General features: G+C 36.5%; 3 protein-coding genes across 10 annotated transcripts; 2 read left to right on the forward strand and 1 right to left on the reverse strand.

Moving 5' to 3' along the window:
* The first annotated feature begins 10,832 nt into the window (after window positions 1–10,832).
* Window positions 10,833–122,017, forward strand: ERICH3 (glutamate rich 3). Its single transcript, XM_015142624.3, has 15 exons — window positions 10,833–11,093; window positions 33,504–33,597; window positions 36,067–36,192; window positions 39,768–39,839; window positions 41,414–41,542; window positions 46,423–46,581; window positions 51,269–51,484; window positions 62,406–62,586; window positions 71,414–71,600; window positions 77,276–77,577; window positions 84,280–84,516; window positions 100,166–100,615; window positions 113,164–113,205; window positions 116,612–118,980; window positions 119,693–122,017. The coding sequence occupies exons 1-14, from the start codon at window positions 11,071–11,073 to the stop codon at window positions 118,960–118,962; spliced, it is 4,569 nt and encodes a 1,522-aa protein (XP_014998110.3). The 5' UTR covers window positions 10,833–11,070; the 3' UTR covers window positions 118,963–118,980; window positions 119,693–122,017.
* Window positions 122,018–142,250: 20,233 nt separating this feature from the next.
* TNNI3K (TNNI3 interacting kinase) lies at window positions 142,251–447,167 on the reverse strand. 8 transcript variants are annotated; one of them, NM_001204800.3, is given in 25 exon segments: window positions 142,251–142,777; window positions 146,372–146,451; window positions 194,595–194,764; window positions 197,691–197,750; window positions 222,288–222,397; window positions 240,916–241,048; window positions 244,007–244,059; window positions 244,379–244,431; window positions 315,690–315,794; window positions 316,509–316,703; window positions 316,830–316,887; window positions 316,974–317,066; window positions 318,025–318,081; window positions 318,636–318,722; window positions 331,850–331,999; window positions 332,623–332,717; window positions 336,667–336,771; window positions 336,860–337,004; window positions 342,522–342,660; window positions 347,481–347,579; window positions 411,574–411,684; window positions 434,141–434,238; window positions 435,374–435,459; window positions 446,265–446,373; window positions 446,983–447,087. In NM_001204800.3, coding segments are annotated over 25 exon segments (2,508 nt in total). In that variant the 5' UTR covers window positions 447,023–447,087; the 3' UTR covers window positions 142,251–142,700.
* Window positions 174,601–217,391, forward strand: LRRC53 (leucine rich repeat containing 53). The gene is made up of 5 exons (XM_002801608.4): window positions 174,601–174,686; window positions 203,631–203,744; window positions 206,048–206,863; window positions 211,204–211,719; window positions 214,752–217,391. The coding sequence occupies exons 2-5, from the start codon at window positions 203,657–203,659 to the stop codon at window positions 217,076–217,078; spliced, it is 3,747 nt and encodes a 1,248-aa protein (XP_002801654.3). The 5' UTR covers window positions 174,601–174,686; window positions 203,631–203,656; the 3' UTR covers window positions 217,079–217,391.
* Window positions 447,168–467,330: the final 20,163 nt, after the last annotated feature.

Raw genomic sequence — 467,330 nt, forward strand, 5'->3', positions numbered from 1 at the left:
CCCACTCGCTGTTTTCTGAAGGTCAGGCCTTCCTTTCCTGAGTAGGAAGCTTATATTCCTACTCTGTTGTCATAAACTGGAAGCCAGTGGGCAGAATTCTAACCATAGATATTATTTGTTTGGCTTCCATAATGTTGTAAAAAATTTTTTTAAATTCACTCAATCTATCTAGCTTTTCAGTTTCTTTGGAAAAATCAGAATCTGTGGCAACCTTAGAAGGCACTTCTAGAAGGCGACATAGCTTCGGAGCTCAGAAGCAGCCAACTTTTAGACAGACCATGCTATAGGACTGTCTGCCATTCCCCAGTGTCATAATGTTTTTCTTTCTCCTTCGGGTTTTGAATTCCTGGTTTAAGACCATAAGGAAGAAGAAAAACTTTTCAGATCAGACACTGCTCTCACAGTGGATTTGGCAGAACTTATTGATATACAGAGCAGTATTAGGTTCTTTATTTCTACTCTCACTCCTCTCTGAAATTGTGATTCTTAGGCCTTCCAGGAATAAAAAATAAAACCAGCCCTTTAATAAAACATAGAATTTCTGTGGCTGTTTGCTTAACTACATGAGACCTGACAGAAACTTTGAAACACTCACATGTAAGGGCCGGATCAAGCACTCTCTATAAGGCCTCAACCTCCTTCCAGGAGGAAGGTAATGGGAGTTCCTTCTTCCAGGACTGGTCGAGGTTAATAGGTTTTCATACCATCATGTAAACACAGAGTTAGTTTCCTAGAAGATGCCTTATAATCCATTTAGTTCAATATAACTCTATGCAAGGAGATCCTATAGAGTATTTGATTCCTCTTCTTGATCAATTCCAGAGATAAAGTGTTTCACTATCATAAATATTATCCATTTTTGGACTTGTGCCCTATAAAATGGGTCTAAAGTGTTAAACTATGCCCTTTATCATAGGGTTTTTGTGACAAGATTTCTATTTGTTGTTTGATTCTGGAAAGTTATTTCTTTTGCTGAGCCAAAATTCATCTCATACCTTCTCCTGATTATCTCCCATAGATCTCAGTCTCTTCCCTCTTCTGCATAAAATCCTTTCTAATGTTTTATGACATTGATACTTTCCATGGTCCCAATATCATTTACTTTAGACATCACCAGTTATTTCAATGCTTTCTCCTATGAAATAGTTTCTAGAGTGATCATCATTTTAATAAATTTATATTTTATATTGTGTTTTAAAAGGAAGTTCTTTAGTTTTGGAGTGTTGAATGTCATACTTAGCAGTAAATTAAACATGCATTTTTCTATTTAATTTCAGGAGAGCTTGCACAGACAGAGAATAAAGCAATATGTGCCAGTAGGGCTGCTGAATTGCACAATCAACCATGGGGGGCATCATTCCCATTATGGTCCATGTAAACAGTATACTCTGTAGTTATGCAGGCAGTATGCAGCCTAAGTGACCCTACATGGAAGTCCCTGACACATCTCAGAGAGAAGTACCAGACACGTATGCAGAATAAGCATTAGCATATTACCCATTTCCAGGGTGTAAGAAAGAAGGCAAGTAGTTCATTGTAAGAAGGAAGAAGTTGGTGGTATGGATTTCATTGGAGAGAGCTATAAATGTTTTGAGTTCTCCCTGTTCCTACACCTACCTGCCATGCATGAGAGGGAATGCTTCCCCCTCACTTTAAACCAAATGAAGAGGGTTTTCAGAGCACAACTCAGAGAAAGCGGTCCTTGCCTCTGAATTTGGAGAATGCAGTGAAAAATATGTACTTTGAGATATAAGTCTGTCATATAAGCACAGTATTCCAAACATGATCGGTTTGATGCAAAACCCAAAGCAACTTTTATATCTCAGAGCATAAACCAGTATCACATTCATGGTTTTAGTTGCCATGTCACAAAGTTACCTTATATTGAGTTTCCAAGCAACTAAGATATCCAGATAGTTCCAGATGAACTGAAATTTGGTCACATATATAGATACTTTATATGGGCAAATAATTTTTCGAGAGTAAATCTGAAGCAACTTGCTACAGAAGCAGTGTCATGAATGTGGGGATTTACAATGCCTTGGTTTGTCTCTTACCTTGTTTACTTAGTTGACCAATCGTTGATCTCTCTGAGCCTCAATATCCTCATCTGTACCATGAGAATAATACCTCCCCCAAGGAATTGTGGAAGTTAAATGAGATGATTTGTGTAGGTGGTTAGCACATTGGAAGCACTAGATAAGTACAAATTCCCTTCTGCCTTCTTTGATGACACCCACAGTTTGTGATCTTGCTCATCTCCAACCACCCTCCATGGGACAATGTGACACAGGGACTGAGAATGGTTGCTAAGGAGGAGGAACCACTTACAAGCATGTGACTTCAGGCAAGTTTCTTCAGTTCCCTGCTTCTCAGAACCTTTCTTTGTAAAAAGGGGGAAACAATAGCATTTGAGCATAAGTTGAGATATGGCACTTGAAGCATTTGGGCACAGAGCCTGGCACACATCATATGTTCAGTATTTTTTTAATTGTCATTACTCCCACCCCAGCGACCATGACTATAGTGGGGTTTATTTACTTTGATGGCAGGGCCAAAAACTGTCCTCCAGAAATCTGACCAAAGGGTGACTTTGAAATACTATCTTTGTTTTGTTACAACTGAAGAGCCTTTAATTTAGTCTGGAAATCAACAGTCGATTTCTAGCAGGGGAACGTAGAAGGAAGGATGGCCACAGAACTCCATTTTGAGAGTCATTCATTCTGACCCACATCGTCTACAAAGTCTTTTGTCAATTTCTCTGAGAGACATCCTCCCCCAAATTCTAGGTGTTCTGTTCTGTTCCCCATAAATGACAAGGTAAATTTGAGTCTGTCACTTTCATTTCACCTGTCAGCTCTTCCTTTTAGGGAATTGACTTGAAAAGAAGTGGCTTTCCTCCTCTTTTCCCTGAATTCATTCTCTGGCTGGTTCCTCTACTAACACTGAGTTTTTTGCCATCCTCCCTTGGTCATCACATATGATGTTTCCTGTTGTGTTGCTTCCCTGTACCTATTGGGACTAGAGGGGCAACCGGGGTTGTTAGGAGCTAAGCTGCAAATAGATGGAGAAATGAAAATTTACACTTGTACTGGCCAAAATTTAAGACTTGGGATATAGTAGTGTTTAACAACCTTTTTATAACTAATGGGCCCTTGTATAATTTTTTTGAATTACTATGAATGTAGTGTTTTGATACAGATTATTTTTATGCAAGAAAAATAACAAATAATGTCCTCCTATGAGAAAGCCAAATGTACCACAATGAGATGACCTACTATAATTATTATAAAAAAAGAAAAAAGCAATTTTTATTTGGCTTGGGCCATGTTGCCCTATGTAACTCTCATTTCTTCTAGGCTTGTGGAAATCCTGAGAACAGGTTGCAAACCCATATTATTACCTTAATAAACCCTTAGGTGTTGGTCATCCTAGGTTGGGAATGACTGAGCATGGCTTTACTGGAATTATTAAAACAAAATCATTTAGTGATAAAAGTGATTTGTCTGAAGAATGTAATAATTTAAAATTCTAATTTATTTTCTTTTTATTTGTTTTTAATGTTATGATGCTTGTCTTAATATTGTAAGTTCTCACTTATTAAATGATGGATTAGCTGCATTTTCTTAAGAGAAGCAGCATGGTGAATAAAGCAAGAGCTTTGAATCAGAAAGATCTGATTCTTCCACCTACGAGCTGGTACCTTCATCAATCTGTAAACCTCTCTGAGGCGTGGTTTCATCATCTATAAAAAAGATCAAGAACACCGACTTTGTAAGATTGGTGTGAGGATGAGAGATGATGTATGTACAGGGAAGATAGTGACTGGCACAGTGTAGGTGTCTAATAAAGTGTAGTTATTATCATGAAGATGGGTAAATTACCATTTTTGAATGCTTGCTATATACCAGATCCTCCTCATTTTCTGATTAGAAAATAGAGGCTTTGAGAAAGTAGCTTTCTCCAGATCACATAGCTAATTTATGACTGTGTTCATCACCATAGGCCAGCTTTGCTGTGATAACCAGCAGCCCCCAGCTCTGAATAGCTTTAATCAGCAAAGATTAATTTCTCATACATGTCATGTCCATCATGGGTTTGTGTGTGGCTCTGTGCCACATCATCCTCAGTGAGGAGGACAAGCTGAGGAAAGCACCACCATCTGGAATGTTGCTGGTCACTGGGGCTAGTAAAAGAGAGATGAAGAATTCTGCTGGAGCTCTTAAAAGATTATACCCAGAAGTGACACACATCACTTTTCATATTTCATTGGCCAGAACAAGTCAAATGGCCATCCGTGCCTAACATCAAAGAAGTAGAAACATACAAGCCTTTCCTATAACCCAAAGTGATAACATCTTTACAGTGACTGAATTGTAATTCAAACCTGGATCTCTGATTTGCATATGGACAAAATAGGGCAACTGGAACCTCTTGCTTCTTCTTAAATCCATTCTTCATAATATGGCCTTTTTGGTACATCTGAAAAAAATTCTCAGAATTTACAATATCACAAGCATAACTACTCAAGTCTTAAGTGCAAAGGTATAATGCCAAGCAAACTAGAGGGGATTTGTGGATTTTCTCCTTTTTGTGATTATGCATAATGAAACTATGCACCTTCCTTGTCAACTTCGCCTCCTTCTTTTTCATTTATTTGCCTTTTAAGTGAGTAAAGTTATATATTCCCCTCTCGACTTCCTTTCACTGCTTACAAAATATTTCTCCACATCATAGCACACTCCAGTGTTAACCACGTTGCTTTTTCCCCTTTGGCTTATAGCTTAAGAAATAGCCTTGGTTGCTGTGTCTCAGTACAGAACACATCAGAACAATGAGCACCATAAAATTTTGTGCTTCTCTTTCCAATGTTGCAGAACCTTGGCTCATCAGAGCATTTTTCTCACGTCCTGTCTGACTGACCATTTAGCTCAGGGATAAAAGCTCCCTGTGGTGACAGGCTCGCACAGGTGCAGAGAATAAACCCTGTAGTCATGATTCTTCCTCCTGAACCAAAAGGTGGATTTTGATATGGCCTTTAAGTGAGAGAAAAACTTATTGAAAAAGAAGCCCAGAGGAACGAAGAAACCCCACAATTCTGATCTTGGGTCAGCTATGGGGATCATATTACAAACTGTCAATTTATCAAGAAATCCCCAGATTATTCTTCTCAAGTGATTCTGCGGAGCTTAGGACCATGGTTGTGCCGTTTTAATCTGCCTATTTATTAATTTATTTTTACTGCTTTGGGTTTTCCTGCAATTCACCAATGAATAATCTCTCTCTCCAAACTCTCACTCTAGAAATGTGTTTTTCTCTTTGTATTTTCTTTGATGTTTGTTCCACAACTTCCATTGAGTTATTGTCTTTTATCATAACAAGAAATTCTCATTAGTTCAGAATTTGTGATCATTCCAACAGCAACAAAACTTTTTTTAACCTATGTGCCCTCAAGGAGGAAATGTTGGCTAAGCAATTTACTAGTGAAAGCATGCTTGTCTGGAGAGTATTTAAGCCCTATGAGAAAAATCCATGAACTCCTTTAAGGGTGTTTATTTCCATGAAACTAATATGGTCATTACCAAGAAGAATCTTTACCTAATCAATAACTATGTCTTAAAGTCCCATCAGGTGGCATTTCCTTAATCAAGTCTCAGTTACAACATGAATGTGTAAGTAATAAAGTTATGTGTTTTTTTTTAAAGAAAAAAAAAGATAGTATAGGTCACATGGTTTGTTCTATGAGCTTAACTACCATTTACCTCCCAAATGAATAATCCTAGTCTTCTGTTCAAGACCATGAATCTACTTATAACCTAAGTTTAAGAAGCATAAGTTTCTTGTCTATACAATTTAATTCAAAGGTTGTGGAGATGAAGAGAATAAGGCAATTCAGCCAGCAGTTTATGATGCAGGAATGCTTGAAGACCAGTGCTGCTATGCTTTCATGGAAGGGCCAACTCCAATGTCATATAAACCAAATGAAGCTATAACAATGTTTTGGAGATGGTTGCTCTTAAGGGTGAGAGGGCATGGAGTACACTATTTACTCTGTCAGAAAACAGATGTGTGGTAATGAATGAAATTCCTGCCCTTCAGTTTTGTTTTTCTCCAGCCACATTATTGAGTCACTGTGAGTGATGAGGGTTGGGAGAAGAACAGTTGGCACATTGAGAACAGCTTTTATTTGAGATCAGCGACCTTGCATTTATTACCTTCCCTTTGTGAGGTTATGTCTTTTTACCTCTTGGATGTGGGAAGCAATACAGCAAAGTGTTTAAGAGTGTGGGTTCTAGAAACATAGACAACGGGATTTGAATCTCAGCTGTGCCATTTACTAGCTGATATTTAATTTATCTGAACCTCAGCTTTCTCATTTGTAAAATAGTGATAAAAATAAAACCTACTTCAAGGTGCGAAGATTCAATGAGTACCTGATATATAGTAAATGGTCAATGGATATTTTCTGATCTTAGGCCAAGTGGAGTCTTAGTTCTGTGAATGCCAAGTATAATGTCTATTTCTAATGGCAAACAGTAGTGTCAGCCATCTGTAGCTGTTTCAGAAACATTGGATCAAGTAAGCTAACCTAATCTATTGTGTCAGGCCATTGTGATGGCTCTACTCAGTTCCTCTCCCAAAATTCAATGCCTGTTGTTTAGAATGCCTTTTGGCTAGCAGTGGACAATCACAGACATGCTGAGCTTCTTAATATCGCTCAAGTTCACTCATACATGGGTGGCGCCAGAGTCAAAGACATATCCATTTATTACTCTTTTTATGTCACATTTTTCATGTCCTCTCCTCCAACTGGAGTGTCAAGGAAAACATGGATTATACTCTTTCTATCATTGTTCATGAAATACTTGTTAAATACTTTCTAAATCATGATAATTTGATTGATACTGAAGGAAAGAGCAGAAATTTATGCTAGGGTTGGAAGAGAGTAGGCGTGCACACCAACAACACAGTGTGTGGATAGGAGGCAGGAGTGACACAGACAATCCACAGTAGAAGAGGCGGCGACCTCGAAGCAGCAGCTTGACACACCTGAGCCCTGCTTGAATCCCATCTCAGTCCACGAGTGTCAGGGCCTTAAGGCATGATGATTTGATGTGATCCAGGGCTACTTTCTTTATCATCATTATATAAAAGCTCAGTGGGAGGCCAGTAAGGTAAGCATTTCATCAGGACATGCTCCATTGTGCAGAAGGTTAAATTTACAAGTGAGCTTTGAAGATCTCCGAAATGCCTTTGGGATTACATCTGGGAAGAAAGTCTTGGTAACCTGAACTCTGTCTTTCAGGAGAATAATAAACACATGGAAAAACTTATTTCTTCAATCTATTCATTAATTCCTTCATTTGCCTATTTATTCAGCACCCCTCTGTGAGAGGCACAGAGCATTTGGTACTGGGAATACAAGGGTGTGGTCCTTGTTCTCAAAGTCTGTGAGGGTAAGTTAGGTCTCCAATTGTGGTGATAAGTTAGTCCAGAAGTCAGCACACTTCATCTGTAATGGGAAAGATATCAAGCATTTTAGGTTTCATGGGCCGTAAAGTCACTGTTACAACTACTCAACTCTGCCATTGTTACCTGAAAGCATAGGTCATTTGTTAAAAAAATAAAAAATAAAAATAAAAACAAAAAAAAACCGGGTGTGAGCATATTCTAATAAATCTTTATTTGTGGACATAAAAAACAATGTGAATTTCATATACTTTTCATGTATCATATGATATTATTCTTCTTTTGATTTTTTCCCCAAGCATTTAAAACTGTAGCAGCCATTCTTAGTTTATAGACTGCACAAAAACAGGCAGTGGATCAGATGTTGTCGGCAAACCATACATTGCCTACCTGTGATCCAAGACATGGTCACTGCTATGTTTTGAATGCATCCTCCAAACTTCCTTTGTTGGAGACTTAATCTCCAAATTCATATGTTGATAGTATTTGGAGGTGGTGCCTTTGGGAGGTAATTAGGACTAGATAAGGTTATTAAAGTGGAGCCCCCATTGATGACTTTGGTGGCTTTGTAAGAAGAGGAGAGACCTGAGCTGACATGTTCTTGCCCTCTCACCGTGTGATGCTCTCCTCGATGTTATCACTGCAGCAAGAAAGCCCCCACCAGATGTGGCCTCTTAACGTCGGACTTCACAGCCTCCAGAATTGTAAGAAATAAATTTCTTTATAAATTACCTCATCTGTGGTATTCTATTATAGCAACAGAAAACGAATAAGACCGTCACTGATAGTTTAGATCTGTGATTCCTAAGTCCAGCTGCTGTTCACCCTAAATGAAGATCCAATCAACACTGTAGGTGTAATCCTTATCTCCCCGCTGCCATTCTACTTCTCTCAATCTCCTGACCTCGACTTTCACTCCACAGGTCTTTCTATAAAACCAAAATCATTTTATACATTTATGATACTTCTGGAGACATCTGGGGACTTTTTTTTTCCCGTGAGAAAATGAAAAGGACTCCAGTGACTATTTGGTCTTGAAACAGTTTAATTTAGTTTTTTTCTTTATTCCCTTTCCCTATCTCCATTCTAGAAATTAACATAAAAATTCATTCTGGCTAAATTCCCAATACATTTTCACAGTGAGCATTTTCTGAAGTGAAAATTAGTAGCTTCCTTGCAGTTTCATCAGGAATGTGAAATTTTGGAGCTCACAGGGGTGGAAAACTCAAACCCATTTATGAATTAATACATGCTGTTAAGGGTACCTCACTGTCTGCAGAGTGCTGGAAAATCTTTTCTGCAGAATACTGAGTATCTAAATAGTATATTTTAATTTCCTTTCTCATTGTGCAGTGAGAAAATACCATGTTTTATTTGCAAAAATGAATTTTGGAACAACTAGTACCTATATAAGATTATATTATTTACACCTTAGGGATTGGCAGCACCTGGAGTAAGTTACAATGTATCTTTCTAGTTCCTCCTCCTTCCCACTCCCGATTTTTATCCAGGTGAAATCTAGTTACAGTGAACTTTAAGGGCAACCTCAAATAGGAACCAGTGTTAGTGAGGATAGACATATGGTAGAAGGGTGTGGGGAGATGACCTCTGCCTTGGTCTAGCTCTAGTCATTTGGGCCCTGAAGCAGCCTTGAATCCTTCAGTCTCAGGACCTAAGCTAGCATCCTATTTCTTTTTTCTTGGAATGGTTCTGGTCACTCAGGTCCAAAACCTGTAATGGTATAGAATATCTGGCTTCTCTGGCAATTTATAGGGGCCACGGAAAAGTAAATCAACTTGTAATTGTTAAAGACATTTGTAGGCTCAAATCAGATAGATCTGGACTGGAATCCTAGTTTTTCCTGTTGGAAGCCATTGAAGATGTCAGAAAAAATAATTAATTTCTTTATGTATTAGTTTTGATAGCTATGAAATGGAGAAAAAAAAATCCTGTCTCATAAGATGAAGATGAGGATTAAATGAGATAGTAAATGTTCAATAAAAGGCTGAGGAGAGCATTTATTAACAATACATTACAAATGCTACCACTCTTTTTTTCCCTTCACTCATGCTGCAAATATTATTAAATTGTTGCTTCCTTCTGAGAATATAGAAAAATGGAATAGATGTACAAAATGAAATGGAGAAGCTTGCATTTGAGTAGAAAAGGCAGCCATCTACTTCAGCAAATGTAATACGAGGGTAAGCATAAAACAGAGGCATAGCCTGGCCAAGTGGCCCCCAGAGGCCAGAGTCATTAGCACACCTGAGGATGTCAAAGAGGCAGTGTTCAAGCTAAGTGTTCCAGGATGAATAGGAGTTTTCCAAGTAGTCAAGGGTGAAAGTATGTTTCCACTAGAGGGATAGTGCAAGAGTTTGGTTTTGCTAGAGTTTAAGGTAGTGGAGAAAGTGGTCCCAGAGGCTCGGGAAAGACGCTGGGGCCAGGTGATGAGGGCTCCTGAATGTCACACTGACGAGTTTAAATTCTGTCATACTCAGTGGGCCTTTACCACGTAAGGAAAAGCAGAATGACATTAATGAGGTGATGCTCTTCCCACCTCTAAGTGTGACTGACCCAGAATAGAGACCCTAGAAAGCTCAGTCACCACTGATACGTCCAACCCTTCACTTATACATGAGAAACCTGAGGCCAGAGATCAACTCATTCTGCAAAACACCTGATCAAGCATGAACAAAACAAAAATAGGCTATCTGAGTCTAGTGCTTAAACTTCCTCCATATTAAGATCCTCATTTAAATCCAGGCTGCTTCATCTAAGCCCTGCATTCCATGTACTGGATTCCAATACAAGTACTGTTCCTGGGTGCTTTACTGAATAACTGCGTCTCCCCCACCTACTGAAAGCCAGCACTGTCAGCCCTGCACGCTGGAAGTGGGAACCTCAGCTAGGAACAAGGATAGGAGTTTTCCAAGGAGGAAATGAGTCGATTGTAATGCATTACAGATGCAGAAACAAATTCAAAACCCAAAACAGATTGAGAGACTTCCTTCTTTCCCTTGAATTTGCAATCGCTGTTTTAGCACTGGAAACCACCGCATCACGCAGTAGCTGCTCCCTGCTCTTATTACCCCCAGCTGCCACCCAGTCCTTCCTTCCCCAGGGCGTAGCAGGAAGCACGCCAGCCAAAATGTGTGTGTGTACCTGTGTGTGTGTGCGAGCGTGTTTGTGTTTTCATATTACAGGTGCCTGGGGGAACTCTCGCCCCAGAGCAACAGAGCAGGGGCTTGCCTGGGTCTCCTCCCACATCAGGGCCCAGAAAAAGGGGTAGAAGCTGGCTTCACCCCCAGCTTCCGCAGGCTGGGTTCCAGCAGCGCCTCCACTTCTCCAGACCCTGGGCGCTTGCCTCTCTCCTCCCTTAGCAACCGGGAAGCTGTGGATACCAACGGAGAGTGGGAGCCCGGTAGGCTGCGGGTAGCCCGGGCGCCCAGGGGCGGCGGCGGCCCAGCCCAGGTGCCCGCGCACAGGGGACCTCAGTGCGGAGCCACCCCGCGAGCGCGACTGTCGCAGCGCCAGCGCGCACGGGGCCCCACGCACCCACCCTCCGCACCTGCCGCGGGGTCCAAAAGGGATCCTGCAAAAATGAGCTATTCTCACCCCTCTGGGTAAGTGACAACTGGAGCTTTTCCACGCTGTGGCAGGTGGCGGCTTCAGCCAGCGGCCCCTCCTCCTCCCTCCTGCTGCGGAGGGAAGGGGCGAGAGGGGAACGAGGGGGAGGGCTGGGGAGAGGAAAAAATATACGAATTCTGGGTTGCAGCGAGGATGGCAGAAATCCCAGGCATCATGTCTCCTCCCTCCCCTTCTTCGTTTCTTTCACCCACGTTCACCCCTTTTGAAATGTTCACCCTGAAAGGATTAAAAAATAGATGTGAAAAACGCATACATTAAGTAAGGACCTTCGCTGGGATCAAGAAGATCCTGTGGTGTGGAACATGTATGTTTAGATACAAAAGAAGAGGTTATCAAAATATGCATTCATTTGGAGATTTGAGACTAGGAGATGCATTCTCGCCGCAGCTTACATATAAGCGAGGTGTGAGTTCATTCAGTATCGAAAGAGGTTTCATTGGGAAGAGGGGATATTATTTCAGGGATTTTTTTCCGCCCAACTCAAAAGAATCACAAGAGTCTTTAAAAAGTATTTTAATAAAGGAAGCTTATATGGCACAAGAAAGAGAGGAAGAAGTTGTGTGCCTGTGTATTTACTCATGATCTTCAGTTGCTTTAGGTAGGTGAACCCCTTAGAGGACCTATTTTGGCATTACTCATTGTATTCTAGAAAGAACGCCGTCATCACTGGCTGTTGAAAAAAAAAAGGTTTCTTTTTTTTATTGCAAGGGAGACTATCCAATTTCCTCCTGAATTAAACAATGTAATGCATATTAGACAGCTTTTTTATTATGATACATCTAGTAAGATAAATATCATAGTCAATCTTGCAATTAAATTAAGATACTTTCCTTTTTAATTGCATTTATTGCACATTTTTAGGAGCAGCAAATTAGCAGAGGACAACATATTTGAGATCATTTGGAGTTTGTGATGTTTGAAATACCACATTAGTCGTTGTGTTGGAACTTACACCGAAACTTCAAGATTTTACTTTTTAATGAATTCTCTGAGTGTAATGACATAAATGAAAATGTTTGAAAAAACTAAAGCCATATAAGGTGCCATGTTGGAAATCATTTTGAGAACTTTTAGAAAAGTGATATAGCTATGATTAAATGAACTTTTTGTTTTGTCTCAAGTTGAATTTAATTTAGGTACTTTTAAACATTTTGATGCTGAGCTCCTGTGCAATTTTAGTTTTCTGTGGGTCATGTAAGATGTAAATAGCACTATTTTTCAGCAGCTGATGTTTGCAATATGTTTGCATTTGGGAAAATAAACGTGTCAGTCATGGTTGTCTTCCTATGTTTTTCAAGTTTTTGGCTAGTTAGAATCTGATTATACCATTTAATCATCTTTTATAAAATGTGAAAAAAAAAACCTGTAGCTATTTATTAAACTGTGCACAATTAAGATTTCAGAAACTGAAGTCAAATTTTTCTGAAGTTCCATTAGTTCCAAGCCTATGGGGAAAAGGGAAAATTTGTGATTTAATGAAAGAGTATGTTTCATGGTTCTCTTCAGGAAAGATATTAAGATGGCAACAAATACTTTGCGCTTAAATGGTAAGCTCCTGAAAAGTAGGCACCATATTATATTAATTTCTCTGCACCCTTTACTTAGGACAGTGTTCAGAACAAAATAAAACTCAACAAATATGTGCTGAATAAATGGTATCGCCGGATGGTGCATCCAATCTAGAGGTGCATGTATTCAGAAATGAAAACTTTGTTAGAACTAAATATTTATTAAGTGCCTACCATGTGCCAGGCTCCACTCCAGTGTTTTACATGAACTACCTTATTAAATCTTCCCACTCATGCCGGTTTTTAGTCACCCTCATTTTTAAAGATAAGGATTTTGAGGACTGAGAAGTTTCTAGAAGTAGCATTGCTAGGAAGGGTAAGGGCTGGAATACAAAGCCAGACAATATAGCATCAGAGTCATTGCTCTTCACCATCACAATATGTTGCCTCACATGGTCAGCAACTGAGATGTGTAGGAGCCTAAATAAATAAAATTTTGTGTCTGGATCAAACCAACATCTGACAGAGGATGGCTGTATGTAAGTATCTAGTATTTTGATAGATGATTAGAGGCTAATTTTGTAATAGTGTGTGTCTGTACATTTTTTTGGTTTTAATTTATCAAAAGTAAATGAAGACAATAAGCATAAATACAACAAATCTAAATGTCTTAAAATTCACCCAAGAACAAAATTATTTGAATTGCTAAAGTTTTTCCTCAAATGAAAGTAGTGACTTTTTCTTGCTTATGTTACCATTTGGAAATAATAAAAGTTTCAGTAGCAAATAAAAGGTTTCATTAAAGCTGAGAAGGCTTTTCTATCATTACTGAAGCAGTTTGTACTTATTACATTTTAAGGATAAAATGGTAATAAAGTGCAGTTATACACTAAAACAAAAATTTTAAATCCCTCAAATGCCACCAATCAATAAATGATGTCCTGATTCCTTCTCTTAGTGCTTCCTTTGATTTCCATTGCTTACTTAATTATAGCATGAAGCACTTGATGTAAACATTGCAAAGGGCCTGTGCTGGCTTTGTTCAGATAGAGTTTGGAGTAAATAAAAACGGTTTTTAAAACTTCTGCCAAAGATAATAGAGATTTTGAATCTGAGCTGCATCATAATTTGGTGGAAGTCAACTATAAAATACCATTTCCAGCACTGCGATCTCGAATGAAATTGTTTTAGAGTGCGAAATTACAATTGATTGTCCCTCTAGTTTGCTAAATCTCACTCATGTTGCTATTTGTGTGTGTGTTTGTGGATTGTGCATGAGTTCTAGAGGTGGAATGGGGATTTTATGTCCCTCAGTCATGCATGAGGATAAAATGATATGGCTCTTCTGGCTCCTTCAAAGGATCATTGAATTCATGTGAAGTTGGCTTTCTGTGTGAAAGATACACTTGGCTCTAAATAGAGATAGTCACACTCATCTGTAAATTTTCTTTGAGGAAGGACGAATGAGAAGCATTATAGATCATGACAAGAAAAAAAGCAGAAGACATATGTTTTGAAAGACTGTTGAAAGGTTTAGAAGCATTTTTTGTTAGTTTAGACTTATTAGTTTATACCTTTTTAATGTAAAGAAGTGTTTCTGTAATGACAGAGTACACTGAAGACTGGTAAAGAAAGAATTAATACATCCTTAGTACTACCTGATAACTTAGTCGTTTTTTCATCAAAGGCAGATTAAAAACCACTGTTAGGTCAAGTTGTCAATTTTACATAGTATGTGTATCCAGGAGGGACAACAATGATAAACCCACCACGTTATTTACTACAGAAATGTCCATTGCATTCTTAAGTAACATACGTTTCTTGCCTTCTGAGTTAGCAAACTAGGATGTACTTTGGATAGCTACAGTAACATCCTAGTCTGTTTGTTACCCACTTGCACCACCAAAATCATCTCTTTTACACAGAATTTCAGACTTTAAGTCATTAAATATTTAAATTCAACTTTGGTAGTTTCTATTCACCCTCCTGTTAAATATTAACAAATTAAGGAGTAAATTGATTGTGCTTAAATGAGGTGAATTGAATAGGCTCATTTGTTGTGGCTTCCTCTGTAAAGCATTTCATGTTATAGATTCTGCTCTTTTAAAAATATATATCGATATCTTTTATTCTCTTACTCCTTTAACAAACATGTTTATGTAAGTAGACGGGAATGGAAAGGGGTCTATTATGGCAATGTCACTTAATTCTTTGAATTCCTTCAGAGTTATAAGCCAAATATCACATAGTGATCACACACAAAAAATGTTTTTGATGGTCTTCAAATGACAGCTCAATTAGGTCCTTCTTCAACTGAACTGAAAGCTAAGGATTGGAAACTACAGTGTTTGAATTGCAATTAGATTTGTTGCCCAGTCATGAAAGTCATTTGTTGTATTAATACCTGTGCAATACTTCAAATTGTCTGTTTCTCAGGTGTTTTTCTAAGCTCAAAGCACTACCTAATAAGACCACCAGATGAAGAGAGATGTGTCTTTCTGCTGGAAAATACAAAGATAATTACAACAAAGTAGGTGGAAATCAACATGACTGGAAGTGCATTTTTCAGGAAGATCAATTTTAGAGGAGTACAAAGTAAACTTGAGCAATAGAAACTGGTTCCCTTAAAACAATTGTATTGGCCCGTTTTTACACTGCTATAAACATACTACCTGACACTGGGTAATTTATAAAGAAAAAAGGTTTAATTGACTCATAGTTCTGTACAGCTGGAGAGGTCTCAGGAAACTTACAATCATGGTGAAAGGCGAAGGGGAAGCAAGGAACGTCTTACATTGCGGCAGGAGAGAAAGCAAGTGAAGGGGAAGTGCCATACTTTTAAACCATCAGATCTCATGAGAACTCCCTCACTATCACAAGAACAGCATGGGGGAAAGCGCTTCCATAATCCAATCACCTCCTACCAGGTCCCTCCCTCAACATGTGGGGATTAAAATTCGAGAAGAGATTTGGGTGGGGACACAGAGCCAAAGTATATCAACTATCCTTACCCAAGTTCCCCCAGGAAAATCTTTGGGTTTCACTCAGTCTCTGCTGAGAAAAACCATCTCTAACTAGGAGGATAGGTGGAGATTTGCCCAACTTATTTTGATTATTCATAAATCCATATAAGGTTTTCAGAGAGATGGGAAAACAAAATTTCTGATTCAATTCTGAATTAAAAAATCAGCCCCAAATATTCTGAATCTGAGGTAAAGTTTAATCATTTTTGAGGTTTTTAATTTCCAGTGCTATCACTTTCAATTTAAACTTTAGCCACTGAAGGTAGTACTGAAATAATTTAACCTGTAGTTATTCATTTTGGTATAGACCAAGAGAAGTGGTGTGCAGACTGAATTACTGGACTTTTCCCTGCTATGGCTTACTCATTTCCCCACACAAATAGTTGAGAATAGTGTTATGTTATGGAATGACTCCATACATGTCAATCAGTTTAAATAAATCTATCAAATTAGGTGGGGATAAAATTTACAAACAAAGAAAATCTAAGATTAAACATTCACATTAGTTTGTAAGTGTCTTTGTCAGCTTTTTCTAAACTGGAAATCCTAAATGATATATTATGTTTATGATTCATATAAAAAAAAGGATAGAGGAAAATCAACTGAGTCATAGACAAAATAAAGACCTTGGCATCACAAAAAATAGTTAATAGATATATATTTATGCTTTTATTTAAAAAAATTAAGGTAAACGTATTCATATACAGTTATTTCATTAATTTTACTTTTTGTTTAACTGACCAGCTACTAGTCCTGATTATATTGAATAGGAAGACTTGCGCAGTGCCCTACTTCTACAATGTCTACATATTCAAGAGAGAATTATTTGAGTATGTAGACACTGCATTTTGATGTTTCCTTTGTTTATTTCTTTGGCTTAGATCCATGGTTCTAAAACTTAAGCATACAAAAATTGCTGAATAGTACATTGAACACACAATCATGTGTATTGTACTTCATGGGTTAAATAAGTGATTTTCAAGGATAGATTTTTTTTTTTTTTTAAACTAGGTAGTAAATTTGCATATTGTGCTAACTAAAAGGTTGACCCAAACACAAGATAGGATTCACCATACCTCTGGGTTCCAGCAGAGTAGAAGTCATTTTGTTCTTTCACTGGCCATAAGCTCTAAATCACTCTCTTCTTGCACAAGTCCCAGTAAGGAAACACATTCTTCATTGACAACATCATTGCTGCAAATTGTTGTATTAGGAAATATACTCAGATTAAAGTAATTCACCTGAGAGCTTGCCTTTTTGGATTAATGTTTTTCTGGAGGAAGGAGAAAAAGATGTGACAAGTTGAATAGCACAGCTTGAAAAATCATACCTTACTGAGGCTCTTTCAGTATTAGGATTAAAAATTTTTTGACAATTGTAAAATCATCGCTTTCATAGTGAGCCACAAGAAGCATACTTTAAAAGTGAAGAACATTGAAGAGTGTAGATATATAGATTTCATATAGATCTGGATTCTTTAATAATTTCTTATTCTCTTGTGGGTCTACTCACTCTTGCTGTCTTTGTCCCCTTGTCTCTTTTGTATGGTTAACTTTTTTGGTCAATGAGCAAGTTACTGTGAAGTGCAGTTTTTTTCTGACAGTGAAAGCATGGTTTCCCCATGCTCTGGGGACTCTCTTAGAGATCCTCATTATCCTCTTCTCTTTCTTCTGAGCTATCTACATGAATGTTCTGGGATGTAGAAGGTATCTATGCCCTTTTTTTGATGGTCATCAGTGATCTTTTTCTGTTTGCCAGCACGGATAATTCAGAATCAAGGTATGGTATTTTGGGTTTTCATGTACTCAGAAAAGATGTCCCTTATTTCTTCTCTCTAAATCCATGATACATAATTAAGTTGGTCACCTTTCTGGTTATTTCTGTGTCATGGACTCAATTGTGCCACCCTCCCCTCTGTCTGCCACCCCTCCCCTTGTAATGTAAATGTTGAAGTCCTAACCCTCAGTTCCTCAGAATGTGACTGTATTGGAGACAGAGTTTTAAAGAGATAATTAAGGTTAAATCAGGCCAATGTGTGGACCCTAATCCAATGTAACTGTTGTCTTCAAAAGAGGAGATTAGGACAAAGATATGCTCACAAACACAGCCATCTGCAAACCAAAAAGAGAGACCTGAAACAGACTCTTCTCTCATGGCCCTCAGAAGAAACCAACTCTGCTCACAACTTGATATCAGATTTCTAGCCTCCAGAACTATGAGAAAATAATTTTTTCTTGTTTGAGCTACCTGATGCCTTGTTACGGCAGCCCTACCAAACTTATGCAACCTGTTTGCAGCTGCTGATGCTCCTCATTACTTGGCTCTGCAAAGGCTGAAAGTGTTTTTTATGAGAAATGCAAAATCATTTAAAATAAATGATTGGTTGATTGACTGATTGATAACATATGGGGGTCATAGTCAATTTGGGCCCTTAAAATAGAATACCATAGACTGAGTGGTTTATAAACAATAGAAATTTATTTCTCATAGCTTTGGAGGTTGGGGAGCCCAAGAGACATTTGCAGGGTCCGGTGAGGGCCTGCTCTCTGGTTCACAGAGGGCCATCTTCTTGCTGGGCCTTCACCACATGGCAGAAGGGGTGAGAGACTTTCTGAGGTCTTTTTTTTTTTTTTTTTTTTTTTTTTTGAGACGGAGTCTCGCTCTATCGCCCAGGCTGGAGTGCAGTAGCGTGATCTCTGCTCACTGCAAGCTCCGCCTCCTGGATTCACGCCATTCTCTTGCCTTAGCCTCCGAGCAGCTGGGACTACAGGCGCCCGCCACCTCGCCCGGCTAGTTTTTTGTATGTTTAGCAGAGATGGGGTTTCACCATGTTAGCCAGGATGACTGAGGGCTGAGGTCTCTTTTTTTAATGCACTAATTCTGTTCATGAGGGTCCTACCTTCACTTAATTGACTCCTAAAGGCCCCATCTCCTAATAGCATCACATTGTGAGTTAGGATTTCAACATATGAATTTTGGGGTGATACAGACATTAAGTCTATAACATAGAGAATAGAGATCTGAAGCCAAAAGTTCAAAAGGGAGATAAAAGTCAAAGCTAACAAAAAATATGAGTAAAAGCTTAGTGAGGAGAAATAATTAAGATAATAAATCAATGATCTCTACAGGTAAGTGTTGAACTGTTAAGTCTGATTAGTAATCAAATTACTCCCTACCTCTCAGTGCCTGATGCTGGTTGAGATAGAAAATTGAACATTTTAAGCTGGTGATCCATTTTTATGTGACTGTTATTATTTTTCTATAATAGTCATAAACATTTACAAATTAATGAAAATTCTTAGGGCAAAATATTGAAGCAAGGAAAGAAACAGCAGGAAACTAAGACAATATAAATTGCACATAGTAGTTATGAAACAGCATTAAAAACTAAGGATTTTAAATTGAATTGAATCATAGTGTTTTATAGTAGCAGTTAATTTGGCATTCTCTATATGCCACGGATTGTAATATTTTATATTTGTGAATATTATTTGGCTGTCATACAAAGAAGCTGTTTCTCTTCATAGCTTGCTCCAAGATATTTACAATAATATTGTTTCTGTTGTTTAGATTGAAATAAAATAATCTGCTGTAAATTATAGTAATAGAGTTAGAAGGAACTTCAACTCTCTGGGTACTAGGGATACAAGTGTGTGTGTGTTTTTTTTAATCTTCCTCTTTGTATTTATTGTATTTTGAAAATTTTTTACTTTGAGTAAAGTACCATGAGGAAAATCAAAATCATTTGAACTTCTACATCCATAAATAATTATAGTTTGCATTTTTGTTATATTCCTGTGGATTATTTAAGTTGATTATTCTGTTTATAAAACTATACTGATAAAGCTGTACTACTTAAAGAGCTGCTTCTAAGACTATTTTGTCTTTGAAGTTATACCAACAAGTACCACACAGATACTTTCCTTGTAGCATTTGAGTAGTTTTTATATCTCCCATGTAAATTGCAAACTCCATGGGGTGGAGACCATACCTCTCTACATCTTTGGGTTCTCACTGTACCCCAGGACTATGCTCCAAACTTAGCTCAATAATTCCTACCATATGTCTCTGACTTTAGTGACCTTAGGAATACTTACAGCTGCAAGTAACAGAAAGCCAAACTACTAGTGGCTTAAATCATAATAAAAGTTATTATTTATTTTACAAGTAGTCCTACAGGTAGGTGATTATATTTTTTAGTAATATCGGGACTTGGGGTCTTATCTCTGCAACATTTTTTTTTTTTCTGTGTTAGCAAGATGACGACCCTAGATTCAGTCATTATATTCTTATCAAACCACTCCAAACCAAAAGGAAAAAGATGGGTAAAAAGATTTCTTTTAACAAAAATCAGGAAGGATACCATTTTTAGAACCCTTCCAGTAGACTTTTCCTTATATCTCATGGACCATAACTGCAACAATGGACATGCTTTGCTATAACAGAGAGTAGGAAAGGGTGTATTTGACTTCTCTAACTTCTACTATGGGAGATAGGCAAGGAAGACAAGTTTGGGAATGGCTTTTTATAGCCAGTCAACCATGTCCACTACAAAGCTTTAGTGACTGGCTGTCTGCTACTGGACTTCAGTTGAGTATTAGATTGTCATATTTGCCAGGTAGTTGTTGTGTGACCCTAAGCAAATTTTGTAATCTCTCTGATTCTTGTTTTTTTTTTTTCCATCCTTGTGGGATTTATATCTGCTTTGTAGTTGTTGTTAGGGTTAAATTAGATGCTGTAGTACATTTACCACAGGGCCTGACACATAGTATATGTCAATATGTTTCCTTGGTGTCTGGTAGCTTATAATACTGATGGTACGTAAGTAGGCACAGACTTCTATAGAACAACTTCCACCTAAGTCCTGAGCTAGATGCAGAGTTGGGTTAATTGGAGAAGGCATCCTGGGGAGATTAATTTGGGGAAAGAATGTTGAAGGACGGGAAAGACATAAAATGATCTATCTGGAAACATTTTTAACTTTTTTAGAGATGTGATCTCACCATGTTTCCTAGGCTGGTCTCAAACTCCTGAGCTCAAGCAATTATCCCACCTTAGCCTCCCAAATAGCTGGGATTACAGGCATGAGCCACTATGCCTGGTTGGGAAACATTTTTAAATAGTAAAAAGCACTCTTTAAAAACTTGGTGTAATTTCAGTCATCACTGCAGTAGTCTATTGTGACTTTGAATAAGTGAGAAGAGACAGCAGCATTACTTGTTTATTCAGGTGACATGTTCTTAGAAGCAGGCAAGGATGCTATAAAACCATGTGAAAGCTGGCCTGTAAGGAGAAGTTAATACCTCTAATTAACTTTTGTTTTTAAGTTCTACTTGTGTCTTGCTTAGTTTTTGGAACCTTGAGTAGAACATTAACTGTACATAACAGATTAGGATTTTTCTTTTTTTAACAAAATGATATTTGCCTTCAATTTTAAGTCATAAATTAATTTCAGATTTATTTCTGATCATCTCCTAAGCCTTTATAAAAATGGGTTTGAACATTTTTTTTCTGTTGAAGTCAACAGTTGGCAATATCTCTGCAACTGTAACAAATGAATATTTCACCACAATTCATAGGGATTTATGTAAGATTATGACTTTTAAAATCTTCTTTCCCATAGTTCTTCTTTCCTTTCAGTCAAGCTGGAGATATGGAACTTCAACTCATGCTGGAATCTTCCAGAACAAAACCTTAGGGAGTGGGTGAGGCTGGCCTCAGGCTACAGTGTGTGAAGAGGAATATTGAGATTTCAGTCCTTGGTGAGGAGATTGGCTCAGAAAAATTAATGGAAAGTCTGATGTTTCAGGGCCACATGCAAGAGCATGGAGCAGAAATCAAACTTGAGAATGCTGTGACAGGGAGAAGGAGAGCCCAGGCACAGTGGTTAAAAGACAGAGATATTCAGAAACTGTAGTCAGGAGTGTGGGCAAAAAATGGGAACACTTCAAAGAAGGAATGAATACAATTCCAACTGTCTGAAACTCATCTTTCCTATTTTTTTTCTCTTCCTCTAAATTAAAAGGACTGATATTCCAAAGAGAAAACATCAATGTCCAATGCAAAAAACTATGAAATAAACATGCTATTTCAGAAGAGGATTTATTTTTGGAGTCAGAAGGATGTAGCTTTAAATTCCAGTTATGCCTTATGTAAACTCAGGAGAGTTAATTTCTGCATCTCATTATCCTCCTTCAAAAATATGGAGCTAATAAATATCGACACATAATGGGAACTCAGTGAATGGCAGCTATTGTGTATTTATTTTGATCTTTGTGTAAAGCATAACTTGCTTAAGTCTTTAGGATTTAATTCTTAATGGACATAAACCCCAAATAAATAAAATACACAGTTCAAAATAAGCAGACATGTCCCAAGCTAATTGGAAGGGAGCATAGAGAAGATGTTCCCAGTCAATAATTCACTTTCTTGTTCAATTAAACTAATTTCTTTTAAATGACAACCTGTTCTTAGATTCATGAATCTTTACAAAGAAAATTAATATTGACCTACCAATTCATGACCCCTCAAAATGAGGTTGCTCCTTTAAGGAAATCATGCTCTGAACAACTGAGAATTTTAATAAAAATGGAAGCAATGACTCAGAGTATTTGTACCTCTCGAGTACACTTGCTCTTTTTATCAAATTTGAGAATTCAAGACAAACTCATGAAACTGCATCATTGCTTTGACATTGACAAATGGTAGAAAGACTGGTGAAAATCTTAGGGGTATTATTTTTAAATGGTTGAGTATTTAAAAGTTAGTCAACCTCTTTAACCTTTGCCCACATGTCATTACCATTTTAAATCTTACTACTGCGCATAAGAATTACATTTTAGGGCACTTAAGAAGCTTTTAACATGGTTGATTATGTTTTCCTTCTCAACACACATAGTAAATTTATTGATTTGTTCTCTTTGGTGTCTGGCTTTTCTGTTTTGGTTTTTCTTCCTTTTTCATTTCCTTCTTCTTCTTCTTCTTTTATTCTTTCTCATAGTACCTCACTCTGTGGGATCATTTCTAAACATTTTCCCATTGTACATTAAAATTGTACTATTAACATTGAAAAGCATATGTGAGAGTTTTCTTTATATTTGCCAAGTTTGCTTCAGATAAGCAGACCCTATGACTTGCATCACAGAAAACTAGTTGAAATCATTGACAGACACTAGGTACCATTCATAAGCATTTGTGGAAATACCCAAAGACTAGAAAGTAACTGAAAATGATACATACATGTGTAAAAGTGTGTGTGTGTGTATATATATATATACACACACTTCTGTGTCTGAATGTGTGCACACATATATATTGAGCCATCTTATAATCAATGGATGGTAAAGAGTTTAAGTAGGCTATTCGTATCTATAAGAGACTGTGTTCCAAGATCAAATATAAATAAAGAGTGATCACATTTCCTAGCCAACATAGCCCTCTAAAGTATATTTGACACACAATGGTAACTGCCTTAATCAACAATTTTTTTTTTTTTTTTTTTTTTTTTTTTTTTTTTTTGAGACGGCGTCTCGCGCTGTCACCCAGGCTGGAGTGCAGTGGCCGGATCTCAGCTCACTGCAAGCTCCGCCTCCCGGGTTCACGCCATTCTCCTGCCTCCGCCTCCCGGTAGCTGGGACTACAGGCGTCCGCCACCTCGGCCGGCTAGTTTTTTGTATTTTTTAGTAGAGACGGGGTTTCACCGTGTTAACCAGGATGGTCTCGATCTCCTGACCTCGTGATCCGCCCGTCTCGGCCTCCCAAAGTGCTGGGATTACAGGCTTGAGCCATAATCAACAATTTATAATTTAATAATAATGTAAACTAAATTCCCTTTTATTATACTAATTTTATGTTAAATTGTATTAGTCTGTTCTCACACTACTATAAAGAACTACCTTAGACTGGGTAATTTACAAAGGAAAGAAGTTTAAAGAGGTTCCTGGTAAGGTCTCAGGAAACTTGCAATCATGGTGGAAGGGGAAGCAAACATGTCCTTCCTCACATGGTGGCAGGAAAGAGAAGTGCCGAGCAAAAGGGGAAGCCCCTTATAAAGCCATCAGATCTCATGAGAATTCACTCACTATCACAAGAATAGCACGAGTAGCATGAGGGTAACCCCATGATTAAATTATCTCCCACCAGGTCCCTCCCATGACACATGGGGATTATGGGAACTACAATTCAAGATGAGATTTGGGTGGGGACATAGCCAAACCATAGCATAAATAATCAACCAATTCCTATTTGGGTGACAGAAACTTGTGATCTCTCTCTCTCTCTCTGGGACTTTGTGTATGATTTCCCTACTTCTTAGAATGAATCCAGTTAGTACTTCTGTCCCCGTAATTACCCACCCAGGTTTTACTTCTTCCCTCAAAACTTGACTTGTCATTTAGGACCCAGTTCAGATTTCAGTTCTTCTTGGATACCCTTCTTGTATGAGTATAATTTACTTATTTGTGAAATGGGATAATAATCTGATATATAGGATGTTTTACAGATTAAATGAGATTGTGCATGCTGAACACAATAAACAGTTGCTGTTGTGATTGTAGCACATCATACTGCACTGCCATTCTTTCATTGGTTGGATTGTCCCTTCAGGGCAGGGACTGTGCTTATGCAGCTTTGCAGCTTTGTAACCTTGGGATAGTGCGAGGCCAGGCACGTAATAAGCACTTTGGGTTTGTTGCACAAAATAACTCTTCTAATCTCCTTTGTGTCTGGCAGCAGGCATGCTGACTGACTACCCTCCTCTCAGTTTTACCCTCTGGGCTTTAAAAGACGGTGGGTGTCTTCTGTTTTTCCAAGGGGGGTTTTGGAACTGTGCATGTGTGTGCACAGGCGCACACACACACACACACACACACACACATGCACCTGTGCAACAGGGGTGGAGACAGTAGCAGGAGGTGCTTCTAGCAGGAGGACAGTATAAAGATAGGCACCATAGCGCTGTCTTATCCCTGGACCTTTGCATATGGTAATCCCTCTTCCTGGAGCAATCCTCTTGTAAGTTCCCGCACCTGCCCCTCAAATTGCAAGGCACTTATTCAGTTCCCTTCTACTGGCTCAGACTTCATTTTCTTCCTGATTGTTTAAATCATCCCCCTTCTCCCAAGTCGTCTTACTGCACTTCTTCTATGATTCTAAACCATGGTTTAGAATCCTGGTTTGAATCCTGGATCTGCTTTTAACTAGTTATGGACTAGTTATCTACCCACTCTACATCTGTTTACTCATCTATGAAGAGGGAAGATAATACTAATTCACAAGATTGTGTATGTTATATAGTTTATGCACTACAAAAATTTAAGAAAGTACCAAATAAATGCTAGTGATAAAAATTCTTAGTTTGCAGAACTTTCCATCCTGGTCACCTTTCCTCTGAACAGCCTCATTATCTCCCTTAGTTTAGATACTATTTTTCTATTAATGCATATTTTTCAAGCTGCTGCAATTTTTTTCTGTTCAAAGATGTAACATTATAAAGAGAAGAATTCATGGTATCTGAAAGCATATACCATGTCTCATATGCAACTGGTCAAACTTAATGTGTCTCAGGCCTACTGACTCCCATTCACTGCTTCCCTATTGCCTCGTCTGTGAACACTGCAAAATTATCTTACCAGCAGTCAGCACAGTTGGAGACCAGTCTTGTTTTACTAGTCACTTCAAACCATCATATTAAGGCTATAAATAAAATAATATTATGGTTCTCATCTGGCTTCATTGTTAGAATAAGCTGAGAAAAATTGTAAATCAATATTTAGCATAATTACTGAGATCTGGCAGGTTTGGATGCAAATAAAAAAGAATGAAGAATGTAATATAAAATCATTTATATGATATCAGTTTAATCACCCCCTATAAAGTGACAGGCTATAGAGACTCTTGGTGTAATTGTAGCTGGCAAAGAGTTTTCTTATATAGGAATATAAAATAATTGACCCTCATGTCAATTGTTCTATATTTGTCCTTCATCAAGTTTCTTCAAAAGGATATATTTTTTTCTGCCTCCCTGGGAACTATATTTTATTCTAATGAAATATGCAGCATGCCACAAAGGCACCATTTTGTCAAACACAAGAACAAAAACAAATGACAAAAACAAATTGTTAGTATGATCACTCACGTGGACAATGCTGCATTTAAAAAAGCCAAAATACATAAAACATGCTTTTCCCATAGACTACTTCCATTTATTGTCCAGTAGCAGAAAAGAAAGGTGATTATCCTCACATGTGGATTTTATAAAAGGATATATGTCAAGAAATTGGACCAATATGCTTTGTTTCCATTAACTTATTTGTACATTTACTCAACAAATCTTGGCTGAGTTTGTGACAGTTTACTGTGTGCATGGCTCCATGCAACCCCTTGTAGGAGGGTGTACAGGAAGAGAATCTTACATGAGTCTGAAGAAAGTGATTAAACATGGGTGAAAGAAATTCTGGTGGAATGTGGTAAGACAAGAACCCTAGGAAAGAGATAGGTACAATTTTAAGGGAACTCCTGTGACATTTTGGCATGTTCTTTATTGATTTATTGAGGAACCATACCTACTTTTAGAACCTCAGCTTCCTGAATGTAAAATGAGGCAGTTTGCCAGATTCTATGTGGGTATTTCCATATGTGAATTTCTATATTCCAAAAATGATGAAGCTTTAAGCAAATATATTTCTAGACAAGTAAACTGAGATGTTCCCTACAGGGAGTAGTGCGAGCATTTTACTTGATGGATAGTGGCTAGGTCAAGAAGATTGAACTATCAAGGGTCATGTATCTTATAAGGGGTAGAATTAGAATTGGACCTCAAGTGAAGGGCAAATCATGGGAATCAAAATCAAATCATGGGAATGGGTGTGCTCTCTTGCCCTTCCACCTTCTGCCATGTGATGACTATTTTGTGATGGGGTTGTTTCAAAAGTGGTGGTAGGGGAATTCCCACAAGGGAGGGCCTCAAACCATCCTGTGATGGGGCCAGTTGGGATTCCAAAGAAAGAAACACTAAAGGCCAAGGTGATCAGTCCAAAGCATTTATTAAGGGAACCTAGATGGAGAGTGCAGCAGCATATTATCACAATGAATAGTGAGAGAAAAGGGATGTGCTATCTAGGCATGCCCATGGTGAGGGGGCCAGGGTATGGAGATTATATGAAATTTGAGGAAATTTGGTTCACAGTCCAGGCCAGTTTCTTTCCAGCAAACCCAGATAACTTTTTCAGTGCCTGAGAATGTTCAAGGCCTCAGTTTGGGTTCAGGTCTGCTGGGCAAAACCTACAGCTGGCTGGTTCATAAAGCAGTCAACGCACTCTGACTTTTAGTCATGATACAGAAAAAAACTGAAGGAACTGGGGAACCTTACAATGACACAGCGAGAAGGGAGAAGACCCTCACCAGATGATGGCACCTTGATCTTGAACTTCTCAGCCTCCAGTACTGTGAGAAATAAATTTCTATTTTTTAATAAATTACCCAGTCTGTGGTATTCCATTACAGCAGCATGAAATGGGCTAAGACACAGTCCAATCACCATCACATTCAGTGTCCAGTGTTTCTGCTCCTGGCATCAGGCTTATGGGAGAGACCTTGCAGAACACAGAAGAATGGCCCTCAAAGATATTCATATTTTTGTCTTCAGAGCATGTGGATCTGTTACTTTACATGAAAAGGAGGAATAAAAGTTGCAGATGGAATTAATATTGTAAATCATCTGATGTAAAATAAGGAAATTATCCTTGATTAATGTGGGTGGGCCCCATGTAATCACAAAGGTGTGTACATGGGGAAGAGGGAGGCAGAAGAGCCAGAACCTGAGAGATGTCATTGTGAGAAAGAGTTGACCAGCTATGGCTGCATTTAGCAATGCATGTAGGCAGGCATGTAGACAGCCTGCAGAAGATTGAAAGGAAAAATAACTGAATTCTCCTTTAGAGCCTGCAGAAGGAATGCCACCTTAATTTGAGTCGTTTCTGTCTTCTGACCTCCAGAGCTATAAGATAATAGATTTGTATTGTTTTAAGCTACTAGTATGTGGTAATTTGTTATAGCAGCAATAGGAAACTAATGAACACTTTATTAGTTAGATGGAATAAGTCACAATTTGGGTTAAATAAAATGAACCTGGTTGAACCAAAATTATTTTTAATATCTCCTCAAACAAGTATACTTTTGAGGAAATTTTTAGTGCAAAGCATGATGCAGGAATATATATTTAAGAGATTAGCTGATTTTAAGACTTCAGCACATTGCTTTTATGCTAAAATTATAAAGGAAAGTTATGTATTTGTTAATATAAGTCTATAATAATTTTCACTTAAATGGTTTCTATCTCTGTAGCGGAGAATTGGGTGGATTATATTTCTCTGTGAATATTTCACTATTCACATTTTTCCATCATTATACTTAGCATACTGCAGTCCTCACATTAGCAAGACAAGATGAGCGGTGTTCACTATGATTTGTTACATATTAGCAGGAATAAGTCTTAGGTTATATGATCTTTGCCAAGTGATTTAAACTAAGGCTTGTTTTTCTCATCTACACAATGTGGATGATCATATCTTCTGGTATGGACTGCATGTCTGTGTCTCCCTAAAATTCATATGTTGAAACCCTAATCCCCAATGTGATAGTATTTGGAGATGAGGCCTTTGGGAGATAATTAGATCATGAGGGATTGGTGCCCTTATAAGAAGAGACATAAGAGAGCTTGCTTCTCTCTCCATTCTCTGCCATATGAGGACACGATGAGAAGACAGTCTTCTGTAAACCAGGGAGAGGGTCTTCTTTAAGAACCCAAACATGTTGGTACCCTGATCTTAGACTTCCAGCCTCCAAAAATAGTGTTTGTTTAAGCCACCTAGGCTATGGTATTCTGTTGGAGCAGCCCCAAAGAGACTATGAGAAATTGGTACTAACAGTAGGATACACATATCTAAAAATGTGGAAGTGGCTTTAGAACTAAGTAGTGGGTGGAGGCTGGAAGAGCTCTGAGGTGCATGCTAGAAAAAGCCTAGATTGCCATGAGGCGATTTTTAAAGGTGATTCTTGTGTGGACTCAGAAACAAGAGAAAACCTCCATCTTCTTAGAAAATACATAAACAATAATAAAGAGAGTGTTGGTGGAAATACGGATGGTAAAGGTCATTTTAATGAGGTTTCAAATGGAAATGAGGAACATGTTATTTGAAATTGGAGAAAAGGCAATCTTACAATAAATTGACAAAGAATTGGCTGAACTGTGTTCATATACTAGTGTTTTTGAAAGGTAGAAAAATTGATGCAGAGAATCACTTGCTCCCAGTTATGGAGCCAGTAATGGTGGAGCCAGAATTGAACTGAAGCTAGAGTTGGAATTTCTCTATCTCTTTTCATCCCCAAAGGTAGTGTAGACAGTGTGCAGATGGGTAGTATAGGAAGAGATGAGGGTAGAGTTGCAGGGTGCTTCAGGCCAGAAGAAATGACTTTATCAATGTGATTCATAAAGAAATCTTGCCTTAGGTTTTCCTAAAACTGACTCATGTTAAGCAGTAATCTTGTTTTGGAGCTTTTCCACTTTAGCAAGATAAAAGAGCTGTAATAGTTAGATATTGTTCATATTACATGAGTCTAAAAGCAACTAGATGAGACTATGTATGTGAGAGTGCTTTGTAATCTGCAAAATGGAATATGGGTATTACACTCCTTCCCCAGCTCAGGATTCAGGGCCTGACATGAAGATACTTGGTAATGAATTAGCTTATGATGCAGGAAGAAATCTCTCTCTCTCTCTCTCTCTCTCTCTCTCTCACACACACACAGACACACACACACATGTACACACAGTATGTATATGTGTATCTCCCCACTAGATTGGGAGCTCCACGAGTGCAGTGTCTGTGCCATCTCTGTGTCCCCAATGCCTTACAGAATAACCTAAAATTAGTCATTAAACAATAAGCGTTTGTGATTTAAAAAAACTATGATAGTGCCTTTCCTTTTAGCTGGGATTTTTATATGGTAGACTATCTCAGTTTGGGATCAGGAGAAAGGATTGTCAGGAATCACTGACTTTACTACAGAGCCACATTTGTATATTACATGGTGGGAGGCAAGGGTCCGAGGGTTAAGTGCTGAAAGGCCTTAGCTGGGAAGGTAGCACCCCAGTAACTCAGCTTTGACTCCTCTAAACTTCAGGCCCTGAAGGATGTGGCATGTGCACTGAAGTGAGGGAAACAGGAACCACCATGGAGACAAGGTTGCTGTGTTTCCTGGGAGACTGTTTTCCCCAGTGCATTGAGCCAGGAAGTGGGTTTTTCCCCACCTAGTGACCAGGGGATGGGTAGATAATCTTGTTCATCACATAAAGAAACAAACATGTTAGACTGGTCTGGCCAGTGAGTTGTGGGTCTTGACATGACAACATGGCCTGCGAGTAATATGGTCACAATGACCTGGTGCTTTCTGTGACCAATGGAATCGATGAACAGGGTGCAGTGGAGGGTCACAGGCCTGAGGCAGCATGACCAGGAAGTCTAGTGTTGACACTGGATGCAGAGCGTAACATACAAAAGGAATGGAGTGTTCAGCTGCAACACAATCACCAAGCCCAGAGCAAGGTGACCTTATTCAGCCCAGGGTTATGCCATGAGCAAGGAAAAAAAAAAAAAAAAAAAAAAAAAAAAGAAAGAAAAGTGAAGGGAATAAGTGGCAATGAATGCAGAGGAAAGGGTGGAATTTCAGAAAAGCTCCACCAACCTGAGTTTGTGTTGGTCAGTGAAGCTCTTGTAGTTGGGTAAGTGCAATGGTGGACTACAAGTCCATGTCAAGTACAGATGAAAAGGACCAGAACAGAGAGGATCAGCCAGACCACAGTGTGGCTGACACTGACCCACACAGCATTTGACCATCTCCCTGGAAAGGAGTCTTGATGGTCAGAAAGATGGTGACATGTATATGTATGCAGTGGAAATGTTTGCATTGACCATTTTACCAAATCTGTATATAATTAACTTTAGTGCAATTTCTTGATATCAAACAATTTAGTAATCTAAAGTTTCAGTTAAAAAATTCCAGCATTGTCTGAAAAGGAAATAACTGAGCCTGGGTGGACCCTGCTGGTTATTATTCAGCTGTTCTACCAAACTAGTCATATGATGATAGTTGTGGAAGGAGTTGCTTACAAATGGTATCCGAAGCAAGAACCCACATTTATTCCTAAATAGGAAAAGGTGATGTGTAAAAAGTTTCAACCTAATTGGACCTGCTCGATGATTTGTAAGCCTGGACAGGCATCATGCACACATTTGTTAGTAGAAGCCTGAGAGAGCAGAATTAAAATTAGGTGCTACCACAGCTGGCCAAGCAATTGTTATTAGGATCTAATTTATCAGTCAATAAGGAAGTTGAGGCTTATGTGATCCCAACTTTTTGACCCCCATTTCATTTAATCAGGGTTTTAGCACTCCCAGCTATTCCCAAGCTATTGATATTTTTAAGAAAAAACTTGAGCCTGAAAAACAGACAAAAGACTATATATTATATAACTCTAATGATTTATCTTAAGAATCTGTGAACTGTGGAATCATGATTGTTAGGACTGAGAGACACCTGCTCACCTTTCTGAAATGAGGAGCTGAAAAGATATTCTGAGATTTAGAAAGGGTAAGGTATACAATGTTGACCTTTTGGAGACAGGAAACCTTTGATGAACTATAGGACACCAAGACAGTTCATTTAAAAGATGGTTTCAAAGCATTATCTGGAGCTGGTTTTCTTTGTGCCTTACTGAAGCTCTTGGGTTGTCTTTTTACATAAACCTAGTGAAATAATGGCTTTTGCAGTTGTTCATATGTCTGCAACCCTCATGTGGCACCTTGGCTTCTAAGCTTTGTAACTGCTTTCAGTCTCTTTTGAGGATGAAATTAAACTTTTCTTACCGTTTGGCAGCATGGAACTTTCCTGCGATGTGCTGTTAAGGAGAAAAGAGGCATCAAGAAGTCACCCATATCATCTCCATGTAATTAAGGAGTACAAACTGCTCAATAAAATTGTTGCTAATGATATTTACTTGACTACAGTATGAGTCCCTGCTCTTATCTCAGAATAAATTAAGGATTAGCGGCTCATAAAATGTATAGATTGTAAAACTTTGTTGCCTGTAATAGGGTATGCATTTTTTTAAAGACAGCTTTGTGTTTGGACTATCTTTAGGCTTTCTTGTTCTCTTTCTCTGCCTCTCCCTGACTCTGCCTCTGTCTATCTCTGTCTGTCTCTCTCTCTCCCTCTCTCTCTCTCTCTATATATATATGTATATAAGTGTATATGTACACACACACATACACACACACACACACAGAGTAGCCCCCTCTTATCTGTGATTTCACTTCCAGTGGTTTCAATTACCCGTGGTCAGCCACAGTCCAAAAATATTAAATGGAAAAATTCCAGAAATAAACAATTTATGTTTTAAATTGCACGCTGTTCTGAGTAGTGTTGTCAGATCCTATGCTGTCCTGCTCCGTCCTGCCCAGGATGTGAATCATCCGTTTTTCCTGGGTATACACATAGTATATGCCACCCACCCTTTAGTCACTTAGCAGCCATATTGGATATCAGATTGAAAAAACCTAGTATACATAGGATTTGGTGCTATCCACGGTTTCAGGCATCCACTGGGGGTCTTGGAATGTATTCCCTGTGGATAAGGGAGAACTACTGTATATACTAACATCTATGTGTATGTCTGTGTATGAATGTGTATGTGCATGCACCATGTACACATACATATATGTGTACATGTTTTTTAAGTTACTGAATAATTAATGAAGGATAGGTTGAAACAGAAAATAGTGCTCAACTTTGACATACAGACTTAGATTGACAATTTACTAAGGTATAGCATATAATCAACAAACCAATTTATCCTCTTTTAAAATACCATAAAAATCAAAAGTGATCTATGAATTATTATTTTGATGCTGGATGTGAAATTAATGGAAATGTCTAGATATATATGAGGAAGTTAACACTTCAAAATACTGAGCTTAAATTTAGTTAGGAACTTATAACAAGAAAAATAAGTCCCAAACAAAATCGTATCTTTATTTACTGAGCACATTATTATTTTGATACATGACAAATAACATCAGTAGGGATACCAAGAATAATGCTCTATCCTGGCCTAGCCTTCAAATCTAGCAGAGGATACCAAGAAATAAACAATTACATATTATGTGATGAGATAGTAACTCAGGGTCTTATGGGGTAGGAGGTGGGGAGCGGGATTGGAAGGCAACACAGCACACCAGGACATATCAGAGAATGTTTCCTAAGAGAAGAGATGCTTATACACCACAGATATTATCTGCTGGCTGGCAGGTGAAGGAAGGGCCTTCACAGTTGGGGCACCACGTTGTATTCTGAACATGAGAGACAGCAGGTAAGTTTGAGTTACCAGAGTTTAGGGTATGTCATGAGAGGCTAAAGACTCTGCTGAAGGAGCCCTTACTTTCCCATCAGGCGTCTTCTGTGAAGCCCTTTGTGACAACTGGAGCTGGTGGCCTCCTTCTCTGTGCGGCCATGACTTTTTGCATATTTCTCTTGTTGACTTTCCCCATTCACTTTACTTGTTGATGTGTGATTTCCATACTTGTCTGTGGAATAATTAAAATCAGGATGATTTTCTAGGTCTTATCATGAGACTTACAAAAGAGTAGGGACTCAATACATGTTTATTAAATACATACATGAATGACTGGCAGGTTGCATGAGTGAATGATTATGCACTGTTTGGGGAGAAAGTAAAGAATTGCCTTGGTTATCAAACAACCCCTTGTAAAACCTTATTGGTTTTATTTTTGCATTTTAGGTTACTTGCAGCATATAATAGCCTTATGGATAAACACCTGGCTGGGTATTTTAACAATACAAGGATAAGGCGTCATCTCTTAAGATCAGGACTGGTAAGTTTTGGTTTACTTTCCAACAACCTTCTTGCTTCATGAAGTCCAATAATTCCCTACCTTTTCAGGCTTTCTCTTTGAGTGACATCTTCCACTTCCCTTCATTTTAGAAAAATTTCTTTCTTTCCAAAGTTTTGATTTATGTATTTGAGGTTGTTTGAGAAGATAGGAAGGCAGGTCACAATGACTGCTAAGAAAACTTATAAATCATTGAGGAAAAGGCCCTGAGAGTTTCCAACAGCCTATTTCAATTGTTTGTTTATTCATTCATTCAACACATATTTACTGAACACATTGTATGAGCTAGAAACTGTTAGGAATTGAAGATAGAGAAGATTTTACTGTCATCTTCGGAAAAAATATTGCTTTTGATATTCACGGAATATGGTGTGGAAGACATGTACATTTCAACATTTCCCCCACATTTAAAAGCAAATTATTTCCTGTGATGGTTTATTGATAATATTAGTGTATTTCATTAGCTTCACAACTGTTCTTTCCACAAAATTTCTATTCCTCTAAATGTATACAATGTCAAACCTTTTTAAAATGTTACAGTATTCCATGGAAAGAAAGAGATGTGGTTATAGAAAGTGTTAGCTGTTTACCTTCTTAAAACACAATGGGTTTCCTTAACTATTGTTGCCATGGTGTTGAAAGAGCACGTATTGCATTTCTAATCGTTGTTTCTGTGCTTGGCACTCTAGCTGATAGATCTCAGAGAGCTTGCTTTTCTCCTCCTGAGGCTTTGTTATCAGACAGACCTGGCTGAAACCGAGCTTGCCATTTATAAGCCATAGAATCTTGAGTAAATCACTTTCTTAACTTTTTCAGCCCCAGCTTCCTCAGTTGTAAAATGAGAGTGATGGCACGCAGCGCTCAGAATTGTTGTGGCAGTTAGAGATGTGCAATAAATGGGTGTTGTAATTATTGTTACTATTAACATCACTTCTTTGGATAACAGTCTGTGAGTTTTGCGTACAAATGAGAAGGACTTTGTATTTACTTATCAGCATCATTAACAAGCACTTATTGAACACTGGTTGTATGCATGGCAATTCAAATAAGAAAGATGCAGCCCTTTCTCTAGAGGTTCAAATATAGCCTCTCAGCTAGCAGTGTTCAGGGACACCCGGAATCCTGATAGAATATGCAAATATGAGAGCCCTGCCGCAGACTTAATTGAATCAGAAGCTCTGGTAAGGGGCCTATCAGTTTTTCAACAAGCTCTGCAGGTGGTTCTGATGCAGGGTCAAGTTTAAGCACCTTTGCCCTATAAGAGCTTCCACTCTAGTTGGGGAGCTCAGACATAGTCGCACAAAGACTGTAAGTGGATTATCTGTAATTCCAAGCACACTTTCTATAGGTATATCTCTTTCTTCCATTGGAAAATGTATTTGCAAAAAAAGATTACCAGTAACCCATCACTTGTAGCACAACTCTGGTTGATCTCAATACTCCAGTGTGTTGCAACAGTAGTGGTAAAAAAATATAGTTAGCAGAATTAAGAAAAATATGTGTCTTGCATGAAAGAGGGGAGAGAGCTTAAATAAGTGGAAAAGAAGAAGGTGAACAATCCATATGGGTAACGCTCTTTGTTTACAGGGGATAGAGAACAATACAACACATCAACAAATATGCCCACAGGAAGAATTAAAGAAAAGGAAAATAAGTAAATCCACAACAAAAATGGTCACTCCTGGGACTTGCAATGATGCCAGTTGAGACCAATATTGAATATCTTCTATGTATGCTACCGCATAATGTGTAAAATTCTGAATCAAAACAACAAATTAAATTACATTTTGGGCTGGAGAGTGGAAGAAAAAAAAGCAGTAGGAAAACAAAGTAATGAAACCAATTATTTTTAAAACAAACTGATGAGCTCCTCTGTAGCTACCATGTTTCCCATCAAAGTATTTCCTGCGAGATCATCAGTCCTATGATCACTGCTCCTGGTCATTGTTTCAAGGTAATACCCCACCCTGTTCCTCCAGGAAAGTGTTCAAAAGAGAAATGAAAAGAACACCTGGGTTCCATCAAGGGAAAATTGTTACTGTGATGAAAATCTTGTTTTAAACGTCAAGTGTACCACCTGTGTGTGTTTTCACAATGAAGGGTATATGAGACTTCCTTTCTCCTTTTTGCCTCATGAAATATGCATTAAAAGTGAAAGTTTATCAACCATAGTGATATATTCTTTTAGGCTTAAAAGCTACTGCTGCTTTCTCTCCCTCTTTCTCCCCTCTCCTTTTTTTTCTCTCTCCCTCCCTCCCCGCCTCCCCAAGGCCTCTCTCTCTCTCTCTCTCTCTCTCTCTCTGTGTGTATGTGTGTGTGTGTGTGTGTGTGTGTGTGTGTGTGTGTGTGTGTGCTTGTCTGTCTTCTCCACCCTCCAGCCTCTCTTTTTTGGAAACTAACATCACATTTTCTATTTTATATTTCTATGTATGTTTTATTTATTCATGACAGATCACAAGAAGTGGAAGAATACTTTCTGAAAAAGAATATAAACTAAATATTATGAAGCGGGATCATCAAAAATATATCCGGGAGTGCTTAGCCCAGGCAATTTTTCATAAAGTTCTTGATATGGAGGTATAAATATATACTTATTTTTTATTTTATTTTTTTCTACTTCCACATCAATGAAGATGGAGGTATAAATCTTTACTATTTTCTTTGTAATTGATATTGTCTAATGTGGTAATTAATAATGCTTTTGTACCTAGAAAAAGAGATATTCTTTCTGCGTTTCATTAAAAAAGAAAATGAAACAAAGAAATACTCAATATCTCTCTGGGCATCCAGGAGCCAGAAGTCTAGCGTAAGCTTTTCTCCATTTCAGTTGGAGAAAAATATGGACATCATTATATATTTTGTGATATTTAATTTTCCAAATGTAGATTTTTTCATTCACAATGGCTACTCTAAAACATACCAGCCCTCACCATCTGTACCTCAATTTCCATTTGCTGAAAAAAGTGACATCTGTTTAAATATCAGTAATTCCATTGCCATGAATTATTTCAGATCTGTTATTCTTTTAAGGCTCTGAAGCTCAGCCGTATGTTACATTTCAAGGAATAGGCATTTTAACATCTGCTGTCCCTTCTACCGTACGCCACGCTGGTCAACATAGATGCACAAACCAAGCATCAACAATATATTTTTTTAATCTGACAGGGCATCTTAGTGGGATATCTAGCTAATTTGATAAATTATTTCAGCCTTGCTCCATGGAACTTGAAGTTTCAAGCATCAACACCATTTTAATCTCTGTGAAAAAGCATGTCGCTTCTTGGCTTGACCATACAAGCAGTAAATCAGAAAGCTTGGCTCGTAAAACCATTGACCTGTGAGTGCAGTAAACATTTATGAACAACTGTAGAATCATCAGTAAACCAATATTAAGTCTAGTGCCACTGAAAATATTTATTATTATGCTGCATTAGGTAGATGAAGTGTTCACTTAAGATGTGTATGATCTGTTCATTTAGGAATTTACTTTGTGCTTCATATCATGACCGTGAATTACATAGAATTGTTGTTTGTGGCCCTAAATTCTTGCTTATAAAAGTATTAGCTGTAATTTTTCTGTGAAAACAATAAATAGTACAGCATAAAATTAACACCTTGTTTCAAATTTACCCCACAGGCACTGAGTTCTCTGTTAGCCTTAATCCTTGAAGTCTAGTTTTCCAAAATCTCACTTAACACATTCTGACACATCATAACTGTAGAATATGCTATTATTTAAATCTTTGTGGATTCCTAGTTCTGAATAAATATTTTAGATAAATGTTAATATGTAATATATTAAATAATTGTTACATAACAGAATAAATCATATATAAATATAATAGAGCAAACTATCTTTAAATTGTCACATTTGTCTCACATTTAGTTTATGCTGATGCTCCTTGCTAATACTGCAGTATTCACATTCATGCATTCACTCATGCAACAAGCCATAATTGCAGGCTACCATGTGCCAGTATGAGGCTTTGTGTTGAAGCTGCAAGGTAGGATTAAAAAAAATACTGTAGAATGTGACTAAGTGCTAGAGGAGAGGAACAAATAGAGTGAGCTCAGAAAAGAAGAGAAGGATGACTTTTCTCTGTGGGAGTCAGAGGAAGCTGAACAGAGGCCTTGCTGTTTGAAGACTGAGTGAGGGTTCCTGTGAAAACGTGGAAAAGGTGTTCTAGACCTCAGAAGTTACAGAGGTGTGAAAGGACATAGTAGATGGAAAGGAACCCTCACTGAGGCCAGACTGCACAGTGGGTTAGTTGGCAGGAGTGGCAAGAAGTGACACTCTCCCACAAGTTGGTACCCAGTCTCTGGAGAGCCTTAAATTCTCAAGTAAGTTTGGGGTGTAGGTGATGAGGCGATAAAATGTTTTTCAGCAGGGGAGTAAAAGAAATGAGCAGAGCTGTTTTAGAAAGATTATGTTGCTAAAAATGTGGAAGATGGATTAATGAGCTGGAAAAGATTGGAGGTGGGAGGTCAATTAGGAAGCTATTGCCGAAGGGTGTAGGCTAATAGCAGTAGTGGTAGTGCTGGGAGATGCAGCTGTCTACAGAGGAGCTGAAGTGGGAGAAAGATTTAAGCGGACTGAATGTGAAGGAGTGAGGGAGAAGAAAGAGCTCAGAAGAAAGAGTTTCTCACCTGGTTGGAGGTATGTGCACTGCAGGAGATCAAGAACAACAGCATGAGCTGAAAAGGAACCTTCAAGTGGTCACAAACATGCCTGTTAGAATGGTGTCCTGGAAGCGGGAAGATTTTCACAAGCTGCAGAATGGTTAAAAATGATGAGCACTGGGGAAACAAAGGGAAATTAGGTTTGACCCAGAAGACAAAAACATTGGTGGACTTGGCAAAAGTAGTTTCAGCAGTAGGGAAGTGGCAAGTCAGTCGATGTGGATGACTACAGTGAGTTGGGGATAAATGGAAGGTGGAAAAAGGTTGATAGTGAGTTGAACAGTTTGATAATAAGTGGGTAGGAGATCAGAGGAAGAGAGAGAGGAAAGAGAAGTGTTAAGAAGAGGATTGATGATAGGAAATTATTGAGTCTGCAGGGCTCCTAAGGCAGTAGGAGGGAACCAAAAACAGAGGGGAAACATTTTTTCAAAGGGCCAATGAATAAAACACTCTCAAATATGTCTAATTAATTTCAATTTGCCTTTTAAACGGATTATTTTTATGTGAGGCTTATTTTTAAATTATAGAATAATATATTACAAAACTTGGGGGGAAAAGCATAAAAAAGGAAAATAATTACATACAATTCCTCCTTCAGAGACAACTGCTGTTAACATCCATTTCTTTCTAGTCTCTTTTCTATTCATATTTTTACCTTAGTAAACTCATACTATGTTGTGACAGGGACAACAAGGTTTTGTGAAAAAACAAGCAAAAAACAGGAAGTTAGTGTCAGATAGGCCAAGGCTGAAATTACAGCTCCTCCACTGGCTGGGTGTATGACCTGGGGCAAGTTCATTATCCTCTGCCTCAGTGTCTTTGTTTGTAAAATAGGGTGGCTTGGCAATTAGAGTTGTTCAAGAAGAAATAATGTATGTGAAGCATCTTCCTAGCACAGGAACAGACACACAATAAGAGCTTGATAAATTAAATTGTATTTCTGTGAAATTCTGTATCCTGCTTTTATCCTGCATTAGGTGCATTGTCCATCTTTTTAAACAGAATCTGTATGAACCTTATTTAATGATCTGTATGAACCATTATTTAAATGATCAATTATATTTTATTCCATCATATGGATGTGCCAGAAATATAACCATTCTTTTTATAGTTTATATTGTTTCTGCATTTTCTTTTACCTTAAAGAAAAAGGAAAAAAAAATTTTCAGATAGCATCTTTGTGCATAAGACATTTTAAAAAATTACTTAGATTTCCCACAGGTTCAGAAGCGAAATTTAAGGGTTAAAGGTTATGAACACTTTTAACTGCCTAATATATGTTGAAAATTGAATTTCCAAATAGTTGCACCAATTTATATTCCCACTTGTGCACTGATGCAGATGATTCTTCTCCATTTCAATGACAAGAGGGGTAATTGAGAATATAGTTAGCTGTTGGAATTATTTTTCTCTAAACTGGTCGTTGCTATAACCGATATGATTCTCTCCTTTATTCTTTCCTGTATGCTTAGCGTTACCATCAGCTTGAAATAAAAAAGAAATTGGAGACCTTAGCTAGGAAGGAGCGAATCCAGATGTTTAAGGTAAGGAGTTATATAACTGTCTTTTACTTCATAGTATTATTTTATGATTTAAAAAAACAAAAAAATACAGTGAAACTATGATTCCAGTTCCCTGGGACACTTTACTTTTGGGTAAAACATAGTTGAAGTCAATGATGGTTCAACCAAGCCTAAACCTTAGCCATCACTATTACAGAAGATTGTGACAAAAATAGGAGCTGTTTGTACAAAATAAATTGTAATGAGGCACAAACCTTTCAAAGACAAACTTGAAAATATTCCTGAAATTTCGCTTTTATATATTCTTGTGATAGAGGGCAAGGGATTTTTGTTTGTGTCTTAAGAAGGTAAAAATGGATGGTAATGTTTCCAACCTGATGGTAAAAAGGGCTTTTTAAGAATGATACTATGACACATTTTCATTTGAATGTGACGTTGGAAATATATGGTGGAAAGGATCCTCATTAGCAAAAGAAAGCATGATAAAATGTAGATTTTGTAAAAGGCATTTTAAAATTCCTTGTTTTCTATTTTTAAATATATCTTCTTTGCAGTGAACTCAGGAAATATAAACTTGAATCAAGAGATGAGATATTCAGTTAAATTCAAGATTTCCATTTAGGTTGGCAGTTTTACTCAATTTCTGAAGTCATTCGTAATCACATGTTGTTCTTAATTTTCTGTGTACTGTGGTATTACAAATATGCAGCCTCAGATACGTTTCACGAACTGACGAATATTTGTAAAGCTTCTGTAGAATAACTTGTCATAAAAGACAGTAATTTTTCACCCTTGCCTGATGGACTCAGGTCTATTTTATTAGGGTGAGAAGATAATTTTGTTACAAAAATGTTTTCAAATGACAGAGGATGGGTCAGTTTTTCAAGATCAAAGAGTTCGTGTGTAGAGATTTGTGGTTAATCCAGCTTTGCCAATATTGCCCGACATCAAGGACTAAGTCATAGATTCTATAATTTATCTGCTGAAATGTTGATGGAGAAAATGTGGTTACTGGAAAAAAGAGTCACTCACACTGCATGAAGCAGGAAAAGTTGCTATGTGTTATTCACCCTTGTCCAGGTAGCCAGACCCGCTAAAGGAAGTACATGGGCATATTGTAGCATTGTCAGAGATTTGCTACCCTTGTGCCTCTTCATATGATTTTTATTTGAACAATTTTCACTTTATTACTGAATTTGGCACAAGATATATTTTAGCTCTCATTTTTTAAAACATGGGACACTTTTTGCCTAATGGAATTATTCATTTTCTAAGATAGAAAAGTACTATTTTCTGGTAGTCTACTGATCACAGTAGTAAAGTTCATTATGCCTTTTGTAGTGATCTGCTTAAAATTAACAAATATTATTACTAAAATGGAGGATACACTGCTTTTGCAGTTATTTCTTTGAGCACAACTAAAGTCGACTCAATTTCTTGCCTTTTACCACCACACCTAACTCCTTAACAAAAGTAACTCTTGGAAGAAACGAGAAAGAATTTCTTTAGTCATATAGTATTTCGTACATGTCATTCATAATCTAACCTAGATTACTAATTGTGTATCTATTTGCTAAATTGCTTTCTTATTCTAGGGAGAGCACACAAGAAGGTCTGTTGAAAATAACATGCCAATCCTATCTCCCCACCCACCAGCCGGCCCAAAGACTAATCGTGGCCATAGTGTTCTGATTGATGAAGGACATTCCAGTCCATTAGCACTGGTGAGTAATATTAAACACTTTGTCATGCAGTATCCCAGCTAATTAATTTATTATTTCTTATTCTCAGAAAGGATACTCTCTGGGAGCATGTCTGCATAATCCCTGCCAGTCCTACTGAATGAAAATATAGTCTTGTATCTATTCAACTGTGTCTCTTCTGAATGTCTCACTTCCAGTAAATATCACTACTGCCAAATCAATTTTGCTCATGAATGCTAGATTAGTTTTCTGGAAGTCCTGATTACTTATGTTACTTATATACCCAAATACTTTCCCTGGCCTGAGAAAAGCTCAGACTCTCAGGTGACATTTAAGACCTTAAACCATATGACCTCAAATTAGCTATTCCAAATTTTTTTCTGCATGATTACTCTTCAGCATCCTTCAATGCAGCAAAATGGGACCACTATACATATTCTATATTTTCTCACCTCTGGATTTTGTTCTTGCTGTTCCCTCTACTTCCACCTTATCTGTATATATTCAATGGTTCCATATAGCATATTGGGCTAAATACTAACATTTGAGCTTCTTTTATTAAAAGTCTGCACACATACTCTAAGATAAAAATAATTAAATGTACAGAAATTCTATCCAAAGAAACTAAACAGTGATATTTTATTCCAGTTTGATTCTTTTCTAGTCTAAAGGTGGTGTTTGCCTGAGGGAAGGTAAAGTACCTTGAAATAATATAGATACAGGAAAAGATTTGTAAAACATTTGCTGGGGGTTGGTGGTTTAAGTTGTAAATGAATTGCTTGATTATATCTTTATTCTTGCTTCGTGTAGCCTAATATATTTCCTTGTTAGCATGTACTTTTTCTGAATTGCAAAATATTTATGGAGAAATTGCGATGCTTTCACAGATTGTTGAAGTAGGTTCATCACATATAGTGTTAAGCTTTGACATTTTTCAAAGGGTAAATATGTTTTGACATTTCTTGATGAACAGCTCAAATGATGAAAAGCAACCGTCTTTCCTTTGTTGTCACCCTATTTCCAGGTTTGATTTGAATATATATGTATACAAATTCTTTTATTGGATGGCAAATTCACTAGACTCTCAAAAGCTTAACCTGAGTGAAACAAAAGAAACAATCACGTGCTGTTTCCTGTCTTCCCACCTGTTTCAGACAGGAAAAATCCTTGAAAGGCTTTCTTTTCAATTTTCCAGCTGAACACCCTCAATAAATAGTTTATGATACATCCAGCAGATCTTAATGTGGTAGGAGTGAAAAAGTAATTTTAAAATTACAGGAAACACTGACACCAGCTTCAAAAACCTTTCTCTCTGGTAAGCCAGGATTCTTCACGTGGCCCGCCCTGATGGTGCTTTTGCACCGTGATACCTATTGTGATCTTGGAATTAAATAGTTCCCATTTTACAGAAATCCAAATCTCCCTCCCTTTTTTTTTCCAATCTGGATACATATTCTTTAAATTTGACTTATGATCTCCAAGTGTCCCTGAGATAAAGATAATAATCCTTTTGAGATATTGCCATTGATTTTTTTTTCTTTTTTTAACTTTTTTAAGTCAATAAGAAAATCATCCAACACAATGTTTGTGCCCTTGGTAACCTAAACTTTCAAAATAGTATACAGATTTTTAGCTGTACCACTCCCATTAAAACTATGGAAAATCATTTCAGCTAATTCTGCATATGCTTGAAACATTCACCCCTACTGATCTACTAAGAATTAGAAATGCTCAGCTAAGCTGAGTAATCACCAGGTAGTTAATTTCAATTCCTATTCTGGTATGGTTTTCAGAATGTTAAGCTACAATGCCATATTTATTCCAAGAAAATATATTACACACAATTTAAAATATAACGAATTTAAGGTGGCTTCTGATGTGAACTACAACAATTTGTAGCTCACAGCTGTTAGTTAATGGTGCAGATTTGTTTTTAGAGATAAATGTAATCAGTTAAACATTTGACTACCACATTCATCTAACTGAATGATATCTATATGCAAATGTAGGGAAGTAAAATTTAGAGCACAGCAGCCAATAGATCATGTTCTAGTTTGCAGTAAACTGTTCTCTTAAATTTCTACAATAGATTTTTCAAGTTTTTGTGTTCAGTTGGATTATTTGACAGGAGAGATCCTTGAGGCATGTTTGTTTTACAAAGTTCAAAAGAATTCTTTTAGGTGATCTGATTCCTTTGTTCAGAAACCTCTATTCTAATTTCTCTTTTTGGGTTTTAAGACCTTTTACCTTTTGGACCATATAGGCTTATTTTTTTGTTTCTTTAAACCAAATGCTGCTTTAGTCAATTCACTTGGCTTCTCATATTGGTTGTGATGTAGGTTTGTGTATGGAAACCATAAATATAATAACATTGGCATAAACGAAAGGGTCTCCTCCCCATCTCAGCATATACATGAGTCTCAGCTGGCATGCTATCTTAACTCTATGAAGTCATCAAAAGTCCAGACTCCTTTTGTGTTGCTGATCTGCCAGACTTAGGGTATCGCTTTTATCCATAAAAGCCAAGATGGCATATCACCATTTGGATATTTCAGCCAGAGGGAAGGGTAAAGTGAGAGCACATATCTTCTCTCTAACCACATGACCTGAAAGTCTCATGTGTCACTTCTGCTCACATCTTATTAGCCAAAACTGAGGCATACATCTACACAGAATAGCAAGGGATGCTGGGAAATATCATCTTTATTCATAGTAACCATGTTCCCAGTGGAAAAAAGAAAACAGATATTGGGGAATATTATCTTTGCTACTCTTTTCAGGTCTTGCTCACAACCAGCTCTCTTCCTGGTTGGATGTTCAAATTTATCCTTCTTCTCTGCTTATCCACTTTCTTCTCTTGTTTACCATTTGGATAAAATCCAACTGCTTTTGTGGAACTTTAAGTTGTATTAGCCTCCTTGGCTTACCCTAAACGTTCTAAGAACTTTTACTTCTAAGTTATGGTCTCAGGTATTTTATTGTCTGTTTGGCAGTATTTGTGTGGTTCATTTGACACTAGTTGTTTTGTGTTGCCATTAGATGTTAAAAAATACTTTTTATGTTCTCACGGTTTCTATGGTGGAAATCCAATAAATGCTGACTTAACAAAATCAGAGATTTAGCAACATATGGCATGCTTCTTAAGCCTAATTTCTAAGGCTGGTTTTTGGTAGTAGGAGCTGCCTTATCATCGTTTTTTAAAGTATTTACATACACTTTTCCAGAGCTGAATATTTGTTGTTCACCATTCTTTAAAGTCAATGTATTAAATGCTTTTCATTAGTCACTTATATACCATCCTTCTCATCCTCCTACCTAAATATGTATGTACTGTTCTTGATAGGCTTTCTACTATTTTACTGCATTAGAACAACTGGGTCAAAAGTCATGTATTCTACTTTTGACACATTGCTAATCTTTTTTTTTTTCTTTTTTTTCTAAGACAGCATCCCACTCTGTGGCCCAGGCTGAAGTGTAGTGGCACAGTCCCAGCTCACTGCTGCCTCGACCTGCCTGGGCTCAGGTGACTTCCCACCTCAGACTCCAAGTAGCTGGTGCACAGCACCACACCCAGCTAATTTTTGGATTTTTTGTAGAGACAAGGTTTCACTGTGTTGCCCAGGCCAATCTCCAACTCCTGGGCTCAAGTGTTGTACCCACCAAAAGTGTTGGGATTATAGGTGTGAGCCGCTGCACCCAGCCACATTGCTAGTCTTTATACTAAACTAACAATATTCTTTCAATGCCCCCAGAGGCACTTCTAATGCATTATACTAGCACTTCTGGCATTTGCTGCAGTACATTCTTGATTAGAAAATGCATCAATCAGTGGCTCAGCAGGAGACAGATGGCTCAAACAAACAGTGTAATTAGAAAGTGTTTAATAAACTATTTGCAAAGAAGTAGGCAGGGCTAAGGAAATCCAACTACGGATGCTAAGCATGCTAGGGTCAGCATGTCAGAAGCCACAGCACCCAGGCGTAATGGGGGAACAGAGGAATTGGATACCAGAACCAGCTGCTAGTACCTGTAACTGAGAGAGGGCTTCCCAGAAGGAGCTGTGGACTTTGGTAGAGGGACCTACCTGGCCCATTATGACCCTGCAGGGTGAGTCAAGGAGAAGAAAGACCCTAATCTCATCTCCTGCTAGTGCCTCTCACTGGTGGACTCCAGCTGCAATCCTGAGGTTAGTGAGTGTAGTCCCGAAAGGAGTGACCCCCAAAGTCTAGGTCAGGCCAGAGAAGGTGAACGGTAGATCTAGAGAGACAAATGGAAAATATGTAGCATAGAAAACATATCCAATTCTATATACATTTTCCAAAGTTGCCAGTTACATTTTTTTTATTTTTGTTTTCCTAGTATTTCAAGGATGCCGTTGAATAAATTGTAATGCATTTCCTTTCCTCTTTTGTTTGAATTATACTGTCGCTTTTACTTCAGCACCAGTCATAAGGCTGAAAAGATTCAGAGTAGAGTTTATATAGAATACATTTAGACAGAAATGAGTCCATTCCAATAATATCCTTTTAGACCCCTAAAATAGGAACATTATTCAACGTAACATTCAATTGAGCAAAGCCATTGTATGAAGAGCATAAATTAGTTATTGTCAGCAAGTTTGCAGTATGAATAAAAATACAGGAATGTAACGGAGGACATCTCCTTTGTCTAGAATACTCTATAATTGTGGCATATAGTTATGTAGAGGACTTCAACACCATATGTTTTAACAAATACTTTGGGTCATAAGGGTATGTATAATGGAAGGACATAATTAAAGTTTAATCTGTTCAGTAAAAAGGCACCATTAATTACACTAGGCAATTTATTGGGTTATTAATTGGTTCTGGAAACATGTCAAGATACTAATTTAAATGGAATTTTTTCCCTTAATTGTCTAGACAGCCCCTCGACCATATACTGCTCCAGGAAATATGCAGCCTCCAATTCGATTACAGCCTCTTCCCAGTCACCCTGCAGTAGAAACTGTTCCAAAGGTAACTTCGAGGTCCAGATCAAAAACCTCATTGCTGGAAAATGAAGCTCTGTTTCCCATTGGGGTAAATGTTCTTTTTGTCAACAAATATATTTTCATTTTTGAGTAGATTATTATAGGTAATTACAGTGGTCAAGGTATTATATTAGATTAGAATCTACACAGTGAAAATTATATTGTATATGTATAAAACACTTACTACATACTTGTGATTAATTATGTCTTACTCAAATGGGAAGGCCTATAATTTGTGTCATTGAGCAAAAAAGTAAAGAACAGATTGGTAATAATGTATGGTGATTTCTCATTAGTTTACAAGGCTGATTGAAAAACAAAGGGGAAAACTTTTCCGAACCAGATATGACTTCTATCAGAAAAGGCCCAGTGTTGACTTCCTCCAAATTTTAAATGCATGAAACCTAGAAAATGAAACTTTCCAAGAATAGGTTTGCATTTGCATGCTGACTTACTTTCCCATCAATGTATGAAATTGCTTCAAGTTTGACTTTTAGAAGGTTGAATATAGAAAGAAAAGAAGGTCCATCTTTAAAAAATGCTGAGTTAATCACACATAGGAGCTTGCTTCTGCTACCCTCTTAAGGTTATATCTCAGATAATTTTCCCTTATTTAATAGAGCACAGGAAGGAGGTATGGTAACCATGGAATATGAGTTACTTAAATAGGGAGGAAGAATTAGTACATTCACTAATTTGGAAGGTATTGTTAATTTTTCTAACATGAAGAAAATTTTGCCAGCTTAAGAAAAAAACCTGCGACATGAGTACAATTGTCACTATGTTCAAAGGAATGATTATGTTTCATTTCTTAAGAAACATAAGATATATGAAATTAAGTTATTTTTATTTTTAATTGACAGATAACCTTGACACTAAGAAATTAATTCAGACAAATGATTGTGTTTCACAGTAAAAGTATAAATACAACACTAAAAATAATAATATATTAATCCACTTAATGTGCTTTTCAGTTTCTGAAGCACTTTTCATAAATCTTATTTCAGTTAATTTAATAATATTTTTCTAGAAACCAAGAGAAATTAATCCAAAAGTGGTGGTGCTTTTATCTAGGGAAGACTACTTACAGTTGGGCAGGAACTTGTTGAGTCATATGTCAATTAGTTTGACACTTTCTAGGCTCTGGTCTCCACTTTGAAGGCCCAGAGAGTTCCTGTGTTAGCCAGTGTCCGGGAATAGTCACATCTTGTGAGACTGTCCAGGCTAACTAAACGAACTCAAAACAAGCTCATTTTTCTCTAGATAATAAACAAAAATAGGAAACTCAATGGTATTCAGGAGCTATTTATTCACCAAGAGATGTCATAGTCAAAGCTTATAGAAGTGCATTATCCCCTAGTAGGCAGACATATATGAGAAGCCAAATCACAATGAGAAAGTTGCCTAGTGAGCATGGAATCAGAATGAGGGGATACAGTGTAATAGAATGTTAATCATATAAGGCCTAGATGGCCTGATACACCCGTCTCATCTTGGGAATGGGCTAGCCAAAGGTACCAGAAAACTCAAAAGTCTTTGGCTAAAACCCTCTTTATCCTCCAGCGGTAACTTTGACATTAGGACTAGAAATATTCAAAGTCCAATGGGTAGGATTTCCTCTCCCCTAGATAGTACTCGGATGGGTACTTTCCATGCTTGCCAAGGTGATTATATTCGGTTGTAAGTTCCATAATTATTAATTCTACTTTGATCAATACTTTGTCCCATTAGATACGTGAACACCATCAATCAGGTATTACTTAAGCTCTGCTGGCTGGGGAGCAATTTTTTTTTCCTTTAATGTGACTCTTCAAATCTGTTCTGAGCCACTGGATAGATTTACTAATTGAATCTTTACAGGGCCTTTTCCTGTGTCAAGTTTTTGGGGTATGTTATTGAGAGCAGGCAGCTAATGGTAGCTCTCATGTGCTGACAAGATTGAGATAAATTCCACAATAATGTCAACTAGATAAACTCACTTTTCATTTAGTAAATATTTATTGAGCATTTACGATGGCCTAGGTACTGCTTTAGGCATCAAGATAGCCAAAAGTAACTTATTGGAGCTTACAGTGTAATGTTCACAGACAAAGTATACTGTGATTATGTCTTATCTGTAATTTTTTTCAATGGCACTGATGATGACAATGATTTAATATAAAATCGGACAAGAAGCTCCTAAAGAAGAATAATACTCTGTACAGCGCTGAGCATGTAGTGAGCACTCAGAAAACTCTTACTGCTTTTTAAAAGAGTAAAATATATACATGTTGAAAGTACTTGAAGGTACAACAGATAGAAGTAGGTTGAACTTTGCTAAGTAGCAGCAGTGAGAGTCTTTAATTTAGGCAAAAGTGATTTGGTCAAAAACAGACTGGATGAGATGCAAATGAGTAAAAATAATGACTTGATTGAAAATGAATGTCCTTAGAATGAGAGTTTCTCATATATCATTGGTAGAAGTAGAAGTTAGTATAAGTATTTGTGAAGGCAATATGCAAATATCTATCACCATTTTAAATGAACATGCTCAAGCATTTTAACAAGTAGGAATTTATCCTAGGAATACACACATATGTGTAAAGAAACAGATTCAAGAATATTTTGTACTGTTGTATTTGCAATAGAGAACAACTGGAAGATACCTAAGTAATAGTGTATTGTTTTACCTTGTTGTGTTATATTAAAGTACATTTAAAAAGTATAAAGCAGGGGCCGGGAGCGGTGGCTCACGCCTGTAATCCCAACACTTTGAGAGGCCGAGGCGGGCGGATCACAAGGTCAGAAGATTGAGACCATCCTGGCTAACATGGTGAAACCCCGTCTGTACTAAAAATACAAAAAAATTAGCCGGGTGGGGTGGCAGGCACCTATAGTCCCAGTTGCTCGGGAGGCTGAGGCAGGAGAATGGTTGAACCCGGGAGGCGGAGCTTGCAGTGAGCCGAGATCGTGCCACTGTACTCCAGCCTGGGTGACAGAGCGAGACTCCGTCTCAAAAAAAAAAAAAAAAAAAAAAAATGTATAAAGCAGAATTATTGCACTGGCATGAAAAGATGTCCACAATGCTGTTGAACTAAAACAAGCAAGGTAAAGAACAACATGTTAATGTTTTTGAAAAACTGATAAACCTTTTCCAAACAAGGCATGCAATTGATACCTACACAGAAATCATTTTGTTTTAAATGCTTTAATTCAAAAAGTTCTAGATTCATTGATTTTCTTGTCCTTATTATTTTTTTACTTATTTTTATTTTTTATTACAATATAAATGTGCTCCCTTACAGAAAAAATGGAAAATATAAGAAAAGCAAAGTTAGAATGTGACACAATGCAATATCAACCATTCTAACAATTGTGAACTCCTTGGTGAATATCTACTTAAATCTCTTTCTGTTCGTATGCTTTTTTCAATCAAAATATGGGCTATCCATGCCCTTTGCTTATAAGTTCCTTTTGCTCATTTAGCAATGAGAGATATTTAGAGAATGACTTCTCTTTCTACAAAATAATATTTCACCAATAAGCATATTAAAATACAAGCTAAGTTGGTCAAAAATTAATTAGAAATTTCAAAATAAACATAAGTACAATATAAATTGGTATTTTAGAAATATAAGTAAATTTTTGCAAAATACATAAATCACTTAAATATTCCTTAAAATTTGGAAAACTACCTCAGGTACACAAAAATTACCAATTTGTGAAAATTCAGTGACTCACTTATACCTGACAAATGTAATTATTGACTATACCTTTGGTGTTTTTTAATGATTAAAATAATACATGCTGATTAAACTCTAAAACAGTATGAAGGTATATCCCTAAAGGCAGCCCCACATTCAAATTTTTTCAGTCATTGCTGTTTTTAATCAGAATTCACACATAAATTATTTAAAAGAAATTTATGGTCATACCATATGAACCTTTTCATTTCAGGATAAATAGATTCATGTTATTTTTGTTTAAGCCTAGTGAGATCTATCATATGAACAAAGCAAGATTTAAACACCCTCCTATTGATGGACTTATATGATGTTACATTTTGTGTGACTAACTTCCTTATATATATATGTGTGTGTGTGTGTGCATGTGTGTATATGTATCCTTACACACATTTATATTAGTAAACTTGTATGGTTATCGGTGTAGGATTTATTCCTACCACTAGAATTTCTAGGTCAAAAGGTATGTACCTTAAAATTTTGATAAATATTTTAATGCTCCCTCTGTAAATGTGGTAATAATTTACTCTAAATAGTACATGAGTTATTTATGCTAAAGAGTACATGCCAGTTTGTTTACAGCTTTGCAAACCCTGCATATTCTAATAGCTAGATGCTTGAAATCAGAATATGAGAAAAGTACTAATTTCCTATTGCGAAGTGGGCTAAAGCTCTGCTTTAAAGCACAACACTTCAAACTTCTTGATTTTAAATTGTTTACTTGTGTTGGGTTTAATGGATTGTTGAAGAAAAACCCCAAAAGTACTATAAAAAGTCATCACTTTATGTTATTTAAAAAATATAACACATAAGGTTAGAATTTTATGAATATTTAATTTGCTGCAGATGCTACAAAGTGTCATTTTTCAGCGGACTGGAGTGTTTTGAGTTTGTCTATTGATATCAGTTGTGTTTGCATGCAAAGTCAATCATTTAGGCTTGTCTTTAAATTTGGGTTACATTGAGTCACTGATTCTGTTTCATTGCTTCTTATGTGATGAAATATGATTACAGGGCAAGAAGGCAGTGATGAAGTTCAGGAACTCCATAGGCAATTCACAGAGAATGAATTCGTATCAACTTCCAAACATTAACAGTTACATGATGCCTATTCCTCCTCCACCACCCCCAAATGGGAAAATCACAAGAGAAAATAGATCTGAAACATGGAGAAGGAGAAGATTTCGTCCAACCACTGCTCCAAATGGCTTAGAACCTCTTTTGACCAGGGTAATTATGGAACACATTTTTCTTTTATTAATTCATCACAGATTACATTGCACTATTAGATTTCTAGGTTTACAGTAAAAGAATTTGGAGGAAATTGCATGCAAAATATTCTGTGTAAAGAAATACAATTTTATAAGTAAGCTTGAATGAATCTGAAACCAAAGACTTGAGTAGTTCAGTTGCATAATGAGTTTAGCAAAATTAATAATAAAAGATTTAACAACTCTTGTGGTCAAATTTAATTTGAACAATACGTATTTCCAAATAATTTATTTCCTTAAATGCACCGATTCAATCACATGTTGTTAGAAGTATCTTAACATCTAATTTGTAAAAATTGAGAAACCTTGATATACCTAAAAAACATAATATAGTTTATTTTTAACAATTTATGGCAAATTACTATATCATACCTAGAAAAAATTATTTCAGTGTTCTTTGAAGAGATTACAGTTTGTTGTACTCATTTCCTCAAAATACTAGTAGAAGAAACAGTTTTAAGGCCTGTTGGACTTCATAAACATACAAGCTAGTAAGAAAGCAAAATAGCTCTTCATTTTTATTACGTTAAATATACAACCAATAGCAATTAAATGAAAGTTTTGTGATTGGCAAATGAGCTGGGTTAACATTTCACTGGCTGACCATCAAGAAGTGAAGTGTCAGCATGCACATAGATTCTTAAAAATCAACCTCACTTTCAGGACCCTTATTCACCCCATGTCCACATCTCACTCCCAGCAGCTGTCCTTACCTCTAACCTTCTCAAAAGAAGGGGACCATCTTCTTCCTACTTGCTTGAATTTCCTTCTTTCAACTCTACTTTTACCAATTCTCTCCCTTTGTTGCTGTCTTTGACAGATTGTTTTCTCTCTCACCCCCAAGGCCCACCCTTGCCCTGTGTCTTTGATCAGATACTCTTTCACTGTTGGTGGTACTTCGTATTATCTGTCATTCTCTCTAATTTGGATTTGCCACCTTCCTCTAATATTCATCTCTGTCTCTCAACATATCCAGGCCTTAGATAAAGGAGCAAATTCTTTCCTCACATGATGTAACCTTAGACTTCTGTTTTATCCTGTTCTTCATTAGTAAGTTCTCTATAGAGCCGTTTACTGGAGCTTAGTCTAACAACCTGAGGCAACTCAACTTACAACAATATTCTCGCTCACAATCTTATCTACTGTTGGTCTTATCTACTTGCTCACAATCTTATCTACTGTTGTTCAGCTGTAATTCTGGGACCCAGACTGAAGGAACAGCTCAGAATGGAAGAGTCTGGAGTATGTTGGCCTCATGGGCAACAGAACCACAGAATGCTTTTAAGGTTCCACTTAGGAGTGGCACATGTCACTTACACTGGAATGCCATTTGGCAAGCCCTTGAGCAAGACTGACCTCAATGGAGTAGGAAGTATCAGTCTCCAACAGAAAAGGGCGGTAAATATTTACAATAATAGAATCTACCACATCCACTCACTTAATTTTTCACTCTGCATGCTGGCATTGGTTTCCACCTGGCCAATGAACATACTCTCCAAAGGTGTGGCTCACACTTAGCAAAAACAGTGACTTACTCCTCATTCTTAAACACTTGGGTGGCAGGATTTGATTTTCTGATGTTAAAATGTAACACTGGGGTATATTCTACCTGTTCATGCTCTTTAAAAAAACAAGTTTAAATGTCTCACAAGCCACAAGAATATATAAAGTCTTATCTATATATACAAGTTCAACAACAATAACCAAGCAAGCACCATGCACTTACTACATCTTCACAATGAACTCTACTATCATATTATGCAGGAGCCCCCTTTTTCCTGCCCCATCATTCTTTTTTCCAGAGCAACCGCCACACTGACTTCTCTGTGAACTATGTCCCTGCTTTTCTTTAGAGTTCTATCGCTTATATGCACAAAACTTCAGAAATAAGCTCAAACCTAGCATTGTAATGAAAGGACACGATTTCTAGAAGAAAATAAGCTGAATAGAATCTTTGGGTCACAGTCTGGGTTTGGTTTTTAAACAATTTTAAAAGCCCCTTCTGGGGAAGTCAGAGTGGTCAGGTCACGAATGTGTCAAGGTTTCTGGTGAGGTCCTAGTGTGAGTCAGACACTGGATGTCCAGCAGGAAAATGACCAGGGGAATGGGCTTCTGTAGCTGGGCATGGAGGAGGGAGCAGCAGCTTCTTCATCCCAGGGTCATGACAAGTGAAGCACAAATAAGCAGCTGAGCCAGGTTCCCCTGGGATTCTGCATTCAGGTTAGAAGCACAGCATGGTGTCAGCAGGCATGCTGGGTTTGACAGACCTTACCATGTCTGTCTCCTGAGTCACAGGGCTTCAGTCTGACTTACTCTTTTTTTTTTCCCCCAAGAAAGAAAACCATTTTTCTCTCTTTTTGGAATCTCTATTTTGGGAATGTTAGAACTACTAGACTGATGCTCTAAGATTCTTAGCTTTTCTCTCCTACTTTCTACCTCTTTGTCTTTTTGTTCTACTTGCTGAGAGGTTTTTTCAATTTTATCTTCCACACATTCTACTGAGTTTTTTCTCCTGCCATGTTTCAGTTCTAAGAACTCCTTTTGTGTTCACTGAATGCTACTTTTAAAATGCATCTTATTCTTGATCTGTATGATTTTAACTCCTTGGTATTTGTGGAGACTTGCTTTGTGAGCTAATATATGTTCAGTTTTGGGAAAGAATCATATTCTTTAAATGTTGGAATTAGGGTTCTATAAATGTCCAATAGATAAATGTTAAGTATGTTACTCATATTTTTATATTTGTAGACTTTTTATGTGTTTCATCTCTTAGTTCTTGAGTTATAATGAAAATTCATTCTCTATAATTATGGATTTGTCAATTTGTCTTTGTAATTATGCCAAGTTCTGTTTTGTATATGTTTAGAAAATCTTCTTATATGCTCTCAGACTTAAGATTATTTTAATCTTACCGGTGAGGAGATCCTTTTTGTCATGTTACTTTTTGTCTTAAAATCTATTTTGTCTAATAATACTTCTTATTTTCTTTAGATTAGTGTGTGTGTGTCTGTGTATGTGTGAGTGTGTGTGTGTGTGTACTGTATATGGAGAGTTGACATTTGAATAACATGGGGGTTAGGGATGTCATTACTCTGCACAGTTGAAAATTTGTGTATAAATGTTGACTCCCCCAAAACTTAACTACTTATAACCTACTGTTGACTGGAAGCCTTACCAATAACATAAATATTCAATTAACACATATTTTGTACGCTATTTGTATTATATATGGTATTCTTACAAAGTTAAGTTAGGGAAAAGAAAATGTTATTAGGAAAACTATAAATAAGAGAGATTACCTTTATAGTACTGTACTGTATTTATCAATACCATAAGTTATGTCTTCTTTTATAAAATGAATCATCACCTATAAGCAATCTCAGCTAGAGAATTCAATTCAATCTTTTCTTGTAATGTCATGACTTTGCTTCTTGGAATGCTTCTAGCTTCACCAGTAAAACTTTGTTGAGTCCCATGATGTTATTCAGTGTTTACAGTATTATGCTAAACACAATGAAAAATATGTAAGAACTTTGAGAGACTACTTTTTACTCTGATGGATGATTTAGTAAAGAGATGAATTGCTCATGTGGACATGACTAGTGTCACATGGCATTTTAAGTGGATACTTGCAACACTTGAGCTCACTACAATAGCAACAGAAGGTGCCTATGAAATTATTACAGCAGTACAGTATGTACTGAAGTTAATTTTATGCAGTTATGATTTAATACTGCGTCTTTATATTTGTTTACCTTTATCTTAATTGTAAATGGCACCATGCATGGTCTGTTAAGTGTATGTGTAAGTTTTGATAAATCTTAACTTTTTATAATAGATTTGTGTGTATTTTATGGTAGTAAATGATAAAACAGACTAGCATCTACATATATTTTATGCATTCGTAACATACCTTTGTCTTATTTTTCAAAATATTTCTTGCTGTACAGTTTGTCTTCAAGTCTTTCAAATTGTTGTAAATCTCCAAATAATTTTCCAATATGTTTATTGAAAAAAATATGCATATATGTGGACCCACATGGTTCAAATCTGTGTTATTCAAGGGTCAGCTGTGTATATGCACATATGTATGTGTGTGTATATGCATATGTGTGTATATATTCCTTTCACTCTTAGTCTTTTGGTGTCTTTAGTTTTAAACTTTAGGCTTTAAATACGTTTATGTAGCATAGGGGTGGATTGTGTTTGATTCAATCTGAGAATCTCTGTTCTATTAATACATGAGTTTAGTCCAAGTATATTTATTTTCTTTAGTGATATATTTAGCCTTATTTCTACCATCTTAGTTTTTTTTTTTTTTTTAAATTTACCATGACATTTCTTTGTAGAATTTTATGCTATTAATTGCCTCTTCCTAAAACCTCTCCTCTCTTGCCTTCCACGGCATTTTGTTTTCATGCTTCCTCGCTGTCTCCTTTTACGTCTTGTCCTACTCCTTTGTGATTCCTTTTCATCTTCACCCATAAATCTACCCATCCCTATAGGCTTCAGCCTTTACACTTGTTTTTCTATTCAAGATGTAGTCATCTTCACAGATGATTTCATGCTAGATGTCTGTTGGAGTTGACTCTAGCCCTGATTCTTAGGCATAGAGTAAAATTGACTCACTGGGGAGAGTCACACACTTTTACATTAATACTTGAGTTTAGTTTATTTAGATATAGAAAAGATTCATTTAAGGGGGAGATGGCTGTTGTGACTAATTTACACATAAATTCATCTTTCATTTTATGGCTACCATCCACCAAAGAATCTTTTAAAGGCTCTTAAAAAAAGGAAAGAAAGAGTAAAAAGCGATGAAATGTGGCTTGCTGGTAGCCACCACCTGCTTCTCTATGAATGTGTAGAACAACATGGTTTCTGGCTTCTGTAATTCATGTCTCTGGGGATGATCAGTAGAGCCAAATGACAAGGTGTGTTAAGACTCACAGTCCAGCAAGTTGTCTCTGGACTCTGTTGCTTTGTCCTGTTTTGTTCTAGCACCTTCAGAGCTTTGTACTACATTTACAGAATCCATGAGACTAGTTACATTTTGCATTAAGGTTTATGTCACTACCTCCAGACTTTTGTGTTCCCATTCAGATCGAGGTAGTCTAACCTTACCAGTCACCTACTCTACACAGAAGCCTGCTAAAATGTGGATAGTTTCATATATAGCTTTCATATATAGCTTCATATATAGCTCACTTTTATAAAAGTGAAAGTACAGGCTTCCAAATAAGAGCCTACTTAATGGTTATGTTTATCTATTTTAAAAACCAATAACAAAGTTTGCTTTTATTTTTTGTACATTTTTTGAAAGAGAGGGCAAAAAGGTTATGATACTAGTTTGGGACTTTTCCATGAAAGCCCCCTATCTACCTCCTAGGTTCCAAATGAGCCCTGTGCAATTACAGATGCCCAATTGATAGGTCCTACTGCTCCTCAAATTCAACATGGTTACAACTTAAGTCAGTTTCTCCATTCAGTCGCCTTATTTCTCTTAAAGCACAAACTTTTGTCCTGTAATTTGGCCTCAAAATCTGTAATTTCTTCTTCCTTGTGCATTGCACATCCAGCTAGTTGCTAAGTTCTCTAGATCAGAGATGTCCAATAGAAATAGAAGGCAAGCCACGTATGCAATTCTAAAATTTTCTAATAGTCAATTTAAAAAGATAAAGAGAAACAAGAAATAAATTTTAAGATTTTAATTATTTTATTTAATCAAGTATATCTAAAATATCATTTCCACGTGTAATCAATATGAAAAATTTTAATTAAGTATGGTATGTTTTCTTATACTATGTGTTTGATATTCAATGAATATTTTATACTTACAGCAAATGAGCTACCTTTCAAATGCCCAGCATCCAAATGGGGGAAATGACTGCTGTCCTGGATGGCACAACTCTAGATGCCACCTGAACAGTGGCTCATGTCTCTGACAATCCTTTTTCATACTTACTGCTACATCTCTAGTTCAGGGGCTTGCTAACTAATCTCTTAATGGAACTATGGAACTATTGCAGTCATCTATATACTTGTCCTGCCTCTAAATGAGAACATAGCTCAGTCCAGTTTTTATTGATATACTAGGCAAGTGATATACTAGGTCCTGAGGTTACCAAGATGAGTAAGACTAAACTCTTTCTCTCATAAAGATTGCAGTCTAGCAAGAGAGACAGATATATAAACCATGATATATTGTGTTGAGTACTATAATTATGATATAAATAAAACACAGTAGAAACACAGAGGAAAGAAATATTAGTTCTGACTGAGGAGATTAGAGAATGCCTCATAGAGAAGGTGGCATTTGAAATGGGCTTTGAATGATCAGTAGGAAGTTAACAGATAGAACCAGGGAACTGAGATTGAAAGGCAGGAAGGGAAAAAAAGAATGAGCAAAATTCACCTCGTTTTTATTAGATTCTACATAATGGTGCTAAATTAAACTTTATGGAAAAACTCTCAACATGCTCCTCTGCTGCTTGAAACCTTCACTAGTTGACCCTTTCTTAATGAAAGTAGGTATATCGTTCTGTATGGCTATTTTAAAATGTGGGTTTTTAAAAATTATTCAGGTTTGGTGAGACTTACAGATTAAGAGACAATTGCCATCAGAAAAATAGATTGTTACTCACATGTCCCAAGAGGAGGGGACACACCACGTGCATTGGCCAGGGATCCATCTGGAATAATGTTTGCCAATCTGGGCATTGAAATCCAGCTAAATTAATAGGTAAAATTAACCATCACAAGGCTAGGTGCAGTGGCTCACATCTGTAACCCTAGTGACTTGAAAGGCTGAGGCAAGAGGATTGCTTGAGGTCAGAAGTTTGATACCAGACTGGCCAACATAACAAGACCCCATCTCTAACACCTGTAATCTTAGCTACTCAGGAGGCTGAGGCAGGAGGTTGGCTTGGGCCCAGGAGTTTAATACTGTAGTGACTGCACCACTATGATTGCACCACTGCACTCCAGCCCAGGCAACATAGCGAGACCCCATCTTCAATAATATTAATAATAACCCTTACACTACACCATGCAGAGCCACACAAGGAAGCACCAGAGTAGATTAGGAAACAGAGGGAGTGGGGAAGGAAATGTGAGCAGGAACCCTTATTATGATATCTGTGGGAAGGAATAGGTGAGGTAGATCCTGAAAAATCTAGAGCTCTGATGCCTCTGTAAGGATTGAGGTGTTTCTGGGCATGTTAGGAATAAGCATGAGGTAAGGTTTACACAGTAGTAAGAAAAATGGCCCAGAAGAAAGTGAAAAGAGAAACCACACTAAAAGCAAAGTGGGAGGCAAAACCAGCGAGAAAGAGAAGAGAAAGAGAAGAACATATGTAATGCAGTGCTGTGAGGTTTTCATACAACCAGCTGCTCCCTAAGTCTTTGGGATATGAACACTCTTCCCCTGGCTTGTGTCAGATTTTCTCTGTCTAGGGCCACCAGCATCAACATGGGGATTGCTACTCTTTATGTCCAGGCTGGTTTTGTATCAATCTTTATCAAGGAATACTCACCAAAGTTGGTGTTTGGTTTAACAAGACACTGTGAGTCAGTTTTCTTGTTCTGGTAACTATTGAGTTCCTATAAATGTACCAAGCTTCCTATTTAGGGTGGAACCCACCTACTGTAGCTTTATCAGAATATGGAAAGGACAGAATATGGAATGCCTAATTGTTCCATGTCTGTGTCCAGCTGGATCAACGTTAATTCGTTCCTTACTAAGCGTCAGCACTGGCAAGTTACTGGGGGCATGAAATCAGTAGGATGTCATCCTTATCTACTGAGAGAGAGATAATACAAGGAAATAGTTCCAATATCATGTGACTCATACAATTATAGAGGCCTGGAGATTAAAAGTAGTTGATAGTCTTTGGGCCACTACAATCTGTTCAGTTGCCAGACATTTAAATGTAGCATGAGAAATTGCAATCACTGGGAGATAGTAGGTGTTAGAAAATATAACACATTTTATGTTGTCTGGGGAATGTTGGAACTTATCCCATGGATAATGGGAATCACTGGAGGGCTTTAAGCAGGAGAGTCACATGATCTATTTAATAACAATAGATCCTTCTGATTTCCAACAGGAGGGAGATTTTGAGGGATATCAGACTAGAAGTGGGGAGACTAATTCGTAGGGTGACCATACTTCTCAGTTTTCCTGGAAGAGTTCAAAATTCTGCCCTTTTCTCCCCATTTCCTAATTATTAATAACACTTCTTTCACTGTGTGTCTAAGTTTGGATGATAAATTTCATGGTCACCCTACTTGGTGTCCAGAATTCACCACGGCTTTGTGAAGCAGATGGAGAGGAGTTACTGCCCAACACTATGAACAAGAACAGGCCGTTTGACCCCTGTACTGTTTGCGTGGGTGTGGATAAAAGAGATTTCAGTGAAAACTTAGTATATCAATTGAATGCTAAGTGTTGCAAATATATAATGGCTAGTGGGTTAACCACTCAATGGACTTGCTGTTTATTTATCAGCTCAGTTGTACTTGCCTGAGAAATCTGAAAAGAAATGAGAAGGAAAGTCATAAGCAACTGGTGAAGGAAGTCAGAAAGATGAGCTTTAGTTATGCAGGGGCATGAGGCCTTGCTCCTGTTCTTCAAACGAAACTGAATTTTTGTGAAAGGTTTTGATACTTACTTGAGGATAGCAGAAAGGGCCAAGAAACCTTTTAAAGTTTCATCTGTCTCTGGTCATTACATCTTTGCAAGATGGTAAGTATAGAGGCAATTCAGTCAATTGAAAGAAACTACTGTTTGTTTCCTAGTGCATATATTGAATCACAAGCTGTCACTTGGGCCTTCTGTTAGAACTCAGAAAAATTTATTTGGTGGCAGTAATTAGGGGATTTTTAAAAAAGAGAATGAAATAATGAGACCCAAGAGAAAAGAGATGTTACCATCAGAAATAAGCTTTAGTGGAAAGAAATATGAATAAGAGGAAATGAAAAGGATAAGGGTCTGCCTTTTCCTGTATTTTTCTCTTTAAAAGTTTTTCCTTCCAGTTTCTCATTTCATACATAGGACACAGGTCTTTCCCTGACTCTAATCCCACTATTACCTTGTATTTATATAGTGCTTACCTCCTACAAACTCACAGGGCTACCTCTAAATCCATGCTGCTTCAGAAAGTATTACTTAACAAAAGGGGGATGCTTTTATTTAATCAGTCACTTCATTAAGGTGCTAGGAGCAGCTTGGAGCTGGATTTGCCTGAGGTCTGCTGATTGTCCAGTGGGCTGCACCCAGGTTTGTCACAGCTCCACAGTTGCCCAGGCAAGAGGAAACATGGGATTATGATTGACCAAGTAGGAGCCAGACCTGCCATCATCCCTTTGCTTCAACTGTGATTCAGGGAGATGTTTCTAATCTGCAAGAAATTATCCAGTTTGCTGATTTACTTTCATGGCTCTTGATGCCCCTGTAATATGTCTGTTGATTATCTCTTTATTTGAGAGCTCTTCCTTCCAACAGGCAAGAAAATTTGCTTGAATTTTTAAATCTTGGACTTTCTCCCTCATTTATACTTTCAGACCGTTGCTAGCAGAATTTCATTCCATCAGATTTCTTTCCTCTGGTTTTTGCTTCAGAGAAATAGAATGAAATGGAAAAAAAAATATCTGAAGTGGAAGAGGATGAGTTTAGGGATAGAAATATTTTAGTAGCTCCTTCAAAAATGTTTGTTGCAACTTTGTTATTCTTTAGAAAATTTATGCTTCTCATGCATCTATAATTTGATGGAATCAACTCAAATTACTGCCTTGGATCCACTTAAAGTTGGTCTCTGCACATTTTTTGTCTAGCTTAAAACTGATTTTTAGAAAAGTGAAGTAGATGAGAAGGAAAGGCTGGCCTGTGTACAATTCTAGAGGGCTACGATTTTCTTACTAGGCCCCCTTAAAGTCTTTCAACCCTCTCAGCCTTTCTTATTTCTCTGCCTCTTCCTCCTTTCCTTTTTTCTGCCTCTCCTTCTTCCTCTTCCTCATAGAGGTTAGGCAAACAATGTGCCCATTCACTATTATGAAAATACTTCAAACAATTAATTAGGAGTCAATGCCTAGGACATTGATTTTCTGGCATACACATTTGCTACATATTTTATAAATAATTTAAATTGGGCAATGCCACAGGGTATCAAATAAGTTTATGTAGTAATTTTAGAGACTTTGTTGGGTAGATTGTTTTGATACTATAAACAATATTGATATTGGGTTTTCAATCAACTGAATGCCCCTGTGAAACTGGATAGTCCCAAGCACAAATGATTGATGTCCTCTGATCTTCTGAATGACCGTAGACGAAATCACACATGTGCCTCTCCCTCTCAGATGGACTAAGCCCAGGGAAGGATATGTTGTCAGTGCTCAGTTGTAAAGATAAAGCAGCCAATTACAAAAACTATTGCTAAATCTCTAAGTCAGTACAAATTGGAACAAAATAATGTTACTAATATTTATTTAGTTCATTTGTTTGGATTTTTATTGGAGAACCAGCTAAAAGAACCAAAAGTTTCTTCTTGGTGTCTTTGAAATTTTTACTATATATAACAAACACAGCCCCACACACCTCCCCACATACTTGCACTTAAAGTAAAAAATGACAAACTCTATCCAAATCCCCAGTATTTACATTAAAAATACAAAGCCAAAACGTATATGTTATAGTTATTTAGGAGGATTTATTTTGCAATGGGTTTGACTTTTTGTGCATTTGTAAATTGACACTTTATTTAGATTTTGTTGGTAGGTACTTAAAAATAACCTTCTTTATTCTTCATATTACAATGTCAGGTAAGAACTCTGATTAGAAAGTAATTTGTTAATAAGCCTCACTTTTTTGTTTATTTCAGGATTCAAGAAGGATTCATAAAACATCCTTGCATAGTAATGCAGCTATTACAATGATCTATTTGGGGAAAAATGTGCACCTATCTTCTGATAATCCTGACTTCCGGGATGAAATTAAAGTTTATCAACAGCACTGTGGTGGGGAAAACCTTTGTGTCTACAAAGGCAAACTACTTGAAAAAGGTACACATAAAATGTGAATGTTTTTTAATTGCTTGGAGTTGGTGCTATAGATAAGCTGCTGTTGATATAATATCAAAATGACTTCAATCACTTTATGAAATTATGCATATCCAGGGACTTATAAACCAGCTGCCTAAAAGTAAATCTAGATTTACTGCTCTATGATTGAAACTGAAGCAGCAATTACTCTCGCAGATTGTGGAAGAAAGGATTTGGAGTGATTTAACCTGGTAACAGATTAATTTTGGGATGGAGATATATGATCATTAAAATGTTGCACGAATAAGCTGTCCCCCAAATTACAAGTTAACTATTTGGCTTGCCATAGTGAATTATACCATACATTATTCTAAGAGAAAAATACCAGATTGGCAATTTGTTCTTTAGAAGTATGTTGAGATAAAATCACAAATCCAATAAACTGCAGGGTGAGTCACACCTAAATAACTTGGTGGAGAAGTTGGCTAAATAGCTTTTCAGTACATTTTTGCTTTCATTTGATCATAAATCCACATTTGTCAGCATAGGATAATTTTTATATGCAACATAGGTTTTCACAAATTATACTGTAATGGTTTTTCTTCAATATTTAGTTCAAGGGAGCAGCAGTGAAAAGAAATAGTGTTTACAGGGTTATATTGTTACTTCTTTGCTTAAGAAACTGGGTCCAAAAAGTAATAGCATTTTTACCAATTAAAAGAAATATTTATATTTGGATAATCTTGGTAGGAGTTAAGGGGAAAATTGGGGGCAAACAAGGAATTTTTACTTTTAGTCTTTCTGATCTCCCTCATTAATTGAAGACAGTGACTATCACTTAACATATAATTCATGTCCTTAAAGAGAGACTATAAATTCATATTGAGGAATTACATATGGAAAACTTTCCATCACAAAAATGGTAAACACTTAAATGGTAGTTTTAACTTCAAGTGAAACATAATATGATGCTCAATGATGTTAGAAACAGGTTTTTTTCCATTTTAATTTTATATATTTGCAATTTACCTTGTTTATTTTGCTGTAGCATTCCCGAGTTCATTCCTTTCATTTTGTAGATGAGGAAAATGAGATGATTCCAGAGGTGGAGTGGCTCCCCAAGGTAACACTCTGACCAGAGTTGAGAGAAAATCCCGAGCCCCTGGCTAGGTGCAAGGCCCTTGATCAGTTCCAGGCAGCCCCAGTGAGCTATTCTGAGTAGCATGGAGTTTCCTACATTTTCATGATATGAGTGGTATGAAATCCCTAATGATAGTAGCATAGATACATACACTTTTTTTTTTTAAAGTATAACTTTCAGCTGTTAATTTAGGAGAATGCTGAAATTAGCTGTAAAGTCGGAATTAACATGATGAAAAACTGTCCTGGACTTTATATCATACTTTATTCAACAAAATGCATATATAACATCTATTTGCTGGAAAATGTGGTAGATACAAATTAAAAAAGAATGCGGCTTAGCTAAATGATTCTCTGGTAGATGATGTACACTCTGTGATGAGAGTGAAAAACCAAAGGTTATGGGAGAAAGGGTGTTACTTGGCTCAGTGTTATTTTGCATACATATTGATGCTGGGACGTTTTGTTATGGCATTGGACAGTCTTGAATAATAGGATGGAATGGGGACTTAAATAATTGAATCTTGTCCATGCAATAATTTTGTCTCAGCTTGCCCTTGATTGCCAGGAAAGTAATTGTTCAAAATTGAAAAGTTGGGTGGCTCAGAGTTGACTTGTGGTTCAGCAATCTTAGCAATTTAGCTGGACTGAAAAGAATCTGCCCTTTCTACAAATCAAAGCTGTGCATGATTCAGTAAAATGTGAATAGGGTTTTAAAAGATGGAGAGGGAGCATTTAACATTGTGCTTGGAACAGTAAACTCATTAAAATTTGACTTTTGTTAATTCATCTTGCCTTTTTATTTGAAGTATCAATAAAATCAATTATTTAGAAATGTGGCAAGTGCATCCTTTATTCCCAAGTAATTCATGATGTCTTGAGATTTGATTTCAGACTTCAATCCACAAGCTGATTGTTTATTATATACACCTATGAAGTTACTGAGTATTTTCTGCTACTTGTAGAGTACAGTTTCTTCACAGGCATCTTTATTTGCCATGTTTATCTTTTCAGACAACACAAACCATGGCTTCTTGGGTTCATTTGAAGTGGGAAAAAAACTAACATTTTTTTTTTCTGTCTTTCTTAGAATCCCTTCCTTTTCTGCCCCATTTTCTTGTATTTCCATAAACGGATCCTGTTGCATCTATCTGTGCATTCCTCATTATGCTCTGGCAAATACAGCTGCTTCACTATCCCATCCACACTTTTATTTTGCCTTTGCTTGTGCTATTTCCTTTGTCTATAATACTTTCTCTTTTCTCCTTTTCAAATTCAAATCTTACCCATCTTTTAGGACTCAGATTAAGGCTATGCAGCTTTCTCACTGACTTCTCTGTTTTATCCCAATAGCTTTCAGTCAACACTCAAAACTGAAGCAGTTCATTGTGCTTTGACTTACATTAACTGTTTTTAATTTTTTCTTTTTTGAGAGACAGTCTCTCTCTCTCTCTCACCCAGACTAGAGTGCAGTGGCGCAATCATAGCTCACTATAGCCTTGAACTCCTGGGGTAAAGTGATCTTCCTATATCAGCCATGCCCAGCTAATTTTTAAAATTTTTTAATAGAGATAGGGTCTTGCTATGTTGCCCAGTCTGGTCTCAAACTCCAGGACTCCAGCAATGCCCCTGCCTTGCCCTCACAAAGCATTGGGATTACAGGCTTTGGCCACCACACTCAGCTCTGTTTCTCATTTTTCTTCTATTCATTGACTTTTTCTTTCAGTTTTAAAGAATAGCTTTATTGAGGTGTAAATTAAATACCATAAAAGGTATTCATTATAAGTGTATAATTCAATTTCTTTTTGGAATTATACACAGTTGTGCAGCCATTATCACAAACCAGGTGTGGGACATCTCCAGCACTTCAGGACGTTCCCTTGTTCTCTTTGACAGTTGGTCCCTGTCTCAGAGCCAGCCCCAGGAAGACACTGATCTGCTTTCTGACTGCACAGATTTTCTTTTCTGGACATTTCCTATAAACACAATCATACCATGGGTAGTATTTTGTCTTTTTGCTCTCACTTAGCATAATGCTTTTGAGAGTCATGCATATTTATAGTATCAATAGTGGCTCTCTCTTTGTATTGCTAAATATATTCCATTACATGGATATACCATATTTTTAAAAATTTATTCCCCAATTAGAGGACATTTGTACTGATACTAGTTTGGGACTATGAACATAAACACACAAGTTTTTGTGTAGATACATGTTGGTCTTGATTAGATTCCTGGCTGTGGTTTTGATTGCTTTTATTTCTAAGTATAGGTCACATTTTCCCATTTTCAAAAACATGTCTTTGGATTGCTTGTTAAAAACTCCATATTTAGGTGGTATATATATTTTTTAATCTTTGTGTTATTTTTATTTTATTTATTTATTTTCTTAATTTTTTATTATACTTTAAGTTCTAGGGTACATGTGCACAACGTGCAGGTTTGTTACATATGTATACATGTGCCATGCTGGTGTGCTGCACCCATTAACTCATCATTTACATTAGGTATATCTCCTAATGCTATTCCTCCTTCCTCCCCGCTCCCCACAATAGGCCCCGGTGTGTGATGTTCCCCTTTCTGTGTCCAAGTGATCTCATTGTTCAGTTCCCACCTATGAGTGAGAACATGCGGTGTTTGGTTTTCTGTTCTTGCAATAGTTTGCTGAGAATGATGGTTTCCAGTTGCCTCCAGGTCCCTACAAAGGACACAAACTCATCGTTTTTTATGGCTGCATAGTATTCCATGGTGTATATATGCCACATTTTCTTAATCCAGTCTGTCACTGATGGACATTTGGGTTGATTCCAAGTCTTTGCTATTGTGAATAGTGCTGCAATAAACATACGTGTGCATGTGTCTTTATAGTAGCATGATTTATAATCCTTTGGGTATATCCCCAGTAATGGGATGGCTGGGTCAAATGGTATTTCTAGTTCTAGATCCTTGAGGAATTGCCACACTGTTTTCCACAATGGTTGAACTAGTTTACAGTCCCACCAACGGTGTAAAAGTGTTCCTATTTCTCCACATCCTCTCCAGCACCTGTTGTTTCCTGAATTTTTAGTGATTGCAATTCTAACTGGTGTGAGATGGTATCTCATTGTGGTTTTGATTTGCATTTCTCTGATGGCCAGTGATGATGAGCATGATTTCATGTGTCTGTTGGCTGCATAGATGTCTTCTTTTGAGAAGTGTCTGTTCCTATTCTTTGCCCACTTTTTGATGGGGTGGATTTTTTCTTATAAATTTGTTTAAGTTCTTTGTAGGTTCTGGATGTTAGCCCTTTGTCAGATGGGTAGATTGCAAAAATTTTCTCCCATTCTGTAGGTTGCCTGTTCACTCTGATGGCAGTTTCTTTTGCTGTGCAGAAGCTCTTTCGTTTAATTAGATCCCATTTGTCAATTCTGGCTTTTGTTGCCATTGCTTTTGGTGTTTAGACATGAAGTCCTTGCCCATACCTATGTCCTGAATGGTATTGCCTAGGTTTTCTTCTAGGGTTTTTATGGTTTTAGGTCTAACATTTTAGGCAGTATATTAAAGCTGCTGTGAATTCTGGATTCTGACTTTTCCCCTCAGAGGTTATTGTTGTTTCTGTTTTTTTCTTCTTTTTTTGTTTAATTTTTGTTTTTATTTTTATTTTTTTGGTTTTGTTGTTGTTTTTTTTTAGTAAGTTACCAAAATTAAATCTGTGAAATTTTGCCTTTGTCATTCTGGTGCAGAGCCAGCCATGTTTTGCTCAGATTAAAAAATATTATATTGCTATTTTTTAGTCTGGACTCTTGGGGTAGTCTCTGTGTTTTATAGCTCAGGGCTAACGTCTCCAAAAGTATATCTGAAAACATCAAGAATTCATTCTCTCATAGTTTTCGAGGCCAAAAGTCCAAAATGAAGGTGTTGGCAAGGATACACTCCTTGAAAAACCCCAAGGAAGCATTCTTCTTAACTCTGTCAACTGGCTTTCCTCACCCTGTGGTTCCATCACTTCAATCTCTGCCTCTGTGTTCATATGGTATTCTTGTATGTCTGTGTGTGTCCTCACCTCTTTTTATAAGGACATCAATCATTGAATTAAGGGCCAAAGTTAAATCCAGGATGATCTCATCTAGATCCTTCACTAATTATATCTTTAAAGACCCTATGTCCAAACAAGATCACATTCTGAGGTTCTGGGTGGTCATGAATTTTTGGAGCACACAATTCAGCTGACTATAGTGGGTTCAGGGGTACATCTAAACTTTGGGCAATTTTCAAGTCTGTTCCAACTTTTATTTTCCACCAGATTCTCTTGTGTTTCTTCTATGCCTAAGGGAAAGCTACTGGTAGACTAGAGATGTATGAAAAGGTTGAGCCCTCTCTGATCCATGCCACTTCCAGTTAGCCAGGGATATATAGGGAGCTTATCAAATGCTTCTGTGACTGCCGTATTGCTTCTGTCTTCCTTTTAAATTTTGACTTGTCCACTGGCCTGTTGCTTGCCCTTAGTAGAACTATAGTCGTGGCTGGGTTTAAGTGGCTCATGCCTGTAACCCCAGCACTTTGGGAGGCCAAGGTGGGCAGACCACCTAAGGTTAGACATTTGAGACCAGTCTGGCCAGCATGGCGAAACCCTGTCTCTACTAAGAAATACAAATATATATATAGAGCTGGGCGTGGTGGTGTGCGCCTGTAATCCCAGCTACTCAGGAGGCTGAGGCACGAGAATAGCTTGAACCCAGGAGGCAGAGGTTGCAGTGAGCTGAGATTGTGTCACTGCACTCCAGCCTGGGCAACAGAACAAGAATTCTTCTCAAAAAAACAAAAACCAAACCAAACCAACCAACAAATCAAAGAAACAAACAAAAAAACCCAAAACTACAGTCACAGGCCCATGAGACCTCTGAGCTTCCCTGTTAGCTTGCCTCTGAGATTCCTGCTTATTCCTGGTCATGCCATGGGCCAAGGGCTTTTCTTGCTCTCCAATCAAGTCAGCCCCCACTGACAGTGAAGTGGCTGGTTATTTGTGGCCTGGCCTACCCTACTAGAACTGCTGTGATAAGGTAGTAGTTAGATGTTGGGGATGAGAGTAGCCCAGGAAAAAATGCATGGATTCCCATTACCTAAAGTTCAGTAATTTTTCATAAATGCATGCTTCTCACTTTGTTTTAAGCCTTTGGTTCATCTCCAGAGATAAAATTTTAAAGAAGAGAGGATTTGGTGACTGCAATCCAGATTTAATTGTTTATTGATATCTTTTTCAGTGAGGAGACCACAGTTGATATTTTTCTCTATTTTCATTTCTCTTTAGTACCTAAAACAGTGCTACCAATTGTCAGTGAACAATAAATAATTAACTGTACAAATATTGTAATTATAATCATATATAATGCTTTCTAATATTTTGCATTCTAAAATCTTTAAGATTGTGTGGTGGATAGACGAGTGCATTCTACTCACCCCCATCTCTATTTTATGGGTGAGAATTCTGAAAGGCAACAAAGTTAAATGACTCACCAAGATACGCTAACCTGTGCCATGGACCAAAACCTTCTAATTTCTAGACTATATTCTTTCCACTGCTCCATGAAGAAATCATCAAGTCAGGATAGGGAGGTGTCACTGTATTTAAAATACAAAAATAAGTAACAAAGGAGTAAAGGCAAAGGGTGTCAATTCTTGTTCTAGAAGTCTGAAAAACAATGAAAAAACAAAATGGAGTAGTATCTGGGTATGCTCTCCAGCTACATGAGCATCAGATGGAAGGGCAGTCACTTTTAGGGCCTGATTTCCTGAGCCCATTCTCAACATTTCCTTAACTGCCCTCTCTTCCTGAACTGGGAACGCAGGACGTTGTGGGGTATGACACTGCAGCAGAATGCTTTATATTACATGAGTGTAGAATCAAGCTTTTATAACAAAAACAATCAAACTCGCTTTCAACACCTGAGGAATCCATTCATCATTAAGACAGAAGGATTTTTAAAGATATTGTATCCTAGTTTTCCCAGACTCTAAACTTTGTCAACTTTCTCTTTCCAAATTTGTTTAATTTTACATCAGAAATACTAAGGTATAAATGACTGAATTACCTTTTTAATATGTCTGTTCTTTAGAATGAGTTGCATCTAATGTAAAGTTTTTTAGTTTTTTTTTTTTTTTAAGGGAACAATGTGGTATACACAGTGGTTCTAAATAACTTAAAAATAGATTAAAATAATAATTCACTCATTATTTTGGGGGAGCCTTCTATGCCATTGTCCTGGGACTTGGAGAAAAAAGATGCATCAATTTCAGCTCTTATGGATTTCACAAACATGTAAAGCAGCAAACATCTAGATTAGGGAGGGTTCTTAGAAGCCAGTCCCTAGACCAATAGCATCAGCATCACCTGGAAACTTGTTAGAAAAGCAAATTCTTGGTTCTTACCACAGACCTGATGTATCAGAAACAGAGATAAAGCCCAGCAATCTGTATTTCAATAAGCCCTCTAGGTGATGCTGATACACCATTAACATTTGAAAACCACTGGTATAGCTACATCTTAATCTATTGTAGTAAGTGCAACTATAGAAAATGTGTACATAGTAGAGAGGTGAAAATTGTCAACTTTATTATTGGCAGATGTGGAAGGGTCCAGAGAGGCTCTTTTTTCTTTTTCTTTTTTAGGAAGTGACATAAGAAATATTCGTGAGGCACAGGATTTTGAGTCACTCTGTAGAGAATAAAGTTTCCCAGACTTAGGGTTTAGGATGTCTGTGGGGATAGCGGGGCAGGGTGGGGGCTTTGCAAAGAGCATTATAAAGACTTGGAATTATTAAAAACTATTAATTGTAGGCAGTGGTTCTAAATTTATTGGTGGAACTTTTGGGTGGGTGGGGAAAACAAAGTCTTCTCAAATCCAAACAGAATTCAGTATAGCTTGGAGATGAAATAACTGCTTCATTCATGTTGGTATTCAAATATTTAAAGTCACAACTAAAAATAAAAGCATTTTAAAAGGCATTAATGAGTTCACAGTAGGCTTCTCTTATTAACTGCTTTGTTAATAAATGGCATAGCAAGATAGAGGCATGGAATCTACAGAGACGTTTGGATTCAAACTCTAACTCGCCAACTCGCTGTAAGATCTTGAGTAAGTTATTGAACTCTTCTAAGCCTTAATTTCTTGACCTAGAATCTAGTGATAGAAAAATTCCCACTTCACGTGATTGAAAAATAACAAGATAATAAGGCATAATGCCTGGCCATAGTATGTGCTCATATAACTTTAGGTATTATTACTTTATTAAAAATCAAAGAGTTTTTATAAAAACTTGGAGTATTTATTACAAATAAAAGTAATCAAATGCAATTTTATCATTAAAAATTGTCCTCAAATTAAAAGATGATCTAGATCAAGCTTGTCCAATCCATGGCCCACGGGCCACAGAATGGCTTTGAATGTGGCCCTACACAAATTTGAAAACTTTCTTAAAACTTTATGAGATTTATGCAAGAACATTTTGTTTTGTTTTGTTTTGTTTTGCTCATCAGCTATTGTTTGTGTTAGTGTATTTTATATGTGACCCAAGACAATTCTTCTTCTTCCAGTGTGGACCAGGGAAGCCAAAAGATTGGACACCCCGATCTAGATCATAATATTGTTATTTATCTAATAGAAAAACATGATTTAACAGATGTTAGTCCAAAGTCAGCTGCTTTCACTAATGTATTTCTATTTTAATTCCAGAGACTTTTCAGTTTATTTCCAAAAGGCATCATGGTTTCCCCTTCAGTCTCACCTTTTTCCTGAATGGGATGCAGGTGAACAGGTTAAGCTCCTGTTGTGAATACAAGCATCGAAAAGGTTCCAGGCTCGGAGGCAAACGAGGCTACTTTGGGTTTGTGTGTGTTGAGAGATCATCTCCTTGCTACAAGTATGGAAACAAATGTCCTTTGGTAGAGCGCAAGTTTTGCTACATTTTTCTTTGAATGCTTTTACGAATGCATTTCTCTTCACAATTGTTAAAAAAATTCAGTATAGATGAGCCTGAAATATCTAAGTTCAGGGTTATTTATTGTAACATGGTGTGCTGAATTTGAAATTTTAAGATGGAAATCAGACTTACAGAGGTGTTATATGATGAAGATAAAAGCTAGTACATTTTAAATTATTTCACTTTCTATCTCTTCTTTCTTCTCACTTTAAGAACTGTTTCTGAAGGGAAGGAGAGAGATTTTTTGTTTGTTTGTCTGTTTTTCCTCATTCATCTTAGTAACTGGTTTTAGGCTGAGCCTTAAAGTGTGTGCCAAGCATCTGACTTACTTGACTGGACATTTTCAGTTATGCCTATTAGAGGTTAGGTTTGCCTGCGTTACTGTCTGACCCAGTTTTCATCATCTCCCTTAGTTTCAATCTTGGGCATAACAAAATGCATGATAAAAGGTCAGTTTTGACTGTTACCAGCTTTCATATTGAACATTCTGTTTGAAATCAGGAGTCTTGCTTATGGGCTTTCATATTTTCTAAAAGTATTGGCTAGATGCCAAGCTAGAACACAAGAGTGAATCAACTAAAGTACTTGTCTCCATGGAACTTATTCTAATGGAGGAAAAGCTGATAACATACCAATGAAGAAATTAATATATGTGAGATGGTCAGCATGATGAACACAAAACAGGGTAAGGGAGATACATGGAGTGAAGGGAGACAAGAGTCATGAGGATTGTGTTATTTTATGTAGGAAGGTGAGGAAGGGCCTCTCTGATGAGATGTCTTTTGAGCAGAAACCAGGAAAAAAAAAAGTTGCTTTCTTGAAATAGCTTTTGAGATAGAGGAAAAGCATATACAGAAGGCATGAAGCAGGTACACGTTTGGTGTGTCTAAGGTAGCTTGACCAAAGCAAAAGGAATAGAACCATGAAATTGGAGACGAGGTCAGAGAAACCATGAGGGCAAGCCACGTAGAGTCCTAGAGTCATTGCAAGGACTTTAACTTTTATCTGAGAAGGATGAGAATCTTCTAAGGTGGGTTTTGAGCAATGACTTATCATGATCTAATAGTAACTCTTGTGGGAAAAATAAACAAGGGAGTGTGGGGAAGATAGCAGAAACTGCTTTAATCCAGAGAAGAGATAATGGTGGAATGAGTTAGAAGTAATTTTAAAGGTAGAGCTTACTGATGAATTGAATGCAGGAAATGAGATAAAGAGCAGAGTCAAAGATGTTTCAATTTTTTTTGTCTTGAATAACTAGAAAGAAGTCCAGTTAACATGTATGTAAGATGAGACTGTGGAAGAAGCAGGTTTTTGGGGTGGAATGAAGCAGTTTTGGTTGAGGACACATTGAGTCTGAGACATGTATAAGATAAGCAAGTAGAGATGCTGAGTAGGCAGTTGAATATACGAATCCGGGGTGAGGTGAGAGGTCCAGGCTGGAGACGCAAATCTGAGACTAGTTTTTATACAGATGACATTTATAAGATTGCTTAAGAATTGAACATAGAGAAGATGTCTGAGTAATGAGTGTCACTCTATTTAAAAGATGAGGGAGGTAAAGAGGAACCGGCCTAAGAAGGAAAGGCAGTGAGTAGAAAGAGAACCTAGAGAGAGTAGTATCTTGGAAATAAAGAAAATGGTTAAAGAATAAGGGCATGATTAATGGAGTTGAATGTGTGGATAGGTGAAGTAAAATGAAGACTCAGGATTGGACATTGATTTGGTAGTGTGTTGGCTACTGGTGATCATGGCACAAGTTACAGTGCAGCAATTGGGGTGTAAGCTTTCTTGGAGTGGATTTAAAAAATAGTTGGAGAAGAACTAAGGCCAGAGACTATAGAGAAGGTTTAAAAATAATTTTGCTATAAAGAATGGTAATTAGGAGGTAGCCAGGAGGAAGAACGTAGGGGTTCAAGGAAGGCTCTTTATTTTTTAAGATGGGAGATACTATAATATGTTTATATGCTGATACAAAGGATTATTGAATACCTTAGAGAAGAAGAAACGTGAAGTATGACATAAAGGTGGAAATTTCTGGAGCTAAATACTTGGGTAGACTGGAGAAGATGAGATGTAGGGCTCAAGTAGGGGTATAAGCCTTAAGAAGAGGAGAAACATTCTTGTATGGTAACAGGAAGAAAGAAAGAAGGCATACAAGATAGAGATGTAAGTTGCTATTAATAGATGTGCTGGGAACAACTGGAAGCTCTCTGCTGATTGTTTCTATTTCTTAAACAATACATACATTTATCAGCTGAGGATAAGGCTGAGAGAAGAGGGGTTGGGTGTTTCCAGAGAGATAAGAGCGTAAAAGAATCATCCAGAGAATGGAAGATTGAATGGCCTAGGGCAAGATAGTATCAGTGCCCACCTGTACTTAGGGACCACATGAGCTGCCTTCCTATTCCAACTCAGATATGCTATCTCCTTATTTGGGGGCAGGTCATTTAACACAGTTCTGTTTAATTCCCAGGAAAGCTAATAAATATCTGCAATCATCTATGTGCAAATATATTACATTCTTTTGGGGTTGTGGTATAAATCCAAGCTGTAAATTATTAACCCTGAGCACTTTCTATGGAAGTTCAGTACCAAAATCTGACTGACAGCGTTTACTCTCGTTCCACACTCACTAGCCTCTGTATAATTCTTTCTATGATTTCAACACTTGGTCCCCTCTAGATTCTTTCTTCAACCTTTTCAAATAATAACATCAAAATGGTTGCAATATTAAAGAATAAGGCCTATGACTCTCAACCGAAATGCATGGTTCTTACAGAAGAATGGTTTTCAATTGTTTTGTTAACTTCATAACCATTTTTCCAATGAAATCTGTGAATGCCCAAAATAGAACAGTACATTGCCATTGGCTGTCTCCCTGTTGCAGGTCAGGTGAAAGTTGAGTCAGTGGTTTAAATGGGACAAGGTTAGGTGAGTGAGCGTTAGAGCCTTGCTTGTTTGTCCTCTTCCTCACTTGAGACTTTTCTGGTTATTCTAGAGACCATGACACTGCAGAACTCCATGGAGAGTTGAGAACTACCCCAAAGGAGACTGATAGCACTTACTATCTTCTGTAACTTTGGTTTTTTGGTCACACCCATAATGATACTTTTAGTTACATTAAGCAATGCACACTAATTCCTCCAATATATTCAAAATGAAATTAATTTTAATTTATTTTTAAAATGCCAGTCCCTGAAACATTTATGATGAGAAAAAGGAGGACATGGTACAATAAAATAACAGAAAATTATATTTCTAAAATGATTAGGAATTACCTGTTTAAGGTCCTCAGAAAACAAGAAAAGCTGAGCAGTGGTCACTTCTAAAGTGTAAGGTTCCACAACTGTCCTCATCTCTCAATTATAGGAACTGTTTGAAGAGGCATAGTAATTTTCAATTGCTAGCATGAAACATGGGAAGAAATGCCTAACTATGTAGAATGCAGACGGCTTTGAGCTTTCGTAATCATAATCAACACCTCAAATTATATTCAGAAGTCAAATAGGTAGTCAGTGACGAGGAGAGCAGATGTTGCTCACTTTGTTTGTCCAATTCCCTTCAGCAGATGGGCAATAAAAAGTCTGTGCATGCAGTAGGGAGGCATCAAAGCCTTTACGCAGCCACAACATAAACTAAAAGTAACAGCATATCAGAGGCTCCAAATCAATGGATTTGGTGTTGCAATTGATAAGGGAAGAACAGCTTGAACAGAAGGCAATGCTAGTAATCATATACTGTGAAGATTCATGACACCTTTATTCCAAGGAAAGCAATGTGCTAAGCACATCATCATTATAGTCAAGAAATATTTATCGTGCTTAATATGGGTGAGATAAGTATAATCTCGTTATCTCATTTTTTACAGCCTGATAGTTACTTTGAGTGCAAATCCTTTTAGCTTTATTTTATGGGGACATATTGAAAAGTTAAGTGATATAACTCAGTTCTCATATTTGCTTGTTGGAAAAATGTATTAAGATCAATTCCTTTGCTATTTCTATACTGCAGATGGCTGAAATTTTGTGAAATCTTCAGTTTTAGAAATTACCATTGGATTTGTTCAGGTTGAGGCATTTTTCAGATTTTATATATTATTCCTATTCTTCTGGGACTGGCAGGTCTTGACTGCTTGCTGATCCCCTTCATCTACCCACTATAAATTCAGTTCTCTGATAGTTGTGTCACATGGAGAGAGGGCCATGTGAGTAGTTCTAGAGAAAGAAAATGAAGAGACTGATAACTACCAGATACCTTTTTCAGATCATGAATTTTATCCAGGTCTTGCCAGAAACTTCTCCAGATTGTATTAGTGTCAGCTGAGAGAGTGTGACATTTGTCTGTGTAACTAGTCATCTCTCCTAGTTATATCATAACTAGGAACTGGAGGCCTACACCTGTAATAGACCAATATGGTTGTGCTTCAGTATGACGTGATGGAGCCTAGCAGTCTTGAGCTAGAATCCAGCTCCATCACCCACGTACTGGGTGACCTTGAACTGCTAGAGCCTTTTAAGCCTCAGTTTTCTCATTTGTAAAGTGGTGATGATAGTTCTTATTTTATTCGTCTATGAGATAATGAATTCCTTAAGATAATGGATACAGAGTACCCAGAAAAGAGCTTGGCACAGCGAGTGCTCAATAATCTTATCATTATCATAATCATCATTTTTATTAATGTATATATTATTATCATTGGAATTCTTATTTTAATATCAACTTAGATATAAAAAAGCTTTAGAAGACAATTTATTCACATTACTTTTGTTATAATGGATTTAAAAGTTTGAATGTCATAATGCATTCAGATTATCTGCATGGTTCACCAGATTTGACTTGGAATGACTTCATAACCTCTATAAATTATTGCCATTTTTGAGGAATAAGAACTTATTACTAGTAAAAATCACCAGAAGACTGTCGTACAGACTTCAAAAGGCCATTCTAAAAGCAATAATGACAGTTCTATGAAAATGAGTGTACAAACTCCTGAGTTACTTACCTAAAAGATGCAACAATATTTGACTGTATATATTACTTTAAAAAATCAATCATATTTATTTAGAGCCAGTCTTGTAAGTCTTTTGTTACTGTTGTTGTGTTGTTAAAATACAAGTTATCAGACTGAATGGCATCTTGCTTCTTCTGACCATTTTTATATCAGCTTCTCTATGTTTATAAATCTGCATGTTCTATTATCACATAATTCTCATTTAAAGACTTGAAATATATTTTTATGTATGTAAAATTATATACCCATCTATATTTCTGTATCTATGATACATGTTACTGTTTAGGACCAAAAATATTCTTGAAGGCACAGATTTTAGTTTGAAACTGTAGTTCTTGGTTGATGTTTTATTTTATTTTGTTTATTATTGTGGATAACATTATTAAGAATTTGTTGTGTTTGTTTACAAGATTTTAGTATCAAAAAAGAATAGTTTATTTTTAATTAGCTTTTTAATTGTTTATTTTTATTAGTGTATACTGTAATCAAAATATTTTCGTATCTTTTTTTACTAGTATAAGAGATAAGTGCTTTCAAAAGCTTTGAGGTTCCATTGTGCTGTCTATAAGGGTTAACACACACTTCCTGTTAATATTTTTCATAGGTGCATTATTGCAATGGGCCTTGACAAAAAAACATCTTTGCCAAAATCTAGGAAAGAAAAGAGCACTGAGAAAGGAGAGGACCTGAAGAAGGATGAGGGGAAAATGAGGCAAGAGAGGGAGTATGTGATACCAAAAAGAAATGAGATCAAGGAGAACCAATCCTCTGTCTCAGCCAAATTTTCAGCTCAAGAAATAAAAACAGGGCTCAAAGAAGTTATAACTGCTGTGGAGGAAATGACAAGTAAAGGAAAACCAGGACATGATGTCTGGGAAGACGACCAGGAAAATACTTTAAAATATGGTAATCAACAACACAAGTTTCTTTTCTTGTTGCTGCGGCTGTTTCATTTGTCTTTGAAGTGTGATTATCAAAATTTTCAAAAATACCCATTAAATGTTACCCAGCTGTGGACTTCAGGCAGCTCTGTTACTGTGGGGTATCCCTGACCTCCTTCCTCTGCTGTTTTGTGTGGCGTCCTTTGTCACCTACCTTAGAGGAGGGCAGACCTAACCCCCGAAAGGTTAAAGGTTCTTCCTGCAGAGATGAGGAGGTAGAATAGAGTATATGTCAATATGAATTAGAGACTCTATTGACTTCTGCAGAGACCATTTTGGCCAAATAAAATTTTACCTATTTTAAAAGTTTTTGAATGTACTGTTTTTCATGAAATTGATGAATTTGCTTTGACACCAGGTAGGTACAACCTATATAATTATGTGGTGATAGAGTATTCCATAACTAAAAACAGTTGGCTATAGGCTTAGGGTTGTAGAACCTATCTGTCTGCTGTTTTTCGCTTTCTTCTTTATTCTCTGTTCTCTCCTTCTTCCTCTCTCCTGCCTTCCCCTGCTTCTCTGTCTCCCTCTCTCCATACACATACACCCACCACCCCACCACACACACACACACACACATGCACATTCATATATATACATACACACATACGTATGCAAGCATGTCTCATTTTATTGTGCTCGCTTTATTGCACAAGCTTTGCAAATATAGCACTTTTTATAAATTAAAAGTTTGTGGCAACCCTGCATCAAAGTCTATCAGCATCATTTGTCCAACAGCATGTGCTCACCTCATCCCTGTGTCACATTTTGTCAATATTTCTAACTTTTTCATTATTATGATATCTGTCATGGTGATCTGTGATCGGTGATCTGTGTTGTTACCATTGCAATTGTTTTGGGATGCCATAAGCTATACCCTGTAAGAAAGTGAACTTAATCAATGTTCTGACTGCTCCACTGACCAGTTGTTCTCCAGTGTCTCCCCTCTCCTTGGTCTTCTCTGTTCCCTAACACACAACAGTGTTGAAATTAGGTTAATTAATAATGCTATACAATATACTTTAGATGTTCAAGTGAAAGGAAGAGTCTCATGTCTTTCACGTTAAATCAAAAGAATCGATTAAGCTTAGTGAGGAAGGCATATCAAAAGCCAAGATATGCTAAAAGCTAGGCTACTTGTGTCAAACAGTTAGCCAAGTTGCGAACACAAAAGTAAAGTTCCTGAAGGAAGTTAAGAGTGCTACTTCAAGTGAACATGTGCATGATAAAAAAGAAATCCTTATTGCTGATATATAGAGAATTTTAGTGGTCTTGATAGAAGATCTAACTAGCTACAACATTCTCATAAGCCAAAGACTAAGTCAGAGCAAGGCCCTAACTCTCTGCAATTCTATGAAGGCTGACAGAGGTGAAAAAGCTACAGAAGAGAAGTATGAAGCTAGCAGAGTTTGGTTCATGAGGGTTAAAGAAAGAAGCCATCTCCATAGCATAAAAGTGTGAGGTGAAGTAGCAAGTGCTGATGTAGGAGCTGCTGCAATTTTATCCAGAAGACTAGCTAAGATCATTTATAAATGTAGCTACATTAAACAGTAGGTCTTCAGTGTAGATGAAACAGCCTTACATTGAAAAATATGCCATCTAGGACTTTCATAGCTAGAGAGGAGAAGTCAACACCTGACTTCAAAGCTTCAAAGGATAGGCTGACTCTTCTTTTAGCAGCCAGTGCAGCTGGTGAGTTCATGATGAAGCCAATGCTCATTTAGCATTCAAAAAGTCCTAGGGCCCTTAAATGGTATGCTAAATTTTATCTGCTTCTGCTCTATAAATGAAACAAACAAAGCCTGGATGACAGCACATCTACTTACAGCATGATTTGTGGAGTATTTTCAGCCCACTGTTGAGACCTACTGCTCAGGGAAAAAGATTTCTTTCAACATATTACCACTCGTTGACAATGTACCTGGTCACTCAAGAACTTTGATGAAGATGTGTAGTGCGATAATGTTGTTTTCATGCCTGCTAGCACAACATCCATTCTGTTATTATCCTTATGGATCAAGGAGTAATTTCAGATCTTATTCTTTAAATAATATATTTTATAAGGCTATAACTGCCATAGATAGTGATTCCTCTGATGGATCAGAGCAAATTCAGTTGGAACCTTTCTGGAAAGAATTCACAATTCTAGATGCCATTAAGAACATTCATGATTCATGGAAGGAGGTAAAAATATCAACATGAACAGGAGTTTGAAAGAAGGTGATTTTAGCCCTCATGGGTGATTTTGAGGAGCTCAAGACTTTGGTGGAGGGAGTAATTGCAGATGTGGTAGAAATAGCAAGAGAATTAGAAGTGGAGCCTAAGATGAGATTGAATTGTTGCAATCTCATGATAAAACTTGAATAGATAAGGAGTTGCTTCTTAGGGATGAACAGAGAAAGAAGTTTCCTGAGATGGAATTTACTCTTGTTGAAGATGCTGTGAACATTGTTGAAATGACAACAAAGAATTTAGAATATGTATAAAATGTATTAGTTGATAAAGGAGTGGCAGGATGGAGCCCAATTTTGAAAGAGGGTTTACTGTGAGTAAATGCTGTTAAACAACATTGCATGCTACAGATAAATCTTCATGAAAGCAAGAGTCAATAGATGTGGCAAACTTTATTGTTGTCTTATTTTAAGAAATTTCCACAGCCACCCCAGCCTTCAGCAACGACCACCCCGATCTGTCAGGAACCATTAACATCAAGGGAATAACCTCCACCAGCAAAAAGACAATGACCAGCTAAGGCTCAGATGATTGTTAGCATCTTTTATCAATAAAGTTATTTTAGTTAAGGTGTATACATTTTTTTAGATATAATGCTGTTGTATACCCAATAGACTGTAGCATAGTAGGAACATAATTTTGGATGCACTGGGAAACCAAAAAGTTTATGTGACTGTCTTTTTTGCAATGACCTGGAACTCAACCTGCAATAGCCCTGAGGTATACCTGTATATTGAATATATATAGGTATACATTCAGGGGTATAGGTATGCTTGTATATACTTATACATAAAGCAGTAATAACAACAATAATAAAAGTGCCAAGCACTGAGCACTGAACTAGGCACTGTGCACACACAATCTCATTTTATCCTCACCATTCAATATGGTAGGTATTATTATTACTTCAATTTTACAGGCTGGGAAATTGAGGCTTAGATACACAAAAAGAAAGTAGCAGAACAAGAATTTGCACCCAGGTTTGTCTAATTCCAAAGCTCAGTCTTTCAAACACTGTACAACCTTCTATTACAAGTTAGCCTACCCACTACATGGTTGTGGATAGTGTGTCCAAAGTATCAGAAAGGGAGAACTGCCTGTGTGTCCCTCATTCTCAGGAGACAAAGCCTGGTTAGGGGGCACAATAACCATGGGTTGGGGTGACCTGTGGAAGGGCTGGCTTCGGGAAAGGGACAACTTCTAGGTATCTTCCTCCCCACGTCATATTTTTGCTGCCCAAGTGTTTCAGGAATCCAAGACAATAATTACAGGGCTGTTATAGCGCTAGACTTCATGTTGGATTACTACCGAATATAGTGTATCTTTTACAAAAGATTTCACTTAGAACAGTTTTACCAGCTCACCATTCTTCACAATCTCTTCTAGTCTTTGTCCTATCTTGGCATGAGAATTTTAATATATCTGTAGCAATAGTAATCACAGAGGTATTAACAAATAGGATGTGTTTTCATGTGTTTTAACTTTGAAGACATGGTGGTTTATGGAAGTCATGTTCGGTGGAAGCTTTTCATTTTCTTTTTTTTTTCTTAAACCAACCTAACTAGTGCTATGAGTGATGTACTTTATACTTATGATACCTATGATAAAGTTTTTCCTGGGGTCTTTCTTCCGGGTTGGCTAGTTAATGGACTTTAAATGTCCATTTCCGTTTTTAAAAACGCAGCGGACTCTGTCTCAAAAAATAAAATAAAAATAAATAAATAAATAAATAAATAAAACGCAGCCACAGCAGCAACGGTTCAGCTCTCTGCATAATAGTCACTGATGAAAGGGCAGCAAGAAGTTTGAATCGAGGCCAGCAAGATTAGGTTGTGGCTAGATTGATGTTGACCTGGTGTTGACTCACGTCCTCATTAGTGGGGATGGTAAACAACAAGCTAATTAAATTCTCTAGAAGAAGGCAAGTGGGATAGGGAGAACAGAAGAAATTATGTAAAAGGTTTTAGAAAGCATGCCACTGTTTTATTCATATCAAAAACGTGAGTAGATGGCACAAAAGTGATGTGCTTTGAGCTATAATGCCAATGGAAGGCTTGTGGTTAATAGAAAGCTAATATTTAAATGTGATGATAGCAGGGATAGAATAAAACCAGGGCAGCCTTGACTTTATATTTGAGAGAAAACACAAAATATGATGCCGGGACTGTTCTTGTGGTTCACTTCATGTTCCTTCACTTATGTGCTGTGCTTCAATTATATAACTGTAATTGTGTCCTAATTGCGGGCACTTGTACTGCCTGATTTTAATCAGGTGCCTCGAATAAAGTGTGTTGCTGTCAAAGGAGTACATATAATTTGTGATTTCTCCTGTTCTAAAATCTACTCCCTTCGCTACGCAATCACAAGGACTATTAGTACTAATCCATAATATTTATTATGCACCTGCTATTCATGGCACTGTGCTAAGCACGTTCCAGGGATTATTGCTCTCAATCCTCACCACAGCGTTGTATTACCCATGTTACAGATGGAGAAACTGAAGCTTAAAGACAAATTGCCCAAGGTCACATAGTTAGTAGGTGTTTTAACTGGGTCTTGGGCACATGAATGCCTGATTCCCAAACCCTCACATTTCACTACTATGTAACACTATGGATGGAATTACAGCAATCCACTCATATTCTCTCTGGCCCTCTGCTTATCTTATGATCAGTAGCAAACACCTGTAGTGTGATATATGTATGTGTATTCTGCAGCTAATCTCACCTTTCTCTTTTGGGAAGTCTTCCTTGAGACCCTAAAATGACTTTCCACTCTCTTTTCATTCCATTCTGCTTACTTGACACTACTTCACACAATTAATTATATGTCCTATATAAAAATCCATAGCAATCCAGCCCAGTTGTGTTGAAAAACACATTACTGAGGATCACATATTAAAAACTACGATAAAGTGAGTTCAGTGTTTCTTGTGTACCTACATCTTATTCCCTCAATAAAAATTGGAGAGTCCTTCATGGCAGGGAATGTCTTATTGTAGTGTCTTCTATCTTGCAGTTTTATCCTCTTAAACATAGAAAATTCTCAAAAAATAGGCTTATTGATTGATAGTTATCAGGGTTATCCTATAACTTGGGAATTATCCTATAACTTGGCCGGTAATACTTGTATCAAAATATTTGCTCGTTTTTATTAGTATTTTCTGTTTGCATCTAGCAATATAAAGCAAATTCTTTATCTTCTTGCTTATTTTACAGTTTTGGTTTACTGATATTCATATTTTGTATTTAAATGTATTAAATCTCTTTTGTGGAAACATTTTTGTGATTATCTAATTTTCTTTGTTACAGGTTTTGATTTCACTTTTCCCCTTCTATCTCCCTCATTCTCTGTATTTACAGAGCTTTCTGCATATGCACAGGGCATACATTTCTAGATTAAGTTTGTTTCACTGGGTGGACAGCTCTCAAGTAAATTACCCGAGAGACCCACCCCTGCACTGACAGAGAAGCCAGAAAAGCTAATAACTAAAACACACAACATTGAGAAACCTTTATTTTAATGGTAATTTTTATTTTAAGGATAATTGTTTATTTGCTTAATTGGTTCTGCATGAGATCCTTTTGCTCTCTATCCTTGGCATGTTGTCACTTCAAGATTTTTAGTTTTTTGTGGAAGAAAAGGGGGAACAATTAAATATGAAAGGTGAAAAATTATAACCACGAGGGACAGCTGGAGTTTATCTGATGTGACAATTTCCTTTTCCTGCTACAGATTTTTTGCACCTCTGCAGGGAATAAAGCAAATACGTGACTGTGACAGGAATATTCTATTTTGTATAAATTTTTATCATTGAAATGTAATTATTTCATTTATTGTAGGAATGAAGAATGCATATGATTTCAGTTCTGGCCTACATATAGAATCCTTCATAATGCCTTTTCTTGATGTCCATTTGTTTCTTAAAGAATGTGCTATTCACAGTGTTACTTCTCAGGGCCTTTGGACTTGATTAATTGAATTTTTCCACTTCACTATTCATTAAGTTGATATCCAAATATTTTGAACACTTCTCGTATGAAATATGACCTCACTGGATCTCCAAATTAACTTTCATTATTATAATCCTGTTCTCTTCATTTTTAATTTATTTCTAATTTATTGTTTTATATCAAGTTCTTCTCTTTCCATTTTGGTTATTTTAGATGATGATGTTCATTTGTAAATGAACTTTTATTAGGTTTCAGCCTTGTCATTTGGAGCTTCATTTCTTTTGTGCTCTTGTGTATGTAACTGATTGGAATCTTTGATCATTTGCTGTTAGTTTTCCATATTCACTAATTGAACGAAAAAGAAGAAGCAAAGAAAGGCTCAGAGAAGAGAGGATAATGGAGTCAAAGTTCTCATTAGAGAGAAATAGGTTAAGATAAGGGGTTCTATTTTCATTCTTATAGTGGAGATTTTCTTTTTTCAGAGTACGAAGAAGATTTTGAAATAGATGAGGAGAAACAAGGTGAAAAAGCTAATGAAGAAGGACAGGCCGATGTTCAAATGAATGGAATACCACAGTCACCTTTGGATGATAAAAGAGATAATTTAGACCCTGAAAAAGAGAATGAAACCTCATCACAGAAGGCACCAGATGCCCATGACAATGTGAAAGATGAGAATGATGGATGCTCTGAGAGTGAACTGGAAGAGGATAAACAAGGCGAGTTGTTGAGCTTATCATGTAACATAGGCTGTTTACTGAGTGTGTTTACTACTTTTCTTTGTTTTCTATTTAATGAAATAATCCTCTTTTTTTCTCTTGAATATATATATATATATATATATATTTAACTTTTAAATAAGGGGTACATGAGAAGGTTTGTTACACAAATAAACTTATGTCATGGGGGTTCGTCGTACATATAATTTATCACCTAGGTATTAAACCTAGCACACATTAGTTATTTTTCCTGATCCTCTTTCTCCTCCCATGCTCCACCCTTCAATAGGCCCCCGTGTTTGTTGTTCCCCACTATGTGTTCATGTGTTCTCATCATTTAGCTCCCACTTTTGAGAGCATGAGGTAATTTGTTACCTTCGTATTTTATTAATGCAGCTTCAAAAATCTAATGAAAGAGACGTAAAACAAATGTGTCTGTAACTATTTTAGAACGTAAAGGAATCTTAAAAAGGACATTTATGACTATAGCCATATCTTATCAGTGTTCCAGTTACATCGCAAATGTAACAAATTGTTTGGAAGGAAAAAGTTAAAAATTTCCTATTTCCACAGTTCAGTGTATCTTTCCAGAACATAAACTTACATACCAATATTTATGTAATTTTTTACAAATATGTGAACATATAATTCATGTTACTCTTGAAATTGTTTTTTTCAGTTTAACTATGCACATATATTAAGTATCCCAAGAAGTCAATACATGTATGGATAACTTATTATTGCTAATAGCAATATGAATGTTTATGGTATGCCAATTTATTGTTTTGTATACTGATATTTCTGTATCTTTAGGCCATATTTCCTTAAGTATTTGCTTATGTTTAATTTTAGTAAATCCTGGCAGACTGCTTTCTGAAAGGGTCATATAATTCACATTCCTAACAAGAATATAAGAGAAAGCCTGTTTTGTGATTACACCCACTCACTGGATTTTATTAATCTTATTTATGTTAATCTTATGGGCAAAAAAATACTAGCTTCTTGTTTTAGTTTTTATTACCCTAACTTCTGGTGGGTTGAGCATCTTTCCTAATATTCATTGTCCATTTATATTTCCTTTTCTGTGAATATATTGCTTGCTTTACCCATTTTTCTATTGGATATTATGGTTATTGGGGGGCTCTTTATTAGGCATAGTTTATCACATGCTATCATGCTTTCATTTAATTTTTTTTTTACTTCATTAATATTTGGTCATTCAGAACTTTTTGATTTTTATTACTCTAATCTATTAATCTTGTTTGTTATTGTTTATCAGTTTCTTTTCTAATTAAAAAGCCTTCTCCTAATCCAAAGGTTAGGGACACATTCCCAAATTTTCATCCATTTTCATTATTTAATTTTGATTCAGATACGTAATCCCTATGAAATTTATGAGTTTTTTAAAACAACTTGAGGTAAAGATTCTTTTCAATGCAAGACCATAAAATCCATGTAATAAATAGTACTAAATTTCACTTTTAGCATAAGTTGAATCAATGATTTTCACACATACCTCAGCATTTCAGAAATATAAAAAAGTATAATTTTAATAATAGGTATGATGGGAGAAAGAGAGAAAGCTATATATAAGAAAATATGTGGAAAACAGCAATCAGTAGACTTTCATGGTAAAATAAAGAGAAATAAAAAAATCCTAAGTTAGAAAAGAAAATGCAAGAGGAGTAGAGAATGTTGGAGAGGATCGAAACACCAGTGGCAGACTACAGCATAATAAGCAATGTTCTCACTAAATGTTAGGAGTTTGGAAACTCAACAGATGTTCAGAAGATAGATACAGGAGATGAGGCAAAATGTCTGACTCTTTTTTGGTTCCATATGAATTTTAAAATAGGTTTTTCTAGTTCTGTGAAAAATCTCAATGTTAGTTTGATAGCAACAGCATTGAATGTATAAAAAACTGTTTTGGGAAGTATGGCCATTTAAATAATATTGATTCTTCGTATCCATGAGCATGGAATGTTTTTCCATTTGTTTTTGTCATCTTTGATTTCCTTGAGCAGAGTTTTGTGGTTCTCCTTGTAAATATCTTTCACCTCCCTGGTTGACTGTATTCCTAGGTATTTTATTCTATTTTATTTTTGTGGCAATTGTGAATGGGACTGCATTTTTGATCTGACTCTTGGCTTGAGTGTTGTTGTATAGGAATGTTAGTGATTTTTGCACATTGATTTTGTATCGTAAGACTTTGCTGAAGTTATTTATCAGCCTAAGGGGCTCTTGGTCCAAGACTGTGGGGTTTTCTGGATATAGGGTCATGTTGTCTGCCAAACACGGATAGTTTGACTTCCTCTCTTCCTATTTGGATGCCTTTATTTCTTTCTCTTGCCTGATTGCCCTGGGTAGGGCTTCCAATACTATGTTGAATAGGAATGGTGAGATAAGGCATCCTTGTCTTGTGCTGGTTTTCAAGGGGAATGCTTCTAGCTTGTGCCCAATCAGTATGATGTTGGCTGTGGGTTTGTCATAAATGGCTCTTTTTATTTTGAGTTATGTTCCTTCAATACTTAGCTTATTGACAGTTTCTAACATGAAGGGGTATTGAATTTTATCAAAAACCTTTTCTGCATCTATTAGGATAATCATGTGGGTTTTGTCTTTAATTCCACTTATGTGATGAATCATATTTATTGATTTGCATATGTCAAACCAACATTGCATCCCAGGTATACAGCCTACTTGATCATGGTGAATAAGCTTTTTGGTGTGCTGCTGGATTTGATCTGCCAGTATTTGGTTGAGGATCTTTGCACTGATGTTCATCAAGGATATTGGCCTGAAGTTTCCTTTTTTGATGTTGTGTCTGTGTCAGGTTTTGGTATCAAGATGATGCTGGCCTCAGAGAATGAGTTAGGGAGGAGTCCCTCGTCCTTGAATTTTTTGGAATAGTTTCAGTAGGAATAGTACCAGCTGTTCTTTATACATCTAGTCGAAATCAGTTATAAATCCATCTGGTCCTTGGCTTTTTTGATTGATATGCTATTACTAACTCAATTTCAGAGCTTATTATTGGTCTTTTCAGGGATTCATTTTCTTTCTGGTTCATTCTTCAGAGGGTGTGTGTCCAGGAATTTATCCATTTCTTCTAGATTTTCTAGTTTATGTGCATAGAGGTGTTCATATTATTCTCTGATAGTTGTTTGTATTTCTGTGGGGTCAGTGGTAATATCCCCCTCGTAGTTTCTGATTGTGTTTATTTGAATCTTCTTTGTCTTCTTTTTTATTGGTCTAACTAGTGGTCTGTTTTATTAACTAAAAGAAACTAGCTCCAGAATTTGTTGATCTTTTGAATTATCTTTCATGTCTCAATCTCTTTCAATTCAGGCCTGATTTTGATTATCTGTTGTTTTCTGCTAGCTTAGAGATTTGTTTGCTGATGGTTCTCCAGTTCTTTTAGTTATGATGTTAGGTTATTAAACTTGAGATCTTTCTAACTTCTTGATGTGGGCATTTAGTGCTATCAATTTCCCTCTCAATACTCTCCTTAGCTGTATTCCAGAGATTCTACTATGTTGTGTCTTTATTCTCTACTCAAATGTCATTCTGGGGCAAATTATTCAATTTCCATGTAATTATATGGTTTAGAGTACATTTCTTAGTTTGATTTCTAATTTGATGTGCTGTGGTCTGAGAGATGTTTTTTATGATTTCAGTTCTTTTGTATTTGCTGAGGAATGTTTTTCTTCTGATAATGTGATTGATTTTAGAGTATGTGCCATATGGCAGTAAGAAGAATGTATATTCTGTTGTTTTGAGGTGGAGAATTCTGTAGTAGTCTACAAGATCCATTTCAAACAGTGCTGAGTTCAGGTCCTGAATATCTTTGTTAATGTTCTATCTCAATGATCCGTGTAATATTGCCAGTGTGGTGTTAAAGTATAAGTGAGAGACTTTAACACCACACTGGCAACATTGCACAGTTACCTCCACATTATTGTTATGTGGGAGTCTAGGTCTCTTTAAAGGTCTCTAAGAACTTGCTTTACTTTATTAATCTGGGTGCTCCTGTGTTGGGGGCATACATATTTAGGATAGTTAGATCTTGTTGAATTGAATCCTTTACCATTATGTCATGTCCCTCTTTGTCTTTTTTTTTTTTTTTTTTTTATCTGTGTTGGTTTAAAGTCTGTTTTGTTTGGAACTAGAATTGGAGCCACTGCTTTTTCTGTTTTCTATTTGCTTGGTAGATTTTTCTCCATCCCTTTATTTTGAGCCTATGTGTGTCACTGCATGTGAGATGGGTCTCTTGAAAACAGCATAGCAATAGGTCTTGGTTCGTTATCTAGCTTGCCATTCTGTGTCTTTTAATTGGGGCATTTAGCCCATTTGCATTCAAGGTTAGTTGACATGTGTGGATTTGATACTGTCATCAGGATGTTAACTGGTTATTATTTTCGCATTGTTTTTACCTCTGAAATTTTTTTGGTATAAAATCGCAAAATTATGAATTTGAGAAGTATATTAGGATAATATAAAATAAAAGTAAATTAAGTAATCACAAGAGCAAATATTTAGTTTACAGTTCTACTCTTTTCAAAAAAGAATTCAAGCAATCCTATTCTAAAATTTTATGTACACACATACAAGGCAATAAAATAAAGAACATAAGTTATTAGACAAAAAGAGAAGATAGTTTTGCAAGTGCCAGAGATGGGACTGTGACTAGGCTTGAACTAAAAATTTAATCCCAGGCTTCCTGACAGTCAAGGTAAAGAATAAAGTACAATGGGCAAAATAAGAATGATGTTAATTATCAGTAAATTTTAAAAAAACATTTGCCATTATTTTTATTATGTTGAAAGAACTACTCAAGACCAATGGTCAGGCAATGAAATTTTCTTTTTAAGGTTTTAAACCAGGTCTTTTCTGTAATTTATCTTAATACATATATTTTATGTTTCTTAGATTAAATGTGACTAGTACATAAGCTCTCTTGTCAATTTGAATATTAATATTGGAGTTAGGCTTATAATCCTATATGATCTAGAGAAAGTGAAATATATTTTTGGAAAAGTGATATAATCTAAGTCAATAATTTTGAAGAAACTATCCAAGTGTCTCGAACCTGGAAAAACAGTGAAAATATGTTTGCATATTCATATAACTAGTTCAAAACACAAAGGACTCTTAATTATTTATTTCTTTAGTACTGGTGGGAAATTATCAAGTTGTTGATTTCATAAAGATTCAGTACACTCTTTGGATATCTTGTAATTGGGGGTACATTTTGTCCTGTATAATCATCTTGCTTTCTAGGAATCAAATAGATTTTTCTGAAACAGAATAATTTTTTATGTTCAAACAGAGAAAAAATTAGGCAGTTCTGGGTTCTTCCATGGAAGGAAAGCTTTAATCATTTAGACTTGTAATTATTGAATAACTGACAGCAATAGATAAGCTTTAACATTGAACACTGTTTGCACATAACTAATTGGAATCGTATGTTTGGAAAGGTATCTTATAATTGATAATGCAATAGGTCACATACTAGGCACTCTTTATTAAGACTATTTAAAGTGTTAAACCCTATGCTAAATATTTTATGAGAATTATCTCAGTTACCTCAAACAACCTTAAAATGCAGACAATTTTCTTTTATCACCATTTTACAAATAAATAAACTTGGAAATGGTGATATTAGGTAATTCCCAAAGTCACACAGTCAGAAAGCAGTGGAATCAAGATGCAAATGCTACCCAACTTTGGAACCTGCATTTTGGAGAAAAAATAATCAAAATCAGAGAATATCCACTTAGCTGAAGTTAAAGCAAATCTCCCCGATAAAAGAGTTGTGTTTCCTTAAAAATATGCATTTTAGATAAATTTATCTTGAGCTCTTCACTTTACCCTAGTCTCTAGCCTTTGTTGTGTTTTTTAAATTTTGTTTTTAAAATGAAGAAAATGGACAGTTTCTGTGATCAACTTTTAGCTTTTTCCTCCCTGGATGGACTTCCCTATCTACTTTAAGATGGTTTGCTTAGTTCTAGCACATCTCTCTCTTCTCCCATGACTGTCATCTACATCACCAGTCTTTATTGAGGTCTATAATTTATAAAAACCCATCATTCAATAGTTTAGTTTTCACTCATTGTTTAGGTATGTTAAATTTTGCCCTCTAATTTATTACACAAGTTAGTAACACAAATTAATTATACTGTAAAAGCTAGGACTGTGTGTACTTCTTATTTCTCACATAGCTGATTTCTTTTTATTTAACTTTCATGTTCAGGCATTCATGTGCAGTTTTGTCATATACATAAATTGCATGTCATGGGGGTTTGATGTACAGATTATTTTGTCACTGAGGTAATAAGCATAGTAGCCAATGGGTAGTTTTTTGATCCTCTCCTCTCACTCTCTACCCTCAAGTAGGCCCCAGCATCTATTGTTCCCTTCTTTGTATCCATATGTATGCAAAGTTTAGCTCCTACTTTAAGTGAGAATATGTAGTATTTGGTTTTCTGTTCCTGTGTTAGCTAACTCAGAATAATGGCCTCCAGCTCCATCCATGTTGCTGCAAAAGGCATGATCTCATGGCTACATAGTATTCTATGCAATGGAATAGTATGGCTGCATAGTATTTTTTATGGGTCTATAGTATTCCATAGTGTATATGTAACACATTTTTTAAAATCCAGTCTACTGTTGATAGCATTTAGATTTATTCCATGTCTTTGTTCTTATAAATAGTGCTTCAATGGACATGTGTATGTATTTGTCTTTATGGTAGAATAATTTATATTTGTTTGGGCATATACTCAATAATGGCATTTGCTGGATCAAATGGTAACTGTGTTTTAAATTCTTTGCAAAAACACCAGCTGCTTTCCAAAATGGCTGAACTAATTTACATTCCCATCAGCAGTGTATAAGCATCCCTTTTCTCCACGACCTTGCCAGCATCTGTTATTTTTTAATTTTTTAATAATAGTCATTCTGACAGTGTGAGATGGTATCTCATTGTGGTTTTGATTGGCATTTATCTAATGATTAGTGAAGTTAAAAATTTTTTCATATGCTTATTGGTCATGTGCATTTCTCCTTTTTTAAAAAGGAATGTCCTTTGGCCACTTTTTAATGGGGTTATCTTTTTCTTTTAAACTTAAGTTCCTTATTGATTCTCAATATTAGACCTTTGTCAGATGCGTAGTTCACAAATATTGCCTCCTGTTCTGTAGGTTGTCTGTTTAGTCTGTTGATAGTTTCTTTTGATGTGCAGAAACTCTTTAGTTTAATTAGGTTCCATTTGTCATTTTAGTTTATTATTTTTATTTTTATTTTTTTTGAGATGGAGTCTCGCTCTGTGGCCCAGGCTGCAGTGCAGTGATGGGATCTCGGCTCACTGCAAGCTCTGCCTCCCGGGTTCACCCCATTCTCTTGCCTCAGCCTCCCGAGTAGCTGGGACTACAGACACACACCACCACACCCGGCTAATTTTTCTGTATTTTTAGTAGAGATGGGGTTTCACTGTGTTAGCCAGGATAGTCTCCATCTCCTGACCTCATGATCCACCTGCCTTGGCCTCCCAAAGTGCTGGGATTACGGGTGCGAGCCACCATGCCCGGCAATTTTTATTTCAATTGCTTTTGGTGTCTTCATCATGAAATCTTTGTCAGGTTTTATGTCCAGAATGGTATTTTCTAGGTTATCTTGTACAGTTTTTAATAGTTTTGGGTTTTACTTTTAAGTCTTTAATACATCTTGAGTTGATTTTTATATATGATGTAAGGAAGGGGTTTAGTTTCAATCTTCTGCATATTTCTGACATAGGTGATTTCTTGAAGTATATTTTTAAAATATTAAGCAAGTACTTGAATGCTAACACCAATAATAGTAAGATGCTTTGTTTTGTGCCATGATATCTAGCTACATTTATGCTTTATGGTTATTGGAATTTTCAATGGAAAAATTATATAATTTGCAACATTGTATAGATACAGAATATATAATATTTTAAATAGATATGCAATGAAAACTATAAGAACATATAGCTGGTTCAAGAATATTGGGAAATTTAAGAGCTAAAATTAAATTGGCTAGCTATTTTCTTTTGTTGTTTCATTAATGATATTATTAAGCTACGCTTTTAAAGGGCTCTTTTGCATACTTAGTGTTTCAAAACAGTGTCATTCTGAAATCAAATCTCATTGCTGATTATGTTTTTTTTTACTCCATTGTCAGACTTTCTTATTTTCCATTCCTTTATTGTGATAACTTGCCTTTGTGTTATTCAAGGCATAAACATGCCTTTTAGTATGTGGAATATCAGCATTAGAGATTTTATCCAGCGAACGAGTAGCATGTATTAAAAATGATAATGACATGATGGATTCCTTGGAATACTCTGTTGAAAAGCCAGACTGCATTTCATTTTCAAAAGTGTGAGAGGCATATGTGACCACTGAATCCCAGACACCAGTACATCCTTTTTATTGACATGATTAAGAATCTTGCTGTTAGTATTTGGATGTATTTCATTTGAACCTGCCTGCACCTGTTCCCAGAGGGCAAACAATTGCCCAGGCTGTCACTCTTGTGACAAGTCAGCCCCATTTGAACTGCCAGCTAACAATTGCGTCGACCCGCCTTGATGAATACACTGTGCTGAGCAGCCCATGAGTGATAGAGTGCTACTGGCTGCAAGCTGACTAAGAGAGGACCCTGGTTTAGGAATGATGTGTGAGACTTCCTATCATTTAAAAAGAACGACAGCTTCCTTTTCTCTGCATTTGTGTTGACAACCCCAGGCACTAATTCACCAGTTGAAAATATATTGTCATAGATGAATGTTATAAGGTTGAGGGGAAAAGTATCATATCGCTGAGAATATACTTTTATGGACAGTTTGGATGATAGTGTCCATGAGTAAGAGGTCAACGGCTACAAAGTTACAGTTAGACAGGAAGAATAAGTTCTAGTATTTTACTACACAGTAGGGTGACTATAGCGAATAACAATGTAATATATATTTCAAGATAGCTGGAAGATTTTGAATGTTATCGCCACAAAGAAACGATGAACACTGAAAGTGATGCATATGTAATTACCCCAATTTGATCATTATACTATGTGTACATGCGTTGAAACATCACACTGTATCTCATAAATATATAAAAGAATTATTTGTCAATGATAAATTTAAAAATTCGTAATGAAAAAAAGCCTAGCTCCTTTTGAGAAAGATTACACAGATGGAGATAAAAGTAGAGATAAAGAGACAGAGAAGAGACTTCTCCCAGAATATGGAAAAAAGAAAGACTTGAAGTAATTTTTTTCTAGGAAGAAAGATAATTTCATTTGTGCTATTTTTCAATCTGTTGAAGAAGTAAACCTTATAAACTTTTGAAGGCTCGGAATCACAATAATATTCTACTTAATTGATTTATGATTTTAATGATCTCACCCTTAATCTTTTGGCTTCAATATGGGTTTGAACAGAAGTATAGGGGTGGAGGCTTCTCCTGTGTTGAAATTCTATGTGCTGTGAGACGCACCCTTGGACTTCAGTGTAATGTGTCTGCTTCTTGGATCGGAGAGGATTATGGGAATATTATAGTTGGCTTCTGATTAAAGACTATAATATGTGTGATTTTTTGTTTGGTCAATCAAACTTAAGTGTTTCTTAATGGTAATAATTCCTAAATCCATAGTCACTTTTCAATTGTCGAAGTAGGAAGGCATAACTTCAGGTGAATACTTAAATGTAGAACCATCCTTTAATTCACACAGAAGTACTTTACTATGAAGTGTTTCTCTACAATTTGAATCTGCCTTGTAGAAAACAAAGGCATTACGTAGACACTCAGTGAACTCTTGTGAATGAAGGGCTGATTGACTAGATCAATAGATGAATGAAAATAATGTATGAAGCATAATGTGACACATGATTTGCTTGTATTATAAATATTTTAATAATTTATTTTAGTGTTTAGAAAGTGAAATTTAAGATAAATATGGAGAACATTTTATTTTGTTTTATTCTCCTCCTACTATACCTGCATTTACCTGTGAATATGTATTCTTACATATACTTATCTCACTGATGATTTGAGACATTTCAACTGATAATAAGAACTATCAGTATGAGGGCATATGTTCCCTCTTAAGGCTAAAAATCAGTTACTGTTCATGGCTGGAATCTGATAATTTATACTTTTAGTTTCATTAAGCACAGATTCATCCTACAATATTTATTGAGTATAAAGCACTTATCTAATTATCTATTACTGTACATGAAGATATTGATTGAACTGACATATAATATAAACAGATTTTCATGAACTTGTATCATTAAGACAGAACTATTTATACAACTAATAGTGGGATATATAAATTCATGTGTCATGGCTAGTTTGAAGAAAATAAGAGCAGCACATATGCAGATTTTGCTGTGAACTCTTGGGCTAAAGAATAGGAAGGAGAGAATTGGTTGGTATTAGAGTTGAAAAGCTTATTGGATCCACTGGGTTGGGATCCATGGTTATGCCACTGAGATCATTTAAATTTTTAATTTAATTTACTCATTTTAGTTTGTGAACTTAAACTGCAGTTTCTGTATGTGCTTTCAGCTAATAAACCAAAAACAAAGTAGTTAAAATCAGGACACTAATTAAGGAAATGGTGAATTTAAACTGTGGTAAAAGCATGCTGCTTGCTAGCAGGTGAGAAAGTGATTGAAAACTGAGGTCAGGTCTTGTCATTGGTTTAAAACAATTTGGCTACTGATTGCAATAAGAGTGTGGCAATAGTTTCTGAGAGAGTTATCCGCAGTCACTGTTAGAGGGAACCAATATCTTTATGAACATGTGCAGTGGATCTATTGCCCTCATGCGAAAGGAGGTGGATAATTAGTCTCTGTTTTGAGTGTATATTATAGGTAGAAGCAAGGACCAAGGCTTCTGTTTTCTTGTAGAACATTGTCTGGCACATAGGAAGTTCTCAATATATATTTAGTGGACAAATGAATCTATGTAAGTTGGAAGGAAAGTGAAGGACAACTCAGAACCTCAGTTATGAGGAGGGAGAGCAGACTTTATCCTGGATTTGCTGGACTGGTGTTGACTTCGGATGTGTGTGTGGCTGGTGCCCTTGGTCAGGTGTATCAAGCTAGCAATCAGACAGTATAAACAGTGAGGATTGCTGGCATATAAAGCATACACATGCGGGCGCACACACACACACACCCCATTTTTGTGAGTGTCCCCACAGTGTTCCATAGTTATTTGTAAACAACTGAATAACATGTATAGTTTCATAAAATAGCATCATGATCAATGTTATAAATAAACTAGGGAAGACTTTGATTGCTACCTTTTGCTTTTGCTTTGTATTCATATTCTGTGCCTCGGAATATTTTAAATGGAGTTTGTGCTCTAGAGTGGTGGACAAAATTAATAATGACCAATAGAGATAAAATGCGAGGACAGACTACACATTTCATGAGTTCTGATTTTTGAAAGAGAACAATTTCCTGTCTGTCAGTCTTGAGTGGTAACAGAGGAGAAAGTTAGCTAAGAGGAGCAATGGCGGGTCCGTGGCTGTGAGTACTTCCTGTCCCAAAGCCTTTTAGCAAATAGAAGGGTCTTGGTTTTATTGCAGTGTATCGTTACAAAATAAGCATTTACAAAAACTTTCTACTTACTAGCTAATGGACATTGGGTACTATTGAACCTCTTTGGACCCCTCTTTCTGGATCTCAAAATAGAAGATAATTATTATTCCATAGGATTAAGTGAGATGTTTGTAAAGTGCTATTTCATGGTTTGGTTTACAGTAGGTGCATAATCATGATTAGTTTTATCTTTATCATGGTAGCTGTGATATCACTCAATATCACAAAAACGAAACTACAAGAGAGAAATTTATTAGAATATACTACATGTATGACATCACAGAGGAAAAAAGACTATAAAGATAATTATTTCATTTGATTAGATTAAATATTTTTCTCGTGTAATTTCTACAATTTTGTAAGGAGAACAAGTAGAATTATCCCCATTTTACAGTTAAGAAAACAGAGGCATCACGAGGTCAGGAGATCGAGACCATCCTGACCAACACGGTGAAACCCCGTCTCTACTAAAAAATACAAAAAACTAGCCGGGCGAGGTGGCGGGCGCCTGTAGTCCCAGCTACTCGGGAGGCTGAGGCAGGAGAATGACGTGAACCCGGGAGGTGGAGCTTGCAGTGAGCGGAGATCCGGCCACTGCATTCCAGCCTGGGCGACAGAGCGAGACTCCGTCTCAAAAAAAAAAAAAAAAAAGAAAGAAAACAGAGGCTTAGATAAGTTAAATAGCATAACCAAAGTAGAAATTATTAAGTAGCTGAGCTGTGACTGGGACACCAGGATTTGTCGTACAGAAGAATATGTCATTTTCTCTCAACCTCGTGCTGTGTCAAACAAGATTTTAATTATAGTGATGCCAAAAAAGAAAGAAAGAAACAATTATCAATGACATGAAAAGGGAAGAAGGGTCTGGAGAGCTCCTGACTGCGGAAAGAGAAAAGTCAAAGATCTTGCTTAGGACATGGAACATGGCACCAAACTTGCTGGCTTCGGCCAAGACCTCAGGCAATGAGTGCAGATCTTTCCTTTGCCAAAACAAGCAAAAGCAGGTTCTTACAGCATCACTACCAGAAGGGAATACACGAACAAATGGAATTGGGTAGGAGGCATAGCTGTTTATCAACATGCTTGCAAGATAATTTTTCCCTCCTAATGACAAAGCGAATTTACATATGTGTTCTGAAAGTTTTTTTTTAATATAAGCATTTGCTTTATCTAAGAGAATAAATAAAATTAGTTTTGAAAATCCTATTCCATAACCCTGAAGCTTTTTTAACTTTTTTATAGGCAAAGTCTTACCCCAGTGTCTGTGTATGTAAATGACAGAAAGAAATGAGAGTGAAACTAAATTATAGCATGAGGTTAGGGAGAAATTTGAAAACTGAAATGAGTTTGTATGGGAGGTCAGGTGCCCTGGCCACTTGGAGGCCATTCATTCTCCTGATCTTTCTTCTCTGAAGGACTGACTCAAACTTGAACCAGAGTATATTTCAGCCCTTTGAAATGAAATAATACAATTAATGGAAGCTACTAAAGAAAGTCAGAGGAGCGCTCATTTAAAAAATTATATGACCAACTCTCAGAGCCAAAAGTAGGAGTCATCATTTCCATATTCAGATGGTAGATATATTTTTGGAGTTCCAAACGAGTATAACATTGAGTCCTAGCTAACTATGTAATTAATGAAAGCCATTGGTTAAACTGCTAATAAACCAGAATTGAGGTTCTTTTTGAAAGAAGAAACATAAGACTCCGAAGGGAAAGGGGAGTTCAGAGAACCTAAAGTTTCTGAACAGATACAAATAAGATGGGGAAGAACTCTCCTTGATCTGCTACATTTTCTACCAGGGACACGGCATAGCCAGATTTTATAAAATGGAGAATAAAGAATGAGTAGCTAGAGTGTATGATTTATTTGAAAAATAGTGGTCATCTGGTGTTTGTCAAGGTATCAGGAGATAAAAGCAAATGGAATTAGACTTAGGGGCTCTGTTGCTTAAAGGCTTTTTGAGTTTGTTTTTTACTGCTGTGTAGCATCTCTCAAATCTTTGTGGAAACTCTGATATGTCTCTGAGACTATATTTAAAATGCTAAGACCTGTCATGGAGAGCCGGCAGGACTGGAGGCTTGGAGAGAAGAGGATAAGGGCAAAGACAGTTATTTCTTCTCTTAAACTCTGCACTAGCTGCTACAGCTATTGGTGCAGCTGCCACATGGAACTGAAAGAAATAAAGAAACAGAAAAAACAGTGAGGAGTACAGAGAAGACAAAAAAATAGGCAGCATTTAAATGTAGGATATTTTATTTGAAAGTATATTTATGAAAAAAACAATTACAAACATAGACCTATTGGTTAGAAAAGCAAGATTGTATTTCTCTGGCGTATAGCAATGTATGCAGTGATTTGTTATGCTGTTCAGCTTCCTTATTGAGATTCAGTGTGTATGCTACTTTATTGGAAATTGTTAAAACCTTTCTAGGTATTACATAAACCAGTTGTGGCTACCGTAAGTTTCTAGACTGCATATCTGCAGCACTCTGTCGTCGAACTGCCTAGATGTCCGAGAATCTCTTACCAACTTTGTTCACCCATTGCCCATCTTCTGCTCCCTTCACCTTTTTCAGAGGACTGCCCTGACTACTGGAGGTGCTTCACCCTCAGACTCAAAGAGCCTGGAAATGCCAGAGAGTTTACATCCCCCTAGGGAGGCCCATAGCCAATGTCTGACTTTTCCAAAGTATGAAAGCCCAGCTCCTGCCTAATATAAATTACATCCTAATATAGCTTACACTTCAGAAGTGCCCATGGGATCAGGTTGAGGTTGAGATGGGGCTTGAAATAGCTCCCTTGATTGATTTCTGCCCTTCCTTCCTTTGCTTCCCCCACTCCCTTAAGAGTTCTCCTGGAGCACATCTTTAATACATTTCTCGCACATGAATCTTCATCTCAGCTTCTGCTTCTGCATAGCTCAAAATAAGATAAAATCTCCATCTATGCACACACACACATGCAAGTGTAACCTACATATATTTGTCTACTTACTAGGCAAATACACAGATCTTACTGTGTCCAGATACCAAGATATACTAGGATGATGAATGGTATGGTAGATAAAAATTTAAGTTTCATGCACACGGAACACTGTGGTGATAGAAGGAAATAAATAAATAAAGCTTTTGTTGAAGAGACAAAGGATTATTATTTTTTCTTTAACGAAGTGGATATTTACAAAGGTTTGTCAATAAAATGGCTTTCTAAAAACAACAACAACAAAAAAAACAGGAATGGTTGATAGTTAATGTGATCTTTTGAAAATTTCTATATACTCATATGTTCCATCGATTCGGTAAGTTTTCTGTATCCTAACAATGATTTAGACCAGGGATCTAATCCCCGGGCCATGGACTGCTACAAGGTCCATGGCCTATTAGGAACCAGACTGCACAGCAGGAGGTGAGTGGTGGGGAAGCCAGCGAAGCTTCATCTGTATTTACAGCCACTGCCCATTCCCCATTGCTGGCATTACTGCCCGAGGTCCATCTCCTGTTAGATCAGTGGAAGCATTCGATCCTCATAGGAGCAGAAACCCTATTGCGAACTGTGCATACCAGGGTTCTAGGTTGTGAGCTCCTTATGAGAATCTAATGCCTGATGGTCTGCCACTGTCTCGCATTATCTCCAAATCAGACTGTCTAGATGCAGGAAAACAAGCTCAGGGCTCCCACTAATTCTACATTATTGTCAGTTGTATAATTACTTAATTATATATTACAATGTAATAATAATAGAAATAAAGTGCACAATAAATGCAATGCACTTGAATCATCCCAAAACCATCCCCGCTCAACCCCAGTCCGTGGAAAAATTGTCTTCCATGAAACCAATCCCCGGTATAAAAAAAGTTGTGGATCGCTAAGTAGACTATATGGGAAAAGGATATCAAGTCTGTACTAAACTATATTTTAAAATTTTTAGTATGATTAATTGCTAACATAATTTTCACAATTAAACCAGTTGCTTTATGGAAGAACAACAATGTCATCACTTGCATTTTTTTGTAGATATGAAAACTGCTTCATCAACCTCATCCAGAAGTCACCCTTATTCTAGTGACAGTGAGGATGAATCTGCAGTGGGGGACAGGGAAGCCCATGCTGACAGCAGCACAGAGGAAAGTGCCAGAAGTTCATCTTCTCAGGAGCTGAGTGAAAATGATGAGCCAAGAAAGTCCCACCTTCCAATTGAGGAATCCTTAGACATTGAAATTGAAGACCAAGAAATAACAAAAGCAGATGTGGAGGCCAAGCCAATGCCAATAGAGGAAAGCTTTGAGAATGTTCTTAAAGAAGGAACGGAGAAAGGAACCCAGGGGATTGCAGAGGGTTTATCTGAGAAGTCCGGGAAACATGTTTCTGCAGAAGAAAAGGAAAAGGATAAGAGTAAGCTTTGGGAAGAAAGCACTGCTCAGGTGAAGGACAAAAAGGCAGGTCTCCCTGGAGTGGAGGAAGGTGGTAAGTATGGCCGTTAAGTTGAGCTGCCATCGTGCTCATGCATGGAAGCTGATTTTGGTCATTGCATTACGCCAAAGCTTGGGAAATACTATTGTGATAATGCTTCAGGGATTCAAGATTTTTCCTGTGTCTCTCTTTGTCACATAATCATACATGTATTTTCAGTTTGCTGTTTGCCTTCTCTTGCACTTAAAAAATTACTTGATAATTTCTATCCAGCCTGTTTCTTATTTTCAGTAAATTCCCTCCTATGGGAATTTCACTTCAAGAATGAAATAAAGCACAATATGTGTTTGAAGGCAAGGATGTGTGTGGCTTTTAGAGGTTATTTATTAGTAGAAATACTATTTGCTTTTAGCTATATATGGATTTTGAGATATATAGCTAATGTTAATAGGTGCTTACTATGTTCCAGGCAAGGTTCTAAACACTTAGATATGTTAACTCATCACATCCTCACAAAAACCCAATCGCCCTCTAAGTTACATTCTATTATCATCATCTCTTTTTTACAGATGAAAAATAAAATGTGGCTTCAAAAGGTTAAATAAGTTACCAAGGATTACACAGCTAAAAGAGGCATTCCTAGGATATGAATTCAGGCAGAGTTGTTCCAGAACTTCTAAATATTGCCTATCGCGTCTGTGTAATATGAATTTAGATTTAGATAATAGTGTAAAATTTTCTTACAAGATTCCAAACTTGCCCTTGAGTTCTTCTCTGAAACTGAGTTACTTTCTGATCCCTGGGGATCCTGAGTGTGTAAGATTGTTCATTTGACATGGAAAGAGTAAGGAGTGTCTGGATAATAAGGCCCCAGACCTTAGACACATGGAAGGTCTGATGCTTTTCTCACCTTGAGGAGCAGAGTGAAAGGGCTGAGGGGTATCCTGTGGACAGCTGGATTGTACCTGCCTGATGCTTGCCTCTCACATAACCTTCTGTGCCCTGGAACTGGTTCACAGTCCTTTTGTTACTCCCTCTCATCTGTCTCCCCTGTCAATGCAGGAGCCATTCTTCTTGATTTTAAGACAAAATTTGTTTTCACATTTTAATATTACTAAAATTCAGCTGCATTTTAAAAACATATGAATATTTTTGGTGTCTATGTTACTTTTAGGCCCTTAAAAACTACTATTAAACCACTGAAGTCTCCTTCTAGGAACTGAAGATGTCGAATAGTTATCTATCACTTCAACCAATATTATTAATCTTCTACTATGCACAAGGCACCATAGTCAATAAAAAATGTGTAAGAGAGGGTTTCTCCCATAACATGCCGAGTGGAAGCCTTGGCACACCACCGGACAAAGGTTAGTAGTCCTATGTAAAATAGAGGAGTTACAAAATGCTATGTGGCTTCAAAGGAAGAGAAGTCCTGTTTGTTAAAGGACACCTTGAAAGTTTTCATGAAGAACATATTTGAGAGACTGTAAAGGTTAAATACAATTTTGAAGGTGGGATACAGGAGGGTAAAGGTGTTTTAGATAGTGGAGTATAGCAATGCATATGACCTTTGAATAAGTTACCAAAAATAACTTTAGAACAGAGTTTGACAAACTTTGGCCCTGGGGCCAAATCTGAACCATTACTGTTTTGTCTTGTTTTCTAAATAGCCTGAAAGCCAAGAATGATTTTTGTATTGTTAAATAACCCACAAAATCCTAAGAATTTACAAACTGGGACTTTAGAGATAAAATTCATCAACCCCTGCCTTAGAATTATAATTCAAAGACCCTGAACATCTTCAAAAGAATTTTTGTCATATATAAATCAAGATTCTAGCTCCAATATATTTGAAACTCTTTAATAAAATAATTCAAATGTTTGATCTTGAATTTCATTATGAAATTTTCATACATATAAGGTGTCATCTAGAAAATGTGTACAAGATGACAAGCTACTAATCAAAAAGATAGAGGTGTTAAAGGTCAATAGAAACACTAACATTATTTTCATTTTTTAAATTTTCACTTCAGAAAACTAGGTTGTTTACCTGAATTTGTGCAAGTAGACATCTTTTTGTAAAGTAGAATATACATAATGAGGGTCATAATTAGGCTGTAGAATATCAGAAATGTGGCACTATGATCATGTCACCTGGAAAACAGTAGTTTTTGTTTTTCTCTGAGTTTGTGAAATGAAAAGTGTATTGGCTTATTACTTTTCTCAAATATATTGGGAAACCATGTTCTTAACTTGATAACATCTATAATTTTAAAACATTTTGTTATCTTTTTATTAAGGTGGATTCAATACAAGATGGCAAGGTTTGAGACTGTTTATCTTTGTTAAGCTGTAATATATGTGCTATTATTAATTTTTTATTAACAATACACGTGGAATGACATTTAGACAGTAGAGAAAAGTAATTTTGAAAAATTACTCATAGGTTTATTACACACAAAAAGATCCCTTTTAACATTTGGTCAGGATTTTTATTTGTAAACTTAGGATTTACAAAGTTTTGTTTTCATATTTTGTAAAATATATCCTGCTTTATATCTTAACATTAGACCATGATCATTTTCACATCTTTAATCTTTATGAACATATTTAACCTCTGTATGTTATGCCATTCTGTGATTTTCTTATAATTTAGCCGTTTCCTTATAGTTGGACATTTATATTTTTTCTTACTTTCACTCTTGCTATTAGTACTTTAGTGAGTGTCTTATTGCTAAAATTATTTCAAATTTATAAACATTTTCTTAATATACATTTCAGTAAGCCTAATTTTTGTTCAAAAGTTATAGATATTTTAAGGTTTTTAATAAACTTTTTTCTCACAAAAGTTTGGTTTAAAAGTTTAAACATTACAGAACAGACAAGAATAAAGTGAAAGTGAAAGTCTTTCTTGCCCAACTTCTACTCTTTTTCTCCAGGGATAATGGTGGATAGCAATTTTTCTGTGTGCGCATGATTACAGAAATTATAGGTAGGTAGATAGATATAGATATATTAATATGTATTGATATATTACAAAGATACATACACGTATGTTATTTTTATATAGAGATGGAAACATACTATACATTTTGTTCTGAGACTTGCTTTTTTTCACTTAACCGTATATCTTGAATGTCTTGTCACATAAGCACACTTCTCTTTTCTTCATATTAATCTAATCTGTTATTCTTATGTTGCCACAGTATTGTATAACTGCACATTTTTTAAAAATAGTTCTTTAAAACCTATTTTAAAGAACTCATAGTTTCGTTCTATTGTTCATCTTCCACAAAAGAACAAAATTTGAGGGTTGTGAAAGCTAGGAAATACAGAGTCAGGGAATATAAAGCACAAGACATTAACAGGTAAAACAGAACAAAGACCATGTATAACATTCAGAATGATGTAGAAGGATTAATGCTATCAAAAATCTGAGGCTAAGTAAATTATAACAGTTGGGTGGCTAATGTTTTCTAAATACGGATACTCAGGGAAATGATTCAATAAATTTGTTAATATTTTAAATAATAGATTTAAAAGTCAAAAATATTCTTTAAATTTTTGTATGAATAACAATTTCTAAGAAAATTCCACATAAAATCACAAAATATGCACACGTATATATTTTACTTAGATCCCTGACTAGAACTGTAGGTAGAAATGAAAGAGGGCTGAGAGAATGTGTAAATGACCATGTCTCACATTTGCATGATACTTAATCTTTTTAAGTTAGGATAAAAGCTGTGATTATGTTAAAGAATAACCTATGTTATGAATAAATCTGTGGGCTAAAAATCATATACAATTAATAACATTTTATAGACTCTAAGGTAACACAATTTAATTTGAATTGTTTTTACTTGAGATCATAGTAGCGGTGGATAAATGAGTAAAGTAAAGCCATTGCCTTCATACCTTTTAGGCTGATTGCATAAAATATTTTCCTTCTCACTGTTTTATAGTATGTCATATTTAATTGGACTTTGTCCAGTCCATCAACAAATCAGATGAATTGAATAAAAGATATACTGTACACAGTGAAGCAGAAAGTAAAAGATTATAATTGCTAGCTACAATGAGACAGTGTTCTTGGGTGTTAATCCAGTATTACAGGGCATGGTCTTATTTTAATATGTTTATTTTCTGTTATTTTCAGCTTAAGCTGTCATGCATTGTGACATAATCTTGGCAATATGTTCTAATAGTGGAATAACTCAAGTGCATTTATTTGTAAAGTTAATTTAATTTATATATCATAAATATAAATGAAATAAAGAGTAGTATATTTAATGCAAATTATAATGTAAAATGCATATGGGAGTAAGCATTTTTTATTTTTGTATGTGAGTCGGGAAAAGTCATAGTGCTTGACCAGGCAATTTGAACTTAAATAATAGTATAACTAAAATGAATTGCAATTTTGTTATCAGGCAGGCAGGATAAAATGGTCCTGATGAAAGAACAAGAAAGTCAAGTGTTATGAGTTGAGGTCTAAATACAATTTCTGAATGACCTGTGGAAGCATGTATTTGTTCTAATAGACCTCTTCAGTCAATAAATATTTGCTGAGGATCTGCTTTATGCCACACACTGTTCTCACTGTGAACACGACAGTCGCTTTCCACATGAATTTTATATTCTAGGAGGGAGGTATGCCTGCCAAGTGGAAAATAAGCATGTGATGGGGTATCTGGGCTAAGTGATAGAAAGAAAATAAAAGCAGGGTAAGGGGATAATAGAGTGATGGTTTGAGGAAGGGGTGGTATTTTCGGGATGGCCTCTCTAATGATCGGACATCTGAACAGAGATGAATGAAGTACAGAGGGAGGCCACTCTGTCATCTACAGAAAGACCACAGGGAACAGGGAGTCCCGCAAGTGCAACAGTCCCAAGTTGGGAGCATAGTTGCTGAATGAAGGATTTGGAAAGGAGGCCAGTGTGACAGAGTCTAGTAAACAAGTGAGAGAGTAGCACAAGATGAGGTCAGAGGAAGAAGCTCATAGGTCATGGGAAGGAATTTATTCTGAGTTAGGATATCTTTCCTCTAGAAAGATGTGAGCCCAAAATGGCATGATCTGAACGTTTTGAAAAGATTATTCTGGCTACTATATGGAGGCTAGACTTTAGCATTCTCTGCAACTGTCTTTGAACATCTGTGGTCTTCGGTTTGTAATTAATCCTGGTATTTTGTGGGCCATGTGTCAATGTCAAAGATGACACAAGAACATCTTCACTGTGTAGGTAGATGATGTTAGTCATGAATTTTGTCATGGTGAGTTGTTGGGAAGATAATCGACTGGCTACACAAAAATGATGAAAGCACAGGGATGCTTTTCAAGGTCACCAGGTACTTGGAATAAGTTTGGGCATATCTTTATGGTGTTTTTATGGGCTTCTTACATTCTTAAAATACAGATTAAAATTCTTGATAAAACAGTCTTCTGATATTCAGTTGCTCAGGATTCTTAACATGTTTTAAGATGGGATCAATTCATTTTGTTTAAAACAGCATAGGAGAGAGAATGAATTAGATGTCATTGAGAATACACGATAGGGAATGTAAAAGATGTAATGTATACCAAATTAGAGCATTTATGTTTGACATTTGGGAACCTGGAAGAAAGAACCGATAATGAAGATTCAAGTAAGTATGAAATAGAATAACTAGTATTTTTGTTTCATGACTTAAGCCATTTATTAAAGTTATATGTATTAGTTGTCCTACTTCTCCTTACCTTTCTATTGCCCAAACACCTCAGACACTATTGGCTAGAAAATATGTAGCACAGTTGACCTGCTTATCTGCAGTTTCAATTACTCATGGTTTACCTCAGTCTGAAGATAGGTGAGTACAGTACAATAAGACAGACAGAGAGAGAGAGGAGGAGGAGAGAGAGAGAGAGAGAAAGTGAGAAAGAGAGAGAGACCACATCAACATACCTTTTATTATAGTATATTGTTATAATTTTCTATTTTATTATTAGTTATTGTTGTTAATCTCTTATGTGCTTAATTTATAAATTAAACTTTATTATAAGGATGTATGTATAGAAAAAAGCATAGTATATATAGAGTTTGATACTATCTACTGTTTCAAGCATCTGCTGGGGTTGTGAATTGTGTACCCTGTAGATAAGCGGACTCCTGTACTGTAAAAACAAACAAACAAAACCCCTGAAGCCCCAAGATATACAGTACATTGAAGTTCTTGTATGATTTCTTGAACTTTCCTTCTTATTCCTCTGCATATTTTTCTTTTCATCTGCTCTGGCCGACAGTGACATCTAAAGCTTTACCATGGAGAACAGGCAATTACAGGACAGAAATACTGTGGCTTTGTTCTGCCCCTTTTACATTGTTTTAAAGGAGAAAAATGGCCTAGAGGATGTGTAAAATTGTGGGAAGGTCAGGGGAGAAACGAGAAAGAAATGAACAAAATAAGCACAGAATTACCAAAAAAAAAAAAAAAAAAAAAAAAAAAATTAGAAAAGAGAAAATGCTAACCTGCAACTATGTTAGACCTGAAAAATTATAACCTTCATCATCATCATTCTAAATATTTTTTGTTAAATCAAAGTTTATGGTAAAGAATACCTGAAAAATTCCAAATTATTCATTTAAACTACATAAATAATGCTTCAAAGTGATCATAAGAATGTTTTTTATTTAGTAAATATTTAATAATTCAATTTGCATCTTGACTAGTAGATATTAAAGTGTCAACTTTTATATCCCACCTGTAATGGCCCGAATTTTAATATGTGATCTGATTTGTTTCCACAAAAGCAGCTGAATTATTGCAGTGAGTTTCTAAGTTTCTACATTAACATAGCAGCAAGTGATATGAAGGCTATAAATCGACTTTTAAGGAGAATGTTAATTAGAAACACTGTGAAATTTACTTCATTTGGTAATATGAATTCAAGTACCTGATTTCTTTCTCCCTGTTCTATTTTCGATGAGGAAGAAAGTATAAAAATAGCAGTTGAAATGTTTCACAAAGTTTAAAAAGTGTTTTTGTATCTGAGGAAGGTACCATCCAAATGTCACAAAATCCAAGGAATTTGCTACATGAGGGCAAATTAGAGAAAGACATCAGGAGCTATCTTGTGTTTGTTTCCCACGAGAAAGAGGAGCGTCCTCATAGAAGTTTAAAAAAAAAAAATCATCCTAGACTTAAAGGATTAGAAGAGGCTGGAAGCAGGGGTGAGCTGTGAGGACGCAGAAAGCTGGTATGCTGGCCTCTAACAGTTCAGTGTTCTTCACTGTTGCCACCCTCCCAGGAAAGTTTGTGAGGCAACACCAACAAAAAGTCAGCTGCACTGATGGGTAGAGGGTCTTCTCCCCTGAATTCATAGAGGCACTTCCCTAACAAAGAAGATGGCAATGTCAAGAGTAGCTGTCTAACCAAGCCTGGAAGCTCTTGCAACCATAGAAAAGTAACGCAGTGAATTACATTTCTGCTAAGAAGGTTCAAAGCCCCACTTTCCTTTCCTTTCTCCTTTAGCTCTTGGGTCACTGAATTGAAATTGGAAACTACTTCAGTTTAACATTTGTGAGGAAGATCTGCATCCCAGTGGGATTTAAGAGCATTCAAGAAGCTAACCACTCTCTTAATGGAAAATACAAAATGAGTAACTCTCATTTGTATTTAAACATAAACATCAGTCCTTTTTGTAATACATAAGGACATAGAAAAAATGATTAATGTGATTTAGAAGGTTGGTCTATCATGTAACTATTATTCTCCATGTGCCTTTTTTCATAGCAGCACAGAGCAGAATTTGTTGAATCCACATTACATGATAACAGTGCAATAAAACTATAAATTATTTATAAAATATAATTAACTCTCACCAGAAAAATTGAAAATTTAAAAGCAGTACTCTAAATAATTCTTGGATCTAAGAGAAAAAAACAATTCACTGGATAATTAATTAATTGCAATTATTAGTGCCAATAAGTGGTATTTGTAAGGTGACCAATTTCTAACTATAGCCTCAAACTACCGCCCCACTGAAACTATAACAACAACAACAAAAGTAATAAACCACAATGGAGAAGTATTCATAAACAGACTTTAAGAAACTTATAAGAAGGAAGAACTTAACATATGGACAATAAGAAAAACATGCTATTCCACACAAAGAGGATGAAAGAGAAATATGATAAATGGGAAATCACTCCCACTATTTGAATAGAAGACTAAATATAAAGATGATGATAATTTTTGCCAGATTAAATCCAAAATTTGATGTAGAATGTCTGTAAATCCTAACAATAATAGTTTGGGATTTGAAAACAATTCATTAATTTGGAAGAAATAGTACTGAGTAATGTGAGATTCTTTGCAATAGCAGCAGCAATAACAGCAATAACACACGACTATACAGGAAAACAAACTCTGGAGGAAATATTTGCAAGATGGATATGCAAAAAATTTATGTTCGTATGCACATAAAAATGGCAACAATAAATATTGGGGACTACCAGGTGGGGGAAAGTGAAAGGGGGCCGTGGGTTGAAAAACTACTTATTGGGTATTATGTTCACTGCATGGTGATGGGATCATTTGCACACCAAATCTCAGTGACATGTAATTTACTCATGTAAGAAACCTGCATATGTACTTCCTGAATCTAAAATAAAAGCTGGAAAAAATGATTGATGTTTGTAATACATAAAGAGTTCTTACAAATCAATAAAAAGACAAACATCATAACAGAAGAATGTACATTGTATAGCAGGAAATTCACAAAAGGAAAGTTTGCTGCTAATCTTGAAAGCTCTATCCTTGCCACTACTTTTCAATTACTAAAATATCAAATAAAGAAAGAATTGGTGGAAATTGTGAAAATAGTGCAGGCACATAGGCCTTTCAGTCATTATTGATGACATTGTTCGTCCCACCTCCTTTTTAAAAGAACATTTAGAAATATGTATAAAAAGCTTCTAAAAATTCATAGCAATTCCTATTCCAGGAATGTGTCCTAAGGAAATAGTCAAAAATATGTGTAAAAATGATTATAAGTAGTGTTTAAAGTAGCTTTATAATCACAAAATAATAGAAATAGCTCAATATTTAACAATAGACGTTGATGAACTGAAATTTAGTAAGACTATTAGAATGTTTTATGTGTTACTGAAGAGTCTTTTAAATTTAATGATATGGGAAAATAGTCACAATACATTTCTAAATTAATAAAGTTGGATATTAAGTGCTACCTTTAGTAAGAATTTAGTAAAAAATACTTGGAAATCTATTAAAATGTTAACTAGTAGCCTTCTCTGAGTAGTGAAACTATGATAATTATTTTCTTCTTTGTATCCTTTAATTTTTTCAAGCTTTGGATAATCTATCTAAATACTATCTCCATATTTAGGGAAAATACAATACATATTAAAATATATTTGTTTTTATACTAAAAAGCTGACATTGTAATATAAGAATATTTTGATATTTTAAAAAATACCTTAAAGTATCATTATATCATTTGAGTGAAAAGAAAAAGCTTATTCTCTAAGAAATTTTATATGTGTGACAATTCCATTTTGCAACTAATGCTGTGAGAACTGACAATCACCTTTGCCTCTAGTGGTCACCTTTATCCATTGGTAAAAGACAGGAGCCTTAGGGGATGAAGGGCTAAATAGAGAGAAGCAACAAAGTGATGTGTCACATTGCTGAAATGGGAGTCTCAGCATGCACAGTCCTCTTTTACTATGGGTGGAAAACAGTTGGGGTTAGACACCAGCCAAGTTCTTGCTTTTAAGTTTCAGTTTCAGAAGAACATCTGAGAAAAAATGACCAAGTGAAGCCTTTTCTGGTTTCACATGTAGTAAGTCCTTGATACTTAGGCTAGCATTCCACTCATGCTGAACCCGAAATAGGCAACACCTAACTATACAGGCTCTCATCTACTTCCAAAGGCTAATCCTCCAGGGGCAAGCCAGCAGACGTGGGAAAATGGTGATAACATCCCTGAGACAGAGGGACTACAAGCTTCACTATCATTTCTGAGTGAGTTTTAATTTTCAGAAGATGTTAGTGTCGTTTGGCTTCTTATAGTAGTCTTTTGGTTCAGTAGCTGCTAATTGCGTAATTATTGTTTATTATTAATATTGTAGACTCTATTTTTATAGCCTGTGGACTACCTGGACACAATTTTGATGTCTTAGCACTGATGGAATAAAGCTTCATGTAATTGCCAAATAAATTCATATGCAAAACCTAAAACATTGCTTATTTGAACTCTCTAGATATACAGCATTCACATTATACTGGAAGGAAGAAAAGGAAGGAAGGAAAGAAGGAAGGAAAAAGGGAGAAAAGGAAAGAAAGGAAGAAAGGAAAGGATGATATTTGACTCATATGTATTATGTTTATCAAGTTTCTAAAATGAATAATTGATAGCAAATCCAACTATTACATCATTGTCATGAGTCAATATCGTCTCTAAACTCTTATTGTAAAAACCTTTTGTTGTATTGGATAAATGAGGAAAACTGATGTTCAAATATTTTTAAAAGAGAATATATTTGAACCATATTATTCCCCTTTTTCATTTCTGTTTGTCCTCTTAATATTGTTAAGTCAAAATTTTCCCTCCAAAACCGATTTGAGGCAGGTATTCCACTATTTGTTTCCAAATACAGAGGAGTCAGTAAGTAATTACCCCTTAGTAGTTCACCTTAAAAGAAGCAAGAAACCGCATTCTAGTTCTGTTTTCTCAAAGTAAAGTCGTTTTATCTGCTGTAACAGAATATCGGGGGAGGATGAAGGAAGGAAGGAAAGGAAAGAAGGAAGGAAGGAAGGAAAGAAGGAAGGAAGGAAAGAAGGAAGGAAGGAAGGAAGGAAGGAAGGAAGGAAGGAAGGAAGGAAAGAAGGAAGGAAGGAAGGAAGGAAAGGAAGAAAGGATAAAAGGGAGGGAAAAGGGAGAAAAGGAAAGAAAGGAAGAAAGGAAAGGAAAGAAATTAGTTAGTTTCAGAAATACCATGTTCTTATCCCAGAAGACAGATCTAAGTCTAGTGTTATTTGAAATAACTTGTTAACAAGGAGGTGATATAATGGTAATGTCAGGGATTTATGGGATTTATGATATGGGTCATCAGATGATAAGCAAGGGTTGTAGAAAGGGAATTGTCAGAAACTAAAGACAAACTTAATTGACTTTACACTTTGGCCTAGAATCCTACCACATTGGGTGATGACACTTAGAAATGCCCATTATCATCATCATCATCATCATCATCGCTGGTATTTATTAAGTGCCTAGACACTTGCTAGTAAGTGGAAGATGAAGATGCTCTCTCTCCATATTATTTCATTTAATCATCTCAAGAACTATTGAGTAGATAACTCTTTTTGACAGATGGGTAAACCAAGGCATTGGCTTAGGCCAAAGCAATTGCTCAATGTGATATGGTTAGTATGTAATATGAGAATTGAATTTAGGTCTCTGTGATCCTGAAGTCTATGCTAATAACCAAATACAGATAACAGAAATTTCTACAATAGCTTTTACTGTCAAATTTATAGGAATTGTGTAATAGCTTTTTTGCTTCTGTCCACATGGAGTGAATATTGGGGTCAAATCACTAAAATCTACTAATGGATGAAATGCTCATAGTGTAGTCAGCTCTAGTAGTTTTAGTAATTTAAAAAAGCAGTGATGATTGGTGTCATAAAAGCCATAGCACACATTCCTAGAAGGGAAAATGCAACTAAACTGCTTTTTTCAATCATTTCATTGCATGTTCATTTGGCAAATCTGTCACTGCTCCTGGCTACTCGCTCTCTCCTTTTTTAATGCAAGTATTTCTCTGCATGGATTTCTTTACTTCATGATCTTCTCTTGTGTATTGTGTTTTCTCTTTGAAATCATAGCTCGGGAGTTGTTTATGCTTCAGAGATTTTTAAAACAAGGTTACATTTTAATGTAAATGCATTTAAATTGAACCACTTGTTTAAATGATGTGAAATGGCTCAACAATGTTCCCATGACCTGTTTTTATACCTTTTGATATTCTATGTGACATCCAATAAGCTGGACAGATAATAGCAGAAGTCTTGGCATCGGACTACCACTGCCACTGTGATGCTGAGTCTGGTGTCAGCAGTGAAGATGAGGGTGGGAAGCCACCGAGGAAGCTGGAGGTTGACACAAGTGGCGGTGAGGGCACATCATTACCTAGGAACGACCTTCAGAAATCCTCTGCAAAAAATGGCCTGTTTCTACCCTTCTTATTCTTGTTTCTCCCTTCTGCCACCTTTTTTTTTTTCTTTTCAACTAATGAATAGCATGGCCAGAAGTAGTTGAAAGGCCCTAAGGGGAGCTTTACAACTAACATCAGGTAAAAATTTATTGTTCTTTTTTGAATATATTGATGTCTAGGATTAAATAAAAGAATGTTAGATTATACAATACCGGTAGGAATTTTCACATCATTCTTATTTCAATAGCCTGCCTCCCAGACAGTTGAACAGCTAGGTGAATTTGCCTTAACTGATCCAACTGGAGAGATGGAGAACGATGGTACATTTCACAGTGATTCATTTGAACTTTTCTTTCCCTTTTTTTTTTTTTTTTTTTAACTAGGAAAGGATTCATTTCCATTAGCCTATGACCTGGCTCTTGGTGGTAAGTATTCCGTCTGCAAGAGTTCCAATTAGAGTGATTCAACAGACCATGACTCACATAAATCTGGTCAAACTTCCCATGTTCTTGAAATCACTAGGCTTTCTGGTATTTATTGAATGACTTTTAAAAAATGCCCTGATTTGAATATATTTTTGTGTATGGGGGCAGGGAAATATATTCATTTATTCATCATATGGTCACTTTATCCCACCTTCAATTTTAGTAATTGTCATCAAGCATTGTGAGGCATTTGAGATTTTACCCTTCTTTCAAGCAATAACTTAGCCAGCCACAGTTTTATGGATCATGGCAGAAGACATAAGACACCTGAGTCAGAGAAAAAGGACTTTATTGCTCATAGCAAATAGCAGTAGCCAGAGTACCTGTATTTATGCTGGTTCCCTGAGCTCCAATTCTCCCTTGGCAACATGAAGAGGAGCAGGTAACACTTGATTGTGCAGTGGGCTGAGTTACAGCAGAGGGACCCTGAGCTTAGAGAACCCACATCTTTTATAGTGGGCATTCAACTAGAAGAATTCAGGTGCACCTTCCCAAATATTTATTCTTCAATGCAGAGATACTGGTTATTATTGGTCAAATGGAATTCAAGCAAGAAAATCTAATTATTTGTAAGCAATGAAAGGTGTGCACAAGGAAGATTATTAGGGCTTTCTTTATGCCACGAACTGTGCTAAGCATAAATTATCTCATTTACTGTCAAAGGATTCTGTGAGCACAGCATTGCTATTCCCATTTCATGGATAAGAAAATGAAAGATTAGAGAGGTGTTATTTCCCAAGTTTGTATAATTAGTAAATGGCAGAGCTGGCGTTTTTTACCCACGTTAGTCTGACTTCCAAGTACACATTCATTCCACTAAATCAAATTGCCACTGTTTGTGAATATTACTTGTTCTCTCATATTAAATATTTTTTTCAAAGCCCATGGGGTTACCATCAAAAAACATGTAATGTTTTTATACTAATATTTCTTAGAAAAGCTTCAGTTACTCTTTCTCCCTTGCTTGAGGAACGCCATATCTGGCTCCTGTATTGTGTGTGTGTGTGTGTGTGTGTGTGTGTGTGTGTGTGTGTTCATATATCTCAGCTGGATGCCATTAGCACTTTCTCTCCTAGAATTTAGACATAGTATATTACTACATGGTGGGTAGGCAATTTTATTTCCCTGTTTCCCTGAATGTTCCTTAATTAATCCATAAATTTAGAAACCAGATTAGAAAAACAGAGGACTTTTTTAAATATACTTTCATGCAGGAATTTAAATAGCAGCAGATACACTATTAAAGAAACTTGACACACATTATTGTTTCCTATTGTTTCAATTTAATTTTGTTTCAAATCCGGTAATAATCTGTAATGAAATAAAATGGACCATATTCTCTCAGGTGAATTGGCTACATGTTCTGTGAACCAATATTTGATTCTATATTTCACTTTGGAAGCTTTTAGGTAAAAATTAGGAAATAACTGCTGTGATAAGCAGAGGATGACCTGTAAAGTCAACCTCAGCCCTATTGATAGACCTGAAATTTTTATTTTACCCCTTTGAAAGGAGACATCACAAATTACCTTCCAAACACATTTTAAGGGAAATGTAATATCAGCTATTATTGCTTTACCTCAAAATGGTTTATCATAATAGCTGGCAAGAGACCGAGGAAACGAAACAAACGATAAGCATCTTTTGTGTTAGAAGAGGTAATGAGATGGTAAGACAGTCTTGGACGGGGTATAAAGTAGAGAAGTGAGTAAGATAAGGACTTCAGGCTTCTGGTAGATTGTTGGTGATGATGTTGGGGGTAAGATGGCTAGCCAAGAAGGCAAGCAAGTGAAAAACAAATGAGGAACATCATACTTGCCTACTTTACAAGTTTTTTTTTTTAAGTTAGAGTTTGACATCTTGGTATGTTAACTAATTTTATAAAATCTAGTCTAGGGTTTTTTTTTTTAATAAATGAAAAAGAAGATTAAATTGATATAAATTATTAAGATGGCCCTTTTCAAAGCTTCCAGCTCCCTAAGGCCTATTCTGCAGTTGGGAAATCGAAATGATTTAGGTGTTTGGCATAACATGCCTTTTTTTACTTATTTTGCTTGCAACATATATATAACTTTATTTAATAATAAAAAAATCTACTTGTTGCTATTAAAAAATATCAAACCTATATTTATTGAACTATGAACTATGATAGCTTGTGCACCCAGGTTTGCCAGGAAATTATGGGTGAAAACTTGTACTTCAAGAAGAGTATTTAGGCTGAAAAGTGTCCCAGTCTACAAAGTCCTGTCTTGCTTTGTGATACTGTTTTGCCAAAGGCAAATTAGCTTCTGAACACAGGTGAGAGGTAATGCAAATTTGTGTCTTTAGTAAAAAGTCTTACCTTGAGCTACAAAGGTAAGACTTTTTACTAAAGACACCGATTTGTGATGACTAAATCTAGATATAGTAGCTTATCATGTGGGAGTGAGAATCATCAGTTCACACTGTATACTGATTGTGTTGCTAAAGGCCCATGTGAGTTCCAGAAAACATAGGCAGAAGAGAAACATATTATGCTGCTGCAGAAAATAATGGTTTCAGGGCCAGGTGCAGTGGCTCACACCTGTAATCCCAGCACTTTGGGAGTTTGAGACCCAAGAGTTGAAACCAGCCAGGGCAACATAGACAGACCCTGACTCTACTAACAAAACAAAACAAAACAAAACAAATCAAAACAAAAAAATTAGCCTGGCCTAGTGGCATGCACCCATGGTCCCAGCTACTCAAGGGGCTGAGGCAGGAGGATTTTTGAGACCAGGAAATCGAGACTGAAGTGGGTCATGTTCACACCGCTGCCATCCAGCCTGGGTGACACAGAGAGACCCTGCCTGAAAAAAAAAAGAAAAAGAAAAAGAGACAAATAAAATAATAATTTATTTGAAGATTAAATACTCACTATTTTTCTTATTGCATAATTTTTTCCATTCCACTTACTATTATTTCTAAGACAGGAATCGTGTATGTATGTGAGAGAGAGAAAGAGGAAGCCAAGAGAAAGAGTGAGGTGGAGATTTTATTGATTCCAAGACATGGGGACATGATAATTTTTTTGCTTATTGCTGCTTATGTTAAACATCTCTGATGTTCAGCTTTTCTTTAATATCAATGTGTTCCTTAAATTGGAAGACATTTCTTTTCATAGTGAAAAACCATTATTAAGTCATGGTGCATGTTACAGTCAGCATCCTAGAATCAATGGAAAAAGTGTTTTATATATAATTCAATGGCCTTGTGATATCACATATAAATATCTCACACTGTAAATAAGTGTTATATAAGATTATAGTGTCTCCTCCCTTGTTCACTTGGATTAAAGTAACCTTGATTTCTAACCTCATTTTTATAGCGCCAAGAATGAATTTAGTGGTGGATGAAACAGCAGCAATTAACTCAAACAAGGAATCCCAGCAATTGGCCCAAGAAACATATACACTGGAGAAGAAAGGAGCAAAGGAGGAAGATGAAGGGCCCCAGCACAGAGATGCTGACATAGTACAGGGAAAAGGGGAGGCAGCCCTGTGGGGAGAAGCAGGAGTTGTTCACAAGGCTCCCTTGAGGGCATGGAAGCCAACAGCAGAGCAGTCAGAGTTGGCAGAAGAGTTTACAGAAAAAGGGGAGATCCCTCCAGGCATAGAAAGGAGGGCAGAGGCAGCAGCAGAAGCAGAAGGGGCCAGAAGGCTGGGTGAAGCATGCTCAGATCCCGTAGGACAAGCAGCAGCAAAAGATGCTATGGGTCTGAGTAAAGATAAGGCTCCCGAAAAGCAGGCTTTGATGCTCACAGTGCTTGAGACAGACAAGGCAGCTTTTGAAGGGGAACAGGGTTTGAAGAAGGCAGTGCTTGCAAATAAAGCAGCAACTCTGAACTCGGAGGATCTTCAGGAGGCAGCAGCCCTAAGAGAGGCAGCGACATCGGAGGAGGGAGAGGCTGAGGGTGGGGTGGCTGTGAATGATGTCAGGGAAAGTGAAGAGGAAGCATCCATAGACCTAGAGGACACGGGACCCATGGAGGACACAGCACCAAAGAGAGAGGATGGTTCTGAAGAGGCAATTCTTGGGGGAGAGGAACCAGCCAAAGAGAGAAAGGAGGTTATGAGAACAGAAACAGCCTTGAGCCCCTTCACAGGAGAGGCAGAGGCAAGCCGGATGCAGGTTTCAGAGGGCAGTCCTGAAGACCTTTGCCAGGAAGATGTGGAAGGGGAACAGATGGTGACTGAGGCAGAAGCTAATAGGGAAGATGATAGGAAAGAAATTTTACCCAAGGAATTAGATGTAGCAGGAGAGCGAAAGAAAGCTGAGAGGCCAAAAACACCTCTGAGGAAAACTGACTCTGAGAGAGAAGAGGTGACAAGGGTAAATGCACTCAAGGATGAAGACGCTTTTAAAGAAGAGCAAAAACTTAAAGCAGAAGAGGGGAAAACAGAGACGGAAGTAAGATCTGAGGAAGAGACAAAAGCCCCCCCAAATGAAATGAGATCTGATGCTGAGAACGAAGCACCTGTGGAGGCATCTGAGTTGTCTGACAAGCCAGGGATTCTAGGAGAAGATTCACTAAAAGACACAGTGGTTCCCATATTTGAAGCAACGCCTGGATTTGAAAAGTCGCTGGAAAACATAACAGCTTTGAGGAAAGAAGGAGGAGGAGAAAGACTGAGCGAAGCCAGAGACACAAAGCACAAAGACAGAGAAGAGCTGTCGAGCAGGGAGAATAGGGCTCTGGAAGAGAGGCCCCGCCAGGATGCAGAGGGGCCCTTGGCAGCTCCTGAAGGTGAACCAGCAGAAAAGGTGCAGGCCCCTGAGGGGTTGATCCCAGCCACAGGCCAGGCAGAGGAGCTGGCCGCCAAAGATCATGACTCCTGCGCAGGACTGGAGGGGAGGGCTGAAGGACAAGGAGGAGCAGATGTCATGCTAAGGACCCAGGAAGCTGTTCCTGAGGAAGATCCCATGACGGCAGAAAAGTTCAGGCAGGAAGCGATGGGTGAGGACCCAGAGAAGGTAGAGGACAACGAGTGTACTCTGGGGACAGACGCGATGCGGGACAGGAACTCGGAAGGGGACGGGGCCATGGAAGGCGGAGGAAACACAGAAAAGAATGAGGGCATGAGAGGAGGAAGGGTTGTGGCTGAGGAAGATCTACATGGAGGTAGGGAAACGGCAGAAACAGCTGCAGAGGAGAGGGAGGTGTTGGCAGGTTCGGAGACAGCTGAGGAGAAAACAATAACAAATAAAGCCTCCTCCTTTTCAGATGTTGCTGAGGAAGAAACCTGGCACCAAAAGGATGAGTTAGTAGGAAAAACAGCAGCTGCAGGGAGGGTGGTGGTAGAGGAATTAGCACGGAATGAGGAGGAAGTGCCTGCAGTAGAGGAGATGACAGTGACATGTACAACAGAGACTGGGGTGGGCACTCCCCGAGTCCTAGAAGGGAAGACCTCAGGGCTAGGACAGGAGCAAGAAGGAGGGTCAGAGGGCCAGCAGGCAGCCACTGGGAGTGGCGATGGGAGGCAGGAGTCGGTAGCAGCTGAAAAATTCCGATTAGGATTATCACGGGAGGGAGAGAGGGAAGTGAGTCCAGAGAGTCTACAGACGATGGCAGTACTTCCTGTGAAGCCTGATTTCACTGCAACCCAAGAGAAGCAACAGCATATGGTGCAAGGAGAAAGCGAGACTGCAGATGTTTCTCCCCAAAACATGCAGGCCTAAGAGACTTGCTGGCAGACGGTGAGTTTAAGCCTGATGTGTTTGTAGAATTAAATAGCAGCCCTGCGGTGGGTCTCCTCCCCTTGGGGCTGGCTTGTCCCTTTATTGGTGTTTGTGCACATATAAACACACAGGCTTCAATTCTGTGTCACTTAGCCCTGAGCCTGTCAGGAAAGGGGCTGGAAAAGATGAAGGAGGGGCCAAAGCACACACAGGAGCCACTGCTCTTCCCGGTGTGACAAGTCATACTCAGTCTTTGCAAGGCAGCTCCCTCGAGTAGTGAGATCTGTGTCTCCCGGATAGGACCCCAAAGACAAAATGCAGAGGACAATGTGCCACAAAAGACAGACCATAAAAGTAAAGAATCAAACTCTATCTCACAATTCATTTCCACCTTAGTGTTTTAAAGGATGAGATGAAGGTTGTTTGTAATCATTTGCCTTTAAGTGGGCCCTATGCTTTCATTACTGCAGTTTTGCAAAGTTTAATACATTTCATTTCTACATATATAAAATATAAGCATTCTATATTTAATATTTTAAGTATATAAAATATTTTACATTCTGTATGTAAAATATTTAAATATATCAATCTTGAAGAGTGGAACTAAAGACTAAAATTATTTTTTTGCATATTCTGCTATTTCCTTAATGCCCTCACATTCTTAGTGTCCAGTTTCTACTATTGTGAGTGATTTTATCCTGTTACTACTATCCTTTTTATTGTTTTTCAGAATAATTTAAAGATGTCTTCTGGAAGATGTAAAGAGTGGAGAAAGATTCACCCAAGCATCTCACCAGGATTCTTGATTTTTTCTCTCTCTTCTTTTTAGTTGCTGGTTGCGCTTGTCTGAGATGATTCCCAATCTGTCAGCCCTGGACAGTAGCTCAGTAAGCACCCTGAGAATAGCTCAAGTAGATCTGTAGGACCCTTATTAGGAGCAGTGGTTCCTCAGAGAGAAACTTGTGAGGCTGTTACACATTCTACACACCTAACATTTTCAAATGAAAATGATAATTTTCAAATGTTTGACTTTTACCAAAGATCACTGGAAGGCCCAGTTTGTAATGTTAGGGGTTTGTTTAAAGTCGTTTTTATTTTACAATACAGAGCCCCAATCAATTCCACAATCTCAATTTCATACATGGGACTTTTACTTAAAATCTGTGGTTTGGGGCTTTAATGAATTGGCCTGTGAAAATGAGCTCTAAAGGTCCTCCCACGCACACTCAAAACTAAAATTGCTCTAAATCTCTAAGTTCTTCCAGCAAAAGATTTCTTGGCATGTATATTCACTTATACTTAGAAATGGTTGTTCTTTTAATTTATGCCAGAATAACAAAGTGAAAATCTTATTTCAAAATGTTCTTTGTTTTTTTTTGTGTGTGTGTGTTTCTGTAGTTCTGCTTTCTGGGATAGACTAGTAAAGGGGTAGCTTCCAGCATTTTGTCCCTGGGGCCTTATTTATAGGGCCACTCAGATTTAAATAAAAGTAGTAAATAATTTAGCTAAGTGGAATAAGTATAATAATTATAGCGGTAGGCATAGCATATCAGCATTATGCCAACATTCTAGACTCTTTAGTTGATGTCATTAAATGGAAAAGAAACTTGGATTAAATGGGTGTACTGTTCACCTTCCCAAGTTCTGTTATTTCAAACCTGTGAACTAACCTTGCAATTCATTATAAATCAACAGTCGCAATTGCATTCTGAATTACTCCCTGATATTATTTTCTAGTTGTGTATCAGCCTGCCTCCTAGGGGTTTTCAGTTCCTTGAAGACATAACCAGTGCCCCAGAGGGCATGTATTTATCTACCATTTCTCTATGTAAGAAGGTAAAAAAAATTTCCTTAAGCAGTGATTTTCCAGCCAGAATATACATTAGATTTTCATAGGACACTTTTATAAATGACTCAACCCTTTTCCCCATCCCAGAGATTCAGATTTAATTCATTTTAGATGGATCTATGCATCAGTATATCTATTTTTAACTTTTCACTTGATTCGTCTATGTAGCCAAGGTTGAGAACCACTGCTCTAAATCATCATATAATCCATGCTGGCCACACTACACTCAAGGTCCCTAGGGACCAGTCATATTATCATAATAAGTATTTTCCATTTTAATGTGTAATGGAGTCATTCAATGATCAAAAATACACTGGGCCAGATAGTAGACTGGTCCCTTGATCAGAAGGATCAGCACACCAGCATTACCTGGAAATTGTTCCCAGCCTCTGTCTCCTACCTACTAAATTAGAAACACTTGGTTGGGTCCAGTAACCCATAGCTTAGCAAGTCCTCCAGGTAATACTGATGTACACTGATGTCTGAAAACAGCTGTCATGGACTATTGATTGTATTGAGGATTAGTCTCAGTTGGAAAGCCAACTACAGAGGCATTTTGAACTTTCTTTCTTGGCCTCTCTATGTCTATCTTTTCCTGTCTTTTCATTTATCTGTCTCTTTCTCTAGTAAATGGCACTCAATATAAAAGTGGTGAAGTCAATCTTAAACTTATTTTTATTATGATTTTATGGATACATGCACGAAGTCCCTCTGCCCTACTCCCTATTAAAGGATATTACTCATTGCACATCATAAATCTCCATCATCTGTCTTAAAGTTTTACGAGTAGATTTCAACTACATTATATTCAAGTTCATTTATTACTGAGCTGTATTACTGTGGAGCTCTAACAGTATTTGTTTCCTGATTTCAACCTCAATGCTACAGAGCACTTTGAATACATTGCACCTTATAGGAAAGATAGTAAACTTATTAATCCCTTTGAAAAATTAGTTTTGTACAATGTGCTAAGTGGTAATTGCTTTGGATTACTTTTATATTTAACATACTCCATCAAAACATCCCATAACATAATTCTACAATCTGCATGTGAATTTGACTGTGAAATTCAGTATTGTGATATTTTGAATAAGTTAATTCTTTCTCTGCAAATGCTATGTTGATAAAATTACTTGTATGTTCACCTGAAATGATTTGTTTCCTGTTTCTTCATTATTAAAACATAAATCAATGCGTTTACAGATACATGTGAATGGTTCTTTGTAAATAAGACTCAACTTTTAAAATCTCTGTGTTCTTGCCTTACAATATTTGAACTCCACAGAGCAGAGAAGAAAGAATTAGTTTCACTGGGCTGTATTTTTGCGTACAGTATATGATGTATTTATACTGACTGTCTACACTCACATGAGATAATGTCAGGGAGAAAAATTATTATCGCCTATCACCATTTTATAGGTAACTGAACAAAAGCTCAATAAAGTTAAATGGCTTGTCTAAAAATCAGTCACCTCAGGTCATCTGACAGAAAATTTGGACTTTTTCTTATCATATACACGACTTCTAAGAAGAGGTATCTTAAATAGATACTAAGATACTATATGTAAACATCTACATGTTTTTGTTTACTTGTAAAAGGGAAAAATTTAAACTTCCTCAATATATCCTCTATCAGTGAGAAGGCAGTTATATTTCCAGCTAATGTCAATCAAAGAACAAAGGAGATTATTAAAATAGTTCAAAAGAAAAATAGGCAATCAAAGGAAATGTAGGTAGAATTAGGTTTTCTGCTTGAACTTCTTGAGTTAAGTCTTTTCTAAGAGTGTTGTAAATTTAAAGTACAGTTGAGTTCCTTAATCCTTCTAAGATCAGTAATTTTGCCAGAATTATTGCCTTTGGAAAAATGATTGTTTGAGAAAAGAAAAGAAAGCCTTAAGGAAGATTCATCTAGTAAGTGAAATATTCCAACAGACTCAAGGACAGCCCAGAAGAGGCCGCTTCTGACCTTGGGTAATATTTCCTCTCTGTTTTCTGTACCATTTGATTATGTCATTTAAAAAATAAGTTCCTGACACCATGGCCAGCAGCAAGAGGTACAAAAGAACAAAGAATAAATACAGCTGGAATTCTTTAAAAGTTGCTCTCAAATTCACCCCTCTTTTTTTTCCTTTGCTTTTTTGTTCTTTATGCTAATAGCATACCCTGTGACAGGGAAACTAAGCTCTTCAAAATAACTGGAAACTAAATCTGTAAGATAAAATGCTGAAATTTGAGAATGCACATGCCTTTTGTAATTTTTTCCAGAAGGCTCAAGCTATTTAATAATCTGTGGGACTCAACAGTATTTTGGAAAGTTGAAATACCCTCATTTTTAATTAGGGAAAATGCAGTACACAGAAGATTCTTGGGACAGAGAAGCTGGTGTCTAAGTCTTGCTGCTTTGTCATATGTTTCCTGGTCTTTATTAAATACCTATTTATAATTAAATATTATATTAGGGAACCATAAATTATGCGAGAAATCTCACAGTTGTTCAGGAGATTGGTGCTAATGAGACACAGAGACTTTCAAACTGGTGTAAATGTACCTCCCAGGGAAGATGAAGCTTTTCATGGGATTCACTGGCAAGGCTAGTTTGCAGATGCTTAACCTCCATATGCACTTTATCTTAAAATGGACTTGAGAACTAGCCTGCAGTCAAAGTTTTTGTCAGACCCCCACGTCTTTTCACAATAGAGACCAACTCTTCATTCACTTACCAAGTTTACTGTGATGCAATGACTCCTAGAAAGACACAAATCAGACAAAGGAACAATGTGTAATATGGCATAGGGGAAGGACTTTCCTTCCTGGAAATGACTGGGTAACAAATCTTTCTGCAAATCGGGTGGTTTTCAACTCTTTGTTTACAACAAAATTAAATGAGGATGTGATTGAATTGCCAACTGATAAATCACTGAAATATTTTTGGTATATTATCAGCCCGTAAATTTTGCCAAATCAGAAGGAGTTCAAATCGGAGCATTGTTGTACAATATAACAAAGTGACTTCCATTCCCATCCACTTATTTATGTGACATGCATAATTACTATATTTTTATATCTATGAAAATGAAACCAAAAGTGGAATAGAACTGATGTTGAACACTGTTATTTCAGCAGTAAATAATATTTGTTCACAGACATACAAACAAATTAAAAATAGAAATCACTATCTTAGATGCATTTTTACTTTTACTTTTTGTGTGTAATATTTGCCAAAATTTATGGTATGAATGTTGTTTTGATCAAATGTGTATTACTAATAATTGCAATGATAGCTCAGTCCAGGCGAGATTTAGCACATAGAGTCTTATGGTCACAAGAAATTTTTTAAATTAAAATTTAATTTACGTAATAATTTAATGGCAGATAATTATGACAGGCTGAGAAGTAAAAGACTTTTAAGTATAAAAATATACTGAAGTAGCATACAAATCTGTGGCAAAGTGGAATGGAAATGTAAGTTTAAGAAAATAAAAAACATGAGACTTTCTAACACTAAAGAAGAGCTTAGCCACGTACTTTTGAAAATGGATGTCTTAGGTCAGGTTCCCCCAAAACACTCTGGGTTAGAGGTTCGTGTGCAGAAGGTTTATTGGGGCATGCCCTGGAAACAACACTGTGGAGAACTGAAAAAGCAGAAATGGGCCAAGATACAAGATAGATAGAGATGTAGTTGCCACAGAGGCGCAACTCCTCAAAGGGGAGCTCTCAAGGTGGGATGGTCAAATGCAGATGAGAGACCAGGCCTCTAAGTCCCCACAATAGGACAGTCGCTTGATGTTGGCTTCCTACTCAGGAGCAAGCATAATCTTGGACTGGGTGGTCCCTTCAGTCAAAAGCAATTCCTGTGGAGAAACTCAGATAGCATACCCTACCCCAGGCTGCTGGAGGCCGATCGTGTCCACTGTGAAGAGACTATCAGGGTGGCACCCCACTGCATCCACGACATGGATAAAGGTGATATGGAATTGCTATGGCATTTTCATTTCTTTGGATACATGTAGAAAAGAGATACAACCATTTCATCTTAAAATGTCTTGTTTTATAAAATGATAGAAGTCACATCTGTAACTACTTAAATATATAAAAACGTTTACATGTCAATATAAAAATATATGAAGGGATATTGTTTTTCAAAACCCTTTCAGAGGTATGTGAACAGAAATATTGGCAGTCCACTAGCGTAAAGGACAAGATGAATAGCTGAGGGCCATGTTTCTCGTGGCCTGGCAGTCATCCAGAGTTAGTAGCCAAAATTTTGATTAATGTACAAAATTTGTTTTGTCTATATACTATTAAAGTGATGTCTGCCAGTAAAATAAATGAGTGGGTCATCCAGCTTGGTGTTGCTACAAGGAAGAAGAATCCTAGCATAACGTCTAGCTGTTTCTAGGAAAGGAAATGTGCCCCTCTAGTGTGTCTGAGTACACCATCAGGGCATGATATGGTTTGGTTCTATGTCCCCACCCAAATCTCCTCTCTAATTGTAATCCCCACATGTTGAAGGTGGGGCCTGGTGGGAGGTTATTGGATCATGGGCGTGGTTTCTAATGGTTTAGCACCATTGCCCTAATGCTGTTTAGTAAGGAGTTCTCATGAGATCTGATAGTTTAAAAGTGTGTGGCAGCTTTCCCCTTGCTTTCTCTCTCTCCTGCCACCATGTAAGATGTACCTTGCTTCCTCTTCACCTTCTGCCATGATTGTACACTTCCTGAGGCTTCCCCAGTCACGCAGAACTGTGAGTCAATTAAACCTCATTTCCTTATAAATTACCCAGTCTCAGGTAGTTGTTTATAGCAGTGTGTAAAAGGACTAATACAAGGCAGTTAACAGTTGTATTCAAACAAAATCTCACTGCTAATGAACAGGGATTAGCTAACTTTTCCTGTAAAGAACCAGGTGGTAAATATTAAATCTTTTAGGCTTTGTGGGATATAAAGTTGCAAATATTAGGATGAAAGTTGCCATAGACAATACTTACAAGAATTGGAATTGGTATGGGTATGGGTGTGTTCCAACAAAACTTTATTTACAAAGAGAGGCAAAGTGTCAGATTTGGCCTGAGGATTGTGCCCTGCAGACCTCTTCTAAAGTGCTTTCAACTTAATAAATAGTTCTGTAACTATGAAGAATAATCTTCACTCTGCCACAGAAATTTTAATTTTCAAAATGTGCCTTAAACACAAATATTTGGAAACAACTAGAGTAAGGAACTAATGACCTTTAATCATTCAGGGGAATGGATGATTTATTAGAATTTGCCTCTCCTTTTAAGATTATTATTTTAAAAACTTCATTTTAGTCAGGTTTTCAATCCTTCCTTTCCATTCCCATCTTCTCTGTTGTATCTGTTAGAATGCAAATGTGAGATGTTGTGAAGAAGGGAAAAATAACTTCAGAATTCTGACAATTACATTTCATGTTAACACCGGTATATTTGTTCTTCAATAGAGCAGTATTTGCCCCATGAGAGAAGAGATGTGATCTGTTCTGGTCCACGTGCAATCCCCTGTGTGAAGAACAGTGTCTGGCAACAGTGTATGCTCAATAAATATATGGAAATGAATGAATACCTGAAATAACATCCAGACTGGGGGAACATTGTTACATGCTGTTCTAAACATTTTTAAGGCCAGATTTGAGTGATGCTGATAGGATGCATGGAGTATCTGAGTTTGTTGATTGAAGAGAAAAACTAGTAATTTTCATAATACATTACAGTTGGTAGGGACATTAGATATCACACACTCTACCTGTTCCCCTTTATGTATCAGATTGAGAAAGCAGAGGCCCAGAGGGTCTGAGGAGTGGGTTACACATTGATTAGGGACAAAAACAGAACTGGAACTTCTATCTTTAGTCTAGAGCTTGTTTCACTTCAAAATGCTGTTTCTCATTAGTCAGATTTTCTTTTTCAGAGACGCAGAATCCTAATTTCTAATCAAATTTACTCTCTAAAACTCAGTGGGTTTTTTTTTGTTTGTTTGCTTTTTTTTTTTTTTTTTTAGAACAGCTAATTTAGTTCTTGCTTTGCAAACATGGAAATCCAAGTTTTCAAATGCAGCATAAGGCAAAACATTTTGGTTGTCTGGATCTTAGAGGTCACTGAAATTAGTCATTGCCCTTTTATAATCCCCACTGAGACTGTCAAGGTCAGTTAGAGAGAGACAGTGGTTATTTACCACACATACATACACACACCCGTGCTCGCACGCGCACACACACACACACCCCCGTCATTAACTTAAAGAAAAGAAAATCTCTGAGAATGAATGGAAACTCTTCCCACTGAACTGATCATAATGTTAATGACTCCCTACTTAGCACTGAACTCTCCAGTAAAATTCAACAAATTACAAACCTATCTAAGCATACACAAATTGGCTTAACAAACTCAAATCTAAATTCCTGCATATTAACGATATTGGTTGTATATCAGAATTTTCCTGACAGATTTTTTTAAATTTCTGGGGGTAGAAGTTGGGCATAAGAACAACAACAACAAAAATCTTCCCAGGTGATTGATACGTGCAGCTAAGCTTCCCGACCACTAATCTCAAGTTTGAATAGCTACTGTGATTAAAAAGTAGACCTAAATGTTATTTCACAAGCCAATTTAAATCGTTATAACATACCTTAACCCATTATGCTTTTACTATTGTACTCTTTTACTCTTTAGTTTTCCTCTTTTTCTCCTTTACTCTTTAAACCTCAGAATGCCATGAGGAAGATACTATTATCCCATTTTACAGATGATAAAATTGAGGCACAGAAAAGTGAAGTAACATATTCAAGACACAGAGCAAGGAAGTATCACAGCTGGTATTCAGATCAGGCAAAGTGTCTCCATCCGCAACAGGAGTTCTCAAAGTTTGGTCTGTGTAAGACTGAAGGGTTTAGTAGGATAGAATTTACCGGGCCTTATCCCTAGAATTTCTGATTCAATAGGGCTGCAAACCACCTGTAATTCTGTATTTCTAACAAGTTTCCATGTGATGTTGATGCTGCTACGACAGAGACCAGATTTTGAGAACCTAGAATTCAAATTGTGTTGGTAATATGGATGTAAGGTAGAGTTTGAGAACGACTAGTCAGTGGTTCTCAGCCTAGGCTGCACATGGAGTCCCGTGGGAAGCTTTAAAAATCCTGATCCCCATTCACCCTAGACAATTTGAATCTCTGGGGTAAGACCAGGCCATCAATACTTTTTAAAGCTCTCTGTGCAGCCATGATAAAGAACCACTGCTTTAGAGTACACTGTATTAGCCACAACATTCTATCCCGCCCTCCACACCACTGAAATTCATCTCTAATACATAATACTGCTACAATTACAACGTTTCCAATGCACAGTCCTACTGCAATTACAAGAGCCATGGTGGGATCATTGTTCTGTCATCCAAGACACAGTTTTTGAGTTGTACACTATTACTCTGTAAGATGCCAATATCCTTCCATTCACCACTGAGGCCTCTTCTGGAGTAGAATATTTCTCCCATAATAGATTCTATTGGTTTTCAGGGCTTCATCACCTTTCACAAACCATAAGATCCATGAAGCCGAGTCCTGGTGGACGTGGGGCTGATGTTGCCTCTGGACAGCCATGGGGTGTTAAGTGCTGTGTCTAAGTAGAGAGCCCATGTTTGTGGCAATCACTAGCCCATGTGACCCCTGACGCTTAATGTAAGATAATTGTGCACCCCCATCCACCAAGTCAAGGCGCCTTCTCTAAACTGAGTGCCTCTAACCTCCACGCTTGTCCAGTCCACCCCTCAAAAACATCTGCCTCAGCTGATCCAAAAGTGGTTGGGAAGGGTCAAATCACAGTGTGTATTTATCTTATCTCCCAAAATTCATCTCCAAGGGAAATCATGGTATAATAAACAAGAATGGTTTTGAGAAAAATAAGTTAGACAAGAGTAGCCCAAGGAGAAAAGTTGGAAAGGGACCAAGGCAGTCTCATGGATTATACCTGTTGGCATGTAATAGTGGTTTCCATTTACAGGTTATTATCACACATACCTTGCATTCTCATGAAGTAGGCTCTAGTGGCAAAGGAAAGAAGATAGGGCAGGTGTTTTAGTTCCTCACAGGTGAGGCAAAAAAGCTCTGAGATTTTTCCTACCCTTTTGTTCTTAAATGTTGCATTCTATATAATTTTTTCAGAGTCATCTGCCAATTTGATTTTTATTTCTCTGTTTCCAATTTTCTGTTTAATGTATCCACTGAGCTTGTGCTTTCAACAATTTTCTGTTTTTTCTTTTTCTTTTTTTTTTTTTTTTTGAGATGGAGTCCCACTCTGTTGCCTAGGCTGGAGTGCAGTGGCGCAATCTCCGCTCACTGCAACCTCCGACTCCTGGATTCTAGCGATTCTCTTGCCTCAGCCTCTGGAGCAGTTGGGATTGCAGGCACCAGCCACCACACCTGACTAACTTTTTTGTCTTTATAGTAGAGACAGGGTTTCACCATGTTGCCCAGGCTCATCTCGAACTCCTGACCTTAGGTAATCCGCCTTCCTAGGCCTCCCAAAGTGCTGGGATTACAGGCGTGAGCCACCACACCTGGTCTATTTTTTTTTCTTTCTTAAGGTTTTATGCAGTCACTAATCCAAATCTACCTGATCATTTTTGATAGTCACAGGCTGCTTGTTAAGTTTTCACACTTCACATCATTTCTTTTAAAAATTTCTTTAAATATTTTACACTTAGCTATTTCCTGTTCTGAAATGGATTCTTCCACTATCTGGAATTCTTAGTGATCTGTTACTGCAGTTTGTTATTTCCACTGACTTTTATTCATGATGGTTTGTTTCTTAATTATGCATGTGTATTCAGTTAATCTTAATTCGTGAATGATTTTTTGGGGTCCAGTTTAATGTGCCAGTCTTTAGTAAATCTTCTCCTTATTGTTGAATTTTAGTACTATTATTTCATTGTGCTCAGGGAAACCTTGATTTTCTGTTGTGATTACCAAGATCACTGCTGGTAGCTCACTTTTTTAAAAAAAGAGTTTCCTTATTTCCTACAAGTTCAGCAATAAAAAAAATATATATATATATGTTTTAAGTAGGCTCTACTAGTGTTATAATGGAAAGGCCCTTCAAAGTATAGAGTCCCTATATTATAAAAGGCAGACTTTTGACACACTCTTTAAAATAACTGTATCATTTAATTGAAAAGAAAGAGAATATATATATGTTTTCCAAATATTCATAGGTACCAATATATAAATAGGTACGAGGTCCCAAGAAAAAGGTTTGAATTTGATTATAAAGATACTAGCAATTGAGACAATTTTTTTCACAACCGAAGCTTCTTGCGTGATGGTTTAACACAATTGTCTTTAAATGGTTGTGAAGAGATTTTAAAATCGCAGTGCTCTTGTTATTGGCATTTAACATTGTAATATTCTTTTTAGTGGCATTCAAAATTGCAATGCTCTTGTTAGTAGTATTTCTTCTCTTATTTCGACTCTAAGGCAGGGTTCATACATGGGTCAAGGAAACAGCTAGATTGTACGAAACTTTAGAGAAGTAAAGGACTTAAGTATTTTGAGAACCCTATTTTTTGATTTTTTTTTTAACTCTTTTGTAACTTGTCTGCTGCAGCTGATAAAATAAGATGGACTCAGAGCCTCTTTCTACTTAGCAGCAAATAATAGGACCATTTAATAGGGGAAGTGGGTTGTCTTAGTCTGTTTATGCTGCTATAACAAAACACTCTCACACACTGCTTAATGACAGGGATACATTCTGAGAAACATGTCAAGCAAGTTTGTTATGGGAATGTTGAAGTGTACTAACACAAACTTAAACCTTATAGCCTGGGCTATATCTATAGTGTAGCCTATTGCTCCTAGACTACAAAGCTGTGCAGCATGTTACTGTACAGAATACTGTAGGCAACACAGTGATGAGTATTTGTGTATCTAAACATAGCAAAGATGCAGTAAAAATGTGGCATGAAAGATTGAAAAAAATGGTACATGTGTATAGAGCACTTACCATGAATAGAGCTTGGAAGACTGGAAGTTGCTTTGGGTGAGTCAGTCAGAAAGTGAATGTGAAGACCTAGAACATTACTATATCCTACTTCAAACTTTATAAACACTGTAAAGTTAGACTACACTAAATTTATTTTAAAAACTTTTTCTTCAATAAATTAACCTTATCTTACTATAATTTTTTACTTTATACATTTTTAATGTGTTATTGACTCTTGTAATAACACTTTTCTTAAAACATAAACACATTGTATATGGTACATAAATATTTTACTTCTTTATATACTTGTTCTATAAGCTTTCTGCATTTAAAAAATTTTCTATTTTTGTACTTTTTAAACATTTTCATTAAAAACTAAGACACACACACACATATTAGCCTAGGTCTATGTAGAGTCAAGATCATCAGCACATTACTAGGCAATAGAAATTTTTCAGCTCCATTATAATCTGACGGGATCACCATCCTATATGCAGTTAGTCTTTGACCAAAACATTGCTATGCAGCACATGACTGTATCTGGGACTTGGTCATGTATAAACAACAGAGATTTTTTTTTTCACAGTTCTCAAGTCTGGTGAGTCCAAGGTCAAACTGCTGGCAGATGCTGTGTCAGGTGAGGGCTCATTTCTCATAGATGGCACTGTCTTAGTGTCCTCACATGGCAGAAGGGACAGAAGGGAGAAGGAAACTCTCTTTTTAAAATTTTTAAAAAATTATTATTATACTTTAAGTTTGGGGTTACATGTACAGAATGTGCAGTTATGTTACATAGGTATACACATGTCATGGTGGATTGCTGCACCCATCAACCTGTCACCTACATTAGGTATTTCTCCTAATGCTGTCCCTTCCCGCAAGTCCCCCACCCCACCACAGGCCCTGGTGTGTGATGATCGCCTCCCTGTGTCCATGTGTTCTCATTGTTCAACTCTCACTTATGAGTGAGAACATGCAGTGCCTTCTTTTGAGAAGCATTTGTAAATATCCTTCACTCACTTTGTTGGGGGTTGTTTGTGTTTTTCTTGTAAATTTAAGTTCTTATAGATTCTAGATATTAGCCCTTTGTCAGATGGATAGATTGCAAAAATTTTCTCTCATTCTGTAGGTTGCCTGTTCACTCTGATGATAGTTTCTTTTGCTGTGCAGAAGCTCTTTAGTTTAATTAGATCCCACTTGTCAATTTTGGATTTTGTTGCTGTTGCTTTTGGTGTTTTAGACATGAAGTCTTTGCCCATGCCTATGGCCTGAATGGTATTGCCTAGGTGTTCTTCTAGGAGTTTTATGGTTTTAAGTCTCCTTGTAGGTCTCTAAGAACTTGGTTTGTGAATCTGGGTGCTCCTGTATTGGACGCATATATGTGTAAGACAGTTAGCTCTTCTTGTTGAATTGATCCCTTTACCATTACGTAATGGCCTTCTTTGTCTCTTTTGATCTTTGTTGGTTTCAAATCTGTTCTATCAGACACCAGGATTGCAACCCCTGCTTTTTTTGTTGTTTTCCATTTGCTTGGTAGATCTTCCTCCATCCCTTTATTTTGAGCCAATGTGTGTCTCTGCACATGAGATGGGTCTCCTGAATACAGCACACCAGTGGGTCTTGACTCTTTATCCAATTTTCCAGTCTGTGTCTTTTAATTGAGCCATTTAGCCCATTTACATTTAAGGTTAATATTGTCATGTGTGAATTTGATCCTGTCATTATGATGCTAGTTGGTTATTTCGCCCATTAATTGATGCAGCTTCTTCATAACATCAATGGCCTTTACAATTTGGCATGTATTTGCAGTAGCTGGTACCGGTTGTTCCTATCCATGTTTACTGCTTCCTTCAGGAGCTCTTGTAAGGCAGGCATGGTGGTGACAAAATCTCTCAGTGTTTGCTTGTCTGTAAAGGATTTTATTTCTCCTTGACTGATGAAGCTTAGTTTGGCTGCATATGATATTCTTGGTTGAAATTTTTTTCTTTAAGAATGTTGAATTTTGGCCCCCACTCTCTTCTTGCTTGTAGGGTTTCTGCTGAGAGATCTGCTGTTAGCCTGATGAACTTCTGTTTGTTGGTAACCTGACCTTTCTCTCAGGCTGCCCTTAACATTTTTTCCCTTCATTTCAACCTTGATGAATCTGACAACTGTGTGTCTTGGGGTTGCTTTTCTCAAGGAGTATCTTTGTGGTGGTCTCTGTATTTCCTGAATTTGAATGTTGGCCTGCCTTGCTAGGTTGGGGAAGTTCTCCTGGATAACATCCTGAAGAGTGTTTTCTAATTTGGTTCTGTTCTCGCCATTACTTCTGTGAAGCTTCTTTTAAAAGGGCATTAATCACATCATCTTCCAAGGTGCCCAGTTCTTAATACCATCAACTTAGGGGTTAAGTTGCAGCTTATGAAGTTTGGAGGGACACACACATTTAAACCATAGCCTGGACCAAAGTTAGTTTCCTGGTTTTGGAACTGCACTATACTAACACAAAATATTCCATTTGGGGAAAATGAGTGATGAATATCAATACCTCTCTGCACAGTGTCTTGCAAATTCCTGTGAATTGATTGTTACATAAAATAAAAAATGTTTTCTAAAAAACCAAAGTGGGGGCCTAGCACAGTGGCTGTAATCCCAGCTATTTGGGAGGCTGAGGTAGGAAGATCCCTTAAGTCCAGGAGTTCAAGATTGACCTACACCAGATAGTGAGATTCCAGTCTCAAAACTGAAAAATAAGTAATAATGTAAAAATGTTTTAAAAATCAAAGTGGAAACTAGGGTAAGGCCTAGAGGATGGGAGACAATAAAGGAGAATGTTGTACCTGTCTCTGACTAGACCTGAAAAGAATGGAGAAAAAGGAGTCTTTGTGATACAGACAGTTTGCTCTAGTTCTCCAAAGGCCTTGTGAGCCAAAGCTCTAATTAGTGATAACAAGCATTCATTTGCCTGTTGTGTACTCTGTTATGAAATCCCTGAGTGACCCGGCAGGGTGACACGCAGCTATATGAGGGTACAGAAAACCAGTCATCTTCTCCTTGGAGACACGACTAATAGCCCCTTTTAAATGAATAGTGTTATTTGGATAGTTATTAATGCCATGCTTTACAAACATACCCCATAAATTAGCACCACAGGAAAAATAAACTCTATGGAATATATAAAAATCAGTGAAAACATGACTTTTAAGGCAGGTTATTTAAAATTATAAGGGGATGAAAGGCAATCTTTTAACCAGAGTAAGAACATTTGTAAACACTCCTATTTGTTGTGCAATGTGGTTCTGATTAATTACAATGAAGGCTTATGTTATGAATAATCATTTTTTGATATGGCAGTAATATTTGATGGAAAAATTGCAAACAGGAGGTATCTTTCTGTGATTCTTGAGCTTTATTAATACAAATCAATTAACAGCTTAATGGACAGGGTGGGGAAAGGAACATACTAATTTAGCTTAAGCAAGCAACTTGGACAGTTTCCACTACTCACTATTCTACATTATGCAGAATTTCCATTCGTATTAATAACTTATTACTTCTATTAAACATGCATTTTCCCTAAAGCTTAATGTTTCTTCAGTGGACGCCAATTAACTGAGACAGTCTTCTCTTAGCTAGCCAGTTATTTTAATTACTAAAAATTTTAAAAACGTGCCTGCTTTGCATAGATTTGACCAGTTGAACTTGCCCAAAGAATTCATTGACTTAGTGTAACAAGAGGTGAAAGATTTTTCGTGAATAATTCTAAAAAAAACATTTCAGACAGTTGGGTTCCACTGAGCATAACAATCCTGTGTTGCTATTACTTTGCATTTTAGTATTTATCTAGAACTTTAATGTGGTACCTTTCCAATCCAGCAGTTTTTTTTTTTTGTTTTTGTTTTTTTGTTTTTTGAGACAGAGTTTCACTCTGTCACCTAGGCTGGAGTGCAGTAGCAGCGAGATCTCGGCTCACTGCAACCTCTGCCTCCCGGGTTCAAGCGAGTCCCCTACCTAGGCCTCCCGAGTAGCTGGGATTATAGGCACAAGCCACCATGCCTGGCTAATTTTTTTGTATTTTTAGTAGAGATGGGATTTCACTGTGTTGGCAAGGCTGGTCTAGAATTCCTGACCTCAGGCAATCCACCCACCTCAGCCTGCCAAAGTGCTGGGATTACAGGTGTGAGCCACTGTGCCCAGTCTAATCCAGCAGTGTTTTGTTCTGTTTTTTATTTAGTTTCTTTGTTCTCTTTGTGCAGAACTATGGCTTGAAGGATGGGCAGGCAATTATAACTAAGGAGGAACTATAATGTGGTGGGTAGGTGCAGCTCTCCTATAGAAAAACTTGAGTTTTTGCTTCCTGATTCTTCCTGGACTAGTGGTGAAAAACCATGCGTGAGGCCCAGGTTAATGAGTATTGAAGAGTTACAAGTACAAGTAATAAAAGATCATTTTACTCATTAGTCCTCTAGGGTGGTGAGGAATGCTTAAAAGGAAGGAACGAGAAGCACAGGAAGACAGAGTTTGTTTGGGGGGTTGGTATCCTCCAGACCACACCAGGAATCCAATTATTTTCATGCAAATAACAGAAGATCCTGAAAAGCAGGTAAAAACTCCTTGCCACCTTGTGGAGACACTGATCAAGCAAATCAAGAATACTATTAATAATGTGAAATTTAAATATTAATATTCTAATAAAGTAGGAAAGTGAGTAAGCAGATTAATAGAATAAGAGCTACAACAAAGAGAGAGAGAGAGGAAACAAATAACTTCATGGAAATAGATAGAGCAAAGGCAGCAAATTCCTAGTAACACTCCCTAATTTTGCTGATGATAGCTGGACTGCAAAGGGGTTGATGAAGCACAGCAGTGCTGAGTACCACATGCCATATGTAAGTGACTGCGAAATAGTGAAAACAGAGACAACAGGAGACATCACAGGGACTGAAAGAAACAAGACTAAAAATATAATCTCATCTTAACATCCAACTAAACCCATTCATTCATTTACTGATTCATTCTTACTCTCATTTGAGCATTAATTCACTTATTCCTTCATTCCACACACCACTCCTTACTAAGGAGGAGCTGATGGTGAAAATTTATTTGTATACTGTCTATCCTAGTTTGGTCCCACCTGAAAGCACAGCCTAAGGCAAAAGTTCAGAAACTGCTACTTTTTAAAGGCATGCAATCCTATAAAAGTAGGTTTGAATGGAGGAAAGTCAGAGTGAGAAGGGAGAGGAGGGAGAGCACATCTTACAGTTTGTTATTGAGCTAGATGCTGTTTGGAACCCAGGGCAACTGATTGTCAGTCTCAAGGAATTGTCTTCTGAGGCTCCAAACATGACTGTGCCTCAGGACAATGGGGTGCTGTGCAGAAGGGAAAGAATTTATTTCCTGGCTTTGGTCTCCACAGGGCTGGGAAGACCTGGAATATTTCTCCTCAAGGAAACAGGAGAGCTCAGGGGAACAGAGCAAGAGGCAGTAGGCACCTGCCTTGCCCTTAGGTGAATGTGGTGAGGTTGTGTCCACATGAAGTTAGTTACGGTAATGGTGGGTGGCTTAATTGTGTTTATTTTCATATTCTTTTTGTTATAGAGCCTCAATTGCAGCATGCTACTCTAGGGCTTATCTTACAAACACTCAAATTTTCTCAAACCATAATGCTTTCTTAGCATCCAGGAAATAAATAATTAGCCCTGGGTGCTTGGTTGATTCATCTCTCAGTCATGTGATTTCAAGCATGGCCAATTGTTATGGAACATTTATCATGTGCCTGGCCCTGTAATAAGTGATTTTCATGCATTATTTCACTTAATCCTGTCTCTGAGGTAAGAATCATTATCTTCATTTTACAGATGAGGAATCTGAGGTGAGAGAAATAAAGTAACTTGCCCATGTTTGCACAGGTCACACAGTGATGGGGGGAGCCAGACATTCACTCAAGCCTAACTATAAAGTTCATGCCCTTGACAACTATGCGCATGCTTTGCAAGTATGGTTCCAGGACAAGCAGCATCAGCGTCTTCTGGGAACTTGTTAGAAATACAATTTCTTGGGTCCAATTCCAGAGCTTCTGATTCCACAATGCTGGCGGTGGGCCCAGCAACCTGTGTTTTAATGAGCCCTCTACAAATTCTGCTGCAGGCTAAAGTTTAAGAACTGCTCTATGCTATTCCACCTTTTATAGTTCCATAACTGTATAAGGCAAACATGTGTCATCTGTTATTCTGATCACCTCAAGGTACCCTCAATATTGGCATTAATTCTTATTCCTCAGATGATTTTGAGTTTCAGGAAAGAAAAAAAAAATAGTCTTAAAGACGAGCCTGATATTCTTCACTGTGGACTAATTTTTGAAGTGGTGTTAAGCAGACCATGGATTATTATAAGTAAAACACTGAAGGGCAAACCTACATTCAAATTATTTTTATTGCATATCATGGTCCTGCTTCAATCTTACCCTTCCCTGATTAGTTGAGAAAAAAGAAGAGATGGAGGTCAGTGAAATTAGTGCGCTTCAAAACCTTCTTTAAAGATAGTAAAGATACCTTTCTTCTGCATATGAGCCCATTGGTTAAAAGACAGATACTTGAGATAATATTCTTTTTATCTCACTAATTAAACATAAAGCTAGGATGGGAGTGCTTTGGAGACATGTCCTCATCAGCAGGGCCTGGCCCCCATGGCAGTGTTTTAATTCAAGAAGCCTAATTTAATTAGCACCCTGCCACTGGGTCGGCTGCTCTGCCGCCTTGGATCTCTGGCCCAAGGAGATATGTGCAACCCCTGCTCTTTTTATTTCTAGTTAGCCTCATAAAAGGTAGGATGTCCAAGGAGAGAGAGGAACTTTGCTTCTCCATCATGTTTTGCATATGGTGCTAATTGAGCTGACAGTCTTGGACCACAGTCTGTTATTGCTGCAGCTGAGTCTTGAGCTGATACCCAGTGAAGGGATTGCACATGTCAAATGGCTCATCTTTGCCCTTGTGGCTCTTGAAATATGGAAGCAAATTGATCGGGGGAGCTCTTCAGTCTGCATGCTTGAGTAACTGCAAGCAAAACAAAACTAGGAAAAAATAAGGTATTCAAATCCTACTGGTAATGGCTACACCCTCTCTCCTCACTTTCCCTACCCAGTGTGCTAATGAGGAAAGGAAAATGTGAAACTCCTTGGCTTCCCTAATTGCTGTGCTTTGCCCTTATAACTTTTTTGTTCTTGCTTATCATGGTGAGAGTCCTGTTTCTGTCAATCATTTTTGGTTCTTTCTGCCTAGAAAATAACAATGCATTTTTTTTTTGAGCCTTGAGATTATTCCAGCCCCTTTTCTTCCATAATTACAACAGGGAAAATAATGATTATTATTTTTTTTTTGTTTTACTTTGCAATAATAAGCTGTAGCAATCAGGAAAGGGTTTATTTGTCTGGCCGCTGAAACTTCTCCTGTGATAGTTTCCAAATTTTCCTCAGGACTGTAGAACTGCAGAGTTGTTCACTTTTACCACAATTCTGGATTGAGAGTATGTGCTGTTTTTCTATCTTTTCCTCCCTCACAGTGGAGGCTGTATTGTGTAGTGAACGAATCATGGACATGAGTGCAAGACAAAAGTTGTTTGAAACCTGCCTCTATTCTATACGAGTTTGGATTCATTACTTTGCTTCTCTGATTCCCCACTTTAATAATAATAATAATAATAATAATCCCCTCTTCCCAGGGCTATGCAGAAAATTAGGCCAAATACTATATTTTAAGTAGTTTTAAGCCATTTTCCCACATAATAGTGCTCAATAAGTGTATACTCTTTCTATTTTCACTTAGCATCCCCCTTGCTTGGGGAATCCTTTCTGGTTCTTGTATTTGGCTGAAAGGATTTGATTTGTCTTCTAATTTAATTTTAGGATAAACAAGGCATTGCTATCTAAGGTCTGCTGGATCTTGGCTCAAACTGCCTCAGAAGTGTAGGCTCCCCAACTTGCTGTTTGCAAAGATGAAGTTTTTAGGGACATTGATAGTTATTTTTACAATGGAGAAAAAAATCTTCACTGTTTTCATGCTCTTCTTTTATAATATAGTTCTTTGGATGCATAGTCATGTAACAATAACACAAACAACAACATATGCTGGCCAGGTCTGGTGGCTCAGGCCTGTAGTCCCAGCACTTTGGGAGACTAAGGCAGGCAGATTTCTTGAGCCCAGGAATTCAAGACCAGTCTGGGCAACATGGCAAAATCCTGTCTCTATAAAAAACATAAAAATTTGCTGGGTATGGTGGTGTATGCCTCTAGTCCCAGCTACTTGGGAGGCTGAGGCGAGAGGATTGATTGAGTCTGGGAGGCGGAGGTTGCGGTGAGCTGAGATCACGCCACTGCACTCCAGCCCAGGTGACAGAGCAAGACTTCATCTAAAGAAAAAAAAAAAAAGAGGGAGAATTGTTATGGTGGTTCGTGAACTATAGTACATACTTTATATCATTTGAAACCCTTATAGCAAATCTACAGGATAAATTTTTGTTTGTTTGTTTGTTTTTGAGACAGGGTCTCACTCTGTCATCCAGGTTGTACAGCAGTTGTACAATCACAGTCTTGATCTCCCAGGCTCAGGTGATTCTCCCACCTCAGCCTCCTGAGTAGCTGGTACCACAGGTGTGCACCACCACATCCAGCTAATTTTTTTTTTTTTTTTTGTAATTTTAGTAGAGACAGGGTTTTACCATGTTGCTCTGGCTGATCTTGAACTCCTGAGCTCCGATAATCTGCCTGCCTTGGCCTCCCAAAGTGCTGAGATTGCCACCACACCCGGTCAAAAAGATAAATTTTATTATTATCACCTTACAGATAATAAACTGGAGCTCAGACTGGTTGAGTGACTTGCCCAAGGTCACACAACTACTATGACAGGTCTGAATGACTTCAAAGCCACTGCTTATTGTTTAAGAAAGAGAAAACAAATAAATGAAATAGGAAAGGAAGGACAAAGGGAAAGGAAAAATAAAAGAGAGAGAGACAAAGAGAAAGAAAAAGAGAGAAATCAAACACTTCATTTTAGATGGATTGTCTAGCATTAGCCTTTTCTCCTACCACAAGCACCCATTTTTTTTCTCTTTCCTAGGGAAATGTCAGCTTTGGAAATAATTTAACCCAAATAATCACTCTGTTGGAATAACTCTCTCCTGGTGCTGCTATAATTTGGCTTACAATTACAGTTAATTGAACATCTTCAGAGTGAGCTCAATGCTGCATGCACGTAGAAAGAAATTTAATGTGCTAAGCATGCAAAAACATGATCTTAGAAGTTCATTTTTTCTGGGAGAAAAAGAAAGCAATTAGTGAGACATTTTTCAGCAAGGAAGAAAAAAACCTTATAAAACCCATGGTCTTGAGACAAGCTCTAAGATGATCCCTGGGCCCCATTAAGGGTGCAGTAATGAAAAGGGTTTGTGAGCTACAGGTTGTAATCTGCGAAAAGGTTCTCCTTCTCAGGAATCAAGACACATTAGTCTCATTATTTGCAGACACTTGACAAGACAAGAGCCAGAGGGAAGCAGCCACATCAGGAAATGCAGTGTGAAGAGAGGAGGTGGCTAATCAGAGGAAACAAAGAAAGAGATCTTGATGAATCTGTTCTAGAAAATCTCTTTCTAAAAGAGGGGCATTTCAGAAGCAAACAATCCTCTCTCTGAATATGACCTGGGAGGACACCTGGCTGGGGTTACCTAAGCAGATATGCCTAAATACAGCCAGCGAGAGTTACCCCAGCACTGTCCACTGCCCTGACTATACACACATTTGGCACTATGTATACTGTGACTCTTTTGGTTAAAACTATCTTTTGAAAAAAACTCTCTAAGGTATTTCTTTCAACTCGACTCATAAAAGGATTAAGCCCCCAAAGTATCCCAGGCTAAGTGCTGGTTCGTTTCCCAGAGTAGCTAGAGCAAAGGAATACAGGGAAAGCTATGGAGACAGGTGTTCTTTAATCAGCTCCTTTTTCTCCTTCTCTGTCTTTGCCAGAGGGTTTATGCCTGAGCGGTCACTTCAGGTTCCTCCGTCCTGCTTATTACACAGTCCTTTGGGAACCTGATTGGTGGGATAGAGTACCTGTGACTCCAGAATAATTGCGTAAGGACATTAAAAGGCTGGAGGCTAAAAGAAGATAAATCTAGTTGGAAGTACCAAGTTGCTTTTAATTTCTGTCTCTGAACCTACACTGGGCTCTCCACAAGCTAATCAGAGCATGCCAGGATTTGTGACTTTGCAACCATAAGTCATAACAAGAGGCTCAAAGGGATTTGAAAGGTGGGTTTGCTGTTCTTCTGATAGAAAATTCCCTCTAGAAACGTAATTTCTCACTGGCAAGGGAGAAGTGGAGGAGAGCGGAGCTTGCCACAGATATCTAAGGAGCAATCAGCACTTCTACTATCCAATTCCATTTATATATGAACCCACATTACTTCAGGAGGAGGAGAAAGCAGGTATGCCTAAATTCAGCCAGCTAGAGTCAGGCTCTAAATTTCTTGTTTGCTCTTTAGGCCTGTGGTTATCCTCTTTGAATTTAGAGAAATGGGTCTCACTTGGGGCAATTTTGTCCCCCATGGCATATGTAGAAATGTCTGAAGACACTTTTGATTGTCATAACTTGGGAGTGTGTGTATTAGGGCTCCCTGTTAGAAAGAGAACCAATCAGATATATATGTGTGTGTTTGTGTGTGTGTATGTGTGTGTGTATATGTATGTATGTGTGTGTATATATATATATATATGAAATTCTGGAGGCTGGGAAGTCCCATGATCTGCTGTCTATAAACGGGAGACCCAGAATAGCCAGTGGTAGAGTTCAAAGGCCTGAGAGCTGGAGAGCCGATAGTGTACATTCCAACCTGAGTCTGAAATCCTGAGAACCAGGAGCACCAAGGGCAGGAGAAGATGGATGCTCCAGCTCAAGCAGTCAGGCAGAGAGCAAATCTTCCCTTCCTCCACCTTTTTGCTCTATTCAGGCCTTCAATGGATAAGATGATGCTACTCACACTGGGAAGGGCTATCTGCCTTTCTCAGTCTACTGGTTCAGATGGTAATCTCTTAAGGAAACACCTTCACAGACACACCTAGAAAGAATGTTTAACCACATATCTGGGTATCCCATGGTCCAGTCAAGTTGACACATAAAATTAACTATCATAGGGGGTGTTACTGGCACCTGGGGTAGAGACCAGAAAGCTGCTAAACATCCTACAATGCATGGCACAAATCCCCACCCTCTCAACAAATATCAACAGTGCCAAGGTTGAGAAACCTTGATTTAGAGGATGTCCAAGATTCCTTTGCTAACCTTATTTCTCTTGCCAAAACCAAAATACATGATTATCCTTCAATTTGCAGCCTTCTTGACCTAAAACTTGTTACTGTTTTTACCAATATGGCTGGGAAAAAATATACTCAGTGGATGTCTTGTTGAAATAAAATACACTCCTAAATCAATTTTCTATTTCACCAAAGAATCTTTAATCACAGAGGTGAACACTAGAAGTAACATAATGAGAAAAGAAAATGAACAATGTTCTAAGAAATCAAACCCATAGCTGTCAAACACAAGTCTACATAATTCAGTCCTGGAAAACATAATTATTATCTGTCCACCACAGACTTAGGCTCCATCTCCAAGTAATGATCTAATTTTTTTTTAATTTACAAAATTAAAAACAATTCTTCATCTACATTCTGTCTTGGTTCTTTTGCGTATTATTCCTTAGGCACAAATCCAAAGCCTGCTAATAGTGGGGAATTAAATAGGACCAGTAAATACCATTCCAATATAAGGAGACCTTTGAGAATAAAATGTTATAGTTGGAAGCCAGCTTGCCGTGGTTGGAATCGTTGCTGTCAGTTCGGGAAAAAAACTCTCCTTAGGTATATGCCGAATGCTGTCAGCTGCTGTCCTCAAAGCTGCTACTATTTCGGCAAAAATGAAAATGCATAGGGCTCATGGGATCGGATACATAGCCTGCATGAGAAAAGAAGTTCAGTTGTTACTTACTAGTCTTTCAGTACATCCCCCAATTTTTTATTACCAGCCTGAACCAGGCAGGTCTTCCAGATGATCATGTGAACAGAGAATCTGGACAATGGTTGCTGGTGAGTGGCTGCAAAGCAGAAGCAACATTTACAATGAAAACAGAGAGCTGAGACCAGGCAAATATGAATGATGAATGTCTAATTCGGACCCAAGCTGGCTAGGTGGCATTTTGGGTTTGGAGTAAAGAAGGGTACAGCTCAGGCAGATGGCATGCCAGGCTGGCTAAAAGCACAGGCCTTCACGTCAGGCAAATCTGGGTTTAAGCACGGATTCCACTACTTGCTGGCTCTGTGACTTTTGTCAACTTAAACTTTCTATGCCTCAGTGTCTTCATCTGTAAATGGGAGAAATAATAGCACTTATTCATAAGGTCGGCAATGCACCTAAGACAATTAGCACTGTCTGATACCCAGTGAATGCTAAACAAACAATGGCTATAGAAAGGAAGGTGGAGAGAGAGCAGTAAAGAAAAAGGAAAGAGGCCAGGCGCAGTGGCTCATGCCTGAAATCGAGCACTTTGGGAGGCCCAGGCAAGCGAATCACGAGGTCAGGAGATCGAGGCCATCCTGGTCAATATGGTGAAACCCCATCTCTACTAAAATACCAAAAATAGCCAGCTGTGGTGGCACATGCCAGTAGTCTCAGCTACTCGGGAGGCTGAGGCAGGAGAGTCACTTGAACCCAGGAAGCAGAGGTTGCAGTGAGCCGAGATTGCGCCACTGCACTCCAGCCTGGTGACAGAGCAAGACTGTCTCAAAAAAAAAAAAAAAAAAAAAAAAGAAAAAAAGAAAAGAAAGGGAAAGGAAAGAGCCTTTGTTTCTCAAACCAGATGGCTTTGTTTGTTTTCTTCTCCCAGGTAGCCCAAATTTTAAAGGTAGATAACATTCTCAGGTCTAAATACCAGTGGCATTTGATGCCCTTTGAAGCAATAGCCTTGGATGTGTCCAGAGAATGAACCTAGTGGCTCAGGATCAGGCCACTGTCCAAGAGAACCACAGGGCTATGTATAGGGAAGCAGTTTTCTTTCCACTCTGAAGCAAGAAAGCCATTCATTGCTTCTGTGAAAGTGAGTAATTTGTCAATAGCTATTGCTGCTTTTGCTTCCCTTTGATAGCTGAGTTTTCATAACCAACCCAGTCATCTACATTTTCATTAAGACCCCTAGCAATATGCAGTTGGATAGACATATTTATTTTCATAAGAAAGGTCTCTGTCAAAATATCTTAGGTAGCACATAAACTCTCTTGAGAAAAAATGCCACTGATAGTGATACTCCTGTCAACTGGTATCTCCCACTCACTTCTTTTGGAACTGGCTCTGGTCAGATGTGAGGAAGGTTATGATGGGGCAGGATGAGATGATGGGCAGTGGGATATGTATCAGCGAATCTAAATTCTGTGTAGACTAAAACAAAATCTACCTCCTACAGCAAAATATTTTCTATATCCAGGCTAAAAATGAGACTTCATTTCAGGCACAGATAGATGCTTTCATAAACCTGTAATACTTTTATGACCATAATCAGCCTTCTAACATACTACATGCAATTTTACTGGCCTGTGATATTCCAGTGCCTCTTGCCCCATAGGACTCCAGTGGAAATTTGATTGTGGACATATATCCCACAAGGGTGGGTGGGCTCTCCCCTCAGGAATGAGCAGCAAAATCAGTAAAGCATTGAGGCTAGCATTTATTGTTGATGCCATTATTGCCAGAATGTAAGAACAGATGTGTTGGATTGTGGACCCAGTCGGTTTAAGAGGAACTCAACTGAAATTTGACCATAGGCTTTAGGAAAGGACTGAACCAAGTCTGCATGTTTTGTTACTTTAAGGTAAAAGATCTCAGGTATAGAGAAAACAGCTATGTGTTTCATTTCATCTCCATTTTTGAGCTCTGCTCTTTGGCAGCAAAGCAGAGGGAGAAGCAGCCCATAAAATTGCTGTTATATTGCAATCAGTTTGGAAATAGAATAAAGGGCAATTAAAGGGTTCTTTCCTGTGTGATGTGATGCTCCTAATGGGAGATATCAAATGTATCTTCTTTTATGTTTATAGGTACTCTCACTGCATCCAAACACTCTCATGTTTTCTTCCATCCCTGAGACAGATATGCATAGGAAAACCCAAATTTTGCATTATTACACCACATTTGTCTTACTTCTCCATCTTGGGGGGATTCTTCTTTAAGAAACAAATTAAGTTAAAGAAATGCTTCATCTTGAAACCTCACCACTAAAGGAAAGACTTCTGGTCAAAGCACATGTTTCAAAGGATGCTCTATATTTTGTGGTTGTGAAGTTACATCTGTAAAGGTTTGAAGAAACAATATTATATCTATTAAAAAATGTGAGGATGTGACACTTGGAGTGCATTTTCCCCTCAAAACGATCTGTTACTGGACTGGCCAATTATGTTGTAAAGCTGATGATAAAAAGCACTCATCTGCATTCTAGACACGTATTGGGAGTCAGAAGCACAAAGTTTCCCTTTTTTTAATGTGCCCAAGTAGTTTGTCTGCATCCATTCAGAACATATATTTTTCTTTGTTTCTGAAAAGGTTTCTAATACCTTAGGTAATGAGTCTTTGCAGATGAGGTGAATTGGTGAGGATCCCAAAGCTGAAGGTCTCCTGGGTCTCTTGCCCCCTATCCAGGATCACATCATCCAGTTTATTCTTTCCCAAACCCAACTCTTATAATAAATCTGATCTCTTTAACTGACAGACACTTTTTCAGTTCTCCATATAGTCAAAGGAAGTAGCAGTGGATAAATGGGCCCATTGTGCTAAAATTCCAATTAGACATAGTGCCTCTCAGGCTTAAAGGTTGGTAAAAGGACATCCCAGCCCTAACACATTGATATGGCAGCTGATGATAAAGGCAATTGTCCACCCTCTGGCTTCCAGAGGCCTGAAAAAACTTTGCTAATTATTTCCAAGAGCTTTATTAATTCTTTCTGAAGAAGCCCTGTGTAAAATGGATCCCATCAACTGTCCTCACCGCCTCTCCAGCTGTTTGAAGGAATGGCCGGATTTGCACTTTACCCTTGAGTGCTTGGCTAAAGGGGAAGAGCTCTCCCAACACATTATGTCATTGTGAAAATTCATCTCTTGTTTTTCCTCTCCCTGCCTACACACACTTAATGTGGGGCTTAGAAGCAATGGACTTAATAAAATGTTGACAAAGTATTTGGAATATCATGAGAAGAAGGAGTTTTTTTTTTTTTTTTTTTAAGAGTTGTACTTTTTTCTATGTACACAAACACAAACAGGCATTCACAAATAATCACACATATACTTACACACTCATGCACACTCCACACATGCTCACACACACGTTATTAACCTTAAAGGTAAATGAGTCATAAAAGACATATAAAATCAAATTTTATACTTTTACATTTTTAAAGCATCTGCCATTTTGGATATTACAATATGCAATGTTTTCTCCCTTTTCGTTAAATAGATACCACCTTCCTAAGGGTAGTTTTCTTAACAAACCTAACGAATCTGTCTACTTACCATATTTGTCAATGGGTGAGTATTGAAGACTTCTTTTCATCTCCTCCAAAGACAGACCTTGAGAGGAATGTTGTCCAGCACTGGAAAATTAATAAAACACATAGTTTCACAGTGTGGTGATCTGATAATAACACTTTTATAAACACAGAATTTTTCCACTCAATATAGATCGTAGAGAAATGGCAAAGTGATACAAAGAAGCTTTTATCTTAAAAGTGATTAGTTGGGAAAGAGTTCAGAATTATTTGGTTTAAGTCATATCTAAGTGCGAATCCTGGCTCTTATGCATAGGTTACAATTTCTAGCAGTATAACCTCAGGTATGCCACCCTTTCTGAGCCTCAGTTTATTTATCTGTAAAATAGGAAAAGAACATAAATAATTTCCAGTTTGTGCTTGTAATCCTTACTAAAAAGAACTAGAACAAGAACATTATTATCTTAGTAATAATATAAATAAAACACATCCCAAGAAGCATTATTATATTATTTTTATGATAATGATAATATATAGTGATAATATTCATTACATGATTCTTTTGTGTTTATATATATTACTTTACATATAATATCATTTCCTTATTTGATAGATAACAAAACTGACACTGGAACAATTAAGTAACTTGTCACACAGGTTGGCTAATAGTTCATCCAGGATTCAAATCCAAGTCTTTTAGATTCCAAAGATGATGTATTTATCTACCATCAAATATGAAGCTCTTCCTGATTCCTACCTTCCTGACCCTTCTCCTTTCTCAAACTCCTCCTGCTCTTTTGCCCATTTGGCAAATGGGGTCACTTTCTTTCCAGTTCATTTGACTCAAAACCTGAATTTATCAAAACCCTCATCCTAAAGTCTACATCCATCAGTTAATTATATATCTATTATCTCTCTTGAAGCCATTCATCATTTGTCATTCTCAAAGCAACTACTCTAGTTCCCCCTAGAACTTCACCATGACTGTAGAAGAACTTTTTTTTTTTTTAATTATACTTTAAATTCTAGGGCACACGTGCACAACGTGCAGATTTGTTACATATGTATACATGTGCCATGTTGGTGTGCTGCACCCATCAACTTGTCAGCACCCATCAACTCGTCATTTACATCAGTTATAACTCCCAGTGCCATCCCTCCCCCCTCCCCCCTTCCCCCTCCCCATAATAGGCCCCAGTGTGTGATGTTCCCCTTCCCATGTCCAAGTGTTCTCATTGTTCAATTCCACCTATGAGTGAGAACATGCGGTATTTGGTTTTCTGTTCTTGCGAAAGTTTGCTGTGAATGATGGTTTCCAGCTGCACCCATGTCCCTACAAAGGACATGAGCTCATCCTTTTTTATGGCTGCATAGTATTCCATGGTGTATATGTGCCACATTTTCTTAATCCAGTCTGTCACTGATGGACATTTGGGTTGATTCCAAGTCTTTGCTATTGCAAGTAGTGCTGCAATAAACATACGTGTGCATGTGTCTTTATAGCAGCATGATTTATAATCCTTTGGGTATACACCCAGTAATGCTATGGCTGGGTCATATGGTATTTCTAGTTCTAGATCCTTGAGGAATCGCCATACTGTTTTCCACAATGGTTGAACTAGTTTACAGTCCCACCAACAGTGTAAAAGTGTTCCTATTTCTCCACATCCTCTCCAGCACCTGTTGTTTCCTGACTTTTTAATGATCGCCATTCTAACCGGTGTGAGATGGTATCTCATTGTGGTTTTGATTTGCATTTCTCTGATGGCTGGTGATGATGAGCATTTTTTCATGTGTCTGTTGGCTGTATGAATGTCTTCTTTTGAGAACTGTCTGTTCATATGCTTTGCCCACTTTTTGATGGGGTTGTTTGTTTTTTTCTTGTAAATTTGTTTGAGTTCTTTGTAGGTTCTGGATATTAGCCCTTTGTCAGATGAGTAGATTGCAAAAATTTTCTCCCATTCTGTAGGTTGCCTGTTCACTCTGATGGTAGTGTCTTTTGCTGTGCAGAAGCTCTTTAGTTTAATTAGATCCCATTTGTCAATTTTGGCTTTTGTTGCCATTGATTTGGTGTTTTAGACATGAAGTCCTTACCCATGCCTATGTCCTGAATGGTGTAGAAGAACTCTTAATTCTCCCAGCCCTCAAGCCAGTTCTTTCCATTTCAGTTACTAGTATTACATCATTCAGTTACCTTGAGCCAAAATTCTTGGAGTCATCCTTTGTAATAGCGTCTTTCTCTCACGTTTCTCCCTCAATTCAAGTTTTTTAGCTCAGCCTACAAAACATAATCCTAATCTATCCACCTCTCTCCAGCCTCAAGGCCTAGACTAATCTTTTTCTTCTTTGGGCTTTTCCAGTTTGCCACCTAATTGATCTTCCTGCTTTCACTTCTGTCTCTATATTGTCCATTCTTCATATATTATCCAGGGTGATCTTTTCAAAATATAAAACAGATTACGTCATTCACCTACTGAAAACTTTTCAATGGCTTCCAAGTTCATTTAGAATAAAATACAAATGTTCTACCTACAAGGTCCTGGTCCTGCCTATTTCTCAAACTTCAACCCATTCCCCTCTCCATCATCTTTTGCTAAATACTTCTTTTTGGCATTCTTTCTGCCTCTTGAACCCTCCAAGCTCTTTCCCAGTTCAGAGCTTCTGCATTTGTTAACTCTTCTTGTAATGCTCTTCTTAATAAATGCAAATCCCCTTTTGCGGAACACTTGCCCTGCCTTCATCTATCACTGCCTCCTCTGCCATTTAGGCCTCAGTTCAGGCCTGGGACAGTCACAGATCCTGACCACCACTCTGAGTGAATACTCCTCTGCCCATGGCCACTCTCTATCACATCACATCACTTTATTTCCTTCTTTCAGAACTATAGAAAATTATCTTGTTTATTTATCTGTTTACTTATATACCCTCCATATTCTTTCCACACAATGAGGGTGGGGACTTGTCTCTCTTGTTCTCTGCTATATCCTCAACACTCAGAACAGTTCCTGGTACATAAGAGAAGCTTAACAAAGAGTTTTTGGAGCATTTAATAGAATTAATAGATCCTTAAATGACATTCTCTCCCCAGTCATTCAGTACTCCCCCTAAAGGGTCCTATTATAATAAAAACCTTACCACAGCATTCCCCTGCAATTCCCCAAGCCGATATACCAAGTTCTCTATAGCCCTAATTGTGTCTCTGTGTCTTGTATTCTACAATTCCTCAACACATTTTTTGCCCAAGTTCAAGCCAGACTAATAAACTGAATTTTTCAAACATTCCTCAGTTTTCTCTTCTCTATGACTGTGGCTGAGCTGCTCTCAACTGCTTGAATATGCTTATTTATCCCTGACAGGAAGCAGTATAGTACTATGGTTAAGAATGAGCATTGTAGTGCCAGACCCCTTGAATTTGAATCCTGACACCATCACTTACTATCTTGGCAAGTTATTTAACCATTCTATGCCTCAGTGATGCAACTATAAAATGGGAATTATAGCAAGACTTAGCTTATAAAGTTAATCATGAGACTTAAAAGAGTTAATAAGTTTAAAGCACTTTGAACATTGCTGAAATTTAGTAAGTACTCAATAAATGTTACCTACTTTTATTATTCTTCAAGGTCCAACTCAAAGTTGGCATCTTCCTTGAGGCCCTCTTGAAAACTCCCAGTCAGAATTAACCTCTTCCTCTTCCATATCCCTCTAGAACCTGATAATTCTACACAGTACTCATCAGAGTCTGCCTTAGTGTAGAATTATCTGTATTTGTATGCTAGTGAACCTTCTTAGACAGATAGTTCCTGGAGGTCAGAGATTATGTCTGACATCTTTGGATTTCCCACAGGGGTTAGCCAATACTTTGCAAATACTTAAAATAAAAGTATGTTAAATTAAATAAAATTAGATTATTACAAAATGTTCATTTAAAGACATCAGATTTTCCTGAAAGCTAACATCAGTTCACACTGATTAATTTTTTCTACCTGCCTTAAAAATGACTGCGTCTTTGGCCTCACTTCCTTAAGCTATAGAGTAGACACGCTTTTTTTTTTTTTTTTTTTTTTTTTGAGAGGGAGTCTCGCTCTGTCGCCCAGGCTGGAGTGCAGTGGCCGGATCTCAGCTCACTGTAAGCTCCGCCTCCCGGGTTTACGCCATTCTCCTGCCTCAGCCTCCCGAGTAGCTGGGACTACAGGCGCCTGCCACCTCGCCTGGCTAGTTTTTTGTATTTTTTAGTAGAGACGGGGTTTCACTGTGTTAGCCAGGATGGTCTCGATCTCCTGACCTCGTGATCCGCCCGTCTCGGCCTCCCAAAGTGCTGGGATTACAGGCTTGAGCCACCACACCCGGCGACACGCTGTTTTTTTAGAAGAAAGCAATGCTTAAAAAAAAAGAGAAAGGATTGACTTAAATGGGACATGATGTGTTCTCAATCAACATTAAACATGGCAATAGAATATCACTCAAGACATTTTTCAAAATGTAATTTCCCTTATTAATAAGACCTAACTTCTTTAAAACTCTATCTCCTTTTAAGAAATGTGCTATACACAGTAGTCTTGGCAACACAAGATAATAGGAAATCAATATTTTATCACCAAAATGGCTATCTGGTTTCCTCTAAATAAAAGCTCATATCCAAGCTGCTCTGTTTGTTCAGTTGCTAAATGCAATCCATGTCAGGGGACTTAACCTTTTTGCCCAAGAGATAGATACCACATAGTCTGGCTCCAGATGCTGTTCTAGGATGACAGACAGATGGAAGCTACCCATGGCCAGGTCAAACAAAACAGAAGAACCCAGACCCTGATCAATGGAACTAGCTGTTTCAACCCATGCGCATCCCAGACTTCAGCAAGTGTTTCACAGATGCCCGGGTTTAGAAGATACATCAGGACCTCTATTTGCTGAAGTTGTGGTCAGTGAAAATAAGGAACTTACAGCGATGCAGCTGCCTCAAGAATTCAACAAAAGTAAATGCGAACTAATGACAGGTAAGGAAAGCACTCAATTTTGCAAGTATTTCAACATTGCTGGTCAACTAGGTAGTCTTCCTTATGCTAAAATGATGATCTATATCACAGATGGCCATATATATGAATTACTAGTTACTATATGGGTAATTTTGTGCATGTAAAATAAAACTTTATTTTATAAAAAGAGAGTAACAGTCTTTAGGTTAGTTTTTGCATACTACCATGTTATATTAGTATGTATTATTTTAGTGCTAATTCAAATTAGCTCCATGATGTATACATAAATATAAACATTATCATCAGTCACTGTTTTTATAAAGGTACATTAGGATATGAATAATTTATTAAAATGAAGAATAGAACCAAATTTTTAAAAAAATATTTTTACTAATTAATTCATGCTTTAGGGGTATAGATGTCCTAGTGAACATCTGCCAATTAGACCAGTTCACACTCAAATCCACAATATGTAAACTGTATTTTGGAGTGTGCATGCCATTTAGGCCATAGCTTGTCAGAACAAACTAGCCTGTTTGCAAATGGTCACATTGTCTGTGAATGAATTAATGCACCCTGGGTAAAGACAGGAACCAGGGCATTTAAAACTAATGGCAGAAGAGTGAAGAATAATAGGAAAAGTGCTAGAAAATAATATATCCAAATATAGCCTCAACTCCCCAAAGCAGGAGTAAGACAGAGCCTACAAACTAGGCTAGTGAGTTAATGTACATTATAGGCAAAGCTTCAGAAAGGAATGATTTAAACAGAAGTTTTCCGCACTCTTGGAAAAATACTGATTCCTAGGAGCTACCATGGATACATTAAGAAAAGAAAATCATTCTAGATTTACTTTATTATATTTTTGGTGAAGAGAAATATAAAGGGGAAATCAATAGGCTAGAACATACAACTGGATTCTAGCAGAGTGTTGGACAGAATTACTCCTGACTGCTTTGTAAGTAAGAAGGGGAGATCGGTGCCAGATGACAAGTGGTTAGACTGAATTGTGACTGACTGAATATCCACAATTGACACAGTCTTCAAATGGTGAAGGCATTTCATATAGATGACATTCCCACAGAGTTAAGTTGAGCCTTAGACATCGACAACAATTAAAACAAAACACAGCACTTCCTAAGATTAGAACTGTCCAAAAATAGATTGAATTGTTCTAGTAGGGGATACTGCTCCATCCCTAGAAGTCTGTAAGCTAAGGACTGAAGTACCTCTTGGCTGTAGAGGGATCCAGGCACCTATCTGTAGAGGGATCCAGGTGCTGTAGAGGGATCCAGGCACCTACCTGGAGGTCACAAGATGTGACGAGTGACGTTCCAGATTCCTCCATTTCTTACATTCTGTGATTCTTTTTTTGTTTGTTTGATTTGAGATGGAGTCTCTCTTGGTCATCCAGGCTGGATTGCAGTGGTGCAATCTCGGCTCATTGCAATCTCCGCCTCCCAGACTCAAACAATTCTTGTGTGTCAGCAGAAAAGTAGTTGGGATTACAGGAATGTGCCACCATGCCCGGCTAATTTTTTGTATTTTTAGTAGAGATGGGGTTTCATCATGTTGGTCAGGCTGGTGTCGAACTCCTGTTGATCCACCCACCTCGACCTCCGAAAGTGCTGGGATTACAGGTGTGAGCCACAGCGCCTGGTCACACGTGATTCTTTAGAAGGCATTCGTGAATCATGTGGACTTTGAGAAGCTAGCTTTGGCATGTTGGAAAGGCAGAGTGAGATTACACAGTCCCCATTTAGGCAGGAGACTTTTATCTTCCTTATCTGACATGTCCAACATTTGGCCAGGGCTGAATGCCTGATTTGTACATACATGCCACAGTGCATCTGGCTATACGTTACCACTGCTACTCATCGTGCTGTTAGTAGCTTTTGTCTAAATACATTTCATTTGAAATGGTAACTGAAACATGCTATATGCCTGAAGGAACCATTGCATTTAGTGCTCCATTTCAAAGGAGGAACTACATTGGCATTTAAAATGAAGCAAAGGAAACTGTAGAGAAACCACTTTCACATAAACCCATCGTTAAGGATTTGAATGACAGGTTGTGTAAGGCTGGCACTAGGAAATCCAGAGTTGCTTAACAAGAATTCTTATATAAAAGAAATTTGTAGAATATTCATGTTGCAATGCTTACAGGATAGAGGAGATACTCCTAAAACTCTATGCAATTTAATCCAAAGAGATATATTGTTAAGCAAGTCCCAAGAAGAAATACAAAAAATAATGTCTGAAGAGACGGGGGAATTCTGGTGCCATCTCTTTAGTGTGGTGGGACCCGGCAGTGTTACAATGAATCCAAATGGCCCCATTTAGAGCCTTGAAAATAGACAGTGTTGTGGCTTCCAAACTATAGCCTGCCAAATGTTTTTGGTATTGGAGCAATGAATCATGGTTTTGGCTGTGGGATTTCATGAATTCTCAGAATATTTGCTAGTGCCACAACTGCTTCTGACTGAATTGCATTCCAAAGAAGACTTCAGATGGATATGCAGTCCAAAAGGAATCATTTTTTAAAATCACGTTCTTCTGAGTGTGGCTTTTGCAAACTTGGGAACTTTGATTTGATGAATTATAACAGATGTATACTATTTTACATGGCTTGAAAGTAAGAGTGAAATTAAAACAATTAAATAAAAATAAAGAGACCTAGAACATTAAGTTTGACTATGATATAATAATAATTTTTTATACTTGTAGAAGGCTTTATAGCTTGCATACACTTTTCTATCGACTAGCTTGTAACATTTTTACAAAACCCCTGTGGGGTGTCTGGGAAGGAATTAATTTCACCTGCGTTTTGGGGATGCACAGTCAGGCTCAGAAAGTTTGAATGACTTGCAGAAACTCACAATGCTAGCCAGAGGCAAAAACCTAACTTGAACAGAAGTTTTTCAGACTTTCATTCCATACTCTTTCTACTAAAACACACTCCATTTAATAATAGCACATGTCAAACTATTGTTCAGTTACCATTTGGAGAGCTCATTGAATTACAGAGCTGATAATAAGTTACAGATTTTTGGATTATGTGCATATGAAGATGAACACCAAATTCTTCTTAGAGAAACATTCCTTATAATCATAGCAAAATCAGAATCAGCTTTCTCATGTTTGCTTGATCTTTAAAAAATGATACTTTCCTTTATTCAACAATTGCTTGCTGTTACCTTGCTATGATGCGAAAACATGAGATACACATGCACTAAACTTTCTAAATGAGAGATTTATTATTCCTCTCAACCCTCTGATCTTTCGTAAAATTTTCTAAGCTGCATGCATGGATTCATCTTCCTAAACACAGCCTGGGCTATGTTGAACAGAAAACCGTTAGGTTATTAGTGTGATTAAAGACTTCAGGCAAAATTTTCTTCCATTCAAATTGGTCCAATTAGTTTTTATGCAGCCAATAATGCCCTCAGGCTACCTGTACCCCAGAAGATTTAGCCATTTGGATTTTTAATAAGGCAACACCACTTAAGGCCTCACAAGTTTGCAAACATGTTTTGTGGTTTATTGCCATGTGTCATAACAGTGTTACCTATGTGATAATATTAGCACCAGGATCAATGGCCATATGCACACTTCTCCCCTTCTTCATGAGGAATATCTCCAAGTCAGAAGTTATCTCTTATACTCAAAAGGAAACACATACAATAATACCTGAACATAATTTCAGTTCTTTGCCCCAATCTAAGGAACTAATACAAAGAAAAGGTGGAGAACCAGCTTGCTGAGATGCCTAATAAAGGTGTTTACACAAGGATAATAAATGTCTTGCCATAGAAAAGGCTACTAGAGTCATCTGGCTCATCCTTTTGGCATTTAGCTGAAAACAAATAGATCTATTTAAAACAGATCTGTCAGACGAGGTAAATGCCTTTCTATGCTTTGCAGTGTCTTTCTATGCAGTCCACCTTTCCTCTGGCCTAAAGAGTAAGATGATATTTCTATTAGAGACAGGAATTTATTTGGCCTAACTTTGAAATGGTCCAGTCAGACTCTTATGAATGACCATTTGCTAATTTATCAGTTAAGTTCAACATGTTTATTTATTCATGATTTCATCCTGGCTGTTTTCAAAGCATTATTTTGTTTTTGTCAATATTTCCTACTTGACAATGTCCTAAATTGAAACAAATTTATTGCTCCCATTACAGTGAATGGGCAAGGGCAAAAGCATTTAATGGGGCCAGAGGTCAGTGCAAAATATCTCTTTCAGGAATATCAAACCCATCAGTTTTCTTTCAATGGCAAATGTCCCCAGGCTATAAAAGAACTGAAAGACTTGGCAACCAGGTCATGGTTCTGCTTGAGTCATTAGGCAAATATCCAAGGTCTCAGCTTCCCCCATTTTTAAAGGAAAAAGCAATTAGGCAAAGAATTATGAATAAGGAAAAATGCAGTGAGAACTTAAAGTGTGTATTAATTTCTAGATGGCTCATAAATTATTAAAAGGCTCAACAGTAACCTAACAACACTACCACCTATCAATTTACCTACTAATTTAAGCAGGTATAAATGAGTCAGCAGTACAAACCATTAGGAGGCACGCTTTGCACGCCTTGACTGCTAAAACTGAGGAACATCCTCTATAGCAAAATCTTTCATAGCCCTCCGCTTCTATACTATCATTCAGAAAGAAAAAAAAAAAAAAAAACGTTTTGAGTTCTTGGGTTCTTGGTAGCATGACAGTCATAAGGCCTACTCCTTAATTCCTCATTTTCTCACCTACCATTTTACCAGGAAGGAAACTGAGGTCTTGAGAATTGAAGTAACCTATTCCAGTTCATATAGTAAGGCTGTAGTGAAATAGAGAATATAACCTAGAATTCTGATCTTCTAGTTTTATTTGATGATTTTTATTTTTATTTTTAAGGAGAGTAGGAAAACAAAATTGTTTCATACCTGCTAAGTGCCAGGGACTCTACTCAATGCTTTACAAAACTTACAAAATTTGCCCCACCTAACAACCCATTTTATATATGAGGAAACCAAGGCTCAGAGAGTCTATGTCTTATCCAAGATAACTCAGTTGTAATTCAAACCTAGGCCAGGCAATTATTAAATCTTTTCCAACTTAAACCTGTTGGCTCTAGAAGTGATTCTCAAAGTGATGTCTATATCCTTATCTCTCTCCCTTTTTCCGTGACTTTTTATCAAGCACAATGCCAGGAGCTGTGCTCTGTATTAGGAATGCAGACATGAGTGTGATGGACATAGACCCTACCCTCTGGGGTAAATAGAAATGTAGACACATAATGGCTGGGCACAGTGGTTCATGCTTGTAATCCCAGCACGTTGGGAAGCCAAGGCAGTAAGATCTCTTGAGGCCAGGAGGTAGAGGTTGCAGTGAGCTGTGATCATGCCACTGTTCTCTAGCCTGGGTGACAGAGTGAGACCCTGCCTCAAAACAAGAAAAAACCCCATAGACATGTACAGGTAAACTTCAACACAGGAGAAGAAGGGACATGCTCTAAAGACACTCTCCTTATGCAGAGAAAATGAAGAACAACCCTGGTTCACAAGGGGTGGGGTCATCCAGGGATAGAGCAAGGTAGGGGCATGTGCAAAGACTTTGGAATCAAATGTCTGAAGTGAATATATGAACTTTCTTTAAAAAACCTTTTCATTTAAAAACTCTTAAACATAAAGAAAAGTTGCCACAAGTATACAGTGTTTATTTTTCTGAACCACTCGAGAGTAAGTTGCCAATCTAATGCCCATCATCTCCCAAATACTTTAGTGTATTTCTACAATAAAGACATTCTCCTACATAACCACAATACAATCATTTGATTCTTCCATCTACCCTCAGACGCCATTCAAGTTTTGCCAATTATCTCAATAATGCTTTTTACAGCAAAAGAATCTAATTCAGAATCACATGCAGCATTGAGTTGTCATGTTTCTTTATTTTCTTTCCGTCTGAAATGGTCTCAGTCTCTACTTGAATTTCATAATCATGACATTTTTGAGGATGACAAACCAGTAATTTTGCAGAATGTCTTTCAATTTGGTTTTATCAGAGGTTTCCTAATGATTAGATTGAAATTATGCATCTTCGGAGGGAAGTATCACAGAAGTGACGTTGTTTCTTTCGTTGTGTCCCATCACATTTTGATTTGTCTCATTATTGTGTTGTTAATTTTGATTACTTGATTGAGTGATATCTGATAGGCTTCCACAGTATAAAATTACTCTTTTTCTCTTTGTAATTAATAAGTATTTTGTGAGGAAGTACTTTCAGACTATATAAATATTCTGCATCTCAGACAAATTTTATTTACTTCTATCATTTATTTATATCTATATGAACTTACAGTTATAATTTTATTGATGTCCTGTCATTATTTATTTTGATAGTCAAATTAACTCATAGTTGTCCACCTGGGGTGCCTTTGCTATATCCCTTTGATATATCACCATCTTTCTTTGTATCTCTCTACTTTCTAGTGCAAGATGTTTCAGGCTTATTTTCTTGTTTTGTACTTGTCTGAGCCTTAAAGCCTGTCATTTCTTCAAGTGCCTTGTTTCCTTTTGGTAAATAATAGTATTTGGAAATGAGGATCAAGGTACCAGGTGTGTTCCTGCGGATGAAGTGCCGCTCCTCCCAGGCCCTCTCATTTAGCAAGCACAGCTAGAGCATATGTATGAGAATACATAGGTGTGTAAACACATTTAGACTTCACTCTGTCAAAGCATAAGTTTCCAGCAACATCTCCAATTCCAAACTAACAAGCTGAGTGGATTCTAGTTTTCATTCTCTCCATATTTACAACACCATTCTCTGACAGTGAGAAACCCAACTCCCATTATCCTAAATATATTTACTTATTTGATCATTGTCCCTGAATGTACAAATCTCCCATTGCTGTTGCACCCTTTCCCCACTCCAACACACACACAGATATCCTCCTTTACCCACAAGGGCTCCAATATCCCACACCCATGCGGAAGGCTTCCTCACTCTCATGTGTTCTGACACCCACACGCCTATTCCCCACCTGCCTGCCCCAAGTGGGTCCGCTCCTCACTTACCTGGGGATCCAGCACTCAGCACTGTACTATGTCCCTATGCCATGCCTTCCTTACCCTGCTCAGGCTCCAGTCCCTTGCTTGCACTGGGCAGCCTGCCCACACATACACCTTCTTCACTACCCTTATGCTCCAACTTCCTTCCACCAGGCACTTTCCTGTGCCCATGTCCTTCTTAGCCTGCATGGAAGCACAGTGGCACTACTCTGTAGGATGTCCTGCTTACCATGCTTGGGCTCTGGCCTTACTTGAGCCACTGTTCTCTCCACCCTTCTCATAGATACCCTTCTTCCTGGGCTTGGATTCTGATCTCCTATGCCAGGGTGCTTTCCCATGTGGCTACCTTCTTTACCATACTTAAGCACTACCACCTTGGCTGGGCAGCCCCAACCTCCTGTGGAAACTCTTTCCTTCTCCCACTTTTGTTCTGACACCCTATGCCAGGCAGTGCCACCCATCACTCCCATCCACCACATAGACATTCTCCACACCTTACTTGGATTCTGACATTCTGCTCCATATCCATTGGGGAAGTCCACCTTACTCAGCCCTGTCTAATGACTTTGGACTAAATCATTCATGAAGGGAAGGGAAGGGAAGGGAAGGGAAGGGAAGGGAAGGGAAGGGAAGGGAAGGGAAGGGAAGGGAAGGGAAGGGAACGGAAGGGAAGGGAAGGGAAGGGAAGGGAAGGGAAGGGAAGGGAAAGGAAAGGAAAGGAAGGGAAAAACAGTAACAACGGTGAAAGTTTTAAAATGCTAATCAGATCATGTCACCTTCCTGATTACAATCCCTCAATGGCTGACCAACACATGTAGATCAATAACCTAACACCCTGTCTGATAAAGCCCTCATGACCTGGACTCTATCTAGTTCTGGAACTTCATCTTGTGCCACTCTGCCCTGTCTCCCCTCCCTATCCACCATGGTGGCCTTCTGGTTCTCCTTTTTGCTCATGCCTTAGAAACCCCACATTTGCTTTTCAGCTCTGCTGAATGCATTTCTCAGAGTCTTCTTATAGCAGACTTGTTTTTGTCATTTACCACCTCATCTAACCTTGTGTTTCCTATTTTCTCCTGTGCCTTGTTTCTCAGTAAATATGGATTAAACAAATGATGGAATGAATGAATGATGTTTCCTCTTCAGCAATTTTATTCATGTTTATCTTTGTCTGTTTACTCTGATTCTTTTTAACAAAGTTTGTGGTCATTGCTGAACCTCCTTTCATTTCTTTAGCCACTGCTCAAGAATGAGCCGTATGAGTCTCCGTGTTCCTGGCACTTCCCACAGCACCTGGCACGGACTAGTAAAAGTGTTTATAGTGACCTGAAGGTAGCCTTCGTATTTTTCCACAGGGAGATGGATTTCCAATGTATACAGTTTTGGGGCTATGTGACTTGAACAAATATAGATTTTTATGCTTTTAGAGCAGGCAGGGATCAGCAAACTTTTCCTGTAAAGGACCAGACAGTAAATATTTTAGGCTTTGTGGACCATATGGTCTCTTGCAACTACTCAACTCTGCTGTTTCAGTGCAAACACAGACATAGATAATATGTAAACAAATGAGTGTGGCTGTATTCCAATAAAACTTTAGGAAACAAGCAGAGAGTTGAATTTACCCATGAGTTGTAGTTTACCAATCTCTTTTTTAGAGTGTCAGAGAAGTCCTATATGTGTTGCTCTCCTAAGCTGCCTTTTACCTTTGGGCCAAACAATGATATCTCAGTGAATGTAAGATCTCCATTCTTCTTAGATTTTCATAGCTTCTCCTAGGAGAGGAATGTTAAAGACTAAAATGCATGAGCTAATGGAAAACAGAAAAAATACCCAATTTATATTGATTTAGTGTTTACCATATATTAGACATGTAGAAATTGCATTCTCATGTCATCTTCATTGCAACCTAATGAAGAAGATGATATTATTATTTTCATCCTATAGCTGAGAAATTTGAGACTTGAAGAGCTCAACCAACATGGCCAAGGTCACAGGTTATAAGTCGTAGAACTTGAATTTGAACTCAGGTCCATCTGAGCCCAAGCTTTTAACCACTACTTTATACTCATGGCCACTGGGTAGTTACATAAATAAAAATCACAAAACCAATTTTATTGATGGAAGATAAAAGCAGCAACTAGATTGGAGCCTACAGAGCAATACATATTCTTTTCCCCTATTGGATTGAGGAAAGTTCAAAGGCCATCTTTGTTGATTTTAGATCTCTGGGCTCCTTTGTGTGAATTCAGATCCCTGCAAGAAATTCCATGTTCCTTTGTTCTTTATGACAAGCCAGTCTGAATGGGAAGGTTTTAAAACTCCCTAAACTCTTTGAACATGTAGAACATTGATCTTCACAAACCATTTGAAATACCCTAAGGAGGTTGCAAAATTACAAGCAATGTTTTTTTGTTTTGTTTTGTTTTAAGTGAATGTATACCAAACCTCTGGGACCCTTTGCTTCATCACACAACACCAAAGCTTTCCTCTCCTCCTCTGTGTATTCTTTGCTGTCAGACCCTGAATAAAAATGATATTATGTAGTGGGGGTGCCTTGTTCTCATTGAAAACCTCTTCTCTTGCCAGTAATGTGGGGGCTCTTACCCCACTTTAGTGTGAAGTGCTGTGATGCTTCTTTGAATCCTGGGGCAATCCAAGGTTTGACACTTCCTGCTGGGCCAGCTGCTGCTCTTGGCTTTTGTATTGACAGGAACATGACTGTGGATGCTGTAAGAAGTACTCTGTGGCCTTCTGCACAGCCAGGCCTCCATGATCATATTTATATTGGTATTTATTAAGCTTTAATATGTGGCACACCAGAAGCACATTCCTTCAGAATAGGAGTCATGCTTTGTTACTTATCTCGTAGCCCTGGCATTTGGACACAGAGTTTACTTGCAACACTTATTTTAAAAATAAATTTGGTTGAACTGAGCTCCTGGTCATTTCTTCAGCCTCATCTCTCAGACTCAATGTTCTATGCAGGTTGGCCAAGTGGTCAGGAACTTGGGGTGTGAAGCTGACTGAGCCAGTTTTCAGTCTGGGCATCTCTACTTCCTAGCTGCTGGCCTTGAGCAGATTATTTTACCTTCCTGTGCCTCACATTCCTTTTTTGTTGCATGAGGACAATAACAATACTTATCACATATGTAGTTATTTGTGAGAATTATATGAGATGGTATACATGCAAAGTGCTTAGAAGAATCCCTAACACACAGGAGGTGCTCAGTATTAGCTATCTTATTATTGTTGTTATTATTCTCATTCTCATGTATGCCTGCAGCATTTTTTCCTTCCCCTCTTCCACTGGATAATGCTACTGATTTTTCAGCCCTCTGCTTCCCCAACACTTGGTTAGGTGTCCTCTGTAGCATGTTTTATATCACACTGAAGAATCTCATCTTTCATTCTTTGTCTCTTTCCCCAGTATCCAGCTCATAGCCCATGCTAAGTAAAATACTTACTATATAATTGAATGCATAGAAAGTAGGTATAAAAGAGCAAATTAATTGGCAACCTCTCCTTCCAGCCCCAAAGTACCTCAGCCAGAGCAATCCTTTTAGAAACAACCCTAATGATGTTACCTCTCTGCCCAAACCCCTGCAGTGGCATGCATCTCAATCATAGTAAATCTCCAAGTCTTGCCAGTGGCCAGTCCCCTTTCATGATGTGGTCCCCTTAGTTCCTTTTTTTTTCTGTTTCTTTTTTTCCTTTTTCTCTTTTCCTTTCTTTCTTTTTTTTTTTTTTTTTTTTTTTTTTTTTTTGAGACAGAGTCTCGCTCTGTCGCCAGGCTGGAGTGCAGTGGTACGATCTTGGCTCACTGCAGCATCCGCCTCCTGGGTTCCACAGATTCTCCTGCCTCAGCCTCCTGAGTAGCTAGTATTACAGGTGCCCGCCACCATGCCCAGCTAATTTATGTATTTTTAGTAGAGACAGGGGTTTCACCATGTTGACTAGGATGGTCTTGATCTCCTGACCTTGTGATCCGCCTGCCTTGGCCTCCCAAAATGCTGGGATTACAGGTGTGAGCCACCACACCCGGCCGTGGCCCCCTTACTTCCCTACTTCATCTCCTACTACACTTACCCATGATTATTTTCCTTCATCTGGCCTCCTGGCTATATTCTCTAAATCTGCAGACATAATCCCACCTCAGAAAATTTGCACTTGCTGTTCCTAGAACTTGCAAAGCTGTTCCCCAGGGACTTGTGGTTCACTTGTTCACTTAATTCACGTCTTTGCTCAAATGCTATCTTCTGGGTGAGGCTTTCCTTCACCATTCTGTTTGAAATTGCAAACTACATTGCTTTCTTCACTCCCTATCCTCCATACCTACTGTAATACTATATAATTTACTTTTTATAAAGTTGCCTGTCACTCTCCTCCCACATTAGAATAAAACCTCCATGAGGGAAGAGATTATTTTGTGTGTTTTATTTGCTGCTGTATCTCCAGAGCCTAAAAGTAAAAGCTTTAGATATTTGCTAAATGAACGAATACATTAGATTAAAGTATGCCCATTGCCCATAGAACCAAGAAAAATGACAAATCTTTTATGAGCATCATTCCAGAAGAGATTTATGTGACCTTTTCCTAATGCATTTTCCTGTACAATTTTTTAATAGGGAGAAGCTGTGTGGAGATTCCATAGCGAGTCACCAGTTGGCCCTATATACCCCAGCTGTGACCACAGCCAGTGAAACTCCACAGCAGCCCGGGATTCCACACAGTGTCAGGTGCAGAATACTTGCACTGTGCTATCTAATAGGCCAAGCCCCCTCTATTTCTGGCAGGCCCACAGAGCTATTCACTTTGCATGTTTCCATAACCATCTGAATAGGGCAGAGATCAGGCTGTTAAAATTCCCAATGCACTCTTCAGAATGCCTCTAAATACTTCTGATGGTAATTGCCACACAGTTACTCTGTGTTTTGAAGACTTTTCACATAAAAGAATTCACTGAAGCTTTTGTGGACACTGCCACCAAAATTACTGGATTGTGTTTGCGGCTGGCCACAGTTAGGCTCTTGACAAATACCAATGCTTTGCAAAAACAATTTTTGGTGAAAGCAACAACTCCACATTCACTCACGCCTTTGGAATTGTGGCTTGATAGAATTGCCTTGTTCTCCATATGGGCACAGGGAGTGGAACATCCCACACTGGGGCCTGTCAGAGGTTGGGGGAGAAAGGGGAGGGATAAAATTAGGAGAAATGGCTAATGTAGATGACGGATTAATGGGTGCAACAAACCACCATGGCACATGTATACCTATGTAACAAACCTGCACGTTCTGCACATGTATCCCAGAACTTAAGCATAATTAAAAAAAAAAAAAGAGAGAGAGAGAGCAAACCACATGCCACAGGGCACTGGTTCCTCAAGACCAAAGAAAACCTCAAAAGTTGTATTAGCAATTACCAACAACTATGTATTGATCACCTACTGTATGCCAGACCAGACACTGCCAACTGTCAGGGCCTGGCATACAGTAGGAGCTCAACCTCTGCAAAGCTAGACTCACAAAGAGGGCAGAGCTGAAGTCTAAATTTTCACTGAAATTACTATAAGCAGCTAATGGTCAGGCAGAGTCTACAACTTTGAGGCCCCCCCCCCTTTTTTTTAAGTCAATCTCTTTCTCTCTTTCTCTTTCTTGTTATTGCTTTGGACATTTCAAAAAAAAAAAAAAGAAAGAAAGAAAGAAAGAAAAATCTTACACAACAGCCAACTATATTTGAATACACACACAAAAGAAAGGAAAAAAAAGAATTGCTTGTTCTCCTAGATACGTGTATAGAAAAACACAAATATCATGCTCAAAATTTGATGATACATGTCTTTACAAATCCATATGAAGTATCAAGTGAGTTAATGTCTATAGATGTGCTTTCTGAAATAATAGGTGTTAGAAAATTTATTTCACATACAATTCCTTATTTAATCTTCCCAGCTCCTCTGTGGTATCAGTATTATTATATATTTTTTTCTTGAAGAAACTGAAGGGCAAATTGGTCAGGTAACTTGCCTCAGGTCACCTGGCCAGTAAGAGGGAAGAGAAGAATCAGACAGAACCCACACTGAGGCGCATTGTTTTTCTGTTCCACAACGCGGCTGTGTTACAGAAACCTTGTGATCTGCTGTAGTGAATGCTTGGGGTGTCCCCCCTCATTAGTAATTTGGATTCTTCAATTTCCAGTGGACAGTTGGGCTTGGAGTTAGAAGTGTAGGCTTCTGATCATGAACCTACTGAAGCTTTGGATCATGCAGCGCTGGATTGTAAGTGTTCACAGTTTAATCTCGAATTCCTTCTACAGGCAAAGTTTCCACTAAAGCCAGGGGCTAAGGTAGAAAGACTACAGATTTTCAACCTAACAAATACACCAGTTTTAATCCAGATTTGAATCAAATGATCGATATTCCAATCAGAAAATGAATCATGTTATTCTGGGATTGCTTCCTGGGGTATTTCTCTCTCTCTCTCTCTCTCTCTCTCTCTCTCTCTCACACACACACACACACACACACACACTTTAGGGACCAGAAAAACAGCTACTTACATTTTGGGAATATGCGGTAAAAAGACAGATTCTCTCTTTTTCATGCTACTTTTTAAATGTATAATATCCTCAGGAGTAGGTCTTCTATACCGTGTGGGGAGAATTAGTCATGCAACTCCTACTACAAATATTCCCCAAGCACCATTCTGGAAGTGTACACCTTGGTCTACCTTTTAATATGAGACACCAAGCTGAAAGGAAATCCTGTCTAGGGAACGGGTAATCTGAGCTGCTGCAGGTTCCCATAGGAACGCTAGGAACTCACTGCCTTTATTTATGCTCATTTGCGGCAGCTGTCTCCTTTGGATTCTGGCTCTTAGCAAGTACAAGCAGCAGCTCCAAGAGCAGATCTGTACTAAATGTCTCTCTTTGAAGCCCTTGAGTCCATAGCCTTCTATTTGCGTCTGGCCCCGATTCATCAAGGGCCTGAATGCTTCACCTGCTATATTAAGTTTCCAATAGCACCTGAACCAGATTTTTTTTTAAAAAGAACAATCCCTGGCCAGCGAATCAGCATGAGAGCATTGGAAAAGTGATAAGGCAGATAGTAATTACTGCCCGTCATCTATTATTGGAGGGATGTTGATATATCTCCCTCATCTGAATTGTTTTGACTCTACCTGGATCTCAGTTACCTGTTTAGAAGATTAACAACAGTTGGATGCAGCCCCAGAATCACTCTGGGTTTTTGAGTAGTTATAATTCATAGCAGAAATGGCATTATGAATAGACCTGCACAGGCTTTAAAGAAATTCTGACTTATTCTCAGGGATCAAAACACTTAACATTTCAGTAGAAATAGCAAGAAACATTCACTCACACATTTATTCATTCATGTATTCATTTATTAGACCCTGTGCCCCTCTTATCATAAATGTATCACGCTTTGCTGCAATGGCTTGTTCACCAGCTCTGTGAGAATAGAGACTGGGGCTGTCTTGCTGACACTGTGACCTCCGTGCTAGGAATATAGTGTCTCTTTACCAATCGTTTGCTTAATAAAGGAAGGCAGAAAGGTAATGAAAAAGGCTTTATGGAAATAGTAGCATTTAATTTTGACTGCATACATATATATATATATATATATGTGTGTATATATATATGGATATTATCTAAAAATATTCTGAAGTTGAAGCTGTTGCCCAAAGGAGAAGATATATATATATGTGTATATATATATACACACACACATACATACATACACACACATACATAAAGCATTTACATGTATGTGTGTGTGAGAGAGAGATAAGGTAAGGATTTATTGTACTAGAATACATATTTCATAAAATAGTTAACATTTATTGAACAGTAACTATGTGCCAGGCATTGTTTTAAGTGACTTACATAGATTGTTTCATTTAATCTTCACAATAACCATGAAGTAAGTATCATTATTATGCCTGTTTTATAGATTAGGAAGCAAAGGCAACTGGAAAGAAGTGAATGAGCTTGGGTAAGATCTCACAGAGAAAATGGCAGTGCCACAATGTGAACCCAGCCAGTCTTCCTGGGAGCACATGTTCCTCATCACTATGATATACAACCTCCAAATATATCCTAAGTTCAGCTCTACAAACTTCTATGGTGATGGAGAGAGGACATTATCTAAAACTATTCTGAAGTTGAAGCTGTTGCCCAAAGGAGAAACAGCTGTAAGAACACTCTGTCCGGTCAGGGCATCCAGAGCAGAGAAGGTGGATCTGTGCTCCCAGAGATAGGACCCCCACACTGCCACAGGGACCCTGCAGACTATTCAATCTTCCCTTCACCTCTGCTCCCATGTCACCACTATTCACAACTGTGCAAATTAAAGCTCCAAGCAATCCTCCCCAAGATGAGTCAGCTCCACATATAACTACCAGGTCTAAATTTCATAAGGGGCCTCTTAGCCCTGTTACACCCACCCCAGCTGCTTAAACATGTTGCAACTCAAAGGGGACTGTTTTCTTTATCACGGCCACATAGACCAAGTCCCAAATACCACATAGTATGCCCCAGATCTCCCTTCCTTCTTCCTTCTCATTTGTTCTCAGTGTCTTAAAAATGGAGGCAGACCATACAGTTACCATTTAAAGAAGGATTGATTTTTCCCATTTTTTTGAAGTTGGGAGACAAAAATGTTGGTGTTTTTCCAAAAATTTTGGAAAGGGAGGAAGGAAAAGGTGAAAAGAGACAAGCAAGGACTGAGGGAAAAAGAGCCAGAGGCAGAAGAGATAACAGGGAAATAGACGGATGGATGGGCCTCAGAAATGAGAAGGTTGATTTCTCCATCCAAGGTAAAGAGAGGAGAATCCATGGAGTCACAGAGAGACTGGAGGGGCTGAGGAAGAAAGGTGGTGGAACTCATGCGAGGTAGTCTCAAATTCTTCAGAAAAGTCAGAGGCGAGGCCACTTCGATTCTGTACATGTATTTAAATACCATATCTTAAAATTTCACACTCAAGATCCCAGTTCAGTCTATTCTTTTGAAAAATTGAATTATCATTTATAATCAAGGTATTTGAGGATGCAGATGCATAAGAATGACACTATGGACTTTGTGGACTCAGGGGGAAAGGGTGGGAAGGGGGTAAGAGATAAAAGACCACAAATTGGGTTCAGCGTATACTGCTCGGGTGATGGGTGCCCCAAAATCTCACAAATCACTGTTAAAGAACTTACTCATGTAACCAAATGCCACCTGTTTCCCAAAAACCTATGGAAATCAAAAATTAAATATATAAATGAGCTTGGGCAAGATCACACAGAGAAAATGGCAGTGCCCAAAGGAGAAATAGCTGTAAGAACACTCTGTCCAGTCAGGGCATCCAGAGCAGAGAAGGTGGATCTGTGCTCCCACAGATAGGACCTCCACACTGCCACAGGGACCCTGCGGACTATTCAATCTTCCCTTCACCTCTGCTGCCGTGTGTGTGTGTGTGTGTGTGTGTGTGTGTGTGTGTGTGTGTATGTGTGTGTATATATATACACACATATATATATGTATATATTCTAGGCATAGATAATGAACTTTTCACAACAGAATGACACACATTATAAACTTAAAGCTTTGGCTTAACTATAACATATCTTCATTACAGTTACTTGTCCTTACATTAGAAAAATTTCATGTATAAAATTTAATTTTCTTTTAAAGATATATTCTGTGGGGTTATTTTATAAGACTATTTACTTTATAAAAAAAGATTCTTAGAAGTTTTTATCTCCATTATTCTGGCTTTCCTATGATTTTAGTTTAAAAATCAATTCAAAAAATTATACTTTTAAAATAAGGTAATTTGTTTTAAATTGAAGACTAAATACTCCTTAAATAATCCATATTTGTAAATGTTGTCTTAAAAACACATCCTTTACTTATGGAAATAAATTATATAAAAGCAAAATATGTGTTCAAAACACTAATATAATAATTTTGAGCTTAAAAAACAGATACTGTTTTGAAAACACTATTAGCGATGGATTATGAAGCCTCTGCACTGACAGTGTGCTCTCCAGCTAGGTATCAGGTAAAACATGGGAACCATAAGCTTCGTCACGATTAGTAGAATCCACTAAGATCTGTAAGCAGTGGGAGCCATAGAGCCACCCTAAAAAGGAGGTATATTGGGGTGGGAGAATCAGAGATCCTTGAGGTAAGAATAGCATCTCAGAAGTGACCAAGAGTCTGTAACTGCCCTTTAGATACATTGATCCCTTTAGGTAAAGAAGAAGAATGAAAATGCTGTGGAAATCTCATAAATAAAAACAATGAAATGAGTGAACAGTAAGAGGCTATGTGGAAACAGGAGATGAAAATAAATATAAAAGTAGAACTCCTTTCAATTTCTATTAATGACCTAATAATTCTTCTAGCCATCCAACTGAAAAGCAGACTGTCACATCTGACAACTCTTTTTTCCTTCATCAATCAGCCAACCCTCTCCTTCTACTCCACTGGGCCAATATTTCTCAACATCTATTATCATTTATCTGCTTCTTCTTGACTTACCTGGGAACCTCCTGGTCCACCATCTGTCTTCTAGTAACCTGCACACAGCTGCCATATTCATCTCCTAAAAGTGCTATTCTGGTGAGGTCACCACTTCCTCAAAAACTTTGAATGACTTCCCACCGTATGCCGACCACAGTCAAAGAGTTACTTTAAGTACTAGCTAGGGCAGTGTTTCTCAAAGTGTGATGCCTGGGACATCAGCCTCCCCTGGGAACTTGTTAGAAATTCAAATGTTTCACTCTACATCACACCTGCTGAATCAGAAACTCTGGTAGTGGGCCCAGCAATTTGTGTCTTAAAAAATTTCCCAGGTGATTCTGGTGCATTTTCAATTTTGAGAGCCACTGGCTTTGTGATTGAGACAATGAACTAAGACGTCTTAGTTTTAAATCCTTTTTCTGTTTACCAGTTGTACTCCTTACACAAGACACTTTCTAAGCCTCAGTTTCCTCATTGATGAAACAGAACCTAATTGAGGTTGCCACTGTGAGTTGGACATAGCAGATTATATATAATGCTTAGCACACAGCCCACACATATGGAGCTCTCCATAAATACCGTTATTACTAACTATTATTATTAAAGGCGACTCCTGCTCTGATTCTAAACGCTTTCTACGGGCTGGCTCAGTTGACCCATTTACCATTTCCCATCCAGCCTGGTACCACCAGCACAGTATCTTGCTCAAATAAGTGCTTGAGTGTTTGACATATGAATCAGTGAGGAGCTAATGCCAGAAAATTTTTGATACTAATTCAGTTCCTTAGGGAAGAAGAAGCTTAGTTTGAAATTGGATGGAGTGAAAATTCTAATGAATGTTAATGGGGCATTGATTTACTATCTGACCTAACATAATATAATAAACCAGTTGTCTTTTATTCCCATCTGTAAAATGGGATTAATGCTATTAACCTTTTTTTTTTTAAGAGTTACCCCTACAAGATATATTGCATATAGAAAGTGCCCAGAGGTGTTGAGAATGATTTGTGCAATACATAATAATGAACAGCATCTACCGAAATAGGGGTGGGGGAAAAGCTAAATTAAATAATCCCCATCAACGGAGCTGGGGACAAGAATATTTCTGTTTTTATTTTTTTGAATCACTACCAGCATTTTCTCATAATGATGCTCATGGGAGCATGCATTGTAAATATTTCTTTTAGACTTCTGTAGAGAGGTTGCTGGAGAAAATACTGTCTATCATGTGGTTAACAATTGTTGATATCATTTTTGTGAACCGGCAATAAGGGCATCTCATCTATGTAGAATATTCTAACACTGAAAAATCCCAGAAGTAAGCTGCCTTAACTTGTTATAATAAGGGTTGGGGAAACATGTGGTTGTATGAGGGTACATTCATTATTACTACTAGAGAAATAATGCTGGAATTAGTGATGGGGAATATACAGTGATTTCTACATATATGAAGTGGATACCATATTATCATTTGTAACATATAATACTTGCCATGACTTGTCATTCCTCTTTTAAAAATAGCAAGACTAACTAAAGCTGGATTCTGACAATACTAAACTGATTTCCTCTACCACTGAGCATTCTTTTTCTCTCTCTAGGCCATCCTCAACCAAGCTGTGGAAATGTCCTTCTTTTTAAACGTGGCTGACCACGCCACTTACTGCCGAGGTCCCATGTCCCATAGTAGTAAGGTCCCACAGCCCAGGTCTCAAGCAGCAGGTCTCGGTCTATTTCTCCAGCTTCAACCTTTATCGCTCCCTGCCTCATATAGGCAGGCTCTGCACACAATGAACTTCTTTCTCACAGTTTTTCTCGCATACTAAGCCCCACAGTAAAATGACTTGATCTCTTTACTCTGACACCTCATGCCTTGTGTTGTACAGATTTGATATTGCCTTCCCGACTCAACCATTCTCATCTTAAGTCAGAAACCATGTCTTATTTTTTGTTTATTTTCATCATTTAGCAACATATCTAGAAATTAGGAATCCCTTCCCCATCCAAGTAGATAGTGATTGAGCAGATGAGTGAACAAACAAATGGATAGCAACATTCACTGAGTAGTCTTCAACATTAGTCAATTTTTTTTTCCTGGCTAATGGGAAATTTCAGAACAGAAATAAATGACCATATTTTTAAAAACTTTGAAATACCAAAGTTGTTATCAATAAAAACACGGATGATTTACACTTCATACCTACAATCTCAGCCTAGTTCCAGCTCAAAGATCCGCAGAGGATGGCTTCACCGGTAAGTTGATTGTCCTTTCCTTCCCCTCTAGTGAGGCTCCTAAAAACATCAGCACTACTCTCTCCATTTACATTTTCTGCAAAGGCAAGTCCCTTCTTTTCAACTGAGTCAGACATCAGAATCTAGAAGGCAGCCAGGAGGTAAACTGGCTCTATGGGGCATTAGGCTGGCAGGTGTAAGTATAGTCCTTTTAATAACTAATGATCTCCAGTCTAAAGAAATAGCCAATTTAGGAAGACTAGGCTTCTGAAGAGAAAAACCTCAGAATTCCCTTAGCTTTTATCACACTTATTTTTTAACCTACTCAAATGTCATTGCCAGATTCAGCTTTTAGCTATTTCCATCAGTGTTCAGTCTCCATTCCTCACCTGTTGTGTCTGCCCACCTCAAACCATGATCTCCTTAGTTTGACTACATCGGATGTCAGCCACCTGCCCACCCTGAGTTATGTCTGACCTCAATTACTTGCAATATCTTCCTGACTTCTGCCCTAATTAGACTTGTGCCTCTTGTAGAACTGGTTGCCAACAGCAACCATCAGAGAAACTTCAGTCAAACAGCACACCCTTTCCTAGTATCATTTTGATATGTATGGGCATGATAAAATGTTAGAATTTCACCTTAATTTTGGTTAACTGTATATTTATTTTCTGAGACAGCACCAAAAAAAAAGTCTTTCAAGTCTCATACTGGGTTAGGTGTGGGTTTTCTGCATAGTCCCAAATGATGAAGGAAAAATAACAGGACTACGACCCTCAGGAAGGGCACTGACCTAACATTCAGTCTGGAGCTTGTTTTCTTCCTAAGCTCTATGAAGTTATGTCATCCCCTGTATTTGTTTCCTAGGGCTGCCATAAGAAAGTTCCAAGCATGTGAAGGCTTCAAACAACAGAAATGTATTCTTTCACTGTTTTGAAGGTTAAAAGTCCAGAATCAAGGTGTTGGCAAGGTTGGTTCTTTCTGAAGGAATATTCTGAGGAAAATTCTGTGCCTGTGTCCTAGTTTCTGGTGAGGGCTGCAATCCTTATATTCCTTGGCTTCGAGATGCAGCACTTCAGTCCCTGCCTCCATCATCTTCACATGCCATTCTCCTACACGTCTCTGTACTCTTCTTATAAAGACACAAGTCACCTTGAATTAAGGGCCCACCCTCCTCCAGTATAAACTCCTATAAACTTCTTGCATCTGCAACAACGCTGTTTCCAAATAGGGTCACATTTTGAGGTACTGGGGTCTGAAACTTTAACATATCTTTTTGAGGGATACAATTCAATCCATAATATCCCTTCACATTTTTACCACAATATTGATCTTGTTTTTTATCATGAGTTCCAAACAGAATTTCTTATGCTGTCCTGAAAAGAGCACACATGGCTTTGGGTTTAGATAGACGAGTCAACTCCAGCTTCCTCACTTAGTATCTCAGGAGATGTTTCCTGTTTTGACCAGTTTTCCCATCTTCAAAACAGAGATAATATCTACCTTGCAAATAATTGTGGATATCATATTAATGTGTCCTAGTACATAGTATATTCTCAATAAATTCTATCAAGACTTCTCTTCTTAAGTGAGTAATTGTTACATAATAGAGAACAACAGAGCAATTTTTATTAAAATGAACCTTTTCATCAATGCTCCCCTTTCACTTAAATGCTTCCTCTTGATAAGGAACTTCTCTGTAAGTGTATATACAATCACACAAATTGCCAAAAGCATTACAAAGCCCTTTCAGCTTGTCAGCTTGTAAGCCTCTGACAAATACAGAGAATTATGGGAAAATGCTTTAAAACAATTGCTCCTAGCATTTTGGTCAGAATGTATTTATTAGACCGTACCTTATACTTGATTGTGAAAATAAACAAGGACATAAATGATCTGGCTTTAAATGCTCTATAAAATCTGCATTACAAGACTCTATGATTCATACAGGAAGCTTCTATTTTGGTGTGCCTGGGTAAATTTGGCTATGCAAACTTTGAATAGCCTTTGAATTGAAAAACGCAGTTATCGTTTACTGGCTGACAACCTTTTCAAGGGGGAGAGAGGCAGGCACTGTACAACCAAAGATAACTTTACTTAATTAGTTTTTGGAAGATTATTTTCTCCCCTTAGTCTATAGAGAAACAAAGGTCTGTCAGCACCAGATGCATCTGAGCTTTGCAGATGTGGTTGTGGCTTCTTGAAATCTTTAAAGATTCATCTAAAATATGCTTTCAGGTCTCCTTTTTGTGAAACTTTGACAGGATAATAGAATTAGATTTGCTGAATTTCACTAAACTGTAAAGTAATGTGTCATCAGCTTCACTTACTTTCCAAAAAATATTTCTCTCTGGTAATACTCATCAATCTAGCTTTTCAACCCCTAAACATGAAACTCTGAAACAAAAAGGATGACTCCATCAGTTACGCAAGTGACAAGATGTTAAACATTTAACACTCCCACATAGTAGCACCAGCTGCCTCTGGATGAAGCAGATTTGCTTAGATTTGGCATAGAGGAAAAAAAGGAAGACAAGGAGAAGAAAAATGAAAGGAAGAGGAACTCCTCTTGCAGTGAGAATGCAAAGTTCTCTGCAGATGTGCAGGAGTCTGAAGTGGGATGTGCCTACTGCATAGAACTTTTCTCCTGAGGGAACATTGCAAAGACAGTCATCATCAGGTTCTCAACTCCCACTGCCAGTGCCCCTGCATCCCCACCATTTCATGGGCTCACTCTGATAAGAGTCCCTAGTACACTGGATTAAAATAATGAAGGGATGGGGACTCAGTACATTTCCACATCCCAGTATAATTGCTTAATAAATATCAGCTGAACAAACGAACTAGAAAAGCACACATGGGCCTCTGGGTCATTCGGACTCTCTCCACAACCATTTCCTTACCTTAGGGACCTAACTCTGCTGTAATCATAGGCCAGTGAAACAGTGTTGACTGAGCAAGCTGTGTGCTAGGTTGATTCTAACAACAGAATACCTTGACTTTGTTAACAGCCCCAAACTGGCATCAACTTTAAAGAGTCAAGACTATTTTCCTCTTTAAGTGTCTTATCAAGAGGAATGTTAGTGAAAGGGCAAAAGTCACCTACAGTTTTCCACGGTGAGCCATTTACCTGGATGAGGGACAGGAAAGGCCAGCTTTAGGTGATCACACAGGGACCCCATCATAAGGCTTGTTAACAGAGAAGTTTTCCTTGTAGAGTGAGGCATGCTGCAGGGGGTGCCCATTTTGAAGAACACAGTATGAAGCTCCCAACAGTGAAGACAGAACAGTATAAATAGCAACCCGTCAGTGGTAGGTGTTTGTTCTTTCACTCAGTGGACTTCTGATGAGTAACTACCATGTGCCAGGCGTTATTCCAGGCACTAAAGGATGAAGCCAGGAGGGGGTGGTGTGGGAGTGGAGATGCATATAAAGAGGAATAAGGCATATGGCTGAGATGCTGGACAGTTAACTCAGTAGGTCTCAGATTCATCATCCACCTTTTAATGTAGAGATTCACAAACTACAAGCTGTGAGACCTTTGGGTAAGTTAATTTCTTTCTTTTGGTGTTTTTGTTATGATGGCTGGATTTTTACACCTTTATTTCTCTTTCCTCACCATCTAAAGAGATAGACTTATAAACAGATGATCTCGTGTGTGATGTCATCAGTACAGGAATAGTTGAGTGCCATGAGCCACCCTGCAGTGCTGCCTGTTTTGCACAGTTCGAGGGGCCAATCTTGGGTTCAAGGTGGAGCTCTACTGTGTCTATGTCACTCATGTCTCATCTAGATGACCATATTATCCCTAGCTCCAGGTCTGAGTCTGTACAATGACTCATAGTAAACACAGCTGCAGAAATCATGCTCCTTTAGGGTGCCTCACAGTTTCGAGTCATGCCCCAGGGCAATTTCAATAAAGATTGCTGGCTGCTCTACCCAGTCCCATCCAGATCTTTTTATGCTCACTGCCTGAACGAAGAGAAGAGTCTGAGGTCTCAGTGGTCTCAGTGACTGGAAGGGAAACCGCATGAAGGACAGCTACCCTCTTCCTTCCAACTTTCCTTGGGTACTGAACTTACTTGTCTCCGTGTTCTTTTCTGTCTACTTCTATTGACTTTAAATCCTCATCTATAGCTTCTGCTCTACCCACATTCAATCCTTTGCTATTCCCAAATGTACTGCACAGTTTCCCACTTTCCTGCCTTTGTTCCTGTTGCTTCCCTTTCCTAGTATACTCTTTCTTCCTTTCTCTGCTTGGTTAGCTCTGCCAAACTCAAGTGAAACGGGATGGCTTTTGGGAAGTCTACCCTGACTCTTCCCAGGCTCGTAGGGCTTCCTACACAAGGCTTAGTATTTATCTTCCTGTTTGTTTCTCTGACCTCCTCCCTTAGACTGTGAATTCCCCCAGGACTGAAGAGATGTCTAATCCATCATTGGGTGTCCAATATTTACCATATGATTCAATACATAAGAGATGCTTAATAAATGATAGATAAATGCATATCCAATGGAATTAGATCAGTGAGGAGGCTAGTGTAATAGGGAAAATGACACATACCTTTGTGTTTTCCACCTGTAAGTAATATATTGTTAATTCTTTAAATAAAGAAAGTAAGGGTGGATTACATGAGGTCAGGAGTTCGATACCAGTAGTTCGAGGCCAACATGGCAAAACCCTATCTCTACTAAAAATACAAAAATTAGCAGGGTGTAGTGGTGCGTGCCTGTAGTCCCAGCTACTTGGGAGGCTGAGGCACGAGAATTGCTTAAACTTGGGAGGCAGAGGTTGCTCTGAGCCCATTGTACCACTCCACTTCAGTCTGAGCAACAGAGTGAGAGACTGTGACTCAAAAAAAAAAAAAAAAAGAAAGAAAGAAAGAAAGAAAAAGGTCAGGTGCAGTGGCTCACGCCTGTAATCCCAGCACTTTGGGAGGCCAAGGAGGGCGGATCACCTGAGGTTGGGAGTTTGAGACCAGCCTGACCAACATGGAGAATCCCCGTCTCTACTGAAAATACAAAATTAGCTGGGTATGGTGGTGCATGCCTCTAATCCCAGATACTCAGGAGGCTGAGGCAGGAGAATCACTTGAACCTGGGAGGCAGAGGTTGCAGTGAGCCAAGATCTCACCATTGCACTCCAGCCTGGGGGACAAGAGTGAGACTTTGTCTCAAAAAAAAAAAAAAAAAAAGCATATTCAGTTTGCTAAAAGTCTTTATACAAGAATACAAGACTAGCTATCAAAATATTGGGCCTCTCTGGATAGGGGCAGACACAGTACTGTATACCTAGAAGGAAATCAACACACATTTGTGAGTTAGTTGATTAATTCCATGAACTTTTCAATGCTAGCTATATTTAATTAAACTTTGTATACTGTTCAAGATCCTATATATGTCTCTCCCAAAGAGAAAGAGAAGTTTATTTAACAAAGTATAACACATAGATCTTGGTAGTTGGTAGTTTTGAACAAATTACAGACAAGGTGCTGTCTAATTTAATGAGCAGTAATTTTCTAAAAATTCAAGAGATTTGACCATCTCTCAATAATTTTTTTCTCATTTTATTCTTTTTTTTTTTTTTTTGAGATGGAATCTCACTCTGTCATCCAGCCTGAAGTGCAGTGGCATGATGTTGGCTCACTGCAAGCTCTGCCTCCCGGGTTCACGCCATTCTCCTGCCTCAGCCTCCCGAGTAGCTGGGACTACAGGCGCCCGCCACCATGCCTTGCTAATTTTTTTTGATACTTTTAGTAGAGACAGGGCTTCACCCCGTTAGCCAGGATGGTCTCGATCTCCTGACATGGTGATCTTCCCGCTTCAGCCTCCGAAAGTCCTGGGATTACAGGTGTGAACCACCATGCCTGGCCTCAGATCTTTTTAAAAGGTGAGAACTGATTGCCCTCTGTACTACTGATCTCAGGAAGTAAAAATCAAGGGGCAAAAAAAGTAGTTAAACATCTCTAAGTCATGTTTAAACTCAGAATTGTCTACCTTTTACAAAAGAAATAAAATACCCAAAGAATATACAAGCAATAGAAAATTTGTTTGTAATATTGAAATTCAAGCCGGGCGCATAGGCTCACACCTTGGAAAGCAAGCAGATCGCTTGAGTTTAGGAATTCAAGACCAGCCTGGGCAACTTGGTGAAACCCTGTCTCTACAAAAAATACAAAAATTAGCCAAGTGTGGTGGCGTACGCCTGTAGTTCCAGTTACTTGTGGAGCTGAGGAGGAAGAATCACCTGAGCCTGGGGAAGTTGAGGCTGCACTGAGCCATGATCGCACAACTGTACCGGGTAACAAAGTGAGACCCTGTCTCAAAAAAAAAAAAAAAAAAAGAAATTCAGATCACTCAATACCAGAAAGTAGTTCATAGGTACCTTCTAAGTCAAACACAATACTCTATTCCTTAACATATATGATATGACAAAATCAACAATCAACATTTTAATATGGTGCTTTGTCCTCAATTTTATTTATTTCATAATTTCATAATTCATTTTCCTCTATGTTAATCTGATAAAAGATTATTGAAGAAAAGAGTATATGATTTTTCTTGCCCTAAACAATAAAGGACAATTTTTTAAAATAAAATGAAAATCATTCATTTGTGTAAAACCAATAAATTTAGATTCGTTAGTTCTCACGCATTTTAAATCTTTTCTATTTTTATGTAGTACTCTAGCATTCAGCAGCCACATTCACAATTGACTATCACTTTATTTTCAGGGATTATAGAGAAAAATTGAAATCCTCAAAAGTCATTTTCCTGATTTCTGTCATTGTCATAAATAGCTGCTGGGTAGAAAACATCCAGAAACCTTTAAGTTATTCCAAATGGCAACTTGACTGAGGAATGGTCAACATTGTCGAATTTGACAATCAGGTAGTGTAAATAAGTAAGGAAAAGCTATGAGAAATTTATGGGTAAAGCTGCTATTTAATGAGGAAAAAGGAGTGCTCTACTATCTCAAAGAGAATAAGTGATAAAAAGAAGTAGAAAGTGTCTGAAAAAGGATCCTGAATTTCAGATAGACACAGGCTTTCATTTCTCAACCTCAGAAAGGGGTTTATCCATCTGTGGGTAGAACTGTGAAACAGGGACATTTATCTTTAGTTTAAAACAAAACAACACAAGTTTCTCAGGGATGATATTAAGTGTTTTATATGAATTTTATGCAGACCCTGTAAAAACCAGACAAGGTAATATTATGGTCCCTATTTTAGTTACCGAGGAACAAGTTTATACCGTTCTTAAAGGCAGAGGTGGGATTAGAACATATACCTCTGGCTTCAAGAAGCAAGTTCTTTCCCAGTATAGCACAGTAACTCCCACTTCTGTTATCAGCAAAGCATCCTTCCTCCTGAGCCTCTCTTCTACAGTGCTGGGTTGGGCTCTGACCCATAGCTTGCTGTTGGTTTTCTCAGTTTGTGTGCAATGTCTCATGCTACTGGTCTGGCAGACTGATTCGCTACTTACCCTCTGAATGCAGTCTGTCTCCTGGCCTGTGGGCTATTTTTTTAATGCTTTTCTCTCTGCCTTTTGTAGAGTTTGGTGTCCAGATTCACCAGTTCTAGAACTACTCTGGCCAGGTTTAAGTCCCACATCAGGCATTTGCCACTTGTATTTTGGGGACTTTATTTTTTCTCATCTGTGAAATTGAAAAAATCATAATGCCTTCATTTTTATGAAGATTAAATGATATAACACATTTAAAGTACCATGGCCTGTTATCTGGTACAAAATAAGAACCCAATATGGTTACACTTATGATGGTTATTATTATTATCACTATTTTTATTATACCTTCAGTTCTAGGGTACATGTGCACAAGGTGCAGGTTTGTTACATATGTATACATGTGCCATGTTGCTGTGCTGCACCCATTAACTCATCGTTTACATTAGGTATTTCTGATCTCTTTGCCAAGGCCACCTTTTGCAAGAAGCTACCCACATGCCCTTTAACCTGATGGAATCATTGTCTGCCTCTCCTTTTTCTTAGTAACACCTCCGTCTGTGTTAGAATACACTAGAGTCATGTACCCATTCTTGTATACAATCACATTGCATTATAATACATTTGGGGTCTATTTTCCATACAAACTACTTAAAGGTAGAAATATTATACTATGTTTGCTTTTTGGCATCTTTGGTTCCTGGCAAACTCCTGGCACAAAATAAGGACTCTGCAAATGTTTGTCGAATGAACACCTGACCAATCAGAGAGGAAGAAATACAAACGCTGCCTCAATTTTCAGCTTTTGTGATTTCAAAGGGACTTGAGTTGCTAAGTCTCAGAGCCCATGTTCCTAGATGACTAGCTCATGCCATAGTACACTAAAGTACCATATTAGTAGGGAATACCAACACGGCTAAAACAAGTTCTTTGAAATTCTCACCATAGATCTGTGCATCTCCATGTTGTTGGTGTCAGTGAACCATGCTAATGTGAAGGAGAACAAGAAGTACATTAAAGCAAAAAAGAGACTTTGGGGCCAGAAAGATTTGTATTGATTGAGCCATTCATTCATTCGTTCATTCATTCATTCATTCAAAACACATATATCCATCACACTATATGCCAAGCATTGTGATAAATATTAAGAATGCAAAAATGAAAGACACAGTTCCTGGCTTCAGGAAGCTTACTTTGTGTAACTGCATGTGCATGTGTGTGTGTGTGTATGTGTGTGTGTGGCAACTGACATTCAAAGACATCAATAATTACAATAATGTTTCCATTCTCTGATGGGATATATACAGAATATAGTAACAACAAACATGATGGGTAACGAGTTGAGGGTATTTAGGACAACTTCCTAGAGGAGGAGACGTTGGGATTGAACTTGGTCTTAATTGAATCCTTTAGGTATTTTTGTGTTAAAAAGATGGGGGTGGGGGTGAAGAAATTTAAAAACTGCTCATCATGTGTGCTATTTGCAAATTTTCCTGGACCTATATTTAAAGAACTTGGATTGTGCTTGCCTTGAAATATTTGTAATGAATAATACAGGGATCTTGCGATCAGCACACTATTTACTATTTGTAACTAAATTAAGATAATGATTTGTTCAACATTCCTTTCAATATATTTTCTTTAGTTTAATGAACCTTGTCAATTGATATTACAGATATAAAATTATTTAATATGAATGGCTCTCCCCCTCAAGAAACTTATTCAACAGAGACATGATACCAAGTAGAAAGTGGTAAATGAATTAGAATAGACTAAATCTTTTCTGAGAAGACAGTGAATCTTTCTATCAAGTAAAAGAATGAGATTAGGAATGCTCACAGGGAGGGGCAAAACAACCTTGGAGAAGGAACAGAATCTAGAAAGAGATAAGAGCAAGGTGACTTTCTAAATACAGTACACTAAAGCTAAAAGGGTCCACAGAGATTGGTTACTGTATATTTGCAAATCGCCTGTTAAAATCTTGTTAAAATGCAGATTCAGCAGGTCCAGTGTGGGGCCTGAGATTCTACATTTCTAACAAGCTCCTAGGTGATGCCAAAGCTGCTGGTCTGTGAGTCACACCTTGAATAGCAAGCATCCAATTCAAATGCCTCATTATAGATGATAATCCTAAAACCCAGGGCAGGAAGGGATTTGCTCATGTCACACAACTGATTAGTATGAGAGCAGCTCTCTTGTCTCACACTGTAGCAGCTCAGCAAGTAGTAAAAAGATCATGGGCTTTGGAGTCAGGCTGATCTTGGCTCAAATCTTGGCCCTGCTGTTTACTAGTTACAAAGCCTTGGGCAGGCCATTTATACTTTCTGTGCTTCAGTTTCTCATTTGTAGAATAAATAACTCTTAGCTGTAGAAGAGTTGTGGTAAGTCTGTGCTACCACAGGCATACAAAAAATGCACAATAGCGTCTAGAACATAGCAAGTGTCTATGTTCGAATACACATTTCTGTTCTATGCTACCGATCAAAACATGTAATGTGTTTTCTCTTTTTATCCTTTGGCCAGGTCTGTATTGCCATCAGTGCACACGGCAATATTATCTACATCATATCCCCCTGGGGCCCGGGCTGTGTTAGCATCTGGTGACACTTAGTGGCACAGTTAACACTGGATGGGCTGGCAAATAAGAGACTGATGAAGGCCAAAAAAACAAAAAGTGATTTCATTTTTCTCACTGTCTCTTTGAAAGAGAAGTCAGGGTGGCAAACATATATCCACTAGTAAATTTTCTGTCCTCGTTTGCAGATGAGGCCTTTAAAACATCTGCTCATTAATAAAAAATGTCCAGCATATATCACAAATATTAATGGTGATGATTTTCATTCCACTTTGGTTAATCCAGCAGTTATTTTCTTCCTGGGCCCCTTATTTTTTCAGATTTCCTTAGTTGCCATTACCTAAATATCAAGAAAACTCCATCTCATGGGTTCCAAGGAGATAATAAGAAATGACAACTGGTTAAATGTGTTTTTTTTTTTTTTTTACAAGAAAATTCCTGCTTCAAATACTAGTAAGCAAAAGAAAGAATGATGGCATTTTTGCATTATATGAGGTTTAGATTTAGTCCACATGGAAGATGTTAAAGGTGAAAAAAAAGAAAAAAAAAATCCATGAGGAATTAAACCTGTTAAACTGTTCAGAGCCATTGTGAGAGCCGCTTCAGAAATCTATTTAGAAATCATTGCTCTTGTATCTGAATCATTACAGAGACACCAGCATCGCCCACTTCTTATTGCTGCGAACATAGCAACAGTTGCCATGCTAGCAAGAGATTCAGATTCGCAACACAAACACTGGAGTCAGGAGGGAGCAGGGTGAGGCCAGAGCTGGAGTCAGGGCGGACGAACAGAACACAGTGCTGCCTGTATAGATTTAATTAGGCTGGTTGTTCTCTTTGGTCCCTGTGCTTGTCCTGTCAGATATTTCAGGAGAGCAGAAGCAGTCTCAAAAGCAGCATTTTTGGATCAAGTCTTACTTTCAGTTGTACACACAAGCAACTGCCAAAGGCAGGATCTGTGTGCTTTGATGTGCTTAAGAGTGGGTCTGGACCCTCCTTTGTGTATGAATGGAGAGGGTTTCTCTTCATTTCCAGGAATGAAAACCTCATAAAACTCTCATCATTAGAAAGTCAGGCCATTCGTTGTCCCAATATGTCATTTCATCTAATTGAAAACTGAGAAATCTGTCACCATTTATTTAGCAGTTTGCCTCCGGCGAATCTTCGCAGGTTCTCTTCATGTGACTGGGAATTAGTTAATTAGTATTACAAAACGCTTGAAGACGGAAATGCACTCTGGCTCGCCCTTTGGTTTAGGAGGGAGGGCATTTTAGCTCGCTAACAAGCGCTGCTGACGGATAGAAAAGAACACGAAATTACAGCATGAGAATGGCCACGGTGAGAGCTGCATCTCATTCTCTCTCTCAAGTGGATATGTTGTAACCTAAATATGTCACTCACTCACTCTTTTCATGCAAATCTTTTATGTGTGACAATAAATCCAGGTCCTTAAAGCTTATTTTAAAAAAAAGGTGCCAGTTTTACACACGTAGGGCTCTTCTCATATCTTCACTTTTATTAATTTCCCATTTTCATCACCTCGTCTTTTGAACAGAATATTTTGTTTGATGTTCTTTTACATTTTTCATGGAGAAAGGCTGTTTCAAACTAAGGGTGGTTTTAAAAGTCAAGGAAAGATTGACATTTTTCACATGCTCCTCAACTTGAGGCTGCACACCTTTGTTCGGAGTGAAGTCTCCAAGCCTCTCTCCTTAGTACAGCAGTCGGGAGGTCTGGAGGAGGCCTCACTCGTAGTTTGTCAACTGACTGCTAGATGGCGCTAGAGAGCAAGGCAGCCAAAAACAAGCCGCTAACCTGGTTGCTTTAGTCCACATCAGCCGAAAAGGAGTTCTTAACATAGAGCCCTATCACCTTTCAGCACAGACTATGTCCAGTTCTGGTGATTTGTAAGATACCAGAAGCATGAAATGCAGAGGGCACTAGCAATCAATTTATAGCCCTCCTTTCACTTTTCGTGTATATGTGTGTGTAAGGGAATTGCTTGGTCTGGGTATGCATCTACGGATACGGTGAAGATGTGTTATGTAAATATAATAAATGGCTGTGTTTATTGTTTGGACCTTCATGGAGATGGTTTTAACTTCGTGAAAGACCCCTCCCCACTTTCTTTAATTTCCCCACCTATATAAGATGGCATTCAGGGACATAATGAGTTATACCAAATACTTTCACACTGTCACATCAAGATGCATAGTTACATATTTCCCTTTTCAGCCCCATACCACCAAGATATTAGGAGATTTTCTGATTTTGTTAATTAGTAAAAAAGTATGGGCATCTCAAGAAGATATGAGCTTAAAAAGAAAGAGATAAAAGGCAACTGATAGGCATCGTGGCACTTGCTTAGATTCTAGCTTCTCTCCTTTGGCTTTTATATTTTGCCACTGCAAGCCCTTAATGAGCTTGATAACTGACGTTCAGGAAGTGCATGTCATAAAAATTTTGCGTCTCAGAGATGATAGCTACCCTAAAAAAAAAAAAAAAAGGTTTGTCCCTAGATTTAGGCAAGGAACATCTTGTTCTCCTCATTATACGTACAAGATCCATAGAACTTAAGTCACCAGTGTCACTGAGTAAGAAAGGCAACTCTTCCTATAAGCTCAGAAGACACTGCTGAAGTGAGGGTTAGATACTAATATAATGTTCCAATAAGCACTGCAGTCTTTTGTAAATTCTATAGATGTCATATTTCAAATCAGCATTCTTTGAATAAGTAAAATATAGGTTACAAAGCCAAATACCCTTTTTGGTTTTATTAAATTTATAAATCTTAAAATTATTTCTATGTAGAATTAGCTAAAAGATGCTGATTCTCTATTGTATTTATGTATGAGAAACAGTGGTCTTTTTCTTCATTTCTGGCCCTGAAAAACTCTTGGACTCTCATCACCAGAAAGTCAATTGTTGCCCCCAAATGTCAGCTAAAAGTTTGTTGTTGTTTTTTTCATTCAGTGAGTGCAATTGACTACTACAGTGGAGAGTATGAGAAAATGAAAAGAAGAGCCTAATTTTACAGTATACTCAGTTCCATAAAGAAATCATGCTAAAATAGAGCTATCCTCAAAGCTAGTTCACAAATGTCACTTCAGTTAAGTTCCTAGAAAGAAGTCTGTCATTTTATGTGCTCTGACTGGTTGTCGCTACTTTTACAAATGTGGTCAGAGAGTGAGCCTGTTTTGGAGAAGCGTGATTGAAGAAGACACAGAGGGTAGGGCTAGGCATGGCTGTGAACGAGGCAGCAGCTGTGGAGTTGTGTTCAGTTTGGGTCTGTATCAGCACAGGCAGGTGATTATAGTGTTTCATCAGGAGGCATAAGCTTAGGCAAAGTGACTATTATCAGAGTTAGAGTGAGAAGGGAAATTTCCTTGCAATCAAAGGCTATTGGCCATAGACAGAGGGCAGTATGTTCCAGTATATCTGCAGAGTTTTAAGTGTGAGGTGGTTCAGTACTCTGGATAGCTCCCTGCTGATCTTCCTCAAAGCCTTAACTTGACATTAGAACTTTCTGGTGTTGGCAAACATGTCGGCAAAGTTTAGTCTCCAAAGATAGCATGATGTGATGAAAACACTACCGGACAGTCCCAGATTAAATTATGAACTACCATTTTTTCTACTAGTTATTTGCATTACTTACATTATTGAGTTTCTGAGTTTTAGCTAAAAAAATGGAAACCATGAGGCACACTTCACAAAATTGTTGAATTCAATGGCATCATGTTTGTGGGAAGTCATTATGTTCACGTACTTCACAAATAGGTGTTTGGCACCTACCATGTACCAGGCACTGTTCTAAGTACTGGAGAAACAGCAGCAAAAGGAGAGACACTTTATGCCTGCATGATGTTTACAATCTACTGTGGGTATGAATATAAAAGTAAAAGATTTTCTAACATTATCACTCCAAGCAAATATAAGTGCTATGAATTTCTCATACAGACTCTTGTTGGCCTGTAGCATGAATTTTAATAGATTATGTGGTGGAGACACCATGGGTTCAAGCAAGGTGGAGGGTCAGATAATAAACACCTATATGAAGCCAAAATCCTCAAAGGGCAACATCCAGATTAGGTAACAGAAAAAATAAAATTCACTTTACATAAAGATATGCAGAGGATAAATATCCTACATTGTTCCTGGCTCCAGGTAAAGTGAGAAAAAGAATATATACAAATATACACACACACACACACACACACACACACACACACATATATATATATATATAAACTCGCAGAAGTCTCATCTGCCAACCCACATACAAGCTAGTTTAAAGCAGAATTATTACTACATGGGTTTTATGAAAAACTCCAAGTTGGCCGGGTGTGGTGGCTCACTCCTGTATTCCCAGAACTTTTAGGAGGCCAAGGTGGACAGATCATGAGATCAGGAGTACACGACCAGCCTGACCAACATGGTGAAACCCCGTCTCTACTAAAAAAATACAAAAATTAGCTGGGCATGGTGGTGCGTGCCTGTAATCCCAGCTACTTGGGAAGCTGAGGTGGGAGAATCGCTTGAACCTGGGAGGTGGAGCTTGCAGTGAGCCGAGATTGTGCCATTGCACTCCAGCCTGGGCAACAGAGCAAGACTCCGTCCCCCCAACCCCCCCCCACAAAAAAAAAAATAAAAACTACAAGTTGAAGTTTTAGGGTGGTCTTGAGGTATTAATATCTCTAGGTAAAATATGTTTGAAGAAATAAAAAGTATGGAGAGGGTCTACAGCTTTTTAAAACTCTCCTGTAAAACTGTAAGTGGCATGCAATTTCTAGAACTGAAATATAAATAAGAAATACATTGAATTAGAAATGCAATGAACAAAATAAGCAACACATTAAACCCACTTCTGAGAGAATAAGTGAACTGGAAGACAGATCTGAAAAAGCAGGATAGAGAAAGTAAAGGGTGGGAAATATTTTTTAAAAAGAGATTGAGCAATGTGGAAAACAGTGAGAAACTTTAAAAAATATCCAACTAGAATTCCAGAAGGAGATACTAAAGAAGATGTAATAAAGCTATGTTAGAAGAGACTGGCTGAGGATTACCCAGAATTTATGAAAGATGTCAATTTTCAAATTCTGGAAACGTAATATATCACAAGTTAAATAAATAAACATAAATTTATATCTATACACAACATAGTTAATCTATAGGATACCAAAGATAAAGAGGACTTCTAAAAGCAGTTTTAAAAGGCAGGTTAAAAACAAAAGATATAACAACTAGATTCATAGATGAAATTTTAACAGCAGCAAAGAAAGTAAAACATGGAATAGCATTTTCCCCCTGAAGGTGCAGGGAAAAAAAGTAACTAAACAACGAAAATCCTATATCTACTAATATCTTAAAAAAGAGGGAAAATAAGTTTTTTTCATTTCTTTACTTCCAACAGAGTGAGGTTTAAAGAAGTTTTAAAGCTGCATTTATGGAAAAGAAAAACGATACTAGGAAAAAGATTTGAAATGTAACCATAACAAACAATGAAACATTAAACATGGGGTAAACCTAAATAAAACATAGTTGTATAAAACAATGAAATCACTATGGAATTATAAAATCTTGATGAAGATAAAATACCGGAAATTAAAATAAAGAGGTATTATCGAGGCCAGGAGAGAATAATCTTTAATTAAAATGGTCTAAGATCTTTCACTTGAGAATAAGACAAACATATTAAAAATATAATTTGTTGTTTTAAATAATGTATTAAAGTTTCTAGGGTGCTCACCAAAGAATAGAAATATAGCTCATATTCAAATAATCAAAGGAAATAAAAAAAGATAGGGTGAGAAAAAATACTAGACAGAATAAAATAATGTGGTAGCAATTAGTCCAAATGATTTCAGCAATCACAATGAATGTAACTATTTATCACACAAAAGTTATATAAGAACCCCATAGAGAAAATTATAAACTCTTACTAAAAGATATTAAAGGACATTTAAATAAATGCAAAAATGTGCTATGTTCATGGTAAGGGGGACTCAATATTATAAATATGTCAGACCTTTTCACATTGACCTATAGGCTTAAATATCTATAATCAAAATCGCATTCTTTTTTTGGTGGAAAATACAAGCTGATTATAAAAAGTTTAGTAGCCTCCTCCCCTCTTATCTACCAGAGATATATTCCAAGATCCCCAGTGGATGCCTGAAACTAGAGCTATTACTGAATCCAATATACAATACATTTTTTTCTTATACCTACATACCTATGATAAAATTTAACTTATAAATTGGGCACAGTGAGAGATTGACAATAATTAATAATAAAATAGAACAATTATAATAATATACTTTAATACAAGTTATGTGGGACATGGTGCAGTGGCTCATATTTATAATCTCAGCACTTTAGGAGGCTGAATCACTTAACCTTAGGAGTTCGAGACCAGCCTAGGCAACATAGTAAAACTCTGTCTCTACAAAAATAAAAATTAAAAATTAACTGGGCATGATGGTGCATGCCTGTAGTCCCAGCTACTCAGGAGGCTCAGGCAGGAAGATTGCTTGAGTCAAGGAAAAAATTCTAGGTAAAGTATTCATTCATAATAAATAATTAGACATGGTCCCATTTGCAGAAAAAGTACAGACCCTGAGTTCAAGGGAAATGCATGCTGGATGTCCCTTGTAACTCAGTGTGACACACCTGCACTGCTGGGATGTTTCTGTCCATTTGCTTGTTTGTTTATTCATTTCTCTAATGAAGATTTACATTAATAGAATATAAAATAAATGGGTCAATAATTGGTGTATTTATCAGAATATTATGTTTTGCTTTTATCTCATGCTAAACTGTCATATTAATGCTCTGCACGTGAAATCCACTGTTGAAAGAACAGTATCTTTTGTTATAGAACTTTTAAACATTAAAATATTTTTTTAAAAAAACATGCATGGAATGAATGTGGTAGTCACTTTTTCCCTCACACATCTTAGTCACCTACATTCTATCCTTTTAGTAATTAAAAAGAAATACATTGACATTTCGTGCCCTAATAGTGAGGGCAGGAGAGTGGAAAAGAGGTGGAATATCTAGTAGTTCATTATTTTTGGACGAGAATGTATTCGAACTTGACAGGAATGTAGGAGTCAAAAAAATCTGAATGCCAGAGTTTTACTCAAATTGCAGAAATACAAAGCCTGGTGTTTACAGCCTAACTAATAATTTTCCTAGTTTATTATAAATCAAATATTTAACATTCACCACATGCAGTTAAATAATAAATGAGATATAAATTATAACATGGCACAGAGTACTGTGGTCTTTAGTGAGGCATGAATGCAGATGGGGTAGCCCCCAGAAAATACTTCTTCATGACATTGTGATTACGCTGATTGAGATAATTACTGAAGACTGGTTAATATTTTGATAAGATAAGGGGGGTGTCAAGGTTAAGATACAGTGTTAAGATACAGTGATAGGTTGATGGTAGGTTAAACATGAGGTGTTTATGGGAACTAGTGGAACTTCTAGTTTGTCTGTAGTTTTCCTCTCCAAGAATGTTATTGATATTTTGTGTAAGATAATTTTTTGTTTTTTGAGATTGTCCAAAACATTGGAGAAACTTCAACATTCTGGTCACAGCTCACTAAATAGTAATGGCATCTCTTTAGTCCTTGGGAATACAAAAACAAACAAACAAACAAAAAAGAAGACTCTTGCAGTTCCAAAAAGCCTAGCATGTACCTGAGAAGAGAGAGCGACAGTATCACTCTCTGTTTAGAACCACTGGAACATATGATTGAAACGTGTATCACTGAGGATTTTGGACTCCTGAATCAACTGGACTCCCGAATTAACTTAATTTTAGAGGCAATGGAGAATTATTGAAGGTTTTAATGCAAATAATATAATTAGAATTGGAGTTTTACATAATAAAGATTATGATGGTAGTAGGTGGGTTAGAGCATGAGGAAGCTGGAACAGGAGAGAAGTTAAAGATGTTGCAAAAGCTAGGAAGCAGAGCGGTCAAGGCTGAATAATGAACTGGGGTTCACCTGTGTGTGGGGGGGAATGTGTGTGTGTGTAGATGTGTGCGTGTGCATGTGTGTGTGTGTGCGCGTGTGTGCATTTATGTGCTGTGAGTTGGAGCCATGGGATTGTAGAAATGACAAGAAGACCCACGGAAAGAAGAAGCAATGTGTGAGAGCATTTATGGTGGTCATGAGCAAGGTGTTGATTGTGGTGAGTTGACAAGAAGTTAGGGATGGAGAGAGGATTGAAAGATTGGAAGAAAAGGGAATATTTGAAAGTTTTAGTATAAAAAAGAGTGTAAGAGAGGCGGTAGATGAAAGAGGGGAGTATTTGACCTGGGGTGATGAGGAGGAGACATGGCCACTGCCATCTGGTAAATACCTGCTCCACTGCAGCAAATGGACACGGTCCCCTTGCTGCTCTCCCTTCTTTATTCCTCCTAGGAACATCAGTGTCATGGTGCTATCATCTTCCACAATTGTTGTAACCCAGAAAAACTATGAGTAAATTAAAATTGTATAAGTTATATTCAACTTTTATAAAATGAATTCCATTCTAAGTGCACTAGGCAAGCTTTCTATTTAAAGAAACCTTTGATGGACCCTTTTGTAGTGTGAAAAATTAATCCCAAATGTATCTGTTTTACAGTTCCAAACTCTGGATTCCTGGTTTTCTTCTCTCGGACAGCTAACTAGGTCAAATCATTCTATTTTCAGAGGCCAGCCCCACACAAACACTAATTGGTTTTCACATCTGAAAGGTTGTGTATCAGTTTGTCATTTCTAAATTTACATGATGTAATCCATGTACAAGTTGGGATTTCATACCCTGTGGGAGGAGCAACTGCCACATGCTTAGTTTTCCAAATATATCTAGAGGCACAAAATATTTTAAAAGAGGCAGAACTTCAAGAGCGCCTTTCTCAAGCTCAGATTTTATCAATTTACGGTTTTGGTAGGAATTAGGGAATTCCTATTATCTGTGGAGAACATCTCTGACACAATTTTTCACCTCTAAATGTATTTATAAAGAAAAATAATAATTAGAAATAAATACACACACAACCAAAGACCCCATCAAATCAAGCATTACAAAACTCAAACCTATCATCTGTGAACCTCATGACAAAAAATGGAAAAGTAGATGCATCATTTTTCAAGACATTGTTGAGGTGTCCCCGCATCCATACCTTAGTAGGAACTATAGCAAAAACCTTGTACAGATTTTTCAAAACCATAATGCTATACTAAAAAATTACATTTTAACTCTGTCACTTGAATTGATTAGGAAATCCAAAGATCAGGAATTAGTGGTATATTGCAAGGAATTTTGGCAGGAACGATGCATGTAATAAGTCATCAAAATGGTCCCCTTTGGTCACAGATGCTATTTTACCTTGGCTTTGTCTTTCCTCTTTCATTAGCTGCATCCCCTTCTTACAGAATGACTGGCAGGTTAGCATTGTATCATTCTCTTTCAGCATGTTTCTTATACTTGGATGTATATTGGAATCACCTGGGAAACTTTAAAGCATTTTGATGCCTGGGTGTCAACCCCATGGATTTTCGTTTAATTGGTCCTGGGCAATGGTACTTGTAAAAGCTTCCCAGATGATTCTAATGTGCAGTCAAAGTTGAGAACCGCTGTCTCACAAGCTGTTAAACTCATGGCCCTCCTGTACTTAGTCCATCAATTCTTATATCGTTGGGCTCTTTCACTTTAAGCACCTATTGATCGCTGGTCTCACTTCCTCTGCCTTCATATCCACAAGCTGAAAAGTCAGACTTGGGAGAAATAGCCGAAGTTATTCACAGACTGACTTCCAGGAGAAACTGGAAGTCTAGCAAATACAAGTATTGGCAAAATATTTCAAGCTTCTGGAACATGCCACCTCCTATTCCAGAGAAACTCAGAAAGCACAGGAGAGTCCTGAGTGAGAATTCCAGCTTCGCTTACTTATTCTCCATTAACTTGGGAAAGTTGCTTACCTTTTCTATGAGCCTCAGTTTCCTCATTTATACAAATTGGAATACCTACTTCCTAAGGCTGAATTAGATGACTATTTAAAACATTTAAAATAGTGCCCCGGATGTTCAATAGCGACAGCTATTTAAATGGAAAGAAAAGAGAAAATAGTTAAGGCTCGTTTACTGATTACACACCAAGTGAAAAATAGCTACCGTTTATTGATCCAATTTATCTAATTTTTTATTCTTTATCTGCCCAACAAACATTTCTTACTGACTTTATGTCAATCATACTGCTACATACTAAGGATACAGTAATGAATGGAACATATGTAATTTCTATGTTGACACATTTTAAAACTTAGCTAAACGCTTTGCCTATTCCTAGAGTTGATTTCAACTAGTGCAAAGATTGAGCTTACTTGGGGGAATGGTACTAACAAACTGACCTTGAATGCACCCTCACAGCAAATCCTTAGGGAATGCCACGTTGTTAAGAGAAACTTGCACCTAGCAGACAGACAAACCCTTATCAGAGTTCCATAACAGTCAGGAAGGGCCAGAAGACTATAAAACACTTTATAAGAATATCAAAGGGAGCACATCAAAAAAGCTGATGGGTTTTTTCACCCAGCATGTAGTTTTTTTTGTTGTTGTTTTTGTTTTTTTTAAATTAGTAGTGGTATACATCTCTAGATTCTTGAAGGCTAGAGAAGCTCTGTTCCCTCCACCCTTCATTTGCCTACCTGGGACTGCTGCTGTGCCTCCTATTCTGTGTAGCTCTCCATGTATTGTACATTCTGTGACTTACCTACATTTTTGGAACTATATTCTTTGCTTGGTTCTGCTGGCATCTTTAGATCAAGTACTGTCACTACTATGACAATAGTACCTCTCCTTATAACAACTCTAAGATCTGGTATTATTATCAGTATTTTCATGTGAGATTTAAATAACTTGACAAGGTCATTGAGCTAGCACATGGCAAAGCCAAGATTTAACCTCACATCTGTCTGATTCCACAGCTTATCCTCTTAACCTCTGTCTCAAGTGGACAAACCTCAGGTGATTGTGCTTTAGAAATATCAAAATCTGGCTGTTCATAGAAATAGTTTTAAAAGCCACAAGTAGAGAATAAGAACAGCAGATAGAACTGGAAGATGATGATGTGACCAAATCCAACGTAGTCTTGGCTTATGGGCGCTTTTGAAATTATGTGAGAAATTATATCCAATAAAAATGGTGTCCAGTTTATGTGGTTATCAATCAAACCTACTGATACTTAATTTCATGACAACCTATAGATTAAAGACTTCATGAATAAGAGTCCCATCTCTTCATAGCTGCAGCTGTAACTCTTTTGTCAGATCGGGAATATAATAACTACAGCTAAAAAAGCAACAATTGCAATTTGTAGATTGTATAGAAACCCTTGCTAACTCCAGATAATCTTTTCCCACTTAAGAACTTTTACTCTGATAATGGAGTGTATGAGTGTGTCTGTATATGTAGGTGTCGGTGTGAGTGTGCAAGTGTAACTGGGCCATGTGCAAATGCTTTGGTTCTCATGTGGATGGAGACAGATTTTAAACTAGTCTTTTCTGGTCTTCCATGGGTTGGAAAGTATGCGCTCTATAGGGTATCTATGAAGCTCACAGCGACTGCCTTCTTTGCTCCCCACCTAGAACGGGGGCCCCTGACAGCCATGTTTATATTAATGAAATATGATCCCATTCCCACTCCAGCTACCCATGCCTTTTGCCATATGGCTTTGCAGTTCTTCCCACTAAAAACCAAGTATATTTTTCTTCCTGCTGATGTTGAAGTCAGCTGTGAAACTTGCCAGTGGAATGTTGTCAGAGGATATAACTTGAGCAAAGGCTTTAAATATGCATGTAAACTTGGGCTTGTCTTCTTGAGTTACTAGCCTTTGTCTACGAGAAGAATATACCACAGGTAGTACATTTTTCTATGTAGGTGTCCAAGGAGGGTGAGAGACACAAGGAACAGACCTGAACACAACCTGTAGTTCAGAGTCAAGCTCATCCAAAATGAGCCCACAAACAAGTGAGCAAGAAATTAATGCTTATGATTGCACACCCCTGAATTCTGGGATGGGTTATTATACGGAATTATTATAGCATTATATGACAGATACTTTTCGCCTTGAAACTTAACATTTAAGCTGAGAGACAAAGAGACTATCTATTGGGCACTGGGCCATGTAAATGGCAGAACTAGCTATGAAAGAATGTTGATTTCTTTTTCTCTTTTTCTGACTTACCTTTTTGCTTAATCTTTTTGTTTTTGCTTCCTTTTTCATTGAGGTAAAGTTCACACAGCATAGAAATAACCATTTTAAAACTAGCAATTCAGTGGTATTTAGTACATTCACAGTTTTAAGACCATCACTTCTAATTCCAAAATCTTTTCATCAGCCCCAGATAAAACTGGATGACAATTAAGCAGTTACTCCCAATTTCTCCCTCCTACCTATCCCCTGGAAGCAGCCATCTGCTTTTTGTTTTTATACATTTGCCTATTGCTATGGACTGGGGTGTGACCCTCCTCAAATTCATATGTTGAAATCTTAACCTCCCATGTGACTGCATTGGAGAGAAGGCCTTTAAGGAGATAATAAAGGTTAAATGAAGTCATAAATGTAAAGCAAGCCCTGATCCAGTAGAGTTGGTGCCCTTATAAGAAGATGAAGAGACACTAGAGCTCTGCCTGCCGTGTAAGGACAGAGAAAAAAGATGGATTTCTAGAAAACAGGAAGAGAACCCCCACTGGAACCATGCTGAACCTGATCTTGGACTTCCAGCTTTCAGACTGTGGAAGTAAATTTCTGTTGTTTTATGTACCTAGTATATGGTATTTTGTTGTGACAACCTGTTTTATCAACGTGTTCATTGGTTGATGGACATTTGGGTTATTTCCACCTTTTGGTTTTTATAAATATTGCTCTATAAACATTTGAATACAAGTATTTTTTAAGTACCCATTTTCAATTTCAGGGTATATTCCTAGGAATGGAATTTCCTGGGAAATGGATCATAAGGTAATATGGGTCATATGGTAATTCTTAGAACACTGAACTTGTGTTGCTCAGATCCTCAAAGCTGTTTCCTGGTTTCTACACAGGAATTCTTGCTTGGATGCCATAAAATAGCCTCAGAATACTTTTAATAAATCCCTTTTGTTGCTCTAAAATAGACGTGTCTTACTTCAGCTAGGTTAATACTTGATACTTGAAACTAGAGGACCTAGGCTAACAGATAATAAAATTTCTAATTTTTAGTCAAAATGTAAGAGAAATGGGCTGAAAACTCCTCTTTCAAAGTTTTTCAGAGGGGTGATCAAACCCTGTGATAGTAATCAAATCAGTAGACTATCTTGATAAGATTCTGAGATAAGACTTTACTGTGAGATTTGCTTATATTACCACTCACCTTTGGGACAAAGCAGCATAGGACCTTGCATTTAGAGCATATTCCAATTCGAAACGACTTCTTAAAGCTGCCACATGACTCCGGCCAGGTCCTCCCCGGCTCACCAGGCAATCAGAAGAAGAAGAAGGTGAGAGAGAGCCACTGCTGTTACTTGATGCAGGAGACATCAGCTGAGTGGAGGAGGGGTAATTTTAATTGTTTAATACTTCCAACAGGTGTGAAGACATAACATAAAATACGGATTTAACTTTCTATTCCAAGGTTTCCCATATTTTAATTTCTATTCACTCAGCTTGCTTCTGGCTTTTCCTTTCAGGAAAAAAATCTAATGGCAACATCTGGCTAGCTTAATTTACTTTTTTGACTCAGTTCTGTGCTGAGAGCTGGCCTGTTAAATTTATGCTCATCTTTCTAAAAACAGTAGGCCCAAGTCAGATTCATAAAATATATTTAGAAGGTTATTATTCAATGATCAAAAGATTCTTCACATTTTTCACTATGGCAATAAGATTTATGGCAGAGTTCCTTTAAATCATAGCTAAAATTTTTCACTTTACATGAAATTATTCCCTTCACATAAAATGAATTTACACACTTTTCTAAGAATACATCAATTTTATAAGATGAAAAACGCTTGAATGTGTGGCAAGTATTTTCCCAGATTGAACAGACCACTCTCTTTGCCACATGATAGTTCTTCAGATGTTTAAAAACACCTGTTGGACTCGGCTGGGTGCGGTGGCTCATGCCTGTAATCCCAGCACTTTGGGAGGCTGAGGCGAGCGGATCACAAGGTCAAGAGATAGAGACCATCCTGGCCAACATGGTGAAACCCAGTTTCTAATAAAAATACAAAAATTAGCTGGGCGTGGTGGTGCACGCCTGTAGCCCCAGCTACTCAGGAGGCTGAGGCAGGAAAATTGCTTGAACCTGGGAGTTGGAGTTTGTGGTGATCTGAGATTGCGCCACTGCACTCCAGCCTGGTGACAGAGCGAGATTCCATCTAAGAAAAAAAAAAAAAGAAAGAAAGAAAGAAAGAAAGAAAGAAAGAAAGAAAGAAAGAAAGAAAGAAAGAAAGAAAGAAAGAAAGAAAGAAAGAAGAAAGGAAGGAAGGAAGAAAGAAAAAACAAACAAAAAAACCTGTTGGACTCATCCTAATTTCCTCTTTTCTGTGATAAGCGTCACTAGTTCCTTCAACTGGTTTTCATGTTACATGATTCTCAACTTATTCAGCACTCAAATCTCTCTCTCCTAAAATGTGTATCCCTGTTTAAATAGTTGAAATTATTCTTTTAAAAGGTTCAGGGTCACAACTGGGTACCACTTGGCCATTTCAGAACAAGAATAATCATATCTTTTATTTTACTACAAGGTAGTCACTTTGTATTCTAACTCCCAATGAGCTTATTCTCCTCTAGCATTCATGATGCTCCTAAGCCATGTCTCTACCATTTGATACTTTTATTATTTTTTCTTTAGCTCTGCTGCAGGACATTGTATTTATATGTATTCCTGTTAAAATTATTCTTGTTAGACATGTCCTGTTACTTCATCCTCCAAGATCTAGAGTCTTGCTTTCAAATATTTTCTGTCCTTCTTAACTTGATTATATCTGCACATGGGATGAGTAGCTCCCTCTTGGCCTTGATCTAAACCATTGACTGAAAAGTTGAAGAATAGAGAGGATAAATTCTTATGAAACTGCACAAGTCAAGCCTCTTTAGGCTGACTCTGGTCCATTAATTAGTGCAACTCAGTCCAGCAAACTGTCTTAGCATATAGCTCATTCATCTTCTCCCTTGGGGAGAGACTATAAATAAGAGGCTTGATCAATATATTACAATAAGACAAACTAGTTTAGTAGATCCTATCATGGTTCTTGTTTCTGGAATCCACCTCCAGATGTGTCTATCCCATTAGGCTCAAAGCAAACTTGCTCAAACTCTAAGTTTCAAAATGAGAGGATATTTTAAATTCAAGTCTTGAAGGTGTCTCTTAATATCCAAGGCTTCTGGCAGATGCTTTTGTCCACAGGGGCTGCTGAAACCCCACCAAATATGTGACTACTTCTCCCCACTTTGTGTAAGTCTCAGGACTGAAGAACAGAAGGGAAAGAGGACCTTAGGTCTAAACACTGAAGCTTCTTTCTACACAAAAGTTTTCTTTGGAAATTCCAGCAAAGAATCATGAGACAGAGACACTCACTGCAGGCTGTAACTGCGAATCCTTTTCCAATAGACTAGGTCCAATGACTCTTAGTTGAGTTTTGTTTTGTTTTTTGCTTTTTGTTTTTTGTTTTTTTAGAAAAAACCCTACTTTTCTTGATGGTTCCACTTTGAGACTTAGTGGTGCAATCTCAGGTTGATGCTATTTCTCTCTATTCTTGCCCCTTCCCTGCATATGCAGATGCATATGTCATCCTCTATGTGTGATGTATGTCTTCCTCCACCAGTAGCACTTATTTGCATTTGAGAATATATTATTTTTGAATTAGTGTGAATGTTTCAGCTCCCTCACCTATTTTGAAATGCATCTCTTGACCAGGTGTATAGAAAATTAAGGCAATTATAGAGAAAATTAAAGCAAACAGCTTTAATAAGGAAAGAAAATTCCATTAGCCTGATTACCAACATATATCACATTAAGCAACATATATGTGGTGTGAAAGCAATGCCCCTAATTAATGAACATATTTTATTGATAATTCTTCTTTTCGCATTGAATGTAAATGAACAATGTCTTACACATCTCTGTATGAAGAAACTTTTGCATAAAATTGATTAAATAATTACCTTCTAATGTATTTGTTATACTTTCCAATTTTCACTCATCAATTTTTTAAGCTGAGCATGACTGTGTCCATTTGCCTGCCCTATTATTTGTTGGAAGGGCTTCAATTCACTCTGATTTTGCCTTTATCCCTGTAGGCACAGCTAATTCTGCTCCACCCTAGGAATTTAATGAATAGGGTAAACATGGATGGAGTTATGGGTCCTCATACTAACTTTCCATAAGTACCATCTCACCTACATTCCCTGACAGCCTTGGATATTCAGGGCTTTTTTATGGACATATTTCAGAAGCTAAAGTTTTTACCTCAATGTTGCAGAGACACTCTTCTAACTTCGTGACAACTTCAGAAAACTCGGGTCTTCCCTGTAAATAGAAAAAAGAACTTTTTTTTTCCCTTAAGAATAAAAGGAAGGAGACTCTCTTTGGATTTTAAAGTTGGGTATTAGCATTTGTAAAGAATGAGATTAACAATAAAGTATATTTTTATTTAAAATACACTTTTATTGAAGTGTTAATTGAATGTTCATTTGCTGTTCATGGAGGGATGTTGAGTCTCCCTCTGATAAGAGTTTTAAGTCAGAATTTGCAACTACATTCAGATAATGAAATAGGGGAAAAGCTTTAATTAGCTTTGCATGTTTTTAAATGGCAGGTTTCCTCTTCAAAATGAAAGAATAATAGTGAATACCAAAAACTATTAACTATGTCAGTGCCTTGTAATATACTGCACACTATGTATAAAAAGAACTGCTAAAGTAGATTTATAATGAACTTCACTTTTGAAAAGATCATCTCAGATTCAAAACTAAGATGATGATAGAAACCTCAGGACTATGCCTTACTTTAGGGTTTAAGATTAGCTTTTTATCTTCAGACAGTGCCATTAAAGATATTGCCCATTATTAACCTCTGTGTCAGATGAGTTTGGTTAAAAAAAGTTTATTCCAAATATATTTCAAGCTTTGTTCCAGTTGCAAGAGATAAAAATGTTTATTGGAAAAATTTTTGGAATTTTAGAAAATGTTGACCTCTTTTGAGAAAATTATTTGTCTTCTTTCGTCAGATCCTAAAACCATACATCCTATCATTTCTCCCTTTATGAAACTTTCACTGCCAGGAGGGGGAGAGCCCAATTTAACATTCAGGAGTAGTAACCAACTAATTTAGATTCTTAGTAGAACAATTTCTCCCTTACTATCTAGCCTACCCCTGAGAACATTGCTTCCCTTATAAGCTGTTTCCTCTCACATACTCCTTGTATCTCTAGGTTGGTGGGGGCAGTGGGAGCAGTGGGAGCAGTGGGAGCAGTAGGGTGAACAAAATCCTGTGTCTTCCTTGCTGTCACTGCTACTTCCTAATGGTTTCTCTTCTAAACACCACCAGCTTGTCAGGCTACATGACCAGCTTGTCAGGCTATACCACCAGAGTCTAGCTACACCCCCTCATTCTTTGGGGATTTAAAAAACTGGCTGACTTCATATTCTCTATCACTACTCTTTGTACTTTTATTATCCATGCAAATGATCATTAAAATAGCCTGATCTCTGGGTTCCTTTGCCTACTCTTCTCCAATGAGCTTGTCCTCCAAACTCCTTTAGTCACTCAGCCCCTTAGTTATACCCTAGACCCTGTCATGACCAATGCCTGCACCCCTCCATGCTCTTTAACCTCTCAATCTTTATCAGACAACTCTCTGAGCTGTCTCCTTTCTTTCTAGCTCACTTTTTCTAGAAACCCGACTCCAACAATCTTGGATCACACTGGTAATTGGAAGCCATTTTACCACTTAAAACAAAACAAAACAAAACAAGAGCTTTATATTACGAGCATTTCCAAATATGTCCTAAAGTAGATACCCTTCTATCTACCTACCTACCCATCTGTCGATCTTTTTCCTTACTTGTTGTTTTGCTCATTTCATCATCTTTTCACTGTCACTCACTTTCCCTTTACCTATCTTACATTTCATCAACATTTATCATTAGATTCACTTCCAACTATCACTCCCTTGCACACATCCTCAACTCTCTGGCTTCATCTTGCATTTTGTACACTACTGAAAGAATCCTAACCTTTATTGAATCAATTCTGCCTGTCTCATTTCAAAATCTTGACCCTCTAACCTCCCATAGACTGTCAGTACTGCTCAGAGAGCCTATTACATATTTCTAGCCCATTAACTTTCTCATTCTCCAGATGACTATTTTGTACCTTCTCTCTCCTCAAACCTCTAGCTCCCACTACTACATTGACCTACTCGCCTATGACCTACATAATTTGCCCTCACTTTTTTTTCTATGGATGAACTTCGCCTAATTCTGAGGCCAACTCCTTCACTTGTGTGCTCCAGCAATAATTCTCTCATCTGGTTTTTTTTTTTTTTTTGCATCGTTCATGTTCCTTCTTTATTGTTTAATCTCCACCAGCATACAGACATACTATACATTCTCCTATCTTAAAAGCAAACAGCAAAATAAAACCCTTAACCTCTCTTCTTCAAGCTACTGTTTCATTGCTGTTTACCTTTACAGCAAAAATGTTCTAGAGTTATCTAAATTTGTGGTCCTAATTCCCCTTCTTCCATTTGCAATCCATCCTAATCAAGCTTTCTCCTACAACACTGCTGAAACTGCCCTTGCCAAGGTTACAAAGATCTCCTCGTTGCTAAATTCAATGGTTACATCTCAGTGGTCATCTCACTTGGCATAGCATTGAATACAAGCAACAATTCCTTTGTCCCTGAAACACGTTTTTCAATTGGCTTTGAGGACACCATTTTCTTATTTTTTTTCTGTGCTCATTGGCTTCTTCTTAGCCTCCCTTTTTGGTTTCATCTCTCTTTCTTATCTTTAAGCTTTTCATCACCCCAAGACTCAGTCTTTGAGTCTCTTTACTCTTTAGAATTAATTTGTTGAGGAGCTAATTCAGCCTCATGCCTTTTAAAAAACAACTCCCAGCTGGCCGGTTAGCTCAGTTGGTTAGAGCGTGGTGCTGATAAAAAACAACTCCCAGATTTCTATCTCTAGCCCAGTACTTTCTCCTGAACTCTAAACTCATACATGCAATTAATTATATCTATAGCTTTTCCCATTTCAGTAAATGGAAACTCCATCCTTCTACTTGCAGAGGCAACAACAACAAAAAAAAGTGATGATCTTTGACTACTCTCTTTATCATTCTTGCCTCTAATATACCAGCAAATTATATTGATCTTACCAGTCAGAATCTGAATGATCAAGTAACTTATATTAGATCAACCCTCCTACAGAAAACAACTAGAAACTCTGGACAAAATGTAAACGACAGCTACCTGAAGGCACTGGAAAGTTAATAAAAGCAAGTAGATCCTGGAGGAGAGTAAGTCACTTAGAAGAAAGGAACTAGTATGTTTCCCACCTCTCTCTCTCTCTCTCTCTCTCTCTCTCTCTCTCTCTCTCTCGCATTTAGCCTGAGGGTAAACCACTTCTGCATTTTAGGAAACAGTTAAAATTCTGATGGTTTGCTTGTTTGAAGGACCAGAGGACAGAATTCAGGGCAACTGGAGTGTATTATTTATTGTTTTGTAACAAATTACAATAAACCTAGTGATTTAAAACAATGTTCATTTATTATCTGTTTCCATCGGTAAGGAGTACAGTATAGATTAGCCGGGTTCTTTGCTCAGAGATTCACTAGGCTGAAATCAGGGAGTCAGCAGGAACTGTGATTCTCATCTGAGGCTCAAGGCCTCTTTTAAGCTCATCGGTTGTTGGCAGAACTCATTTCTTTGTGGTTGTATGACACATGTCTGTTTTCTTGCCATCTGTTGCCCAGAAATGACTCTCAAATTCTAGAGGATACCTACAGCTGCTTGCCACATAGGCAGTTCACAACATGGCTGTTTGCTTTTTTCCTGACTGGCAAGGGCACATGCTTGACTTCCTACTCTGTGACCAGCTGTAAAACGTATTCTGCTTTTGAAGGGCTCACCCAATTAGGTCAGACCCACTTGGGATAATCTTCCTTTGGTTATATGATGAAACATAATCATGGGAGTAATAGCTCATCATATTCACAGGTTCTGCCCACACTGAAGGGGAGGGTATTCTACATGGCATGTACACCAGGGGAAAGGAATCTTACAGGCCATCTTAGAATCCTGCTTATTACAAATAGGCAGTAGAAAATGAGAGGGGATCCTGGTAAAAGCCCTGGAATCTATGTGTAAATTATACCTAAATCTCTGGTTGGCCCCTGAACCACACATGCATGAGGCACACTAACCAGTCAGGTAGGGCTAAAATAAATGAACTGAGATTAGATCTGCTGCCCCATGCAGGGCATTGTTCTTACTGTTTTCTCAGACTGGAATTATCTAATGCTTATTCTCTGCCCATGGAAATTCACTGCACTCTGCAAAGCCCAGCTCACAAGCTACATCCTTCTTAAAGCATCCACATTATTCCACAACATAATTATTCACTTGCATCTAGATTTACTTCATTTCTCCTTGTGTTATAGATAAGTATTTACATGTCTATCACTAGCTAGAAAGTGCTTTGACGCAATGGTTTATTTACTCTTAGACACCTAGCACATTCCATCAGAGAGGTTAAATGAGCTCAAATTTGTTAAATTAAATTGCATCATTATGATTAAAAAAATCATCTGGAATATGCTTATCTCTCTCATCCTGGTCTACACCACATCATCTCTTGCTTATATTACTACAATTGTCTCCTATTTTTGCTACTTCTGTTCTTTGCTTATCTAATAGTATGTTCCCAACCCAGTAGTTAAAATGATCATTTAAAAATGTACATCGGACCAAGTAATGCCACTCACTATAGCCTCCAATTATTTCCCATGTTATCTGGGTTAAAATCCTACATCTTTGCATTCATCTCTAAGGTATACAACAACCTGCTCCTATGATTCTGTGCCCTATTCTTCCTCTTACACACTCCACTCTGGCCACACCAACTTCCTCATGCCCTCAGAACTTTGCATTGGGTTCTCTCCACCCTGACACACTAATGCCTTCACCTTCTCCAGCTTATTGTTCAAATGTTGTTTTATCAGAGAGATTTTCCTTGTTCGCCATATTTAGAGCCCTCAAGCCAATGTGATCTTCTCCTTTTCTTGTTTTATTTATTCTATAGCACTTATCACCACATGACTGAATACATATTTTATATTATTTGTTTATTATTTATGTCCTTTTATAGGAAGTACACTTCCCAAAGGCAGGGTCTTGTCAGCCCCTGCTCTATGCCCAGTACTCTGAGAGTGCCTAGCATGCAGAAGGTGATCTACAAATGCTTGTTGAATAAATAATAGAATTAATCACTTTATGTCTTTTTCAACATTTTATTTTGTTCTCAAACTATCTTATAGGTAGAGGGTTTTATTATAATTTGCTCCTTTTTTTTTTTTAATCAACCAGTGAAGGCATTATAAATGAATTGTCTTTTTTGAACATAAAATTCAAGTGATGTTAAATATTTCTCTGGGGAGTTGAAAAAGCTTAAAAATAATGGTAAAATTTAACATTTAGTAAACACTTAGAGTACCCATTTAACTCTTATAACACTCTGTACTGTAGGAATTTATTATTATTTCTATTTTACGCAAAAAACAAAAAGAGACATTTTTTTCTAAGATAATATAGTCACTAAAAACAGAGCTGAATTCAAAGCTAAGTAGAGCTTGTGAGTTTAATCTTGACTTCATACTCACTCCCTAGGTGTGGCATTTAAATCTATAAGGAGTAAGAATTTAGTTATACTCATGTAAAACTCAGTGCCTGAGATGAGCTTTGCATACTAGAAGAAACACTGGATTGAAAGTTAAGACTTGGTTAAAAAACTACCAGCTATGTGATTTACGATGGTTTACTAACAATCCTGAGCTGTTTCTTTAGTCTCTAATTGGGCTGCAGAATTAAGAGAACTAAGTAAGATAATGTTTGGTGAAAGCACTACAAACTATATATTGTTTTGCAAAGTAACTTAATTTTTTCAAAATACTAATAAATATGCCGTGGATGTGAGCTCTCTGAATTTATAGTCAAATGCTTTAACATTTTGGTTTAAATTCTATGCAAATTAAGGAATGTAGTTGTTTACCTGGCATCTTAAGAGAACACCAAGATGCTTATTGAACAGCAGAAATTACCAAAATGCCTCATGAGCTGTATGTACTAAAATAATGCATAGTAAATGCCAACATTATGATATACATTGCCGTCTACTTTCCTTTCAGGTGGATGGCTGGTACTCTTCGCCATCATGTTGCAGTTGGTGGCAGCTTGCCCTGAGTCATGTGTGGTGTGCACCAAAGATGTAACCCTCTGTCACCAGCTAACCTATATAGTAGGTAATAAAACTAATAACTCTACAAAGCAGTGCTCAGTGTACCTGGAAAATTGGTTGCCGTACCTTTCATTGTACTGACTCTTCTCTGGGCTCAGCTTAAAAGAGGTAACCCTTTAATGAGTAAGCTTCAAACAATGACTAAAGAGACTGGTAATATTTTGTTTTCCTATTCCTGATGGTCTCAATCAAAACTATTTAAAGACCTTCAGAAGTAATTGAGATATTTTGCTATTGCAAAAGAATATCACCATTTTATCCAGCTACACACTTAACAAATATATCACTTTAATTATATTTTTGTACATACTTTGTGCAGATTTGAACCCTACCACCAGCTGGAAGAAATATAAATGAATCAGAAACCTGAACTGCAATCGTTCAGCATTAGTAAGATTAAGTGATGTACCAGTGAAACAGATTATTATCAAAGTGCGTCTCATTTTGAAAGTCTGGTCTTTTTTTATTGGTGGTAAATGAGCTGTAGAAATGCTAACAAGATACACTGCCTGTATTCATTACATATTGCTTGCTTAAGTCAACAATTTAATAAGACACCTTATTAACAAATTTGAGGAGAATGTGATTTACATCCTGATATCCAAGAAGAGATAAACAAGCTATAAGCTCTGCCAATGGAAAATTTCCATAAACAAGCTTGAGTTACGACAGAGTGGAAGAGGATAATTTCTTCCATTTCTAAAATTCCATGACTCTGATAATTAGGAAGTAGATGTTGTCACCATCCTTGACAGGAGAGAGAAGGTTTCAAGGATAGTTAACGTGTATATTGTTTCTAATCAGTATTGAAAATGCTTTAACACTAAACTCTCCCCATCTAAAATGGATTTCTTGACTTCACTACATTTATTTTTCCTGATCAGAGATAGTTGATGTCTGTAAGAAACAAATATTTCTCATCTACATTGTTGCACCTCTATATCATTCATCCTTCTCATTTACAGAACACCACATTTGTGAAGTTAGATTTCATAATTACAGAGAACAAAATGGATGAATTGGTAGTTGGGTTTCTTTTCTAGACCTAGACAAGAAGTAATTGATAGAAATAATAGCCTGCTCATTCAGTGTCAGCAAATCCCTAAAGGACTGAGAACCCATGAAAACAAACCTCCTTCATCCCGTATCAAAAACAATGACGAGAGGAACAAAATGCCGAACTGGCCAGAATGAATAGCATTCAAATAATCAATCATAAATGCTGAAAAAATTACCAGGATTTAAGCTTGCTTGTGCTGCAGGGATGAGAACAATTCTTTCAAAAGAAGGCACTCTGAGAATCTTTTGTCTTTTACATATTTTTTAATCTCTTTGTTTCTGCGATGCAGTCTGAATTTCCTAAGGGATTTGTGATTTGCTTCCCTGTGGTTGACTGTTCTAATATCACCTGCAGACCTCCCAGTGACAATGGACTCCTCTATCCTTATGACACTGTCATTTGCAGTCAAAACAATTTTAGCATGATAAAGATGTGTTACAATAACTCCTGATTATAATACATCTTTATTGAGTTAAAATGCTTTGATTTCTAATGACAGAGCAGTGATAGCTCTGAGGTGATTATGGTGAAGGGATTTAACAGTTGGAAGCCCTGAGTACCACCTGTCATCACATGATGGACTTCATTGGAGGGAACAGATATTAGACAGGACGCCAAGATGGCCCAGACTATAATGAGAACCCCACTGACAGACACTTGGGTTGTCTGGAGTGAATATATATCCTTACCAAGTTGCCAACTTTTAGCCTGGGGCTAAAAAGCAGAAACCAGTGCTCCTTCTCACTCTCCCCACCCCAACATTCACCTTTATGTTTGGGAGAAAAGATGATTGACTTCACAGCGTAAATATAAATTGCTATAGAACACTGACTAGGGGGATCAGACACAGGCTCAGCTCTTAGTTGACTCTGTACTGGATCTGCAGGGCTAGATCAGGCCGGTACACAGCCTTGGAGGGAGGGCCTGAAAAGACACCTTCAAAATAACATCCATGAAGATAATCTGAAACAATGAATTAACTTTGACATCTAAAGTAACAGATGGGTTTATGTTTCTCAAACAAACATGTCACAGTAGCAAAGAATATAAAAATCCATCATTTTGATATATAGCCAGCTTCCCCTTAAATTTAGAAATCAGAAAATCATTTTCATGTTGTGTACTGTTTACTGTTTTTACCCAGGTGATAAGATTGCTTAGAGGATATTGATTCTCTGCTCTCCACCATACCCCCGCCCTCCCACTCATGTGTATCCTGCATCTAGTCTGTGCTTTTTTGCCCACAGCAGCCCCTATGACCACGAGGGTTTTAATCATCACTGATGGATATCTGTCCTCTATTGAGAGCACCAACCTGTCTCTCTTGTTTAATCTTGCTCTGCTCTCTCTGAGCAGAAATGGTATCGAGGATGTTCAGGAAGATGCCCTAGATGGCCTTACGATGTTGCGGACTTTGTTGCTGGAGCACAACCAAATATCCAGCTCTTCGCTCACTGATCACACCTTCAGCAAGCTTCACAGCCTGCAGGTGCTGGTGCTGAGCAATAATGCTCTCCGCACCCTACGAGGGTCTTGGTTCCGAAACACAAGGGGCCTGACCCGGCTCCAGCTGGATGGGAATCAGATCACTAATCTCACAGACAGTTCTTTTGGAGGCACGAATCTCCACAGTCTCAGGCATCTGGATTTATCCAACAATTTTATTTCCTACATTGGGAAAGATGCCTTCCGGCCCCTGCCTCAACTACAGGAAGTGGACCTTTCGCGAAATAGGTTAGCCCACATGCCGGATGTTTTTACTCCACTGAAGCAGTTAATCCATCTGAGCTTAGATAAGAACCAGTGGAGCTGCACTTGTGATCTCCATCCCCTTGCTCGGTTTTTAAGAAACTACATTAAGTCTTCTGCTCACACGCTCAGGAATGCCAAGGACCTAAATTGTCAGCCATCTACCGCAGCTGTGGCAGCTGCACAGAGTGTGCTGAGGCTGTCTGAGACCAACTGTGATCCCAAAGCTCCCAACTTCACTCTGGTTCTAAAGGACAGAAGTCCCCTCCTCCCAGGACAAGATGTGGCCCTGCTGACTGTCCTTGGCTTTGCAGGTATGCCGGGGAGAAGTGTGCCCTCCTCTTTTCTCTTCACTTGTCCATATTTTTGCAGCATGCTAAGTGATGCTTATCTCAGACACTTGGGGAAATTTGCCAAGCTCATGGAAAGGAGAGGTTGCCAGTAGATGGGGGAGGATATTAGCTGATTTAGCACAAGTTGCAAGAATTTCCTGTTTCAAGGAAGCTTTCTAAAATAGAGGAAAGGGCCCTGGACCAGAATTCAAGAGCTCCAGTCCTGGTATAACTAGCACTGTGATCTTGAACAGGTTAACTTGCTATTTAGACTTTAATTTCCTTGTGTGTAATACAAGAATAACATTTACATTTCATCAACCATCCTTTCACCAAAGAGTACTGGTGCATTTGTTATGACACTAGGTGATAGATATTTAAAAACTGATGGGACATAGACTCTTTCCGCAAGGCACTTACATTTGTGTGCTTCTCCATGGCACATAGTAAGAGTCAGCAGACTTTCACAGATGCACAAAAGGATGCTACTATGGCAATCACATATATCTCAGTCTGCAGTGTTTATATGGCACAGTAGTTAAATAAATGAGCTGTGTAGTTGGATTACCTAGGTTTGAATTCTGGCTCTGCTATTGGCTGTGTGACTTTGAACACATTATCTAACTTCTCTGTGCCTTGGTTTTCCTCCCGTTGGGGGGATTTGAATTCTTCTAAAATTTCTATTTGTCCAACTCTATGTAAACTTTGCCCATACTTCCCCAGACCAACTAAGGGGAGGATAATATGCAATTCTTTATATATTTTTTGTAATTTAAAATTTATTAAACTATGCGTCAGCTATCATTGCATCTCACTGGATGAATAACATAAAATGGCACTTAGTGTCATTAGTTGAAGACCAAAGATGCATGAGATTTCTTAAGTTATCTAGCTCAATCTGTGTGTTTTCCCCTATGCTCTCAGTGCATGGTGAAATCCTCTGCACCTGTGGGTAACCATGGTGATGAGGGGGCAGGGAGAGAGAGAGAGAGAGACCAGAGACAAACAAATGGCATCCAAGACTGACGTATTTTAAATATGTGCTATAAGTCATTATTCTGTAACAGTTATCTAGTGAATTGATTGATTGTATTTTTACTTCCTGACAATTACACTTTTAATCAGGATAGATGGAGACCAGCATCAGGTATAGACAATGGAACTACCATCAGCAGTAATCAAATTCACTCGGAAGGAAATTCAAATGTTAGGAAGATAAATTCTTTTAAAAACCATGTAACTATGTCAGTAATTGTATGTACTAAGAAGTAATTTGCCATAAAAGACATAAGTGATAGGGCAGCAGACAGGTTTCCCTTAAATGTGCTTCTTAGAACACTAGCACTGGTGGATAATAGATATTCCAATAAAAACACACAGATGCACATATAGGCAATAGATGGTGGGGTTCAAATAGGTTTAAAAGGTACTAAGTTAAGCAAAGTGAAACAGGTGTACTCACTGCAGCACTTCTCGTAACCTTTCATTTTCTAATGAGCACTATACATTTCTAAGAGGAAGGTGTGATATGGAGCATTTCTTGAACTTATTTGGCCATGATCCCTTTTTTTCATAGAGGATTTCATTGAATTTGTGTTCTAGAGGACATCGTTTTGGAAATATTATAATAGAGCAATTTTTAATATCTTCTAGTTACCTTTTATACCTGTTTTCAGAAATATATATTCAGAAATATATTTAGCTACATTAACGGTTCTTTTTTTGTATTGAGACGAATACAAATTCTAGGAGATTCCAAAGGTTTTGTCAAAGTGAGAGGGAGCTTAATATACGTGAATAAATTCTGATAAATTATAAATATGATTACATATATGTTAGGTTTTGGTGTGTGAAATTATCATGCTAATATATCTTTCATCAAATAATTGTTAAATTATAGTGCTTTGAGAAGAGATTCTTCTTTAAAAAGACTCTGATTTTTAATGTTAATTTGCTCCATTAAGATTCCACTCTTTCTGAAGTACACATGGGGCAAGTTATCTATACTTCTAGATTGTAGGAAAAACACTTAGAACTATAATTTTGCCTATGAGTCCATTTTCTTCTTCAGCTATATCTAAGTCATAAAAATTCAAAGGAATATAAATAGCTATATTCAGTAAATTTAAAACTAATAAATGGTTATTTGGCATCAAACACTAATATCTTGACACGTATGCTATGAACTGGTAGATAAAAAGTTTTTATGAAGCTGTAACGTGTTTCTAATGTTTCAATAAGAACTTATCATTAATTTTCCCTTTTTCTCTTGCCAACTCAGAAAGATTGTTAGAATACTTTTTAAAAATAGAAACAATGCCCATGGCAAAGAAAATTCAAACAGCTTCTTAATAGCACGTTCCGCCTGCCTACAAGCTTCATTTTCTGCTTTTGCTTTCTACGCTAATGGAAAGTGACCATACCTGACTGGTAATGGGATACAGATATATACCTAGCATCAACAGCAGGGGAGTGAGTGAGTCCCTGCCATTCAGACACAATTAGAGGAGAAACTGTATCCTATAATCAGATTATGTTTACTCTCATTTCAATGGCTGATTCTTGTCTTCAAGAACACTTAGCCCTTTTGTTCCTTCATTATTTGGCCCACTAACTGCACCAGTCATATAAAATATCATCCTAATGATTGATTTTTGGATTTTTTTTCCTGATAGGTGAGTCTTTCAGGAACCAATAGAGCAATGCAAAACCTAAACAATGGTAGCTCAGTAATCATAATCATAATCATAAATCGCAATGAACGCTCATTGAACTCTACTATATCAAAGCACTGTGTTAAACATGTCACATATATTATTCAATCCCTGGATAGTATCAGTTATCCTTATTTGTGAAAAGAGAAAAAATAATTGTTAGAGAAATTAGAAAATACCAAGAAAAGTGTCAGAACATAGCTTTGAATCTTGAGTTTTCTTACCCATATAAGTTAAGGAGTGGTGCCAGTTTTTAATTTTTTAGTATGTTCTTTAACATGTTAAATCCAAAATCATTGCTTGGGATAATTCAAACTCTAGAATCTGTCAATGAAAGGATTATTATTTACATAATTTTGCTACAGCTTTTAAAAATGTACCTTAGATTGCTTCAATATGTTAAGAGCACTTTCCAAGAGTGTATTGTTGGCAAATGAATTAAAATAGATTTAAGAGCTCAAGATATGGTAAACTATACAATGGTTTGAGGGTTTTACCAGAAACTGCTATTCTCTGTGTTCTTCATGTTTAACACACACACACAAAAGAAACAATCATGACCTGATACCTTCTCTTTTTATTTAAGTTTAAAAAATATGTTTTCATTAATATAGTCTCCAGGGGATAAAATTGGGCATAGCGTAGCCAGTCAGACAATCTGGAATGTTGTCTTCATTTCCAGAAAAGGGCACCGTCCTCAGGCAATGTGGGTTTAGGACACAGATCTCTTTACTCAATCTGTACTGACACCATGTCTTCCTAATCACATCTTGAGGATTTATAAGATTAGATTACCAGTGATTTCATTATCAGAATTCATAAACAGAATCCCTTCTGTTGATTTAAGAATATATAATAAATATTTCTGCCTCCTTTGCCTCAGAGTTGTGGACACTGGGGATAGAATGTTGAACAGGACTAAAAGGATGTGTTGCCTCACAGTGCTTAATTGTAGCAGAGGAGGACAGTCTGTGAACAAGCAAATGAATGAATAGACACAATAATACACTTATAAGTGTGAAGAAACAAGGGAAATCACTGTGATAGATAATAAGGGTATGACTCAGGGACATTGGTTTGAACATTTAGGTGGTTGAGGATGCCATTTGTCAAGATAGGAAAAAGTGAAATAGAAACAGATTAGAGTCAGCATCTGGGCTCGAGAAACACTGGATCTTGCAATTTTATTCAGAGGACAAACTACATAGAACATGAAATGACAGTACCAGGCAGTCTTAGATGAGATGTCATTGATTCTATTATGAGAGTTCGTAAAAGGAGGTGCCATAGACAGAAAAAATGTTACTGCAGGGACTGTTTTATCTTAAATGAATTTCAGTTCATGAAACAGCCCTTTTTCCTACCAAAGAGATTCCAGATGGTGTTGTTTCTTATAATCTTTAATATGTATAAAGATCCAAATTGGAAAGCAGAACATTGTCAATGGTAGCCTCTGTCTGAACTGATATTTTCCAAATGGTGAAGGACTTCCTACCCATTCTGATATCTTTCAAGCCATTAACCTTTATGTTTGTGGTTTTTACATTTGATGATTTATATGTTTCTTCCCAAGATGTTATCTTTTAATGGTCTCTCTATTTGTCATAGGAGCTGTTGGTCTCACTTGCCTAGGTTTAGTTGTATTTAACTGGAAACTCCAACAAGGCAAAGCAAATGAACACACATCAGAAAACCTTTGTTGCAGAACCTTCAACGAACCCCTGTGTGCTCACGGGGCAAGAAATTACCACACTAAGGGATACTGTAACTGCCACTTAACTCAGGAAAACGAGATAAAGGTCATGTCCATTGTGGGGTCCAGAAAGGAAATGCCACTTTTACAGGAAAATAGTCATCAAGCAACATCGGCCTCTGAGTCCACAACCCTTGACGGATCATTTAGAAACCTGAAAAAGAAAGACCATGGGGTAGGCAGCACTTTATTTTGCCAGGATGGTAGATTGCTGCATTCAAGGTGTTCACAGTCTCCTGGAAATACGACAGCTTTTAATGAAGCAGGCTTACTTACAACATATAATTCAAGGAAAGTTCAAAAGCTAAGGAATCTTGAGTCTGGAGAAGTCCTGCCTCAAACTCTGCCACACCATATAATAAGAACAGAAGGTGAGTTTGTCTTGTTTTAGAAAATCCCACTCCGTTTAATGCTTTTTGAAGGAGGGAGCCTCCCTTCTTTAATTTCCTCAATAGGAAATGCTATAAAAATCACTGTAGCACTAGTCTATTCCTTTTCTAAAAATATTGTGTGTGTGTGTGTGTGTGCGTGCGCGCATGTGTGTATGTGTGTGTGTTTAGGCTGAGATGGAGATGAAGTGTTCTTACTTTTAGGAGCTGAGATTGCATCTCCTGACTGCTAAAAGTAAATTTTGAGGCCCAACACCTAACAATGTTAAAAAAAGAAAAAAGTAGCCTTTTAAATAGCAAGAGTGCTGTTAAGATCTATGGGATGGCTAATATCAGCTTTTATTCCAACATCCTTCGAGCTCTAATGCCAATTCTGCAGTAAGCAACCTTCCCAGAGCATGACATGTTAGAAGAATGGGCCCTCTAATGCTAGTGATTCATTTCAGGAATGATGTCAAGAAACATACTTTGCTTGCTGAGCTGTCAGGGATGATAACTTCCCAGTCCAGGCAAAGTCAGGACTTAATTCATCGTCCCATGCTGGGAGCCAAGTGAATCTGGCCGTGACATCTACCCACTGTACATGGGCGATGTCAATATTTAGGTGGAGGCAATGAATTAAATGTCTTCCTTTTTCTTCCTGAATAGTAAGGCTATGCATTCAGGCTCAGCAGTGAAAATGTTGACAGCTGCTCTGTAAAGAGGTTCCTGTCATTTATTTGAATTGGTTTACAACAAGCAGAGCTTTCTCTAAGAATATGAATGACAGAGGTGCTGTATCAAGAAATTCTTACCACAGGGGTCTGGCCCTAAGGATGCATTTTGGGGTGACTGGACAAGAATAAAGCCATATGTTATTTCACATATGTTATAAGGTAGGATGTGAGTTTATTCCATTGCATTCCCACACTCCAGTTCTTAACAGCGTCTGGGGGTTGATGATTTCACACAAGACAGGGATGGCTGAGGAAAGCAGCATACGCCATAGAAACTGGGTCAGATTGACTTTATTTTACAAAGAAATAAGCACTTACCCTTTCACTAGAATCATACCTTAGGCAGATGCTCCATTTCATCTTTTAACTTTGTCCAATGCCTGAACTTCTCTGTGAGAAACTCTTATAACTGAAGGGGTATGGTCTCTTAACCATTTAAAACCCAGTATGTTGTTTTCACACTGAGAACACTGGTTTGTCAGATTAGCATGAACATTTGTAAGAAATACCTGAAATGCTGCTCCATGCCAGGCATTGTACCAGAACTAGAGAGGGTAGGTATATGAGGAGAAAACAGCCAAAAAATTGCCACTCTGATTATGCCTTCTGACTTAGAAAAAGAATAATGGACTTTGCAGGGTAGAGGGGACTTTAGATCTAGACTAATAGTTCTTAATGTTTATCTCTGAGTCACAGAACTCTCTGAGACTCTGACAAAGGCTACAGATTCTTTCCCCGGCATAATTTGTATACTTACATAAAGCTCCCATCTAGTCCAACCTTCTAATACACAGAGAGCAAGTAGCTTCTCCAAGGTCACCTAGAATGTTGACGGCAGATCTTAGATTGGAATTAGATGCTAGTCTGGGACTTAGTTCACCTCTTGGGGAAAAGTGGAGATGGAGTGTCCCCACCCTTAGGAGTTGAGAGTACATCTCCTGTCTACTAAAAGTTAATTTTGAGGCCTAACACCTAACAATGTTAAAAACGAAAAAGAAAAAAAGCCTTTTAAATAGCAATAGTGCTGTTAAGATGTTTTGCAGTTAAGATGTTTTGCAGTTAAGATTTCCTTTTTTATCATGGAATAAAAAACTACTTCCTCTGGATGAAAAAATTTCATGAAACAATAGAAAGTATCTAATAAATAATTTTAAATTTTAGATGCATTGTAGTTAATAGGGTCCTTTAATGTCAGATAGACTTGGGGAAGTCATTCCCCAAGCATAGGGACTAGGGGAAAGCATTCAATTTCTTTAAAGCTCATTCCTTCATCTGCAAAAGTTATAAGACAGTAGGATATGTCCAATGGATCATGTCTCTTGTGAATATTAAAAGAGATGATGAATGTACAATATGAGCACAATGCCTAGCTCATAGCATGTGCTCTATTAATGGTATTACTATTATTTTTGTCATTAATATTATTTAACGTGTAAAAGGAGATTATAGGCAGACATTAAGGAGAAGCCAGTACAAGTTTCCTTCTTCTATATGTGCCTATAGGGCTGTAGAGATGTCTATCTCGGAACAGTAAAAGGAAGCTTCCTTTTTGAACAGTTCATCATGTACTGTTTTCTTTCAGTGAATGAAAGATTGTAACATTAAGAGGAATTTGCAGGCAGACATTTAAAAGAAACTAGCAGAATAAGTTATAAGATTAATAAGATTAAATATTATATTAATCTGTACCATTTTAAAAGTCCCAGGCAAAGACTGCTGCCACACAAACCGGGCTATATTTCAAAATAACTATTTATTTAACAAATATTTAATGAACATTTTATTAAGTTATGGGAAATAAAACAGATATGATCTCTGCTTTCATTGAGTCAATAGTATTGCAAGTATTTCCCTTTCGTTGTTCAGGTTATTATCTGAAACCTGAATCTTACTCAATATTGCACCCATATTTTGCCCAATATTTAAGTTGCAAATGGGAAATAAATTCAGGAAAAAATTACCATAGCCACTTAAAAAGGATTTAGATATTATTCACATTTAAAGCTAACCTAACCAACAACTAAAGATATATGACCATAAATAACATTTCTATTTCCAACTCCACAACTTTTAAGTCAGCATCACAACTGACTGCAGTGTGACCATAAAGAGTGTCATTCAAAACATATGGAACTGACAAATGTCCTTTGAAGGTTTGGTTAAAAATTAGGAAATATTCAAGAATTGCAATTATCAGAGAAGTCAGTTTTATACTTCTCACAAGCTTTCTAAGTATCTGTTTGGTTGGGGTAATAAAACTCTGCTAAGTGCTAAATTCTTGCATTTATTGTTCCACAGATATCAGCAGTGACACATTTAGAAGAAGATATGCAATACCCACTTCAGCCTTGGCAGGAGAAAGTCTTGAGAAGCATTTAACAAATGAATCATGGCAGCCTCCAATAGAAAAAGAAGACAATGGCTTACAACCTCATAGGCAGAGACATTTTATTACAAGCTCATCATCCAAGCCTTGCGAGCCTGAGGAACACTATGTACAAAAGATTGTACGAAAACATAGATCAAAATATGATGATCCTTGCGGACTGTTAAAACAGAGCAGACCTAGACATTTTCAGCCAAACAATTCTCTTATCTGTAAATATGTGCCCTGTGATCAATTTGAAGATTACATGAAAGAAAAGCCAAATCGTAGACAACACTCAAAGCCTGAGAAAGAGCAAATCCAAATTAACAGCGCAATAGAAAAATTTCTTACGAGTGAGGACAACATAGATTTATCAGGATTATCAACAAAAATCAAGAAAGCATATTCCCCAAAGAGGGTTAGTGTCCATGATCCTGATTTAGTAGAAATAAATAGGTCAATGATGTCACCCAAAACATCAACCCCTTGGAAACGACAGAAAAATCAAAGTAACCAGCTGACTAAGTTGGGTGTCAAAAACTGTAGCAACCCTGGGGAGAGAAACAAAGGAGAAAAATGGTTTACTAATTCACAGGTTCTGAGAAGGAAGAGAACCCTTCAGCCTGACCTCAAAGGGAAAATTAAAGGACGAAACTTAAAGATAAAATTAAATTTACATCCTTTTAGAAAAGTCAGAGTCCATCCAGAAAAATCCTTGTCAGGTCTCCCAAAGCAATGCAAGCAAGTATTGTTGCCTCCTAAGAAATTATCCAAAACTTCTGAGACAAAAGCCAAAATAAATACTGTGTCTTCTGCAGATTTTCTTCAACAGTCAGAGAGTAGCAACTATGTTAGACTCACTTCAAAGCGGCTGCCTCTGAAACATGCCTCAAAGCAGACCCCATATTACCAACGAAACACTAAACGTGCCCCGCTGCTCAGTGCTAACAACTTGTCTGTAGTCAACCAGAGCTCTATAGAAAGCAACTGTTATTCAGCTGGCCACATTCCTGATGGAAACACATCAAAATTGCCTCAGCCTACACCCACTGATGCTGAGCACAGGCACTCACATTCTCAATTCTCAACTGAACAAATGGAAGGTGCAACTCAGCTTGAATCAAAAGTGCTTAGTTATTTACCAACTACTTGGGAAAATACAGGAAGTGATGTTTTACCATTCCAGCATTCCACGGGGGCTACTGACCAACGGACAACGGAGTCCACTGAGCACATGGGACAGAATGTATCAAAGACCAGCGAGCTAAATCAGTTTTCTTTGTCCCCGAGGAATCAAACACAACTTTTAGATGCTCACAAGACTGACAGCTACAACAAGGAATACACTTTAGATCAAAATGAAGCCTTACAACACAGAGAGGAAAATTCAACTCATACACAACTTGGAGATAAAGAAAAAACATTAATGACAAAACCCCAAATACCACATCAAATTGTGGAAAATTGTATTACGGATAAGGAAGAAAATGATGTAGAAAAAAAACTTTCAAAAACAGATACTTGTGATTCCTCTCTCATTCCCCAAACACGATCCAAGAACAACCTATCATTTATGAAGACAAATTCAATTCCATACCAAAATAGAATAGAACTTCCCAAGGATATCAGTACTTCTCCTGTTAGTAGTCAAGCCATTTGGCACCTAACCAATAGTAGCGAAAAAGGAATTGACAGCACAAATGCATTGCCCAGAAATGACGGCACTGAAGCACTAGAGATAAAAATAGTAGGGAAAGAAGAGAAAAATATGCTTGATGAAAGCAAGACAGATTCTAGTATGTTAATTCAGATCACACAAATGACCTTAAAAGGCACCACAAAAGAAAGGCAGCAAACTTGGGAAAATGGAACAAGTGTAAAACATGTATTATATGATGCAAGCTCTGCCGAGGAGACCATTACAGCTAAAGATTTAACTATCGCAAGTTCCCATGAAACCCAAAATAGAATACTTTGCAGTGAAGTAGATCCTGAAATTAACAGTAATATGCATAATTTTAGAGAATTTCAAAATATTCAACCAGATAAAGATAGTGCATACAAAGAAGGCGCAATGACAGTGGAGACACATGAAGCACTTTCCTTCTTACCAGGGTTAAAAGACAGTTTTGAGGCAGAAAATGAAGTGTTTTTAGTTCCTAGAAGAATAAATGAAGCTGAAAGCTCTGCTCCAAAACCTGCACTGTATCCACCATCTGCTGAATATGCTACTACATCACCTTTAGAAGCAGAATAAAGTGAAGAAAATAACTCAAATAGTAATTATTTTCTACTTTAGCTTTCTTCAAGAGGACACACAAACACCCCTTAGCCTTTGCATGCATTACAAATGCATCATTTTGGAGGATAACGATGTCCTCAGTAGCTCTTTGTTATCAATAAAATAAAACCACAGAGTTGAATATATGACAAAAATCCAAGATAGAGTCATAGGATATGTCTGACACAATTAACTGAGTATGCTTCTCGAAGGAATGAAAAACCAAGTAAGAAAAGTTTGGCCAAGTCTTGCAAAAGCAAGCAAACATTGAAAAAGCAAAAAAACAAAAGCCTCAAAAAAATGAAAGACTACATAAGAAGAGTATTTGAGCAGATTTACATTTGATGTTTATTTTATGTAAATTATTATACACATCTCAATTAGTGGTATTACAATATTGCTTTCTACATGGATAATTATATATTCATATTTGCGTTTGATCCGTTTTCCTAATTATAGTATGAAAATAAAAATTCAGCTTTGTTAACTGTAGTCTAACTGATATGCATATTGGCATATTTCATACATTTGCAATTGTCCTGTTGACAATTATCTTAGATTTAAGTAGAAGTCTTTAAAACCTGTTATTTCTCTAAGAGAAAAAAGTTGAGGATTTCCAGGGATAGTTGGCTGTTTCCATAAAAATCTGCAAAATCCAATAAATCCACTAGGTGGAGATCTCAGCTTCAATCATTTTAGAAGAACAGGGCTTGAAGATCAACACAATGGATCCTGAACAAAAGGAATTTTAATGAGCTTTATTGCCAATTGTTATTAATTTAAGATTTTGAAAACTAAATAACCTATTAGTACATAGCTTTCAAGTTTGATCTCTTGGGTTTCGCATGCTGCTATTGTTTGGAGTGAGAACTCCTCCTTGTACACTGGAATTAAATGTGAATATAAATATTACATTTAAAAATAGTAGCAGAACAAACATGTCTCATTCAAAGCCATGCTTATTTGAAAAATATATATAGGGATTCAAATAATTTAATTTTTGAGACCACTGTAAAAAATATTTAAAGCATACCTTCACGGTTTAGAATATTATCATATTTTACATTTTTTAGTAGGGGAACAAAAAGGTTAAAAGGGAAACAAACTTCCTTTTCTCGTATCTGTATACCTGTCTAGGTCTATACATCTTTATATCTACATTTGGTATAATAATAATAATAAATAAGCTTTGTAAACCTTATAAGATTATTAGAACAATATAAATATAGCCCACATACCTCACCTCTTTTGTTTCCCTTCCTATTCAGAATTGCTAGGAAATGACTTAAGTTGTTTATTTTGAAAGTTCCTAAACTTCTTACCTCTCTTCGTCTTTTCTCACCAATATTCAAGACTTTATTGCTTTTAATCCTAATTCCTCTGGTATTTTTGTTCATTATCTCTGCTTGAGCTTAACTCCTATGCCACCTATCTGCCTTGCCTGATCCCACTTTATTTTTAAAGCACCTTTAAGGTGAGAGAAGTATCTATGCCAACTTCTTGCATGATAAGTTTATTCCACCCTAATTGACGGCTTCTTCATCTTTGTAGACCAGGTCACTTTTTTTTTCTTGGTAGCTATCTTTCCTTTTCCTTTTTCCTTTTTTTCTACTTTAAAGCACTGTCACCTTACTGCAGCACCTTTAGCTTTGTTCTCTCTCCTCTCGCTGCCAACAATATCCCTGATATCTAGAGGCCTAATGAGTACTCTTGGTCACTAGCTGACTCTCAGGAGGCAGCAGTGCTAGTTCTCCTGGTCTCTTTTCTCTCTTCCATTTCTGAAATTCAGTCTTTTATCTCTTTATGATGTTTCCTTTGAAATCGTTCTCAGGTTTACCCTTGCCCTTGAATCTCCATGGTAACCATTGTAGTCTGTGTGTTGTAATCAACTGGATTACTCAAACAGCAATCCAGCTGGCTGCTCCAACTTCATTGTCTTTTGCTTGAGTTTCAACCCATCAGTTCTCTGTCTTTGTTGGGCACAAATCACCTGGGGTGCTTGTTAAAATGTGGCGTTTCAGGCTCAATGTCAGAGATTTTCATTCAGTAAACTTAGGATAGGGCCCCAGAATCTTTGTTTCAACAAACATTCTAAGGTAATCTGTAACCCACAGTTCGCAGCCACATATTAAGAAACAATGCTCAGCTATTCCAGTGAGCATTAGAAGATAATTCGGCGCTTGCCTTACTATAGGAACTACATACAATTTTTTAAGTAAGTAAATAAATCCTTTGTATCAAACTCAGATGAACTTTCTAAAAAATTACTTTTATCTTGTCACTGCTTTAGAGATAAAAATACAATTGCCAAAATTCCATGTCCAAATTTCCTGTTCTAGTTTCCAAAATCTGTCACTATCTAATATCAGGCTTTTTTTTTTTTCTTCTTCTTCTTCTTTTTTTTTTCTTTTTTTTTACCTCTTACTGTTTTCCAACCTTCTCCCACCTTCAATAGACTGGTCTTCTTACTCTCCTCAATGTTCTAGTTTATGAATTTTGACTAAGAAGACACCCTGGAGAAAATACTGTGCTTCAAATTCAAGGAATGAGGTAAAGACAGATATACCAGAAAAAATGAGAAGCAAAGTTGATAACCTAGAAAGTAATGACCAGGATAGCATGATGTTAGTGTCCTCCATCTAAAGATGAACTTGTTTCAAATAATGCCTGATACAGAGATTTAACCTCTCCATGACTACAATGTTGCAACTACTACTAGTCTTTCCCTTGTATCTGTTCTCCCAGTGAATTTTCACATGTTCTAGTTGCTTAAACTGTTCTTTCTCACCAAGCTGTCTTCTTTCAGAAAACTCCTGTTTATGATTTCAGCTCAAGTGTTACTCTTTTTGGGAAGCCTTCACTAACCTACATTCTGACTTTGTCCCCCAACTTGCTTGTAGTACTCTTTTAGTATACATTCTCACAGAGTTTTGTCTTTCTTAACCTTGGCAGGTAACTATGGAATCATTAATGTGTTTATTCAATCAATCTCCATATAACTACCAGGTCTTAAACTCCATTTCAGTTATGAGTTTCCATCTCTATTGAATCCCTTGCCCCTATCCCTAGAAGGTATACAGGAGGAACCCAACAAATAATTGTTGAAGGAAATAATGAAAAATAGCCGATTGTTTCCTTTTCTTTGCCACTCAGCTTGCTGACATGGTAAAGACCTTACTTGGCAATTAAGGAAGACTCAAATGTGTCACATACAGAAGCAGCTCAACTTCACAATACTGAGGTGGTTGCCAGAGCCAAGTCAGGCTCAACTTACTGGCAGACCCACATATCGCAAGTCAGTTGAAGATTTTGCTTTCCTAATATGGTTTTTCTCTATCTTCCCCTCCGCATCTCATCAGCAGAACAAAGACTCTGTGCTAATAGCAATACAACTTTTCTGCTAAGCAATCGATTTTTGTCTTTTTTTTTTTTTTTTAACAGAATCCTTCTTTGGCCATGTTCCAATTTCTGTTTCTCATTTCCCAACCTTTTGCTTAAGACATCCGTTCTATTAAAAAAAAAAAAAAGCTTTTAGGACCTGCCAATGACTTACCTTTATCTTGAAATTAGAAATTCCACACGCCTGTTATCTATAATTATGAAGAGGCACTTCATCAAAGCAAAAGGGATTCCCTTGATTGTTATTTGATGGTAAACTTTGTCATAGCTCACATCCCACAGAGAGAAGGAAATTCTAGAATAGGTGCTTGACATACTTTTTCTGAGAAAATATGCCTGAAGTTCATACTGAAATACAAGAAAAGGTTTTCCTAAACTATTTTATGTGATGTAATTTTCAAGAAGACATTTTCTGGACATCAAAATTCAGATGCAGGGATTGAAGGCACTGATAGGCAATAGTGGTATTCATTCATTTACTCAGCAAACATTCTTGAGCATCTAACTTTAGATGTTAGTGTTATAGCAGTGAACAAAATAAAAGAAAACAAAAAGCCCCTGCTTTCATGGAGCTAACATTTTGGTAGTGATGGAAGATTCTAAACAAATAAACATGTAACATATCAGGTTGAATGGCCCGGATAAGAGGTTATCTTCTGAGATACTCAATCCATCCCAAAACGATCTTCATTTTTTCTTCTTAAGAGTTTCTGTGTACACAGATGAGACTGGGTAATGACTTGGTCTGGATTTTGCCTTTAGGAAAAGAATGGAAAACTTGTTTTCTCTTTTCAAACATCTGGACTGGGGCTTATTCTATTTCTCCTAAGTGATTTCCTGAAATAATAACAGCCTCACTTTATCTATTCTCTTGTTGAAGAGAGATAAAGTGCCTAGGAAGGATCAGAAACAAAGTTATATTTTAAGAGGACAATAACTAGGATGGTCCTCCAGTGTGAAGAATGCAAACTAATATTCTCCACTCTGAGCAATGGAATTAATGGATTGATATCAAAACACAAGGATTTTAAAAGACAAAATATACTGGCAGAAAGATTACTAGACACTGGACTGGACTGTGTTACTAGGAAAGAAGTTGTACAATCTCCTCTGTGAATCTCTGAGAACAAAGCAGGCATAACCTGTCTGCACACTTAAGAATCCTTTCTTGTAGGCGGATTGTCTGGAATTTCATTCTGTGATAACATTCCCTCACTATTCTTTTAGACCTATGACCATATTTAAAAATTTATTTTAGTGTTTACATATCCCTTCCGTAACATTGATCACTCCATTTGAGTTCTAAGTCTATGCTGTTAACCACATCATGATACTATCACTCAGAAAGTTAGAGAGGGATTAGGACCCAGGTCTTCTGCCTCCCACAGTGCTCCTGAAGACCACCTATTCTGAGGCCTGCCTCATGTTTAAAAGCCAACACAAATCCATCCTGTGCCAAATTTCTTGCTTTGGAAAATGACTAAGTGTGGCTCACGCATAGTTAATAAAAATTGCAGCTGAGATGAGACTGTGAGTCATCTGTCATACCCTGGTCTCTCTTTTACTAATCAGTTGTGAGAAACGTTTCAAAATCAGAAAGCAGCAGCTAAGAAATATGAGATACTCAGACTTCTTGAGGCAATTAGAGACTAAAGAGCAGAAGGCAAATCAGTCTTCCCGCCTTGACAGTCTTAAAATACACACTGAAAGTAGACTTTGGAGTTATACTATTTGTGACAGATTTTGACCATAACACATTTTCTAAGAGGAAATAAAAATTACTCACTTCAGGACATGCGTTCCACCCTCGTATCAGCAGAGATGATACAGGCTTGGGAATGGAATAGCCAATGGGAGGTCTGATGTGGTGGTAAGCCATGTCTGCTGCCGCAGCCGCTGCAAACCAAATGGTCATTTCAGTTTTGAAATTCACATATTTATTTCAAGAAACAAATGAAGAGACACACACACACACACTAAAGGCATTAAAAATCAATCTGAGCAATATCAGCAGAGATTCAAAGAGACTTCTAGGCCTTTTTCCCCCCAATGGTATAAATAAGTGATGGATAATTTGATACTATAAATTTATCTTTATAATTGTTCATTCATTTGGTTTCAGACTCAATAAATAGCAGAAGGCATTTATAAGGAGTGAAGGAATATGCAAGGAGCAAGTCGTTTTGTTTGAAGTATAGGGTATGTACATGATATTATAAGAAGTAAAGATTGAAAGGCAGATTAAACAAGACTGCATAATGCCATAAATCCTAGGCTAAAGAGCTTATATTGCATGTAGTAAACATGGAATACCACTGAAATTTCCACTTCTGATAGCACCTGTATCATTGAGCAAAATAGATTTTTTAAAGCTTAAATCCTATTACTGGTTATAAGGTTGTTGGGATTTTAGTTTTTAATTTTATAAAGTAGTTATTATTTTTAAAACTCTCTTGGACACTTCACATCCTTATTTTAGCTAACGACACTCATTGATTGAATTCTGTCGTGTTGCCTGCCTGCATGGATTTCTGAATATTGCTCATCTCAATGTCTGCATCACTGTGTTGTGATTCTTAGAACTTCACTGTAGATTCCTGATTGCTAAATATTTCCTGTTCTGCAACCAATGATTTCTATACTCTCTTAGAAACCAAGCTTGTAGCTACTTTTACTGAATGCATTTTGTATCAGGCATCATGGCAGGTAACTATATAAACTCCTTTAATCCTCCTAACAACCATGCAAAGTAGGTGGTGGTGGTGGTGGTGGTGGTGGTGTGTGTGGAACTAGTTTTTAATGTATAAACATTTTACATATAACTAGTAGTTGGTGCAGACTTTTGTTTCAAAATCCATGGTCTCTTCAGCACACATTATAATGAAAATACTCTGTAATCAACACATGATGCCCTGTTATATCTCACACAAATTGCTCTGCATCAGTGAAAGGATAAAGTTCCAGGACATTGCTGCTTCCTATCTTTTAGATTGTGGCGTTGTAAGCATCTGTCTATATCTTAATGACTTTTGAGATATAAGCCACAACTACTGCCTCTACTCTACCAAAATTTACTCCCATCAAATTCTGTTTATCCATACACTTTCAGTAGGTCTAGTGAAATTATATGCAATGTGATTTGATCAACACTTTGCTTTATGGATTATTCTGAATTATTACCTAATTTTGCCAATTGTAAATTAATACTTGTTCTTTGTAGAAGTTTAAAAAATTAAGAGAATTAGAAGGAATAAACGTTATCATTTAGAAGAAACCATTGTTAAAATATTTCATGTATTTCTTATATATTCTTTACGTCATTGACCATATGTCAATATGCAATTATGCAATTCTTTTTTCCTAAATATCAAATAATTAATCTAAGCAATCAAGCATTTTCTTATGTTATTAGCACTCTATGTTAACCTATTTTAATGACACTGCGTTTAGCTTTTAATCATTTCCCAATCTGAGGTTGTTCCAAATTTGGGTGTAAACACTTCAAAGAATATCTTTTCAACACGAGTTGCCAGATTTCATAGATTATTCATTTATGATATTTTGAGGAGTGAAAACGATGTGCCAAAGTGCGTAACTACTTTAAAGACTTCGGTACAACAATTATTCTAACAGTTGTACTAAATTTATACTCTCAACAGCATGTGTGTGAGGGTTATCAATATATCTCATCTGCACCAGAATTAGGTTTTCTCATTTTATAAAACATGTTACTAATTTCAGAGGTAAATACATCCACTCATTTTTTGTTGTTTAGATTGTGTTCTTATCAAATATGTCACTCCTTATCAAATGTCTTCTGTGTCACAAAAAATTAGGCATTTTGGTGTACTTTCACTGGTTACTCTTGACTTTTTTTTTTTTTTTTCTCGAGACAGTGTCTCGCTGTGTCACCCAGGCTGGAGTGCAGTAGTGCGATCTGGGCTCACTGCAGCCTTTGTCTCCCGGGATCAAGTGATTCTCCTGCCTCAGCCCCTCCCGAATAGCTGGGACTACTGGCACGTGCCACCAACCCCAGGTAATTTTTTTGTATTTTTAGTATAGATGGGATTTCACTGTGTTAGTGGTATGGTCTTGCTCTTTTGACCTCGTGATTCTCCTGCCTTGGCCTCCCAAAGTGCTGGGATTACAGGCGTGAGCCACCATGCCCAGCCACTCTTGACTATTTTTAAATTATTTCTGGAATGAGGTAAATCAATAAGCAAACAGACTGGTGCTTAGCAATCATTGATCTTCTAACTTTGCTCTACTTTGTTACCTTATGATCATTTGGATATTGTTGAGCTGGTGTAGCTCTAAGTACATAAGCCAGTATGGTGAGCACATTTAAAATAATTGTACACAGCCTAATGGGTGGGGAGGGACTACTCATAAAATGAGTTAAACTCAGATGCAGGTGCCAGCCATCCCCCTTTGAAACTCTTTTAGATTCTGGTATCAAAAATATAGAGTTACTTGTTTGCTTCTTGGCAGTGTGTCTGGAAAATCAGTTTAAGATGAATGATATTTAATTCTTCATTATTCAAAGTAGATTCTGCAAAGTCTTGGCATCTCCTCCCCTTTGCTTTAAGCACTCTTGGCAGTGATACTACTTATCAGTGCCTCCACCGAAAGTGGGCAACGCAACATGAGGGGGTCATGACATGGAAATTTGTCACCTTGAGATTGTTTTGTCAGTCTTGCTTAAGCAGCCATGCTACACTAACATTTGGGAAATTTTCTGGTATTACAGATTCAGGAAGGCGATTGTCAGCCCATTAATCAAATTTTTACCTTGATTGCTACAAAAAATATGTTAGAGGATTTGTGTAAATGTTGGTTTCTACTTTAAAGAGTGAGACTTTACCATTAAAGGAGAATAAAGCTAAATTTAAAAATATTAATAACTATTTATTGAGCAACTATTATGTTTCAACACTATCCTGAAATATTTATCAATAGTTTAGTAAAAATAATAATCTAGATCTAGAGTAGGAATATCTAATAGAACTTTTTACACTGATAAAAATGTTCTTGTAATCCCAGCACTTTGGGAGGCCAAGGCAGGCAGATCACAAGGTCAGGAGATTGAGACCATTCTGGCTAACACGGTGAAACCCCGTCTCTACTAAAAATACAAAAAATTAGCTGGGCATGCTGGCACACACTGTAGTCCCAGCTACTCGAGGCAGGAGAATCACTTGAACCCAAGGCAGAGGTTGCAGTAAGTCGAGATCATGCCACTGCACTCCAGCCTGGGCGACAGAGCAAGACTCCGTCTCAAAAAAAAAAAAGTTCTACATTGTTCAATATGATAGCATAAAGTTACAGAGCACTTAAAATGTGGCTACTGTGACTGATACATTGAGTTTTTAATTTGTTTAATTTTATTTAATATAAATTTAAACAGTCATGGTAAGTGGCTTTCATATTAAACAACATAATTCTAGAGCATAGCTTGCACTCTCATTATCCTGAATAACAAGACCTGAGTTAAACACAGTATTGTGAGTCAGCTGCAGAGTCTATGTAACCATGGTGTCAATTTGTGGATTCAACTTCTCCCTTGTTTGTCAATACTTTATCAGGAAAAGAAAAGACACGAATGGAGACTGTCTATGTTGCTTCTCAAAAGTGACAGACCAGTGAAAAGCTACAGAACAAGCATTCAACACAACACGTGATAACCTCATTCATATATTCATTTGTCAAAATGTACTGACTATTTTATGTAAGTGATAATAAACCAAAAATAATCTGGTGTTATTTTTTTCAATGAAAGTTGGTAAATGAATAAATAAGAAATAAGTGAATGACTAAGTTTTTTCACTGCATGTTATGGTTCAGTCGTTAATTCTAAAATGTGATTCCTTCTGCCTGGAATGTTCTCCCCTACCCCTTTTTCCTTCATAACATCTACTGTCATTTAGGTCTTATCTTTGATTGACTTTTCCTGGGTACCTTCCTACGTACTCCCATAACAATCTGTACTATCATAACATGTATTATACTTAATTGCCTCTTTATTTGTCTGCCTGTGCATATAGATCATAAATGCCTTGAGGTCAGGGACTGTCTTTTAACCATTGTATCTTCTGTGCCTAGCACAGTAATTGGCTATTAATAGGTATTCAAAAGGTATGCATTATTTCCCTTAGGATAATGGCCTCCAGCTACATCCATGTTGCTGCAAAGCACATTATTTTGTTCTTTTTATGGCCATATAGTATTCTATGGTGTATATGTAGCATAGTTTCTTTATCCAATCCTCTGTTGATGTGCACCTAAGTTGATTCCATGTCTTTGCTATTGTAAATAGTAGAGGTCATTATCCAAAGGGAATTAATGCAGGAACAGAAAACCAAATAACACATGTTCTCACCTATAAGTGGGAGCTAAACATTGGGTACACATGGACATAAAGATGAGAACAACAGACACTGCAGACTACTAGAGGGGGAAGGGAGAGAGAGGGGCAAGTTGAAAAACTGCCTATTGGCTGCTATGCTCACTACCTGGTGATGCGATCCATAACCCAAACCTGAGCATCACAATATACCCATGTAGCAAACCTGCACATGTGCCCCCGAATCTAAAATAGAAGTTGAATAATAATAAATTAAACAATTAAAAAGGTAGGCACTAAAAGTGTTATTTAACTGGAACTAATATAAATTCTGGTATATAGGACTCAGTAACATTTACTGAATAAATGAATGAAGATGATAGCTCAATAGCAATAAATATCTTATTCATTATTATGTTTAGAGAACAGGGCACAATGCCTAGCCATCAAGAAACACTGTAGAATGAATATAATGTTTAGTTTAATTCTAGATTACAACATGATCAGGTAAATTACTGAAATCTCGTGGCAAATTTAATCAATAATATTATCTTTCATTAAAAAATATGGGAGGAGGTGCTTTGATAAATTGAAGCAGAGTGACATAATAAGAAGTACCTTTACCAAGGAAATCTGGAGGCCTAATTTTCAGTCTGGCTTTGCTGTAAACTCTCTGGGAGATACTAATTAAGCCAATTTGCCTCATGAACATTAATTTTGTTAAATGTAAGATGAAGCAGGGAAGACATAGTATAATGGTGGCAAGCATGGGCTTTGAAGACAGGGAACCCGAGTATTTAAGTCTTGACTACTCTCTTACATTGATTCTAAAGGAACTTAACCCACACATTACTAGGACTAAATGAGATAATATACATAGAGCTCCAGGCACATTGTTGTCTCTCAGCAAGTGTAGCTGCGTTGTTGCTATTATTATCATCATCTGCACATCTGAGAGTCTCACCATTTCTTTTTGGTTTGAACCTAGAGAACTAGATATAAAAAACATAATTGCATGTTTTCTGTTTTGTTTAGAATGCCAGTTATCTTAGATCCTTTTTAGGTTCTCTTTGGGTATGAATACCAAGTAAAATATTACATTGAGTTACTGCAAATTTTAAGGCTACAACCTATCTCATTGGTCATAAGGCTCAGCTCATAATGCAATATGACTATGCAGACAGAATGACTGAGCAGCTCTCCTTGACAACCTTAATTATCTATACCCCACTTATGGATAAGTTAGTATTAGTTTCTCAGTCCCTAAAGTAACCTTTCACTGTCTTCTGTTTTATAAAATTAAATTTAGAAACTCATATTAAAAAGACTGAAAAGAGAGCAATACACTACAATATTTTGTTAGTAAGTTTTGACCAGTATGAAATTGCCAGAAATATCTTAATTTTTCCACTTTGATTGTGTTTATGTGTGTTCTGAAAAGTATAATTGATTCTACTTCATTGTTTTTAATGGGCAGGGCTGTGGTGAGACAAAGCAAATGTGTTCTACAATCCCAGCAAGAGCTAAGACACATTCTTTGTTAAACTGACACTTTTCAATGATGTATCACCAGAGTGTATAGCATCTGAGAGAGACCATGAGATTGCAATCTTGAGATTGCACTAAGAATGGCTTAATTTTTTAAGCCACATCCCATTCTCATTACATACTGTCAGAAGAATAGATTAATTTTCTCCATTGTCTGTTCTCATTGCAATCTTTGTCAGTGTAATGAAATATTGGAATGTTAATATCAGCTATATTCATAGAAAAATCTCCATCTATTGGCCTGATTTAATCTTTCCAGTGATCTGGGTGGTGATTGGTTGGCTCTGCTCTTTTTAGTGATAAACTGATAAGGATTAGCACAATAAACAAGATTTCAGAACTTCAGCTCACTCCTATTTTCCTGCCGCTTGTCAATGCACAGTCCACACCATCAGTGTGTTTGTATCCTTTGAAGTTATTATATTCAGAATACTTTATGGTCCAAATAATATGTTGAAAAGGACATACTCATGTAATATTTAAGGATGGGTAGTAAACTCAAATGGCTACCAATATGAGACCTGTTGGATATCTGTGTATTTAAATGTACTTTAATTCATATTTTTAAATACCATGTGACGTAAAAAGTCTGCAAGCCATATCTGGTTCCCGGACTTCCATTTTGCAACTCTGAGTTAAAGTCTCAATATGAAGTCTCACCAAATCCTGCCTAGAAAAAATTGGCAGATGTTCTTAAATTACTGCTATATCCCAGGCCATAAGAGCCTGGCATTAAGGAATCCCAGGACACAGAGTTAAATCTCTTTGTGAACCAGCTGGCTTCACACAGGAAAACAAAAAGAAAACAAGAGACTCTCTTCTCTGGGCCCAGACTATAATTTGAAAGTGATCCACAAATCTGGGTACCTGGTTATAAGGAAATGGGAATGGATACAATACATATTGATGGATTAATTCATCTCAGCTTTCTTCTTTAGTTGATCATGATGTATTGGAGGAGACAAGCCCAGGAGAGAAATGAAATCTAGGAAGCAGGTGTTGATTTCTTTCTGTAAAATGTATTGAGTATAGCTCTTATTTGCCAGGTTGTGCCAGCTTCTTTTTCATCTTGCCTGGTTCTTCTCTCTCTGTTTGGCTTCACACCTTGGCTCCTTCTCTTTCTAATCTGATCATTTCCCTCCTAAATCTGCTCCTTTTCTTGTATCCATCATTATCATGATGGTTAAGCCAGAAGCCTAGAAGTCTTTCTTGACCTCCTCATTTTCCTTGTGCTCCCACCTCAATCCATTGGGAAGTCCTATTGAAATCTCCCTAAACCAATATGTCCTTTCTCTTTCAAAGCTACTGCTTCAGCTAACGTAATAGATATTTCTTCTAGATGAACTGATTTCTCTGCCTCCAGTTTTGAATTTCTCCAACCCAGCCTTTGCTTTGTTACAAGAGGAGCATTCTAAAATAATAGTAAGAGTTGTTCTATATCCCTTCTTAAAACTTTGCAGTGACCTCCATTGATGATACACACAAGGCCTGTGATAGTTCATTTAATGTGTCAACTTGACTGGGCTAAGAGATACCCAGATAGCTGGGAAAATGTTATTTCTAGTGTGTCTGTGAGGGTGCGTCTTGAAGAGATCAGCATTCGAGTCGTAGACTGAGTGTAAAAGATACACCCTCACCAATGTGGGCTGGCATCATCCAATCCCTTGAGGGCCCCAATAGAATCAGGAGGCAGAGGAAGGGTGAATTAGCTCTCTTTTCTGGGGCTGTGACATGCATCTTCTCCTGACTTCAGATATCAGCACTTCAGGTCCTTGGGCCTTCAGACTCTGGAACTTACAGTGGTGACCCTGCTGATTCTCAGGACTTTGAATTCACACTGAATCACATCACTGACTTTCCGGGTTCTCTGGTTCGCAGACAGCATATTGTGGGATTTCTTGGCCTTCATAATCATATGAGACAATTCCCACAATAAATCATCTCTTATAGATATAAATAGAAATATTTCACTGGTTCTGCTTCTCTGGAGAACCCTGAGTTGTACAAGGACCTTCAACATCTGGTTCCAGTTTTACATTTATAGTCTGTGTTGTTTGACTGATGTCCTTGTCTTCTCTGATTCATCCCTACTGAACTGTCTGTGGATTTCTCAGGGCTCTGGATCTTGCCGGTATAGCTTTCTTCTGGATCATCTTACTCACCTCTTCATAGTTTACCTATTTAATTAGTAGACATCTTTTAAAGGTGCATTCAGGTATCATCTGTTCTAAGAAACCTTCCCTGATATCCTTTTACTACCTCCAGTCTGGGTAAAAGGCCCTTCCAGGGAGCATCCTTAGCCCTCTGTGCTTCTCTCTAGTTGAGACTTACTCTGCTGATTTTACTTCTGTCACTCATTCTCTATACTATGAGTAGTTTGATGGCCTGGTCACTGACCTATTCCTCTTTATTTTCTGCTTACTATGGCACAGTTTCTGGCTCATAGAAAGAAAGAACTCTATGGTGGCCTAAAGATAATAATAATAATAGCTAACATTTATTGAATGCTTATTATTGTCAACCACTGCTCTAATCTTTTGAAGTAGGTCTTATTATTATATCCATTTCAAAAATAAATGAATGCTGGTGAGGATGCAAAGAAATGGGAACTCTCATAAACTGTTAGTGGGAATGTTAATTAGTACAGCCACTGCAATGGAGAACAGCACGGAGGTTTCTCAAAAAACTAACAATTGTACTACCATATTATCCAGCAGTCACACTGTTAGGTATATATTCAAAAGAGAAGAAATCAGTATATCTAAGAGATGGCTGCACTCCCATGTTTACTGCAGCACAATTCAAAATAGTAAAGATTTTGAATCAACCTAAATGTACATCAATAGATAAATGGATAAAGAAAATTTGGTACATATTCATAAGGAATATTATTCAGACATAAAAAGAATGAAATCCTATTTGCAACAACATGGATGGAACTGGAAGTCATTATGTGAAGTGACATAGGCCAGGCACAGAAAGACAAATATCACATGTTCTCGCTTATATGTGGGAGCTTAAATAAAATGAACTCATGGAGATAGAAAGTAGAATGATAGTTACCAGAGGCTGGGAAGGGTAGTGGAGAAGATGAGATAAAGTGGAAACAGTTAATAGATATAAAAATACAGTTAGATAAAATGAATAAGATCTAGTATTCAGTAGCATAATGGAGTGACTATAGTTAACAATAATTTGCTGCATGTTTTAAAACAACTAAAGAATGGAATTAGAATGTCCCTAATCCAAAGAAATGATAAATGCTTAAGATAGATATCCCTATTATTCTGGTTTGATCATTACACATTTTATGCCTGAATCAAAACATCACATGTACCCTGTAAATATGTGCAACTATTATGTATCCATAATAACATAAAAGAAAGAATTAAGAATAAAAAATAATAAACTAAAGTATAGGTAGGTTAAATAAATTGCACAAGGTCACAAGACACATGCCAATTCTCTTTAGTCCCTACAGTGTTAGCCTGAAAAATGTTTTCTTTAAAATATTGAATTAATTTCCAACATTAAAAAATGTATAGATTTCTTAATTAACAAGCAGAAATTAGTTGATATGGTCAGCGTGGGTATACCTATGTTCCTGCTCAGTGCTGTTTGGCTGAAGCATGAGTCAGAGCACGTGATTTCTTATTCAACACACTGTTCAGCCTTGAGCATCTGCATGCTTCCCATGGTCCTGTGTGCATTTGATCTTTTTTATTTGACCTTTAAGGTGGTGGATGTGATGGTTTTTCAGTTTTCCTAAACCTGTGATTACAGGTTGATTTGAACATGTGAGATGCAAAAGAGACCCTAACTTCAAGCTTTTCTGAATATATACCTATCACTTGTGTAGGAGTCAATGCTAATATTGGTGTTCTTTGTTTATATTTTTCCCAGGAGGTAGTATGCTGCTAAATCCAGAAGGATGAGTCCTGTGTAATGTTGCTACTACAATAATTGATAATGCTGTCTCACTTTGGAGTCATGGATTCGTTCCTCATTGTAAATGGCTAATATGTAGCTTATATTGAATCTGATGCTTCACATAATTTATTGCTGAACATATGCTAGATTGCCTAAACACTGCAATGATATTAGACATCTTGTTTCTTGATTCATGGTAACTGTCCAAGTTTGAAAAATTCAGCATCTATCATAAACAAACTCTCTTTCCAATAAAGTACTATACATTTTAATATCTGGGATATTGGAATAAAATTACTCTTAGGCAAGACTTTCAACATTTTATTAAATATTCTCCCTCTAAAATGGGTAACTATTTCAGGGGTCCATGAACTAAAATCTCAGGGCCATCTTTACCTTTTTAAAGTATTCAGTTTATAATTAGCAAAGTCTAATGAAGTAGAGAAAATTACAAAACTGTGAGTAAAATGCAACAAATACAATGATAAATGGTGACTTGGGATAAGGAGGAAATTGCACATAACTTGATATTGGAGAATTAAGAAAGATTTTTGGAAAGAAATTACATTTAGACCAAGACCTAAAATAAATTGGAGTTAGTGTAATGAAAAGTGGAGAAGAGTGTCTCTGACAAAGAGACTAATGTGCACAAAGGCATGGAGGTAAGAGGAGACATGCTGGGGAAATGAAAGTTTCCTGTGGTTGGGATGACTCTGGATGACAGGCTGCATGTGGTGAGAAGGAGGCCGGGAGGCAGGCAGGGACATAATCATAAGGGGCTTTGAAGATTGTGTTAAGACATATTGTTTTTATCTTAAGAGCAAAAGAAAAACACTGGGAATTTTAAGTCAGAGAAGTGCTATGTTCAAATTTGCATTTTTAGAAAGCTAAATCTAGTGATTGGTGGAAAAAAGATGATGAGCAAGGCTGAAGACAGGATACTATTTAAGACAATGTGCAGTACTCGACATGTGAAATAAGGAAGTAGCTGTGGAAATGGAGATAACTGGATGGATTTGAGAGGTAAACTGTAGAACCAAAAATAGGAAAATAATTTTAAAAAGAAAGAAAGAGATAAATAAAATGAGAACTAAAGAGGAGTCAAGGACGACTTTGAAATTTCTACATGGGCCGCCTAGAGAATGAGAGTGCCACTAAAGTAGAGAATCAAAGGGAGCCTTGACCTTGTGTTACACTTTTCCCTAATCTTGCACCTTACAGAGAGTTTGCAGTTTATAAAGTGTGTTCACAAACATCATCTCATTTAATGCTCACAGTAATTTTTGTGGTAGTCATCATTAATTGCATTTACTGAGGAAACAGAACTTGTGAAAAGGCCTAGAGGTCAGATGAAATGCAACATACTGAGAGTATAGAAAGTGAACTAGTGTTAGTAATGTGAGAGGTACAGAATCAGGGAGAGTTTTACAGGACATAGTAAGAATTTTGAGATTGAATCCTAAGAATATGGGAAGCCATACAATAATTTTAAGCAATGGTAATATATCAGGTTTATGTTTTTAAAATATCATTTCAGTGGATGTTTAGAGATTGGAGAGGAAAAGAAAACAAAAATAAACCAAGAAAGAACAGCCAAAAACAATTTCAGAAGTTCAAGCGATAAAGCTGGCAGTTTGCACTAGGGTGATGGCAGATGAAACATTTTGAGAAATAGACAAAGTTAAGGTATATATCTTACCACTTCAATTCAACATTGTACTGGAGGTCCCTGACTGTTCAAAAAGGCAAAGACAGACAGAAAAGAAAGAAAGAAAGAAAGAAAGAAAGAAAGAAAGAAAGAAAGAAAGAAAGAAAGAAAGAAAGAAAGAGAGAGAGAGAGAGAGAGAGAGAGAGAGAGAAAGAAAGAAAGAAAGAAAGAAAGAAAGAAAGAAAGAAAGAACAAAAAAGAGAACTAGGATGGACAAGTAAATTTAGTAAGTTTGTGGGGTACTAGATTGTAATAAAACATTATTATATTTCTATATATTAATAGTAGCAAAAAATTGGACATTGATTCATTTTGTTTTATTAAGTTCTCGGGAAACATGTGCAGGATGTGCAGGCTTGTTGCATAGGTAAACATGTATCATGGTGGTTTGCTGCACCTATCAATCCATCACCTAGGTATTAAGCACAGTATACATTAGCTATTTTTCCTGATGCTCTCCCTCCCCCGGCCTTCCCCAACAGGCCCCAGTATGCATTGTTCCCCTCCCTATGTCCATGTGTTCTCATTGTTTAGCTCCCACTTATAAGTGAGAACATGTGGTGTTTGGTTTTCTGTTCCTGTGTTAGTGTTCTGAGGATAATAGCTTCCAGCTCCATCCATGTCCCTGCAAAGGACGTGATCTTGTTCCTTTTTTATAGCAGCGAAATATTCCATGGAGTATATGTACCACATTTTCCTTATCCAATCTATCATTAATGGGCATTTGGGTTGATTCCATCTCTTCCCTATTGTGAATAGTGCTGCAATGAACACAAGCATGCATGTATCTTTATAACAGAATGATTTATATTCCTTTGGGTATAGACCCAGGAATGTGATTACTGGGTCAAATGATACTTCACATTCTAGGCCTTTGAGGAATCACCACATTGTCTTCCACAATGGTTGAACTAATTTACATTCCCACCATCAGTGTAAAAGCATTTCTATTTCTTCATAGCCTCGCCAACATCTGTTGTTTTTTGACTTATTAATAATCGCCATTCTGACTGGCATGAAATCGTGTCTCATTGTGGTTTTGATTTGTATTTCTCTAATGATCTGTGATGTTGAGCTTCTTTTTATATGTTTGTTGGCCACACAAATGTCTTCTTTTGAGACATGTCTGTACATGTCCTTTGCCCACTTTTTAATGGGGTTGTTTTTTCATGTAAATTTGTTTAAGTTCCTTGTAGATTGTGGGTATTAGACCTTTTTCAGATAGACAGATAATAAACATTTTCTCCTATTTGGTAGATTGTCTGTTCACTCTGATGATAGTTTCTTTTGCTGTGCAGAAGATCTTTAGTTTAATTAGCTCACATTTGTCAATTTTTGCTTTTGCTGCATTGCTTCTGACATTTTTGTCATAAAATCTTTGTCCATGCTTATGTCTTGAATGATCTTGCCTAGATTTTCTTCTAGGGTTTTTATAGTTTAGCTTTTACATTGGTCTTTAATCCATCTGGAGTTAATATTTTTATAAGGCATAAGGAAGGGGTCCAGTTTCAGTTTTTTGCATATGCCTAGCCAATATTCCCAGCACAATTTATTAAATAGGGAATCCTTTCCCTATTGCTTGTTTTTGTCAGGTTTGTCAAAGATCAGATGGTTATAGATGTGTGGTCTTATTTCTGAGTTATCTATTCTCTCCCATTGGTCTATGTGTCTGTTTTTTGCTTACCAGTACCATGATATTTTGGTTATGTAGTCTTATAGTGTAGTTTGAAGTTGGATACCATGATGCCTCCAGCTTTGTTCTTTTTGCTTAGGATTGTCTTGGCTATATGGGCTCTTTTGGTTCCATATGATTTTTTTTTTCTAATTCTGTGAAGAATGTCAAAGGTTATTTAACGGTAATAGCATTGAATCTATAAATTACTTTGGGCGGTCTGACCATTTTCATGATATTGATTATTTCTCTCCATGAGCATGGAATGATTTTACATTTATTTGTGTCCTCTCTTATTTCTTTGATCAGTGGTTTGCAGTTCTCCTTGAGGAGGTCCTTCACTTCCCTTGTTAGTTGTATTTCTAGGTATTTTATTTTCTTTATAGCAATTGTGAGTGACAGGTTCATTCACAATTTGCCTCTCTTCTTGTCTATTGTTGGTGTATAGGAATACTTGTGATTTTTGCACATTGATTTGTATCCTGAGACTTTGCTGACATTGCTTAAAGCTCAATAGGTTTTTGGACTGAGACAATGAGGTCTTCTTGACATAGGATCATGTCATCTGCAAACAGAGACAGTGTGACTTTCTCTCTTCCTATTTGAATATGTTTAATTTCTTTCACTTGGCCTGATTGTCCTGGCCAGAACTTCCAATACTATGTTGAATAGGAGTAGTGAGAGAGGGAATACTTGTCTTGTGCCAGTTTTCAAGAGGAATGCTTCCAGCTTTTGCCCATTCAATATGATATTGGCTGTGGGTTTGTCATAAATGGCTCTTATTATTTTGAGGTATGTTCCATCAGTACTTAGTTTATTGAGAGTTTTTAACATGAAGGGATGTTGAATTTTATCAAAGACCTTTTCTGCATCTATTGAGATAATCATGAGGTTTTTTTCTTTAGTTCTGTTTGTGTGATGAATTGCGTTTATTGATTTGCATATGTTGAACCAGCCTTACATCATGGAGATGAAGCCAACTTGACTGTGGTGGATAAGCTTTTTGATGTCCTGCTGGATTTGGTTTGCCAGCATTTTATTGACAATTTTTGCATCAATGTTCATCGGGGATATTGGTCTGAAGTTTTCTTTTTTTGTTATATCTCTGCCAGGTTTTGGTATCAGGATGATGCTGGTCTCATAATATGGATTAGGGAGGAGTCCTTCCTTTTCAATTGTTTGGAATAGTTTCAGAAAATAAGGTACCAGCTCCTCTTTGTACCTCAGTTAGAATTCAGTTGAAATCCTTCTGGTCCTGGGCTTTTTTTTTGGTTGGTAGGCTATTTATTATTGCTTCAATTTCAGAACTTAATATTGGTCTACTCAGGGATTCAACTTCTTCCTGGTTCAGTCTTGCAGGGGTGTACATATCCAGGTATTTATCCATTTCTTCTAGATTTTCTAGTTTATTTGCATAGAGGTATTTATAGTATTTTCTGGTGGTTGTCTGTATTTCTGTGGAGTCAGAAGTATATCCTCTTTATCATTTTTTATTATGCCTATTTGATTATTCTCTTTTCTTCTCTATTGGTCTAGCTAGTGGTCTATCTATTTTATTAAATTTTAAAAAAAAAAAAAAAAACCTCGTGGATTCACTGATTTTTTGAAGAGTTTTTTTGTGTCTCTATATCCTCCGGTTCACTCTGATGTTGGTTAGTTCTTTTCTTCTGCTAGTTCTTTTCTTCTGCTGGTTGTTTTCTCTTGGTTCTCTAGTTCTTTTAGTTGTAATGTTAGGACGTCAATTTGAGATCTTTCTAGCTTTTTGATGTGGGCATTTAGCGCTATAAATTTATCTCTTAACACTGCTTTAGCTGCATCTCAGAGATTCTGCTATGTTGTCTCTTTGTTCTCATTGGTTTCAAGGAACTTCTTGATCTCTGCCTAAATTTCACTTTTTTACCCAGGATTCATTCAGGAGCAGGTTGTTCAATTTTCATATAGTTGTGTGATTTTTAGTGAGTTTCTTAATCTTAAATTCTAATTTGATTGTGCTGTGGCCTTAGAGACTGTTCGTTATGATTTCAGTTCTTTTGCATTGGCTGAGGAGTGTTTTACTTCCAATTAGGACATTGATGTTTTTAAGAGTAATATTTACAATAGCATCAAGAGACACAAAATAAATAGAGATAAGTATAATAAAAGTTATGCAAGGTTTGCATGCTAAAATATGTAATGTATGAAATTTAAGAAGACCTAAGTGAAGATAGAGATAAACCATGTTTATTGAGGAGAAGACTAACATGGTTAAGGTGTTCATTCTTCCCAAATTGATGTAATAATTCAATGCAATAGAATCAAATTCCAACAAACTTTTTATAGGAATATAGACAAGCCAATTCTAAAATTTATATGGAAAAGCAAAAAACTCTAAATGGCCAGAACCTTTTTAACAAAGAAGAACAAAGTTGGAGGATTCACATTACTTAATTACACGACTTATTATAACATATTAAGATAGTGTGGTATTGATTTAAGGGTGGACACATGATCAATGACACAGAATAGAGTCAGAAATGAATGCATACATACATGGTCAACCAATTTTTGAAAAATGTATGAAAATAATTTAATAAGAAAGGATAATATTTTTGAAAAATTATGCCAAAAAATTGGACTTCTATATTAAAAAAACAAATGAACAAACCAAAGAATAACAAGCTCAACCCAAACTGGGTACTTTAAAAAAATAAGAACTCAAAATAGATCTTATAAATATAAAACCTAAACCTGCAACACTTCTATAAAAAAATAGGAGGAAGTTTTTATGGCTTTGAGTAAGGCAAAAATATTTTAGATAGGATACAAATTGATTTAAAATTTTGGTAAGATGGATTTCATTGACATTAAAATTTCATTTTGCTCTTTGAAAGACGTTGCTCAGAATACAAAAAGGCAAGCCACATATTACAGGAAAATCCTTGCAAAACATGTAGCAGATAAAATCCTTTTCCCTATAATCCCTATAATCTAAGAAGTCTTACAACTAAATGATGAGACTTTTTAAGCAAACGTTTCACAAAAGAAATATGGATACCAAATAAGCACATAAAAATGTCAATATTTCTAGTCATTGGAGAAATGTAAATATCACAATGATGTTCCCCACTCAAATGGCTAATATATACATATATATTTAAAAATAGACAATTCAAAGTGCTGGCAAGGATGTCAACTGAAATTCTCACCGACTACTGTTGGAAATTCATAACGGCACAGACACCTTGGAAAAACTCTTATTATAACATGTAGTAATCCATCTGTTACTCATTTATCCAATGGAAACGAAAACAACCACACAAAGGCCTCAATTATTTGAGCAGATTTATTCTTAATTTCTCTAAAATGAGAAGAACTCAAATGGTCATGAACTTCTGTATGCATAAACAAATCATGGCACATCTATAATATGAAATATTACACAGGAGTGAAAAAGAATAAATTACTGATAAATACGGCAACATGATTCCATTTATATGACATTGGTATATAGGCAAGCTTATCTGGACAGAAATGAGCTCATTGGTTGCCAAGGGCTGGAGGTGTGGGAAGTGGATTGATCCCAAACAGGCACTGGGAACTTTTTGGAGTGATAGAAATGTTCTACGTCTTGATTGCAGTTGTGGTTATACGGCTGTATATATTTATTAAAACTCATTGAAATGTTAACCTAGCAAGGTAAATTTTACTGCATATATATTATACCTAAATAAACCCGATTTTTAAAAAGACTATTGCAATGGTTTAAATGATGGTGGTGGATGATGGTAAGTGGTAGAGAAACCCATGTATTAGAAGGTAAAATCAACAGGGCCAGGTTAATGGACTGACACAGGGGATGAGGCAAAAGGAGCTGTATTTCTTTCTTATGAAAAAACGCCACAGTACATTTAAAATTATAATCAGTTTTCTGTATATCCATCAATCTTATCAGGATGCACACTCTAAGAGGTAGAGAGAAGGAAGGACATCAGAACAAGACCTTACAAATGGCAATGTTGTTTCAGCTCAAAACAGAGTCCACACATCCACACTGTAATAAGGGTTAAGTCTAATTTAAAACTATAGAAAATATGTAGAGAAAAATTAGGACAATTACATCACCATTATGCTAAACAAACTATGCACAGAGCACATAACCTATGAAAAGCACTCTGCTATGCAGAGTGTAATTAAAAGACCATATGGTAGCTTGGGGAAAAAAACTCCAAAATAGAGTATGAGATGAGATGAGATGTGGCTTCCTCTCTGTACATGAGACTCATAAATATTTTGATCTTGGTCAAGACTTTTAACTTGTTAAAAGGGATGTTTAAGTAACATCTCTTTTGACTTTATCCTTCTTATATAATGTTATAGGGTGGCCATTAGGAGATTACAATATAATTATTTAAACATTACTTATGATTACATTTGACAACTACTTTACAAGTGTGCTAAGTTTTAGGGATGCAAAGTCCTTAAGGAGATTTGTCTAGTGTGACAAGATATGAAAGCAATCCAAATGCAATTGAGAGATAGATGCAAATGAAGTTTACTTTAAACCTAAAATATGCGTATATTCTACCTGTGATTAGATTCCTCACCTTCACTTTCTACATGTAAGCAAAGCATAATGTGTATCATCAATGAAAGCCAGACTCACTGCATGCTTCATTTTTAGAATGTATCTATATATAGAGAGAGATAGATACATATATATAGATAGATACATATATAGACGCATACACACACACACACACATATAATACAAAAATGTTAAGAAAATCAATCTTCTTTTTTATGATGTGAGGTAAGCAGAGAGCAGCCCTAATAGGTTATTTCTGTGTTACTACTTTCTTATCCCTATATACATGTTAAAAGGGCAATTCTAAAATCTAATCTCAAAAAATAAATATCACATTGTCCACTTTATTTGCCCTCACATGCCACATGATCGTAGTTATTTGCTTGTTTTATTAACAATCAATAAGTCAAGTCCTAAACTTTAATATATATTTATACCTGCATTTCTGTGTGTCTGGGTCTGAAATCACGGTTAAGTCATCAAATTTTCTGGGTTGGGCACACACCTTAAAACAATCTGAGATTGTTTGCTTACTTCCTCTTTTGCCATCTCACTGAGACTAATCATTTTGTGAAAAAAAATTTCTTGAAGTTATAAAAATCCAGTGAACTTTGTCAAACAGGAAAACTTCAATTGCAGCGTGTCTTACCTGGCTTGAGATGAGCGAATGGAATTTCGCCAGTGAGAATTTCCCACAGACACAGAGCGTAGCTGAAGACGTCTGCTTTGATGGTGTACCGAGTGCACTGCGTGAACACCTCAGGAGCCATCCAACGGAGGTTCTGCACATCAAGAAACATCCACAAGCCATTTACCAAGTGTTTGGTTCCTCCGCTGCAGAGTAGCATTCTTCTCAGTGAGAATTTGCTGTGTTCTCCCGATGCTCTCAAAAGGCATAAATATAAATTAACATCCATACATATTGCCCTCAATGTGTATAATCAACACATTTATACATACACAGTGTGTTTACTGTGGCTGTTCAGTTCCTCAAAGGGCATTTTTTAATCATTGGAAGATCATAAAATTCATAATTCTTCCTAAAACATCACACCAGCAATTAATCATCAAGTAACTCTGCCTCTTATACAATGAGAGGCAGTATTATTTTTTTTTAAATCTATAAACATCTTTCTCCCTTAGAAGCCTTCAAGGTTCAGAATAGCCAACCATGGATTCATCTAGGGACCCTATGTCTCCCTGGGAGTGAATCACACTCTGTGGGAGGCACCTCCTGCAAGTCTTCAGGTTGTAATTTAGGAAGTTACTAAATTAGGCCCATAAATAGTGCGCTCATGGCTGAGAAGAGAAATGGCTCCAGAGGAGTGCCCAGAATATTCCTATGAAGTAGATTTATCACTGGCAGGAGCAGGTCTGTCTTATTTTCTCTGCCCAGATGTGCTATTTATGAATGCTGTTTGTGCAATATCCTGGAAAGGAAGCCCATAAAATATTACAAGTCCCTTCATGCAAAGTTCTAGCCTCTGTTTTGATGAAATTATGTACATTCTTTTCATTTGTGACTTCCCATTTTTCAGTTAAAAAAATTAGTTTCCATTTTGGGATGCAAATGCATAAATTCAGTTGATTTCTAGTTTAGGGCACAGAACACTGGGTTTTGAGTTAGGAGATGAAAATTCTAGTTCTGGCTCTACCACTTACTGAACAGCTCTGGGCAAGTCTCATGTTTCCTGGACCTCAGATTCCTCAAGGACAAAGCAGAGGAGCCACACCCTCCCAGTTCTAAATCACCACGGCACCTTATCTTACAAATAAACTTTGCTAAACACTTTTAAATATCCATTGAAGGAAACCATTATTCTTTTATCACTCTTACCAAAATCTTGTGTGTAGTGTTGGTTGCTAGTTCTTTTGAAATGTACACCTTATTTTGAAATCAAGCATAGTTACAGCTTTCCAATAATATCTTTATTCTTATTATGGTGCTCATATGCAATTTTTCTGCATGAGCTTCCACATTCCAGAGAGCCTCCATTTTTATAGCAAATTATGCATTGTGTCACAACATTGTATATGTGGGAGCAGGTACACAGTATGCCCGTTTTTGCACAGAGGGGTCATAGAGTGATTAGATAACATACATAAAGCCACAGAACTAATAAGAAGCAAAACAGCTTTCAAAATAAATTTCAAATTAACTCTCTTATTCTAGCAGCATAGTCTTTAAGCACAGCACTAATTTATTTATTAGCACTAATTTATTTATTTATTAGTGCTGTGCTTAAAGACTATGCTGCTAGAATAAGAGAGTTAATATTACCTGCTGTTGGTTAAATTCAATTTAATTACATTCAACAAAAGTTTATTTAGTTGGAGAGTCTCAACTAACTGCTTTTTAGAATTATGTGGGGGAATTTTTAAAAGATGCAATTACTCAAGATCAATCTTAGGCCAATAAAATCATAATTTCTAGGGATCAGATTCAGGTACTATGCTTAAAAAAGTTTCTAAACTTATTTTAATGTGCACCTAGGGTTGAGGACCACTAATTTAGCTGCCTCTATGTCCCATGTCTTGGATGAGCTTTGTGTCCTGCCAAAAGATCACTCATTGTTCCCACCTCCCTCACCTCATAAACTGCCACTTTCCTCCTTGATCACCTCACTCCGGCCACGCTGACTTTGAACACACCAAGAACTTTCCTGCCCCAGGACCTCTGCACTTACTATTGCCCCCACCTGCATAGCTCTCCCGCCACGTAGATTACTCCCTTGTCAGGCCTCTTATTAAATGTTAACTTTTTCCTTCATCCTATCTAAATGGCATCCTCATCACTCTCCATTCATTTACTCTGCTTTCATTTTTCTTCATAACACTCATCACTGCCTGAGATATATTTTGTTAATTTGTCCAGTATTTATCCCCTTCCAGTAGAATATTAGCTCCATAGGAACGAGAACTTAGTTGATGTTGCAAAGAATGAATCAGAAGAGAGGACTGGAGTTACAAGCCTGTTGTGATACTAGTCCAGAAAGGAAATGATGAGAATCTGAACTGAAGCAGCAAGAAATGAGAGGTTTAAGAGGTTAAGATGAACTTAAAGAAGAAAAGAAAGAGACATCCAGAAAAGGTGACTGAGTGTAAGCAGAAGCAGGAAAGGGAAGGAATGAAAAATTACTCCAGGCTTAGGTAATTAGTTATCACAAGTAGTCCAGAAAGAGAAGTCTACTTTTTTTCAGGGGGAGGGATTGGGGAGAGTAAAGGAGAGGGCAGGTAATGAATTTAATTGCAGACATTTTGAGTACAATTATCCTTGCTTCAGATATTATAATTTATATTTTACTTAAACATTAATACTTGGATATACCACTTATTACCTTACAATGGTAAAGTGGAGAACGATGAATAGTTAATAGATGCTGATGAACTACTAATTTTATAGTGAGTTCCCTATTAAATGTTAACTCCACTATAAGTAGTTAGGTGATCTAAATATGAAATGATCCATGCCCACCACGTTCTTTTCAGTTACCTTTGAAACATGTTCTATAGTATTTTATCCATAATGTTTTCCAAATATATATCTTATCTATTTCTCTAGTAGAACCTTGAGATAGTTATTTTGAAAGCTTACTAAAAATAAAAACATAAGCCATTATCCTGACACTGAGACAATGACATTTCTTCCAGTTAAAACTGTTCTCATCTTACGTCCTCTCACGCTGAGTTTACACATTTTAATTGGTTTATAATTATAGGAAACACAAGCAGCAGCAAACCCCAGGTTGTTTTGTCATGTTGTCTTCATCCAGAGACTGTAGAAATCTTGATTCTGAGGGAAAGAGAAAATAAACCACGTCAAAGGAAATATCTTAAAACCAAGGTCAACAATCACAGCTAAAATTTTGAAACCTCAAGAAACTTCTGTCTTTTTCAAATTCTCACTTCCCTTCTCTTGGCTGGAGATAACAAAGAAGAAAAACTAGAAATAAATGACAGAGTTTCAAAATGTAGGGTCACTGAAATTTGAATGATTTAGAGTAGGATAGCTGTCAGTGTTCGGTGTTCAGTTTCACGCTAGAATATCAGGTGCCCAGTAGGAACAAAATAAAAAAGGATGCCATTTGGGGTATTACTCATGGAGATCTCACCTCCAAAATCTGCCACCACAGCATGCCCGTCCTCATAGAGAAGAATATTGTGACTGTAAAAAAAAAAAAAAAAAAAAAAAAAAAAAGTAGACATTGAGTAAGCTTTGCTATGTCCTAATCTAATTGGTCCCTCAAAGAAGAGGACCATAGACATCATTTGTTTGCCCTAGAGACTAAATTGGCCCCAAAGGGCTAAATCAAATTTTTTTAGTTTTGCTGATTCAAAATAGCTATTTATAAAATGTAATCATGTTTATACTTTATCTAATGTTGAAGGTATAAAGAATTCCTACTTTAGACAAACCCTCTAAACTTGTCAAAAAGACCCATCAGCTGAAGATCAGTTTCTCAGCTCCTTGAGGCTCATTTGCTAACACAATTGTGGTTACAAGGAAAGAGTGAAAAGCATCATGGGCCTATTAGAGTTTGAGCAAGAGAACCAGCTTGCTGGAACCCTAGGCACAAGGACAGTTCAAGACAAGGCCTGAAATGAATGTAGCAAAAGGATTCCCTATGGAAAATGCCATGATCAATACATTCTAGATACAATCTCAGCACAAAGGAGTGTTTTGAGATCTGTGAAATGATGCCAGCTAAACCACTTTTTAAGGTTTTGAGGAGAATAGCATAAAGGTCACCAAAGTCCCCCTTCAACCAAGAATTCAAGTTAGATTAAGAACAGTGTCAGAGTAGATCTTAAATGTTCTCACAACACACACAAAAAGGTAGCCATATGAGGTGGATAGATATGTTAATTAGCCTGATTATGGTAATCATTTCACAAGGTATACATAAGTCACATCACCTTGTACATCATATGTATAACTTTTGTTTGTTAATTACACCTCAATAAGGGCAGAGAAAAGAGTGTCCTTTTTAAGAAGTAAATCAAACCTGAGATAGTCCAAGGAGAGGTTACTCTTCCCCAAAATTAGTAAATTTAGTTGTGGACTATCTTACAGACATGCATATGATAGTCCAAGATTGTCTTTGAATGCTTCTTACCATATGTCTTTGATGCTCATTTCACATTTGGCTTTTAAATGAGTCTTTTCAGTATTAGGAGATTGCCACTGGATTTTTTTAGTGCATATGGGCTATATTATATTTATTTTATAATAAATTACATAATGTTCCTTTATCCTTAATTATTTTGCTTCATGGTCAAAACATGAAAAACACCACTATTTCTTAATCTTGAGTGAGTCCAATATGATATTGAATCACTTTATATAATTGCTTTCCCACCTTGACTTGACCTTTACAAAAAAAGTTACTTTTGAACTTCTTTTGTAATTGCTACCGATTTTGTCTTTGGAGTATAGATAACCTTCTTTTAAATTACAGAAAATCTAAAATACGTTAAAATCATATTTCTTGTAGTAGCGCGGTGTAGAAGTATTCCAGGATGTCAAACAAAACAGAGACCTCCAACATGATGTCTTTAACAACAAATTACTAATGAATATACATGATGAGAACGAGACTGTCCTGTCAGAGAATGCTACAGCACCAGGAGCTCTCTGGAAGTTCAAATGCAACACAAAAAGTGCATCTACACGCTGTACTACTTGATAGAGTCGGTTAAGAAAGGGATTAGCTAGGCCGGGCGCGGTGGCTCAAGCCTGTAATCCCAGCACTTTGGGAGGCCGAGACGGGCGGATCACTAGGTCAGGAGATCGAGACCATCCTGGCGAACACGGTGAAACCCCGTCTCTACTAAAAAATACAAAAAACTAGCCGGGTGAGGCGGCGGGCGCCTGTAGTCCCAGCTACTCGGGAGGCTGAGGCAGGAGAATGGCGTAAACCTGGGGGGCGGAGCTTGCAGTGAGCTGAGATCTGGCCACTGCACTCCAGCCCGGGCGACAGAGCCAGACTCCGTCTCAAAAAAAAACAAAAAAAAAAAAAAAAAAAGAAAGGGATTAGCTTTGAAGTGGGCTTTGAAGAACAGTCAGTTTGTAAGTGTATAAATATGTGCTGAGACTTTATCATGTGCCAGGAAAATTTCTGTATACTGGAAAACAGTGGTGAACAAGACAGGCAAAGACTGAATTTATACGGTAGTGTAAAGGAGATGAGGCTGGAAGAGACAAAGGGGGAAATGAATTCTAGATTGGGGAAAGATCTTGGCAAAGGGCAAGAATTGGGAGTGTGTGTAGTATGCAATAGGAATTATACTAAAAATGTACTTATTAATCAGTGCATGCTAAAAAATAATGAGGGAATATTTGGGTGAAAGTGGTGTTGAACTGCTAGGGAATTTGAAATTAGAGAACAATTCTGGACTTGATGCAGGATGTCAGAAAGCACTAGTACAGGTTTTTATGTATATATTTTAATACTCTGAAATCACAGACTATTTCCGAATAACTTTAGAATGCAGTTACCAAATGACTAAAGTGCGAAGGTAGAGTAGAAAAAAGAAAGCAGTGGAGTGGATTCACCAAAACATCTGAGAGAAGTGTCTATATCTGGGAGCAGTTTAAATATTAGAGGCTAAAAGACAATGACAACAATAACAACAGCAACAAAAACAAAGATAACCTCCAAAATTCTAGCTTGGCCTTCTGACTACAAAGCAATAATATACACAGTGAGAAAGAGCCAGAAAACCTGGCAACTTTTATGAATAGAATAGTGGCTTACTTGGGAGTTTGTGGAACTTGAGTCAGAGTTATGCTTGGGAAGATTAGACGCACCTGATAAACAACTATAACATTTATCATATTGAAGTCACATTCAAAGTGAACTCTTATGTTTAAAAAACAGTAACAAGTCAAATAAAACACAGGATGCAGTGACAGTTTAGGAACACAGGACAATGCGAGTTCATAGCAATAAATGGGTCTAAATGTCAAAAAGGATGCCATGAAAGTGACTTTGCAGAATGAGACTTAGCAAGTGCTAGAATAAAGTGAAAGTTTCTCTTCACTTCAAGATAGTCTTGGATTTGTCCACTCCTTCTCTAACCACTCAGTAATAATGAAAACTAAATTGTAAAACCATCTCTAAGATTCTTTCACTCATTTTTTCCCACTTTGAAGTAAGCTGTGCTTCCTATATGGAGTGAAATTCATGAAGGGGAGCAGGCAGGGTTGAAGCTGAGAGAACCTGTGCCAATCAGTCACAGTGACCTAGCTTCAGTGGGCATCACACCCAGAGTCAAAGCCTCTAGAGTCAGGGAGGTTGAGTGAAGGGTCAGCAATGTCAGGTTTGAGGATACCAGGGAAGGAGAAGAGCTTGGAGCTGAAGCCAGCTAGGACAACAGAGCTGGTGCAATTATTATTAAAGATGAGTTCAAGAGTTTATTACTGAGAGATGTCATGAGCTACAAGTTTGGAGCAGTGTAAAGATTGTGGGAATGTAGAAGCAGTGGCACAGAGGGTGGCAGTGCAGAGAGAAGGGAGTAAATATTGAGTGAGGGTCTCCTGTGAGCAGGCACTGGTGTTTTCAACGTTTTTCCATTCCTCATGGAGCCACTATGGAGATGGTATTAGCATACCTATTTTACAGATGGATAATTGAGGCTAGAGAGGTGAAATCAGTGTCCCTTACCATAGCCGGAAAGAGGTGGAGCCAGGATTCAGTCTCCAAAACTTCCCTGTTTTAGGAGAAGCTGATTCTCATACCAACCATACCCAAAGAAGGAGTCAGGACTGCTGTAATTAGATGTCTGGAAATAAATTCCAGAAATCTTGTTTGGGTGAAGTCAGGCCTACCAGCTAGTGCCCAAAATACCTGTTTTCAATATGTTACTGTAAGGTGATGAGACTGAAATCAATAAGCTAATTAGAAATAAATCTAATATACCTCTGTTCCACTAAGGCAAAGCAGGCAAAGACTAACTTTCCTCCCTTCAAGAGATTGGATACTATGTCATAGGCTCTTTAAAGAAATGTAGGCAAAGGAAGCATAATCACTGCAAACATGGAAAGTGCAATTTGACCTGGGAAGTAAGCCAGGCACATGAAGAGGGTCAACACCAGGGAGACAATCATCAGGATCAGGAGAGAGAAATAGAAGGGTGATGGGAATTCTCAGACTTCTTTTCCTTCAAAAGATCACCCAAGAGGTTTATTTACAGCCATTTGCTCTTCTATAAAATCTTGAGAGAGAAAGACAGTCCTCTGTTATACATGATGCTGCAGAGTATATTCATGAGCATTGTAACATTCGTGGAAACAGCCCCATGAGTCAGATCCTTCTAATTTGAATCTGACAAATCAGAAAATTTTGATTTGATTTGACAGATGAGCAAACCTGTCAGTAGTTAGTTGAGCTAGTGTCTCAGCCCTTACCTTTAAGGTCAAGGAAAATAGTTAACTTATACTATAATATACAAACATGTACACATAAGGTGTGCACATGCATGTGTGCACACACGCACACATACATACACTTGCATCTTAAACTCTCCAGAAGCATCTTTTAGGGTGAAGAGTCACTGAGGAATGCTTTTTAGATAACAGAGAGTTTGGTAAAGACAATTAAAGGAATTTAAGTAGATAAAAGTCAACAAGTCCTTTATGCTTAAGGTAATTTTTAGCATTTCTGCATTTACCATTTTGATTTCATCTAAATAAATGTGATTTCTATACTCCACGCTGTTTGCTCACTTGCAATTTTGTTGTGTGAAGTGAGGCTTAAGCTCAGAAGCAAGTTGTTTAGTTCATAAGCATGCCCAGCTAACCTTGCAGTGTCAGCAGCTCAGAAGGCTTTATTGCTCCTTTTGATCACCCCGCTTTATAGGAGATATGATATGCTAGAAGCGCATTTACTAATCTGGAGATCTGAACAAATCTCTACATTTTACTGTAACTTATCTCCTTTCATCTCTTGCCCCTCAGTCTCCTTGGCTTCTTGCCCCAGATGGTAGGACTTGGGTTGAAGTTCTAGCTCAACCAATTTCTGACTCAGTTTACTGTCTCTGCTGTGAAGGCTAAGTTCTGTGCTGGAAATTGCAGTGTATGCCTTCAGAAAGACAGTGTGGTCTGATTGGGAATGAAATACAAACTAAAAGAACGATTAAGTTACATAATCTAAAATTTAAAGTGGTTTGCATTCTGAGATACCTAGAAAATAATATAGTGAATGTAAGAATTTATTATAAAACGGATCATTAACCAAGTAGAAAAAAATAGTCTTAAGAAATATGAGGAACAGGAGGTACTACATAGAAAGAGGACCTAGAGTCAGAAGACAAATCAATACCTAGTTTTTGCTATTACCAGTACTGTGATTTTGGCCAAATTATAACACTTTAACTTTTTGAGACTCCTTTTCTCATCTTCAAAAATTGTAAGAGGAATGAAGAAAATGAAAAAGAGATAGATGGAATTTGGTAAATTCTGAACTGCTAAATAAGTATTAGTTATTATTAATATACATAATACCTAGCTTACAGCATGTCTGTACAACTTAAGTGCAAACGCACTGTTGTAAACAATAAAGCCGTATACATTAGGTATTAAGTAATGAATCTTGGAAGCAAAGTGTTTTCTGACTCAAAACTCACAATAGAGACAGACTTTACTGTGGAATATTTCAAGTCACTCTTAGCCCTAGAGAGTCTCTTTTCCATCCACTCTTATTGTCTAATTCTCCAAAACTATTTCTGCTTTGATTGAATGACTGTGTTTCACCTAAAGGAATCTTTGTTCCCCTGACTGCACTGATACCACAGTATTTGGATTTGGTTCTAGCTTTGTCTTTTACCATGAAGCAAATGATTTGAGTCAATTGTTTATGTAACAGAAGTGAGTATTTATCTCTTTGAAGTGTCTGTCTTTCACAGATTACTCCACAATAATGTACTCTTAACCTTAACAATGCATGCACTTAGTGGAATACAAAATATAACTGAGGGCAAGATTTACTTCATCCAAATAAGCGATGTGAATAGAATCCATGCTCTGACCTTCAGTTCTTTCTTCCTCAGTAACACAGTTCACGTTCAGAGATGAATAAGGTGTTTGCAATGTAGTGTCTGCATATGTGTGTGTTGTGTTTAAATCTTATAAATGTTTTCTCCAGATTTCTTTTAACCAAAAGTGAATGGAAGTTAAATTCTGTTGGTTCCTTTCTACAAAATAAAATTTTCCCCAACCTCAGAACTGAATTAATTTAATGAAGTCATTATGTAAGGATCATGAGTCTTTTCATTTTAATTGCCTGTATTGAAAATTTACCTAAAGCGCTCAAATGATTCATAATCAGTTGGTTATGCACTGTAGTCCAATACTAATTGTCACTATTAATCAGACTGGCCTGATTATTAGACCATTTTCCAATTCTGATTTTCTTTCAGAGCTGGACTGAAGTTCATGGTGGCCTTAGAAGGATCAAGGTGACTTGCTACTTTCACTCTGCTACCATTAGGAGTTCTTTTAAGTCACTTAAAAATTCATAAATATTAATTCATTTTTTCTGAATTATAGAGCCATGTAATTGCCTATGTCAGTCGTTACTAACAAAACTAGTGTAAGGGCACCATGGCCAACCTCTCAGCGTCCTTATTTGAAGAGATGACAACCCCCAGAAGTGTAGGCTTAATAACACAACTGCAATGCTTCCCAGGCTTCCTATAAGCCACTGTTTTCTGATGTATCCCTGAAGGTGATTAACTCACATGATTAAAGACACATGGCTATCGGCATGCCTGGAAGCATTCCAAGGGTTAAATCAGTGGAAGCAATTAGGCTTCATTTTCAATCTCATCACACTGTGAAAGTCATTAGTTTACAAACACATCTGCCTGACAGGCAATCATTCAAACCTGATGCTGAGGAGTCCTGGTCTTCCGATCTGCTGGCTGCCACAATTTGCCCTTAGAGCTGCGTGATAGCTCAGGACTCTCTTCCTGCCACAGACCTTTCTGGGGAGTCTCACCTTGGTGACCTTCAGAATAGGCAACTACATTTTTCTCTTCTCTTGAGTCTTACTTGAAAACCCCTCATGAACTTTTGGCAGCTGCCACTGCCAAACTCAGTGGGATACCTGAACATAAGACTCCCATACACTGAACTGATTCCAATTTGTTTCAAGGTGCTGACTAGACCCTTGAAATGCAATTCACATCCACTTACTTTGGATCTTTGTACCCTTTCCTAAAAAACTCTTACAAGTCATCTAGATCAGTTCCTTGTAGTCGCAAATATAGTCTCATATGCTTCCTATTTTGGTCTTTTTCTTATCTGATTCTATCTATCTATCTATCTATCTATCTATCTATCTATCTATCTATCTATCTATCAATCATCTAGCTACCTATCTAATCTCTGCTTCTTACATAGCTAGGTAACAATTGTTGATCATCAAGTCATTATCTTCTTGAGGACAACTGCTAGAGGTCCTGGTTTTGAGCCCCAGGATAACAGAGACAGTACCTTTGGGCTCAGGGAGATTAGCTCCTTATTCATGTATGTTATGTGGTAACTGGACTATCAGGAAATACCTGAGGCTGTTACACAATTTGGGCTGCAGATAGAAACATGATAACAATTGTACAGTAACATGAGGAATCACATGCTTTAAGTTCATAGCCAAATAAAGCCTCAGCAGACATTCTGTTTTTACAGAGACAGGGTCTCACTCTGTTGCCCAGGCTGAAGTGCTGGAGTACAGTGGTGTGATCATAGCTCACTGTAACCTCAAACTCCTGGGCTCAAGAAATCCTCCCACCTCAGCCTCCTGAGTAGCAAGGACTACAGGCACACACCACCATGTTTGGCTAATTTTTGAACATTTTGCAGAAATTAGGTCTCAATATGTTACCCAGGCTGGTCTTGAACTCCTGCCCTCAAGCAATCCTCTCGCCTTGACCTCTCAGAGCACTGAGATTACAGGCATGAGCCCCTGCATCAGGCCACTTCACCCTACATTCTTGACACCTCCATGTACCTTGGGGCCTAACATAAACTACTTCAGGATTCCTACCATGTCCAGAAGAATTCTTCTCAAGATAAATGAAGCCTACAGAAGTCTGTTTTTCAGACTTTATCAGGGCACTCCCCTCCTTACCAAAGGCCAGAGAACCTCAAGTGTAGGCTTTCCTATTAATCTCTTTGAAGGCAGTTCTTCACTACAAATACAAATTGTAATTTTATTGTTTTATGATGCCAGAAAACAACCCTAGTTTGACTTCACACAGATTGCCTTGAAATTCCTCGTTCTAAAGAATCCTTGGTTCTTTAGAGGAGGCATGCAGGTGAAGAGCCATGTTGACCGTTCAATAGCTCCCAATACTCATCCAGGAATAGCAATATACAGATCTTAAACATAATCTAGGTTAGAGAAAAGGAATTTACCAAAGCCCCGATCATGACTTCTAAACATGGAAAGCCTAATTTCAGTGAACTCTTGGAAACCATGGAAACTGAAAACTCCAATAAATGCAAAGGATTGTAGAACCTTGATTTTTCCTAAAACAAACTTCAACCTGTCAGTAGAAGTATATTTGAAGGCTTACCTCTAAAGCTAGTGGATTTGTCCCATTGCCAGTGGGATTGAAGAGGTGGATTATAAGATTTGTATTGTGGTTAAACCCATTTATTGAGGGTATTGTGAAAAAAAACTCATACTCTTCACTTACTATTTGCTCAACACCATAAAAAGCAAGTGGAAGAATGATAATGACCGAATAAATCTAACCACATACATGCATGATATTGATTCTGAGGTTTCTATGAGCAAGTGCTCTAGAATAAACAAGCAAATATAATTTTCATTTCTGTGTATGGTTACAGTCATTTCTTATTCATTTTAACGTGGTATAATCTTATGAAGAATCTTAGGTATGCAAACTGCAAAATGTAACATTTTTGAATGCTGAAGTGACAATCAAGGTAACAACACAGGAAATGACAGCTATGAATTCATTACATATAATTTGTTTTCTTTTTAATTTAAAATTGAGAAAGGGAGGAAGGATATTGGAACAAAATTGGTAATTTTTCTTCATACAGACTAACATTTCTCTAGTGCATTGGTACTGTGGATGAGCAGAGGTTTCTGAATTTCAACAATTGGTTGTGAAACTTGGATTTGGTGGTCACAGGTGAACAGTGTGGGAGATTTTTTCCCATAAAGCATATAGTCAAAACTTTAGAGGACAAAGAAGATGGCAAAAGATATGTGACATTTAAGTATGAAAAGGTAATAATTAGCTAGCCTGATTACTGAAATAAAGTCATCAAGCCAAAAAAGAGTAAAGAAGTTTCCAACTTTTGCTCTTTAAGTATTACCTAAATACTGCTTCCTAGCCACCTTTCTGAATATTCAGTTTTGAATATACTAAAAATTACAAAGTCACTATGCAATCCCTACTCTGTACATAAGCCCTGAAATGCACTGGACATTTGCATGTGATGAGCAAACACAATTCTTCCAAACCAAAGGACAGGCAGGAAAACAATATGAAAGTCTACATAGCATAAATGTAGCAGACAGAAAAAAAGGAGATACAGCAAGCAATATTTTAGAATTGAAAGGAAAAGATCATTAAATGATCCCTTATTCTATGAAGGAAGAATGTGAAGAGATGTTTTTCCCCCCAAGGCCACCCAATCAATCATTTGACTAATAACTATTCTTTTTCCTATATTACTTAGTCTTTTTTACCTGAACTGAGGATCTAAGCATGTCTCCAGCCTATGTGAAGTGTGGAGATACAGATGATAAAGGCACTAACTACAGGATATCCATTTGTACAAAAGTGTCACTGGATTCTTTTCACTCACATTTAAGAAACCAGATCCAAGACTAACTCTTTGGCAATGTGCCAGGGACCTTCTGAGCACCTATTCAACAACCAGACATAAAAGGTCTGTTAATACTCTCCATCTCTGCGTGTTAAAATTCAATCCTAGACACTAGTGGGGAAGTGAGGGAAACAAAACAAGGCCAGGGAGAGGAGAGGTTAAAGGACAAATTATGTGAAAGATGAGTAAGAGAAAAAAAAAGATGCCATTGACATTTTGTGTGCCAAGTTTCCTGTTAGAAGACCCTGGCGTAGGGGTATCATGTGTCAAGCAGAGGAGGGCTGAGCTTAAAAATAACAGCTGTGAGGAGAGCTGGGTTTTATCAACAAACGTTTTCTGTATTAAGAAGAGAAGCCTCAGACTTGGGCAACTCCAATAGAGCAGGCGAGACAGCTCTATCTCTGACGAGCAGAGGCTTTGCTCCTGCAGAGCTTGACCTCTAAGGAGTCTTTTCTTCTAACCTCTCAGAAGGAGCCACAAACGAGTGTTTTTAAAAGTATGACTTCAGGGGAATGTGTTTGCAGTTCCTTGCAAAGCAGGGATTTGTTGGTAACTCAAGAAAGGAAACTGCTTTTACCTACTGGACTAATCTGAAACTATAGCTTTTACTATGGTATCTCCATCTCCCCTTAGCGAACACAGGGAAACTAAATGCCCATGTGTCTGCAAAAGGGCAGGTTAAAAATGTATTTAGTCCCATATGCCTTCCATCAAGGATACTTTGAAAATTCACAAGAAATGAACATATCTATTTTTTTTAAACTCACTGAACCATTCAGCGTCTCTTCAGTTGCTGAGAAGAGAAGCTGTTTATTTTTTTCAAGACACCAGATAGTCTATCCCTGTGAGCTAGAAGTATTAGTCACAGAAATGTAAGTTATCAACCATGACGGTTTAGGGCTATTTTAGCTCTAACCCTTCGTCAATGCTATGTGACTGTCCCCAGAATACCCTCTAGCTCCTTCTTGCTTCTCTCCTTCCCTTTGTTCATGGTGTCTCCTCCAAGTTTGAATTTACTTCCAACTTTTTTTCTAGATAAATATCCCCATATCGCAGGACCCTGCTGGATGATTTCTTCTCATCCCGGCTTTCATAGCATTTGTTTCCAATAAGGTTATAAGCTCTACCAAAGCAAGAACCATGCCAGAGAGTTATTGGTAACCAACGAATTCATACTGAATTAAAATGTATTCCTGACACTGCAGGAGTAAAGGGCAAGAAAGAATGAGAAGAATGGGAGAATTTTATGGGGTGGTTATATTTAGCAGCAACTTTCCCTAGAATTGAATTCTTTAGTTATCAGACCAAATTGTTGTTTCGTATTTTTTATAAATATCCTATTTGTGACTTAATTTTCCCCTTTTAGTGTTACTCCAGGAAAATTCTTATCTATAGGTTTTCTATAAATTCAACATTTACTCAATAAATATTTATGAAATATTTATCTGACTTTTACTACATTGCTGGATATTGTGCAGGACACAGCTTTCCAACAAGCTCACCTTTCCAGTAAAGATGAGAAAATGAGCTGAATAAACACTTCACTTTATCCCTCTAATCATTGACTGCCATGCCGAAGCCAGGCCTCTCTGTCTGAAGTTCTACTCACACCAATGACTCCTGCCTCATGACCTTCCTGACCAACGTGTTCCTCGTCCTTATTTTAAAACAAACTTGTCTTGCCTGTTGTTTGAATCCTTGCCCAAATATTCTAGCCTGCACCAATTGAGACTAAATGCTTTTAACTATTTTCAGTTCCATACATATGGCACTTAGTATATGTTCTCTCTTCTTACTACCTTTTTTCTCTTTACACATATCTCATATTTCTCCAGGTAGATTAAAACTATTCTTAAGCCACTTTGTATAATTTGTCCCTATCTGAGCAAACTATAGCAGCTCAAGAAACACTATGGTTGTGAAAAATCAATATAGTTACTGATATAACATCTTGACTCTTAAAAGTAACCTTCTGAGAAACATTCTATGTCTCTCTCTCTCTCTCTTTTTTTTTTTTTTTTGAGATGGACTCTCACTCTGTCATCCAGGTTGGAGTGCAGTGGCAAGATCTCTCAACTCATTGCAGCCTCCGCCTCCTGGGTTCAAGTGATTCTCTTGCCTCAGCCTCTTAAGAAGTGGGGATTTCAGGTGCCTGCCACCATGTCTGGCTAATTTTTATATTTTTATTAGAGATTGGGTTTCACCTGTTGGCCAGGCTGGTCTCAAACTCCTGACCTCAAGTGGTCTGGCCACCTTGGCCTCCCAAAGTGCTGGGATAACAGGTGCAAGCCTCTGTGCCCAGCCTCTATTTCTCTCTTCTTTATAATCAATACTCTTAAAGGGTTTACTGCTTCTACATCTTCACTGACCATCCCCTCTTCAATCCACTACAGTCTCATTTTGTCTTTACCACTCCAATAAACCTTTCCAGTGTAAACTATTGTGTGGTTAAAATCCAGTGGAATCTTTTAGGCTTTGTATTACACCACATAATGCCTTTGAGCCCTCCTTCTTCTCAACCAAAACTTGTTTCTTTTCTCTTAGTGCAGGATATCACCATGAATTTAGTTACCCAGTTATAAACTGGGGGCCATCCTTGATTCCAAGCTCTTCCTCAGCCCCCTCATAAAATGTCACCATGTCCTAACAATTCTATTTTCAAATCTATTCTAATGTGTCCATTATGCTTTTTAGGTATTACTCAATTCAATAGTGTACACTTATCTCCACTTGACAAATCAATAATCTAAGACTTTGTCTTCTAATATCTTATTTGTAGAACTACAGGAGCTCTCCTTTCAATGGTAAGCATGATGTTAGGCATTAAGTAATTATAATGATAAGTATTACTCTGTGCTGGGCATAGTTGTAAGCAACATATGTTAACCAGTTTAATGTTCACACAACCCAATGAGATATATAATTATTATGCAATTTTAAATATGAAGAAGGAGGAGATAAGCTGAAGTGTGAAAGGATGAATGACTCTGATAGTGTTTAGAAAATCTAATGAGAATGTGTAAGGAGAAATGTGATGTGTGACTAAACAGTTAAACCATATGAAGAAATGTAATCAAAGAAAGGTTAAGCAACTGCAGTATGGTAACACAGCGAGGTACTTTGAATTCCTCATCTCATTTAGTCTCCACAGTATCCTTATATGGAAATATTAATATTTCATCTTTACTACTGAGGTATAAGGTCACACATTTGATAAAGTGTCAGAATTATGATTAGAATCCACATTTTGCTGGTTTCTAAATTCATTTACTTTCCTCCACATATGCTTTGACAGGTCACACAGAATGATTTAAGTAAAGTTAAATTAGAAAGTATGGCCTAGATTTCTAATTTGTTGAATTAATTTGGGAACATCTGTTTTGAATATTGTTTTTAGTGGAAGTAAGGAGAATGAGTGTTAGAAGAGTGCAGTCTATAAGCTACCGAAAGTATGTGCAACAAAGGGCACAAAAATGATGATTAAGGAAAAGTCTGGAACATGGAGAGACAAAAGAAAGAGGGGCCACATGAAGGGGAGAGGTGAGGTGTGTGCGTGTGGGAGGGCTGGGAGGGGAAGCGGTGGCGGAAGCAGCCTGTGGCATCTGAAGGAGGAGATAAGCTGAAGCATGAAAGGATGAATTACCCTGATAGTGTTTAGAAAATCTAATGAGAATGTGTTAATAGAAAATGTGATGTGTGACTAAACAGTTCAACCCTATGCATATTTCATGATGATGTCTTTATGTGATCAGGTTACTCATGAATCCACCAACTGAAACAAAGCCGAAAGTTACCAGTGATTTTATCCAAGTTTACCAAAAGCTGCTGAGACTTTGTATGCATCGTGGAAGTGACACATGATTAGTATTCTAAAGATGTCTACGGGCTATCCAGCACGTTGCTGATACTTTGTATTCTGTACTTTACCCCTGCTGCAGAACATTTCGTTCTTAAAGAATTTAGTGTGTGTGTGTGTGTGTGTGTGTATGTGTGTGTGTTTGTCTTGATTTATGTATAGCTGTTCTATTTAACTCCATGGTAATGGAAACAAGAATCTTATAAAGATTACCCACATACCCTGTATAGTCAAGAAAACAAATGCAAACATTAATTTCAGTGGCTGGTCTCCAGCAGATGATGAGTTGAAGTGGCCCTAAACTCAGGCACTTGAAGTTTGGTTAAAGAGCTCTTGTGGAATGTGGAAAGAGTAAGGGACTGTGAAGTGGAGACTTGGGTTCAAATATCAGCTCTGCCATTTAGTTCACTGAGTGATCCAGGAGAAGAAATTAATCGACTGAGCTTCACATTTCTCTTCTTTAGCAATGTGAGATTTTTAATAAAGAAGAAATGAAATAATACTTGTGGAAAAAATCATCTATCTTAAATCTGACATATAGTGTTTTCTCAATAAAGAAATAAATAATGGAAATCAAATACCTGCATTGGAGAATTAATTGGTTGCTTTCTAATAGGATAGAAATAAAAAATCAAATGAGATATTCCTCACAGAGTGATAAAAAATATACATATACCTTCACTTTATTTTAGGTAAAGGGGATGTGTGAACAATCTTAAATAGTGAGCAAAAGAATACATAACCTTAGGTAGAAATCACCTTAAGATATTAACTCTTATAGAAGGTATTAGCACATTATGACTCTAAAGGCTGTGAGTGAGTACATATTTATCACCCCAATTTAAAATGCCCTTTATTATGAGGAGCAGGTTTCTGAAAAGAAGCAATTGTGCTGAAAAAATTAAAATAAATTAATAATAATAATAAAAGCAATCCAGGGCTCTTCTTTCCTCCTTAACTTGCATGTGACTCTTGGTTTTTCAAATTTTAACCAACTTGGAAAAATGTTTTCAGAAGGTTGAAAACCTGGGAGTTTGGTGACCAGGATGCCATTCCATGTTAAGAGTGCTGAGGGTGGTATGCTACACAGTGGGCCTAAGAAGGTCCAGCACATCCCCTTCCTCAATGACCCGGAATGGCTTATGTCTTTACCCTTGCCAGGTATTCAGGTGATGTCAGTCCTCTTATCCTAAGCAATCAAGCTAAGCCACTCATCCTTGTGAAGTCTCTACCATTTTCCCATTTTACAATCATCTTTCTTTCCGATTTAAATTCTTACAGCACTTAATTCATACTATAGTGTAGAAAGAACAGTGAATTTAGAGAAAAAAGATTTAGACTTTACCACAGCTCTGCCAATAAATAGCTTTTCTTTTTAATAAATTACCTCAAATTGCTTATCTCTAAATATGTTACCTCAATTTCTCTTATCTCTAAGTGCTATCTTGCCAGGTTATTGTAAGGATTAAGCAATAAGTCTATAAGACCTTAGTAATTTGCAAAGCACTACATAAATGTAATCATTCATCATTTATGTGTACTTCTGAACCCCCACTTGGCTGTAAGCACCTTTAAAACATGAATCATCCTTTTTGTTCTTTAAATCTTTGCGATTAGAAGTCTGTAAGGTTTTGATTTTGATTTTTACACACTGGACGTTCAGTAAACGTTATTCATGCTGGCAGTGTTCTGGGGCTTGTCAAATATCAGGAAGAGCCTTTAGACTTCACAGAGACTCAAGATAATTCCAGTAATTGCTCTTCCACCTAAAAGCAGATAAGTGACTGATGCTGACTATGGATAGAGAAAAGATATTTTTAAACCCACTTATGCCTAGTGTTCCATTATTGGAACGCTAAGCATGTGGGAGTTATTTATATCATACTGCTCAAGATCATCGCCAAGGTTTCATTTTTCACTCATGCAAAAATTCAAAAAATTGCAACCTCCAGCATAAATGGGTTAAGATAAGAAAAAGAACAAAACTAATTAAAATTCCTGACAATATAGATAAGAATTAGCCATTTTTTTTTCCATCTAAGGTGGCATGTAAATTTGAAATCATTTTCAAAGATTGATAAAAGTCACATTCCAAACTTGAAAGAGTTACCATGTGATAATGTTCTCTGACACTTATAGCTATTGCTAAAACTGGCATCTGCGGAACATTGCATCTTAATGTCAACGTTGCCTTGTTATGGCTTGAGTGGAAGCACTGCAGTTTGAATGCAGCTGCTTTATGACATGATAAAGAATTCTGAAGGCTGTGATGCTGCTTGCAGTGTTCTCTCCTGATAAAGTAAAAGTGTAGGAGATGTATGTTGGTATTTAATAATTTTGAAAGCTTTGAGAAAGCTGTGAGAGCTTGGCAAAACATAGCTGGCCAGAAAACCTCTTTGAAGTATTTCTCAAGCCCTGTTCTTATCCTCAAAGGCAAAGTGAAATTCAAGGAAGACACTGCATGGGAGCAAATCCAAGTAACTTCCTCTGGCAGTCTTTCCAGAATCCTACATTGTTCTTTTCTTCCTTTTCTTTGAACAAATAGATGCATAGAATGAATTATGTGAATTCTAAAATGTTCAATTTCAAACAGCAGTTTTAAAATATATTAATTTAAACATAGCAAATGATTTATTTGCAGTTTTACTCTTCCAAAAATAGTAGAACTTCTACTTAATTTTTGGCTTTTACTACAAAGATTTATACCTCTCTTGTAGTTGCAAATGCATAAAAAATGCATCCAAATCTATTTACTCATTCATTTCATACCTATATATTAAGGAATCAAAGTGCATGTCTCCCCTAAATTATTTTGTCTTTTCTCTTTTCACTCTAACACCCATGGCATTTGAATGTATTCACTCCTCGGATCCTTATTATTTTCTTCTTTGATGTATAGCCATTTATGTTGTATCATACCTTCTTAATACATTATGAAATCTGTGAATACAATATATATGTATCTTAATCATTTCTATACTTAGCATGACTCCTGGAACATCATAGTCACCCCAGAGATGTGTATTTAATGCATAAATGAAAGCATATTTAGCTTTTTTCAGCAACTTTCATTTGTTATGCTACTTTGGTAATATCCTGTGTAGGTTATCCAAATTTTCTGCCTGAGAGCAGAGAACTAGATGGAAACTTTTGCCTGAAAAATAATGGATTATATCATTTCATATATATGCAGAATATCTAGTTTGTAGACACAGGCTATTGGGTACCCTCAAGCTTCCTTTTGAAGCACCAAAGAAAAACAAAACACATACACAATGTACACACATCAAAAACACACATATACACAAATTCACAATAACGTTATGATAGACACTCAATACACAATAGCACAAATCAGTGATTGGCTGATCTTTCAAAGAAAACACCCCTAATTGTAGCATGAATAGTGTAGTAAGTTGAATGGTGGCCTCAAAAGATAAGACCACCTCCTAATCCCCAGACTCTGTGAATATTATCTTATTTGGAGAAAAGGTTTTAACAGATAATTAAATAATTAAGTTTTTTGAGATGAGATCATCTTGTATTATCGAGATGGGTCCTAAATCCAATGACAAGTGTTCTTGAAAAGAAGAAGACACAGACATACAGAGGAAAAGGTGATGCGAAGAAGGAGGCAGAGATTGGAGTGATGTGACCAAGAACTACCAGAAACAAGAGGGGCAAGGAACAGAATTTTCCCTAGAGCCTCTAGACAGAGAACCACCCTGCTGACACCTTAACTTTGAATCTGCCCTCCAGGACTGTGAAAGAACAGATTCCTGTTGTTTTAAGCCACCAAGTTTTGATAATTTGTTACGGAAGCCACAGGAAACTAATATAGATGGACTGGTTAAAAAATAATTCTTTGTTAATTTAAACCCGGAACTTTAAAACAGCAACAGCAGAAACAAAAAGGAACTATGAGAAAGCATCTAAATGCCTCTTTGTGATTATTACCCACCTGCTAAGTAGGAGCAATCAGCCACACCTAAGCATATCCTAGCGAATTATAAAATATTGCAATGACTGAAGGTATCCTATAAACATCTAAGAAAGAAACTGACTTAAATAAAAGGGAGTTTATGATGATTTTTATGTGTGTGTGTGTGTGTGTGTGTGTGTGTGTGTGTGTGTGTGTGTGTGTGTTTTCCTCTTAAGCATCTAGAAGAATGGGCTAGGGAGAATTTTGTTTAGGAGGTTAAGATGGAAATCGTGTTGTTAGTTTGGACAGAATATCAGTGTAAGATTAGGTTGAGCTGTAAATGCCAACAATTTTCCTTAAATTTTTAGCCAATTAGAAATGCTCTTTGCTATGTAAAATTGACTATTTTATAATATTTAACATTCAAATAAAGATAGATAATTCACATTGGACTATAATAAAATTCTTTTGAAAATGCTTTTGAAATCTCATATCACCTCAAATTAGTTTTTGAAGATGAAAATTACTAGAGAATTATAAAATAAATTATCACAAAAGAAAAAACGCATCAGAATGAGCTGTCTAAATAAATTGAAGACACCAAATAACAACTTCTTCAACTAAATAAGAGTTTATTTCTCTTTTATGTTTCAGAGTCCTAAAGGCTGGATTCTATGGCTGATGCCTTTATGATGTAACTTCATTCGTTAGGAACTGTGACGCCTTCTTTCTTGCTCCTCTGCCCTTTCTGATGCATTGCCTCATGTTCAAAAGATGGCTGCTTGAGCTCTAGCAATCACATACACAGTTCAGGAAGCCCTGAAGGAGAGGGTGAAAAGGAGAGACCTCCTACCTTTTAGGAAGACTTCCCACAGTCCCATATAACATGCTTACTTGTATTCCCATTGCTTGAATATAAAAGTCAGATGATGTTTTAATTGAAATAAAATTTAGGCTGAATGCAATGTGCCTCAAATAAAATCAGGGATTTGTTACTGAAGAGAATAGACATTGAAGTTAGAAATAGATGTCTCGTCAATACACATGTTGAGCTTCATATATCTCTTTTTTTTTGTAATTTTTAAATTTTTATTTTTTAGCAGCCACATTTTACTTAAAAACTTTCAAATCTTAAAAAGAATAATGCAATTAATACAAGTTATTCTCCTCCTAAATGTATCAATTATTAATATTTTGAGATATTTGCTTCCTTCCTTTCTCTTCTCTCTCTTTCATCTCTCTCTCTGTTTTTCTGACACACACACACACACACACACTTTTCTCCTAAACTACTTGGACATCATAGCATGTAACCCTGTTAGTTCAGACCCTCTGTGAAGTAGATGCCAGTATAAGATTGGGCTTACAAGAGATGTATTGTGTGAGCTGCAAGAAATAAATGGTTGGGGCAGCAGAAGAAGACTCAGAGATACTTGAGACTCCTGTGAAGAACAGGGAGAAGAAGAGGAGATTGGGGAGAAACATTTCAGAATGCAGCACATTTCCAAGTAAGTTTTGGCCAGGCCAATGGGAAGTCTTGAGCCAAAGTCATCTGTTAATGGGGTCCCACTTCTTCAGGGCATGGGCCTGCATTAGTCCACCCACTGTGCACAGCCACTGACTGGAAGCAGCATGAAGGGTACCTTGGCTTGATCAGGGAGGTACTTGACATATAGCCACCAGGGTAATCAATTTTGCTCTTATCTACAGGAGATCTGAGCAGTACATTTTCATAGTTGCTACAACACCTAATACTTCATCACATATAACCTAAGAACAAGTGTATTTCCCTGAATAATCAAAATGCTGTTATTATGCCCCTGAAATTTCAATTTTTAAAAGATATCTCTGTTAATATGTTACATAACCTTATGTAACCTTATGTAACATATTACATAACCTTATGTAACATATTAACAGAGATATATGTAACATATTAACAGAGATATCTTTCAAGCATTCGAGTGGAGATGACCCAGAGATAGCCATAGGATTCTGGAGTTCAGGTGAGAGTAAGAGCTGGAGACATCCTAGTCAAGTCTTTGTCTATCTTAAAACAATGGGAGGAAATCATCAGATATTCAAAGGCTAAAAATATACACACATCATGGAGTCTTCCACGAAGACATATTTTGGAAGAAATAAATAGAAAATAAAAGGACAGAAATGAAGAAAACATAGTATAAAAGAATTTCTTAGCACATTACTACCAGTCAGACCTTTTTCTAAATGATTGTGGTAAATATGACAAAATTAAATCGTACGGGGAAAAATTATTCTTGAAAAAGAAGATATTTAATGTAAGAATAAGAAAAAAATCAATTAAAATTCATGTATCCAATTTCAATTACACTAGAAAATATTGAGTAGAAGAGGAAGAAGAAACAGAAGCATATTAATTTTGTTGCTTTTTATCAGAGGAATGCAAAGCTATAATTTGGTTCTTGGATTTGACTATATAAGCCACCTTCCCACTGTCACACCTACTAGTGTAAAGCCTCTACCTTTTGGAAGAATCTACTCCAGTAACTTCTAAGCACCCTAAACTATGTCACACATGCTAACCAAGAATTCTTTTCAGTTGCTCTGAGCTAGTTCCACAGCTCCTTCTTCAGCTCAGCTTATTACTCTCCATCATTAGTGTAGACCTTCAAAGGCACCACACTAAGGTCCCTTTTGGTACAGCCTACAATGACATAAAAGGTTATTATCACCCAACGTTGCTACCAATCCTTCACTTGAAAATTTGACTCTGCTTTTTACATTCCTCACGTCTTTGAATTTTAGTGCTATGCTATGCTTCATGCTAAAGCAAGAAGAGCTCCTTTTCCCCAGTGAGCTCCCTTTCCCCAGTCATGTGCTACATTTGGACGCTTGAGAACTAGAGATACTCTGGTGAAAAGGGTAAATGTGACTCCCACTTACAACACCTTCCTCCAAAGATCTCAGCATCGAAACTTTGAGGTGGAACCTGGGATCAATCTTAGACTGGGCCATCCTAGAAGACCTCCTCTTCCCACACTGACGATTCTTTCTATTCTTTGTGTCCACAAAACTCCTCATGACAACTGTCTAAAGCATATTCCCTTCTGGAACACAAACCAGAATGTCTGCATACCAGCAGTAGCTGTAGATTGGCAAAAAGCGAGGACTCTTGTCTCACTCATATTAAGTACATAAAGTAGGTTTAACAATGATTTATAAAAATATAAAGATGAACATAATTTAAAACCAAGAATGGGATATATATTGTTCAAATCACTGGGAAAAGGAAAACAAAGAAAATTTAGCCTATATAGGAAAGACATAGAAAGGAAAATATCAAAAATGTATAAATATATAAAGATCACTAAAGTAGAAAGAGTATAAAAATCAGAAATTAATAAAATTTAATAACAGTTATAGTAATGAATGTGATTCTATTAAAGGCCAATATTAAAAGACAAAGATTTTTACAGAAAGATTTTTCAAAAAGTAAGAAAGATTTACCAAATAAACATAATAGGTGAAAACAATGAAAGCAGGAATAATAAATGTTAGAAAAATAGACATTTTTTCAAGCCATAGTTGTAGCAGTGCATAAAATATATATATCTCTATACTGAGAGTATTTACATATAGTATGACAAGACAATGAACATTTATAGATGTAAGCTATGTGTAGAAAAATACAACACAGTAGAAGAAAACCAGGAAAAGCTGCAAGGGTGTGGGTGACTGTTTGACCTACAATGGTCAGGGAAGGACTCACTAATAGGATAATATTTGAGTGCGGAAGGAAATGAGAAGGACAGTCATATGGAGTGGGGGAAGCCAGTTTCAACTTGAGGGAGCAGCAAGTGCAAAGGCCTAAAATTGGGCATGCTTAGAGTGTTTGGGAACAAAACAGACGCCCCCTTGTGGCTGTAATAGAGTAAACCAGAAAGAGAAGGAATTTGACAAGAGTTTTCACAGAGACCAGATTAGGGCCTTGTAGACAATTGCATTTGACTTTTATTGCAAATGATTCAGAAAGCCTTTAGAAGGTTTTGAGTGTAGGAGTAACATAATCTGACTTTTATTTTTGTAATGACTTTTGTTACTTTTTTGAGGTTAGGACAAAGGGTTGGGAGGAGCAAGAACAGAAACAGCGAGATGAATCAGGAATTTACTATGATAGTCCACGTGAGTGATAAGAGTGATTTGGATCAAGATGGCAGTGGTGGTGATAGTCAGAAATAGTCTAATTCTGCGCACACATTCAAGAGAGTTAACAGAATTTCCTGAATGGGTAGATGTCTTTTGTACCTATTGATTTGCTTGTTTTTCTTATAAGCTTTCAAGTTCAATGATGACAGAATAGATACGTTTTTCAGCTTAGATCCTTTGTACCAACATAGCATTTGCCCTAAAACAAGCAATCAACATTTTTAAACTAAGTTCAATTTATATATGCTAATATACAGGTACATCAACATGGGCATTGCTGAATAGCAAGAGAAGCAGAACAATGTGAAAGGCATCAACACTACTCAAAAATTTTCCATCCATTGCTTGACACAAGTTTATGAGCAGAATCACAATCCCAAGTATAACTGGATGGAATAAAGGCTAAAATTAGCATGCCAGATAAATGGTCCTATGTTTCTTTTATTGTTATAATTTCTTCATATGAAACTCCATGCATATTTTATTCTTTAAAATGAAACACGACTAGACTCTTACATCATAATGTCAAGATATAAATTTTAGAGAAAACATAGAATGATTTGTTATTAATCAAAATTGTAAAATAACCAGCATAGATTGTTATATATGGACAGAATGTTTTCAAGTAAAAATTTCATAGGATTTTAAATCTGTGATTAACTCAGATGCTACAAGTACAACACTAATACACACAACAGTTTCATTATAAAATTGTCACTCTGCCTGTATTTGATGATCCATTTGTTTTTTTAGTAGGTTTTAATAAGGTGAAAACTTGTAGAGTGCTCCTAGTCTGCTATCATACAGCAAATATCCATGGAAAATGATGTACTCGTTGTGAAATCCAATGCATGATATGTATCTTAAAGCATTCTAAATGCAATGATAAATACATCAACGTTATCTGCAATCACACCATTAAAATAACTGATTGCAACAGATTTTACTGAAATCTATATATTGTTCTAACTTTACACATTCTTTTCTATTCTCTTTGAAAGACACTTGGAGCATTATTAAGAAATAACATGGCCGGGCGCTCACGCCTGTAATCCCAGCGCTTTGGGAGGCCGAGGCGGGTGGATCACGAGGTCAGGAGATCGAGACCATCCTGGCTAACACGGTGAAACCCTGTCTCTACTAAAAATACAAAAAAATTAGCTGGGCGCGGTGGCGGGCGCCTGTAGTCCCAGCTACTCGGGAGGCTGAGGCAGGAGAATGGCGTGAACCCGGGAGGCGGAGCTTGCAGTGAGCCAAGATTGCTCCACTGCACTCCAGCCTGGGCGACAGAGTGAGAAAAAAAAAAAAAAGAAAGAAAGAAAAAGAAAAAAAGAAATAACATTAAATAACACAATAAATTGGATGCACACTAAAACACCAAGTGGAATGTAGAACCCCACTATAAGCCTAAATTTTTGGCACTTGCCTTCAAAATATGCAATGTTCTTTATATAGAATTAAAGTGCCTCCAATTAACTTCTATGGAAGTTGCTACTTTTTAGTTTTATTAAATGTAATGGCACATGTACTGTGCATTAAATACATTTTATCAGAAGATATCAGTTAATTTCTTAAACATTAACATATCAGACTGTACCATATTCTTAAAATTTAGGAAGAATATGTGGCTTTACCATAACAACACCTTTATAATTGATTACCACTATTTCAGAAACAATAGCTTTCTTAATTTAGCTTGGGATTAAGAAGAGGTGTAAAATGTACTTTATACAGTGAAATGTATTGTGTGACTATATTGAGAAGATGTTAGAAAAGTAAAATAAATAAATTACATTTAATGTTGTTTTATACGAATATCCAGGAATTTCTCATTTGTTTCAGACAAGCCTGAGTGTAACCAATATATCCACTTTTATTTCTATGCTTTTTAGAAGAGCCTGTCTTATTCCTTTCTCTGTTCCTACAGTGTCCAGCACATGGTAAACTTTTCATAAATGTCTGAATAAATGATCACTCTGTGAATGAAAGAATAAACACATACATGACTGAATTTATTACCAACAATCAAGTCATCAAGGTGGCATTGTTAATCTGACATCACTAATAATACCTGTTTTGTATTCTTTTCTACACACAATGACTATCTTTCACTGAGTTACCTATATTTTCTTACCTGAACAACAGAGAACTCATGGTGTATATTTAGAGAACAGGGGATTAAGATTGAATGCGATGAGCTGGGCATGGTAGCGCACGCCTGCAATTTCAGTACTTTGGTACGGCCGAGGCAAGCGGATCACTTGAGGTCAGGAGTTTGATGCCAGCCTGGCTAGCATGGTGAAACCCATCTCTACTAAAAATAGAAGAATTAGCCAGGCATGGTGGTATATGCCTGTAAATCCAGCTACTCAGGAGGCTGAGGGATGAGAATTGCTGGAACCCTGGAGGGGGAGGTTCCAGTGAACTGAGATCATGCCACTGCACTCCAGCCTGGGCGACAGAGTGAGACTCCATCTCAAAAAGAACAACAACAAAAAAAGGATTGAATGTGATGAAAAAACAGTACAAAATATTGTGGCCCGATGTCATTGAGTCAAGGTGAGACAATATTTAATAGGTATTTTAAAATCCCCAAATCTTCAGCAACCTCCTACCTTGGCTGCATCCACATCCTCCTCCTTACTCTCAGCTTGGGCTGCTTCACATGGTAATGGCAGTATTCCAGAGGGAAAATTCCAATGAATAAGTATATATCAAGCCTCTGCTTGTGTCATGTTTGCTGGTGCTTCTCTACCTAAATTAAGTCACTTGTCTCAGTCCTCAGTGAGGGTAGGAACAGACTACATAAGTGTGTAATAACCAGGAGGCATGACTCCTTGGAGTGGGGGAGGGGATTAATATAACAATCTACCTAAGAATAACGGAATTAATTACGTAGTCTGGAAGAGTTACTCTGGATGCAAAGTAGAGATTTAATTAGATGTAAGGAAGACAAATCAGAGCCCAAACTCCCCACGGTTATCGCAAAGAGCCATCCAAATCTCCTTACTCAATAAGCAGTGCTCTTTTATCTAATCTGTGTTGCTACCTTGCTACCTTTTTTGTAGTTATGTTTAAATGTAAAGAAGGATGCTTTATTGCTCTGATTTGCTTAAGATTCCATGCCTAATACTTTGAACTATGTATTCTACAATATGTAAACTATTTTACTTTATATCTCTTAATAACAAACAACTCTAATTTACCCAGTTCTCTCAGTCTGGAATGCCCCTTCTCCCATGTCTACATATCTATGTGTCTAAATTCTGTCCATCCTTCAAGAGAAGATTCAAATTCACCTTCTCTATTTCTTCTTCTTCCTCAATGCTCACTCCCCCAACATTTAGATGTTAACATCTCCTTACCTTATCTATATCCCTTGTTATTTTCTTTGTTCTGAATAATTATTTGTTTCCCTTCTTTACCTATCTTACTATCTTCTAGAAAGCAGCAATTGTTTCTTATTCATTTTTCTGTCCCCTCAGTGCAAGACACATAGTAGGCAATCAAAAAAGGTTAGTGAATAAATGCATTGGCAGAATTTCAGGCAGCAGTCAGGGGTCTTTAAGGCCGTTATTTCTTGACAAGACTTGTTTGTTGGGGTGGGGGAGGGGGTCCTTCTTCGATGTACGCCAAATAATTTTTTACCTATTTGACCTACGTGTTAGACCCCTTTTGGCTGCATTTGTATATAAACATTTCTAATGAGGGTTATCTCAGGTTGATTCTTACAAGAACCAACAAGTTTTACCCATGGTTATTACCCTCTCTTTTAGATAAAAAAGTTGTATCTCAGTGTATCCACAGTTAGCTGTATCCCAAATGGTTTGTAATTATGATAATTAGCATTTAAATAGAGCCTTGCCTGTTCAGAGGCCTTATAGCTGTGCTTATTATTTAATGAAATGGTCACACTATTATCTTTTATTGAGAAATCTTCAACTATAAAAACCTACACTATATAGACATCATAAAAGCCTAGGAGCTGATAAAGCCAGTGATGCTGTGCATTTTGCCAGCAACTTCAATTTTATGGCATAAAATTGAAATGTGGAAGACCATAAGAACTTTTTGAGCCCTGAAACTTAGCATGCAATGTATGCTTTAAGGTATGACTACACAAAGACAAAAAAAAAATTATTTCCACAATAATCCACCATTTATTAAAGAGAAAAACCTTTTCTTTTCAACAATCTCTTAATCACCACAGGACACAGTGAACACTGAAAGAAATCAGTCTGTTTGAAACTCTTGGTGAGATCATTCAAAGCCAGTCTCAGGCTGTGATTCCTCATAAGACACTACTGATTTTGAGAGCACCATAAGAGCATAGTTAGGCTTTCAGAGAATACATCTCAATTCAAGATCCCTACTGGCTTTTCATAGTTATCTCATCATCTTGGCTATTACATTAGTGTATCTTAGAAAGAATACCAGGCTTTAAAAAAATTCTCTTCTTAGATGCCAAGTTTCTATCTAGTCTTTCATCGTTTAGTTTTGCAGCTGATGAGCTCTTCGAGAAATATTAGACAAGGTCTGAAGCCAGGTTAATGAAAGAATTGTAGTGTAACTTGAGGTAAGTAGTGAAATGCAAATAAAACTAGATTTTTTATCCTTTTAGAAATTAATATTTTCTTACTTCTCAACAGACATACATTTGTGTTATGAAAATTTGGAGATTCATATATTGAGGAAGCCTGGAGTAGTGGAAAGTGCACTGGATTAAGAATCAGAGTTAGATAATGTTAGTTCTAATCTCAGTTTGCCGTTAACTAGTTACGTGATTTTGGAAAATTAATATAAGCTCTTTGGGACAGCTAAAGTTCCACAGTTTTAAAACAGGAAATTAGGGATTAATAATACTTTAATTTTAAAATGTAAAATGGGATTCTATAAATGGCAATATACAATTAAAAAATAGAAACTTCTTTATCGATGTGGTTAAGAGCCTGGGTCCTCTTGTATATTTTATGAGAATTAATTTGTCATATAGAATTCTATTACTATATTCATCCGTCAAGAATTATTTTAAAACAAAATTGTTCTTACATGTATGCTTTAAATTCTTGCAGCTTAACTATCTTTTTGCGTTATCAGTTGGAATCTTGGTGCAACCTCACTCATTGTCTTTCATAGTAAAGTCACTAACTTATCCAATTGTCAATAAAAGAATAATAATAAAAAATATAAAATCCTGACATAAAAATTGGCTTTCAAATTTGAGATGTGCACAAATATAATAAGAAATATAAAAGAAAGGGTGGGCACGGTGACTCACGTCTGTAATCCCTGCACTTTGGGTGGCCGGGGTGGGTGGATCACTTGAAGTCGGGAGTTCGAGACCAGCCTGGCCAACATGGTGAAAACCCATCTCTACTAAAAATACAAAAAAATTGCCAGGTGTGGTCACAGGTACCTGTCTACTTGGGAGGGTGAGGCAGAAGAATTGCTTGAACTCATGAGGCAGACGTTGCAGTGAGCTGAGATGGTGCCATTGCACCATTTGCCAGTGACAGAGTGAGACCCCCATCTCAAAAAAAAAAAAAAAAAAAAAAAAAAGGAAAAGAAACAAATAGAAAATAAAATAGTTTTATCCATATTGTAGGATACATAGTTCAAAGAATTATGCATGGAATCTTAAGCAAATCAAAGCAATAAAGAATCCTTCTTTATATTTAAACATAACCTCAAAAAAGGTAGCCAGGTAGCAACACAGATTAGATAGAAGAGCACTGCTTATTGAGTAAGCAGATTTGGATGGTTCTTTGTGATAACCATGGGGAGTCTGGGCTCTGTCTTTATTTAGTCAGACTTAGGTTTGAATACTGGCTTCTGGATTTCCTAGTTACATGACCTTGGGCAATCAACATAACTTCTCTTAATCTCAGTGTCCTCAAGTGCAAATCAGTGATAAATGTCTTTTCTAGCTTATAGAGTTGTTGAAAAGATCAAATAAATAATGAATAGAAAAGTATTTATAAATTGCAAAGTGCCCTGCCAATGTAAATTTTATTTGATAGAATAGCTAATTCTGGTACCTTTAAGAAGACTTTTTTTTTTTTTTTTTTTTTTTTTGGTTATATGGAGGCATTAGGTGAGTGTCATCTTTCTTGAAGTCTTCTACATTTATACATAATGAAGACAAAGCTTTTTCTAATTAAGGCGTATGTGTGATGAGTTTAAATAGGTTTTCTACAAACTAGCACAACAAAATACTTATACGGACCTAGATTATGAAATTATCTACTTAAATGTTAAACTATAATCTTAGTCTGAAGGACTCTGAAAACACATTACCATGTTGTATTTGGATTTGAAGCGGGGACTTCTGCTTTTTAAAAATCCAGGTACACTAAATAAAGAAGGATTTAACTTTCTAGGCCTATGACTTGTAACTAACTTGAGTATAATTGATGATCAATAGGGAACCCAGAATTAGAATGTCTATCTTTTCTGAACTTGATTTTTGGGCAGATGAAATGTGTCACATAGACTTAGATTTCTTGGAAAGAATGAACGACTGGGAAAATCAAAGCACAAACTTGATGAAAGCAAGAAAGAGAGAACGGAGGGAAGGAACCACGTTTTTTAGCTGTCTGTTATACATTGGGCAATTTGGAAGTTATTTTGCAGATAAATCTTCATTTATTACTCCTGGAATGCTATGAAGCCAGCAATATTAACTTCAGTTTTTATAGAAGAAAGCAAGAGTGAACAAAAGAGAATGAGCTGATTTAGTCCATGGGCTAATAGGTGGCATACGTAAATGAGTTTCAGTGAGCACTGAGGTCTTTTCTAAAGCCAACACTTCATAAGGAAGCCTATCCCTACTTGAAAATTTTCATCGGTTTGGCATTTAATGTCCTACCCATGCACTGTAAAATTTTATGGTGGAAACAAGGTAGATTGTTTTATGTGACATAAGGGTGCTCACATCTAGCTATTATGTATGTGATGATATTTAGAGAAAAGCAACTTGAAGTATTGCAAAGGGTTCTCCAGGAGTCTTGAGATTTCTTAGGGAAAGATTGTTACTGTACGGGAGTGGTAGTGATGTTATAAGCAGTGACCGCAATAGTAGGTCAAATTCATGAATGTGATCTATGAGGGCAAGTGACATTATGGAACTTTGAAAGGGAAATTTAGTGATAACCATGGGCATATACCTGTAGGCTCTGCAAAAGGAGCAGGTGATTGTCATAAAGCTAAAGTTCTGTATTATTATTTAGGCATCATAAGTGGTATCCCCTTACATCAGTTTATAGAAGATCTAGACCATCTTCCTTGGGTGGGACCTGGAAAAAAGTTCTAATTTGTACCATTCTGTACAAATAATATGAAAGTGGATATAGTTTAGAGACCAGGTATCTCCTCTTCACTTAAAGTCAAGTATAAGATCAGCAGCTGCCAGGCATTATCTTCACTTCAAAATGAAGGAAATGTATAAGTACTTCAAAATGGAGAAACTGTGTAAGTCTGAATAAGACGACAGAAAGACCCAGCCTAAATTGCACTCAAATATGTATTTTTAGAAAAACAATACAACAAAACCTATGACTGTGCCCAATGCAAATCTTTAATCATAAGACCTTAAAAATTGTTTCCTGAATAAAATATTTATATAATTTAATGCTAATTTAATTTTCCATTGATAACCGTTATAATATTTCCTTTGCACTTAGGCATCAGAATCACATTTCCTTGTATCTGATATGGCAGAAATCCCTGCTGCAAGGCAGAGTAGCAAAATAACCAAGATAAAAGATTTTATACAATTACATCTTCCAAGGAGTTCTCAGTTAATAGCATATTTCTCAATCTTAGAAGCCCCTGGTAGACTTCCTAGTATATATTAACCACACCATCAATAGCTGAATTATTTTTCATTTATTTTAAATGCAGAGGAGATGGCAAAAATGTTAGCAGAATAATCTTCACTGATTGTACTATTAACTTTGGCTTTGTTGAACATCATGCCTTCAAATATACATGTTAATCCTGTGTATTCATTAGCTTAAAAATAGCTCAAATTGACAACTGATTTATTGCTGGAAGTCTTTGATGGAAACGCACTTTCACTGATACCAAAGACACTAACTTTGACAAATGGAGTGCCAGAAGAGGACAAGGAAGAAAAAAAGCAAAGAGCACATCTCTAAATTATTTGCTTGATGTGGGACATTTGTGGAGGTTCTTTATGCCATTTTGGAGCCCAAGCAGAGACATTCTGCAGTTAGAATAGTAAATGGCATAGGTCATTCACACTTGACTATGGTTTCTGTTTTCTTAGTAGATGCAAAGTCTTAATATGAACTGTGATAGGAAAGATGGCCACTCAAAGATGTGTATACTGTAATCCCCAGAACCTATAAATCTGTTAAACTGTACATGGCCAAAATAACCTTGCATATGTAACTCAGGTCACATGCCTTAAAATAAGGAGATTATTGTGAAATATCATGGTAATCCCAATCTAATCACCAGGGGCCTTAAAAACACAGAATTTTCTGGAGCTGAAGGCAGAAGAGATACAGTAAAGTATGTTAGGGAGATTTAAAGCATGAGACAGATTCAAAATGTCTTGTTGACTGTAAAATGCAGGGGCCCACATGCAAGAATTGCAACCTCTAGAGCAGGGGTGCCCAATTTTTTGGCTTCCCTGGGCCACACTGGAAGAAGAATTGCCTTGGGCCACATGTAAAATACACTAACACTAACGATAGCTGATGAGCAAACAACAACAAAAAATAACAAAAACTTATAATGTTTTAAGAAAGTTTACACATTTTTGTTGGGCCACATTTAAAGCCTTCCTGGGCCACACAAAGCCTGTGGGCTGTGGGGTAGACAAGCTTACTCTAGAGGATAAGGTAAGCCTCCAGCTGATAGCAGAAAGGAAACAGGGACTTCAGTTCTACAACCACAAGAACTGTTTCTGCCAACAACCTGAATAGTTCAGAAGTGGGTTCTTTCCAGCAAGAGCCTCCCATTAGATCAACTGACCCATCTCTCAATTTTGGCCTTGTAAAACCCAGAGCAAATAAATTAGCCCAGCTTACCCAGACTTTTTCCTATAGAGCTGTGAGAAGATAAATGTGTTGTTTTAATGCACTAAATTTGTGGTTATTTGTTATACCAGCAAGAAAAACCTAATACCTGAATATAACTAAATATGAACATGCTTACAGTAAGCAGAAGTCCAATGTTGACATGTAGAAGTTTCAGATTAGTGCTCAACTGACTTTTTGAAAATCACAAGAGAATAATAGCACCTCAGGTGGCTTATTCTAACATCACTAAAAGTTGTTTACAGGGAGTCCAGTAGTTGATCATAGGAAATCATGTTTATTTCTTTCTATTTCTAGAATACTTTCTCTAATCCTCATTTTTTTTCCATCTAACTAGCCTCTTTAATCTTTCTTCTTGATGTGCCAGTTGATTCTGTCATAAAGACAGTGAGATAATCCTTGGTGTTCTTCTCTGTCATGAAGTCCTTTAAGTACTATTTTGTAAACAGTTTTAAAAACCTCTCTAGTTCTCCACGTATCAGTTTTCACTACTTTGGTTTATTCTCATTATCAATCGCTTAGATCATTGCTTATCACGTAAGACTAGTTTATTTACCACTTTTCAATTCTAAAAATGTAAAGAGGGTCATAATATTTACCTGCTTAAAATTAACGACTCCTTATAGTTCCAAACTCATTTGTTTGGTTTAAACCACCCTGCATATTTTGGCACATACTTCAGCCTCATGGTTTTTTTAGACTCATATCTATATTCTTTGATCAATCACACTGAGATACTTAAGCTCTCCACAGCTTTTTGTATATGCTCCCCAATCTCTAATGCCTTGTCTTTATTCATCACCTGAATAATCCAACTGGCACCTAAGAGTTAAACTTAGCCATCATCTCTTTCTAGAAGCCTTCAGTACTATCCTCCAGGCAGGGTTAGAGTTCTCATCTCTGTGTTTCTGTAGATGCCAGTGCTTAACACTGTCATAAAACACTGTATTTTGTTGACATTGTCAGTTTACTCAATGGTCTTTGTTTTTTTAAAATGTAAACTTCTTAATAATAATATTTTTAAATCTTAGTCAATGACTGTCACATACTAGGCATTAAGTAATATGGGTTGAATGATGAAATTAATATGAATAAATGAACCAACCAATCATCAAATCAGTTAACAGAGTTAACTTTTAGGTTGCCCTTTAGGACTGGGAAAACCAGAATCATAACCAGGAGTTCACTTAGCAGGGTTATAGTGGTCTATAAACATAGATAAGAATCAGAGCCACAAATATAGGAGATTCATAAACAGGATGAAGCATAGAGAACTGAAATTAGGTAAAATGAGTCCATAGTCTGGGAGATCAGCATAGGCCAGAGGTTCTCAGAATGTGGTTCCCAAATCAGCGCATTAGTCTCACCAGGAAACTTGTTAGCAATACAACATTTTGGCCCCAATTAAGACGTACTGAATCAGGAACTCAGGAGTGAAGTCCAGAAATCAGTGCTTTAACAATCTGGCCAGATAGTTCTGATGTATGCTGAAGTGTGAGAACTACTGTCATAGGCCAAGAGAATTAGACGAGTGACTTAGATTTTAGCAAGCACAGTCAAATATTTAAGATATCAAGTTCTCAGGAGGAAGGAGACAAGTTAAGAGAAACTGGATATGAAAAGTTAAGCTGTCAAACCTGATGAAATTAAACAGGCAAGAAGAGGTAGAAGGGATAGAGCAACAGATAGAGAAACAAAAAACAACTCATACAGCAATATTGAGCCAATATTTCCTAAGGTTGTGGGTCTCGATAGGCTTGGGTTTGGGGAAGATATAAATTCTGACATACCCTTGGTGGTGATGAAAAAGATGGATGTAATAATTCATATTTAATGAAAGCTTTCTAGGCGACTCAGATACACATTGCCTCTTGTTCTTAGGTGAGATGCATTTTCTTCTTACAATCTATATCCGAAGTTCCTGACTTTTTGTGTATGAAGTAGTCAATCTAGCTCAAATAAAAGGACATTGTGGGGGGATCCAGGTTCTTAACTGACACACATTACTAAATAGATAACACATAAAAAGGACTGAAGAAATTTCAATTATTTACTCAAATGGTGGTAATAAGAACAGGATGCAGGCAAAATGAAGCATAAGAAGTAGAAATTTAAAAACAAATACTCAGCTCTCTCTTCATTATCCATGGTAATTCATCAGCAGGGACTTCAGCCAAGTCTTTCAACTATGTTTCTCATTAACTATGTACAAGAATTCTTAACAAGGAGCAGAAGTTCCATGAGTTTGCATACATGATGCCAAAGATTCATATAAGAATAAAACTTCAGTCAATTATCTAGGTGTGTCCCCAAATACAAATATTTAGTTTACGTAAACAAAGCCACTGGTTCATTTTCATTTTTCATGTAGATATTTTGGTAGCTACAGCCAGTACAGTATTGTTTTTGCCCCTCTGATAACTTGTTATGGGTTTGAATCTAATGTTAATAATAGACAATAATAATAAATCAAATGTCTATTGAACCTCACTTTATGTTCAGCGATGTCTAATTTAATTAGTATTGACTTTGGCAGTAACACGGAAGAGGAGAGAAACAAATGTTACTTCAGAACTGAGACAATTCAGAACAAAATATAACTCTAAATTATGAAATTGAACCTCAAGCTTGATGTTGATAAGTTAAAATCACTTAAAAGAGGATGTACCATGAAATTTTTACTATTGATAATAGCAGATGAAAACCACTTCTGAGATAAAGTGTATAAAATATTTTTGAAGGTTCAAAAACAGCTAAATACAGTGAAGAATTAAGGGGCTATGATCCAGAATGAGAATGAAACCAAGAGATGTGACTCCAGAATTATGGGTCACTTTTTCTCTTTGGAAATCTTCCTATTGCATTTCTTAATAAAATACCCAACAGAAGCACATAGCTAGAACACACCAAGAGACATGTAAAAAATGCTCAGAGCAGCATATTCTTATTACAGAAATAGTTTAAATATCTATCAACATTAGAATGAAAAATTAAGTATATTCGTGTAATGGAATACTATAGAGTTGTTAAAATTCCATTGGAAGAATTGTCTTGGGCCACACATAAAATATACTAACACTAATGATAGCTAAAAAAATAAAAATAAAAACTCATAATGTTTTAAGAAAGTTTACACGTTTGTGTTAGGCCACATTCAAAGCTGTCCTGGGCTACATGTAGCCTGTGGGCTGTGGGGTGGACAAGCTTACTTTAGAGGATAAGGGAAGCCTCCAGCTGATAGCCAGAAAGGAAACAGGGACTTCAGTCCTACAACCACAAGAACTGTTTCTGTCAACAAGCTGAACAGTTCAGAAGTGGGTTAAAATGTTAAAATTGAAGAATCTACCAAAAAAGTTTAATGAAATAAACCAGATATGAAAACTGTCTATGAATCTACACATACAGAGTTAAAAATTGGCAAGACTAATCCACGGAATCACATATCAGTATTGGGGAAGGGGTAATAATCACACATTTGAGTTTTGATTCAACTTGCCATTGTTCAAGACTCCCGTGTAATTCCAGAATAGGATAAAAATTAGTTTTCTCCAAATGGTCCAAACCAGAAACATATATATTTTTTTTTTTTTGAGAGGGAGTCTCGCTCTGTCGCCCAGGTTGGAGTGCAGTGGCTCGATCTCAGCTCACTGTAAGCTCCACCTCCCGGGTTCATGCCATTCTCCTGCCTCAGCCTCCCAAGTAGCTGGGACTACAGGCGCCCGCCACCACGCCCGGCTAGTTTTTTGTATTTTTTAGTAGAGACGGGGTTTCACCGTGTTAGCCAGGATGGTCTCGATCTCCTGACCTCGTGATCCACCCGTCTCAGCCTCCCAAAGTGCTGGGATTACAGGCTTGAGCCACCGTGCCCGGCCGAAACACATTTTTTTCAGTGGGTTTTGGAGGTAGATCCTCAGCTAATAATATCTTACTAGTCCTTGCTTTGTTATAGTTCTCTCTACATAACTATTCCTGCGGAACTTCTAAAAGAAGAACAGTATAATCACCATGAAAGCAGGCATTAGGCGTCCTGGGTTGTCTACTGAAATAACTTCTCACTACTGCCCCACTGCATCCTTTTCAAAAGTCACATAATTACTGCAAGAATTGATTCAAGAAGTCAGATCACTTGACCCAGTTGTGTTTCTGTCTGTCTACACTTGGATAATTCTTTATGGTGGAACAAAATTTAGCTATTATAAATGAAGAAATAAACTAAAAACTCTAAAGGATGAGAACCAGATTATGCCAACCAAGTTTATTATTCAATATTGAATATATATACATATATATATATTTAAACTTTGTATTATTTCTATCAATACCTTTCAGTATGGCAGAAGTAAGTATACACTTGAAATTGCATTCTTCCCTGTTAAAGTAATGAGCTCCCCTCCAGATGCAAATGCTATGGGTGATCCAGATCCTAGAGGTAATGGTAGACCTTTGCTTGAAGAATTAAATATTGAAACATAAAATGAGAAGAGTTTTGAAATAATTACCTAGCAATTTTGTTGTTTGAATTTACATGGCAAAGACGAATCTGATCATATTTGACATCTTATTTCTTCTGTTATTTTCTCTATGTTAAGCTGTTACTATCTTTCTTAACCTCCTAATGGGAGAATTATATTTGAGCAATTGCCTCTCCAGCAACATTTATGAAAATGTTTAGTACTCTAAAAGTACTTTCCTCTGTAGTTCATTAAATATTCTTTTCTAACTTGTTCAAATGGGGTATGGATTATTTAGCTTTCCAATAACTGAACAGTAGAATTTACCAAACAATGGCCATCTATTTATACATTTTTTTTTGTTACAAAATGCAGACGGGTACATGCCTTTTCACTGATAGTGTTATTAAAGATTCAATACCACTTGTAAATAACAATCGTATGAATTATATAGTAAAGTATTGAAACCAATAAATAAAAAGTTGGAAAAACATTTTTCTTCCCACTGTGAATGCATTTAAAAAATCTTTAGAACATTGCAAAGAACTGTACAAAGTACCAGAATTGCTATGACCTGGAAAATCAGCCATATATGGCATTTGATGTGTCATATGCATGCGTGCATATGGACTTGAATGATTTATAGGAAGATATCTATGTTTCTATGAAAGCTTTTCTATGAATATAGAGTCTATCCTCACTTACTCAATGCCTTTGTCTGTACAGAACAACTACCTAAAAATTGCCTTTTAGTATTAGACTCATCATCAACTTTGAAAAGTAAGACTGAATCTTGAATTAAAGACTTTAAAACTTTCCAATATTCTTGGCATCCCTTTTCCAAGTGCTACCAAGGTCAACTTTCTCTTAAGACTTAAAATTATTCAAAAACTTTCTGCTGTTTGCTTTTCTTCTTTCTTTATAAAACAAGATATTGAAATGGTTCAGTTCTCTGCTCCCAAAGATATCACTGCAATTGTCTGAATTTCTTTCCATTCCTCTTTTTCTCGTTAAAAGGCATTGACGAACCCTTTTTTTTTCTACCCATTTTAATTGATTTCTCTCAGTCTAAATAGCTCTTAAGAAAAGTTGCACAAACAGTGGTCTGGGATGTTGTATATAATTTTTTTCTAAATTCTCATAATGCTTTAAATTGCTCCTGACCTTCCTCAGCCCAGTGGTGTTTGTGTCTGTGGTATGTGTGGGTACTCAAAATTTTCCCTCCTGATCCTCACATATCTTTGTCTCTCAACTCATATAGCAGTAGAGTTTAAGTGTCTCAAATAAGCTCCAAATTATCTTGGCTTATTTCAGACACTACTATTTAATTTAATTTAATTTAATTTAATTTAATTTAATTTAATTTTGCTCTGGCAGGAAATTCCTATTTCTTCAAATCCCAGCTCAACTATCACAGTGGCTTTGAACCCTTTCCCATTATCTGCACAGAGTAGTTACACTTTCCTCTGTCCTTTCATGATGCATTGTATCATATTTGGCAATTTTGCCTTCCTACTAGGTTTAGAGGTGTTTAAAGACAGAAACTACATCTAAGTTAAATTTGAATCTCCTCATACAAAACATAATACAGAGTACATTCTGAATCAATTCTTGCTGAATATATGAACAGGCGAATTAACTGCAACAACAAGGTAAGGATGCACCCTTTTCATCATGTGGTCTTTAGAGTACGGAGGTGCAAGTCATGTGTCATAGTCCCTTGGGTGGCCAGGGTGTTATTGCTTGGCAATTATACAGTTGGCAAACTGTAATTTTCGTCTAGTCAGCATACACTCACACTTCTTGATTTTTCCTTGGGAAGTCTCCCTTTATGCTATTAGTTCATGAAGTTCATGTAGATCTAGGATTCTAGGAGTGGTTTATGAACTGTCTGGCCAATCAGAACATGACATCCTCCAATCTCTAGTGATTGGTTTAGGAATAAGTATGAGACCAAAGCTAGGGCAATTAGAGCCAAAGATACACAATTCTAAGAAATGTGTTGGTATTTGGTATCTAAGACATGTATTGGTAATGTAGAAGTACAAGTCTACTTTCCACTGCAAGAGTAGCCATCAGGTCACCAGGTGCAGATTAAGAATAAAGCCAACAATAATAAAACTAACAAGAAAAAATGCTTAGAGATGGAGAGAGAACCAATTTTAAATATATAATTTGAAATTCTACATCTAGACCTGCTTAAATGATACCTACTCCCGATTTTTCAGTTATATAAGAGAAAAATCATTTCTGCTTTGCTTAAGCCAGTTTGAAATGGTTTTCTGCTATTTGGAACTTTAAAAGGTCACTTAATAGTCTAACAATCCAAATCTGCATTAAGCTTTGTCTAGGGACTAAATATATATGTGTCACACATATATATCATTAATTTTCAAATATAAGCAACACTACTATAGTGTAAGAAACAAACTCACCCATCCAAACCCAAAAAATGGACTCAGAGACCCACAGAATAGCCAAAGTGAGTCTCCTGAAGACGGTCTTGCAAGATTGGGTGTCTGATGGGCAGGCACCCCCAGCAAGGTTAAAACGAGCAACATATCCCCTAGTACACAGGTGCCTGCCCTGGTTCCTCGATAGGCTGAGTACTATGAGGTCACAGTCTTCCCAGACATTGCCCACTGGTTGTTGGGTACGGGCTTTAGGGCTTTAGGTCTTTTCTTTTCTCCTCTTTCCTTTTCTTTCTTTCTTTCTTTTTTTTTTTTTTTTTTTTTTTTTGAGACGAAGTCTCACTTTGTGGCCCAGGCTAGAGCGTAATGGCACGATCTTGGCTCACTGCAACCTCTGCCTCCCGGTTCAAGTGATTCTCTTGCCTCAACCTCCCAAGTAGCTAGGTTTATAGGCACATGCCACCATGCCCGGCTAATTTTTGTATTTTCAGTAGACATGGGGTTTCACCATGTTGACCGGGCTGATCTCGAACTGTTGACCTCAAGTAATCTGCCCACCTTGGCCTCCCAAAGTTTTGGGATTACAGGCATGAGCCACTGCGCATGTGTCTTTATAGTAGCATGATTTATAATCCTTTGGGTATATACCCAGTAACGGGATGACTGGGTCAAATAGTATTTCTAGTTCTAGATCCTTGAAGAATTGCCACACTGTCTTTCACAATGATTGAACTCGTTTACAGTCCCACCAACAGTGTAAAAGCATTCCTATTTCTCCACAACCTCTCCAGCACCTGTTGTTTCCTGACTTTGTAATGATCGCCATTCTAACTGGTGAGAGATGGTATCTCATTGTGGCTTTGATTTGCATTTCTCTGACGACCAGTGATAATGAGCATTTTTTCATGTGTCTGTCGGCTGCATAGATGTCTTCTTTTGAGAAGTGTCTGTTCCTATCCTTTGCCCATTTTTTGATGGGGTTGATTTTTTCTTATAAATTTGTTTAGGTTCTTTGTAGATTCTGGATATTAGCCCTTTGTCAGGTGGACAGATTGCAAAAATTTTCTCCTATTCTGTAGGTTGCCTGTTCACTCTGATGGTAGTTTCTTTTGCTGTGCAGAAGTTCTTTAGTTTAATTAGATCCCATTTGTCAATTTTGGCTTTTGGTGTTTTAGTCATGAAGTCCTTGCCCATACCTATGTCCTGAATGGTATTGCCTAGGTTTTCTTCTAGGGTTTTTATGGTTTTAGATCTAACATTTAAGTCTTTAATCCATCTTGAATTAACTTTTGCATAAGGTGTAAGGAAGGGATCTAGTTTCAGCTTTCTACATATGGCTAGCCAGTTTTCCCAGCACCATTTATTAAATAGGGAATCCTTTCCCCATTTCTTGTTTTTGTTTTGTCAAAGATCAGATGGTTGTAGATGTGTGGTATTGTTTCTGAGGGCTCTGTTCTGTTCCATTGGTCTATATCTCTGTTTTGGTGCCAGTACCATGCTGTTTTGGTTACTGTAGCCTTGTAGTATAGTTTGAAGTCAGGTAGCATGATGCCTCCAGCTTTGTTCTTTTGGCTTAGGATTGTCTTGGCAATGTGGGCTCTTTTTTGGTTCCGTATGAACTTTAAAGTAGATTTTTCCAAATCTGTGAAGAAAGTCATTGGTAGCTTGATGAGGATGGCATTGAATCTATAAATTACCTTGGGCAGTATGGACATTTTCATGATATTGATTCTTTCTATCTATGAGCATGGAATGTTCGTCCATTTGTTTGTGTCCTCTTTTATTTCATTGAGCAGTGGTTTATAGCTCTCCTTGAAGAGGTCCTTCACATACCTTGTAAGTTGGATTCCTAGGTATTTTATTCTCTTTGAAGCAATTGTGAATGGGAGTTCACTCATGATTTGGCTCTCTGTTTGTCTGTTATTGGTGTATAGGAATGCTTGTGATTTTTGCACATTGATTTTGTATCCTGAGACTTTGCTGAAGTTGTTTATCGGCTTCAGGAGATTTTGGGCTGAGATGATGGGATTTTCTAAATATACAACCATATCCTCTGCAAACAAGGACAATTTGACTTCCTCTTTTCCTAATTGAATACCCTTGTTTCTTTCTCCTGCCTGATTGCCCTGGCCAGAATTTCCAACACTATGTTGAATAGGAGTGGTGAGAGAAGGCATCCCTGTCCTGTGTTGGTTTTCAAAGTGAATGCTTCCAGTTTTTGTCCATTCAACATGATATTGGCTGTGGGTTTGTCATAAATAGCTCATATTATTTTGAGATACGTCCCTTCAATACTTAGTTTATTGAGAGCTTTTAGCACAAAGGGCTGTTGAATTTTGTCGAAGGCCTTTTCCGCATCTATTGAGATAATCATGTGGTTTTTGTCTTTGGTTCTGTTTATATGCTGGATTATGTTTATTGATTTGTGTATGTTGAACCAGCCTTGCAAAATATCAACAAAATTGATAGGCCGCTAGCAAGACTAATAAAGAAGAAAAGAGAGAAGAATAAAATAGATGCAATAAAAAATGATAACAGGGATATCACCACCGATCCCACAGAAACACAAACTATCATCAGAGAATACTATAAACACCTCTATGCAAATAAACTAGAAAATCTAGAAGAAATGGATAAATTCCTGGACACATACACCCTCCCAAGACTAAACCAGGAAGAAGTTGAATCTCTGAACAAACCAATAACAGGCTCTGAAATGGAGGCAGTAATTAATCTACCAACCAAAAAAAGTCCAGGACCAGATGGATTCACAGCCGAATTCTACCAGAGGTACAAAGAGGAGCTGGTACCATTCTTTCTGAAACTATTCCAGTCAGTACAAAAAGAGGGAATCCTCCCTAACTCATTTTATGAGGCCAGCATCATCCTGATACCAAAGCCTGGCAGAGACACAACAAAAAAAGAAAATTTCAGACCAATATCCCTGATGAACATTGATGCAAAAATCCTCAGTAAAATGCTGGCAAACTGAATTCAGCAGCACATCAAAAATCTTATCCACCACAATCAAACAGGCTAGTAAACTTTCTTCTTAAACTTCTTTGGTTTAGGTAGGTGAGGACAACTAAGCAGGGTGTTGGTGGGGGGACGGGTACGGGGGTGGCTGACAAGCAGGCATCAGCTATCCATGCAGGGGCCTAGTATATCCTGTTTCTTCTGTAGTTTGCTGACCTAAGATGATTCAAGGCACTTTGTCTTGGAAATGGACCACTGTATACATTATTTCCTTCACTTCCGTCCTTTTTTTCTTTTTACTCCTATTGTTCCCATTTCCACATTTATTTTTGTGTGCTTTGGTTCTCCAACTGTTTCAAGAGCTGTTGATTCTTCTCATCGTAAGAGAGTAGATTTGATTTAGTTTCTAGTAATAGTTGATACATTATGGGCATTTGTTTGTTGATGGCTATTTCGATTATTTTTGGGTTAACCCTCTAACACAGGGGATGATGCAACACCCTACAGCTGTTAGGACTCCAGCCACTATTATAAGGGATGACAGAATGGAGACTACCATTCCTTTCCATTTCCTGAACCACCTCTCTAGCCAATCAGTAAATGGGTCATCAATTTCGGCATTTTATGCCAATTCATTGGCTAAAGTTGTTAACCTTTGGAACACCTTTGTGATGGTTCCATCTGGAGCAGTATTGTTAGGAATGAAAGTGCAACACCTTCCACCCAGCATGATGCATACGCCCTTTTTTCTGCTAAGATCCTGTCTAGGGCAAGTCTGTTCTCCCAGGCCACTTGGCTGGTGGCATCTAACTGGCTAGCCACTCCTTTGAGAGCATCTCGAGTATAGTTGATGAATCTTTGTTTATTATAATAGACGTAATTAATCCAATCCACATTTTAATTAATAGTTGACCACCAGAAGAGTGCTGATTTAAACCCAGCAGCTTTTTGGTTTTGGGCCTTACATTCATTAAGTACTCCTCTAGGGACTCCCATTGAGTCAATATAAATGTCAGGATCAAAAGAATTTGTTAGATCTCTCTGATTTCAGTGGCCAAGTGGATTCTTGGGAATCTTATGGAATGCCAGGGTGAACGGAATGGCCAATTGAACTAAGGCACAAATTCCAGTCCAATTGAATGGTAGTAGGACATGGAGGTTGCTCTTTCTACAATACCACCAGACATCAGTCCGGGGTATATGAAGAGTCAAGTAGTTGCCTTTGTTTGACTCACCAATAACATTTAGGATGTGGGTATAAGCTGAACGTTCTCTCACAAGCTTATTGAACTCCGCCCCCTCCCTAGAGAGGCAAGAGGAGTGGTTCATATTTCCTATGGAGAAAGAGGGAATTGCTCTAGGGTCTGATTTCTACAAGGTGGGAAAGAGCAATGATAGACTCTTGCAAGTCTCATTTCCCCAAGCATCCCTGTCCTAGTATACAGCTAACATGCAACAAATTTGGTTGGGATTGATATCCCATCCTAGGGGGAATGGTACCACCTGTGTGTGCCTCAGGCCAGCCAGCAGAGCACACATAACAGTCACTCTTACTAAGAGCTAGTACCAAAAATTTGGCCCATTCAACCTAGGTATTTACATCCCCATATCCACTCTAAATTTGTAAAGTCTGCCTCAAGTCAGTTACCTTAATTATTTCTACTCTCTAAGAGTCATTGTATGGTGGATTAAAGGAAGTAGTGGGATTGGAAGTTATAGTAATCTTAGGTGGGCTTGGGTGGAGTTGGTGACTACCCTAAAAGCTACCCATCCCATGGGATCCCTTCCTCAGATGTCTATTCCTAATCCATACCTTCAAGGTTCCTGGTCTAGAGTAGTTGGGTTGTTTATGATAATTTATATAGGATTGCATACATTTCTACAGTTAGGTGGCATAGGGCCCTTATACAAATGTATTTTATTCTTTAAGGGTTTGTTTTTGGAAGAATGGCTCACCCAGCCTCAAAATTGGGTGGTCCACTAGACCTCATTTCAGCCAGCACAAGGCTTTCCCCAGTAGCAACCTGTTTCACAACATAGATATTTGCTTGTGACATCTGCCTTTGGTTCCCTAAATTCCCACAATGTAAGACTTGGCAGACATCAAATTTTATGGTCTGGGGGGTGAAGGTTCTAGTTATGTTGACTATTAGTTTGATTGGATATTCTTTTTCTACTGGGCTCCATCCAATAATTGTGAACCCTCTCACTCTTGGTAGCAGGATTAATCCTAACCACATCCACCCCCAATGACACAGCCTCCCCATAGCTTCCTTCTAGGTTTTCCTTAGGGTTAGCTTTAAGGGTTCCTTAGGTGATCTATACACTTCCGATTCACCCTTTTCCCTTCCTTCCAGGGGTTCTTTTACCAGTCTCTTGACTCCAGTGTGATGTGTCCACTGCCTACCTCCCGCACTGTACAGCTGTTCATACGGCTGTCTCAGTGATCAGGAGCACTTGAAAGGGACCTTCCCAGCATGGTGGTGCTTGTATTCTTTTCAAGTCTTAATTAGCACTGAGTCACCAGGCTGAAAGTGGTGAACCATGAACTCAAGAGGCAGGGTTTGAGTCAGAAGTCCTTTCAACCTAAGGGATGATAGGGTGGAGGATAGGACCAGTATATAATTTCTTAAAAACTGGTCTTTGGTTTCCACACTAGGAAGGCCAGTAGTCCTACCTAAACGCGGGAGTCCACATAATAACTTGTAAGGGGAAAATCCCAAGTCTTTCCTTGGGGTTGTCCTAATCCTAAGGAATGTTATTGGGAGACATTTGGACCAAGGCATTTTGGTTTTGTTTTTGGGAGTTTTTTGTTTGTTTGTTTGTTTGTTTTTTAAACTAGGTTTTGCTCTTGTTGCCCAGGCTCGAGTGCAATGGCACGATCTAGGCTCACTGCAGGGTCCACCTCCCGGGTTCAAGCGATTCTCCTGCATGAGACTCTCGAGTAGCTGAGATTACAGGCGCCCGCCACGACTCCCGGCTAATTTTTGTATTTCCAGTAGAGACAGGGTTTCAACCATGCTGGCCAGTCTGGTCTCAAACTCCTGAGTTTGATCCATGAGCTTCGGCCCCCTAAAGTGCTGGGATTACAGGCGTGAGCCACCATACCCAGCCTTTAGTTTCTAAGATTAGTTTAGTAGTATACTTTTTGAGAGTCTGATTCATTTTCTTGACCTTTCCAGAGGAGGGGAGATAACAAGGGGTGTGGTAATACCATCGAATGTGTAAATCTTCCATAATTCCTCTTAGCACCCTCAAGGTAAAGTGGCTCCCATTGTCTGGATCAATGTTTTCTATCAGGACAAATCTGGGTATAATTTGTTCTAAAATTACTTTGACCACATTCCCAGCAGTGGCAGCTGGGAACGGGAAGGCCTCCACCCAGCCGGACAGGTGGTCTACCATTACCAGTAGGTACTTTAGTCTCCCTATTTTGGGCATTTCTGTAAAATCTACTTGAATGCTTTGAAATGGCCTTAACCCAGGAGGTCTCCCTCTGGTAGTCTGTTTTCTAACTACCTTTTTGTTTATTCTCTGGCAGGTCACACAACCCTCACACACTTATTTAGCAAGGGTATAAATCCCTATACACCCATAATTCTTGGTATTGCATCACACGTGGCCTGAGGACCCCAATAACTTCTCCTATGCAATTTGGACATCAGTTCTCTCATTATGGTTTTGCTTATTTCTCTTCCATCAAGGAGCATCCATCTCCCATCCTCAGTTTAGGTGGCCTGTATCTTGCTCAGCTCTTCCTCTTCTTTGGAAAATTAGGGTCTTAATACCACCCTAGGGATATCTGGGATTAGGCTAAACAGTTTAACTTCTTCCCCCTGGGGGGGGCGGTGCGTGCTTAGCAGCTTTATCCCCACGCCTGTTTCCTACAGCTTCTATAGTGTTTCCTTTCCGACGGCCGTTTACATGAACCATGGCTACCTCTGCTAGAAGCAGGAGGCTTTCTAAAACTTTTTAAAACTGTTCCCCATGTATTAATTTTTTCCCCTGCTATTTGTTAGGGCCCACTCTGTCCAGATCTTTCCAAAGGTGTGTACTACTCCATAGGCATATTTGGAATCACTATATATAGTGCCTTCTTGGTCTTGTAGGAGCTTTAGGGCCTATATAATTCAGAGGTTTGGTCTGACTAGTTATTGGGTAATCTACATTTTCCATGTAAGGATGGTTTGTTTCCATCAATGACAGCATAGCCATTGTGTCTTTTACTGTCTATCACTCGGGATGACCCATCCACAAACAGACTCATCCCATCATGTAGTGGAGTTTCTTTAAAGTCTGCTCTAACTTTAGTCTGATATTCTATGATATCTAAACAGTTACAGTTTGGTGTCTCCTCATTTTCCTCTCCTTTTCATAAGAAACTGGCTGAATTCAAGCAAGTATCTATTGTTAAGACAATTTATCTTTTTCTAGTAATATGGCCTCATATTTTAAAATTCGGGAACCAGTCAACCATCTTTCAGCTCTTTGATTTAATATTTTCCTGACCTAACGTAGGGTGCTCACTACCAGAGCCCTGCTGAAGGTCACCTTTCTACTCTCCTCTACGAGCAGGGCTGTGGCAGCTACTTCTCATTTGTATTTTTGTCTCTTTGTCTCCTGTCTTTTATGGTTATTCTCTTTCTCTTTCCTCCTCTTGTACTCTTCCTTTTACATTTTCTCTCTCTCCAGTCTTACCTTCTGTGTCTCTCTTTAATTTCTGTCTTTTTCAGTCTCTCTCTCACTCATTTTCTTCTTTTAACTCTCTCTCTGTCATCCTGTTTCTTTCTCCCTCATACTCAGTTTCTTCCTCTTTCTCTCTCTGTGCCTGAGCCGAGCTGTGGTGTGCCATGGCTCCCCCGTGTCATTTCAGCAGCAGCTTTCATCAACAACTTTCAGCATTCGGCTTCCACACACAGCTGCATGCGTGGCTGGCTTTCCCTTGCCTTCAGGGTCAGCAGCTTAACTCTTTCTCTCCTTACCAAAACCTTCTGAGCTTCCCACAGTAATTCCTCAATCATTTCCTCATTCCATCCATCAATCTTTTGCAGCTTCTTAGTAATATCAGGCCAGCTTGTAGTCACAAAATTAACCTTTAAGAGGCCTTGCCCTACTGAGTCCTCTGGATCTAATCCTGAATATTTTCTCATTTGATCCCCGAGCCTCTGCAGAAGCAGAGGAAATCTCCTCTTTTTCTTGTTGGTTCTCAAATGCTTTTGGGACATTCTGTGTCCTAAGAGTGGACTCTAATTCCTCTAATTATTAGCTCCCTAAGGACCTGCATTCGAACCCATTCCCTGGGGTCATGATTATCCCATCTGGGATCTGCATTTGGGAATTTCTGCTCAGCTGGCAGGACTCCTTGCCCGGGAGGATGCTGTCTCTCCCAGATGGTCATGGCTGCCCTTCTAATCATTCCCTTCTCCTCCCCAGGAAAGAGAATATTCATGATAGACATTTTCTCAGCCCAAGTATAAAAACTGGGTCCTAACAATTGATCTGCCTACTCTGCTAACCCGAGGGGATCTTCCAAGAGTGGTTTCATTCCCTTCTTAAATTCCTAACCTCAGTAATTTTTAGAAGTGCACTCACAAATCCAACTTGTCCCTGTCCCATAGGGACTTCTCTAAGAGGGTACCTGTTAGACATCTGCTGTTTAGAAGGAATGGGGAAATTCTCAATATCTCTCTTACATTTTTCTAATTCTTTCCTCAAGTTTGGATAAGGATTTAAAGGAGCATTGGGTTTAGCTCCTTCATGACCCCCAGATTAGTCTTACTCTGGCCTTCCTGTTGCCCCCTGATCTCCCTGTCCTCTACTTTGTGAGATGTATGGGATGAGGCAAGCATGTTAGGGGATCCAAGGGCTTTTCATTGGGAGAGGGCTATTTATTACGCTCTTTTTCTTCCTCTTTAAGGGGGAGCATGAGGGTTAATTCACTAATCTAACAAAGAGCATAACCCATCTCCTCTTGTAAAGATGGGGTTTTATTATGCACATAAAGAATTAAAGCTTGGCACACCCAATCCTCATCTGAGCCAAACTTAGGCCAAGAGCCCAAAGGCTGATGAATGGGCTCTTTGGGCCAGATAAAACAGCAATACTTTATCATGTTTTGCTTTTCCCTCTGAGGGAATTTCAGAGAGGGTCTCTTCAGTTCCCTCTTTCCTCTGTTCCCTAGGCCTAGAATTCTTATTTCACATTTTCAGTTAGTCTGTATGTCTGAGCTTTTCCTTGTGTACTTAGCTCCCACACTGGAGGTTTCCTGCATACCCTGAGAATCACTTCTCTGTCTCCAGACATTTTCCTTGTGGGAAGACAAAACTATGGATTGGGACTCTGCACTCGCTTCGTATCTTAGATACATCTCAGTCACACACACTTGACCTCTGAAAATGCCCAACCACCAAGGCAGTACATATAGTCCAGTTTTCCTACCTTGGCTCATACACGAGGTTGCCCCAGTTGCTGTGGTGCCAGCTTTTCTCCCCGTGTCACTTTCATAATTTCCTGAATAACAATCTCAGAATTGTCTATGGGTTCTGTGGGGAGCCAAGACACTTGGGCAGAGCAGGCCACCTAAATCAGGTGGGACGCATCTCCTCTCTTGGCCGGAGTCCAGGCAGGCACAGAGTTCCCCATACAGGCCACCAGGTTCCGATAAACAAACTTACTCGTCCAAACCCAAAGAATGGACTCAGATACCTTGAGAACACTGAAAGTGAGACTTTTAATGGTGGTCTCGCAAGACAAGGTGTCTGATGCTCAGGCACCCCCAGCATGGTTACAACAAGCAATGTATCCCCTAAATTGCTTGTTGTAATCCCTGGTTCCTCATAGGCTGGGTACTATGGGGTCACAGTCTTTCCAGATGTCGCCTATCAGTTGTTGTGTAGGGGCTTTAAGTGTTTTCTCTTGTGTTTTTTTTTTTTTTTTTTTTGAGATGGAGTCTTGCTCTGTCACCCAGGCTGGAGTGCAGCAGCGTGATCTTGGCTCACTGCAAGCGCTGCCTTCCAGGTTCATGCCATTCTCTTGCCTCAGCCTCCCAAGTAGCTGGGACTACAGGTGCCCACCACCACGCCCAGCTAATTTTTTGTATTTTTAGTAGAGACGGGGTTTTGCCCTGTTAGCCAGGATGGTCTCTATCTCCTGACCTTGTGATCCACCCGCTTCAGCCTCCCAGAGTGCTGGGATAACAGGCGTGAGCCTCCGCACCCAGCCTAAGTGTTTCCTTTAGGGCTGTCCTGCTGCATTTTGTTGCAGCCCACAATACATTGCAATCTTAGTTAGCTCAGAGGTTCAAGTATTTGACTTATGACCTAAATAGCTAGGCAGGCTGATAAGAACAGACAAAAGTGAGCTATTTTGCAGGCTAGTAAACTTTCATCTTAGACTAAACTTCTTTGGTTCGGGTGAGGGCAACTAAAGGGGAAAAGGGGATTGCCGACAAGCAGGCATCAGCTATCCAAGCAGGGGCCTAGTATATCCTGTCTCTTCTGTAGTTTGCTGGCTTAAGCTGATTCAAGGTACTTTTTCTTGGAAATGGACCACTGTGTACATTATTTCCTTCATATAGTAAATAAAATATAAAAAATTATTTATAAGACTTACTCACTTTAGGGAACCATGGCTAAGCATGCTCTAAAAATTCAACAGCATTCCTTGAGGTCTTCCTAATTTTTAATACTAAAAGAAATTGCAATACCCAAAAGCTTTCTAACCACTGATTTGACACGTTTGGTGCAGTCTTGAATATGGAATAAATGCATATTAATTGATTTTGATCATAAGAGGAGGTTTTTCCATTAGCTTAAAGATAGCATTACCTTGAACCAGATAATATTGTTGATTTGCAACCATTTTGATCAATATTTGACCAAAGGCAATATTTGACCAAAGGCTGTTTCATATGGTTCACCCTAATACAAGTCCAATAAATCAATATAGTTCCACTATTTTTATCCCATGGCTGTATGACAGGGGTCCCCAACCTGTGGCCTGTTAGAAACTGGCCTGCATAGCAGGAGGAGAGTGGCAAGCGGGTCAGTATTACCACCTGAGCTCCGCCTCCTGTCAGATCAGCAGGGTCATTAGATTCTCATAGGAGCACAAACCCTATTGTGAACTATGCGTGCAAGGGATCTACGCTGTGTGGTCTTTATGAGCAAATCTGTAATGATCAATGATCTGAGGTGAAACAGTTTCATCCTGAAACTATTCCCCTCCTGGCATTGCTTCCCCTCAGGGGCCCCCTCCCCCACTTCCCCACCTTCTGTGGAAAAATTGTCTTCCAGAAAACTGCTCCTTGGTGCCAAAAAGGTTGGTTACTGCTGCTGTATAATAGTATTCCAAAAGAAGTAGAAATAGCAATTTTGTAAATATTTGTTACTTGATCCACCTTATTTTTTGTTCAAACTGTCTTGTGTGTTTAGACATAGTATAAGAGATAGAAATATTCTGGAAAATTAATTTCCATTTCTAGTTCTTTTGTGGTCTGCTAAAGAAACAGCCATTTCAGGTGCTTGAACACAAGTAGCCTTTTCTCCACCTCATAAAGTAAGCTCACGTTCTTTTGATAGATGTTCCAGGCCCATATAAGTTTTTCTTTCTCTCTCTCTCTCGCTCTTTTTTTTTAAATTATATGGTATGCTGATACAAAGAAAATGATTGAGAATAATTTGTTTTTTTACTTAAGTTTTCAAATCCTTTCTGTGCTCATTGTTTTTGTCTAGAATGCTTTTCCATCCTATCTATATCCCTATCTAACTCAATATTCCTGTCCTTCTCCACTGCTTTAATTATCTGAGATAGCATATAGAATAAAATAGAAGAAAACTGCCCTGCAATTATGAGAATAAAATAAATATAAGCCAGTGCCCACTGCCTTTTACCTACACATTCACTCCTCTCAGCACACTGCTTTCTGCTAATTGTCACAATGACAGCCATGCTGATTATTTGCCACCTCTATGAGTACTACATGTTCTGTGTCTTCACAGCGCCGGGGGTGCTTTTAGAACACAGGAAAACAGCTATAAGTGGCTTGTGTTTAGGCAGAAAATGTTCCCAAAAACTCTAGATGCAAAAACAGTTACTTTGTATTCCTGAAGACACTCATGATACTGCCTGAACCTTAATTATGCTTCCCAACATTTGCAAAATTAAAACCTCAAATTAAACATCTCATTAATGTAGCTCCTTTGCAATTCATTCATTTGTTTCAAAAATGATAAAGGGGAAAAATTATGCATTTCAGGAGGTACTCGGTCACAATACCAACTCACATTTATTTGAATGTCTCAGAAAATAAAAACTGCAAAGCCTGTTTTGGGAAGAGTGTGGAAAACAGGAAGTCAACCAAGTGAGTAAACATGAAATGGAGGATTATCCTTATTTGTGAGAAATCCATTCCAGCAAGAAATTGAATCAAGGGTTTCTGCATCTAAAGCAGTAGGGCTACTGATGGAACCTGGGAGAAATGACTTTATAGATGAGAAGCAGACTGGACTAAGGGCTATGGACAGCACGGTCTAGTGACTTGAGAACTAAACTAGGAGTCAGAGATGAGGAGTTAAATCCCAGTTCTGTTACCTGCTGGGTTTAAGTAATTTATTGTAATTCAGCAGACTCATACTGAGCTTCTACCTCTGCCAGGCCCTGAGCCAAGTGCTAGGACTTTGTTCACACAATTAGATCCTTCTATTTTGCAACATCTACTTTTCTCTGTACCAGATTATTCCCTCATCATGGACACCCGCTCTAGTAGCTCCCATCCTTAATTTCCCTCCCTGATCCAAGGCCCCCTCCAATTACAATCCAGTTATTTACGTATGACAGACTTGTAAGTGGAAAATATCTTAAGTGGACAATGCATTTAATACCCTGATAAACTTATTGTAAAGTCAAAAAAAGAATAAGCTGTACCGTCCTAAATCAAGGGCCATCTGTATGTTTTACTCATCTTATTTAAATTATCATGTATACTCAGCATAGTGATAACTTCTGACTAATTGAAAAATGCTCCCCTCTCAGCTACCATAGCACCATTTGCTGCTGGCTTTCCTTTTTCCCTTTCTCAGGCCTTCTCAGTCTTCTCTGAGAGCACCCACTTCTCTGTCTTAGGTCCTCTTCTCTTCTCTTTTGTTTCTCCACAAATGATCTCATCTATTCCATAGCTTTAAAAGACATCCATTTGTTGAGACTCTCAAATGTATAGAGTCATCTGAACCAGAAACATTTCAGAGTTAAATACTCACAATACCCACCCCTGTACCTTTTATAATTAGAGAATATAAGCCAATTTGCTGTTATACAATCAAAGCAGAGTACCTCAAAATAAATTCCAGGAAATATGATTTTTCTCTCTGGTATGTTAATGGGTAAGACTAATTAATTTTCAGGATCCCTAAAAGTGAGAGGTAATAATCTTACCCCAACTTCTTTCATCAGAGAGTCTTTTTCCATGGCATATCTCACCTGACCAGAATTCCAAAGTTTTCCTTTAGGAAAACACTGAATTAAAAAATCCAGTGGTTGTGGGAGTTATTAAGATGCTCTCTTCATTCTTCTCAAACTCATTCTTCCTAGTTTTGAACTAATAATGAGACCCTTTATTTTTGCTCTGCCAGTGCTATTCACTACCCACCACCTTTCAAATGCCTGTAATATCATTATATTCTCCAAGTGTCCTAGATTTTTTGAGGTAACTGATACTTTTGACATCTTATACTACCTGAAATTGTCCCTTTTCTCTTATCTCCATGATTACTCCTCTCTCCTTTCTCTAATGGCTCTTAACCCTGTATTAATGTTTTACCCCCACTGCTATTTCTAGTTGAAATCTCTATATGAAGTAGTCATTTAATCCCATGACCACAGCTATAACCTTTTGTTTTCCTGAAATTTATATCTAGCCCTTTCCAACTTCTAAAGGGTCTAAAGGAATGGTTAACCATTCAACAGGTTTTCAGCACTTTCCATTTAGCAGCCTCTATGCTTGGTATATGGTACTAAGGTGAGGAAAATCGTCCTAGTCCTTTATCTTGCCCAGCCTACATTCTAAGTGAGGTGGCAGAATAAAAAAAGGAAATTCCAATAAAGGAAAATAAGTGTTAAGATAAGGAAGAAAACAAGTGTCATAGGGACACAGAAAGGCAGTACCTAACCTGGTCTAAGAGGAGAGGTGTATCAAACAAAGCTTCGAAAAGATACTAAGGTTCATGAAATTTCCAAATGCCCTCTACCATATTCTTCACAATTTTCTATAAAGATGATTATTTAGCTGGCACTTCAAACAAAATGGCTGAAATCAGTTTCAATATCTTTATGTGCATCTTATTTTGTGCATCATTATCTACCCTGACAACTAGGTTGAAATATTGACATCTTTCCATTTTTTCTTCTTCCCAACCTTACTTGGGATCATTTACCAGATCCAGTCAATTTCACCTCTACCGTAAATCTATAATCTTTAGATTCCTTTGCTTTCCCATGGCTTCTGTCTCAGATCCAACCCTCATTACTTCCAGCTTGTGCTATTTTAATTTCCTCCTGACGTATGGCAAATGCTCCTGTACTAAGCCACTCTCCATAACACTGCCAGAGAGTCTTGTATCTGTGGTCTGTTCCCTTGCAGTTAGCTGATACTGAGGTGGGGGCATGATCTCTCCATCCAACAAAGTACTCTCAGTTGCACGGGTGCTTTCAGGATGGTTAAACATTTGTGTTAGCTGCCTGTTGCAGGCAGCACATGAATGTCACAGATGGTGGTCAAGAGTTCCCATCAAGAAGTTCCTGTACTGTGCTGGACTTCCCAGCTATTTATTGGTGGGGAGACATTCCTGAGAAATGTTACTCTGGCAGTATGGAAGGTTAGTATGAGATTCTGTACCTGTAGTTTGATGGTATATTTTTCAAGACTCAAAAAATAAAAATAAATATAATATACCAGGAAAATATTCAAATACGAGAAACGTTTTCCTTGTTATATTTTTCAGATAAGTCAGGAAGTCTATGCCAAGATAAATAAATGTAAAATTAAAAGTAGGATAATGTCAATTCTCAGTTTTCCACCTACAAATTATTTATGGTGACCCAATGTTGCCTTCCTACCTAACCAGATCTCAGGTGGCTGAGATAAGACAAAGTCTGATGTTGTGGATGACATGAGGAGAAGGAGACTGATTAGTTGTGGTTTGATTGTTAAAAGGTATATTTTTAATATTGACCTTGGACTATTACTTTCTTTGAATTGCCATTGCATCTGCATTTTCCTCCTCCTCCTCTTCCTCTGCTTCTTGCTATTTCTCAAGATGATTAATGTAAACAAAGCATATTGTGGCCATCAAGAGGAATAATATTTGTTGGGTAGGAGAGTGGGAAGACAGAAAAAAAATTATCATTATTATTATTTTTTGTGACGGAATCTCGCTCTGTCACTCAGGCTGGCGTGCAATGGTACAATCTCGGCTCACTGCAACCTCTGCCTCCCAGGTTCAAGTGATTCTTCTGTCTCAGCCTCCTGAGTTGCTGGGACTACAGGCATGTGCCACCACACCTGGCTACTTCTTGTATTTTTAGTAGAGATGGGGTTTCACCATATTGGCCAAGCTGGTGTCGAACTCCTGACCACGGGATCTGTCTGCCTCGGCTTCCCAAAGTGTTGGGATTACAGGCGTGAGCTGCCGCGCTCGGCCTTAAGTGTTCTTTAAAGGTATTATTTGAAACTTACTTGTAACAAAGATATGAGCGTTGATACCTTAATAAACATACATTCAAACAAGTTATTTCTAGAACCATTTAAGACAAAGGGACCAAGAACTAACATTTATTGAATATCTACTATGTGCCAGACACTGCTAGCCATTTTAAAACACTATGAGGTAGATATTGTCCCTATTTTATAATGAAAAAATTGATGTTTAGAAATAACTTGTCGGCGGGGCACGGTGATTCATGCCTGTAATCCCAGCACTTTGGGAGGCCGAGGCAGGCGGATCACGAGGTCAGGAGATAGAGACCATCCTGGCTAACACGGTAAAATCCCGTCTCTACTAAAAATGCAAAAAATTCGCCAGGCGTGATGGCGGGCGCCTGTAGTCCCAGCTACTCGGGAGGCTGAGGCAGGAGAATGGCATGAACCCCGGAGACAGAGCTTGCAGTGAGCCGAGATCCGGCCACCGCACTCCAGCCTGGGCGACAGAGCGAGACTCCATCTCAAAAAAAAAAAAAAAAAAAAAAAAAAAAAAGAAATAACTTGTTAATCATTGCAGTATTTTGAAGTGGCAGAGCTGGGATTATACCTCGGTACCTCCAACTTCAAAGTGCACAGTCTTTCTGCTATACTTTGGTAACAGGTTCTCTTTTATTTTCCCACTACTCTTAAAACTGCCATCTTGATTCCTAATCTCTGTATTGTTGACCAAAGCTCATGGTAACTTCCTTTATAAGAAATAATACTGAAAGCTTTTTTGGGCAAGCCAAGCCCAGCTTTTGAGACATGGGCTTCAATTTGGGAAGTCCCTACGGTTCTCTTTTTGAAACAAATCCTAGCTATGAACCTTGATCTTCAAAGCAGGAATTTCTTGTATATAAAGTTGTGTATTCTTGCTGATTATACAAACATTTAACCAAAATATGATTTTCAAGGCACTTCACTAATCAAATGCTGAAAATATGAATATTTAAATGTATTTGCTTGTTTCTTTTTTAAATGCTTTTTTTTTTGTTTCTTTGACCCAGAGTATATTCTTGATTCTCACCATGGTAGGTTTTACATACCAAAAGACCACACTTTTTCTTAACATATTCTAAAGAATGTGAAGCACAATAGAAAACATATATCATAAGTTGTTTGTATTGTTCAATTGTTGAGATATTTGAACAAAGGTAAGCATAGAAGTTATACAATTACAGCTTCCTTTCAGCAAAAACTATCTGTTAAATGTATTTGCCAAATAATAAGAATGAATATAGATAATATATCCTGTGTAGCCTGTCTGTAGAAATTTTAACATTTACAAGTAAACAATGGCTCTCTGAAACTCCCAAACATCCCTTGTCCTGACAATGAGTACATATACTTAATATACAGTTAAGGTTAGCAAAGTAAACAAACTACTGTCCAAATGAGATCCATGTAAACTACACTTTTGTGAGTCACTTATAGTCATCAAGGGATGATTTAATTTATCACAAATACCTTCATCGTGTTTATTTTGAAGCTTTAGCTTTCACACTACTAATTTCTTTCTGTCAACTAATTTTAAATTGTCCAATCAAATTGTCTGAATTTGGGCTAAGCTGACCTTGGATCAGAGTACAAAAGAAAATATTTTTCACAGACCAGTTATTTGATGTATAATTTTCACTTGTTGAGACTACATAAAAGTGTCCCACAATTCTAATTTTGAAAAAGTCTGATTTTATATTTATTACACATGAATTATATTATTTATATGATTTCCTTTCTTAAACTTGATTGTAAATTAATTAATTTATTGTATTTTTTCTGAGTTACAATATCAAATGTCATTAGATCCCATAGATGTGTTCTCTCATAAATGATATTTTGTAAAAGGAAAAACTCATTCTAGCTGCACCCCCATGTTCCACAATTCAATGTTGCCTATCTAGTAACACATTACTCTGAATAAATGGTATGATCTTAGGGTAGATTTTTTTTCTTTTCAGATGTTATATCTGCCAGTTTTCAATAGTGAATAGGTCTGAAGTCTTCAATCTACCAGTTGTTTGATGATATATTGGTTTGTTCTCACATTGCTAATAAAGACGTACACAATACTGGGTAATTTATAAAGGAAAGAGGTTTAATTGACTCACAGTTCCACACGGCTGTAGGCCTCACAATCACGGCGGAAGGCAAATGAGGAGCAAAGTCACATTTTACATGGCGGCAGGCAAGAGAGCGTGTACAGGGGAACTCCCCTTTATAGAGCCATCAGATCTCATGAAACTTATTCACTATCACGAGAACAGCATGGGAAAGACAAACCCCCATGATTCAATTACCTCTCACTAGGTCCCTCCCACAACACATGGGGATTATGGGAGCTACAATTCAAGATGAGATGTGAGTGGGAACACAACCAAGCCATATCAGATGATATATAAATACTCTAGTTCTTTCCTTTGTCATCCAATTTATGCACTTTCATATTTGGCTAAGGAGTAGTTTCTGTCACTGAATACCTTTTGTATCAGACCAGAACCTACAAGAATAGAAAGTAAGTGCACAGTCTCAAAGGCACCCTCTCATCTTCCCTCCTGTCAATGTTTACGGTGCTTGGACTGAACTCTTAACATTTGCAGACAGCTACCTTGACCTCAGTGTGATACAGATTTGAATTCATCAATGCCACCTTAGTAAACCTTTTTCTCTTCCATTTCAGTTACGTTGATTTTTCTCTGTTAGCTGGAATTGTCTTTGATATCCTTGATGAAATTATGTGGCAGATGATTATTTCTCCCTTGAAGGTTTTGAAAAGGACAACTACCTTTGTTCATGATTGGAAAGGTGCCAATTCACATTACTTTGCACACCTCTTTTTAAGAATTTCACACTTTTGTATTTACCACCCATGTTAGGCAATTTACTTGTATCCACATTAGAAGGAAGAACTACATCTACTTAAAGACTACAATTTGATGAGTTTTAACAGTTATATATTGCTGTGAAACCAGCATCTCAATCAATACACAAAATATTTCTGTCACCCCAAAAAGATTCATCGTCTCTCTCGCAATCAACTCCTTTCTTATTCCTCAGCCCTAGGAAAGCATTAATCTTTTCAACTCTATTGATTAGTTTGCATTTTCTAAAATTATATATAAGTGAGATAATATGGTATGTACTATTTTATGTGTGCTTTCTTTCACAGAGCATAAGTGGAATGAAGGCAGAGAATGTTGACCATATTTAACCCACAGTTGAGATAATTCTGATCAATTAGGAGGAGTGAGGAGTAGCTGAGAAGTGAAAAAGATAGGTTAGATAAATCAAAATATTTTTTACTAATATGAGTAGAAGGCACAATATATTGGTCCTGTTACAACTGTAAAGAATATTTAAAAAGGGAACAAAAATCCTTATCAGAGACCAACTTCTGGGTCAGCTAAAAATTAAAAGTTTTCCATTAAGGCATCCAATAATCACTATATTTAAGAAGCTGAACATCAACATGAAACAAAATTGTGAAATGATTAATTTAGACATAAAAATTTAACAAGTTCAGGAAATGTTGCCACTGTTTTTTCAGGTTCACATGAATCTGATTTTAGTTCCCACATACTCTTTTCAGAGGAATATTTAAATAATTTGACTGTGACAAGCCAAACTGTTTTGAGACCTCATTGAAAGTCAAATGAAAACATTAATCAAATGCAAAAATATTCCAGTCAGGCATAGAAATGCTGCAGGTTAGAAAATAAAAATGTTGCCTGTGAGAGGGAAAATCAATTGATTTAGAAAAAGCAAGTATTGGTTCAAATCTACATGGTTGGTAGTGACTGGAAATCACTACAATTTCAGGAGGTTGTATTTTTCTTCCAAATCATCAGATAGTCTTGAGCTGTAGCTACATTGCAAAACCAGTTTGTTTGACTAACTTTTCACCTGAGTAAAATAGAAAATCAGATCAGTCAAACAACTGATTGTCTTTCCCTTTCTCATTGTTTTTTATGGACAGGCTTTAGTGACTAGCATGCAAATAATTATCTACAGCACAAAATAGCCAGAGAAGTGACTTGTGGAATAGCAGTGTTAATTGAGCAAAAGAATGACTTTCATACTCTTAAATGCCACAGAATTGTTCAATATTAAGTGAGCACTACCTTCTCATTTCAGCTATGAATTCTAGAAAGTGCAGCTCCTTTGGTAAGGTGATCTGACAAATACATTGCATTGCTATTCAGTCAGTGCTGCTCCTGTTTTGTGGGGCCAAATGACTATACATCGCTATATTTTGGATTATCTGACTATTGCTACTGTTTTGTGGGGTTAAATGACTAAACATCCTTATATTTTGGATTATCTGACTACTGCTCCTGTTTCGTGGGGCTAAATGACTACATATCCCTATATTTTGGATTATCTAACTATCTAGTGTGGGTAATAACCTTAGTCTGTCACTTACCAGCTTTATCACCTAGATAATTTGCTAAGTCTCTTTAAGCCTTTTTCTGTCATGTGTTCAAAACTGTCATCATATAGAGCTATGAAGATTTAATTAGATGATGTCTGTGAAGCACTGAGTTCAATGCCTGGCATAAAGAAACATTAATGTATGTTATTTTTATGTTCCTTGATTATTATTAATTCATTCATCTGACAATTATTAATTGAATTTTTATTAGGGCCCAGTCACTGTACAAAGCACTGGGAATAAAATGGTGAAAAATCCACAGCTCCTGTACCAATTAAGCTTAGTGTATAGTGGGAACACTCTCAAGTTCATGAACAATTTTAATAGTGTAAGAAGTGCTCTCCTGAAATAAGCAAGAGTATGATGTGCTGTGGGAATGTGTAGGAGGGCTTCCTGAAGGAAGCATTTGGGATAGACAGGAGTGAGAAGGAAAGCTTTATGGAGGAAGTGTGAGGAGGGGCACAGAGGAGAAGAGAGAGGTAACGCAGGGGCGAACGTTTGTGTCTGAGGGAATAGCATGTGTTAAGACCTATAATAAATGAAACTTTTCAGGTGGAGGCTATAGAGACAGTTCCACCAAGAAAGCCAGAAAACAAAACAAGAACAGAAAAATTCTTCTTTTTCCTCTCTAGCGCTTACAGTGCTGAAGAACAAGCTGGGCAAGTAACAGCTCTTTAGCCTCACTCATATTTAGAAAGCAAAAAAGAAGAAACATTGTCAAACTCACAGTAGATTAATAAAAGTTCAATGCTAAATGTCTGCCTGCAAGGCCACCCATATCTCAATAGAAGAAGACTCAGAATGTCTTTCACATTCTTTGTATGAAAAGAAAAAAAAAAAGAAAGTAAAGAAAGAGAAAGAATTCGAAGCCTGTAATCAATCTTTTCCTTTACAAAACCCAGCAATTCAGGAGGCCTGCCAGAGGCTAAGTCTTTCAGAGACCATGGACAGGAAAAAGCTTATTAAAATGTGCTTCATTCCCAAAGAAAGAGGTCACTCAAGATCCCCAGACCCTTAACTCTGAATAGATTTAATGAAAGCCAACTGCTATTTTAAGAATTTAGAAGGGGTATTTCCCTCCCTAAAGAAAAGAAGGCAGATACCGTCAATGCTCTAACGTTATTTCATCTATGGCACCAGGCATGCTTTTCACTAACTTTCTGTAGGTTGCTAAAGTCCTTAAATGAGGATTTAGTGACTGAGAATACAGTTCTTCACCTACAAGGCTTGAAACGTAATTGATACAAAGACCATCCCTCCAGGATTAAAGAGTTCTAATCATTCTGTGAGGCTCGCATGCTCTTTCCTCCATGCTGGCCAAAGAAACACTGCATCTTTCAGAAAGCGACTATGCTCTTTCCCACATCATTTGGTAAGCACAAAACCTTTCACCTTCAGTTAGAGAAAGATAATCTAGACTATTCTGCAAATAGTACTGATGCAGCAACTGGATACAAAATGAATCTTAGTCCAAGACTTTCTGGTAACCCTGCTTTATGTAATTAATATAAATTGCATACAAATATCTCTTGTAGAATCTTTCTCTAAAGTCCTAGTTGACTATTGTCCTGGTACTCTTATTAATCACAAGGGTATTTCTGTGAATAGGTAGACATGGGCATCATTATTTCCATTTTGTAAATGAGGAATCTGAGGCAGAAAACAGTAAGTGACATAACAGCAACAGAGTAAGAACAGGAATAGAAATGACAAAAACGATTGTCTCTTGGGAATCAAGAAGGTGTGATAGGATGAATTCTTCCTTTTCTTTCAGTATTGAAGGAAGGATAAGGGACAACAACCTTCTCAATGCTAATTTTGAAAACATCCTCCCTGGCTGTTTATAGTCAGAAGACAATTGCTGAGTTGAGTCGCTGAGTGCTACTTGAGTATAGAGAAGAAAAGCTGCCTAACCACATAGGTAGTATACACATCCTCTGTAAAAATAAAGCCTCTCCTACTTGGATTTTTCAGTCTCCAGAATGTGCCTCTGATGATACTTCCCCTTCTCTGCCATTATGTTTCCAAATAAATGATGGTTGAATGTCTAAATGGATGGTGTTTAAATTGCACCTTTAAGTTTTGTGAAGGAGCACTAGGAAGAAGAATCACTGAGAAGGATCTTGGATAATCAAATAACCTCGTTAACCCTCAGCTACATTTTTAATCAAATTCTATTCCAGATCTGCATCTGTCTAATGGGAGTATCAGACTGAATCCCTGATTCAAGTTCAAACAAAGAAGGAGTAAGAGGTCTTAATGAAGGCAGTAATCTGTTATTTGAATCCCCTTGACCTTCTCTATAGAAAGAGATCTACAGTAAAACAATCCAATTATTTTCCAGATCTTTATGGCAAGAAGAAATTATCCATCTGAGATATTATAAGCAAAGTTTGTGTAATACAATCAAAAAGGAGAGCTAGGTAATTAGAAACATTAATTCAGGAAAGCAACTTGGGCATGGAAGAATATTTAATAGTGAAAAGATTCTTTCAGAAGAATAAAGAAGAAAAATAATGCTAATAATGCTAATGTATTTTCTCATTTAAATCCAATAAGGTAGGAATAAATATAACCATCTTAGAAATTAGAAAACTGATATGTTGAAGAAATTAACCAAGGACACAGGTAAAATGTGGCAGAGCTGGGATGTGAACATGCTTAGTCTGGCTTCAGCGCCTATGCCCTCAATTAGTTCTCCTGTGGTCTTCCAATAGGATGATAGCCCAGATCAACACATATCCCCAGAGGCGTCCACGCTGTAGTCCCAACCAGAGAGGACTAATATTATTTGGAAACTTTCTTCCAAATAGGGAGGATTTTGAAATAGAAAATATTAAATGGGACTTTAAAAAGGTTTATAATTATCTGTATCTCTTTTTCTAGGCCAAATTCAAAGTATAGCTAGCTACTGGAAATTCAATCAGTTAGAAAGAAATTTCCACTTATTAAGATTGTTTCTCATTTATTAGCTAGAAATTTTGGCTCTGGGTCCATAGTCAGGTTGCACTCAATTAAACTCCAGAATCTTAAGAACACAACAACACAAACGAAGCTCAGCAAGCAAGGGTTGAAAACGATGAAGTGAGAAATGCACAGATTACCACACGGCAGCATTAATATCATTATTGAAAGGTTAGCTGCTTAGGAAATCGACAAAGTGCCAAGAGGGCATTCACGGTGCCTCCCAAGAAATGAGAGCAGAGAAGAAACGAAGCCGAACAGAGAAAAGCTTTTGTTGACATTTTCAAAAGCCGACTTTATACAGGCCATATCCCCAAAGAATAGAAAATGGCAATGTAAGAAACCAGTAACACCAGAAAATTGCAGGCCAGTGAGTTCACCACCAGTTACAGGAAAGCATTTGAAAGGTTTTAGAGGCTCAGGAAGGGATTCGCTTCTCCCCCTATGCTCAGTCTGTGGGTGAGGGAAGGTGACATTGTTATGGGGAAGGTACAGTTGCCACACAAGCTTTGGGCATTCGCAGGGTGTGAGTGTTGTATTAAGGAAAGGGGCTGCAGAGTGAACCACTTCAACCACTAGAACGCACTGGAATAAGTAATCCTGATGCCAGGTTCCAGTGTAGAGTAGCACTATTTCTATATCAAATAAAAAGTAAATGTTGGTATCGTAGGATTTCTAGTTTTGGTCAAATTAGTACTTTTCTGTGCTGTTATACACACAGAACCATTTATTTGCACACACACATCGTCTTGTGTAGCATTTCAAATGGCATACAGAAGACATGAGATTGGGGAATTTGTCTGTCTGGGCTGAATGAGGCAAATTTCTGATGGGAGCTACTGGGAGAGATGATAAGTTTGTCCAGGTTTATGCAAGCAATATGACAGTGTGGGGAAAATGAATGACGTTTTCTGACTTAAATACACCTGTTTTCATTTAAAGGGAGTATGTGTCTAAGGGAATTTATTTAATGGGGTGTTAAGTAAGAGCACTATTTTTAGAATTAGTGAATGCAGCCAAAATTAAATGAGACGTTCTAATGAAGGCAGATGAGAGAAGAACAACATTTTAACTGGCCCTGGGAGGAAACTTTAGCTATTTCTGTAGGGGGACAAAAAGAGGACAAGTCAGGACTGAAGGACACTCTAGTAGTGAAGTATGGGAGGGAGAATCTTAACCAAAATGAAATGTCAAGAGAATGTTTGGAACATAGTTGGCCCTCTGGAAACTATGAGCATTAATTGAGGAGGCAGGGATGAATCTACCCTCAGAGAAAAACCAGGAAGAGTGGGATGGTGAATCTCTGTGTAAATAATGGGTAGAAATTTGAGTCAGAGAGAACTCACTGTTTCTTCCAGAGGTTCAGAGAGCTGAGGACAGACTGACTTCAGATGGAATCTGAACATGTCAGAAATGGGGACAGAAATTATGACTGGACATCAGCAACCGAGTACAGCTCATAAATAGGATTAGAGTAATTTGTAGAACTAAATGGTTAAGGAGCCCCTTCTGTTGGATATGGTACGAGTTTCTCTAAATACGGTGGTCATTGTCTTTTCATTTTAACGTTTACTCCTAAAGAAAAAAATGTGTGTGTGTGTGTATGTGTGTGTGTATGTGTAAGTGTGTTTACTGACATACAGTGCATGAGATTATGACTTAACGTTTTAAAGTGTATATAGCCTATTTAATACTATTATATTTATATAGTTACATGTTTTTCCTCTTGAGCCATATTTTGCTTCAGGGACATAGTCACAGGTTTTTCTTTTTGGGCCACATTTTGATTCATAGACATATGTCCCCACACTCCCAAAGCTACTCTCATGTTTTTAAATTAACAAAAGTGAATGAGAAGAGTTATTTCAAAATTAGTTCATATATAGCATGCTTTATTAAGTAGTTTTCATTTGTTTCCCAATTACTGCTATTAGTTCGTAAATTGTGAAAATACATTAATAAACTAAAAATATTTAGTATGCAACTAACATTATATTTGTATAACTGACTCATGCAAATCCAGATCAGATTTCTCAAGTATAACCATTACTCAGACTCCTATTACCTGTTATTGACAGTGTACATAAGGTCAATGTAGCACAGACTTCTGGCTGACCACTAAAACTCATTTCCTCTTCTTCTAGTCACACAGCTAGGCTACATTTCCCAGGACCTCATATGGTACCACCAAGACAGAGCTGACTGTACCACCCAATGCCAAGCCCTCAGTATCACTGTCAAGTCACATTGGTCATTATGAATTGTGTAAATGCCCCTGGGGATTAGCTGAGGTGATGAAATGATATATTTATATTATAAAATTAAACTAACAACAACAAAAAAATGTGTGCCATGCTAATGCCTGGCCCACACAACATGTCATTCTCATCTTATATAGTCTTGCCTCATTAATGCTCACTTGAATTTGGATGACCCTCAAGGAGACCCCAGAAGTCATATATTGAAGATAGGTCCTGAGTAACATCATGGATAGGGACCACCTCAACAACTTGTTCATCCACACAATCAAGATGTAAATTTCAATTGTATTGAGAATCATTATACATTATGGACTCTATCATTACAGCAGATAAACTACCCTAACTAATCTGAATTTCATATTGGAAATATAAATAAATTATATAATTTAATTTTTTCATTACTCAAAGCAGTAATAAAATTGAGTCTGATTGCAGCTGATTGCTTTTGTAAAGAAAAAATTTAACTTGAAAATCTGAAATCAGATTACAATTTTGGACATAAACATTTCAGAACTACAGGTAGTCCTAATCCCTAAGGCATCCATTGTATATTATGAATTAACTTTTCTTCTATGTACTCCCAATAATAGTGATTATTTCTCATGCTGAGGAGATTTGAAAATCCTCCCTGAACTCACCCTCTGTGGAGCTGACTTCTCTCTTCTAGTTTTAAAAGGCTGGAAGCATTACAAGAACACATGGAAATGTGTATGTTTATATGGGCATTTATATATAAATGTGTACACTTATATGTGCATTGATATAATAGTGAATTCAAAAGACAGAGATCCAAAGACCCATGGTACCTATGACATAGAATAGGTACAAAGATCTAGCAGTTTCCATGGGAGTTGTGTTATATGGGCTAGGCTCCTCGGGAGCAAATTACTTAGAATTCATGGGTGATATCAGAAAGTTCCCAGGAGTGTAGAATCTACACAGATAGCCAAAACAGAAATAAAAGTTTTAATATCAGACAACTGCAGTGCACACTGCCGTTCATGTGGGTATTCAAGGCTATAAACCCCAGAAGAATACAGAATATGTACACATATATATGAATCCTTCTCTATATGTGTATCTATTCTATATAATTCTGTATTATATGGGTATAAAGTACTCACATAAACCATGTGCAATATAATTGTCCGGTATTGAAATTTTTGTATCTGCTTTGGCTACTTGTGAAGACTCTACACTCCTAGGGAACTTTCTAGTGCCATTCATAAATTAGAAGTTATTTTCCCTGGAGGAGCCTTGTATAGTACAACTCCCATGGAAACTGCCAAATCTTGGGACCTATTCTGTGCCATAGGTACCATGGGTGTGTGGATCTCTGTCTTTGACATTCATTACTGAATAAGTAGATACGCACATGTATGAATGAATGAACAATTAGACTGACTTTAGGGTGACGATTTTGAAAACATTTGGAGTTACATTGTGACTTGATTCCCTACTATTCCCACTTTACTCTGTCAGCAGAGAAGAATGAAGTTATATGGCAAATGATTAAGAAGAATAATTGACATCAGACAAAAATGTGATTCTCAACCTTGCCTAGATATTGGAATAACTTGAAGTGCTCTCTCTCCAAATATGATACGTGGGCTCTAAGCCTGGAGATTCTGATATAATCAGCTTCGAGATTTTCTTAAAGTTCTCTTAGAGACTCTGTGCAGCCAAAGTTGAGAACCACTGCACTAAAACAATGTTTCCTCGCCTAGATCATAAGAATTAATTGGTAGTCTTGTTTAAATTGTAGATTCTCAGGCCCAATGTAAGACATTCTGAGTCAGTCCCTTCAGTGCCTTTGAATCTTTTTTTTTTTTTTTTTTTTTTTTTTTAAATGAAGGCCCCCAAGTGATTCTTCAGGAAAGTTTGTAAATGCCTCCTTAGGCTCTAAGCTCTGCTAGAAAAAGTGTTATGATCTGTTATTCTCACCTGTATCCCTGGGGCATAGCATAGACCCTAGATCATATTGTGCATTCAATAAGCATTTTATATTATTTAATTAAATGACATTTTTAAAGTGCAAATGAGTAAAAAGAATTGATAAAATTTAAAATGCCACTTGTGATGACTGGTTTTATACTAGAGAATCACAGATACAGGGCTGTTAAGGATTTCACGAGTTTTAATGGGTTCTCTTGCAGGACTTTTATAAGTATGGTAATACAATCAGTTAATTGGTCTGCATATGGGTATTCAGAAGTCTCCTGAAGATGATATTTGCCAATGGATGCAAAATTCTTTCTGTATAAGCACTTATTAGAAAAGTCACAAGTTAAAGAAATAGCTGGGAGAGGGATTCTGTGACATGGAATTTCAGGAACACAAAATTAGAAAATTAATGATTTGCTTATTTTACTTAATTGTTGTGTTTTCTTACATGCAGGAATTTTATATTTTGCATTCAACTGAGAGGCAAATGCATATGTCAAATTAAAAGCAACTATTACAATTTTCTATCAATAATATTTTTCTTTGGCACTTCCTAAAATCTTCACTATTTTAGTTAAATGTCATCTTCAAAATTAAGATTCTTTTAGCTCATAACAGCTCTGTCTTTTTAAATTACCTATCATTTGTCATTGGAAAGTTGGCTATTTTAAAATTATCACTCATTATTTTCCTTTATACCCACCAGAATAAGCTGACAGTCAAAAACAGTGAATCCTTCTCAGATCCAGACCCCAAACTAATTAGTTATATCATATAAAAAAATCTCTGTACGTATGAGAATATTGTTGTAACCCTTCAATGGGTTCTCATTGACTGGTGCCTAGATAAATTTGATTTATCAAGACAGGGGAGAATTGCAATAGAGAAAAGTTTAATTCACGCACAGCCAGCTGCACAGGAGAGAAGAGTGTTGTTATTACTCAAATCAATCTCCTCAAAAATGTGGGGATGAGATTGTTAAGGAAAACCTCGTGGGTAGGGGTCTGAAAGTGGGGAATGCTGATTGGTTGGGTTGGAGATGAAATCATAGGGTGTCAAAGCTGTCCCCTCGGTGCTGAGTCAGTATCCTGGGGACAGGAGACCAGATGACCCAGTTTATTAGTCTGGGTGGTACCAGCCGAGTCATCCTGTACAGCATCGGCAAAATACCTCAAGCACTGATCTTAGGTTTTGCAATAGTGATGTTATCCCCAGAAGCAATTTGGGGAGGTTTCGAATCTTGCAGCCTCCAGCTATGTGATTCCTAAACCATTATTTCTAATCTTGTGGCTAATTTGTTAGTCCTGTGAAGGCAGTCTAGTCCCCAGGCAGGAAAGAGGTTTGTGTTGGGAAAGAGCTATAATTGTCTTAGTTTCAAGTTCCTCCCAAAGTTATTTTGGACTATGTCCAGGAATGAACAAGAACAGCTTGCAGGTTAGAAGCAAAGTGGAGTCAAGTCAGATCTTTCAGTCATAATTTTCTCAGTTATACTCTTTGCAAAGGTGGTTTTAATTGTGGAGTGTTTTTCCATCCCCAATATTAAAGGGAACAAATGAGGGATTAAGAGTAATAAAAAATGCATTTTGTATGGTGCTTCACAGTTTATAAAATGATTTCATATACATATTTCATGTGAATGTCATGTGCACCTTGTGATGGAGGTTATCACTATTTAATTCCTTACAGTGTTAATATAACATATATAATACTATATATTTATACAAGGAGAATACCATATATTTGATCCATGTATGTTTGCAGTGATGTTTCTGCTTCAATCTCCAACAATTTGAAAAATATACTTTTCCAAGAAAAACACACAGCTTCTAGTATTAAGTAAAAAGCTTTAAATCCTTTAAGCTATAAATAATGACTAGCAAGCTCAAATGCCACAAAATGAATGTATATATTAGGCCAAATATAAGTTGGTAGGTGGTGGGGTCTACAGCAAATTAGAGAGGTGCATTCCTGCTTGAATTATGAACATTTTCAAAATATTTAAAGACTATGGGCCAAACAAAACCTATCTGCATGCTTTCTATGCAACATCTGTTCCACACCAGCAGAACATGGAGTGTGAAAGAAGAAATAAAGCAGGAACACAGAAGCATAAGACGATGATATGAGAAATTGTTTGGGTCACAGGAATTGACTTTTTAAAAGACTAAAGTACAGAGAGTAAGGTTGATAAATATTGCTGATGCCCATTCAATATCATCAATATGCTCCTTCTATCTCTCTCCTGACATGGTTTTGCTGTTGTTGTTGTTACAGTGGAAGATACAGAATACTACAGACTTAGTCTCTTTAGTCAGTTTCCTTGTCTGTAAAACGGAAATAATAATAACTGTCCCCTAGAGTTGTGTGGTTAAATGAAAGCATGACAAAGGCTTAGCAAAGCTCCTTTCATATTGTGATAAATAAATGGTAGGTATTATCATTATCATCATTTCCATTGAAAATAACTACTTTCTTACTCCTTCCTTGAACTTTTCCTTAGTGTATATACTTGGCCCTCTAAATCTGCAGGTTTCACTTCTGTGGATTCAACTAACCATGGATCAAAAAAAATGTTTAAAAGATTGTGTCTGTATTGAAGACGTATAGACTCTTTTTCCTTTGTCATTATACCCTAGACAATACAGTGCAAGAACTATTTACATAGCATTTACATTGTACTAGATATTATAGGTAATCTTGCAATGATTTAAAGAACAGGAGAGGATGTGCATAGGAAATATGCAAATGCTACAGTGATTAATACCAGGGACTTGAGCATTCTCAGACTTCGGTATCCTTGAGAGGTCCTGGAACCAATCTCCTGCAGATACCAAGGGACATTTACTGAAGATCAAAATTAACTTTCAGAACTGGAAGGTAAAACCCTCAGTTGGCTTTGCTTGCCATGGGAAAAACAGAGTTCTTTTTTTTTTTTTTTTCGCTCAAATAATTGCAACAACCACAAACTCAAATATAAAAGTGCCCTATCCTGTGGGCTCAAACATCCTTTTCCCTTTAAAATTATAAAAGTTATTGGGCAAGTTGGATGCTATACACAAGTAGTCATACTTACACCAATTAGGTCATTGCTTTGTAAAATGACATTCATAGAAATGCCACAAGAATTTGGTTCAGTTAAAAAATATTAATTAGACATTTTCTCTGTGTAAGACACAATGCTCGGTTCAGAAAATGTGAGATGAAGAGAGCAGTCTCTGACCCTGAAACCCTGATTTGTCCAGGCTAATGGGGAATATAAAAGTATAAACATACCATGTCAATACAAATGCAAATAAGTGTACGAGTTTCCCAATCTCTGATGTGCATCTTTCTCTCTACTTCTTTGAGTGAGACTTTCCAGGTACTATGCTAAAGCAGAGGTTAGTATGCTGTGAAAACCCTGAGAAAAGATTAATGCCTGTTCTTCAAACTCTACATTTAGCTCCACATACGCTAAGAAGCATTCTACTCCACTTTCATCTTTGACTTATTTGAAATCCTCTGAAAGTCACTATTTCATCATTTTGACCCTTAGTTATTTTCTATATAAAGTGGAACTTGAGTTGCTTTCTGGGTATATGTCTTATACAGCCAAGTAGTGCAGTAAGCTCTCTGAGGGAAAGGACCCAGGCTCTTTTGAGCCATGTACAATGCTACATATGCATGCATCTGAAAAACAATGTTTTGCTGTTGCTACCAGATTAAAGATTGATAGAAAATGGTCTACAAATAATTGATACAATAGTTTTGGACTCTGTCATAATGAAGGTACCTACAAAATGGTGTTTCATACAATTTTAAAACTTTTTGATGCAATTAAGCATTTAGGTTAGATTAGAGGCAACACAAATTGTAGATATAAACCTATATTGGCTATATAGTAAATGTTCTGTTTTTATTTTAATCAACATTTATATTTTTGGTCCTGCCCAACAACTGGTGGTAACAACTTGCACATAACTCACAGGGCAACAGAATATATAATGGCCCCACAAATGAAGAGTTACAGCTAGAGAAAACTTGCAATGATTACTTATTGCAATGATTACTCATTTGTTTTAACACCATGTGCAACAATGTTTGGGATGGAAAGATAATACTCTTAAAACACAAAATCATCAGTTTATATTATGCTAATTTATCATCTAAATCTGTTTCTGAAACAGTTAAATGTTTGTTAACATAAATGTTTGGTTTGAAATTAAGAAAGGTAAAGAACTAATAGCTAACAATTAAGAAATGACTTTTATGTGAAAACTAGTAAATAATTACAAATAGATTGAGACTTATATATGTTTACATTCAATATCTAAGATTCTGCCACTCACGTATCTGATTTATCTCCCCAATCTTTCATATCTATCTGAGAAGAGAAAAATAGCTGAGGGCAGTCTAAGCAGTATGAGCAACACAAAATTTATCAGGCCCAGAGAGACATGAGCATGGGACTTTAGTCATGTCTCCAATCTCCATTCCCCTGGGGCAATAATGTAAAGACATTTTGTTACTGACTAGCTGTGTTACCCATTATCTTTATGTTCCTATAATTTTTGATTAAAGAACAAGGTATAGTCAATCAAAAGCTTATATTATTTTAATGTAAATTCTTGGTAAACAACTTAAAAACTGCTTTTTCTTAAAAACTAACTTGTAATCACTGCTAATGGGAGATGTATTCAGGACAACTTGAATCCATGCTCATGAGTAATGATCCTTAAGCTCTGAGCTTGAATAAACTCTGTATTTTGTTATTTAAAGTTGACATGCCTCTTCCTTTCATTTCCACTGCCACTAGTGAAATTCTGCTTTTCATTACTTCTTATCTAGATTACTGCAACAACTGCCTCACTAGTTTCTTGACTTTCCCTTCAAGTTGATATTTTACCAGATGCCAGATTAATCTTTCAGTAATATAGCTCCAAATTTGTGATTTTCAGCTCAAACATCTTCATTGTCTCCTTACAGAAAAAAAATCTGAAATACCTTAGCAATAGCATTCACTGGTGTCTGTGCTCTTGTTCTATTTTTCTATACTTTTTCCCAATTGTCCACTTCATACATTATACACACTACATACATTTATACACTCTGTACACTAAAATGAAACTACAGTTCCTATATATACCTTTAACTTTCTAATCTCTATGATTTTATTAATGTCTTCCATAAGCCTATAGGATGCTCTTCCAAACTCTACCTGTCTTTCAGGACCAAGCTCACATGTCATCCCTTCCATAGAGTTGTCGTTAGAATCCACAGAAGCAATTAATATTCTTGTTCCTGAAATTTTTGTACTATATCTTGTATATAACTTATTATTTTATACCTAAAATGCATTTAGGTAAGTATTTTTCTCCTCTACATAGAGTGTGAAAACTCCTTAAATGTAGTGTATGAACATCCCAGTTTGTGAGCTCTACTGTGCTGGAAATAGTCTTTAAACATAGATGTTCAAATAGTTGTTGACCAAATGACTGACTAGAGTAATTAATATTTAGTAGTTTCAGAACTGTAAGGCCTTTATAAAGGACTATATACACAATTTATCTGAATCTTATTGATTATCATAAAATGAAAGCGATTGATGTGGAATAATCTGACTTGCTTCATAAAGTAAATCAGTGTTTGTCCAACTATTCTCTACAGCACCTTTGGACTTCCACAGAGGTGGCGCAGGAATCTCTCTCCTTAGCAGTGGGAAATGGGAAGTAAATAGAGTTTTCTCCTCCCCACTTTACCTTCACCCAACACTGCTCCATTTTGTATATTGGCCTTTCCTATAGGACTTTACTCAGAGAAAGTTTTCACCATTTAGGAAAAGTTTTGAGATCCCTTGGGGTTCCACCACTAACAGTCTGATTTCATATTTGCTTCACACGAAATCCTCTTTACCTGATAACTAGGTAAATAAGCTGTTGTGGTTAAGCTGAATTTACTAATATAAAAATACAAAAATGGTAGCACAAAGTACGTTTCAGATAATTTTATATCAGGAGCTACTCCAACACTTCACTTTATAGGAGACATATCATTTTTTAATAGCCATTTAGCTCACTGCTTGATCTGACCTTACTGACCTGGGAACTAGTTAGCTGATGCATCTTACAGATATTACTATATTTGTGAATATTCTTCATAGATTTAAAAGATCCCTGAGAAGCAGTTATATAGCTTTCTACTCCTTAAAAGACAATGACAAAACTTTCTATCACCTAAGCTTATGGTAGCCTGTCCTCTTACCCACAGAGCACCCTCATCTGCAATAAGTCTAAAATGTATCTTCACTGAAATCTGTCTTAAACTCACAGTTAGTTATACCCTTCTGAGTTCATTATTTAGGATAAAAATACCTGTTCAAGTCACGATGTATAATTGGCTGTGTCAAGTTGTGAAGGTACTCCATGCCTTTGGCAACATCTACTGCAATAATTAATTTAGACTGCAAATCAAGAATCCTACAATTTAAAAATAGATTTAACAAAGACGAAATGGTCAAAACGAATAACAAAAAAGCAAATGATGTGTGAGAGTTGTTATTTTGTATAATCTTAACCATTTTTTCTTTCTTGAGGGTTAAGCTAGAAATTCAACAAATCTGAAAAAATAGCTTTCCTACATCAGAAAATGCTTAATTATGAATCAGTTAAGATACACGGTATCTCTTGTTTAAGATATTATACTTGGTTTTATAATTTATTTATAATACTATACTTAATTTCTTTGTAATATTGTAAAATGAAATCCATTTTAATCACTGAATGAAACTACATTCTAATTACTATATGCATAAACTCAGGAAGTGAATTCATATTGGATTTGTGCAAGATCACTTTTTTTAAACTTTATTTTATTCTGAGCTTACATATATCTTCTTTATCAGTATTTCAAATTTAGCCTAATTATTTTAAGCTCCAGTTTCCAATTTAAATTCCTTAAATTTGTTATCTTCAACTGAATTTCTGTTAAGAAAGCACAGAGTATTTCTATTCATTGAAAGATAATTATTAGGCATAAATTATTAGCAATATTAAAAATGCCACACTTGCTAGCAGCACTCAGATTTCAAAAGGTGAAGGCTCATCCAATGAAAAAGCCTCTGAAGTATTGCAAGAGTAATTCCAAAATTCTAATGGTATGTCCAAGGATAAATCAGAACAAAAGACCCATACCTTTTCTGCTCATGAAGGAGGGAGAACAGAGAACCCCCTGATATGTATTGAGTGACAATGGCAAACTGGCTGGGATCATTCAAGCAAGCGCCCACAAACTGAATTACACAGGGATGATTGAGCTGGCAGAGAATGGACACCTCTCGGCAAAACATATCCACATCTGACTTGGAGCAGTAGGTATTGGCTCGATAACTGGAAATGGCAGCAACGGAAAATTCTCAGTAAACAGATGGATCCAAACAAGGGGCTTGCCATGCATATGCTTTTCAAAGGTCACAATTTCACCTGGATGCTAATTTTTTTCATTTGCTTGCTTACCGTTTTATAGCCACTATTTTATTTCTGCATCGTCCTTTATATACTTTCCCAAAAGAACCTACAATTGTTTAAAATAAATAAATAAACACATATTAACTTGAACTCATTCAACTAAACCAGACCTTTATTTTTTTTTTAAGTTACCTGAGCCGATAATCTCATGGAACTCAATTTCTGAGAGCTGAAGATGGAAATGTGAAGGCAATCCTGCTCTTAGGAGGAGAATATCTGCCTTCTCTGCAAATAGAAATTGTCATTTTATTTTTTAAGGTGAAAAGCTCACATGTGGATGTGTATACACATGCATATATATGTTTAACTAAAAACATAATTTCCTAATAACATCTAATTTTAAATTTTCCAACTGTAATTGACTATTTGAAGATGCTAAAACCTTAACCAAAATGATCCCTGCCCCGCTGCATTAAAATCACGTTAGTTCTACGTCTTGATTACTCACTCCTTGTTACCAGTGCTCAGGGTTTATTCCTGATCTGATCACCAACCAGCTTGCCTGCATGACATGGCAACCCTGGAGTCCAGTCCATATCACATTATGAGAAAGGTTCTGATCTGGTAACTCTCTTCGGTCTATTCCAATAGGCTTAGCCAAATATCCATAAACTAATCTCAAAGGGATGCCAATTAAATGACAGGAAATAAGCCTATGAATTATTCTAGGAAACACTAAGAAAAAAAATACTGTTAAAAGACTTTAAATTCCAAATAGTTAAATATATATTTACATTCGAATCAAAGTTTTTACTTTCCTGGTCCAATGTTATTCATCTCTGTGTGAAGCATACATTCAAAAAAGGTCCCAAAATATTACTTATTGGGGATATTTTGAAAAATAATATATATTTTTCATACATGTTTTCTAGCCCCAATTCTTCTTAAAGAAATATTAATATTTATAATTCATTTTTATAAAAAACAGAAACATCTAAACAGTCCTGTGAGAATTTGATTTTTCTTTAATAGTCATGTGAAATTCTCACTGTTATTATATCTTCATGCACTGAAAGGAAATAAAAGGTAAGGTTAATTATGAAAAGAATGGTCTGTCGATAATATTTGTTGTGCTTGTAAAATAGTCATCATTTGTAATATGTAAGACAAAATTGAACGTTATATTTGAAGCAATAGTTATCCTTAGTAATGAAATATAACAATTGTCCCAGATTTGTAGTACCTTTTGTCATGCTTTTAATCTTCCCCAAGGGGGATGGAACAGACACATAGGAGCCATCTAGAAATTAAATTATATAATAGAGTTGAAAGTAGCAATCAGTTTTTTTCTACATAAAAGTTCAACATTATAAAAATAAGCAGGTGACAAAACCAAGTAAAACTATCGCTTCAGGCCCAAATCTTTCTCTGGATACTGAAATTGTACTGCAAGTGTTTATTTAGAAAGTACATAAAAAGATTTTTCAGAAAATCCAAGTTGTAGCAGACTCTAGCAGATTTGTGTCTGGATATGAGTATTCAGTAATAGATTACTGAAATGGAAAACAACTGCTCTCAGCTTATCCAGGCCTTCCTAGTCGTGCACAAGCCTCATAAACATCCAGTCTGGGAAATGTTAAACTTGGAGGAGCTGCAGATTGGTGAGTTAGAAAATAGCTGAAATGGAGGCTTCTTTACGTTCAGCCTCTCCCAGACATAAGGTTACTTAAAATAAATCTAATCTGACATAGGCTATTCCCTCCTCCCTAGCCCCAGAATGATAGTAACAGAAACACAGGTTTACCTTTAGGCACAATATTATACAACAATGAAAACTGAGTAAGAAAAGGGTACCTCCTCCAGGCTGAGAATATTCATTACAGAGCAATTCATCTTGCGGTCTCTTATAATGCTTCAGGAGTGTGACAATGGCATCATTCCCTTTATGAAAAGATACAACGAATAAAGAGTCCTAAATTTTGTTTAAGTTATTCAGTCTACTCTCAAATCCAAAAATTATTGGAAGTAGCTTACAACATAGGACAAATCATGAGAAATAATGTATTGCAATAGAAATTTAGTTCATTCATTCTTCGGTTCAAAATAATTTCTTAAGACTACCATATGCGAAGCACTCTGTCAGGCACTCTACTGGGTACAGGTACTGGTGACGCAGTGAACAAAGTGACTATGGTCTTACCCTTAAGAAGCTTACAATGTAGTTGAACAAATAATCGGCAAAATGATGAGAATTTCTAAATAAGGCAATACTAAGTACTATGGGAGTATATAATAAGGGCACGATTGAAAGGGCAAAAAGTACATGTCGTAACCAGGAAAGAGAGATGTATTTGCTGTGATTGAGCAGTACATTTGATTCAGAATTGCAGTATTAGGATAATTTACATAGGTTTTCAGAGACAGCTGGCTGCCTGCCAATAGTTGTACTCCTCTTTCACAGGGTGATTTTGTCACTGGGAATGACTGCCCACCCAGTGACATTTTCCTATGTATCTTGCATCCAACTGTGGCTTTGTGACATATTTTCATGAAGGGAATATGAGCAAAAGTGAAGTAACCTCCAGGTCTGTGCCTTAAGAAACAAGTGAACCTTCTCTACTCTTCCCATTTGCTGGCTAGATGCAGAAGGCTCCGAGGCTCTGAGGGTTGAAGAAAGCCATCCAGATGGGCAGAAATGCCCACCCTGGAGTCCTATATGAGAAATACTTTTCTATTATAACACCACCAACATTCTAGGGTTTACTAGTTACACTAGGGGCTTATTATTGTGAAGGATAAAAAATGTCAAATGATCCTCTGAGTAATGCAATGTTTTTCAATAAAATTAAACTTCGATACTGTTTTAATGCATTCACTACAAAAATAATCTATGAAGCGAATTTACAAAAGAGAAAAACAGCCAACCTTAAAGATCTTGCCACAGGATTTGTGAAATACAACAGAGCTCATTGTAAAACTGGCAGACTTAAGGAATTGAAAAAGCATAAATACTTATCCATCACAAAGGATCTGTAGTTAACATGAATTAAGCATATACCTAGCTTATATAGCGAGTATATGCTGAGATTTGCTTTCCTTTCAAATTTTCCCTTCCCCAAAAACTTTAAATGAACAGTGCATTCAAGATTATGAGGTGGAAAAATTATGGTATTTACAAGCACGAAAAGCTTTTCCACAGGCAACAAGGCTAAGATTCTTCGAGAGAGAAAAAAAAAAAAGAAAAAAAATGCATTGTGATTACAATTGCTAAAACAGGTAGCAAAACTTAAATCTACATAGTTGAAAAACTAGTGTCCATATTCTTAATCATCTCCAGCTTTCTATTCATGACTGGTGGATCTCCAATTTTCTCAAATCATAGACATAAGTTATAATGAAATAATGTGGGAGGCAGTCCCATTGGCATTCTTTCTTTGAACCGTAGTGAGCTCACAATCAGGGAAACCTTAAGATATTAAGGACATTAGCCAACAAACACATTTCTACAGGAAGCACCTAATAGGCAGAGAGAATAGATAATGTAGTAGTCCCAAGATGGGAGCAAACATACCATGTTTAGAGAATGAAAGAAGGCCAGTGTGGCTTCACAAGCAAGGATGAGAGTGGTATCAGATTTGGTTGGAGAGGTAGCCAAGTGTACTTCACGTGGACTAGTGCTTCTCAAACTTTTTACTATGTATAAGAATCACTTGGAGTGCAAGTTCAAACTGATTCCTGAGCCCCATCCCAATAGATTACGATTGAAAAAGTCTGTAGTAGGGGCTGAGTGTTGCGTTTCTAACAAGGTCCCAGGTGATGCTCATCAGCAATCTGCACTTTGACTATGACTGATGTAGAGCTTTACAGGTAAGGATAAGGAAATCAGATTTTCGTGTCGTGTAGGCAAGATGGGGAGCTGCTGAAGCATTTTAATTAGTTAAAGGATGTGATTTGTTTTACTTTTTAAAAAGATCCTCACCTACAGGTTAGAAATGATAATCCACCCTTGTAAGATTGTTTTAAAAATTACCTAAGATGATGTATGTAATATGCCTTACAGGTCTAACACATCAATGTGCCTTTTGGGTCTTGTCACTGCTTTTTCACTTTACTTTTTGCCCCAAGAATTGTAGGTGAACTTGGAAACTCCTTTTTGGAACTTCAGATGAATCTTCTAAATACCAGTCTATTCATTTTCTATTGCTGCTATTGCCAGTTATGAAAAACATAGTGACTTGAACAACACAAATTTATTATAACATAATTCAGGAGGTCAAAAGTCCAACATGGTTTTCTCTGAGCTGAAATCAAGGTGTCAGCAGGACTGCATTTCTTTCTAGAGGGCTTAGGAGATAATTGGTTTCCTTGACTTTTCCAAGTTTTAGAGGCCACCCACATTCCTTGGCTTGTAGCCCCCTTCCTATAGCTTCAAAGCCAGCAATGGTTGGCTTAGTCCTCATATCATATTACTCTGACCTCTGCTTCTGCCCCCCTTTTCCATATTACAATGAGCCCACTAGGATAATCCAGGATAATCTATCTCTTAAAGTCAGCTAAATAACAACCTTGATTCTTCCCTATGTAAGGCAGCCTACTTACAGTTCCAATGAACAGGACCTAAACATTTTTGGCGGGGGGCATTACTCTACCTCCTTGATTTTTCCCCATGTGAGGTAGCCTGCTTACAGTTCCAGTGAACAGGAACTGAACATCTTTGAGGCGGCATTACTCTACCTACCACATCCAGTTTCATGAAGATTTCAGTGTGCCTGTGTCTTGCTTGTGTGTTGGTACTGCCTGCTGTTGAGCGTTTCCTTTTCTTGCTTTGGTGGCCATTTTAACCTCAGGATAAAAGTAGTTCTACAGACCAGAAATTCCTTTGGAATTAAAATTTGGCCGACTGCCTTGACTCACACCCCATTGTTTTGTGAGGCTGAGATGGGGGGATTGTTTGAGACCAGGAGTTGACTGGGCAACATAGCATGACCCCTATTTCTAAACAAAAATTTTTTTAAATTAGTGGGACATGGTAGCATCTGCCCGTAGTCCCAGCTACTGGGGAGACTGAGGTAGGAAAATCTCTTGAATCCAAGAGTTCAGGATTGTAGCAAGCTATGATCACACCATTGCACTCTAGCCTGGGCTAGACCTGGGTGAGACCCTGTCTCTAAAATAATAGTAATAATAATAATAATAATAATAATACCCCTCATCTGTTCCTTCCTAGATTCACAGATTCTAAGGTTGTTTTTTTTTTTGTTTGCTTGTTTGTTTTCCTCCCTTCACACTCTTTGATCCCACATTAATAGGACCTATAGTGCTTTTGGAATCTTCCTTTTACTTAGTTTGGTCTTCAAGCGTTTGGGCCCAGGAAAAACACAAAAACAAAAACTTTTTCTTATTTTTGTTTTTCCTAGGAGAGACTTCTTGGCGGAATAAAAACAACCCAAACCCCTAGCATTTACTCAAGCATAACAAAGCTTAATTCACAGAACCCACCTTCCAGTCTATCTCAGCCCCTCTATAGAACTGACATCAGCTAACAGACGAGACGGCCTCATGCTTTCCCCAGTGAAGCAGAAAGTTGCATCCTGAATCCTGAGTGCCTGTGTGAGTTAGTGATCACACCCTTGATGTTACCTTTCATTTCAACAGCTCTCTTGGCTCCACTTGCTCTGAGCAGTTTTCATTTCCTGCCAGCACAGTGGCACAATTTGCTGGCATTTTCTTTGGAATGCTTTTCATCAAGAGCCTAATGAGTGCCTGGATTCTGGCTGATGATAAGCATGAGGCTGCCAGGGAAATGCCAAGAGGCCCCCTCAGCTCTGGAAGGCATCTCCGCCTGATTTCCCACCTCCTGCTAACTGTGGGCTAAGGCACCCACGTATAGGAAATTTTCCATGACTAGAACTGCTCAGACAAGCCACTAAAGTACATGCAAAGAAACCCGAAACCCCCTAAAGCCCAGCTCCTGGACACTTGGCCACAAGGAGTTAAGCAGAAAAATAAACCTTAATGGAGCTCACTAAATGGACTTGTTAAGCCAAACTCTCGATAATGGATACACCCAGATAACCAAGGCACACTAATGGAATACCTCCAGAGATAATCAAACTTCTACTAATTAAATAAAATGTTTTCCTATATCTAAGAATTTACTATCTACACCCAAGCATTTTACCAAAATAGAAGGTTGCTATGTTATTAGCCTAATGCAGCTCTAATGATGATCTGCGCTTTCCGGGTATTATTCACGGGAGCACCTGAGGGTTTTGGCAAATGTGATTCCTCTCCCAGCTTGAAATCTCTTTCATTTCCTGCTCCTCACTCTTCCAGTCCTGTGTGTATTCTCCAAATTCAGTCCTTTCCTTTTAATTTGTCTGCTTGTGTTCCTTTACTTCTTATATTTTGTGTGATTTCTCCCCTTCTTAAATCTTCTTTGCTTTCAACTTTCTTAATAGTTATTTTAAAACCTAGATTTTGTTTAAGATGACAAGTCAATCCAAGAGACTGTTACAAAGACGGTTTAATATCTACATCATGGTCATATATACAACAGATGCTTTACAATTATTTAAGAAGGGAAGTACGATTTATCTCCCTATAAGGTTGTCTATCTGTCCCCCACAATTTTAACTTAAAAACAATGAAAGCTGATTCTAACCTCTTGCTATGAGAATATTTTAAGAACTAGATCTGGAGATTAGTGGTAAATGATACCAGTACTAAGATCTCCATGATATGGTGACCCAGAGGCCCTTTGGGTTCATGGCTATGTAGAGAACATGGAGATTTAGTCTCAGTTACAGAAGGAATTCTCATTGACCTCATGTCCCACATGCCCAGGTCATCAAAGGAGCAGCCTGGGCCTTGCCTTTTACTTGGCCCAAATAATGAAACTTTCACAGCAATGATAAATTTGAGGCTTTGTTCAATATTTTAATATATCCCCTTCCCATTATGTTAAAAACTAGTTCTCCAGAAGCATTGAAAAGTGGAATCAGAGGGTAGCTTTGGACATTTGTCCTTCAATGGCTCATCTTCCTCCTGACCACCCTGGTCCCATACACTGTTCATTATTAGATCAGATGCAACAAAAATTTCTGACTTGCTACATCTTCTCATCACTTAAACATGAAAGATGTCCTAATTTTATATCACAGAGAGGGAACTCACATCACCTTTGACCCATTATTCTTGTCCCTTAATCAGCAGCCCCAGTAAGGATGTCACTAGTCCTTTACCTTAAGAGAAGAATCCACAGGCATGAAGAATGCTTTTGCCAAGATATTTTTATATCCAAACTAAATTATTTAGCTATCCTTTCTTTTTCTCTTTTTCTCATTCTGCCTTCCTTTCTGTTTTCTTTTCTTCTTCAAATATTCATTGTGCACCTATGAGGGGCGAGGTCCAATAACGTCTTCCCAGAGAGGCCTTCCCCTTCCATGATTACTCAATTTTAGATAGTATCCTTGAATTTTGTGTTCACCATTGCATTTCCTTTTTATTTTATTCATAGCACTTATTGTTAACCCATATTTTCTATTTGTTTTCTTGCTTGCAGCCTGTGTCTTCAAGTTAGAAATGCAAACTTTCTAATATCAGGGAAATATTATCTGTTTTACTGCTCCTAGCACAGTGTCTATCACACGTTAGGTTGGCAATACATTTTTGTTGCACAAATGAATGGTACTAGGTATGAGAGAGAGGGTTGAAGTAGAAATATTATTTACTCTTATATTCAATGCTATCTAGTGTAAAAAATATATAAATATGATTTCACTCAAATTTTATTTAGCCAAGCTCTAGGAATAAAAGGTACAAAATGTGAACATGTATAATGGTGACTCTTACAACAGTCTGGAAGAGTCAGGAGAGTTGAGACTGTCTTTCAAGCTCAACTTGAAAGATGAGGACAAACTGATTAAGCAAAAAGGTAGGAGAAAAGCATTCCAGCCAGAATAAAATTTTGCAGTTCCAATGCATGGAAAGAGGAGCTTTAGAACATTCTTTAAAATATTTTGCCTATTTATTTGAATATTAGGATTGTGCGGTTAATAAGGAACCTATGATATTTACAGAAATAGTTACAGAGACAACAGAAAAGTGGTAGTTAGTATTTCTTAGAATATCAACTCACCAGATGCCATGTAGTAGAACATGGAAAAGAATGTTATGTCTAAAATATTTTCCTCCTGTCTTTCTTATTGATTTCAACAAGCATGTATTGAACATCTATTAGGAGTCATCCACTGAATTCAAATTTTTGGAAGACAATGAATTAATGGCCCAAATGCTTGCTCTCAAGAAGTTTACAATTTGGTAAGAGGAGAGAGTGTTTCAGTTTAAAGTGGTAAACACAGAGATAGAGATGTGCACATAACAAAATAAAATATAAAGAAAGGATGTGTGTGCTAGACTGGAATGTCAGGGAAGACTTTCTAGAAATCTTCAATAAGACTAGGAGACTTCCATAAACTAAGTCTTGAAGACCAAGTGGTAATCATAAATTTAAAGAATGGGGTGACATGGGGAGGACAGAGAGGATATAAAAGCAGATTGGACTGTCATGAGAAAAGTCTTGGAAACATGAAATAACATGATATGTGTAGAGATGATGAGCAGTTTTATACTATTCCTATTAAGTGAATTGACACTGGCTCACAGGGCTAATTATGTGGATTTCCTAAGTTAATATATGTGAAGTATTTAGAACATGCATGACAGAGAGTGAACACTGAGTGAATGTTGGTGATCTAGTGAGTATGATGATGGTTGTGGCATCTGGGGTTGCCCATGTAACAGGAGTAAGAGGATATGAGGTTCAAGAGGCAAGAAGTACACAAGACGATAAAGTCTCTGTATGTTATGATATCAAGCTGAGACTTTTTCTTATGGGTGACAGTATATCAGAGAAAGGTTTTGGACTGGGGAATAATATGGCCTTATTTGCACCTTGAATATATCTCTGTCTACAGTTCGAAAATTTTAAAATGCTGAGGACAAAAAGGGCAGTTATGAGGTTATTAAAATGGATTAGAAAAAGTATTATGACGATCTGAACTAAAATAGTGATAGTAAAAAAAAGAAAAAAGGATGGATTAAAAATGTACTTATTAAACAAAATAAAGAAGACTTTTTGATTGAATGGATAGGATGTGTGCTGGGAGGAGAAGTTGAGGAGGAAAAGGTAATCAAGCATCATTCAAGATTTCTGACCTAAGTGACAAAGTGGATGGTAATACCATTAAATGGCTGATTGAATAAACGATACATAGTAGAAGAAACAGAATCATGAGGACAAAAAAAATGTTAAGTTCAATTTTGAACTTGTTGAGTTTTGCAGGGTCCTCAGATATCCAAGCAAAGAAATCAAGCAGTCAGTTGGTGTGGTAGTTTGAAAATATGATAACAAATTCTCTGACATTCCTCCTTGACCGTGGAGAAAAACCCTGCTGTAGGAAAGAGGCTTGCAAATTTGTGCTATAGTTTTAAAATATTGTTTTATATATTTGCATGCAACTACGCACATTAGAATAATGTCTTTGGATTACTTTCATAATATTTTGATTAGTTATTTTCAAAATCTCCTTTATTTTGCTTCAGTTCTGAGGCTTAAAATTAATGGTATAACTTGAGCCATAAATAAGAAATACCAATATAACAAAACACACACTTTTATATATGCAGGGATTGTCCAGAGGCGTTTGGCAAGAATATAAGCCCTTCATTAGAGGGTTTATAGTGGATGCCTATTATCCTAATATATCATAATTTCTAACTGTACACTAAAGCATGTTATAAATTAGGAAAGACCATGAAGTTTGGGAGTTAGGTGGATTCGATTGAATCTCTGCTCTGCATTTACCAATAATAGTTACTGCCATTCTTATTGAGACTCTGTTATGTGCAAAGCACTTAAATCTCATCCTTAAACCTCATCAGAATTCTGTAAAGTGGTTATTAATATCCTCATTTTGAATTTGAGGGTAAATGCTGAAAGAGGTTAAAGAACTTGCCTAAGGTCATTAAATAATAAGGATGGAGTTTTGGCTTAGATCTAATTTTACAGTGTGTTGGTAAGAGCTTGAATTCTACAATAAGACAGACCCCCTATTTGGTATTGACGCTGTACTCAACAACTGCATGGGTTGGGCAAGTGTGACTCAACAGCCCTAGGTCTTAATCTCTTTATCTGTAAAACAAAGATAATAACAATTTAAAGGGTTACTTTGATTAAATTATATATACATATACATGCATATGTAACAGATACTCAATGAACGTAAGTTCTCTTTTACTATCCATTTTAAGTATGTGAATTCTTACATTATTATATTTCAAAAAACATTTTTGTGAGTTATCTCCCTGCAATGATGAAGGTTCTTTCCATTCTAATGACAGTTGAGATTATTTTACTTATTTTTTAAAAGAGAGCAGCTAAACATGTAAGAAAATAACCAGTATACAAAAACAAAAATTCACACATAGATTCCTTACCCCAATCCACTCTTGCACACTGAACTAGTATCACTAAACTAAGTAACTAAACTTGAAATAGACAGGAATTCAATACAGAAAAAGCCTGGGAGTTCATAATCCATTGGTGAAAATTTATCAAATAATGTAATGTATCTCTCTCTTCTTACTTGTACTCCTCTCCCACCCTCATCTCTCAGTTATTTTTTTACTGTCTAAAAACTGTAGAAACTCATTACTGTAAGATTTCATTACTTTAAGAGAATACACTATAGTATGTTTACTACAAATAATTCACACAATACTACACTTGTCAAAAGGAATGAACAAAGTATATATCATGGTAGAGGAGCCTTGATTTTTATTGTTTTTGCTCACTTATTCACTAATTCTCCACCTCCAGCTTCTTGTCACTGTGAATTAGGCACCTTTGCCGTATACAAATATTGTATTCTGGGTAATTAGATACTGTGATAGGAGCCTCTGTGTATTACTTTAACTGGTGTCAGTACTGAAGTGAATAAGAAGTTTTTAGTTCTGTTTCAGTTTGGGTTATTTTCTGACCCTAAACAGCCTGATATAAAGGAGTGCTTTTCTTTGTCAAAGGCAGCCTTTTCAAATCTAACTGCCAAACACACTATTGAGCTATGTGTTCAATTCTAATTGGCTGAGATCTTTTCAATTTGGCAGTTTCATCTTTAATGCAATGGATGTAAGATTATGTGTAGGTCTTTTCAATGGGTTTTCCATACTAGTGATTAGGGCAGAGGATTTGAACATAAGCAGGCTGCTGGCTATTTCTTCTGACCAATTTAAATTGATTCATACAGATCCTTTGTACCACAGGGAAAGGGCAGAACAAATCCAAGTGAGTGAGACAGCGATCGCTACACTTTCAGATGGAATAGTAGAAACGAAGAAGGGGGGAGATGGGGAGGGGAAACACTCTAAATACTGTAAAATTGGAGCTCTAAGCAGTCTGGCAGATAAATATTGAAACTTAAACAGTAGGCTTCTGTGTAGGATGAAGGTCACCAGGAAAATTATTTTCAAGATTGATTTTGATATATTTAGGTTAGAAGAGCTATGCAAATAGAAAGCATTCTTTATATCTGATTCCACAGGGAACCATAGTGAGTAAACCCTTTTCTGAAAATATTCCAAAAGAGTATATATAACTCTTCCAGAACTCCAAATCACACTTCAATGTGCCATATCCGAATAGTAGAAAGAAGGTCAGCTAAAATTTAGCTTGAGTCAGGTGAAAACTTTGGCTTAAAGCCATTCAGACAGAGACGGGTGCTGCTGAGAAAGACTCCACAGTTTTCTGTTAAGAGATTAGACTAGGATGGACTATTTAAATTGAATGTATCCAAAAGTACACCTATTCAAATAGATACCCTTGATTGTGAAGCTCCCTTCTTGTTTATCTCTCCCGGGATAGGATAGGGTACATGGTAAACCACAATGGGGCTATTCTTACATCAACTAAAGTTTTAGTCCTTCCTCAACTTTACCTTGAAATTGCTCAGGGAACTCCTTAGTATGCCATATCAATTAATATAGTAATTCCCTCTCCAAGGAGACAGGGAAGCATTTTTTGTTTCAAAGGATACAGGGACAGGTGCACTGCTGACAATATTAACAAGGCCACTTCAATTCTCCCTGAACACATGAAAACAATGCAACATTTTTTTAGGAAGAGAAAAATAGCAACAATTTCATTTTGTCATTTGACTTGCTTTGCCCTAGAACATATGCAAAACATCCATCTGTCTTCTGAGCAAGAACATTCAATTTGTTAAAATTCATAGTAATAATGGAACGCAACACTGATGCCTGGCACATTAGTTTGAACAAATACGGTGACAAATACAGCATATGTTGCAGAGGCCAGTGGGCAAGTCCTCTAAGCTAAAGGATCTTTGTTGACATTTCATAGGAAATCTTAGAAGCTTACACAATGATTCATTGTTTCATAAAAGTGTGGAATTCCACGAAAAATAAAAGTAAAGCCAGTTTTCGACTATCACTCTCAATCAACTAAAAACAAACAAAGCCAACCCCTGTGAAGAGATAGCTGCAGCAGCAATATCTGAGCTGCCTTCCGGAAGACTAATGCTTTGTAAACAGTCTTACACTGAAGCTCACATTTCTTGAGAGACACTGTCTAAGAATCACTTGAATAAATGCAGTGTGTTGAGGAGATAGAATTTAGTAAGGCCTCCTGAGATTTCAGAACATTTAAAATTTTCCAATTGATATTTAGATATGGAGCTACCTATATTTTTTAATACAAAGTACAACACCTTTATATCTAATAGAAATGCAACCATATGTTCAATGAAAGACATATATCTAGGTATATGAATGTTCATAACACAATACTCTTAATAGCACCAAATTGAAAATTATCCAAATGCTCATGAACAGTAGAATGAATTTAAAAAGTTGTGATATAGTCACAAAACATTATACTATACAACATAAGAATGAACAATCTATAACTGCCTACAACAATGTGAATGAATCCCACATATTGTTGGCTGAGAAAAGCCACACACAAAGAAGTACATACCATAGCATTTCATTTATATAAAGTGCAGAAAGTGGCAAAACAACTATGCCACAAGAAGGCACGGTAACTTCCTTAGGGGAGTGATTGGAAGAGAATGTCAATGGGGCTGTTAGGGGATTTGTTATGTTCAGTTTCTTCATTTGGGTGCTGGGTGAGTTCAATCTGTGAAATTCATTGAGCTATACAGTTATAATACGTGCAAAGGTGTATGTGTTTGTATTTATACAATATTCAAATAAAAAGCAAACTAAGCCCACCAAAACACAGCAGGCCTATATCTAACTCATTACTTAATATTCTATGTCTGCTCACTTTTCCTTATTAAAGTAACTCCCATATTGTTTTTCTACTAGCAGTCTTCAGACCTGTACATTTTTCCTTCTCCTTGTCTATACACTTACTGCATGCTTACAACAGCCCCTCATTTTCATTCATCAGACTATATTTCTTATTTCATTGATGGACTTTCATGTCTCACTTTATTTATTTATTTATTTATTTATTTATTTATTTATTTATTTTTGAGACGGAATCTCGCCCTCTTGCCAGGCTGAAGTGCAATGGCGTGATCTCAGCTCACTGCAACTTCTGCCTCCAGCGTTCAAATGATTCTCCTGCCTCAGCCTCCAGAGTAGCTGAAATTGCAAGCATCCACCATTGCACCCAACTAAGTTTTGTATTTTTAGTAGAGATGGGGTTTCACCATGTTGGCCAGGCTGGTCTCGAACTCCTGACCTCGTGATCTGCCCACCTTGGCCTCCCAAAGTGCTGGGATTACAGGCGTGAGCCACCGTGCCTGGCCCATATCCCACTTTAGTCAGAAAACCTTTTAAATCAACTTGGTAGGCTAGGAAATCTTATAGCTTAATAATTGCTATTTTCAGTACAATCTTTTAGGATTCTAGTATTTAAAAAGATAACTATGTTTCTTTACATATTTTTAATATCGTAAAAAGACAATGCAGTCATCAAAAGTTAAAATAACAACTAAAATGTGACTTTAAAATCTGGTATATTTTTAAAAGTATTCAATTATAACCTGTAATTTCAAAGACAATATATACTCTTTCATAAAAGACTATGTATTCTTTCATAAAAATCTAAACTCCTTAGGAGTGTATGTGTATATGGAGAACTCGCTTATGAGGCAAATATATCTCAATAACAATTACAAAGATGCTTTTCACCATCTGAATGTCTTTGGTTACTTCTCCTTTGAAATGATGAATTTGTTATCAATCATCTTTATTTCGGAGTTACTACTACTACACTACTGTCACACTAAAATAGCAATCAGTATTTATTTTGTGTCAGCCACTGTTCTAAGCAATTTGCATATATTATCTCATTTAATCCTTACAATCTTATGAAGTAGAAGTTACAATCCTTATTTTTCAGATGAAGAAAATGGAGCTCAGAAATATTAAATAATTTGCACAAGGTCAAATAATATGGCTTGATTTAAATCCAGTTGTTCTCATACCAGATCTCAAGTTTTCACCACTTTGAGCTCAGATAAGTTTCTACTTAAGCAAATAAGTTTATATTCAAATAAGTTTACACTTGGCTCCGTCACATTTTTCTAGCACAGGCATTGTCAGCAGGGTTAGATCTGACAAATATTTCTTTTTTCCCCCATTGTACTCACTTCTTTCTTATAAATTTGAAACCACATCAAAATTCCCCCATATAAGAAATAAAGATTAGCTCTGAGCCCACTCTACTATCATTAGCCATCACAATTTTGTTTCTCTGGTACTTAGAAATGTGACTATTCCCTTTCAAAGTGCCAATACTGAGAATGCCTTTGGCTCATCTGCAGCCTAGGAGTTGCCTTCTCTGATTACAGTGTATTGGACTCTTTGATCCAAGGCCCCAGAAACTCAAGTAAAATCTACAGAAGAAATGAGAGTGTTCAAGTCATGCAAGCAAAGTAATTATTGATGCACTGACATAATCTATGCACACAGTTCAATGTATCACTATAGAGACACGATGATTAAAAATATACCTTTTTCATAAGCCCACATCAAACATGTCTGCTCATCTTTTTCACCACTAGACCTGCTGGGATCACAAGCCACTAGATTCATATCAGCTCCATTATCCAGTAAGAACTGAACCAGGCGAATGTGACCGTGGTAGCAAGCAGAGTGTAATCCTGTAACAGAAAAGAATTGAAAGAACAAAAGGAGAAAAAAGAAAAACTGCACCCCAAATTTTCAAAAGACAGTTATCACCACATAATAGCATTATTTCCAAAGGTATGAAGTAAGGATTGATTTCTTTGATAAAGAACTCATTTTATTGTTGACCAAAAGAGACATTACTTTAAGCAAAACGGGTATTCTATTGTACTCAGTCTTCTATAGAGACTGTCTTTTCCTCAGTACAATTATAGTATTTCTACATCCACCGTAATTACCAAGAACAAGTGTTAGCATCTTTCCACAAGTAAAAGAACAAAGACCTGACACAGCTTTTTTTTTTTTTTTTTTTTTTTGATCACCAAATCAAGGGCAGAGCAGTGTGATCAGTCTGTCCCTAGTGCAGGTCATAAGAGGATGCATTGACTGCAAATAATTTAACACAATAATAAAATTGACCAAGTCAGTCTGCTTTTCATTATTATCAGTCATTATCAATTATAAATGATGCCAGTTGATAAAATATCCTTTCCCACTGGAGTTGAGCACTCCCAATGCCCCCACATCCCTTTGCATACCGTTATTCTTAATCATTGACAAGCATCTAGAACTAGTGATGTTTTCATCACAGTCTTACCAGTGTGCCCATCCCTTCCTTGGTGGTTGATGTTTATGACGTTCTGATCAAGAAGAAATTTGACTAGGTCAATTCTCTTGCCATAGGTACAAGCACTGAAAAAACATAAAACAAGAAAGATAGAAGGCCCTTGTTATGGACTAAATTGTGCCCTCTCCCCTACACCTCAAAAAATCATATGTTGAAGGTATAACCCTCATGACCTGACAATGAGACTGTATTTAGGGATTGTGTCTTTAAAGAGGTACTTAACTTAAAATGGGGTCATTAGGGTGGGCCCCAATTCAATATGACTGACATCCTTATAAGAAGAATCTGGGATGAAGACACAGGTGACATAGACAGAGAGGCAGCCATGGGAAGACACAGCAAGAAGGCAGCCATCTGCAAGCCAAGGGAAGAGGCCTCAGGAGAAGCCAAACCTGTTGACATCTTGATCTTGGACTTCTATCCTCCAGAACTGTGAGATGATAAATTTCTGTTGCTTAAGCCACCCAGTCTGTGGTATTTCTTTATGGCAGTCCTAACAAAAAAATGTAGCCCTGATTAAGTCAGGCATTCTAGACGCACACATGTATATAAGAGAGCCAAAGAAACAGAGAAGGGAGGAGATGATGAAAAATAAACAAGCACCATCTACAAAGGCTAAATAAAAACGTGGATATACGGTGAGAAAAATTCTAAAGATTCTCACATCTGGATCTTTCAGAAAAGAGCTGTATAAAATTTCCAGTGTTTTTTAATCAAATGTTTTCAGGGATATTAGTTATTTTTCATAAAAGGACATAAGATATAAGAGATCCGTGCATTTTTAGCTGCAGGACCTAGGAATTATTCTGCAGGACAATCAAATTAGAAATTCAGGAGGGTTCTGAGAGTTTTAGTCAAATCCAGGCCACAATCTGAAATTATTCCCGGTAAAACCATCTACTGTCTCTTCAAACACTTCCTTGACCAGAGAGTAAGATCTCAAAGCTTTCATTTTACTGAAGGAGCATTAGTTGTGGACTCAAAATCCAGAATTCTGCCACACACAAACCAGAGGTCCTGGACAAGTTCTTTGACCTCTGTGAGTTTTAGTTTTACCATCTATAAAACAATGATAGACAATACTTTCTCAAGTTGCCAAATTGATGCTGAAATTTCAAGTGAATTAATGCTTATAGAATCACATTACAAATTGTAGAGGACATTTCATTATCAGCTTTTTCCAGTTGTGAGAAAGTATTTGTGGAAAAAGTAATAAATTTCAAGATGCAAGGAAATAAGATTTTTTAAGATAAATTTTGCAAATAGATTTGTTGAAATACTTAGCTGAAATCCTGATTTCTACTGTTTACTGGGAAACCTAAGATGCATTGAGAAAAAGATTTTGTATGAAATTAACATGCCTAGTAATGACTACTGGATTTAACTTTTTGATTAGTAATTCTCTCATAAATGTTCTTTTCCTGTAGTTTCCCTCATACCTCTGCTTTTGCTATCACTTGTTAACTAACAGTACTGTATATTCAAATCATGAAGAGAGATGAGGTATGTAATAAGTGACTGGAAGGAACTAGCATTGGGCAAAGCCTCAACTAAATAATGGCCAAAGGAAGGGCATAGGGACTTGGTTCTAGAAAAAAGAGGGAGTTCACTGGGTCTTAGCATTTCCTCCTCCGGGGATGGCATTGCCTAAGTCATTTTTCTTTCATGAAATACCATTCATTCTTCATCTGATTAAACTGAATATGAAGTATCCTAATGAACCAAAGGCAGAATTCATTGCTGACCCCTCTGCTTCTTTGTAATTTCAATCTTACAGTGCTTATCACACTGTGATATGGTACTGGATACACCTCTGTTTTCCTTGATACCTTACAATAGGGCTATTTTAAGGATGGAAAGAATCCTGTCATCTTAATGTCCCTAGTAGCAGCAATACAAGGTAGGTGTTTAATAACTCTTTCTTGAATTATTGAGTGAATTAAAAAACTACCATCTCAGTGCAATATATCATGTCATTAACTATTTGCATTATAAATACGACCCATAACAGTACACATTTAATATTGATTCATTGCTCTTTTTCAAAGAAACTACTTACAGAAAATGAGTTCTGAATATATGCACATATATATGTATACATATGAGTGTATATATATACATACATACATGCACATATATACATGCACATATATGTGTATATGTGTACATCTATATACACATATATATTTATATATATGTGTGTGTATACATATGAAAACCACAAGAGAAATGTGCTGAGTGCTTACTCTGTGCAAAATACTATGATTGTACATAGAAAAATTCGTATTCAGAGTGAATTCCTCATGTAAAAGGAGATTCTTTTATAAATATTTGCTTAAAATGAATACAACAAAAACATTAATCTGTTAACTCTGAGTAGCCACAGGCTTACACAAAATAAAACAATTGGGTATATACTTTCAACTCACTTCACAAATCTTCTCATATAGACAATCTTTTAGAGGTGACAGTCACCCTCTGATTACAGTTGGTTTCAATTTTAGTGCATGAAGTAGCAAAATTATTTGAAAACTAGCCTGAGGTGTCAGCTGTAACAGGCATGACCTAATGGGAAAGAGAATACCAGCAACCAGTACATATCAGTTCTGCCAACTGTCCCCTGCAGGGACAGATTCCACTGAACCGTTTGACTGAAGGTATGATCTAAGGAGTTCTTGCATCTGTTCTGTTACTGAGTGTGTAGAAAACAGACAAAATATTTTGGTACTAGAACATGAAGAAATGTAAAAAGCACAGGATTTAGAATTAGGTAGGCATTTGCAACATTATTTTCTATCCATAAGGAACTTTGGCAAATTACATAGCTTTTCTGATCCTCAATTTTCTCTTCTGTAAAAGAGAGATAATAAATCCAACTTCATAAAACGTTGTGAGGATTAGACGAGATAATGGATGCAAATCATCTGGCATATGGTCACTATTCCATAAACGGTGGTTTTACTTCACCGTTTTTTTGACTGAGTCTTTGGCTGACAAGAAAAATCTGGAAATGTATGTGAAATTTGACAGGTTGATGTCTGATGCAGAAGCACAAGCTTAATTTTAGTTTGGTAAGAAAAAAAGAGAGTCTCCTCATTTTTATTATTCATCAATGCAATGCAAAAACTTTATGTGAACAACAAATTAGTCTCAAATACATTTTTAGAGGTTACAAACTAATAAAAAATATGTAATGTGTAGGCAAACGAACTAATTTTCAAGACCTACTAAATACAAATTACTACAAACTATGCTTTTACTGTTATAGCAAAACAGTTACTCATTAAAAATGAAGGCCTTAGATTTTATAAAACATCCACCTTCCTTTTGGGCATTTTAGGGAACTATCGCTCTGACTTATTAGCAACCTTTTCTTTCTTTTCTTTTTCTCTCCTTTTATTTTTGGTTGCAACTTTTCTAATCCCAGCTGTTCCTTCAGTGTGATTTTCTAGAGCACACCGTAAAGGGCTCTCATGAATTCCCAGAGAAGAGCTAATGCTTTCTTAGGTATTTGAGTGGCCACCCTGACTAGGCTTTTACAGGCTGACAGATGGATGTTTTAGATAGGTAGACACATTTTCACGTAAGGTTTAAGTGGAAAGGAAAAAAGTGTCACATTTAATGCTGATGAATTCTAGTAATGAGATTCTTGTTGGAGGAGGATTATGGGAGCATCCCTTTTTGGCAGCTTTCCATGGAGTGAAGAGGAATAGAAGCAATATGCTTACAGATGTTGATACGCTTGTTGCCTTGGCAACATCAGTCCCTGTCTTTGTGGCTGCTGCCAGGAACGCAGCATCTGGCTTCGGCCCCATCTGTTGTACTGACTGCAGCATCTGCCTCCACCTTTTCTTCCCTGCATCTAGCTCGGGCTCTTTGTCCTCTGCCCTACCTCTGCTATTGCTCTCTGATTGCAACATCTGCCACTATTTGTTCTTGCTTTATGCACACAACTTCAGGTGCTTTAGAGTGTCGGCTAAGTTTAGTCGCTATTGCACTTAAATATTCTTTTACCTATGAAAAGCAGTTTCACTGAAGATGTTTTCCTTAGTCAGACTTTCTGTTCCTGATATTTGGATGATTTCCTTGGCAACTTCAAATTTGCCATTGTAGCATGCCCTAGATTTGAAGAAAATATCTTGTTAATATTGTAAGCAAGTACATGCAGTATACCTGGAGGACCTATGGAACGCTACATAATACTCACAGGTGCAAGGGGGTATCTCCATAGATATTAACAGCATGAGGTTGAACTTCCAAATCACTTTGCAGCAGATACTTAACTATATCATGGTGTCCAAATCGAGAACAGAAATGGAGCGGGACATGGTCTTCATTATCTTGAGCATTCACTGTTATCAGCAAGAAAGAAAAGGATATGTTATCTGGAATTCTTTGTTTCTCAACCTTCATATGTATAGTACCACAGACATTTCTAAGTACTTGAGTGATTCCTGGAAATGCCAGTTAATGATAATAATAAAGGAAGTTAAGGGCGACCAATTTTTAAAATTATAATTTTATTCTATTGCCTACTACCACATTAAACAGGTTTCCTTCTAGCTTCCATAAATTATATGGAACACATTAAATCAAATCTATCTCAAACAATGGAACAGTTTGGGAAACTAATAGCATCCAAAAGGTACACGTGGACTTGTTTCCACAAGGATCACCTTTCAAATTGATTTTTTTTTTTCTCTGAATGATGTTAAGAATTACAGATCCTGGCCAGAGCACCATTCCCAGAGATTTGGGTTCAGTAGGTTAGAGTGGGACCCCACAACCTGTATGTTTACAATACTATTGTAAACAGCTCTGATGTATATCCTTAGCTGAAAATTACCATAGTACACTATGCAAAGCATGGTATCATGAAAGGAAAAGTGCTTTAGACTTAGGCAGACCTCATTAATTGTTTTACTTTAGACAGGTTATTTAAAATTCAATTCTTAATTCAGTAGTGCACATTTGTCCTTCTCTTTGGAACACCCAGCCTTATAACCTCTTCTGATGTTTGGGTAATTCCGTATACTGTGAGTACTAATGAGAAGCCAAGACCACATTCTATCATAGAAGCAGAAAATGTGCTTTCCATGATCTCTTTGCAGCTAGGGAACAGAATTAGCAGAGGGTGACCATATGTCCTGGTTTAGACTTGTTATCCTGGAATAATTCTTAATGACACTTTTACTCTCAACAGTTCCCTGGTCTGGACACCTATCTGTAGACTCCTCCAATCAACACATCATATGAGACTGACTTCAGAGCTGATGACATAAAAAGCAAGGCCTAATCTATCTTGGCAACGTGGCAGTAGCTCCATCCAATTTCCCATGGTAGCAATTCCAGCCACAGATTCAATGCCCTTCATTGTTGGCATCAGAAGCACAAGAATTTATGTGTGCCTAGCAAGGGTGGCAGTGCATCTTCACAGGACCACATTTGGGCATGATTTTGGATGTTGTTCCTCACTGTGAGAATTTCAAACATGGCTTTCTACTCTGTTCTGAAGAAGATTCTATGTGCTACATGATATCCTTTAATCTACTCATTTTATGACTAAATTAGCAAGAGTTAGTTTCTAATACTTGAAAGAAAAAAAACTTGACAGATACACTCTCATTCCTCAACAAGAATCAAATGATCACTATGTATTAGCCATTAAGCTAGTGTTGGAGGTATGGATGTCTTATCAGTAACAATCAATATAATAAGATCATTGTTCCAGGGATGCCGAAAAGAATAAAGAGGATCATGATTGGAAAGCCTCTATCAAGCATGAAGCCTGTCATATACTAGACATTTAATAAAAGTTACTTAACCTTTTTACTAATGTCCCTCTTAGAAATTTGCTATGTCCAAAGCTAATAACAGATAAATGCAGAGTCTATACTCTCAAACAACTTACAGTCTAGTTAAACAGTCAATAATTACAGTCCTGAAGTAATAACAACTGAACATCAAACTGCTCAATTCCTAATCTGGCTTTAATAATTTTTAAAACTAAAATAATGGAATCAACTGCTCTAAAGCCATTTGTTTTATTGTTTGATTACTTTGTCAATCTAGACAGGGTCTTAATTAGGCCTTGTAGCTGCTGTATTTATAGACAATCATCCTCATTTTATTTTCCTACAAGATTTTAAGCCAAAGGGAAATCTTTAACAAAGTCATTGAGCTTCTCCTCCCAAGGCTGTTATTAAAAACAAACCTTTGAATCTTTTTTTTATTAATGAGTAGCTGAAAAAATACATCTTTCATTCAGAAGAATGTTCTTGGTTTTTTTGATTATCTCCCTTTTAAAAAAGCTTTTCCTTTGTTCACATTCTGTTCTAAGCCAGGGAAAGTCAATGCCACAAGTCAGTATTTGAGAACAGTCAGGAGTCCAGGGCATCTGGAGCGTGACATAAGAATTCTTAAGGTTCAGGAGGAAAAATGCAAAGCAGAATGCAGTGCAATCTTCTATGAATTTATAATTTGCCTTTGGCCATCCTTGGCCCCACCCAGTATTCCTCTCCAATTGAATCAGTAAACTTCAAATTAGGTTATTTACTTGGTGAATTATCCGCAGTGGCTGAAACATTATTCCCTTCAAAGAAGATGTAAATACCAACTGAAGGAACAAGCCAGGACAAATATGGAATCAGACATAGAATTTATGTGTATACACATCTGTTTTTGCTTCAGTCACTGTGATGTATTTAGTTTTGTCTTGGACCAATTTGCAAAGACAAAAAAGAAAATATATTATTATATCTTAGAAAAATTGAATGCATGGATAACATTCTATGTGCTCTAACTTAGCATCTTATTGAGAAACATATAAAGGAGAATTTAAAACAAAAAATACATGTAAATCATTATTGGGAAAATATCTAGTGCCTGGTGCTCTGTTTAGAAGAGAGTGGGTATATAGTGATGTCTTTTGAAAGAAATATTGAATACTGGGTGAATGGATGCTGTTTCTTCTTTACTTCTGCTTATTGACTCTAAAAATAAAATAAAATTTTCCAGATTAACCAAGCAATATCAGCAGGTCCTACAAGATCTTTAAAATTACTCCCAGGTCTGTCTTTAATAAGCTTTCAGTAACAGATCTGTGTAATACATCCAAGAAGCTATATTTCAAAAAGTGAAACACTTCCTATGGCTGGGCATGTTCTAGAAATTTTTTGTGGCTTTCTGTAATATCCAGCTCCATCCAGTTGCAAGGATTGTGTTATTTAAAAGAAATATAGCATTTATGATTAAGATGACAAAATTATTAATTCTAAATTTAAAATTTTCAATTTTTAACATTATCAAAATGGTATATTTTGAAGACTGTATCACTATTTTTTTTCTTATGCAGTCCATCAATATTTTAACCTTTTCAATCTCATTTAGGGGGCATTATACTTCTTTTTCGTTACCCTAAGAGATACAAAGAAGCAGAACAGAGATTTAAAACATACCTAACTGAATAGGTCAGCCTTCCAAACATGCTGAACTAAAGAAAGTGCTTTCAGAATTACATTTTGAGTAATTTTGCAACCTGAATTTATTTTCATTTGTGACATTCTGTTACCATGGAAACATACTGTAAAGACTGGATTTCAAATTGTACTCTTTTGGGGCTATTTACTTAATCTTTCTGCTATGTCCATTTACCACAGGCAGGGTCCAGATCTAAAATAAATCATTTGGAGGCTTAGCTACATTTTAGAATAAGTGAACTCACTGATAATAAGTCCTGCACAGTGTCCATTGGCATAGCAGATCTTCTGGTTTATTTTTTTTGCGATTGGTTGAAGTGCAAATGGAACTTAAATATCAAGCATGTACTAGAAAGAAATAAAAATACTTAAAAATCTGAGTCATGCTGTCTCTTGATTTTATAAAATAGTTGAGTAGGAGGCATGTAATACTTGCATGCACCACAAAGAAAATGTTAAAAATTGTATCATATGATGCTGGCATGTAAGGGGGATGTGGCTGTAGTATTACACATTTCAATGCCTTTTGCAGAGGAGTCTTTTGATCCTAGAGACATGCTGATCATAAATGACATTCATTTTGACACTACTGAGCTCTGGAGTTGTACAGAGGAATAAAAAGCTAAGGTTGGCATCAATAATAAAAGGAAAAAGTGATGCAGTTCCTGACCTCTTGGAAAAGTGAAGCAGTTTCAAAAACACGATTATGTGTTCAGTGGTTCACACAGGTGTACCTGTGCCTATTCTAAACTAACAAAATGAAAGAGACTGCTTAAACAAGGTCCAAGGAACAGCATTCCTTACATCCTAACAACATAGGTTGTTTATAATAATGCTCTAAAGTAGCTGCCTGAGTTACTGCATACTGGCGTATAGAAAACAATGCAAGCTATGTTTCTTAAATTTTACGAAATAAAGTGGCCCCTGTTTACAACTTAGAAACTGGAAATTACCCTAGTCTCTTGCCACAGTTGTCTCTAGGAGACTTTGTGTATTCCTTATGGGTAGATAAAAAACATTGGTTAGCTTTATTAACTAAATATCAATCTGAATTTTGGACCAAGGAACTGGCAGTTCTAGAGATTTGACAACCGTGTCCTTTTGGAAATGTGTATTGTTCCTGCTGCAAAGGCCAGCAGTTCTTACAGCTGGGCTTTTAATTGGGTCTCTTGGGGGTCAATGGAAGAATGTTGGATATGCCTGAGAGAATTTAATGGCAAGATGCAACTCTGAGTGAATTTTTGTCAAAAAATAAAGTTTGTGAGGAAAAGTGAAAAAAAGAAATTTTTCACTAGTTATAATCAACTTTCCAAAATTTATTTTATAATTAAGAAAATAAAAATGAAAGGAAATTCTATTCCATCAGCTGATTCTGAAGTCCTTCTATGTATTCTAAAACTTTTTTTCCCCAAATGGATCACACTCAAACTCCATTAAAAAGTGTAGTAATATAATATCAAATATTGGGGATGCTGTGGGAAGCAACTGAAATTCTCATATATTGTTGTAAGATTTTAAAACAGTACAAACATTTTGGAAAACTGTCTAGAAATTTCCTAAAATATTAAACATATGCATTATTACCTTTCGAATTATCAATTCTCTCATATATATGTGCATATATATATATATATAAGAGAGATGAACATATATGTCCACAAAAAGACTTGAACAAGAATGTTACTGGCAATTGTATTCATAACAAAAGAACACTAGAAATATTAAAATGTCTACTAGGAGAAGAATGGATATACCAATTATGGTATATTCATGTAATCTTCAACAATATAAAAGAACAAACTATGATCCATACAACAACATGGATGTACGTCCAAATCATCTTGTTGGGCAAAAGAAGCCAGTCATAAATTTATACAAACTTCAAGAACAGACAAAACTATATATAGCAATAAAAGTCAGAATATTAATTACCTTTGGTGGTAAAGTCTATTTCCCTAAGATGAGTGCATAAGGGAAAATTTCAGAGTGATGAAATATTCTAAATCTTGACCTGGGTGGTTTTCAATGGATGTATACATACATAAATATTCATCAGGTTATATACTTAAGATTTGAGAATTTTCTAGAAGTAAATAATATCTCAATTTATAAAAGATCAGTGAACAACAGCAAAGACAACTAATTTATCTACGAGAACACTTTAGTTTCACTGGAGCACCTAATATATTAAGAATTGAGCTAAAACATGTAAAGAAGGATTCGCATGTAGGCCTAATAAATATATTAAAGATAAATTATGACTTGTGGAGTAAATAAGTACATGACTACAGGATTAGTCAACTTCAAGATTTTTCTCTAGTAAGAGAATTACAAGTAAAAAGTATGCATAAAGCAAATGATAGCAAAGGTCTTTTAAACATATAATCTTACCATCTGCTTTGCTGCCTTCTTCCATCAAGAGTTTTGCAATATTCAAGAATCCTTTTGCGGATGCTAGGTGGAGGGGTCTATCTCCAACTTCACCACTTACATTTACATCAGCACCAAATTTCAAAAGAAGGCGAGTTACCTAAAGGATTTATTCATTTGAAATTAGTATCAAAATTCAAACAATAATGCAAAACTTTTGGCAGTATACAAAAACCCAACTGGCGTAAACCACAATAAATTTATTGTTATATCACCTAGCAGGAAGTCCAAAACTGGAATAATTCTAGGGTTGATTAATACAACAGCTTAATAACTCAAGTTCTTTCCATCATTCTGTTCTGCCATGCTCAGCAAGTAGGATGGATCACCCCATGGTAGCAAGAGAGCTGCAGCATCTCCAGTCACTACAAACTGAGGTCCACAGAGTACAGCAGGAGATGACCTCTACCTTTTGGAACAAGCGGCTATTTTTTTTAAATCTAGAAATTCCTTCTTAAAAACTCTCCAGAAACCCTCTTCCCATATCTCTTCAGTCCAGACTAGTTCATTTGCAATTTTCTAAAGCAATCCCTGGACAAGGGGAAAGATTTACCGTGAGTGGCTTCAACTAAACAAGATCTAACACACAGTGGATGGGGATAGGAGCATCTCTAAGCACAGACTCTAGGAGAGAGGTTGAACAGTAAAATAAAGAGTCTGCAAGAAAGAAAAAAAATATATGGCCCAAAGTGGTAATAGTTGAAATGATAGTTTTGCCTAAGCAGCCAATAAATAGTGCCTGCTACTGACCTTATGTTAACTTGAGGGGTAATATCATATACTGATTAAGAATTAAGGTGCAGTTTGAGACATTCCTAGATTCGAATCTAGAATCTGATTTATATCAGCTGTGTGTTCTTGAGAAAAATTAGTTAATTTATTTATACCCAAGTTTTTTCATATGTGCAATGGGAATAATAATAAGACTTAACTCATGGGTTGTCATGAGGATTAGATTAGGAATTTGTTTAAAGTGCATAGCACAATGACTGTCATACACTATTTGTTCTGTAAATGTTATTTTTTATTTTTGTTGGTGAACTGAGAAAATGTTGTTTACCATTTCTGTTTCAGAGTTAATGTGGGGCTAGATGAGATGCTAGGGAACTTTGAAAACATTTTTTAAAAATCCTTTCCATATTTTTTGACCTTGAAAACCTGCTTTTGTCATTTGCTCTCTTTAGTATCAACTCTCTTGTCAATTTCATAATGTAGGTCTTCACTGTACATAAATAACCCTCTCTAGAGTCATGCAGAATCTTCTCTGAATGATCTCTTCCAAAGTCTCCTTCTGGCCAGAGTCACTGGTAGTTGACTTGATTCTTGATTTTCATGGCAGCTTCAGTCATATACCATTACTGGCCATCTTGCTACTGGAGTTTTGGGCCTTTTTCTGGATATGTGAGTGAACTGGAGACAGGAACAGTAGCCCTGACATCTTTTCCAATTCACTGAGACTCTACATCCATAGGGTCAGAGAAGGATAAAGTGATGAAGCAGGTAGGGGTCTTCCTGGGATTGTTTTAGGTAATTTAGGAATTCCTTTGAGTCACTTGCATATATAATTAAGAACTTTCCAAATAATTTATGTAAACTTGACATTGCCTCTCCTGAGAATTTCAAAAGTCATCTCAGTGATACTAAGAGGTTAAGTTAAGATGCGCCTGAGTCCTTAAAATAGCAGTTAGGGTTCAAATAGCAATTGACCCCTCTCAATTGTCTTGATCACTGAAGTGTCAGCACAAAAGTGAATTCAAGCTCTAAAACTATTTTTACTTCCCATGAGTCAGCAAATAAACATGTCTTGAGTATAAATCTCTCAAGAATATGGTAGACATTTGATAGAAATTCTAGGTAAAATATTAGCTGGGTACAATGTGGGGAACTGAGTTCCTATTGAGTGTAATGGACAAGAGCAAGGGTTTGGAAATCAGGCTTCTATTTATCAGTTATATTGCGTTGAACAAATTGTTTATCATTTTGATACTTCAGTTTCTTCGTTGCTAAAGTTGGAATAACAATATTTCCACCTCTTGGAGTTGTTGTGAGGATTAAATAAGTCAGAGCATGAAAAGCACTCAGAAAAGTGCCTGGCATTCAATAACTGTTAGTAAAAGTGGTAGCCCCAACTTGGAGCATGTGCATTTTATCTCTTTGTTGGCTAATGGACAGATCAAGACTTAATTCAGGTGAAATCAGAACAGCAGAAGTTTAGTTTCAACAACCTTGCATGCCTAAGCAGACATTTCCGCTTAAACAGACTCCATATATTCTGATTATGTGACTTTATAATAGACAGATTTAAACTATCTCTGAAATCGATTGTCTATTAAGGACTATTATTACATACCTAGGAAATATCACTCTTGGTACAAAACATCTACTCTTCCACTTAAAAAATAAGTAAATAAACAAATGACAAGGAACATGGCACATTAGGTACATTTATATATTGAATGTACCATTCTCCTTGTCAGCATATTTTAGCAAATGACAATAGCCTCCATAAATTACTTATGTGCTGCCTTCACACACAGAAAGTGAGTCCCTTATCATAAAAGGGCCATCCACATTTTAGCATAATTTTATAAGACTGTGACTATATTTTCAGGGAAAGTAAACAAATTTAGTTCTCCACCCAACATGCATACAGGCTGTTTATGTTTCTGCTGGGTGATGAGGTTAATCGTCAAAGAGGATGACTCTACAAATAACATGCATTGTATATATCCTGTCTGTGCCTGAGGTTAGGAAATGATGGGATTTTTCCATTACTTGTGCTTTTGGTCCTGTACTTCTTTTTTTTTTTTTTTTTTTTTTTTTTTTTTTTTGAGAGGGAGTCTCGCTCTGTCGCCCAGGCTGGGGTGCAGTGGCCGGATCTCAGCTCACTGCAAGCTCCGCCTCCCGGGTTTACGCCATTCTCCTGCCTCAGCCTCCCGAGTAGCTGGGACTACAGGCGCCCGCCACCTCGCCCGGCTAGTGTTTTTTTTTGTATTTTTTTAGTAGAGATGGGGTTTCACCGTGTTAGCCAGGATGGTCTCGATCTCCTGACCTCATGATCTGCCCGTCTTGGCCTCCCAAAGTGCTGGGATTACAGGCTTGAGCCACCGCGCCCGGCCTTGGGCCTGTACTTCTAAAAGTATTTTCGGTGCCCAGCTCTTCATTGCACTCCAGTGCACTCTGAGCAGCACATCAATGAAATAAGCAATCTTCCTACCTATAGGTCACGCTTCACCGGTCTTAGAGTGTCCAGGCATATGCCAGCTAGCAGAGGAATAAAGCCACAATGACTATTGAGCACAGGGACACAAGTAAGTTTCATCTTCAACTTGGAACCCTCAGGTGGTGCTGTGGCATGACCTCCAGGAAGGTAAAAAGGTATAATTCTATCCTAAAATTGAAGGAGTCTAGAAAAACAAATTGTAGAAGAGTGAAAATGGAGTATTCAATGAACAGTTATATTTGGTTATCCAGTTACATTTGTTTCTCTCTCTCTCTCTCTCTGGTTATTTTCAGTTCCTTGAGTATTCTCACTGCCAAAGGACAGTGTTTTAAAGAAACATACAATTTTTGTCTTTTGATATGTTAAGGTTGAAAATCAGCAGACTTTGGAGTTAGAACATGTTGCCTTGAATTCTGGCTTCTCCATTTAGGAAAATTGTCTGGACTTGATAATTTTTCTCACTGGTTGAAGAAGAATAAGAAGAGGTACTTTGGTACAGCAAAACAAATATAGGCTTTGGGATCAGACAGAACTGAGTACATATTCCAGCTCTTCTATTTATTATTAATAGCTGCATGGCTCTGGCATGCTACCTCACCTGACAGCTTCATGCATACCATTGATAAGAATGGGCAAATAGGCCAGGCGCGGTGGCTCACACCTGTAATCCCAGCATTTTGGGAAGCCGAGGCAGGTGGATCACGAGGTCAGGAGATGGAGACCACCCTGGCTAACATGGTGAAACCCCGTTTCTACTAAAAATACAAAAAATTAGCTGGGCGTGGTGGCGGGCAGCTGTAGTCCCAGCTACTCGGGAGGCGGAGGCAGGAGAATGGCGTGAACCCAGAATGCGGAGCTTGCAGTGAGCCGAGATCGCGCCACTGCACTCTAGCCTGGGCGACACAGCGAGATTCTGTTTCGAGGAAAAAAAAAGGAATGGGCAAATAACAGCCAATTTCAGGGTTGTGGAAAAATTAGAAAAAAAGATAAAGGTTCTATTATAGTGCCTATCCCATGGTATAAGCTCAATCAGGTGGCAACTCAATAATTTCATAAAGTTGTGAAGGTTAAATAAAGTCATATATTGAACAAAAGTATGTTAAAAACTTTAAAGCTTTCTATATATATTATTTTTTATTACAGAATATAACATTTTATACATATGGACCTGTTATAGAATCACATATTTAAAGTAAATTATAAAGCACATTAGTAATTGTTTTTATAGAGCCTTTACGAGTTGTTTTACTGTTATTGCCATTAGCATCATCACAGCTACATTTACTGAGCATTTGCCAAACAATTTATATTGCATCCGAACAGCAGCCCTATGAGGTTACTATTAATATCTTTCCCCATTTCGTAGGTGAATAAATGAAGATCAGAGGGATTACATAACCTATACCTGGTCAAAACACTAGGGATTTTTCAAATTTAGGCTGACTGATTCCTGTGGTCACACACTTACCAATGTACTGTTCTTCCTCTTTGTGTACTAAGCTCATCAGCAAAAATGAATAGCATGACAACCGTAATGCTTATATGGATCTACAAGTTCCTCAAGGATGGACTGATGAGAATATGGCAAAAATAATTCAAAGATATTTTAAATATAAACTCTTTGAAGACAGGACAATTCAACAAAAGCCTACACTTAAGCAACACCTAACCTTTGGAAATTCTACTGTCAGACTTACCTGTTCATGCCCATAGTAGGCTGCAATGTGCAATGGAGTGAAAAAAACTGCATCTTGAATATTGACATTAGCTCCATGTTGCAACAGCACATCAGCAGCCTGGACAAGAAAATGATTACGGTTAAGAACTTCAGTTGAGTTATCTGCCTATTAAGATTCAGTTTACAACCACCATGCACAAATCTTCTTCAGGAGTTGCCACGCTAAAACACAATTTTCTTCCATCCACCTTATCCAAAACCTCCAGTGTCTTATTTTTGTTTGTTTTTTTTTATGAAAGATAAAGACTAAATCTCCTTAGTATGACATTCAAGGTTCCTTCAATCTTACAGTGTTCCTTTTAAATGTATTTCTCATTCGTCTCTTTCCTAAACCCAATTGTAGAGTCAAACTGCATCCAGCTTCCTGCTCCTTTGAGACTTTGTTCACATTATTTCTTCAGCCAGAAATGTCCTTCTGCCTAATATATGCATGCTTAATCTCCAGCTAAAATGCCATCTCCTCCCAGATTTCCTCAATTTCCCTCCCTTCCTTGCCATCTGCCTGGCTGAAATTAAATATTACCTCCTCAAAAATCTCACATAACTTTCACTCATATAATTTAGAACATTTTTCTATTTATATACGTGCCTTAACATCCTTACTAAAGAGAAATTTCTTTAAGGACAAAGTATATGTCGGATTCATCTTTATAATCTCACTCTAGCATGTGGTCATGCAAATAGTAATCATACAATAAATATTTGTTAAAGAAGTGAATGAACAAATGAAAAACTCTACCAGGAACTGTTGGCCAATTGTCATCATGGAAAGCCATAGATTGGTATTTGTAGGGGACAAAAAAATATTTTTTCTACCCATTTTAGGTTTATTGGCTTAGGCCATATAAATTAGACTGATAAAAAGGCAGATAAATAAGAGAAAAACAAACGGGAGTTTATTAACATGTGTATTGCACATAAATGGGACTGCTTAGTGATGAGTAACTCAAAGTAGCAGTTAGAACTTGGGATCTCCTATAATCTTAGCAAAAATTTACAATAACTTTGTAGAGCAGTAATAAGACAAAGAAAAATAACTTTGAACTTCTACTGGCAACAAATTGGGGGAAGGTAAGTATATGGAGGAAACTAACGGAAAATAGAAGTTAGTTTTAGCAAAGTTTGTTATATAGATTCCTCTGGTGACTTCTCTGGGCTGATAAGTGTTTAGAGTTATCTCTTGTGATTAACTTCTGTCCTTTCTGGTAGAGAAGACAGGAAGGAATCCTTCATAAATTTATGTCCCTCTTTTAGGCAAATAGAAGGAGAGCAAAGAGTTCCTATATCTGTTTCTTTTCAATTTTCTGTAGTTCAAAATAATCAATATGCCAAAGTAGCATATTTTGGGGGAGCATATTTTGCTACCCTTCACAACAAACTTGCTGATATTTCAAATTTCCTCTCCTAAAAACCTATCTCCTACTCTCTCTTTTCTGTTCAACAGATTGAAATAATTTCCTTCAAATGTGTTCATTTTCATTGTGGACTTTGCTAATGTACTGTCTATTCTTCAGTTGGTTAAATAATACACATTTTGAAAATTTTTCAAAAGGCTTTTAGAAGAGAAAACAGAAAGATGGAATTTAAGAGCTCAAGGGACTTATGTCCTGTCACCTCTTCTGTTTCTATGAACAAATTGCCTCTTAAGTTATATTTCCTCAATTGTGTGAATCATAGACCTACAGAACTAGGGAAGGACTATGGACATTACATATCAAACCCTAACATTTTAAAGATAAAAAAATGGAGAACCAGGAATTAAGAAATTTTTAAAGGTCATACAGCAAGTCAGTGTCAATAGGAAACTAAATCTTTAGTCTCTTGCCTCAAGCTTTGTTTCTGAGTGCTTCATGGTTTGAAATAGTTAATTTTTAGTCATCTATTTATCCATTAAACACAATTTATTGAGCAAATATGAGCCAAAACTATTATTTTACATGCTTATTTCATAATTTATTCACTCGGGGGGATAGCATTAGAGATGCTAATAGTTGTCATATAAAATAAGGAATTTTTATTGGAAAATCCGAAATTTCTGATGGGTCCAAATATAAGCAGGTGTATAGGATTTTATACATTCTCACAACAATAGTTTCTTGTTCATACTTGAATATTATTGACTAATGATCAGCAGAATACACATTGTGTACGGTGAGTTGTTTTTATAATATAAAAATTAAAACCACAATGAGCTTTTATTGAGGGAATATTATGTATCAGGCCCAGAAACAAGTGTATCAGTGGTATTCAGTCTACTCTGTTTCATGCCGAAACACAGAAAGAGGTGCTACTCTCTATTTTAAAGATGAAGAAACTGAGTGTCTGGGGAGCAGAAGTGAAATTCAAATGCAGGTCTGTTTGACATCAAATCTTGTTTTTACCAGTCCACTCCTCTGACCTTGATTGTACTAACACTAACCTTTAAGTAAATAAAGTAACTAATTCAATCCCAGATAGGAAGAAGCCATCTGTCAGTAGAGGTTCCATAGATTTAGACTGAAAATGAATGCGGGAGCCATTTATAACAAGTGCTTGGTATCTTTAGGCTTCACATGCCTGGGAGTTCAATCTCAGGAACCTTTGAAGGAGGCCCCTAGCAATCAAGGTAGATTAAGCTTTTTACAATTTCTCTTATTTTAAATATAGCATAAAGTAGACAGCATGAATGTTTATGTAAAACAGACTTTCAAATGTTAACCTATAGAGCCAATTTCTTAGGCATGCTTCCAGAACTTTCATTCTAAAAGATAAGAGCTCTTAGGCTTTAATAAACAGTCAAAAGCCATTTTTTTTCCTCCTAAGTTTGCACTTCTCCAGTTAACTCAGAAGGTCAACCTTTGGCTGAACATTCATTAATTATGAAGTGTTGGTTTTCTGAGAAACTGTCAAAATGTAAGTTTTAATGAAACCATACAGAGTCATTACTAAATTGTAGGCTTTACTTAGTTTGTTTTAAAATTCAAGCAAATATTTAACCATTGAGAGCAATGCATGTTAGAATTATCTGATTTTAGCTAATGAGTAGAATACATGTACTAATTTGTATGACCTTTGGAGTAATGATGGGGAGAGTATCTCCCAGCACTCTAACGGGAATATGGTATATTGTCTGCCATGTGGACTAAGACAAGTACACTCATATAAACATGTAGGCTTCAGTATATACCTATCAAGTTATTTTACTCATGGTTCTTCTGCTTTGGCACCTGAAAAAGTTGGTAAATCAACTTTACACTCTTTCCACTACATGAAACTCTGTGAAGTCACAGACTGAATCTATTTTGTTCCCTACTATGGTAGGTAGGTAATAGGCATCCAATAATTGTTAAACTGGATGTATTTCCAGTACAGTTAAAGTGAAAATTTGGAAGGTGTATATACCACCAGGAATAAGGTAATATAAACAATAATTAGGACTTAATTATATGATAGAAATTTTAAACAATTCAATTCATCAAACATTTATTGATAATTGATTTCAAATTAATCTTCAGGAAATCCCAAGTATTTGCTATATTTCAAGACCTGTGGTTGGAGTTTTAAATATATTATTAACATTTTTCCTATATTCTGTTATTTTGACTTATTTTATGAGACTATATAGTCATGATGTATTTTTCTCAGAAAAAAATAACTAGTAAAATTGCAAATTAGAAACAGATTTTATGACAGCTATCTTAATACACTTAAAGGATATAAATCTTTAAACATTTTAAGGATATAAATTGTATCATACTTAGATTTATATAACTGACATAAATATATATTTATCTTATTGTTATTCAATATATATTTAATATTATTAAATGTATAGAATATATATTTATATAAATTTATTACATTTAATAATAGTACTGATATATAAAAATATATATTTGACATATAATAATACTATTACTATAATAGTAGTATATAATAATACCACTGATATATATATAAAAAATACTACTATTGAGATATATATTATATATACTCAATATATATAATACTGAGATATATATATATTAAATGCTACTACTTAAATACATATATAAGAATAATACTGAGATATATGTATCTCAGTAGTAGTATTTTATATGTCAATATTATTATAAAATATATCTATGTACATATTATTAAATATATAAATGTCAGTAGTATTATTATTAAAGAACTAAGATTCAAATATGGTCTGGTAACCTGGTACTTTTTACTGATGAAAGGATAAGTACTATAAATTGCCCCCCATTAAGTGGTTGTTTTATGAGCACAGAAAATAAGTCAGATCTCTTTATCTCGATAGAACAATTACTATATGAATTACCCTTTACAGATATTTTTATTTACCAGTTGACTCTCAAAAAACATCCAAGTGAAGTTCCTCCAGTTTCTAGCTTGTAATTTAAATACTGATTTAAGCATTCTGCTTTTACTTTTTCTGACATGGAGTCTTGCTCTGTCTCCAGGCTGGAATGCAGTGGTGTAATGTCGGCACACTGCAACTTCTACTTCCCAGGTTTAAGCGATTCTCCTGCTTCAGCCTCCTGATTAGCTGGGACTACAGGTGCGCACCACCATGCCCAGCCAATTTTTGTATTCTTAGTAGAGACAGGGTTTCACTATGTTGGCAAGGATGGTCTCGATCTCTTGACCTCATGATCTGCCCACCTTGGCTTCCCAAAGTGCTGGGATTACAGGCGTACGCCACTGCGCCCAGCCTGCTTTTTCTTTTTACAATGTCTCCCCTTCTCTTTCTCTGCTTCCACACACCCAGTCTCATGACCAAGCTCAGTTCCCATGTTTTCCATGAAAAGCTATTGAAAATAGGCCATTGTATTAATCATTTATTTTCTGAATGCCTATAAAACTTAGTGACACAATGTAATCTTTTTGGTAATTAACTCTTAAAAATTGGTAAATTGGTAAAATTTTAAACTCATGTTCCCAAGTTGTCTCTATAAAGTGTAAGAAGTTTTGACTCTGGTAAAAGGATTTTTCACCTGAGGCCCTGAAATTTAATCCTTATAACTAAAATACCCAGACCTTATTCAAAATTTCAGAAATTCCAAAAGTAATGCCTATAATAGCAAAGGCCCTCAGTGTTATTTCTTATTAAATGGTTTTGCTACAGTATAACTTTAACTTATTTGACTTGGTTCCATTTAGCTCCCTCTCTATCTTTTATTTTAAGGAGCTCATTGGGTAGGGATAAAGGAGAAAAATGAATGACCATATAAAGAGGAACTAAATGTCCCATGGAAGAGAAAATAGAATAGGGTAAATTCTAGATGAAATAAAATGACAATCAATCTCAGTTGAAATTGCCAAACCAAATATAGTGTCTCATACCTAGCAGACTTTGAATAAATAGCTATACTTGGAAATTAAATTTTTCTTTGCTTTAAGTGGTAATTTATTTTCTATTATTTCTTTGGATCTTCTTCAAATTCATGCTTATACCAATGTTTTCCTTAAGATTTATAGTTTGCTTAAAGCTACAATTTTCTCTTCTCAATGCCTGTGTCTCACCTTTATTATTGAGATTTATAGAGAGAAGAACAATGAAGCTGTATTGGGATGACACCCATTTCCATTTAGTGGAAAATCTGTGTTAGTAAAGCTTTAGAGGAAAAATTGTTTTTCCAAAGTCTATGACTTATCAATTCAAAATGATCCTAAAGACATTGGCATGAAAGTTGATTTAGGATTGATATTTTTTTTCCAGTTATTTTCAGTTCTGACATTCAACAACCGGTTCTCAATTATTGTCCCCCCCAACTATTGTCCTTCCTTCTAAACTTCATAGACAATTTTTTAGAGTCATCTCCAACTTTCCTCTACCTTTCCTCACCTCCTATTCACTCCTCAGTCCGCTACAATCTGTCTTTAGACCTCACCACTCCAGGGATATTTCTCTGGAAAATGACATCAAAGGTCCCCTAATTGCCCATTCTCATGGATGCTCTTTAGCCTGTAGTGGATTCTTATAATTTTATGTTGTCTCAGGATTCATTTCGAATATAAGTTTTCTTATACCACAAGCAGGACTTTGTCACCAGGGACACAGTTTCTAATTCTCTGCCTCTTCCCAGTTCCTCAATGTGGTTGATCCAGATACCTGCCATGTATGACAATCTCCTGGTGACCCTCTCCTTATGGGACAGCTAGACATAATCGCTGGGTCCGTACTGCAGACCCTGACTGAGCGACAGATGAAAGGGAGTACTCAGACATAGGTATGCAGTTAAGAGCAGCTAGGGGTCTGCCGGGCTCTAGTGGCTAAAGTGCAGCAGCACCGATAAGCTGGAGCTGCTTGCTTTTATTCAGTGTAGACATAATTCCAAAAGCCTGGAGCAAACACAGTCTGTGGGTAATTAACATTTATTGTTCCACTTTCGGGGAACCTCATGCATGCGGATGATCAAAGGTCAGTTCCTGGCCAACATAAGTAAGCAACTCTGTTTAAGATTAATTCCCCTACACTTACTTGTACCTACTCCTTGCCCCCTGGCTCAGGGTCAGGGAACAGCTGCCTTCAGCTTATTCTCCCCCGAAGCTATGCAGAGCTTTCTGACCTTTCAGAAGGTCTGCTCCTTTCCCTATAGTTTCTCCCACCACCCTGACCAATCTCCTACACATAATCTGCTTGGCTTGCTCCTCTGATGCCCACGCCTACCATGAACTGAGCAGCAGATAAGCAGCAGTGACCCCTCTCGATCACAGCAAGGCCCCACAGAGCTAGTGCCTGCTTACTCTAAACCCATTAATTAGAACTTCCCTCAGGAAACCCACTTGTGTAACTGTTGGATTCCTATTGGAACCCAATAAAGGCTTTAGCATAATGGTTTCTCTTTCTCTCTCTTGCTCCTCACTTGCTGGTTGAGTGTATGTGTCCTGAACTGTCCCTGGCCCCACTTCCCATTGGCCCTGTAAGGTGTGCTGCCCTCTTCTTTCTGAGATCTGTAAGTTTATCTTATAAACTCAGGTTATGAGAGCACAAAGGCACCAAAAAGCACCCATGCTTCTTTTTGTCTTATGTGGTATTATTTGGGACCAGTTAGTAATTCCTTCCCGCTGCAGAAAGTCCTGTTGAGCAGATAGCTTTTCAAAGGTATTTCAGTGATCATCATATTGGCAGCATATTTGTAAAACGGACCATGACTATGTTATTGTTTGCAGTTGACAGCTTCTGTTACTTCATGTACTTTGTTGAGTTGCCTCCTCTGTGTCTCACCTGACTGACACATTGAGCCTGTTTTCTAAGTCAAGGCTCTCCTAAAGAGTGACTGCCTTTGTAGGATAATACTAGACACAGGTCAGATAAGAGCCACAAAGAGGTCTGTAAATATCAACAAGTTTCCTGTGAGAGGAGCACCTGGTCACAGGTTGGACACTTAGGTATTTGGCTATCTGCCAAGATAAAGAGGTAGCTTGTGAAAATCCACGAAGCCCTGTCAGGGTGGGACTAATGTTTATAGTCCTCTTGTGAGGGAGACCTCAAGACCAAATTAAAAAGTATATAACATGTCCTTTTCCTTATTTGACTGTTTATCCAGCATTTGTTACTATTGTCTACTTCTTCCTTAACATTTTATTCTCCCTTAGATTGCTTGACATCACAATTTTCGAGTTTTCTTTCTACCTCTCTGCCTACTTATTATTATTCCTCCATAGAAATGACTTTTTCTCAGTTCATCTCTTAAGTGTTACTTTTTCTCGCTGACATTAGTGTTTTCTTTTGCTCTCTGCTTCCTGTAATTCTCTTGTATTTATTAATACATGTAAAGAACTTAGCACAATGCTTAGCATGTAAGAATAAATGTTTCAGAAATGATAGCTATACCTATTTTTCTCTATATATGCCTTGATTGATTTCATCTATGACTACTACTTCTACTCCTATTACTAGAAACACACACACACACACACACACACACACACACACACACACACACACAATGTTTTTCTCAGACTTCTTTCAACACTGGATCTACCTTCTTTGGCAACTGATAGTCCTGTTTTGTATCTTTTCCCTATTTCCCAGCCACCTTTACCTTTGGCTGATATTGTCTTTGCATTGATCAAATCTTTATCACTTGCCTTTTGATTCTTGTTATTTTGAATGAAGCATTAGAAGGCAAAAAAAAAAAATGTGTGCCAATGGGCCAAGAATATCTATTCCATTTAATGTTCACAACAGTCTTACAGAATTGGTATTAATAGCCCCATTTTAAAAACAAGGACAGTGAAGCTCAGAGTTATACAGCTTGTAAGGAAAAACACTTAAGTTTAAACTCAGGTTTATGAGAGCCCAAAGGCACCAAAAGGCACCCATGCTGCTTTTTGTCTTCTGTGGCATTATTTGGGCCAGCTAGTAATTCCTTCCCATTGCAGAAAGTTCTATTGTGGAGACAGCTTTCCAAAGGTTTTTCAGTGATAGTCATATTAGCAGCATATTTGTAAAAAGGACCATGATTATATAATTGTTTGCACTTGACTGAAAAAAAAAGTTAAACATATTCTAAGTCATACGTTAAGAGTCTTGAAGAGTCTTATATATTAAAATGAGAATTTTAGGATTTTTTCCTTATAGAGATGCAACAAGAGACTTTAAGAAAAGAGTAAAACATATTTAATTTGCATCTTAGAAGGATCTTTCTAGGAAAAGTGTATGGGTTGAATGGATTGAAGAAAGAGCAAGACTGCAAACAGGTAATCCATGAGTAACATTCTGCAGTAAGTTTTGTTTTGTTTTGTTTTTAAGAGATAAGAATAAAATGAATAAAATGAGATGTGGTAGTTGCGTTGGCCTGGAGATGGAGAATGGATTTCAGAGATACTGAGATGGTAGAGTCACCCAGCTTGGTGGCTCACGCCTGTAATCCTAGCACTTTGGGAGGCCGAGGTGGACAGACTGCCTGAGTTGAGGAGTTCAAGATCAGCCTGGACAACACGGTGAAACCCCATCTTTACTAAAATACAAAAAATTAGCCAGGTGTGGAGATATGCACCTATACTGCCAGCTACTCAGGAAGTTGAAGCAGGAGAATTGCTTGAATCTGGGAGATGGAGGTTTCAGTGAGCTGAGATGGTGCCACTGCACTCCAGCCTGGGCTACAGAGTGAGACTCCATCTCAAAAAAAAAAAAAAAGGTAGAATCAGTCATAACGATGACATATGGGAGGCTGGTGATAAGTAAAGATGAGAAGAAATGGTCAACAAATGACTATAAAAGAGGATGCCTACAAGGGGAGATGAACATGAAGATAAAACTTTGTTTACTTCATGAACTTATAAAATAGGAAAATCACTTTGAGTTTTTCTCTCTTAGATTAATTACTTGTAATAGCTAGTTTATTTTGGCAGAACTGTGCTCTTACTCAACACCACAAACTGTTTCCATTGGGGTCAATCTCTCAATCAAGATTTGAACATAATTCTCAAGGTTTCAAACAAATGAACTGAAAGCTATGCCAATTAAAATTACTAGGAATTGTTTATTCATTTGTATTGAAGGCTTATATAGATTAGAAAGCATTTTAGATGGTAACATCTGCTTTAGAGTTACCAAGCCCTTTTTTGACTCTATGCTCTAATTTCTATAGGCTTTTTGATTTTTAATTATATATATATATATCTCCACTCCTTGACAGCTATTACAAATGTTAGCTGAGATTTCTCTATGTCATGTGATTACAGAGTTTTTCACTTATAACATTGGTTGAATATTTTTATAATGACTATCATTTTCTTGACATATCTCTAATTAAGTATTTGAGTACAAAAATCTATTGGAAAATAGTTTCTTCAGGCTGTCACAGAAATGAGGTCTTTTTATGTGATCTTTCTCTTATTATCACAGGTTAAAATTAAATTGGATCTTAAAATTACACAGAAGATGATTCCACAAGATAATATCATAAAATAAATTAAAAGGAAGCTCTATAAAGTCATGGAAATAAAACTTAGAGACACACACTAACTTATGTATATAAAATAATTTAATCAGTTATATAAATTTAGCATCACTTCTCAGGAAGTGATGAGAATACAAGCAGAAAAGCTGAGGGAGGAGAAGTGAGAATAGGGCAAGGCTGAAGATACAAGTGATACATTTTATAGAGGCAATAATGGAAACTAGCAAGTAACATCCTTTCACCCAAAATAAGAAGAGATACTTGTAGGATATTTATGGTTTAAAACTGAGGAGGAAGGGAACCAGAGAAGGAAAGAAAAGACTCATCTAAGAAGCAGAGAACAAAAGAATGCCTGTCAAGGTAGCCCACAAAAGAGATATTTGTAAGAAAAGAAAGGCAGATTTTTCTGTGTCGTTCAGTTAATCATCATCTTGCTGTGCTATTTGCTTCATTAGATGTATACTTTTTCCCCCATCATTCTCTTATGTGGAGTTCTTATTTTAAAGTCCCTGGCTGTGAAAACAGGCTTTCAACATTCATGATGCTATGACCACATCATGTTCTATGCATTTCAAAAGCCAAAATTCTGTTTTAGGGATTTATTTATACAAATTGCCACAGGCCCCACAGTTTTCACTACGTTGCAATTGTTCAGACTTGGAAACTGGAGTACAAGTTAAACTCCCTCCTTCTCACATTCTTCCTCATATTGCACCTATCTTCAACCTCACATTCACAGAGGAATGAAAGTAGCGTCTGACTATCAGTTTTGTTCATGACTTTCCTCCTCCTACTCAAGTCACCTGTTCCTCTCTTTTCTCAGAAAAAAAAATTTCTTCTGCCAAAGTATTTTGAAAACCACAGTGACTTGCCTCTACTTGAAAAATCAACTCTAAATTACACTCAAAAGGTGAGTTGGAGTCATCTAATAAAACATAAGAAGGGACACAAAGATTTTGCATCTTATACTAAGTAATAAGAATTCTAAAAGTTATATCGTTGTTTAATGAATATTAATTTTATATTACAGCTAGAATATAAAAACAAAAAAGACAACGTTAACAATTAAATCTTGGGCTTAAGGGTTAATCTTGTTGCAAGTACATGTGTAGAATATGCAGTGTGTGCCTGCTTTGGAACTCCTTCATTAATAAAACCAGAAAACTGACTATATGATACACTGCACAATACTTTTTAAATTCATTTTAGGACAGCAGATGTAGGTAATCAGTTATACCTTACAGACTATTTAACAATAAAATTGAAAACGTTGGTCTGCAAAAATTTTAGAATAAGTGATTCCATGAAATTGGTGCTTCCACAGTTGTAAAAATGTTTAACTGGTTATGAAACACTGTGCTTTGACAGATACAGAAATGGATTATGAATAATTTTCCTTCTGAGGAAGAGTTTATCAAAATGAAGAACACACATCATCTAGTCAGAAACCTATTATTAGGATAGAAAACAGTAGGCATAATAGTGGTAAATGCATCAACCATTCCATCGGTCATATTAAACCATGTTAAGGTAAATACAGGGTGGCTAAATAATAGAAGCCTACAATAAAAATAAAAAGAAGCACAATATCACATGCGCCCAAGTAGTTTTGGCTTCAGAAACAGAAACGAACAAGATATAATTGCAGATGGGACTCAAGCCCAGACTTCTATAACCCAACACATGGCTAGGAAATGGCAGAACCTATATACAAACACACTGTGCAGGCTTGCTCCAGAGCCCACATGACTAAACTACTCTGCTTTGCTATGGTCAAAAACCATCGCTCTTGGAGCCAAGTTTTGCAAAAGTTTCCAATATTTTCACATTTTTATTCAATGAACTCAGAACTCAACCTGAGTAGTACTATGACAGAGTAGAGCTAGGTGGCACCTAATAGTAGGGGGCGTGACTCAGCACCCCTTTCTTGTTCCCTGCATGACCTCCAAGGTACCATTGGAACCTTAGACATCAGAGAATACATATTGAAAATCACTGTTCCACAGAAAAGAGTTGTTACATTTTGGAGAATAGCATTGCTACCATATCTATTTGCCAGGCCATGTTTGCTCCTAGATGAAGATGAAGCCAAAACATGAGTATAGCATCATGCTAAGTTTCCTGGGGTAATGGAGTCCATCTCTTCCAGACATAACAAGTAATCTCTCTATGAATCGATCTCTCTATATATTTGATATTGTCTTTGATAAAATATAAGTGGCATTGGTTCTACATGAGGCTAAGTAGTTCCCTTGAGTTTGGGGTTGACATAATTAATGACTTATTTCTAACAACTAAAATATACAAAAGGTATAAAATGTCACTTCCAAGATTAGGTTTCAACAAGATTATGGTTTTGTCTTATATTCTCTTGACCTCTCCCTCAGGTGCCTTGTTGTGAACTGCCCTATGGATAGAACCACATGGTAACTTTGATGCCTCTGGATAGCACAAAGTATGGATTTAAAGCCTGCCAAAGTCCATGTGAAGGAGCATGGAAGTGGATTATCTTCCAAACACTCACTGACATGGCTATAGCCTCACCTAACACTTTTACTGCAGTCTTCTGAGGGGATCCAGCTAAGCCATTCCAAGATTCTTGACCTATAGAAACTGCAGTATAATAAATGTTTGTTTTGTTAAGCCACAAAGTTTTGGGGTGATGTTTATATAACAATAAATAGTTTAACATACTATTGTGCCTCTCAATTCATTATTTAAAACACCCAGGTTGGAAATGACTTTTACATTGGAATAGTTACTTATGACTTACTTGTAAATATTAAAAGAGGAGCAACAGCTCAGATCAATAAATATTTTTGAGTACCTAGCTATTCTAACCACTGTGCTAGGCATTGGGGGTCAAAAATAAATTAATTACTCCAAAGCAATATACAGGTTAGTGGAAGAAACAAAGTAACTGTGATATAAGGTACATGTAAATTTGATGATAATGTGTGAACTATCACAACAAAGGCAAAAAGCTGTACATTTTACATTCTGTCTGGGGAAGAAAGAGAAAGCTATAGAGAGGTATAAACCTAAAACTTGAAATAGAAGTTTTCTAAGCAAACAGGGGAGAATGAGCAAATTTATCCATTTCCTCATTTTCTCATCCACTGGTCCCCGACACACAGCACGTGCTCACCAAATTCCACCCTTTCTTAAAATCTAATTTGAAGTGTATTCTCTTCAGAAAACCTTTTTAGACCTTGAACTTTATTGAACTAATTATCTAGACAAGCGATTAAATGTCCTGGTAACCTAAGAGTCACACTGAGGCCTTTAAAAAGAATTTATTGCAGATATCCCCTCCAGAATCACTGAATCAGAATCTCTCGATACCACAAATCTACATTTTAAAAAGCTCCTTAGGGATTTCTTCATGCATCCAATATGGAGTAACAGGGACTGGATTACTCTTACTTAAGACAGTCTCAAAATGGGCTAAATGTATGAAGCATTAATTTTTAACAAATGAAATTAGACATCAGGCAATGAAGGACAATAGTTCCTAGGCAATCAGAACAAACCCGATGAGCCCAACAATTGCCCCAGTTTATTATCTTTAGAGAGTATCCAGGCCATGATATAAAAGGGGAAATTCAGAGAGACCGAGGCAAACCACCTTTCTTGAGAAGACATAGTTGAGAGTCTGGAGAAAGCAACATGGCTATAGTTCATAAAATAGATTAGTAAAGATGAGAAAGCTGTGCAAAGAAAGAACAACAGAGATATGCAGAGGGTTCCCCTGGATGACTCAGCAGAGCATTGATCAGCAGGTCCATCTGAAGAGACTACCACTGATCGGGAAGTGGACCAATAGAGACAATTAGTGGCAACAGTGCCCAGGGCTCACACAGGTACAGGGATATACTCTATTCCCACTACCCAGACTAGAAAACTTCCTGATTGATGCCGTACTCATAAGAGACTTATGATGGAAGTCTCATAAGAGACTTAAGATGAAGTACTCATAAGAGCCTTCCCTAAGTGGTCGGTTACTAGCTCTACACAGCACTGCTTCATTCTCATCAAACAAATCTTAAAAGCTAGACCTAAAAGGATTAAATTTAGTTAAGTTAACTGCATCCTAGTAGGAACAGATATGGGTTGAGGTTAAGGATATTTATAGGAATTCAAAAATATACAGAACCCAATACCAAAAAACTGATAGTATTTGGAATTCAGTCATAAATTACCAGAAAAGCAAAGAGGCCAAAAAAAACAACAACAACAAAAACAAAAACAAAAAACCGACTTTAAAAGAGGGGAAAAATCAATGAATCAAAGCTGACTCAATTGATACAGATGTTAGAATTTTCAAATAAGTACAATAAAACAGTTATTAGAACTATATTCCGTAAGTTTAGATAGTACAAGCACGAAGATATAAAGACAAAGTTCAAATTTCTAGAGATGAAAGCTATATAATATGTAAAATAAGAAACATATTAGGTGAGATTAACAGCATGTTAGACATTGCAGAAGAAAAGATTAGTAACCTGGAAGATGTAGCAATCGACATAATACAAAATGAAATGTGGAGAGCAAAATTTTTTGTTGTTGTTTTTGAGACATAGTCTCACTCTGTCACCCAGGCTGGAGTGCAGTGGCACGATGTCAGCTCACTACAACCTCACCTCTCAGGTTCACACAATTCTCCTGCCTCAGTCTCCCAATTAGCTGGGATTACAGGCACCCACAATGACGTCCAGCTAAGTTTTTTATATTTTTAGTAGAGACAGGTTTTCACCATGTTGGCCAGGTTGGTCCTGGCCTCAAGTTATCTGCTTGCCTTAGCCTCCCAAAGTGCTGAGATTACAGTCATGAGTCACTGTGCTTGGTCAATAATTTTTTTTTTTAAAGCAAAGAGTATCATTGAGATTTTGGACAACAGCAAACATCTTAATACACATGTATTTGGAGGAGAGACAGAGAAAATATTTTTAAAAAAGGGTCAGAAATTTTCCCAAAGTTAATGTAAAATATAAATTCACTGATGCAAGATATACAATGAATTCTGAACACAAGATACATGAAGAAAACTATACCAAAAACCAACATGATTAAATTGCTCAAAGTTAATGATAAAGAGAAAATCTTAAAAGTAGCCAGTATAAAAACACACATTACATACTGAAGGCCAAAAATTAGGAGAACAGATTTCTTGTCAGAAAAAAATGCAAGTCAGAAAACAGTAAATAGTTTTAAAGCAATAAAAGAAAATAAAAGTAATCTAAAATTTTACACCTAGTAAAACATCTTCTAAATATAGTGATGAAATAAAGTATTTTCCAATCAAATAATATAATAGTCAAAAGATTTTAAAAGACACTCTATCAAAGAAGATATACGGAGGGCAAATAAGCATATGAAAATATGCTAAACTCATTGGCCATTAGGGAAATGTAAATTAAAACCAGAATGAAATACCACTCCATACCTATTAGAATGGTTAAAATATTTTTAAAAATTGACCATATTAGGTATCAGTGAGGATGTGGAGAAACTGGTATATACCCAAAGGTTTATAAATCATTCTACTATAAAGACATATGCACATGTATATTTACTGCAGCACTGTTCACAATAGCAAAGACTTGGAACCAACCCAAATGCCCATCAATGATAGAATGGATAAAGAAAATGTGGCACATTACACCATGGAATACTACACAGCCATAAAAAAATGATGAGTTTATATCCTTTGCAGGGTCATGGATGAAGCTGGAAAGCATAATTCTCAGCAAACTAACACAGGAACAGAAAACCAAAATCCACATGTTCTTACTCATAAGTGGGAGTTGAACAAAGAGAACACACAGACACAGGGAGGTGAACATCATACACCAGGGCCTATTGGGGGGTGGGGGGCCAGCAGAGGGATAGCATTAGGAGAAATACCTAATTTAGATGATGGGTTGATGGGTGCAGCAAACCACCATGGCATGTGTATACCTATGTAACAAATCTGCATGTTCTGCATATGTATCCCAGAACTTAAAGTATAACAACAACAGCGAAAAAGGAATTATCATACACTGCTGAAGGGAAGGTCAAATAGTAAGACTTTAGAAACCATTCATCAATTTTTTAAAAAGTTACACATAAACTTACCAAATGATCCAGCCATTGTACTCTTAGATATTTGCCTACAAATATCTACAAATAGATAGGGTCAATCTACAAATAAGTCTCCTAGTCACCTGGTCCCTAGTCATTTTCTCTAGGCTTCCATTCCACCATATTCCCTGACTCAGCTTCTGACATACCCTCTTTTCACGTCTCCTCACTGCATTTCCTCCAGCGAGAAAGCTCTTATACCTGCTATTTCCTTATACCTAAATTTCCTCTGCCCAGAAATCTCTCTCTGTACCCCAGCTTCTTATTTCTAAAGTGGAAATAATAATTTTACCTACCTTTCAGGGCAGTTACAAAGATTGAGAGTTAATATTTGTAAGCCACTTAGTCCATAGTAAGCACTACATGTAATTGTTACTACTACAACCGATACTATCATTATTATTTCTTCCTCTCTTTACTTGATTAACACCTACTCAGATTCTCTGGTTGTAAGCCGAGTGATCAATTCCTCAGTGATTCTCTCCCAACCTCCATGACCATGAATATATTCTTTCAGCAAATATTGTGTTGCCTATGTGCCAGGCAGATGCTGTGTTAGGAACTGAGAATAATGAAATGAAAAACAAAAGCAACGTTGTGTGTCTTTGTTGAGCTTATATCTTAGCCAGAAGACAGGCAGCAAAGAAAAGGAAATAAAAGATAGACTGTGTTATATAATGATCAGTGCTGGAGAAAAATATAAGAGGGAAGTGATTAGAGAGTTTCAGAGATAGGATGGTCTGGAAGGGCCTCCCTGAGAAAACTGCATTTGAACCAGAACCTTATGAAGGTAAGGGAGTAAGACATTACATAACTGAGAAAGAAGAAAAGTCTGGGTAGAGAAAAGCACGTCAAAGATCCCAGGCAGGAGCATGCCTGGCATGTCTAAGAAGCTTAAGGTTGAAGAGGAATGAATATAAAAAGAGTAGAGATAAAGGTTAGAAAGGAAATGAATACTTTTGTTCTGAATAATATGGGATGTCTTTGGAACAGCAGAGTGGCATATCTCATACATTTTAAAAATCTCATTCTGGTTACTATGTCAAAACAGGGTAACGGAGAAAAGGCAGAAGAAAGGAGATCAAGTTACCCTCTTTTAGACATAGCATCATGGTGACCTTCCTCATAGCTTTTATCATAGTGGCAGTTCTATGTTTCCTGTTGATTATTTGATTGCCAGTCTTTTTCACTAGACCACAAGCATGGTGAGGCTAGGAATTATATACAATTTTACTCACCATTAAATTACCAACATTGAACACAGATCTTGGAACCTTTTAGTTGCTTGGTAAATATTTGTTTAATAATTGTGTAAAAGAATCAGTGAATATATATTATTAAATTTCAAATTTTGATTTCTTTAACAGATTGTAAACTCCTAGATGGCATAAAGCTATATTTTATACTTCTTTCAATTTCTACAACTATCCTATATCCTTGTGCATAGTGGTCAATAAATGTTGACTGACTTGATTTGCTGTTTCCCTAGTCTATTTTCATTTCTCCTAGAGTATAAATTTCCTTGAAGAAAAATATGTAGAACACAAAAGAAATCTTCTAGAAAGTCAAGATAAGCTTTAAAAAGTCTAAACAGATAGCATGAACTCTTAACATATTGCCAGAAACTATGAAACTAACACAAAGGAGAATCAATGATAGATATTTTCCCATGTCTTTTGGGAAATAAGACTTGATAACAGAAGTTTATTTATAATCATAGCTGCAAAATTGCCTCTAGGAAAGCAGTAATAATGGAGCAAGCTATCTTGTTTTCTTACAAATCCAATTAAAAAAAAAAAACCTAAACTAAAACTTGGTTTTATTTGTCAAAATCACACCAAGAGAACCAAACCTACAGCATTTACCAAACCAAGTCTCCATCCAGTTTACTAATTCCCTGACATTGTAATACACAAATGCAGGCATTAATTGGTTGACCGAAATACACAATAATAATACATTTTACTGCTTGGATATACTTGATACATTTTAAATACACAATAGATGTATTATTCATTCTCTAATGGTTCTTCACTGGGCTGAAAATACATGTCTTTAAATATCAGTCTTAGAAATAGTATTTAAACTAGACTAATAATGGAATCTTCACTGTTTCTGGTTACTTTTTCTCTTCTAAAGACACTTTTACTTGTAAAATTGCTGGTATAAGCTCTCTTTCATTACGTGACAAATTCTCATTACTAAGTCAAAATAAAACCTAATTTCTATCCATGAATAATTTGTATGCAAATCACAAAGTATATGCAGCATTCATGTAAGAAAGAGGTTACAATGGGTTGTATTTTCTTTCTAGCAATGTTCTTCATATGCTTGAATTTTGGTCACAATTAACAGAGGCTTCATAGAGGCATTTCATGATTTTTTTCATGACAAAATAAGCAGGGAGTGAGGTAGAAACAAAAGTTTCAAACTGCTTTTCTTCCTTTGACTTATTTCCTAAGTATAAGATATAAATGACTCAAATCATTTCCCTAAGCTCTAGCAAAATGTAAACTATAGTTTAAGAGCCTGTGGAGTCTGTTCACTATGATTTAACTAAATATACGTTTCTACCCAAATTGTAATCAAATTAGAGGGAACAAAGACAATTACATATATATTTTTTCACTATCAGCATTTCATTTTCTTATGCTTTTGATCACTTTTCTGTTAAGAACATTCTCAGGAATATTTATAAATGTGCTGTGACATCAAGGTGTGCAACCCAAGCAGGTGCAAAGGATCCTGTACTTAAGAGTGACTTCATGTACTTTATGATTTAATGTTCTGTTGTTGCCATCTTGAAATTATCCACACCCCCATTTTTAAACAAGAGACTCTACTTTCATTTTTATTCACTGAGATCTAAAAATTATGTAGCCTGTTCAGATAAGTAAATTAACTAGTCAAATTTTTAAGCAGATCAATACTATGCAAATGAGATAGATACAAAGAAAGCGAGTTTATTTGTTGTAAATATTTTAACAAAATGTTCTTTGTTAAAGAAAATTTGAGTTAAAAAAATTCAGTGCTAATCAGAATCAACCAAGAATACACTTACCTTGAAAGTTTCGAAACACAACTTTTTTCTTTTCTAGTTCTTCTGAAATACACCCTTAGCAATAGTCTAAATGTTCACCAAAGATGGATATATATATATATATATATACACACACACACACACACACAAAAAAAAAAACAATAAACGATGAACTTTTTCCTGTCAGTTTCCCTGAGGTAATTTTTTTTTAAATTTTATTTATTTATTTATTTATTTATTTATTTATTTATTTATTTGAGACGGAGTATCGCTCTTTTGCTCAGGCTGGAGTGCAGGGGCGCGATCTCCGCTCACTGCAAGCTCCGCCTCCTGGATTCAGGCCGTTTTCCCGCCTCAGCCTCCCATGTAGCTGGGACTACAGACGCCCGCTGCCACACGTGGCTAATTTTTTGTATTTTTAGTAGAGACAAGGTTTCACCGTGTTAGCCAGGATGGTCTCGATTTTCTGACCTCGGGATCCTCCCGCCTCGGCCTCCCAAAGTGCTGGAATTACAGGGGTGAGCCAGAGCGCCGGCTCCCTGAGGTAATATTCTTAAAGATTCCCTCTCTTGGGTTCTCCAGAATATCAGTTAAGACTTCAGTCTTATCAGAGGTTAAAATTTAGACTCTGAAACAATAGCTGTATGATTTGGTACAATTTACCTAATCTCTGTTTTTCTTATTAATAACATTAAGTGAGGATTAAATGAGATGATGTAATAATAAAGTAAACGAAAGCCCTAACTAAAGTAAATTCTTCATAAATGTTCACTCCTCAGCTCTAAGATTAAAGTATCAACACAGAGTACAGAGAATAGCTTTTCACCAGGCAGGCCCTGAGATGGCAGAGGATCCAAATCACGCTCAGCACTATGTCTGAAAGCAAGGCAAGTCTAGCTCTGTAGGGCAACCCTGAGTGCTGCATCTATGGAGAGAATGCAGTAGCTGGTACTCCTGAGAGTCCTACTGTAGTCCAGCAGGCAGATGATTGTCCTCTGGACAATCTGCTAAACCTTAGTGAGGCTCTAAAAGCCAAGACTCCAGGTTTAGGAAAACGCCTGACCAAATGAAGACAGGAAAAGAGGAGCCTAAACAGAAAGCCAGACCTGGGAATTGGTGTGAGAAAACTGAGTTCAGGGTGGCTTCAGACTGTGTCAACCTGTAATCCACTTCTAAGTGTCTAATGAATGCCTGCTCTGTGCCAAGCATAGCAGATAGAGAGGCCTGGTCCCGGATTTAAGTTTACTGTATAGAGTGGATAAATAAAATATGTGACATCAACGTAGTGAGAGAAGAACGCTAGAGATAAACCGGGTGTTATGGAGCAAAGAGGAGGGACCGGATGAGGGGATGGGAAGTGAGTTCCCCAAAGAGATAATGCCTGTATTGAATTTTGCATCTTAGGAGGACGTGTAGGAGCTATCCAGGAAAAGAGGTATAGGAAGTTCCAAAAATATAAACCATAAGAATCTCAGGTTCTAGGATGCAAACAGTGAGCCATTCTCAATTTCATAGAAAAAGACTGGGTTAAAAAGTGACTGAGGCTATTTGAATACTGTCTGCTTAGGTACAGATTGGTTCTAAAACAGAACTGAGCCTTTCCATGGGAGCTCAGGTGGCCCCACTGATGAAACAAGGAAGGCAGAGATTAAAAAATTGGAGCAAGGGTAACGGGGAAATAATAGAAGAGACAGTAGCAGTATTGTAGGAAATAAACAGCAACCCTCAACTTTCATTTTCAGATTTCCCCTTTCTCCTATGCGGAATTTTTAATTGGTAGCTAGTGAAAATAATAGATGTCAGGATTTCTTCTTTTCCTAACCATCCCAGCAAGGTGATGATCAAGACAGAGATGGCCAAAAGGACCATTGATAAAGGTTAACTTGGACGGTTTTGCCAATTAGAAAATAGTCCAGGATAATCAGAAATCAACCTCTTGTTTTAATCTTTCCTCATTAAATAATTTAAATTCCTCTCTGCCTTGTGTTTATTTTGATTAAAAATATACAAGATCTCATTGTCAACTTCCAGTGAGCCCGCAAAGGCAAGATCAAAGGCAAGATCAGTCATAAATAACCTCAGTAGAAGATATCCTGTTTATCTTTTTCTTATGTTTTGTTTGCCCTTAACACTCAGCTCTGCTACAATTTCATAAACATATTCTGTGATAAACCCTGTATCCCAAAAAAAAGCATTGTCCTGGACCCAAACCAGCCAATGTCAAATGCTGTTGAACATGTCTCAGAGTAGAGGATTACCAAGAAGCTAGGAGGACCTCCAGGCACTGCTATTAACAAATGAGACTGATAGTGATTTATCCTTTATCCTATTTATCCTTTTAATAATTTCCACAAAAGAGGTCCCACAATTTGTCTGTATTTGTACCTCTCCCCTGACGTTCTTTCCATGTCCATATGCTTTATAATTTTTTTAAAAAAATGAATGAATAAATGTAAGTAATTTTCAACCCAAGAAGTATAGTAACCAGTATTCCCAGAAAAGCTGTTCATCTTTTAAAAGAGCAAGGGAGCAGAGAACTCACAGAATCTAAATACAACTTATATGAAATAGAAATCACACAGGTTATCAAACTTAAAGACTGTTAACTTTATCATGTTAATGAGGCATAATACAAATATTCACAGTTAATATTTAAAATACTAATGATTAGACCAGAATGCTATAAAGTTTGTAAATTATTTCACAATACACACCAACATAAAAATACATTATAATAATCATTTAGCAAATACCTTTATATAAAAGGCAAGGGATTTTTCTGTGCACAAAAGTTCAATATTCAGAGGAGAGGCTCAAACAGACTAAAATTTCATTTGCAGACCTGTGGCAAGACTCATTCCCATTTACATGATAAAATGTCACCAAGAACAAAGAGAATTCAGATTTGGACCAGATAACAGATATTTCTGAAGCACACTAGAAACAATTTACTGTTCTTCATATCTTCATGAAATGTGCCCTGGGAATGTACCCTGAGAAGAAGGGCTTAAATCTATGTTCATCATATTCATGTTTTATATTCTTCTGTGTTAATATATTTTAAGCTATTTTCATAGAAAAATACAAGGTGTCACATATGGAATCCTAGTTCATTAGAATCAAGGGTACTTATAATTGGAATAATGACTTTTTTCAATAAGGAGGAAACTAATTAGAGATAATAATTTTTAAAAATCTTCACTGTATATGACAGATTTTTTTTTCTTGACAGCTAGAAGCTTACAAGTTCTGAATTAATTTATGTGATTATGACACCTGAAAACATATTAGTATAACTCATTCTAACTCCTAATTGCTCACATTTCTGAAAGAAGAAGAATGATTAAAAGTTATGTTTTCAACTATCAAATATCTCCAAATTTGCCATGTACCATACATAGTTCAATACATAGTTCAAAAGTAATGATTCTTGCAGCTGGAAGTTAACTGCAAAAAGCAAAAAAATGAATCTGTTCAACAACAAGGTGATCTAAAATTTGAAATGTCTATCTTGAAGAAAAATAATGTTTGACTGGGGACCAACTGACTTAGAGCTTTCTTAAGGTTAGCTCTGTTTTGTCTGTAAGTACTGAGAGGAAAGTACAGTGAGGAAGTAGAGGTTATAGCACTTGATTATCCTCTGTATAGAACGAGGTGGTCTTTCCCTGAAGTTAAGTGAACAAGAAGTATCTAAAAGATAGAAGACATATTTATATTTTAAAAAATTACCAAAATTCTAAGTTCAGATGTCTTTGCATGTATCTTTAAATTCTTGGTTCATTCAAAAAAAATTAAAACAATAAACTTTAGCTAATTCATTACAAGTATTGTTTAATCAACAAAGAGGAATACCCACCTGGTAACTTGCATTTAAAGGAAAAAGCTTAATTGTAAGTATATGGCTTTATTCTTTATTTCTAGGTTTTCTATTGTGTTCTGTTGATCTATATGCCTATCTTTGTACCAGTACCATACTATTTTAGTTACTGTAGGTTTGTAGTATAGTTTGGAGTTGGGTAATGTGATGCCTCTGGCTTTGTTCTTTTTTGCTTAGGCTTCTTTGGCTATTCAGGGTATTTTTTGGTTCCATGTGAGTTTTAGAATTTTTTTCTACATCTGTGAAAAATGACATTGGTAATTTGAAAGGAATTGCATTGAATCTGCAGATTGCTTGGAGCAGTATGGACATTTTAGTAACTGATTTCTCCAATCCATGATTATGGAATATTTTTCCAATTGTTTGTTTCTGTCATCTATAATTTATTTCATCAGTGTTCTACTTGTAGTTCTTCTTGTAGATATCTTTCACATTCTTGGTTAGATGTATTCCTAGGTGTTTTATTTATTTATTTATTTATTTATTTAGATTGTGTGTGGCTCTAGGAAGTGGGATTGCATTCTTGATTTGATTCTCAGCTCAAATATTATTAGTATTAAGAAGTGCTACTGATTTTTGTACGTCAGTTTTGTACCCTGAAACTTTACTGAAGCCATTGATCAGGTCTAGGAGTCTTTTGGAGGAATCTTTAGTTTTCTAGATATGAAATCATATGGTCAGTGAATGGAGATAACTTGACTTCCTCTTTTCCCATTTAGATGCCTTTTATTTCTTTCTCTTGCCTAATTGCTCTGTCTACAACTTCCAGTACTATGTTGAATAGGAGTGGTGAGAATAGACATTCTTGTTTTGTACTAGTTATTAGGGAAAATGCTTCCAACTTTTGCCCTTTCAGTATGATGTTGGCTAATGGTTTGTCATAGATGACTCTTATTATTTTGAGGTAAGTATCTTCAATGCCTCATTTGTTGAGGACTTTTACCATGAAGTGATGTTTGATGTTATCAAATGCCTTTACTGTGTCTATTGAAATGATAATTTGGTTTCTGTTTCCAATTCTGTTCATGTGGTGGATCATATTTATTGATTTCCACATGTTGAACCATCCTTGCATCCCATGAATAAACTCCACTTGGTTGTGGTGATTTTTCTTTTTGATGTACTGCTGGATCCAGTTTTCTAGTATATCATTGAAGACTTTTATATCTATGTTAATCAGGAATATTGGCCTGTGGTTTTCCTTTTTTGTCGTGTACTTGCCAGATTTTGGTATCCAAGGTGATATTAGTATTCTAAAATGAGTTAGGGAGGAATTACTCCTCCTTGATTTTTTTGGATAGTTTCAGTAAGATTGATATTATCTCTTCTTTTTACATCTGGAAGAATTCAGCTGTGAATCTGTCTGGTCAGCACTTTTTATGGTTGGTAGTTTTTCTGTTACTGATTCGGTTTCATACTTTTTTATTGTTCGGTTTGAGGTTTCAATTTCTTCCTGGTTTAGTCTTAGGAGGTGGTGTGTTTCTAAGAATTTATTCATTTCCACAAGGTTTTCTAGTTTGAGTACACAGAGATATTTATAGTGGTCTCTGATAATCTTTTGTATTTCTGTGGAATCGATTGTTACTTTTGTCACTTCTGATTTCACTTATTTGAGTCTTCTCTCTTTTTTTCTTTGTTCATCTGGCTGGTGGCCTATCAATCCTGTTTATTCTTTCAAAAACCAATTTTTCATTTCATTGATTATTTGTATAACTTTTTGGTCTCAATATAATGTAGTTCTGCTCTGATTTTAGTTGTTTCTTTTCTTCTTCTAGCTTTAGGTTAAGTTCTTTTTTTTCTAGCTCCTCCAGGTGTGACATTAGGTTGTCAATTTGAGATCCTTCTATCTTCTTGATGTAGGCATTTACCACTATAAAGTTTCCTCATAACAGTGCTTTTACTGAAGCCCAGAGGTTTTGATATGGTGTGAGTCTTTTCATTGTTTCAAATAATTTTGTGATTTCTGCCTTAATTCATTATTTATTCAAAAGTCATTCAGGAATAAGTTTTTTAGTTTTCATGTATTTGTTTAGTTTTAAGAGTTCTTCTTGGTATTGATTTCTAATTTTGTTCCTTTGTGGTCTGAGAAGATGCTTGGTATAGTTTCAGTTTTTTGAAATTTATTAAGACTTGCTTTATGACTGAGCCTATGATCAATCTTAGAGAATGTTCCCTGTGCAGATGAGAATATATATTCTGTGCTTGATAGGTGGCTTATTCTGTAGATATCTATTAGGTTGATTTGGTAAAGTATCCCACTGAAGTCCAGAATTTCTTTGTTGGTTTTCTGCCTTGATGAGCTGTCTAATGCAATCATTGGGGTGTTGAAGTCCTCCACTACATATATATATATGTATTTTTTTTGGGGGGGGGATGGAGTCTTGCTCTGTCCCCAGGCAGGAGTGCAGTGTCATGATCTTGGCTCACTGCAACCCTGCAACCTCCACCTCCCAGGTTCAAGTGATTCTCCAGCTTCAGCCTCCTGAGTAGCTGGAATTACAGGCACGTGCTACCACGCTCAGCTAATTTTTGAATTTTTAGTAGAGACAGGGTTACACCATATTGGCCAGGATGGTCTTGATCTCCTGACCTCGGCCTCCCAAAGTGCTGGGATTATAGGCGTAAGCCACTGCGCCTGGCCGTCCTTCACTGTTATTGAATGGTTGTCTATCTCTTTTCTTAGGTCTAGTAGTAATTGTTTTACAAGTAAGGGTGCTCCAATGTTAGGTGACTATATATTTAGGATGGTTAAACTTATTGTTGATTTGAACCTTTCATCATTATATAATGCCCTTATTTGTCCCTTATTACTGTTGTTTTAAAATTTGTTTTATATGATACAAGAATAGCAATCCCTGCTCTTTTTTTCATTTTTCTGCATGACAGATCTTTCTCCATCCTGTTACTTTGAGCCTAAGGGGTCAAAGTAAACCTATCACATGCAAGATGGGTCTCTTAAAAATAGCATAAAGTTGGGTCTTGATTTTTATCCAATTTGCCACTCAATGTCTTTTAAGAGAAGGATTTAAGCCTTTATGCTCAAAGTTAATATTGATATGTAAGGCTTTGTTCCTGTCATAGTGTTGCAGCTAGTTGCTCTATAGTCTCAATTGTATAGTTGCTTTATAGGGTCTGTAGGCTTTGTACTTACATGTGCTTTTGTGGTAGCAAGTATTGTGCTTTCATTTCCCAAAGTAAACAATGGAGAAAGGACATTCTAATCAATAAACGGTGCTGGAAAAACTGGCTAGCCATATTCGGAAGAATGAAACTGAACGTTTACCTCTCACTGCATACAAAACTTAACTGAAGATGGGTTAAAGACAAGGGTAAGACCTTAAACTAAAAAAGCCCTAGGAGAACACCTAGTTAAAAACTCTTCTGGAATTGACCTAGGCAAATAATTTATGATTAAGACTTCAAAGGCCAATGGAACAAAAACAAAAATTAACAAGTGGGACTTAATCAAAATAAAGAGCTTCTACACAGCAAAAGAAACTATCAACAGAGTAAACAGACAACCTACAAAATGTGGAAAAATGTTCATAAACTGCATCCAAGAAAAAGATTAATATCCAGAATCTATAAGCAACTTAAACAAATCACCACCACCAACAAAATAACCCCATTAAAAAGTAGGCAAAGGACATGAAGAGACACTTCTTAAAAGAAGACATACAAGTGGCCAAGAAACATGAAAAAATGCTCAACATTGCTAATCATCAGAGAGATGCAAATTAAAGCCACCATAAGATACCATCTGACACAAGTCAGAATGGCTATTATTAAAAAGTAAAAAACTAACATATGTTGGCATGGATGCAGAGAAAAGGAAACACTAATATACTGTTAGTGGGAATGTAAATTAGTTCAGCCCCTGTGGAAAGCAGTTTGGAGATTTTGCAAAAAATTGAAAATAGAACTACCGTTTGATCCAGCAATCCCATTACTGGGTATCCACTCAAAAGAAAATAAATTGTTCTACCAAAAAAGACACCTGCACTCACATGTTTATCGCAGCACAATTCACAATAGCAAAGTCATGGAATCAATCTAGGTGCCTATCAATGGTGGATTGGGTAAAGAAAATGTGGTACATACGTACCATGGAATATTACATAGCCATTCGAGATTATGTCCTCTGCAGCAACATGGATGGAGCTGGAGGCCATATCTTAATTAAGTGTTAAGTGAATTAACACTTAGAATTAACTCCGAAACAAAAAGTCAAATACGCCATGTTCTCACTTATAAGTGGGATCTAAACAATTGACACACAGATATAAAGATGAAAATAGACACTGAGGTTTCCAAAAGTGGGGAAGAAAGGGGGGGAAAAATGATTGAACAACTACCTATATTCTCTATTTAGGTGATGGATTCAGGAGCCCAAACCCAAGCATTATGGAATATATTCGTATAACCTGCACATGTGCCCCCTGAAACTAAAATTTTAAAAATAGTAAGAAGAAAGAAGAAGCTTTGGCTCCATATTAAAAGTATGACAATAAATGTGTATTTATATATTAAATTAAAACAAAATATTGAACTATAATATGTATTTTTAATGAGTTCTTTCTTTTGCAAATTTAAAAAATTAACCAACTCTATCTAGGTCTTGATCAACTGAGATGGTTTTGTAATATCTGAAGAAGGTATTCCCCAAGCTTCTGGGAATACTGTTGGACCAAGAGCAGACAGCACAGCCCTTAGCTGTCAGCCCCACTCTGGGGATTTCCCTTGGCTGAAGAGAGCTGCCTTGCTCAAAGTCATGTGCCCCTTCCAGTGGGCAGACAGAGACCAACGACTAGTTGCTTTGCAAGTATAAAAGAACAGCTCCCTCCTTACAACTTGGAAAGCTTCAAGGGTTATCCAGTTTCGGAGCTCTTCATGGGATTGACTGGGCTTTCATTAAGGCTGCATTACAATCCAACTTCTTCCCAGCTCAGTCCTGGTTCCTTCTTTTTCTTCATGGGTATTGGTCCTGAAAGCATGTTCCAAAAACCTCCTGATCCTATTGTCTGTGTGAGTCAGCTTCAAGTGAGTCCTGTAGTAGTCTTCTATGGTGCATTCACTTCAACCTGGCTCTTAAAGAACCCCTCACTACTTGCAGCCTGCCTGACAATCAACACCAAAATTGTCAATTTGACCAAAACACAATACAGGTATAGGATCCCCACCTTCTCTACATCCCTTTCCCACTTGCAACTCCTCTCCCTATGCCTCTTTTTCCTAATCAAAGTCCAGCAAGAATAGATACCTGATATCCTACTTTAGTTTAATTTTCATTATATCTCATTACCATATTATTGTAATCAATAACTAAAATAGGGTAATACTAGCTGCTGTAACAAATGAACCCACAAATGTATGTCTCAGATCCAACATACCTAAAAGATATTTTAGGCATACCTAAAAGATATTTCAGTCTTGGTTCCAGAACACAGCAATAAAATGAATTTTGCAATAAAATAAGTCACATACAGTTTTTTAGTTTCCCAGTGCACCTAAAAGTTATGCTTACATTATTCTGCATTATATTAAGTGTGAACAGTATAATTTCTCAAAACACAATGTATATACATTGATTTAAAATATTTTATTGTCAGCTGGGTTCAGTGGTTCATGCATGTGATCCCAGCATTTTGGGAGATTGGAGCAGGAGGATCAGTTAAGGCATGAAGTTTGTGACAAGCCTGAGCAACATAACGACACCCCATTTCTACAAAAAATTTAAAAATTAGACAGGCATGGTGGCACAAACCCATAGTCCTAGCTACTCTGGAGGCTGAGGGAGGAGGTTCGTGTGAGCCTGGTAGTTCAAGGTTACAGTGAGCCATGATTGTGTCACTGCATGCCAGCCTGGGTGACAGAGCAAGATCCTGTGTCTAAAAATAGTAATAATAATAACTTTATTGCTAAAATATTTAAAAATGCTAACCATCATCCTAGTATTCAGTGAGTTGTAGTCATTTTGCTGCTATAGGATCCTGCCTTGATGTTGATGGCTGCTGATGTGGGGGTTGCTGAAGATTGGAATGGCTTTGGAAACTTTTTAAAATAAGACAATGCTAAGGTGTGCCACACTGGTTGACTCTTTCTTTCATGAAAGATTTCTCTGTAGCAAACGATGTTCAATAGCATTTTACTTACAGTAGAACTTCTTTCAAAATTTGAGTCATTCCTCTCAAGCACTTCCACTACTTTATCAACTAAGTATAAGAAATGTTTTGAATCTCTTGTCAATTCAGCATTGTTCACAGCATCTTCCCCAGGAGTAGATTTTATCTTAGGAAACCACTTTCTTTGTTCATCCATAAGAATTACTCATCCAATCAAGTTTTGTAATGAGAGTCTGGCAATTAAATCACATCTTCAGGCTTCATTTGTAATTTTAGTTTTTCTATTTCCAGTGCATCTGCAGTTACTTCCTCCACTGAAGTCCTGAATCCCTCAAAGTCATCCTTGAGGGTTGGTATCAACTTCTTCCAAGCTCCTGTGACTGTAGGTATTTTGACCTCCTTCCATGAATGGCAAATGATCTTAATGGCATCTAGAGTGATGAACCCATTCCAGAAGGTTTTCAATTCCCTTGGCCCAGATCCATTAGAGGAGTCACTATCTATGGCAGCTATAACCTTACAAAATGTATTTCTTAAATAATGAAACTTGAAAGTTGAAATTATTCCTTGGTCCATGGGCTATGGATTGGATGTTGTTTTCACAGACGTGAAAGCAATATTCATCTCCTTGTACATCTACATCAGAGCTCTTAGGTGACCAGGTATGTTGCCAACGAGTACTAATATTTTGAATTAATTTTTTTTTCCCTGAGTAGTGGGTCTCAACAGTGGGCTTAAATATTCAGTATACCAGCCGAGCAGAGTGGCTCATGCCTGTAATCCCAGCACTTTGGGAGACCAAGGCGGGCAGATCACATGAGGTCAGGAGTTCGAGACCAGCCTGGCCAACATAGTGAAACCCTGTCTCTACTAAAAATAGAAAAAAGTATCCTGGCATGTTGGTGGGTGGCAGGAGAATCACTTGAACCTGGGGGTGGAAGTTGCAGTGAGCCAAGATCATGCCATTTTACTCCAGCCTGGGCGAAAGAGTGAAACTCCATCTCAAACAAAATTTTAAAAAATAATAATAATTCAGTATACCATGCTGTAAACGGATGTGTTGTCATCCAGGCATTGTTGTTCCATTTATAGAGCATGGGCAAAGTGGATTTAGCACAGTTCTTAAGTGACTTAGGATTTTCAGAATGGTAAATGAGCATTCACTTCTAGGTAAAGTCACCTGCTGCATTATTTGCTAACAAGAGAATCAGCCTGTCCTCTGAAGCTTTGAATCCAGGCATTGACTGCTCCTCTCTAGCATGAAAGTCCTGGATGGCATCTTATTCCAATATAAGACTGTTTCATCTACATTAAAAATTGTTTTTTATCGTAGCCACCTGCATCACTTATCTTAACCAGGTCTTCAATATCATTTGCTTCAGTGTTTACACCAGCAATTGTTGCTTCACCTTGCACTTCTATATTAACGGAAATAGTTTCTTTCCTCAAATTTCATGAACCAACCTCTGCTAACTTCAAGCTTTTCTTATGCACTTCCTCATCTCTCTCATCCTTCATAGAATTGAAAAGAGTTAGGGCCTTGCTGTATATTAAACTTTGGCTTAAAGTAATGTTGTGACTAGTTCAACTTTCTATCCATATCGCTAAAACTTCCTCTGTATCAACAAGGCTGTTTGGCTTTCTTATCATTCATATGTTCACGGGAATAACACTTTCAGTTTCCCTCAAGATTTTTTCCTTTGCATTCACAACTTGGCTAAGAGGCCTACCTTTTGGCCTATCTCAGCTTTTGACATATCTTTCTCACTGAGCTTAATTATTCTAGCTTTTGATTTAAAGTGAGAGACATGTGACTCTTACTTTCACTTGAACAGTTAGAAGCTATTGTAGAGTTATTAATTAACATAATTTCAATATTATTCTGTCTCAGGGAATAGGTAGACCCAAGGAGAGAAACAGAGATGAGAAAATGGCCTATCAGTGGATTAGTCGGAATACATAAAATTTGTATTAAGTTCACCGTTTGGTCTGGGAACTGTTTATGGCTCCCCAAAACAATTGCAACAGTAATATCGAAGATGACTTATCACATATCACCATCACAGATATAATAGTGACAAAGTTTGAAATATTGTGAGAATTATCAAAATGTGACATACAGATATGAAATGAGTGCAGGCTTTTAGAAATATGACACCAACAGACTGGACTGATGCAGAGTTACCACTAACCTCCAATTTATATAAAATGCAACATCTGTAAAGCACAATAAAGGAAAGGACAGTAAAACAAGGTATACTATGGAAGTTCATTTCTAGCACATTTACCAATAGGCACTTGGTAAACAGGTTGGCATGTTGGCTGTCCTCCACATAGTCATTTAGAAGTCACTGCTGTCTTTATTAAAATGTTTCCAAGGTTCCTCTGAGAGATAATTTTAGTCTAGTCAACCATAGGAGAAAAGTGCATGGAAAAGCAGGTATGGTTATTGGAGGTCACACCTGGAAATAGTGCACCCCTCCATCATTGAATATTCGGTTGCAAGGCCACTTCAAACTACAAGTGGGACAGGAAAATTCAATCTTCCTGAATGTCCAGGAGGAAGAAAAGAACATAGATTTCGGTTAGCTGCTCTGTTACATTAGGGTCACTGAGAAGGCGTATCTCCAAGGACACAATGGATAAGTTCTCTGCAATCGAATCTTTCTTGGGGGACTTGTGACTAATTTATAAAGTTAAACTTCTTCGGTTATTCCTTCTCTCCATGTAACTATTTAATGTGATAGCTGTTAATCTTTTTTCTGTTTTTACCTTTTCTAGGATTATCTGGGTCATTTTTAACTTCCTGTATCAACCCCCGCACCGACCCACCCATTTTTTATGAGATGAGTCTTGCTCCATTGCCCAGGCTGGAGTGCAGTGGTTCGATCTCAGCTCACTGAAACCTCTGCCTCCTGGGTTCCAGCAATTCTCCTGCCTCAGCCCCCCTAGTAGCTGGGACTATAGGCGTGCACCACCATGCCTGGATAATTTTTGTATTTTTAGTAGAGATGGGGTTTCACCATGTTGGCCAGGATGATCTCAAACTCCTGACCTCAGGTGATCCACCCGCCTCGGCCTCCCAAAGTGCTAGGATTACAGTGTGAGCCACCACGCCCAGCCTATCCTTTTTAACTAACACATATAAGAGAGAAATATGTGTAAGTATTTTACACATAGTCATATCCTTAAGATAATTCTTGCATACCTCTCCATAGAAATGAACATTCACACTTTATTGGCATATTTATGCTTAATTAAGGAGATAGAATCCCGTAGATGAATACCAGTCATGGTTCTAGGCTCTTTAGTTACATTTATTCCCCCCAAAACAACACACCAAGTCAATCCTATTATTATGATTATGTTAGAGAGAAAGAAATGTAGAGTTCGATAAAGTAAGGACCTCATCCTCATCCAAGGCTAGCCAGATAGCAAACAACAAAACTGGCATTTAAATTTAAATTTGTGTGCCTCCAGAGCATACCTACACTTTTATCCAGTCGGTGTACTGCCTTATAACTGGTGTCTATGCACCAAATACAATGAAATAGATGTACAAGCTAGAAACCGGGACAGGAGTTGTGAATAATTCTGCTCAATCCTATTTCAACATTTTGGTGGGAGAATGGTCTTTACTAAACTGTGAGCTCCAAAGCTTTATGCTTAACATCTTTGCATTTTATATTGCTCTCCAAGCTCTCTTCTGCCTTTCACTTTGTCCTCTAGTAAATCATTTATTTGCTCCAATCTTCTAACATCAAAATGATAATTCTGTAATTCCATTCAGGGAGTTTCTATAAGTGTCACTAATAACATATATCTTAGTTATATTTAAATGAAACCCTAGAAATTATGTTTATGTTGAAAGAAAACTCTTAGAAAGCTGAGATTCTGATATAATGACTTAAGTAGACTCTAAAATATGACTATGTGAGCACATATGTAGGTGTCTGTTTAAAGTCATTTTTTTCTCACAGAAAAACACATCCTGTGGTCCATAAGCTTGATCTAATGCATCTCTGGCCAAGTAAAAATCTTTTCAGAAGTATCTTCTCTTTCTTACTATGCCCCTAAATGTTCAGTGTGTTGCTTAGATTTCTGCTTCTTGAAAATTATGACAAATGCCATTTAATCCTGTCCACAAAAGTGATAAAGAAAGAAGATAATGCTAAAGCCAAAAGAGTGAATTCAAGGTAGAAGCAAATATATATTATTCTAAGTTATAAAATTAGGTAGAAATTTTTGAAAACTTCTTGGATATGAAGAAAAATTAGTGGAATTTTAATGAATATGCCATTTAGTACATCTTTAACTTTATATATTTGTTGATATGTAAATACTAACAATTTTCAGTTAATACAATATAGCAAATATTGGCTTCTTGCTCTAGAAGATAACATACAAATATCTTCATCAAAGAGCTACTGCCCGTCTCTTCAACATCCTCTCCAAACCCTGTTATGTTAAACTTCAAGGTCCAGCCACATAAAACTGTTAGTATTTTTCTAAATATACCATGATGCTTCTTCCCTCTGTGAATTCATTTATACTGTTTCCTTCACCTTGAATCTTCCCACATTCAATAGGGTGACTTAGTTTCCTCATGTTTATAATGAAGATAATAATACCACCTATTTTTGGAGTTATGAGAATATAAAGAGACAATCAATGTAAAATGGTTAGAAAATACCTGGCATATTGAAAAGACTCAATAAAGGTTGTTTTCAAAGATAGGTGGCTTCATCTGTGCCACATGTATTTCACAATAGTTCAGCCAATGATGTGCTGTTGGTGTGGAAATTTACTGTATCAAAAAAAAGTCTTTCAAGATTTCTAACCTACTTATTTGATATGTGTTTGTAAAATATTACACTAACACTAAAAACATATTTAAAATACCAAGATAAACAGGATTACACTCATGTATATTGATAAATTCTCTAAACAAAAACAAACTTCAATATTCTGTCACAAAGATGCAAAAACCAGTAACCATAAGGAGTTAAACACATATATTTGTCACCATCAGCACACTTCAGGGTAGAGGTTGCTACATTTACAATGGCAAATAATTTGACATATTTCATGAAATCAATGATTCAGGAGGTTTTTAATCTCTGTTTTTCCCACTCTGAAGATCAGAACCTCACTCTGTCTCTTTCCACCTCTAATGTAATTCAGGAAGAATATCAAGTCTTAATTTAAAATGAGTGATGTAGTATAGAGTTTCAGACGATATATCTTTTCAAAGCTATCAGTTTCCTTTCACCATGTTTCCTATATTCCAAAAACAAGTTTAAATTAAACATAGATCAACAATAAATCTGCCAATTGGTATCTTATTTATGGCATTTTAGAAGATACATTGATGCTTTTTATATAAACCAAAATGGACACTTTCTGATTCTTTCAGAATTAAAATGAAAACAACTAAAATATTTGTTGAGAATTTATTAGCCATGAGATGTCTACATGTCTCTTATCCTCACAATATTATTCCCTGATGCAACGTCCATGTAAGGCAGGGAAGCATATTATATATAGTATGTGCAAAAGAGGCCTCAGTTTTCATCGTCCAAACTTATTAAGTATGAAATTATTATGATTCAAGGATTGAAAAGGAGAAAAAACTACAGTAGAAGATGATTTAACCAGATACCTGGGACAAAGTCTATTGCAGATTTATAATATCTCTAAAAATTTGGATGATTTAACTCTCAAATTTGAGTGAACAAAACATCAGTATAATTTTATATCATGATAAAAATTTCAATTATCAACTTGCAGTTGTGCAAATATTTATGCTTAAATTGGACATACACAAATGACAGTTCTTTATTTTAAAATGCTTACCTATATATCTATGTAAGTAACCAAGAGCTCTTACAACTCACTGCAATCATTCATTACTATTTGCACTACCTGGCTACGTTGCAGTGTTTGAGTCTTTGAGAAGAAGATACTCAAACTCAGTATCAGGTTATCTGTTGTGTGCCTCTAATTTTTACTTTTTGAATAGGTATATCTATGCCTACTCTACCATTGCATGCTGAGTATATGAGGGGCAAATAAATGATATCTTTAGTTAGTAGAGATTCAGAATGAGATCAACTATAGTGGAGGAAGAAAACTGGATCCTCATCCACACTTAGACCTGATTTATTTGATCAGATCCTGAAATCTGGGCATAGTGTGGTAATGGAATGAGATTTATGGAGGGAAACTGAAGAGGAGAATGTATTTACATATGAGATTAAAGTAAATAAATTATAGTCAAATAACAGACTTTGGAGGCTATAAAACATAGTGACAACTTCTTTGAAACTCTCCAATTGAGAAGTTGAGTCAGTTTCTCCTCCCTCTGAAACTGGATGGGTTTATGATTGTTTTAATCATAGAGTACAATAAGTGATGCTCTGTGACTTTCAAGGCTAGGTCATAAAGGGCCATGTAGCTTTTATTTATTTGTTGAAATATAAAAAATTATAGACCAGAGGCACCTCACAAAAAAGATGACTACCCTGACATGCTATGAGAAAACCCGAACCAAAATAAATGAAATCAGTATCTTGAAGAGATATCTGTATCCCTCATGCTCATTGCACATTATTCACAATAGTCAAGATATGGAAACAACTGAAGTATCCATTGACAGGTGAACGGATAAAGAAAATATTATATTTATACACACACACACACACACACACACACACACACACAATGGACAAGATGCCAAGCATGGTTAGGTTCTGGTGAGAGCCCTCGTCCTGGTTTCCTCACATGGCCAAGAGAGAGAAGAAGCAAGCCCTCTCTTACCTCTCCTTAATTCCATCATGAGGGCTCCACTATCATGATCTTACTGTCTCCCAGAAGTCCAAAAGTCCATCACCTAACATGATCCCAATGGGGATTCATGTTTCAACATATGAATATCAGGGGGAACACCATTGTTCAGCCCATAACACACTAGCTACTTTTGAAGTATTTGAAGTATTCAACATGTGACTATGGTAACCAAATTAGCAGTGCAGAATTTCTACATCATAGAAATTTCTACTGGATGATGTTGATCTATATTGAAGTACAGAGACAAAGAGAAAAAGAAAACACAGGGAAAATATTATATTAGTGTAAAAAATTCTAAAATTAAAAAAAAATCAAGTCACAAGAGGAAAGGAGAGAATAGGACATAAAGCAATATTTGAAGAGATAATGCCTGAGAGATTTTCTCAAATGATGAAATAAATGAAGCCACACATTCAATTAATACTACAAATCTGAAGGATTACAAATAAAAAGAAAATCATCACTAGTAATATCATAGTAAAACTGGTAACACCAAGGGAAAAATTTGAAGTAGCAAGATTTTTTAAAAGACACAATACTATCAAAGAAGCAACAATAAAATTGATGACTGGTTGCTTGACACAAATAACGGAATGGTGTCTTAAAAGTATGAAAACAAAACCAAGCAAGACCAAACTCCTATCCAACCAGAATTTAGTAACCACTAAAAATATCCTTCAAAACTGATAGTGAGTAAGTCATTTTTTTTCTAACAAGAAAAACCAGAAAATGTACCCCCAGTATATGTGCCTTAAAGGAAATATTCAAGAACATATTAAAGGAAATTATTCAGGCAGGAACAACATAACATGACTCCAGAGAGAATAACAGACACACAGAATGGAATAAATAGCTATGGAAAGGGTAAATATATGTTTAAAGCTAAATAAATAGTCTATATTAAAAATAATAATTATGACATAGCATTTTAAATAAATACAAAAAAGTAATATATGACAAACACAGAAGAAAAGAAAGTGAGAAGTATATTATTAAGGTATCCTAAAGCTCTTTCACTGTTTGGGAAGTAGCAAATTTAATTATACTTTAATGAACAATGTTATATCAGAATTTTAATGAGTAAAGAATGTACAGTATAATCTCTAAGGTGACCACTCAGAGACTAGTAAAAATATTTAAGTTAAAAGAAGACAGACAATAAACAAAAACAATAGGTGGAGCAACAAAATAAACTAATAAAACAATATATTTGAACTCAAATATATTAAATAAACTAAATATTAAATAAACAGACGAAATATTATTAGTCTGAATTTTAAAATACAAATATTTCTTACAAGAGACACATATTAAATATAAAGATACAAAAAGTTTGGACATAAAAGGATCAACAGAAAAATTTCATGCAAACACTATTCAAAAGAAAGCTGGCATAGTGATACTGCTAAAAGATAAAGTAGAAATCCAGGTGAAGAGAATTACTAAAGATAAAAAGGGACGTTTCATAATTTAAAAGGAGCCATTTCATCAAGAAAATGTAGCAATTCTAAATCAACAGGTATTTTATTAGTATAGGCTTAAAATATATAATTCGAATATTGAGAAATAGAAATAAAAACTAGATATCCATGATTATAGTGGGAGAGTTTAAAGCAACTTTTTTATTAACTGTTAGAACAAATGCATAAAACAGTATGTATACAGAAAAATTTTAAAATGTGATTAACAAAAATTACCTAATTGGGAACTAAAGCAGTAACTGAAGAACGGACATATTTTTCATGTATGCAGAGAACATTTGCCAAAATCCACCATATGCCTGGTCATAAAGCAAGCCTCACCAAATTTTGAAGCATTGCAATAATACAAACTATAATTTCTGACCATAATGCAATTATACTACAAATCAAAGTAAAAAAATAACTAGTAACTCTCAAAATGTTTGAAAATTTAGCCTTGAAAAAGTAAACGACCCATGAGACAAATAACAATGGAAATTTGAAAATATTATGAAGTGAATGAGTGTGTAAATATATAAAAACTTCAGGTATACCACTAACACTGTATTTAAAGGAAAAACTATAGTCTTAAATGTAAATATTAAACAAGAAAAAAGGATGAAAATAAATAATCTAATAATTCATCTTAAGAAGTTAGAAAACATTCCAAGTTATATTTTCCTCAGAAAACTAAAAGAAACAGTTATAAAAAAACACAGAAAACAATGAAATTGAGTGAAAAATAATAGAGAAGATAACAAAAGTACAAAAGGTTTTTAAACAAACAATAATTATAAATTGAAAAATTTCTGACCACATACCTGAGGAAAAATATTGAGAAGGAACAAATACATAATATTAGTAATGAAAAAGATCACTATTGCAGATCATTAAATATAATGAAGCACTTATCATCAAATTTATGCCAATAAATTTGGAGATTTGGGTGAAATCAAATACCTTGGAAATCACAACTTAAAAAAATGAACATAGGAAGAAGTGAAAAATGTAAGTTTTCCTTCAGTTCTCAAAAAATAATCCACACCTTTTTTGATTTTTGTGTTGTAAATATTCCCACAATGGCTAATTTTAAGCTACTTGCACGACATCACTGAGCAGAGAGTTAGAAAGAGGTGTGCAAAATGCACCCTGAGCCAGTGTCAGTATCAACTGATTCCCACAAACCACTATTCATATCTACTGAAAATATCAAATTCATAATTTAAACACATTTCCAGAAAGAAAACCCATATCCTAGATAAATTTACTAGATAATTTTATTAAATATTTATGGAGGAAATAACAGAAATCTTCAAACTTTTCCAAATAACAAAAGTGTCTAATTTCTTCTATGAGGCCAGGGTTTTCTAACATTATGAGAAAATAAATTACAGGACAATGTCTTTCAAATACAGTTGCACAATTTCTTTTTATTTTATTTTATTTTATTTATTTATTTATTTATTTATTATTATTATTATACTTTAAGTTCTAGGGTACATGTGCATCACATGCAGGTTTGTTACATATGTATACTTGTGCCATGTGGCTGTGCTGCACCCATCAACTCGTCAGCACCCATCAACTCGTCATTTACATCAGGTATAACTCCAAATGCAATCCCTCCCCCCTCCCCCCTCCCCATGATAGGCCCCGGTGTGTGATGTTCCCCTTCTCGAGTCCAAGTGATCTCATTGTTCAGTTCCCACCTATGAGTGAGAACATATGGTGTTTGGTTTTCTGTTCTTGTGATAGTTTGCTAAGAATGATGGTTTCCAGCTGCATCCATGTCCCTACAAAGGACACAAACTCATCCTTTTTTATGGCTGCATAGTATTCCATGGTGTATATGTGCCACATTTTCTTAATCCAGTTTGTCACTGATGGACATTTGGGTTGATTCCAAGTCTTTGCTATTGTGAATAGTGCTGCAATAAACATACGTGTGCATGTGTTTTTATAGTAGCATGATTTATAATCCTTTGGGTATATCCCCAGTAATGGGATGGCTGGGCCAAATGGTATTTCTAGTTCTAGATCCTTGAGGAATTGCCACACTGATTTCCACAATGGTTGAACTAATTTACAGTCCCACCAACGGTGTAAAAGTGTTCCTATTTCTCCACATCCTCTCCAGCACCTGTTGTTTCCTGAATTTTTAGTGATTGCCATTCTAACTGGTGTGAGATGGTATCTCATTGTGGTTTTGATTTGCATTTCTCTGATGGCCAGTGATGATGAGCATTTTTTCATGTGTCTGTTGGCTGTATGAATGTCTTCTTTTGAGAAATGTCTGTTCATATGCTTTGCCCACTTTTTGATGGGGTTGTTTGTTTTTTCCTTGTAAATTTGTTTGAGTTCTTTGTAGGTTCTGGATATTAGCCCTTTGTCAGATGAGTAGATTGCAAAAATTTTCTCCCATTCTGTAGGTTGCCTGTTCACTCTGATGGTAGTTTCTTTTGCTGTGCAGAAGCTCTTTAGTTTAATTAGATCCCATTTGTCAATTTTGGCTTTTGCTGCCGTTGCTTTTGGTGTTTTAGACATGAAGTCTTTGCCCATGCCTATGTCCTGAATGGTACTACCTAGGTTTTCCTCTAGAGTTTTTATGGTATTAGGTCTAACATTTAAGTCTCTAATCCATCTTGAATTAATTTTCATATAAGGAGTAAGGAAAGGATCCAGTTTCAGCTTTCTACTTATGGCTAGCCAATTTTCCCAGCACCATTTGTTAAATAGGGAATCCTTTCCCCATTTCTTGTTTCTCTCAGGTTTGTCAAAGATCAGATGGCTGTAGATGTGTGGTATTATTTCTGAGGACTCTGTTCTGTTCCATTGGTCTATATCTCTGTTTTGGTACCAGTACCATGCTGTTTTGGTTACTGTAGCCTTGTAGTATAGTTTGAAGTCAGGTAGCGTGATGCCTCCAGCTTTGTTCTTTTGACTTAGGATTGTCTTGGAGATGCGGGCTCTTTTTTGGTTCCATATGAACTTTAAAGCAGTTTTTTCCAATTCTGTGAAGAAACTCGTTGGTAGCTTGATGGGGATGGCATTGAATCTATAAATAACCTTGGGCAGTATGGCCATTTTCATGATATTGATTCTTCCTATCCAGGAGCATGGTATGTTCTTCCATTTGTTTGTGTCCTCTTTTATTTCACTGAGCAGTGGTTTGTAGTTCTCCTTGAAGAGGTCCTTTACATCCCTTGTCAGTTGGATTCCTAGGTATTTTATTCTCTTTGAAGCAATTGTGAATGGAAGTTCATTCATGATTTGGCTCTCTGTTTGTCTGTTACTGGTGTATACGAATGCTTGTGATTTTTGCACATTAATTTTGTATCCTGAGACTTTGCTGAAGTTGCTTATCAGCTTAAGGAGATTTTGAGCTGAGATAATGGGGTTTTCTAAATATACAATAAATTGAGGCAATAATTAATAGCCTACCAACGAAGAAAAGTCCAGGACCAGATAGATTCACAGCTGAATTCTACCAGAGGTACAAGGAGGAGCTGGTACCATTCCTTCTGAAACTATTCCAATCAATAGAAAAAGAGGGAATCCTCCCTAACTCATTTTATGAGGCCAACATCATCCTGATACCAAAGCCTGGCAGAGACACAACAAAAAAAGAGAATTTTAGACCAATATCCCTGATGAACATCGATGCAAAAATCCTCTATAAAATACTGGCAAACCGGATTCAGCAGCACATCAAAAAGCTTATCCACCATGATCAAGTGGGCTTCATCCCTGGGATGCAAGGCTGGTTCAACATTCGCAAATCAATAAACATAATCCAGCATATAAATAGAACCAAAGACAAGAACCACATGATTATCTCAATAGATGCAGAAAAGGCTTTTGACAAAATTCAACAGCCCTTCATGCTAAAAACACTCAATAAATTTGGTATTGATGGAACGTACCTCAAAATAATAAGAGCTATTTATGACAAACCCACAGCCAATATCATACTGAATGGGCAAAAACTGGAAAAATTCCCTTTGAAAACTGGCACAAGACAGGGATGCCCTCTCTCACCACTCCTATTCAACATAGTGTTGGAAGTTCTGGCTAGGGCAATCAGGCAAGAGAAAGAAATCAAGGGTATTCAGTTAGGAAAAGAAGAAGTCAAATTGTCCCTCTTTGGAGATGACAGTTGCACAATTTCTAAAGAAAATATCAAGAATCTGTCAAAACATCATGTTGTACCCCATAAATATATATATATAATTTTTAATTGTAAATTAAAAAATAAATAAAAACATCAACAATCTGAATTCAATGAGTATAAAAATGACAACATGTCAGAAAAAGTGCTGCTTATGTTAGGAATCCAAAATTAATTTAGCATTCAAAATCAATGTAAATTAGCATATTAATGAAATAATAGAAGAAAACTACATAATGATCTCAATAGATGAGAAAATACATTTGCTAACAATTTAATATTAATATTAATTGTTGACTAAATTCTTAGCAAACTAACAATAGAAGGAAACAATTCTTAATGTGATAAAAATGTCTATACATACTTAGAAAATAAACACAAAATTATAGAAACTCTATAGTTAATGCTGAAATATAATTTTATCCCTAAAATCAGGAATAAAGCAGGGCTATTCTTTGTCACCATTTCTGTTTGACATTGCTCTAGAGGGCCAGTGAAGTAAGGAAAGAAAAAGAAATAGAAAACTAAGGACAGAAGAATCGATTTGTAATCTAATCATTCCCATAGTAAATATAAATCATTAAAATGTGAATTAAAATCACTAGAAACAAGGCCAATGTACAAAAATTATATTTTTATTCATTAGCAGCAAGAAACAAATAAAAATTTTAATTTAAATTTTAAAAATAGTTTTATCAAAAATCACAAAATTACCAACCTGATTTTGATATATATTAAAATGTAAAAAGCCAAAAAGTAACAAAGAAAATCTTAAAGAAGAAGATTATTACATTCTTATGCTTGGATGTCAAAACTCATTGTAAAGCTTCAGCAAGGAAGACACAGTGGTATTGACATACAACAAACAACAGTAGGTTAGTAGAACAGTAGGTTAATACAGAGTCTAGAAATAGATCATCACGTATACAGGCACTTAATATTTGACGTGAGACAAGATGGAGCAGATAGAAATACAAAATATGTTGGTGGATTTAACTCCAAATATGTAAGTAGTAATAGCTATTAAAAGTGAATTGATCTTTCAGGCAAAAGAATATCTGTCTAGGATAGAATAAAATTCAATTCTATGCCATTTACAAAATGCCTTTAAAGTAAAACAGTTATGAAGGCTTAAAATAACAGGATAGAGAAGGATATGTCCAATAAATTCTAAGCAATAAAGTCTCATATTATTAAATTGATAAGGGAAAAATTGCACTTCATGGATAAAGTAAACCATTGCTAGAGATAAAGAAGTTCAATTTATTGTAATGTATTCATTAATTCACCCCAGGAAACTCTAAACCATGTTAAATTTTATATCAATAACACATAGCATCAAAATATATTAGGCAAAACCTTACAGAACTTCCACAAGAAACAGCAAGATCTACAACCATGGTGAAAAATTTTTAATACAAAATTGATAAATAAAGCCAAGAAAAAAAACAATAAATATAAAAGATATGAAGGACACAATTAAGCCCTTGATCAAATTTGCACCTATAAGCTGTGTAGCAAACAACTGCAGAATGCATATTCACTTCAAGAATAAAGAGAACATTCACAAAATTGACCAAATATTGGCCCTTACAGCAGCACTCAATGTATTTCCCACACTGGAAAACTAATGACAAAGTTCTTTGTTTACAGTACAACTAACTTAAAAATCAATATAAAGATAATTTAAAAACACTAAGTTTGTAAAGTTGGAAACCTACTTCTAAATAATTTATGGGTCCAAAAAGAATTTATAGTAGAAGTAAAAAGTTTTAAACTGAACAGTAACAAAATATATTAAAACTTAAATGTACCAAAAACAGAACTTAGAAATGTGTAGCCTAAAATGCTGTTAGACAAAAATAAGCTAAGCTATGCATCCCTCTTAAGAAATTAGAAAAAGAGTAGTGAAATTATATGAAGTTAAGAAAGATAGAAGCAGAAATTGATTTAAAAAAACAAAGAAGACAAACATATAATATTAGAGAAATTCAACAAAGCCAGAAGCTGGTTCTTTGCAAAGATAAAAAATTGCTAAACTTCTGATTTCTGATAAGACTGACAAAAAGAGAGACCAAAATAATCAGTATCAGGAATAAAAAAGAATATGCCACTATTGATAGAAAATTAAAATTATTAAAAGACTATTCTGAGCAACTTTATATAGGATGTTGAATGACTAGACAAATAAATCAAATGAACAGAACAGGGATCTAGAAACAGATTTACAATTAAATGGACACTTGATATATGACAGAATTAGTATTTTATATTATTAATAAGGAAAACATAGGCTTTTCAATGAAAGGTGTTGAGACAATTGAACATGTCAAAAAATTAAGTTAAACCCATGCTTTGTACCATAAACTGGAATCAGTATTAGGTAGGTAAAACACTTAAATATTGAAGGCAAACCATCAAACTGTAAGATAATAATTTAAAATATCTTTATGAAATTGAATATTGGAGGATTCTTAATATATGAAAGCATTAACCATAAATAAGCAGAAGGCATTTGTAGCATACTTATCCACAACAGAAAGCAGGTTGGAACTATGGTTAAGATCACAGACTATGAAGTCAGTCACCTTAGGATAGAATATAACCTACACCACTTACCAGCTGTGTGACCTACATTAAGTTATTTAATCTTTCTGGAGCTCAGTTTTCCAATTTGTAAAATCAAACTAATAATGATACCTATGCACTACATAAAACAAGATAATCTGTATAATGTGCTTAGAACCTTCCCTGGCACATAAGACCTATTTAAACATATATTATGTGGCTATGTAACAGCCACATGCATATGAAAATTTTTAAAATGTCATAAGCGATCACTCGCAAAGAAGTCACAATAAATAATAAAGTCACAAAAATATGCCTTTGATTTCATTTACATAAAGTTCAAGAACAGAAAAAATTAAAAATATATAATTAATGATTTTATACAGAGATATGCATTCACAAAGTTACACATACATATACATATACTTAATATCTAGGAAAGCAAAGGAATAGTAATCATAGAGAGAGAGGGATTACTCTAGAAGAAGGAGACAGATATGAAATCAGAAGTTCTCATGAAGATTCTCTGGGGAACTAGAAATTATCTACTTCTTCAACTGGTGGTGGTTGTATGGATATCCACTTAATAATTATTCTTTAAACAGCCTCTTTCTCTCTCTTTATGTATGTGTATATATTTAAAATACATATGTTTACAGAAGAACATGGTGCACACTTAGAAGCTGTCTGCTGTATTTTTTAAATAAGAAAAGAATGCTTCAGAAGCATTTAGTGTGATCCTACTTTTGAAAAAGACATACATGAAACAATCTAGGAAAATATCCATCGAAATGTCAATAGTAGGTGTCTTTGGGTAGGAGTAAGTGGGGAGAGGTGTGTTGCCATTAATTGTGTAGTCATTTCTGTAAAGGTGAATATTTAAGAAAATGCATTCATTCTAGTAATAAGAAAAACTAAAAAGAAAAAAAACTTTAGTGTCACAACAAAGCTTAAATAACATTATACATGTTTCACGAAGTTTTTATATGTGTCTTTTCATGTCAATGTATAATTTTGTACAATGTCATGTTTAATGATAGCATAGTGTCCCACCATATCCATGTACTGTGTTGATTTAATCAATATTTAATGCTGGGCATTTAGGGCATTTTGCTTATTTATTTTGCATAAGCACCCCTGCAATTCAATCTCTTATTATTTTTCTAAAATAAATTTCTAGAAGTGAATTTCTTGGGTTAAAAGGTATGCAAAAATGTGATGTAGAGTTTGTATCATAATTTTGACAGCAGTATTTTGAAGGTAAATTTATTACTTATATATTGGTACTGGGTTTTGTTCAATTACAAATATTATAAAAGGTTAGAAAGGGTTAAAATGCTTAGTTACCTAAATTAGGCACTATTTCAACAATTCTCCAGGGAGGGCTCAGACTTGATCTCTTGAAAAAAATATATAGAATGGCAAAATACGTTAAGCAAAGATTCAATTCTATACATCTCTTTAATCCCATACCTAGTTTATTCCTGCAGATGTGGTATGTGCTCAGTGTGCTTGATTAATTGGAGGTTACTAAATTTGCTTGATTCACAGGAGGATTCCACTTTTCTGGGGATGCCCAAAAAAGTTAGAAGCAACTATGTAATAGAGGCAATAAGACACCAAGCTACAAAAATTCAGAGGCTTTTACTATAAAATGGTGATTGACTAGATTTTCAAGGAGCTATGTTATCACATGGCTCATGGGGTACTCCCTTCTAAACAAAGTGACAGTCTCTTATTCGAACAATTCATTTCAGCCCTTCTTAGCATTATCGGTGTGAGAGTCATGTATTTGGTCATAGCCAATGTATTAGGCTAAAAGATATAAAAATCAAGTTGGAGAGGGACTAGACAGATATAATTTTCTAAGTATGAAGTTAGTGGAGGAAATAGATATAAATAATCTGAATAAACTTATTTATCTTGACAGTTTGCAAATGGATCAGAAGCTATCTATGGCAAGGCTGTGTGATATAGCACAGGACTGTAAGGCAGTATCTGATTTTATGTCAGAGAGCACAATTCCATGTTAGAGTGGAGACAAGATTATTGATTAGATCAAAGATTGGGAAAGTTCAGCCAACTCATAGAGAGAGACATGCAGACCTAAAAGACTAATGATACTACCTACGGGTGAATTGGACTTCTTTTTTGTAGAGTGGAATAAATTTAAACCCCATTAGTCTCTTTTGTTAGGTCAAACTTCTTCATTAGATTAAGTCCAAATTCTTTTTTTATATTTTAAATGGTCAAAAGATACATTAAATGGGGAGAAGAAATGGATAGGTTTTAAACAAAAAAATTTAAAGACAAAATGTGATCATAATTTTTAATTAATTTTTAAAAATCAAAACAGCATATATCCGTTTTTTAAGTCAAAAATGGTTCTACAAGGTAAACTTTGAGAAACAAAGGTCTCTGGTTTACTTCTCCTTCCATTATTATTTCCCAAAGATAAGCACTTTGACTAATTTAGCTGCTGCTTTGGATATTTACATCCACAATGTAAAAATAATTGATTTTTAAAAATATTTATTTTTTCCACACTATGTGGAAGATGAAGATGTAATCTTTTTACTTGTTGCTCCAAGCCACAACATACGCACTTTCCCCATCCCCCATATATAACTTTTAGCTTTACCTATATTCAGTGTTCAAAAATTTATTTTTCCACCTTTATTGAGGCATAACTGACAAATTAAAAGTATGCATTTATTTTGTGCAACATGATGTTTTGATTGATGTATACATACATTGTGAAGTGATTACCACAATCAACCTAATGGTCATATTCATCACCTCACATAGTTAATATTTTTGTGGTAAGAACATTTAAGATTTACTCTCTTAGCAAATTTAAAGTATACAACATAATATTAATAATTATAAACACCATATTGTACATTAGAGCTCCAGAATTTATTCATTCTTCATAACTAAAACTTTGTATCCTTTGACCAACACATCCCTGTTTCTTCACATCCAGCTCACGGCAACCACCATTCTACTCTCTGCTTCTGTAAGTTTAAAGCTTTTAGATTTCACATGGAAGTGAGATCGCGTAGCATTTGTCTTTCTGTGCCTAGCTTATTTCACTTGGCATAATGTCCTCGCAGTTCATTAATGTTGCTGCAAATGAGAGAATTTTCTTCATTTTAAGATAAATAATATTCATATATATTATATGTGTAGTAGTCTATATCCACATTTTCTTTATCCATTCATAAATAGATGGACACTTAGGTTGACTGGTTGATTTCATACCTTGGCTATTGTGAATAATGTTGCAATATGAATGAGAGAGCAATAGAATGAGACACCATTTTTTTAAAATTAGGAGTGCAGCTATCTCTTCAACATGCTGATTTTAATTCTTCTGAATATATACCCAGAAATGAGATTGTTGGATCACATGGTAGTCCTATTTTGAATTTTTTGAGGAATCTTAATACTCTTTTCCATAACTGCTGTACCAAGTTTCACTTTTCTCCATATTCTTGTCAATACTTGCTATTTTTTGCCTTTTTGATAGTAGCTATTTTGTAATGGTATGGGGTAAGTTCTCATTGTAGTTTTAATTTGCATTTCCCTGATAATTATTGATATTAAGCATTTTTAAAATATGCTTCTTGGCTATTTGTATTTCCTATTTTTGAGACATATCTTTTCAGGTTTTCTGCACGTTTTTAGATTGGGATATTTGTCTTTTTACTGAGTTGCTGAGTTGAGTTCCTTACATATTTTGAGTATTAACCCCTTATCATATGTATGGTTTGCAAATATTTCCTTCCATTTCATAAGTTGTCTCTTTATTCTGTTGATTGTTTCTTTTGCTATGCCGATGCTTTTTAGTTTGATGCAATCCTATTAATATCTTTTTGTTTCTTGTGTTTTTGAGGTCATAGCCAAGAAATCATTGCCCAAACCAATTTCAAAAAGGCTTTTCTCTATGTTTTCTTCTAGTAGTTTTAAAGTTTCAGCCCTTAACATTTAAGTCTTTAATCAATTTTGAGTTGATTTTTGTATATGATGTGAGATAAGAATATCCAGTTTTCTCAGTATCATTTATTGAAGAGAATGTCCTGTCCCTATTGTGTGTTTCTGCCACTTTTGTTGAATAAATATTCTTATACCCCTATTAAGGTTTCTTTATATGTGATGAGTCACTTTTCTCTTGGTGCTTTCAAAATTCTTTCTCTGTCTTTGACTTTTGAGAATTTAATTATGATGTGTCTCAGTGAATACCTCTGTATCTTTGGGGTTCTTTGGGCTTCATGGATCAGGATATTCATTTCCCTCTCCAAACTTGAAAAGTTTTCTGTCATTATATCTTTCAATAAGCTTTCTTCCCCTTTCTCTTTCTCTGTTTCTTCTTGGACCTCAATAATGCATACACTAGTTTACTTGGTGGTGTACCAAAAGTCTTGTAGGCTTTTCCACTTTTGTCATTCTTTTCTCCTTTTTGTTCTCTGAGTAATTTCAAATGACCTGTTTTTTCCTTAGTTGTTTTTTGTTTTGTTTTGTTTTTCTCAGTGATTCTCTCTTCTGCTTGATCACATTTGTGTTGAAGTTCTCTGCGAAATTTTTTAGTTCGATCATGGTGTTCTTTAGCTTTTGAGTTTCTGATTGATTTCTTTTTATGGTTTCTACCTCTTTGTTGAACTTCTGATATCTGTGTTCTCTTGCAGCACATTGAGCTTCTTTAAGGTGATTATTTTTAATTCTTTGTCAGGCAGTTCAGAAATACTAATTTCCTTAGGGCCAGTTCCTGGTGCTTTGTTTCCTGAGTGGTGTCATGTTTCCCTAATTATTTGTGATCCTTGTGGCCTTCTATTTGTATCTGCACATTTGAAGTACATACCTCTTCCAGTCTTTACAGACTGGCAAGGAAAGCCCTTCACCAGACAGCTTGTCCAGAGATTCTGACTAGGTCAGCCATTGGGGTTTGCAGTGGGCTTGCCACTGGAGTCCTCAGGCAAGCTGGCATGCTGCCTAGGTCAGGGGGTTCGTGGGCCTAGTGCCTAAGTCCACATGGGTCAGTCTGATGTCTTATTTTGTAGGGGCAGGCCTGGAGCCTGGGTCTACTGGGGAGGTCCTGGACATTGGGTCCATACGGGTGAGCCTGGTACCTGAGATCATGTAGGAGGACTTAGAACCTGGGTCTATTAGGGCTGGCCTGTAGCTTGACTTATGGGGGCCTTCCTGGCACTGGGGTGGGCCCAGAATAGGCCTGGATCCTGGGGCTGTGAGGGCTTGTCTGATATTAGAATGAGCCTGAGGCCTGAGGTCACAGGCTACAGGGGCTAGTTTGGCAGTGACATGGGCCTGGATGCTGTTGCCATGGGGGCCATAGTAAGGTCTGGGGCCATGAGGACTGGCCTGCTTCTGGGATCCACTGGGGTAGGCATAGTGCTGGGGCCTGCAATGAAGTTAGGGACTCACTTTATTCTTTTCCTTTACATGGAGGGTATCTCTATTTGTACTGAACTGCACAGGCTTTAAGGAAGGGTGACATGCATAACATAAAGCTATTCTTCTTGCCCTCTTCAATGTATCTTTGCTGATTTCTCTGCTCCATTCAGATGCCATAATCTCTCATCTGAATTTCTTAGCTCTTGTGAAGATATTTTCATGTGTGGTTAGTTCCTCAAATTGATATTTCTGTGAGATGACAAGCAATGGAAACACCTATTTTGCCATACTGCTGACATCACTTAATTGTCATCATTTTTTTTTAAGGCTGTGATACTTTTTATAGGTTTTAAGACTAATTTGTTTGAAGCTATTCATGAAAATTGCTTGTAATTTTGTAAGCTACTTTCTTCATGAAATGTATCATTATAATCTCTTCTGCTTTTATGGAGAGGAGAAATAATTTTCCTCATTCTATATAATTTCTAAAACACTCGAAAAATTATTAGTTTAATCATTTGACAGAAATTTATTAAAAATCTACTATATGCAAAAATCACAATATCGGAACCTGTGAGAAATATGATGATTTCTAGTATGCAGTTCCTGTGCTCAAAAAAGAGTATAATAAAATAATCAAATAAAACCACGCTCATGAAACAGGTGGTGTTACATGTTATTAGAAAGTTACAAATAAAACGTTGTAGTTGTTCAGAGCATAGAAAAACTTCAAGATAGATGGATCAAACAGTTTTATGAAGTGGCATTTCATCTGGGCTTTGGGGATGGGTAGAAAATGCAAACCATAAAGAGACTACAATGTAGAAGCACAGGGCCTACAAATGGGTAGCAGTTAATTTAATTTAGAGCATGTTTTCCAAGATAAAGAGCATAAAGACCCATGGCTGAAGAGGTAGGAGAGCTAGATTATCACCACTCAATCCCTTGCTATGTGTACGTTGAGGTCAGAAAGGTTTTTGTTCAGGAGAATGCCTCTACCAAAGCCATGTGTTAGTGAGCCCCTTGAATTTTCAGGAGCGTTTTGAATGAAGTGGACTGTAAAAGATCTGGACACGGGCTTTATAAGTCAAGGTACTATTGTAGGAAGTCCAGGAGCAGAATGACAGAATGAATTCAGAGAAGAGTGAAGGAACATACTGGCCGCTAACTAGGAATAATCTTTATATTTCTGGACAAAAAAAAATGTGTATCTACTGTCCTTTATCCTATTAAACTTGGAACATTTCTCAAGTCTCCTGAATAGCTCAATATATATCTTTTCAGGACAAATTATGAGAAAAAAGATCTTCAACTATTGGCAAGACCTGCCCAGATGTGGAGATCTGCAGTAATTGTGAGAAACTCAGCCCAGAGTTGAGGGAGTTAGCCCATGTATGCCTAGTGTTCCATTACTGGAACGCTAAGCTTGTGGGAGTTATTTATATCCTACTGCTCAAGGTCATTGCCAGGGTCTGATTTTTCACACACAAAAATGTGCAACTTCTGGCATAAATGGGTTAGTTAGTAACCTGAGATTTGCCTTAGGGCAGAGAAAAAAGTAAAATGGCAGCAAAATGAAAGATCCAGTTAGAAGCTACTCTGAATTGCTTCTCAGAGTGACTTTAGAAGGTTTTGTGTGCCTTGCTTAAAAGTTCCATCCTTTACAATAACTTAGGTTGGTACAAAAGTAATTGCAGATTTTTTTAGATTAAAAATAATTGCAAAAACCATTATTTATTTTTGTACCAACCTAATGTATTGACTAACAACTGATAAATAGCAGATGCGCCAAGTGCCTTTAAGGGTCACCGCAAAAGAGACATTCTGTGAGAGAGGACAGTTGCTGAGAGTCAGTTATGGGGGCTTTAGCCTCTCCCTCCACACAACCCTTAGCAAGTTTCTAAAGGGTTTTTGGAGATCCACCAAAGGGAGTCATCAAGAACAACTCACACAATGTTTATAGAATATCTAATACTCAAAGGCCACTGTCTAAACACCATCCCAAGATGAATCATCCCTGAGAAAAAGCAAGTAGTCCCCACTTGTTATTTTACTACTATATTCAAAGGTCAAGTAAAAAATATTAATATTACAATGTATTCCTAATTAAGGGGAAGAAGAAGAAGAATTTCCTGTCCTCCTGAGACATAGTGAGCTCAGAGGCTTCCAAACTCTGAGGATGTGACTTTAACACGCTATAGAAATTTTGATTTACAACTCAGTCTTCAAATTCCTGGTAGTGAGTATGGCATGCAAAAAGAAGAAGGTTAAGTGCAGATGTTATTAAAATATATAGGTGTTTCTTATCAACTGCTGCAAATATGTAACAGAAATATTTCTGTTTAGCTAATACATGTTAATAACATGAATTATACACATACATATATGTATATATTTCTATATATATAAAAATATGTATATACATTATCTATATCTATCTCTCTCTATATATATATGTATGGAGGACCTAGGATGTTGGAAGCAAATTCAGTGCATAGAAAGATTGGCATAAAGATGCAAATTAACACAAATGGTTACAAAGGGATTTCTCATTTCAGGTTGATTTGATTAGCAATAATCGTTGAATCTAATTTTTCAGGTAATGTTTCTTCCATCATTTTCCAGGGCAGCAAGCTGATGAACATCTCATTTACATTTTTATTAGCCTATAAAGCTTTTCTTGCTTATGCTCTTCTACCTCACCCTGAAAGCAATACTTAATGTTTAATAAAGCCAACAGAGTCTATGGCAAAGACCTGAGTGACAAAAAGAAATTGACAAGCTAGTATCCTTTTATATTACTCCTTACAATTGATACATGCTTAGAGAATTGCTCTGAGACCTTAAAATAACTGATAATAATACATGATCTATGATCTTGTGTTTATCTCCAGACCAAAATCCTGCAGAGTAGTAGACTGCTTTTTTGCCTTTTGTAACATAGGGCACACTCAGTAATGGGGTATAGAGTTTATGGTTTCAACTCCTGAGAAAACCATTTTTGAATGCCACAGAATATGCAGTGTTCTTAAATTGAGTCTTAGATATTTAAGACTATGTGTAAAAGAAAGGTTTAGTTTCAGAAACTTAACTGTTTGAAATGAAGGTATGTCAAGTTTTGGCATTGTGGAACTGCACATGACTATGAAAATCAAGTACAGAAACCTAAAAAGTTAATGACAACGAATGGTGATTATAATACCTATCAATCATGAATGACATTAACTAGAGAGATATTTAAACAATAATTTGTAATGATGTGCATCGGCTGGCATATTTGGCCCTTGCCATGTTTTCCATATCCAAATTATGGTAGTCCAAGGTGTGCATATTGGTGGACTCCTACAGAAACAGGATTTGTTTCTCTGCCTGTGAAATTTTGGGAGACTTATCAGAGACAAGGTAATATTGCTGTATTGTGTGAAATGACAATGACATCAGGCTACGTAACAGATTCAGAGAAAGACAGAGACAGAAAGAGGCAGAGAAGAGACTCCAAATTATTTTTACAGACTCAGTATGACATTTATTTCAAAATCTGACAAGGATAATTGTTATGGGGAATTGTGTCCCCTCAAATTCACGTGTTGCAGCCCTAACCCCATAATACCTCAGGATGTGACTATTTAGAGATAGAGCCTTTGAAGAATTAAGTTAAAATAAGGTCATTAGGGTGGGTCTTAATTAATATGACAGGTGACCTTATAAAAAGAGTAGATTAGAACACAGAGACCAAGATGCCAGACATGTGCACACACAGAGATATGACCATGTTAATATACAGTGAATGCATCTGCAAACCACAGAGAGAGGCCTCAGAGGAAATCAAATTCACCAATACCTTGATATTGAACTTCTGTTGTCCTGAGCTGTGAGAAAATACATTTCTGTTGTTTAAACCACTCAGTCTGTGATATTTTTTGATGGCAGCCTTGGAAACTAATGCCATAATACAAAAAAGAAAACCATAGACCAACCTCACTTATGAATATTAGCAAAACAAGTTTAGCAACAAGCTAAGGGAATAATGTACCATGACCAATTGTGTTTCATTCCAGGAGTACGATGCTAATTCAATTGAAAAATGATAATTGTTCTGAAAATATCAACCATTGCAATTAGGAAAGAGAGAAACAAGATGTTTAATTATCGGAAGGGAAGCAAAATTATCACCATATATTGAAATTTAATTGTAAACCAGGAAGTTCCAAAAGACTCATCTAAAAAATATGACAATAAAACAAATCAGTAAGTTTAATGGTTTAAACTTAAAAATCAAGAACCAATGTTTCTTGATTTTTAATATGTTTTATATAGTGTGTATATAGGATACACACACTATAACAAATTAGAAAATGTCATTCACATTGCAATGAAAAGATAAAATACTTAGGAACAAATTTTAACAAATCTATTAGAAGAATATTCTGCTGAAACATCGAAAAAGAAACTTGAATAAATGGAAAGAATTTGTTCTGAAATAGAAGACTCAATATAATGGGGATATTAAATTTCCCTAAGTTAAATTGTACATTAATGTTTTATTCTACCTAGGATACTACATTTTTTCTTTAGAAATATATAACAGTAAAATCAGAAACAAAACAGAACAAATAAAAATGATTGCTAACCTTCCTAAAGTTTATGTGCTAGGTAGTGTCTAAGCATTTGACATATATCGTCATTTAACACATACACACACACACACACGCCCACGTGTACACAACTATTATGGTGTGTGATAGTATAATCCACTTTCTAAAACTAGAAAATTGAGGCCAAGGGAGGATAAATTACTTTCCTATAGCTGAGACTGCGCTGGGTCACACCTGAAGCCAGCATAGTACTGGGTCTTGCCCAAAGCCTGTGGTGACTGTTTCTTGGGTACCACTCTTGTTTATTCAAGGCCTGAGGGCTCTTTAATCAGCAAGTGGTGAATCCTGCCAGGCCTGGGTCCTTCCCTTCAGCGCACTGGGTTCCCTTCTGTCCCAGGGTGGGTCTAGAAATACTGTTCACTAGCCAGGGCCTGGAATCAGGAGAGGGCTTCCAGAATCTGCTAGTTGCTTTATTTTACTGTAGCTGAGCTGGTTACCAAAGTTGCAAGACATAGTCCTCTATACTCTTCCTTCTCCCTTTCCCAAGCAAAAGAAGTCTCTCCCCAAGTTGCACTGCATGGAGTTGGGAGATGGGTGATGCAAGTACTCCCTTGGTCACCACCGCTGGGGTCTCACTGGGTCACATGCACCCCAAGTCCACTGGCTGCAAGCCCAGAAGAGCGTCAGTACTTGCCCAAGTACTGTAGTCCTTGTGGCCTTTCAAGTTTTGGGATCCCAGCACTATAGTCAACCAATGGTAGAGCTAGCTGGAAGTCAGGTTCCTACTGCTGCAGTGGAGGCTTACCTTCTGGCTGAGACTGGTCTAAATGCTTCCTCCATGGGGGCTGGCAGAATTCTGCCCTGTATTGTTTTCCACTATGATAGGCCAGCATTGAATTCCAATGCAAAGTCCGACGATCACTTTGCTCTCTCTCTCTCTCCCAGACACATGGATTCTCTCTGTGCCATGCCGTGCCGCCAGCGAGGAAGGGGGGAAGAGTTTAGGCAATGCAAGATTGTCTTTCCCACCCTTTTCAGTGCCTCTTTTCTTTCCTCTTTTTTTGAGACAGTCTTGCTCTGTCATCCAAACTGGAGTGCAGTGGCATGATCTCGGCTCACTGCAAGCTCTGCCTCCAGGGTTCACACCATTCTCCTGCCTCAGGCTCCCGAGTAGGTGGGACCACAGGTGCCCACCATCACGCCCGGCTAATTTTTTGTATTTTCAGTAGACACGGGGTTTCACCGTGTTAGCCAGGATGGTCTCAATCTCCTGACCTCATGATCTGCCTGCCTCGGCCTCCTAAAGTGCTGGGATTACAGGCGTGAGCCACCACACCCAGCCCAGATATCTCTTTTAAATCTAATTTCTTCTAATATTCTTTAGGTGAGGGTGTCTTAAATTTGAATATGCATATGAATCACCTGGAAATCTTCTTAAAATGCTAATTATAGGCAGGTCTGAGGTAGGCTTGAGATTCTATTTTCTAACAAGTTCACTGGTCATACTATATTGCTGATCAATAAATCAGACTTTGATTAGGAAAGCTTTAGCCTATGAACTGATTACTAAAATTTTAATTACAAAAAGCTAACTGCAACTGAAGCATTAGAAACTTCTGCATTTTTACAGAGTCATAACTGCTTAAGAATGCAAAGAGTGAGCCTGTGGTGGGAAGGAGGATTAATCATCTGGAGTAGGGGCCTTGTCCAGTACCCAGGTAAGAGGTGGCCTGCCAATTCAGGAAGAGGCCCCACTTGGCCACTTTCTCTCATGGGGGTGTTCCTAGCCTGATAATTTAGGCACATTCTTGTGACTAGAAGTACAGTTTGGGGACTTGAAGTTTTCGTTGAAGATTTCCTTCCAGCATTGATTTATAATGAAAATAGACAGATAGTAGAAAGAGAATTGCATTTACACTATCAGTTGATATGTAATTATATATCAGTCATATATAATCATAACATAATTTTGATAGAAATCAACCTTATTGAACATGAATGAACCTTGAAAACTTTACACAAAGTAAAAGAAGACAGTCACAAAAAGACCACATGTTACATAATTCCATTTATATAAAATGTCTGGAATAGGCAATCTGTAGAGATGGCAAGTAGATTAATGGTTGTCTTGGCAGTGAGGGGTGAGTGAGACTGACTACTTAATAGGTATAAAGTTTCCTTTTTGGGTGACAAAAATATTCTAAAATTAGATTGTGATGATGATTACACAACTCTGCAACTATACTAAAACCCACTGAAATGTACATTTTAAATGGTTGAATTATATGGTATGTGAATTTTATCTCAACGAAGCTATTAAAAATGTAATGCAGAAATTTTAGAGAAAAAAAATAGAGCCCAAAAGAATGGGGACCATACAAAAAGGCACCAGAATATCTTAATGTGCTTAGTCTTTGAGATGGTTCAGATCTGCAGATATGGCATGTTTTCCTCACATATTCTAAGCTTCTATGTATCATGTCCAAAGCTTAAATTCTGTTCAGCTGAGCTGAGAGGTTACTGTTTGGATCAGGAGAGAAGCAGTGTAGCACAGGGAGTGAGAGCCAGCTCTGAAGCGAGGTGGCATGAGAAGGCCTGTTCTACAAATTTTTGGCTCTGTCACCTTGACAAGTTACTTATTTTTACTTTGATTTTCTCATCTGAGGAAAATAAGGAGAAAATCTGAACTGAGGATTAAGTCAATTAATATGGTCAGTACAAAGTTATCTATTCAAAGCATTAACTGTTACTTTGTTTCACCATTTGTTCTGATTCCAAATGGAGTTCACAAGGGACTATTGCCTATTCACGAGATTGGGACAGACCTGCTACTGTTTAGGTAAAAAACTCATGACTACTTTCTCTCTCTAAAAAAAAAATAATAATAATAAGAGAAAGATAGAGAGAAACCACATTTTATAATTCTAAGCATTTTGTCATTTGTGCCTTTGGAGAGAAAACGAAAGCCATTATTAAAAAATAACTTACACAGAGTCCAAGGCTTCTTGGTAAACAAAATTCTCTACTGAAACATTTAGATGATTTAGTAAAGAATGAATTGAAACAATACTGAGTGCATTTCCTTGAAATCAGAAATAAATTCCAAAATAACTGGGAAGCATTTCTGAAGCAGTGATTGGATAAGTGTTACAATTTGAAAATGGGATATGGTAGGATAGAATAAGTTCAACTATGAATAATGCTCTCACCTCACAAGGTGTATATGAAAGTACACTTTTCTGTAAAAAGAAAACCACTCCACAACCGCTATATATCATACATTGGTTTTACTTGTTTACTGCATGCCTTTCTGTTCACTGCTCAGACAGCTGACACAGTTGTCAACGGCCGCAGAAAACTGATTTGACTTCTGGCAACTGCAGAAACTACAGCACGAAACACCAGAGAAACAACTTTTTAAAGAGTTATTTGACTAAATATAAAGTGTTTTACACTTGTGGTGTGTGTGTTGTGTGCTCATATACCTACATTGTACTTCCATAGGTTATGCCCATATAGTGAATGCGTTATAAAATTAGTTTTGAATCATTTAATGTTGCTTTAATCATATATGTAGTCATGCCTGGGCTTTAGATAGTAACATACTCAGTTTGTTTTTTCACTTTCTGAATACTTTTTTGTGTGTCTTGTAGGTATAAGCTGTGTTATAGCAATAAACAGAAGAGTCTCTGGGGAGTAATTGCTCTTTTATTTATAAGACTACAGACGTGAAGGTAGATCACCAGGTTGGAGTCCCATCCAGCTTATTTATTTATCATCTGAATGCCCATGTAGATGTCATTCAACTTCTCCAGTCCTCAGTTTCCTCACTAATAAACTGAGTCTGACAGTAGTTATCTCACAAAACCACCAAATGACAAATGTATGTGAATAATAAAGTACCACCAAATGTTAGCTAATATTTTTCCTTTTCCATGCCTAAGAAAGCATATGACTCACATTCTCCAAACCTAAAGGGAAGAAGAGGATTTAATGCATGTTTATTGATTGCTGACAGGATCTTAGGCCTTGTACAAAGCAGCATATGCAAATGTATTGATAGATGGATGTATCAGTCAAAGAGAAGTATTGAAACCTGGGACAACTAATATTTGCCTACTCTTCAAAGCACAGTAAATTTAAATCTGAGTCCCAAATTGTAGTCAGCTTGTCTAGGAATCTGCAGCACATGTTCTCTTCTATTATTGAAGAAGACAGCTGCCTAGTCAATGTAAATTTTATTATAAGATTGTTTAATAGAATTCACAATTATGGGAGGACAAACACACTTGAGACACTAATGGAAGGTCTGAATTTGATATGTGGAGACAAAGAGTCCTGTCAGCCTTAGCATCAGCTATTGTTTCACAGAGAAAGGTGGGCAATAAAAGATAGTGACTATTAATGAAACGGAACACCCACTGATCCGTTGCTATTCCTGCTAACCATCATAATAAAAAATAGGAGTGGAATAAGGACCTAAAGTTTTAGTATAGTAAGGAAATACTCGATGTATATTTTATCCCAATGTGCTCTACCTTTCCACACTAACCTTTTTGATACCCAGGATCCTTTAACTCTTGAAACTCTCCTAATTGTAATATTAAAATAATCTTAGTCCTTTTCACATCACTGAGCAATTCTTTATTTCCTTCAGTGGCTATTCAATAATTCCTTAGGTCTCTGTGGAGATTCTCTTAGGCTCAGTCCTTGGACCATCCATTATGCCCAATATACAACTTTAAGCTGTTGTTATGGTTTTAAATATTACCTCTATATATAATCTCTAAAAATTTATGTTAATCTCAAATGTGTCCATTAAATGTCGTTTGTGTGTTTTTAAATGATTAACGAACATTTCCACTTGAAAATTTGGATGTCATCAGAAAATCAACATGTGTGGAGCTAATTGATTTTTCCTCCAAATTGAATCCTTTACCCAAGCTTTTATCTTTGTTTGTTTAATCATCATGTAATCGCACTAGAATTCATGCTAAATAATGCAGTCAAAGAAATCCTTTTAAACACATTACTCATCAACTCTTCAATTATTCTCTTGCCGAAATATTTTCTCAATAGCTCCCTATTTCCTATGGGGGAAAAAAAAATCACATTGGTTCTTTTAACTTTCTTTAAAGAGTGAGAAATTCTGTATTCTACTAATCTCTTAATCTACCACACCACCTACTCTTGTATGTTATATATTATAAACCACAGAAATTGCTTCTTGCATTGAATTAAACTCCTTAGACTTCTACTCTCCAAGTTTCTTTAGTCTGGTCCATTCTTAACACCTAATTTTACCTACAGGAACTCTTCAAGTTTGTTTCAGGTTATTTTACTCACTGTCCCTTTAATGTGCTTAGCTCATTCTTTCCTTCCTGTTTTTGGGCTAGATCCCTCTTATTTTTGCTGTCTAGTTCTCATCATTCTTTAAAGACTAGTTCAGTTTTAAATCCCCTCTCACAACTCCTTCCCTAACTCTTTGAGTCCACATTAATCTCTGATATGGTTTGGCTCTGTGTTCCCACCCAAATATCATCTTAAATTTTACTCCCATAATCCCCATGTGTTGTGGGAGGGACAAAGTGGGAGATAATCGAATCATAGGGGTAGTTCCCCCAATACTGTTCTCGTGGTAGTGAATAAGTCTCAGGAGATCTGATGGTTTGATCAGGGGTTTCCGCTTTTGCGTCTCATTTATTCTTTCTTTGCCTGATGCCATCCATGTAAGATATGAGTTGCTTCTCCTTGCCTTCTGCCATGATTGTGAGGCTTCCCCAGCCATGTGGAACTGTAAGTCCAGTTAAACCTTGTTCTTTTGAAAATTGCCCAGTCTCAGGTATGTCTTATTAGCAGTGTGAAAATGGACTTATACAATCTCTATCCTCACTAAACTCTTAACTCTTCTAATTTTGTGTTCTCTGAGATTTTCTCTATATTATTATGTTTCTAATTATAGATAATCCCTAACTTATGAGGGTTCAGCTTACAATTTTTTGACTTTACAATGGCATGAAAGTGATACATATCAGTGAAAACTATACTTTGAGTACCCGTACGACCATTCTGCTTCTCATTTTTTAATACAGTATTCAATAAATTACATAAGATATTCAGCATTTTCTTATAAAAGAGGTATTCTGTTAGATGATTTTGCCCAACCGTAGACTAGTGTAACAGTTCTGAGCATGGTTAATGTCAGCTAGGCTAAGCTGTGATGTTCAGTAGGGTAGGTGTGTTAAATGCACTTTCCATTATGATATTTGCCACTCATGACAGATTTACTCAGATATAATCCCATCATAAGTTGAGGAACACCTGTATTCCTAATTATCAAACCTACTCTCATCCTTCCTACTCCTTACTTATAACTATATTGCTGTTTTACTTTTGAATTGCTTATATGTTTTTTCTGCATATTTATTTTGTGTGCCCAGTTACATTACAAAATATTTAGGGGGAAAATCTATGTCTTATTTTGTTGTATCATTCCTATATTCCTATACTCTAACCGTTTATAGACAAAATAGGGGCTCAAAAACGTTAAATGAATTAATACATATGGGTAAAGATATATTGACAGTGAGTATTTACTACAATTATAATTGACCCTTGAACAACACAGGTTTGAACTGTGCGAGTTCACATATACATGGATTTTCTTTCATCTCTGCCTCCCCAGTGACAACAAAACCAACCCCTCCTCTTCCTCCTTCTCCTTAGCCTATTCAATGTGAAGGCAATGGCGATGCAGACCTTTATGATTATCCACTTCCACTTAATAAATAGTAAATATATTTTCTATTCCTTATGATTTTCTTTATAACATTTTCTTTTCACTAGCTTACTTTAAGAATATAGTATATGATACATGTAACATTAAAAATATGTGATAACGGACTGTTTATATTATCAATAAGGCTTCCAATCAGCAGTAGGCTATAAATAGTTAAGTTTTAGGGTAGTCAAAATGTATATATAGATTTTCAACTGTACAGGGGATCAGTGCTCCTAACTCCCACATTGGTCAAGAGTCAATGCTAATAGTTTTCAAAGAATAATCCAACAAATACATTCATTTTGAATATAATTATTTTAGATATTTTTGGATACCCTTTTCTTTATTATCTGATCAGTAATTTAATTAGCCCCCCATAGAAGAAGAGAATAAAGGCTAATGTATCTATACTGGCTTTTTGCTGTGTTAGCTGTTGACTGTAAAAGTCATCAAATATCAGCTAATGAGGGAAGTCAGAAAACCCATGAAGAATTGCAAGGCAAGAGTAGAGATCTATTTGGAACACTTTGGTGAAGTTTGCCCTAAGTCTGGTAAAATCAATATAATACCTTCTTCCATATTATGATTTAGAAAGAAAGAAAACAGAGCTATTTGAATAGAAGATGAAGAAACTAAGCTCTTAACTAACTCTTTGCTTTAGAAGCCTTTGTAATGCTATCATTCACAAATGTAATAAACACATTAGGGAAAAAAAGCATTTTATTTTGAAGACATAGTCTGTCATTTTCCTGCATTAAGAGGTTGATCCTGTTTTGCTAGAACTTAGTGTCTAACTCATAAATTATTTCACCCAGATTTCTTAATGTTTACCACTCATTTACTTTATCAGTGGCCTCCGTTTTTTCTTTCTTTTTTTGGAAAACATTTATATTTAAGTGAATCTAATGGAATTTCCCCTTTCCTCACAAGTACCACAAACTCACTTATATTTACAATGAATCTCACCAAAAGGATTTATTTTCCAGGAAATAAGGTGATATGGAAAGGAGTGGAAATGTCAACATGAAGGAAATTATTTTGCTCTCAATGAGATATTTTAATATTTATTGTATGTACGAGCCCTTTGAAATGACACTGTCAAGAGAGATGGATCACATCTATTTTATAGGCTTCATGTATAATTTTATATGCAGCTCTATTTGTTCACAGTTTGTGTGCATATATGTGTGTGTATTAGTGAAGAAGGTATAATTGAATTTGCAACATCACTAAAAGGGAGAAACATAACTATTTAATAATGAGGATATGAGACTTCTCATCTTTTACATTGTTGAGCTATTGGTGTTTCCACAATTGATAAAGTGTGACAATCATGGGATTTTGAGTAAAATGATCAGGATTCCAAACGTGATTCTTTTCCTCAATAGCTTTGTCATTTGTCAAGACAATTATTATATAAGAGCCTTAGTTTTATATCTATCAAATGGCAGTGGCAATAAAAACTATTCCATGAGGATTTGTGAAGTTAGCCAAATCATGCAAATGGAAGTTCTTCCCATCATTCTTAGCAAACTATCACAAGAACAGAAAACCAAACACCGCATGTTCTCACTCATAGGTGGGAACTGAACAATGAGATCACTTGGACTCAGGAAGGGGAACATCACACACCGGGGCCTATCATGGGGAGGGGGGAGGGGGGAGGGATTGCATTGGGAGTTATACCTGATGTAAATGACGAGTTGATGGGTGCAGCACACCAACATGGCACAAGTATACATATGTAACAAACCTGCACGTTATGCACATGTACCCTACAACTTAAAGTATAATAATAATAAATAAATTTTAAAAAATAGGATATATAAAATTAATACTTTAAATTTAAGACAAGATCCAGAGTCCTTCCTGTGACCTTTAAAACACTGTGTGATTTGGCTTGGAACCATTCACCAGACCTTGTCTTCATCATTCTTTCTCCAGCTCACTCCACTCTAAAACTCTGACTCAATTATGTCCCTCAATCTCATCCAGCTTTTTTAGGCCTCAGGGTCCTTGCAAGGGCCATTCCTTAAGCTTGAAATTCTTTTCTCTCCTTTTACATGGTTGACATTCTCATTACATTTAAATCTATTTTCCTATATCACCTCCTTTCAGAGGCCTTTTCTGTATAGCTTATTTTAAATAGTGCCCCCTTTTCTCATTGTTTTCATTTTACCTCACTTTATTATTTTATAGTACTTACTACTAATTAAAATTATATAATATTTTCTTGTCTTTATTGTCTATTTTATTCTTTACAGCTAAACTCTACAAAATGAAAATTTCGCCTTTCTTGCTACTGTCATCCCAGCACCTAGAACAGTATCTGGTGCATAATAGGTGATGAATAAATATTCATTCAAGTAATACATAAGTAGATAAACGAGTGAATGATTTTTCATTTTGTCCTTACTCTACATTAAGCAAACGATAAAGTGATTTATATAAATTATCTAATTTAATCATTATAATAGGCTTACAAATATTCCTATTTTATAAGTGAAGAAAAGAGCAGGTCATGAGATTCAGTAACTTTCCCAAGGTTAACTTGGCAAGTTGTGGAAATTGAGCTGCTATAAAGCCTCTGTATATCTAGCTATGTTATTGTTTTGTTAACTGATGATTGAATACACTGTTAGAAAATTGACTGAATTGACTAGCGAAAGCTTGCTTATTTATTTATTTATTTATTTTTTTTTTTTTTGAGAGGGAGTCTCGCTCAGTCGCCCAGGCTGGAGTGCAGTGGCACGATCTCGGCTCACTGCAAGCTCCGCCTCCCGGGTTCACGCCATTCTCCTGCCTCAGCCTCCCAAGTAGCTGGGACTACAGGTGCCCACCACCACGCCCAGCTATTTTTTTGCATTTTTAGTAGAGACGGGGTTTCACCGTGTTAGCCAGGATGGTCGCGATCTCCTGACCTCGTCATCTGCCCGCCTCAGCCTCCCAAAGTGCTGGGATTACAGGCGTGAGCCACCGCACCCGGCCCCAAAGCTCATTTATACAGCGAAATTTTACCCCAGTAAGAAATCAATGTGTTCAATAGCTAAAAAATAAACCAACCTGTAGAGTCTCAAAGACAGTATTTGAAAACAGTTAAGAACAAGACCCAAAAATAAATAATCTTTGTTTTCACAGGTGCTAAAGGCATGATTTACCTCTGGGTGGCCAGCTATTGTAGCAATATGGAGGGCAGTGAGGCCACCATATCCAACCTGCTGTATATCAGCTCCACTGTGAAGCAGAGAAGTGATCAATTCTGCATTATCCTGTAAGGAAACATATCTTTAGTGTTACTTTTCTGCTAGTAACAAGTTCAAAAGCTGCGCAACTAGATGTATTGATCTTCTGTCTATCAGCCAGTTCAGGTGCTTAAAGGAAACTTAAGTGCGATATCTAGCATAAGAGCACCTTAGATATCAGAGAATAGTTCTCAGATGGTGGAAATGTAGGACCAAATGACAAAGGTGTTCAGTTCTAATCAATCCTCTACCACTTGAACAAGACAGACAGAAAGGACATTACCTATGGTGAGACTCTTGCAACCACAAACTCAGTTTTACATGTAGGTTACTCCAATGAATATGCTTTCCCAGCAACTAGAATTAACTCCCAGTGAGGTCAGGAATTTACAGAAACACTTTAAAGATTTATTTTTTTTTCTTTTAGAGATGAGGATGAAATATGCCATCTAAGAAGAGAGCATGAACCAAGTACTGAACAAAGTGCATGCAGCCCAGTAGGCTGTTTCATGACAGTTCAGTAATTTCTTCGTATCAAATACATAATATCATTAAATCTATGAACAATTAATTCATAATATCTTTCTTAACTTGACTCATTTTTACCAGTGAATATGTTAGAACCATTATTTGAGCCTCTAAATTTGAAAAATTTGTGCAACAATTATTCTTACTTTTTTATAATATTATTTGTATTGTATTTCTGCCTCTGGAAATACATGAAATAATATTTATAATATTAATAGCAATTAACATTCATTGACTTTTTATTTTGTAATTCAATATTGTAATTTTGTATTTATATAATCTTTATAATACAAAGATTTCCATGTTTAAGACTCAAAGTAGGAATTTAAACCACAACTTCTATAATGTTTGGTCTATCAACACACCAAGTAACAATAAAGTAAAGTCATAAGATAGGCCAGTGCATTTATGGCTTACATACATATAATATCAAATACTGTTTGTTAAGAAAACCTTACCATTAAAAGACAAAGTTTGATTTTTTAATGCTGTCACACCTACATAAAGGCCTACAAGAAGTTCTAAAAAATGAAAAACCTTTGGTAAAGAGCTACAAATAGTAAAATTAATGTTATAGTTTCCAAATCTTCTCCTTTTTCTATTTGCTTTCTCAAGAAAGTGAAATAAATATTGCATCTTCAACCTTTCTTCTTGCATTGGCTCTATATGCTTGAACTATAAACTTATGTTTTCTCCATTATTAAAAAAAAGGTTTTTTTTTCCACTGAAGCTAAGCTAATTTTATCCCTATTCTTGCCTCCATATTCCAACCTTCTGAAAAAAAGATATTGAATCTGTTGACAGTTCCAATCTCATTTCTTTAGCAGTCTTTAGGTAGGTATACCCAAGTTCCACATAAATCTCAAATGAGTTCATCATACTTATTCTACATTGAATCTTGCTTTTCTCACACTACTCCTCACTAAGGCAGATTATTTCCCGCTTCTCTTTGCATTGTATTACCAGGAGAAGTCACCATGACTGTTTCTTCCACCAGAGGCATTAAGGACCTCACCAGTCTCTTCAAATCACTTCCTCAATTTCTAAAGGTAAACTATTTATCAAAACCAGTGTCTTTGTAGTCATTCTCTCTATGATTAGATCATCTCTCTCTTCTCAAAATTCTTGTCTCCTTTGCTTTCCTAAAACTATACATTCTTTGATTCCTTTTTGTTGCCTATTCTTTGTTTCTGACTGTCTTCTAAAAGTGTATGATTTGGAAATTTAGCCCTAAGCTGCTTTCCCATTCCTAAATCCCACTTTGGTAATTCTTACACAATCTGACAAATGCAGCTTTGGTCCTGACTTCTCTGCTAACTCTGAGTCCCATATATTTTGCCTATTAATGGCATCTCAAATGCAAAATTCAAAATTGTTCTTGTAATTATCATTTATAATTTTCCCAGGCTGACTTGTCATCTAACATTCCTTACTTATATGAATGGCACTTTTTTATTCCAAGGGACCTAGAGTCCCTTCAGCTCAGTTTCAGAATTTTACTGGTTTTAACTGACTTACACTTCTCTCATTTCTTCTCCTTATTTCTAGCATCATCCTCCATATTATGCAGCTTCCTAACTAGTCTCCTCAACTAATACTTTTTCTCACTGCAGTCCATCCTCCATACTATTAGATACATTTTCCTACATCCAGTTTTGATCATGCATTTCTCTCTTCAATACACCCTTTATATGCCAAACAAGTATTTATTGAGCATATCTGGTGTATTAAACTCTTTTCTGAGCAGTGAGTAAAGATAGTGAAATCCCTGCTCTCACAGAGCTTATATTTTACACAGAGCTTATGTTTATATGAATGAAGAGACAAAAAGTAAACAAATAAGAAATTGCTATACAGTAGCTTAAAGTATCAACTGCTATGAGATGAAAACAGACAAATGATTAGATGGCTATTTTAAACTGGTTAATCAGGGAAAGCTTCACTGCAGAGGTGACCTTTTAGATAAATGGTAAATGGCAGAAAGTCACAATTTCTTTTTCTTTTTTTTTTTTTTTGAGACGGAGTCTAGCTCTGTCGCCCAGACTGGAGTGCAGTGGCGCAATCTCGGCTCACTGCAAGCTCCGCCTCCCGGGTTCACGCCATTCTCCTGCCTCAGCCTCCGGAGTAGCTGGGACTACAGGCGCCCGCCACCACGCCCGGCTAATTTCTTTTTGTATTTTTAGTAGAGACGGGGTTTCACCGTGTTAGCCAGGATGGTCTCGATCTCCTGACCTCGTGATCCGCCCGCCTCGGCCTCCCAAAGTGCTGGGATTACAGGCTTGAGCCACCGCGCCCGGCCAGAAAGTCACAATTTCAAGGATAAACATTAAAATATGAAAAATAGTGCAAAAGTTGTAAGACAGATATAAGTTTGTTGTGTTTGAAGACCAGCAATAAGACCAACGTTGAGTGAATGGTTAAACAAATGAAAAAAGTTTTCAAGATGAGGTCAAAGATGTATAATCTTGCAGAACCTTCTAGGCCATGGTATGGGGTATTTGGATTTTTTTGCAAGTGCAATAAGCAATAGGGAAATAAAATGAGAGAGAGATAGGGAAGAACCAGGAAGAAGCAGATTTTGAGGCAGAAGTAAAATGTTTCATTTTCACATGTTAAATTTGAGCTGTATATAATGCAGGGTTAAGATGCAGGTCATAGAATTAGCCTCCCTAATTAGAATTTCAGCTCTGACAATGACTATGTGAACTGGAGCAGTTCTGTCACCCTTCTTTGCAAATTTTCTTGATTATATAAAAAGAAAAGAGTAATTATATCCACCTTAAAATTGTTCTGATAATATCTGTGAAGCAATTAAAAGGTACCTGGCACCACAATACTCAATACAATTCGTTATTATTGGACATGGGAGCCTGCGGCTCAGTATAATCTCAATGAATGGTACCTTCCAAATAAAATATTGATTTGATTTCATCACTTAGCTTCTCTTTCCCCTTTCCCTTCACCTCCTCCTTCTAACTCCACTCCCTCTGCTTCATGAGTTAGGCACTGAAACAAACAAAGGAATAAAACATGGAAAAAGGCTGTACCAGTACTGGAAATGAGAAAAGTCTACTAGTTTAACTGTGGATAGGCTGCCAGAAACTGAGAATTCCTCCTCCAGAGAAAACAGTTCACAGGAGTTAACTCTCACTTTACCAATAACCTTAGTGAAGGATAAAGGCATGAGTAGTCTTGAGATAAATAGGAAAAACATTGCCTTAAAACGTTTTTCCTGCAGATGGTCATAAATTTAAATGCAGAGTAGTAGGGAAGATCTTTTTAAGCATAAAGTTATATTTTAAAATAGAGAGAAAATATGATAGATTTGAGCAAATTAAAGTGTTAAAAACACAATAAGGCAAGTGATGAGTTGGAGAAATATTCACAACATATAAAACTGACAAATGGTTTACATATTTAATACATAAATAACTTGTATAAAACAGTAGAAAGAGGGATACTGTTTTATTCAACAAATATTTATTAATAAATGTCTATTTTCTGCCAAGTACTATACTAGGCTCAATTAAAATAAATGTTATATAAATCACAGAGCATGTGAAACATTTATCTGTTAGGCAGTTTTAGTAAACACACATTTATCCTTTCCTCAAGTATCTCTGTATTTTCTCCTTATTCAGTCAATATTTGTGGAATTTTTTTTAAGTATATTAGGATTCCTTCAGAAGGGCAAATGGTAAGGTCAAAAGTTAAGAGTAATAATTTATCCTTTCATACTTTGGTTGGATTTCTCAAGATTGACTTCTAATTGGTCTAAATATTTTTTAACTGAATACTACCAAAATAAAACTTTTATCTTATGCAGCTATGCTAAAGATAATAAACATAAATCAGTAATTGCTGCATATAAATTGCTTACTATAAGTCAAGTTCCATGAAAAGTGTTCTATATATATCCTCTCACTTAAGCTTCACAATTTACTTATGAGAGAAAATAATTATTAACCCTATTTTATAGCCGGTGTCACTCAGGCTCAAAGAATTTAAAGTGCTAACTGAACTTTAGTTTGTAAGTGTTAAAGGTGGAATGCAAACCCAGGTCTGTTGGACTCCAAAGTCAGTACTTCACTTCTGAATTTCCATAGTGGTTTTCCTGATCCAGTCTCAAGGAAAAACTTGAGAGGACATACTTTTGTTGTATTTAACTGATAAGTCTCTTACTCTACAGGAATATTTTGTCCTAATGGAATAATTTTAAGAGTCAGCAATATGGTACACACCTCCTGGAAAAAAAATTTCCTGTAAAATGCAAATATTGGGCACATTTTGAATACTCTAAGTTTGATCTCATTTATTGCTTGCAGTTTGCCATATATAACAAACATCTAATGGCAATGTTTTTAAAAGAAAGTCTGTTAAGACTTGCTTAGAGAAGAGTCTTGTGGGAACTGGCAAGTTTCCTTTATGTACTCTCTAGCTAAATTTAAAGCATTATTATTCAATGTGACACACAGAAGCATCCTATAAGTGTGAGATAAATAAGCTCTTTGTAATGTATTTGTGTGTATCATATTTATTATTTTTAAACAGAAGAAACTCCATGTGCAGAAGAACGAAGCTTAGACAAAAAAGCACTCCAGCTATATCCTTGAGAAATAGAATTTGAGGGAAAATTGATCTCCCAAAATGTATGTAAATGGATAAAAACATGTTGTAATGGTAGTAAATGCAACTCTGTACTACCCATAAAACTCTAAAACAACGCTTACTTAATATCCTGCTTTGTTGTTAGCTCTGTGATTATTGCTATGGATAAAGTCAAGATAAGCGACCACTATATCACAGAGCTCAAATCCTCTACTACCATATCACATCCATTTTTAAAATGTATTTATTAACAAAAAAAATTTTCAACTCTATTTCAGTATAGAAAATAAACTGATGTATAAAAATGTACTTTCTTCTGATTATGGACAAAATATACTTTCTGGAGGTTTTATGAGCATTCATCTATACTCTACCCACAGATATTTGCTTTCATTGTCCCTTCCCCTTGAACCTGGGTGGATTGTGACCAATAGCGTGGAGCAGAGTATTTCTTTTCTAAGGCTAGGGCATAGAAGACCACACGGCTTCCTTCCTGTTTGCTGAAAAACACGCTTTGCGATCCCTGATCTACCATGTAACAAATCTGACTAACCTGTGTCAGCCATGGTATAAGAAAATGCAGTCCACATGGAGAAGGCACATCGCTCATGAAGGCTCTCCAATCAACTGTTTTAGCTAAGTTCAGCCTTCCAGTTATCCCAGTCAGTGTGTTAAGCCTCCAGAGAATTCCTGTCTACTGGCTGATGAATAAACCCATTCATTCACATTTTCTCAGGTGAGGCTCTAAACATTGTGGAACAGAATCAAGCCATCCACACAGCATCCTGTCTGAATTTTTGAACTAAGAAGCCATGAGAATAAGAAAATAGTTTCGTTAGAGGACCAAGTTTGGGATAGTTTGTTATGCCTCAACAGGCAACCAGAATACCTCTGAGAAGAAAATGTAAAAAAACAAAGAAAATGAATAAATAATTCAATAACCCACAGTACTACCATATAATCACTATTATTTATGTGTGTACTTTTCCCTTCCATTCTTTGTCCTATGTACGTATGTTTGTGCAACTAGATGGAGCACAAGCTACCCCAGCAAAGCAAACTCGTGTTTCCATATTGATGGGCACTTCCTACATTTGTGACACGTTTCTTAACCTTTTGAGCTGTCAAGTTTTTGTCTGTAAAATGAATATACAATTGTATCATTCTCATAGCATTGTTGTGAGGATTAAATTAGATAGTGTTGTAATGTGTTTAGTACAATGCTTGACACATAATAATTGTTATTATGGACACTATTGATCTAATTCTACATATAGGTAATTTCCTTTTATCATATATTGTAGAATCATGAGCATTTCCTCATGTGTGGCAGAAATAGATATGCCACTGAGACCTCTCTTTATGAAGAGTGTGGCAGGATGGTGGTTCGCTGGCAGCTTTCTCAGTTATTTCAAGATCCACTGCAGCGTTAGAGCTGTGGTCAGTCTCTTCTCGGGGTGGTCCTTACTCCCAGTCAATGACTGAGTAAGGTGATGGTAAAAGAAGGGACTCAACATTTCTACCCCATGTGGCACTCCTTTCATAGGCAATTTTTCCTCTGGAGCTCCTCAATGGGCTGGCAGAGATTTTAGCAGATCTGTATTGGGATCTGACAGCACCCCATAACCAATTCTGTTTCCTTCCTTTTCCTTTCAGAGGTGTCACCTTTAAATAAATCTCTTGTACTCCTATATTCTTTTCAGAGACCACTTTTTAGAGAACCCAATTAACATTCCATAGCATAAAATGTGTTTCTTTAATGTAACTTTAAATTGAGGCTGAACTGGGATTTGAAATCAGGTCTTCGGTTTTTTAATATTATGCTTTTCTTAATACATCATGTTATTTCCCCCTCCCCCCATTATCCTTCAACTACTAATAATTTGTCTTTTGTGTATAAGCCCTGACCTTATATTCCTCATTTGTATAAAAAGAAATATAATACCTACCTTACTTATCTTACAAGGTTGTAATAAAGATCAAATGACATAATGTATGTGCAAATGCTTATAAACTCAATATACTTACAGGTGTAAGCTTATATTCATATTAAATGTATCACCCCCAAGATTGGCCTACCTCTATGAGAATATTCACCTTATGACTCAGCCCACTCTGTCCCAAGAGGTGTTTAGTCATAAAATACTTACATTTCTTTACCTGTAGGGTTACAGAGTTGGACTAAATTCTTTTCTGTAATACCTTATTCACCTCTAATATTCTCTGAAGTGTCATAACAAACTCCAAGAAGGAGCTGAACTTGGTTTGGAAAGAAAACTAAGTTTCTGGATATAAAATAGGGACATATAAATAAATGTTTTCAAAATATGTTTCTCTAAGTATATTTTTTCTTCACCAGCATAGCAATTGTTAAAGTTTATGTGTTTTTTAAGGAAAACAGTTTTTTTAAAAAGCAATTTTGGAGGTGTTGAAGAATATTATTAAGTTTTCCTTTAGGACAAGGAACTATTCAGGGCTTCAGTATGAAATGTACTTAGTTCCAGGCATTAAAATTTAATGGACTAGAGCTGCCTCATGCATCATAGACATCCCCAGTGAAAGTATCCATTAATCAGTATGAAAATAACTGCTCACTCACAAAGGTTCATACCTATACGTCTCTTGTTGAAATAATTTTGGATTTATTTTCACAAAAGATATCAGTTTCTAAGAGTTTCAATGTGGTGGAAATACTTGACTTTGCTTGAAATTTTGGAAAAAAAAAAAGAAAAAGAGAGAAGTAACATACTCTTAGATTGAGTATCTGTACTCTTGCTTTAGACCTACTTTTTACCCTCACCTCTGCCAACCCTCCTTCTTCTATTTTCTCATTTTCTATAATGTCTTTCTCCCTGCAGCATGCTTCCAATTGGCCCTTGAACATCCTTGAATCATCTCTCATTTAATAATATAGTGATGATTTAATAGGAAGAGGATAATAAGAATCTCTAGCTATTGCAGTGGGGCAGGGGAAGTAAATACATGCTACTTGAAAAGGCATAATGAATATTCTAATTTTTAAAATTTGTTTTTAGCTATAACGTAATATATATTTTAAAGTTTAAAAATAATATTTAAACAAACTCTGAACTTTTATGTTTATACAAAGAGAAAGAGTTTAAAAAGATAGGACAATGCTGTTTCAGTAACCTTCCTGATCTGGCCATTCCTCAAATATTGCCCAATCTTATACTTTTTGGAAGAGTAATTAATGTTTATAGCCTCCATTTCCCTAACTCGATTTATTTTCAACCCAGTTTTATATCCTCTTCTCCCCAGAATTTACTAAAATATCCCTTAAAGAGATATCTGACAATGTCCTATTCTAGTGGCCCAAATAGGACACTATTTTGCCCATTGTCAACCTGATTCTACCTCCCTTGAAATACTTTTCTTCTCCCCAGTTACCATAGAACTATAACTTCATTCTTCACTTATAAAACATCGATTTATTAATGTGTGTACATAAAGGGTTGTCCTAAGCACTCAGAATAAGATGATAAACAACTTGGATCTGATCTCTGCCTTGATGATGCTCATAATTACTATCAGAGATTACAAACAGGCTACAAGAGGAATGGAAATATATATGGCTTAGCCTGTAGAGTATTTATAAATAAAAATCTGCACTAATGGCCAACATTGAAATATTAGGAAACTTCACATCATTTATGATTCTCTTAAATTTAGGGAAATCATGGGTCTACATTTTTACATGACACTGATTAACTGAAGCTGAAGAGTGACCATTCTCTTTACATGAGGCATATGTTTTCTAAGTTACCACAGTCTTTGCCACTCTCTCGTATCTCAAAAATATTCAGTCTTGAGTTTAAGTTCCCATTTATCATTCTCTGTTATATTATCCAACACTTTCATTTACTTATGTCATCCTTAAAAATATGTGAGATTTTAGCATGAAGGGCTGTTGAATTTTGTCAAAAGCCTTTTCTGCATCTATTGAGATAATCATGTGGTTCTTGTCTTTGGTTCTGTTTATATGCTGGATTATGTTTATTGATTTGCGAATGTTGAACCAGCCTTGTATCCCAGGGATGAAGCCCACTTGATCATGGTGGATAAGCTTTTTGATGTGCTGCTGAATCCGGTTTGCCAGTATTTTATAGAGGATTTTTGCATCGATGTTCATCAGGGATATTGGTCTAAAATTCTCTTTTTTTGTTGTGTCTCTGCCAGGCTTTGGTATCAGGATGATGTTGGCCTCATAAAATGAGTTAGGGAGGATTCCCTCTTTTTCTATTGATTGGAATAGTTTCAGAAGGAATGGTACCAACTCCTCCTTGTACCTCTGGTAGAATTCAGCTGTGAATCCATCTGGTCCTGGACTTTTTTTGGTTGGTAGGCTATTAATTATTGCCTCAATTTCAGAGCCTGCTATTGGTCTATTCAGGGATTCAACTTCTTCCTGGTTTAGTCTTGGAAGAGTGTAAGTGTCCAGGAAATGATCCATTTCTTCTAGATTTTCCAGTTTATTTGCGTAGAGGTGTTTATAGTATTCTCTGATGGTAGTTTGTATTTCTGTGGGTAATTCGGTATTGATGGAACGTACCTCAAAATAATAACAGCTATTTATGACAAACCCACAGCCAATATCATACTGAATGGGCAAAAACTGGAAAAATTCCCTTTGAAAACTGGCACAAGACAGGGATGCCCTCTCTCACCACTCCTATTCAACATAGTGTTGGAAGTTCTGGCTAGGGCAATTAGGCAAGAGAAAGAAATCAAGGGTATTCAGTTAGGAAAAGAAGAAGTCAAATTGTCCCTGTTTGCAGATGACATGATTGCATATTTAGAAAACCCCATTGTCTCAGCCCAAAATCTCCTTAAGCTGATAAGCAACTTCAGCAAAGTCTCAGGATACAAAATTAATGTGCAAAAATCACAAGCATTCTTATACACCAGTAACAGACAAACAGAGAGCCAAATCAGGAATGAACTTCCATTCACAATTGCTTCAAAGAGAATAAAATACCTAGGAATCCAACTGACAAGGGATGTAAAGGACCTCTTCAAGGAGAACTACAAACCACTGCTCAGTGAAATAAAAGAGGACACAAACAAATGGAAGAACATACCATGCTCATGGATAGGAAGAATCAATATCGTGAAAATGGCCATACTGCCCAAGGTAATTTATAGATTCAATGCCATTCCCATCAAGCTACCAATGAGTTTCTTCGCAGAATTGGAAAAAACTGCTTTAAAGTTCATATGGAACCAAAAAAGAGCCCGCATCTCCAAGACAATCCTAAGTCAAAAGAACAAAGCTGGAGGCATCACGCTACCTGACTTCAAACTATACTACAAGGTTACAGTAACCAAAACAGCATGGTACTGGTACCAAAACAGAGATATAGACCAATGGAACAGAACAGAGTCCTCAGAAATAATACCACACATCTACAGCCATCTGATCTTTGACAAACCTGAGAGAAACAAGAAATGGGAAAGGATTCCCATTTCCCAAGAAAATTGGCTAGCCATAAGTAGAAAGCTGAAACTGGATCCTTTCCTTACTCCTTATACGCAAATTAATTCAAGATGGATTAGAGACTTAAATGTTAGACCTAATACCATAAAAATCCTAGAGGAAAACCTAGGTAGTACCATTCAGGACATAGGCATGGGCAAAGACTTCATGTCTAAAACACCAAAAGCAACGGCAGCAAAAGCCAAAATTGACAAATGGGATCTCATTAAATTAAAGAGCTTCTGCACAGCAAAAGAAACTACCATCAGAGTGAACAGGCAACCTACAGAATGGGAGAAAATTTTTGCAATCTACTCATCTGACAAAGGGCTAATATCCAGAACCTACAAAGAACTCAAACAAATTTACAAGGAAAAAACAAACAACCCCATCAAAAAGTGGGCAAAGGATATGAACAGACATTTCTCAAAAGAAGACATTCATACAGCCAACAGACACATGAAAAAATGCTCATCATCACTGGCCATCAGAGAAATGCAAATCAAAACCACAATGAGATACCATCTCACACCAGTTAGAATGGCGATCATTAAAAAGTCAGGAAACAACAGGTGCTGGAGAGGATGTGGAGAAACAGGAACACTTTTACACTGTTGGTGGGATTGTAAACTAGTTCAACCATTATGGAAAACAGTATGGCGATTCCTCAAGGATCTAGAACTAGATGTACCATATGACCCAGCCATCCCATTACTGGGTATATACCCAAAGGATTATAAATCATGCTGCTATAAAGACACATGCACACGTATGTTTACTGCAGCACTATTCACAATAGCAAAGACTTGGAATCAACCCAAATGTCCATCAGTGACAGATTGGATTAAGAAAATGTGGCACATATACACCATGGAATACTATGCAGCCATCAAAAAGGATGAGTTTGTGTCCTTTGTAGGGACATGGATGCAGCTGGAAACCATCATTCTTAGCAAACTATCACAAGAACAGAAAACCAAACACCGCATGTTCTCACTCATAGGTGGGAACTGAACAATAAGATCACTTGGACTCAGGAAGGGGAACATCACACACAGGGGCCTATCATGGGGAGGGGGGAGGGGGGAGGGATTGCATTGGGAGTTATACCTGATGTAAATGATGAGTTGATGGGTGCAGCACACCAACATGGCACAAGTATACATATGTAACAAACCTGCACGTTATGCACATGTACCCTACAACTTAAAGTATAATAATAATAAATAAATTAAAAAAAATATGTGATATTATGACCCCTAATATAGAGGAAAATATAAAGATTTAGCTAAGTAATAATATACAGTAGCATACACAGCATAATAAGTACTGGGTGCTAAGAGAGTACAATGCAGCAATATCTAACCCAAACTTGGGAGGGATCAGGGAAGGTTTTCCAGGAAATACTACTGTCTGGTATAAGAATTGAAGCATAAATTACAAATTGCCATCTTCAGCTAGGATCCTATAAAGATTTTATTGAGAATATGTTCATTTACAAAGAGACTATGAAATATTTCATTACTAAAAGGAAATGTGCATATAAACAAGCTATCTTAATGATTGTTCTAATTTATGAGTAAAAATTTTCTCTAGTTTCTTAAGTTAAAATCTACTATTAAAGTGTTTAAAAGTCATCATTAACTGGAGAATTTAGTTAAATATGCAAAAAGTGGGATTTTTTTTTTGATTTTTTTTTTTTTTTCTTCAAAGTACTTCTTATTACTGTCTCGTCAAATTCCCATTTAGGGAAAATGCAATCTTTAATCAGGAACCTTTATTTGCTCAAATAAAAAAGTAACTTAGATTTAAAAACTCCATTTAAGTTAATAAATATTGTAATCTGTCTTCTAAATCAGTGGTTCTCAACTGGGAGTGATTTTTGCCTCTCAAGGGTGATGTCTGGAGATATTATTGGTACTCACAATTGGCATGAGGGAAGTGGCTGCTGTCGTCTAGAGAACAGAGGACAGGGATGCTGCTAAACATTTTTATAATGCACAGGACAGCCTCCCACAACAAAGAATTACCCAATACAAACTGTCAGTAGTGCCAAGGCTGTGGAACCTTGGTCTAAATCGATAGCATTTAGAAAGTATGAAACACTTACTTAGGGTCTTAGTTTCAGGATAGTTGAAAACAAAATTTCAACTTTGCAATCAAATATATGTGCTAAAGAGGGAAAAAAAGTCAAGATAAAAGATATTAATACAATGATTCAGGCTACAAATCGCCACTGATAGAAAACAGAGTTTTCTGATGGGCACAGTTATGTAACAAAAAATACGTAGGTCTAGTAAGCCAGGCAACATAGGTTTAGTTCGATTTTTTCCCCCATTCGGGTCCTTCCCCTTTGTAACACCTATATAAAATGAGTTCTGTTTCTGAACGATTGGAATTAGATCTTGCAAGAAATATATAGGATGGGATAAATGACCATTACCATTCAATATTTGCCTTTATCATATGAAATGTTAAAAAAATGTTAATGAATCAAAATGCTACTTCTTTCTCATGAAAGAAATTTCATTAAGTGACTTGTCTGCATATTGAATGAGAGTTACATGTAAGGCTAAATTAGATGGGCTAATAGGATTTTGTTCATTAGCTTTCTCAATTAAGATCGTCTAAACTATATCAGAGGTCTCACTTTTTTCCCCAAAGTCTTGTGTTTCATTTTAGGATTACAATTTAGATACCACCTAAAGAAGTATGCCCTATAGAGGGATTATAAATGTGACAGGAATCTTGTAATAAAATTCATTAGGTACAAAAAGAATTAGAAAATCTACTTATATACATTTATATATGAAGATGAATGAAATTTCATTCATGTTTTAACATGTAAATTTACACTGGCGGCTTCAGTTCATATATCAGCTAGTCATGTGTCACATATACTACCCAAAGTATAATATACAAATACTTAAAATTCTACATACGAAAGGACTGAGAGCTGCCTCTCTTTCACTCTTTTTTTTTAAATTTTTAGTTATTGGGGATGTGCCATAGCTTATGTGAGCCAAAGTAAGTGGGTTTATAAATTTTAATATCAAATTTTAACTGAATAGACACTTTAACTGAATAGACAAAATTAGCAGATATCTTTAAGAGAGTCCTGTGAAGAAAATACACAACATATATATTACTAAGGTAAGAAGCAGCAAAGAAAAAGCTGGTACTTTTTTCTACCAATCTGAGCTCCATATAAATCAATTTTCTAATCTAATCATATTTGTAATAAACTTGTCAAAATATTTTATATTATCAGAAAGGCTATTTGAAATATAAATGTATAGCTACAAACTTTAACACTGATTGTCTTCCAAAGAGTAGATTTTGTCTTAAGCTATTAACTGATTTTTTTGTTAATGTATATAATTTATGAACACATGTATGCATTTGGGGGTGTTAATTTTATAGAGTACATGATAAAAGATGTTTGGAGTCCATTGATCTAAGTATAGACACCATTTCTTTGGTACATTTTCTCATCTCTTTAAAGTGTAATAATCCAGAAAATCCAATCCATTTCTTTTAATTTTTCTATGCAAAATGAAAAACATGTTAGTTTCCAATAAATGTCGAAGTTAGAGTTCAACAATAATAATGGTTAATTTTTATTAAGTACTTACTATATGCTAGGTATTTTGCTAAGTACTGCATATGATTTGTTTCCTTAAACTCTAAACTACACAATAAAATAGATAATTCCATCTGCTTCATTTTAGAGGTTAGAAAATTGAGGAGCAGAAGGAAAACTCAATTTGCCTAAATATGCATAATTAGCAAGTCTCATAACTGAGATATGAACAGAAGTAGTCTAGCTTCTAAGCTGACAGTCTTAAGCTACATAATATCGACAGATGTCAAGTATTGTTTCTTCTAATGTTTGGACACTCATTAATTTCCAAATATTTCTTAAGGATCCTTTACAGGCCCCATATACTGAGGAATCAAAGAAAAAGACTCAGTCCCAGTGTCCAAAGTTCACAGACCAACATTTGAAATATGCAAATAAATAATTATAAGTGCTATAATAAAATATAATGTAAACTTAATAATTGAAAAGAGAGTGCAATAATATCTGTCTGCGAGTTCAAGAAAATTCAATTTATCTTGGTTTTAAATAAGCAATAATTTTGCATCAGGAAAAGAAATTAGAAAATATTTAAGCAGAAGAAATTATAAGAACGAAAATAAAGATGTGTGGAACTGTTTGGCCTAAAGAATGGAGTTATCCAAAATGGCAATCTTCAAACTTTAGTCTACAAATACATCAGCTGGGATTTTTAAAAAAATATACATTCTGGTTGTGATACTTAATTTTACGTGTCAACTTGACTGGGTTAAGGGATGCCTAGATAGCTAGTAAAGCATGATTTCTGGGTGTCTGTGAGGGTAGTTCCAGAAGGCATTAGTTTTTTTGTTTGTTTGTTTTTGAGACAGGGTCTTGCTCTATCGCTGAGCTGGAGTGCAGTGGCACAATCTTGGCTCACTGCAACCTCCACTTCCTGGCTTCAAGTGATTCTCCCACCTTAGCCTCCCAAGGAGCTGGGACTATAGGCGTGCACCACCACACCAGGCTAATTTTTGTATTTTTAGTAGAGACAGGATTTCACCCTGTTAGTTTCAAACTCCTGAGCTCAAGTAATCCACCTGCCTCAGCCTCCCAAAGTGATGGGATTACAGGCATGAGCCACCATGCCCTGCCAGCATTTTCATTAGTAGACTGAGTAAAGAAGATCACCCTCACCAATATGGGTGGACATCATCTAATCTTTGGAAGGCCTGAATAGAACTAAAAGGTAGAAGGAAGGTGAATTTGTTTATATTTGAGCTGAGACATCCATATTCTGCCCTCAGACATCACTGATCTTTGTTCTGGGGCCTTTAGACTCAGACTAGCATTTACACTATAGGCTCTCCTGGTTCTCAAGTCTTTGGACATAGACCAAATCATACTAACAGCTTTCCTGATTCTCCAGCTTATAGATGGAAGATCATGGGACTTTTGGGCTCCATAATAGTGTGAGCTAGTTCCTATAATAAATATGTCTCTAGATAGATAGACAGGCAGATAGATAGATAGACAGACAGACAGACAGACAGACAGACAGACAGACAGACAGATAGATAGATAGATAGATAGATAGATAGATAGATAGATAGATAGATAGATAGATAGATCGATCCGCCAATCCTATTGGTTAAGTTTCTCTAGAAATCCCTGAATAGTACTGGTTGAATAGGGCTGGATAGGAAATGAGAGCAGCATTTCTGAAATCTTTTAGCTGAGGTGGATGCTACTGATCATATGACCATAATTTGAGTTGCCACGCTTGAACAGTAATCCTCAATATGTAGACTTAGATTGCTTACATCAAAATTCCTAGATTGTTTGTTAAAAATTTAGATTCCTAGAATACCCTAGATGTACAAGTTAAATGCGAGTAAAGTAGAAAGGGAAATATTCATTTTAAACATATAGTTACTATATGATTCTCATGCACATTACATTGAAAACCATTAGGGTTAAACAGGCAGAAACTACAGGAAAAGAGTATGGAAAGTGATTCCAGAAAAGTTATAAATTAAGGAATCTTGAGTCTTTTATTTAGGAGTTTGAATGTCATTATATAGGCAATGAATGACAAGAGTAAGTGTTAAAGTGAGCACTGATAGCATAGATTTTTGTTTCATTCAGATCATTTTGGAAGCAATGCAAAAGTAGATATGGGCATGACAGAACAACTTATATAGACTTTCTCTACTTGTAAATAAAATCTACAAAATGGAACAAAATATACCAAGTAACTGTTCTCAAGCACTGAAGAACATGAGCAAAGAGCTGTGTCCTTTAAGAGAAAGATATAAAGCAAGTCTATCCCAGATAGAAAGATATAAAGCAAGTCTATGGTTGCCATGGGATATTGTGTGATTCCATGGTTTTCTGCCGAAATACTTTTCTGCCACAAAGCATAATAGGAAGACTCACTGAGTTAAGAGTGTAAATGAGAGTTCTGATATTATGAAGTGGCTGTATTTGTGGAGCAGGGTAACTGAGAAGCAGCAGCTGCACAGAGAGGGCACTGCAGAAATCTGCATGGAGATCCATCATGAATCCTTGAGCTGGGCTGCATAAGCACAGAGAAAGACTCTGGAAGATCTAGAAAAGATCACTTGATTTATGGCTAAAAGGTGAATGGTGGTGATACTGGAGGTCATGCAGTACTGAGGGATTTTGGAACTCCTGTCAGCTGAATGAAGAGACTTTACTGAGTCTCTCAGTAAGACTTGGGAATTCAGGTGACATACCAAAAAGTCATACTTTAGGAGTAAGCACCATGTCCAGGAGTGTGAACCACATGCTAGAATAAGAGTATGCCAAGAGGCAGCTGGGCGCCGTGGCTCACGCCTGTAATCCCAGCACTTTGGGAGGCCGAGGCAGGCGGATCACGAGGTCGGGAGATCGAGGCCATCCTGGCTAACACAGTGAAACACCGTCTCCACTAAAAATACAAAAAATTAGACAGGCGTGGTGGTGGGTGCCTGTAGTCTCAGCTACTCGGGAGGCTGAGACAGGAAAATGGCATGAACCTGGGAGGCGGAGCTTGCAGTGAGCCGAGATCCGGCCACTGCACTCCAGCCTGGGCGACAGAGTGAGACTGTCTCCCAAAAAAAAAAAAAAGAGGTATGCAAATAGGCTAAGTTCAAACTGAAATAGATTCAGCCTAACAAAATATCCAATCAAGACTGATTTTATTGAAATATATCCACCAGAAATGCAACTGCCTGCCAAAAATGAAAAAAAAAAAACATAAAAAAAGCTCAACATTCTTTAAAGGAAGATGACATGATAAAAATTTCCTATAACACAGAATACATAATTTCTAACTTTTGATAAAAATTAATTGATATATGAAGAAACAGAAAAATGTGCTCTGTAGTCAAGATGAAAGGGAAACAAATACTGAGCTAATCCAGATGTTGAAAACAGCAGATTGGACATTTAAAGTAGTCACTAATAATAGGTTCAAAAACTTGAAGGAAAATATGGAAAAATGAATAACAGATGTGTCATTATAGCAGAGAAATTGAAATTATAACTTAATTAATCTTAATAAATAAAAAGCCTAGAACAGAGAAGTAAATAACCAAAATGAATTAATTCACTGGTGGACTATCAGATGGGAGATGGCAGAGAAGTGGTCTGTGAACTTGAATTCAAATAAGTAGAAATAATCTAATTTGGAGAACAGAAAGAAAGAAGATAGAAGAAAAAAAGCAGACTCAGTGATATGTGGAAAATTATCAAACAATCTAACATATGTATTTGAAAAACTAATGGTCAAAATTTCTGAATTTGATGAAACCATAAACTTACAGGTATAAAAACTCAATGAATCTTAAAGAGCTTTAAACAGAGAAAACCATACATAGGATTATTATTATCAAACTTCTGAAAAACATATTTTCTCTCTTGTTAATTTATTTAAAAGATATAAATGTTTAACACAAAAATTCTAATAATATATTTAGGTTCCTATCATGTATAGATGCAATGTATATGGCAATAATGGCACAAAGAATGAAGATAAAATGAAACTATACTAATGGAAGGTTCTTATATTTTAAGTGAAGTATATCAATATTTACAGGGAGTGGACTGTGAAATGTTAAGAATCTATAAGTGTATTGTAATCACTACAGTCATAAGTTAAAAAATGCAGAAAACTTTTACTCCTCAACTGACACTATTATGAAAATGAAAAGGCAAGTCATAGACTGAGATAAATTTTTGCAAAAGTATATTCAGTAAAAGAATTGTATTAGAATAAAGTTCTCTTACAATTCAAGAAAATAATAAGCAAAATTACAAATGGGAAAAAGAGTTACAGACACTACATTAAAAAATAAAAGATTCCTAATAAGCACATAAAAACCTCTTTAGTCATCAGGGAAATGCAAATTAAAATTATAATGAAATACTAAAATTCATCCAATAGAATAGCCAAAAAAAAAAAAAAAAAAAGAAAGAAAAGACTGACTACACCAAGAGATGGAAAGGATGTGAAAAAACTACAACTCTCATACCTTGCTGATGGGAATGTAGGAAGGAATTGCTAGTTTGTTAAACAGTTTGGTAGTTTCTCATAAAATTAAGCATGTACTTATTATGTGACTCAGCAATTCCACTTTTAGGTATTTCCCAGGAGAAATAAAAACATATGTTCAAACAAGTACCTGTATGTGAGTGTTCAAAATAGCTTTGTTTATAATGGTCAAAATCTGGAAAAATGTCCATCAGCAGGTAAATGGTAAACAAATTGTGGTATATCCACATAAGGGAATACAATTCCACAATAAAAGCATTAATTACTGAATATATAACATGGGTGAATCCCAATAGCATTATGATAAGTGCCAGAAACCATATAGAAAAGAAAACATACTGGATGTAATAAATTTATTTAAAATTCTAGAAAAGAGAAAACTATAGTGATAGAAAACACTTGTTTCCAGAGACCAGGTGAGAAGGAGATTGACTGCAAAATGGCATGAGGGAACTTTTTGGTTCAGTAGAAATGTCCTATAACATGATTGTGATGATGGTTACATGATTACATACATTTTCAAAAGTTAACAATTGTAGACTTAAAATTGATAATTGTATTCGGTACATATTAAACCTCAATAAAACTAAACCCTGTGAAAAACCCAACAAACTAAAACAAACAAACAAAAAGGTGTATGGGGATTAATCTTTCACGTAGTATTAAAAAGCTAAATATCTGCTTTGGTTTTATTAATGAAAGCAGAGATTATTCATTAGAAAATATCCAGTCATGATGTCAGAGGCGTTTGAACCAGAGTGAGCTACTCCATTTTGAGTGAGGGCTAGGAAAATAGGAAAATGAGTCTGAGACTTACTGGGTTACATTCTCAGAAAGTTAGGCATTCTTAACCTCCAGATGTTTATGGTTAAGGGAACAAATTAATAATGTTTACTGAACAGATCCAGACTTGGGAGTGTCCAGATATCCTGATATCTGTAGAACAAAGGCATTCCTAATTTTGCTTTAAAGATAATAATATCGATTCTTGCAAAATATAGTAATTAAGAAAATTAATATGTTATCACAAACCCTTGTAGCAGGACACATCTCCCCAAATATACGAGCATTGTACCTAGGGTGGATGCACTCCTCCTCTTACTTTCAGGAACGTCCTACTCCGTCTATGGAGTAGCTGTCTTTTCACCACTTTACTTTCATAAAAAACTTGCTTTTACTTTGCACTGTGGACTCGCCCTGAATTCTTTCTTAAGGGAGATCCAAGAACCCTCTCCTGGGGCCTGGATCGGGACCCCTTTCCTCTAACGATTAGTCAGGCCCAGCATGCCAGGGTGTATAATTGAAAGAGCTATTTGATGTAGTGAACAAAAGGATGGGATATTTACATTTATTCATTTTGTGAGTGTTATGAACAAAATAAAATTCGATTGTAATACCAAAAAAAAAAAGAAATATGTATAAATAAGTGGTATGCATGAAAAATATTAAGATAATAAAATACAAGGATTGGGTGAGAAATTATTTCAGAGTAAGGGAGATTACAGAAATAAGAAAACTGAAAATGCATGATTGTGGATTGAATCCTATCCCAGACAAGAAAAAATAATCTATAAATGACACAATTGGAACAATTGATAAAATTTGATTTTGAACTATAGATTATAATATATCATGTTAATATCATCTCAATTTTTTTATTTTATAATTGCATTGGAGTTATATAAGTGAATTTTCTTGTTCTTAGGAAATGAAGACTGAAGTGGCTAGAGTGCATGTTGTATACAATTTACTGTCAAATGCTTCTAAAAAAAAACAGAATAATGGAAATGGGACAAAATGCAAACAGTTAATGAACCTGGATAAGGAGTTTCTTGTACTATTCTTGCAATTGTTCTTTTAAGTTTGAAATAATATTAAAATTAAAAGGTTATTAATACTATATGGGGGTGGGGAACTGGGCCCAAAATTAATTATATACTTACTGGAGTAGTTCTGTCAAGGGATAATTAGGAGTAGGTTTAATGCATTTAATGGTTACTAGGTTTAATGCCTGGTAGTGTGAACAACTACTTTATATTATTTTTGTGTTTAAAATGAAATAGTAACTTTAATTTGTTTTTTACCTTTGTTAAGAAATTTGCAAAATAACTATGCATTTTATTACGGCCTTTTAATATTTTTGCCTGCTTTGTTTCCTAAGAATCTAAATTTTCATTTAAACTTGCTATGAAAAAGCTATAGTTTATGCACCCTTCTCTAAAATAGAAGAAAACATAAAAATAGAGCAAAGAAAACTCTAAAAATGGAAATTTAGTTATTATAAACAGAGGTTGAAGAAATATATTCTTTAAATATTGTAGCACTAAATCATTCAGAACCCATTCGTGTGCCAGTGTCATGCTAAATCTTAGTAAAATGAACTAATACAGAAAAAATCTCCCAGACGGTGAGGTTCAGAATTCATGGTTTCATACAGTGCCATGGCTATCCATCACTACCTTCCTGTTCCTTGAAGCTCTTCTACTTTCACCTCCTGCCTTTCAGCAGAAAAGTCAACATCAGATGCTGTTTTCTACACTGGAAACTCAGACTCTTTTGTAGTTTGACAGGATAATTAACAGGTATTAAAGACGTAAGTGAGGCTTTCTCCCAGAAGGAATTAGAAGAATTGACTAGGCATTGACTGGGCATGAAAAGAGACGAAACTTTAGAGTATTTGCACTATGAATTATAGGAATTTGTGAAGCTAAATCATGGGAAAATGAGGTCCTATTTCCTCCCAATGACAAACTCTCTAGCAGTTGGGGGAGGGAGATATTGCAGGGAGTTCCTAATACAGGCAAAAAGTTGTCCCTCCTCCCACACCTGCACACAAAAAACTGAAATAAAATTCTGTTACAGACTCACATGAAAATGAGAAAGAACAAAATACGTAATATACAAATGAGATTCTGGGAGTAATGAGCCAACTGTACTTGATTTTAATCACTATTCTAATATTGTCCAGGTATCTACTTTAGTCTTTAATTGCATTTTCTGTAAAATAAATCCTAATATGCAATTATTTTAATGACTAAAGTACATTTAACTTAGTATGATATTTAGCTCATAACAAATATAAAGTAGAAATTGTTATAATTATAAAATGGTCAATGTATATTATATAATTTGTACGTTTTATAAATTTATATTTATGAAAATCTCAAGGTTCAATTCCAACAGTAAGTATCCCAGTTTGTCCAATCCACTATTATATTTATTATTCTATCAGGTGCTGAGATTAGGTTGGAGCCAGGGACTAATATAAGAAAAAAAAACAGCTGAAGCAAAAAGGTTTTTTAAGAAAAATTTGCAGTAAAGAAATACAGCTTCAATGTGCTTCTTTTGTCTTTAAGTACAGCCTCATCTCTCTCTGCACAGAGGCAGCATGGTGTTCTGATGAGGAACTTTGGCAACAGAACTAGACTGCCTTGTCTTAAATCCTGGCTAACCCCTGGCTAACCATGTAACCTTGGGAATAATCATATTCACTTGTGGGATTCTTGTGAGAATTAAATGAGCTAAATAGAGAAAGCATTAAAAGGAGTATGTGTCTAGTATACAGAAGATATCTGCTCAATAAAGAGAAAGAAGTCCTTTAGTAATGTAACGCCTCTGGTCACTGAAAATTTTCCATAATTACTAATTTGGAAAAAAAAAAAAAAAAACACCAACCTTAAAGATACACATTATCCTTAGTTCCAAAGCAGTGATTATGGCAATTAAAGTGTCATACCTTGTAAACTGCCAAATGCAAGGCTGTAAATCCATTTCTTGACAGTCGAGATGGGCGGAGCCCTTTTAACATAAGAGTTCGAATATGTGATTTGTTGCCTTAAAGAGAAAAATGAAAGAAGGCTAAATCGTTGTGGGGATGGGGTGAGTTTAAGAGTCTCTTTGACTTAATGATAAATGCCATACAGCTGTTTAAAAATGTCAAGCTGCTGTTCTGGGGGCCATTTGTAAAGTTTTCTATTAATTGGCAACCTTACTTAGTAGGGGATATTTCTTTTCCGTTTTTTCCATTTATAAAACTTTTTTCAAATGCTGTGTATTTTGATTCTTCATCTTAGATTTTTTTATTTAGTATCCTCATCATCGGATGGTTTTGAAACATAAACACATAAGAGGATTCACCATAATAAACTATTAGTGAAAAAGCTTAAATTAAAAAATCTAGTTGTAGAGGATTTATCTGAACATTATTAACAGTAGAGCTTATTTAGATCAAAGAAATATGAAGGATATAACCAAGGTTGGGAAGGCACATTTAAAGTTGAGAGAACAATCTGTTAAGTAGAGTCTGTTTGGTTTGTTTGGGAGAAATGGTTAAGGAATATGGTTAGAGTTGACACACATTTCTCTTCCATTTTAAGAAGTTAAGTTCAACGAATTTAGTTTGGGTTAACAAAATAAATATTAATGGTTCATTCATTAATTCAATAACTTTACTGAGTGGATATTATATGCCAGGCACCATTCAAAGTGCTTGAGATACATTAATAAACAAAACAAATTAAGTGTAAGCCAGATTAAACTCTTAATCTTCACTTTCATCAATCCTTACTTTTAGATTTTATCTTTGGCATTTGTCACTTTTCCACATACCCTTGTTGAAGATTGTGAAGCAACTGCTTGATGCTATTTGGGGGAATCTTTAACTGCTTCTGAATTTAAGTTAATCCCTGACTGGCATGCCCAATATTGAAAAGAGATTTTTGATTTCCAAGCAAATTGAGTGACTTGGTTTCCGGTAGGAACACAATGAAGCTTAAATTGAAAGCTAAATCAATTGGAATATTCTGCCTGATAGTTACTGCCTAAACTGAGATTATCAAGGTTGGAAAAGGCAAAGCAGAAGAGAAAATTGAGCATGAATAGAATTCTCTTGTAGACTATTAAGCAGCTCAAGTCACTGATGATATACACATATAACCAGTTTAAGAAGTACTAAGTTTCAAGTACTCACCTCCACAAATGCAACATAAATGAAGTAGAGACAGCCCATTTTCAGTGCGGTAATTTAAATTGACTTTACTGAAGGCTTCATCAGAGCTGAAAAAAACATTTTACAGATGATCACAAAATTCATCTTTTAGCATATTGTCTTTCATTTGAAAATTATAAATGCAAATTCTGTTACTATCAATTCAGAAATGTATTTTTTCTAAGATTATTTTGTACTTACAGAAAGAATCTTGAACCCTCTATATGAAGAATTAAAATTGAGAGGAAATTCTGTAGTTTTACATTGTAATGATGTCACCAGAAATAACACTATGTTTCCAATAGTTGCTCCAGAATCACTGACAGCTACTAGGTGTCACAATAGTGAATTTAGTGCCACTTTTTAAAGACAAGTAAAACCAAGGTCAGACATAATCTAGGAACCTGAGAGTCACTGTTAGTAGGGAATACTTATACAATACATATATAAAATTGATTATTATTAAAATCAGAAAATCAGAAATCAGAAAATTGTTGTCAAATATAAAAGGCCAAGAAAAGTCAAATATGACATGAAATTATAGGAGACAAGAAAGACCTTCCCCTTTGCCTCTCTGAAGGTTTGCTGAAATCAACTGACAAAAGGGACATTAATAGAAGAAAAGGCATAAAATATATTTGACCATAGTTTTAAAAGGCACAAGACACACAAGACATAAGAGCCTTCAGAATGAAGACTCAAAGATACAGGAACAACTCTGTAAGTTCTAGTTTCTATGACCTGCCTTGAGGGGAGAAGGATTCTAGTCTCTATGGCTATCCTCTGGGGAAAATGAGGGGCCAGAGACAAGAGGACAGGAGGAGGTCAGAGAGAAAGTTTTGCTTCTAAGGCTGCTTGTAGGGCTTTCATTTTGAGGTGTCATTTTCTGAGCCTCAACAAAAATGATGCTAAAATTACCCGAAGAGTTATACTTCACAAAGAAAGTTGTATATTCACAGTGAAGTTGGCAATGTTAACAACAGTGCAATAATCATTTTTTGATTACATATCACATGCCAGATACTGTAGTAAGCACTTAACCTTACTTATTCCTCACCAAAGCACAATGTCATGCGTATTGTCACATATATTATTTTACTCATTTTATAATTGAAGAAATTGAGGCTTAAAGAGGTTAAATAATTTGCCCAAATTGGAAAAAAGAGAACAAACTACTTAAGAGGCAGAATCAGGATAAGATTTGAATCCTGGTGTAACTGTAAGAACAAGGCTTTCAAGGATTACCACGCTGATGAAATGATTTTTTCCACTTTGAAAACATCAAAACATAACAGGTATTGCTATATAACATTGGACATACATACTGAAAAACTGCATTTTCTCAGGGGTTTATTGCTACATAGGAGCTCCAAAGCTTTTTCTTCTTTCACTATTTGCCATTAAGTTCATTATGGTTAGCTCAAAAGAACGTGCATCCTTCCATCCTTCTGTGTTTTGCTTAGGCTGCTGGTTACATAGTTTTTCTTAGGATCAGAAGGCCTCTCTCACCTCCCCCAACCCAATACTTTGTTTTCTTTCTTGTGGTTTTATACTATGTTTCATTTGCTGGACAATAGAAAGACCAAGGAAGAAAAGCCAAAGCAGCTCAGAGCTGAATCATTGTCCATCAACATTCTCAGTTTCCAGTCAGTTTCCTTTCCCTTTTTATTTATGGACACTGATTTCCTACAACCTTTAAGAGAAAAATCCAATCTACCTAGCTTGAAAGGCAGAGTTCAGCTCTGCCGAATACCTCTACTATTTGAAGTCATAACCACAAAGAAGACCTCTGCGACCTGTAAATTCATTTCCAAGTGTGTTCCAAGTACCTAGTTTACTTTTTTCCAAGACATCCATAATATATTTGGGTTCGCGGGTTTAAAAGCCTGGCTGAGCCCAAAGACTACACATTTCTAAGAATCATGTTATTTTGTGAAGTTACTGCAATACCATAAACAGCTCTATCATTTATAAGTAGGCTCATTTTATTATAAGTGGACATTTGAAACAGTGGTACTTTCATCAGAAATGATTTTGATTGCCGTATTCTTTGAGCTGAGGGAAATTGCTGATAGAAGTGAGTTAAATTCTTAACTATCTTCATGAAATTCTAAACTCCCTGCTTATATGATTAACATTTATAAACACTGGAGTTTATTGTACTTCTACAAAAGGCTTTCCAAAGCAAGTTGAGTTGTGTTTTCCAGTATTAGTAAGCTGTCGACATGTTTTGCTGCAGGGAAACACAGAAAGCAAGAAAGGTAGGAGGGTAAAAAAAGTTTGAGAATACTGTATTCCCACGACTGTGGAAACAAACCACAAGACTTGCCATTTCTAATTAAAGCATTTCACTGAGGTTCTTCAATGACCCTGGATTTAGAGCCTTTCTCTTTTCAGCAGTACCTTGGAGAATAGCACCTTTTCTTTTTCTATTTTAAAATTCCAATAGCTTTTGATGTTCTTAACTGGGTGCCTTGATGATAATGTTCTGAATTTATAGTACCTTTCAAGTGTAAGTACTTTACAAGTGATATGAGACTTTGGCTCACTCACCAAAGACTATGCTATCTCTCTAAAGCTGCTAGAGATTTAAATAGGCAGGAGGCAGCTTGAAATTGACCTGTAAGGCCAAGGATATGATCTCATTTCTACTGAAAAATGTCCTGGGAGCATCATGGACCTCAAGAGGTCGAGAATTTTAGCTTTACATTCCTTTTGAAAGACTACCTGTGGCTCTCTAGGGCCCTCCTGGGGCAATGGTCTTTGTTCAGACAAAGACAAGGATTTCATTAATAGAATCACTCCACTTCTCACCAGGGACTATATCACAGTACCTTACCAGAGTTTAGACCTTTATCTGTGAAATCTGACCCAGTCAGAGTACAAGAGAACTTTGCTTCAGGCAGAAGTTGTAATACACTGGGATTATATTCTTTTTTCCAGTATCTTATCAGATGCTACTTCCCCCCCACCTTTCTTTTTGGAGGGATTTTCCTGAATTTCTCCTTAGATACTATGTGAGATTTTGGGTGTGAGTGAAATGAGTTTACTTTCAGATGTCTGTTTTCTATTCATAATTTTTATTTATCAAGGTGCCCTGAAAAGTTTAAATTATACATAGAACACAGAACTGCACATGAGATTCTCTTATTTAAACTTGACCTCTCAAACTTTTAATATTACTGTATTTTCAACAGTGGAGATATTCAAAGAATGAAAACTGCAAAGGAGGGAAAAAATGTTGAAGTTGAAATGAAAATCACTTTATTTGAGAGGGTAAACTCAATTGCTTTCTTATTCTGTGATCTAACTTTGATGATCCGTTCAATAATTCTGGCACAACACCTACTAAACACCTACTACATGCCTCGCTTCTGCTCTTAAGGCTCACTTCAGGTTGTGTTCAAGAGTCTCCTTGATATAAACTACTCACTAATTCCTGGATCCTTTGAATGCATCCGTCCTGGAAATATACATACTAGATAAAATCCTGAAATTGACTGTTGTGTTAGTCCTGATATCTAATACTCTGATCAGCTTTGCAAAACAAATGAACATGGAATAAACAGAAATACAAGATGCCAGGGTCCATTCTTGATTTTTTAAAAAGAAAGGCACTAAGTAAATGTTTATTATTTACATAAATAAAATTGAAAGCAAGATTAATGACTCTTTATTCAACAATTATTCCTCAGCTAACTGAATCTTGAACTAGACTTTACCATCTATAAGTGACTCAGTATAGAGTCCTCGAGTTCCTTGCTTTAAACTGAGCTGCTCCTTGTTGCTTTTGTTCTCCTTTTGAATTATATCCTCCTTGAACTGATGCAACTTCTATTAATGTCAACAAAATGAATCAACAGAGAATAGACTCCTGTAATATTTGGCAGTCAAGTGTGATTTTAATAGTACAATTTTTAGTTCAACTTTAATAACTGGAATGTACATTTTTAAAATGAGAGTTACTTTGGGGGCTATATTTGAATCCTAATTCTCACTTCCCATTAACTTCTAGTCAAACGTTTCTGTTTTGAAACATGTAATTAAAATATTCAAGATATTTAAGCAATCATTCCTAGGAGAGAAATTTCATTTTCTCTTCTTTTACCTCTTCTAAAGTAACTGTGTATGTCAAATTCACTGCCAATTGAGCATCACTTATGTATTCTAATACCCTAAGCTCAATTTATTTTTTAATTTCCCCTTACATTTTTCATCACCTGCCATGCCACACTGTAACTTAACATATCCTAATGAGTTCATCGTGCATGCTGGGGCATGAATGAAGTTCCTAATTAAAATAAAGCCACTATTATGAATATATTTCTAATAGTAAATGCTGTTCTTAATCATTAAAAATGATAGTTCTGTACCCAAAGGTTACTTTCTTTCTTGTAGCATAATGAATTCTTTTCCTAGCCTTTACCTTTTACCCAGAAAAGTGTGCAGTTTTGTGATCCAATTAAAATTATTTTTCATGACCTCATCCTTTCAAGAAGATATCTGACATGAATGACCACAAGTGGGAACTTATTAAAATGTAACATTTGAACAGTCGGCCAAAAAATAACACACTGCTGTCCAAGCTATTCAGACAGGTAGATACATTTTAAAGCTAATTCATTGGTTGAAACTTAGGGGAAAGCCAATAATGTAGAAAGAAGGTAAGGATTTTTTATGGGTCGTCTCGTTTCCCAAACTGATCATTTAAGTTTCAAATGGCTAGTTGCAACTTCTTGCCTATTCATTGCAGATTCTTCCCTGCCCCATGCCCTCCAAGCAATAGAAGCAGACAAATAATAAGATATGTTCCTAACATATATCTCCAAGAAATATCCAGAAATATATTTGTTCAATATCTTCCAAATAAAATCTGCAAACTAATACTGTGAAGTATGTTCATTTATTCAGCCATTCATACAATAAACAATTATAGAGTTAGAGTGACAGATACAGCAAGAATAGCTAAGTATCATAAAATTGATGTAATAATTGTTACCTCATAAGATTGTTGTGAAGTGTAAATGAGTTAGAGTTTGTAAAACTGTTATAAATATTAACTGCTATAATAGTTATTTCTAGTAAGGCATTGATATTGATTATTTTTACTATTTTATTTTTTGTATTGTTTTGCTCTTCCAAAGAGGAATAGGAAAGTAGAAAGGAATCATGGAATTACAGGATGGAAGAGAAGAAGAAAGGAAGAGTAAGGGGGAGAGAAAATGATAGAAAGATAGCAAGCTAGAGATGGAGAAGGAGAGGGAGAACAATAGGGAGAGATAGAGAGAGAGAGACAGAGAGAGATTGAGGTCAAGTTGCTTCTCAATGATTTCACAAGATATTCCTGTAAAATTATAGTTCATAAATAGTTTTACCTGGACAAACAGGAAACGAATTAGAGAAATAGACTGGCTTAGGGCATTATGAATTCTTTGTTTCCTTTTGGGGTTCGGGTTTTTTGTTGTTATTGATGATTCTTATTTTTTGTTTTGTGGCTAATTAGCAAAACACACTACCCAAAAATGTCAAATAATATTTTCATTCTATGTTAATTATAACATGACATTTCCCCTTCAATATCCTACTTAGTAGTTTGACAGAAAGGGTCTACTCCTCTTAAATAAGATCAGCTTGAAAAGTTTCCAGAGCTATTCATCTTATAATAGCCAGATTTCATAGTTGGCTATAGTGCTATAAATAATTTTAGAAGATAATTCATTTAAGGATGAGTATAGTGGAATGCAACAGGCCTCAGCAGAACTTTTCAGAGAGAAAAGGTACAAAAAGGTATATCTCAGAAAACATGTTTTTTCATTTCCTCTATACATTTTGACTTTTTAATGGAACAGAGCATTCTTTTGATCATTTTTCGTACATAATTAAACCCAGTCAGTTTTAAAGTGAAGCACTGTAATTACTGACCAAGATGTATCTACCCAATGCCAAAAAAATACAGGTTGTTTTGGATTATGTTGATGTCACAGTGTTTAAAAATTATGACTTTTCTGGGCCGGCCGCTGTGGCCCATGCCTGTAATCCCAGCACTTTGGGAGGCCGAGGAGAGCGGATCACGAGGTCAGGAGATTGAGAACATCCTGGCCAACACGGTGAAACCCCGTTTCTACCAAAAATACAAAAAAATTAGCCGGGCCTGGTGGCGGGCGCCTGTAGTCGCAGCTGCTCTACTTGGGAAGCTGAGGCAGGAGAATGGCATGAACCTAGGAGGCGGAGCTTGCAATGAGCTGAGATCGCGCAGCTGCAATCCAGCCTGGGCAACAGAGCGAGACTCCGTTTAAAAAAAGAAAAAGAAAATTATAACTTTTCTGGAATATTCTCATAGTTTTACATATTATATTATAGATTAAGCAGACACAAAGTTGGCCTGACAATGAAATTAGCAAAACATAGTCTTAAAATTTATTATGATAAAAACTATTGAAACAAAATAATTTAAATGAAAACGTTTTAAGTCACATATGGAGAGCCATCACTTCCATAATCTTTTCAAAAAGGTTGTACAATATTCATAACCAAGATTATTAATATGATACATTTTTAAATCAAATAAAGATGGGTGTAATCCTAGGTAAATCATACAAATTGTTTAATCTAGTTCAAGCCAGTTTAATTTGATTAGCCTCATTTTCTCCAGGTATAACATGGCAATTGCAACACTTACTTCAGAGGGATGTTAACATAAACAATAATGATTAAGTGTTAATAAACATTTCTGAGGTTTGGCCATGTGTCAGACACTGTGCTAAAGCACTTTACATATACACCATTAGGATTATATAAGCTGATGCACAAAAAGATATAGAGAAGCATTTCTGGCATATGGTAAGCACTAAGTTATTAGTTTGTTTCACAAATAAATACAAATATAAATAAGGTTAAATAAGAAAAAAACGCTGCCTTTAGTGAACACATATACTAGTGGGGAGATAGACCTATAAATGGATAAGAACACCACCATGTAGTAAGTGTTATTATGTTGATAAAGATTAGAGGCAGCACCGAGGAGGATATAATCAGACAATGGTACTCTAAGGTGCCCTTTTCTGTCTTTCCTTCTCCTCCTGCCTTCTCTTTTTCTTCATTTCTTCCTGCCACCAATCCATTACCTAAACAAATGTCCAAAGTTGTGAGTGAGTAGCAACTTTACAGCAGAAGATGAAAGAACATTCCATTTCCATTTCCCTTCTTTCCCATATCAAGCTGCCATTCCAAAGCTGCTATAAATTGGCATAAGCAGGATAATTATTTAGCTCTTTCTGTCTTTCATTTAGTTCTATATTGCTGTCTATTATATTGTGGGTAAAAGCTATGTCAGGAAGATTGTGTATTCGAGCTAATAGAGCAATGGTGTATTATGTGGTGAAAAATATCTTATAATGAATGAAATTAGCATCTACAAAGAATGTCATAAAGAAATTGGTTAGCAAATGAAAAACTCTGTTTACATCAGTGATCCTTTACCTTTGACGCTAGTGTTAATGTTCAACGTTCCATTTTGGGCATTGTATACAGTCTCCTTGCTATCTAAATGTTTAGAGAAAGGCTGATGTCAGGCAACATAACATAATCGCTTATCATAGAAATGCTCTTTATATTATAAGAGAAATAAATAAGGGTGAGTAATGAGATTCTAACATTTATTCAGCAGCTATAATGCTCTAGATACTCATTTAAATGTCATTTCATACAACGTTATGTTTGATCTTCCCAACTACCTTTAAAATTTGGTGAATGAGTAAGTAAGAAAATTTATATTCTCAGCACACTATTCTTTTCTTTCTTTCATCCATCATTTTATTCCAAAGAAAAGAAAACACTTAGAACTCTGCCCTGGAAGCAATTGACTTTTCTGTCCCAGATTATGCTATCTACCTTGACGAAATCAGACAAAAGCATATTATTCTGTTTTTGCTTGTTTGTTTTTTGGTTCTCTTGACTCTCTGTAGACCATATCAGTTGCTTTCTTTCTGTTCCCATATTCCTCATCCCTTCACTAATATCACCTCAGGTAAAGAGTTCTCAGTGCAACTTGGATATCTTTCTAGAAGTATAGTTTTCAAACTTTAGAAGTATCATTTTTATTATGCATAGTTTTATCTGGGGAGTTTGTTAAACATTCAGGTTCTTGGAAGACATCTCCAGAGATTCTGATTCATTTGATAAAGGGTGGAGTCATGGAATCTAAAATTTTGGACAGTACTACAGTCTCCATCTCCATTAACATAAGAGGCCCCTAGTTCTTGCAGAAACATCATTCTAGACTGGATAATCCTCTCCTCAACTTCCTTATCATCACATTCTGTAGCTTCTTTAATGTCACCACGACCAGGTTATTGGTCTTTCTCTCCAAAAATGTCTAACCGTTATCCTCAGTAAATTTGATAGCCATTTTGATGAGCCTTCTAATACTCTAGTCTCAAAATTCTTCAAATACCTTTCAATAAAAATCATTAAAAGCTACATTTCAGATTTTGGAATCATCCTAAACTGTGCTAATACTTTACATTTTAATTTTGAAATAGTCCTCTTCATAAAAACTTTCATTCTTTCTAACTTTTAATAAGCTATTTGTTACTCTAACTTTATGATAAAGGCTTCTGTTCTTTAAATTGTCGTTATTTATCTAATCAATCATGATAATATAAATTTCTAATTATTCAATGCTTACGATGTGTTGGGCCCTGTACTTAGTATTTAATTTACCTCATTTTGAAAATATCCTGTGAGGTAATTATTATTCACCTCATTTTATAGATGGAAATGAGGATTAAGGAGATTAAAAAACATATCCATGGACATACAGCTTATAAATAGAGGAAGCTGTATTTAAAACCATGTTTGTATGACTCCAAAGTTCTTACATTGATTCGCATAGCTTTCTTACTCAACTCAGATAATATGGTGAAGACATTATTTTTTCTCACTTTTCCTAAACTTTATATGGTACTCATTCATTGTTGCCTACACACCTTTACTTAACTATGCCTTTTATCTATAATGATTCAAAAAATCAATGAATACATCAGGTCCTAAATCTTGTTTTTGTAAGCAGGGTATAGTAGGAAGAGCACTATCTATGGAGTCGGGCAGACCTTGACATAAGTCACATTCCAGAATTTACTGACCATGTGATTTGACAACTCCCAATGCCTTGTCTCTAATCCTTAGTTTATCATCCACTAGAGTTAATATTATTGGGCACACATGAAATGACAACAATCTACATATGATAGATAAATAATGTCTTGTATTTGATGTATCTGGAACAACACTTGAATATGAGCTGGCACTGAACAAATTCTGGACTGTAAGCTCCCTGACACAGATTTCTGCCTCTCACCCCCAATGCTACTGAGAAAACAGGTCACATTTGTTGCATTTAGTAGAAACATAGGAAAAGTCCATTATGGCAGTTGTCAAGACAGGTTGTAGTTGTTGATGTGGTATGAGAAAGAACCTTACATCTTAAATCTATTGTTAAGCCTAATATTCAGGTTTGGATACATCTAGTTTAAGCTAACCTTGACCTATTTGTGCAATACTTTCTAAATTAAAAAAAATACTAAATAACTGAGGCTTTGACCTTTAAAAGTTGAGGAAAATTTCTTCAATGTAATCACATTTCATTTAGCATATTTATTTAAGTCAATAAGAGCTGGATGTTTATGATTAAGTTCTATATTCATATTTTTCCAACAAAACACATACATACTTATAATTCTCCTATACTAATGTACCAGTTATATTTCTATAGGAATTTCAAATGTTGTTCCATATCTCAGCATGTGATACTACTTGCAAAAGTCAGATCAGTGGTATCTCATCACAAGTGTCACTGTTGAGTTCATCATCTTGGGCCAAACTATAGAGAGAATCAATTATTTTTTGAACCATAAGTTGAACACTTGTGAAAGCCTTGTTAAATCCACTGACAAATTTCATATAAACTATATTATACATGGATGATTTTATTTGCCAGTTATGTGATATTTATATGTTTACGGTATCTAAAATTTTGTTTTAAAGATATGACATTTGGTCATTGCTTTACACTTGTTTCCTAAGTAAAATAGAGGGAGTGATGAGTGCATTACGTAACACAGCTGTAAATGAACATGACTAATTGGCATATTTGGAACTTTTCCTTAGGCAGGCAGGTAACTTTCTTGACCCTCTAATGGGCATCTAGTTTCTCAATGTCAGATTCAATTTAACCAGAAGGCTTTTTGTGTATATAAGGGTCTTGCTCCTCTTTTCTGAACATTTTGTGTCTTCCAAGGTTGTGACACTGTCTTAGATTATTTTTCTCTTGTTATCATGGAACAAAACCTACTGAAATCCTGAAAGCAATATTATATGTTGTTATATGATTGTTCAGGGGCAGAATGATACTCAGTTCCATTAAGGGACAGCCTTTCAATGTCAAGAGACCAGAGGCTTTGTTAAAATTGGACTTACCATCATAGTTCAAAGAGAACAATGTGGCCAATATGCAACCACTATGTGGGAAGAAAAATCTTGCTTTTCATTGCTGGCATGGTTTACAAGAATGATCTAATTCCAGAGAAGATTATTGAGATCAACAATAGCTTGCATTCAAAGGCTAGCCCTTAGTTTCTTATTTTTAAACTTTAATGATGGCATATTACAAGTCATATTTTTAAGGAGGTGAGACATTATGTTTACATTTTGAGAGTGATATGAGTGGTCAAAAAGAGATAATCTGACATCCTAAGGCTTAGAACATGACTGCTTTTGTCTGAGGTTCTACAGGTTTTAAAAATACACAGATACTTTAAAAAATAAGGTGAATACTGTAGACACTTATACAAAGAAATAACTCTTACAACTTTACCTAAATATATGCCTTAGTTCTGTCAGTTCTTTTTCCTTGATCTGCAGGTCATCTTCTAATCTTTCTATTGTGATAACATATGATTCACTGACTTTTTTCTTCCATTCATCTAGTAAAGAAGAACAAATGAGATGGATTTATAGTTGTGTTTTGCAAAATGTAGACACAGATCATAATATACAAGTAATCAAAACTGTTTTTATTCTAGAATTTACAATACTTAATTTAAATTACTGATTGTGAGTTTAAAATGCAGATGTTTATATTTAAAATGCAATCATATTGAATTGTAGTAATTAAGAATCCATTTGTTATTGGATAATATATTTACATAGAAAAATATATTTGACTTATTTCATTTGATTTTATTGCATTTTAATTACAGCAATTTCTAGTTGCAAGACGGTTTTTAGGTTTTAAATACTAGATACTTAAGATATAATTCTAAAATCCCTACATTCAGCATTATTCCAAGTTTTTTTCTGTAACATTATACCAAGGAACTAAAGTAATATTTTTATAAGAAATTTATTGTTTCCTATAAAGATCTTCAGAAAAAAAAAATTTGAGTTCAGATAGTTTTTCAAAGCCTTTCACATAACATGCTGCCTTATCTTCTGTATACAAATTAACACATATTCCAATGAGTTGTTAGTTATCAGTAACTGTAATTGAACCATGTTACATTTAAGGAAATAAGAATAATTAGAATAATTACCAGTACAAGTTTGGGTTGGTCTAGATTTATAATTTCCCATTTATTATAAGTTTCTTCTTTTCTCCAGGGCAGTTCTTCAAGTTATAAGATTCCAAGTTCAAGTGCAGTGACAGCCCAGTTGAAAAATACTTTGATAGTCTGGCTAAAAATAAGCCCAACTGCCAAATGGAATGTCATGCAACAATGACAAAGAACAAAATCGTGTGTGCTTTCAAGGGTGAAATCATAAAGGGAACTAATCAGTCTGTTTAAAAGAACTGTATCAAAAATAAATAGCAAATGTTTCAATAGGATTATTTGCTTCCATCAATTATCTACCCGTACATACTTTCATGGACCATTTATTTAACAGATAAATCTAGAAAGTTATTCAGTTACATCTGAAGTTCACAAAAGAGCTATTAAAACTACCCAGACCTTCTTTCGAGATCATTTTCTCCTAAGCCAAAATAATGGCAGTTGGTAAAGAGTAGTAATAGAATGTGTCTACATAAATAAATAAATAATAAAAACTCATAATCTCTGGCATATAACTAATAGAAATGAATGTAAATTTGGCCTATATAAGAGCTACATAATTATGTTTGTATGAAGAAATTCTCAACATAGACCAAGATTTATACTGTTGTTGAATATTCTGACCATAAGAATCATAGATAAGAATCTAAGACATTAAGTTCTACAAATAGCAATTCATAAAATAATAAATGACAAGAACAATAAGATTAAGAAGATTGAGCATTTGCTATGTGTCAGACCCTAGTCTAAGTGCTTTACATATATTTCATTATTTAATCTCATGCAGTGCTGCTAGGTAGATATTATTCACAAATTATGGATGAGAAAACACAGAGTTGCTAGTACGCTGGAAGTCTGGAATCAATTATGACTATGTGACTCTAACATCCAAGCTAGATATTATTGATTAGTCTTTCAGAATTTCTCTTTCATGCACCTTCCATTTACTTTATGGGGACATTTCTCTTTGTGTGCATATTGTATGCATATTTCTACTGATCTAAAGAACCCAGGCTATGATGGAGAATAAATGGGAAACCCAGAAAGAAAACATTAAATTTTTCACTGTATATTTATTTCAGATAATCTTCTTATACCTAGAAAGTATAAACTTTAATCTTCAGATTCACATCCAGAGGATATAGCTTTAACTTAACAGATATGGATTTCATATTTTCTATAGTTAAATGTTCAAACAACTCTCTTTTTGAATAAATGCTTAGGCAAAGTTAGGATTCAGCACATCTTTTGCTCAGCAAAAGTAATCAAAGTTTCAGAGGTAAGGCTTCCAGACTGATAAGATACAGTTGGCGCATCAGGTATCTGGCTTCATAGACACTTTGTCCTCACCTGGACATATTCTCCTTTTCCCTTTTTATCAGTACATGCCTACCACAGCTGTTAATACTTGCTGTACTGCAGTGGCATCTAGTTACCTTGGTCCATACACTCTACATTCTCCTTGTTTGAAGGCCAGACATCTTCAGTTCCACCAGCTTTCTCTAAGCACTTATGTGACCCCCATTTTCTCAGTTTGGAAAGTCTTTGTTTTGTTCAGGGACCTTCCTGCTTAATCTCTTCTTTCTTCCTTATCTTGAAGACCATACTGGATAGCCTTCTTTAAAAGGCTTGCAATCCCCCAGGGCTTTACCTTGGGAAATAATGCACCAGCTCTTTCTCCTCTTGGTTTCTTAAAATAGTCATGGTTTCTATACTCTGAATCCAGAGGGACAAAGATGGGAGCCTTCTAGAGGACAACTATATTTTTCTTCATCTCTTTTCTTATTTGTCTCTAATATCTCAGATCTTCCATCAATGTGTGTGTGCGTGTGTGTGTTTGTGTGTACGTGTATCTTTTCTACATATGGAGGAAAAATAAGCTCTTATATCATCTTCCATTGTGTTTCTAATTTCCTGCTTGGGACACAAGTCTGATGTACTGCTTTTTAGAATTTTTCCTTTTGCTTTTCAAGAATAATTTCATTCTCTTAAAAAGCCGTTTTACAAATGAAAGTTTTGGCTTTCAAAGGTGTGATTTCTGCTACGAGTTTGAAAATCCAATCAGGAACTCAGTTGAACTCCCCCACATTCTAACGCAATACATTTTGCTGGAAAAAAAATGGAAGGATAGCAATATAAGAAATGCAGAAAATTACTCAAAATATTACCCAAAATATTAACCATTATTGAACTATAACTGTTTCCTGGTTTGAAAGAAACAATCTTTATCGATAAGCCCTTCTTAAGAATTTGGATCTAGGTAATGGTTTGAGGTACTAGAGTAATTTTTTCTGGGTACCTTCAGCCTGATGAAGAAATGCTGGAAAAAGTAAATGGTCCAGGATAATATCCTTGCATTCCTTTTCCAAAGAATGTTGGAAAGAAACAACATAGAATCAAAAAATATTTTCCCTGATACTCAGTACATTTCTGTAAAAATTACTTCTTTCTAATAAAGAGTTGGCCACATACTCTAACTTGAATCCTACTCTCCCCAGTCCCGAGACATCCAAAAGTGGAGAAAGCATGTTATATCATACATTATCAAAAACACAACTTGATTACAAAAGCAGTCTGCTTTCAAACTTTAGTGAGGGTAGGCAACATGAGGAGCTTTGTTTAAAAAAATAGAAACCTGGGCTCCATCCCCAGAAATTCTGATTCAGTAGATCAAGAGTAGAGTCCGGGAATCTGAGCTTTAACAAGTTACTCTGATGATTCTAATGTAGACGCTACATGGAGCATCATTGAAGAAGCACTATTTTAAGGTTCCTTAAAGTGAGATGCCTACTTAACAGAAATTTTTTTTTACCTTTGAATTTCATACAAGAGAAAAGAGATAAGTAGAATAAAAACAAAAGAAAGATTACTTCAGATTCTCAAAGAGTTCTATCCTGTGGTAATTCCTGGGGCAATAAATGATTTGGCTGTGCAAGTATAGTCTCATATTCTAAAAGTGATTCACAAAAAATTGAAACAACCAACATATTCCTTCATAAGTGAATGGAGAAACAAACTGTGGTATACCCAGAATATGGAAGATTATTCAGCAGTAGAAAGAAAGGAGCCATGAAAAGTCATGGAAGAACTTTAAATGTATATCACTAAGTGGAATAAGCCAGTCTGATAAGGCTACATACTGTGTAATTTCAACTATATGACATTTTGGAAAAGGCAAAACTATAGAAACAGTAAAAAGATCAGTGGTTACACGGGTAGGGGAGAGAGAGGAAGAGATGAGTAGGTGGAGCACAGGGAATCTTTAGAGTAGAGAAATATTCTGTATGATACTGTAATGGTGGATACATGATATTATTCAAAACTCGTAGAACTACACAACACTAACATAAACTATAGACTTTAGTTAAAATCATATATCAATATTGGTTCATTAATATTAACAAATATGCTATATAAATGTTAATAAGAAAAATTGTGTGTGTGTAGGGGGAGTATATAGTAACTGTACTTCCTGATCCGTTTTTTTTATAAACTTAAAACAATTCTAACAAAATATTAATTTAAAAAATTATGGAAAAATATAAAACAAATAATGCAAAAATAATAATTCATTCACAAGAGCATTTGAAGTATTCAAGGAAATTTAATAATTTATAAAGAAAAGCCAATTCAAATACATGATTAATACTAAGGTTTCTTTCTTTTATGCTTGCTCGTTTCTTCATTAGAAAATGTCAGAACACATTTAGTAAATATTATTTCTTCAACTACTTTGTTTCATCTACATTTGATATTCTACTGAATTGCCTAAATCTAGTTTTAATGCCTCTGTCTTTTCAACTGATTTATCAGACCACTTCTGCATACAAATAGTTATATTCTAATACTCCTTCAATAAGCTTACTTATGTTCTTTCTGCATTACTTTATTTGGGGTTCATATGATTTATTTATCCCAATCTACACTTATACATCTGCTATTTATATTTATTTTATACTGATTTCTTCATAAAAACTTAAAAGGATGCTTTCAAAATGAAAAACATAAAAATTGACCTTGACACTTCTACCTTTATGGTTCCAACAGAGAAATGATAAAGAAAATGTATCCCATGAAATCAAACTAATGCACTTGGAACAGTTATTAGCACATTTAGGGGTTGAATTAATTTATACTTTGACAATTTCTTCATTGTATATGAGTCATTATTATATTTCCATGTTTTTGGGAAGCATAGAGTTTCAATGTATTGCATCTGGTTGACAAATTAATCGTTGCTTTAAACATAAGAAGCTCAAATTACTAGTTTATATTTATTTTTTTCTCTTATTTTTAATAAAGATTAAATAATTTGTGTCGAAATAAAATTATTTTAAAAAGAAATTGACTGTTGCCTAAGATGCATACAACTATTCAATTGCACACAATTATTTGATTTTCTCTTAAATAATGTGTTTCCGCATTTAAAAAAGCATAATTTGTAAGAGTCTTATTTATCAAACAATTTTCTTTTTTTTCCACTAGAATATCTAAGTTTATAGTATGTTGGATGATTTATAAATCACCATGATGAATCTGAACATGTTGAGGTAATATTCAGATTAATCCTCAAAAATGAGTAGGACTTGAGAATACATTATAATGAATATATAATATATTTATAATATGAAGAAATCAATGTCACAGTAATTTAAAGATGTGTTCTCAGTATCTTTAACTGCTAGAGCATATTTTAAAAAGGAATAAACAATATTGCTATTTCTGTGTCCAATAAAGTATAATAGCAAATGCAAAGATCTTAGTTTTTCCTGTAACTTCTTTTGTTGGTGGGTAAACATGAAATAAATTTGATTAAATAATCTAGATTAAATAGAGATAAGAGTCACATTTCTGTAATTGGCTAAAATTTCTTTTCCAAATTTATATGACATCTCTGAATTGTCAGTCTAGCTCTTTACAGATTGATGAGTCCATTTATCCATTTAAGAAATATGTGTTTATGTAACAAACCTGCACATTATGCACATGTACCCTAGAACTTAAAGTATAATAATAAAAAAAAAGAAAAAAGAAATATGCATTGTACCAAGAAATACACAGAGCTCATGGGGCCAGAGATGCATGAGTAAACAGGTAACTGCAATACAGTATTTGTCCTATGATGAGATATACATGATTGGCATGAGAAAGTCCATCTATTGAAGGCTAAATTTCAATCAGAAAAAGTTTACTGGAGGAATTAAAATCATCAAATAATCTAAACTTCATGACTCAGGCCACTTCCATTCCTTCTTAAGTCTTTCTTCACCCCTCCTAAAAGTTAATTAAACAGCTTAAAAATGATATTGTGTGATAATTATAGTTCAATTAATAGCTAATTATTGTTTTGGACAAATAACATTTTTAAAAATGTTATTTAGAATCTAATGTAATCAACTTTAAGTTTGTTTTAAGAATTAGAGGTTTCTCTAATTAGTGGTTTCTAAATCACATAATAAACAAACAAACAAAAAATTGGGGGGAGGGAAACCAAAATAATAGTTCTACTTATATAAGAGTTTTCCTTTTTTTTTTTTGCAATTTTTATTTTCTTTTAAAAAATTTTTCAATTTAAATTTTTGTGGGTACATAGTAGATATATATATTTAAGGGTCACATGGTACATATTGATAGAGGCATACAGTGCATAATAATCACATCAGGGCAAATAGAATATCCATCACATCAAGCATTTATCTGTTTTGTTACAAACAATTAAACTAGAAACTTCTAGTTATTTTCAAATGTACAATTAAATTATTGTTGACTATAGTCACCCTGTTGTACTAACAAACACTAGGCCTTATTCATTCTTTTGAACTATTTTTTGTACCCCTTAACCATCCCCACCCCCGACCACCCACTACCCTTCCCAGCTTCTGGTAGCCACTCTTGTATTCTCTATCTCTTTGAGTTCAATTGCTTTTATTTTTAAGCTCCCATAAAAAATGAGAACATGCAAAATTTGTCTTTCTGTGTGTGGCTTATTTCACTTCACATAATGATCTCCAGTACCATCTACATTGTTGCAAATTACAGGGTCTCATTCTTTTTTATGGCTGAATAGTACTCCATTGCATATGTGTACCACATTTTCTTTTCCACTCATCTGTTAATGGACACTTAGGTTGCTTTCAAATCTTAGCTAATGTGAACAATGATGCCACAAACATAGGAGTGAAATGATCTCTTTGATATACTGATTTGTTTTCTTTTGGATATGTAATTCAGCAGTGGGATTGCTGGATTATATGTAGCTCAATTTTTAGTTTTTTGAGGAACCTGCAAACTGTTCTCCATAGTGGTTGTATTCATTTTCATTCCTACTAACAGTGTACAAGGATTCCCTTTTCTGCACATTCTTCCCAGCATTTGTTATTGCCTTTTTGATGTAAGCCATTTTAACTGAGGTGAGAATATATCTCTTTGTAGTATTGATTTGCATTTTCCTGATTACAAATTATGTTGAGCATCTTTTCATATGCCTGTTTGTCATTTGTATGTCTTCTTTTGAGAAATATCTTTTGAAACATTTTGCACATTTTAAAATTAGATTATTAGATGTTTTTCCTATAAAGTTGTCTGAGCTCTTTATAAAATTCTGGATATTAATGAATTCCTATCAGATGGGTAGTTTGCAAATGCTTTCACCCATTTTGTGCGTTGTCTTCACATTGTTGATTGTTTCTTTTCTATGCAGAAATTCTTTAACACATGTGATCCCATATGTTCATTTCTGCTTTGGTTGCCTGTGCTCATGGGATACTACTTGAGAAATCTTTGCCCAGTTCAATGTCCCGGAGAGTTTCCCCAATGTTTTCTTTTAGCAGTGTCATAGTTTGAGGTCTTATAGTTAAGTCTTTAATCCATTTGGATGTAATTTTTCTATATGGCAAGAGATAGAGGTCTAGTTTCTTTCATCTGCATATAGATACCGAGCTTTCCCAGCATCATTTATTGAAGACACTGTCCTTTTCCCAATGTATGTACTTGGCATCCTTGTCAAAAATGAGTTCATTATAGACATATGAATTTATCTCTGGGTTGTCTATTCTGTTCCATTCATCTATGTGTCTGTTTTTATGCCGGTAGCATGCCATTTTGGATGCTGTAGGTCTGTAGAATAATTTAAAGTCAAGCAGTGTGATTCCTCCAGTTTTGTTCTTTTTGCATAGGATAGCTTTGGCTACTCTGGGTCTTTTGTGGTTCCATAAAAATTTAAAAAATTTTTTTTCTATTTCACTGAATAATATCATTGGTATTTTGATAGGGATTGCATTGAGTCTGTAGATTGCTTTGGGTAGTATGAACATTTTAACAATATTAATTCTTCCAATTCACAAACGTGGACAATTTTTTCATTTTTGTGTATCTTCTTCAATTTCCTTTATCAATGTTTTTTATTTTTTATTGTAGAGGTCTTTCAATAGTTGGTTAATTCCTAGATATGTAATTTTATTGGTAGCTACTGTAAGAGGAATTAATTTATTGATTTCTTTTTCAGATTGTTTGCTCTTGGCATATAGAAATGCTACTGATTTTTGTGTATGTTGATTTTGTATCCTGCAACTTTACCAAATTCATCAATTCAAGTCATTTTCTTGTGGAGTCTTTAGGTTTATCCAAATATAAGATCATATCATCTGTAAATAAGGATAATTTGACTTCCTCCTTTTCAATTTGGATGCCCTTTTTTTTTTCTCTCTTCTCTGATTGCTCTAGCTAGGACTTCCAGTGCTATGTTGAATAACAGTGGTGAAAATGGGCATCCTTGTCATGTACCAGATCTTAGAGGAAAGGCTTTCAGTATTTCCCCATTTAAAATGATACTAGCTATGAGTTTGTCATAGATGGATTTTATTGTGTTTAAGTATGTCTCTTCCATATCCAGTTTTATGATTTTTATCATGAAAAATGTTGAATTTTGGCAAATGCTTTTTCAGCATCAGTTGAAATGTCCATGTGATTTTTGTAGTTCATTTGGTTGATATGATGTAGTACATTAATTGATTTGCATATGTTGAACCATTCTTGCATCCCTGAGACAAATCCTGCTTGGTCATGGTGAACGGCCTTTTTAATGTGTTGTTGAATTTGGATTGCTCGTATTTTATTGAGGGTTTTTGCATCAATATTCATCACTGATACCAGCCTATAGTTTTCATTTTTTGATGGGTCTTTGGTTTTAGTATCAGGATATACTGGCCTCATGAATGAGTTTGGAAGTATTCTTTCCTCTTCCATTATTCTGAAAAGTTAGAGCAGGATTGGTATTATTTCTTTTTTAAAATGTTTGGTAGAATCTAGCAATGAAACTATTGAGTCCAGGCTTTTCTTTGCTGGGAGGTGCTTTTTATTATTGCTTTGGTCTCTTTACTTGTTATTGTTCTGTTTAGGTTTTGGATTTCCTCATAGTTAAATTTTGGTAGATTTTATGTGTCTTGAAATTGATTCATTTCTTCTATATTTTCCGATTTATTGGCATATAGTTGCTCATAGTAGCCAATAATGATCCTCTGAATTTCTGTGGCAACAGTTGTATTGTTTCCTTTTTCATTTTTGATTTTATTTATTTGGATAATTTCTCTTTTTTTCTTAGTTAGTCTGGCTAAAGATTGTACATTTTGTTTATCTTTAAAAAAAAAAAAGCCTTTTTGTTTCATTGACATTTTGTTTTGTTTTAATTCAGATTCATTTTTTTTCTGCTCTAGGCTTTATTATTTCTTTTCTACTAATTTTGGTTTTGGTTTGTTTTTGCTTCTCTTGTTCTTTAAGGTGTATCATTAGGTTATGTATTTGAAGTTTTTCTACTTTTCTGATGTAGGCACTTATAGCTATAAACTTCCTTCTTGTTCTGCTTTTGCTGTATCCCAAAGATTTTGGTATATTTTGTTTCCACTGTCATTTGTTTCAAGAAATCTTTCAATTTTCTTCTTAATTTCTGTTGACCCACTGGATATTCAGAAGCATATTGTTTAATTTCCTTGTGTTTGTATAGTTTCTAGAATTTCTCATGTTGATTTCTAGTTTTATTCCATTGTGGCCAGATAAGATCACTGATATTATTTCAATTTTCATGACTGTTTCAAGGCATGTTTTGTAACCTAAGATATGGTCTATCTTTGAGAATGACCCAAGTGCTGAGGGAAAAAAATGTGTATTCCAAAGCCATTTGACCAAAGGTTCTGTAAATATCTATTTCGTCTATTTGGTGCATAGTGCAGATAAAGTTCCATGCTTCTTTGTTGATTTCCTGTCTAGACAATCTATCTAGTGCTGAAAAGTTGGGTGTTGAAGTCTCCAGCTATTATTGTATTGAGGCCTATCTCTCTCTTTACTTCTAACAAAATTTGCTTTATATACCTGAGTGCTCCAGTGTTGGATGCATATATATTTAGAATTGTTATATCTTCTTGCTGAGTTGACCCCTGTACCATTATGTAATGACTTGACTCTTTTTTTAGCCTTTGTATTGAAATCTTTTTTTTTTCTGATAAAAGTATAGCTACTCATGCTCTTTTTTGGTTTCCATTGGCATGGAATATCTTTTTTCATCCCTTTATTTTCAGTCTATATGTATCTTTATAGATGAAGTATGTTTCTTGTAGGCAACACATCATTGGGTCTTTCTTTTTCCCTCATCCATTCAGTCAGTCTGTCTTTTGATTCAAGAGTTTAGTCCATTTATATTCATTATTATTATTGATAAATAGGGACTTAGTTCCTACTTTATTATTTATTTTCTAGTTGTTTTGTGATTTTTCTCTTCCTGTCTTCCTTTCTGCCTCCCTTTTAGTGAAGGTAATTTTCTTTGGTGGTATGATTTGTTTTCTTGCTTTTTATTTTTTGTGTATCTGACACATGTGTTTCGATTTGAGGTTACCATGAGGCTTTCAAATACTCTCTTATAACCCATTATTTTAAGCTGATAACAACTTAACACTGTTTGCATAAACAAATAAGCATAGAGAAAACAAATAAAAACTCTATACCTTAACTTGTGCCCCCACTTTTAATTTTTTGTTGTTTCCATTTATATCTTAATGTACTATCTATGTTTTAAACATTTGTTGTTGTAGTTATTTCGATTGGCTCATCTTTTAGTCTTTCTACTTAAGAGTGGTTTACACACCACAGTTATGGTGTTATAATATTCTGTGTTTTCGTGTGTACTTACTATTACCAGTGAGTTTTGTACTTTCAGATGATTTCTTACTGTTCATTAACTCCCTTTTATTTCTGATTGAAGTACTCCCTTTAGTAGTTATTATAGGACAGGTCTGGTATTGATGGAATTCCTCAGCTTTAATGTGTCTGGGAAAGTATTTCTCCTTCAAGTTTGAAGAATATTTTCACCAGATATGCTAAGGTAAGGTAACAGGTTTTTTTCTTCAGAACTTTAAATATATTATGTCACTCTCTCCTGACCTGTAAGGTTTCTACTGAACAGTTTCAGCCAGATGTTTTGTAAGTCCATTTTATGTTATTTGTTTCCTTTCTCTTCCTGCTTTTAGGATTTTATTCTTTATCCTTGACTTTAGGTGTTTGATTATTAAATGCCTTGAGGTAGTCTTCTTTGGGTTAAATCTGCTTGGTGTTCTACAGCCTTCTTGTACTTTGATATTGATGCGTTTCTCTAGATTTGTGAAGTTCTCTGTTATTATCCATTTGAATAAAGTTTTTATCACTATCTCCTTCTCTACCTCCTTTTTAAGGCCAATAACTCTGAGATTTTTCCTTTTGAGGCTATTTGCTAGATCATGTAGGCATGCTTCATTCTTTCTTATTCTTTTGTCTTTTGTCTCCTCTGTGTATTTTCAAATAGCCTGTCTTCAAGCTCATTAATTCTTTTTTCTGTTTGAACAGTTCTGCTATTAAAAGACTCTCATGCATTCTTCAGTATGTCAATTGCATTTCTAAACTCCATACTTTCCACTTGATTTTTAAAAAATTATTTCAATCTCTTTGTTAAATTTATCTGAATGAATCCTGAGTTCTTCTCTGTGTTATCTTGAATTTCTTTGAGTTTCCTCAAAACAGCTACTTTAAATTCTCTGAAAAATTAAATATCTCTGTATCTGAGGGATTGGTCACTCATGTTTTATTTAGTTCATTTGGCAACATCATGTTTCCCTGAAAAGCCTTGATGTTTGTGGATATTCATCTTTGGGCATTGAAGAGTTAGGTGTTTATTGTCATCTTTGCTGTCTGGGCTTGTTTGTACTTTTTCTTCTTGGGAAGACTTTCCAGATGTTCCAAAGGACTTGGGAGTTGTTGTCTAAGCCATATCTGCATTCAGGGGCACCCCAAGCCTATTAATGCTCTGGCTGTTGCAGACTTGTGGAGGTTTGGCCTTGATAGTCTTGGGTAAGATCTGGAAGAATTCTCTGAATTTTTAGGCAGAGACTCTTGTTCTCTTCCCTTACTTTCTCACAAACTAACAAAATCTTTCTCTCTGTTCTGAGCTGCCTGAACTGGAAGTGGGGTGACACAAGCACCCCTGTGGCCACCACTGGGGCTTCACACTGGGTCTTACTCAAGAGCCACTGCAACCTCTACCTAGCTACCGCCTATGTTCACTCAAGGCTCTGGGCTCTACAATCAGTGCGGGAAAGCCAATCAGGTTTGTTTCCTACTTTTCAGGATGGCAAGATTCTCCAGGTCCTGGGCAGGTCTAGAGGTGCCATCTTGGAGCCAGGTACTAAAGTCAAAACCTTGGAATTCTACCTGGTGTTTTATTGTACTTTGGCTGAGCTGGCAACCAAACAATGAGACACAGTCTTCTCCACTCTTCTCTCCTCTTTCCACAGGGAGAGGAGCCTCACACTGTGACCACTACCATCACTGGCCCATGCGGAGTACAGCCAGACTACTGCCAATGTTCCCTTAAGACCCAAGGGCTGTTAAGTCAGCTCGTGGTGAATGTCGCCTGACCTGGGACTCAATTTTCAGGGCAATGGTCTCATCTCTAGCCTGGGGCAGGTCTCAAAATGCTGTCCAAGAGCCAAGACCTGGAATTAGGGACCTTAAGAGCCTGCTTGATGCTCTTCCTGACTGTGGCTGAGCTGATACCTAAGATGCAAGGCAAAGTCCCCTTTATTTTCTCTCTGCTTTTCTCAAGTAGAAGGAATCTCTCCCTGTAGCTACCACAGCTAGAAAAGTGCTGAGTCTCATCTGAATCCAGCAAGACTCATAGTCTCACCCAAAGCACATAGCATACAACCTAAGTATCACTGCTGGTTATTCGCTCTTTAGTCAGCAGGTGATGAGTCCTGCCAAAACTTGGTCCTTCCCTTCAAGGCAGCAGGTTCCCTTCTGGCCCAGAGTATGTTTAGAAATGTTGTCTTGAAGCTAGAGCCTAGAAAGGGTACCTCATGACTCTGACTGGTGCCCTATTCTACTGTGACTGAGCTTGTATTTGAGATGTAGGACCAAGTCCTCTTTACTCTTTCCTCTTCTTTTTGAGAATTTTCTTTTCACTTGTCAATTATCTACCTGTGGCTGTTCCTCAAAGTGAAAAGAAATATATTTTGATATAGGCAGGACAAATTATTTAAAGATTTGAAAAGTGGGACTATATAATGTGGTTGTTAGAGAATCCATAGACATGTAGCTATTATGTAGCAAAATTAGATAAACAAGTTTGCTTGGTTCCCCCTTGTTGACTCAGTGACTAATTCCCTGTTGCTTACTGCAGCCAACTCCAGTGATAGAGAAAGCAGGAAGTTGCTGTGTCTGCTACAGTGTGGCCCCTCAAAATTAAAATCGGTCTTGGTAGTTCTTCAACTTTAAGGGAAATGCCATGCCTGAGCCAAAATCACGCCATTGCACTCCAGCCTGGGCCACAAGAGCGAAACCCTGTCTCAAAAAAAAAAAAAAAAAAAAAAATTGGAATGTCCTGAGACAGAAGAGCATTATCTAAGCACCATGTCTCTGAGTTTATGTATGATCCTTGAGTTCTTGAGTTAGCATGATGAGTGATTCCATAGGACCAGTACTTTACTTATTCCCTCCAAGCAGAGAAAGTCTCAGTAAGCTGTCTGTCTATAGTCACCATCATTTTTGGTACATCTTCTCCTATATCTTCTTAATGGCAGAATAGTGATTATAGTTATCATGTACTATGTTTTTTAACCACCTTGTCACCATTCTCTATAACAGCAGCAGAAATAGCATCAGCAATTTGTGTGTATGCATAGGTTCATGATCTTCCTTCATCACATTGGCAAGCTCAGCACTCCACCAATCAGAACTAACTTTGATTGAATTGTATTTTGTTTCTATACATTGTATATTTAGTTGTGGAGCTAGACTGACTCTTTTCACAGTTGAAATTTCACATATATAATCTTTAATACCTTGCATAAAATTTAAAGGAGTGCTAGGAGTTAGTATAATGCTGTTAGGGGTACAAAAAACTCAACTTTCATTCATAACCCCATTAATGGGTCAACACATTTCATTCAGTGAATTAATAGAAAGTTGCAGTTTGTATGGCCACACAGACTTCTGATTTCTTTTTGCAGAGACTATTGTTTCTGAAGCCAATTATTTATGGGCTTGTTGTAGTAAGTAATATTTGAGTGCATCCTCAATGCCAGGCAGACTTTTAATAATAAACCCAAGTTAAGTGCTTCCAATTCAACATATGTCCTCATAGATTTATATCTCATTTTATTGGCATCCAAATAATATACCCTTCCCAACCAGAATTCAAGTTTAGTATCTAAGTATATATAAAAAGATTTACATTTTAATTACAATTTGTGAAAAACTTCATGTTTTCCTTACAACTGTACTCCCCTTCTTCAACATGGATTATCAAGGGTAGACTATAATTATTATGAATTTCAAGACCACTTGTTTTCATGGAAAGCCATTTTTGGGAGTTCCCACTACTAATAAGCCTAAATTGTCTGGTAATATGGAGAGTGATTGCTCTAGTATTCTTGCCTTTATCTCCAGGAAAGTCATATTCCTGCTTCAGGATTCAGTTTAAATGTCAGCTCTTCTGAGGAGTCTTTACCGACTTCACAAAACATTTTGGCCATGTTGTCCTTGTGCTCCCATTGTATCTCCTACCCTGCTTTCTCTCTTTGACCAAAATTTGGTCACATGAAGTTCACACTAATGGAGAAGAAAAATTGTGAATTAATGGACTTAAGCTCAAGCTAGAAACTTTAAAAATGAAATTGTCCTCAATACTAAAAGGCAAGTTCTGAATTACAGATCAGAGGAAATTGTACATGCAAAGGTGTTAGAAGCACTCTATGTTGCCCAGGGGTCCCATTGTTCCCATACCACTAACTTTATAATTTAAGGTCACCCCCTCTTGAGGTCCAAAGCAAATGATGTGAAGACAATTCTAACTGTGATGTTTCTGATGCCTAAGTTTATTAAATCATAATATAATATACTGGATTTGATTGTAAGTCTTGAGTCTATTTGTTTAAGTTGGCTCACTATGTGTTACAATTTCCTAACTGCTGACCAGAGTTTCCCAGGTTGAGGTCTAGGTCTGATTACACAAATAGTTACCTAAAATTATCACCCATATTTCCCTAGTTCATATATACAGCCAGAGAATAAATGATAAGGCCTGTGGTAAAGGGTATCAAGGCATTTGGAAATTGTGTAGGCCTTAAGCACATCAGAATGAGAGATAAATGCATATTATCACATTGGAGTTTTCACAAATTAACTCCATCATTATCTTTCTGAAACTCTCATTGCCCATGATGCTCAGTGCAGCTATATAACAGTCAACTTATTAGCGAACTACAATAGTTATGTTTGGGTCCTCTGAAGAGTATACATTCTCTCTTTGACTTATTATATAAAACTCATTTCTTCTATAGAGTCTGGACATGTACTAATCTACAAAGTCACCTTGAGATGATCTATCAGGGCTGCATCATTTAATGTTACTAAAGATGGCTGTTAGTAACTATTTCATTTTGAAGGCTAAACATATTTATATTTGGTAAGTTTATAGTATAATTTTATATATGTGCATATACACTATATAAAATACACATGTATACATTATATAAATATATATATAGAGAGAGAATACATATATGTAGTTTAAGAAAGTTGCGATCCATGCAGCATCTGTGTCTATTAAGGGATTTACTACAGAATATAGAATTAATGCTTTTATCCCTCCTCCTAGGCAATAAATAACTTGAATGCAGGCATCTTTGCATTTGAAATAGCCCAACACAGTTCCTGATAGGTATAGATATAAATTTAATTGTTTTGGAAGGAATTGAACTGAATAAAATTGAACTGAGCTGAAAGGGATTGAACCAATTGAACTGGATAGAATCCATTCCTTCAGTAAGAGAAATATTGCTAAGTTTGGAAAAGAGGTAAAGTGAAAATAGAGTAGGCCATTGCAATTCTGCAGACTAAATACTACAGTCTTTTGAAATTCTATGCAAGGAAAATTCACACAAATATTAGTCTCTTTGTTTTCCTCATCTTCCTGTTTATGTAATCCTTAAGAAGTTTTTGCATTAGTTGGAGTTGCTAGCATTAGTAATTTATACAAGGGATTTGATGCACTAGCAATAACTTACAAACCAGACTTTCAGGGAGATTTTACAAACTACAATTACAAGAACCTACTCATGATCAACTAAATCAGAATCTGCTGAGGTTAGTTCCTTGAATTAGAAGTAAAATAAAACTCCAAAAAGTGGTTTTTGACACAGCTTGTCTATAAGGAAGTATAAGGTAGGGCCCTTGCTTACAGAGTTTATAACCTAATTTGATATTCAAAAATCTAATTTATTTTACAAAGTAACTTTTGATGAGTATCAAATGATTGGTGCAAAACAAACAAACAAACAGAAAAACCTTCATATGCTATGGAAAAGGAAGAAAGGGCTACAATGGGCTAGTACAGAAGGATTTTCGAATCTGGCATGATTTGCAATAAGTCTTGCTACTTGTAGATTTTTTAAAATCTTAGTGGGAAATAAATAATAATTTAATATCTAAAATATGATAAATTAAGAGTCTGGACACAATTTAGATTCTACCACAACAGAGAAATTATTAAGATGATGTTCATTAAAATCTCTATTATTGTTTTACACAGTAAACAAATTAAACAAAATTGATGGGATCAAAGTAATTTAAATTTCATCTTGGATTTTTTTAGGGGACTAAAAATTGATGAGGCTAAATTAGACAAAGCCATAAATACGAAATGACAGAGAAATTATATAAAGTAGCAGCAATGGTAGAAACTATGAACAGAAAAGATAAAAAGAGTTACAAAGGAAACATGTAATCAAACCAAAATAACTTAGAAAAGCTTAAAAAAAAACACACAAAAACACAATATAATTATTGGAGGACAGAAGTACCTGAAGAGTGGTATAAGCCAGTGTTCTGTAAGTGGCAGAAATACACAAATTATATATGAATTCATGGTATGTTGAAGAAAGTGAGTGGTTTAAACAGAGGCATCATTTTATAAAGAATAACATAAAAAATTTGCTTGTTGCAAGTCTGTTGGGATTACATTTGAAATGTAATGTTCAATCCTGTACACATCTACCTCATTATCATGAAAGAAAGATCAAAGAAATAAAACTGTTCTTGGCAATGAAGAAATTGGTTATGAAATATATTTGTCCCATCTAAAGACAGTAATTGCCCATATTCTGTAAGCGCTCCTTTAATAATTCCATTAAATTTTCTTAGATATCATAACTGAATAGGAGGCATATTTTCAGCTGTCAGGAAGGTTGTTTTTTTTTTTCCTTTAAATTTCAAAACACTTTCTAGCACACCATTTCAGATTCACAATGCCCAGTGGCCTTTCCTGTTCATATATTTGACTTTTGGTTTAATGAAGATCACGGTGAGTTAATAGCAGTGCTAGGAACAAAGCTAAAGTGTTGTTTCATTTTTACATGTTTCCTTTGTTGAGCTTTATGCTTAACTAGAAAGTTATATTTTGTTTTCATGCAATGAAAATCTTTGAAGACTGTTTTATTGGTTTGGCTAATGTCTGACTATGGACTATAAAATGTGCATTTGTGTACATATTTTGGTTGTTGCTGTTGTTATTTTTCTACTAAGAGCCATGAAAAAAAAGTTTATGCAGTGTAGTTTACTCCATAACACCTTCTTTTAGTTCTTTATCAGACTGATATAATACTATCATATGTGATGTTGTTTCTATACTGTATCAATAAAAAAACCAGCTGTATACTGAATTTTTAGCTCAGCACAGATAGGGAAAAACTCTTGTAAAGACAAAAGTAACTACTCATGTCTAAACAAAAACATTTCCAAGAAATACGTGTTTTAATGAGAATATAAAATATAGGATTAAACACTAAAGTTTTAAAATCTAATTTAAGTTTTTTCAGGTTCAAAGTAAATACTTTTCTGTACAATATTTGTACTATTTTAATGCATTTGTGAAGTTTCTCTTTTCCAGTTCTCTCTTGTTTCAGTTCTACACAGTTCAGTAAGTGCTGCTTATCGTTAAGCAAAGCTATAACATAAATCACCATATCCTTTAATTTACAGTGTTTTATTAGGAAGTGATCTGTGGGAAGACATTAATTATTATTATTTGTTTCCCTATTCGTTACTATCCATCAATGTCTAAAGTCAATTTTGTCATTTGGTAGCCAAATACTGGGACTATCACTCCCATATTACATACACACACACAAACACATACCAGTTTCTCTCTTCTTTCCCCTTCTTTGAAATAAATCGTTAATCATAATTTGGTCAGAGGTTTAATTTCTAAGGTACCTGCGTATTTACGTAAATATGAAGTTACCTGCATATTTATATAAAATACTATAAATTAATCAAGTGTAGACTTTTTCCCAAGCCACTCTTACACTTCCATGTGATTTCTGAAGTGACACACTACACTGCGACTGGGTTTCTTTCAGACCTTCCTATTGACCGAGAACTCTTACCTACCAGACTAAGAGATCTTTCCTCATCACGTAGCTTTTGTTAGTTTCTTTGGCTGACTATTCGAAAGCCTTACTTATGGTAGCTCTAGCTAGGAATTATTGCAATTTTTTTTTCCTTTCTTATCCACAACTAAACTGGAAGAACCCTGAGAGCAAGGGATAAAATATTCTTAGTGCTGATCAAATATCCTGGCACATAATTAACTTCAAATTGTGACAATTTGAAGTCAGGGAGGGTCTAACACTGGTCTATGTGTTCTATCTACTATAAATGGTGACTTTTTTAAAGGAAATTATGTAGGCTTATTTCCTATTTCAAAAAATATACATTTAACATACTTTTGTCTGCTTATGTTTATTCCGACCTCCTCTGTAAAAGATTTAACACGGTTTATCATCTCATAGCAGGCACCATGCTAGGTGCTGAGTTGTCTACTCCATCATGTGGCTTATGGGATGGGGGATAAATGGGATAAGGGTCTAAATGTTTATTTTATTTGCTGTTTTTTCTTCATATGTTTAGCATTTTCATGATCATTATATTCCATGACTGTAACATTCCTTATAAAATATATCATCTACTAGTACTATCCCCTACACTAACATACCATACCTTCTACCAACTAAAATATAGTGAAAATGTTGGATAATAAGTCGATAAGATAATGCAGAATTAGAGTTATGTTTCACAAAAGTGACAATAATGGACTGATTTTAAATGCTAAGTATAAAAGTCATAATCACAAAAAACAATGAGGAACTGAAAACAATAAAGTTGTATACACAAACCATTTCAGGAAAGTGCTTAAACCCAGAAATATAAGTGGATATTTATTTGTATAAGAAATATAGTTGGTATGGAATATGTTTTTGCCCTGAGGAATTCGCCAAAAGCACACACTTAAACTTAGGTTCTAAGGAACCAGAGGGTGGCCAAGTGTTTCCTCAGGTCGGAAATTCTTAGAGGGTGTCCTTGACACATTAATCTAAAGCCTCCCAAAAATATGCCTTTGGATAAGGATCAACTAGAAGTAAATACGTCCTCCTTTATTCCAAACCAAAGAATTGTCAAGCAGCTTGCCTTGCTGTTAAGCAGAGCAGAAGAAATAAAAAAAAGAAGGAAAAAAGAGAAGGAAAAGAAAGTAAAATAAGGTTCCTGACAAATTATTGCTACAAAAATACTCACTTTGGATTTATACAGAGCCTAGTAAGTCAGAGAAGCTCACTCTTGAACTTAATCTGAGGTAGTTCTTAAGTGGCAATGCCTCTCTGGTCTCCTGATAGGAGCAAATATAAAGTCTCTACAGGAGAGTCCATTCATCTTAGGCCATGGGAAACCTCGGCAAATAACTTTGCTAAGGGCAATGACCAACAAACAAAGTCAATCAAAGATATACATGAAAGCATAGCAATATAACGCTGAAGAACAAGGATCAGAAGCATATCCACCCTGACTTTAGACAGTAGAATTATTAGATATGGTTTAGAAAACAACAGTGATTATCACATTTGAAGGAAAAAAAGAGAAGACGGAAGGTGGGGACAGCAATGATGATAGATGTCCAGAGAACAGAAAACTTTAAAAAGGGACATAGCAGATTTAAATGAAAGGAAAACTTTATGAATTAAAAAAGAAAAAAAATGCTATTTTCATTTCTTCTCTCCCCAAATACGTTGGAGAAAAAGCTTTTAATGATTAAGTTATATTTTCATTTCAAATTCACATCTGTGATTTTAATCTGAAAAAAAAGTATCCCTAAAAACATACTGATAGACTTGACAAAAATGGTTAATACTTTGTGTTGTGCATTTCAATATTTTAGATAACTAAGCAAATTATTAAGACGTTATGCTAGGCATGTTAAATCCTATTTTTCTCAAAATGCTAGTCATTCTTGCTGAACCTTCCTTCTTTCAGATTCCTGATATATCCGAGACTAATAGAAAATAACTATATGGAGTCTGCTGTTAGTAATTCTCAAATATAGATAGAATCATGGTTCAGTGCAAAATATAGTTAGCATTGGACACCTGTTATTCCTTGACTCCTTTCTGAAACAAACTTATTAGGAGTTTCTGCTATGATGATGGTATATTTTGTGCACTTCTTGGAATAAATAATGTACAGGAATCATTCAAATGCATATTCAGTGGGAAGCCATCTGGCTTCATGTGAATTTATGAATATTTTAGCTTGCTCAGCTAGTCAAAAGTAAAATCTGGCACTAGGGATTATCATGTAGATTTGTGACAGTATTACAAAAAAAAAAAAGCTTCTGTAAATCAATGATTGACATATCTACTAAAGTATAGTTTCTTCCTGGATTGGGTATACTTAAAATAAGTACAATATTGCATGATTAGTTT

The sequence above is a fragment of the Macaca mulatta genome, chromosome 1 (assembly GCF_049350105.2).
Source record: "Macaca mulatta isolate MMU2019108-1 chromosome 1, T2T-MMU8v2.0, whole genome shotgun sequence".
NCBI lineage: Eukaryota > Metazoa > Chordata > Mammalia > Primates > Cercopithecidae > Macaca > Macaca mulatta.

What these genes read in the sequence shown, in the direction of transcription:
- TNNI3K (XM_077985210.1), bottom strand. Translation starts at nt 447,022, where the DNA reads ATGGGAAATTATAAATCTAGACCAACCCAAACTTGTACTG. An exon ending in TTTATGTTGCATTTGTGGAG is followed by an intron (nt 434,239 to 435,373) that starts GTGAGTACTTGA and finishes TTTCTCTTTAAG; the next exon opens with GCAACAAATCACATATTCGA. An exon ending in GATTAAAAGCATGACAAAAG is followed by an intron (nt 317,067 to 318,024) that starts GTACTACAAATC and finishes TTCTATTTGCAG; the next exon opens with AGAAGGCAGATATTCTCCTC.
- ERICH3 (XM_015142624.3), top strand. Translation starts at nt 11,071, where the DNA reads ATGAGCTATTCTCACCCCTCTGG. An exon ending in AGATCATCTCCTTGCTACAA is followed by an intron (nt 71,601 to 77,275) that starts GTATGGAAACAA and finishes TATTTTTCATAG; the next exon opens with GTGCATTATTGCAATGGGCC. An exon ending in GGAAAATACTTTAAAATATG is followed by an intron (nt 77,578 to 84,279) that starts GTAATCAACAAC and finishes TTCTTTTTTCAG; the next exon opens with AGTACGAAGAAGATTTTGAA.
- LRRC53 (XM_002801608.4), top strand. Translation starts at nt 203,657, where the DNA reads ATGTTGCAGTTGGTGGCAGCTTGCCCTGAGTCATGTGTGGTGTGCACC. An exon ending in GACTGTCCTTGGCTTTGCAG is followed by an intron (nt 206,864 to 211,203) that starts GTATGCCGGGGA and finishes TATTTGTCATAG; the next exon opens with GAGCTGTTGGTCTCACTTGC. An exon ending in CCATATAATAAGAACAGAAG is followed by an intron (nt 211,720 to 214,751) that starts GTGAGTTTGTCT and finishes ATTGTTCCACAG; the next exon opens with ATATCAGCAGTGACACATTT.